This window comes from Motacilla alba, chromosome 2 (genome assembly GCF_015832195.1).
Source record: "Motacilla alba alba isolate MOTALB_02 chromosome 2, Motacilla_alba_V1.0_pri, whole genome shotgun sequence".
NCBI classification, from domain to species: domain Eukaryota; kingdom Metazoa; phylum Chordata; class Aves; order Passeriformes; family Motacillidae; genus Motacilla; species Motacilla alba.
In genome coordinates, this window is record NC_052017.1 from 105,242,373 (window position 1) to 105,819,088 (window position 576,716).

Consider the following 576,716-nt stretch of genomic DNA (forward strand, 5'->3'; position numbering starts at 1 on the left):
CTGATGAGCCACTGTAATGGATGTGTTAGAGATGGCAGAGCGAGCGATACAGCATTTCCACTTTGCAGAGCACCTGTTTATGTACAAATGTCAAATGTGTATTTGGTAAACAAAGGCACACTTTGCATTGTGCCACAAATTCAGCCTGTAAAGCTTTAAAAAAGAGTAAGCAAAGTTCACGGATATCTACAAAGACTAATGTAAGCATGCAGTAAGAGTACTTTTGACTCTTTAATACAGTCGGGTATCACTTTCATGCAAAATATGACAGTGGTATCTCTTGAGATTTTTACAGTATTTCGTAGTACAAGTAGGAGACTTGTGCAAAGATGATATATTTTCTTACAGCCAAATACAGAGGCGGGTTTGAATTCTTGTAAGTGACTTACAGTGAGAGATTAAGAATGAAGATGTAAATTTCTGCTAATGTTGTTCATCAGGACTGACTTGTATTACATACAAGGTAATCACTATGCAGCTTTGGAATTATTTTAATAATATTAAGGGACGTTTCTGCTCTATCTAGATTTTTAACTATTTTTATTGGGAGGTATGAATGTGTTGCAAACTATTTTGTTTACACATAATTTCACAGAACATTTCATTTTAAACGATTCAGTTCATTGATCATTCTTGATCCATTCATATGAGAGGTCATGGGATCAAGGCCTAATCAGGAAATATTTAAGAGACTAAAATAGAAGACTTCTTTTTGAAAATTAAAAACGTAATAACAAGACATAGGAATATTTAGCTACTTATCATGTCTTTCTGAATCAAAACCTACCAAAACCCATTTTCTTAATCAGTGCTTGTACAGCTGTGCAAGAATAATGATTTTTCCCAGGGCAGAAGGACACTGCTTTGATATTCTGCCCATACATAAAACTGTTAATTTTAGACAAAGAAGATGGAGGGGAGCAAGACAGTAATCTTCGTACCCCAAAAGGCTGTTGCAAAGGGAAAGAAATAATCTCTTTTCACCAGGGCTAAGTGCAGAGAGGGTAAGAAACATGCTGGTACTGCATCCCCAGACAAAGCCACTCTCGCCAGCATTTGATAGTGCTGTGGTAACCATTGAACCTGATGATCCTAAAGGTCTTTTAGAACCTAAATTATTCTATGATCCTAAAATGCCTTCCTGGCACAAGCCTGTGTCATGCCTGCAGGTTGTGTTACAACCTGGGTCCCTACCCTCTTCCAAATGGTTTGTCTTTTAGCTAGGAATTTTCTGGGGTAATGAACTCTGGAACAGAGTGTCTTAGGAGATTGTAATGTGTTACGTCATTGCAGGTTGCTAAGGACAAATAAGAGGAACTTTGGCCGACAAAGCTGATTCTTGCATGGCTGAGAATTGATATGGATGGCCTTTACTGGGCCTGCCTGGCAGTATGGGCTTTGCTAGATGCAAAACAGGGAACTTACTCCGAGCAGGCTGGGGCGTGCCAAAGAACCCCTTAGAACTTCTGCCCTTGCAGCCACCCAGCTTTCCTAGGCTGGTTTTCAGATTATCAACAGTGACTGTGACAGCACATTTGTCTGATTGCAGACAGATACCTTCAACAGATGGTGACGGGCCAGCCAGAGGAGATTTCTAGGTATTGCTTCCTTTCTTTAAGGAAACTTGCCCAAGTAGACCTAATGTGTTGTAGCAGAACACTATCCCATTGCTGCTGTCCTGGAAATAGGGCATTTTAGTCACAATACTATTTTCCAGATAAATATTACATATAAAATTGAGATGTAAAAGGCAGCAGGTCACATACAAAGTATTTCAATTTATATCTACAGTGACTTACAGGATTGGCATCAAATTAATTTGTTTGCTTATGGTTTGGCTAATTTGTTGTATTTTTTTCCTGTTCCCTCAGTTATTTCATGTAATAAAAACAAATGCCAACTATTCCATTTCACAGAATCAATTAGGATGGGAAAGACCTCTGAGACTGAGTCCAATCCATGACCAAGTGGGCTAGACCATGGCACTGAGTGCCACATCCAGTCTTTCCTTTAACACCTTCAGGAATGGTGACTCCATCACCGCCCTGGGCAGTTCACTCCAATCTAATCACCCTTTCTGTGAAGAAGCTCTTCCTAATGTCCAATCTAAACCTCCCCTGGCTCCAATCTAATCACCCTTTCTGTGAAGAAATTCTTCCTAATCTAAACCTCCAAATTCCAATCTAAACCTCCCCTGGTGCAGCTTGAGGCTGTGTTCTCTGGTCCTGTTGCTTGTTGCCTGCGAGAAGAGGCCGATCCCCAGCTGGCTCCAGCCTCCTTTCAGTGGTTGTAGAGAGCGATAAGCTCACCCCTGAGCCTCCTTTTCTCCAGGATAAACACCCCCAGCCCCCTCAGCCGCTCTTCATCAGACTCCAGACCCTTCACCAGTTCCGTTGCCCTTCTCTGGACTCCATTTCATCCATTTGCTTTGCCTGGCTTAATGTTTGATTTGTTGGGGTTTTTTTCCTCCCACCGTTCCCTTGGTTACTTCGCAAGATAAAAAAAAACAAACGTCAGCTACTTAATTTCTCGCTTTCGCGTTACCGCCAGCCCAGCGCTGCCCGTCAGCCCCCGGGCAGGGGCGGCCGGGCGGGGGTTCCGCCGGCAGGCTCCGCTCGCCGCCGGTGAGGCCGCGGCCGCCCCGGTGACATCACCGGAAAGGCGGGTCACCCCCGGCCAATGGGCCGCCCGACGGCCGCGGAGAAGCGCGGAGGACCCGGAAGGTTTCGCAGTCGGAGCGTTGCTGCCCCGCGGAGAGACCCCGCTCCTGCCGCCGCCCGCCCCTGCGTGCCCGATGGACTCGGTGGGAGTCGCTGCCGCCGCGCCCGATGCCGGGCCGGGCCCCGCCTGGCAGAGCAAGGTGAGCGCTGTGCCGGCGCCGCGGGGCCGCGGCCGACGCTCTCCGGGCTCTGGGAGCTGGAGGAGCAGGAGGAGGAGGAAAAAAGCACCGAGGCCGTGGAGAGGCCGCTGCGAGGCGGTGCCAGCACCACCAGAGTGGCGGTCACTCGGCAGAGCGACCCAAGCGCTGTTTGCTGCTACCGGCAATTATCTCCTTGGTGGTGAGAGCTGTTGTGACAGCCTGATAACCGAGCTGCTTCCCTCCGAGGGTGTTGGAGATGAGTGAGCTCGGTTATCCCGGCCGTAGGCAGCGAGTCCCGGCTTGCTTGGTTCGTCGTTCCCCAGCGCCCGCCTCCCCGAGCGCGGTGTTGTGTCCCTCTGCGGCTTTGAGACGGCATGTTTTACCGTGGCTGACCTTTCCAGGGCTCTAGGAGCGGGGGAGGAAGCTGAGCGTAAGCCACTGCTGTTGGGTTAGTCCAAGAGAAGTTTTACATAGGTTGTGCGTCTGCTTGTTTGCAAGCCTCCTGGGGAGGCTTTACCCCTGTGTCCAGAGGGTACCGACACTGACAAACTGACTTTTTTTCCTTTAATTAGTAAGTGACTATCGAAAATTTTCAACCCTCGTTCTCTCTATTGAGTTTATGAAACTACTCTTTGAGTAGTTCCCCAAGTATCTGTAGAAGAGCCTTTACAAGATTACATGAGCTTATTTTGGAGCCAGTGATAGCTAATTATCCTGGTTGTTGTGTTGCCACTGCACAAGTCTCGCTGACTTGAATAAAATGTTTATTTACAGTGTCCGTGGGGAGCCCCTAGCACAACATCAATATCATGTTCTCTTGCTGATGTAATGAGTGAACAGCTGGCAAAAGAATTGCAGCTGGAAGAAGAAAATGCTGCTTTTCCTGAAGTGGTTGCGTAAGTTTAAGTCCTGGATTAGTGATCTCCATAGTTGTGATTGCCATCTTCTCTCTCTTGTGCATTTTCTTACAATGTGTTCAGTGCATAGCAATATAGTAAATGATTTGCCTGTTGCCCCTAACTCTGCTTCCTCAGATCTTTTTCAGTGAAGATGGCTTCCCCAGCTAAAAGTCTTCCTTAGGTTCTCTTCTCTGTTGCTCTTCCTTCCTTATTAATGTATTCTTTGCATTTTCTGGGGGTGTTAACACAGTCTGTAAGATGTATTTAGAGAAATGTCAGAAATGGGTTTTTTCTACCCTTTTAGGAACTCTTGTCAACAGTGTACAGTGTTATTTTGAGAACTATCAGGTGTATCACCTGTATCCTCCCACTACCTGAAAGCTCTAAACAAAGGCCAAGAGCTTACTAGTTCCAAAATTGTACAAATTTTGGCTATCTTTCCTGTGAAGCAGAATGAAGCAACAATATTTGGGAAATTTTAAACATATAAATAGGCATACAGATGCATACACCTGTATGCCTTCTTTTTTTTTTTTCCTGAAGGACATCTTAAAAATAGATCTTAATGCTTCTTGCTGAATGGTAAACAAGCAAAAATTTAGGTAAAATTTGCATCGTAAATGAGTGGCAAAGAGAAATGAAGTCATGATCTATTAATATTTAGTGTTGGCTTGGAGAGGAGGCAGACAGCTGAGATCCATTCCTTTCTGTCAGCTCTGCATGAAGTCTGTTGTATAGAGTGGGGAAGTGGTATAGAGCAGTGCTTCTGCTTAGATTGCTGTGTTTAATTTTTTTAATCTGTTTCCATCTTATGTAGTGCTGCTGAAGGACCATTTATTACAGGAGAAAATATTGACACTTCCAGTGATCTAATGCTAGCTCAGATGCTGCAGATGGAGTTTGACAGGGAATACGATGCGCAGCTTCGGCGTGAAGAGAAGAAGATCAATGGAGATAGCAAAGGTACCTTCATCAGTAGGAATGTTTTTGTTTTGGAGCTATTCTTGGCATTTAGCTTAAATTGGCAGAGCTGTGAGGAAGTAGCAAATCCCTGATAATCACAGACATGCTTATTTCTTTTGTTTCTCAAGTCTCCATATCCTTTGAAAATTATCGGAAGGTGCATCCCTATGACAGTGACAGCTCAGAGGATGAGGTTGATTGGCAGGATACCCGTCATGATCCATACAGAGCAGGTATGTGTGAGCTTTAAACAATACAATTTCTTCAGCCAATAGACCTGAGAGTATGACAGAGTTAAATTAGGTCTTGTTTTAATGTGAGGAGAGACACCAGCTACATTTAAAATCAGGTCACCTCAATGGGAGATGTCAGCAGAAGGTTGGATTGGGTAACTTCAGGCTTCTGTCTGCCAGTATATTGGCTTCAGTGGCTGAATCTGGCAAAATAACCAGTGTACATGGGAAGTATTGTGGGATGTGCTCATCTGTCATCTACATTTGGATGACATTGAATACTCCTGTCGTAGCATGCCAGACATGTGTCTGACACTCCAGAGAAAGCAGAAAAATAAGTTGTAACGTAGCGAAAGAAGCTGTCATGCTTAGGATTGGAGAAGACTGTATTAAGATCATACAATTGAAGTAATTTATTCTGTTTTATAAATGAAATTATATTACTTTTGTGGATATTGTGGGACTTCTATGAGCATTGGTTATGTTTGTTTAGATGTAAAGTTTGGTTTCTTTTTCTCACTGCTGACAGATAAACCTACTACTACACCAAGAAGGGGTTTCATAGGAAAAGGAAAAGACATTACTACGAAACATGATGAAGTGGTATGTGGAAGAAAAAACACTGCTCGCATGGAAAATGTAAGTGAAAACTTAGGGAACTTTATTTTGTGTGCAAAACTGGAATGCTGCAATTCAGCCTAAGAACTAATGCTTGTCCACCAGTGCTGCTGGGTAGGGTGCTGACTTTTATCTTTTCCCTGTTGCATGAAAACAATGCAGTCTTTGCTTTATTGGCTATTCACACTGGCAGTTTGAGTTTTGTGAGTTTAAAAGTAATTTGTTATTGAGCAATTCAAGAATTTGCACAGAACTGTTTTGGGAAAACAAAAGCAAGTCTGGCACACAAGCAAATAAAACACGAAAGCTATGTGTAATCTTTCTTCTAATTAATTTTCTCTGATAAGCCAAGTAACTTATTTTCAGTCAATTGGTTGACTTACAGCTTTTCAGTCTGTTTATCTTTAGTACATACCTTTCATTGTTTTTAGGCAACTGGTGCAACTTCTGTAAATAAGGAAATGCTGCAAGTGCTAGTTTTGCAGGATGTTAGGTAATCTCATATCAATTTGGGCAGAACTTTGAGTTCTGAATTTAAAGCAGTGTGTTTGTGTAATGTTGTCATTATGTTAAAAAAGTGGGTTTCACATAGGTCCAAATCTATCATGAGTTTTTCCAAATCAGAATGAGAAATTTCTGTTTGTGCCAGCTTTTGGCATCTGCTAGTAACAATGCTGAAACTCCTATTATTTCTGCTCGTAGTTTGCACCTGAATTCCAAGTTGGGGATGGAATTGGGATGGACTTAAAGCTGTCAAATCAAGTCTTCAACGCCTTAAAACAGCATGCATACTCTGAGGAACGTCGAAGTGCAAGGCTCCATGAGAAGAAGGAGCACTCCACTGCTGTATGTTTTTAAAAAAGTCTCTCTTTCTACTCCTTATCTTGTGTAATAGCTAAATTCTGGGTACCTTCTTGCAGCATTCCATTTTTAGTAAAACAGCTAAGCAACATTGTTAACATTGCTGAAGGAAACGGTATCAGCCAGCTCCTACTAGAAAAAGGCTGTTTGTTTGAGCTGCATTACTGTGAGAACCATGTTGAAGTAAGAGCAAGCAGCTACTGTTTGTTTCTCTTTGTCTTTCTAAACTTGTCTCTTAATCAGCTACGTTGAATAAACTGCCTGGAAGTTATTTATAGAAATATCCAGGGGACTAATCCTCTGCAGTTGAACCACATGGCTCCAAATATCTGTCGTCATAACAAGTTTCACGAGGATGAGGTGACCAACTGACCTAATAATTTAGGAGTTTACTTGGCAGACTGTATGGATGAGTTTGAAGTAGGGCCTCTGGTAATTCCTGATGTGGACTTCTTCAAGTTTGTGTCTTTTGCTTTGCTTTATTGTTACTTATATTAAAGAAATATAATACTTGGGATATTGTGATTCATGATTTATAAAGGCTTCTTGAAAACACTGTAGAAAGTGTTGTTGAGCCTCAGTCTATGTGTGCAATTAGTAAAATATTCTAGTGCTGCACAGCTGATGGGAAACTAAGAGTATTAAATCATTAAATCAGTCCTGAAAAAGATTTGCTTTGCTTCAGATGTTTATTTTGGCTTTGTTTTTTCTTCCTTCTATTATTCTTTCCACTTAGTTGAGCTCTTGTGGTATATAAGTATTTTAAACTCATGGTAAAGACTATTCATGTCTTGCCTATTCATTTTAATAATCTCTTGTAGGAGAAAGCAGTGGATCCGAAAACACGTTTACTTCTGTACAAGATGGTCAATTCTGGGATGCTGGAGACCATCACAGGCTGCATCAGCACGGGAAAAGAATCTGTTGTTTTTCATGCCTATGGAGGAAAGTGAGTATATTGTTTGTTACTGATGATAGTTTTAAGTACGAGAGATGATTTAAAAAGCAGAAAAAACCAAAAATATTTAAACATCTGCACCTTTTTTATTTCTGAGACTTAAAGGCTGTGTTTGTGTATATGCAGGTAATAATAAAATCTGAAAACCAAATTATACCAACCATAAAGTAAAAGAATCCCCACTTTCCTCCTTGGAGGCTATTAATGAGTGGGGATAAATCCACCTTGCCTTTCTGTGGAAAAATACAGAATATATACATACTCCTTTAATAAAAAAAATCTTGAGATTTTTGAGATACTCTTTCCACCGACCTGCCCCAGACCACAGAGCTCTTGTGAGGATCTTGGGCCACCTGAAGGTTGTATTTCCATAGAGATTGCTCTATATTTGCAGCTCAGTCGAGGTGCTGTTTGTTTCTTTCAAGTTATCTTGAGAACAGTGTTGGGATGCTGCTCACTTCTCGAATCCTTCCTGCTGTACTGGAAGGATTAGAGTGCATTATGGCAACTGACTTTAAACCAGCGATGTTTGAGAAAGAACTAATAAAACTCAAATACAGATAATGTATTTAGAGATGTCAAGGGAGAAAGGTGGAATCAGGGAGAAAAGATGTGCCTTAACAAATCGGGAGAGGTAACCTATTTGATAAGCAACTTATAATCAAAATGCCAAAACCCAAACATTCATATGTAAGTTTAATCATAGAATTGTTATAAACTTAAATTGTCTTCTTAATGTGATAGAAAATTAGATCCTCTCTTATATTAAAAATTGCTGTATGTTACATTGTATAAAAACCCAAACCCACACATTTGTTTGTAAATATGTGGATAGTTAACTTTGTTAAATATTTATCTTTTTCCGTGAGCAGTGCAACTGAAGATAAAGTTATTCCTCCAGAATGTGCCATCAAAGTGTTTAAAACAACTCTTAATGAATTCAAGAACCGTGACAAATACATTAAGGATGACTACAGGTTTAAAGACCGCTTCAGTAAATTGAATCCACGAAAAATTATTCGTATGTGGGCTGAGAAAGAAATGCATAACTTAACAAGGTAAAGAAAAAAAAGAAAGTGTAATTGTGAAATGCCTGTCAGTTTCCTGTTCTCTGTTTAAGGAAGATACTCTATGTCTGGGTATTTGACTTCTAGGCCAAAATAATATACAACCTGAATAAGCCCCTGGCTTTTTTTTACTTTAATAAGCTGTGTCAGCATCTTCAGTGATTTTGCAGCAGAATTAACAGGCTCCTGAAGTTAACAGGTTCTAGTTGTAAAAGTGATTGGTATTTAGTGAGCATTTTTAGATTAACTTATAACTTCAGAATCTGAATTTTCCTGAGTAAAATACTGTGCAGTATATATAATTATTCGTTTTTTAATTCTTTCAAAGACTTTGTTTACTCTGGATCAGTTTTTTTCACACAGCTCTCAGATTGCAAATGAGATAGTGGGAACTAGCACTTTGGGGACTTTGAAGCTTTTGTTCTGTTTTTCTTAATCAGTATCTATTTTCTGATCCACAGAATGCAAAATGCGGGAATTCCTTGTCCTCAAGTGGTTATCCTTAAGAAACACGTCTTGGTTATGTCTTTCATTGGCCAGGATCAAGTCCCAGCTCCTAAACTAAAGGATGTAACTCTTAGTAGTGAAGATATGAAAAAGGCCTACTATCAGATTCTTAACGTAAGATGATGCTGATTTCTCCTCTGCTGAGTTCTGGGTTGTATTTTCTTTTAAGGGAATAACTTTAAGGACAGATGAGCGTGTATTTACTTTTCAGGAGGCTTACATAATTGTCAAGATACAAAGTCCAAAGTCTTATTTTGCTGCTGTTTAATGTGTGACTTAGAATCAGTAAGAAAGTATGCACCGAAAAAGATACAATTAAATTTAATCTTAATCTGAGGGGAAAACATACTGGAATTTGATGACAAACAGATGCTTAGCAGCAGAGGAACTGTGAGCAAGTAGTCCTCCTATTACAAAAGCAGTATGTGGTTTAGAAAATTCTCTGAAGTCTTTCTGGGCTTACCAAACACTTAATTTGCAATGCTTAAGCACTCTCCAGTGGATCACCTGCCCCCTTTTCAGCAAACCTAGAAACTGGAAAATTAATTAGAGTATTGCATGGTGGATGCTTTAATTTCCTATTATCTGCTTAGTTCAAACACACCCACTGCCAACTGTCCACTCACTGTTACGTTATAGATATTAAAAAAACCCAACCAGGCAACCAGCCCCACAGCTTGGTAACAAGAGTGGTCTAGGTCTCAAATGAATGAGACCAGTGAGCAACACAGCTGTGTTTTAAGTGACTGCTTAGGACTCAGTCTCTACAACCGTGAGACTTCCTTCCCATGTGATAGGAGTGAAAATGACAGGTATTTAGAGAATATGCTTATCTGTCTCCTGCACTTGGACTGCTTGGCAGAGCTGACTTGAGTTTACCAGAGTAGCTCTTCTGACTTTGCCAAAGCCAAGCGCAATGATAAAAGCTTAGTTTGCTGGCAGTTTGCCAAAACTGCAATTCCCTAGATGGAAGTGTATTGACGACTTGGGTAAAAAATATGTAAATTATGTGGGTGATTAGGGAAAGGTTGGGGTTGTTTTGGTTTTTTTTGGGTTTTTTTTTTAAGTCATGCTAGCAATATTTATTTGGAGCGTAGCATACTTCCTTCATTAATTTGGTTCCTTGCAGATGATGCAGCAGTTGTATAGGGAGTGCAACCTGGTCCATGCAGATCTGAGTGAATACAACATGCTTTGGCATGATGGGAAGGTGAGTTTGTTCTTAATTTGGGGGGGAAAAGTTTTATTTACTGTGAAATACTAAAACAAAGTGAATTGCTATTTCTCTGTGACTACAGGTCTGGCTCATTGATGTCAGTCAGTCTGTGGAGCCAACCCATCCTCATGGACTTGAGTTTTTGTTCAGAGACTGTAGGAATGTTTCACAGGTAGGACCTCTTTGTCTGACAGTCTTCTGTTAGGCTGCACATTTTCTAAGATACAAGATATCTTAGATATATAGAAGATTACTCTTGTACATTTTCTATGCTGATAATGTCCTTCTCTGAAAGTGAAAAAAATGTGGAAAAGTAAAATTGTACCAGTAGAACTTAAAACTTCTTTCAGTTATGTTTACCTGCGGGTCAACAAAAACAAAAATGTAATTTTGGATAAATGTTGTAACTGGGGAAAGTCAGAAGAATATTTTGTTCTGTGTAGTAAAGTGTTTAATGTGTGCTCTTTATATGTTTTGACTAGTTCTTCCAGAAAGGAGGCGTGGCAGAAGCACTTAATGAGCGTGAACTCTTCAACGCTGTCTCAGGTTTAAATATTACAGCTGACAATGAAGTAGACTTCCAAGCAGAGGTATAGCTTTCTCTGTCCAGCAATTTAAATTTGGTTAGCTATGGTAGCTATTATAATACCTTAACTTTCCAGATTTAGTTTGTGTGATTGCTGTGAGTAAAAGTTCAGCAGTCATTCTGCATCTCTTTTTAAAACCTTGAGTATTTCAACCTAGTACAAACATTTACAGAAACTCAGATTGACAGACCTCTCCACCTCCTTTCCTGATCCCCCTGCTCCCAAGCAGAAAAGACTTCATGTTGAATATAGTTGCTTCATTTCAGCATTAGGGCAAATCTAGTGATCTGTTTTAGTTTAAAAGCTGTTGCCTTGCCTTACATACATTAAAGGTTGTACAACAAAAGGAAGGTTTGGTGAAAAATAGTAATTATCTACTGCTTATTTTTCATGGTTTAGATGTTAATTTATTTGAATTTAAAGTTTAGGCTAGCATTTTTAATTTTGAAGCTTAAATCATGCTAATGTAAATATGGACTTAGGAATCTTTGGTCACTGTTGGCTTTTCGTTTTCAGCCTTTGTAACTCCTCAAGGCCTGCATCCTGATATCCGATTTAAAAAAAACAAGTTGTCAAATGTTCCATATTTTCTACTTAAAGTAAGGGCAATGTGGCAATTCTGCTCTCCCTAATTACAAATGATATTGCAGGTTTATCCTAGTCCAGCATGGAGTAGGTGGGAGCTGGTAATTAGGTGACTCCTGGGGCAAGTGGCCAAAGTAAGAAAGAGACAAAGGGAACACAGTGTCACAGTTGCATGATTTCTGTGTCATTGGAGGAAGGCACACTTCTGTACTTTGAGGAATACAGCTGAAGTCATAAGAAATCATCCAGTCCTCCCTGGTGCATTTTAGTTACATGGTTTCAAACTGTAAAGGAGTGCTGCTCATTTTAGTAACTTGTTGAGAATAGCTGTTTGAAGGTGTACCTGGCTGTATTTGAGCTGTTATTACATGCGACTGAATCTTTGAAATAGCAACATTTTACATACCTGCTCTGGCCTCAAAAGCTACTTTTTAATGCTGTTTAGAAGCCTTCTGCTACTGGCATGGTTTTATGATTTCAGCATGGCTTTATATTTGGCTCTCTAGATTGAAGCTTTGGAGAAGATGAATGAAGATCACGTGCAGAATCATGGAAAGAAACTGTCAACGTTTTCTAGTGATGGAGACCCACCTATATATGATGAATAGCACCGAGTTTGTAGCTGCTGACGAAACAAAACACAAATTTACTGCTTCTAACTACGTTGGTGCAGTGGTAAATGTCAACTGCCGATGTCAAGAGAGTGGTTGGCTGGGAATACCAAAATGGAAAACACAGCAAGCATATGGTGATGCCTCAGTGGTTTGCTTTCTTTTTTTTAACTTGTCCCACACATCAGGCTGACACTGTGAGAATGGACTGTCACTACCACTTTGAACAGACTGATAACTTCACCAATTGCCCAGTTACATTAGACTAATGTAGCTCAGATGGTCATATTTTGCATGATTCAGAGCTTACATATCTTTTAGTCTAAAAAAAAAAATTTAAAATCATCTATATTGTCCGAAGTATCTAGTGGGAAAGCATACTAGAAGAGTCCCTCTCTTTTTTTTTTTTCCTAATGCAACTTGGAAAACTAATGAAACATTGTTTATGGACACAATGTTATTCATCCATCTCCACCAGGGGCAAAATGAAAAGGCAACTATGCACTGCAATCATATGAAAATGTTAATTTAGCAAAGTAATATATTTATAAAAGCTTGGACTTTGTAATTTGAAGTACATGGAAAACATATTTGAAATCCAACCAGCAGAGGACTTGCTTGGTGACGTGCCAGGAAATCCTGAGTCAACAATGTATAATAAAGAGTCAGTTCAGGTAGCTTCACTCTTAATGCACAAATGGTTCCAAGAACTTGGTGCAAGCCAAAAACAAAACTATAATAACCCTGTCTCTACCTAGAATATCAGTTTGGAGCATCAAATGTTCTTACCCTAAAGATAATCACAGACAAATCTGAGTATTCTTTTTGCACCTGTAAGCAAAAAAAAAACTTTGTTTCGAAATAATGATGACTGATACTGGTTTCCACAGTCTATTTATTCTTAATGTCAGTTGTTTTGTTTTGTTTTTTTTTTTTTTTCCCCAGCAGCTTCTAAAAATCTACTGATGTTTCTCTCCAAAAAACACATTTAAAGATGAACTGATGTGGTGGGATAGTTTGAAATTAAGGAATTCTAATCAACTTCTTTTTAACTGATTTCTAGTTTCTGATGCTGCTCTTTATCAAGCAGAACATAGTGATGCTACATGTGACCTCACAATGTGCTGTGAAAGTGACTTTTTAATCTCTTTGTTGGAAAACTGGTGGTGAAGTAAAAATTTAAGATCTTGTGGTGGTATTCTTGCATGGTTTTTTGCATCACAGAGGCCTTCATAGATCTTTGGTGCTTCACTGGAGCAGTCTTAGGGTAGGACTACACAAATTCCTTACAACAATATAAAAATGACTGAGTGGGTACTACATGAACAGTAAATGATGTTGGTTTTGCCAGTTTCATCCCAACACTTGGCTCCTCTTCCTTTTTCTAAATCAGACAAGTATCTTGCCTTTGCCCCTTTCTTTTGAAATAAAGGAGCTTGTATCTTGCAGGTACTTAAGTCTGTTCTGAATTTCTCAGTGAAACAGTTTCCCAAAATAATGGTATCATGGAAAGGACAGACTAGGTACTGCAAGGGCAGTGCTAACCTCTTTAGGAAGACTACAAGCTGCTGTTGTCAAAGATATCCAGGTCTTCTTCAGAAAAGGAGAAAAAAAAGTCCTATTCCTGGCTTATAACCAGTCTTAATATTCTTAACTTTTCATAGGGTGAAAATATGTCAGAACAGTTGCTAATGCCTTAAAATGTTCTTGTACAAGGAAGTTTTTGATTGCTACAGCTATTTACAGCAAGAGAGAGGAAGAAGGCAGAAATAACAGGAAGCGAGGGGAGGATGATTTTTGAGCTATTAATTGAAACAGGCCTCTGCTTGTGTCTCTGTGCTTGGGCCAAAGCCTCCATTTTAATCTGAAATTTTAAAAATTGTTATGATCTTAGTCTTTTTTTCCTCCCTTTTTTAAAATTTTCCTTTCTAAACCAATAAGCAAATACATAACTGATGTTCTCACACAATTTCTAGATCATAATGTAGGGCTTACAGCTAGTGAGCTAAGCCAGTGCATCAACAAAATTCCCATCTCTGTTTTGATGCCCAAACTAAAATATATTGAGGACCAAGCCAGACTTTGACTTTAATAATGCTTTATTAATATTTTTCCTGAACTATTTTGCAACACTAAAGAGCAGTTTCCCGCCAAGGAGCAGGATCAATAGTGACAGTGATGATGCAGTAATTGTGGACAAATAAAGGCAGATCTCAGAAGCAGTTGTTTCCTTTTTTCTTTTTTTTTTTTTCTCCACATAAAAGTTTTGGGCTTGTTTTAGGTTTGTTGGTTTTAAGATCATTATAAAAGACTGGGCCAAAAGCCCCAGGCTGCTGCTGCGGCCCCCACACTTGGTAAAGAAAGACAGTGGTTTTGCTTGCCTGACATTTTAAAGCCCACTAGCTTTGCTTTTAAAAGCAGAATAAATCCTCCCAGCCAGAGCAGTGTCCCGATAAGTGACACCGGCTGGAGCCAGAGCTTACCCCGGCACCTTAATTCCCTTATTTCCCTCCTCTGATCTGTGCGCTCCTGAATATTTGCAGGGTGGTCCCGCACTGTAACCCTACGCTCATTCCACCTCTTTCTTTCCTACCACCCTGCCAGCATTCACCTTTCCTGAAGCGGATTTTGCGGCTTCCCAGGTTTCTGTTTCCGTTTGTTAAGCTCACTGACACCTCCCTCACACTGGCGTTCAGAAGTGCCGGACACATGACGCCTCCCGCTCTCTCCCAGCGGCGCTCCCCGTCCCCGATCCCTCTCCCGGGCCGCGGCGCCTTTAAGGCGGGAGCGTCCCGCGTCACGCGCGAGGGGAGTGTAAACAGGAAGCGGCGGCGCGAGAGCGGGGGTGGGCAATGGCCGCCGCCGCGGGCCGCGAGCCGCCGGGGCCGGCCGAGGACGAGGCGCCGGCAGCGGCAGCAGCCGGGAGAGAAGGAGGAGGAGGAGGAGGAGAAGAGGGCGAGGGGCGAGCGCGGGGCGGCGCGGAGGCCGGCGGCTGCTACCTGGCGCTGTGCGCGCGGCCCGTGCACTTCGAGAAGGCGAACCCCGTGAACTGCGTGTTCTTCGACGAGGCCAACAAGCAGGTGGGGGCGGCGGGGCCCTGCCGCGGGCTGGGGCTGCGGGTCCGGGCCTGCGGGCTCAGCCCGGCCCGCTGCTGCTCGCCGGCTTGGCTTTGGGTCCCTGCCCGGCTTTGGTTTCCTCCCGTCCCTCGGCCGCCGGGCGTGAGCCCGGTTGTTCCCCTTCAGGACCTGTCATCGTGCTAGAGGCGCTAGAATTTTTTGTTTTTTTCCTTCACCGATTTATTAGGTTGGATTTCACCTGCCTTACTCTCACTGCCCTGAGGTCTTTCTGGAATTCATCGGAGTCAGCACTTTTCCTTTCTGTTCCAAGTGTCCCCACCTGACTTGCAAACTTTGTCACTTTGCTCTTAGCTTAATTTCCCTGAATTTTTCACACCCCTTCCAACTCCTGAAATTCAATATATTCATAAAAAATGAATAATTACGCCTTTCCTTGTGGCACAGACCCAAGTGGCCATTTCTTGGCTTTAGTGCTTTTAAGCAGGCTCTCCTTAATATCCATATGGGCTCCTGAGCTCAGCTCAGTACAGCTAAAAGATCCACAGGCTGTCACGAGGCTTATACAGATGTGGATCCATTCTGCTGTCTAATTCCTCCAACCGTTCTTTGACCTCAGCATTCATGGAGTCAGAAGTTTTCTTCCCCGTGTTGCTGGCACGCGTTGCCCCATGTGTGGTCATGATCAATGGCATGTTTGGAGAGGGAGCAGTATTTCTGGGGTGTGTTTGTTGCTGTTGCACTCTGTTCAGAGTGACTACAGAATCGTTTAGGTTGGAAAAGGTCTCTGAGATCATCGAGTCCAACCTTTCACCGAACACCATCTTGTCAACTGGACCAGGGCACTGAGTGCCACATCCAGTCTTTCCTTGAACAGCTCCAGGCGTGCTAACTCCACCACCTCCCTGGGCAGAATATTCCAGTGTCTAATCACCCTTTCAGGGAAGAAATTCTTTCTCATGTCCAACCTAACCCTTCCCCAGTAGAGCTTAAGGTGATGTCGTCTGGTTCTGTCGCTGGTAGCCAGGAGAAGAGGCCAGCCCCCACCTGGCTGCAGCTTTTTTCAGGGAGTTGTAGGGAACAGTAAGGTCATCCCTGAGCTTCCTTTTCCCCAGGATAAATAAACAGCTGCTCCTTATAGAACTTGTGCTCCAGACCCTTCTTCAGCTCTGCTGCCCTTCTCTAGACATGCTCCAGCACCTCAGTGTCCTTCCTGAATTGAGAGGCCTGGAATTGGACACAGCACTCAAGGTGCGGCCTCACCATTGCAGACTACAGGGGGACAGTCACTGCCCTGGTCCTGCTGGCCACACTACTGCTGATACAGGCAGGATGCCATTGGTTTCTTGGCCACCTGGGCACACGCTGGCTTTTATTCAGCTGCTGTCATCCAGCATCTCCAGGTCCTTTTCCACTGGGCCACTTTCCAGATATTTCTTCTTGTAAACCATTATCTTTGAGGGCCACTTGAAATACCCTATCAGGAGACACTGTATCATGGTGTGGATGTGATATAACTACATAGAAACTGGTTGTTGAGAGCTCACTTGAAAGATTCATATTTTCCAGTGTGAATTTATTTCTCTGTGTTTTCTTGTTATCTAAAATAGTTTGAATTCCAGTGTGTCTCTGAATCATTTGTGACCAGCATTTCAATGACAGTTTCCCATGTGAGAAACGTGTCCATGCAATCTTCTCATCTTGCAGAGATTGAGTGTTGCCTTCTTTTTCTATCTCTGTAATACTAAAAATAGTTAAACTAAGTATTTATCATTTTAGTAAGGCCGTGGACTTGCTTGCAGTTTATAATCTCGATACATGTATTTCCTGCCTGAGCAGGACTGGCAGCATGGCTGATATTACAGAAAAATGTCCCTGTCACCTGAGCCCTGATCCGTGGGCCTAGTGCTGCTGGACATACAACAAGTACCAATAAGGCATTTGCCTGACTTTTTTTCCAAGCTAGGTAAAGTTTGTAATAGCATGGCTCTTTTTTTCTTTCTTTTTTTTTCTTTCTTTTTTTTTTTTTTGGGTTATCTTGTTCCAGCTCAATACGTGTCATATTCAATACGTGTCATATCTCTAGCAGGTTTTGTACTCGTATATGTGAAGCTGGGCTAAAGGAATTCTCAGTTGCTAGGGCATGTTCACTGAAACTCCTTAGGTAAAATCTATTGAAAATCTCTATGAAAATCTATTACTATTAAACTATTCCTATTAATAACATGTTCTGACAGGATCAGGCTTCTGGGTCATTGAGTTACATCTCTTCCCAGTCCCCAAGCTGAGGTCCTTTTTGTTTTAAACAATGCCCTGATATCTTAGATATTTTACTAGTACATGACTTAGGAAAATATAAAAGAATCAAAACCAAGATAAAGGTTTATAAAGGTTTTTACTGATTTAACTTGCCCAGTAGTTCAGAATATGCCTGCAAGACTGTTGCAGTACCATGCAATCTGGCAACTCAAAGTAAACTTGGAATTCAGGTTGTCTCAGTGTGAACTGTCAGATCTGCAGAAGAAAAAAATTGTGTCTAGTAAAAAAAAATTAAAATGTGTGGCTTATAGAAGAGGAAGCAGGTGAAGGTTATGACTTTGAAAGAGTTATATATGTTCAAAACTTTTTTGTAGGTTTTTGCTGTTCGATCGGGTGGAGCTACAGGAGTTGTTGTTAAAGGTTTGGAGGATAGAAATCCTATTTCCTTCAGGTAAGATGCCTTTATCTTGGGATAGAATGATGTAACCTTCAAATTATGTGGTGGTTGGTCCTGACCACTGTAATTCAGGCCTAAAACTGGCAAGTAATTGTAATCATATTTTGACTTGTTCTTAGATATAATCTTGCAATTAAGAGGGTATGCTTTTCCCTCCCTATAGTCTTCTGGGGGGAAAGGTAATTAGAGTGTGACTTCTTTTGTTTAAACAACAGCCTTTTATTACAACATGCTATATATATGAGAGAGTGATTCCTACAGCAGCAATGACATATACAAGGATACAGTTTAGCAAGTGATGTCTGTGATTCAAGAACAATGTCCAAACCTAGATGTAGGTTTTTCGTGTCCTGTTCCTTGTTTTGTCTGAATTGGCTTCTTCTATGTCTTCCATTTCTTGTGAAAACATTTTTGCAGAATTTGACAACAGTAAACTATTTTTTATATGTCTCTGTTAAGAGTGATGGCTCTTTGTACTCTGCTGTGCATATGTAAGGAAGTATTCCTTTATTCTGTATCAATCCAAATATGGATGAAGCAATTTGTAATCAAAATGTGTTTACTGTGATCTCTTGGATATTTGCATAGGGCCTGTCCTGAAATTTGCTGGGTTTATTTTACTTTTTTATTTTATTACATTTGTCCATCCTGAAAGGAGATGAAAATATTTAGTAAACTTCATGCTGTTCCAACTATTTTCATACTTGACTGTCTCTCTCTTTGGCCTGACTTAATAGCATATGCTGGAGGAACTATATATACTTTATTCATGCCAATTGTGCTGATGCTTGTTTGGTAAGAGTACTTTTAAAATTTATTTTAATGATGTGAAAACAGCCTCACTCTCTTTTTAACATCAGAAGTTCTTCCAGAGGCTGTGTCCTAGTGGGAAAGGAAGGAGGCTTGTGTCAACTAGCAGTAGTTCTGGAAGTAACAGAGCAGATTGCAGGATGCTGGTGTCTAGAACTGAGGATGCGGGTTTGGAGAGTCCCACAGTCTTCCAGTTCCACATCACAGGCCAACAGAGCTGAGCATTTGCAGTGATTCCAGGTGCTAATTTGTGTGAGCTTAGCCATGATTTTTGTAATTGGTTTGTTCAGGACTCCTGAAGAGTGAGCTGCCATTTTCTGTCAGTCTGGGTTTTGAATATATTAGTCAGGCAAGAGTAATAATCAGTATTCAACAGCATTTGCATTACACTTTTCCTCCATCGTTGTCTTTTTTAGGGTATATTCTTTAAGAAACTATTTTAGATTACATTTCCATAACTTCTGTTTCTTTCTGTATAGGATGGAGGACAAAGGAGAAGTGAAGTGCATCAAATTTTCCTTGGGGAACAAGATCCTGGCTGTGCAGAGAACTTTGAAAAGTGTGGTAAGAAGTGTACACCCTGCAGCTAGGGAATAGGAGCTGGAAATCCTCTACTTCCAGAGTAAAATTCTTTGAGACAAATATTCAAGAAGTCTGTTGGCTAAGAACAGCTGTAGTGAAAATTCCTCCATCATTCTGAGAGGCTAGTCAGGCACCAATGTTGTCTATCATCATTTAAACAAAAAGTGTAAGGGGGAACCAACTCTGGCAAGGGTGGGGTGGAAGAGAAGTTTTTCTTCTGTATATATTTTGCATGTAAGACAATTTGGACAATTTGATAAACTAATATCTATTCTTTGCTATCTATGTATTTATCTTGTCTGTGCTTTGTAATTGCTAATCCACTTGACGGGTGTTTTGCAGGATTTTTTGAATTTTATTCCAGATAGCCCTCAGCTAGAATATACACAGGAATGTAAGGTGAGTTAAATGTCCCAAGCTTATATGCTTCAGTGAAACTCTGATGTTAGTTAGGCTGGTGACTACAAGAGAACTAACTGAGGTACCTTTCAAAACACTAACATCAAGGAAATGGGAGATGTAAGCACTACTGTCTCTTGAAATTGAGTGAACAAACGGGTATTAACAATACCAGAAAAAAACTTCCCTGTCTTGTGAATGTAATTATTTCCTAGGGGGATCAGAAATGCTGTGGGGGCCACAAATGTCAGGGTTTGGTAAGGAGAAGAGACAAAGTGCTGATGATACAGAAACAGTGGACAGTGATTGTATTAGTGCCAGATATGTTAATGTGGATGTTCTTTCCTAATATCACTAATCAGTAATAGTAAGCTATTACTGGTTTTCCTATTATGTTTGCTGGTTTTTAATAATCCTTCTATTTTTTTATGATTATTTACCAGAAACAAATACTATTGTCATTGCTTGATATTTTCCAACTTTTAACTGAAACAAATTATATTTTTGGGTAATAGAATGCTAAAGTAAATTTTTAGACATCTGATTTACACAGATCCTTTTATGTCTGTAGTCTTTTAAGCTAAAACACTGTCTGCTTCATTATTTAGGATTATGAGTTTAAGTAGACCATTCTAGCAAAACCTTTATGGTAATGAAACTTCTGAGCGTAACAGGAGTAGATTCTGAGTGAAGTCATGGCAAATTTTTCCATTTAGTTTTTAGTTTCTCTCAACATCTCTTCCTGCTTTTCATGTCAGGAACTGGTTGAATTGGGAGTAGAATTTGAAGCAGAGGAACTTAGTTTTATCTAGGCTGAAAATAAAATTTGATTGTATAATAAAGTTGTAAATCTTACATGCTGCCAAAAATCTGGGTCATACAGTAATTGTGTACATGTGTACTTTGGGAATGCTTTATAAAAGCAACTGATGCATGCTGGGTGTCTGGTTGGCCAAAAGTATTAATTCCAGAGATTGGATATCTAAATTTTCTTTGGTCTTATGTTCTTCATTTAGTAATATTAGCTTACCTGAACAGGTAATTTTTCCAAGTAAATGAGTGTTTGTTTGCTTGTTTGTTAAAAGACAAAGAATGCCAATATTCTAGGATTCTGCTGGACAAGTTCTACAGAAATTGTCTTCATCACAGATCAAGGAATTGAATTTTACCAGGTAATACAAATAACTCCCATAGCACATGTTTAGAGATGGGAAAATGTAAATTTGTAACAGCATATTAGAATTCTTTTCTTGTCTCTGTAACTGAGAAAGTGTACTGCTAAAAAAACCAATTTCTGCTATTTGGTTTGCAGATTACAATTTAAATTTTTTTAAGAAGAATACATTTTTAGGACAGGGCAAATTTATTATTTACAGGTTTTAAGACTTTGTATAAAGGAGTGCTCAACCAAGCCTTGGGAACTCTAAATTGAGAGATGCTCTTTGCTTGTATGGAAATGAGTATTTAAATATAATGTGAAATACCACTTCATGAAAAACAAATCAGCATTGGGGAGGATGTGTAAATGCTTAAATGGTGGCAAAGAACTAATAATTGACCAGCTAGTACCCTTCTGCAACTCGCAGCTTTCTCCTGTGTTGACCTCATTGAGTCCCTTTATGTAACATGTAATTTCCTTTGCATGTGTTTTTAAAGATGTCTGATGAATAAATAACTCTTTCTGACATTCATGATGAAGGATATTTAAACACTTCCTAAAAAAACAGTTGTGCGCTTCCCACTAATTTCAGTCCTGGAGCTAAGACACAATGTTTCTCATAATTACTGTTACTAATAACTAGTACTAAAAAAAGTAACTGAAAATGCAGCATTATTTCATGCTGATTGAGGGGGAAAATACATATTTAGCACCTGAAAGGGTTATGAATGCCAACCCTGCAGGTAAAAGGACTAAATCAAATAAGTGTCTTTTTAAAGAGAGGATATTTAAGCCCTTGAAATTAAGAGAATTGATTTATATACTTAGTTGTCAAAATATAAAAGATTAAGGAGGCTGGGGAGTGAGGCAGCAAGAATATTGTAAGAAGAACTTTTTAATAAGACTTCACTTGTTGTATCAAGCAGGTGTTTTCCCCACTGTGCACGGAACTTTTACCCAGATCTGGATGAGTAGGAAGACACATCACCTTTAAGCTCATTAGTACTTGATGTGTGTTCTTTCCTTAGCTACAGTAAAGTGGGGCCTCAGCTGTAATTGTCAGGTTTCTGTCTTTTGATTCTAGCACAGTAAACATCTTTACACTTATCTGTTTCTTGCTTAACATTCCTTGCTCCTGTGCATTAATTACCATTTATGCTGTTGGAATCCTGATGGTAATATAATGCTAATATTCTGTGTTTCCAGGTATTGCCAGAGAAACGAAGTTTAAAGCTTCTGAAGAATCAGAGTATTAATGTCAATTGGTACATGTATTGTCCAGAGAGCTCTGTTATCCTTCTTTCAACCACTGTCCTTGGCAATGTCCTGCAGCCATTCTATTTCAAGGTAAAGGGAAATGTTCAAAACTTATCATTTTCATTTTTTCCTAAACTGCTTCTTCATCCAAATATTCTATTGGTTGAATTTCTTCCAAAAGGTATATGTGTTCACATCTTTGTATGACAATAAGCAAATCTATAAGGTAGCTCCTAGGTGATGGCTTAAAATTAGGCAATTCACTCTTTCTTACATGCTCTTTGGAAAGATGTGTGTCCAGACAAGACTGGACAGCTGACCTCAAGAAAGGAAAGAAAACACTGGTGGTGACTAAATATTTTCCAACTTAAATGTCTTTAAAGAATTTTTTTCACTTAAATAGTTATTTATGATTTACTTTTAATATGAACATTTCCTCTCTGTAATATGATAAATAATAAGGGCCTTTCTCTTGTGATTATAATTATAACCTCCCAGATATGTCTGGATGAAAAGAGATAAAGAAAAAAGGGAGCACTTAAGAATCAACTGTTGTCCCAAGCCAGAGAGGGCTTTGCCTACAGTAGTTATTTCTTTTGGTGTTCTTTGCTGTGGGCAACACTTACTGTTACTGGGAAAATATTTCTCTTTTTGTCTTGGAAAAAGTGTGTTGTGAAAACCAGAATCTGTTTTCAGTTAATGAGGCAGTCAGGTGATTTTAAAAATTAGGAAACGAGCTATGGCATTTGTCTTGCTCCTGTCAGTGGATTAGGAGGATTTCTGTGACAGTCTAAGGGGAGAGATTAAAAAGCATCTTATTCACGTGAGTTTCCTGCTTTGTGTTAATCTTGTGTAGGGTCTGTACTGCATCCTGAAATGATGTTCCCTTAGGTGGCTGGGAGGAACCTACTAGCCTTTCACAGTTTTAACAACTTAGGTTATGGTTCCCCCTCCTTCACATTTTGTGTCAAGTTGTAGGTTGAAGCTGAATAATCTTTATCTTGTGTTCAGAAGGTCATATTTAAAGATCCCCTGAGAAAGGTCCTGTGCTAAAGTAATACTTGAAAATAGAGATCTAGCAAAGGAAATAGTTCTGTAGTATTCACACTTCACTCTCAAGAATGGATCAGTAAGAACAGGAAGTTAATTTCAGTAGAAGCTTTGGAAACTGAAAACTTGCTTAAGTATAAATTCCATAGAAAAGAGGAAGAGGAGAGCGGAAGCCTTGGGCAGGAGGAGGATGTGCTCTAAGTAGAAGGCAAGAACTAAAGGAGACTGTGACTGGTAGGAGGTAGTGATATTTTCTCCTTCCCAGGAAGCAGTTATTTGAGAGTTGGAGCAAATACTTTTCTGGAAGAGGGAAAGTAAGTGAAGAGAACTGCTGTTTGAGATCTCTAGACCAATTGTACATGGTATTTGCATACAAATTTGTCTTGACTGAATTGAAATAGAAATATGTTTGTAGCTGAAATCTTAAAATCAAGACGATAAAGCTTCAGAGGTGTGTGTTAAGAATCACTTGGGGTTTTTTCTAGGAAAGAAAGCACAAAACCCTTTATTTGGGACTATGACCGCCCTCCGCCTCGTGGGGGCGCTGGTGATACAGCCTTTGGGCAAAGGCGGCTCATCCCTCTCTGGTTCAGGTCGTGACAGTTCTTGTTTTGCCTTTTAACAGAGCGGGACCATGTCAAAACTATCAAAATTTGAAATTGAGTTGCCTGCAGCACCCAAGTCATCCAAGCTCAGCCTTTCTGAAAGAGATATTGCTATGGCTACAATGTACGTATCTCACACCTCAGGTCTTTCTTGGGAAGGTTCTTTCTGCTTTCTTGGCAGTTTGGGAATGCCTGAAGAAGGGAAGGACACTTCAATGGTTGCACTTGTTCTTGTTTTAGCAGTGCTGTTGCTGTAAAGCACTTCAGTTACTACCTTGAACAAAGCATCTAAACAACCCTCTTGGGGCAAGGTGGGGAGGGGAAGCAAATGGAGAAGTCTTACATGACATTGTTCTGGATTACCACAGAAGTTTGGAGAATGTTTCATTTCTTGGTTGGTATTTTGGTAGAGGAATCGTTCACAGGTGCCAAACTTCATAAATCACAATGCATGGTCTATACTCAAGCAAGTACTGTTTAATCTTTCACTTTTAATTAAATGATTACCTGACTTAGAGTCAAACATTTTATCCAGAAGAAGGGATGGGATTACCTAAGAGACTGATAGAGCTCTGATTTGAAAATAATGCTTTAATCCTGTTGTCTTGTTAGATATGGGCAGCTTTACGTTCTCTATTTGAGGCATCACTCAAGGACTTCCAACAGTACAGGAGCAGAAGTAGTGCTCTATCACTTACCCAGGTAAGAGCAGAATGAAGAACCTTAGTGGCTGTTCACATCTGTGTTAGTGTTGTGGTTTAACGCCAGCTGGCAGCTAAGTACCACCAGCTGCTCCCCCAAACTCCTGGTGGGAGGGGCAGGAAAATCAGAAAAAGGTAAAACTCATAGGTTGAGATAAAACCAGTTTAATATGTGAAATAAAGTTAAAAGTAATTGTAGTAGTAATGAAAAGTGCATGGAGGAGGGAATAAAACCCATGAAAAGCAAGTGACTCAGTAACAATTACCGCCCAGCCTGTCCCAAGCACTGGTCTGTGCCTCCTGGCCAACTTCCTCCACTTCATATACCAAGCATGATGTCTTAGGGTATGGAGTATCCCTTTGGCCAGTTCAGGTCTGCTGTCCTGGCCCTGCTCCCTCCCAGCTTCTTGCTCACCTGCTCACTGGCAGAGCATGGGAAACCAAAAAGTCCTTGACTTAGAGTAAGCACTGTTTAGCAACAACTAAAACATCAATGTCTTATCAGTGTTATTCTCATACTAATTCCAAAATACAGCACTGTTCCAGTTCCTAGGAATAAGCTGAGTCCCAGCAAAACCAGGACAAAAAGACATCTTATAGTGGCATGTTGACTGGTTCTCATTTCTCTTTGTTTCCATAGAGAGGGCTCCTGTAAGAAGACACATATTTTAAAGCTGAACAGAACTGGGAAGTTTGCACTGAATGTAGTGGATAACTTGGTGGTAGTACATCATCAGGATACTGAGGTCTGATTTATTTATATTATGTTGTGCCATAACTTTGAGAAGTTAGGGGCAGGTTTTAATAACCTAATAATTTAATTTAGAAATTATTTTTCTTTGGGCTTAGCTTGGCCAAAAGCCAGAGTACTTGCAGGAACAAAACCATAACACTGTAAGAGATTCAAATTTATCCTTTTATCCTGATGGGCTAACACATAATCAGGGCTGCTGGTAATGCCTGCTTTCTTCTTACACTGTTTTTCCTTCTTTTCAGTTTCTTATGATGCTTTGCTGCTGCACTGTGTAGGCTTTTAAGGCATTATACAAAGAAGTAGAGTTAAATTGGACACTAAATTATCAATCCTGGGAAACTTACCACATCCCAAGCATTTGAATGATAATGTTTCTGTGACACAAACATACACTCCTTTAGTCTGAAGGCCCAGCTCTCTAAAAATTTGTATGAGCACAAATCTTCTTGTGCATCTGGCAGCACAGGTAAAACTTCTTGTCTGTAGTCCCAGCAGCAAGGCTTGGTCAGTGGTTGACCTGAAGTGCTACTCTGCTCTTAACTTGGGAAAAGGCTTGGACTTCTCATATTATCTCCTCTTGGACAACTTCAAGATCTGGGGCATGTTACCTCCTTAGGAGGATTAGTTGATGTTTGTCGTATTTCATGTTAATTCTACACATTAGCATTTAACCCAGAGCACTTGCTCACCAGTGTTTTGGTCAAGCTATAAACATGACTACAGAAACCCAAAAAGCATTACTCACTTTGCCTTTGGGAGACACCAGTAATTTGAAGTTTCATTGGCATTGAAAGCAAAGCTGCTTTCCCTGGTGGTCCATACTGGGTTAGAAGTGTTAGTGACTTGAGCTGAACGAGACTGAATGGTAGAAGTATGAGGATATCAGCGGAAGATAGACAATTTTCCTCAGAGATTCTAGCATCCTTAACTATGCAGTGTCAAAGTCATGTATTGTGCAAGACAGATGGAGAGAGATTTTTTCTAGGGTATATAGTGGCAGTTCTAGGGGCAGTGGTTTTAGACCAAAGGGAGATTGATGGGATGCAAGGGATGCAGCTTTTTGCAGTGAGGGTGGTGAGACCATGGAAGATGATGCCCCATTGCTGGTTCAGTGCCAGGTTGGATGGGGCCTTGAGCAGCCTGATCAGTGAAAAATGTCATCAACCCCAGTACATCCCTTCCAACCCCAACCATTCTGTGATTCTAAGAGAGAATACAAGATGGAAATATGAAAAGCAGACCAAAGGATGTAAATGGGTGGTGATTCACATCCATCAATACTAACTTCCTCTTTTTAATTGCAGACTTCAGTTATATTTGACATCAAGCTAAAAGGAGAATTTGATGGGTCCACAACCATCCATCAGTTTGTACTTCCACCTCGATCAATACAACCCTATCAAATACCTGTAGCAGGTAGAATCACTATATAATGAATAACCTAACACTTAGCAAGAGTACTTAAATGTAACAGCTCACGTACAGGAGTGCTTCAGGTTACTAACACTTCAGTTATACGTATTTGAGAGGGTGAGGAAGGAAGAAGGTAAGAAGCAATTGAGCAGAAGTTGGTGTTCCAAATGTGCGTGCCAACTACAGAAGAGTTGCTGTTTAAGGTGCACATTTCCTATAGTACTTTGCTTTTACACTTGAAAAGTGTTGGGTGCGGGGAGTTTTTTCGCCATGGCTCTCCAAGCTTGTGGGTACTCAAAAGCACTTCATGCTTTTCTGGCTTAAGTCAGGACTCTGTGACTTACGAAGTTAGAGGCTGAAAGACAATACAAGCTCAGAATCAAGTTTGGGACCAGTTTAGAAGTAATGCTGCAATCAGTGTTAGGACTCCAATGCTTAGATTCTTCTTGGATTACCTTTCTGTTCTCCAGTCCTAGAAGTGTGACAGGTAGTTACCCTCGAGCTGGGAGTATAGAAATAGCCTGAGCATAGTTTCACTAGCAGGTGATAGAGCAGTGAGGTTCTCTTTGTAGAAGAGAAAGATGCTTCTATACAAAAAGATTGCACATTAAAAACTCTAACATTTGATACCAAGTATGATAAATCTGCAGATGTAGATGTGTATTAAACAAAGGTTAGGATCAGAATGTACAAACCACTCTTCCTTTTAAAGAGTATGCATTTAAGTACAGCAAATGGAATCTGTGTATTTAGAATTACAGTACTAGAGCTGGAATATTTCTACATGCATTATTTCACTTGGCTGAAAAACAAAACATGTTTTGAAGGATTTGTTTGCCTTCTCAGTGTCAGATTTTCTTTGTAGATCTGTCTACAAAGAGAAATGGATCTTTCTTTTTGACTACATGCTAGAGTGTTACACTCCATACTTACCTTTTTGGCATAAAATACTTGTTGTAGGAGAGCTGCCAGAGTTACTACTGTTCTTCACCTGATGTTCTTTTTTCTGCAGGCCCAGCTTCTGTGACAAGTCAGGCTCCTGTTCCATGTAAACTCTGTATCCTTTAAATCCTCTCAAAAAGTAAAAACCTCATTCTATGTATCAAGCAGGGAAGAAGGTAGCATTTGTTACCTTGGCTCCTTAACAGAGCAGTTTCAGCTGATTATTCACATGTACTTCAAGACAAAAATATGCTTCATAATGCTTTCAAAGAGTTGTAAATACTGAAGTCTAGTATAATACCACATTTCCTGATTGAGATGTGTATTAAATTATTGAATAGGTACACTATAAAATTGAAGATATCATTCCAAGAACATAGTTCAAAGCCTCAGAAGTAAAAATGACAGTAAATGAAAGTATGTTAATGGAATCTGCTTCTCTACAGTAATGTAAATTCAGGAGAAACAATTTAGCATCAATGTTAATATAGGTGTTAAAACCTTAACATTTAGATTCTTCTTCTTGGATTGTCTTTCAACCTGATATTATCATCAGTGCAAGTGAAGGTAAGTGGTGAGCTCTTGGACTCTACAATATTCAATATCAGGATGGCTAGTTACACTTGCAGTGCACAAAGCAGCTTAAAACTGAAGGGACTTACTAGGTATATCTGCTGAGTTGATTGCTCTTGTTAGTGTTAAATAGAGGATTATCTGTCTCTACAACTTTTCAAGGGTAATGCTGCTCTAAAATATGGGCTTAGAAAGGCAAATAAACAATCTCAATGTGTTTTCATTTAAGAGTGGAAAAGTTGTAAGTCTAGGCTATACTGTCAAGACAATTCACTTTGTTCACTCCTTCAAATCAAGGTTACCTCTGGAGTCTTCAAGTGAAACTTGAACCTGTAGTTAACCTCTTGCTAGATAAAGGAAAACTAATGGATTTCCTTCTCCAAAGAAAAGAATGCAAAATGGTTATCCTGTCTGTATGCTCTCAAAGTAAGTTCAAGTGTGTTTTTTGTATCTTGAAAGTACAATATTGCTTATTCATACTCACCCAAGTTAGCTTAGCTGTTCTCAGATATGAGATCACCTCTGAAGCTGCTTTGTTCCTTGGGATGTCATTGGCCTCAATGACCCTCAGTCACTATTCTGAAGGAATGTAACAGCATGAAAAATTTAACTTCCTCCCACTTCAATTGAAATACACCTGACATGATTGAAAGTATTTCTTAAAAGTTAAAAATTAGATAGAGAATTGAGATCACCTTTTGAAAAAGGCAACATTCAGGTGCCTGGTTATTTCTCCTCATAGTTCTTTCTTTTTATCTTTTCAGTGCTCAGTGAGCCAGAGAGAGGATCACTGTCTGTGATTGCAACTGTTTTTGACAAACTGAATCATGAATATAAGAAGTATTTGGAAGCTGAGCAAAGCTATACAATGGTAAACCATGTTACCTATAGCAGCTTACAGAGACAGGACAATGCTCTTTGCTTTTTAGGTGGCATCAAGGTGAAGGCATGCTCCTTTCTACTTAGGAAATTTGGGCTTACCTCAAAAGGTCCTGATTGCCTCACTCTCACAAGTGTACCGTGGAAAATGCACTAAGACCCCCACTTGACACTTGTGTGGCAGGTGCTGCATAGCTCAATCTCCAGTGTGATGAGTTAAAATACCCCAGTGTTTGAAGCAGAGAGAAGGTAGAAGCTGAAAAAGCAACTCTGAATCAGTACCTACTACCTTGGTTTCCAAAGGACTGATTTCACTGCACACTGAATCATGGCATAACAGGCAGTTCTGATACATCTCAGTTACTTCTAAGTAACCAAATTCAAGCACAAACTCAGAGTGCAATCACATACTCAAAACTCTTCTAAACCTGAGGGCCTGTGTCAGTGTAGTTAGATTGATCTCCTGGCTTTGAGGTATATAAGAGCAGCTGTATTTATATAACTTTAAAAAGCAGTTGTAAATTTAGTATGAAAGCCCCACTGAACAAGGTGCATCTAATAAAACATGACCACAGGTATGAATTTCCTTGTTAACACAAGTTTATAGTTGTGTTTGAAACAGAAAACAGTCTGTACAACTGAGACTGACTCAGAACTGTACTACACTAGTTTTCTTTTTAAAAGACTTTTTTTTCTCCTAGGTGGTAGAAACTGGCCTGAGTAGAAGTAATCCACTCCTGAAACGTCCTGTCCGCACCCAAGCAGTTATTGATCAGTCTGATATGTACACACATGTTTTATCTGTTTTTACAGAGAAAAAGGTAAGTTAATTTTAAGGGCTAATGAAATACATTTAAGAGCTAATCTGGCAGCAGTCTCAGATCAGCCAACATAAGTTGATGGCTTGAAATTGGCTGCAGGAAGCTTTGTCAGGACTAGGGTATTTTGATGCCTATTTTTATGGGGTTATTAATAGAGAAGCCATGCAAATTCCACCTAACACTTGCTTCTTTGTCCAGGAAGCACCTCACAAGTTCACTATAGCTGTCTTGATGGAATACATTCGCTCTCTCAACCAGTTCCAGATTGCAGTTCAGGTAAATCACTTATGTGCTAAGTACATTACCCCACTCCATTAAATTACAGGCAGTTTTAGTCCAGTCTTGGTCTCATGTGTAAGTTCTCTATAATATTGACTTGTAGATTGTAGAAACACTTATAGAGACATGCCTTTGATTGTCTTCTTCCTTCATTCACAGCACTACTTGTATGAGCTGGTCATCAAAACCCTTGTTCAACACAACTTGTTCTACATGCTCCATCAGTTTCTGCAGTACCATGTGCTCAGTGACTCAAAGCCCTTGGTATGTAAGACAAGTAGCTCCAATAAGCTAGTGAGGGAGGTGGGAAGTCTTCAGAATTTTAAGGTTATTTCTACTTTTGCCCTAGGCTTGTCTCTTACTGTCCCTGGAAAGCATTTACCCTCCTGCACATCAGCTCTCACTGGACATGTTAAAAGTAAGCATTTCTGACGCTAGTAACTCTATGTCACATGTGGCTTAGACTGGTTAAACACTCCCCTGACCAGGCTTGAAGTCATTAACTAGCATCAATCATGTACATGCATTAGAAGCATTGTCTTACAGCTATGATTGACTTCACAGAGACTTTCCACAGCAAATGATGAAATAGTGGAAGTTCTGTTGTCCAAACACCAAGTTTTGGCTGCCTTGAGATTCATCAGGGGTATCGGAGGACATGACAGCATTTCAGCCCGCAAATTCCTCGATGCAGCGAAACAAGCAGAGGATGAGATGCTTTTCTACACCATATTCCGATTCTTTGAACAAAGAAACCAGCGGTTACGAGGAAACCCCAGCTTTACACCAGGTAAGCAACAAGCAGTTTGACCAAGATACTCAGTTGTGCACTACAAATGAGCCTGTATTAGAGGATAAAAACTCTTGGCACATTTTAGCCTATATTTTCTACTCACCTTCAAGCACAGTTCCAAATTAGCTTGTCTTACTCCTTTGTCTGCTGCACCCAGGAGTAAAGAGGCTGAACTGAACATAAACTTGCAGATGAACCTGTTTGACTTGCATTTGCTCTCACTGCTTAGGTTAGCAGAACCATTATCTCCAATTAGTGCTTCTGAAGTCAGCAAGCAGGTTGGGAAACCTTTGAGTTCAACTGTCTGTGTCCACTAATTACAAAAATTAAAGGCTTGTTTTATGCTACAGTTCTTTTTTTAAAAGCCAAGCCAAACTGCTTGCACCAGCAACATGTTTGTACCACCAGACATTCTGTAGGTGCAGAATCCCACCCCCCACTCTTGCATCTTGACAGTAAAGGGCTCTCATGGGTGTGAATCTGCTGGCTAGATCCATGAACTAGATCAAACATTGCTTCACCTCAAGAATACCAGGTCAGGGGACTGGAAATACCTCAGTAGTCCAATGCTTTCTGTTTGTTCAACTCTGGTACTCAAACACATTAAAGATAAGAATTAGTACCAATAAATGAAGGTAAGTGAAACTACACCATCTTGGTTCTTGGTTTGTGAGTTGTAAAGTGAACATGGAACTTTTATTTTGTCTCCTGTAGGTGAGCACTGTGAAGAACATGTCACCTTCTTCAAACAAGTTTTTGGAGAACAAGCTCTCATGAAACCCACAACATTCTGAAAGACTCTTCAACTGAAATGTATAAACTTAATTTATTGCATTTAAGTAGATTTTTGAACTACAAAATTGCTATTTTATAATAAAGTATATACAAGACATTTTGGCAAATAGTACTAAAAATATTACAACTTGTGATGGCTTCCCCCTAAAAATAGAGACAAAAATTGCATTGACCTGCATTTAAAATTAGTGTCAGTGGTTTAGCAGTCCATTCTCATACACATCACCTCAATTTCATTGACAAAATGCTATTCAACTCTCACTACAGCTGGTTTAGGTTTCTGAAGGAAAACGATGCAACCTCTTGAAAACAGAAGTGTTTTAGTAATCTTATTAACACATTTAGTTTTATAATACTGTTACTTGAGCCACACTTAGCATTTCCTGAGTTTAAAGCTATGTCCAAAGCTGCAGCTGGTATCTTCTAGTTGAATCTGTGCAGGAGTCAAGTCTGTGGTGGTTACAGTGTGATAGTCATAGAACATTGCTGCGCTTCAGTTCTTAGGAGTTGGGCCTAAGCCACAGTTCAGGCAGTCCACTGAACACTGTTAAAAACTAGAAGTAGAGGAGTCTCTCCCGTTCTGTACCTCTGGTCCTCTCTTGTGCAGCACGAGTTTTAGCTTTATTTACTGATGGGCCTGAGTGAGAGAACACAGTTATCCAAAGGCACCATGTTTCAGCTGATCAGTCATCCAGAAGCATGCATGATCTCACTGTCTAGGGCCAACTTACCAGTCAGAAATGTGCTTCAGCTCAGCTGTTACTAACTGCTAGCCTCAACAAAGGCAGTGGTAGATGAATCCCCATCAGCCCATTAAAGGTAGACTTAAACTGAGCCTTACTTAAGGGCTACACTGTACATATGCATTATCAAATTCAAGAGGACAGTGCTTGGACCATCCTCACTGAAAGGCATGATTGTTTCTGCAAATGCAGGAACAGTGACCCACAGGAGGTTGCTTCCACCCACCATCCTGTCCCCAGGCTGTACCATGCTAATCATGCTGCTCTGTGGGACAGCAGGCACCTTCACAAAGCACAGCAAAGTGCAACCACGTGGGCCAGGCACTGCTTGCTTCAGTTCAGCAAGCCCACAACGGTGAGCCTGCAGTGCCACCAGTCAGCCTCTGCTTTCCAAAGGACAGGCCGCTTGGATGAGAGAGGCACATTCATGCTGCTTTTCATCTCTGGAAATCTTTCCATGTCATGGAAAGTCCACAGACAGCTATTTTTGTTTGAGGTGTGGTATAGAGCAGACTGTCACATCTTACCTATGTAACTAAGCAGAACTGGAAGAAATATCAGTCCATGTGTTGCTCCCAGCACAACCATAGCTAGATACATCCTGAAGTAGAATATCTTGAAGATTTGAGATTTGGAAAAAGCCAATACTACAATTCCTCCAAATTTGGTTAGCGTGATACCACTGAATACCTGGCAATGAAAACAGTATTTAAGTGATAAGTAGGAGTTCAGGTAATCCATTTCCTTCAAGTATTTAGTATTCTGTAACATTTCTAAGTCTCCTATATGCAGTATACCTCCTGCCCTGCCAGTCTAGAACCAAATCAAGATGCACTCAGGAGAAGAGTTCATCTTTATGGTCCCACAGGACAGGCTCAGTATGATTAAAAATCCACTCTGATCTGTGCAGCCACCTAATTATTTTTTGCTTCAGGCAGATACAAGTGGAAACCATTACACAATTTAACTCACATTCCAGTTAAGTTCTGTACCTGGGTGTGGTACACACATCACAAGAACTGTCCATTCCAACCCCATACAGGTCACTTAGTCTAAGACAAGTGACATGACAGTACTGCCTAAACACCAAGTCCTGCTTGTTCTCTACAAGCTCCACCCACATCCCATATTCACAACTACCTTTCCTAATCACCTCTGACTATCTGGAAGGAGAACACTTGAATTTTAATGGGACAATTTGAGGTTTATCCAAACTACTAGTTTGGCAAAGCATTTAGCTCTCTTCTACTATTAGGTAGTAGTAACATCAGATTAAAAATCAGTTTTCATCATGCCTATTACTAGTAGAAGCCTATGTTGACCTTAAGAGCTTTAAGCATTCCAAAAAGAAAAAGCAGGGCCATCTTTATCACTTAAGACTGTCACCTATAACACTTCTTAAAACAGTAAGGCTGCTACTCGGCTACTCGTTTTCCCCTCCCCACCCAGCAGATACTCACTGAGCTGCCCATGTGAGACAGAGCTTCTTCCGCACGCTCCACTCTACTGCCCTTGGTACTGATGGTGAATGCTCTTGTCACATGACTGCAGAATTCCACAGCGATTCCACAGCTCTGGAGAGTGAAAGGAAACATGTGAAAACTTCCGTTAGATGAGCACTTTGATGGCAAGGTCTCTACTCAGAATTCTAGATGGACTAGAAAGATTCCTAGCAGCTGTCATCAGTCCCCAGAGTTAAAGGAGCATAGGAAGTTACAAACTTAAGTGTTGCTTCCCAGAGGCTGTGCAGGTGTTTACCACACAGGTAAAACACTGTGTGGTGTTTTACCACCAGTCATTACTAACAGACAGTCAAACAGGAAGTGGAACATGAGGTTGTTTCAGAGGTCAGGTTTCCTGAGGTTGAAGCAAGTTGGCTTTGACGCAGTGCACGTAGTGAACATTGAACATTAGAATCAATTTACAACTATTAGCTGCAATAACATTGCTTTAGAATAACACTGAATATACATCCTGATTTGATACCATGACAATTGAGTTGATCAGTCATTTACAACATTAACTGAATACTTGGCTAATCTTAGCTTTATCTAGTAGAGAGACTTGCTTGAACATCCATCTAATTGTAACATGGGCCAACAAGTTTATACTAACCCTCAGACCAACCACAAACCTCTAGAGAATACCATAAGCCAGAGCAACCAGTAGCTGCTTGCTGGAGCTAGTTCTGGAGTGCTCTACCAAGGCTCTCTCTGCCCAGATGATTTCATCCACTTATGTGGGAACAATACTGGTGCTAGCACATCCCAGATCTACTCTGTAGAACATAAATACAGCAGAAGCCTTAAGACAAACCTATGCACTCTCCCCTTCAGCACGAGCCACCTGTGCTGATGTGGAGCAGCACCTAGCCTAGACAGCAGCAATGCAGCTGTTGCTGCAAAACAAGAGTGACCTCCACCAGATGCAGTATAGCTTCAGTTCAACTGCTGTACCTTACTAGTACTAGTCATCAGAATAAACTTATTTTCTCTTCTTCTAGATGTGTTAAGGTAGTTGCACTACTGTTCAAAGGCCTGTCAAAGTTTAGTAGCAGAATACTGCTCAGTATCACAAGTATAGATGTAGCACACAGAACTGTTCAAAACTTGGAAACAGAAGCAAAGAGAGGTCGTGTTGACTTACCATGACAAGATTTACTAATGAAACTGCATTCAAGCTGATGCCCCAGAGCCACATCACTCCAAACATGTTGACAATTATCATAGCAATAGTTATTGAAACCACAACAGCAGCCCATACTTCAAAACCAAGAAGCACAGTTGTCACCAGAAATATTGATCCCAAAGAGATGCAGAGGTTAAAGATAGCATCGTGCACAATTGTCAAGTACTGTTCATAGAAGACATAAAACACACTGTAGAAAAAAAAGAGAGGTTGTCATTAGCCATCATCCCTTTTATATGCTAATATTAGATTAGCTTCTGTGCTCAGGATAAAGTAGTTCCCCCACCCCCCCATAGAAGTCACCAACAGAAACTGGCTTCCTTGTATCACTGGATACAACAGCCAGCATTCTGTAGGGGTTAACTTCTCACTAACACTTCAAATAAAGATCATGGTCTCCAAGTCAGTGTAATTCTCATATTTCAATATAAGCAGCTACAGTAGATACCAGAAGGCAGGTGCTCAGATCCATTGTGATATCTACATGAGCTACTGCAGATGGACCATAAGTACAGGTAGGATTCTTTGATGTAGAGATCAGTATTTCAGATGCACAGATCTCCAACTCAATTTTAGTGTGGTACTCCTATACTTGTAACATTTGCTTTACATTTAAATAACTTATCTGAAGTCAATACATTCACATCACAGCTTGCCATTACCCAGGTCAACATATCTGCTTATGTTTGAACTATTAAACCCTACTATGAAAGCTAGGAAATGCCCCAAAATGGAGTCATATCTACCTTTGTAGTGAAGGATTTAAATTAGTTATCAATGCCAATAGAAAGAGGCCAGTGCTATGGATACAAATTATATCTTCCTAGTTTTACTAGAAATCCCCAAGTCTCTGCATTACCTTCTGTTAGACAAACTCAGGTTTTTAATATGTTATTAGCCAGCACCTTTTCTGAAAGTGCTGAAGTATTGCTGAAGTATTTGTCACCAAGGCAAGAAAGATCTAACCATACCTGTAAGGAAACACCCGGTAGTTCTTCTCTTTGATGCCCATGGTTTCAGTAATATTGTCTGCTATAATCCGAGCTTTCCTCATAGCATCAATAAAATCAGATGATGTTTTCAATACAGTATGGTAAGTCATAAAGTAAGTGGCTCCAACCTCAGTTTTGTTGTTTATAAAGTTGACAGCAGAGTTATATGCAGCATGTCCTCTACAAAAACAGGTATCAGATGTCAGCACCATTCAAATTCATTAGCTTTTATAACAAATAATCTTATGGAATCATAGAATTATTTGATTTGGAAGGGAGCAAAAGATCATCTATCTAGTTCCACCTCTGCCATGAGCAGGAACACCTTCCACTAGACTATGGCTGCTCACATCCCACCCCACCTTGTCTTGAACACTTCCAGGGATGGGTTCCAGTGCCCCACCACCCTCAGAGTAAATAATTTTTTCCTAACATCTAATGGAACCCTACCCTCTTTCATTTTAAAGCCATGCCCCCTTGTTTATCAGTACACCGCCTTGTAAAAGTCCCTCTCCAGCTCTCTTGCAGGTGCCCTTCAGAGAGCTAACAGCTGGTAGTTGTTTCTAGCAGTTTCTAAAACTATAAAAGCTTCAGAGCACAATACATTTCAAGATTGCACAGGATATTCTAGAACAGACTGACCATAGATATTGTCTCTCTTTGTACAGGGGAAAGCTGCTGTTCCATTTAGTTGATGATGCATTTGGGTTTTTTTCAGAAAACAGTACAGAACTGGTGAGATGTGAATGTTTGTATGGCTTTTAGGAGGACATTAGATATCAAACCTCCAGAGAAAAGCCACAGCAAATATCTTTGACACATTGGTCTAAGCAGGGTCTATAGAATAAGGCTCTTACCCTTTGCCACATTTAGGATTAGGGTTGTCCGATAGGAACATTGGCAAAAAGGTCATGAAGTCTTCACCCTGTGGTCTCTGCTTGCCTTCTGGAGTCAGTGGTCGACAACGAGTGCAGGAAGGATCGCTGACTGAAGAAATACACAAAGAAGGTCATCTACAGAGTCAAGTAGTCTTTTTCCTAACACTAGTAACTTCTGACTTGTATTACTACAGGACGCAATTCCATAAAAAGCATTTTTACTGATGAACTAACTGATCCATCCTGAAATTCCATATAAGATTTGTAGTCCTTAATTTGATTTATTGCTACTAAGGCAAGGGCTGTCAGAGAACTCTAACTTGTGCATTTAGCTCCATTAGATCCCATGAGAACTACACTCAGCTGAAGGACCAGAACAAAAGCAGAGCACCAAGTTTGTGTGCTCTAAGAAAGCCAAAGGAAGGATCACAATTTTACAGCAAGTTAAACTGGCTGTCTAGGTAGACTGTTTTCAGTCTGCAGCATTCCAGTAGAATATTTAAGCTCACTCAAACAGCAGTTCAGATAAATTAAGAGGACAACTCAAGAGGTTCCTACTTACAGTAAGAAAAGGTATCTACTTCACTCATGCCATGAGAAAATGTTTTGGCTGTGAAACTTATAAATCAAGCTAATTCACTAGGAACAAGATGGATGCCAATACCTGAAGCATTGCAAAACTGTCCAGTGGTATTGTAGACTCTGCAACAGGACGACTGTGGCTTCACCCAGTCAAAGTAGTCATCAATCCAGGACGATGGAGCATAGCCTATCCTTGTGCTAATAAAAATAACACAACATATCCATCATCAGTAATTTTATGTTTAATTCCAAAACATATCACTCCAGTGCCAATTTATACCATGTCAACTCATTCTTGTCAAATCTACTCAGCTCTTTATATAACCCCATGCTCCAGTACCCCATCCAAGAGCCATAATGCTTAGGTAGCTCAGAACACTGCAGCTAGAAAACAGCAGGAGTTTTTTCATTGTATCCTGTTCTGCTGCCAAGCTCAGCTTTCCATTCTCCTTCCTACTCTGTTCCCTGTCCTATTCCACACCCTGTTGTCTAAGCTCCTCCTTCAGTTAGGCTGAAATGAACTACAGTGGAAGGAATTGGGAAAAGACTTCCTTGAGTTGTTAGCTGCAGATAGAAGTCCTGCTTAGCCTCCCTAGGCTAGCCTAGTTTATTCACCAGGTTTAGAAGCTGGACATGCAGCCCTTTTCCGAAACATCATAACCCTGCTGGTTTTCACAAGTTACTCTTACTATCATTCCAAGATTCCTTGAAGGATTGAGACTCTTTTCCAAACCCAAGTACATCAATGTATCCCATCAGTCCATACAGGTTCTATCCTCACTCTAGAAGACTGTCACAGCAGCTTCCAACCCCCTTCCCTCCCAAACCCACGATATAAAGCAAATAAAACAGAATGTCAGTTTATGACCAACAGCTGAGCCTGAACTAAATCGGGGGACACACTGCTTAGCTACATCTCTTCCATGCAACTATGCAGAGACAAGCATGAAAGACTTACTAGCTACCAATTTCTGCAGCATTGAAGACTTGCTGGACAAGTGAATCATTATTACATCCCGTTCCACCACACACCATGTTCTGCCCTTCCAAAGAGGTGTAGTTGTGTCCTTCTTCTAGGACAAAGTAGACAGGGGGGCCCGCATGCAGGTACTTGCTGAAGTGGCTGAAGTAATCTATTACATAGGAGTCCTTCAAGGGAAAGTTTTGAGTTACTGTTATGGAATGTTGAGGTAGCACACCAAGGCGCCAAAGTTTCAATTCAGCCACAAACTGCTGAACAGGGACACGATCATGAGACTTACATCTGGCATTGAGAGAGACTGATCCAGTCCAATCTCTACATTGTGCATAACTGCTGCACTGAATGACAGGACACCCACAAACACTGCTATCTGCAAAAAAAGCAAATCCATGAAGTGAGAACTGTACAGAAACAACAGGCAATAGGAGTCATTTGTTAAGCTAATAGGAACCATGCAAAGAGGCTCTAGTTTAAATATGCTACCCAGGCTTAATACAACAATGGTAGTGCAACATAGCTACTCAGGGGTCCCTTTGGAACTGTAAGGAAATTTATCCTGAGAAATCATCAGTGAAGGTTACAAACACCTTCTGTAAATAAGAATGGTAACTTTAAACTGAATCACAGATTCATCAACAATGCTCTGGATTAATGCAGTGTAGAAGCCAATACATGTTGTTTTTTTTTTTTACATAGGCTAAAGTAATTTGATTGACTGCAATGCAACTCTTAAATCTGGGCTTTAGACAATCCACAATCAAGCCTCTATTTACTGAAACACTTTTGCAGTTACAAAAGCTTATTTCAATTCTTATGCTGAGAACAAAAAAAACTAGAAGCTTCATTTGTTGCACTGTATTGAAGATTTTTCTTTCCTATTTAGGCCTTCAGACTCACTGCTCTTTTGCTCAAGTTTAGATGACTGCTTACTTGAAATAGATTATACATACTACTATTGGTCTCATCCAATCCTTAAGCAGATATGGAGAAAACAGATTTTTGAAGAACAGAAATAACATGTTCTCAGAACGCTGGACTCCACTCATTTCTTCACTGCTTTTGATGCAACACAGAATATCCAGTCTATTACTCTGAAAATGGATTAAATGCCAGAGTTAGAGCAGTTCTGCAGATGTCATTGTCCCCATGACACTGCAGTTACAGGTGCACTTATACTCACCTCTTGACGCTTAATATCCAAGCCCAGGAGACTCACGAAGCAAGTGACTTGAAGAATAAAGTCTATGAGCACAGCCATTCCAGCAAACAGGGAGAACGTGCGAACCGCTGGCATCGTAGACAGTGTCCCTGGAGGGAAGTGACACAGTTTGTTAAGAGAGATCCCTTCTCCAAGAAGGGATTCTCTAGAAAATGCACGAGCATTTTCTAGACAAACATCCAGTTTAAGTGGTAGCCTTATAGCAGGACAAAGAGCCTTTCTTTCCAGAGCAAAGGAAACAGCCCATACAAGCCTGGCTACAGCTGCTGTCTTTGACCTATTTAACAGCACTGAGACTGTGCAAAGGAGTGACTAGTTCTAAGCCATTTCTCAATTCCAAATTTAGGCGCAGACTGTGTAACAGGGCAGTTAAGGAGTGCTGTCAGGCAACATCTTGCTTCAATATTAAGCCACTCCAATGCAAGTTGATCCAATGACAAATTACTCCGCAGGTAAACAAAGCCGTTATGAAAGAAGGCCAAATTATACTTGTAGGGCAACAAAAGATTTGCCTCTAAAACATTATAAAGTGAGCCTCAAACACAAATCTGTCATAGGGGCATTTTTCCAACCAAGGGCATTTTGGCAAGATGAATAATAGCAATATAGGAGTTTATACACCCTGGTATTTGATCTTCTCCTAAGGTCAAATTTAGACTTGTCAGTCACTGCAAGTCAGTAAAAACCTCCAGTCCTTCCGGCTGAAAAGCTTGACAGATTCAGAGCTAGATCTTTTTAACTATGCCAGACTCTAAAAGTACTCCAATGCCTATCTGCAGCAGAAGTTTAACTTGATAGTAACAATGAACAACTCAGCTAAACAGCCTCTACAAATTCTTATTTTGCTTTTATGTTTTAGTACTGCATTTATTCTTGCAACATGCAGTTATGATAAGGCCCTTATCTTCAAATATTAAAGGAGTCTTACCAAGAAAGAATGCCACAGTCTCTGAAAAGGATGAGAGAAACATACTGGGTGCCACATCTCCCAAGACTCTGCCAATCTGTTTGTCCAGAGTTTCACCCTGAAGGCGTTCATCTCTCTGTTTAAAGGCAATAATTTATTATTATTAGGAATTATGCAATTTATAAAGCTATTTCATATGGCTTTAAAAAACCTGAAACTTTAAAATATCCTAAGCTATCTTTTGTTGTTTCCACTGCATTAACAAGAGTTAGATAAAAAACAGCTGAGAGTCTCTAAAACAAGAGCAGCCTGAACATTACTTGTTGTCTTGCTTCAAATTTAAAATATAGTACTAAGTTCAGTACTTCAGGTAAAACTACATATGTGACAGAGGCAGTACCAGTTTCAGTGGGTTACTGAACCTTTAAAATTAAAAGGTTGTTACCCAGTAAGACTTAGTGTAGGAGTTCCTAGTCTTAAGCACGTAGTTTAGTTCATGACTACTGCTTACAATATGCTAAAATTACAAGTGATCAAAATACCAGTTGAGTTCTACAACTATTTTGATATCAAGTAGCAATACAAAAAATGTAGATACATAAATTATGGGGTTTTTGTGAAGGTAGAAGGTACGCAGATTCTTGGCTCTCTTCCACTCTCACAAGACATCTTGTGAGAGTCCAGAGCTGCTCACATTGAGCTGAGCACTGGAACACAGAAGACTTCCTGCTCCAAGTTTACAGCCTTCAAAAATGACAGGCACTTTTAGAACAGTCTGTATGCAAGAATAAATACCTGAAGTGTCTGAACCATAATGAAAATGTTGTCCACTCCAATAGCCAGCACCAAGAAAGGAATTACTTCTATCACAATCAGTGTCAGTGGGATTCCAAAGTAGCTGAAAATGCCTATAGAACATGCTACTGAGCTCAGCACAATCAGGATGCCTGCAATGCCCAGAGAGATCTTCGAATCCACCTAAAAAAAGGTGCACTGAATGTCAGCCAAACAAGCATCATCCCACAGAATAGATTACTGCAAAGGCAAAAGCCATATTCTAACACTTAGTCTAGGTAGCAGAAAACTTTTCAGGGTTTTTCTGAAGATCCAGATATTAAAAAAAAGATATCAACCTTGAGCTGCAAGTCTTAAAGTTGATGTTAACTGAGCATCAAGTGAAAAAACTTAGATGAGACTATGAAATACACATGAATTGTCCAGCAGAAAAACAATACTCCCCTAACTCCTGCCCATGAAGGACTCAATGCTCTAATAAAAAATTGAACATCAGCATTCTGCAAAAATAGGTAAGTGACTTACAGCTATCAGCAAGCTCTAGCTTCAGTCTTTACAGCAATGAAAACTATACACATACCAGCAGTCTTCTAAAGCTCTGGATATGTCCCAAAGCTATCGAGATGTAGAGGAACATCACAATATAGCTTATTAACACAACGCTAATATCACTGTTGCTTTCGCGGTTGATCTCATCTTCAATACTCCGTTCAGCAGAAAATGATATCGTTAAGTTTGAATTATTGTAGTTCTTCAGAAAGTTAATAAATCTAAAAAACAAAACCAAGAGGTTGAACACACTTGAAAAGGATAAAACATCTTCCACTAGAAATAACTTGAAAGTCAGCTGATGGCAAATTTACATCATCTGTGTGGTACAAGAGTACCCTGTGGCCAGACAGTAGTTTGAGGGGACCTTTCTCAGTTTTAAAAGAGAGGTGCTGGCTACACATACCTGGAACTCTACTTTTAGAACAAGAAATACACTGCATTGAAATACTTTCCATGTTCTCTCTAGCGTTTGAGGACCAATAGCTACTTTGCAGGAGCTATTTCAAACTCTAAGCACAATTTTCCTCAAAGCTAGACCCAGAAATACACACATGAAAGATGATTGCAGCTTTTTTACAGTACTGGAACAACTTATTAGCCCTTGTTTCAGTTCCCCAGCTTGGGAGGTATTTGTGACACAGGCAGATGATTGTCATACTTTTATTTTGTCACAAACTTTCTAGTACAGTAGTTTTTACTTGAACTGACAGAAACAGATCAGCTTGCCTGTGTAAGGTGGCTCTTCAAGGTGGTAGAGAAGACAAAAGCCTTAGATGTTCATCTGGACGACATTTTTAAAAATTAAAGGTAAAGAACTAGACCATCAGGCTCCACCTTTCCACCCATGGTTAATGGTCCAGTAAATTTAAAAGCCTACCTGTGTAATTCTAGCCATAATAAAATAAATCCTTTCTGAAGTTACTTATTGGTAAGTACTACTGGGCTAGATGGTCACTAAGAGGACTAGCACCTATGTCTCAAAGCAAATTAAGTGTGCCAGACAAAGTGAAGGTCTTATGACCAACACAGTCTGGTGTTAACCAGTTTTGCTGCCTCTCAAAACATCCCTGTAGTTACACTGAAAAACTGTCAGTACAGTGCAGGTGGGTTTTTTTAATCAACATTTAAAGCTGCTTTAAGTCATGGATGCATTTCAGAACACAGGAAGACTACTTACTCTTTTTCCCATGCCAAGGCTTTCATCAGCTTTTTTGAGTCATTGTAGTAGTTGTTGACAGGAAAAGTAATAACAAGAGCTGTAGCATTATTATAGTTATCATCTATAGAAGAAATAAAATGTTTGGCTTAAAAAATGGAACTTACATTCTAGTATAGCAGACACAAATAAGTTTAAAATCAGCACTGCCCAAAGCAATCCCATCCCTACGACTCCACTGAACACCACTGAGTTCTCAAACATACTAGTGAAATAAGAACCAAAGCTGATAAGCACTACAGATTGCATTCCCCAGAGTAATTATTCATTGTTTAACATGTTCATGATACCACAGTGTTACATTGTTGCAGTCAGACAAAAAGCTACTATATAACCACTGCTTATGACTTTCCATCTAATGAGAAATGTGGCTTCCTAAACACTGTACCTCTTGCCTACTTAGATTTTACTCAAAGCAAATACAAATCCCCTACAGTTTAATAAATAAGCGCTTGCCTTTAAACACTATTTTAGATATATTAAACACAAATATACTACCAAGTTATGTTTAATTAGATAAATTGCTTGAACAAAATCCTGGCTTAAGAGTAATTATGAAAGACTTTCCTTTGTGAACACTTTAATCTATTCTTAACTGTTTTATCAGATCAGTAACAAAACTTTATTCTAACTCAAAGCAAAATACGCATACATCCCAGCATGTCAACCTGAGCTGCTTCATGTCTTTATCTGTTACCAGGCCCAAAGCAGACCAAACATCTGTCCTGTTGACAAGTATGTTCCAATTACAGATTGCTTGCATTTTTCACTTTCAGAGTAGTCTGCCTCCAATCCCAGCACTGGTCTACTGAAAACTTACTTAAAACACCCTTACTTACTGAAAGTTTAACAAAACTCCAGTTTCTCTGGACTGCATTTAAACAGCTGTGTTTTAAACAAGAATGCACCTTTAGCACTAAGAACAGCACACAAGTATGTACTCTCACACTTACACTGCAATACTGTTTTGCCACTCACCATCATATCCTCCCAACACCAGCCACGGAAATACAGGTCCACCAAATGTTCCTAAGCAGGGATCGTGAAGCAAGCTTGTGTCATTCAGTGATGCTGGAGCCCTAAAGAGATCACCAGCAATAACTGTTAGCTTCTGTGTGACAGCTGAGGCACAGCACAGAACAGTAAAAAGCTGTTGTGTTACAACTGAAAATCAAGATAAGCAAGACAAGACTGCGAGTGGTACTAGACTAGCACAAGACTGCCCTTGTGCTGCATTTGCTTTGAATTTAAATACAGTTTTAAAGGTGTCTGCCTTATAGCCTTTAAGACAAGGAGTACCTTCTAACCAACTGAACTATAAACTAAAGAGGAAGCTTAGAAACTGGTCTTCTGTTCAGAACTCTTCAGAAGCATTGAAAACATGTCTAAGGTAAACCAGAGCCGGCATCCACACCAAACCAAGCTGAACTGGGAACTTGATTAAAAAACATGCAATTGTACTGCTCACCGAACACAGTATAAGAAGTGAGTGTGGTAATCAGCATAGACAAAGAACTCATCCCCAACAGTGTGATCCAGAACAGAATGGCTATTCTGAAAGTAGTTGAGTACGCTCAGGATAGTGCAGTTGTTGTTGTAGGGAGCAAGAGGAGCCAGGCAAATGTCCTTCAGCATTACAGTCTCATTGTCGTAAGAAGCAGTTATGTTGACAATGGCATCCTGCAAATCCAGTACCTTTAAAAAAAACCCATAGTTTAAGAGCAGCACAAGAAAGCATTTCCCTTGCAACACACAACTTAAGTGCACACTATATTCTTGCAAGTTTCCAGAGACAGAGGCACATACTGATAGCAGCATATTACAAAAACATTATTTCTGTGTTCATAGTGTGAACAGAGACTTAGCTTGCAAGTGTCTCTCTAACAGAAAGGTTTCAGCAAAAAGCTTTTACAGTAAGGCTCTGATTTTTAGTAAGACTATCTAGTGACCATTTTGATGGATACATAAAATACACATGGATACACCCACATTGCAGGTGGAAGCCAACTCCATGTGGTTATACCTGTTCAGTATGCTTAGGTCTTTGCTCTTGGCAAGTCCCAATTACCTGATGGAGAATATCTTTGGTAAGGGGAGGCCCAAAAGGTACATCTTCTCCTGATGGGTAAGGTGAGTAGGTGTCTGGGTGGCTCTTTGGTGCTTGAATAATAATTTGTTCAGTACGGAAGAAAGGTCCAAAGTGCGTGTCAAAGTATTCCTTCTCCTTGCGGGCTTGGCTGCTTGGGGCTGACCAGAGATCTACAGGATTTGTAGTTGCTTTAATATATACAAAGCCTGAGCAGCACATTGCAATGAAGACCACAGAGAAGAGGATAACAGGACGTGGATTTCTGACACAGAAAGCCCCCCATGATGTAAATGTCATCCTCAGGCCATTCTCAAACCTTTCACCAAGGCTTTCACCACAGGTAATGTTTCCTGCAATTGCAAGAAAAATAGTAAATATTTGAGAAGTCAGTTAAGTAGCATTTTCTTGGAGTCCACTCAGAAAGATGAAATTTTATTCTAACTGTTTGTACGAAGCACCAGAAGCTATGTCTCCACTGACAGTCAGACCCTGGGACCAATCCCTGACTGACCAAGGGCAGAAAACAGCTCATACCTACATTGCCCCTTGTAATGTAAGGTTGTCTTTGACAGGAGCAGGTGTGCCAAATAAAGGAAGAAGCAGCTGAAAGATACACAAGCAATAAAACAAGCTACCTCAGCTGGTACACAAGTTACAGTACAGTTCTTTTCCAGCATGCTTTAAATGGATACGTGGATGAGGCAAAACATGGTCAAACTGATTTTAGCATCATGTTGTTCTCCCTATACCCCTTTGACAAAGCCCTTGGAGCTTAGCTAGATCCATGAGGGGGGTACCCAGGGCTTTCAGCATCCAGTGAAATAGGGTGGCTACGTACTACTCTAAAAGAAGAGAGATGCTGGTCAAGAGGCTGAAGGCCCTCTCAGAATGGACTTTTAGCCTAACAAAGCTAAAACTCTAGAGCCCAACCATAGGAAATGGATGCACTTGAGCTTGTAATAAACCTATTACGGTTATGCAAGACATACCATTGTCACGGTTGGAATTCACAGAAAAGGCTACATTGCTGTCAATTGGGGTGTACTCCGAAACAAAGTGCCGCCTCCTGCAAGGCAAGAAGCTGTGTTATCCTGCTTGTCCAGAAAGGCGTCTGTACGGTTTGTACGACAGTCTCCAGCTTTGTGATCTTTTGGAACACCCTGTCAGCTATCTTAAGAAGCTTTTTCAGCTTACATCAAGCACAGATTCTTTATGCACATTTAGAAGATCACTAACAGTAACAACAAGACAATTTCTTTAAATTGATCCTAAGCTGATATTTGCAGGAGATTCTTACATTAGAAATATGAACCAGGCATCTCAAACACACCATTTCATGATGCCCACTAAGGTAAGGTTGCTGAACATATCAAATTGTCATACCCACTATCCTTTTCCAAGCAGACTTATTACACAGCAATTTCAGTTTTCTGATTATAACTGAACAACCATAGAATCAGAGTAGTTTAGGTTCGAAGCAAACCTTAAAGATCATCTAATTCCAGTTCCCCTGCCAGGAACAGGGACACTTTCACTAGATCAGTTTACTTAGAGCCCCATCGAGTCTGGCCTTAAACACCCCCATAAACACAGAGTGTACAACCTCTTCCACTGATTTAATACCCTTATAGTACAGAATTTGTTTTTTAAGATCTAACCCACATCTACTCTCCCTCAGCTTAAGACCATTGCCCCTTGTCCTCTCACTACAAGCCCTTGTAAGTCCCTCTCCGGCTCTCTTGTAGCCCCCCTTTAGGTACTGGAAGGTGCTGTAAGGAATCCCTAGAGCCTTTTCTTCTCCAGGCTGAACAGCCCTAACTCTCTCAACCTGTCGTCATAGGAGAGGTGCTCCAGGCATGTGATCAAGGGTGACATGCTATAACTACCAAAAGCTCAGCTTTCATTTAGTTTTTTTTCAAAATAGGAGACTAGGAAAAGTGTTCATGACTTAATTTGCAAAGAGCAGTGACTGTTATGAATGTGTGTTTTCCCAGACTTCTGCATACTTAGTTATGAAAGTTGAAAAATAGTGTATGTGATTCTGTAGCTAGGAATGCTACAACACATGTGCATCAACTAAACCAACTTCCACAATCCCTTTCTACCAGCTGGTTTTAGCTGTTACAACAATTTTTGTAAGTATATGTGGTATCTGCTACAGAACATGACTTTTGGCTGGCTGAAATTGTCAAGACATAAGCATCTGACCAGGGCAAAGAAGTTCTCAGGGATAAACAAGTGATTTGCAGAGCTCAGTGTTTTGAATGCTTTACCTGTAACACCAGACTCCAAAAACCAGTGCAAAAAATATGAGTAGAAAGCCCATGTATGAGATCCACATGATGACATATACAGCATCCAAACCAAACAAGAGCCAAGGAGGAGGCAATGGAGGGGGTTGAGGTTTTGGACCACAGACAATTGAACAGTCCTGACAGCTGCATGGTCCAGTTGAATCATCCACGGACTCATTGCAGCCTTTGGTAGCGTTATTCATAGGATTCATTCCATGGACAGGAACATCTATGACAAATCACAAGTTGCAGAGCCAGTTTACAACCAGGAAAAATTCAGACCTTCCCAGTTATGTGAATTAACCCTTTATATGAAACCCCACAGCCTCTGTGTAGAGCAGCACTTCTTGGTCTTACAGATGAAGAATCCACTGCCTTTTCCACAGCAGGTACCAACTATTTACAGTTGTCTAATAATTAAGTGACTGGCCATGTCAATAACACTTTGATCTGCAAAAGTAATAAGCACATATGTCACCCCAGCAATGATTTGTCAACTCTCTTATCTATTCAGATTGTGAAATGTGTAACAATAATTTCCTGTTAATGAAATCCTCAAGGATGAGGGTACTACCCATTTCCCAAGGAATACAAGTAGCCAGTTACCTAGGCTCAGTCTTTCATAGAGTTTTAGAGATTTCTACAGGAAGAAGCTGTATAGAAAAAAAGCCCAAAGTATCATTTCCAAGCAGAAATAAAATATCAGTTAATCTCACATTGCTTTGAAAGACTCTGACTACAGACTTTCATTGCTGGGCAACTGTTTAAAAATCGATGCTCCAGCCATAGCACCCAGCCTTTGGCAGGAGTTTCAAAGACAAGGACTATTCAGCTTCTTACCTGAAAAGATTGGAATTATGCTGAAAGGAGTTTGTCCATTGTCTTTACTAAACATGTATTCAATCCAGTTGGTTGCATTGCAGTCCTTGACATCCTTCCCACACAGCAACCCCAGTGCTTTAACATTGCTTGATGGAGCCTCCACATCTTTGCAGGCATTGTACATTGCTGGGAAGAGTCATTAAACCAATGTTATAATTCGAGTAAGCATTCCAAGTATTTCCAATATTACAGACTCCTCAAGTTTCAGGAACATACTTACAGTTTTCAAGTGGAAATATCTTAGGATAGTGAACTAATGCTTTCAGTTGTATTTATAGTATTCAAGGTTGCAATGCTTTGTTACAGCTACCTTGTTCTGAGAAAGCCACTCAAATCTGCATCAAATCTACTTTTCTGCTTGACAGAAAACATTACCTAATATTATTTTCAGGGAAAGCTATGAAAAGCATTTCAGGTACTTTCAACTTGTAGGCCATACATGACTTCCAAGTGTCTCAATTTTATTAAAGTTTACTCAAAAAGCCTAAAAAGACTGAATTAATGCTTTAAGCTCGCTACAAAATCAAAATACAACCCAAATGTATTGTTTTCTAAAAACATCTGATTTTGACAAAGGACTAGACAGTCCATTTCAAGACTGAGTACCTTTTAGGGAACCACTGCGCGTACAAATTTTATTGTCATGCTTGCCAGACTCTTTTAGTATCAGGTAGACTTTGGACATTCAATACTTGGTAAAAAAACTTTATTTTTCTGAAGTCAAAGTCATCAGGGTTATCAGCTATTAACAGTTTGTACAGATGTTCATCCTCAACTGAACCTTTAAAACACTGTTATTTAACAGTGTCAGTGAAATGTCTCCTGCCCAGGCAGAAGTTCCATAAGTTTAAAGGGGGACCTGCTGTTACCTATGTGATGACTCAAACTTCAAAAAGACAGCCAAAGAGATGTTTCGCCCTCCAAACTCTTTCTGAAAAAGCAGTGGTCTTATTACTTGGACAAAAACCAAGGTAAATTAACAAAGTGTTTACTCACCATTTGCAAATCGATCTCCAATGAAGTACTGCAGCTCTGTAATGCTACTTTTGTTCTCTTTTAAAACGGGATCATAGTAAGGAATGGTGCTTGTAACATTCAAAAAGTCAGACTGATTTGGACTACAAGTCAGTTCACAGAAGAGATTTATCAAGTTGTAAAAACACGATGGACATCTGGAAGGAAAGCCAGTTGGTAGGAAAGCCAATGAACAGCAATCAGATTAAGAGGTAAAGGTGCTATGTAGGTCAAGTCAGATATGCCTTGCAAATTTAAACATTCTGCTCAGAGCAGCAGAACAAAATATCAAAATTCTGTAAGATTTTAATTAGCAACATGACAATTGTTGTTGATGCTACAGATGAACAATTTTAAGCACTGTAAATTACCAATAAAATTGCCTGCCTCAAATAGCAGATTCAAACAATTTTACTATACTTTGAAGAAAAACTTAACTGTTGCTAGTAGAAAGACTTCTTAATGTCTTAGTTAGAACAAGACCAAATGTTACTTTGTCACCCTCTTCTGAAGGTTTCATTAGAGAAAGTAGCTTGAGACAAGCTAAGGGAATGTTTATTTTTACCAGCTAAGTCAATCCAGACTGCAAGTAGCTGTTTCATGACATTACAGCCTGCTGCTATGGATGAGAAAGTCACTCCAGCAGCTTTTTCCAATAATCCTTTAAATGAAATTACCACTTTTTCTCTTTTTCTACAGTCCATTTGAAGACAAGTGCTTTGTTATTCTGTTATAAAATTAGTTGCTTTGCCATTCATTAGCATACCTGGAGAGAAACTGCAGAGGCAGCTGCAAGTTATTTTTCAAAGTCTGAAGCTGATGAACATCACAGCAAGTGCTAACATTGCCAAAGAATAAACCTGGACAGAGTTCCTTAACAAAAAAAAAACAAAAAACAAACAACATTGAGATCAAGAGGAAAGGAAGTAAAAGCATGTTTAAGACTTCAGAACTCATTAAAATCATGGGCTTTGCATCAACATATTTCAGAACACAGTAGCTGTTGCTGTGGGAGACGCACAGGAGAAAAACAGTCCAGCAAACAAGATTTTTGTTTAGAGACTGGAGAGAAGAATCACTTTTTTCACTTCTTTTATTCAAGGCAGCACTTCCTTTTGAAAAGCTCCTTCAGATGATCTTTAGTCACCAGGGTCTATATATAGAATGATAATGGCATTTGAGAGCCTATTGGTAAGAGGACAACACACGTTTATCCAAGTTGAAAGTATTTCTGCAGCTTATCCTCTAGTACTCCTTCTGGACAGTATCAGATTTTAAAGTCTCAGAAGGCAAGCTACTAACCATAAAACCACTGATTACCTGGAAGAGCTGCTTCACGTTCAGTATGTAGCAGAGACAAAAGCATTTAACACAAGTATAACTGATACTAACATACAAGAACTGTACATTAAGTCTTCAGAAACAATACACAACAGCAGTTAGCTCACCCACATATTTAATGAAGTCACTTCTGTCACCAGTCTAACCACTGTTTAACTCTGTAGTTATTTCACTCTTAAAAGCTTTGAACTGTCAGATGCCAGAAGGCAAATCTGGCAATATGCTGTGTTGTGCATGAAATATATAAACTCTATTTTGACTGTGGTTTCATTCACTTTGGCAGCTGAAGCTGAAGTAAGGAAATACAGTCTGACACTAGGCACAGCTAATTTTGTCCAAATTTGCTCCATTTGAACAAGTATCAGTTAGCACCTTCCTTTATCAGGAATGATTATCTGAAGGAAAATAGTTTAGTCTTGTCCTTTAAGAGATGCATGGAACGCATTTTGGGAAAGTCTTCAAAAAAGTAATCTGAGTAAAGAGTAGTCAAACCAGTGAGGAAAATATGCAAGAAAGTGAACAAACCCTCTATGTAAGCTTTTGTCTGTGACAGCCTCTAACCACATACTGGAGACTTTTCGTACCTCTGAAAAGGAACTGAGAAACTACCTTAACCCAGTTGGACCTGAGAAATCAGAGACAATCTGTTTACTTTCTCATCAGGTTAGGATGAGAGGTCATAGCACAGGTCCAAAAGAACCCAATACAGAATTCTACTGTTGGAGAATTATTTTTTTAGCAGCAAACCTCCAAGAGAAGCTCACCTGCATTAAGTCATAGCCATCTTCTGGTAGTGCTATTGGTGGCCCATCATAAGCACAGTTGTACCTCTTGTCTCCAGAAGCAACTCCACATTCTCCATACCAGACACACATTTGTGGAAGTACCTAATCAACAAAACAAGTGATTAACTGCAAGAAACAGTTGCCAAATATCTCAGCTATTGTAGAATTTATGTGCCACTACTCCAAAAGCTACTTGCAGTCCAGATCTGATAACTTCCTGCTAATTAAAACATCAGTGTGTACTACATAAAGCACCCATTTACAAAAGCAGGTGTTTTTGACATGGTGCACACCACCACTGATCTTCAGCTCGGCTCCCCACCTTCCCTTGATCATTACAGAAACAGGAGGTGCACAACCTATAGTTAAGATCAAGTTTAAGAGTTACTTAAGAAGAACCTAAATCAATACCTGAAAAACATCTTCAAGTACAAGGTGATTTAGAAAATAATTTGTTCATGCAAGAAAACAAAATAATTGTTGGGTTAAACTGTCACATTAGAGCACGAGTCAGTGCACATAGAAACTCATTGCTTATGTGTAATTTCACTTCCTCCTGCCACCTTCTGATCCTTCTGATCCTTCCTGAAAACACATTACAGCGACAGATTGAGGAAATAGCAGCCCAGAAAGGATTCTGAAGAAGAACTTCATAGCTCTGCATCTGCCATACATATATTGTCACAATCTCAAAGTAAGGATGCCCTCCATCACCACTCTCAAGCCTAAGCATGGAACATTTAAATGGGATTACAGGGCTAAGGAAAAAACCCTAATTTTAAAGATGCTTTAATTTAAGGCACTAATGAAAATTCAGAAATTTGTTCTTTATTATGTGCATAAAATAAATTGAAAAAGGGCAGTGGCACCTTGAAAGTCTTTTATTTTTGTTCAGTGGTCATCTGAGATACTAAGACAAAATATTTATTCTGAAAATTAAAACATTTAATGCAATAACAAGTTATTTACAGCAAAAGCTTTAATACAGTTCCAAAGTTTTCCTACCACCTGGGCTGCAAGCAGACTGCACAAACATTTACTACACTTCTCCTAGCCCTCATCAGGAGTTTGCTTAGTACAGTTTGAGAGATAACTGACCTATTTTGATCTCCTGAACAACCTTGACTTAGCATTTTAGAGACACCATATGTTGTTGCTGCAAGGACAGACTGCTGTGCTTTGTGCTTGACCATGAATAGTATTGTTTACCGACCAGAGAGGCCCCTGAAAGGCTGTCCTGACAATACCCAAGAGCTACCCAGAAACAGTGCCTCCATAACATCCATTTTTGTGCTGAACAACACTGACAGTTCTTCAAAAAGTACATCAGTAGTTGGTTGTTTATCAGGGACAATAACCATCATTAATTTACCCAACCTAAGAATTGTTTCCTCTTTCCCCTAACCAGGACAACGTAGGCCAATTCAAAGGTACTCACTGCAAGCCTGGTCTAAAAGTCAGTTTAAGTGCCACTCATCTAGATCACCATTTCATTTGTCTATTCCAGCATGTCTTCTAGCTAAACCCACAACCAGCTGTTAGGTATTACCATGTTCTATGATACAAGCTGGATAACACCCCTTAAGATTGCACTTATAAACACTGAATGTTTAACAGCAGTATAAGCCAAAAAGTCAAACTTCCAGAACTTGTAGACTATTTCTCAAAACCCCATTGTAAATTTTTTCATGCATCAAGTTAATCTAAGAAGTTCATGATGAAAATTTAGAAGTCATCAACTTCAACTCTGCTTCCTCACACCTATATGCCCCACTTTTAACAACAAACAATCTACTAGCAGTGAAAATGGTTCTGCTGTTTGTACCAGCATCAGAAGTGAATTTTCTCTTCAAGAGGAAGAACAGATTCACTACTATTCTTGCAAAAGGGCAAGGAATTTGGAGCTGCTTTGCAATGCCCATGAGAAAAGGATTAGTTATTTCTTCAGTATCAGGCTGGCTTCAGTATTTAGTCTAGAATGATTTGTAAGCATCCTTTCTAAAAAACACTTTCTGTGCTTCATTACATCTTGTTATCTAACACTTCTTATTTTTTAAAACACACAAATTCATCAACCTACTCTTTAGAGAAAGACTTTGTTTCTTCCAGAGTGGAATGTGTGGGAAACCTGGCAATGCAGTTAACAGTTACAAAAAAACTTATCAGGGCACCCCTTACATAGAAAAGCTTGAGTAAATTTTAGCTACCATGTCAGTCTGACTGATAGTTCAATTGTTTTAAAAACTTTATCTGTGTTTCAAGGCAGCAATTCCTTGGTTATAGCTACACGGATGCAAAACAAAATACAATCTGTCTTATGTTTATAAATTTACCTACAAGGCTTCCTGTCATCATTTTCAGGACAGAACAAAAAACAACTTACTTGCACATGATACTTGGTAATGTACCAAAAGGTATCCAGCTAAACACAAAAAAAAAATTAAGCAAGACAAAGTTCAGCCTAGTATTAGTTTACATTTGAATTTGGATAAAAAATTTCAAATCACATTCCTGAAGTTCCACAGCAATAAAACATACAATGGAAAAAACAATGTTTGCCAGTCAAACTTTCAGCCTATTTAAGAAAAGCTGAACAGAACAGCTGCTTTAAACTATCACAAGAGCACTTGGGCCTAGAACAGTAAGTCTGAATACTCTGTTTCAGTATTAACACCAAGAACGCAGCTTCAGAAACAGCTTAAGATTTTACATTTATGCCATTACCTAGCAGGATTTCACTAATAAAAATGTAAGTCTGTTCCCTGAACCAGTAAGCTTTGGGGATGCTTGATTTACAGTGGTTGAACCAAGTCAATAAGCCTAAAAACCACCAAATCATTAGGCATCAATAGCCTAAACTGAACAACACAGCTCTTGAACATTAACAAGTTAACAGTCTGCTTGCCATTGAGTCAGCCCCAAAATACAGGACAGGACTGGTCTCCTATGGCTGAGGCAGCATTCAGCTACAAATAACTACGTATCTACTCCACTACCACAGATAAGATAGAGCTGACAGTTCTTCCCTCCAAAAACCCTCTAGTAAAAGCTAGATTAAGTTAGAGAGTAAGACAAGCACTTTGCTCTTTCCATTCTTTCAGAAGAATGCTCCTATGACGGCAGGGTGAGATAGGGATGACTAAGCGTGGTTGTAAATAAGTCATAGTTAACAAAGCTGCTACTTGCAGAGTCAGACTTTTAGGTCAGATCACCCAGTTCACCTGGGTATTAAGTTTCTTAAGTGGGTTAAAGCCTAGCCCCAAAAGTAACAGAGAAATCAAATCCTATGTTGAACCCAACTGCCTTCTAAACAAGGCAAAATACTTAAAACACTCTGTAAGTAACACAGGGCTAGTTCATGGTTTTGGTTTTTTTCTGTATGTTTTCCTTTTAAGATCACATGACTAAGTACTTCATATATTAAAACGGGACTTTCCTAAGTATTTCATAAAGCAACAGCAATATAACCTTAGATAAAGGCTGTTCCTTCCTGCCTCTAGCATATCTTAGAAACCACTTGTCAGTACACTAACACCAACCCTCAGTACATCCTCAGAGTTCAGAAAACTGCATTCCTATTTCTGGTAGGCTTAGCCTGTTTGAAGAGAAATTTCACCTCAGGCCAAGGCTCTAGGAGCCCTTATAAAGAACTTGCACATGAGCAAGTATGGGTATTCTACAAAAGTTCTGTTAAGAGTTTTCTGGTTCCCAAGCATTACCATTCATTTGTAATAGAACTAGTGTTCCAACAGATCATAAACACATTTAATTCAGCCCATGTTTCTTCAACTGCAGGTTGAAACAAACTGAAAAATTTTAATGCTTCCAGCAGCATTCACTGCCACCACCACCAATGAATACATAGCTGTTAAGGAGACAAAGAACAATGATGATGCTGTACACAGAAACAGCAACTGTTTGTAGTGTTACAAATACCAGATGACAAGTGAACACTGTTTGATTCTTCAAACTAGGATTACTAATGTATAGAAAAGGCAAAAGCATCAGATACAGCTGTTTCCCTTTCCTTCATCTAGGATGATGCATCTGGGATCTTGCAGGGCAAAAAGATCAACCCAGGAAAGAGCACACTCTTCCCCTACATCCCTTAATATCTGCTATTGCCAACCAGGTTGAGAGTTCTAAGGAAACACTATACCACCCTTAATAAATGGGTGCTGTATGGGTGGTTTATAGAAACAGGGGACCAGGTCAAATTCAGAGATCTGCCCCAGAAGTTGCATATTACCTCACAACCCTTCCTGTGGGGGAAAAGGGTGCATGGACTAAAGGAAACTTCACAGGTTCAGCTCTTATTCTTTGTCTCTTTCAGTAACTTGTTCAGAGCCATGCCTTATCTGCCAAGCTCCTCCTGTTCCTTTGCTCACCAGCCTGTTTCCTTTCAGATGGAAAAATCATTACTACCCCTGGTCAGGCAAAGCAAGCCTCAGTTCTGGAGTTATCCAAGAGCATTTCAGATGTCACAGTAAAGGCAAAGTCGAGTAGGAAGAGAAAGCTGAAATAACAGTAATAATTCAGTATCTGTGGGCACAAGCTGATGTTAACTGCAAGGATGCATGCATGATCAGGAAGTGCACGGCTCCCAGCTAGCACCTGTCTGCAGCTACGTCCATCTGCACCAAAACAGCTCTGATGTCCTGCAGGTTAATAATAATAATACTGCACAACACCTGGACTGTTTTGGCTACTGCCCAGCTAGGTACTACTCAGCTCTACCAGTCATTCCCTTCAGTCATCTCTCCCCTTCTGAGGCAGGTTCCTCACCTTCCATCCAGAAAGGCTGAACAAGTCACTCCTGATTTTCCAGGAAGTAATTTAGATGAAGTGGTTACTGTCTTGTTTTGGAGCTACACTGTCATGTCTGAAAAGGAAACTGCTCCAAACAGACATTTCAGAACTTCGTGTCCAAGGTCAGGTAACACCACACTGCAGCCACTTGGCACGAGCAGCACTTGTCATTAACACTTTCTCATGGGATTTCAGAAAAACAAATATAGCTTGGGATCCCAGCTGCTGATAGGAAACCTGTATCCAACCTTGATTAGCCAGTGATTTAACAGCTTGTGTTTTAGTACAATTATACAAAGATCAATTGCAATAGTGGCCATTAAGCACATAAATACCATCTCGTGCATTAGGACATTCATAAGAAAATTAAATAGTAATGGACAGCTGGCAGAAATCTTGTACCATGCACTGTTCAGAGTGAAAGATACAGGCTGAACACTTCAAGTTCATTGTGAACACATATGTAGTGGAAAGATTGTGAGCTAAAGTGCCACTCCAGTCCACAGACTGCTTTGAAACAGAAAAAAGCATGACATATGACACTTTGAATTACAAACATCACAACTGAAAGCACAAAACCATTACACCAGCAGTACACTTGAGGGAGAGAACAGTTTACCTTTACAATGCTTCTCTTCAGCAAGCATCTAGCACTATATAGGCTCAGTCTTACTGAAGGACCAGCTTCTCTTTGAAATATATCAAAGGTCCTCTTTGTGAAGTGTAAGGCTGTAAATAAGAGTTAATGGCAAAAATTCCCAATAAAACCAGATTCTGCCTTCTTACAGTACAAAACTGAGACTTGCATGGTTAGAGTAACTTTGTAATGTTTACTTCGAGGGACCACAAAGCCTCTACAAGGAGTCCCCTAAATATCTGGGGAACTCGTTTCAAGTTACTGTAGGTCAGTATCCTCCTGAAAAGGAAAGCATTCTGTCACTTCTTTACCCACCCAGGACACACCTCATTGCTCCAAGATGATATCTCCTCCAAAAACCATTACATAAAGGTGCATTGGTTAGCTGTGAAGTATCATTACTTACTCACCTGAAGATCACGAGTCACTACTAACAATCACCTTCTCCAGTGGTAATAGAAGAATGAATACCTCATTTTATGTTCAAGCTCTTAAAAAGTTTTTTTGAAGAGGATATGAGAACAGCACGCACACAAGATGACAAGCTCCTATGTTTAAAAAGAGCTAATCATAAAACTTGACCTAGAAAGTATGTTTTCAACGTAGGTAGAGAGGGAAAGAAAGCCAACCACTAAGGCTTACAAGACACTCCTTGTTTCTCCAGAGGAATGTGGAGTATCCCGCTCCTATCTTGCACTACAGCCTAACAAAACATGACTGAGAGGAGTGAATGGTTTACCATATTTTTTCCTAAAGCTCCCAAGAAGGCCAACATACTCTAGTCCTCGATTTTAAGGAAATATGTAGTCTTACTACCCGCACACGAATAAACAGCAGCTCTCACTCCGCACAGATCATCACAGATCATTCCAAGAAGTAAGTTACACCCCAAGCAAAGCGAACCAGACACCGACGACATCTGGAAGCCTCTGCCGAGCATGTGACTGCGTGGCCACTCACATGCACTGGGCATTGCATAACCAGGGCACGCCACGGGAGCGCGGCATCCCGGGGGCTGCCGCTGCCGGCTGCGACCGCAGGGGACGGGGACTGGGACTGGGCAGAGGCTGAAGTTCGCGGGCGCTTCCCGGCGGGCCTGCTGCGCCGCCGGCTGACAGCCCCGTCCCGAAGCGGACCACGGGCACGGGAGAAGGGGGGCGAGCCCCACCGGGGAAAAAGAGGGGACACCCCGGTACCTCGCTTCAGCTTCGCGCCGCCCCGAGCCCAGGGGCCTAACCCAGGACACCGCCGTCTTTATCCAGCCCCGCCGCCCGGGACACCCCCGGCCGCGGGATGCGCAGGGGACACGGCGGCTCCCCCCGCCCCAGGCAACACCCGCGGGATCCCGCTGCCCACTCGCCGCTCTCTCTCCTCCCCACCACGCCGGGAGGCCCGGCATTCCTCACTCCACAGACTCACCCGCACGGGCGACAAAAGCAGGAGGAGGACGAGGAACCCGAGGCCGCCTCGCCCGAGGCTGCCTTGAGGGGTCCCCATGGCGGCGCGGGCTGGAGCGCGGATGACCGGCAGGCGCTGTGGGCAGCAGCACGGAGCGGCAGCGGAGGGAAACAGGAGGAGGGCGGCGAGGCAGCCGCGCCAGCGCAGTCTGGAAGGGCCGCTCTCGCCTACCTGGGCGGAGCCGCCAGCCCCTTCGAGGAGAGGCCGATGGCCGCCCCAGCGCCGCCGCCAACCGCGACCGCCGGCCCGCCCCCGGCACCGCCTCCCCTCGCACGACCGAAACAGGAACACCCTCCTCGATACCACCTCCACCCTCACTGCCTGCCCAGAAACACCGCCCCTGGCACCGCCTTCCCCGGCTCCGTTTGCCCAGAAACACCGCCCCTGGCACCGCCTTTCCCTTCACCGCCCTCCCAGAAACACCGCCCCCGGCACCGCCGCTCCAGCGCGGCCTGCCCAGGGGGCGGTGGGTCCGTCACGCCACGGCCGCTCCGCGCCGCACAAGGCAAGGCGGTGGGGCGATGCTCTGTGGGACCCCGGCGGGAAGCTCATCTCGGTGTGGGAACGGAGCTGTGCCCCTCCAGGATGGACCATCCCGCCCAAGCTGCACTGGCAGCCGGGCGGCAGCATCGTCCGGGCGCGGGAGTGTTAACCGCTTAGTTTGTAAATAGCACAAGTCGCTTAAAAAAAACTTTGGATTTGAGAGTAGCGCCTTAATTTGGCCTCAAAGTCACCGATTGGTGATTTCTAAGAACCGCGTGCCGCGGGGGTGCAATCAGATGCAATGATCGGGGGCCCGGGCTGCCCGGCCAAGGGCCGCTGTCCCGGGGCTGTGCCCGCTGCCCGGTCCGCTCCCGGGTCCAGCTGACACCGCGTGGCCTGAGCGCTGTCGCAATCAGCAATTCTGGGAGTGCTGGCTGCGCTCTGCCAAAGCTATCTGCGTGTTTGGGCTCTGTTACCTTGGGCTCTGCTTGTTTGGACTCTGGGATCATTTCGGGACCTGGTTGGGCGGAGGCACAATAAAAGCAGGGCGTGAGGCATTCCCGTGCATGCAGTCTCTAATTTCCCCACCTCTCTATTGCCTTCCTCGACAGGTAACTCGCATTGCTGTGCTGGAATAAAACATGTAATGTAGCTGATGTTGCCATCTGCTGACGGAAACGCAGACCAGTCTGGGTGTCAGAGTCAGACTGACTCGGGCTGGCGTGTTGGCCGGCAGCCTCGCCGGGGTCACGTAATCCGACTTTGCGCTGAGGGTAGAACCTTGTTAGAGCAGGTGGCTCAGGGAATTGTCCGGCTATTAATAGCTTCAGAGATGGAGATTTCACAGCTTCCTCGGACAAACTCTTCCACTGAGTGACCACGCTTGGAGTAAAATGTTTTTCCTGTATCTAAAGAGATTTTCCTATGTTCCATCTGGAGACTGTTGCTTCTTATGCTGTCGTGGTGCCTGACTGAGAAGAGTGTGACTCCTCCTTCTCCACATCCTCCCGTTTGGTAGCTGCAGTGATTAGTAAAATGTCCCTACAGCCAGCTTTCTGCTTCGGGCTGTCCAAACACACCTCACAGCTCCAGCAGCCCCAGCTGTTGGGATGGCAGTAAAATAGATTTTGCTACAATATGTCAGTATCTTTTGTTTGTTTGCTTCCTTTTTTTCTTCCCTTTTTTGTTTTTGGGGTTTTTTGTTTGTTTGGGTTTTTTGGGTTTTTATTTGGGGGGGGGGGGGGGGTTGTTTGGTTTTTTGGGTTTTTTTTCTTGTTTGTTCTGGGGAGCCTAAACCTGAGCACAGCACTCCAGCTGTGGTCTGACATGTCCCAAAGAGAGGAAGAACCCTAACCCTTGACCTACTGACCACCTTCTTGCTGATGATGCAGCTTGCTGACTCATGTTCAGCATTTCGCCCAACCACCCCGTTCTTTTCTTCCAAACTGTTTTCCATCTAGCCACTGCACAGCTTGTACTTTTCTGTGGGATTACTCCACCCTAAACGCAAAACTTGGCATTTGGCAAACAAAGCTAGAGTAGTTAAAGTTATATTGTGTTTTAATTTTCATGCCATAAATAATAAATTTATTCAGGACTATGCAGTGCGATCCTAGAAGCAGGAGAACTAGTTCCAGGCACTCCACTTAAGCAGAGAATTCAGTGGGCATAGCTTGCATAGCTGCAAGGTAAAAAAATGCAAGAACCTTGTTTCAGTGCTTGTGAAAAAAAAATGCGAAGGATAGCAAAACTGACTGAACAGAAATGGTATTTTCTTTCTGTATTAATTACATATTGAATAAGTGATTTAAGAACGAGAGCTGAGAGAGAACCAATGTACAGTGTTGTGGAACAAGCAAGAGGAAAGCTACTGCAAGGACAACTTTCACCATAAAATAAAGTCCATAACATCACCCTTGTATACCACCTGCAGCACAAAGAGAGAGAAGAGGTAGTATTGTAGTATTTGCCTAACTCTCTTGCAATTATCTCTTGAAGGCTGACTAAACTTACACTGTTACTCCAGTGTGAATCAGTTACTCTGAGCGATCCCTCAGAGTGCTGCCTTTTTGCACTTGCAAGCTAAAGTGGTGTAGGTATGAAGACCAATTAACAAACACTGAAATCTTGTGCAATGACAGATGCTGAAACTCAGACAAGTATCTGTTTTTATGTGACCTCTATACCAGGTGAACAGAGCAAGGTATGCCTTCAGTCCTGCTGCAGCCATTGGTCTTGGTCATGGCTCTGGGCCAGATTTGGGGGATGAGGATGCAGACCTACACCTAGCAGCTCGTGGGCATTTAAGCACAATCGCAGGAGTGGTATCAGTGACAAAGCTGGCACCATTGACTGTGTCACCTTAAGGTTATCTCGTTCTTTGTGGGCAGGGAAAAAGTAGCCCAGAATAGTTAACCCAGGTCAATATGCTGACAGCATCTCATTGCCTTGTCTGTGATACCCACGGCCCAAAAGAGAGCATTCTCATTCCTTCCTGCTCCATCAGAAGGACATTTATCAAGTTATGTTTTATAAAGTTCCCTTTTAAACCCAGGATTATGCATAACTGTTACGGACTTGGAAGGTTTATGGGAAACACTCATGCACTCAGCAGCGTATACAAAACAAGTTTTTCCTGCCTGGAAGAAGAACCTGCTACTAATTCATTGAACAAGTCCTTTAATTGTCCATTAGGATCAAATCAGCCCTTTTCCTCACTGGATACCCTGAATGGTGTAAATTTGCCTGCTGGAAAGCTCATGTGAAATAACTTAGTTGTGTTCTGTGTCTTTGATGGAAAGCCAGGACTGTTGCCTGCAGAGGTATGGGCTTTACTGTGTGTCCATCCCTTTATTCAATGCAGAAATGGAACCTGTGTTACCACTTCCAGTAGAAACTGAACACCTAGTGATAATGACCTTGCAATTTCTATATGGCAATCTGTCTGTCGAGTTACTTGTGCCTACCAATGGAAACAGAGTACGTGACTGTTTTGCAGCAAAAATCAATTAAAATGTCTATTGCTGTTTATTCTCCATAATTTATAATGAGCCTTTATTATTTCTATTGCAATAACACCCAGAGGCACTTGCAAGGACTGGGAGCTATGGTAAGCAACACCCTGCACAAGCACATGGGAAAGTGGGATGTTCTCCTTGCGGATGTATTGCAATCTGTGTGCAGACAAGCTGCAACAGGCGAGTGAGAAGTTTCACCCAGTTTCTCATATGTCTGGTTTTCGTAGACTCACTCAGACAAAACCGCTGTAGCTTGTTCCAAGACTGTTTCTCCAGCTAAACCAGAATAACGCTAGTACCAAACAAACCTGGTGTTTCCTATTTGGTGTTATAAACTATTTGTATTCTTTTGATCAGCTCTCATTTGTCTGCCTCCCCCAGCTGTGAAGGCCTGCTGGCTTTTAATTATACACAACTCAAAGTACCTGTCATTTTGGTCAGATGCTCTTGGCTTTGGAATAACCATGTGGCATCAAATCAGAGTGAGGGGGCTGAGAGCAATGTGTCTGATGCTGCCAGTACTCACTTAAATATGCAAGTAGCGAGTCAGGTGATGCTTAATCAAGTCTGTTTATCATCTTTTCATCTTTTTATCTGCCCTAGTGTATTTTGCTCTACTAACTTGTGCCAGTGTGTCCTTATTTAACCTTCAACAGTTCTTAAATCACATCCTTTCTGCATTTATCACTGAAGTCATTGAAACTTGTTAAATTTTTATTACACTTAGGTAAAATTATTTATTGCATTCTAACAAAAGCTTGGGACTTGAATTGAATCAACACAAGGTATGTTCCAGCTTTGCTACAAACTTGCAGGATGAAGTGGGCAGGTCCCAATCTAGCCAGCGTGATTTCCTCTTCTATAAATAGGTGCCAATTGCGTGGCAATATGTGACACAAGAGCTCCAAAACCAAGTCTCAACCACTGAGCTGTTGGAGGAAAACACTGTAGAAGTGCAGCTTACTATTGCAGTGGAGTCTGCAGACACTCTGCACTTATTGCTGTGAGCAAATATGTGCAGTGTGTCCTCATGCCAGACACGGCACATAAGCTCTGAAATGCTGACAAATTCGAATTTTGACCTACTAAAAGCAGTGTATGGTTTGCCTGACCATCAGGTCACTGAACCCTTATAGCACCATGCTGCCACATGGTGACAATTTGCTGTCCAAGTGGAGAATATGGGCAAAACTGTCACAGAGGAGTGCCTAAGGGCACTACCAAAATCTGATTTGTCAGGAAGGAGATGGGCTTCTGAACTACAATTCACCTGAGGAACAGACTGATTTTGATTCAAAGATGTTCTGTCAGTTTTATATCAGTTTGTCCCAGTGAGTAGGGTCTGATGCAGTAGCATGGCCAAGGCACCACCTGCAGAAACCATTCTTGGAGTCTTCAGAAAGCGGAATAATTCTTCTGCCTCTTATGCAATATATTCCAGGCAAGCAGATCATGAGGCCATGATATCACTTTTCCAAGGGGATTATGAGAACCTGTATCCATATGCTGGATGTATGTGTACATGTACATGCATATATCATACCAGAGCATATCTGTGCAATCCGTATAAAACTGCAGAGTGTTTCAGCTCTGCGCTGTAGGTTATTGGCATGCTCCATCTGTGCATCCAAGCCATTTGCCATCGCAAAAAGTTGTGTCCCATGTTCCTTCCTCACTTAGCTGTGCTCCCCAACAGCACATGCCAGATCACTCTGCTGATCCTTCTTCCCTGGCAAGGTACAGCACTGTGCAGCTCTGGTGCCAGTTCTGAACCAACGGACTTGACATTAAAGCATTAGTCCAGTTAAAATGCCTTCTCAACATTGTGAGAGCAAAATGGATTATCTAGAGACAGCGTAGGTATGTGTCTCAGATTTCATCTTGCCACAGTTGCTAGGCAGATGGTCCTGTTATTGATCCCATGAGAGTTAGCATCTCTTTAAGTCACAGAGGAGGTGAAGCAAAAAGTGTATTGATTCATATATTTCAAGATCAAAGGGACTATTATGATTACATGATGTTAGTTCCTGTATGTCGTATAGTTTCATCCAGTAATTCCTGCATCAAACAAAATGTTTCAGCTGCTACACATCTTTCAGAATGAAAAGTAATTGGTAGGGCTTGTTTTACTCAAACGATGAAGGAGCCATCTCAACAATTTGTTTCTGAAAGAATTATCCTCAGTCTTGAAAATCTACAGCTTGAAGTTTGAATTTGTCTAGTTTCAGACTCTTGATAGAGTTTTGATATGCTTTCATATGCAAAATTAAGATTTTCACTCCCAGAAATCATCCTTTGTAGTGATGTAGGCCATAAACAAGTCACAATACTTTCCCTTTATATTCTCTGAATAGAGTGAGATGCTTTATTGAGTTATGGCCGAAGGAATTTTTGATGATGAGCTACTCAAAATGTAGCTCATCACAATAGAAAATTGTATGAATAAGGCAAAAAGCCTGGGATATCAAACACAGTGAAAATATGTCAAAATATGGGCTTCAGTGTAGACTTTTTCCTTTTTTATAATGCACATAATCCACTGCACACCATAAGAATCATATCAACAAGGTGTTGGTTTTTTTAGCTGAAATACATCAGATCAGTGTAAGGGCCAGTTTTACATCTAGGAATAAAACAGAACCACCCAGACATGTTTGACTAATTAAAAGTACTGTCTTATTCCTTTGGTTCCTAATGTTACTTTTTATAATCTTCCCTTCGGAGAGATCTGACCTAATGGATGTTAATGTAAAGGGAACTTTGTCAGTGATGTCTGGATCTTTGAAATAAACTTTATTATGTTATGCTAAATTAATAAATTGAGTTTTCCTGTTCCCAAGACACACTATTTTTTTTTTTACTTTTTTTCTACTTTTTCTTTTTTTTTTTTTTTTTTTTTTTTTTGTGAATGCTATCTCATGTAGGAAGACCTGGAAAACAATAACTGCCTAATCAATCAAGTGGAATAGAACAAAGTGGTCTCTGTGTAAATAAGAAACTAATTCTGGTACTGTAAAAAGAGTAGAATAGAGAAGAAAGCAAAGAAATCTTGAAGTATGCAGAACAAGATTATCTGAGTAGTATATTTTTGTTGAAATTATATGGAAAAGCATATTTTAAAAAGCAACATCCCCATTGCAGAATATTAGTCTCACACGGAGATACATAAATTTATATATGCTTTATCAAATGCATAAAAGATCAGGTCAAAAAAAAAAAAGGTGGAATTCAGAAGAGTATGAAACTCTCATTCCCAGGGGCCAAAAGCAGAGCTGCTGTGAGAAGGCACAACTCCATTTAGTCCCAGGTGGGCAGTACAATATCCTGTTGCTGGGAAAAAGAGCCTTGTGTATTACTGTTGGTTAGGCCCATAGCAAACATTACCTTTCTAGCACCAATGACTCTAGACAAGGGCTCTATTTTATGTCTGTTCAGTGTTCATATCAAATGGAGTACAAATGGGCTGGGGTTTGTGCTACCTCATTTTCTGTACTACAATTCTGAAATTTCTGAGACACCAGATTTGGTTAACTTGTGGATTTTCCAGTAGTCACTAGGACTGGCTGGAAAAGGAAGTGTGAATTATTCTTGCAATTAGCTCTGACTCTAAGGCAGATAATCATCATTGTAAAGTGCATTAAATATAACCTGCAGCTATTTGATCTCATGCTCTAACTCTCTCAGCTCTTCTAAGCTAAACAAAGGTGGGCGAATCAATAGTGAGATGGTTTTGTTCCAGGAGAAGAAGAGCATGTGCAAGTCAAGTGGAACAATATTGCCTTTTGTATCATTATTGAATAGATGTCCCTGCACCCTGCATTGCAGTGATAATCTAAATGAAGTGCTCCATGTATTTTGGAACCTCTGAGGCTCCACCACTACTATGTCTATGCTGGGATGTCACTTCTCTCTAGACCCTGCAGGTTTTTCCTTGTGCTCATCCCTATGACACAACAGCTTGATGTGGTGGCAAACAGCAGGCCTGTATAAGGGCCTGAGTCTTGGTTCAACATAGGCACAGGAAAGCTAACAGCTCTTCATGAAAACAGAAGCAACAGTGAAAAAGAATTCTATGGATCACGACTATTTTCTTGCACCTATTTCAGCAATCCTAACTGTCTCAGTAAAAGAACGAAAACAATATCTCACAAAAAACCCTTTCTTGCACGTAGACACCTTGCCCAAGACTGACCGATTACTGCAGGGTAACAGCTTGTTACCAACCAATAGGAGATAGACCTGAGAGGGTTTATAAACTCTGTATAAAGGGATGTAAAGTTTTAGCTTTTTTTCTCTCCTTGAAAGAGTGTGTCTCGTTCTTCTCAAATGAGATCAACAGTGACAGCTTGATACTAGTGAAATAGAAGAAAAATGCCCTGTATTTTTCATTGACTCATTGGTGCCTTTGGCTTGGTTGCACATCCTTTGTACTCACTTGCAGCTGATGGGAGGTCACCAGTTTAACAACACCTGCATAAATGTAGAGTAGATAGAAGACTGAGCCTCTGGCTCTGAATGTGCAGAGAAGCAAACCTGCAATCAGTGTGCTAGTGGAGCTTATTGTTTTTGGGTGTAAGATGGAGATATATATATATAGTTCTATTTCACGTCTTTATTTCATATCTATCTTCATCCTGTCATCTGTGAAATTAGTTTAGTGCCCCATAATTTAGAAATCTAAATGTCTAAATTTACTCTTTTCTGTTGACTTGAAATGATGAAGAGCTACTGTGTTTCACTGGTCTGTGAATGAAATAATTTACTTCCTTGCTTACCTCAGCAATACATTTTGGAACTTACAAAGATAAATAAAGTCTGTAGAGCACTTGGAAAACCTTACACAAAAGACACCACAACTATGCAAAGAACAACTGCCAGTATTAGTGAATCACTTCAGCCATCAAGGGAAAACGGGCTTTCTTTTTAATACAACAAACAAATCACAGCAGTATTTACTGAACACTTTAAAGATAACAACAGCTACATAAATACTAATAATTATTAAGGTTTCTTTGTGAAAACATTAATTGCATGGTGATAAACAGTATTGCAACTTTTTAGCCCATATACAGGCAGATTAAGCACCTTTGGGTTACAGGGAGCCCAAAACTGAAACCATCCCTCTCTCCAAAGGCTCCAAAATGAAACAAATGCTCCCAAAAAGGTTTCCATGCCAGAAGTCTCATTTTGAATAGTATCTTTGCTAAAGCTAGATTCAATCAGGCAGAATCAGGCAGAGAAAGACTTCAGTGCCAGCTCTCCATGATGGATCCCCCCAGACAACCTGTGTGTTGTATCAGCCAGCACTAACAAGAGCAAGAAGAGACCAACATTTCTTTCCCTTTAACCTGTGCTAGCCCCACATTTCAAATGTTATTCAGAAATAAGAGAAGCCCATTATAGCACAAGATCACTCAAAAGAAAAACCAAAAAAATAAAACCAAAACCAAGAACCAAAAAAAAAAGCAAAACAAACCCACAAAACAACAACAACAACCAAAAAAAAAAAAAAAAAAAAAGAAAAAAATAGAAAAAAAAACCAAAACCCTCAACCAAAAAAACCCCAAACCTGGTAGCTGCATCCTCTCAGAAGGTCAGCAGATGCTCTGCATGGGACACAGGAACCCAGGTGTTCTTCACATGTTTCAAGAGATCCCCAGCTGCAGTGACCATTCATAGAGGCAGCTGGACACAGGACTTGGAAAGTCCCACTCGAAGTGGTGAGGTGCAGACGTGCATCTTCTCATGGACAGGCATAGTTGAAAAAGCTCTTTGCTGAGTAACTGCTGCTTTTGGGATGAGACAACTCTCCCAAGAAAATACACCCGGCAGAAAGGAAGGGCCACCTGTAGATACTGGATACCTGCATTTGTTGTCTCAGCTTCCTTACTTCAGCTGTTGCAGGACCACTGTTGGCTTGCCTTGTCCTCTCTCCTATGCTCTGCTATCAGGAAAAAATAGGAGACCTTCACAAAAAATGGATGCTTCCACATTTTTAGGAGGACTGTGTGATTACTACAGCTTGTCTGATATTAAGTGTATTTATTGCATAGCAACTGAAGACCTTCTAATGATTATTCACCTCCTTTAGAAATATGAAAGGGCTTTTCACCTTGAGAGTGTAGTTGTTGCCAGTTGTTGATGTGTAGAAAATTTAGGGTGAAAGTTCACCCTATAGAGGCCAGGCTGCCCAGAGTCCCTCTACTGTTCTCCGAAATAGTATGTGAAGTTTGTTCATCTTCAGCCCACTGGAAACTCCAAATAAACCTGTCCTCTCCAGTGTTGTTTGTTAAAGAAGTTAGAGTGCAGTCCCTTGTAATGCTGTGCAATTTAAGGTCCCAATAAGGCTCTTGAGATTTCTGCATGCTTAGTATTTTTTAGTCTTTTGCAGAACTTAACCCTGGATACAGTCATCCTTTAAGAATCTTGCATAATTCTTTGGTTCTGTACCAGTTCATCTTCAAGTTTCTGTTAGGCACAACATTATTTTAATTTTAAAATACAGCAGCATAAATTACCTAAACAAATATTTTTTTCTTATTACATTGTTGGAAAACTTAAAACTTTCCTATTTAATGCAGAATAGAAATTGAATAGAATTCCAGCATGCAAGAAAAGGTACACCTGGTTCTGTTCTCTTCACCAGAACACTGACTTCTTACCTAACTTTCTCACAAAAAGAATAACTTTATAATTTGATAATCCATATGGCTAATTTGCTATACATGAACTACATTCATTTGTATTAGCTTACTTATAGATTTCCTTTTAACTCACCAAAGCAAAAATGCAGCAGTTCAGCTGAAACATAGGCAGACATTTCTTAAGCAAGAATTATTTTGTGTCCTTACAATCTTCCTTGTCTTCAACTTTTAAAGCAATTCAATAATTTGCCAAGGTTTGAAGGTGGGTGAAGTGCCTGAATTTATGTACTGAACTAACTTTTTACCTCAACTCACTGTACATTAATCTCTAATGCTTTTGTGGCTAACAGGACATGGTATATACTGTTTATACTGCAGAAATGACTGGGTTTTCATGGGGTGTCTTAGAGCAACATGGTTAAAACATAGCTCCTCACAAGCCACCTGCAATTTGCACTGCCTTCCCCACACAGGCACTAGTAGCATGTCTAAGTGTCTTAACCACAATAAAGGCCAAAACTGCTATTCAGACTTTGTTTTCCGTGTCTGCAATAATTAGTGGGTCTGTTCAGGTATGGCTACGTGTAACCAGCTGTTGAAACACCTGTACACTGTGCACTTCTCCCTTAGCTCCTGCCACAGACCTGGGGAATGAGTGCTTTGCATAGTAGCTGTGGGTACCAAACCATAGTGTCACATATCTGGGTGCAGAACACACACATACCCCTTTTGTAGCATCTGTGTGGTTTGTTGTGCCTGACAGCTGAGTTTCTGATGTACTTGCTCCTGTGGAAAAATGCCCTTTTGGGCATGGTTGGTTTGCTCAGACACCAGTCCTCCTCTACCCACAAAAAGCCGCACAAGGCTGGGGAAGGATCCCCATAAGCTGCGTAGGCATTTCAAAATCAACTGCTCCACTGTGTTTTGTTGCTGGACAGATTGGCAGATCAAGATGCTGCAATTGAGAGGATTTCCCCTTGTTTTTTGTTTGGTTGGTAGCTTTTGGCATCACTTGCAATACTCTTGATCATTTTTATGGAGCTTCATGTAGTAGCAAAAATGTTACCTCAGCCCTGGGCTGACAGGAGAACTTCTGCTGTTGTGATGGCTCAGGCAGCATCTCACCTCTAGTCTCATGTGGCACTTGGAGGTAGAGAGGAATGGTCACTGTCAGCAAAGGGAGGGCAGGGGCGTCTTGGGGCTGCTCCGTGGCCAACTGAATCCAAACAGCTGCAAGGTCATGATATCCTTCTGGCACAAGGGCCGAGTGCTCCCTACCCACGCTGTCACAGGTGTGTGGCCATGACAGCGTGGGGATGCGTGTCTGAAGCAGCAGGGGTGCTTGCCTGTGCTGGGAGGAGTGGGGAGCAAACGTGGGTGCTGGGATCAGTGGGGCCCGGGAGGACAGGCAGGGCTGCGGTGCAGCAGCAGCTCCTGGGCCACCCCCTGCTCTCGTCATGGTCCCGTGTTCAGCGATGCCGGGTGGAGGCCCCAGCCTGTGGTGACCCTGTGGGAAGGGCCTGGTGCGTTCAGGGAGCGTGTACGGGACAGGCTAATCAGTTCTGCAAACTGTTCCAACCTAGGATTACTGTCATGCTGCTTGTGGTCAGGGCACATCTCTGTCAAACTGCATCTGCTGTAGGGCTGCATTAGCTTTTCCTTTGCTTTTCCTTTGCACGGAGGAGTCGGAGGATGCGTTCATTTTTTGTTAGTTCTGCTGGCAATTCATTTGCCTGGAACAAAAAAACCCTTGAGGTTAGCAGAAATGACAGAGTATTTCCCAATCATGGTTGAAAGCATTACACTCTGGAGAAGATCGTACTGGTCATTATAATGACGTGGGTTTTTTCTAGTGTTGTTTCCACCACTGTTGAAGATATCTTAGGAAACCATCTTTCAGTGTTCAAGTCTCATTTAAGTTTTCAAAACAATCCCAAAATGGAATTTGAGTGGCAACATATTTTGTGCTGACTGTCCAGGCTAAATGCCCTTGGGTTCCCTATGCTTCTGCCACAGAAGTAAAGGAGAGCATAGCTGCTGACTTTTTGGGGGAGATGAGGCAGGTCCTTATGTACTAATGTCCGTAAAACTCCAAGGGATGACTGACTTAAAATAGTGTTATGCTGTAAGATTGGTAATAAAACATGAGTTTGGTTTTTTTTTTTTTTAATTTATTGAATACAATTTTGGTAACACAAAGTATTTATGATGAAGCTGCTTCTGAAAATCAGTAATTCTGTCCTGCAAATATACTCTGTCATGCCAAATGGCATGCTGTTTACAAAAAGTAATAAAAAAAGAAATCAGTAGGAGAGGTTTCAGCCGCACACTTTCTTCTACTGCACACCCCTGCTGTTGTAGGTCATTATCAGTAGCAGAAAAATCTTGTGCATTTTCAGGTTATATTATAAACCCAAAATGTCTATTAACAGAGTCTACTGTGTGAGTGGCATTACCTGTGCTGCCAGCAAGTGGAATGATGCAGAAATTAAAAGCCACAGATTTTATATTAAATGACCAAAATATTTACAACATATGTCCTGGATCACTTGTTTTAAAAACTTTCTCTCACCCAGAAGTCAATACCAGACCATTCATTTACAGCTTAACAAACCCATATCACCCTAGCAGCAAATAGTTCAGAAACATGTCAGAAGAAGACGTATTCAAAGAAATTATCAAACATGTAATGTTAAAACACTTCACAGGATAAAACCATGGTAAGTGTCCTATAGAAAATTGCTGTTATCAAAAGAATGCAAAACTAATAAAAAAACCTAACAGATCTACGTAAGATATGGGGAAGGTGCATGTAATTTGGAATTTTTTTAATTCTTTTTTTTTTGTATTGGCAATGCCCTGAATCCTACACAGAAAAATGGGCTGCCCCCATCTCGATGGCACACATGGCTCTACTGCTGAGTGCTCCCCTTGTGCTTCTCATCTGGGAGGATGGCGAGCCAGGACGTACCTTGTTCCTCAGGCACGGATCTGCTCCTGCTTCAAGGAGCAATGCCACTGTCCTCACGTTGCCACTCAGGACGGCTGCATGGAGAGCAGAGGTCCCATTCTAGCAAATGCCAGTGGAGGTGTTTGTCCCATGCATGGGAAGAAAAGCAAAAGGCAGTGAAACACAAATGCTTGCAAAGAACAGACCTACGAGCAAGAAAAGTAACATGGAAGAGATTAGGTCATCAAAGGCATAGGGTCTGATTTAGGGCGCTGGCAGCCCCTAGTGGGATGTGAAGGACGTGATTTTAAATGCTTTAATAAAGATGAAAGTCAACTTCACATTACCACAGCAGTATTTTCTTATAATAATCAGCCTTGGCAATAGATCAGAGGTGACATGAACACAGCACTTGTTTCTGCCTGGCAAAATCAGTCATTAACAAGTGAAACAGAAGCACCAGCAGTAATGGAAACCATCTGTGCATTTTATCTTCTCTCTCTGATGATTAATGGCCTCAGTGTCAGGCAGCTGATAGGTGGGGGTTTTTATGGCTGGCCTTTTGTTTGTTTGTGGTTGCAAACTGACAGTTCAAATATGTGTGGAGGCTATTTCATACTCAAAATTAATAACTAAGTTGATGCCACCTACATTTTCAAGTACATTAAGTTTGCCAATCATTTGCATGCACAGAAGCTATCAAAGTATGTGATTTATGGACACATAAAATTAGGTCAGCTATGAAAAAGCAGCTTCCAAATAGCTGTTATTTTTCACGTCACTTTACGAATTCAGAGGAAAACAAAATCAAGTAGAGAATCTGCTCACAACAGATCTTTTAGACTATTTTGCTGACTAAATGCAAGGCTGGGTATAATGTTAAAATTGTACAGTCAAGAGTAATCTACTTACACTAGAAATAAAATCAAGTGACAAAAAGCAGAATTTCTTCTGTGACACAATGTGCTTCCTCATTCCAAGAATTAAATTCACAGTTTTCTTTAAAAAGATTTGTGAGTGGCATTAAGGGTAAGAAAGATAATTTTTTTTTTCTTGACTTTTTTTGGCTCAAACTCCTATCATCTTCTGCTAGAGTAGTCATAAATGACAGATTTTTTCATCGGACCCTTTGTTTTCTTGTGTTCCGCTGAAAAAAATCTCTGTGTTTCACTACTAACCTTCAGCAGGCCAAGTGTGGGAGAGAACTTCAGCAACTCTTCTATCACATTGTTGTAGCCTTTAATGGCAGCCTTCAGTAAAGCAGTGGTACCATCCTTTAAAAAAAGAGGAATGTCAAAAATGCCTTGCCTGCATTCCCCTTGCAGAGGAACTGGAGGGGAAGAAAAAGCTGGAAGGAAATGCCAGCTCTCCCCACGCGTCTGAGAGGAGAGTCCTCTGCTCATCACCTTTGAGGGGACACCTCCACAGCATGTGCTGCTGGTTTTAGTGTACCTGGAGGATTGTTTCTCTGGCGGGTGAAAGCTTCAGGATAAAATAAACAAGTAACACCATATACCATCTTTGTCTCTCAAATATGTGGACATACGCATTCCCTTATTCCACAAGGTCCCTCCAGGAAGCTGTCCCAGACACAATGAGGAAAAGGAAAGCTGGGGTGGGACTTTGCAACCTGGCAAACAGGACGGACTCTGGAGGCACCAAGCCTCCATCCAGGCTTACAGCCCCCAAGTGAGGCATTAGGCTGCAGACAGAGCGCAGGAGGAAGCGCTACTCACATCCCGCGCGGCGTCTCGCTCTGCTCCCCGGAGCAGCATCACTCGCACCACTTCGCTGTGACCCATCTGTGAGGCAATCCACAGGGGAGCTGTCCCGTCCTGCAAACAAAATATGACTACTGATGGCTTCACTTCCGTGCCCACTGGTATTTTACTGCCCAAGCCTGCTGGAATTGATGTACATCAATTACTCAGTCAAATGCTACAGGGAGATAAATGCAAAGCCGTGTCCAAACCCATGTGGTAGGTTGGTGTATTAAGTTAGGACTGCTTCAGTTTGTGGAGTAGAGCCCCCTTTATTGCCTTCTCTTGCATAGTTTGCCAGAAATGTGCATTGCTCTGTGAAATTAAAGTCCAGGAAGTCATCAGCCATGCCTAAAATACACAGGGATGTTTGAAACATAGGGGCTAAAGATATCCTGTGTACTTTGAACTCTAGGTGATTAGATGGGACAGAGGATACAGATAAACCTCAGCATGCACAGGCAGATTCTGCAGCTGGGTGCCTGCACATAGGGAGTGAAAGTTGTTTACAGAAGCTGGGGAGTAATGCAAGGTGATCACCAATTTTCAGTGTTGAATTACATTATCCACCCTCAGGGAATCAGGTAAAAACATCCTGCCTTACAGTGAAGGTAAGTATTTCACAATTTTTATCTTCAAAACTCCACTACAAAACAAGGCAATTATCATGGAATCCAGCATGAAACAATCTGCTTTGCAAAAGTCCTATACAATCATTATTTGAGCACAAAACCTCAGAAAATGCACATTCAGAGTAAGCTAAACTTTGTGATGGATTTTCTTCCCAAAGACAAAAGTGAGTTGAAGTGCTAGAAGTATTTCTCACTGCAAGTAGAATTTAGTTTTGTGTCTTTTCCTCTTTTTGATTCCAAATGGCCTGATTCTCCAGACTGCAGGGGGACTCCTGCAGTTACGTGGTGCCAAACTGATTCTCATGAGCCTTTATAAAAGGCTTTTCCTTTTATATGGACTTTAATGCAGAAGTGAGGCCCCACAAAGCAGGGTGCCCGCTTCTGCCTTTAGGGTTTGGCCAGCTCCCCTCACCAACATCTGCAGCCTGAAGGCTTGGCTTGAAAGAGGAAGACAAACTAAACTGAGACTTCAAAAACAGCCTTAATGAGAAGTTTCAGGAGAAATCAACTTTTTACATTAAATAAGATATTGCCACCTTGATCAAAGAAATAGTCTCTCTTCCCAGTGCCACCTGAAGATTCCTATGACTTGCTCATGCAACCCAGAAAACCATTGTTGAATCAGTTCTCTGCTTCCCATGAAGTATGAATTAATCCTTTGAAAGAAACAGAAAAGTTGTTTCTTCCTTTGATGTAATAATCTGGGCTTCCCTTTTTCTGATTCTGAGAAGGAACAAATTCACATCCGGAGATCTTCAGTATTCTCAAATGGTGAGAAAGATGATCTTTGCCCACCCTTGTACAATTTCTCTATAAATTAACTCACTGAAATTAGTGACTGAACTCACTCTGGTATATATCCTGTTAATACAAGTGTTCTTTGTGATTCAAAAATAACAAAGGCTGTCTCATATAGAGAGTATGTGATGCTAGTTTGATGGCAAAAACTTTCCCTCCCCAATTTATTTATTTTAGTGTTTTCCCTACCAGTAAACTGACACTTCATATTTTTCTAATCGCCCCCCACCAGAGGGCTCTAGAAAATAGCAATAGGTGCATTGAAAAAGCCTGTAAAACTTGGAAAATATCTGAGAGCAACCTACACAATATAATCTGCATGAAGAACCAATGCTCTGCAAATCCACGCTTGTATTTACACAAGCAATGAAATCACAAGCTCAGCATAGGAAATAGAGCAGCTTTTGTTTACTCACAGTGAAATTTGTGGGTACAACCCCTATTTTCAGATATGAAAAGGAGCAAAAGGAGGTGCAAATGTTGAGTTATATTACTGCTACCATTAATTGTCATTAATAGTATTTCTGTCAGATGTTATCCTCAGCACCTCAGCTATAGGATAGAGACAAAAGTACATTATGAGGAAGAGTGGCTGTATTGAAGGACTGAGCCTGAAGAGAAGAAAGATAGTGAAGATAAGGATGGGCTCACATTGACTATGGTCAGCTTCTTTCTCTTAAGCAAACAGCATCTAGCACTTAGGTTTATGCAAATATCTGTATTTATATGGAGTAGATGAGCTTTCTTTTCATGTTGGTGAACCACGCAAAGCAGAGACTCCATTTTTCTAAGAGGTCACATGAGAATTCATGTGTAAACAGATATTAGGGCTTGCAGATGAGTCAGGAAGAAAGTGAGACTAGGGAAAGATGCAGTTCAAAATCTACTCTCCTTTCCTCGTCCCTCTGCCCAGCCAGCAGACTGCAGATCACTGCATTCCCAGAATAATTTTAAATATCCTGTATGTTTGTAAGGTGTTCTTTTTTCCATATTTAGTTACAAGCTAGTATATATGAACAACACTTTATTATATCAAGCAGTCAGAAGTTCCAAATATACTCTGACTGAAATTATTAGTGTTCTTTCTCTTACCCATTAACTAATGACTCCATCTTGCAGCTTTGAATTTCAACTTTTGCTTATGGCTTGACATTTTAGAGAAGGCCACACTGGGGTGGGAGGTGAAAGACCCCTCAAATTTCCAGTAGGTATTTCCAGGTGCAGACAACCTCTACTCTCAGGCTACTCAGTGTCACATCCTCCACTGCTCTGCCCATTAGTCCACTTGCACTACTGCAACTAATTTGCCAATAACAAATTTCTTGCTTGCTGAAGTGCACCCTACATAGATTTACTGGCTTACATGTATGTATAATTGCATATCAAGTGCTAGGAAAAAAGTAATTAATTTTCAGGTTATTTTGAATCTGCTTAGTCAGCTAGAATAAAGCCTGTTGGGACACAGACTGCCAAAACAGCATTGGCAAAGAATCTTACAGCTTTGTTTTGTAAGTTAAAGAAGCATAGAAACATCTCCTCTAGCAGGCTTCAGACATTGCCCCCAGCTCTGTCTAGACAAAAAGATGACAACAGAATTCCTGCCTAGCTCCTCAATTTTGGCAAGAGCAGAAAGCAATTACAACCCAAGAGAAAGGACATCGCCAGGGAAGAAACTTTCCAGGAAGGTTCACTATTTGGTCTTGTGAGAGCTGAAGGGCTTGCACATGGACAGCCAGGACCATCCAAAATACTCTGTGGTGTCAGAAATATCCCCATGGGACAGGAGGTGGTATATCAGAGTGAGGGGGAACTGGTACCCGCCACAGCAGCAGGAGGAGACATAGAAGGCAGATATATGCGTGCAGGTCCGTGGGTTAAGCCACCAAATTCCCTAGGTAGAGAGGAAAACTTGGACACCATGAGGAAGGAGAAGATGAACTCACACCTGGCACTCTGCAGCCCTGTATTTGAGGTAATGTTGCCTGGAAAAGTTTTCTACCACAGTGAGAGCAATGTAGCTTGTAAATGAGAATTGTCTGGCATTGAAACTGCCCCTTCTAGAGCTACATTCCTCATGACCAACACACCCCCTTCTAACAAAGTACAAATGCATTTGTTAGTAAGAAAGAGACTGAAGTCTATCCAACCATTACTTGACTAATTAAACAGTAAAAATGTTCCATTTGTTAAGGAAATGTTTCAGATTACAGTGGGTCCAAATACAAATGCCACGCACTTATCCAGGCATAATCTTAGCAGGGATCGGAGGTACCCTCAAGCAAAGAAGGTCTGTCCTGCTGGAGATGAAACACAGGAGCCAGGAGGAACATTCACACAGAGACAAGTCTTTGCCTCAACTGAGATTTAAAATTGCCTCGTGAAACATTGTGTTGTAGAAATTGGATTAGAGAGCTAAGAAAATAATGTCAGAATGAATTAGCTGCATTATAATTATAGATAGCAGAAAGCAATTTTAATGGCAATAGGGTTCAGTCAGATCTAAAGCTCCCCAACCTTATTTTGACTTACTCAAAAGGCATTAATGCATACCTTGGTCTCTCCTTCTACATTGAAACTTTAGACTTAATTAACAGCTTTTAACATTTCTTAAGCTTTTTCTAGGAAGACAGTGTGGAGGCAACCTAAGAGCAGCTAATGCATCAATCCAGTGGGTAGCTGCCAGCACAGCTCTGGTGCTCAGAGGTGGGGCTAGGGGCAGCAGGAAAACTTTCAGTTAAGGCACTTAAAATACTAATCCTCTTTCCACTGCTAGGCGCGTACACAGACCTCCACATGCAGCAGAAGCATATAGATCAGTGTCTGTTGCCAGGCTGTTGTCAGGCTGTTGGTGCAGATGAAAGGAAATACTGGAAATACCTGGCAAAGCTTTTCTCATGCCACGTTGTCCACTGTTATTAGAGTTTTCACACTCATTTGCTCTTGCTTGCTGCTTTTTCCCTTGCTGCATTCAATGATCACAGCCACCTGGCTGACATGCATGACTAATTACAAGGACAAGACCTTATCCCATCAATTTCAAATGTGCACTGAAGACCCAGGACAGCTACCTTGCCTGCAGGGTTTCAGCAGAACACAGGCAAGGGTCTCTTAAAGCAGGGAGAGATTCCTGAGAAGCTCCATCTCTAACCAGACCTTTCTACGTGCTGGGTCTAAAGCTAGCTGTGCAACTCCACCTCTGGCTCTTTAGGCACTGATTTTAGAGTCAAGAAGCAGCTAAACAAGTAAGAAACCCTTTTATTTGGAAAGCAAGAGAGCTTTTTTTGTCTCTGTATACCACCTATGCTTACCTATCTCACAATTAGTTTTAAACCTAGAAAGCATTTTGCACCCTTACCTAACTCCAGCATCCAGTGATGCACAGTGGATCCAGCCCCTGACCCCCTAGCAGGGATCTCTGAACCAGCCACAAATCTAGCTCACACTTCCCATCTAATGATCAAACAGCAGCCCTACTGCTTGCAGAGGAGCTAATTTACTGCTTACAGCTGCCACTGATTGTATGCGTTAGCAACATCAGGCCCACTAGAGTGACTAGCTGGAAATGGGGAGAAAGCTTTCTGCATCTATCAAGAACTTCCAGAGATGAAGGCAACACTCATGCTTGAACTTCAGAGTGCACAGGAATGACGCAAAGTAAAACAAAAAAATAAACAACAGTTAAACGAAAAATTAAAAAAAAAACATTTGTCAAAGATAAACTTTGACACCAGAGCCATATCTGAAGGTCTGGAGATTTCAAATTTAGTACTGCCTCCTCCTAGAGTGTCCAGATTTTCAAAAGCTTTTCAAACAATTTTCCAAAGAACTCAGGGATGTTGTAGGCAGTGTAGACCTTCAAAGGTAATGTACAACACAAACAGATTGGTAGTTGCAAGAAGCAGTGCAAGTCCTTTACATCAACATTCCATACAGCTGGAGGGTTTTATTTTGATTTAGTTTGGTGCCTGACCCAAACATGAGTGTGGTTCTAACCCATTTAAAGGGGCAGTCAGTGGTTTGATCTGCTCTGGAATCATAGCATCATTTAGGCTGGAAAAGACCTTTGAGTCCAACCATTAACTCAGCACTGCCAAGTCCACCCCCAAACCATGTGCCCAAGTGCCACATCTACGCTGTCTTTTAAAAACCTCCAGGGATGGTGGCTCATAGGGTGTAACGTGTAGATGTAGAGCAGAGCTTTCAGTTTCAATTCTTTCAGAAATGACTGAGGTATTGACTTCAAAATCATGGTTACCAGTCTGAACTAAAACACAGAATGTTGACACAGCCACAAACTGCCTTCTAATGAAACACCTCCACAGGAACCCAATGCCTGGAGAAAATTCCAGTGTTAATTTTCATAACTATAAAATTAGAACTATAAAATTCTGCCCTGAAGTGTTGATCATACCTGTCGTGGCTGGTTAACCTTTGCTCCTGAAGAAAGCAGCAATCGGATGACATCCAGATATCCTCCTTGTGCCGCCAGGAAAATTGCAGAAGCTCCATCCTAAGAACAAACACATCAGTCTTACACTCACTGAAATGATGTCATTTTCCCACACAAAACCAAATCAAATTGAATTAAGTTCTCAGTCTTTAGTCATTATGCTTTGCAACAGCAGATATACAGCCATGCTCAAGAAATAACTACCAAAATGCACAGTCTAGTTCATAATAAACTGTGACAGCATTTTCATTCAGTATGCACAAATACTGGCTCCCATCATATTTCAAATCCAGCATTAAATCCTGTGTCTGGAATACTAAAAGTCTAGTTCTTTGAGGCATTGAGCTGCATAATTAGAAATTAGCTCTGGTACAGCAATACAGGTTCATTTAGCCTTTCAGGTTCATGCAGAAGTGTTCTGCTACATGGATACATGGTGGAGACATGTCAGGCACTTTGCAAGACTGCAGACCCCAGCACTGAAGGCTGCCCTTGAGGCTGAAGGAGTAAGGCCTGTGCCATACTACTGTACCACCCCAGAAACCACCATGGTTCTGCTCTCGCACATCTGGTAGAAGAGCCTTCACCTGTAATATGGAAATCTAAAAGTATTTCGTAGCCACATCAGAAACCAGAATTTTCCTGCAAAAAGCTTGTAAAAGAATAAATTATGAACAAATATAGGGTTTTATTTTTCTTTGACATGTTTTTCATGTGCAGATGTTCTCAGAATTTTACTTCAGAGATACCCCTTCCATAGGAAAAAAATTGAATGTCATATTTCTTTAAGTGTTTTTGATGGAACATTTTCAAACAGCATTATAATCCATCTAACCAACTATAAGTAGAAATATGTATTGAGTGTGGGACAGGTGTTTACCCATCCTACATCCACAGCACTGTGCACAGGATGTGCTAGGACAAGTTTTCCCAGGAGGCGAGAATCTTTTGGTTTAAATAGAGACAGGAATTAACCCCTTTCCTGCATCTCAGATGTGCAAGTACACCTCTATGCCAACTCAGGCAGGTGCTTATCACAAAATACAGGACATTTTAGTGAAAGCCTGCTGTTCACTGTGTTGGCATATCATTATGTTGGGACTAAATGCTGTTGTCTGCAGAGAGAGTGTGCACAGCTACTCCTCAAGCTGAAAAAGCACAGACTTGGTGAAGCATGAGCTGAATATAGTGCTCCAGGGACTGAATTTAGGATGTTTGACATTGATTTCAAGACAAATGTCCTGGTAAACAAAAGAAGTGTCTGCTGGAAGTATTAATGCCTGTCCCTGGGCCTTCTGATGGGCTGTTTTCTCTGGTTGCTGTGTGAGTAGATGAAAAAACTTGGCAGTACCAGAGCCTTTGCAGGCTTCCTCCAGAGATAGAGAACACTTCAATTTAGAAAGTAAACAAGGTTGTGTAATATTTAGAAAGCTCTTTATTGTGGGATCAATCAAGATGGAGAACCTTGCATTCACTGATATCTATTTGATTTGAATGGATGCTGTAATGAGAATGCTGTTTTGAGGCTATAACGCATTTTTGCAAGAAATACTATTTAGTTAGAGTATTCTTTTGTGTCTTGCTCTCCTGATCCCTCACATGAGTCAATTTAAGATTAAAACATTGATCTTGATGGTTTTGGGAGGAGTATCCAAATGTATGCTCAAAATCCCTCCCATCTGGCTGCCAGTGAAACTGCCATCCAAGTACCACTTGAAAAATGCAGCTTGGCCCATAAAAAGAGCTAGACAACAAGAGATCATATTATTTTATTACACAACTCTTTCTCACTGGCTTTGCCCAATGTCTGCGAGCAATAAAAGTACATTTTAAAATCCAATTGCAAATATTGCTCATTTCCAGAAGAGACAACAAGGAAGTTATTTTACTGCCTTGACCTCTGGGTAAGAGTCTGCAGGTGTGGCAGCATAGCTATTTTTAAACTGAGTGGCAGCCCCTGGGATTACCCTGCAGAGGGATGAATCACTGCCCTCAGATCAGAAAGACAATTTGCACAACAGCAAGGGTGGAACAACCTTTTTTATAAATGAGGGGTGAGGCAACACTGAGGTGAGGATCTCCCTATGACCACTTCTGCAGTCACCAGCTCTCAGCTCCCCTGCAAGTCAGTAGGGATTGCAACAGCATCTTACAGACCCAAAGCCAATGGAAACAGCTGAAAAAACTCATCTATCTCAGAGAAACAACTTCCTCTTTGTCAGTCTTGAGTGCCCTGGGGTAGGAAAGAGTGGGGTGGGAAGCAGAGGCAAAATCTGCTACTTGTTTCTGTTGAATGCCGAAAAGCTCAACTTATCTGTGTCTCTATTGGAGTAAATTAAATCCAGAGCTTCATTGGTTCAATCCAACTTTCAGAAAAGTCAACTAAACAACATCAGTTCAGCTATTTAAACCTTACTTTGCCCAAAACACTGACAAACTGGAGATTCACAAATACCAAATAACATCATTTTAATTGATATTTTAAAAAACTGCTTTGAAATGATTTAAAGATTTTAATTTTTGCTATTCTTTCTGGCAGAAAACGAATGTACTTCAGAGGCTCTAGAGCTATTCACTCTCCTACAAATCATGGTAGAACATGACATGCTCTTTAATCCAAGGCTAATGGGTAGCACAAGTCTGTTCTAGATTTGGTACATATCCTCCGCACAGATCATGGACCAAAAAGCAGCCAAAGAATCTTTTCTGATTTTGTGCTACTTCTCTCAGCGTCATGAAAAGCAAACAGTTAAAAAAATCCACATCTTGGAGGAACAGAGTACTATAAAACTGCAGCGTTTGGCAAATGCCTGTCTGTGCTGGAGCCAGGGTGTCTGCTGTTGTCCAAGCAACAGCACATTTGTTCCACCACCACCATTGTCAATATTGTGTCTGTCAAATAACTCACGTAGAGTTGATCGTGAATGTTGGCACCGTGCTTCAGCAGAGTTTCCACTACTTTTGCATGCCCATACTGACAGGCAGCAAGCAGAGCTGTGCCTCCATCCTGTGAAAACAAAAAAGAATGGGTACAGTCAGGTGAGAGGTCAGGTGCTGGGCTGAACTTCACCATTAAAAAAAAAAAAGAGCCAAACTTTAAGACTTTTTAGAATTTGGCTCGCAGAAGTTCTGTGATGAGTAGCTACTGAATGTTTCATAACTTTAATGCCAAGTGTTGACATGTAAATCTTTCAACTTGGCTCAGTCACTATATAAATTTTTCTCCTGAGTTTTTTTAGGGAGGGAAAGGAATGAGGAAAATTCTGTTTTTCGTTCCTCATCTTCTGCCTTGCCATTAGAACCTTTGTTTCCTTTCACAGATTCAAGCTCCTCCACGTCTCTTCCTTTTACAGCCAAATTCCTCATGCCTGCCAAAGTCTTCCACCAATGGAAGGACAGCACACCTTTCCACACATTGCTCCAGAGCCTATTGATCATCTGCTCTTCTTTGGCCAGAGCCTTGTGCCCTGTTTTGTCGTGCCTCTCATCGGTGGCTTGGTTGGCCTGAAGCTGAGCAGAGAGGAAGCATTCTAAAGTGTGCTAGCTGACAGTGGAAGTGTGAGTCTGACCAAAGGCATCACCACCATTGAAAGCACTGTTACTGCTGCTTGAGAAGTGATCCCTGCAGGTAGGATCAATCCCAGGCAGTTAGAGTTACTGCACATCACCACTAAAGGGAGACCTAGGCTCATGCATCAATCCCTCCTTGTAGAAGCATTCCCTTGGAAGCCAGCTGAGAAGGGAAACTCCTCAGTGTCACTGGTGATTGACTCCAAACCAGCTCAAACAACTGAGACATCAAATGTGGGTCTTGCCATCTTAAATGTGCTGTGCCCCACTCAGAAAATACCAGTATTTCAAACACAGCTATGCGGAGCAAGTTCTTATTGACTGCCTGGGATGGCACCATGCCATCATGTAAAGATGATGCACACCCCAAAATGTCCCCACCACAGGTCTTCTCTCTCCTCCCCTGCCTTCTCCCAGTCTCAAGCCTCTCCTCCACAAAATAAACTATCTAATGTATTTCATGTAAATGGTTTCTAGCGCTGCAATTAATGTGGACACAAGACTGTACTTTGGCCCAGACTTGTTCTCTGAAACAACTCTAAAGTTGTCTGAAATTTTCCACACAGACAGATATCCACAAAAGAAGTTGCAGCTTGAGTGACCAAATGTATCTTTTATAATGAGAAGCACCAATCAAATTTATTAATCAATGGTGCAATTTCATGGCTGTAATAGCCTGGTGAAAATTCAAGCTCTGACATGACTGAACTAACCCACAGGCACTATTTATAACTACCCCCAAAACCTCATATTCACCCTTCCTGCCTCAGCATTGAAAAGAAAAGAAGGCTTGGGTGTCAGCAAAGCCAGAGATGTGAGGCTGTTGTGTGACAGTCTAAGAATTGCCTATTAATTCTGGATTATTTGACTAAGTACAGTGTGTAATCAGGTCAGTGGAGTTAAGTTTCTCCTATGAGAAATTAGACTTTCCTGCCAAATTAAACTACTGTAACTTAATGGGAACTGCTGGAACAAAACACAAAAGCAATCACAATTGTTCTTGGATTAAAAACCACCTTATACACACTTAAAAGACAATGGAAAAGCTGAGAGCTTCACATAACCTATTTCCTCTCCCCAGCCAAGTGAAAGCCACTTTACTCAAGGGGTGATTTACTGGATCAAAGGGCTATAAACAAAACAAACAAAAAAAAAAAACAGAGAAATTTTAAAAGAGTTTTTCCCTGAATGTTGTTGAGAGAGAAAGGTTAGGAATTAAGAAGAGAAACTGTGCTATCCAGACTGAAGGGCCTCTGTGGAGAGGCAGGGAAGGAACAATTTTAGGAAGCTTAAAAATATTAAAGTTTTATGTATGGAGGGTAAATAGACATGCTCAGTTGGTTGCATATAGGAAAAGTTTGTTTGCTGCTTTATGGTCTGGCTTTTGTTTTCTAAAATTCTTGTGTTGTCCACAAACTTCTGCTATTTTTAGACAATTGTTTGGTTATTATCATAATTTCTGTAGGGAACCAAGTGACAGGTCCCAAATAAAAGGCAGGCCTGCAAAGCTCACCCCAGTTGACACAACAGAGCTGAAGCCCAGCACTTGGAATCCCAGTGTGTGATCCCACCTTGGGAGATGTGAGCAGCTTGGAGTTTAAGAATGGCAACACTCTCTCAAGACATGTTTAATTAATTCAAAAACAGGTTCCTGACCAAGTGTTTGTTCAACCCAGTGAACAGTTTTAGACAGATTTTTTTTTTTTTTGAAAGAGTAACACAATTCCAAAATACACCGTTTGGACCTTTCAGACTAAAGTGATCAAGTTTTCCTAGATCACTCTGATCAGAGACCCGGGGTTAGAAGAGGATCATTGGATGGTCCCCAGTTTCATCTGTCCGCTCAGAATCAAATATTTACTGTGGCAGAAGGAAGTGAGTAACAATTCCTGGGCTCAAAGATCGGGTCCCTGATCAGGAGGACAACTGAGCCCTAAGACCTGCTCTACTTTCTGTCTGGTAAATGAAGCTGAACACATTCAACAGAAGGGATTTGGATTCCTCTGCATGCTCTGAGTTGGAAGAACCACTGTGAAGAATCAGATCTACATCTTTCTGTAAGAAAGGGAAGCTGGGGGCAGGAAACTTTTCCACTGACCACATGGTAAGCACTTAGTTAAATCAAGGAATTGTCAAACACTGCGATGGTTTATTACTCAGTCCTCCCCTTGCCTCTATTGAGCTTCCATCTGGTTTTCTCTTACACTTTACTGCAGCAAGCTCTAGCTGAAGACCCCATGCTTTACAGACCATAAGGAAAGCAGATAAGTTGTGGGGAATAAAAAAAAGTAAATGACAGAGTTTTAACATCCCTTTCAGACATGTGATTACCTCTTTCCTTTTTGGCTTCAGCTGAGATAAGTTAAAAGCTGAAGCAGCGTCTTTGGTACTGGCAAGCTTCTTGGAAACTCTGAGCAGGGCAGCAAATGGGAGCTGGCCATGTGAGCAAGCACTGAGGGGCTCCTGGGGCTATCACCCCTTCTGCAGTGGGCAGGAGGCCACTGTGCAACCTCTCTTAGAGATGGCACGTTGCCTTGGGTTCACTTCTTGCTCATATCCTGTTTTCCTGACACAATGAAGCTTCTATTAATCCTGCAAATATTTCCAGCTCAGAGAGGAGCTGGACTTTTCTTGGCTACCTCTGCAGTTCTTCCCCTAAAACCATTTTTCTGCCCTCCCCAGGGTCTGCCCTCCTCACTGCCAGCACATAACAGCAGCTGCTGATCTGCAGTGAAAATACTTGGAACAGCAGCACTGGGTAAGACCGTGCTAAGTGGTGTAGGCTTCCCTGTCTATTTGCTGGCCCCTTTCCTCTGTCATCATCACCTGAAACAGCTTAGAATTATACCTGGTTTTACCATCTCTTAAAAATGGTACAGAGGAGGAGAACTGATCTTCTGCAATCACTGCCTGCTGAGAAACAGCGTCTGACACACTGTTCGACCTGCAGTACTGCTTGGAAAATGTGCCACCATGCTTATAAGAACTCACATGCTTATCACATCTATCAGAATAAAAGAAAAGTGTTTCAACCTGTGTTAAATATTTCTGTGGATGTCAGACTGGGACAATGCAGAATAATATTAATGACTAATATTATATGTAATAATTATATAATAATTAACCTTCAATAATACTATTCATTCTCTTTAGAACAGCAGCATTTATTGATAATTAATTTATTACACTATTTTAGAGTAGTTTTACTTTGCCTGGCATAGCAAATATCAATTCTAATGATACAAAGTTTAACAAGAATTGCATGCTTGTATTAAGATAGTTCTCCAGAATCCTCATATATGAGTAACAAATATAGTAATTACAATTTACAGGTAAGCACATGAAAAAGATGTTGGGCTTTGCATTTCCTTAGTTGAGTCTCTGTTTTCTAGGATACATTCAATTGTGTTCTTATTCCAAATTCATGTAGTAATTTATAACAGAAATAGACATATTCTTTGCAAATGGATTAATTTTGCACTGCCCTTTAAAAACAGGACCAGCCATATCTTTTCTAGTGGATCTCCCAGATGAGTGTCTTAGTGAGAAAATGACTTGTCCCTAACCTGAAAAGGCATATTTTATTAATTATATTGTTTCTGGGGTTTGGGAGGGATAGAGGAGCCTGTCACTTTGGTCACCTGTTAACAGAATGATGGAATTATTCCAAGCTATGAAAACAACATTATTAAATAAGAAGATTAAACTGATACAGTGGGAGATGTGGACTGTCCATGCACTACACTGACTGGTGCCAGGCACACACTGGGTGATGCTGCTGGAAAATCATCTCACGTGCACATCATATGCCAGTTTCTCATGTTGCATCCATTGGGAGCTGGTGTTATCTTTTGACCAGCTTGTCTGGATGTAACAGAAAGCTGTGGCCTGGAGAGGAAGAGCAATCAGCAGCTTAAAAGATACTTGGGACTGGCATATGGGCCAAGTCAGGTCTGGGTTCAGAAGCAGGGTCAGGCAGGAAGAGAGGGTCAGGAATTAAATTTTCAAGGTGAGCAACAGTAGTCCCCAAACTTGTATTTGTCCAAAGATGGAAGTCATTTGGAGCAGCTGAACACAGGAATATTCTCTTATAATTTAAATCTTTGCTCTCTTTTATCTGTCCTAGTGTTTCACATAGATATATTTTTCATGCTTCATAAAAGATAGCACATTGTCATAAAGGATCCGACAATTTCAAGCCTGCTGTTCAGCTCCTGGATCAAATCTTGGCCTCTTCAAAAACTCCTAGTTCACAAGCTGTGGAAAGATTGAGTGAAGATGTAACTTTCTCTCCAGACAGAATAAGGTACTGAGCCTCTAACTTGCCAGCTAAATGTAAGGGAAGATGGCCCCTCTGAATCTTGCTAACTCCCAGCCATATCCTGAAATAAAAGTCAGAGAAGCAACGTTTATTTTAATATGCTACCTTACTCAAGAAATTTGTCCCACATGAGATTACTTTAAGATACAGCTGTTGTATTTAACACTGCAACCTCCTGCATTGCCAACTTTCACAGCTGCACTCCGTGTTGTGTTAAACAGCCACAATTTCATTCATGCTTTTATTACTGATTGCTGCTGCAGTCAGAGAGTTGCTCACCACAAGCACAGCTCCCTGGGGTATCAGAATCCTACTCTGTGGGCATGTGTGAACTCTGGCCACAAAAAACCAGGATTTTTAGCCCCTGGAGCATAAGGAGCTGAGTTTATGGTGTTCCATCAATTCCCTTATATTTACAACCTGTATTTCCAGGGACTCCAGAAAGCAGGTATGGATTGAGAGAATCATTCAAATCACAGACTAAAATATCTCGAGAAATTGATTACTGGGGTTAAGGAACTACTGCTTCTTCAAAGTCATCACTAGGATGTGTGATGTCACTTATCACCAGGATAAGTGACTGGCAAGTGTCCTCCTCCCCAGATAATGGGAATGCTTCAAAATGTAGCCAGCACATCAAGGAAAATATGTTGCTTTTCCCTGTGTTTGCTGACAGCAGAGGTGGTAATACTGGCTTGGGCAAAAAAACCTGGGTTGATGTACTGCTGTCAGTGATGAACTGCTGATCTTGCTGCTGTTGAGCCCATGAGGGGTGAGGAACCCAGGCGCTGCCACCTGTGCTTTTGGCTATTCTAAGAAGATTTTGGAAAAGGACCTGCCTGAACAAAGAAATAAGAGCTCTGAGGTGCATTTCATCTTCTTGTCCCAGATAGGAAAGTAGGAATTTAGGGAGGGCTGAAGGCATTATATTCTTATGTACCCTATGGTGGCATGCAGAGACATCCCAATGTTGATGAAATATAAAGTTCTATGCAACCGGAGGACATAAACACCTAAATCAGGATCCTACCTGGTATGTGAAAAAAACACCCTTTGATCTTGTATTGGAGGGTGGCTTATGAAAAAATACTGATATCACTGTCAAGGGACCTTGATGAACTTATGCCATTCAGTCTAGATAGGAAAAGCTAGGACAAAGTTTATACTTCACAATGTGTTGCATTACTCAAAAACGTTCATGTGTGGAAATTTCATCATCTTAACACTCCCCTGTCATGTTTCATGTGAATACAAAAACCCAGCCTTGACTGTCAGAATGTATCAGCATGCAAAAGTAAACACATCATCTTACTTTATTCCTGAATTCAGTGGAGGCTCCAAATGAAAAGAGAAACTTCACTACATCGTTGTGGCCTTGCTGTGCAGCAAAGAACAGAGAAGTTGCACCTGACTAAAAAGGAAAAATGGATTAAAATAGTAACAAACACATAACACACTTGACTAAAGTATAGACATTTCAAATTAAAAAGTATTGAGCTCAATCAGTTAAATATCAGCTGAAAAGACATGATGAATTTGAAGACTCCAGAGGACACCAGGTATCTTAACTCAGTCTTCTTCCCATTGCCCTGAAAAATCTGCCCAGCACCATACATTTGGGAGGGAGGGGAGGAAGGGAAGAAAGGGAAGGAAGGGAAAAGATAGATGCAGGCTTTCCTGACTTTGGGCTCTCTCACCTCATGTAGAAAGTACAGGAAATGGGAGCTAGATGTGAAATTCACTCCAGTGCCCAAAGCCTTTACAATAGTACATGGCCCCATTTAGATCATTTCAGAGCCCGCTCTCCTGGGCACATTAATGGGACTCTCACTTCCCTGAGCTTCACAACAACTTCAGAGAACAAGAGCACTGGTTGGAGAAATTGCATTTAGTTGCAGAACACTGCCATTGGTCTTTAGCACTTCAACTTCATCTGTTTTGCTCCCTTTCTGCAACAGAGTGATTTTGGAGGCTTTCAGTGTTTTTCTTTTTTGTTGGCTTGTTGAATCAGTATTTCCTGAGTGATAATCAAACGCAGCTCCATAAAACTGTTCTTAACTTTTTCTTTTGTTGCTTCTTTCCAAGCAATGTTTACCTAAGGGAAGGGACGTATTGAAGTACATGTTTTGTTAGAACAGGACCCCACTGAAAGACACCGACAATCATGGTTAGAGCAAGTTTATGCCAGTAAGTGCAAAGACACCTACATCATCAAACAGGGCATTCACTGACTCAGTAACTTGCAGATGTCAGCATGAGATTAATGCTCTGGTTCCAGGTAACCACGGGAAGTAAGAAACCTTGGCTTGTGCTGTTTGAGCAATGAGCATACTGCTATCCTGCACGACCTGCCATCATCCCATGTAATTCATGCCCTCCTTAAACTGTTCTTCTCTTAAAACCAGTGGTTGTCCCAGAGCAGTTCTGCTCTTTGTGCAGCTAACACGCAGACCAGAGCAACTGCAATCCTTACAACTGTCTGCGTGGAGTATGAATGAAAGGCAATTTCCCAAAAAAAACCAGTTGCTGAAGTCCCTTCCATGCTGATGCTATGGAGCAAGACATGCCTTGAATGCCAAGCAGAGATGCAGGAAAGGGTACAGATGATAAAGCTGTGTGGCTGCTAGAGATGAGTTGGCTCAGACTAAAAGGCAGTAACTCCAAAACACACAGAATCAAAAATAATCCCTGTGCTAGCAATGGCATCCACTCTGTTTTAATGACCAGGCTGCAAATCACAAGGTAAGAGTCTTCTTATTATTTATCCCATCTGGAGATCTGTAAATTGTTGTGCCATGAAGTAAAACTGCAAATACATAAATGGCATAACCCTGGGGGGGTTACATCCCAGATGTAACTGACCCTTACCAACCAAATGTGCTGAAAATGTTTGATGTGTTATTATAAATGTACCTCTGGCCTCTGATTTTCTGTTGTAAACTCCAGATATCTGATTCCCTGATGTCCTCGGAACAGAGCCTGTGATACATGTTATAAATACACTGTACAGCAAGTGACAAAGAAACAATTGGCAACAAGCAGCAGACAACACTCTTATTTTTTGTAACAAACCAACAGTCACTTAATCAAGCCCTGTTTGAATCCTACCTCTCTCTGCAGATTGATATCTGCTCCTTGCAACACCAATTCCCGTACACAATCTATGTGGCCATAGTAAGATGCTACCATCAGAGCTGTTGTGCCAAGCTGGGAGTAAGGAAAAACAAGTCAGTATCTTCAACAGACACCTATAGCAATGAATCAGGCTGTCTGGATGAGACAGCATCTCTGCCAAAAAGCTGGAGGGAGCTTATGATGTCTTATTGTCCCAAAATAAGTGCAACAAGTATAAAAAGAATGGGCTTTGTTTCTAAACAGCTTTTTTTTTTTCTTTTTCCCTCTCTTTTTAAGCAGAGAATCCCAAAGTTCTTTGCATCATTTCCAGAAGAATAACCTCAGACACAGAAGCTGAGTGACTCAGCTGAGTCACTTGGAATTCTGAGTCATAGTCAGGAGAAGGGGCTGGGTGATTTGAACAGTAATTCCCTATCCAAATAATGACAGCAAACTCACTCAGTGACTCTTCACATTACAAGAGAAAACTTTCTGTACAGAATTCTGTGTTCATCTCCCTAAGTACACTATAAGGTCGCTTCCAGGGAACAAAGTAAGATTTATATGTATGCAGTGTATGGACAATATGCAGAAATCACATGCATAAGGATGAAACACATCCTTCAAAACCATTCACACACGACAGCTCAATTTAAAGAAGGAATGAGTGACATTACAAAAGAGAAACATGCGGTCTTAATTGTAAAAAAATAATTTACTCTAGAAAATGTGTATGTCTGATACAATTATTAAGGCAGTGCAGTGTGAAAGCTCCTGTCCAAAGTTAGCCTTTTTTTGAGAAAAAATGAACACTAGTGACTTTATTTTTTCATACTGATCTCTGTCCTGTTTACCACAAGCCTCTATTTGAACAATCTTCCCTCCCTTGTCAGAAGTGCTGCAGGACAAATAGTTGCCTACAGGGCAAAAATGAAATGAAAATGAGAAGATATGTTAAATTCAATGGGCTTAGAAAATCTCTTACACTTTGAAGGTAGTCAAAGTGAGAGAAGCTGCAGCAAATTCATGTTTTGGGCTGGAAGTGGCATTAATCCTTACCAACACCAGCATGACTCCGTGTCAGTCAGTCCCAATGACAAACAAAAGAAACCTGGAACTTCCCACCCTTCTTTTCCCCTTGCTCTTTTACTCATCTTAGCACAATCAAGTATCTCACCATGTGTTGTAGGCAGAATAGAAAGACCTGCTCATTATCTGTGTTATCAACCTATTTCTAATCTCAAAAATACTTTCAGCCCATGTCAGTTACATTAAGGAAATTCCCATGGAATCTGTCATGTGTCTGGGCTCCTCCTGCTTGGCAATCTTGTGCCTTCATATTGGTGCCCAGTCCAGAGATTGGGTGGAGGAGGAAGAATGTAGGAGGTCAGCAGTTGTTCTAATTATGAGAAGGTCTGTTAGCTGACAGAATCATTGCTACCTGGGCTCAATTCAGCCAACTCTTCATTGTGATCTATTACCATAATGATATTTCTTTGCAAAGAGAAGCCCGAGGTGCTAGGATCTGTGTTTTTAATGTCAGCACCACAAATAACTGTGTAAGACACATTTTTGAGCGCTGGCAAATTCTTAACCCCTTGCCACCGATGTAAATCATCACACTATTTTATCTTATGTTTCAAGCTTGATTACTGACAGGAGAAGGTTTTAAATCATCCTGAAGTACCATAAGACATGCATATGTTTCATGTTAGATCCCTACTACACCCTCTGCATGGTGGGCTATGGAAAGTGATGCCAACTGAGTGCTGTGGCTGTAGGTGCATTGTGTGCATACGCTGTCTTTGCAGTCCACATCTACTCGCCCACTGTTCAGCAGCAGCTGGAGGAGAGCCAAGTTTCCTTTTCTTGCAGCCCAAAATGCAGCATTGGCAAGTGGTGTTTCTTTCTGGTGGAAAAAAGGAAAAGGGGAAAAAAAAAAAAAAAGAAAGCAGAAATAAATCACTCTGGAAAAGATACTGGGCAAGCATACACATCACATACATTCTGCATTCAAGCCAGGAAAGTTTCAGCTTAGTGTGCAGTTCTTTCAAACCCAGAGCATGGAAAGGAAGCTAATTTAATTTATTTTTGCAATTAAAGAGACCAGTCTTCCTGTGCTTCCTCATGTTATTTCAAGTCTTCCTTGTGTCCATGGCAGCCTATGTCTCTTAGATTGCTCTGTAATGAGAAAGGATGATGCTAGGCCAGATCCACAGGGAAACATCACAGAAAACAACATGCTCAGTGATGCCTGTATAGTCTGCTTCTGTGGTGGGGGTGGACACAGTTAGGCTGAAGCATCCTGTTGACATGTCCTGCTGCAGGACATCCTCTTGGGTTTCAGATTAGCTTTCTGTCATCTCCTTCTTTTTTGCACACGAAGTTCCAATTCAGGAAATGTATTGCTCATGTATCTCCCAGACTGCTTGTTCTACCTCCCTGGAATTAACAACCTGGGACTGTGGGCATGTGCAGTATCTCCTGGGTAGGAGTGAATGATGACTGCTCCAGCACAGGAAAAGGACAGAAAGACAAGACATGGACTTTGGTCCAACCCTCTTTACCTAATCGATGCAGACAGCTGCCAGTATTCTGCCTTGACAGGTAAACACTGTCAAGGGTGAAGTGTGGGGGAAAAGACTGTGATGGCAATGACGGGTATCCTAGAGCAGGCTTGTGCTGTTGATTTTTTAATAAGGGCCCAAACCACCTACAGAAGTGTAAAACATCACTTCACCAATAGTCACACCAAAGCAGTCAAAAATACCCAGCATTGCTTTGTAGTGAACCCTGCCTTCAGGATAACCCAAAGAGAGTGCAGAGTAGATATAAAAGTCAATCATTCAACTTCAGAAATGACATACGTACGCTCTTCTTGTCTAAATGTCAATGTGCACATGTAATATGGCAGGGAATCAGGATTCAATAGTTTTATGCTTTATAATTAAAATGCACAAATACAGCACAGTTCAAATTGCTTCCTTCACTGACATGAAGACAATAAACTTTGCAGAAACCAGCAGACACAAGAATCATGAATCTGAATCTATCTCAGGTCTGTCACACTGAGCACTTTCCATGGGTGGCATTTTTAATATTAATAGGTTGGAAAATTGGCAGCTGTTTCAGATGAGAGACGTTCCAACCATTCAATAAAGTGTAAGTCGCTTCCTATAAATTGATAGTGGTATTTCTTGTATCAGCACACGCAGGGGCAGGAGGCTGAAAATTTTAGCAAGCACAATAGGCTAAATTCTGATCTTCTTTTCACAGCTATTGCATTTCCCTGGAGAATCTGTAGATAATGTTGATTAAAGTAGAGACAGCAGTTTATATCCTCCTTGCTAGCAACACTGTAGTGTCTTCCTATCTTTACCCTTAGAACCACTAAAATTTTATGTAAATGCAAACAATTGACCTAAACACAGAGAGGTTCAGGTTGCCCTTTTCTGCTCTGATTTATTAGATAGATATTTATTTACAGAAGTGGCAGTTAGGAATATTGTCTTATTGGCTTTTTACTATGATACTCACTGGAAAGCTATTGCAAAAGAATTATGTTTTGACATTACAGAAGGGACAATCAAATTCCTTATCTTTTACTGTCCCAAACTATCCCTGAAAGTTTTAGAGAGTTTAGAGGTATGGCAATACATCCATAAAGGGAAATATTTACTTAATCCACCCCAGTTTTAACTACAAGGGCACAGTAGCAGACTGAATTTTATTATGGCTCATCATACACTACCACTTTCAGTGGTCAGGTAGGCAGGAACTGGAATCCATATCCAGGAAATCCTTACCTGCTTTCACTGGTTTACATGAGAAGAGAACTAAATGTCCAGTGTGACCCTGGACGGGAAGTAGAGAAGTTCAAAGTCTTTGGCCTTATGAGTCATAAATTCCTACCTCTTTTTTTCTCTCCTGTTCTACAATAGCCCTCCAGCAGAGTTGTCCTTATATTTTGGATCAGACTCAAGGAATGGAAGAATTCTTCAGTGCACCAAGGACAAAAACCAAAGTTTTTCCCCATTTGAACTGACTCCTATTAAGCACTTTTACTTCACCTTGTGCTCCTGCACTGCCTGGGATCCCTTGTATAAAAGTGGAGTATACAGCACACAGACCATCAACCATCCAGTGACTGGATTAAAAAAACAGATGCAAATCTGAGCTATTTTGCGTGCTGAGGTGAACAAAAACGTGCAAAATCATTCAGATGATCTGGGCACCTTACAAGAACAGTTTCATTGTGTATACTGTGTGGCAGTTTATATCTGTGGATCTATATCTCTGTAATCTTCATTTTCATCAGCAACTGACATCACTAGTAGGCAAAATGCAAGCACTTTGGGGTTAATAATCCATATAATTGAATTATTTTTTAGCAATAAATGGGTTTATAGCTGCAGGATGTGACTGCTGTTGTTCGTTTATGAACTCAGTCATGTGTCATCAGATACTTCCTAGGGAGAGGTAATGCTGAATTTCAAAAGATTAATCGGACAAAATTTTTATGTAATTCTTATCATAAAGCTAGTCTGCTCCCAAATCATCCTCAAAGTAAACAACTGATCCTCAGCACTGACAGTCTGGGAACAGAATGTAATAAACATTTGAAAATTATTAGCTAATAACTTTCATGAAAATTGCTTGCTTCATTATGTCACTTGTACCAGCATCAGCAGCTTTCAGGATAAACATTCCTTCACTTCTTCAAGTTCTCTAAAATTTTATTTTAAAATCTGGCTGTGCTAATAATTTTGATACTTTGTATTGCTTTCATGAGAGCCCAAAGATGGAAAGCTGGCATTATATTCATGCTGTATTGACATTAGAAAAAACATTTCTTCAAAAATGGCCTAGAGGAAAATATATATTATAAATCTGACAAAAATATTTCTCTGCAGGGATACAGAAAAAAATGAATTGTGCTAAGGTATCTGTGTCATTTCAGGAATATTGAGGGGGAAAGTATAATTTAAATGCTGTGACCACCAGCTCTGCTCCCTGCCCTACCTTTGATTTGCTGTTTACAGAGAAAGGGCAGGTGACAGCGGGGTGACCACTGAGGAGGAAGAGTGCAGCTCTTAAACAGGGATCTTGCAGATGAAAGAAAAGGGGCAATAGACAAAGAGAAAGAAAAGAAAGGAGAAAGAGAACGCTAGTCCACCCACTGGCTTGTTCCTTGCGCTGGCAAAATACAAGAAATTTCTCTTTTCTTTCTTAGATTCCAAACCAGTCCTAATGGGAAGGAGGAACTGAGTAAAAAGTTTAAGGAAGAAGAACAACTGGAAATCAGGATCAAGCGTGATGGAAAAGGCTAGTGCAACTTAGGAGCAGAGTTCTTTACTAGACAGCAATATATCCTACATGAAGGATCCTGATAAAAAGGAAAGGTGATTCAGTACATTAATGTTGTTTAGTCAGGCCAAAAGTGGTAGAAGAGAGGATATTTGTGTGAGAAAGAAAGATAAATGCTATGCCATGAGTAAGTAGGATAATAAGATGGAAAATGTGAACAGCCAGTGGCAAACAGTAAGAATCCAAGTTAAGTTCGTGATCTGAGAGAAAGAAAAAATGCCAAACAAAATGTCACAGGAAAGGGAGAGAAAACAGAGAGAGGGAGGTTTGGTCTGCAGTTCTTCAGAGGGGAGGGAAAGCAGTGAGCTACTTAGAACAGGAAAACTTGAGGGAATAGAATGTGAGAAATAGGGCACAGAAAAGGAGCTGATAGGGACAGAACAGAAACTAAGACCTGAAGAACAAGTTAAATAAACAAAGAGGCCTTCTTGTTTATTTATCTTGTTCTTATTTAGCCAAAAAAAAAGGATAAGAAAGGGAAAGAAGCTGGCATCACTAGGAACATGTGGCTGTCAGGGTAGATGCAGAAAAAACTCACATAGACAGACTGAAGGGACAAAAAAAATAAGGAAAAAAAAAAAAAAGAAATTAGGTGTGAGACCAGTGCAGGACCAAAAAGGGGATGACCACAGAGACGGCAGTCCAGAAATCCAAGTGTATCCTGGGCTACATCAAAAGAATCAAGACCAGCAGGATGAGGAAAGTGATTCTCTCCCTCAATTCTGCTCTGGTAAGACCACACTTGGAGTACTGCATTCAGCTCTGGGGGCCCCAGCATAAGGATGTGGACCTGATGGAGCAAATCCAGAAGAGGGTCATGAAGATGATCATCAGAGAACACCTCTCCTATGAAGACAGGCTGAGGGAATTAAGGTTGTTCAGCCTGGAGAAGAGGAGGCTCTGAGGAGACCTTAGAGTGTCCTTCCAGTGGCGAAACGGGACCCACAAGAGAGATAGAGAGGGACTTTTTACAAGGGCATGTGGTGATAGGACAAGGAAAAAATGTCTTTAAACTGAAAGGGGGTAGGTTTAGAGTGGATATTAGGATGAGATTCTCTACTGTGAAGGTGGTGAGGAATTGGAACAGGTTGCCCAGAGTAGCTGTGGATGCCCCATCCCTAGAAGTGTCCACAGTCAGGCTGGATGGGGCTTTGAGCCGCCTGGTCTAGTAGAAGGTATCCCTCCTTATGGCAGAGGGCTGGAACATGATGATCTTTAAGGTCCCTTCCAACCCAAGGCATTCTATGATTTCACCAGCAAGTGTAAGACTGAGCTGCCCCTGGAGCAAAGGTTCTCTGCTGCCTCCACAGGAGGGCTTCAACTGCAGGTGGGAACCACCTGCTGCACCACCATGGAACTGACACGGTGACATCGAAAGCACCAGCATTCCAGGGGGAGATACCCTTGTAGGAGAGAGGCAAGTACAGGAAATAATCCATCAAATCAAAAAATGCAGCACCAGCAATATGGCAAAGCACTGGCATTGAGCTGCTGATCAATAAGAGAAGGGCAAGCACAGCATCCAGAAAGTGCATAACAGAGAAGATCATCCATCATAAATATTATCTGTTAACATTATTAGTAAATTGCTGCTTGCTTCCCTCTTTGCCAAATAATCTTATTAATCCTGTCATTAGATTAAAAAAGCTTCTTTAAGGCAATCTTTTTAAATTACTGCTCTTGCATGGGTTTGGATAGAAGAAGTACAAAAAGTGGCAGGAATCACATCTGGCAAAGGGAACGAACCAGTCTGGCTTCAGTGGCCACCACAGCCTGAAAGGAAGAGCACGGATAAAGACTGCCTCCTAACTATTACACAACCAGCACCAGCAGAGATGGTCGCAAAAGTGAGGAGGAGGCTCCTGACTGCACCAAAACCCACAGCACAGAGCCCGGCCACCCCAGAGCCTGCGTAAAGCTCCACGGAGGCTCGCAGTTTATGTAACACAAGGCACGCACCCTTTTGGGGCTGTCAGCTGTGAAAAGCGCCCGCTCCATCAGCTGCCACCGCAGCACTCCCCTTCCCGGGGCACCCCAAAGCCCGGGAAGGACATTACTGCTTTCTTTCCTTCCGCCCTGCACCACCCTCATTTTTCCTAAAAAAAAAAAAAATAAACCAAATCAACCCCCAAATCCACGGATACGACAGAGCGCTCCCCGGGCTGCCGGCATGACGAGCGCAAAGCGGGAACCCAAGCGCGCATCCCCCCGCCCCTCTCCCCTTGAGGCGCCCGGCTCACCTTGAAGGACATCCTGCACATCGCAGCGCTCCGCCTCCGCCCCGCTCCGCTCCGCGCCCGCCCGCGCAGCTCGGTCCGCACCGCTCCGCGCCCGGGGCTGCGCGGGGCCGGGGCGGGGCGCGGCGCGGGGCCGGCGCCTCCCTCCCGCAGCACTTTGTGCTCATGGGGTGCTGGCCACTATTGCTCTTTTAGGGTTCTTTTTGGGGCGGGAAGGGAGTATTTGGTTGTTTGTTACTATTATTATTATTATTATTATTATTATTATTATTATTATTATTATTATTATTATTATTATTATTATCATTATTATTATTATATTTTTATTATTATATTTTATTATTATTATATTTTATTATCATCATCATCATCGTTGTTGTTCTTCTTATTATTATTATTATTTAGCATAATATATTTTATTAGATTATAATAGAATCAATTGCATCCCAACACACACTAATTATATCAGCATACAATTTTACATAATTGCAGAAAATTACATTACGTTGTTATTTTGGGTTGCATAGTTATTATTGTTCTATTGCTGTTGTTGTTGTTAGAAATAGTAGTGGTGTCAGTATTGTTTGACATGGGCGCCTGCTCCAGCAGCATCCTGAGAAGCCAGCACCCAGGGTGGGGGACCCACACCACTCAGCCTCTGGTTTAGACCTATGGCTCAGGCCCCTGTAGCTCAGGAATAGCACTGAAATGGTCCAAACCCCAAGCACCCTCACCCCAGCCCTATCCTCATCACGGTGCTAATGCCACCTGCACAGCACCACTTTTGTATTTCACAGCCTCTTCCCTTCACATCTAAGCAAAACCTCTTAAGGGTCACTTTTGTTGAGCACAGCCACAGTGCTGCCACCCAAACCCGTGGTGGGGGCCGGCGTCCCTTCACCTTGCCTGCATCCAGCTATCACCAACACTATCTCCCACAGCTGATGCGCTCTCATTAAGAAGCCAGTAAATTCTTAAGGGCTTAATTGTATGCCTTTAAAAACGAACAGTCATAAAGCCAATTCATGTCCTGTTTTGCCTGGCTGCCACGGATTTCATTCAAAGTCTTCGTGATATAAAGTAGGCAAAGCAGGGCATGCTCTGGTGAGAGATTCCTGAATTTCTTTGCTATTGTTGGTTTAAACTGAGCCCTTAGGGATTTTCCTCTTTTGATGTGCACACATAAATCCCATTCACGAGAAAATTATGCGTGTGCACTGAGAGAAAATACTTGTGCTGAGATCCAAATAGCTTATTCTACAAATCTGCAAGTGAAGGGGTTTCTGCAGATCTTTCTCCTGAGGCAATGTTCATCTGTGCATCTGTGCATACAGTAAAACAAACGGGAGACAGGCAGATGAAAGCTGCTAATAGCACCAGCTCATCTCAGAATGCATGGCCTGGTGTGAACCTTAATTACTGAGATCATACGATCCTGGATAATCACTCAGATTTCTGCTTAAACCTAAAAATACCGAATAAATTCAGCAGATTGCAGAGTTGAGAGTCATCCTTGCTCTGATCCAGTTGCACAGTGATGATTGTTCACTGAAAGAGGAAAATACTACTGATCTGTACAAACTCCCTACCTCACCCTTGGAAAATCCCTGTGTTTATTCAATCTATTGTGAATAACATGCCAAACTTTTCACTTTCATCGGCCCAAATATTAAATTTCATGACCAAAAAACCCCCAAAGAATTCTTTAGATGAACAACAAAAAAAGGAGATGAAAGCAATATAGTTTTTATGGGTCTGTATTTATCTTGGGTGTCGGGGGAAAAAATGTAAAGTGCTTTTCTTAATATCTCCACAAAATCAGAAATTGCACCTATTTTCAGTTGCACATGGTCTCCTGTAACTTTTCTGTTTTCATATTTAGGTACTATAATACAAATATAAATTATATTTAATATAATAAATATATTATAAAGGACCACTCCTTTTTAGTGGTCCTTTGAAAATTTATCCCAGAAAGCATGTAGAAACAATGTTTTTTAATATAGATGTCTGCCTATTGTTACACTTGTTTATGGGCACAGAGGACACACATCTCATGTGTGTATATATATATATATATATATACAAACGCAAGAATTTGTAATTATTGTAACTGAATCTTAGGAGTCTAATATAAGAATCATTACTAGAGCAGATGTAATTATAGCAGAAAAAGAAAGATGTCTAAACCCAGAAAAAGTTCAGTATTAATAACATAACAGTTAAAACTTAAAAACTTCCTAGTTTTTACTCTTTTTCTGGATGTTATCCTCACCTTTCTCCTGCTCGGCTAGGTCTCAGAGTTAGTGGTTTCATTCTGGTGGTGGTGGTTTGTGATGTTATGGTGAGCTGTAGCATCTGGAATTGGTCATTTCAGGGACTATGATGTTCACGTTAATGGCTTCTTCTTCTTCCACCTTCAGCCTAATTCAGTTTTATACATTTGCCAACATGCTTTTACCTCTGACTCTTTTTTCACTGGTCTGCAGCTCCATATTACAACCAAACTAATTCTCATTTCAATTAGAAAAGCTGCTGTTAGAGATAAGCCATGTAAAACAAAATTGAGGGAGGTCAAGAAAAGTTTAAAAAGAGCAAACCTGGCAAGCCTCAGTTCCTGAGGCCCTGCAAACTCAATGCCTGTTGCTATCATGGAAATACTGTGTTTTAGGGCTACACGTCTCCTCTATTCTTTAGTCTTGGCAGAATATTTGAGATTGCAAGATACTTGGACTGGTTTGGATTTGTTAGCTGCTTGGCAGAATTCATCTGCAGGGCAGCAGGCTGCATTCCTCTCACCTAGTATTTCATCACAGAGATTATTTCAAATAAAATGAGTCATGTTGTTTTGTTCAAATCTGAAGGCTACCTAAGATGAATTGCAGGGACAAATTAAATTATTGCATTTAAAAGCTGATCCAACCATTCTGTGTAAGTCACAGAAAAACCTTACCTGAGCCAGAACAGTTCAAGCACATCTCTATATGGATGATTAATAGAAATAGCACAAATTTTGGGTTTAAAAACCCCGTTTATTCAGAGATTATAATCTAAACCTCAACAATTTTTATGCAAAGATGACATTAATTTCTATCTTCTTTAAAAAATAGCAATAATGAAACAAATACCCATTTAGAAACGTGAATAGACAGCAATATAAGTTTGCCTGCTGTGTATGGAAATGGATAAATACATTTCAGCAGACAAGATAGTCAATGTGTGTTTTTTAACTTCAGTGAACTGTGACATGGAATTCTGCCCCCATCTCAAAAACCTGTTGTTAAATTTGCCCGCCATCTTCCAGATTCCAGAGCTCTTTACTGCAGGGGTGTGCCACACAACTGCATCTGCGTAACTCAGAAGATATTGCATTGACAAATATGTTTCTGCAATAGATTTTGTCATTTCCCATATGGCAGTATGTCAATAATGTCAATGCTTTTGCTTTCAATATCACCCGTATAAAAATCATTGATGAAGGCCTGTGACATTTATTCTCTGATTGCAACTTACTTTTTTTTTTCTCAAGCTTTGCAAATAGTGGAGATCTTAGTTTAATGTTTTTAATTTCAGCTGTATCTGCATTGTCTTCTCTCCTTGGACATTTGTTTCCATAAACATTTACTTATTTAAATATTTTTAAAAGGTAAATAGGTTTCTAAGTTTTTCTAGAAATAAACTATTTTATCAAAACTATGAAAAAAAAAGGCAATTTAAAATGTAAAGTGGAGCAATCTTCAGCAGTTTCAGTTACAAATTTTGAAGCCTGATTTTACCTAGACAACAACAGTAATAAGCCTGGCTACCATGAATAACAAATGCTATTTTTATTTTGCCAAAGGTATAAGTGCTCTTTACTACTCTAATTCTCTCTGCATGATTTCAAAATACTGGATCATTGCCTCTTAGATGACTGTGTATGTTTCTGCCCATGACCTCCTGTGTGGGCCTGGGCAAGCCTTTTGTGCCAAAATATTTAAAAATAGCTTCTCAGTTTGTCTTTCTTACGTTCTTTTGCCTTGTAACTTAAAATGATGACACCAAGACAAATATTACTTTTGAAACCATCAGCCTAAGGTTTTTGCACATCAGGTTTTGTCAGCAACATTCAATAGCGCATAGAAAGAGAGCAGCTCTAAAACTTTTGTCTCTTTCCCAATCTTTGGACTCTTTATGTTGCTGAAATAATTCTTGATCTTGACTAAATCCTGCACTGTGCTGTGGAGTGAACTGAGCTGGCAAGCTCAGACACCACCAGCAGTTCTGCTGTGCCAGCTTGGACATTTGCATAGACCAGCAAATCCAACTGCTTGGCTGGCTAAATCAGTTCATGCTGACCTCTCTGGGACAGCTACTTTAGTGCTCTAGTCCGGATGAGGAGGACATAGCTGAAGCGAGTGTCCTGATTGTCTCCCCTTATGGTGCTCTTTTCTTATTGTCAAGGGATCCTGTACTGTGCAAACTGGATCCAGTTTGAACCAACCACAAAGAACTCCTCCAGGAGCAGACTTAGTGGACTGCAGCTGCCTATTGGGATTGAAAGAGAGCTAATTTGAATTAAAACTAACTCACCATGAAATGGGTACATTGCAGACTCTAGGTCCTCAGCACTGTTTCTTCTACAGATTCATTCCTGTCAAGGCTGCAGTACTTGCAAACGTAGATAGCCTGTGTTGTGCTACTACTACCACAGCTAGCTTAGACGTCTCTAAACTGCAGTGCAATCTTTGATACACAAAACGTACCTTATAATAAGATGTCTGGCACAGCCATGTTGGCCCCCCTCTCCTGCCTGAAAAGTATCCAAAGTCTTGTGGCATGGCTCCTTCCCTTTTCCCTGTGTGTGTTCTCTCATCCAGTGAGAAGCTGGTACGTCTCACTATTTGCCCAGGACTTGCAGATTTTCTGCAGCATCTACAAAAGAGCCCCAGACCACCAGGAAATCCTAGGCCTGTCCACTGCAGTCTACTGTGTGGTTCATCTATGTGTGCTTCCTCAACCCATTTCAAGGACATGGTGAACCTGACCTTTTAAGGGTGCACAGTGCAAAACATGGTGCATAACATACTCAATAAATGAGATACTTTCTAAGCATGCTGTATCTGCTTGTGTCATCAGCTTGTACATGTCCAACAAGAGTGATACACCCTGGAGTGCCTGGGCTTGCCCATTCCCTGCCTGGGAGTATTAATCATTCCTTATCCACCTAGGAATATTCTTCATTCCAAAAGGAATCCTTGTCTGTTTCTTGGTTTGATGCCCTTTGGCTCCTTCACAGCGCTTTGGGATGAGTAACTGGGCTTGCTTCTTTCAATGAGAGTGGCACTGCTCATCTCATGGTGAAACACTTGAACAGCTACTGAGAAAACCTCCTGGCATGTCTCAGATTGATTATTGCTTGTGTGCTTAGCCAAAGTTTGCATGCAAAATGCTAGGACATTATGAAGTAGATATTAATTTGAGTCCAATGTATTATTGATATTCAAACTGTCTTTTGATTAGAAAGAGGAATAGTGACAGATCTGAGAGGCATTTCTAAATTAATTCAGCAAACTGGTATTTTACTTCCAGCCTTGTCTTGCATGCACAAGGGGTTTTAAATCAGGAAAGCACCAGAGCAGATCCATGAATATGTCACTATGAAAATGCACAGAAATACACACAGCCTTCCTGCTAAGGTGGTATCTAATCCCCTAAATTTTTATCTTTATGGACAAAAAAGATGCTGCTCATTTCAGGCCAAAAATCTTATCTTTCTGGCACTCCATAGACAAATATTTCAATAACATAGCTTTGGAGAGATCTGCTATTTGAGACACTGAAATCAGTAAATCCTACCACACAGTGACAACTCCAAGGATTAATTCATAGGACTGCATTAGATTAATTCATGCTGTCATGCCTTTCCAGTACATTTTCACCCTGTGTTATGAGCCTGATTTCAGGATTTGGAAAGAAATTTTATGTGATTCTTTTAGGAATACCACCCGGTTTTGGTGATTTCTTTGTTGTAGAACCTACTTTAATTTGAAGATGGAATATCGCAAAATTTAAGGAAAACTAAGCTAATAGATTGACTTCAATTTTGTAATTACCAGGAACATTACAGCCTTCAAGTTGTATATTGCACTTTTCCTTATTTTTTTAAATTTACATTCTTCGTGTTAAAGAAAATGCATTTAAATCATCAGCAATAACTTTGATAAAACAAAGTTAAAACCCAAAAAGATTTCCCATCTGGTCTACCATTTCCGTTAATCTTTTCCTTGCTAAACTGTAGAATTAACAGTACATGGCCTGTTCCTTACTTCCATAATATTAAAAAAATACAGGTCTATTTTACATACCAGTGTATGAAGAAAGTACTTTGAGTTACTCTTTATTTTTGAATGTGTTCCTGGAAATGAATAGGTATAATATTAGAAACAGCAAAAGTTACTTTGAAAATAAATCTTGCAGACTTATCAGGAAAACTGTACTAAGTATTTATGTGTCCCATAAACCTTTCAAAAATAAAATGAGGAATTTACAAAATTGGACCTGAAAATGGAAAAGTTTATCTATTAATAGAAACAGTTTACCCAACATGCTGTATTCATTCATGCTTCTTGAGAACTCTTACCTTGAATCTTTCTTTTTACTACACAGCCTTTTTGCTGAGGCCTCCTATAACATTTGACTATCAAATTTGCTGGTATAAGCTGGTGTAAGGCCATGTAGCTGCTGGGGACCACAGGAGAGTTATTAACTTCCTCCACATGAACCTTTGAACTGATGCCTGGGCTAATGACCAGGGAATCAGAGAGAAGTTGCATTGCACTTGAATAAGTAGTAGAGAACAAATTCCACAAATTGCCTCTTGAGTTTTTCAATCAGTTTGCTCTTTTCCTTCCTCTTTTCCATTTGTTCACAGCAAATTGATGACTTCTGTCACAGATATGAAAGGACAGGTCAAGGAAATCAATGAAAGGACAACACCTACCATGTAAGACAAATTTCTAGTCCAGTATAAGCACCAGCATGCCATCTTCACTTAAGTGAAAATGCCTTCCAACCTTCAAACAGCTCAATTTAAACTTCTCTATGTTACCATCTGTACAGGTGCATCATACTCAATTTTTTTTATCCTTCACCTCCCAGTCTTGGAATTTTGCTCTCTTCAAGTTATATTGCTTTAAGACAGTGTTTACAGGTTATGACTGTATGTTTTCTTCATCAGTCATTTCCTTTTGCTTTCTGTGTTCACCCTCTGTATATGCTGATTTTATGACTCAGTCTGAAGTGAATTGTTTACCTATTTTCTATCTGTTTAACCAGAGAGAAGCCTGTGAGCCTGAGTTCCAGTTTACAATCTTTCTAACCCTACACCTGGCCCTTAATGGATAGTTGTGCAGATAAATGAAACTGGCTGCTCGAGTCCATGAACAATCTAAACTTGATGGGTGGTGAAGTTCTCTAAACAAAAAGGCATATTCAAATAAAATAATATAACATCCATTTTCCCCAGCCATTGCTTGTATATTGTTGTATATAACTTTACTGTGAGAAGTGTTGTGGATCTGAAAACATACATGAGTGTCACATGAGTGTGAGAGCAATGCCTGATATATCCCATATGCCAGTACAGGTAGGAAAACCAGCAGATTATCCAGGGCTTGCTATATTTTTTTTCCCACAGAATATAACTAACTCCTTGTAAGTGGAAGATTTGTGTACATTTACTAAGATAGAAAAACCCCAGTGTAAGAAATCAGAAATTCTAGTTATCCTCCTAAGCCTAAGTAAACAGATTTGTTGAAGGGGAGCACAGCTCACTAGCACTGCAAAGGAACCACAAAACTGCTCTGTATTTAGCATGGAAGTGTAAGATTCTCACTGTCTCGTTCACATGACCAGCTGAATGGTGTGTGTTTATTCTCTGTCCCAAAAGCTTTGTCTGAGGACAACAGAAGCTGTTGTGGAGCATAATTTTCAGAGTCCAGAGTCTGAGATGCCACCCTGGGACCTTGGAGCTCACCCCACCCCATAAAACTGATCTGGTAGATGAATTTCATCCTCACTTGGAGAGAGTGGAGGTCCTCAAAGGAAGGGAATGAGGTCTTGGGCTGAGGGTATGGATGACATGGCACAAGCAAGTTCAATAGGAGTCAACTCTGTGCATGTGAGAGAGAAAGTACTTGCCTTGTCAGGTAAAAAAATTGAGTTATTGGCTACAGCTCAGTCAGTTTGATTTCTCGCATTTTTGTCGCATGCTCTGCTGGTCAGAAAATCAGTCCACTAATTGAAAAGAAAGGATTTGGCTAAAGAACACATGCATACAACTGTATGATAAAATACCCAAATGACAAAATAATGCCAAACTAGGGCTACCAAGCACTATCACATCTCCTAATGAAGCTCCTGATAATTAACATGACTGAAACTAATTATTACTAACCAAAAAAAAAACCACCCCAAAACAAACCAAACAAATAAAAAAAGTGATTTATAAGAGTGGTAACTCTTTTAATTTTAAATTCTCCTCCATGAAGAATTTTTGTAGCGTATTTGTCTGTGCTACAGAAATCTGTAATTGTGCTCAAAAAACATAGCAAAAATATTGTCTACTTAATTTTTGGCAGTTTCACAAGGGATTTGTTTTAAATTTACTATATTTTCCAAGTTAAAAAAATTTAAAATAAATAAATCAATATTCTTAAACTACATCTGTTTGATTTTTCAGTTACATTTTTTGCCTGATCCTCAGCTGGAATAAACTGATATAGCACTGGAGTCTCCTCAGTTTATACTGCTGAAAGTCTGGCTTCCTATCACATTTAAACATAAGGTTCTATTTAAAAATTAAGAACTTGATGAGACTATGGTCAGGCTAGAGCTGAGATTGAAGTAAACTTGAGGCAATGTGTAAAAGCAACACTACCTAAAACCTTTCTGGAAACAGATCCCAGAAAAAAACCACTGTATTATTATTAGAGATCAGATCAAATACAATTCTGGCAGAGAAAAATATGAAATTCAAATGCCAGTCTAATTTAACCAATGGCTAAAAAAGCCTCTTAGGAAAAGCAGTCTACAAAGAAGTGGTTTCCATGAGTAGCTGCTTGGCTTACTGGGGCAGAGAGTCTGTGGAGTGCTATTTTCCTTTATTATGATGGCCAAAGTAGCAATAATAGCACCAATGTCAGCAAATAGAAAAACAGGATGTGAAAAATACAAGAGCTGACATTTTAGTTTTCCCCAGATGTTTGACTGACAAGTCATTGGGTACTGACCAAAGGGAGCATGTGCTTCACAAAAAATCAGCCATTTTATGAACCAGATTTGTTTTCTTCTTTTTGAACTTTAAAGTCCATGAGCAACTCTTTAAAAAAGTACAGGAAGCCGAGAATAAGAAGGAAATCCATTAAGAAATAAAACAATAAAGTGGATGTATTTTAATGCTGTCCATTAGAAAGTTTATTCAAGTTAAAAAAAAAAAAGATACATCAGCCTCTGTAGTTAATATGAGTTGTAGTCAAGTGTAGTTTGCTTAGTGAGTCTCAGCTATACTTTTAGCTACATAGCCCAGAGTGGACTGGATTTATTCATTGGAAGTGGACGGCAAAGAAGTTGTGTCTCACTTCCAGGGTTGCCCTAGCCCCAGGATATTCACTGAGTAAACTTAAAAAGATCAAAACTGGGACAGACTGTCATGAGTTCTACACACTGGCTAGGGATGAGAGGTCATGTTTTTGCCTTGAAAATGTAATTTCCCTTCTCAGGAAAATGCAATTTGCCTTCCCGTTAATGGGGAAAGTGTTGTAAAGCAGCAAACATTCACCTTCCCTCCTCTTTTGGCTTAACACTTTGCAGTGAAGGAGCATGAAATACCAGTCTGCCACAAAGCCATTTTAAAGTTTCTTGGTCCACAATCCCATCAAGCCATGAGTGCCTACTAGTAAGTTGTTTGCAGCCAGAACATTTCAAGAAAGACAAGAGATAGGAAAGAAAAAGATAGGAAAAAATATAAGAGCTATGATGAGAATGTTCTTCAGATGTTGCAATTTAACTTGAGGGCCCTTAGAAACTGAGAGTATTTACAGTGGTTTTCTATTGTAAGACTATGTCAAGTTAACTTAGGAAGCAGAATGTAAAGTAGAATCTTAGTACCTGAGATTGCTGTCTGGCAGAAGGAAAGACAGACCCTGTATTAGGCTGTAGAACGATGCTAAGGAAATGGTAGCTACTAAACTATCATGCAACAAGCACATTTGCAGGGTACAGCAACATTATGCAGCCATCTAATAATGAAGAAGTTCAGAAAGCATCAGCTGAAATACCTGAATCATTTGAGATGATAGGACAGACAGTAAGAGAGGCCCCAATTGGATGGATAACAAGATGTAGCAGGCACAGTACAAGGACATTCAGACTAAGATGGTCTGTTAAGGAGGATGGCGTACTCCTAGTGTGTAAATCCAGAAAGAAACAGGTGAAAGAATCAAGAAAAAATGAACTCAAACCAAAGGACAGAACAAAAGTGCAGTCCTGAATAATTGAGTTTGGGATTGCACTCAGTAATGTAGCAATCTAAACTGTTTCTGCTGATAGAGCGGCATTTTAGACCTCAGTCCTAGCCTCTGTATGCCTCTATTCCACTAACAAAGAGGATAATTTATCTTTTTCAAAGTGACATGGCAGGGTCCTCAAATACTAAAGGAATTTCTGAGAGATGAAAAAGCTACTTTTGTCAGAAAATCGGAGACAAAAATGATCTTAAACAGAATGCATCTTATTTAATGATATTCAGTGAGGACACTGGTCTTGCCAGCACATTGCACTATTTTACTATCAAACCAAAGTGCCTGCAAGTATTCTTATTTTACTCTAGGTTTACTGTGAAAAGCTGTTATTAAAACTAATGAAAGTTTACATAAGGACACAAACTGAATATTAGTCAGGCATAAGCATTTATGACAGGATGTGATAAATGCCTTATTTCCGTGATAAAAGTAGGGATCATTATCTGAGCTTAAAAGCTTCTGGTTGGGTATTTACACTCTAGGCTACAGATGTGCTTACCTGATGAAGATTTAGTCTGTGGAAGAGTCTTCCTGTAAAGTATTGAGTCTCTCCTCAAGATTATTAAGACTGTCTTAAATATAAATGCCAGATAGGAAACATAAATGGGGTAACAAGATGCACAATTTAATCTCTCTATAATGATCACTGGGCAGAGACTCAGGACTATCTAATCTGAGAGACTTTCTGGCTACCTGGTAGGCTATTAATTCATTATTATCACAAAAACAAAGAGCAAATTCCCATAACACCACGTGTGGCAACGTGGGATGGTAAAGTAGGAGCTAAATATTACCACTAATTGCTCAGTGAGCAATAAAAAATATTACTCACTGGGACTATCTATTGATGGTTTAATTTTCACAGGAGGTTTATAATGTAACATGTATGAAGCAGCAGTATGAGACAAAATATGCTGTACTGCACATATCAATAAGAGAGTGAAACAGAAGTCACATCAGCAAGGCTAATTTTCAACAAACATTCTTGACTGGAAATTTTAAATGAACATTATTTAAAATAGGAAGAATGATCTATATTCATAGTAGCGTAAATGCCTAATAATTTAATGGAATCTGCTTATGTTATAATGATACAGGCCCAGTAACCTTTTCAGTTGCCTACATTTAGTCAATAAAGTGCTCAACATCAGTCAACTAACAACATTTACTCCTTTCCTTAAGGAAAGCAAATCTTAAAAAGGCTGAAGGAAAAAGGAGGAAAGGCTTTGCTGGGAAGAAAAAAGGGCAGATAGCTGGAGAAGAATGTTTTCTGCAGAGGGGCACTGTCTCATAAATGCTGATTGCAGAGAACTGCCAGCTAATAAATTCTTACCTGGGTTTCTGGAACCTGTAATTGCCAAAAAAAAAAAGATGACATGAGGGGAAGATGAAGTATTATGTCATGAATTATTGATAGTGACCTTTTTAGAGGATGAAGTTCTACATTAGATAAGGTGAGCCAAAACTCAGTGAAGTCACAGAAAAAATTCAGTTTTCCAGCTGCTAGTGACAGGCCATGCTGTCATCATCACCTCCATATACACACCCACACTACTGCTCTGTCTGCTTCCTCATGCAAATTATTCTCTCTGGCTTTGCATAGCTCCAGGGACTCTGCATAAATTTATTTGATAATTCTGCATGAACTTTTTATGGGAATCAAGTTATCGAGTACCTGTGCTGGGAGCGCCCCATAAACATTTTTTCCAACCACTTCAAGTCAAAGACAAAAATTTTCATAGCATTTTTCATAATACCTGCCCACATATTTAGAGAGATCTCTAGAGATATCTCTAGAAATATCTCTAAAATCTCTAGAAAAAGAGATCAATATCTCTATTGATCTCTATTTTTAGAAAACACACTGAATTAAAAAAGAAAAACCAAACAAAAAACAAACCCTTGTTTGGCATAAGTGATTTACAAAAGGACAGAAAAATCACCTAGAAGGCCAACAAAATGTTTTTGAATCTATGTATACATTAAGGAAATATCTAGGAAATGCACACAATTTTGTCAGGGAAAAAACAGGAAAATTTCTCCCTCTCTTTTTCTATCTGATAGACTAATTTTGTGAATGTTTACAAAGCTTCCTGATTTTAACTTTTAGGAAACTAGATCCAAGAACATGTAATTATTTTACTAAACCATTAGGTTCTTGCTTGTGTAAATTGTGTTTTCTCATGTGATGCTCACCAATAAATTATTACTCTCTTTTTGAGAAAGGACATCTCTTGTGAGCAACCCACCAAACAGCTCACAAGAATCTTCTCTTCAAAGTGAGATGGCAAAGGATCTCCTGAAGCTAGGTTCCTTACCTGAGCCACCCAAAAAAGTGGACAGGACTTTCTAAGAGCTTGCTTGCTCTGGACTTCTATCAGATACTTCAAGATCTCCATTTGTAAAAAGTGATGTACTCCAGGATATACTTGGAATTCAACTGTTTTTCAGCAAATAGTTTGAAACGACCAGTGGCTGTCCTACCTGATAGCATGGCATTTTGGAACATGGCATTAATGGAACATTTGTTTTCATTCAAACCTCTCGTATTTCTTATGAAGTGCTATCTATTTGATGGAGTGAAATGATGATGTACATATGCAATAAGATGTCACAGTTAGAAAAGGGGGATATTTTTAAGGTGCTCTAGAACAGAAAAGCATTTTCAAAATCCGATATATGTGAATTGACAGCATGTTACATTTGTGAAAGTCAACTTTTATTATGGAGGACACAAAAATTGTCTCCCACAGATATGTTTCTATGGTGTGCTAAAGCCATGGCCAAAAAAACAAGGGTGGTGAGATTTTCTTGTAGGCAAAATCAATAGCTTGGGGCTGGTGCTTTCCTGAAACAGTACACCAGGAATCTCTCTTGTCACTGCTGAGTGGCATGTAGCAAAGCTTTCAGAAAGTTATGAAATGCTTTGCAACTCACATGAATCACTCCTAAACTATTGCAAGCACTTGTATCTACCCATATCTTTTGTCTGAATTCCTCAAAATTTTTAAGAAGATGTGAATAGGTATGAAACTTAGGATAGCAATGCCATTAATCAGTGCAAATCCTGATGCAGATGACAAGGTTCTCCCTCCTCAACCTTCCCCTCACACCTCCCCAGCTTGTGTGTTATCCAAAGTCTGTGCCAAATAGCTTCAAAAAGACAGGAGACTCATTGTCTGCCCTGGATGAGCAGGAACATCCATTTTACAAGGAGCTGTGAGCACTGACTGTGCATTGCAGGAGGGTGGCCCAGACTGTATGGTTTCCAGCAACCTCAGAGCACTGAAAATAGCAAGAGGAGTTGAAATTTCTGCAACATTCACACAGGGTCTTCCTGAGGACCTGCGGAGAGCAGCAGGGTATATCTTGTGTGGGGATGTCCCTGCTCGTGGAGGAGGCTTGGACACCCTATTTGTCACTTTACTCCCTGTGCGTGACAAGGCAGGTCAGGGGTTATGAGCAAATCAGAATGGTTTGGGTTGGAAGGAACCTTAATGATTATCTAGTTTTCCAAGCCCTCCTGCCCTGGGCAGGGTCACCTCCCACTAGACCAGGTCGCCTCACAGCCCCATCCATCCTGGCCTTGAACACTACCAGGAATGGGGCATCCACAGCGTAACGTGTCGCGGGCAGATTATGAGGGCGGCATGCTCCGAGACTTCTTCACGGTCTGTCACGAATACTGACCCGCGCACTTACCGGGGACGAGGAGGCTCAGAGAGCTGCACCTCAGCCGGGGGCGGCACCTCTGGGCATGCCCGCGGAGCTGGGCGCCCGGCCACACACCTGGGGCAACCCCGCCAGCCCCGAGACCCTTCCCCCGTCCCGTCCCGTCCCGCCCCGTCCAGCGCACCCGCACGCCCCGGGGGACGGGGCTGCGCCTCGTCCCGCCCCAGCCCGCACCGCGCAGCGCAGCGCAGGCAGGACGCGAGAGAGGTGCAGACAGCCCCCAGCCCGCTCCTGCTCCTTCTCAGTCGCCTTTCCTTCTCCTGCCCCGCTCCCGCCCGCCCAGCGCCGCGGCAGTGCCGCCCCGGGGCGGCGAGGGCAGCGCCGGGCGCAGGATGGCCGCGCCGCCGGGCTCCGCGCTGCTGCGGGCGCTGCTGCCGCCGCTGCTCGCCCTCTGCGCCGCGCAGCCGGGCCCCGCCGCGCCTCAGCCGGGGCTCAGCCTCCACCCGCCCTACTTCAACCTGGCGGCGGCCGCCCGCATCTGGGCCACGGCCACCTGCGGGGAGGCGGCGGGCGGCGGCGGGCGGCCGCAGCTCTTCTGCAAGCTGGTGGGGGGCCCGGCCGCCGCCCCGCTGGGACGCGCCATCCAGGTAACCGGGCGGCGGGACCCCTTCCCCGCCAGCACTTCCCCGTCCCCGGGGTGTGTGTGGGGGTGTGCGGCTTTTGGCGGGGGTCTGATGCGACCCTGCTGTGCGCGGTCTCGTTTCCTCCTGGCTGAGCGTGTGCCACGGGCGTAGGAAGGGGAGCGTGCACCGGCGGAGCTCAGGCAGGGAAGCGCCGGGCGGGATGGATGGAAGTGGGCAGCGGCGCCTCCGCCCTCGCACCTGCCCTCAGGTGTCCCGGCGCCTCCTGGAGCCACACGCCCGCACACCGCCCCGCCGCGGGGAGCGGCAGCCGCCCCTCGGCCGCGGTGCCGCGGCTGCTGCCGGGCGTGTGTGAGCTGCTCGGGCACCCGGAGTGCCTCGGGGCGGTGTTTTGTGGCCTCAGCGCGTGGCCCGTGGTCTGCGGTGAGCAGCGAGATACCGCTGGGGGTAAACCAGCGAGCTTGGGGGAGTGCATGGGACGGGGCTTCACTGGCAGCTGCTGACTGGACAGCGGGCATCTCTGCAGGAGGTGGGAAAAGTGGCTTCAGTCAAGTATTTTGTGGTGTTTTGGAAGCACTAAAAGTGAGGCTTATCATTTGTGCTTTGCATTGCTTGTGGGAGGAAGCCAGAGACTTCTTGGGACTCTGACAGGGAGTATAAGCGCAGAGGGCAGCAAGGATCATGCTGTTCTTTCCTAGCACAGCTCGAGATTACTACACACGTTTTGTGCCAGTCACAAGAAAGATAACAATAAACTGCAAAACTTCTGAAAAAGGATTAATGGAAATATATCTTTCATTTGGGAAGAAACATGTATTTACACATTCATTAGAGGATAAGGAAGGAGTAACAAATGCACCAAACTGTTTTACTGTGATAGGTGCTTGATATCTCTTTGATCAGAGCTTTGTTAAAAGAAGGGACTTTCCTGAAGCCTCAGACCTTCCGAAGTAATTTTAAAAGTATTCTCTCTTGGTGGGAGGAGAACCAGAAAGAAACTGCAATTCGAAAGGGATTTTGAAAGCTTAAAGGTCCACTGTCTGACTTTAGGCAATACAGAAAGCATACAAGTAAATTTTTAGCATCCTGGAAGAAGAGCTAGTGTTTCAAAGTCTTATGTATGTTTTATAGCGAAATAACCCTTAAGATATGGTTTCAGAAGGGGTTGCAATGGATAACAGAGTTGTTCCTCTCATTTTTTTAATGAGAATAGGCACTCAAGAGAGGGGGAAAGGACGAAGAAGGTGCAGCATGTGTATTGGCATGTGCCAGGAGGGAGCGTGCACCATCATGTAACCTGTCCTCACAGTTTGCTGGGCAGCCACAGACAGTAGTGTGCTTTGCTCTGGGCTTCCCTCTGCTATAGCTCCCTGCCTCACAATGAAATCTTCTTATCTCTCTCTCTCTCTCTCTCTCTCTCTCTCTCTCTCTTTATATCACCTTATATCTCTGTAGTGCTTTCTGTCATAAAAAAAGCTCAAAGTACTTTGGAGATGGCTGAGTAGTATACAATTCTAGTAAAGGAAAACTGGGACACAGGTATTACATGCTTAAACTGAGGTTACAAAAAATGGTTGTGATGAAACCTGCTGGTTGGAAACTGCTTGGTTTGCTGTTTCTAACACATCTCTAAAGTTCGGGCTCCCATCCTTCCATAATGAATGCAACACTCATGTTTAAAGTTGCCTGAAACAATCATGCCACCAGGTAAATTGTAAACCTAACAATCTCTCAGCAACTCGCTACAGCCCACTGCTGCAATGAAATATCAAACTGACATGCCTTGAAATATCAGAAATCACAGGGTAATAAGAAATCAGCCAAAGCAAACATCAGATAAACTTGTCAAGCAAGCGGAACGAAGCCTGCATGTTGCCTCTGATGGTTTTTGTAGTTGTTTCCTTTATATACTGACACTCAACTGGAAATGAGGGTTTGCTGTGTAAAGGAAGAGGGAGTCTAGAAAGGGGGATGTTCTTCTTCTTAAATGTTTGACTTGCAGGTCCTAGGTTAGAGGGCTGTTATGGTTCTTGCCTGAATAAAGTTCCCAGAAGGACTACTGATAGCTCAGCCCTGGCACGAGGAAGCGTGTTGTGCCTCTCAGAGCATTTGTGTAGGACAGATATTGCAGCATCTCTTTCCACTTTTAACAAAGCCCCATCGAGATACATAACATGAATGCTTCTGTGGTTTACCAGTAGTTGTTGTGGTTCAAGACGGGCTGGAAAGTCTTTCAAAAGGCCAGGGGAATCCAGACAAATCCAGACATGGAAAATGCACTATGTGTGTATTCTGAAGCATTTCACCTCTCAAGTTCAAAGACAATGTAATAAGACACTGTAAATAAGATAATTTCTTCTTACATGGAAAATTGGAGAGAACTGCATTAAACTTTTACAGAACATAAGCTTACATAGAAGGATTTAAAATCAGCAATTTAAAATCAAGTGTGTTTCTTGAGAGTCGTGAGGGAAGGTCATGTGGCCTTTACTAAGTGATAGGTGTAATAGCCACTGTGTTGTGCTGGTTCAAGTTCAAGTGATACCACACACTTGAGTCACTCTCTTTTGGACTCTCTACAATGCTGGATTGCAGGAGTTGCTCTATGAATAGGGAAATTGGAAAGGAGGTGAAGAATGTGATCCTCATTCTGCCAAAGGGACCAGACAGCTCTGTTGCCAGTGCTATCTGAAAATAAGGCAAAGAGGAAGAGCAGCACCGGCATAATTTCCATTGCTTTGCCATTGGTTGTTCTCATTCAGCTTGTCATTTAGTGATGTGTCTTTTAATGAAGCCTGTAATATCCAGCAAATCCAGAAAGAGCATTTGGATGTTGTTTAAAGGTGGTCAGTGGGGTGGCTGGTCCCTTAGTGGGCAGCTCAACCAAGGCTCTAAAGGCAGTGCTGGACATACACTGTGGAAAGAGGTGGGTTTCCCTTGTGTAGCACACTGGCATGTAGGAAATGACTTAATGAGAGCAGTGTTGAGTGAAGAAATGCACAACAGTATAAAATATTTCAGCAGCTGATAGATAAGTGGCATGCCTGGTTTTGCCTGCCAGTCTGTCCACAGTGGTGTGCGGGTGTGAGTTAAAGCCTAACTGCATACCTGTCCTGCCCTGCCAGTGGGCACAGAGCTGCTGGCTATGAAAAAGTGAACAAATCCTTCATTGTTGTCACTTTCTATAACTTACAGGCAAGACATTTTCTTCCCCGTTATGTCCCTGGTCCACGCTAGCATATTTCAGCAAACTCTTTCATGCAGTTCCAGGTCTCTCCTTTGCTCAGGAGAAGGAGGGGGAAGGAGGGTAACAAGGTCACCAGCAAATGCACACCTGCCTGTCTGATGAACAGCAGCCAAAATCAAACCAAGTTTCAAGGCCCAGTCTACTAGAAAGGAGACGTGTCCTGTAACAGCCAGGCTGAGCACGATGTGCCTGAGATACTGCCAGTGAGAAGGAAGGAAGGCTGCTGTGTCCAATAATTTTTTTTCTTTCATTTTTGTTTTGCTGCCTAGTTGGCAGGGTTGCTGGAATGTAATTTAAATAACTGAAACTCCAGCTGTTGCAATGAAATTCTTTGAATTATGTGCCCCAAAAGAGAAAGATGGTATCTTCAGTTCCGATCAAGTGATCTGGTATACTGAAATCACATAAGTGCATGTAAATTAAACTCTTGTGTTTAATACTCCCCATTGTTTTCTTCTAATTCAACCTTTCTTTGAGGTTGTTTCCAGATCAGAACTGAAACTGCTGTAACAGCAACTGTTTCCTGTGTACTTCCAGCCTGATCCTTGTGAATGTAATTTAGATCTAAAGACTATGTTTCAAGCCCATTATAAAGCTATTTAGGGAAGCTTGCCCTGTTGTAACATATATGTCAGAACTCAGGTATGCATTTGTCAGGGAAGATGCTCTGATGTGGTAGTAACTGCAGTTGCCAGTGCATAGATTGATTTCTCAGGCTATGGATTTTTTCAGATAGTGACATGATGTTCTTTGTCATCGCTGCAGAAACTGGCAGCGTTGCCTGTAGCTAGCACAGGCTGATGTGTATCTGCTGCAGCAAACCACCTGAATCAGACAGAGTCCTGGCCTATTAGAGTTTGTAATAAAGTCAGCCAAACCATCTTCTCTAACAGAGCTGGAGGAGAATCGTGTTGTAACATGACCCCAGCTGTAGTTAACCAACTTGTGTATATGAGTATTTAGTCTCTTTGAATTGTCAAGAGTTAACCCCCAGCCAGATTGGCATCAGCTGTGCTAAATCAGAACAGGTAATGGTAGCCATGTCTTCTGGAAACTGTGTCATATTCTGGGCTTTCTGCAAGAGCAGGATGAGGATGGAACTACTGCTAGATGCAGATGCTGAAATCACTGCTATTGATGAAGAAATATTCAATTCAGTGAACATCTATTTCAGTGTCAAACATCAATTTTCTGTTCAGTGGACATATTTGAAAGTCACAGGATGGTACATTTGTATCACATGAGATTGATGAAGTATTTTCCAATCTGTTAGTAACTATGATAGATGTTAAATATTAATTCTGCTAAACGTCTTAAACTCACCAAGCTAGCAAGACTGCACCCAGCAAGAGTGTGAGAGCTCTTCTGTTACTTCTCTGTAAAAAGTGGACAAGTATGACTGCTCCTGTTCCTTTACACTGGTTAGTCTGACAGCAGCAACAAACAAAACAATGGCACTTATATAGGAGTCTGTTAATTCTTGAAAGGTAGGAATGTGCTTCATGCCCAGCAGTGCAGATTATGGAAACAACAGAAGATTTGTCACATGCTTTTGATGGTAACATGTGCTTAGTTGACAAGGTAACATTTGCCCCATTCCCTTTATTTTAAGCAGGAGTCCAATACAGTGTCAGCAACTCACAGACTGATGCATTAAGCAACTGTCCTACTGAAGTAGCCATGGGGCGTGTACTGCCATTCAATGAAAATGTAATTTTTCTACAGAGATCTGTATCTGGCACAGTTTAGCGTTTTCACTGATTATCTCCACCTAGTGTTGGAATAAGAAGTGAATGGGATGCTGAAAAGATCCCTTGATAACTAATTTCAGCAGTTCAGCACTAATCTTAGTAGACTGTGAAATGTGTTTTCTTGGAGATAAAAATAGCTTGTGGGGCAAGCCAAGATATGAAAACAAAAGACAATTAATTTTCCTGAAGTTGATTCATCATTATTGTACAAAGAGCTTAAGAGACTCACAAAGGGCATCTCTGGATTGTGGCTTTAGTTGTGGACTGAAAATTGGGCAGTAACTTCTTGAAATGAAGGTACAATGGCATTCTTTAAAGGCAACAGTCTGTTGCATTTTCCATGAGTACTTATTGTTTAGAAAACTCTGATTCAGAATGTATTTTAATGGAACAAAAAAAAAATGAAAACAGTGTTATAAAATTCTAATACCAAACTTATAGCCAACTTTTTTTGTTATGGTTTTATTTATACCAGGCAATGTGCATATGTGTTCATGGTGTTTTAGAAAAATTGAGGATAATTAGTTTGTTGTTCCTAATCCAGTTCTAAGAATCTTTATTACACTAATTTTCTGCAGATTTCCTGCAGACACCACTGTAGAAGTAATATAGGTAATTTCATCAAAATGTCAATAGGTTAATAAAGATTTACTGTAGTTCCCTTATTGAGATTCCTGAAGTTTTAGTTTGTAACATAAAAGTTAATGTGTTTCAGTGAGTAATTTAATTACCAGGGGAATAACTTATACATTAAAAATTGTGGTATATAAAGGAACAAAATTTACCCACATTTTTAGTCAACACCCTAGTTCAGAATCTTTATTAACAACCACGTGTTATCAATGTGTAAGATGTTGTCTAAGACCATGTTTTTGATTGATTGTGTTTCAGGGCCAGTTTTGTGATTACTGCAATGCTGCTGATCCCAGCAAAGCTCACCCAATAACCAATGCCATTGATGGCACTGAGAGCTGGTGGCAAAGTCCCCCTCTTTCCATGGGCTTGAAGTACAACGAAGTCAATGTCACCTTAGATCTGGGGCAGGTGAGTGCCTGAGCCATGGGGTGAGGTGTGATCATTTCTTGCATTTGTGCATATGCTTTGCAGTTGGGAGAGACGTTTGAGCTGATGATTTTTACTTCCTGACATCACTTCCAGCTTTTTTGTCTGGTTTATGTTCTGTATTATTTTACCAAGTTGACCGTATACTGTATAAAGTGATTGTTTTCCTTTAGGACTTTTGATGATGGAGGTTCTCAGCACTGGGATCATGCAGATGTAGTGATGGTGTACTTTCTTGCACGGACACTGTAACTCATTAATTTGAAGTGGCATGGGAGGACCTCTTAGTTGAAACTCAAGCTCTGCCTTCTGTTTAATATTCCCCTTTTCCATGAGCTCAGAGAGAGAGAGGCTTCATGATGTCTGTGCATGCATGCATTTTGAGAATAATGTTTGGAGTCTGCTTTTGCCTCAGGGGTTCTTCTGGTTTCTCTGTCATCCAGCAAGATCTTCAAGATAGACAGAAGAATACTGATAAGGTGGTCTAAAAGGGAAGGGACAGCAAAACTAGTGTAATATGAATTAGTAATGAGACAGTAACAAGAACACCTGTATTTCCCCTGCAAGCGATAGGCAAGTAGCTAAGAGTGAAGCCTCTGTATTTGTTTTTTAAGCCACAGGGATGGATTCTCAGCTGCCATGATTGGGTGCTGATCCAGTGAAGTTAGTTACGCTGTGCAAGTTCACACAACGTGAAAACACATGTTTATAAATGTATGTGTGGGCCTGCAAAATATATGTAGCCACATGCATATGTATTTGGGACTGCAGTAATTGTTTATTGACTAGTTATATAGGACAGGATTTTTTGAGTAGACTTTCAGTTTAGTTGACAGCAAGGTGGGGGATAAATAAGAAAGTATTTCTCTGTGAGACTTAGTTGCCATTTGGCTGGGGGTTCAGGAGCAACTTATTTTACATCTTGTCTTACATGGTGTTCTAATACTCTTGTTCCTCCCATGGGTGGAGTGGTTTTCATTTTGAGCATATCCTCAGTCAGTGTTTCTGTATCCAGTAGAGCTGCAGTGCAGAAAGGCACTAAGCTTATTTTCCTGCTGTGCACTTTTTACCTTCCTTGGAGGACCTACTGACAGACAACTGACTTTTTATGTGCTGATTAAAGTTCTGAGAAACTTCTTTCCTTGAGAGGAGGGATATGAGCTAAGTGTCCTCTTTCCATGGGACTCCCTGGACACCAGCAGCTATGTGCTAAGATTTCTGTAGTTGTCAAAGGATTTCTTAGAGTGAGGTTGCGTGTTTCTCATTACTCTGGTACTACTTGGAAAGATGACTCTGAATCCCCTTTCTTGGAAATGAAGGTAATCAAAGGCAAAGGTGAAAATTACTCCATGTCCTGTGATCAGGAATGAATCATTTTAGCTGGTGGATGGATGAGGGTTTGGTAAGATTCATATGATTTTTTTTTTCCCCACTTCACAGACTTTCATAATTTAATTGCTTTCATCCAGTTAAACCTTAACCTCAGGATTTGTTTAAACTTGAGATTCACTTTTGACATTTTGCTTATTATTTTCACTACCAAGTTTATACAGTAGCGCACAATATTAATAATGAAGAACATTAAGTACTGTCACAGAGTAAGTCTACTCAAGTGAGCAGGTAAGCACTGAGACCCCAATTCACCTTAATTTATTTCCTGGTCCTAAATATTAAGGGCTTGGTGTGTCTTAATGATGCAGACTTTCTTAGTAATTGACAGAGACAATTTTTCAGAGTGCAATTCCCCCTCAGCTGAGCTGAGATGAAGGTTTTGGGTTTTAAGGAAAAACAAATCTTAAAGCTAGATGTGTATCTAAATATAGAACCACATACCTGCAATATTGAAAAGATAACAGGGATTAAGTTCTCCTCACTAATTATATGTCCTTTTTGTTTGTTTTTTGTTTTGTTTTGTTGTTTGATTTCTTTTTAATACAAGTTAGTTTTTTTCTGCAAACGAAAAATGGAAAAGTTTTTTGGTGCGCAGAACATGACAAAGCATAAGGTACAAATGCGTGCAGGGAAGCAATGACTGAGTGTAAGCTGGTCATCAAGTATCCACAATTAGAGGAAGCAGGACATAGTGTGAAGTCAAAAGCTTTTATTTTCTGCATTCCTGCCATTATATCTTTCTGATTGAGAGCAGAGTCCCAACGGAGCCTCCTATCATGGTCTCACGACAATGTTTAATTGAGTAGCTGCACCCTGATGGAAGTTTTAGTGCTCACTACAGTGAAGTTGGAACAGAACACCCACCTGGTGCTCCTTCTGTTTCACAAGGGCTTGGGTGATTTTGAAAGTCAAAGTGCCTTCAGGCTGTTAAATCTGTTTGCAAGAAGAATGCTCATTTTACTGTACTTCGTAAAATGAGAAAAAGCAAAAACCTGAAAGCAAAACCCCTGCTTTACTTCCCTTTCTGTGCTATAGTTACATTTCTAATCAATCACAGTCCTTCCGAATAACAATTATAATGTTGATCCCCGAGGCACTCTCTCCTTTCTATTAACATACCTGCTTACACTGTGGCTATTCCTGACTTGTTTGAAATATTTGGATCAAATGAAATCTCTGTTATTCCTCTCATTGGTTATGTTTTTCCCAATGTAGTTTTTAACAGCTTTTAAACTTCTGAATCCAGTATGTCTGACTGAATTTCATTGCCCTTCTCCTGACTCTTTGGGTTGTGTAATTTCAGCAGGTGTGTCCTCATCTTTGGCTTGCTTAATGCTCAGCAGATATTACAGTAACACAGCCCCAGGTATTTTTCTGAACTCTCTCTTCAGAAGAAATGAAAGTTCAGGATAGTGTGATAGCGTATCAAGAAAAAGAAATGTCCCACTACATAAAGTAGTTCAAAGAAGTATAGCCCATATATTTTATTGTTGCTTTTAGTTATGTATATTTTTTTTTTGCTGTGCATTTTGGCAATAATAAAGTGCTGAAAGACTCAGACTCCGTGAAGTCTTGAGCACTAATATGTTAAATAGTTTTTATGTAGTGATACTGTTAGTCACTGCTGTAAATTAAAAGTACACAGTGGAATGCAATGTCCAAATTAGTACTTTTATTAGGGATGGAGGGCAACTCAACCATAAATTTAAGCTAAGTGGTGTGGCCTGTGGAGGACTTCATGCTTTTATGTTTTCTACCAGTTAAAGCATATAAACACTTTGTAAATAGCGTCACAGTTTGGCAAATCTTCTGAGTTGCTTTTATATGGTAGAGGGCTAACTTATATTTGGTAGCAATCCTTTGATTTACAAACAATATTTGTTGCTTGGACTATTATTCAGCTTTGGCTAAATTGTTGAGAACTAAAACCAATTGTTCTTAACTTACAAAAAGAATGACATGGTAACTTTAAATGTTTCTGAAGTTACAGTTAATTTAAGTGTCATTTTGTAAAATATGGTGTCCTGTGCTCACTTCTTCTGTAGGGAGAAACTCTCAAGGTGGTGGGAGATTTATCACAAACTGCATTGAACTGTGCTCCCAAAAATAGTCATCGCACTCATTGTGCTTGGCTTTTGAATACTTTGTATTATCACTGACCCTGAAATCAGACCCAAATCTAGCCTGAAGTTGCATAACCTCTGTAATAACACTGGGAAGTCCTACAGATTAGGGCATGAGAACCACTGCACAAGGCTTCTGCAGTGCTACAGAGCTGCGCCTGCAGTGACACAAAGCCCTTCCTCTGGAACCCCTCCACAGCTGTGAATCCACAGCAGCACCAAGCCCTCCTCTGCTGTTCTGGCTCACACTGGGAAGAAAAGGGGGCTTTTAAGCTTGGGGAAGTACACAAAAATGGGGATGCTAACAGCACAGAAGTGTTCCTTTGTATTAGAGAACTCTGGGTTTTGGGTATTTCAGTTCATTCACGAAGCTGATTTGGGATCGTGCTGCAGAACAGTATGCTTTGAAGTTAGTTGTGATTTTTGGCTTATACTGCAGGAAGGTGCGTCTAGCTGTGAACTCTAGAGTAACTCAACTTCATCTGATGAAACAACAGCTGTCTGATAGAATCATCCTGAAGTTGGATCACGTAATACATGTTTCATTTATTCCTAGGTCACACTACAAGCAACACATTCAGAGTTGAGCTACCAGCCTTAATAAGGGAAATACCTTAAAATACATTCTTTCTTGCTCATTTTTTTCTTATATGTTGTAGTCAAGGTGTTGTGTTTTTTTAAAGCTTCAATCAAAGACTTTTTCAATGGCTTAGCATTTTTTCCGTGTGTTTGCATTAGTTGCATGTCTTTGGTTTTACAATGCATTTCTGATACTAATTTGATATTATTCTGGAACTATACAGGAGAAAACCTCTCAAGTCTTGTTCTCCTTTCCTTTTCTGACTCTGTCTTCCTTTGGCTCTTCTTCAGCATCCCTTAGGAAGGTCTTGGTTCCCATTCACTGATCTCACTTCTCTCCCTTCATGTCTGTACTTCTGCTTCTCCCATCTTCCTTTCCATGCTCTTTCCTACATGTAACTTTAATTTTGTGATATGTTGTTCCAAATACCTCAGTTTTAACCCAGCATGGTAAAAGCAGAACCTCTGCTAGTTGCCTTTAATCCTTTGCACTCCCCTAGGTTTCCTCCCTCCCAGTGTTGACAGTCCTACTGTGTTCCTTCTACTTTGGACTGCAGCCCTCATAAGGAGACATTTTTCTTCTGGACAACTGGGGGTTGAATCTTAAAAATCCTTTCCCATATCAATAGCTTCAGTGTTCTGTGGAGAAATAGGCCATATGTAAGAAATAATTATGGGCACTCTGTTGGTCTTTGTCCAAATCCTAATGGAAAAGTGGCTGCATGAAAAATTTCAGGAAAACAACCGAGACTCATTGATGTAGCTGCCTGCAGCCTTGGCAAAAAGACCAAAGACTGGTTGAATGTGGAGAAAGGACTATCATTTTGTCTCTGGATGCAGTTCTTCCTTCTAGAGTGCTGCCCATGCTAAACAGGGAGAGCTACTCCCTTCTGGTTCTGCCATCATCTGGGTCAGAACAAAGATCTCCAGGTGTGTCTGTGAGGCCTTTTCAGAGGCTCTGACTTACCTAACTGAAGACATTGTTCAGCATCAGTGGCTGGTTAAAGGAATGCATGATGTGAATGCAGCATGGCCAGGGATAACTGAACAACATTGGAAATCCTGTGCTTATTCCTGGCTTCTGCCCCCCAGACTAGGAAGCTGGAAGACAAGGAATGACTTCAGCATGCTGTGCAGTGGGAGCTTCTGCAGCCACTGTCACTGTTTGTGCAGTGTAGCCATTGCTGTGTCTATGTGCACTCAGTTAAGCTGGATGGAACACACTCAGGAGGTCTGATGCCTCTCAGCTACTACCCACACATGATTTTCTATGCACCTCTGCCACAGCTATTTTTCACAACACACCCAGAAGAGTAGCTGGCAACTCCAGAAATGCTGGCCCGCCTCTCTCTCTAGTTGGCATTTTTTTGTATTGTCGTTTATGTTACAAGGTACGTGGTTGGGAATTGACAAATACTGACTGTCAGGAGTGCTTTATACAGTATCTGGATCTGCCAGGGTGCCTCAAGTCCTACTGCGATGTTTGAATAAAAGGACTGCTTCCCTCTTTGCAGCATCAAGAAATCAAAGCCTTTAATTTTAGCCAGAGTTTGCAGGATTTTTATTTCATTTGAACAGATTGAGGCTTCTGTGGCTTGGTCTCTGAAAGGAAACAATGCTCAAGACCTTATGGCTTCATTACACCAGGAAAGCAGTGGGCACGAACGCACCAACACTATGCAGTCAGTGGCACTAAGGTGTGCTCTGGAGCAGGTGCTCAGCACAGTTCACACTCCTTGAATCCCTCTCTTGCATCAGTCTCCCTTTGAAAAGTTTAATTTTTGTGCTGAGTCATATTGGATTTTTGTATCTTCTGAGCAATCTGCAACACCAACCACATTATTCAAGATAATGGAAGAAACCTACAACGACAACCATACTGTGTTGAGGGAATTTTGGTGGTGCAGCTGTATCTGCCAATAACAGTCTGAGAAAATTTCACTCTGCTGGAAATAGATTCAAATTACGTGAAGAAAGATTGCTGTGGTATCTTTTTGAATGCATCTAAAGATCTACAGTCTGTCTCAAATAGATGGTCTACCTGGATTTAGTTGGATTCTTGCTACTTCCACATTCCAGGACTTTTTATTCTTCATGAGCCAAAAAGGAAGAACACTCTTTTCCTACAGAAGCAACACACACATCATCATGATTGTTTGGAACATATTGTGTTTTTTTCTTTTGTGCTAGTTTATGTCCAGCACTCATCTAACACGTCATGTCAGTGTTTTAGTATTCTGGCTTGAGTTCATGGTGTCAGGAATGGAGGAAAATGTGCTATACCTTTGTATATTCATATCTAACTTTCATCCATTTTTAATGCTTTCTAGGATTCAAAAAAATCTTGGAAATTTCTCTATGTAAAGAGTTGTTTAAACTTTTAAGGAGAAAATAGAGAAAACATTTTGAATTAATATTTAAATTATTATTTAATTATTATTTAGTTACTGTTTTAATTAATTTTAGCATTCTCTAGAAAATGCAATGGGTAGCAGGAAGTTTTTTTTCTGCTGGTTTAAAATAAGTAGTGAGCATGCTGTTAGAGATCATGAATGTTGTATCATTAACAATAATGTACAGTGCAACTCTCAGTCAATTTAAATGACCAAAAGTGAGAACATAAAGCACTTTTTTTTTTAGGATTTTCAGAACTATTATGCTTTCCTAGAATAATACAAATCTTTGCACTGAGTGGCCATACCAGATGACGTGTAATGTCTGTATGGCAAATATCTCCACGCTGAAACTTGACAGTGAAGTAGCAAAAGTTACTCTGACAAAGAGTATCAGAAACTCAGTAAGAGCAAATCTTACCACTGTCCCCAGAGTATTCACCTATTTCTGACAATGGCTAAAATCAGACTTTCCATCAGCATTTTGAGGGCATTACTCCACCTATGCAGTCATAGAGCACAGTCTGGGTTTTGCCATCACTCTGCCAACAGAATGGCTGCCACTTACAGTGCTCAGTGTTGTTGTCTAGTAAGTAATTTTTCCTGTGGAGATAATGTCAGTTTGCCAATTTCTTATCTCCGGAGGTGAAGCTGGTGCTTTTCAGGCTGTGTTAAATAGCAGGGTAAATTTCAGCACTAACAGAAAAGTTGGGTTATTTTCCTCCTGGTTCTCTCTGCGCTGACCTAAGTCAGCATCATTCAGCAAAGCAAAAGTTTCTAAAATAGGTTGCAAGGTGCAATACCTGCTGCAGAGATGCCTTGGTGGTGTGTAGAACAGGGGCTTGCCCTGGAAGGTAGTTGTTCCTACTACATAAATGAATGCACAACAAAAAAAATTCACTTTTTTTCTTCTGAGATGTGAGTTATTATCATGATAACATGCTCCATGAAGTGACTGAATTCCTTCCATTTCTCCTTGAGGTTTTACTTTCTACTGTGAATACAGTATACAGGTATTCAGAAGATGATGCCTGAAATAGATGTGTGAGGATGGAGGTTGCAAGTAACCGTGGGATTGTCATGTGCAGAGCTGGTTAGGGACAAGTATTTCCAGGTATCTGTTTCACTGCATTATTCACCATTTGCATCTGCCTCTTGGTGGTCCCAGTTGGTGTGACAGCTATTGAAGTTTTCCTGGCTGACAGCTGAATGGGCCAGGCATGCCAAAAGATGCTGTTCCCAGTTCATGGTTGAGAGCTTGTATGCACATGTGGTTTGGAGTCTAATAAACTTTGCAAAGTATTAGCTTCAGGGTTATGACATTTATGAGGTATGAGCAAAGATAAACTGCTTGGGTGTATTTGATGTGGGGGCTCTGGCAACAGTTACTTGACAAACTGCTGACTGCAGTCTCCCCCCATCAAAGTGAGAATCTCCTGCCAGCAGATGATTCTCAGTTGAGGTTGTTGAGGGGGAAATTGCAGCTTCACTTTAATATTGAGTGTACCTCAGTATTGCTTCACTTTTATTGACAGCTCCATCCATGTCATGGTTTAATTTTTAAATGGCCTTTGGGATCAATCTGTGTTTAGCTTTTTGTGTGAAGGTAATGTTTATTGAGGTTCTGGTTTCTAGATAGACTGTGGACTATCCCAAGATGCTTACACTAAGACTTCCTATCTTCTAAGACCCATATCTTCTCTAGTGTTTGGGAGCCCTCTGTGTGATACACAATGAGCACCTAAAGAAGCCAGATGAAACTCTTGGCCTTGGGAACCTTGAGCTGATGGAGCTCTTTGAGCTGTTTCAGACGCTGAATAAGCTACCAGTTACAAAAATCTCTCCTGTGCTATTTGATCCCCACAAACTCTGGGGTGCCGTACTTCCATTACTTGAAGGTCTATCAAGCAGCAAATTCACCTGGAAATAATCTTAACATGAGGGAGCGGATGGCTGGGATTATTATCAACCAAAGGAGTCCCAGTGTAAAGGGTATTTGCATTTTCTCTTCCATGATTTTGATATGCCTTAGCTACAAGCACAATTACGTGCTTGGAAGGCATCACAAATATACCAGGGTGCTGCAAAAGCAGCTTAGTTGAGTGATGCAGCTTTTCCAGGTTGAGTACTGTACCCTTAACACCCCCAAGCAATCAGTCAGCTGCACAACAGACCTGTTCTGAAATGTGGGAGATGGCATTTAACACAGTCCTCTTGCAATGCTCTTGAGCACATTGCCAGGTGAAGTAGCCAGCTGAGAATCTGGCCTCTGATTTTAGTGGGAATGAAACTGCAGAGAATAACCTTCTCCCTGTGCACTAAAGTGTTTATTTGCATTAGTTTTATTATTGCTGTGCTTTTATAGAGTTCAAAAAAAGCTCCTGACAAGATGTATGTATATTCTGTTACCAGCTCTTCCACGTTGCCTATATCCTTATCAAGTTTGCAAACTCTCCTCGTCCAGATCTCTGGGTCTTGGAAAGATCGGTGGACTTTGGGAAGACTTACACTCCCTGGCAATATTTTGCTTGTAAGTACCAATCCTCGTGTCACTGCTTTTTTGAGGACAGGTTTCTTTAATAATTTCCTCAGTAGCAGCAAATCAAACTATGGGGCTTTCTGAAGATTTCACCTGCAGAGAAGACAGTGAATGTTAAATACATTTATCTTTTCTTATTCAGCCACAATAAATTAGTGGCAAGAGTGTAGGAGTATGGTATTTTGAAAGTGTATCTCAGCACATAAATATTTCTCACTTTCTTAGAAATTTCTGATTTGTTTTGTTTCTCTTGATTTTTGGATATGTCAGAACTTGAGTGTCCTTTATTCCTTGGGACCCTGGGATTTCTTGCAAAAATCAAAGTGAAATACAAATGCAAAAGCTTGGAGTAGCTGTATAGCTTTTTTTTTTTCTGGTGATGATATGAGAAATACTGTGCCATGTCTTGTCAGGCAACACTGAATTGCTTAGGAGGAGAGATTATTGTTTTGAGGAATGTCTGTTACTCTGTGCTGAGTGACACAATCACTGTTACTACTCTATTACTGGGAGAATTTACCTGAAAGAACAGGGGATACCTCTCTGCTAATTTAAATTAGAACAATAGGGCCTATTTTATACAAAATTAATTTTGTTCTTGCTTGATTAGACTCGAGAGCAGATTGCTTGGAGCGCTTTGGAAAGGAAGCAAATCTTCCCGTGAGGAGGGACAGTGATGTCCTGTGCACCACCGAGTACTCTCGCATTCTGCCTCTTGAAAATGGAGAGGTGGGTGCTTTCAGGAAAGCCATGTGTGATGCTGGAAGCAAATGTTGTTGTTTCAGAAGTTTGTTGGAAGTAATATTTTAGCTATGACTGCTTGAATGTCCATCAGTAAGTCCATAACCCAAACCTCAGTGAGATTTTGGGAGCGTGACCCTAATTTTCACCGTTCTCTATGGGGGTAGGGGCTGCTCAGGGAAACCTGTGTTGATATTTATCATAATTTGTGTACCTCACTATAGCCATGTGCATATGAAGGTGTTGACTGCATTTTCTGAATTCTTCCAATGTGCATGGCAAAACTTGGTATACCAGAATTGCTCACATGAATTAAGGCTGTAGAAACAGATAGTTACCATTCAAGAAATAGTAGCTGTTAAAAAATATATATATAAAAGAAAGCTACATGTTTATAATGTAGTAAAAGTGTTTGGAAAACATTGCTTTGATTTTAGCCATTGTTCCTTGCTAGGCAGAACTGTGGCTTGTATTACTTGAATGAATGTTAAACTCCTGGATGTGTTGATGGCTCCTCCTGGCATTCTGCTCTTATGCCTGATATTGTTAGAATCCAGATCTGAACTCCTCAAGAGTTATTCAGAGTTTTGAGCAGATGGATCTAGGATTTCATATTAAAATAGAACTTATTTGCTAAAGTATCTGTAAAATTTTCCTAATCAGATATTGTAAAGAATAATTTCCACAGAAGAACACTGCTGGTACCATTCCCTATTACATGCTGTATGTTTTTTCCTGAAGGAATTGTGCTGCAATTGGAACAATCATCATACCCTTGTTACGTGCTTCAGAATATAGGAGCCATTTGGTAATAGAAATCTGTTATCTGGATGGTTATAAATAAATTCAAGTATTTTACTGAGCCCTCTACGTACAAACTAGGTTTTTCATTCAGTAGAGATTCATGATTGCTTAGCTGCTGGCAGATGTTTCTTTAAAAAATAAAAAAAAAGTATGGATCCCTTGTTTTGGAAGTCAGAGCAACCTGCTTTCATGTGAGGGGATTTTCTAAAGCAACACTGTGTACTTTCTTCCAGAAGACCATTAATATGCTTGCAGGCACTGGACCTGCTAACAATAATATTTTCCAGGAATGTTTATGCCTAGACCCAAAAATAAATGTGCTTTGGGAAAGAGCCAAAATCTGATGTTTTTAATCAGGGTAAACTTCCATTGACACTGTCAACTGTTCAAACAACTACTTGCAACTATTCCTATTGTTTTTTCCTATTAAAAATGTACTTTTTGCATGCTATACCTGCTGTTTTCAAAACAGATAGAGGCACTTTTTTTTTCTGGTTTATTATATGGATAATAAGAATACAGGAGGCTCCAACGCTAACAACACTATTTTCCCCCAATGTCCTGACTTCAGTATGAAATGCCTAATTGTTACTGCAAATATGTTCAGAAACATTAATAAGTTTTTGGATTCTTTTGTTGATTCTGCTTTATGCTGCTCTTGGCATTTGCAGTTGATATATCTTAACAAGAGTGTGCTTACTTCTTTGTTAGATTGTAGTATCTTTGGTAAATGGCCGCCCAGGAGCAAAAAACTTCACTTATTCCCCTGGTCTTCAAGAATTCACAAAGGCAACAAACATCCGTCTCCGTTTTCTCAGAACTAATACTCTTCTTGGACACTTGATATCCAAAGCTCAGCGGGACCCCACTGTGACTCGCAGAGTAAGTACCGTTGTCACTGAGGTGTAAATACCCAACAATCATACCCAGCATGCTAGGGATCAAAAAATGGTCTGAATGGTTTAAGTTTGCAACATCCTCGCAATGAGATTTGCGTTGACCCACCTTGAAATCCCCATATTTTTCTCCAGGTTTGTTTGAGACAAGAAGGTAACTGGGCCAGCATGGATTTATGGAGGAGCAGTAATGATTAATGATTTTGTAACAGAGCATTTTCATTCCCTGCTTTCCAGTATGGAAGGAAGCTGAGTGCATCATGGGAGCTATAAAGAGCCAAAGCAAAATTATTCTAAACTATCTTATGCAGAACTGAGGAACTAAATCTCTTCAATTTTATTTGGCACTACTTTCTGATATTTGTTCACAAAAGGTTTTCAGAAAATAGTACCTGAGTTTATGAAGGAGCAGAAATCAAAGGCTGTACTTGAAAATTGCTCTCTTTCCACAAATCATCTGAGATGCCTAGGTGTTTTCAGTGCATTTTGGGCTATCCAAGAGCTTGAAGGCCAGAGTTCCACTCCCATTCAGTGCGTAAATGTAAGGAAATACAGGGAACACGACACAGAAATTCATATACTCACAGAGATTTCAGACTTCATATTGTATTGCTATTTTTAACCTTTTCATTTAAAATGAAGATTCGGTAACAATTGGAGGAAACCCTGGGGTGAGGCACTACACAAATCTCAGTCTGCACTGAAAAAACATAAAGCTAATCCAGTTATTTGACAGCAGTCCCATCAAGCACCCTTGCTGCCTTAAGTAAATTTTAAGACGTTGCTCAGAGGCAGAGGTAAATGCAGAATGCTTGCCACTTGGCAAGCACCACAGCTTTAGTGTGAGGAACTTCTGGTGTTATCCTGGCCATGGGTTGTAGGTTTGATGAATGGAATCTCAAGTGTTTTAGAAAATTCCTAAAGGAGAGTACAAATTTTTGTTGTAGAGAGCTTCCAAATCTAGCAAACCTGATGCTGATATTTCTGACACAATGCAAGCAAGGACAGATCTATACATACTTCTTGTGCTTGTTCCACAGTATTACTACAGTATAAAGGACATCAGTATTGGTGGTCGATGTGTTTGCCATGGCCATGCTGAAGTATGTAATCCAAAGAGTGCTGAAAACCAATACCAGTAAGTAAATGGAGCCTGACATTTATCTGAGAAAAACAATACATGAGTGCTTTCAAATTACCTTTTCTTATTATAGAATTACATAGTTTTACAGGGATTTTTTCTTTATATTAAAAAAAAAAATAGAACCTGCTAATGATTGGCAAGAAAATATATCAAGAGTGATTCTATCTGAAAGATAATAATAGAAAATCTTTAGGGTTTTTTTTAGGTTAGGTTTTTCATTTTAATTGAAATACAAGTTCAGCAGATTGAATAATTTCTTAGAAATCCATAGCTCTTTGAGTTGAACATCACCTTCTGATGATGATATCATCAGACATGAGTTGATAGCACCTTCTTACATCAGGAATTAGAAGTCCAACTCAGGAACAAAATTGTGGGGGGATAGAATGTTAGAGAATAGAGACAGTGCAGAAGGCAATCTCACCCCTGAGGAGTTGCAGCTGTACTAATTATCAAGGATTAGGAAAAGGCCTGCCCTTAACAGGCCACAGCTGTGTCCAGTGAGGATGAGTGCTAGGAAACAGTGGGTTAGGTGGTCGGGAAGGGAGCTGGAGTTTGTTGGCTGTGCTCTGAGGAGCTACCCATGAGAAATCACTGAGAAGGTGTGGAAGTTTTATGATAACAACACAAAATCAGTCGACTTCATGGAGATACTGAGCTCATGCAAGATCCAATGCCTTTAGATCATTACTGTAAAAACATAAAAACAAACTGAATGGAGTATTCCCTTTCCCTGACAAGTTTGTGACCTCTACGTTGATTTCACAAGGAGTTAGATCAGACTTCTTGGCTTGCCTGCTGCAGAGAAGTAACCGAATACTCAGCCTGTCTCAAACATATTTTAAAAACCTGCTTTAAATGAGCTGTTGCTCTTATCCATGACGACATTAAAACAAACTTTTATCAGGACGATGCAATATTTTCAGTTATGTTTTAATGAAGAGTAACTGGAGGAGATGGGTACCTCCATTCAATGTGTCTGTGCTACAGAAAAATAAGTACAGAAGATGAGAAATCTATGCAAATAGGATGATTATACTGGAAAGTTCTATTGCCCTTGTGTTATTGACTACATACATAAGAGAAAAATGTTGTAAAAGGCCTCCTGAGTCCCAAGGCCTTTGTTCCTCCTGGTATTCAGTTACGATGCAGGATGGTGGGACCTAGCTCATAATTAGACCCTGCCCATTAAGCAGGCTATTCGGCTAATAAATCAAATACCTTCTTACATTTTGTTGGTGAATAGTGTGCACTATCTTAAAAATAACAAGATCAAGTTATGATCTTGGTTTACAAAAAACCACTGATAATATTATTGTAAACAAAGCATAATGGAAAAATTATGAAGGCATGCATTTAAAGGTGTTAAATGTTTTGATTACTGTAGGCCAACAAGTTTGAGCCTTGGAATGAAGTTAAAACAAGATACACAATAGTTAAGGATGTATCAACTTGATTTTATAATCTACAATATCTTCATAATCTAGTCTATGGAATCCATATATAAGCATTTTCTATAAGTAATGTGTTCTAATAAACTCATAATCACATGATTGAAGTAATCAATCTTGAAGAATTTTAGGAAAGTTCCAAAATGTTCTAGTCTTACTGATTGACTTCTCTACGTGTGAGGTTTATGTCCGATCTTTTTCATACTATATGTGAGTCTTGGACTGCAGTGAAATGAAGAAAAACATTATTTTTTTTATTTAAAAACTTAAGAGATAAATTTTAAGCCCAGCTTCATTAAGAGGCTTTTATTTCTGTAGGTTTCAGTGTGAATGTCAGCATAACACTTGTGGGGAAACTTGTGATCACTGCTGCCCTGGATATAATCAGAAACAGTGGCGACCTGCAACAGCTGGGAGCACAAACATATGTGAACGTGAGTAGCCAAAAAAAATGGTGGGTTAAAAGAGATACTGACAGGAGGGTGGGAATTAGCTGTAGCACACATGTTCATGGAACATAACCAGTGTGCTTTAACACCTTTTTTTTCTGTATAGAGAAAATGCTTTCCATACAGGAATAAAGAATCAAAACTGCAGTGAATACTATTTATGTTCTTCTTTCTTATTAAACTGTGGAAGTAATAATTTGTGAGAGAATATGACATGAGAAAAGTAGACGACTTTTTGTAGAGCATTGAGACATTTCTCCCCATTCAAAACTGTCTGCTGACAGACTGTGGGTCTCCAAGCAGAGCAGAGACTGTAGGCACCTTGTACAGCTCCAAAATGTTCCTCTCCATCACCTGGCCTCTTGGTGTTCAGATTGCAGAGAGGTTGCTGGAGGCTGACACTGCTTATGGGTGCTTGAGCTGCCCCTCACTGGCTGTGTGCCAGTGGCACAGAGTTGTTTGTGGTGGGGAATCCTGGCGATTCCACACTCTTACCTCTTCCCATCCTTGTGTTTGGGCGTTCGGAGCATGTTAGCCCTACAGAATGAGTAGTCAAGCTGGAGCAGCCCATTCATTTGCCTTTCTCCCACTCTCCCTGTGTTTTATTCTGAAAGAAAGCGACAGCACAGACCCTATTGTGGTGATGGGTTTGTACTGTCACACGTGGGTGTTTTGCATCCCTTGGGTAGAAACCAGGTGGGGTGGTGCAGAGCATAGCAATCCCTGTGCACAACCATTTCCTTTGTGTCTGGCCCAATCTATTTTTCCCATCTGCCTTTCCTGAGAGAAGCATAGCCAGTGGGTACAAACTCTTTAACAGGAGAACCTTATTCGAAAGCCAGAGATGTACCTATATAATTACTCCGAGGAATAAAGAGATGACTTGTTTAATTAAAACTGCAGTACTAGACTTGGGAGGGGGAAGGAGGTTTTGTGTGATTAAAATGTTTGATAGGAGGTAGGCATGTTGGGACACAGTTTTTGAACAATATTTGAAACCTCATTCAAGTTCCCCTCTTTGAAAGGAAAACTTTTTTTTTTTTTTTGCCAGAAAAGAGACAGACAAAGAGCATAAATAATGTCATGTTTTTTTGAAGAATGAGTGTATAGAAGATCACTACAAGATTCTGAGCCAAAACCACTTAATTTCTAACTATCTCTGAAAAAAAAATCCTTTTTAGTATGGATTGCTCCTAGCGGTTTGAGGTGATTTGTTGAGAGCATTTGCCAGGTGCAGGCCTCTTCAGCTGGCAGACAGTAGTGAAGGAATTAAAACAACTTTATTCAACTTTCCAGAAGCCTGAGGTTCCTTGAGAGAAGCTTATTGAAAGAGGTTGGTGAAGCTTGTAGGGATCAGCCCAACATTTTGCTGGGAGCTTCCCAGTATGTATGGATCAGCAAATGGCCCAAAGTGGTGAAAAAGTGCTTGATGAGGTGGAAGGGGTTTCTATTCCCCTATAAGTGAAAGTGCTGCCACTGTAATCAGAGCAAATAATTTCCCATTGCTGTTAGAAGACATAGCTGAGCTGTAGCTCACAGGTGGTTTGACCCTAGAGGCAAGGGAAGTTTTATTTACATTGTAATTATACATACATATATAATATTCTCCTTTTATCCTTTTCTGACTTAATATCTTGAGCCAGCATCTGATTTGTGAAATGTTTTATTTTCTTGAAGAATTTTATGAGTAAGAAAACCCAAAGATCTTCATAGGCTATTACATCCTGGCTAGGGAACCCAGTCTTGAACCCTGTCCAGTTCTTGTCAGCAGACCATAAGGGATCCTGATGGTAGGGCACCTCTTCAGCTGTGTGGTTGGTAATTTCTAGGAAAAGTCTTCCTTATCCACAGCTCTTCAGATAAAAAAAGACAGAGGGAGAATGCAGAGAATGATCCAGTTTCTCTTCTCTTGTCTGTATGATTATGTAGCAAGACCTGGAAAATCAGTTGTCCCTGAGTTGTGCTCCCAGTTGTGCCAGGAACTTGGAATAGAGTTTGGAAGGATTGCCTCCCATATGCTTCCCTCATCCTGAAGAGGGGGCAGAGCCCTTAGCTTCTGTTACCCATTGCCTCCCAGAGTACTGTGTCCCCTGGTCCAGATGAAGGAAGGATTTCCCTAAACATGAAGTAAAAGCTATATCAAGTCATAACTTCAAGATTTTCCTGGGAAAGTAACTTCCTGTAATTAAAAAATCAGCTAGCACCCAGATGCTTGGGGAAGCCTGTTTTTGCTACCTGCATTCTTTCAAAAATATTCCTATTTGCCTCTCCAGCAAAGAAGGAAGATCAAATTTGAAAAAAAAAAATAGAGGATATTGAATGAATTTATGGCCCTTTGGTTTATTCTATTTGTTTGTTATGGTTGGTTTCTACTCAGAATTATATTATAGCCAAGTTTGCTGGTATATCTGTAGCTGCAGCTGAATATGACAGTTCTTTGGTGCAGGTCTTTTAAATAAAAGTTTAGTGCACATAGCATCAGTCCAGATGCATTTTTGAGGCATGGCAAAATAAACATTTGACTATGTTTTTGATAATTAAAAAAAACCCCAAACTACTGTGGCCATTCTTCTGGAGCTTCCTAATTCTGCATTTATGCATAACTATATAGTTTTGAGATGGTACAACTGTTGCCTTCTCTAGTAAGACTAGCTGCATGTTTTCTGCATGTCCACATTATTGTACTGTGTTTCTGGTATGAAAGTCTAGTTGTTTATAGGTAAGTGTGTGCATTTGAGTATACTGCTTGAGTGTGTGTACACATAAAAAAATATCTAATCTACTTTTGCACCTCTGCTGGAGGTAAATACTGGAGATTGCTAAATTCCAGCACTATAAAGAAAGATAACTTGGAATACTGCTTTTTCAGCCTGCAACTGCCATGGACATGCCACTGATTGCTACTATGATGCTGACATTGATCTCCATCGAGCAAGCTTAAACATCCATGGGCAATATGAAGGTGGAGGAGTCTGCATTAACTGCCAGGTAAAAAGGTCATTTTGATCAGTTTAAAAAATATTCACACCAGTAGTTTTGGGTGTGACCAGTCCAGATAGGCCCATTTCTCTGATGGTGTTACTACTTGTGCTCAAGGTATGGAAAAAGGTGCGTGAAAATAATTTACCTTGTTCAACATTGCTTGGTAATGTGTAAAAGACACATAAAAATTGTATTTATGCTCAGTCCTGTGTAATCAAAATTAAACCACACAATCAAAGCAAACAATTTGATCAGCTATAAAAATTCCCTTTCCTGTTGTTACAAAGTCTGCCATTTCCCTTAACAGAAGGAGGTAAAATTAACCAAAGAAAATGCCAGCTCAAGCCAGCTGGTTCCTTACTGCAGCAAAACACAGAGGAATCTCTCTCATCAGCAGAAATAAAGGAGGATCTAGACTATACCAAGATGGAAAGTTATAGATATCGGGAAAGCACAGAATCATAGAAGAGCCCTCTGGAATCCTTTTGGACTAGTGCTCCACTCAAACCAAGACTGGATGCAAAATTGTATCCAGTTGCACTGAGAAACATGCAGTTGAATTCTGCAAATTTCTGAGGATGCACTTTACATACACTCTGGGTAATCTTTAACAGCACTTAATCACACCCCTGTCCAGCAGAAATTTCCCCAATTGCAGCTTGTGATAGTTGGCTTTTGGGCTTGTGCTGTGCTTATGTGAGAAGAGTTAGTTCTGTCTTTTGTGTAGAGGAAAGATGCCTTAGGTAAAGGAAAACTCTGTTAGGCACCTTCCCCCTCCACACCAAAGTCTTTCCCTCTGTTTTCCCTGAAAACTGAGAGGATGAGCTCCATAATTATCTTAGAGGCTCCATTGGGTTGAATCACAAGTTGTAAATTTGGAATCAGAGACTTTACACTGTGTCTGTCATGAATAGATAACACATTCTTGGAAAGAACAAGAATTTCTTTCATTCTGACTTTGTTCTACTCTGGCAATGACTATGAGGAAAGATCAAAAAGGAGTGTGATAAAGATCTAATCTTGGCCTTATCTCTGCTTGTAGTGGGACTGAACTACTTGACCTCCTGAGGTCCCTTACAACCTGAGTCATTCATTGGTTCAGTGATCTCATGGTTAAATAAATCCAGACTTAGTTGGAAGTCTGTCTTCCTTTTGTTGTCAAGTCATCTGATGTATGACAAGCAGCTGACCAGAATTTTGCATTGCAGGAAAATTATCATCAGTTCTATGTTCCTGTGAAATCTATGCGTCATGATTTATGTATTACCATGTTGTGCATTTTAAAATACAGCTGTATTCAAGCAACAAAAAAGGCAAATATCCAGTATAGATTGTATTTTCCATATTTTTGCCACGACATAATCAGATATTGTCCAAAAGGCAGTCAGAAGAGAGTAGCATTATTTTTACTAACATGAGGAGAAGAAATGTTCTTTGTCTTCCCATTGACATTTCTGTGCAGAACTTTGTTCATAAAGTCTGGTAAGATTTACCATGTTGGTCCTTTCTATCAGCTCTTTGTTCATGAAAGAACATTTCTTTTAATACTGTTTCAAAGATAGAAAATAGCAAAATTAGTCTAAATCTACAAATCCTTGTTATATGACTGATATGAATTGTTTGTAATTAATTTTGTGGAATTTAAGTTGGATTAAATGAGTTTAAATCCAGTTATAGCTTTTTTTTTCTTTTGTTTTCATTTACAAAGGGCATGAATTTTAGTTTGCTTTTTCTGTTTGTGTCAGGGGAAAGAAGTTTTAGGAATGGATGCCTGAATGAAGAAGTGATATAAATGAAGTGTTGCATACAAAGATAGAATCAGTTTCTTTAGAGTATGATGATGACAAAGGAGCTCTGGAAACCACACAGTCCTACTCAGAGTAGGTCTAATTAGATCAGGTTGCTCAGGAACTCGTTCCTCCAAGCTTTGAACACTTCCAAAGATTGGAATGCCTCAGCTACTCATGGCAGCCTGTTTCAGTGTTTGACTGCCTGCATGACACATTTTGTCCCTAACATCTAATTGAAATTTTCCATGTTCAAATCTGTGCCTGTTGCCTCTCATCCTTTTTCTGTGCACCTCTGATAGGAGTCTGGGTCCATCCCCTCTGTATTCTCTGATCCAGTAGTTGTAGGTAGCAATAAATTCACCCTTCTCTTCTTAATGCTGAAGAAACCAAACCATCTTCTTGGATGTCATGTGCTTCAGTCCCTCACCATCTGCATGGGTCTGCCCACAGCACCTGTTATCAAATCACAGAGGTCCATGAGGTTGATTTGGGAATATTTTGCCCTGGTAAACAATGCTGGATATGTCCCATCACCTGCCTGTCCTTTGTGTGTTCTAAATTTGTTCACTGGATCTCCTTTGTCACTGAGCAATGGGCCCCTACGCCCATTAGCTTTTCTTTTGCTGCTCCTCTACTCTTGGAATCTTTCTTTTTGCACTTCACCTTCCTTGCTAGTTCTAACTCTGCTAAGCTTTGGCTTTCTTAACTCCACTATTGCATATTTGGGCAATGTCTTTGTATTGCCACCAAGTCACCTGCCCTGCTTCCACCTTCCATGCACTTTCTTTTTGAGTTTGAGATCAATCAGAAACTCTGTTTATCTGTGCTGGCCTTCTGTCATGCTTGCATGTTGGAAAAAACTGTTCTCATACTAAGGAGGCTGTCCATGAGAGTCAACTCTCTTGGTCCCCTGTCCCATCCAGGACACTTTCACACAGGATCTTGTCAAGCAGCTCTCTGAGCAAGGACAAATCTGCTTTTCAGAAGCCCAGAACTGTAATTCTGCTATTTGTCTTGTTTGCTTATCTTTGATACATTCAAAATAACTTCTGGATTACTTGCACCCTGCTGCATTGTCCTTCTGGCATCTTCCTGAAGCTCTGTCTGGGCTGGGGCCACTGATCTGCCACTGGAGTGAGCAGTGCTGAAGAACATGAAGAGTACTGAGTGCCCTGCTCACGAGCTGCTCACCAGTCCAGCCAGGAAATGCTGTATCCCTGCTCAGCCCTGAATTGCAACACCCCCTAAGGAGGAACTAACCAGGGAGTGGGAGCTGGGGGAAATGTTTTGGTTGCTCCGGAGCAGAGCTTCCTGCTCTGGTTCCCTGGCTCTCAAGTCTGTGAGCTCATCAGGGTGCCTCATGACCATGATTTACTCTACTTGTACTTGCCATCACTGCTCTAGTTCAAATTACTTAGGGTTTTTTGTTTGTTTTTTTTTGTTTTTTGTTTTTTTTTTTCTCTGGTGTGCCTAAACCACATATTTATAGAAACATGCTTTTCTAGTGGAAAATCTGTTTTGTACTGGCTGGACTGTTCAGGTTTTGGTTTCTTCTGGTATTGCTGATCTTAGACACAAGATATTCATAAAATTAATATGTAGTTTGTTTGGTTTTTTAATAGGATAGGGGGTTTATAGTGCTATAAAGAAAAAGTTCAGCTGCTTTGGGTGAAAATACCATGATTCAGAACTCTGTAGAGAACAGGTGGTTAAGGAACACCACATGATTGACTCTTTATTGCAGTCCTATTCAGTTTTTTTCCACTTCTTAGTTGTATATAGAAACAGTGTAAAGGATGTTATTGTTTCTTAATTCTTCCAAGTTCCTCTCTTTATCTTGTACTATCCTTTTGTTTTATTTTGCACAGCATAACACGGCTGGGATTAACTGTGAGAAGTGTGCAAAAGGTTACTATCGTCCTTATGGCGTTCCAGTAAGCGCTCCTGATGGTTGCATACGTGAGTCTTCCTCTATGGAGTATCTTCTCCTGGTGGCTTGAGGGGTTTGGGCTGTAATCAAGGTATAGGATGTGTCTTTGTGGACAAAAAAAGGAAAGAGTGGGCAAAAGATGTTGGACAAGAGCTACAAATGAATTTCTGTGTTGCTTTAAGCCTTTTAAATTATATTTTTCTCATGTGTCACATGAGCATATTGAGAACAGCAGAAAGATAGAAAATAGGCCATGAAAGGGTATGGAAGAGATAGAAGTATGGAAACTTGGCATGCTGCTACACTCTTCACAGTGAGGAGGATCTCAGGACCCCTGGGAAGCCATTCTCATCTCCTGTTCTTGTGATCTTGTTTCTCTTAGCTCTCTGATGTACATGTGAGCTATCCTTTGACCCTTGCTCATTTGAAAATGTTATTCTATAGCTCAAAAGGTCACAAGGATCACTACTCTGATCCTATGCAGTGCTGAGCCCATCGACTAATAAGTGATGCAATAGGGTAATTACTAATGGAACATTTGAAAAAGAACTGAGTATAGGTAAGAGGAAATGTTGGTTTACAAAGAGGCTAAAGGAGACATAAAGGCTAAAGGAGGAAACTACAGTTATATTGTGTTTGGGGATTGAAAAGAGTGGGAAGTCAGCAGAGCTGTGGTCATAGTGATGCATGTAGTGTGTAAATGAAAGTGAATAGTGTGGTGCTTATTAGACCATGGAGAGAGATGAGTGGTTGCCACAGAAAAATTGCTGTGGAGCAACAACATGCAGCTTTTGGAATTAAAAACTCCTGAGCGTTCTAAGAAAATAACACAGGTTTTGCTTTTAAGGGATGTATTGGTGATATGTAAGCACTTGGGAAATATTAACTCTTTAAATAATGAGTCATTCACATCTGCAGGTTTGTTGTTACAATGCCATTGTGCACTGCTGTGAAAGGCAAATTGAATATTTTCCAAAGAGTGCCTAATTGCTGGTACTTTTACTTAGCCTGCAGTTGTAATTTGGAGCATGCAGAGGGCTGTGAGGAAGGGTCTGGCCGCTGCTTCTGTAAGCAGAATTTCCAGGGAGACCACTGTGAACGCTGTGCTGATGGATTCTATGGTTATCCATTTTGCATCTGTAAGTACACAAGTAAAATTGCCTCTTTTTTTGTATTTTAAATGTGCATTAAAGAATGAGTGGTTTTCATTGCTCTTGACCTGGTTAAAAAGCATCTGGCATTTTAGCTTCACGTATTTATGTGTTCTGATATATCAGTTGTTACAATACTGAAGAGAGTTGGGCTATTTAACAAAATGATAGTGACTTGAAAAACAGAGAATGTTTTCACATTCTCACAATTTTGAGATCATTTGAGACATCATGTTTACAGCCCGATGAGTGAGTTGTGAACTCCAGTCCCAAAGCCCTATTCAAAAATAGTTTGAACATGTGTCAGGATTTTTAGGGATAAAGACCACCTACACAGAGAAGGAGAACATGACTGTAATGACAGAGAGGGGAGAAAAAGGATATGTATTCTCCTTGACACCTCCTAGGATTTGTAACTTGAAACTGTGATAAACAATGCTTTTCCCATAAAAATTACATATAAAATAAGTGAGCAGAAAATGTAGCATCAGGATTGCAGCATAAAAGCTTCTGACCCCATGAAAAGATTGCAGAAATGCATCAATGGGATGTTTTGTGCCTTCAGGAAAAAGACGTGTTTCTGAAGCTGATAAAAAATAAGTGTTGATCTGGGACAAGATCTGAAGTCGGACTAGAAGAGAGGTACCACAATAGAAACACAAGAAGAAGGAAAACAATACAAAACAAAGAGAAAAAGCCCTGTGAAAATTGAATGCTGTTTGAATTCAGTGGCTGTGGTAGAATACTGTCTGTACACTGCATTCTAGATTCATATCTCATATATCTTCTTGATTGAGATCTGACATTTCTAAGTTAGTTCAGCCTCAGGTAGACATTGATCTGAGCTACTGATATGTGTAGCTCATTGACTTTAGATCCCATCTCAATGCAAGAAAATTTAAGAATGGGAAAGACAGTCTGGAGGACTCTCAAATAAAAGCTCCTAAGATGTACATGTCATAAATTATGGCAGTTTCTGTAGCAGGTGGTAATGCCACATAGAAGGAGATGGACCTTCAGCTGGAAGCAGGAAATGTGAAATAAATACAAAGATCCTTAGATAATTCTCACAATGCTGCCTAGTGTTTTCTCTGCACAAGAGGATAAGGAGCAGGAAAGCAACCTGGTGGCATTTCCAAATGGTGTCTGGCCTTTCATACTGCTTTTTCGAGAAGGGAACCTTTTATTTGAATCGGGAATCAAAAGTGCAACGTCTCTTACCTCTTTCCTAAGAAAACTAAAGTAAACTAAGTTGAAGTTGGTTACTAGAGTTATACAAATATCATGCTCTCTGTTTTGATGGTAGATAACTTCATTGTTTGTAATGGTTTTTAATGAAATTAATGTGTTTGTTTCAAGTGCTCCTCGTTGTTTATTTTGTTTTAAAGATACTCCTGTATATCCTTCTACTTCTTCAATTCCAAGTGATGCTGTGGCTGGTGACATAATAGGCAAGTTCTTGGTGGTTTTTTCCCCATTTCACTGTTTTTCTCCATGCTGCTATTTTTCACTGTTTCAGTGGTGCCTGCTCTTTTGTAGAATACTGGAATCATTAGGTTGATTTTTAGGTTGCAATTTTGCCTCTGTTGGTGTTTATCTTTCAAGAGAACTTTTGTTCTTGCCAGAAGTTCATAATACTGTCATGTTTATACCAAACAGTTAGATGGGCTAGCTCCAGAAGGAGTTATGGAACAACTTTGGCAAGCCTCTGGCAAACATCTGGAGGAGGAGCTGACCATCTTGTTTGGTGCACTTAAGAATGCATCCATCAAGGCTTTCTGACATGTACAACTTTCTGACATGACAGCCCACTGCTTTGTGGTGTAAATCTCTTTCTTGAGGCTAGCTGGCCTCTGCCTCTGGACTGTCCTCTCTCACCTGGCAAATTGTACATTGCCCTTGTCAGTGAAGGACTTTGATTTCTAAGAAAGCTTCATATTTCTTGTTTAGCTCACTGCAAAGCTGCCTGAAATCCATACAGTGATTCCCTTGGTGGGCTTATATTTTTTAACCTATATTATCGTTCTGTGCAAAGGAGACATCATCACAACTAGCACTTAATCACTTGTGTACATATAGTGCACTTCACCTTGGTACAGCATCCAAAATAATTGCCCTGGTAGGCCCCTGGGTATTCTCTGTTGCATACCCCCTTTTCTCACAAATTTTTAAAAGGAAGAAGAAAAAAACTCCAAAGGGAATTGAATAAATATAACAGGAGAAAACAGATCTTGAGCTCTTTACCACTTCAATGAGCAGCATCTGAATTTGAAGGCATAAGAAAGGCAGCTGCCTCTAAGTAGAAGTTTTAGTAGAAGTTTTAGTTAAAACTAGTTAAAAAGTTTTAGTTTAACTTTAGTTAAAACTTTAGTTAAAGTTTTAGAACTTTAGTAGAAGTTGTAAATTTTTGCTGTCAGACTAAGCACAATTACAGATTGTGGGTTTTTGAATGAGATTTTGCATGTAAGACTCTTACAAAGAGGGTATTTTTGTTCAAGAGTACTATTTACTAAGTACTGATCTATTTTTCTCTGCAAAATTACAAGGAATTCTGAGATTATATGCTCTCACTTTGTTTTTTCTTCTTTTCCTTTCCTGTTTTAACTAGAAGGAGGCTGCAAACCAGGGTATTTTGGCCCCCAGTGTCTGTGTAAGTGGCGTAGTTTCTTTGACACTTGGAGCCTGTGCTCCAGGATAAATGCCAACCTTTGACTTCCAAGGGAAATAAGAACTTTAAGATCATAATGCTGCAAATGTTTTCTTTACAAATGTGCTCTTCAGCGTGCCAGTGCCACGGTGCAGGAGTGCTGGGCAGTGACTGCGATGGACGTACCGGGCAGTGCAGATGTCGAACTGGATTTGGGGGTTTTTCCTGTGATACCTGTGCAGCTGGCTATTTTCAGTACCCCTTCTGCCAGGGTAAGCCAAACATTCCCTTTTGGCAAGCATATCCAAAACACCAAGTTTTATACTGAAGGATGAAGTTATTTTGTCATGGAGATGTAGTCAAAACAGGCTCTCCCAAAACTCACAAAAGTCAAAGAAGAATAATGTGATGGGGGGAGATTTTGACCTAAAATTTCCCCTGTTTCCTTGGTAGCTGTCTGCTGTTTGATGCAGCTGCCAGACTCTAGTTTGTGTTTGGATTTAGTAACATTGATTAAACTTAGAATAAATTTGGAAATATTTCTGTTACTTATCCTTGGATTTTTTTTAAATGTACTTAGTATGAGTTTGCAACCTCACTTTGATGCACAAAGCTACCTTATACTATAAAACTGACTGGTTCAGGACTTTAATAGCTGTCTCTGTACTGTCTTTTTAGGCTATTTATTGACCACTCCCACCCGAGATTGTAAATCTAAACCATGAATTGTTTTGCTTCAGTCCCAGAAGTGATGGAACTACTCTCAATAGCTGGCAAACTGCTTGGAATTGATAAATCAGGCTCTCAGTGGGGCCAGTCCAAGTGTAGTGCTTTGACACTGATCATTGAACTTTGAGCCAGCTTCCTTGCTCTTTCATTAATGCTTTCCTTGTTCCTGAATTGTTACAGATGTGAGCAATCAATAAAAGCTGTTATGAATCCATATAAATCTGATGGGAAAATTGTCACACTGTTGAGCATCAGGGAGCAGGGAGTTGCTTTAAATGCTATTTTTTTCAAATGTACTTTTATTTCAAGAAAGATAAAAGAAGAGAGCCTGTACAGAGGCTGCCTCTGAAATATATTTTCTCACTGGCAGTGTGTGAATGTAACTTGATGGGTACCCAGCCCGAAGTTTGCGATTTTCTTGGGAGGTGTCTTTGTCGCTCAGGAGTGGCTGGACTTCAGTGTGACAGCTGCCAGCCTGGCCACCACTCGTTCCCTGCCTGTCAAGGTAAGGCTGCTGATTGCATGTACACGTCAAACAGGGCCCTTAAAAGGCAGACAGCAGTGCTTTCCAGGACAGCAGCCAGAGCAACATTCATAGCAACAAATGGGCAACACCCTCTTGTGCTGTACAGTGAAATCCTCATATATTTTAATTCTCCAATTCCAGGCCTTTTTTTTACTTTGTAGTCAGACTGTTTGATGTACCCTCAGTCAGCACAGCTGTCTTACTAAAAACCAAAGCATTTGAGAGCTGTTCTCCCATGGAGGCCCACAGCAAAAGGGCTACTGAGGAACACACTTGGCTACACTTGAGGAACTACACTTGAGGAACTACTTGAGTGAGCTACACTTGGCTACTGAGGAACCAGCACAGCAGAACTGTGAAGCACTGGTCTGCTTTTGCAGAGAGTCTTTGGGACCTTGTTTGGTATCAAAGTTTGGTACCTTGTGAAAGATGTCTTCTGTAAATCTGAGGCTCTCATTTTTGCCCTTTGTGGTGGCTTCTCACTCATTTTAAGATCATCTGACAAGAGCTAACCCCAACCTATGTCCATGTAGGCATGAAACATGAAAGATCTCTATGAAGTTTCCCCCCAAGGACTAGCCTGTTTTTTTAAAAGACAAGGAAATTAATGGAGTATAACTTTTGAGTATCATAATGGTCTTGTGGGTGTACAAGGACTCCCATAACATCCAACTTGGCCCTAGGTTTTGTCTGACTTTAAAGTGAATGACAGAGGGGGCCCTTAATCCTTAGTGACTTTTCCATTGAGAAGGAATATAGAATATTGCAGAGTTCTGGTATGTGTTTGCCTGTGCCAATTAACAAGATTTATGTATAAAATTATGATTTGCTTTCTTCTCTCTTGTTATTTTTGGCTGTTGACTACATCAGTCTTCTTCCTTTGGGCTTATACGGTTGTTTATTTCCTATAAAGGGACGGCAGAATTCTTTAAGCCTTCATGCCCTGGTTTCAGCTGGGGTAATTTTATTCCTAGTACTGTGTACAGTGCTGTGTTTTACCTTTTTTCCCCAATTCTTCTCCCCATCCCATGGGTGGGGTGTGAGTGGCTGTGTGTACCTATTTGCCAGCTGGAATTAAGCTGTGGCACCTTGCAAAGATGGGCTGTGTTGTGTTACCAAACACAATGGGTGGAATAAAGAAACACCACGTGATTGTGGGTTTATGGTCTGGAGTAGATGAACATTTTTAATGAAAAACACAAAATCAGGATTCTGCATTGGTACACACTGTTCAGTGGTTTTAAATAACCTTTTTTTTCCCTAGAGCGAAATCAAGAAGCGATCTCAAGTCAAATCAAACTCGTATTGAATGTTTGATCTTTGAACACCAAAAGCTGAAAAGAGACATAAAAGCTTAAAAGAGCATGCAAAAACAAATTGTAAAAGTCAGATAAAAATAGTTGAAAACACAGTCAGTGGGATTACTCAGAACTGCTGCAGTTCACAGTTTGTTCAGTTAAAATGAGCTGCCATGGGTTTAAACATAAATTAACACAGCATGCTGCAAGCTGTGGGGGAAAGTGAGCAGCCCAGCCTGCTATTCTGCCAGGAATTGTCGTCTTCAAAAGAGAGACACATCTATATTTTTTGGGCTGCTGTGACTAGAACTAATCTCTCTAGTTCAACACTTGTTGAACTCAATAGAAGCTTTATTCAAATAAAATTATATCAAAACAAAGCCTTTAAACAAAACACTAATGCTTAAAATTAGGAGAGAATGCTATATGATAGTCAAATGATGGAGGACTCTAGTGTAGGTATTGTTCTTGGAAGCTTCAGTGTTTGTATTTCTCTTACACTAACTTCCTAGCAAGCCCTACGTCTTTCCAAGCATCTTTAAAGTAAACACAGCGAAGTCAGATGTCTTTGACTGCAGCAGAAAGAGGAACCAAAAGGGGGAACCAGAAACATGAACATGTAACAGGAAGACAATGTTTGCTTTGTATTTCTGTCAGTAAGCCATTTCTGGCAGTCATAACATCCATGTGGTTAACTGCAGCACTTCTTCTTGTACCTGGGACAGCTGGGATGCCCAGATGGGGTCCCATTCCTGTACCTGTGAAGTGTGACCCTGTGGAACATTCTAGCATCATCTCAAGAAAATAGCAGGTCTTGTCGTTTTAGCTGTTAGCCCAAAATAGTGATAACTCCATGAGAAGTTCGCTGTTATGGTTGACAACATGTTTTGAATATATTTTTAAAGATTTTTTAAAGTATTTCTCTCATGTGACATTCTTCCCAAATGTAAGATGGATTTATGTCCATTACATGTGTTTTGCAAGGCATCAAACCAAATCTCTCAGCTGTGAGTTACAGAACTGCAAGAACCAAGATTATCAGTGGTTGAGGACACAATTGCAGAATAACTGTCTGTTTTGGGATATTTATTTTTGCAGGTAAAATTATGGTTTGTCTGGTTTTCTGAATGTAAATGATTGATTTACATTCAAAGATAAGTTTTTTTGGCAAATTCTAGATTTAGACATGTATCTGTTCTTTTTTTTTCTCTGTGCAGCATGCAGTTGTGATGGTGTTGGCTCCTTGGGGAATACCTGTGGTCCTGGAGGGCAGTGTCTGTGCCGTAGTAACTATGCTGGGCTGAGATGTGACCAGTGTGCTCCAGGATATTACAGCTATCCCAACTGCTTGCGTGAGTAAAAGTCTTCCCTACTTTTACTGGGGCTTTCCTTCCTATTTCTGCAACACAGAGGAAAATAAATCTTCTGAAATGTATTTAAAAGATTTCCATTTTGATGGCACAGGAACTTCAGGAAAATATCTGTCAGTTCCATATGTTAGTGCTCTATTTTTCCAAGTTACTGCTTTGCATACAAACCCAAAGACTATAAATCAGGCTAAATACACATTTTAAAAAACCATTATTAAAGGCTTCTGCTGTCTTGGAGTTTAAAGTCTTTGAGCCTCTTCAAGGTAACTGTATTAAAAAGCCCTTTCAAACTCACACCGGCTACATTGTGCTTCTGCACTAGGACATTCCACAGCCTCTGTTTTCAGAAGATCTTTCAATGTGTTTGTTTTTAAAGGTGTCAACAGCGAGTGTGACCCTGCAGGTAGCATTGGTTCTGACTTTGTAAGTATTCTGCCACTGCAGGTAACAGTGCATGTTAATCATTCTTGTGTCTTTGCTGAACACATCCGGCTCATTGCTCAAGCCCTGAAGCCTGCTCTTAGGCTCTAAAAGAATTGCAGGAGCTTGTTTGAAGAGCAGGAGTAGAAATAAACTTTGTGTTTTGTTCTTTGATCAAACCAGTGCAAAACCTTGTCAGGGATGAGGGTTTTTAATCTTTTATATATAGGCTATGCAATCTGTTTATGTCTTTTTGGTATACTCTTAGCACTAACACATGCGTGAAGATATAAGCCTGTGCATGTCTCAAAGACCTTCTGGGTCTGGGTTGCAACAGGCCTTTCAGCATCAAATTATTCTTGAAAAACCATTCCATCTTTGTTGCCATTCCACTATTATTGTTATTAATATGATGATGGTTATTACTGGTGTATTAAGATGGTGTCTTCCACCAATAAAGAAAAGATTAAATATGAAAAGGAATTAGTATTTTTCAGGAAATATGGGACCAGTTAATACTTTGGAGCAGGTATAATAAGGCTATAAAAGAATTTGAGACCCTTAGAATAAATTATTAAAAAATTATGATCAATTTTTATTTTTTTAGTATTTTTATAATAAATTATAAAAAATATGCAGGGTGAAACAATCCTGTGCTGATAGTATGAGACAGAAAAATTTAAGATGTCTGAATCAGCCTGAGATCCATGTATCTGTAGAAGTCAGTAAACTGCATGGGCTCTTAACAATATTAGGTTTTTCTTAGTAGTGAAGATCAGTAAGTTTTTTATGAAGCAGGTGGACCCATATTAGCTACTTTCTGTTGTTAGGGATATTGTCAATGTCTCCAGCATGTTGAAGGTCCTACCTGCAGTAAATGCAAACCCTTGTACTGGAACCTGGCCAAAGAAAACCCTGAGGGATGTACAGGTATGGCTTCATGGCATATTTCTTTGGCTTATGAAATGTAGTCATCTTTATTCTCTGACACCATCTTTGGTGCCCTTTGTAACTTTCACAACTCTTGTTAACAGCACGTTTCTCATGCAGCTTAATTGTAAACCCATGATACAAGCAGTTATTTTCAGAAACCAGGCCATAATTTCATGGGTGTTTTTGCCTAGTGCTGAACCAGGGTGTGCTCTGAAGTTCCAATGATCTTCACTTCATATGGCCCTATGGCAGATCTAATGGGGCAAGACAGGATTTTTACCTGTAACTCTGAAATCAGAATTTGGCTCATTGTTTTGAGGAAAAAAAAGTGCTTTTTCACTTTATGTTATTTCCTAGCTTGGAGTGTAAATCCTTCTTCTGGCCTCAGGGTGTGACAGATCTGTTATGGTTTATATCTTTATAATAACCTGTGATTGTCAATGTTTTCCAACAAGGAGTGTGTGTTTTTTTAAGGCAGATAATAATAATTAATGAAGATTAAAAAGGGTAAAGATAAAAAAAATCTTTAAAGTTCTCTCCAACTGTTTCCTTTGGAACAGATTCCACCACAACAGCCACTTAGGATGAGTAGCTTTAGACCTGATAATAGTATCATTACATTTTTACTCTAGATCTCTAAATACTAAACAACTCCTCAAATATTAAGTACTGTACTTTCCATGTAATTCTCTATTTTCAGTCACAGAGTCGATACTGGGTTTGTCCAAACTTCTGGGTCAGCTTAGTTCCTCCCTGCACTATTTTCTCCATTTCTATTTCATATGGAGAGTTGATTTGATCCCAGAGTAGCATTGCAGAATAGAAGGTGCCAGTCAGACATGAAGACACTGTTTTGTATCAATTGTCTGAATGTTTCTAAGAAAGAAAACAATTGTAAATTCAAACTCAATACTGTTTTTTGTCAAATACAAGTTAAATCACTTTAAAGCATACCAGTAAACCACACATACTTGGAAGTTCTCATTCTTTCTCCTTCTCTTCTTCTCACCTCATACCAGTCTGCTGTTCTGAACCTTCCTGAATAAAATCCACCTTGTGGCACATTGACTCAAATTGCAGTTTCTGGGTGGTGGGGTTTTTCCCTGTAAAGTATCATGAAGAGAAGAAATGCAGGTGTCTTTTTTTTTTTTCATCTGTGCAGAATGTCAGTGTGATGTGAGTGGAACACTAAGTGGAGTTGCAGAATGTCAGCAGGTAAAGATAAATTAAAAGAAAGATATTAATTAAATTGATTTTTGTTAAGATAAATTATTGTAACATTTGCTGAAGTGGAAATCTTAGCACTGTTTATTGGTTTTGAACTTAATATATCTAGTTTTATAGAACAAAAGATCAATTTAATACATCCTAGAGAGGTATAAAGTTTTAAAAAGTTTTTCTTCTTGAGTTTATGTATTTTCTAGTCTGTTTCTGAAGATGATAAATGACAGAGATAATGCCCAGATAATTGGGGGGGGGGTGGGGTTTGTGTTTGGTTTGGGTCTTTTTTTGTTTTGTTTTTTGAGATTAGAAATTTTTTCCTCTTTAGAATTAGAGGGAATTCAAAGTTTTGAGAGATTAAAGTTCTGGAAAGGTACTGAAATATTTTGGATGAAATTAATTTTCTTCACAGGAAAATGGGCAATGCTACTGCAAATCTAATGTTTGTGGAGATTCCTGCGACACTTGTGAAGCTGGTTATTATGCTCTTGAAAACAAGAATTATTTTGGCTGCCAAGGTAAAATGGATAAAGAACAACTATAGTGGAACAATTGCACTTAGCACAGAACTAGTTAGAATTCCCAAGGCTGTACTTTTAGAATGGGGATGTTTGAATTACTCATGTGCACCAGCGCTGGTGCTGGTGCTGTAACCTCGCTTGTGACTCCCCTTTTGCCTTTCAGCAGGAGAAGGAACAAGGCAGATGTTACCACTGTGCTTGCCAGTCATTTTGTGCATGTCTTAGAAAACAGGATGCTTTTAGACTAGGATATAAATCTTATTTGGGAACACTCAGCCTTTGAATCCAGCTTGAAAGTTTTAGCCTTGACATACTTGTTCCTTAGTACAGCATAATATACCTCATTACTAGAGGTGTCCTTTAGTTTGTGCCACAAACTGTAGAAAGTCATTCAATATTGTTGTCCAGCATCGGTTGAAAATATGTATATTATATGAACACATACATTGCAATTTTGTCAGATTAAATATTGGGGTACCAGGCTTCGAAACATTAACATCTTGCAATTTCTGTAAGTTAGGTTTTAGATTTTGTTGTTAGTGGGTTTTTTTAGCATAATTATTCTTTGTGATACTCCTGCAGAAATTCTGACTTGCTGATAAAACATTTGAATAGCAGTTCTGCAAAACTGCAGCCCTGCATTTAGCAACGTGGCAGCGTGTATTATTTGAGGGGTTTTTTTTTAAGTGACTTTTTTCACATTCTAAGGAGAAATTAAAAAGGAAGCAGGCACAAACACGGGAAGATCAAAATAATTGCAGCTTATGCACGTGTATTAAGTTGTGTTTGAAAGAGTCCAAAGGGCTCTGGGAGGAGGAAACGAGTCATTAATGGTGTTTAATCAGGTGAAGCCATGGTGTGTTTGCTGATAACTTCCACCTCTCTTTTTCTGGTTGGCTTCTTCTCCTGGCGTGCCAGGCTGCCGGTGTGATGTTGGAGGATCCCTCAGCCCAGCCTGCTCCCAGCCCTGGGGCAGCTGCCTGTGCAGGGCGCACGTCATGGGCACCACCTGTCGGGAGTGAGTCCAGCTGGGCCCCTGGCACAGCTTCAGCACAGTCCCTCCTTATACTTTCATGTGACATTCTGGGTTTGTTGATAATTAACTCGGTAAAAATTGCACTGGTTATTGATATTAATTTTCCTGGGAAGTTTCCTTCCTATATTTTAGCAAGATTTTCTGACACGTTTCCTTAAATAACCAATACCAGTTTTGCAGTATGTATCCATTCATCTATCAAGAGTTGTATAGGAAAATGTATGACAGCCGTAAAAGCTTCTGGAAAGAAAATTCTTATTGCATCCCTCTTACCAACTGTCTTGAATCTATGAGCTGGTGTCAGAATTCCTCAGTCACCAGTAGATCACCTCCCTTCCCTTCCACCGCTTTTTGCCCTTAGATATAGATCATAATTGACGGGTAATTCTTTGCTGATTTGTTGCGGGTTTTTTCCCTTCTTGAAAGGCCTGAAAAAAACTATTTTTTTCCTGATCTGCACCACATGAAGTTTGAGATTGAAGATGGTACTACTGTCCAAGGAGAGAAAATTCGGTTTGGCTACGATCCTCAGGAATTTCCTAGCTTCAGTTGGAGAGGATATGCGCAGATGTCCTCTATACAAGTAAGCTGGTATTTCACTCAAGACTTCAGGGTGAAAATGAAAACAAAAGTGCATGGCACATATGTCTTTATAATACTGCTATGTATGTGGAAGGTCATGGAAAAAAGAAAAAAGGACAGGATCTGACTTATCCAAACCCTTTGGCACTGTGTTGCTGTTGGCATTAGTGAGTGTGGGTATTTTTATCAGGTCATTTGCACATTGCTTGTGCAAATACTCCTTCTTCAGAAATGTTCTTTGAGGTTGGTTTTTTTGTGAGACAGCTGTAAAGAGGGAACTTCCAGCTTTAAAGTCTATAATACTAAGTGCAGAAATTCTTGTTCTGCTACAAACAGTGGGAACAGCAGAAGATTAATGTTTGGCTAAATAATTTGAGTTGCACAGGTCCATGACAGTCTGTGTCCATAAGATTTTCAGGTAAATTCTAAGTGCTGTCACTGAAGTCATCTTACACTTGAACCTTACATTGGGTAGAGGAGAGAGGTGCCAGCTTTTATTATGAATGCTACCTTACAGCAAACAGGAAAACGTGTGGTTCAGTAAATGAAGCTATGAGCAGGGGCATACTGGCAACATTTATTTTAGTTTTATGACAGACTATGAATAAACTAAACAACAGCTGAGGGAATAAGTAAATCACAGGTAGAAAGTCACCATAATTTCTCTGAGAAGAGAAATTCTGACTTTGAATTGAACTGCTGATCAAATGAAGCAGAATTTTAAAGCAGTAGATTTGAGTAATAAATGGGATTTGTTCACTCACCTTGAAAGTAGGGCTTTGGTATAGTCATGTCCAGCCTCCATTTGTCCAGGGACTAATGAATCACTATAGCAGGGCACAAAAGCACATAACCCTTGCGCAATGATTTTCTTTAGGTTCTTCATTTTTCAGTCCTCCTTCTTTTGTTTTTTTGGTCTTTTTTTTTTTTTTAATCCCAGGTAATTTCTGAATTTTCAGTATTATTCTGATTTCTTAATGCCTGCTTTCTAATTCAGCTTTTTGCATTTCTTTTCCATGGGCATTTTGTACAGGCTTTTTGTTCTGTTCTCAGATGTGGGAAACAGAGAAAACATTTGTGTTTGGGGAAGCAGAGTGAACCACAGTGGCAGGGAGGTCACTGTGCCACAAGTAGCTTGGAAAGGGACAGCAGGTGGATTGTGATGGGTGAACTGGTGGGAACTGGATAGTGAGGGGAGCTTTAGGATTTTGGATGGAAATAAAGAAACCAAACACACAAGATTGCACCAATCCTGTTTTTTTCCTAATCCACCACTGACTCTTAACATGTCTCCAAGGTTTTTCTGAAAACTAAATAATGGGGCTCTGTGAATGCAGAGAATTTTGTGGGTCTGGAGGTTTCAGTTTAGCCCCAGGACAAGGACAGCATTCCCAATATTGCAACTCTAAGCAACTGTAGGATCTGGTAGAGGATCAGCAGTTTCAGTGGCAGTCTGAAGTGTCTGCATGCTGTAGGATCTCAGACTAGGATCAGTGACTGTGGCCTGTTCCTTGGAAAGGCAGATTATCAACAGCCATATGCCTCCTTTATGGCACGAGTGGGGAGAACGACAGTAAAATACTGTTGCTGTATCACACTAACACACATGTTAGTTGAGCCATTCCGTGTCCTTCTGGATCAGCTGGTATTCAACAAGAGTTTTATTTCACAGGAGATTTTGTTCTATGCTCTTTTGTAAGCTGCCCGTGCCTTTTTGTCTTTGCCAAGTGGTTTTTCTTTCTCTGGGTGATAGTAACAAGTAATGTACTTTCCATTCCTCCTTTTTCCCTTTCTTTTTTATTTTTCCCAGCCAGAGGTGGTTATGCCTATCACTGTGGCTTCCCCTAAGCTCTTCCACCTAGTCCTCCACTATGTCAGCCTGGGCTCAAAAAGCTCAAAAGGGAAGATCTCAGTTGCTGAGGGAAAACATATTGGCACTAATTATACTTGTAAGTGAATTAATTTTCTCACTAGGCTTCCCTGTCTTCCTCTGTCATACACCAGCATTGTCATTCCAGTATATACATTTCTGCATGTGCTTCTTTCTTGTAGGACTTTAGTCTGGTGCTTGCATGGCTTCTGACTGTTCCTCAATTCAGCACTTTATGGCTGTTTTTGTTTATTAACTTCCATTTTTCAGAATGAAGTGAGGATAACTTTGAATGTGGAAAAATCAAACCTCTACTTATTTCGCATTATCCTGAGGTATATTAACCCTGGAGGGGAAACATTACCTGCTCGCATATCTGCTTGTCAATCTCAGCCTGGAGCAGGTAGGTGTAACTCAGCAGTGCAACAGCACAGGTGAATATTAGATCAGAGAAGGCTTTCCAAGGTGCACCTAAGTCAAGTCTTTAATGTTGCTTAAAAGGCTTCACTTTTAACAGTGTCAGTGCTTTTGGGCTTCTTCTCATTCATTTTTGCTATGTAATTGATGTGGCTGTGTTTGCATGAAACTCCTGCTTGCAGTAGTAATCAGCATTTGTTTCTTCAAATGTTTGCCACACCTAGTACTTTCAGTCCTCTACTTGGAAGCTCTGAACTGTTGGTTTTATGAAGCTTTTAAAGAAGGGGTAACAACACTTCATTTGTTTTACTTGCCTTTAATATTCAAGTTTCAAATGTGGCTTTTGCCTTCATTCAATGAGTAGGGTTTGTTTAAAATGATGAACCCAGTCTACCAAGTTAGTTCTGATTGCAGACCTCAAAAACATATTATGCCTTTCAGACCCTGATAAAAGGTAAGTACTCCATACTCTTTGAATGTTAGGGGCATACCAGACCTATGTTGAGAATTATGTCTCACTATTCCTGCCTTATTCAGAGGAGTAAAGTTATAGATCCTTTCAGAAATTCAAGTAAGACAAAACTGAAGACTTCACAGACACCATTCAGCAGAGTGGCAGATATTTGTGGTCATCACTGTCTTCTAATGGCTGGGAGACAGGGAACCAGATTTTGTCTGTGTCCAGGGTCTTCAAAGAGGAAACCTTTAATATTCATAACAGTTGATCCTCATGACTTCTGTTTGACAAAGCATACCACAGCTTTATTTCTGTAGTACATAGAGTCACAGAATTATCTGGGAAAAAGGGGGCTCAAAACTCATCCAGTTCCAGCCCCCTACCATGGGCAGGGACACCTTCCACTAGACCAGGTTTCTCAGAGCCCCTTCCAGCTTGGCCTTGAACAGTGCCAGGGATGGGGCATCCACAAGTGGCCCATCATCTCTGCCTAGAAGCTATCTGTCTGTAAGTAAACATTTTAGATGCTACTGAGACCCTCCAACACCAGAAGTATTTGACTTAAAGTCATATGAGAATGAAACGTGCCACTTGAATATATTGAGAGTCAGTGCAGAGAGAGGTTGAATGGAAAATTATGGAGGGGGAAACTGAAAAAGTGACCCTTTCAGATATTGCAAAATTGGCCACTGCAGGGGCAGAACTCTGCTTTTCTGTACCAATTTGCTCAAGAGTAATAAGAATGAAAACAATGACCACTGCATAGCTCTGTGTCTGGTCGAGTGCATTGCTAAGGCACATTGAATGAAAATCATTGATCAACTCCTGTCAAACAAAGTTTAATGGACCAAATTGTCAGTCCAGCCCACTAAGCAAGTAGAGACATTTTACAGAGTCACTTATGGTTTTTACTTGATTTTTTTTTTTTTTTCTGTCAGGGGCAGCTCAGAGCAAAGAGTTTGTCTTCCCACCCAGTAAGGAGCCAGCTTTTATCACAATCCCAGGAAAAAGCTCCACAGAGCCTTTCTCACTGGTTCCAGGCACATGGACTGTCAGTATAATGGCAGAGGAAGTCCTCTTGGTAAGAAAACAATTGAGGAAAAGAACTGCTTGAAGGTTGTCATGAAGTTACTGCTCTGGAATTGTTTGCTGGGAAGAACCCTGCAAGCAAGTGAAATTCAGGACGGGTGAAAGGAACAGAATGCAATTATGAAAATTTACACTTCTGCCTTTCATTTCTTTTCTGACTTTCTCCTGCTCTAATTTTTCTTCTCTTTACAGACTTTAAGTCTATTTGGAATCTCTACCTTCAAATGATAAGGTATTATTAACATACAGCACAAAGCATAAATGCTCACAAAATTTAGTAATTTTTACATATCAGATCTTGTGTCTAGAGCTTAGCTCAGCCAAGGGCCTTAGTTTCTTGACAAAAAATCTTCATAAGAGTATTGACATTATGAGCATGTCAATTTCTGGCTGCTTTTATCCTCCTGTCTTTTCTCTGCTTTCACTCACTGAAAAACTGAAACAATTTCTAGCAGCAGTTCTAAGAAATTGCTAGGGAAAGAGAAATTGTTGCAGATGATAATTTATGAAAAACCTTAAATGTGTAGGATCACAAAGACAGCATACTGAAATTCTTACAGATTTTTTGCAGGGATAAAAAGCAGTGTCTCTAGTCATTCAGCCTGGGGCTGTGTTAAATTTATGGAATACCACATGAAATGTTAGTAAAGAACTTGCAAACATATTTCTTGCTGAGAGTGACAGTATTATTGTGCTGGGTTTTTTCACTAGTACCTTTGAAAAGCTATGTATTAATAATCTTAGCCCATGTTCTCACATTAACAGTTGTTATACTTAAGCTCTAATATATGAATTTAATTTAAGTAAGCAAGGCAGAACAAAAACTCACCCAGAGTTGAGATGTGTGCTTGTGGATTGCACTCATGGATGAAAACTGCAGGCATCTGGCTGTGTGTTACTGAGCTGCAGGGAAGCTCCCTTCAGTGCACTGTCTTGTACAACACATGATGGGAGAGTGGCTTCAGAGTTTCCCTGATCACAGGGCAGCTGCCTTCATGTCATCTTTCTGAAATTACAGGGTCAAGGAAACATTCTGATGTTATTGGCCCAAGTAGTAACAGAAAAAGCCCCACCCACATCTTGCAGATATGCTCTGTACAAATTGTTTATGTGATTGGTTTCATTCATTGTTACATTGTGAAAGCCTGGAGATGTTATTTCTGACATTGTTTGGACGCTTTAGCATTTGTTGTATTCTTTGTTCTTAGGATTATCTGGTGCTGTTACCTAGTGATTACTACGAGGCATCCCTGTTGCAGATCCGAGTTACAGAGCCTTGCACGTATCCTGGGCCTGCTTCAGCAGAACAGTCAGTAGATATGCTACAGCCTAAACCAGTGCCTTGCTTTATTTTGTTATCATCCTGCTGCACTTGAAAACAATAATAATCCTGTGCTTTGTTTTTTTGTTCTTGTTTTTGGTCTTTTGCTGTAAGCTGCTTGCTCTATCAGCACTTGCCCCTGGGCAGATTTTCCTGTGTCCTTGGTTCAGAGGCGGTGCATTTCAGACACGGGGGAGAATCCAGAAGAATACCTGTGCGACAGCCAGCTCCCAGTCAGCCAGTGATGGCCCATATCACTGGAAGAGAGGTCAGATTCCTGCCTGCTAATTGCAGTCCCAGCTGTGCTTTGGGACTATAAACCTACCAGACGAAAAAGCTTGCAGATTTACAGCTCGGGATTTTCAGATCTTAACGCATCCTTAAAACTGACTCAGCACCAAGTTCTGCATTTTACACGAAACTATGTAGAAGTATCAGTGTAGACAGATTTATAACTGTAACCGGAGTGGACATTCTACTCTGGCAAAAGCATTTCATTAAATAAAAATCCTTCTCCTTTAGGCATACTGGCTTGTTCAGAAGAAATGGCATAATGATTTGTCAGCAGAAATGGCATACATACATCACTCTAAATTGATCTTTTTTTTCTTAAATAACTATGCTTAGGTAAAATGTTTGCTTTACTGAAAAACAAGCTGAAGCAATGATGCCACTGCTGTAGGTCCTTTATGAAATTAGAAGATCTAACTAGGAGTGTGTTTGGCAAAAAGTAAGGTATTTTATCAATTGTGTGATAGTGATGTAAAATGATTATGGCCTTTATTACTGTGCTTGGATATTTCTTTTAAAAATATCAAGTACAGCAAGAATACTCACATGCCACAGGCTCTGGTGCTTCATCACTGATGCATGTGCAAAATTTACTGGTATGAATAATTGCAGTGAAGTCAAGAGGGCTGTTGACAGAATTATTTACATGTTTAAGTGTTTGTAGCCTAAGGAAATACTGAGAAAAATTTGAAAATAATTATGTAGTCAACTGAAGCAAAACCTTTGTAACCACAGCACTTAACTACTTAGAAGTATTTTACATCAAATATTGGGTTAACCACTTTGTGCAAATAACCTAAAAGAAAACCCTGATGCTTCAAAGTGTTATTGTTTGCTGGAGAAGATGCTTTCACTCTTCAGGGAGTAGGGAATCAAAATACAGCATTGCTATAGTAGGAATTTTGTGTTCCTGGAAATATATTTTCAGTGGACAAGTGAACTCAGTTTTTGTATGTTCTTAAGGATAGCTTAGAGATGATGGTGACAATTTTTTAGTATCATAAGATTTCTTCTCTTTCTGCTGGGGAGAAGAGAAATAATAATATAGCAATTTCCCAGGGTTATTTTACAGCTTTCCTGGAACTATTATAATGGCAGCTGTTTCTTGAACTTGTTTGACTCTTGTTAGAGGACAAAGCGATATTTAAAAGCATTGTTTGCATTCTGCTGGGTGCCTTCTGTTGAGGCTCTGTGGGACTGGCTCTGGTCTAATGCTGACCAGTCAAAAGAGCAGGAAATGGGAGCTTCCTGCAAGAAAAGGGAGTGAAAAATTTAACTCCTTTTTTTTGTTTTTAAATTATTTTGACCCAGGTCAATTTAGAGATGACCATAAATGTTCCTCAAGTAGGTCGCTATGTTCTGGTTTTTGAATATGCCAGCGAAGAGGATCAGATAAACACTGCAGAGGTAACAGTGCATAGCCCTGGACCTGTCACTGAAGGCAGAGTAAGAATATACAGTTGTAAATACAGGTACGAATTTCTGAAGTAATCACTAAATGGTTAAATAAGCATATGGAATGTAATTATACTTTTTATATATTCGATCCATTTTACCACGTAGATTGTTCAAATTCTCGGGTGATTTAAAAGCAAGTGCAGGATGCTGTGGATTTTGTAGAGGTTTTTAATTCTATTTGTGCAGTCAGCTCATTAAATATTGCTACTGCTTCAATGAATTGTTTTCCTATTCAAAGGGTTACATTTTTAAATCCATATAAACTACTAATCTCCAAGTCCAGTGGAAGAGCATTGCTGTTGGCTGCAGATGCCTGCACTGCTTTTCTTCATTTAAAATTGTGTCCAAGGGCTTTGGCTATAAAAAATGTAGTAGCCAGTGTTGCAAGAGTATTCCCACAGTTTCTAACAAGATCTGCTGAAGCAGAAGTGTAAAGGTCTCTGAAATTCTGCCTGTAGTCATCCTCTGGCTGTTAGGCTGTAGGCAGGGTCTTCAGCCAAATGCTTCTTTATCCTTGTTGACTGATGAGGTTACTGCAGATGTTTCTGCACAAGAGATTTTGCCTGTCCTGAGTGAGAGTGTCTTTAACACTTGAGCACCTCAGCTTATTTTGAGCCCTTGGGAGAGCCTACCCAGGGTCAGAGGACTGCAGACATGCAGCCTTTACTCCCATGAGCCAACAGCTTGGCAGAATGGAGGCTTAGGGATATTCAGATGAAATTGCTCAGTAAAAAAATAATCTTCAGCAGCATGTTTGTGATACAGAGCACAGCCATGTGGAGCAGTGACCTTGTCAGGTTATTGCTGGGGAAAGCTCTTATTTTAGCCTGTTACATAACACTTCGAGCCCCAAACTTCTTGCTATAAATCTTCCATTTTATGGGGTTTTTTGGTGTTTTTTCACCAAACACCCACATTTTTTCCCACATTTTTGGGCTGATTTTGAACATACTTGTTTGTTTATATGATACATTTGAAATATGTTCATGGAAATACAAAGAAAGCCCTTGCTGCCTTAATGCAGCAATGCAGCAAATCCCTTCTGCAGACATTCTGCATGAACTGAGTGGTCACATTGTGAGTGAGGTGCTGTGTCATCTTTCCCAAACAGGAAGGTGCAAGTCTCTTCTGATAAAAAATAAATCAAGCAATGACACAGTGACGTACATGTAGACAACAGTAACTTGTAGAATTTGTAATATATTGTGCCAGACTTTCTTACAGCTCAGTGACTTGAATATTCCAAATAAAACATGGTAAGAGAATAAAACATCACAGGCTTTGAGCAAATCATGAGTAAGGGACCTATATTTCTCTAGTTGTACATGTCCCTAGCCCTGAGCTGACCTTTTTTCTCATCTATGCTTTAAACAAGAGCGAAACTTCCACATTCTCTGGTTTGTAGAGGAGGCAAATCTGTTTTTTCACTCGCATTGAGGAGTACCTCAGCATAAAGAATAGCTTCCTAAGATCGGGCCTTGCCCAGCTGCCACTGTGTGTGCAAGAGCTGCTGATTCACATCCTCAGAGACACATGGCAGTAGTGGAAAGGAGCAAATGGTGTGTGCTGACACCCCAAGGAGCATAGTCCAGGCAGGAGAATATTAGTTACACACCACATTACACAGTGTGAAAACGTCTGCAGGGAGCATCTACGTGTGGCTGTCTGTCCACATCCTACTTAAGCCAGGAGCTCAAATGGGAATCGGAGCTGAGATCTGGAGGCTTCAGCTCTAACCCACCCAGGATAAGCAGTGTTTTGTACATGGTAGATGTTGTGTCTCCCTGACGAGGACAGTGCATGCTCTACAGTGGCCACAGGCAGGCTAGTTATGGTCCAGCAGGAGGGTCAGATGCTGTGGCTAGCCAACAGCCAGGCAGTGAAGCTAGGTGACAGCCTAAACAACGTGGCAATGCCAGCAGGCTCATCCTTAATCCTGCTCTCTGTCTCAGTTTCCTTTGTCGCAGTGTTGTAGTTGACGACAGGAATCGCGTCGCAGCCTATGACCTTCTAGCAGACACAAAGATACGTCTGAAGGTGTCATCAAGTAATTTTCTTCTGGTAAGTTCACATTTCCTTTTATCTTTGGTAATACTTGTTCCTTGATGGGGTAAGCAAAGATATTTGTCTCCCTATGTTCACATTCTGTAAGGCACCATGTGAAATTATGTATGTTAGATGCTTGACTAGACATGCTTTATATACACCCCAGCATGCTGAGGCACACTTGTCACTTTCAAAGACAAACAGAACTCTGCCTTTATTGGCAAGGTTTTTTCCAGCTTTCTTGGGCTTTATTTCAGTTCCCCTTTCTCTTCTGCAAGCAAACTTTAGAGAAAACATATTCTGGTAGCTTTTATAAATAATCTCTTACTGTCTTTTTTTATCTTTCATTTTTTCTAAATCCTCAAAACCCATGTAGGAGTTTCCCATGTGTCTTACAAAATTCAGGTAATAAATGCATTTATTTCAGGAAATAAATGCATTCATTAATCATATAGATTTTAGGTATTTTAAATTAAAAGCCTTCACTGACCTCTTTTGGCCACACCAGGAATATACTTTTCTGGAGACTGAATTTTCTTATGTGTTGTTTCTGCTTTCTAATTTAGAAACACTATGTTTGTTAAACTCTTGAGCTCCAACCCCGCTAGTAACAACTAGTAGAGCTAGCAGCTGATACATGCTTTCTTCACTGAGTCTGTGTAAACTAATACCTTTTACATTTTCTGTTAGCTTCCTGCAGCAACTGCTGTGCTAACAAGATCCGACCTTCACAATCTTTAATTGTAAAGTCTGCACTTAGCAAAAGATGGGAAAGGGGAAAAGAAGTGCTTCTGCTATGTAGACACTGATCACGAAGTCAATGGCAGCAGTTTTGGGGTTAAAGACACTTGTGTGTTCTCTTCATGCAGAGCAGAGAGGCAAATGGAAGCCACCTCCAGTGCTTTCCCTTATGTCTTTACCACCATGGGTACAGCAGGACTACCATAGATTAATTTGTTCATGTCTACTTTTAGTTAAAATAAAAAATCCCATATGAGATCTTGCTTCTTTTGAAATGAGTTCTGAATCCTGGGTGAGAAATCCTGGTGTCACTGAAACTCACTCCCATGGACTTTCCACTAGCAAGTGTTTGTACCTTTATTTAAGAAAGTCTGGGAGTTCCTTCAGGCTCCAAAAGTCTCTAAGGGCTTTCCCCTCCGACCTCTACATTCCTTGCCTTGTTCCTCAGCCTTTGAGCTGGTCTTCTGTCTTTCCTTTACCGCACATATATGCTTACCTTTTAGTTATTTCTCTCCTGAGCAGCCAATATTCCCTTGACAAGGACAGAAAAATACTACTTAACCCTGAGGCATTGAGGTGCAGGGAGGTAAAGGGATCCAAAATCTTGTGGGAGGTCCATGACAGAACATGGCTTTGGGCTCATATCTCCCTATGCTAAAATTAGGCTTCATCCTTCCTGTTCAGGCCTGGCCCTGTTATTTATGATATTAATTGTGCCTTGTGCTTGTTTTTCAGCACAAGGTCTGCATTATATCAACTGAAGAATTTTCTCCAGAATACGTGGATCCTAAAGTACAGTGCATAGCTGCATACAGGAGTAACAGTGATGGAAGGTAACTTGCTTGGTTTTATCCTTCCTATTATCTGAAGACAACCTTGAAAGGTAGAATAAATGGTGTTATGATTCTTTTGAGTGAAGCTTTACTCAGTGACTCACAGCTGATTTGTAGGCCACTTCTGTAAAGCAGTCTTTGTAAAGAAGCTGAAATGTTAGTGTTAATCTAGACAGTCTTTGCAGAGAATTTTGTTGGTAACAGCCTTTTCCTGGCCCATCTGAACTTCCCGGTGCTGATGTGTGAGAAAACATGCATCTTTCACATGCCATCCAGTAGGACAGGTGTCCAAGCTGGAAAGTCATTCCTACTTCAGTGGCCTGAAATGCTTACTGTTCCATCTGGAGTTTTAGCATGTTACTGCTTCAGCTGCCCCCAAATGGCTTTAATTTGTCACTGGGTGTGGGATGTGACTGCCCTTCCAGGCACAACTTGGCAGCCTCAAATTACTCAACATATAAACCCCTGCTTCCCAAACAAGCCATTCGCTTTTCCCTGTCATCGTGGGGAAGGTGTGCCCTCATCATTCACCTCACACAGTCATGCCAGCTGATCCTTCTTCTCCATCATACTTTATAGGACCAGTAATTAGGGGACTCATGTACTGCTTGGCTGATCCAGGCTAACAGCTCTTTTGCTGTGAAGATCTGAACCTGAACCTTGCCTTCCCCAGTGGTCAGGTTTGGGTTCCACAGAGCATCTCCTCTGTCCTGTTGAAGCTCTTCCCCGCCCCATCTTTTGTTTTCTGGGACAGAGAGGAACTGTCACTGCAGCTTCCAAATTAGGGACCTCCACATTTCAGTGCCTGCTGCACTCCCCAGGATGTGCCTCGTGATGCCTACTCCTAAAGCTTTCTTCCTCCTGATCTAGCAGTGGGAAGGTTCTCAAAATAAAAGTAAATGTCATTTGAAGGACTTAAGAGGCAAAAAGAGTTGGTGATTTGGTCTAATAGTTTTCCAAATTGTAGCATGTAATATAATGGTTGAATTGAAACAGAAAGCAGAAAAATCTGGATAGTAAATTGGATAAAAACATGTGACTGTGCTTGGTTTCCAAGCATGCATAGCATTGAATCACAGCTGTAATTCTCCTGCTCAGTGTTACCACTGAGAGCAGCTTTCTAAGACTGAAAATACTTGTCCTTCCACCAAAGTTAATTTTGCAAATACAGGCATTTATATTTTGAGTAAAACAGGGAAAGAGGATGGGTGAAAAACATGATTCAAAATAAAACTAATGTAGAAACTTACATATTTGACTTTGGTTTTGTGTTGGGTATATTTGCATTTTTTGCATTTTTTGCATTTTTCATCTTGCTACATTTGCATTGTTTACTGTAGGTTTTTGTTTTGCTTTTATTGTTATCTGGCAGCATTTTTGCTTTCCTGAAAGTGTTTAAGTTCATCAAGTTGAAATATGCAGAGGCTTGGCTCAGTTTAACAGTATTGTAAGTGGATGCTGCATGATTTCTCACACAGGCCTGGCAAATACATCTCAGTTCTGGCCCTGAAACATACTTGCCATTCCAGTTCTGGGCCTGTCTTGAGCAAAGATTAATCATTGTCTGTTGAGTACTTACTAGAAGTGAACAAATACAACCAGGAAACCCCCAAAAATATTTTATCCTTCAGTCTTGAAAAATTCTTCTCTCAATCCCAGAATTAAATATGCCAAGGAAGAAATAGTTAAACACAGCAGTGAATGAGTAAGGATGCTTTCAAGGACTACTGTTATTTATTTTGGCTCCAGTTCTACAAATATTTGAGTATATACTTAAATTCTAAATACTTAAGTAGTCCCATTGACTTCAGTGGGAAAACTTGCATGTTTAAAGGATACACCTATGTAAATATTTGTAGAACTGAGAATTCAATATTAGTACAGATTCTGGTGAATGTAACTAACTGGATTAACTAAAATGTATTTAATTTTTCTGCTCCTGATTCCCTTAAGTTTCCTCTTCCTTAGCAAATTCTTTCCACTGAAAGTTATGGAAATTTTGTTTGAATAAAATCTGTTAATACATTAAAAGTGTACACACTTTCCCCTTCTGATGGAAGTTAAATCCCTACCTCTTGTTTTCATTTAATTTCTGATAATTCAAAAAGAATCCAAATAGGTACAGGGGTTATTATTGCATTATCAATTACAATACAGTCTAATACACTGACTTGTTGAAGTCAGCAGCCTTTCCTGTTATGATTTAAACTTTCTCCTGGCCCCAAGGATGATTACTGTGGCTCTGTGTTTAGTGCAGCATGCATTCCCTCAGTTTTTGAGACTCCACCAGGAGCTTTGGTTTTGGATGCATTCAAAGATGGGAAGATTTCTGAAGTGCAGGAGAATATACTCCATGATCCATTGAGTGCCACTTCACCTGCTGGTTCAGTTCATGGAGTCACCTTAACACCATTACAGGTACCTCATGTTTTGAAAACTTTGTTTTGCAAGTCACAAGGTATGTTCTTAGTAAAGTTAAACAGATGGAATTCTGTAAGAGAATCAAAACTGGATGATGTGATGTGATGAAAATGTTGCAAACTGAGTAAGTCACAAAGACAATATAAAGAACTGCGGGGGGGGGAAGCCCCAAATACCATCTTCTTTCTGAATTGCACAACAGTCTTACAGACTGCAGAGGAATGTTAAATGTGCTTGGCAGGCAAACAGAGCATGCAGTTGTAATGCCATTTTCCTTGAAGAAATTTAACTTGGTGATAGATGCTAAGGCCCCCTCTTTCACTGCAGGTAGGGGGCACTGAGCACATCTGATAAGCCCAAGAATGTTTCACAAAACAAATCTGTTCTGTGATTCTGTGATTTAATACCAGAGCTGTTCTTGTTTCTCCAGAACCAGCTCACCTTGAGTGGCAGAGTGCCCCGCTTGGGCAGACACGTATTCGTGGTGCATTTTTATCAGCCGGCACACCCAGTGTTCTCTGTGCAAGTCCATGTGAATGCAGGACATGTGTGGTCAGGTAGGCATCTGAATTTGACCTAACTGCTTTCCTTTCTTAGCATTTTGGGATATGGAGCTGTGTTGGGTTGACCCTGGCTGGACACCAGGTGCCCCAAGTTTCAAACACGTTCCTTCCACCTTTCCCTTTTTCCTGGGCTCAGCTTTACTCCCAAATTTCTCCAACTCCTCCCACTGAGTGGCACATGGGTACAGAGAACGTGGGCTGTACTCAGTTCATCACAGGTTGCCTCTGTTCCTTCCTCCTCAGCGAGGGACTTCTCACACTCTTCCCATGCTTTAGTGTGGGATCCCTCACAGGGAGACAATCCTCTACCAACTTCTCCAACATGAGTCATTCTCCTGGGCTGAAATTCTTCACTAACTTCTCCAGTGTGGGTGCCTTCCATGGGGTCACAAGGACTGCTAGGAGACTGCTCCAGTGTGGAATTCCCAGAGGTTCACAGACCCTCTTTGGGCAATCCACCTGCTCTTGAGAGGGTCTCTTCCATGGGCTGCAGGTGCATCTCTGGTCCAGCATCTGGAGCTCTCCTTCACTGGCCTTGGTGACTGCAGAGTTGTTTCTCTTGCATGTTCTCACTCTTCTCTCTGGCTGTACCTGCTGTTGAGCTGGGATTTTTCCCCTTTCTTAACTATGTTATTCCAGAGGCACTACCATGGTCAGATGCAGCCTTGGCCAGTGCAGTGCTGGGTCTGTGTTGTAGCCGACTGGGATTGGCTCTGTGGGACATGGAAGAATCTTCTTGCAGATTTTCGTAGAACCCACCCCAGTAGCCCCCTGCAACCAAAACCTTCTCACATAAACCCAGTATATCTTTTCTTCTAGGTACTTTCAATGCTTCATTCTGCCCTCATATTTCTGGCTGTCGGGTTCAGGTGGTTGCAGCAAACCAAATTGAGCTTGACATTTCTGAAGCCATGGTCTCGGTTACAGTGATGATACCGGATGGAAGAACACTGGTTCTGGTACGTGTATTACGTAAATGTGCTTGAAAATGTTATTCTCAGTTTCACTACTCATTTAGAGATAGATGCAAAGATAAAATCAAAAAAAGAATAAATTTTTGTGTTGTGTTTCAGATTTTTGGGATCTTTTGCTCTGCTTTCGGTTTTATTTTAAATTTTTAAGATACTCTGCACTGTTTTTGTTGTACACTGCTTGTAGCATCACAGCTTTGAGGGCAGTATGCAAAGTTTATTTTCTTGCATTTGGTTAAAATCTTAAAGGTTTTGAAAAAAATCCAGACAGTGTAATGAAGCGACATTTAAATATGTAAAGGCCTTAGCTTGTGTCTTTTTGTTTTTCTCTGAAATGTACAATGTAGCTTTCTTATTGTTTTAAGGAAAATATCTTAGTTGTTCCAGCAGACACCTACAGTTACACAATTCTTGACAAAAATACAGTGGACAAGTCATTTGATTTTATCAGCCAATGTGGAGGAAACAGTTTTTATATTGAGTAAGCATCACTTTCTAAAAAACTGAACATTGACAACAAACTGGGAATAATATTTCTTTTACTCTGAGTTAAAGAGCTGGCTTAAATCCCTATAATTGTGCTACATTAAAATGCTTTTCATGGCTTATGCTAGCCCATTGAATTTCCATGAGTCATTTTTCCATGACTTTCTATTGCAAATGCAATGTAAAGGTAGAGCTTTATTGCTCACAGTATGAAAGAGGAAAATCTATGTCATCCTTCCTGTCTTTGGTGTTTCCGTCTCTGGTATTTGGTCTTTTGCTTGGCATGTCTGAACTGATACAACTAATACGCTTTTGCTATGAATAAAATCTCTTACCTGCGTGTTCAAAGCTATTCACCTCGATTTAATTAAAGTATATCCTTGCATGTGTGCTGATGCCATCCTTATGTCAAACTGTTTGAAAGACAGAACCCTAATTTACCGAACCACTGCAAAGCACTCTCAGAACAATCCTGAGTGCCAGCACTTACGTGATTTATATTTCAATTTAAATAGCCCAGAACGATCATCGGCCTTCTGTAAGGACTCTGTGAGGTCACTGGTGGCTTTCTACAACAACGGAGCCCTGCCATGTGATTGCCACAGTGCAGGTGCCACTAGCCCTACGTGCAGCCCCCTGGGAGGGCAGTGTGCTTGCAGACCCAACGTCGCCGGGCGCCAGTGCAGCCGATGCCAAACTGGCTACTATGGATTCCCATTTTGCAAGTGTAAGTATGTGCTTGTACTCCTTCAGCTCCTGACCTGGCCACCTGCTTAGTCCTGTGAATTTGCTGCAGATGTACTGCAGCCTGACTTTTCTTTGCAGAGCCTGATCCTGTGAGAGGCTGGTTAGGCTGTTATATTTTCACCATAGTGTTGCTTCCAGTTTAAGGCAGAAGAAATCGCATTCCCCTAAAGCACACCTGGCTTGTGGTGAAGTGAGCCTTATCATATGTTGTCTCATCAGGTATAGTAGGCTTGCAGCTGAACTGGTTAAAATCCATACTGCCACTATTCCAGTGAGATGGATTTTTTCTGCGCTGACTGCTAAATCATTTCCAAGTTGTTAATGTTTAATCCCACTTTACACCTTCAAGCTTTTCCACAGATAATCAGAGACACGGCATTCCTAATTCCTCAAATTCCTACGTTAATAATAACAACAGATCTATAGATTACACCAACAGTCAGTCCTCAGCTGCTTTCATAGATATTGATGTTTATAAACATTGCTTTATAAAAGTGGTGCCCTTGACACCAAAACTAATCCTTAGCAGTTTTGGCAATTGATAATGTCTGTGGTGAAGTTAAGCAACCAATCTGTGGAAAAGAGCCAAGCACTAAACCTGCTCTTTGAAACTATTTTTGCAGTCACATAGCTGGTTTCTGTGACCCTGAACTTTAAACTACTGAGAGAAAAGAGTCATATTTTCTATACATAAAGGTTGTGTATTTGTTGCATATTTAATAAGAGTTGATTGTTGTAAGATGAAATGTGATTAATTTGTAGAACAATTTCTTTGATCTAGTATGCAACTGTGGGCAGCGTCTTTGTGATGACGTGACTGGTAAATGCATTTGCCCTCCACGAACTGTGAAGCCAAAATGTGAAGTGTGTGAGAAATATTACTTCAGCTATCATCCCCTCGCTGGCTGCAAGAGCTGCAACTGCTCAGAAAAAGGAATTGTTGATGTGGCAAACCCAGAATGTGATAAAACCAGTGGGCAATGCAAGTAAGTTTGGGTTATCTGTGTTAAAAACAATGCATGAATGGTTTGCTTCAATGCTCTTTTCAGGTGTTTGGACAGGTTATGGGAAATTTGAGTTATTCACTTTTTGGTGTGAACAAAATGGATTTTATCCTCTGTGAACAGTTGTAAACTAACCCAAGCTTTGTGGGCGATTTTGAGGTCTCTGTAATTATTCATTTGCTTGCAACTCCCCATTTTTCTGTTACCAGGTGCATGTCTTGAGTAATGCTGAGGCACATTTTCCAGCTATAAATCTTCTCCCATCTCTGTTTACCTATATTCAACATCCATGTTTTACACCTTGGTGTACAGAGAGAGTAGTTCTGCACTGCAAGCCCTGAATAGCTGCAGAAGTCTAATTCTATTGTGAGCATTTTTATCCTTCAAAGTCAAATCCATTCCTACTCAGTTCTGTGGCCATTTAAAACATCGCACTACTCAAAATCTGAGAACAATACTAACCTGCTTCTTTTTCTCTGGGGAAGTCATAAAGTTGTGTCATAGCCATGCAATCCCTTTGAATATCCGCCTACCTGTTGTTTTATTTTCCCTTCCCTGCTCTATTCCTACCTCCCTTATTGACTCTTTCCTCTGTATTTGTTGATAAAGATGCAAACCAGGAATAAAAGGACGTCAGTGTGATCAGTGTGCTCCTGGAACTTACGGTTTCCCTAACTGTGTGCCATGTAGCTGTAACAGAGATGGAACAGAGCCAGATGTTTGTGATCCTCAGACAGGAATTTGTCTTTGCAAGGTCAGATAAATCGAATTACTTCTGCATTCACAAGCTTCATTTGCACGCCAGTGACTATTTCATATATAATGGGGTGAATAAAGTGAGTTTATCATTAAATTTTCAGTAAAAATTGAATACAGCTGTAGGAAGCCATCACACTTTGAAGTATGTGCACAGATTATCCTGGTAACATTAAATACCCTTTTGTAATGGCTTCAATATCTGTCAGTTGTACAGGTGGTCTTAGTTTTTGCAGGACGTTAAGAGCTGTAGAGTAGATGCCCCTTGAATCACTGAAGCAGTCTGTACCCTGCACAGATCCACTTTATCCATCTGCATCTTGCCTTTTGGATGTTAACCAAGTCCCATGCTTTTTTTAGCCATATTATGTCAGTTGACATTTTACCACATCATTATAGCTAGGAAATCTTCTTTTGTTCTGATCTGCATAATTAAATGTGATAAATGTGAACTTTCACAAGTGACCTTTTATATTGTGGGTTTGCAAAAGCCAGCAGGAGGGTTTTGGCAAGGAAGTTACCAGCTGTCTCTGACTAATATTTATTACTCAGTGGTTCACATTTCAGATTATAAACTGAAAAGAAAGCTTTTGAGATAGCCTCCAAGACAGTATTATTTGCATTTGTAATATAGCCTATCCAGACAACCACATATGTTCATTCATTTGTTTCTATACATTTAAATAGATATTTTTGCAGAAGATTTGTTTCATGTGCAGGAAATTTTGGGGAGCTTAGCAAAGCAAAAAGAAAAGCACTGAAATTTCTTTGAACTGTGCCCTAACAGGAGAATGTTGAAGGTGCAGCATGTGACACTTGCAGACCAGGATCCTTTTATTTGAACCCTTCTAACCCCAGGGGATGCACACCTTGCTTTTGTTTTGGTGCAACCAGCAGCTGTCGCAGCACGGATCGTCATAGAACCAAGGTGCACCAAACATCTTTTTTCTTTTCTATCATGAACTTACACTTTTTCCATTAAGGAAATTCCAGATTTCTTCCAAAGTTGAAAATACATTTTATTAGCTTCTAAGGACAAGAAATATTCTCCAAGCAATTCTCCAAGTGAGGATTTAGTGCAGCCTTCTTAAGATTAGGAGTAGTCTGTAAGTGCTGTTCAGCAGAAATGCCCCTTCTCACCTTCTACCAAACACCTGTTTGTGTACAAGTTGGACTGAAGTTGAGCTGGCCTTTATCTTGCTTGCTTTATCTTCAAACTCTATGTCATCACTGAAGTCAATGATCTCTTTCAAGATGCTTTGATAAGCATGTATCATTTTACATGTCTGTATTATAGATGCATTTTTAAGAATTGTGTGACAGATTCTACAGAGATTGTGAAAATTGTCTTTCTTCCCTCCCTGTAAAAGAGACATGACATCAAGTGTGAGAAACAAAGATTTTAGTAGCGTAAATGGCTGTAGACTGAAAAAAAAATGTGACAAAGAAAAAACTACTAAAAAAAAAAGGCAACAGGTTCTTGAAAAAAGGCAAGTGAAAGGAAAAGAGAGGAGAGCTAGAATGGTGGATGAGGAGTTTAGTTAAGGTTTAGACATAGACTAGATGCAATCCAGATTGTGCCCTTTACTGTTTACAAGCAAAAGGCGAAAATGTGGTCTAAGTGAAATCAGTAAAAAATTTCCTGTAGTCATTACTTGTCCTCACCAAAAACTGTTTATGAAAACATGTCTGTTTTTTTGGTTTTTTGCTCTGGCCAGTCAAGTACCCAGAACTGTTCTGGTACATCATACACATTATGCTCTCTTTCCTCTGCACAATGATAAAAAAAAGAAGCATGGTCTTTCATGAAACAACAGCCATAAACATAAAATGTGCATTAAAGAGGCAAAATATTAGGCTACATTGCCTACCTCTCTAAAATGTCATGCCATGTCCCCTCCCTTACAGTTAACCTGTTCCAGACTCTGTCTTTGATGTTAGCTCCCTGCGTTTGATTTTGAAATGTACTTTAAAAAGCATCTCCAAATTACATCCTTGGGTTTGTGGGCACAATTCCTAGTCACCCCCAGAAGGCTATGTCTTCCTGTGACTGAAGACAGAGTTTAGTTTCCAGGTGACAAGCCAAATGCCTGCATACCAAGTAGCTTTGGCACATCTTCATATTTTCACTCTTTTGAGGTCCATGGAATATTCATTGTTCAAAGACTTCAGGATGCCTCTGAAGGGGTTGGATCTCATCTAAGGGAATTACAGAGGCAAATTTCTTCTCATTACTTGGTGCTGGTAAAGTTTTAATAAAGGATGTGGCAAACTTTTGTTTCCTTTGTTTTTCATTAGTTTGTGGATATGAGGAACTGGCGTTTGGAGGCAGCAGATGAACATATGGACATTCCAGTCACTTTCAATCCAGTCAGTAACAGTGTGGTGGCTGATGTTCAAGAATTGCCGCCTTCTGTGCATAATTTGTACTGGAAAGCACCACCATCCTACCTGGGAGAGAAGGTAAATGCCACCTAACTCTTCTGATTTAGTAACATGTAATCTTTTTTTTTTTACCAGCATCATTGATAAAGAGTCTCACTGTTTTTCTTAGATAAGTTTCTCTCTTCACTTGTCTCTCTTACCCGTCATGCCAGGAATCACAACATTTTACTTCTGAGTATGCTTTTGAAATTAACAGATAACACAGAATTAAGCGCATTGCTTGGTGCCAGACAGGTCTTAATGTGAACAGCATGACCAAGAGCTCAATGGCTCCAGTGTCTCTAGCAGCTGGTACCTTCAGCTGCTTTTCTGAAGCCCAGAACATTGAGAACTTGCCAGTGTGGCTGCTCTGAAACCCAGAATGCATCGGGCTTGTCAATTCTTTAGATTCTCTAGAGTATGTCCTGGGCATATTTCCAAAAGAATAAAAACTGATGATGTGCTCAGTGACACACAAAAGCCCCCAGCCTTTTGCTTTGGATATGCTGTTTGGGAAGAGCATCCCCTGGTTTTCTACCCTTTGTGCTCTTTGGGCTGCTTGCTGCTCTGTCGACCCGTGCATGGGGGCAGCCTTCTGCTCATGGTTAGTGCCATCAGCTTCTCAGCCTGAGGATCACACCGACCAGGGGACTTTATTAATAGTGACTTGCAGGCCCAGAGCCCCCCACTTTGGAGCTCTGACAGTGCCAATACTTACCAGCCTGTTGCAGGACACACAGGCTTTTCAGATGCAATCCTACTGACACACAAGAGAAAAGAAATGGTGTAGACACCAAGACATGAAAGATGGTTCAATTTTTGAAGTTTCTCCTAGTCCTTATTTTAGACACTAGAGTATTATTTTTCCTCCTGCTCCCCTATGCTCAGAGCTGTATATATATATATATATATATATATATATATATATATATATGTATGTATGTATCTCAGGTGAACAGCACATTTAGTTTGGATGCTTTTTCTTGATGTTATAAAGGTTCTCATTTCAATGCCTACAAATTATTTCTGAAAGAAATTTCATGTTAAAGCATATTTTATCACCTGCAGTGTTAAGCCAAAAGTACTTTTGTTGTTCCATAACAAGGCATGAAGCAGGCAATAACCCTTTTTAAATACAGCTATTAAGATCAGTGCTGACTTATGTTGCATGTCACAGTATCCACCTAGGTCCCAGGCCTGCCAATACACGCTGTTATTTACAATGACAGCACTGCAAATAAAATAGTTTTAATTTGGGTTCTGCTTTTGCTGTACGCTGTGTATAAGTGTATATTTTAGCACAGGCAATACTGCAGTAATAAAAGTCCCACCAAAATGCTATCTAGCTGTGAGTTTACAAGTTCATAAATTTACCAATTATTCATGTTATTGTGTTTTGAAAATGTCAGGGTTTGGTCTGCTTCCAGTGATAGCATCTCTTTTGGAAAATATGAACAAGATCACTTCAGCTATTTGTCTTTATGATGAGGGTATAAATACTGTTTTTCATTATCTGAAATCTTTAAACTGGTTCCACTGGAACATTTATATTTAGCAGCATGTATTTTCTTTCTTCTCTCTGTCTTTTGTTTACAAAGTTAAATGGGAATCAAACATAAAATATGTAGCACTGGAGAAACTAAGAGTAATTGAGAAATTCTGATCATGTTGTCCCCATTTTCTTTCATGTTTTAACATTCTATTTGAAAAAACACTTTTGACATTAGAAAATAAATATTGTACTATAGAATACAGAGGTTAGTTTGTAATATCAATACTGTCCTATAAAAAAACAATTGGAAAAAGTAATTTAACAGCCTCACAAATGGTGCAGTTCGGAAAATGTTAAATAGGAAATCAACTCTAATTTGAATTTTCCTTTTTTTTTTAAAGAATTCATTTATACAGGGTGATTTGATTGCGTTGGCAAACTATAGCCAATGTTCCAAACGATGCTTTTGAAAATTCAGTTGGGTAAGGAGAGTAGCATTATTTATGGACCTGTGATCCATGGAACAAATTTCATGTTGAGATGTCAGTATTTTGTTTGTAATTCATCAGAGACACGCAGAGGGGTAGATAGAAGGCTGGTGCTTCCCTGTAGAAGAGCAGAACCTGACAAAGCAGTTCTTCCGTGGCAAAACCAAGGATAGGATGTAAGGGCAAATGAGAAAGGTGCAAACCAAAATAGGACATCCATGGCAAAATGCCTGGTTTCACCTATACCCACAAGCCTTCCTTTGAGGCTCTTCTTAGAGCAAAAACTATCTAGGCTGTGCCTGGATCTTCCTTTGATCCCAGGGTGTTTTGTACTGAATCCCTCACACAGCATCCAGGGACGTGCTGTGTTTGTTGGGTGATTCAACCACATTGTCTGTGTCTGTTCTGGACAGCAGCCCCATGTTCAGTGGGGTTTGAGGCCACCTGTGGTCACCTGTAGCTGGTTTCAGCCCAGCCTACAGGCACAGCCTGCTTACAACAGAGCTAATACCAGTAGAAATCCTGTCCTGAAGGCAGAGCAAACGAATCCTGATTGGATTCATGTTTGCAGTAAGTTTAGAAAATGCTGGCTTTAAACATGCTCAGTCTGCCTTCTTTTCATCCATGGCTATTCATGGGGTTCACCACCACTTTCACTGTCAGTGTGATGTCTGTTCTTGAGGCACCAAATCTGCTCTGTACAGTCAGGGGAAAAACAATATTCATGTAACTATGTGATTTCTCCATGACACAGGTGGTGTGAACCCAAGTATGAAAAAAAACCCCCCATGATGCAGGTAACCTTTCAGAAAACAGTATCTGCTCATGTCAGGTACACACAGTAAACAAAATAGAAAGTAACTTCTTCCAAAGAGCAATATTTTCATATTTTTCTAAAGAAAAAAGAGTAAATGTGTTATCTACAGTGCTGGAAGATGAGATAAACTGGAATCAAAATTTACAATATTATCAAGCAATAGTGCAATAAAGTATGTCTTGTCTTGTGCATTTTGTTGCAGCTTTCTTCCTATGGTGGCTTCCTAAGTTACCAAGTGAAGTCTTTTGGCTTACCCAGCGAGGGCATGGTTCTTCTGGATAAGAAACCTGATATACGACTAACAGTAAGCTTTAAAGTACTACTTTTTTCCTATAAGCAATACATGTTTTTTATCTTACTTAACAACTATGGCAAATTTTGCTCTTACAGTGGACTTAACTATTAAAACATTAACTTAACTATTAAAACCATTAACTTTTTCTATAAAAGCAATTTTACTTTGTTTTGCTCAAAGCCATCAACACATCTGTCTCTATTGCCAAAGTCACATATTATTAAGCACAACTGATGTGCAGAACAAGTGAAAAGATAAACCAGGATTTTTTCTGTAGAATATGCCTGTGGAAAAAAAAAATCAATGCATTGCACACTTGTCAACAAGTATGGCCTCATCTCTGCAAAAAATGCCCAGGATTTCATGAGTAATTAATCTCATTTTCTGTGAGATTTTTTTTCAGCATAAAACTAAGCATAATTATAAGACTTCAAGGGACTGAAATAAAAATGCAATTTAGGTTGACAGTTTTTTAATTTAACACTTTAGAGCCAAAATTGAAGTATTTAGCTGTTTGTCGAGATTCTCAAGGGGGTGTTTTGTTTCCTCACACCATCAGAAATACCAATTGAATGCTCTAGGACTCTTATTGGGAAATGTACCTCATAAACTGCTACCATAACACCCATAGTTGCTGGTGCACCACGATGCAAAGAAGAGTGTTTCAAAATGCAAAACCATTTTTATTCTAAGGTAATAACTAGTTCCTCTGAAAGCTGATCAGCATTAATTTGATTTTCTTGAAGTTTTACTCGAAAACAAGGTCGTTAATAGGCAAAAGCAGTGAAAACCTTGCTGGCCCCAGAGCACAGTGCTCACTATACCACTTTCCAGAGAAAAAGATGTACAGTTTTCCTACTATTACTCCGTTTTGATCCCCCAAACAACAGGACTAATGTGCTTCACCAAATTTTAATGCATCTGAACACTTTCCCATAACAAGTAGTGAAGCAGCAATGTCATGTCCTCATTCTCACATAGGGCCAACAAATGGAAGTTGTTTATATGGATCCCAACAACCCACTGCCAGATCGTCAATATTATGGCCGAGTGCAGCTGGTTGAGGTAAGAACTGAAAAAGGAATAGCCTTCTCTTTTTCTTCCAGAGTCACAGAAAAATACACACATGCAGAATATGTGCAGAAATACCAAATACTTAGTAAAGGTGAGGGATATAAACTTAAACACTGTAGACCTTAAATATAAAGAACACTTTTTATGTCTCTTTACTGCCACATTGAACCTGGGTCCTGGTTCATGACACCTAATTTTAGCACCTCTGGGCTGGGCATCTTGTCCAATGTAGCCCCTAGCATTTCCTCCAGGGCCAATGGAGTAATGCTGAATCAGTCCTCAATAGAAGGTGATTCATTGCAGCCACAGACTGTACTTAATAGGGATGGAATGAATTGTTATCTGTTTTCCTTGGTGTCTAGGTACTAGTTTAGAATGGGGTGTCCAACATTCAGGTAGGTGACTTCAGCAGGGATTATTCCTACCTTAAACCTAGGCTCCGAAGGTTGAACTGGGTAATTTATTTCATATGCAGGCAAAGAAGATGTTTCTTCAAGCCAAATTCCATTTTCAACAATGCTGTGTTTATTAACAGCAAGAAAGCCCTCAAAGATTGGGTTTCTAGGACTTCACTTACTCTTAAAAATAAAAACATTTTCCTTCACATTTTTATGGTTTGATGGGTGATATCTCAAAGAAATTTGGATGACTGAAGAAGAAGCTAGAGGCTTCTTCACTTTTTAATACCTCAAAGGCACACTTGCACAGTCAAAGCTACATCCCTTTCTTTATGCTCGTTATTCTTTTTTGCACCCACTGTGTGTCTACTCTCCTGGACTCTATTACCCCACACCAGCTGCCACTAGACAAATCTGCTTCATGGGTGTTTTGTCCCTTTTTCTGTCCTCTGGTCTTCTTTGAAGCTACTCTTTCAAGCAGCTCTGGTGCTGTGCCCATTTTGTACCCCTTGATGTGCAGGGCAGCTTCAGGCACGCCAGCAGCGGTAAGCTGGTGTCCCGAGAAGAGCTGATGACAATCCTGTCGAGGCTGGATGGCTTGCACATCCGGGCCCTGTACTTCACGGAGACTCAGCGCCTGACGCTTGGGGAGGTCGGGCTGGAGGAAGCCAGCAGCGAGGGCAGCGGCAGCGTCGCGCACAGCGTGGAGACGTGCGCCTGCCCGCCGGAGTACGCCGGTGACTCGTGCCAGGTAGGAAACATCCGCCTCCGTACCGTGCCATTACCTTCTCTCTTGTGCCTACAGCTATACGTACTGGGTTAGTTAGAGGAGCAGGATGGTTGTTAAAGTAATTAAGTGTGCGTCCTGTAAGCCTGTGAACTTTCAATGGCTCAAGTGCTTTCACCGTCTAAGAAGCACTGTGGGGTTATTCTACTTGTTATTGCTTTTATGGAGCTACAAACATAATTTTGCATATGTAGGGCACTATGGTGAGGGATTCTTCTATGATGCCCTCTGAGAGGCTGAATAATCTCACACTTTACTAGAGAGAAGGTCAGGATTGACTTATCAAAGTCTGTGAGACCACACACGGTAGAGAAGGTTCCTGGTGTTTCTTATTTTAGCAGGGTCCAAGGGAAGTAGCCTGAATCCAGATAATTCAGGATACTATTTGCATAGAAAAACATGTGAAATCTGAAATTAATGTATTTGCAAAAAATATTTGGAGATATGTTTATGAAAGATAGTGTAGGCTTTGCAAAATAATGCTATTAGCTGAAGACGGGCACTACAGCTGTATATCCTGTCTCTGATGCAGTTCCTGTAGCTGTAAATTTTTTGGTTGTCACTTTGCTTTGCTTAGAGCTTGGCTGTTGCCATGTGTAAGCACCCAATGTAGCAGAATAAAGCACCAGAGAGATAAGCAGTGTACAAAGTGCACAAAATATGAGGAATTACTCTCAGAAAATGGTTGAGCATTACCATAAAGTAGCAATTGCTGTACTTATCTTGCAAAAGCTTTTTGAATTGAGAATGAATGAATAATATCTAGGCTGGAGCAGCTGCAGAGAGGCTGAACAAAACCATGTATGGCTGGCTTACATTTCGTGTGTGCATCCCCTGCTCAGGACAGCTAATTCATAATCTGCAGAATAACCATTTTGGAAATATTTTTGATTTTTTCACACTTCTCTTGCTCTGTGCCACACACAAATTGATAGGCATTGACTGCAAATTCTACTGCCATCCCATTGCTTTCAACGTACTGCCTTGGGTAAACTAAGCTGTTGGGGTTTTTTTAATGAAACCTGCTGAAAATAAAAAGCCAAAGGAAATGATCAAGACACTCATGGGGAAGTTGGTAAGCCCTGTATATTTATGCAGCATTACTCAGGCAGTGATTTACTGCTCTAATCACCAAGCTCTGTCTGGCTGCCTTAGGTGGGGAGGAGGTGATGCCTGCCACACCCTTACTTAGGTATATATTGAGCTACAGGAACTGCGGAGTTACTTGTTAACCTCAGGGACGGTGCTGTGTGCTGAGCGACTTGACTCACGGATAAAGTTTAAAGGTGGGGCCCATCCCGGCCCAGAACCTCATTAATCTGAGTCAGAAGCTGGAGAAGAAGGGGGCGTAATAAGGGAAAGAACAGTGAGCACCGGAGGGAGAGCAGCGAATGGTCACAGAGGAGCAAAAGTAAAATGATGGCCCAAGCACAGTGGCCAAGAAATGCAGGATGGCTGCTTGTCACTTTAGTGTCCCTTGGGCATTGTCTAGCACGAGGTATACAGCAGAGGCTCTCCTATCCCCACCTTCAGGAGAGGAGTCAGTGGCAACAAATTCAAATGGATTTTTATCCAAGAGAGGTAATTTACTCATTTTTTCTTCCTTGCTTCCTTCCTTCTTTCACTTTGTTTTTAAATGAACTGATTTGGTAAAAACTTCTATATTACTTAATATAGAAGTAATGGGAAATTAACCTTTTGTCTCAAAGTACTTTACCAACAAAACTGTGTACAAGAGGTTTGTTGTAAATTGCTGTTTACTTGAAAACAATGATCCTAAAAAGCACTTGAAAGTGCCTGGAGCTTTATCTTCATGAGGAATCAGTTTATCATTTGTGTGGAATCACAAATGCTGCTTCAAAAACAAAGTGCCCACGTACTCCAAATGTGTAATTTTAAAAACAGCATAAATAGAAAAACAAAAGGCTGTACAGATTTTTTTCTGAATGCAATTAGATGTATTTTTAAAATGTCTGCTTTATTTTTCCTCTCCAAAAAGAGACTTTAAATAAAATTTACATGCATTAGAGCATGCATTTTACTTAGTCATGCTGTTTCATGTATTTCAGGCCCTGGTTTCTTCTGAAGCTGTGTATATTGGCTCCCTGTTGTTCGGGGAAAATATTCACCCTTTAAAAAATGTGCATGAAAAACTGTCTATTCTAAATTTAGTCCTTACTCCCACTGAAGTCAGTATTCAAAGCTGTTGATGGTATTTGTATTCTGCATACTTCTTTTTTTTTTTCCCACAATTATCCTACATGTAGAAAAGGCAAAGGTGCCAGGTGTGATTGCTGTTTCAACAGCAGTAATTCAATATTCCTTTTGGGATCTGCTTTGTGAGAGATGAGTATTTTTTTTCCCTGTGGTAGTTCTATCATTAAAAAAGTCTCTGGTTAGTCCTGCCTCTGCATAAATACTTATGCCTCCAACCACTGGAATATGATTTGTGACACAATCCCACAGACCCTTTGCTCTTCAGATTGGTTCCATTGGTCTTGGTGGTGCACTTACAGTGGGGAAAGATTTACGGCTCTAGAGTTCAACTGTCACTTGTTCTCTGCGTGTTGTTGGGGCCAGCCCCTGCCCGTGAGGCAGAGGCAAGGCAGAGGTGCAGCTCACAAGAACATTGCTGGAGGCAGGAACCTGGGAGGTGCTGGCTTCGTGGGGAGCACAGCTTTCTCCCCGCTTCCGTAAGCCTTTGATCCTCCTTGCACCACACCAGCTTAGTTCCTGGGGAAAAGAGCTACAGAATAGGAAGGACAGATTGTTGTCCAGTAATTTTTAGTGTGGTTGGTGTGCCCAGAATAGTCCAGGAGAAGATGGGTGTGAATTTTTGATCTGTATGCAGAAGGACTTCATGCCCATGAGGAATTCCTTGTGATTTTCCTGCTCGTGCCAAGCAAGAGCCTGGTTTTAACATATTAGCTGCTACCTCCCTGCTGTAGGCGAGCAAGCTTGATGTCTCTTCCTTCATTCTGAATGTCCCTGTGGTTCAGCTCCCTGTTTAAATCCAAGTGTGATCCGACAGGCTGTGCTCCTGCTCCTGTGCCCTCAATAGTTGGAACATTCTTCTCATGCTTACCCGGTCTCCAGGGCAAGCCTGTACTTAGAAACTAGACCACTGTATGTTTTGTTACATCACCTAGCTATGTCTAGGTGTGGCTTTAGCTCTTGGTAGACTGAACTGTGAAAGTCATGATGAATGTATGTAAAAGGTATCCACAATTGTTTCCAAGGAATACACTGTAGTGAAATTATTATCAAGATATAACCACTAATTAGTACGTGAGATTTCCAGGTGCTCTTCTTTAGATTCACACTACAGTGTTCTCATACTCAAATATTTTTCTGTGGTTTAGAAATCATATTCTACACCTTTGTACTTAGCCACAGGAAATGTGTTTTTCTCTGAGGTTAGAGTCAAAATTATTAAATCATCACTGCCAAAGTGTCTAAAGCACTGGGTTCAGATGAAACTTTATCATCATTAATTGCTATTTCCTGCATTAAAACAATTTAAGCAACGTTATGAGCTTAGGAGAGCTTGAAAGGAAATTCATGCCTTCACTACTCCTTGGAAATAGAAAACATTTTCAAAATACACTTTCTGTAACATATAAAACTTTGTATGAATGCTCACCAAATTTTTTTCTTTCTTCTTGCTGTCCAGGAGTGTGGCATTGGATTTTATCGTGAGAATAAAGGAATATTTGCTGGACGTTGTGTGCCCTGCAACTGCAATGGAAATTCAAATAGATGTCAAGATGGTACTGGAAAATGTATTGTAAGTAATTAGTAACACTCAGTAAATTAATTGGAAGAAAAGGAGAAAAAAACATTTCTCTTACTGCAGTATGGACCATACAGTATTGTTAAATTCCAAGCAACTAAGAATAATCCTTGTATGTCTCATTCTCTTAATTTTATACTGTTAGGAGCATAAGATGGGTACACTTAAATGTACACTCAATGTAACTGTGGTTGATTGGAATAATTTGTGTCCTTGTCTTAATTTTTTTCTTTCCCCTGTAATTTTTGTTACCTCCTGGTTACAAAAAAAGTCACCAAACTTGTACATAATGAAATATTTGTAGTTATTTATAATAAACCTGGGTCTTATCCTGGCATATGCAGTCGTGAGCTTTGTACAGATGTACTAGGATATGTTTGTATAATGATGACAAACAGCACATTCATGTATAGCGTAGGGCTTGGCAGCATCTTGTTTAACCAGCTTCAGTGCATCTCCACTAATCACAGTCTCTAGCTAGATGGATTACAAAAAAATTGAATTAAATAAGATGAAATGAAAGTAATACAAGTTAGATTAATTAGAAGATTTCAGCTGTTACAGAAGGTAACAGCTTCTAGATTTTGCTCCCTGGCACACTGTATTAAACCCAAAGCATCCCTGTGGGAGTGGATCAGCCCTCAGTAAGGGAAGTGTGGCACTTGCCTGACTCTGTATATCCAGTGTATATCCATGATGCTTCTTTGAATAGTTTGTCCTGAAAAATTCCCCCTTAAAAAGCTTTTACTAATTTTTCATTTACTGTGCAAACAAGAACCTTGCCAACATCTTTCATGGTCTGTCTTTTCTGTTACTTCTTCTTCATTCGCAGTGCATCCATTCTGCCTGCGGTGCATTCCTGGGCGTTATGTCATTCTCCCCGACTTTGTTTCAACCAACCCTGTTGCTTTAATGGAAACTATAAACCAATTCAGCACATTCTGGGAGATGACTTACAGGCTGCTGCTTTGGAGGGGCAGGGCAGGCTGTGACAGGAAAGTGCTGCGGCACAGCAAGAAAGATCAAGAAGTTTCACTTCAGATTAAAATTACGAAGGCAAATTTTACTTTCACCTCATGAAGTATGTGATCTAGGATTTTCTTTATCCTGTCCTTCTCACAGCTGGATTAACTTTCAGATAGGTAGAGCTAAATCAGCCCTTAGTCCCGGGCAGGCAAAGTCATCCAGAATAATGTGGTGAAAAATGAAAACCCTGAGGGCCTTTATTTCCATCATGAACTTCCGGCTAACTAAGAGCAAGTTTTTCTCTCTGTAGAGGAGCCATGGGTCAAAAACATGACATAGTGCAGAGAAGACAAGATGACTCCAGGGTGGGAAGCCTCCAAGTTCCACATCCAAAGTGCAAAGCTTGTTCACTTGGCTTCCTGCTCCTCACCTGGAGCCCCAGACCCGAGTACCTACATTTGTCAGTGACGCTCCAGTGACAGCCTCCAGACGTGGCTTTGTGAGGGAGGCTAAGCCCAGGCTGGCTCCTTGCCCTGTGCAGCAGCACAGCCCTCCCTGGCTCAGGCAGTCACTCTCCCACTGCTGCATGCTGCTGGACAGAGAGGAGCGCACTGCTGTGCTACTGGAAGAGGGGAACAATGGAGGGCAGGGGGAGGTGGAGAAGAATGAAGGCCTTGGTTCTTATGTGAAGGGAAAAAGCATTTCTCTGCCATTAATCAGGCTTTGTGTCCTCGTGGTCCCTGCCCTTCCTCCTGGAAGGCACATTCCCTCAGCAGCAGCATGGTGCCGAGACTTGCTGATCCCACGGCATGTTGCTTCATGTCACGGAGCCCCACGTGTTTGATGTAACCTCGGTAGCTCTGCTGTGGCCCTGACACACTGCTCTGACTGCCTGGTACCAAATGGGTGCACATGGAGTCAGCTGGAAGTTTTCCTTTAGGGTTTTCAATACTTGATGGTTGGGAGATGCCGTGGCTCCAGGGGTATCTCTGACCCTGTAAAACTTGAAGGAAGACCCATGAGGGAGTTGCTGCTCTGGCTTCATTGCACTGTGCCTAGGGAGCTCCAACTTTTATATGTCATGTAGCTAGAGGAGCAGCATGGCACATTTAGGGTGGCTTGTATGTGAAATAGCTGAAATTTGCTTTGCAGTTACAGAATTGCTTCAGTTTCTATAGACAGAGTGAGCAAAACAAAAAGCCAGGAGATAAACTTGTGGGAGGAGGTTGCTCTAAGATGAAACCAGCACACATATTTTCAATACATCTCTTTTTCTGCAGTTGAATTTATTATTCAGGATTATAAAAATTGACAGTAATTTTTCAGAAACAGTCTGAATTTTCCATTAGGCTTTTGCAGGAACATATGCAGCAGCTTTTATAAAGGCTGCATTTTAAAATGGTTTCTTTTGCAAGCATAGTGCCTTTGTGATACTTGGTGTTTAACTTCATGTCAGATGGCACATATGGGAACTGGAGCATCTCCTGTTCTTTCCCAGAACCAGAACCTTTTAGCAATGAGCCACAGATATAGTTCATTAACCAAAATGAAAAAAAATGTCCCTCTTCTCCAGTCATGGTAGTAGGTGCTCAAACATAGCCCTGAGCCATCGAGGTCCCTGAAATGGAAGCACAGTTTGCTCAGTGACTGCTTCCAGCAATTTCCTGCTTTCTTTTTTCCATCTTTTGCTCTGCTAGTAAGCCTTCAGCTCTGCGGGACATTTGATCAGTCTGTTGCACAGAAGACAAACAGTTGTAGAACTTGGGAGTGTGAATGCCTCTAGACTGTTAGTCATTTGATATTTTTCTTATGGCTGCTTATGAATTTTTATGCTGCTTATGTATTTGAACCACTTCTATTTTAAATTAGCAACACTTTAGGTAATGTAAAGGCAACTTCCTTATTCTATACCCATAAAATATAAATGTATGACAGTTAGACAGCACTAGAATTAAGAATGTTTCTAAACCAAGATACAATTCCCAACAATTTTATCATGGAAAAAGGGGTCCGCTGCATCAGTTTCAATTGTATTTTTAGCTTTTGCTTTCTATTATTTATTCCAGTTACTACAGAAAAATACAAGTAACACATACACTGGTGAAACTACACGAAACTCAATTCTGGTCTGAATCCATTAAGAGAAACAATTTTTGTATTTATTTAATGAGATTTTTAAAGGAATGTACTTGGGCTCAATTGATTGCATTTTAGATGGTATCTGCCTTCTCAGTAGTGTTAAGATGCAAAATTGAAAGTTTTATGTAAACATGGTGATTTTTAACTGTAATAGGAAGACAGAGAGGATTAATGGAATACTCTTTACTAACTGTGCATCTGGTTGAGTTTCTTTAAAAATATGTTGAATTCTACTTATTTATCTGTTGTTTTTCCACAAGAGGGAGGAAATTGGCTTTGTACAGTTAGAAAATTGACTGAAACTGTTCTATCCTGATTGTGAAGGCAGTTTGGCAATAAATGTTTGATTATATAGAAGAAAAAGAACATATTATCCGAGTGAATAGGCTGTATTTTTTTAAATAATAGTAAAGCCATATTGAGTGTGAAAGCACTGATACATGTCTTGCTCATTTCCTTTCCAAGGACTGTCAGTACAATACTGCTGGGGAGAAATGTGAGCACTGTAAAGCTGGTTTTTTTGGAGATGCCACTCAAGGTTCCTGCCGGGAATGCCCTTGCCCATATACAAACAGGTACAGTAAAAGCTTGTAAGAAGAGCCAAAAAAAAAAAAAAAAAAGAGGGAGAGAAAGAAAATCCCAAAGCCCAAACTCTGCTACCATAGGAATATAATGATATTCTCTGTTCTCATATTGAGAGCTTGGTGGTCTGCCTCACAGCATTGCCTTTCTTAATAAGCTGAGTATTCCAATTCTCATTCAGATCCTGAACTTCAGAGGCACACTGCTCACAGCCTTGGGGAGACCCAGAGAGTAGAACTAGGCTTTTTTTCAAAACCACCAGCTCTTCCTTTATAGTGAGAAATATACAATGAGGTCTTTTCCCTTACTGGGCATATCCAGAATCCTTCTTTTTTACTGGAATGCAAGATGTTTAGCACCATTACTCTGGCTAGGAGATAAGAGAAAACAGTTAAACAAGCCTTTTATAGGAATTCAGAAAAATTGTTAAGATGTAAAAATAATATAAAAACATTTAAGGTCTTAAGCACATACCTAGAACTCTAAAAGAGCATGATTGCTTTTCCTGTCCAAGTTCTGTTTGAAGTGCAAACATACTGAAATGAAAAGTGAAAAAAAATGAAACTTACTTGTATCTAAAAAGGTTGCCAGGCTTTTAAAACTGAGCAGTTAATTGCATTTTAAATGCATGGTATGTTTAGCCAGATTGTCATCATTGGTCACTCCTAAATCATGCTAAATAAAATAAAATTTAAAGAAAAACCAAACAAACCTAAGCTATAAATTGCTAAAGGCACCACATGGTATTTTCCAGGTGCATTAGCACACAGCACATAACCTTAAGTAGGAGATTTACACCATCAGACAATAGACAGGTTTATCATTTATCAGAGAACTCTCTGATAGATCTGGTTTTGACAGCCTCTTTTGCAGGTGCTTGCCTGAGGCTGACTGAACATGTTTTTAGTCATCATTTGCTTTCAGAGTTCTGAAATATCTAGGGAGACCATAAACCCGTGCAGTTTCATAACTGCAGATTTGGGTGGTGAATATCATTCTTGACACAGGAAATGCACCCCACCTGGCATCACTGGAGTTGACAGTTTTTCATCCAGTCAAATTCTAGTAATTCTTAGTGCAGACCTGTCTCTTTGATACACAGACTTGCTTTATCCAACTGTTCATAGATTAAAAAATGAAAATAGCAAACATGGCCCTGCTTCACCTCCTGCCTTCTCCTTCACAAACATTGAACTTTGAATCTAGACAAATCTGCTTGAAAGAGCAGAGAAAAAATTAATTGTGTTGACCAGATCCTTGGAATTCCAAAAATTGTGCACAACTCTACTTTGCCTTGGTTAAAAACCCCCTAAATAACATTAGCTACATAAAAATATCCTTTAATGTTCTCATCCATTGAAAAGAAAACAAAACAAAAGAAAAAATATGTATAAACACGAGGAAATGTTTGTCTAGCACAGGCTATTGGTTCTTGCCTACTAAGATAAAAAAGCTACTCAAACTTGTTTTATGACATCACTATTAAGGTTTATTGTAGGAATTCCTTTGGGTAGTGAACTATTATACTCAGTCCACAGAGCCAGGAAATTATAATTTTTTTGAGTCTAAGGAAATGATTTGCACAAAAAAATACAAAACTTCAAAGAATTAGTCACAATAAATTATCCTGAGGCAATTAAATTAGCTGAGAAGTAATTTGGTGGTATAAAAACTTTTTAATCTGAAAGTCATTAAACTGAACCTCTAGAGTGCAAAACCCATTTGATCATGTGCTCAGAATAATATTTTTTCTTCTCTTAGATTTGCAGCTGGCTGTGTGGCAAATGGTGAAGAAATCCAGTGTCTCTGCAGAGAAGGCTACACCGGAGCTCGTTGTGAACGGTGAGTAACCTGTTTCTCAAAACCAGGAGTTTTGTCTGCACTGGGACAGAACACATGTGGACATATGGACATGCACGTATGCACAGTATGCATGTCCATAAGGGGCAGCTATTTATATGAACAGCTGTTGAAGAGTGGTGCTGTGGTGTAATTCCAGTCACAAACCCAATGCTCCCTGGGGAAATGTAAGAATTCTCCACAGACTGACTCTGCACCATTTTTACCGAAAAGAGGTGTGTGCCTCTTTGCTGAAGTGCCCTATGCCTTGCCTCATCCTGCACTCTGGTAATAATGACTCCCTCTTATTTCATCCTTTTGCAAGCTAAAAACATTTTCCCCTTTCCTCCAGTGTATACCATGGTGCCTCAACGGTCTAATCCAACAGCAGCCATGTAACATTTAGCACATACTATTTATCCCAAATCATTCTGGTGTGCTCCTCAGCTGGCAATTACACTTACCAGGCTGATGCCATCTCTGTTGCTGGAACATTTTCCAGCAGTCTGGAAAAGCAAGAGAAGAACAGCATGGCAGTTTCAGGCAGGCAGAGGAACCAATTTCACTGAGTTTCAAATCCAGAGAGAGAACTGAAGTGGAGTGGAGTGGAGTTGTCTGGTTTGGAAATTTGAAGCTAGTCCTGAAGACAGGACCTGCAGTAGGACGTAGGACATGGTCTTGTCTTCCAAGACTGGTGCCTTTACAACTCTGCAGGTTGTAGGTATTTTCTGTTCCAGGTGTAGCTGTACCTCAGCTGCTCATCATGGCCCTTTGATCCTGCATTATCACCCTTATAGGGCTTACCACAGAGTGACTTCTAGGAATGTTAGCTATCCAGTGCGAACAATGTATTTTACCTTTAAAATATTTAGAGCTCAGTCACACAGACTGCTTTGCTGGCAGGAGGCAAGAGGGGGTATCACACAGCAGAAGGGTGATGATGTCATTCAGTGCTGCTGCTGTTTGAAATCTCAGCTGTGCTTGCAGTGTGATCCCCCTCAGTACATGTTTTCTGGTGCGATCACAGGCCAGAATGGTATGGTTTGCTTGGTTAAGCCTTGTCAAATTCTTGTCAGATTAAGTGAATTATTCCTGCTAGAGCACTGTGGGAGTTCTTTTATTTTTAGGAAAAAATTCTGCAGCACTCACAAAGATATTTTTAGCGTAGTGCAGAGGATACTGTAAACCAAAAATGTATTATTTCTGTCTAAGTCAAGACATGAAATCAAAAGTTCTTGAAAGTTTCTTCAGGTGAATAACTGGGTTTTTATCTCACGGGAAAGTATATTCCACAAAATTAGCTTCAACTATTTAATAAAAAATTACTTGTATCTGTCTCCTTATCTAGCTGTGCTCCTGGATATTTTGGAAATCCACAAAAATATGAAGGCTTCTGTCAGAAATGTAACTGTAATAATAATGGACAGCTGGCTAGCTGTGACCACCTGACTGGAGGTACGTGAGGGCCTGTGAATGGAGCATTGTTCTGAATGGAAGGGAGCATTGTTTTCTCTTTGGGAAGCAAAGAAGGAAGGTACTTGGATAAGCTGAACTGAAGGAAAGATCTAGACTTACAAGAAATGTAGATAATTTTTTACAAAATGTAAGATTTCCTAAAACGTCACAATAATAGAAGGGCTGTCCCTGAGTCATCAGGTTTACCCTTCTAAACGGTTTTGTCCTGTGTTTCCCTTCATAAATACTGCCAACTTTATTTTGGTTTTGTTTCATGGCAGTGTTTTTAAAAATATCATGATTCCTTTGTTGACAGGGTTAAATCATACCCTGCCAGTCTGTCTTATGGATTTAGGAAATTGAGCATCCTCAAAATGCCTTTTTAAAATGTATTTGGCACAGTTTAGTGAAATCTTCAGAGTCTGCTTCAGGCACTGCCGTCTTAGGTATCCAAGCTGCCTGCATGTGCAGTGGAAATTAGAACCTGACTCAGGAGGCTCTTCTATAAATCCTGCTACGCTGCTCTTCTAGCTAAAACATTAATGATTTCCCAGAATCAGTCACACATGTACTTCACTACTAGTAAGCTCTTACATAACACCATGGGCATATGTTTGCTTTATCTATTAGAATTCTGAAGTAAAGGGCCTGATCTTACATTCCTCAGAGTGTCTTTACCTCGATTCACTTCAGTCCCTTGAGATACTCCTTTATATTTAGAAACACAGAGACCACTGCTCTTGAAATGTCCTTGATTCTCCCATATTTTCATTCACCAATAACAATTCACGTTTCCTTCTGTGTAGACAGATTTTCTTCCTCATATGTGAGTGAAGTTTCCAACTAATAACTCCAAATATTTCCATACTCTTTATTTCTCTGCACTGCTGTTCATCCTGCAGTCTGGTAACTGCAAGGAACACATTGTCTTTCCTTGGCCACAGAAATCAGAAAAACAGCAGGTGATGTGAACTGCTGTTGGCAGCTGGTGCAATTTTTCAATAGCTTGCTCTCACTTCATGTTTCGTCATTGAAGTAATACATCTCTATTATACCTTGTATGGAAAAGATCCAAGCAGTGTTTGATGTTTTATCATTCCTTTCTTTTTTGAAGCAACAGTTTGCCAGGACAAACTAATCCGTAGGGCAATATTCAACAAGCCAGTTTGTTTTCCTCCAACTACACCTCCTGATCAGCATTAGTCCCTTTCTCTGCATTAGGAATAAGCCCCTCTGTGATCATTGGCACAGCATGTTCTAGCAGGTTCCTTTTGCATGATGTTTGGTGCTTGGCCAGCACTTCACCATTTCTTGGCTGGTGTTGTTGGTGCACAAGCTGTAAGAATAGTTTTATTTAATTAGTACTTCACAGTGACAGCTGAAATGTGCCTGCTGTTAGCTGAACTACACAACAGCAGAACTGCATGGATGTTTGAATTTCAGAGGAATTTCCTTCATTCTCTTAAAAATATAATTTTTATGATTTGTCTCCTTTTGGCAGCAGTGATCACTACCAACCCCGTTTAACTTCCCGATGACTTAATGTGCAAGTGCCAAAGGAAATGGCACAGCTAGGCAGTTTGTTCCAGGCTGTTTCATGCTGCTGGTAAAGTTCAAGTCCAATTTTATCACCGTATCCTCACACAAGCTGCAAGCTGTTGATGACTCTTGACAGTGGCAGCCTATACTGAGTGCATCCTTTTCCCTTAGAGTAAATGACATAGAATCATTAAGGTTGGAAAAGACTTTCAAGATCATCAGGTTCAATCTTTGACCAAGATGCATGGCCCTTTTCATTTTCAAGAGGAGATGAGAGCTTGGCAGTGGGACCAAGCCTGTCAAAGGAACTTGGGCATCAAGATGGGGAGGTTCCTGTCCTATATGATGGCATTTTTAGGAGCCAGTTCCTCTCCTACATCCTAGAAATAAGTATCCTAGGATGTTACTCCACACACACCTGGAGACTGTTAAGCTTCTTATAACAGGGTTGGTAAAAATCAAACAAAAGAGTGCGTTGGACAGGAAATCACCTGTGCTGGCTTGTTGGAAAGTCTGAGAGCAATGTTTGTTATATACGACCTGCATCTGTGGTCCAAGCTGCTTGCCTTGTCTTAACGTACAGTGCCTCCATCCATGCACACACACTGTGGATTTCTCTCAAGATTGATTAATACCTTAATCTTGCAAGCTGTGACAGGCATGAAGGAAGGCCATAAATATTTCTCAGTTCTTTGTGGGTAAGACATTCTTTGGGGAATCAGAACCTGTGGTTTCAACCTGGATACTGAAGTAGATAAAGAGGTTTGAACCTATGTCCTGGGTTAAGTGCTTTAACAATATAATCTTGTCTCCAATCCTGGTGGTGTTGTTCGAGGCAAATTCTAACAATACATTTGAGAGGGTCTTCTACTCCTATCCAAGTAGCATATATTGTGGATTACAGTAGGTTTCCTTTGAGGGATGGAAAAGGTGTTGCTTTCATCATTAGTGGGAGTTGAATGTTCCGGCATGCTCAAGCCTTCTGAGCATTTCAGCTAATTCACAGTGGGTATGGATTTATGAGAGGGCAGCCTCATGTTTTAATGGCTGCCAAACATGAAAAGTGAGGGAAAAAAGGCAGTGATATTTCCATAAGAAGACTTTGGTTACTAATGACTAATTTTGTGATTTCAGAATGTTTCAACAATGAACCAAAAGATGTGGATCCCAATGAAGATTGTGACTGTAAGTGACAAAACAGAACTGCACTTGGATGACTTTTAGCTGGCTCTGAATACATACTGCTGACTCTTTTAAGGGTGACATACTTTTAAAATGGACTGAGATATCCTGTAATGAATGTTTTAAAAGCAAACATTCAACCAGATACTTGGAAAAAATGATTAAAGAGGTGCTCATCTAGTCAGGTGTAAATGGAACCTCCTCCTTACTTCTGACTTAAGTCACTTTCCTTAATGCTGCAGGCTTTGTTGTTGTCTTTGTTCTTCTGACTGCACCAGGTGACAAGCTTCAAAGCTTTTCCACCATTACTAATGTGTTCAGTGAAATGTTCTCTGTGTTAAATATCAAGGATATGTATTGATTTCCACTGCTCCCTCCAGCCTGCGACAGCTGTGTGATGACACTGCTGGAGGATTTGAGCACAATAGGTGACGAGCTTCAGCTCATCAAGTCTCAGCTGCAAAGTGTCCATGCAAGTACCCACACTCTGGAGCAGATGAGAGACCTGGAAACACGCATCAAGGACTTAAAGGTAGGCACACAGAAGCACAGAAAAGTGGATTTTAGACTAAGTGGATAGGCAATGAACCCAGGAACCTTTGCCTTAGTTTTGTCACTTGCAAGAAGACATACATCAACCCTGGATTCCAAATACCAGATGCTGGCAGCACTGGGCTTCACCTGTCAGGAGGTACCTGTAGTTTCCATGACATGCTCTGAAACAGAATCAGTGTCTCTGCTTTTTCTGAGGCTTGCTCACCTTGGAAGTTACACCTCTGAGGTGTCCCTCTAGCTATGTCTATTTCAAGCACTTCATGTCTCTGCATTACTGAAAACCCCCAACATTCCACTTGCCATTACCAAAATTCATTCCAAAAAAATGTTCTTTGGTTGGAATAGCAGTTGCTATACTCACAGATAAAACCCTCAGGTTTTGGGAAGGAATTATTCAGTTCTCATATTAGTAATTCTGCTTTTATTTACCTTGGGTAAAGATTTAATCCAGTGAATTTTTTGCTTTTTGTCTGTTGTGCAGTGGGTGATTTATTGGATTAATTTTTTCCTTTTTTTTTTCAGGTCTTATTGAACAATTACCGTTCTGTTGTTCATAATCAAGGTTCAAAGGTAGATGAGTTGGAGACAGAATTCATTAAACTAAATCGTGATGTAAATGCTCTCCAGGAAAAGGTGATTTACCAAATCAATTTAAAAGTACATGTCTCCTGACTATGTATTAGCATGCTGTATCCAGATACTTTTAATCTAATATTTTTTTTCCTTGCTAGGCTGAAATGAACTACAAAGAAGCTGAGAGATTATTTAACAATTTTGGCCAAACTCATCAGAAAGGGAAGGATTTGGTTTCACAAATACAAATAGTGATCAACAATATACGAGGTAAAAAGTAATGTCTAACTCATGTTTTGTTTTATAGCAGCTTTTCAGCTTATTTACAGTATTCTTAATTGCACATAAGAGATTTTCTTAGATAACAACTTTGTAAATCAAAATTTAGTCACATCTGTAGTATTCACTCTTCCTATTAGAAATCTAATATATGATGTTTGTTTAGGACCCTACCTTCCCTATGAAGTGAAAAGGGACAGAGAAGCTTCACTACAGAGACATTTCAAGCCACAAATTTGACTATCCTGACTCATGTCTAGCTTTGTTCTGGATTGTTATCATGGGCTCTTTAAAGTTAGAAGCTCAAAATTATTGCTGTGAACTTGGTCATTTGGGACAAATTTCAAGGTTAATGCCATCTTGCTCTCTCTGGTTGTGCATCATGGGGTACTTTTCATCTTAATAGAATCAATGGAAAATGGATTAGTTTCATTAGGGAAAGAATAAGACATGCCTATTCCTGAATTCATTAACGAAGCCGATCCATCTCAGAGAAGATGGCTCTGTCATTTGAGCATTTTGAATAGGCTTAAGCACATCCTGTTTTTAACTTTGACGGTGCTTTTTTTTCAGCGCTCTTGGAACAGGTAGCTGGCACAAACGCAGAAGGTAACAACCTGCCCCTGGGAGGTGCCTCTGAAGAACTGGCCGAAGCCCAGCGCATGATGGCCGAGATGCGCAGCCGCAACTTCGGCCAGCTTCAAGCTGAGGCAGAGAAGGAGCGGACGGAAGCTCAGCGGTGTAAGTGCTTGTTCTCTCAGCTTCTGACTTTCTGGAAAGATCAGTCTTAAATCTGAAGAATTATTGACTGGGTTGGAGTAGAGGGAGCAGCCTTTTCCAGGGTACCCCCAAGATTTGAAGCTGTTGTTAGTCAATAGGAAAGTGGCTGTTCTGGAGGGGATTTAAAGGCATTTTCAGTGTGTTATGGAAGAAAATGGGTTGAGCTGGGGAAGAAACCCAGTGGATCCTCCTTTTGTAGCTAGATCAATCTCAGTAAAATAAAGATGTAGCCAATCCTAACACATCTATGCAATACTGTGTATTGTAAGAGATAGGCAGTGGTACACAGTTATTTTAGAGGAATTGCATGTTTTAATTTAACAAGAGATTTTCAGAAGCTGCTAGAGTAGTCCAAGGGCCAGGTCACACAAGGACGAGGAAGTTCAGGAGTTCTAGATGCACTAGTTGTACTCCCTGTCGTGTTCTCTGCAAGTTTGAATGGGACATTCAGAAACTTGATTCCAGACAGTGGAGACATCAAGAAAAGTTGCAGGCTTATCTCCTAACCAGGGGCATAGTGGAGGAAAGTGAAATGTGAATGTCACCCATATGAGTGACAGTTAATTTCCATCAACCTTGACCACTGATACCTACCTCTGAGTGACTCTTCTGTATTCTGTCAGCAGTGAAATGGGCATGCTAAAGAGTGTGATTAATTTGTCATCTTTATTATTCCTATATTCTTTGAAATTAAATGTGATCGTATTTCTCCATTGATTACAGAGGAGGCTTTGATAACTAGAGTACTTGTAGATGTCTACATTGTAGATGAAATTGTTATTTCATATAAAAAAGATATATTTTCAGATCAGCCTCATCCTTAATTAAGAGAACATTTATCTGTGCTGTGTCTGCAGCAGCAAACTAGTGAGCAGATTTGATCCAGCGAGATGCTGAATAGCATCTTTGCTATAGTCACACTGAAATTAGCATTGCAGAAGATGCTCAGTTCACACAAGTACAGCTTTATAATCCTAAATGTCAAGGCATTTTTAACAAAGTTTGTTCTGGTCCCTTTCTTCTCTAAACAAAACTTTCCTTTCTGGTCCTGGTCCTGATACTGCAGTACTGGCACGTATTAAGAATGAACTACAAAAGCACCACCAAGAGAATCGTGGGCTTATTAAAGTTGTGAGGGATGCACTGAATGAATATGAATCCAAAATCACTGACCTTCGTGAAGCTCTGAATGATGCAACAGCTCAAATCAAGCAGGCTGAAGGCTTAAACAGAGACAACACAGTTCTGTTAGAAGACATTAAGGTAATGTTGGGCATCAGGAGAAAAAAATTAAACCTCAGAAGATAAGAAGTGGTTTTGGTTGCTGCTTTTGACCTCATTAAGTCAAGCAGCACTAATTCTTTATAGACTTTCTTCAGAGTCTCTTTCCATCTTCTGATGGGTGTGTGGACAGGTGTAAATGTGGTGTACTGCTGCTTATGGCCTCTTTGTGTGACCAGAGCAGTGTGACCAAGACATAGCTCTGATGAGAGCAGGGAAGGAGAGTCTCTTCCCGGTACTTCTTTCCACCTGCCACTAGTGTTTTTGTTTCCTTTTCAAGACCAAATTCCTGATGCTGATCTACTTTTCATAGTAAGTTCTTCAAAGTATTTAGCTTTAACAGCCATGAAAGATGGGTGCAAAAATTGGTGCAATACTGTTAAATTATTTGGGATTAGTGTTCCACATAACAGCTTCTGAGGTCTCATCAGGACAAGGAACAGCTGTTATTACTGAGCAGTATTAGAATTTTAGAGCTGGTAAAATAGCACAAGGAATAAGTTGTGTGCTGCAGGACACATTCTCTTAATTGTGTTCTTGTTGAAATGCATCACTGGTTTAGCACACTCATTTAATGAAAAAAAGTGACTGTACCCTTGGTAAATCCTACTGCCAGTTAGATTAGGTTTTGGTTTGTTGTTTTGGTTTGGTTTTTTTAAATTTTGGTTTCAAGATACAGCTTTTCCTGCCCCTTTTCTTAACTCGATCACATGTTGTTCCACTTCTCATTTTTCCTCAGAAACGGATTGAAGAGACAAATGTGCAACAGAATGGTGTCCTGGATATTCTGAACTCAGCCCGGTCTTCCCTGACACAAGCTAAGAGTGTACTTGGATTACTGCAAGAGAGCAAAGAGGTAAAGTTTATGAGAAGGTTAAAAACCCCAATATCTTCTTGGAGATGAGGCTTATATGAGCCAGCCAAGAAAGAAAGGATCTCACAGCCCGTCCTGGATGCAAAAGGCCTGCCTGCACCAGGTTACTGTGAGAGAAGCTTGTTGAGGGCTGTCACGTGTCTGAGGAAGACACTGAGCTGCAGGTATCAGAATTTGGGAGAACATCTGTGAGAAGTACCATAAGCAATTGTGCTATTCTTGTATTTCTTTCTGGTTAATTGCTCTTAGCCACTGCCAGAGGGGCAAGACATTAGGCTGGAGGGGTCTTTGCTCCAACTCAGCTTTTATGTAGTGGGTCTGGAAGCATAATGTAATGACTCCAGTAGCCTTCAGAATAAGTCGGACGGAAATGTTTTTCCCTTTGGTCTCCTCAGGTGCAAGGTATGTGTTACACTGAAGTAGACATGGACAAAATGAAACATGTGCAAATACAAATAAAACTGTATCTTTTTAAAACCATAGGAATATGAAAGCCTGGCTGCTCAGCTGGATGGAGCAAGGAAGGACATGAATGAAAAAGTTGCAAATCTCTCATCAGCAAGTAAAGAACCACTGGTGGTGAGGGCCGAGGAACATGCCAAATCTTTGCAAGATTTGGCAAAACAACTGGAAGAGTATGTTGCCATTTCTGTAAATGAGTAATTTTTGTACAGAAAAAAAGGGGTTTGAATGGTCTGTAATTTCACTTGCTTTCATAACCATTTGCAAAGCTAGAGAGAAATTAAGTCAGTCTTTTTCTGCTTCTTCATGATGTACGGAAATTTTATTTTTCTCCAAAAACCAGATCTTCCTGTATTTTTTCTGGTTTTTTCCCCCCTAGAAATACATAATATAATGTATTATATTATAATAATATAATTTTTATATCACATAATACTGTTTTATACTACTGTACTAACACTTCATTAACATCTTACAAGCAAGAGGAAATCTTCATGTATAGAGTGGGAAGATGTTTAGCATATTTTTTGTGGAGTTATTTCAGGTACTTGTACTCAGGGATGTTTATATGGTATCAAAGAATTGAGGCAAATAATTGGAATAAATGGCTGTCTTGGAAGTCTTCAGACATGCCTGCTCAGCACACTGGAGGAAAAGACCTCCATTGGTTTTCTCATCCTTCAAGGAATCTTCTGGAAAGACAAAAATATGACAAACTTGATAGGAATCAAGTGTTTCTCTCTCCATTATTTGTACTTTGCATTGGAATTATGAGAGAGGTTTTGGAGGCCTTCTGTGATACATCAGAACAAAATGAAGGAAAAAAAAAAAAAGTGAAATCCTGATTTACTTTTCCCTGTACAAATTGTTTGCATTTTGTCGTTGCACCAACTACAAAGTCTCAGAAAGTTAAATGCCAAAATACCTAACATGGCTGAAAAATTCTGGGGTTAACAAAACACATTTTCATTACTTTTTTTGTTAGTTTTCAGTGTGATTTTTTTCAATTAGGAAGGCATTGTTCTCACAAATACAAGACAGCTAGTACTAGATAGTTGTATAGTTCATAGGGAGTGGGTAGAAGAGATTCTGTCCGTTGTTTCTGATTCCAGAGCTGCTGTGCTGGTTCTTGGGAATAACACAAAAGGTCTTGTAGTTGCTCAATGATCTGACATCTACAGTTCTCTGAATTCCTCTTAACTGAATTGTATTTGGAGGGCTGTGATTGAGGTGCCTTATTATTGACCATATGCTTTGGTGAATTCTCTCTGTCTTAATCATTTGAAGGCTGCTTTGGAGACTCACAACTGTGTTTTTCCATTTACCTGAACTTATCCTGTCTTCTGATGAGTCTTTCCATGTTGGTCTATCTCCAAATTTGATACTTTCATAGAATGAAATTACAGATCTAATTGAAAAACTTTTTCTGTATAGGCGTTACTTAGAAAAGACTGAGTTCAGATCTGTTTGGAATCCATCTCACAGCCTTGGGAGAAGGCTGCCTTTTTCACTCTGTTTCCCACAGAATAAAGAACAGTGCCAGGAAGGACGAGTTGGTAGGCTGTGCTGTGGAAGCTTCTACTGCCTACGACAGTATTATTGGTGCCATCAAGGCAGCAGAGGAGGCGGCCAACCAAGCTGGGAAAGCAGCTGACTCAGCTTTATCTGTAAGTATCAGTAAGTGGCCAAATCATGGTAAACTTGTTACAACTGGAGTTCTATTTTCTTTAACTATGGCAGCGGCCCCAAAATCAAACAGCTGTGTGTCTTGGCATGCTCTACTTTTCTGTGACCTTTTGTGAGTTGCTGTTCTGCATGTTGATTAACTCGTCTTGGCTCAGCACTAACCAGGCCAATTACTGCCTTTCTGATGCGACTGCCCATATGAGTACTGACCATTGCTTTCAGTGAAAGATAGAGATCTTACAAGGCAAGCCTAGTAATCACTACAGGTGATTTCAGGTATTCTCTTTTACTCTGTACTACTAATACCCACAAGCTCTTCAGCTGAGATATAGCATCCAACAGCTGTATGCTAGTAATTTCCTCCTAATGCCCTAAAATCCGTCTGAAAATTGCTGAAGACCAAGGTTGTAGTATGCTTGAATTAACCAGGATAGTTGTTGCTAAAGGTTGTGTTCTTCAGATGAGATCTCAGTAGAGTTGGGGGTTCTTTAAATTGGATTGGGCTCTCTCTTTTACTCATTAAATTTTAATGTAATTATTAAGTGATCTTACAGTATCATGCTTCTATTGTCAGACTGTGAAGAGAGAAGACCTATCAGGAAAAGCTGCAAGGTTAAAAACTGAGAGCAGTGCACTCATGGATCAGGCACAGGAGACTAAAAGGACATTGCAAGGTACTAAGAAAGAAAGTGGTACTAGAATTGTTGGCACAGCAAGAGAAACTTTCCGTGAACCATAAATTTTCACATCTTCAGCACTTGTTTACAAAAAAAAATGTGAGTTCCATTATAGTGGAACTTTTTGTCATAGTTATTTCCCATGGCAAAAAGGCAAAGTAGATTTCTGGCTTCTGCTATGCGATACACCTTTGCAGTCCTCCTGTCCAGCAAATTCTTTGCCTTGTACTTGTTTTGCAGTGGACTCAATGCTCAGTAGCAGCATGAGCTGTGTAGGAGTGTAGACAAGTACTGCAACACCATCTCTCCAACAGAAAATTGATATTTTTCTTTGAAATTCTCATGGGACTTTCACTGTTTTGCAGCTATTGGTCCTAACCTCGAAGACCTAAAGCAAAGACTTGATGTTGCTGATGGAAAGACAAATGCACTGAAAATTGATCTTGTCACTGCTCAAAACAATCTCAACGGGATAAACAGAGGTTTGTTACTTAGGGATCACTTCTGGCCTGCCCCTTTCATCTGTTACTGTAAGAATCTGCATATTCATTTCTGTGTGTTTCAGGTGACATCAACAGCATCATCACCAGCGCAAGGAACATGGCAGAAAATGCCAACTCTGTCACCAATAGTGTGTTGGGTGAACTGGTCCCAATTGAAGCAGAAGTGGAAAGAATTAAGAGTAACTATGGAAGCACACAGAGTGCCAGCTTCAACAAAGCACTGATGGAGGCAAACAATTCAGGTATTGCAGGTGCTTTGTGAGACCTACCAAATCACTGTAAGGATGTACTTGGCCAGTTTGCAGCAGAAGCTTTAATCACTCAAGAGTTAGGCACGTACCCTAAGCCAGTATTCTGAACTTCTTTCATGGCCAGTAGAAAGGGACAGGCACAGCAGAAAGCGACTCAGGCCATTCTGTGGTATGTGTTAAAAGCTAGCACCGTGACTAGTCTCTAAAGATTTGGAGGCCAGTGACTAATGGGGGACCTCAGGGGTCAATAGTGGGTCTGATCCTGTTCAACATCTTTATTAATGATCTGGATGATGAGGCAGAGTGTGCCTCAGCACGTTTGCTCCTGACACTAAACTGGAAGGAATGGCTGATAAACCAGAGGTTCATGCTGCCATCCAGACAAACCTCAACAGGGTGTGGGAACAAACTGCCAGGAACTTCTTGAAGTCCAGCAAGGAGAAGTCCTGCACCTGAGGAGAAATAGACCCATATACCAGTATAGGCTGAGCAGGTGGCCAAGCTGGAAAAAAACGTTGTAGAAAAGGACCTGGGACTCTTGGTGGGCACGAAATTCAAGATGAGCCTGCAATGTGCCCTTGAGGGAAACGGTTTGAACACAGGAGATTCCGTCTGAACATGACAAAACAGTTCTTTTACTGTGAGGATGACTGAGTACTGGCACAGGTTGCCCTGAGAGATAGTGTAGTCCTATCCTTAGGAATATTCAGAAGCCTGCCTGCACACAGTTCTGGGCTCCTGGACCTAGGTGGCCCTGCTTGAACACAGGGGTTGGACACCATGGCCTCCAGAGGTTCCTTCCAAGCTCAGCTGCTCTGTTATTATGTGATTTTCTACTGCATTGGCTAAAGAAGGGCCCCAGACAATTACCTTAGGCTACATGTCTGTTAGCTGAAATTAAGTGAAAAGGATTGCACAGAGCCTGTGCTGAATACAAAATAAGGGACAATCACATTCCAAAACAACTTCATTTTACATCTTCTCAGCAGCTTTATCTGATAAAGTCAAGTTAAGAGAAAAACATTTTGAATAATATAAATAGAAGAGCTAGTCCTGCATAGTATTGCAGGGTTGTAAGTCATCCCTGCAGTTACAAAACTGATTTATAAATCTTATTTAGAAAAAACAAAAGCTCTGGATTTCATTTTATTTGCCTTCTGCATCATTGTGTTGGAGATGAGAAATTGTCTCATGTTATAACAAAAGTTGAAATTCTCATCATACTTTCTTTTCTCTTAAATAAACCTGGCCAGATACCATAAGACACTACTAAACTGTGCTGATTAGCAACTTTGACACAAGAATATAATTCATGCCCTACTCAGTCAGGCCAGCAGTCTGCCTACCCCATTATTCACTCTGTGACAGTGGCAGTAGGAGATGCTAGGAGCCTGAGCCCTATCTTCTCTCCTTTATCCTCATTCCCCCCTAGCATCCACAGCCACTGGGTAATAATGTCAGAGACCACTTTGCTGTTCTCTTAATACTTTCTTCTAGACCTTTACCTAAAACATTTTTTGAAGTGCTGATTCTGACTGCTTCTGCAAGTACCTTTGGCCAAAAATTTCAAGAGTACAATAACGTCTGTTTAAACTGCTACTTTTAGTGAGAGCTTCCTAATATTGTAGAACCAGTCAAAACTGTTTTGTCATTACCCTGTCCACTGCTTTTTCTGATAATTGTGTAGTGATACCATATTTTTGCATCGTTTTCCTCCTCCTTTTTAATAGAAATTATTTGCTCTCTTTTATTGCAGTAAAAAATCTGACAAACCAACTTCCAGATCTGTTCAGCAAGATCAAGAGTATCAACCAACAGCTGATGCCAATCAGCAACATCTCTGAGAACATAAATCGCATAAGAGAGCTGATTCAGCAGGCAAGAGATGCTGCAAATAAGGTCTGTCCTGAGCATTGCAATCATACTTGACCTCAGTGGTTTGGATACACAACAGTACTTTCGTTCCTCTTTATAAATCATTTATTTCAATGTGTGTGAAAAACCAGACATAAGTTCAACAGCACTACCCAGCAACTGAAGTAACTGTGGTGATGGGAAGCATAATAATTCATACATAAAAATGACAGGATGCAGTAGCACTGCTACATCTTTCTCCCATTATTTTTTTTCCTCCAGGGCATCTCCATAATACTTATTTGTACAGCAGCCTCTTGCCTTCCAAGGTACACTGCGGTGGCTTTGGCAGCAGGGACAGAGTTGATTCTGCTGCTTAGAGACAGGGCTCTTCATGGTCAATTGAAAGCTGATGCTGCCAAAGAAGTTATGCAGCCCTGTGCTCTCATTACCAGCTGCTCCAAAATGATAGAAATTGGCTACTGGCACCTTATTAGACTGCCCTTTCTCCTTTAAGGAACTGCTAGAGTTGCTGAAGTGATAGTGTGGTCTCAGGTACTAAGAACCATCCCTGAGCTCATCACAAATAGCCTAGAGTTGCAGTGAATGAGAGGAGTCAGTGATCATGGTGTATTTGGCTGGGATAGGATGTGTCTTTATGATATCAGAGGTGCATTGTAATTCCCAACAGACAGTCAAGTCCAGCTAAGTGAAGCATCAGGATGTGTTTGTAGACTTCTGAATAATTCATAGACTTGCTCTTCAGAGCTGCAGGGCACATCCTTCCTTGCCCGTGTATTGAACGTAACAGTTACTTGACAGAGGCACAGTAAGGGTTGATTAATTGATGTCTGGAACAAAAAAAGTGCTGTGTTAAGTATTGATAATACAAACTACTGCAGTATCCACTCTGTTTCCTAATTATTTTGTTTGGTAGGATCAGAGTCCAAATCTGTGGTAATTAATGGCCGAAACACGTCTAGGATGTGTAATGGGTTACTTTGCAATTACACACACCAGTGAAACAGGAGTGGTAGCAATGTTACTATAGTTAATTGTAACATACTCAACTTTGGTTTTCTTAACAGGTTGCTATTCCCATGAGGTTCAATGGCAGCTCTGGTGTAGAGGTTCGACCTCCAAGCAACCTTGAAGATCTAAAGGGCTATACTTCACTTTCCTTGTTTATCCAAAGACCGAAGCGAAGATCAGACACCCAGCAGAGGGCAAATAGGTTTGTCCTGTACCTGGGTAATAAAAATGTAGGTATATTTTGATATTTAATCTGATTTTAAAACCAGATGTAATGTTTTGAGAAAAGAATGGGAAGTGATCTGTTCTGACTGAAGTTTGTAGCTACTGTTCGCCTATTTCTTTTAAATTGCATTTAGTCGTGGTAGAAGTGTTATGTTCATTCCTTCCCTGGCAAAGTAACTAACAAGTGGCTGAGCCTTGTCCTTTGATGCTTTTCTCTTTTGCTCATTTGGAAGTTACTTCTCCATCATGGATACCATCACACATTCTTAGCAGACCTGTCAGTTTCTGCAGCAGTCAGCACAAACTCAGCCCAACTCCTGCCTCAGAGCTTTGACTTTTTTCACAATATAAGTCACTCTGAGTTTCTCTGTTGGCTAAAAAAAAAAAAGTGATCATTCCAGTTTTAAAATTCAGCCCCTCACTTCTTAATTTTTTTTGTCTTCTGAATATGCAGAATAATGCAGATCTGCTTGTGCATTCAGGTTTGCTCAATCACCATCAAACATTTAAAAAATTTCCTGCATGTGGTTTCTAGTCTTGTTATTTGACAGGAGCTGTACCTGTAGTAGGCCTTGTGCTTACACAGAAAGCTGTTTAGAGGTATTTGTTCTACACTGGATTACATCTTTTTATCCTCTGAATAACTAGCCAGGACATCCATTGAAAGCATTTTAATGGTTACTTCTGAAATAAAGTATCTTGAAGAAATAAAATGTGGTTTTTTGGGGAGAATAATTGCTCCCAGTCAGCTCCCAGTAGGAGCCATTGTCCTTCACTGAGTGTTGTTCTGAACATCTTTTTTATGTGACAGATGTTGAGTCTAATTCTCAGTAAAAGTGTCATGTTTTCATAGCTTTACCTGGAAGATGTTACGAGGGAGAAAAATATTTTACATAGTGGTTTTACAAAAATAAAACGTCACACAATTAACTGACTTCTCAGTTTATTTACAACTATATTCATTGAATCAGTGCAACATATAGGATTACAATTTTTTTTCTTTCCAGAACTGATAAACTTAATTCTCATCATTAGGTGGGTGGATTTCTTATGACTCATGCACAGCATGATGATGTCTCTGAGGAAGTACTGCTGTATTTTACCTTAATTATAATTAATCATTTATTAATTATTATTTACTTGCTATTTTTAGGCTTCCAAGGACTACATTGGTATGGCTGTGAAAGATGGTTACCTTACTTGTGTCTATAACCTGGGAGGTGGTGATGGAGAAGTGAGAGTGCAGTCACTGGTGACTCAAAGCAGCACTGAGGAAGCTATTATGGATCAAGTTACATTTGAAAGGTATAAGACCCACAGTGTACAACAATCTTCTTGAAAACCTGCTAATAACATCTTTTATCAGTGTGATGTGATGGGTTATTCTGCCTGTTTTGGTTTTAGGATTTACCAGTATGCAAAGCTGAAGTACATCAAAGCAGCAACATCAATGTCTCCAGATCCTGAAAGCCCTAGGAGTGCAAGCAGTGGAGACAGTGACATGCTCCTCAATCTTGATCCCAGCAGTGTTGTCTTTTATGTTGGAGGATACCCACCAGATTTTAGGGTACAGAGTTTCTTAGTGTTTTAAAGAGATTTTGTGTTAATCATCCCATTGTTCTTACAAGTAAAGATTGGACCTAGCAGTCTTTCAAAAGCACGTGTAAAAGTTTATCTATGTCAGTAGGAACAGATGAAATGCAAGGAGATGCTACTTCCTACAGAATCTTCCTGGCTTGTACCATGCTAGAGCTCAAAGAAGGGAGCCTGATGATATTTCACTTGCCAAGGAAAGCATGAAACCTGTCCAGCCCTGCTAAATACTGTTCCAAATCCATGTGGCCCTACTTTAAATTGTGGTGCACTACACCTAGGGTAGTATCAGAGAATTTGGATATTATATACAAGCATGTAGTATCTTTTTTTTACATATTTAGCATGTCATATTCTGTGTCTTAATAATAGTTGCAGTAAGTCTTAGCAGTTAGATAGCAATGTAAAATTGTGTTAGCTGATGTTGATGAAATGGTTTTAATGACACTGTTTTGCAGCCTCCAGATAATCTCAACTATCCCCATTATGAAGGCTGCATTGAATTAAACAGCCTAAATGAGCGTATTATCAGCCTTTACAACTTCAAGAGGACTTTTAATCTCAACACCACTGAAGTGCAGCCCTGCAGAAGGTATGATATGAACACAGAAGTGTTTCACAGTTCTGTGATTTTATCATTATGAATTCTTGTCTTTCACATCCAGAATAACCACTGTAGCTAAATTAGTGATTTTTTTTTAAACTCTTGGTCATCATTACATTTCTTAGAGAAAATCCTCAGTAATGACATGATTCACGTCTATGGCAATCTGAAGTGTTATAAAATCCAGACACAATTTGTAGACTAATGTATTCGTCTATTTTATAACTTAAATACTCGATTAAGTTCAAAAAATACAGTCATTAATGATTTCTTCTCTAAAGACCATTTGTCAATCTGATAGAAGCCAGTGGAAGGTTTTCTGTCTACTTGGGTTAGATCAGAAATTGGCCCTATACCAAATGCTTTAGCTTAAGCTTTTTTAAAATTGTAATGCATAAGTCCACATGGTAGAATCTTTTGCCGACATATATTCACACCTGTGACATTGAATTATTACAGGTATAAAGAGGAGACTGACCAAAGCTATTTTGAGGGCACTGGTTATGCCAGTGTCACAGTGGGAGAAAGAAGTGCCCAACAAGTACGGTACGAGCAGGCAATTGAGACGACTGCAGATGAAGGCATCGTGTTCTTTGCAGCAAATGGGGTAATGTGTGGAATGCTTCTGTCTGTTCTGTAGTGCAAGAACATCTTAAAAATCTTGCTTATTAAAGAACATGTTAGATATAGTAATAACTGTAAGGAAATAAATGTGTTAAGTGTTAATAAAAGTGTCTTAAAAGTGTTATTTTCATCTGTGTGGAAAATTAGTAGATATTGCTGTATGTTTAAGGTCATATGGTTTAATCTTTGGTAGTTGTGACAGGGGGTTGGACTTATGGGTCCCTTCCAGCTTGAGATATTCAATGATTCTACCATTCCACCAGAATACTCACTTTGTCAAGGCTGAGTAAAAAATCATTCCAAGAAGCTCCTCCATTAGACCATGCAGAGAATTCAGAACTGGGGGCAGGAAGGGAGGAATGTAATTGGGATCAAACCAACGTTGGAATATTGAAATCCTCCAGAATTGGAAGTGCTCTCTTTCCAAATCTAGATATGTATGGAAACAGAGTAAGAAGGAATAAGGAAGTGACATGATGACTTATACCTGTAAAGATGCTCAAAACCACAGTGCTACTACTTATCTAATAATCTTGTAGGCGTATTTGCAATCACCGGAACATATTCTGGGTAATTTTTCAATGCTGTAAAAATTCAGTAGACATTTGGAATGATACAAAGTCCTTTAGAGATTTGGAGCTGATACCAGATCTGTTTATAATAGTTTAAAATAATTATGATTGATTAGTATAAGTTTTAGGCTTAGTGTTATCCTTGCCCCAAAAATCTTTCTAGAAGCAACTAGATAACTTTGTTAAAATTATTCATATGACAGTGAAATATATATCTGAAATTATAGCAGTTTAATTGTGTTGGTGTTTTTTGTTTTTGTTTTTTTTTTTTTTTGTTGTTGTTGCAGGATCAGTTCATCAGTGTGCTCATTAGAAATGGTTATACAGTTTTTAGATACAAACTTGACTCGGAAACTCCAAAAGAAGTAGAAGGCAAAAAACCTGTAAATGATGGAACATACCAACAAGTATGTAATTTTAAAGAATCAAGGGATCATTATTTGTCAAAATACACATTAACTGAAACTGTCCTGTTGTAAAGTTTAGTTGTGGAGTTTTCCTTTTGATGAGGAAATCAAGTCACTGGAGACTCGTTTGGAGATGTGAAAATTAACCTTTTTCTTGTCCTGTTTTAATGTGAATAGTTAAGTTTTAACAGTGAAACCACCAAAGGAAAAATTTTGTCAGAACGATGCTTTACATAAAGATAATTGCAATTGTACATTGTAATTATTTATATTAGTTTCATACGTAGATTAATGTTTCCACCACTGAAGGGTTTCTTTCTTCAGGGTGGGCTGATCTTTTTAGAGATTACTCTTTTGCAGTCTTTGTTGTTGCTTGTCTCCTTAGCTTCAGTCCAGCTCTTTTGTAGCACTACCAGAGTGAAATCACAAAGACACTGTTAAAAACCTTTGATTTCCATGTTGGTTAGTTCTCCCTTTTCCCCTTAATATATTTCCAACTTACACTTAAGTAGTGTAAGCTGCAGGGTCTGCTGCAAGGAATCTTTATGCTCTACTGTGTTAAGTTACCTTCAGCCAGCTAGACTGACTTAGTTTTTGTAACAGGCAGCAGCTTCTGAATCTTCAGCTGCAAAGACAAGACAATATCTGAATCTTAGGTGAGGTGTGTTTTTAGGGCAATCTTTGGGATGAAAATAAAAACTCACCTTGTACTTGGAGAGTTGAACATTTTTCCTGCTTTGACTAAATGCCCAAAGCTTGCAAAGTACCTTTGAACTACTGCAATTATCCTTGATTTAAGTCACTAGTAAACAAGAGGAGGGGGAAAAAAAACATCAGTGTGTCATGCTCTCTGGGGGTACTTTTAATCAGGTTTTTGTTTCTGCCAAGTGAAGTGGTTCTCGTTATTTGTGTATTTTAGATTAATTTGGTGCTTGACCGAAGAAACAAAGTTGTGTATGTCAGTCCTGCTATTAAAGCCAACATTCATGTCTTCAATTTCACTGAGTACTACCTAGGTGGAGTTCCATCTTTTCTACGGGAGCGGTGAGTAACTATAAAAAGAATGTAATATACAGGCTTTGTAGGGAAACTCCATCTAAACTCTTTCCTTATGCAATTTCTTTCATGCTCATGCTCTGTATTGACTATCTAATGTGACATAAAAAACAAGTGTATAATACATGATCATAATCTGTGCTTTTTGGCTAATGGTGAGATCTTTGTTGTAGCTCATCCTAAAGATTGGGTTTGATTAGCATGAGTTTGTGTACACGATAAAGATTGCTCTTGTTCTCTTTTTCTATTTCTTATATTGTCAGCATTTATAGGTTACTATAGTGGTATGTGCTTCGAAATGCCAGGCTACTGAACTCTTTTTCCTTCCTCTCACTGAAACCAGCTTTAATATATCCACACCTCCATTCCGGGGCTGCATGAAGAATGTCAAAAACCCAAGCACTGCATCTGTTGTTTTTGATAAGACTTTTGGTGTCAGCAAGAAATGTTCAGATGACTGGAAGGTAAGTAATACATTTCCTCAAAAACTTCTGCTGGAATTCACAGACTCTGGTTTGTCTATAAATCCTGGACCATTATATTTTGCTAAGGTCAAAAATTATATTTGGTTAACATGTGATGGCAGTAAAAGAACCTGGATTGGGTGTGAAGATGCAGAAATAAGAGACACCAGCCCTATTGTGATAGCTTGTTACAGCACATAGTCCACCCTCTTATTTAATACTGTTTTCAATTAAGTAGTCATATTTACCATGTAAGCTTGTTGGCTTCCAGTTGCTGATATTGATTAGGCTGGAATACTTAATACTATTCTGTATCTTTCTTCCTGCCAAGGTCTTTATGCTTCCTAATTAAATGACCTCTCAGCCTTTTTTCTTAAAAAATGGGCAACTTCCATCAAAGTCTCTCATTCTAAGGCTCCACTCATCTGATTGTTTTGTGATTATTTTCTGTGCAGCCTTGAGTTTTGCCATGTTCTTTTTAAAATGGGACAACATGACTTTTCAGTGCTGGTTTAACTAGTGCTGCATGGAGAGATTGAAACTATCCTTCTGCTTCTACTTACTGCTGCTTGCATGGTGCATGATCTCATTTGCCCTTTTTACTACAGCATTGCACTGAAAGTTTGCGCTTATTTTCTTGTGGCATCTAAACCTTTCACGGAGTGATTTCTTCACAGACTATCTTTGCAGAGGATCTAATCTTCATTCTCTGTATCTGCAAAACTTCTCATGTATTAAAAAGTGTCCCATTACTCACACAGTTTCAATTATGTAGCTCATCTGCACAGCTTCATAGTTCTGAACTATTCCTCCAGCTACTCAGTTTTGTGTCCTCAAACGTGAAAACTTTCAAAGCCACAATAGCTAGAGATGAGCAGCTCATTATTCTCAGCAAGCCTCCTCTCTCTTTTTAGAGTTTAGTTAATGCTGGCAAAGCCAACTCTGACAGTCTGTTCTGTACTGAAATAATGGTTTTTGAGGTTTGCCTTGTGCTTGGTTTTGACTGGAGCTGATCACAATTATGTTGAATGGGGCAGCTGTCGTCTCTTATTGGCATTTCTTCTGATTAAAAGGAAAATCACTGAAACATTATTTTCTCTCTTTCAGCTTGTCAGATCTGCAGCTTTCTCCAAGGATGGAGCACTGAGCCTGAGTGCAGCAGATTTCCCATTTCCAAAGGATTTCCAAGTTGGCTTTGGCTTTCAGACAACAGCTTCTACTGGAACACTCTTAAATTATAATCTACGGGTACGAAACACATTCAACTAAGCATACGTGATGGGTTTTATCTCTGAATCAGTCATTTCAGTTTGTGTCATAAGTCTTATGTAGATTCCTGTATTTTAAGGTAAGAAATGCCTTTTTGAGTGTGGCATCTTGCATGAGAAATGCATTCTGGTCATTTCTTCACATGGCCAATGAGTAGTTAGATGAATAACTGAGCTTTGAACTAGAGCCTTCTGCAGAGTAGCTCACACACCTGACAGAACCATCCCAGTAAGAAAACTGTCGCTTAATTGGCTGGAAATTTTCTCAAGGAAAAATGGCACTCTACCCACACAGAAATGTTACCATGTTCAAATAGGCAGAGGAGAGGGATTGGTTTTGGCTATGATCCCTCAGAAAGCAGGGAAATTTAAGTAGAACCCCATTCTGGCTGGTTGGAGGAGCTAAGAAGTGGCTGCACACCAGATATTTGAGAAGAAGATAACTGACTCCTCTGCTTTTTGTAAAAATAAACAAGTATTTTAAATAAATGTTTGCCATTCAGAGTGCAGAGGTATTTTGAAATGGAAGCTATGCTCATAATACAGAACTTGGTACACATCTGGTGCTAGATGACTGAGAAAAGCAGGTCTAGCGTAAGAAAATTGTTGCCGACTGGCACCCACTGAGAGCTGTATTAATGGCAGTAGCAAGAACTAAAGGCTTTTGCATTTATTTAGCTGATCATTTTGTGGGGCTCTTTTGTAGCCTGATGTTCTTTCCATCTTTCTGAGTCCTGGCTCTGTAACTGCAAAGATGCGAGATAAGGAAATTAAACTGGAAAAGAAATATGAAGATGGGTCAATGCATTATGTGACAGTAATGAAAACAGGCAACAGGTGAGTCCAGTTCTTCATCTAGTTCTTATGTGTTGTGGCTGGAGAAAGGAAATTCAAATTTCGGGGGACTAATTCTTTGGGTAAACAGCTTGAAATGGTCTCTTCTAGCAGAGGATACCTAAATAATGAAGGGAAAGGAGATTTTTGTTCTATGAATATGGATGCTGGTACCTGTGATGTTTCAGCTACACCCTACTATGCATTTCTTTCATAGGTTGTGTGAGTTATCACTGCTTGTCTAGCTGGAGCTTTGGAGTCTTTGGAGCTCTTCCCCTTCCCATAACCTTCACATGTGTCCCCTGTAAAGGACCAGGGTAGAAGCAAATGCTGTGTCTGTTTTTTCAGTAATGATCTCTTATGCAGATATTAGATATTAGAAGAGACAATTTACTGAAAAGCTCCTAAATCATTCTGATTGTTGTGTAATGCATGAAATTACGTAAGTGTTAGTTGACGTGGAAAGTTTTGAATGGTTGGCTATAACTTTGGGTTATTATAACTTAATTCTGTCTGTTTCATTTTGACACAAAGACTTAAATCCTGTCCCATAGTTGACAATAAGAGCATTTTCATTAATTTCAATTGCACTAGGATTTCACTGTAAGACTCAAGTATGAACTTCAACTCTTGCTTATTATTTAATATGGAAAAGCAGAGCAATTTCACAGCAGTCAATAAGCACATACTGAAAAAGTCCCAGAACTAAACTAATGAAGCTCTAGCATAATGCATAATCACAATGTAACAAGGAAATACATCTGTCAAATGGTTCTTTTATATATATATTTCATTTCCTAATTATTTCTTTATATATCATGCTTATTTTCATTCACTTTTTTCAGAGTACATCTGATGGTTGATGATGAGTCAAAAGCAGTTGACTCTCCCAGGTCATCAAACTCACAGGAATCAAACAGACCTATAAAATTTGGTGGAGATAATTTTGAAGGTTGCATCTCAAACGTCTTTATTGAAAGGTATTTGGCCTAGAAAGAATTATGTTTCATGCATTTTTGGCCTGTTCTCCTTCTTAAATCATATTAAAATTACATTTTGCTAAAATGCTTTTCTTTTACGTGTGTGAAGCCTTCATGAATGCAGAACTTTGCTGCCCTCAAATACTCTTTCATTCAGGTATATTGTACATGGGATCCAGTTATAATTAAATCTGCTGTTCAGACGTAAAGGAATTTTAGTCTCAATCATACCTGTTTAGCAGTCTGTTAGCCAAAGAATGAACTCTGCAGAGTGAATTGGATATGTCCCAACAGGGCATCCAAAATGATTTGCTAAATTGTCTTGTTAGAACTCCCCAGGGAACCAGGTGGTGAAAGGAGCAAAGCTACTGACAGAATCAAAACAGTTACACAAACAAGTGAGACCATATGTGTAGAAATCATCTGTCTTACTTAGGTTGTCTGGTTTTTTAAGTATTTGTCTGATTATTAGAGACACCTTACAGGCAAAATTTAGGAGAAAAAACATGCATAAATATGTTTCTAGAAGACAAGCATTCCACGAGCCGTAAGTCATATCCCAGTGGGGCTTTGTGTTACCTAAGTTTTGAAATGTGTTTATACATGTGTAGAGTTTTCAAAAATAGTGTCTTTTGATTCGGTTATCATACCACCACAGAATGGGAAGGGCTGGAAGGCACCTTTAAAGATTCTCTAATTTTAGCCCCCTGCAATGGGCAGGGACACCTTCCACTAGACCAGGCTGTTCAAATTGTAGCTTAATTTAAAGCACTGCAAGGCAATCAAGTGATGCCAAGATATTTTTTTGCCTTTTCTTTTATATATCTTTTATGTATCCCCAGTACTCCTAGCATGCACACTTTTTATTCCTTAAGTCTGATAACTCAGCATAGCCCTAGTAGTCTGTTAAGCCAGGAGACCAAACATCCTAAAGGCCTCATAGTAGGAGGCTGGAAAGCCCTATGCTGTCTTGAGAAACCAAGGCCCCCTCTAGAACATAACCTCTAAACTAAGATTCTGCCCATCCAGGAGAGAATTCCTTGGATGATGGAATATCACATTATTCATCCAAGCCTCCCATTGGGGCATCCTTGTTAGATATCCCAATTTGTAAGGTCTGTGAATTGTACACGTGATTTTATTGTGTGTGCATTGCGGTGCGTCCCACCTTGGCGAAGTGGTGAACCATAAGGATCCTTATTAAAATACCGAGGTGAAAACCCCTTATCCCTTAACCTTGTACAGCTCTCAATTTTTTTAAGACCAGGAAAAGGCATCAGAAGTAACCTATACATTAAACTTCCCATCAGAAAACAAATTTGGAAAGATTTTGTGCCAAAATCGATGAAGAATAAATACTGTAGCTGGTCTGATGGAGTGAATGGAGAAGGACCAGCATTAAAGAAGTTCAGGTTCTACTCACAAATCTACCACTCTTCTCATAGAAAACCACAAGCAAGGAGCTTTGTAGCTTTTTTGTAGTTGTAAAGTTTTTTGTAATTTACTGATTAGAGATGCTTTGTACAACTTAGAAAATTGTAGTATTGCTTAGTATTATTCTTTATACACAGGGTAAATTGGCTTTGACAGTCTTCCTGATAATTTGGGTATAATACTAGAGGTACATGTGAAGTTGTGACAGGCTTTGTCCCTTGACAAAACTCATTAGAACATCTTATTTAAGGAGAGAGTGAAGCAGAACCTGATGATGTTATATTTTCTTGATTTGAAACTGTTTATGTATAATTACCAATCAAAGTTTTATAGTCTTTATAGATTCAGAAATCTTAATCAAGGCTGCTGTCATTTTTCCTCTTTTTTCAAGGGCCATATATGTTTGTGTTTTTTGAATAACTTTTAGCAAAAATTACTTTGTTTAGAAAAGATGACAACAAAAATCAGAGTTTTTCTACAGCCAAAAGAAATGAGCAGAACCAGGGAAAATATGATTTACAGTATTGAATGTACATTTTTCACTGAAAAATAAAAATTGGTACTTCGTTATTGTGTCACTGGGAAATATATTTTGTGCAGAACACATTTTTACAATATGTTTGTTGTTGATTACACTAAAGAAAAGGAATGCTGAGTCACAGCACTTACTGCTTTCATCATGACAGGGTAGGTCAGCTCCCCGAGGTTCAAAATCTTGTTGCTAATACTGGGAAGACTGGTGTATCCCTTGGAGCTTGCCAGGAATATGAAAACCTTGAACCAGTGCTGCTGCAGGAATTTAAAAATCCTCTCAGGCTTAAGATGCTCAAGGTATGCTTATTACTGTCATCTTTGCTCCATATTGATGCCCAGGCTTTCCATCATTTCTGGAACTGAGATTCAGATGTCCTTTCTTTCCTTCCATCTCACATCTGAAGCAAGTTCTCGCCATGCTGCAGTTTCATGCTAAACCCACACCTGTCTAGAATGACAACAGCTTTTCTGTCTTTTAGGGAAGGCTGTTTACTGCCTTGGCTGGGAACTCTTAAATGTGTTGATTAAAATGTTTCTATTTATGTGCACATATAATAAATGCCTCAATTCTATCTTATGTGCACAGAATGAAAAATACCTTGATTATTTGAAAGCTGCTAACGTGCGAAACCACACTATACCAGCTCCATTACATGACGGCAGTGAAGCGTATCTCCTTGGAAGCATCCCAAACAGTTTCATATCCTACATGTTTCCTCCATTGTTATCTACAGACAGGTAATGAAAACATTCTCTGCTCTCCTGCTAGTACTTGAATTGTTGAAGCTGCTTGACTCTTAGGGCGCTGCTTGTGAGGATTTTCTTCTTGTTTATATCTTGGGCCATAACAAAAGGTGGTTCTAAAAGTTCAGCCTTTTTTTTTTCCTGTACAAACATTTACCTAAACTGAGTAGATTGAATGGGATGTGGTGAACAATCACAGTGCATATTAATGCTAGTTCCTAAGCCTGAATGTGTCAAGTTTCATTCACATTCAGAAATACAGTCTGTAATGCCATGATTCCACCCAAATGCTATTCTGCATTTCCCAAATTGAGTTTCACTGGAGAACAGAAAAGATACAACAACCAACAAAACAGATCTATATTGGAATATGCTTACTTTCCACTACAGGTTACATTTCTCTGTAGATGTACGGACTCAATCGTCAAGAGGATTAATAGTTTTCATGGAGGGAAGCTCTGAGGACTCTTATATGGCTCTCCACATTTCAAAAGGACGTTTTGTCTTTTCACTTGGCTCTGGAGAAAAACAAATCAAAGTCAAAACCAGTATTAAATACAATGATGGGCAATGGCACACTGTAAGTAGTATGGAACCACAGTGACTAGCATAACTAGCATTCAGCAGGCACAACCTATTGCATTTTTAAGAGAATAGAAACTCAGTTTTGGTCATCAGAAATTAATTCCTATGCCTGAAAGTTCATGAGGTTGACAGGTCTCTGAGAGACCTTACTGAGACTGATGGCCCCAGGATGTTATTTTCAGTTTAAATATTTTAACAACATGATGTTTAATTTAAAGACAAAGAAAATCTGCAGTGGTTTTCGTTGGCTTTTGGGTTTTTTATTCTGTTACATTTGCCTCCTGGAAAGGTGGTCTTCAGCACCGATGAGAAGAACGCCCGCCTTGTCGTTGATGGTCTAAGGGCCCAGCACAGAAAATTGGCAACAAATTCTGCCATCAGCATTAAGCCACCAGTCTACTTGGGAGGGCTGCCATCTCTGAAGAGACAGGTAAATAATTGACAAATCCACCCACACACACTCCCCATGCGGCACTAATTATATGGGAAAGTCTTTAACACGCAGGATTTCCGTGCTGAAAAGCTTTGGGGAGGATTTCCAAGGACCATGTGAGCACCATCTGTGGCTGGTGTTTGCAGTGGCTCATTACAGATCTTTTTCCTCACCTGTTCACATAGCCTTCACCTGGATCCATATGTTCAATATGTTGCTGAGACACTGATGACACCATGTACTCTTTTCATTTTTATTCCTTAAAAATAGGGAAGACCAAAGTCACATTTTTAATTCCAGAAATGCCATCTTTCTGCAGAACATTTACCTCAGTGGACTAAGCAATAATCAGTAGAAAAGCAAAATAATCATTCTCATTAAGGAATTATGGATGTAGAACTGGATTTGAATCTGGATTTGAATCTGGATTTGAAATATATGTGGTTTCTATTTTAAAAAAGGGGACAGTTAATGATCCAGGGTATTTTATAAAATCAGATTTAAATAAAAAGACTTAAGAATGGAAGGGCTGCTTCAGGAATTTCACAATTCCTCTTGCATTGTCTTTTTGACACATCATTGGGAAATATCTCTTTTACAAGCAGGAGTTATGTTAATTCAAAATCAACTCTTACTGGGTTTCAAGCACTTTTTTGGAACTTTGGAATACCTTTTCACTGCATCAAAGATGGATGTTAGGTGCCTTTAGTGCCAGTTGGCTTTCTATAGTCCAACAGTCCAAAAGAACCAATGTTTAGTATTATTGCTAAAAAAAATCCATAATGCTTCAATATTCATGTTTTGAAATATGCTTTCAGAATATGCCAATGAAGAGTTTCAAGGGTTGCCTGAGGAATTTTAAGATGAATGGAAAAGCCATGAATGCACCTCAACAAAAAAATGGCATACTTCCATGTCTGGATGTTCCCATGGACACAGGGATTTACTTCTTTAATGAAGGAGGATATATCACCATTGGTAAGCTGTGTAGAGATTATGGTATATGGAATTGTCTAAAGCATCTAGGTGAATGGGTTACTTGTTTTAACATGGTTTTCCAATGATCTGCACCTATGATGATCCCTCTCCCCCCTGTTTAATTCTCCACAGGTAATTTGCTGATGGGTTTGGATTTCAGGATTTTATTTAGCATCAGACCAAGGAGTTCAACAGGTGTACTCCTCCATGCTGGAAGCAAGCAAGACAACTACTTGACTGTTTACATGAAGGGAGGGAAGGTGGGTACAGATTGTGTCCATTGCCCTCATTCAGTAGGGAGAATTCTGACCTCCCCCTGTTCTTTGCCACAGTAACTTAACAAGTAACTTCTTTACAGGTGATAGCTGCTGGAAATAGTGGTGCTGGAGAATTCCAGGCATCAATCACACCAAAGAAACCTCTGTCTGATGGGCAGTGGCATACCATTGCAGGTACATTGTATATGCCACTTCTTCTGAAGCTTTGAAGGGATGGTGGGCACAGAGCACTGCAGCTCCAAATTTTTATTAATCATTTCACTTCTGTTTAGTCTGAGAATACTCTTTAGAACAATGTGTCTTGTATTAATTCAAGGCTTTACATAAGATTTTTGGTAGGCTCTGTTAAGCCCCAGATGACCTAGGTGTGTGAGTCTGACTCTGAATAAAAAAAATTGTTTTTTCTGTGCCTTAAATTTCAAGAAAGATGCTATTTAAAAATAGTGCCATATCTAGCTGATTCTTTAATAGGGTTGAGAAAGAGTTCTCATTTACCTGCTTCTTTCAGTCTCTCAGAAGGAGAACACAGTGCAGCTGGAGGTGGGCACACAGAGTAACTATACCACTGTACTTCAACCTTCTCCTCCTAGACGTGCGTATCAGCCACTCTACTTTGGCAAAATTCCAGGTAATATTATTGCTTCTTGTTTTTTCATGGTTTTTCCTTTCCAAAACAAAGGTCCCATCCATTCCTGTTCATCTATATCATTTCACCTCTTTTGAAAGCCCTGCCATAATTATTGTTCTTTATAATAATTCTTATTAACTTGGTCTTTCCACCTTGGTTTTTTAGCAAATTTGAACACCCCATGGCTTCCAGCTGAAGACCCATTTTTTGGCTGTCTTTGGAATATTACCATCAATGACAAACATGTCTCCACCAGGAGAATTTCAGAGGTTCATGGTGCAGTGAACTTGCACGGGTGCCCAGAGAAGTAACTCTGCTGTTACAGTTGTCGTGCACACATCGGGCTGCGCGGATTCCCCTTTGCTGATCAGCATCAGGCTGCTTCTTCTGAACAGCCGGTGAGCAAATGCATCCTCTGGATGTGGACTGTGCCAAAGCAAACTAAAAGTATTTGCTTTGACAAACTCCTTTTTAAATGTTATTGATTTCCGAGGTAATCTGTTGTGCCTTTGGAGATATATGCAGAAAATGTAATTGCATATACCCTGCTGGGCCAAATTCTGCTCTCATCCACAACAGCAGAGACTTGAACAACTCCCAGTGTCTTAATTTTGGAAATTTTCCTTAATGTTGGACATCTTGAGAGCAAATTTGATCTGTTAATATAAAGAATTTTATAAAAATATAAATCTCTTTGGATTGTTGCTTATACAGAAATGTACATTGATGTTCAAAGTAATAATAATAATAATATAAATGGAGTTTGAAGCACTTTAAGGAGTGAAACTCTGGGGGTTTGTTACAAAGTTAGGAATTGTGGGACCAAATAAATGCAATACGTTCCTAAAACCTTTTTTTCTTGTTTTGTTGTTTTAACTTGGTGGGTTTTTAATGTACTTTTTAGAAGCTGTTAAATCCTGCTTGCTTTGTGCAAATATTTCTGTAGGTTTAAGATGCTCATTTGCCTGAATAAGCAGGTATCCATCATCTTTCCATCTCTGCTCATCATAATTTGATTATCTAAAAATCTCAAAAAGAGGGTAATATTTTTGCAATCTTCAGAGACAGAGAGTCTCTTCCATAGGCAATTTTTTTCCTAATGAAATGAAGAAAAGTTTTATCAAGAATAGCAGCTGCATCTACTACAATTATGTAGCACAAATTACAGGACTAACCCAGCAAAACTGTTTTCTTCAACATTCAAATCTTTGTTTTGTACCTGATTGTGGCCCACAGTGGAGGGCAGGGAACCCACTTTGCTTTATTCTTCTGAGAAGAGGGCTGGACTGTGTAGACTTGACATGGCTTCTTTTTCCACTGTCATTTAGAATCACCATTTTGATAATTTTTTTTATCCTCTATCCCTGCTGCCAGCCCTCTTCTGCAAAATGAAAAAATAAAAAAAAAGAAAACATTTTCTAAGGCTGGTCCTTGATGTAGGAAGGCATGCAGACAAATTCTCCTTCATTCCTAATGCTTCTACTTTCCACTGCCTTCTTCTCAAGGTAAAGCAGCATGTCCTCAGTGTGTTTGAAATGAGGCTCAAGCTGGACTAACAGAAGCAGATGCCAGATCAATAGTCCTTATGGCTTTGGTCATTAATCCCTTTGCAGCTTTGCAGGGTAGCAAAAGTGTCAGAAGGCTGTTCACACCAAATCTTGTGTTGCTTTCTCTTTTATGGCAACTCTTTCACTGGCAAATCTGTGTCCACGCAGAGGTTTCTGAAGTGTAAAGCCAGTTTTGGTGGGAATTGGATGCGTGCCGGAGCTGAGGGCTCAGAGGGAGCAAAGGACTGACATGTAATGGCAGAGCCCTTCCCTTGTATCATACATATTCTCCTGTGCAGCAACCTGCCACATAGGACAGCAGCACCCATCAGGCTGGAGGTGATGGGTTCCGATATAATCTCTTGTGATAGCAACAACTGAATCCTTTCTATTTATAAAAGCTCAAATACTGCTCAAATACTCAGTTGGCCAAAACTGTGAAAATACTCAACTCATTTACTGGCTTAATTGACACTAAAAGTTTCCAGAAGGAGAAAGGAGGAACAATTAAATTTTATCATGCAATTCTCTAGTAACCTTCCCTATCTCATGCTCATCAGACAGCTCTGTGAGGCAGATTTTCCCAAACCACAAAAAAAAAAGCATTTTCATTCTTCTCTTACCGCCCTCAGTAAAACAAAGACAAAAACCATGGCAAAGATTTTTGCATCACAACCTGGAGCCAGTCCTTGATTTCAATTCCCCTCCATTTGATTTGATTTTATCAGTAGTTTTAATGCTGACAAAAGGAAATGAAAAATGTATAAAGACTTGAGTAAATGTAAGATATATTGATCAGTAAGTATTAATTCCAATACAGTACTACTTTTGGACAACAAAAAAATAGGAAAGTCTCTTTGGTTTTAATGGTTTTTGTGATTGTTTCCTTTTTTTCCCCCACAATTTTTTCAGTTGTATTGCTTCCACAGAGTCAGATTGTCATACATTGTTGGGACAATGAAAAAAAACCAACTAGAGTTTCAGATTCTGTACTTTCACATAGGTAAATCTATATCAGGCTGAGGGACACTTAATAAAAAGCTTTTTCACATAATATTTTGAGTTGAAAGGAACCTTCAAGGATCATCAAGTCCAGTGGATGATCTTAACATGAGGAAAGAAGTTGTTCTGTTTCAATCAATGAAGAATTTTTATTATTAAAGAAATCCTTGTGGACACTGTGTTATGGAGTTTTTTAATTGTTAGAAGCGGTAGTTCCAAGACTTTCATCATCAGTATTGCCATTTGACAATAACTTGCATAATTTATTTGCCTCTTTTGACTGTAGTATTTCAGGTGTGCCCCCAAAACAAGCAATTCCCATGTTAGAATAAAATACTCACACAGGAGAGGCTTTCCCTATAAGATTTTATTCTACAGTCATTTTATTAATCAAATACCATGTTCAGTACACTGAGAGCGCATGGCTAAAAGACACACACTCTTTCTCAATGTGTCAGTTTTTCTGAATCCCAAATCAATTACAAAAGGAGAGCAGATTTCCACTCTAAACTACATTGGTATTGTTAGCATCAAATCTCTCTCTTGTCCATATAAGAATCAAGGGCAAAGGGTTCTCATCCAGTTAATTTGGATTAGATTTAATAGGATCATGTTATCTGAGGTGGATGACACCAAGGTCTGTGAGTTTCCATTTATTATAAGTACAAACCACAGCTAGATTCTTGGCAGCTGAAAGACGGAAAGCCTAACACTGAGAACTGAGAGCAAATAAAATGAAATAGATCACAGGGCACTGTAGAAGGAAATACACATTGTAGGAAAAAAAAAGTGGGTATATATATAAAAAAGGAAAACATACTGCCTTTTCACTGCTTATAAAGGACTGTAACTTAAGCTTCTACTAACAAAGCTTCCAACTAAAACTTGTAGCATTCTTTCTGTACCTGAGCTAAGGGTTTGTGCTTTTGTTTCTGTGGAGCTTCCATTTAAAACACAGAGCCATTGACCTTTTACACTGTTACCAGCAACATGAATTGGGCAAGCTAACCTTCTGTGGTTTTCTAATCGCTTCTTTGAGTCACCTGTGAGCCAATTCATTTTAGCTTTCCATCCTCTTTGCCTCTTCATAAGTCCTCCATGGGTATTGTTATTATATGAATTTTTTTATTATTATTTGGGGTATTTTCTCCCTTCCCCTTCCTTTCTGCCCTTCATAAAATAGCCTTGAAAATGCAGTCATAGTGAAAACACTATAAATGTGTTATGGTTTTGTAATGGACTCTTCCCATGCTTTTTGCCTCTTACCATTCTCTTTGTGGTTTCCTCATTTAAAAAAAGCCAAAAACCTCCTACATCTTTCTCTGATGATGTAAGGAAATTTAGGACACAACCTTCTGTAAATCTGTCTGCATTTTCTAAAAATACATTAAATGGACATCTCTGGCAAGAGGGATGTTAAAGGGGATGGTGCTATAATACAATATTGTAGCTTCACTGGAGACATTAAGGCTGCAAGGCAGAAACATAAACATCCTTTGTGCAGCTGGCCCAGACATCTTAAAATTGCAAGAGGTTGGTTATGGCCTGAGCTGCAATGAAGCACCCTCTGAGTATAAAGAATTGCAAGCAAAATAACCAATGAGTTTTTATGTTCTGTCAGTTATGGGGATCCTCTGTAGCAATAAAACCAAACTGTGACCTGTTGGTCATATTGTACTGTGTCTCCTGATTTGCAGCTGGTAGCATAAGATCTTTTTTTTAACACACTCCTATCATTACTTTACACCGCAGCCACTATGTTTCCTACAGGTTGTTCCAAATGTGAAGCACATGTGAAACGTTCCATGAGAAACAGTTTCATTGTTAAGGTGTCACTCACTCGTTGAGAAAGATGGAACACTGCAGCATTGTCACACAGAATAAAAAGAAAGATAGTTGGCATCATGGCCTTTTTTTCTCTGTTCAGTTATATTTAAATGGGGAGCAACAACAGATTTCTCCATTGTGTGGGAGCCTGTGTCTAAGATTTCTGTCACAGGAGGACTGTGCACTGCTAAGAATGAATAATTACATTTATAGTTGTGTCAGTAATTTATAAAATAATATGTATCATAGTTTAGGAATGGTGCTTCACAGTTCAGTGCACCCTCTAAGACTCTCCCAAACCACACTGACACTTGCCCACTCCTCCTTTCTCCTGCCCCTTCCTGGTCCAGCAGAGGAAATTGAGAATTAGGGCAAAAAAGGCGAAGATCACAGGTTGAGAAAAGAACAATTTACTGGAAACAGCAATGAGATAAGAAAATGAACAGTAATAGCAACAATATGAATAATGACAGTATTATTCAAATAATACAAAGAGAGGGTGATTCATGTGCAAAGATGCTCACCAGGGACCCCCAAGACAATGAACCATGGCAGACAATGCTGCCATGGTTTTTTTAACCAGAAGCCCTGTCCTCTCCACAGAAGCCAGAGTCCCTTACCCTTGCTCCTAGCAATGACATGAGGTGGTATGGAATAACCTGTTGCCATGCCCCTTCAGCCATGCTCCCTCAGCTACTGCAAAAAATTAACTCTGTCCTGGCCAAAACTAAGGCAATATGGAAAGGAGCTGTTTGAATTCCAGAAACAATTCTTCTGATCTTTTTTTGATGCCTGATGACATAACAAGGAAAAACATTTTAAAGGATAGAGAAATAAATAATTTTGTGTCCAGCCAGCTCTTGCTGACACAGTTTTAATTATGAAGTTTAATTATTAGCATAATTAGCCAAAAATTATCAGCATGAGATATTACTTAATAGAGGAGTTGTATAGTTGGGTAACAGCACCTACCATAAACCTTAATTCTAGATCCTGATTACTTTCCAATCAGAATTACTGTCCTGATACTACAAAGCTAGAGAACCAGTAATATGCCCAGGCACTGACTCCTGTGGGGAGGTCAAGGGCTTCAGCTAATAAAATTTACCTGAGAACAAGGTGTCAGATCAGTAATAAAGTTCTAACTTTCCATTTTCTGTACTCATTTAAATCAAAGGTAATGACATATCCCCAGGGCCATTAACCTAAGCAGTAAAGAAGCTAAAAACACTCTGAGCAATTCTGCAGGGAAACACATAGGTATAATCCAAAGTTCAGTGGCTTAGTGGGAAGATTGAACCAGTTCACAGGACTTTGGTTCATACACCTTAATAAAACATGCAGTAAATCTTACCTACTATTTATAAAAAAAAGTATTCTAAAATATTGTCAAGGTTTACAGAGAATTGTTACTGCAAATTAAATCTGTTTGTTATGTAATAACGGGCAGGACACAGTCTCCATAAAACCTTAGATAATCCATCTACTGCAAATATACATAAATGGAAACTTTACACAAACACAAAGGGTATTTGCATCAGCAAGAAGAGTGGAAGCAAGGACAGCAGGCAGGTAAACCATGCTCCCTGAGGAGTGTCAGTGGTGAAGGCAGTGCTGGGAGGAGGTCTCAGAATGCCTGATGTGAGCCATTCAACCTGGATGCCAAAGACCCCACCGTGGCTCAGCTGTTTCCTATGCTGCTCAAAATCAAAAGTAACTGCAGTCATTCCACTATGACTTTACCAGGCCAAAAGGAAAGAAAACTCTTCTGGCAATTTCATTATTCCTACATGCAGAAGAGTGGTACCAAATTTCGGACTGATTGTTGTATTTAGTCAGATTCTTGTAACTTGATATTGGCATGTTAAAGGAAGGTAATGTTCCCACAGCAGAGCCACTTAAGAAGACATTTGATCCCTGAATCTATGTATATTGCATTTATCATAAAAGATGAAACTAATCAACATGACATATATGCTCAGCACAAATTTAATTTGAAACAGACACCACAAAACCACTACTGGTCATTACTGTTATTTAATTAAAATGGAATGAAAAGGTTAAATCTTTCAAAGAGATGTTGCATGCCATCAAACAGAATAAAGGCCAGGTGCCTGATCAGGATAAATCAACATTACTCTGTTGTTCCTGGATTTGGGCAGATAGAAGAGGATCTAGTTGTGTTTGTGTAGCTTTGTGTGTTTTAAATGTTGGGGACACAATGCAGAGACCTTATAAAAAGGACGTTGCTGCAAAGAATTAAAACTAGGAATGTTCCAGTTCACTTTCTGTGAAAAAATATAAGGGTTTTTTTATCAGTGAAAAAAAATAAGCTTAAAAATGAGATACAAGCCTAGAGGATAGAAAGATCTTATAGAAGAAGAAAAGTAATGCAGGAAAAAGCAAGCCTTGGTACTGCTCAGAGAGTACTTACCCCTGCCAAGGGAAATGTCTACAGCAGAAAAGCTGTTAGAAACTGTTGTTAATTTGTCTGGGCAATTTTATTGTGGTTTAGTGTAGACAGTTTATGTGGTTACAACAAGGAGCACAGGCCCTGACTCCTTGAACCCTAGACTCAGTACTGCCCTCCTGGGCTGCTCCTGTGTGGCATCCAGGGTGTCCAAACCTCTTCTCAGCCCAGGGGAGGGCTGTGGGGCTGAGTGGCTGCCTGCACCCCTTTCCCAGTGTCAGAGGAAAGGCTTTTCTCAGGCTTCCCTTCTTTCCTGACCAGATGCTCTGTCTGTGAGCTTACAAATCTCTGTCCGCGATGGGGAGTTCAGAAAAATGGTCAGCCACTCCAAGTATATGACAGGAAGGAAAACATCACGAAGCTGCCACTCCTGGCCCTTTTTATTTTGCTCTCTGACCCTTTTTCTTTTGTTTGTTGTACTCAGTATAATGGAAGGGAACATCTGGACTCTAGTAACAGCAACCAAATTTGCATGCATATAGCAGATAATTAAGCACGTGTCTATCTGCAGCTGCAAACAGCAATTAGTCTTAAGATAGCTTTGCACACCCCTTCCTGCCTATTCTTCTGTTCCCCTCAGAGGGCCCTCTCACGTGCACATCTCTGAGAGGCACTGAGTGCTGGCCTCCTTTTTATTTGTGAAGACAGTCATGCAGCTGAGCTTAAACCTTTCAATGTAACTTTGAATAGGATGAACTTCCTCTGATCTATCAATTTCCAGTAGAAATGGCTTTCTGCATAAGACATGATGCGGTGACCCAAATCAAAACATCCGTGCTTACATCCCAGCATTGCTGAGACTATAAGCAGATTTCATTCCTAGTTCTTCCTCTTAGATCTGAGGAAACTGAGCTCTAGAGAGTCACTTCTGACTGCTGATGTTTTGTGTGGCTGACTCTTGCCTCTCTGCAGTCGCTCAAGGCAAATACTGCCTTCCCTGCTTCCTGCATCTAGAAAGAAGTTTACATTTGCCCTATAGCCTCTACCCCAGGCCCATGAAGGGCATTTAATAACATCTTATCCTACCAAGTAAATACATTTATCCTATGCCTGTCTTTTCAGTTTTAGAGTCCCCTGGCAATGAAACCATAGATATCATTTTGTTGCCTTGAACAGGTGTCCTCATTTTTCCTGTGATAGAGTCAAATTTTCAAGAGAGGTGAAATAGAAACTGCTCAGTGCTGCAACTAAGAGACACAGTTTAGAGTGATTTACAAAGCAGAGCAATTTTCTAGTTTTTTGAAAACCAAAGACTGCATTGCAAATTCCTACATTTCAGGCTCTGGCATCATATCTTTTAATTTATCTCTATGCTAAAATGGAGTGTAGTAATAGTGTGGGCTTCAGTTGGGGCAAGCTCAAGTTGGAGAAGAAAGGGCTGGAGTGTGATCAAAGAGACCCCTGTGCCTCAAGCAGGGATTAGATTCAATGGAATGGCTTCACAATCTGGACAGCAGTGATTATTCCATGTGACTCTTTGCATTTGCTCATTGTATGACCCAGCTGCCTGATAAGGCTTTTGTTGAGGTAACAATCTACATCATTCTCTCTGCTGGGGAATTCCTGTGCATGTTTGAAATAACATTCTTGGGTATAATGTGCCATGTTTCCATTGGATTTACTTCTGTGTGTTAATAAAATGTAGGCATTCCCAGCTATAAGAAATTCACACAAATTGCAGAAAATGTTTACATCAAGTAGTCGATTGAAAACAAAATTGCAATTTCAGAAACTTATTAAGGCCTAGAGATCTGTCAGAAAACAGAAGTTTGCCTCTATGCAGATAACATAAATCTCCTGTGTTTCATTGGGCAACACCAATGAGGTTTTTTGTGAGTGCCCTGTAACAGCAATGAGCAAAACAACCCTGGTTGGTACCAACAAGCACTGTAACACTGTCACATGCATCTGCCTTTCATGCATAGCTGTGCTTACAGGAGCACATTCCACCACCAAATCCAGACAAAAATGTTAAGGCTTTTACCATTAGGATAGGTGAACTCATTATTTTTCATTTGGGAACACACAGAAAGTTGCAAAATACGTGGACCTATTTGATTTTAAGCAAATGGAATGGCTAGACAGACTTGGGTGCATACGAAATCAGCCAGTAGCACTGGTAACACTCACTTGACTTGAGTAAGACCCATAGCATTTGTGGAGCAGTGTGGTTACTCATCTCACAACTTCAGGTGGACAAAAATTGGTTGTCTACTCTAGGCTATCTTTCTGTAATCAGTGGAGGACGGTTAGTTATCCTCAAACAAAAACACACCCAGACAGCATCTCAAACATATGCTGTAAGAGCACATGGCAGCAGCCAGCCTAGCTCTGTGCTCAAAGCAAGAAACCCCTGAAGATGGATGCAGCACTTGATTATGCTTTAGTCCTCAGGAATACTCAGCCCACCTTATGACCCAACTATAAAAATATCATTGTGTGGTATTGTCAGCAGGCCACAGAAAAGAACAAGCCATAGGAAATTATCTCCTGCTTCCAATTACAGGGAAAATTTGACATTATAAATGCTTTTGTCACTCATCCTTTTCAATACTGAGTCACCCAGACATAGCATGGTTAGCTTCTGGCATCTCCATATGATGAACTACTTTTTTCTGTGCTTTGTATGATTTGAAGCTTGAGAATCTAAGAAGAAAACGTAGGTTGAACCTAAATGAAAGGCACATAAAGTAAAGAGATGTGAGATAGAAGGCGTATTTATGTGTGCTTGTATACGTACAACCCCTCTAAAAATAGGTAAGTGCAAGAGCTATCAAAATGAAAGGAATGGAAAGGAAAACAGAGGAATGCTTGCTGGATGAATTGCAGTAGAAAATAGCATTTGAGAAAAAATGCTAATGAACTGAAAAATGGGGAAGGGTACTGAAAAAATAGAAGATTGTTTCTCCTTGTGCTGTGCCTGGTAGACGAGCTCTGAAGAAATGGCCTGCAGTAAAAGCACAGCTTTTCACACTGTATTATCCTTGTTATTGCCATGCATAACTCATAATGGCTAAAATTATGCAACGCAGTTTAAGGTACTTGCCTTGTACATTGCTCTCAGCCTCACAAAACGTGTCTGTAGAACAATTAACTGTGAGTCAGTACAGGATAAGTCACCCAATGTATGGTTTTAAAAGGCACTGTGCTTTCAGAAAGGAAGGAGTGCTTTCAGAATCCAAATACACTTTTAAAAAGAGGAGGGTTATTAAATTTTATATGAAGCTGTTACTTTGATAAACATCTTGTTGCAAGTTAAGATTTGTGAGTTACTCCTGTGGTTACCATTACACACACTCAGAATTTTGAGTTTTATATCTCCCTTTATCTGCAATGCAGTGTTTTGCTTGCAGAGCTGCCACTTCCTGTAGTGGGAACTGATTCTGGTCGTCACTACTTCGAGGAATCTATAATTGTCAAGAGTGTTTTCCAACTCACATGCCTTGATTAACAAGTGTCCAAATAGGAACATATTATAAACTAATTTGTAAAGAATATGTATACCAAATAAATGGCCCAAGTTTCCAGAAGTAAGTGGAAGAATGGAAAACCTAATTGTAAGCAAAAAGAGAAATCACTTATTTTAGTGAATAGGAACTCAGCCGCATGCTGCTTATTTCATTAAGTACCAGGAGGTAACACATACATTCCTGGGCTGCTAATTTCGTTACAGAACTGTCAGCACAAAGTCTAGTTGGTCAAGCAACAGCTCCCAGTCTCTTAAATTCTCTTTAAATGTTGGCTACAGAAAATAATCTAACCAAATTACAAGAGTATACTTTTTATGTCTGCCTTACAGTTTTACACATCAAAATGGGAAGAATCTTCCATTCATAATAACTGGCATCCCATTCACTTAAATTAATGTTCATGATTATAGAACAACAAATTAAGGCAAAGACTGGAATGAAAATTATTTAAGCATGTGGCTTTATTTAGCTGTTGTCTCCAGATAATGCTGGAACCTGAGTGTATCTAAATAAACATACTGCCTGAGTACACCCTTAAAAGAAGATGTACCCTTCACTTCAAGTTAATACAAATAGACACAATGGCTTTTCTTGCAAATTAAATTCTCTAAATTAAATGGTACAGCTAGTTATTTTCTTGAGTGAGCAGCAAAAGTTGTCAGACCAAAACACATTTCACAGATGAAAAGCTAGTATCCAGAAATAAAAACATTGATATCTGAGGTAGCATCTGTCTCTCAATATGGTTTCTAGGTTTTTTTCCAACTTTTGATATATGCTGCAGATCATACTGTTTCATTTAAAAGCCAATTGCCACCTCTATGTGTGCAAGCCTCAGAGAAGAGTTTTGTAAAGAACAGAGCACTGTGCTCCAGAAGACATGATTAAACTCCCAAAACATAAGGAAGTGAAATAATTTGGGACAAAGGCATCAGTAGCTAAGTAGGTGTAAATGCAAGGGAAGGAGCTCACCATCTTTGTAGGTATGGTTTGTACATACACTGCTGACAGAGCTGCTCCAATGAACATGTCCTGCTTGGTCTATTCCAGTGACAGAAAGTCAAAATGCTTTAGTGTGAGGCAGTTGTAGGTCACCAAACATCTTGATGTAGCATAGCCACTAATGTTGATGCACAAAATTATTGGGTATTACAATCCCATCAACAGATATGAGATCCAATGCATGGACAATTTAAGCAGCTTGCTGAAAGGCACTGGTGGAGCAAGTTCCTTCATATATGACTGACATATGACTGTCATGAGACAGTGGTTTCTTAGATCACGAAGTAGTACTCCCATCTAAAAATGTACCGAAGATGTGAAAACTGGCCAAAAGGGGCATCTGCACAAGAAGTCATTGTTTTTACTAATGCCAGGAGTGGGAGATTCACAACTCTGCTGTGACTGCTTCATAACCTCCCGCTGAGTTCTCGTCTGCCTTCACGAGTTATACCCAACCATCAGCCCACCAGGCCTTTTTTTCCTCATGCCTCCCTTTCTGTTTACCTCAACTACTGGGCATTGCAGTTGTGATGATCTTTCAAAGCAAGGAGTGTAAAGCTAGATCTTAGTCTCCTCTAAATGATTAGCTGGATAGTCTGGCCACATAAACTTGTGTTTCATGTCAGGAAATAAACCTGTCAGCAGTGGGGCTGCTGACATTTTTGTCACTAGAATTTTAAACAAGAGATTCCCCACTCTAAGTCTAGGAACAAAAAGAGGGGCAAGAAATGTAGATTTCAAAACTGAAAAACAAACGTGATGCCTAACAGCCAAAATAAAGCCTCTGTAGCTCAATTCAGTTGAACAGCCTTTGCATTTCTGTAGCAAAAGACTACAGAAAGAAGGAAGTGAAAACTCTTGAAATGCTACCTATAGAACATATAGAACATATATAATGCCAAAAGTCCCAAATGGAAGTAGAAAAGCACAAAATGTTGCTGACAAGTGTTCTTTAAATAGTCTCACTTCAAATCACATTATGCATCAAGCTGCTTGACACCTGTGGGAAAATATTTACTGCTAAAATAGTGAAAGAAAAATAAGCCTCAGTAACATATTATCTTTATTATGTTCCAAACAATTCAAAGCATGCTTTACAAAGGGTTTTGATTACTGTAAGTGACAAGGACTGGGGAGAGCACTAACACCAAGCGTGTTTATTGAGGCCAATACGTTTGCCACAGGTTATCAATGGTCTTGCTCATTACTTGCTTCTCACCTTTGTGCTTTGAAAGTACAAAGGCACTTCCTCACTATCTGGGTAAATGATTTGTTGACAAATGCTATACATATAGTTAGATACATGTGCATGTATATAGAGGAACATATAGAAAAAAATCCTTCACAAATGCAATTGGTCTGTGAAGTGGCTTCATGCACAAATGAACAATGCAGGAAAACTGGAGGGCCCCTCCAAAGTAGATCAGTAAAAATGATTAGAGGTTTAAAATGTATCACCTGCTTGTGTTGCTATTTGTTGTAAAAATTGAAAGACGAAAAGGGTCTCAATCAAGAGCCCATAATTTAGAAACAAGGGACAAATAATGTTTATATGCTCCAGTTTGGGCAAGACATCCTACCTCACCTTCCATACACAAAAACATTAAGCTCACCTGTTTTCATTTGCCACTAACCCCCTGATTCTATAAGAAAGATGCATATAATTGTTTTCCTTGTTCACTGGAGCAAGAACATGAGGGAAATAATCTACAGGTCTCCACACTCAAAGTATTTCAAGGACATTCAGAAAAAGATTTTTCTTTTACCATTTACATGAATTTTTCTGACTCTCCAGAAAAGAATGGGCTAGAACTGGTGGATTTCTGGTGATCCCTTTGGCCTTTGAATTTCCTGCTGTGGGGCAATACACAGCAGGCACTTTTATAACCAAATGTAGATCTGAACTCTGTAGGAAGTCATTCCTCTGAAAGTAAAACATTTTGAATTGGCTCTTAAAAATTCAAGTGGCATGATTATTTTGAGTGGAAGTCTTTCCAATTAATTTTTATAAAACAGGACAGCATGTGTCTGCTGCCTGAACAGAGCAGCTGTTAGTATTTAATACTTGTGTATTCCTTTGTTTTCTCCGGAACTGTGTGCATATGTTTGGTCATTAGCACATTCTGGGGAAAAAATTCCAACGCTAAAAAGCTCTGTTATTTAGCATTCTTTATATAGCAAAAATTATACACCTTTATACACTTCAGTAAAAATAACTCTGTGTGACTCAACATCAGTTTATCCCAATATATGACTGATTATACATTGGGTCCAGATCAACAATGTGTGGATAAAAATAAACATCATCTAATACAAGCAAATATGAAAAAAATTTGCCCTTACTTGCTCTGTCTCATCTTTCATTCTCCTTTTTGAACTTCCAAGAACATTACCTGCTCTGACCCAGCCACCTCTGTCATTGCTCTGTGCAGAGGTGACACAGCACAGTCTGTGTTGCAGACTAAATGAGAGCAGTCACAAATCAGTGCTCAAGAGACCAGGACTAAAAGATCAGTCACCTTCTATCCAATAACTCACCATACACAAAAGGCTTCCTAAAAAAAAAAAAGGCAGAGAAAACAAAAAACTTGTGAGAGGAAGGAGTAGTTGATTTTGAAGTAAGGTCCACTGCAAAGAAATAGTAGTTATTGTTATTACAGTAGCTCTCTTTAATTAAAAGAAAGGGTCAAAGGACTAATTTTCAGTACCCTTGGAGTACTTTGGATGAAGAGACTCATTGAGCCTGTTCTGTTTCACCAGGGTATGTATGCATATTCCTTATCTATTGACAGAACAGACAAATCATTTCATGTGTGTGTCCTCAGGCAGGGTTTAGCCCTCTAAAGGACAATGCATATTAATCGGGAAATGTCAAGAGCCAGCTCTGAAGATTAGCCAGGCTTTGTAGTATTGCTTAGTTGCTGTGCTGTATGGAAAATGCATGATGATAACCGATGCAGAGCTCACCACTCATAAATATTTAAGTGACCAGACACACTAGACAGGCATCTTTATTGTTCAAGATCAGAGGTACAGTGTGAGGCACAAAGCACAAGAGTAAGTGACTTTAGCTACTTTAAAAGCACATTTCCTTAGAAATGTACTTGTGAACTTAATATATTTTCTTCCCATATTCAAAAAGGGAAGATGACTCAATTTATATATTCACTAGCCATTACTGGCAGTCACTGACACAGATAAGCCCCCTCTGATGGTTTGGAGAAGATGGCTGTACTCTGGATTGCAACACCCCTTTATAGCCAACAATGAGACTGCATCTGATATTGCACTAGACTAGCAAATCCTCAAAAAGGAGTTCAAAATTACAGAAGCAGATTCTGCAGGTTTGTGTCTGAGATTCAAAAAGTGTGGGAGATGTCTTTATGATTTAAATAATTATTTCCAGCATGTTACATTCATACATAGTCACATTTTCTGGGGAAAAAAAAAAAAAGTTAATTCCATTCTGAAAGATTTTTCTTTACTGAAATGAGCAGTGATTCAAACTTAAACGCTGATTGTCAAGTATTCTAAATCAACTGCTGAAATTTCATCGCCATCTTAAAAAACTACGAATTGTACCAGGCTTATTGAGGTATCCTATACCAGGACAGAGGTACAGTTTTGGAACAATATAGGTAAAGGGAAACCCAGCAAAATCAGATTTAGGGCACTCTGAGCCAGAAACAAGGGGTTAGGTTGCTGCATCCAGACACAGTGGAGAAGAGCCCTGAGACAAGTGGGACCTAAATTACAGTCTATGAAAATGATATTAAAGAAAATACAAATATAGGCCTGCCCTTGGTTTTAACTCTTTTCTCTCTGATACTTTAGATAAATCAATATGCTTTTCCGTAATATTTTTTTCCTGCAACTTCAACTTCTGCTATTCTCTGTTGCTTATGAGTAGGGATAAATTCTGGTTAGACTGTAGAGGAAAACAGCAATATTTTTTACTCAGGGACCAGTGTGTGATGACTAACAGGACTTCTCCCTGTCAGAAGCTCAAAGACAGGGCAAAGAAACTTGGAAAGCTTGTCAAAGGGAAGAGCAGTTGAGTATTCAAAAGTACAGGCTATCTTGAACAGCAGTGTTGTGCAAAGGGGCCGTAACACAACCACAGTTCTGCATCCTGTAGGGGTTGTGAATATTGTAACCACTTCCATTTGTCTAACAGCTTCTGGGAAGCTAGAGTAAAGGTCTTGGAAATTTCAGGCTAGTTAATTTATTGAAAGTACAATTCTTTCTCACCAGTAACTTCACTGTCCTTGAATAATTACAAATCAGTTACCTCAACCCTTTTTCATGAGAGGCAACAGGCCACAGCAGCACAGGTTATTCAACACTGCCCTGCAGGGAGCTGCGAGGTGAGGGGAAAGCTAACCACCGACTGACCCCTCTGCTGAAATTGTTGGCTGATGACTGCCTATTTTGCTGATGATAGCATGTTACCAGGAATTAAAAAACCAAACAAACACAAAAAAACCTCAAGAAAGATGCTTAGAGTGTTGTTAGACTGCAAAGTCAATGTAAGCTTTGATTGGCACGTACAAATCATCCATGTAGTCCTGTTCACTATGGTTTTCTTGCTCCCTTGGCCATTTTTAGCAGGATGAATCAGCGGTATCACATCCTCCATGTGAATCAAACTAATTGTAACTCATCACAAGACCTCATCTGCTGTTACACGGCAGGGAGACCTACAGCTCTGCTGACTTCCAATCCAATTCTGCAAGAAAACGAGGTTACAGTGCAGATCACAACAACATGGGCACTATAAAACTGCTGCTGCTCAGCTGATGAAGTCAAACTGCATGTGTCAACTTCCTTCATTAAGGAAGGTGTGTTCAACATGTTACTTATCTACTTGAACAGCTGAAGAGCAGTTTCTTTCTGCCATTTTTTTTTCCTGTACACTTATAACTGTGTCTCTGTAGAGTTGATTCAGCTATTAACATCTTGAGTTTGAAAATTAATAGCTAGCTACTGGGAATTTATAGAAACATTTGTTACAGAAGAGAAATTATCAGTGCCAGCCCTCAGCAAGGTCTGGAGCAACTGGGTACTAGAAAAAAGATCTCAGATGAATTCTAGCTTCTTGTGCTTGGGACCCAAACCTGCAGGAAGCACACAGCCCTGCTACGCTATTACTCAAATACAGGAGCAAGGAAATAGGAGTGTAGCATTGGAGAAATGGAGTAGGTGTTGCACAAAGGACTGGCTCTTTGCTGCTCCTCAGAAATAGTACTTGGAGGTAGGAGTTAGCCTATGACAAGTTTTCAGGGAATCCACAAGAAGATTCATTGCCTCTTGATTTATTACATCTGACAAAGGGAAAGGATATAATAAACTGCTCCACCATGAACCCCTGCCCACAGAATCCTGTCTGGCAGATAATATTGCAGGAGTAATTGTTTTCATTTGGAATGCAGTGTCTTGAAACACTGCAACCTGTGAGAATAAGGAATAAGGGTGGTGCAACTGCAACCTGAAATTTCCTTTTAGCGAGGCTGTTTGCATTTCTGGAGTCCAAATTTCACAAATAACCTGTAAACACACTGGAGAACATGCTGTCCCCTAGCCATGCTGTGCTTACTTTCTAGAAGCCCTTTAGGATTTCTAGGCTGTGTAGATCATGCTGTTTTGGAGATGTGCATTGTAACTAAAGATGTGTCCTCTTTAAACACCCCCTCAGTGTCTAGCCCTGCTCAGTAACCCCCTCAGTGTCCAGCCCTGCTCAGTAACAGAGGGGCTGGCAATCAGCCAAAGGATGCAGTTCACACCTGACAGATTGCAGAAGCCTCCTGGCATTAGGCAATCCACACCTTCCAAGAACTGTTGTTTTAAGAAGTTATTGGTACAAAGTATTTCCCGAGGGGGTGGTAGTGATTCCCACAAGGCATGTACGGAAATATGGCAATTTGATTCACAGGAAGACAGACGTTTTGCTTGACAGGGAAAAGGGGTTGCTACTAAAAGTAGTGTTTGGTCCCATTCTTTTGTGTGCTACGAAGGGGAGGTGGGGGAAGTCTGTCTTAAATTTTTCTCAAGAGCAGCTGCAGCACTCTTCTAGCTGTCAGGAAGCAAGACCAGGTTGTTGGTATTAGCCTTCTATGCACTTAAATTTAAGCACAGCAAAGAAAGCCTCCACTTGCAAAGAAGGATGGAAACAACATGGGTGTATTTTCATTGTCCAGGTACTTGGCCATTTTGGGTTGGAATGGATACATTTACTCAAGTTTACTTTTCTCACCATCCTGTGCTTGGAAGCACCTACCAGACCAGCTTGTATCTGGACAAAACCTGCAAATACTGATTTTTGCTGTCAGCATCACAGGTAAGTTCACATTGCTAATCATGAAGGTATGTGTCAAGAGGTAGGGAACAAATTCCTAGAAACCCTTGTTTCCCAGACTTGCACTGGGGAGGTCACAAAATCACCATTGTATGAAAGAGGAAGTTTTACTCTCTATTCTAGTGACTGCAGTCACTGAATAAAACCACTAACAAAAAAAAAAAAAAAAAAAAAAAAAAGAAAAGAGAAAAATCAATTCTCTGGAAATGGAAAGCCACGTTATCTGTCAGAGGAGGACTTTGGACTTCTCCTCTTCACACTCTAGGGCTGGCTGCAGCCCCAGCTGCTACAATCCACCCATTAACAACCACAGTAGATTTTGCAAGAAGCCACAGGATTGTGAAGGGCAGGAGGGTGGGTGGCAGCCACCTTTGCCTGTGTGGTGCCTGACAGCAAAGCAAGGTGAGGTGTGAGGATGGGGAGGGAAGGGTGGCACATGGAGGCAGGGGCAGCTCCCCACATGAGCCAGGCATCAGTGTGTGCCTCTCTCCCGCTGGGGCTCACTGTGCCGTCCCCAGAGCCGGGGGTACGGCAGCCACAGGCAGAATCAGCAGTGCCCTGGCAGCCAGAAGGGCCAGCCGTGTCCTGGGGCATCAGGCACAGCATTGCCAGCCGGGCAAGAGAGGGGATTGTCCTGCTCTGCTCTGCACTGGGGCAGCCTCACCTCGAGTGCTGGGGGCAGTTTTGAGTGCCACAGTATAAGAAAGACATTAAGCTTTTAGAGAGTGTTGGAAGGAGGGCAGCGAAGGTGGTGAAGGGTCTGAAGGAGAAGCCATTTGAGGAGCAGCTGAAGTCACTTTGCTTGTTCAGCCCGGAGGAAACTGAGGGGTGGCCTCATTACAGTCTTCAACATCCTCGTAAAGGGAAGCAGAGGGGCAGACAATGATCTCTTCTCTGTGGTGACCAGTGACAGGACTCGAGGGAATAACCTGTGTCAGGGGAGGTTTAGGTTGAATATGGTAATAAAACATTCTTCACTGAAAGAGTGATTGGGCACTGGAACCCTCTGCCCAGGGAGGTGGTGGTGTCACCACCGTCCTCGGATGTGTTTGAAAAAAGAGTGGACACAGCGCTACGGTTTAGTTCATGAGGAGGCGTTAGGTCATAGGTTGGACTTGATGATCTCAAAGGTCTTTTCCAACCTAGTTCATTCTGTATTTTTGTGAAAAGGTTCTTCATCCAGAGGGTGTCTGCGTACTGGAACTTAGGCTCTCCAGGGAAGCGGTCACAGCCCCAAGCCTGCCAGAATTCAAGAAGCCTTTGGACAATGCTCACAAGAGCATTGTGAGGATTTCTGAAGTGTCTAAGTAGGGACGGGAGTTGAACTCGAAGAGCCCCGGTGGATCCCTTCCAAACTAAGACAGTCTGCGATTCCGCGAAATGCGGCCGAAGGCTCTGCGGGCAGGGCCGTCAGCGCAGCCCCGCCACAGCAGGAGCCGCCCCGCAGCCGCTGCGCCCCCGGCCCCTCACCCGGCGCCGGTCCCGCGCTTGCGCGGCCTCGTGGCGGCGCCTGCGCGCTGGGGCGCGGGGCAGGCGCCGCCGCTTTCGGCGCGTTTGCGGGTGCGGAGCGGCTGCGGCACCGCCGGGTTCGCGCCTCCGCGAGCACCGGGCGCTGCCGGCTCGTCCCGCAGGCACGCCGAGGCGGCACCGGGCTGCCCGGGAAGGGGTGGGCGGGTAGGCATTTGGGTACGTAGGTAGGTACGTAGGTAGTAAGGTAGGGGAGAGTCGGCTGGGTCCCGCTGCCTCCTCATCGTCATGGCCGGCTCGGAGCAGCGGGAGGACGGGGAAGCGCCGCTGCCCATCGAGGATTCGGAGCTGGCGCTGGCCGGCATCAACATGCTGCTGAACAACGGCTTCCGCGAGTCCGACCAGCTCTTCAAGAAATACAGGTCAGTCCCGGCCGCCCCTCCGCCGCCCGCCAGCCGGGCCCCTTCCCGCGGCGCGGCTCCCTCCGCCCCCGCGGGCGGCAGGGGAGCGGACGGCGGGGCCGTGGGGCGCGCAGGGGGCCCTGGCGCGGGCAGCCTCGCCCTGCCCGGCCCCTCAGAGCGGGAATGGTCGGTGCTCGGTCAGCGCTCTCGTGGGGAAGGGACACGCGTGTTTCGCAGAATCACAGAATGGGTCAGGTTGGAAGGGGCCGCAGTGGGTCATCTGGTCCAACCATCCAGCTCAAGCAGGGTCATCCTAGAGCAAATGGCACAAGATTGTCCCCAGACCGTTCTTGAATATCTCCAGTGAGGGAGACGCCGCAAGCTCTCTGAGCAGTCTGTTCCCATGCAGGGTCACCAGCCCACACGGTAAAGAAGCGCCTCTTCGTGTTCAGGTGGAACTTCCTGTGCATCGTTTTCTGCCCGTTGCCTCGTGTCCTACTGCTTAGAACCACCGAGGAGAGCCTGGCTCCATCCTCTTGACACCCTCCCTTTAGATATTTATACACATTGACGAGGTCCTCTCTCAGTCGTGTCTTCTCGAGGCTGAACAGACACAACTCCCTCTCAGCCTTTCCTCATAAGGGAGGTGTTGCAGTCCCCCAGTCTTCCTCGTTGCCCTCTGCTGGACCCGCTTTAAGGAGCTCCATAGCTCCTTTGTACTCAGGAAGCTAGAACAGGGCACTTCAGATGTGCCCTGACTTCACCAGGGCTGAGGGGAAGGGCAGGATCACATCCCTCAACCTTTGGCACTGCTCTCCCTAATGCATCCCAGGATTCTATTGGCCTTCTTGGCCACGGGGGCTCGGGGGTGACGAGTGGTGTGCTGTGGTGGAGGATGTCTGGCACCTTGGAGGGATGGAGAAGGGCTGAGCAGGGGTCCCTCGGTAGCGCTGTCTGCATTTGGCTGACGTGTATGTGTAAACACACACTTGTGGCTGGAGATGTGTCCTGGGGGGTTTTCGCTCTGGTGCTCGTGTGCGGTCTCATGTGGTCTTCAGCGCGCAAAATAGAGAGCAACAAAAGGTCTGTGAGTGCTGCTGTGATTATCTTTGGGCTGTAAGATTATGTTCATAATCCCCGCATGCATCATGTCTAGGTTTCTGCGTTAAGTAGGCATCTGGTAGGAGCGGCATTAGTGCAGCTGTGTAAGCCAGGCTTAAAGAAAAGGTTGCCCCTACCTGTCCTTGCTTCTTTTCTTAGGACTAATGTCTTCCACTCGAGCTTGAGCTGCTGTAATTGCGCATATGTTCTAAATAATTAATATGCACTATAGTGCTGTTGTCTGTATGATTAAAAAAGACTTTGGTTGACTTAAAATAGAACTTCATAGTGATGATGTACTTATGTATTTAAATCTTGTTTACAGAGAGGATGGTTGGAAGTGGGGTGCAGGGATTGAGACACATTAAGAACGTTCCGCTTAACAGCAGCAACGGAATAACACTTTATTGTGTTAAAATTAACCAGCAGGTTAATTTTAAATGTGTCATTTTTGTCTCCAGTATATACGGCTATGTTACACAAAATACTGTTGTGTAGAACTAACTGGAATATTGCTGGTGACAAGCAAGGTCGAATTGTGCATTGTTCACATGCATAAGCATGAAGTCCACCTCTTAACCCAGCCAAGACCACCACTAAACCCTGTCTGTGATTGCCATGTCTATGTCATGTGAAGTTGCACCCTGTGAGTTACTTCTTGAGTATTTCTTTCTTTTGCAGCCCTCAGTTGTTCTGTGTATCTAAGGAACCTGTTGGTTTTGGTTGCATGCTTTTGTGTTGTGTAATTTTTTTAAGGTTCCAGTTAAGGAACACTCAGTGTGGTTTCCTCTCCTCCACTTTAGCTTGTGCTGTGCCATTGCTTTCTCTCAGTAGTGTGAATCTGCAAGTAGTCTAGGAATTCTAAATATGTGATGCTTCTTAGATTTTAAAGTAGTACTAGGGAGTAAAATTGTTAGGATCCCTGTTCTCAAAATGCAGTTTAATCCTCCCTTGAAAGGGTGAATAATGATTTATGAAACTTCTCTTGGTTATCTAGAAGGTTTTATTACTAAAGATATCTTAAATGCAGAAACTTGCCAATCTTTTTTGCCAGGTGCAGGCTTTTCTTTGTTTGATTTTATCAAGAAACACCTCTTGAGTTCAGTGTACTTTCTGATGATGGCTTTTAAACACCCCCTGCAAGGAGTAGATAGGAATCACTTCATAAGATTAATAGTTCATGGTTCATAAATTGATAATTGCTCTCTTGGGCTGGAGTTTTTTTTTTTTTTTTAAACTTTGTCCTTCATCCCAAAATTTGTAGCAGTTTCCTCTTGCTGTGAACTAATAAACCCTTATTGAATTGCAGATTAACTGTATGTTGAAAATTTGGATTTCATATAGGAGAGAAGATGTAGCAAATTAAGGTCAACTTCCTATAAACCTGAACTCTGGAGACATTTGCAGTGAGGGCCACTTGTTTTTCCCAAGAGTTTTTGGTTCTGTGCTTGTCTTGAATGTGTTCTTTTTGCAAGGACTTAAGCAGTGCTGTTAGATGTTTGCTTGCATGCAGTCTTAATGAGTGTGGAATTAGGTGTGTGCTTGGAATTATGCAACAGAACCCATCCTAAATGGGACTGGTAAGTGAAACGAGGAGGGTTTAGAAACTCTCCATAATTTAATGTCGATGTTTGTAATTGGTGGTACTAGAGGTCCAAGATGTCTGATGGCATGCAGTTTTTTTTTAACTTGATAGGAGTGTGTGTTGTCTGTATTTCAGGTGACCTTTCTCCTATAAAGTGTTAATTCTAAATTGCCTATGCAGGTAGTTTAGCTCTGTTTCAGAAGCTTAACAGTTGTTAATGAATTGTAGAAGTGAAGAATGGAGATACTCAGCAAAACTTCCTTTCAGTAGCCACATTACTTAAACTACCTAAAACCATTTCTTAGAAACTGCTGGTTTTGATTCTGCTTTTTGTTACTTCAATTTTAAATTCATTTGACACCTGAAAGATCTTGTGAAGAATTCAAATTAATGCTTCTGTCTTTATGGGACAATAGGCAGCCTTGTCTTTAAAACAGGCAGTATTTATTTTTCTTTGCTCTTCTGCATTTCCACTTCTTCCAGAAAGTATTGAGTATTGAACCGGAGTATTCTTTTTCCTCTTGTAGCTTTGAGGATTTCTAAGCGTATAAGAAAGAAACTGTCAAAAGAAAGCTGACTGCTGAGCCTAAAATCAGTTATATTTGAAAGCTGGTCATAATGCAGTCCTTGAGGAAACCAGGCTTGGAATTGCTGCTGTGTTCATAGGCATATGCACACCAGTAAAGTCTTGCCTATTGAGATTGGTGGTACTTTGAGATTATGTGCCACAGAACCATTATTTCTGTATTGGACATGGGAGAGTGGTGTTTTGTCTTCCAGTGGTTACAGCTCATATACATATCTGTAGAGGATCTGAAGAAGATGAATATTCAGTTGTGTGCCAGATACAACATGTAGTTGGAACTGCGTTGACTATCACACTAAAGCACTTAATGATTTGTCAGGTGTTGTTTGGGAGTATTGTTTTAAATTATACTTGAGGGAAGATAGTAGGGTTTGAAAAATCATCTACATGTAGTATGTATATCTGCATATGCTTTTTCATGAGTTTATTTTTTTAGAAGTCCAGATCCTTTACCTGCTGGTGGTGGTGACATTCTGATCATGAACCAAATACCAGTGGATGTGGTATTTTTGTAGATCTTTACTAGACAGCACCACTGTCCTTAGTGCTTGTGGCCATACTAGGCTCCCTCAGTGCTAGCTCATATTTGAAACTGTCAGATATCAATCTTTGTATTCAGCTTGAACAGTGCTGACTCTGTCCTAGTTCTCATCAGTTTAAACTTTTGAGTGTCTGTGGAAGTTGCAAGAGGTATGGAGGTTAACCAAGGACATAGACAGTGAACATGGAGCTCCCAGGCATCAGGATGGTACTGGTTTGGTAAATTATCCTGACACTATAAGGAAAGCTGAACTGGAATATTTTTCCCCTTGTAGCTTTGTGGATTTCTAGACATATAAGAAGGAAAGAAACTGTCAAAAGAGCTTATTTTTTTGCTGATTCTTCACTTCTTAAGAGCATTTGCAATTCAAAAATGATTTAAAAACTTCCTCTGGCTAAGAGAAGACTGTGTTAAATAAAGGCAGGAGTTTTTCACTGAATGTTGACTCACAACGTAAATTGTCACATTATAGAGTTTCCTGAGTTAGAAGGAACTCATCAGGATCAATGAGTTGAACTCCTGGCGCTGCACAGGACAACTCCAAGAATCACCCTATGTGCCTGTGATCATTGTCCAAAACACTTTTTGAACTTTGTCAGGCTTGGTGCTGTGACCACTTCACTGAGGAGCCTGTTCCAGTGCTCGAGCACCCTCTGGGTTGAAAAACCTTTTCCTATACCTAACCTAAACCTCCCCTGATGCAGCTTTGTACCATTCCCTTGAGTCCTGTCACTGGTCTTGAGTGAGAAGAGATCAGTGTCTGCCCATCCTTTTCCCCTCAAGTTGTAGGCTGCAGTGAGGTCTCCTCTCTGTCTCCTCCAGTCTGGAGAAGCCAAGTGACCTCAGCCACTTCACCACCTTTGTGGCCCTCCTTTGGGTGCTCTCTGATGGCCTTGTGTCTTATATTGTGGTGCCTAAAACTGCACAGAACATGAGCTGAGACTGCCCCAGTGCAGGGCATACAATTGCATCCTTTGACTGGATGATAACTCTTTGCCTGATGCACCCCGGGACACATGGTTGGCCCTCCTGGCTGCCAGGGCATAAATGATAAGATCAGGGCTGTTATCTCACAAGAAATCCAACAATCTTCTGTCTCCTAACAGAAACATTTGACTCTGTGTGAATGATTCTGAGTAGGCTTGGTAAAGTTTCCAGCTTCCATCTTAATGGAAAGAGAAATGGTACAAAATGATAAGTAAAATGTATACAGTAAGGTCATAGCCACAGAAGAAATTGAAGATTATATAGAGAAATGTGATTATAAGACAAAATGTGTAAAGATTTAAAGAATGGGGTTAGTGGAGAAAAATATGACATTCAGCCTGCTAGGGTAAAGCAGAACATAGAGAACTGGAAGCTGGTGCAAACGGGAAAAAGCTTACTATGGTTGCTTAAAAACCTGAAATTAATTTAAAAGTAACATGCTACATCATGTGTGATAAGAGACACACAAACTTAGTAATGGACCAGAAGTCCATTATGAATAGGCATTTGAACCTTATATTACTAACATAAAATACTGTCTGTGGCCCACAATACTTTTGACCCAAATGCAAGTTGAGGCAAGGTGACATTGAGCCAGCATTGATCAGTGGGTAGATTATGACCCATGCATGGGCTGTCTAACCACTTCTAAAATTCTTGCTTATATACCTCAGCAAAGGAACATTAATAGCAAAACTGAAGTGATTTAGTAGATGCTGCAGTAGCTTCTCTAAAGATAAGGCCAGCAGAGCAGGAGCTGACGTCACTTGGTTGGGCAAAGGATGATAGCATCTGGATTGGCAGCGTGAGAATAAATCGTGAGCGCCCTGCTAGCAACCCTGTGTGCTTTTGTTTTGTTGCAGCCATGGGCAGAGGAGCAGCTGCTAGATGGATGTATAGAAAAGGGAGTTATTTGTAAGGGAAGTGATTTTTAGTGGCTATATTCTAAATGTGTACCCCAGTGAGGTGAGATTTCATTGCTCAGTGCTAGACAGAGTAATAGTAATGATGCACATAAAACCAGCATCAGTTTTCTGGCTATATGGATAGATTAGAAATATTTTAAGTATTCTGCAGTTTAAATCTTCCAGGATCTGGGTATGCAGAGATGATCACTTTTGTGGACTTCTTGACAGAGACAGGTGGTGTTGCCAGAAGAAGTGGTAGAAAGGGTATAGGGAGGTTGAGAGATCTGTTTGTCATATGGAGCAGTATCTGGTGGCTGGAAGTCCAAGGGAAGATGACAGAAAACTAAATTAAAATCTGAGTTTATAACTCAGAGGTTAGAACTCAGGTTTGGAGATGGCAGAAGAGGTGTGATAGTAAGCAGATCTTACTAAATTAATTCTGTGAAAGATGCAAATGCTTTAAAGATTTTTTACTCACGTTAGTGCACCCACTCATTGATCTGCTGCTTCTGGTAAAACATTTCAGGCTGTTGTGATAGGATAGATACATTTTTGTTTTAATCTACTTCAGGATTTTTGAGGCGTTAAAGAAGTTCCATGATGTCAGTTAAGCTGCTGTAGTTGGTCATGGAAAGTGATTTTGGTCAGGTTGGAAAAAAAAAGGTTTTGCTTAAGTCCCTGATTCTGACAGATTTAGAGAGTGCAAGTGGAGAGTTGGTACAAATCTGCTGATATAACTAGCTTGTCTCTCACCTTTGTAACTAGTTTTCAAATTAAACATACAATTGAAAATTCTTCTCCTAATCTCCAGTGTTTTGATGTTGTGTGTCTAAAGTTCACAGCCTGAAGTTAGAGCAAAGCAATCTCCCGTTAATTTGCAGGAGAACAAAACAAATCGGATAAAAACTGGATAGAGCAGGGCCACAGAATATTTTTTATATCCCTGAATTTCTCTTCTGGTTGTCTATTTCTAGTAAAAATAGAAATGTATGCTGAGGGTTCATTTAACAAAACAAATTTGGGCTGATTATGAAATGTAAACTAAACCTAGATCTGATATTTGTAGTTCTCAGTGTGATATAATGCTGTAATGCTTCCACGACACTTTTATCACCATGGATATTTCATTTACCAGTATTAGATGAGAGATGAACATACGTGGCTCTGTCATGTTTGTAGTCTCACAAACAATTTCTAGAACACATTTTAAAATAATGTGTGATGGAATAAGGACCAAAGGATTTGTATGTTGTTGCAGTAAATTCCTTACCTTTCTATTTACATATTTTTATGCCTTATTTTAAAATATTCAGTTCCTGCTTCTATATTTATCTGTGAACCTAGATGAATTATGCCATTTTGCTTTATTCTCTCACTTTGTGGACAGAATTAATTTGTTTTGTTTCAACCTGAGCATCACTCTCAGCATGATGACTGGAATTCTTGATGGACTGTGGTTAAAGTAGCAATGACTATAAAAACAGTGAGAAAGTGTTGGCAAGTTAATTACATTATTCTAAATTTAAATCTGAGCTAGATTGTAGTAGCTTCAGAAGCTGATGTGAAGAAGTAAAATACTGTCTTGGAAATAGCTGTAGGAAAAAAAAAAGAAAATACTGAGAAGTAATTGATATTTTTTGTTTATTTTTATGTGCTTCAGTTCTGATGTATTTTTTAATTTTGAAACTGGGCTGTATTATCTCAGCATTATTAAACCAAAGCTTAAACCCCCTGAATGTTACTATCATGTGTGAAAATGGGGCATAGTGGACACCTTTCTTCTGAAAGTGAGTTAATACCTTAAATATATGCTATGAAATGAGGAAAATCAGTCAGGTTTTTTTGGGAGAAGCAATGTCTTGGGTAATGTTTGTATGTCTGGAAGAAAGTTCTACTTCAGTGCTCTTAAGTTTTTGATTTAAGTTTAGTTACACATGCCAACTTTATTGATACGTAGGACCTTTTTACTGTGGTATCTTGCAGTAATGGCGTTAGTAACATAATTTCTTATTAAAAAGATATCTTCTGAGTCCTAGTTTCCCAGGTGAAGTGCAAACTGTGTTTTACAAAATATGTCTGGAGACTGATTTTTTTTTTCCTTTCATCTTTGAGCTAATTAAAAGTCCTGAGATTTTTCTTTACTTAATGGAGGTTATTGCTCTCAAAGTCATGAGGACAGCTTGGGTAGTGCAGTGTCCCAGTGTTAATTTGTATTCGGTTCCATAGCTCCTGTCAGCATTGATGCAGCCCTTGGTTTGCTGTTAGTATCTTCTCAAGTGCTGCCTCATTTTTTTAGTTTCTTAACAACTTCAGAGTTGTCTGTCAAAAAGGATGAAACTTCATGTCTGAAGCTGAAGGTCACTTACAAGGAGCTTGAGCTTTTTGTGGATTGTGTTTTTCCCAGAAACCTACTGTCATCATCAGCCACACCTCAGTTTTTACTGGGGCAGTACTGTGGCATTTGAAACTTTTCCTAGCTCTCAAGGAAAAGATGACCCTAAACTGTTGAAGAGTTCATCAGTCAACATAATACTTACAAAAACTGAGCACATAACATGCTTGTTATTTAAAATTGTGTTTTAAACACTGAAATTACCTTACTAAATGATTGTCCATAAAGCTGCAATTATAGTTTCTACCCAGTGACTATGTAGGAATGTGCTAGAAGTATTCCTTATTTTCCTTAGTGATGACACAAATTCTGCGTGGGGGACTCCTACAGTAAAGTTTTGATGTTTTGATTGCCAAACTTCATGGTTTCAACAGAACCATCTCCCAGACACGGGATAATGTTATGCATTGAGTTTCCTTGCTTCAGGGTCCTTTTGTGCTACAGCCCATATGTGCTGTAATGGCAATGCTTTTTATAGCTTGAGTGAGTGAAAGTTAAAAAGAACTGATCTGTGACATTTACCTCATGTATTATAGCTACTGATAATTTCAGAATGGAATAATAAAGTGGCTCTTGATTTTTTTGTTGTTCCATCTTTGATCATGGGGGATGAATTGGGAACAGGAGTAGCAGTGAGTGTCAAGAGTGCCAAGTGTAGAACCAGTTTTGAAAGGTCAGTAGAAAAAGATAAGCATGTACGTGGGGAAAAAACTCAGCTGTACTCAGACAAATATACATTGGAATACTTGGGCAAATTTTCATTGCTTCAGTATATTTTGTACTCTTTAAATAACACTTGGTTCTCAACTGTAGTTAGCTGTCTCAGTTTTTAACATTAATGGTTTTTACCCCCCCAGAACTGCTTGTATTCTGTGTAAGTAAGTCTGAGAAAACACAAAAAAGAAACATTTGCTTTATTTCTGAGCTTCTTTGAAATGCGATGTAAATGCAGCTTCGTACTTAGAGACATAAAAATGATCTTTGTGCTGTTGTGTTGATTTGTTCTGCGGTTTTACATCAGTTGGGTGTTCACAATGCCGCTGTGACCTTGAAACGTGTGGTGAAGGTTGTGCTCGGAGTATGGTGGTAGGACTGGCTGCTGGATGGTCCCACATATCTCATGAGTTGAGAAAGGGATTATGAGGGAGCCATGTCCCTCTGGAGCAGGAGTTCATACTGGAAGTGCCAGCTGCAAGTGCAGTTTATGTGGCTGATTGCTGCTGTCCTGTGTAACATAGCTGCTGGGAGAACACAGTCCAGGTACTGAGAAGCAGAGACATTTACTGGCATTCCTTGTTGCTTGCTAACAAAGGGAAAAGTACCAACCTATTTTTCCTTTGGAAAAAATGTGACAAGTTGTATTGATCTTGCATTTCAGTGTATGTACAGAATTGAGCAGTGTATATAAAAAGGGAAGGTTTTTCCTATTACAACATGCTTTGTTTGTCTTCTCTGGTTTTCTTTCTCATTATTCTTGTTTAAGGTCTTGCTTTTAGATACTTATGCTAAAGCAAAAGTGAGAAAAGATCTGTGTGGGGGAAACATTGCTGATTGCTTCTTTAAAAAAACCAAAACACCAAACACCAAACAGCCAAACTACTCCTGTATTGTATAATACAGGTTCACTACTGGAAATTTGTATTTTAGCAATATACTTCTTTCTCTGTCTTTTTCAAATATCTCTGCTATTTTAAAACTCTTCTTTAACATAATGCTTGTAGAAAAAAGTTGAAAACAAATTAGGTGCTTTGCTGTAACAATATATGTTTCTGTAACCTAAATTATGCTTCTTAAATCCTGGAAGTCTGTGTTTTTATATAACCTGGCAGCCCACCACTGAACAATGTGAGTCACTGGTACCACTGAGGTCCTGATGTTTTAATTTATTTTTTTTTAAGTGCCTTCTGTGTGGCATTACTGTAGCCTCATGAAACCTGTCCGATGTATTACCATGGTTTTGATTGCCTGAATTTTTTGATCTAGCTGTGATTTCACCCTTTGGGAATAGCTGAGTGAACAGAATAAGTTGAGGCATCTTAAAGCTGATCCACACAGAGTTGAAAGATATGGATTCTCAGCTTGAAACAAAACAGCTACAAAACCATAAGCCTTGTAAGAACCTTGTATTACAACAACTTCATTATGTAGTAGATGCATTTTTTAAGTGGGTAGGTTAACTTAAATTGATAGAAACAGTTGGGAATGGGACTCTGTTAATAGAACCAGTTAACATTTGTCTTCTAGGACAAAATCGTAGTGATGGATCACAAGAGGAGAGTAGAATTGGCAGATTTCTAATTTTTGGTAGCTTTTTCTTTTGACCTGAACTGAATGTATTTTGATGGCAGTGGGTTCTCTTAAAATATCTGTATCGTGATACCCGAAAAATTGTTTTTGTAAGATATATTCAATATAGTAAAATATATGAGGCTTTTGGTTTTCTGTTTCCATTATGTTTTGCAGATATCTTTGTAACTTGATAACAAAACACCCACCAAGACTTATTTACAAACATACAGGCTAAACCCAAGGAATTCAATATGGATCTTTATTACAGGAAATATGTACAAATATTGTAACTATTTTTTGTTTTCCTTACAGAAACCATAGCCCGTTAATGAGTTTTGGAGCCAGTTTTGTCAGTTTTTTGGTGAGTAGATGAGAGCTGAGAGTATACATCTCTTGGGGTTTGTGGCTGTATGTGCGTGCATGTGTTCATAATACTCTTAATTTTTTTCTTTTTCTGGGACTATTTTTTCCAAATTTATAGATTTAACATAGCTGGAGACCAAGGCATTATGCAATGTAAAGCTTGTTTACTCATGTGGTTTAAATAGAAAGTAAAGGTTCTGCGATTCAGCTTCTTAAAGGTATTAAATATTTATGTTTTCCATTAACAGAGCCATAATAAAAAGTTCTCTTAAGTGAGCAGTGGAGTTATTTATTTATTTGATTAAAGTAAAACTCACGAGTGCCTGTTTTTCTGGTAACTTTTGCTATTGAAGATTTCTCCATCGGTATTTCTGGGTGAAAGTTGTTAATTCAATCCGTTCACATTGCTTCCATTTTGGATAGATGAGAACTGAGAATATTAATTTACTAAAAAGCCATAGTGAACAAGTTAGGTTTGTTAAATGCTTTTTTATATAACATACTAGGAATTATAATGCCATGTATAAAAACTCAGCAGGTGTATTATAAAGTGTTTGGATTTTGTTTTTTAGACTGTCTTTATTCTGACTTTGCCGCTTCATTCTAGATCTCACCAGAAATTATCTATGGTAATACTCTTTTGAAAGACAGAATTTACTATAATATGCCAGAAATACATGATGTGTGAATGAAGTAAATATGAATTCTCTCTAGTATGCAATATGGAAAAATACACTGGTTAGGAAACCTCCTGGGGTATATGCTTCCTTTTAAGTCAGTGTGGAGGAGAAAGGAAATAGAGCATCTCTCAGGCTTGCTTATCTGAATTGATGTGCTGAACCAGTGCAGCATCAGAGGATCTTGAAAGTATCTTGCTTAGCTGCTGTTCTAAATATAGCAGCAGCACTTGGTGTGCCTGTGTCATTCAGAGCTTTTGTTTAATAAGCTCCAAGAAAAGAAGTTACTTGTCCTGAAATTTTTTTCAGTTGGTTCAGCAGTAGTTGGAGTCAGATGTGGTTTCTTTTTCTTCTTGCCTGAGGAGGGATTGTGGCTATTATTTTGAAGAATTTAATAGCTGCTTGTTGTTACTGACTTTGAAGGCCTGTTATTTATATGAATGAATAAAAACAGATACTTGCACAGATGCAAATCATGCCTTACATAACAAAAATTAAAAATGAATGTATAGGAATTTTTCTTTGCTTAAAGTAATCTGACAATGCATTCAGTTTGACTGTACATAAAGATCTAAGATGGAGGTTTGCCCTTAGTGTGTTCTGAGTTCATTGTCTTGAAATCTTGGTAAAGATCTCAATTTTCTAGTTTGATATTTTTGTGTTAGAAGTATTTGCACTGATGTATGTGTATTACTACTTCAGTTTAAAAAATTTTATTGTCTGATTTTTGTGAAAATTTTTACTATCCCACAGCTTTTGTAGAAATAAAAGTATTTGTGGGTTTTATCATTCAAATGTGCTTGGTTTTTAATAGAATGCCATGATGACTTTTGAAGAGGAGAAAATGCAACTGGCATGTGATGACTTAAAGGCTACAGAGAAACTTTGTGAAAGTGAAGAAGCTGGAGTTATAGAAACAATCAAGAATAAAATTAAAAAGAATGTAAGAACATAATTTGTGTATTGAATACATTTGTGTGGAAACTTCCTTTCTGTCCTCTTTGTATCTTGAAAAGATGATTTTTGGTATGTGAAGAGCCATTTAGATTAATAATAAATTTGGAAATTCAGTCAAGTACTTTACTTGGATTTCCTAATTGCTCTAAAATACATAGTCTCAGGTGAGTAAAGTGTCTTCTAAAGTGTCAGTTTTTGTTGATGTTAGGAATTGTTTCCTGAACATGCAAAATTTGTGACCTACTAAAATTGTATCAGGAAGCTGGTAGCCTGTCTAATTCAGGCTAACTTTAATTCATCCATGCTCTAGTAATGTTCAAAAGTTGTGATGTTGAGGCTGCAGATTGCTGTGAGCCAGGCATATTCCTAGGGAATTTTCCTTCCTTTTTTAGATTTCTCATTCTAAATAATAAAGGAAGAATAAAGCATGGAGATTCGGAACAAGTTAAAGTAGTTGTATAGAAGCATCCAGTGAGCAGCCTGCCAAGTGTGACACAGCAGAAAAAGAAGCCATTTCTCTTCAGTGTTTAGTTTGCTAGGTGAAAAGTGCTGAACCTGTTGTACTTAACTCTCTCCTCTTAAGAGGCCCTGTATTTACCCTGCCACTTGTCATACACCCTTTTCTGTCCTGTTCCTGTCTGATATCTCTTAATTGCATGTCTTATGCATTTAGTAATAATTAAATGAAATTTAAATCTGTTCTGACAGTTTGTAGAACTTTGGGGAAAATAACTGGTAGCGTATGTGTAAAATTTCTCTGTTAGGTAGGGTTTTGCTTGATAAACTGTCTGAGAAATTTTAGTGTAGTTTTGAACTTCAAAATGCTGAGTTATTTTAGTAGCAGTACTGCCACTTGCAGTTAATTTTGGATTTTTTAATTTCTCAGATTTAGACAAGTATTGTGTATTATCTTCATTAATATTTTACTGTGCTTTGTGTTTGTATATTCCAAACAGGTTGATGGACGAAAATCTACTCTATCCATGATAGATCGTCTACAAAGACAAATAATTGTAGCAGACTGTCAAGTCTACTTGGCTGTGCTCTCGTTTGTAAAACAAGAGTTATCAGGTGTGCTGTGGCTTTCATGTTTAGATATATTTTAGCATGTCTTTTATAAAACTTGATCATAAAATCACCATATGACTTTCAGTAAAAATAATTGTTTTGTAAGCACAGTTCCGTTTGAAACCTTCCAAGACTGGTACACTTAGAGAGGTATTCCGCCTTTGTGTAGGTAGTGGTGAAAAATGAGATGGATTGCTACAAATTAGGGTTTTTTTCCTTTTTCCATACCAATAATTATATTCAGTTGGTTCTCCTTAGACAAGTTTACATGTTATCACAGAGGTGTTGGAGGAGTTGGGACAGAGATGAGTAGCATCTGTGTGCTTTGTGGCCGGCAAGATAAAAGAGGCTATTAAATCCAGGCCACTGGGAAAATCCTGATGTTCCATATGTATTCTGTTCATGACAATTTAGGGAGGTGACAAAGTGCCAATGAAAGCAATTTTAAATGAATGTGCTGAACATGGAACTGCTGAATCAGTTCTTGCTCTCTGGTCACCAGAGTGCATCCTTGCATGCCAAAGAGGGTAATCCTGTCGTGTTGGATACAAACCCTTCCTTTCAACTGCAGAGCCGTTTCTGATGTTTTCTTACATTCCTGCATCTCTTGCACAATCTTAAAACATGCTTTTATCTGTAAGTTTATAGAAACTGTGGTCAAGGTCATATAGTAAGTGGAAACATATCTCAGGATCCTACCAAATCAATGAAGACCAAGAGATGGCAGACAGACCAAACTCTGTTGATCAGCTGCAAGGAGATGGGGAAATAACATTCAGATTATTTAAATTAACACTTAAAATTTTCAGTCAGGGATATAATGCATTCTGTGATGTGCAGACTTGTTTTATTCTAAGCTATGGCATCAAGAATATGTTTGGTTCTTGTCAGCAGAAATTCAGGCGATATTTCTGTCTACTTTATGTGTTGTGCTGCAGAAGAGTTTTCTTGCTATTTTTGGTGCAGTTCTGGGTTTTTGTTTGTGGTGGTTATTTTTCCCCTCCCTCTTGAAGCTTTTTTCCCGTGTTTCAGTATGTATTCTGCAGCTGTGTAACTGGGTTGGATGCTGTAACTGAAGGTGGTGTCTGTTCCCTTCCCATCTTGTCTGCAGCTCAGAGAACTGAAGTGGGTAGAGAATGGCAGAACATGCAATATATTTGGGTTATTCTACTGAGCAAAAAATACACCTGAAGTCTTTAGTTAAAATTGCAAGCAGCTAAATGCTACCTCAGTGACTGCAGGTTACTGACATTGCTGAGCTATGGTATCCATTATTTTGTGTTTTAAAGTATATTATCTTTCTGTTTATGTATATATATTCATTGTTTTTATCATATTTCTGCACAAAAATAGCAACCAGATTATTGAAATGAGTGTAATTTCATGAAAAAAAACCCCAGGAGACAGATATTTCTGATCGGTGGATGGGAGAAAAATTCCTTCTGTTTTTCTTCCTGGAACAGTTTGACAAGAAGCATATGATGCCACGCAAGTTGGTTTCTCACATGCTTAACACATTTTATATTTTCTTTTCCACCCTCATGGATGTATTAGAAATAGTTTCATCATAAAGTTGTTGGCAGACCAAATGACATTAGCTTCTCCTGGCAATACTGAATTACCTTCTCTTAGTATTTACCACAGCTGTCATGAGACTGACTACTTTCATGTTGGGAAATCAACTCAGTGACTTGGCTGGATGTAATTTTTATATCTAAAAGTCAGAAATTCCTTGTTTTAATTTGTTAGATTATTTTATATTGGTATATCAATATAAAATAAATCATGGCTATGCTGTGTTAGGGAGCTGTTAATGACAGCACACCTATGGAAGCAAAGTGTAAAACTGTACTTTTTTTTCCACCATACCACATCTTTTCCATTTCATGCTTGCATTGGAACACGGTGGTTAGCTCTGGGCAAAGTCATTACCTGTAGGATAGGTAAAATGTGGGTTTTTCTTATTACCTGTGTCTGCGCTGCTGTGCATTGTTCTGTGAGCATTCATCTTGTGGTTAACCAACCAACATAACTTTTAAGGTACACTGTGCAGCCAAAAAGTGACCTAATTGCTTAAAGTTGGAGTCATGTTTGTCTTGTAATGCAACTGAATCAAGGTTGGGGGGTTCATTTTTTGTGCTACTGCTTTAATACTCATCTCAAGAGAGAGAATTCATTGTTTTTCTTAATACTTCCAAGTTGATGTTGACAGAACCCTTCTGTCGTAACTGAGAATTCAAATTTTACAGTCTTTTTCAGTACAGTTTTTTAAGACTATCAAACTAGCTTCATGCCCTCTTCATATAACAAGAATCCAAAAAGAGGCAGTCTAGTCTGTCATGTTACTTTCTCTAGAAATGTTGGGCTTTTTTTGTGATTTGGGAGGGGTTTTGTCAAAGGCATCAAAGGCTTTTATAGACTTGTTTGGTATTAATAGCATCTTGCTTTTCTTTGACACACCCCACCTGTTATGGTCTAATTCTGGCATTAGTTATAACACTGATCTTTGCAAATCTGGCTACATTTGTTTAGAACACTGCTGCTTAAAACATGTTTTTCTTATATTTTTAGTTAGTCTTTGTCACTGACTCTCAGTTCCTAACTCTCAGGGCCCTGTCACAGCCAAAATGCTGGTGTCTGTTTTTACAGTTAATATATGCGAGGATATTCTCCATTTGTTTCATGTTTAACGCTTACCATCATTAAAGGGTGTGCTTATAACAGAGATGATTGCTGTGTAAGTAGGCAAATTGAACATCTTCCTCTTTTGATGTCAGGCCTTTCTTTACCCTGCTGTAAAGATCAGAGACTGAGAATGCTGTCATTCTCAAACAAGAATGCTCAAGGGAAATTCAGGTACCTACATTGCTTTTGAAATTGAAGTTAGGCAACTGAAAAATAATTTAAAACCATCTAATTTTTGTGTGGGTATTTTTTTTCCTTAATTGTAGGGCACTGTGTTCATGCAAAGGGCAGGGAAGTGATAATATTGGAAATCTTACTGTCTAACCCAAAGGAAAAGGCTTTTCTTCATATTTTCCTATCAACTGTGTTTTAACACAATTTGAGCTTAAGAGAGGAGGTGCAGTCTCTTCTGAGTTGTACTTCTCTCTGTTTGCTAGGCAGCCGTTTCATCTGCACCCTGTAGTGGAGCAAAATCCAGCATGAAGTTCTTTGATTGCTCTGCTCTCTCTGACAGCTGTACTGCTGCATTGCTGACCGGAGCTGCCTCTGTGTTGTGTGCTGCTGTAAAGTCTGTGGTGGTAAACGCTGAACTTCATAGTGCCCACTGTGCAGGACCTCTCTGAGGGAGCAGTAGCTATTACAAAATCCTTTATATGCTAAGTTGTTGCAAAGAGAGAGAGCATCTTGGGCTTGGAAAATAGCATTTACTACTTAGGATGTTCTGCTTTTGAAATATGTCCATGAAGTATTTCTTTCTTCCTTGATTTTTTTTTTTTAGCATATATAAAAGGTGGGTGGATACTCCGAAAAGCCTGGAAAATTTACAATAAGTGCTATACGGACATTAATACACTTCAGGAAATATATCAGAAGAAAACAACTCAGGAATCCTTGACTTCTGATGCTGCAAATGATAATCATATTGCTGCAGAAGGTGTAACGGAGGATTCGCTAAACAGACTGAAAGGTGCTGTTAGCTTTGGATATGGACTTTTTCATCTTTGCATATCCATGGTGCCCCCAAACCTGCTCAAAATCATCAACCTGCTGGGTTTTCCTGGAGACCGCCTACAGGGGCTTTCCTCACTGATGTATGCAAGTGAAAGTAAGGACATGAAGGCCCCTTTAGCTACGTGAGTAGCTATATTGAAATGCTTTGGTAGATAACTTAGTACTAAAAGTAAGTAACTGGGAAAAAGTCAAAACCAAAAAGTCATGTTGCTTTAAAGGAAACAACAGCAGGTAAAATAAACTGGTAGATTGTTGTTTAACATACCATGGTTTAGTAAATTCATCGCTCATTGATGTATGAGATCGCTGCTGTTAACTATTTACATGTATTTGGGGTTTGGGTCAGTATTTTGCTGTATTCTTCAGTACCTGCAGTTCTAATGTCCTGTAATTTAAATGCCAGCAGAGAAAACAAAAGCTCCCTCTGAAGGCTTTGTGAATTTACCTGAGTTACATTCTCTGCTGTGGAGAGCATACTACTTAGTATGAGTCACTGGTCTCATTTGGCCATTTTTTCTCACTACTAACACAAAACATTTTCAATTGTTTTAATTTTGTTTGTTTGTTTGTTTTAGCATCTCAGTAAAATGAGATATTCTTTTTAGTATTTTTAAGTGAGTATTTTTTGTGTACTCTTTTTATTCCAAGACTTCATCCAGAACTTTATACAGTGCTCAGGTCTTTTCAAGAGCTGAAGGATTGGCCAGACCTAATTTAAACTGCCCTCATAAATGGCTTTATTATTCCATTGTCTAAAAAATTAATGCTTTTATTACCGGACCTACTGCAGGTACCATCAGGTGTCAATTTTGGAACACAGCAGTAGAGCTGAAGTGTCTTCTCCTTCAGGAGAATTGGGATTCTGTTTGTTTCAGAAAGCTTAGGATTAAATATTCTTGTTGATCTTTCTCCTTTCTGGGGGAGAAAAGTTATATATTTGGGGAACGTTTCCTTCTTCAGATTGTCTTGGAAATCTTTGTGCTCTGCCTTTGTTTCCAGGAGTGATGTAGGTCATGTAAATATCTACCCTTCTGAACACAGGATGTATTTCTTTTTCACATTGATTTCAGGAGTATCTGCTGGTGTGTGTTCAGGCTTTTTTGTTGATTTTTGTTAGGGCTTTTTTTTGTTGTTTGGTTTTGGGGGTGTTGTTTGCTTTGAGTTTTTTTTTGTGGGTTTTTTTTAGTTTTGGTTTGGTTTTTTTGGGTTTTTTTTGTGTTTGGCTTTTTTTGTTTCCCTCTCTAGTAAAGAGTTAGTTTTCAAAGTATTATTGTGGGTTATTCTTTTCTAAAATCTACTGAGTTCTAAAGGCTCAACTGCTTTCATGCTATGAGCTCAATTGTTTCTTTGCCTTTATGTGGTGTGCTCTGAATTGTATGTTCAGGTGCAGTTCAGGAGTACGTTGATGTATGGCAGTAGTATTGTGTTTAAAGTATGAAGCCAGAACGTATAATACAAGATTCATATCTATTTTTTGTGTTCCAGAATAATTTAAAAGTTTGTCTGTGTAGAATGTTGTCCTTAAATTTCTGTTTACAAGCTGTAATCCTTTTTTCTCTTGCATTTCTTTTAGATTAGCTCTGTTGTGGTACCACACAGTTGTCCGTCCCTTTTTTGCCCTTGATGGCAGCGATAACAAGGCAGGATTGAAGGAGGCAAAAGAAATTCTTGCCAAGAAAGAATCTGCATATCCAAATTCTTCTCTGTTCATGTTCTTCAAGGGAAGGATACAGCGATTAGAGGTATTGCACATTTTCATCCTTTAGACTGATTTTTCCTCCTGATCGTTCCTTATGTTTTTCCGATGTGAATGAACTGTGCAAGCTTCAGCAGATTGTGACTAAAGATGCAGGTACATGGAAAGATAAGAAAGATCAGATTAAGTCCTTCCTAGTTTCAAGTTCACATGCAAACCTTGCTCTTCCACTAGATCTGTCTGAATTAATGACATTTTGAAATTATTTTTCAGCTACTTGATACTTCTGCAGCTCTGTGCTAAAAGGAAGTGCATTTGGCCACTCAGATTTCTTGAGCTATTTAAGTTTTGCTTGTCAAGCTAAAATTGAGTATTATCTGCTGAGTACATAGTATTTATCTTCCTCTCTGTTTTATGCGTTGTTCATATACAGCTAATTCTCTGCAGTAGTTTCCCTTAAATAACTACATTGGTTTTCAGAGGTCACACCAGGATGTTTTCTGTTACTAAGGGTGAGCTCTGACCTGAGCAGAAATGTATTCACTGAAAATGTGTTTGTGGATGCTATTGCAAAGCATTATTCAAACACTGCAGCAGCCTTGTGGATTTTGGCTGAATTATTCTCTAAGAATCTGTTTGAAGTACTACTCAACTCCTAGCTGCTGCTTTTATCAGACCAGAATATTTTCTGAGCAATTACATGAACCAGAAAACCTAACACAAAAGCAGAAGCCCACAATGTTCAAACCCTTCATGTCAACATTATAATTACAAGGGCTAATTGAGATGTTGATACATTGGTTGTCGTTCTTTGCTAGATTTGCAGCTAAGTCTTTCAGCTGTAGCTCAGTATTTTCAGAGAGGTAGTAACAGAGCAGAGGAACGGGCTTCAGTGCCCTTTTAGATTTGCAGGCATATTCCTGCATGGGGTTTGAATGTTGCTTTTCTATTTTTGCTGTCTTTTTGAAAGCAGTGGTGGAATTTGGAGATTATATTGCCACAGGCATGTTGTCGCTCTTGGGAAAGTATTGCTGTTGCCTGAGTAGGAAAGACCTTGGTGGGTTTTACTCATTTATATGCCTATTCCATTCTTAAAATCAAGATGTAAAAATCAAATTGTTTGGGTAAAAATCAAATTGTTTGGGAATAGCTACACAATGAATGCAGGGTATAACTTGGGATTTTGATGTAATGAGGAATAAAATTCAAATGATTCTTCTGACTTTCAGGGCAAGTTATGGCAAAAGTCTAAACATAAGTTGTTACTAAATTGAGTGTATGTGTAAAGAAAGGATATTTTTGGGGTAAGTGTCAATTTTGTGCAGTCAGTCCCTTTCTGGAGAACTGTAATATTTCAAAGGAGAGTTGTTTAAATGTAATCTTACTGCATTATTTAATGCACAGATACTGTATGGAGATAGTGAAGTTTAGCTCCAAGTGAGTGGAGACAGCATGGCCATATTAACTAACACGTTAGCTCAGGCAGGCAGAATGCTGTGCATTATGCTGTGTTGCCATGCTCTTAGTCAGCAGAAAGCTTTTTGGTTGCTGACAGGAATTAAAATGTCCCTTTGCTATTTATGTGTGTGTTTTCATGAGAGCTTTTCCATTCAGTAGCCTCTTCCCCCTTCCCCCATCATTTCTTTGTTCCAAGAAGTGCTCAGTCACAGAGGTTTTGCTGTGTCTGAATGTTCCAGTTGAAGTGTCTTGGGCTCTTCTGGATTTTGGTAGGACTTTTCCAGCTTAAATTGCTTAAATGCTGTTGGCATAATAGTGAAGGAAGGAATGTGGCTGGTGGCAGTGGCATGGGGAGCTGCACTGGGTTTCTGCGCAGCACACTTGTGGTTACATGTGTCCTGAATCTGGGCATTGGTCTTACAGCATCCATTGCATATTAGTGTGTCCAGCAGGGCCAGGCCAGTGACTGTCCCCCTGTGAGGGGGCAGTGGTGAGGCCTCGCCTCGAGCAGTGTCCAGTCCTGGGCCCCTCAATGCAAGCCAGACATCGAAGTTGTTGGTGTGTCCAAAGAAGGGCAGCCCAACTGGTGGAGGGTCTGGAGCACGAGTCTTGGAGGAGCAGCTGAGGGAGCTGGGATTGTTTAGTCTGGAGTGGAGGAGGCTCAGGGGTGAGCTTTTCACTCTCTACAACTGCCTGAAAGGAGCGTGTAGCTAGCTGGGGATCGATCCCTTCTCCCAGGCAGTGAGTGATAGGATGAGGGACATGGCCTCAAGCTGAGCTAGGGAAGGTTCAAGTGGGATATCAGGAGTAATTTATTCACAGAAGGGGTTGTTAAGTGTTGGAACAAACAGTGCAGGGAGTTGGTGGGATCACGGTCCGTGAAGGTATTCGAGGAATGACTGGATGTGGTTCTTTGTGTGTGGTTTAATTGATAAGGTGGTGATTGGTCAGAGGTTGGGCTGATCTTGGAGGTCTCTTTCAACCTAAACAATTCTGTGATTCTGAACCAGAAGTGTACAGAAACTCTGACATTACAAGGAAAAATGCTTAGTTGTATTTTCCTCCTAATTTCTAAGGTGGGATTGCTCCTGCAAAGCCTAGGAAGTTATTGGGCCTTCCTCGAAACTGTTAGTGCACAGTTAGGTTTAAATTCTTTCCAGTGGGCATGGGATATTATTTCAGGTGGCTTACCAGGATTACATTTTAACCTATAGGCACCTAAAAGTATACCTTGAGCTGAAGCTTATATACTTTATGGAGTCCTTCTTTTACATCTGTCATCATTTAACAGTTCTGTGACACAATATTATAGTACAGATGGATAAAAAGCCCCTTAGATGTTACTCAGAAGACCTTGTGTGTTCCATTTGTGGTTGTAGGGTTTGCATTAGAGCCTGCTAGCACTCAGTCCATCGAATTTTTTTTCTTGTGATCCTGCATATATTTTTTGTATATTGAGCTTCCGTTAGGAAGCCTTCATACTGTAGGTATGTGTCTTTTCTATGGAGAAAAAAAACAATAAGGAGCACAGTTCAGCCCATGGACCCTTGGAGACAGGGAAACTGTTCAAAAGGCAGGAGCAGTAATTCAGGACTGGACAGTGAGGCACAAATCTGACAAAGGAGAAAATTGCCAAGGAAGGCAGTCAAGGAGAAAGCACTGTCTCTGTGAAACCTTCCTGTCTATAAAAGACAAATGAACAGCATAGGACTGAATAATGCTTTGTGCCCCAAAAAGCGTGAATGGATATTAGTTAGTAAAACCCTGAGCTGACTTTAGTTTTTAAAGAAGTAGCCTTACAGGTGTGATAAATGTGGAGCAGATTATCTATCAGTTTTTTTTCCCCCAGATTCACATTTTCGAGAGAAAAGTCTGAAGGCATTTGGAGACTATTGAATTGGGCAAGTTAAGGGAAAGGAAAGGAAGATTCTGGAAAGACTGGAATGAAAGTGCACCAGAAAGTTAAAGGTTGCACTGCTAGATTGATCAAATGTCTTTTTTTTTTTCCAAGTGGAGTTAAGAGAGTAGGTTAAGAGACTGTGTATTAAAAGTAGCATTTTTACTGACTTTTTTATTATTCACTAAGGCTGCTTCTGGGGACATTTCTGGGCTCAATTTGTGATTATATGGTACATATTCCAGCCTCAAAATATATATTATATATAAACAACAGGAAATCTCTGGCTGCAAAACTGCAAAAAAACCCTCAGGTTCTGAGACTTGACTCATATTTTCCATTGGTGTAGGTGCATGTAAATAGTCTGAAGGAAGAAGTACCAGATACTCCAGCTGACAGGCAGAGCACCAGTGGTACTTTCAGGTGTGCTAAAGTGTGGTTGATGAGCAGGCTGCAGAAAATGTGCAGTGGTAATGTGTGCTTAAATGTAATGCCTACAAGCACCTCTTGCTTTTCAGTTACCTTTTGTAGATGTTATGGAATCAGCAGCATCATTCTTATTTAGGGGTGAGAGGGTATGGCACAGAAAAGCAGACTGAGGACAGGAGTAATAATAAGCATTGAGAAGTCTTAAATGAACTTTTTGGAAGGAAGAAAATCTCAGTAGTGTCTAAAGTAAAAAAAAAATTGCAGAGTGTGTGTAATATCAAGGTTTATTTTCCGGAATTGCGCTGATTTTATAGTTACTTATTCCTATAAAATACAAATATCCTAGTTTTATTCTAGTTTAATTTTGTGACATGTCTAAAGAAAAATAGGTTTTAGTGTGTTAAGGAATAGAAAATACAGGCTTTGAAACACCCGTATAAAGTCCTCTGGTGTAGATTGTTAGCTCTTATAAGTTGCCTTTTGGTTTTCCCTTATTTCTGAGCATGACTTCTTAAAAGCTTTATGAATTCTGAGTGGTGATTGAGAATAGAGAAGGAAAGTGTCCTCAGATTTCAGAACAACTCTGGGAAGTGCATGCTGTCTTGGGAAGCTGAATTGCCTTTGTAAGCTGAATTGTCTTGGTAAGCTCTACAGATGCTTAGTTGTTGGGTTGGGGTGCTTTTAGTGTTAATCTGAAGTCCAGAAATGTAAGACCAGGCTTCTCACATTAGGCTTATTAATCCTTTTCATGTTTTTGTAGTTCTGTATACTACATATTTTATGTGTTGGTCTCTTTTTGTCTTTGTATTATGTCCAAAAGAGATGTCATTGATGCCTACTGAAGGAATTACAAGCATGTGTATATGTCTTTATAAATCTTGAGAGTATCAATTTCAGGTGCAGCCTGATGTTACACTTGCAGACTCTTAGGACTTTGTAATTATTTTTGTTTGTTTTTTCAAGCAGTAAACAGAAAGTAATTAATTTAAGAATTAACACCCAGAGTAGTAATTCATGTTGCAGGATGTTGCTGCAATCCCTGGAGATGATTGAAACTTTAATTATTAATGAATGTCTCTGAAACATACTTAAATGAGCTTGATGCTGAAGGAGAGCTTAGGCAGATGTCAAAATATGTGAGAGATCTAGAGAGTTAGAGAGGTGGGTTACAGAAGCTTTGAATATTCAACAAACTGGACTTATGTATTGCAAGGTGGTTGGTATTTCCTGTGCAGCCCCAGGCAGGTGTACAGCATTGCAGACAATGAGTTGATTGCCAGTAGTCATTGTATGGAATAAGTGATTTCTATTTCACAATGGTTAGGGGTTTAGAAGGCAGTGTATCTTTGAAGAGAACTAAATATTTAGATTTTTTTTTCTTTTTTGTCATTTTTCTCAGAAGTGCTGAAGACATAGATTTGCAGAGTTTTTAAATTCCTAGCATAGAAATAAAGTTTCAAACTGATGTTATTTTATTTTATTTTTTCTGTAAGACTGGGCCCATAGCAGTTCCTTTCTGGGAAGATGTGTCAGGGTGATGCAGTGTCAGTGGAGTCATGGGTAGAGGAGTGAACAAGGAGCACCTGGCTCAGGCTCCCTGACAGTTTTGAGGGCAAATAAAACTCACCTGTCTCTCTGTGTTGTATATTCTTCTGCCTTGCCAACAAGCATCCTGTTTCAATCACTGTTGTACTTTCCAAGTGTAGAGTGTTTATATTGATACAGCTGTGGCTCCCTGTGCAGGCAGTTGTGCTGTCTTGATGCAATGTGTATTATTTACAGTTAGCTCATTCCTTAGCAACTAAACCAGTTTTCCCTGATGAGACAAAGGAGAAAACCTAATACAATAATTTCAGAGCTTTGTGGATGCCTGGTCTTAAGCTACAATGCTGCAGATTTTTGTAGGAATTTTTTAATTCAGTTATGTTGGCATAGATTGTGGGTTTGCATTTTTGAGGGTTTCTTTTGCTCACATTCCTAGTCAGCAGAGAGGGGCTTAAAAATTCTTCTCTTGTATAAACTATAATAAATGTGTGTGATAATAAATACAGGAACAGTATTAAAGCTGGTATAGGCTGCATTGGAATATATAGCATGTTTAATTAAATATTGATTTTCATTTCCCCCCATAAGGATTGATAGGGAAAAGTCCCATCCCAGACTAAGAAGACCATGTTGTCGAAAGAACTGTCATTCTAGTTCTTAGAAAAATGTCAGGTCGTTTTGCTAAGCTGTTGTTAGCTAATGATTTTTTCAAAATGCTTTTTCTCTCATATGCTTTATCTTCTTATGTGTCATGCAGCATTTATGAATTCTCTATTAACTGCTGCTTGAAGGGGTTTCTGAGGCATATGGGGAGAGGTGAAAAGTTCAGAATAAATGAAGTCAAGCACTAAAGGTATCCTCTTGTGCAGAAAGCTAAACTTCATTAGCAGATGTTAAATATAATTTTTAAAGGTGGAAGGACTAGTAAAAGTAGAAGTGAGATAACTTAAAAGCTTACTGCACAAACCCAATGCATTTAGGACTTAATAGCACGTAGGAGGAATAGTATCACTGATTTTTAAGGTTGAAGGTGAAGACATGATCTGATCTGGGTGCTATTACACTATTAAACTCCTCTACTCTAGTTTTTATTAACTACCTCTTGGAAGAAATATGAATTTTTCTTTCTCAATATTAAATTATCCAACAAATTTGAAATTTCAGGTGTCTGATTTTTTTTCCTATTTCTTTCACCTTTTTAGTGTCAAATTAATAGTGCCTTGACCTCATTTCATACTGCTTTGGAACTTGCAACAGACCAAAGGGAGATTCAACACGTCTGCTTGTATGAAATAGGTACGTTGGATGTGTTTACACCATAAATAGCTCACTTTCAAGTTTGACTGGCAGCTTCAGTAAACAAACTGGGGACTTCTTACTAGGATTTTTAAAATGGATTTAGATTACTGGCCTTTGTCTTGGGTAAATTATGGTATTAATTGTCTTGTTTAGACGAGTAGAATTTGACACTTTTTCGTAACAGGATTATCTGCAAGTACAAGGTGATGTGGAATCAAGGGCAAACAGCCTACTGAGTATGATTTAAAATTAGATATAAATTCATCTGACTTGTCTATGTATTCATCATTTCTGTGCCAAAAACTAGTAAATTTTGAAGCTTCAGAGTTCACAGTGTCTGTATTTCTTGTTCATTTCCTTCTACCAATAGCAGGGTATGATATATGGTCTTAATTTGCATACAAGTCTTTATAGTGGAGAAGATAGGTTGCTTCAACTTTAAATGGGATCACAGTAGAAAATAATAATGGAAAATATAGTAGCTTTGTAAGTTTCAAAATTCTACAAAATGTTGTATTTAAATTTTAAAAATGAGAGCTTTTGGTGTATATTTTTGTTCCTGCTCTGAAATGTGAATTCATTATTTCCTATGGAATCCTCTAATTCAGAATGTCCCAGTAAATTTAAATCAGATTTTAAATATATGTCATTTGTTTTGTTTTTAATTTTCCAGTTACTTTTATAGTTATTAAACGTGCTCCAGCTCTCATAACCAAACAAACACAACAGAACTGTGTGTTCCAATAATGTTGACACCGAGTTTGAATTACTGTACTTCCCCTGAAGTTAAATCAGTGTTGCTTTTAGGTTGGTGCAGCATGATAGAGATGAACTTCAAAGACGCCTTTGAATCCTTCGAAAGGCTTAAAAATGAATCCAGGTGGTCCCAGTGCTACTATGCTTATTTAACAGCAGGTGAGTATATCCAGGGTGTTGGGGAAAATGTAAGTCAGTGATGTGGTAAGGTTTTGGCACTGTTTTCTCTTGGGAAACTTGCTGGTGCACGTAGTGCCTTCCACACTGCGTGCTGCACATGCAGCTTTGTACCAGGCTTGACTTGGACAATTGTCTTTGTTTCTATAATGAACACTTGCATGCTCATACATGTACCTGCCTGTCTGTACACCCCTCTCCATGTAGATAGAATTATAACCATGACACAAACTTTGTGGTATTACTTCCTTTAATGGATATAAAAAGTAATACCGACTTTTTAATGAACACAGAGGGTACGTGGGGGAGTTGAGATTACCATGCTGGTCAAATCTTCAGTCTAGATAACTTTCTGGAAGTGAGTGTGTGGAGATTTTTCTCTGTGACAATATGATATCTCATCCTAATTTTTCCTGTTTCATATCCCGGTACTGTTACTGTATTTTTGTTTCTGTTAATGTATTTTTGTTTCTGACACTGCTTGCAGTGTGTCAGGGAGCCACTGGTGATGTCAATGGTGCTCAGAATGTGTTCAAGGAAGTTCAGAAGCTTTTCAAGAGAAAAAACAATCAGATTGAACAATTTTCAGTGAAAAAGGTTAGTTTTTGCATAGGCTCACTTGTTTCGGTACAGTGATGACAATTCAGTTTTTAGTTCAGTATTTTCTTTAGCAGGATGTATCTCTTTTCTGCTGTCCTGCTTCTGTAGAATTTGTGGAAAGGAATAGAATGGAAAAAGAATAGTGTCATTTGAAGGACCTAACAAAGGAAATGTGAATTAGCTATTCACTCTACAACCAAAGTAATTATTAAAGATAAAAATACATGATACTGTAGTTGGTTTGGTAATTTTCCTTCAAGCTTTGCCTCCTCACTCCTTTTTATCTTGTCTTGTTTGTGAAGGCCTTAGTTGTTTTTGAGAGCTAGGAGTTGTCTAGGAAATAGCTCTCAACTGATGATCTTGCAGATGGTACTGTCTCAGCATCCAGTCAGTGTGTATTGGGACTGTGAAATACAGTAAAACCCAGTCAGGCTGCATACAAGGAGGTTTTAATTTTGATCAATATGTAAGCTCTTAAATTAGTTGCAAGATTTTGATTTTTAATTATAAAATCTTTAGGCAAAGTTACCACTGACTTTATTTTCATAAAATTGTTGGGTGACTGTATAAAGCAGTTAAAATTTGTGTTTGTGATACATTGTTTGTGAATATCATGTTCCCTCTAAAGGAAAAAATGATGTATCTCCCTTCCTTCTTTCTTGCACTTTGCAGGCAGATAGATTTAGGAAACAAATACCGACCAAAGAGCTCTGTGTCCTGGCATCCATTGAAGTGTTATACTTGTGGAAAGCCCTTCCAAACTGTTCCCTCTCAAACTTGCAGCATATGAGTCAAGGTATATATGGCTCCTTGATTTATTTATTTACATTTTAAAATTAGATGTATGATTTTACGCTGTTGTGTGGAGTAGCTAATTGCAATACCATGAACATTTAAACTTGTGTGCATGTGTCATAGCAAAATACAGGTGAGTAACAAAAGACTAGTGATTGATTACAATTCAGCCTAATGCTTCATTTTTACAAGTTTTTGGGAGAAGTTGTAACTGCCTGCTGCATATAGCTGTTTGTTATTCGTGGTTTAAAATGAAACAATCGCATGATAGTTACTGTTCCAAGTCACTAAGCAAAATGTAACTCATTTAAATCCAACACCAAAATAGTAAAAAATATACATATTCATTCTTGCATGTCAGTTTTCTTCTAAGAGGAAATTGGTAGCTTGTGAGGTTATCTATGACATGATAGGTGTTCTGTTTGTCCTGGGACCTCCTTAGTAGTGAACGGTTGCCTCTTCCTTAGTTGCCAGCTGACTTTGGGTGTCTGCCATGTGAAGCTTATTGTAGCAGTGTGTATCATGAAGTGTTCAGTGCTTCTTACTCCATCCAGCAATCACTCTTATTTGCATTCTGGGAACAGTTTCAAGCTGGTTGAAGAGAAGCTCAACATGACCTGCATTGGCAGCCCATTGACTGCATTCTGGGCTGCATCAAAGGGAGGGTGGCCAGCAGGTCCAGGAAGGTGATTCTACCCCTCTGCTCTGCTCTGGTGAGATCCCAGCTGGAGTGCTGTGTCCTGCTCTGGGGTGCTCACCACCAGAAAGACATGGACTTGTTGGAGTGGGTCCAGAGGAGGGACACACAGGGCTGGAGCACCTTTCCTAAGTGGTCAGGCTGAGAGGGTTTGGGATGTTCAGCCTGGAGAAGAGAAGCCTTCAGGCAGTCCTTAGAGAACCTTTCAGTTCTTAAAGGGGACCTGCAAGAGAGCTGGGGAGGGACTTTTTGCAAGGGCAGGGAGTGACAGGACACGAGGGAATGGCTTTAAACAGAAAGAAGGCAGATTTAGATTAGATATTAAGAAGAAATTACTGTGAGTGTGGTGAGGCACCGGAGCAGGTTGCCCAGGGAAGCTGTGGATGTCCCATCCCTGTGAGTGTTCCAGGCTGGACAAAGCTCTGTGTAACCTGGTCTAGTGAAAGGTGTCCCTGCCTATGGCAGGGGCCTGGAACTAGATGGTCTCTAAGGTACCTTTAAGGTACATTCCAACCCAAACCATTCTAAAATCCTCTGATTATTACTTGCTCATTTAGAAAATAAAACAAAAATTGTCTGCCATGGGTTGCTTTTTTTTTTTTTTGTAATCATGGAACTTTGGGATTGTACACAATTTTCCTGTTATGCTGGAAAACTCCTTAAAGTCAAGAGTCAAGACTAGTTGTGGTGTTCGTTCCAGTTCTAATTTGAGATAATTTGTCCATTTAAATTGCATCATGGCAGTGGGTTATATTCAGATTCCTAGTTTTCTAGTCACAAAGGTAACAGTAGGCTTTAAAATCAGATTTACTTACATGAAAATAAATTAGAGTAATTTTTTTGGCTGTCATTTACCTTCAGAGTGGTCAACTTTAGAGGGTCTAAGGAGTTTGTATTCTCTCCTGCACACTCAGAGGCAGTGTAGGTCTCCCTTGTGTAAGCTTCCAGTCAGTGGTTCACATTTTAATGTGAAAGAGCAATATGGGTTTAAAGTCAGAGATACATTGTTTGTGAGTTTGACACTGACAAATATGTCTGCATCAGCCATCCCTGGTTGAAGGTTTTCTGTGCAGTGAGTGTTATTTCTGCACCTTATTTGGATCTCAAAAACATGAATAATAGGTTTTTTCCCACATTTGTTTCCTCTTGTCATGAGCAATTGGATTGTAATTTGTTGGGGTGGATTTCCAGGCTTTTCCTCAGGGCTAGAACTTGACTTAAAGGAATGAATTTGTATCCACTTGCATCTCTGTAAGTAAAATGCCAAATAACTTGAGATTTGCAATCTATACAAGAACTGACAATGCAAATACTTCATGAAGCCACCTTATAGTTATCCATAAGTGATTTCTTTGGGTTGTGGATTATCTGTGTTGTGACTGCAGAGCTGGTTAAGATCTGGCAGGGTTTATGCTGTGAGGCAAAATGTTTAAGGAGCTACACTGCTCCAGACACAGCAGTTACAGGATGAAAAGCCCTGTGCTCTCTCCTTGGAGGTACTGGTGTGGGCAAGTGCAAATGGCTCCTCATGGAACTCGCCTTGGTTTAGCAGAGCTGGCACTAATAAGCTTGATCAAAATGGAGTCTGATTCATTTAAAAAGGATTCCATGCATTGTGATTCAGTTTTTCCTGGAAACGGAGCACTACTCAGCTGAGGCACAGTCTGTCTCCAGATTGTGGACCAGCTAAGGTCTGGCAAATTAACCTTATCCTCCCATCATCACTGAGAATTGTGATGCCAAAACACCCTAGACTGGGTTCTTAAGTCCAGTACAAATTTTTGTGCATCTGTCACTTGGCTTCAATTCAGAAAAAGTCAGGTTTGTTTGCATTGCTTGCCCTGTGCTCCTTCTAACTTGGCCTGTGTATTTTTCTTTCAATATATGGGACAAACCAGTGTCCTGTAACACCAGAATGAGGTGATTGTTTTTTTTTTAAGGTTACCTTTTAGTGGATATTCGGAAGACTAGTAGAAATCAGTCCTCCTCTTGTGAGAAGAACACACCAACTGCCTTTGACTTCAACCCATTCATTCCCATTAGGAACTGCTCTCATGAGTGACAGTATTTTTAATACATGTTGTATTTAAAATAAAACAACTAATTTGGCTTTCTATTAATGTTACTAGCATCTCCTTTTCCTGGCAAAACTTAAATATCAGACTAAAAGACAGTGTAAATCACAGTTCTTGTCTAAGAAAGTATTTCAATCCACCTTGTTTACTGGAATCTTTTCATTAAGCTTGTCATGATGTGGATGATTCATCAGCTGCTGGTTTGAGGAATTTGCTTCTTGGTGCCATACACAAATGTTTAGGAAATTCTGAAGATGCTATTCAGGTAAGTAGTTAAATGATAAATTCCTCCATTTATTTCTATTTTATAAACTATTATTTTAAAAACAGTGAATACTTTTGAGTAAGAGTGTTAAGCAACTCATTAGTTTTTCAGTGCCATTGATCATTCTGGTTTGTGAATTCTAACAAAGTTTTTTTTAAAGTTGTCTGATTTAACGTCTTCATTATATTCTGTGCTGTGAAAGTAACTGGCTTTGTTGAATGAACATGGCAGTAAAGTGGTTTGTAGTAACAAGAGTTAAGAGAAAAGTTTTTGCTCTGCTAGATGTACTTTTTCTATCAAAGAAAATTAATTTTTCTTAAAAGTATCTTGGAGATTGACCTTTTGAAGGCACAGGTTTGCTGCTTCTTCTCTGGACATGTTTGGGGGAGGAGTTTGATTATTAGCACATACCAAAGAATAATTTTGCCACCACTCCAGGTTTTGATCTGTAGGTACAACTCTCCTTTTTCCTCCCCAAAATAGAATGCTATTCATATAAGCAGCAAGATGCTGGCTTTAAACCCTCCTTCCCCCTGCCCCATTTGTCTCTCACATACCTTAAATAGTCTGGGTACTTCATCTTTGATGTCACAGTTTCTTGTTAGTGCTAATATTTTTTCAATACTAAGTTGGAAAACTCTTGAATCAGTCACTATAATGATTGGTAAAAATCCAAATGAATAATTTTGTCTTGATACAGCAGTGTTGGTAAAAACATCTGGGAATCTATACCATTGTAAATTTTTATTATATTCTCGTTTTAGCTTTGGCTTATTTCTACAGATTAAAGTTGAATGGTGCTTTTGCATTGTTTGGAAGTAACAACCAGTCAATTTTAATGTACCTCTGCAGTCTTTGGTTTCTTTTTTTCCGTTCCTTTTTACAGTACTTTCAGCGAGCTGCTAAAGATGAACTCTGCCGTCAGAGCAACTTGTACGTCCAGCCATACGCTTGCTATGAACTTGGCTGTATCCTGTTGGACAATCCAGAGGTAATAGCATGACTTGTTTTTTAAACTTACAAAAGTAGTGGAAGGAGTCAACATGCTGCTATGCAAAGAATGCAACAAAGTTTGTAGGTGACTGTGCATATGCTGTTTTAAAAATTTGTTTTATACCTACCATAAAGAAACCTACAACTTTGTGGGGGATGGGGATTCAGAAATGGAATGTGTTTTAGATCACAATGTCTTAGTTTTTTAATAGTGAGAGTGTACTGCTGCTGGTGGCAACAAAGGCCTCACCATAATGCCCTGAGTAGGCAGGGATTTCTTGTCTGCAGGTGGTATTAATCTGGTCGATGCCTAGGGTACTTTTCTTACCCGTTTAATATCCTGTTGGATGCCATTCAAAGTTCACCTGTACTTATCCTCTCCAAATAGAATTTGATGCCTTCCTAAAATAGCAAGTGGGTTTTTTTAGTCATTTAAATTCCGTTAAAGCTGTTTGTGTGGGCATTTTGACTTCCACCCTGAGTAGTGAGGGTTTTGTTCTTCAGGATGTGGAAGAAAATTATCCACCTGGCTTTCAGATTGCCCAAATGGCTTGGCTGACTGTACATTTAATTGTTCAGGTCTTTGCACATACCCTACCTCAGAGAATCTTAAACCAGAGCAGCTTGTGCAGCACTCTTTGTGCCATTTCTCTCCTTAAATGTGTAACCCCAGTCCTTGGAGTTTATGCCACCTTGTGTCGATATTGAGATGGCAGGTTAGGGGGTAAGGAGAGGAAAATCTTTCAATATAGACAAGTATCATGACAAAGGACAGAACTAGAAAATGCTTTTAAAACGAATTTTCTTTTTGGAAATCCTGCTGTCCTAAGGCTTAGAGGTGGGATTTGAAGCCTGGAAGAAAGCCCATAACAGTTCCTGCTGCCTTTCTTTCCACGTTCATGTTTAAATTTGATCATGTCAAGTGTCTCTAAAAAAAAAAAAAACACCCAAAAAATGTGGGTAGTGAAGGTATGTTAAGATTTGAAGAACGTGAGAGCACTCCTTCCTTCCTGCTGCTTTACATGCAGTGTGTGCACACAGTAGCTGAATATGCCCCATGTGTAGGGTGTTTGAAACCTCAGCTGGAGGAGCTGTGGTAGCGTTTAGCATATGAAGGATGTGGAGGAAACTCCCTCTCGTGGCACTCAGGAAATGAGGAGGTAAATGATGTCTGACTTCAATAAAGTGGGATGGGGTAGAGGAAAGCAAGAGCTAGAACTAGAGGTGAGTGGTTCCTGTTTATACAAAATTTCATTTAGTAGCTGGGGTGTTGTGCTAGAGCTCCATAATGGTTAAGAAAGAGAAGAGGATTTTGTAATTTCTGTAATTTCACCTTTTCTGTAGAAGTCTAGAAATACATAATAGTGCTTCTCCTGGGTGCTCATTAGTATTTCCAGTTTCCTAATTTGAGAGGGTTTTGTCTGCTCAGTACCTTTATTCAAAGGTAGAGATGCTATTCCAGTCTCACCAGCTCATTTACTTGAAGTATTTTCTGTAACGTTTGTGATGTGTTTCCAATGCAATGTTTGTCTTTTTGTAGACTGTGCCAAGAGGCAAAACTTTACTGCTCCAAGCCAAGGTAAAAACTAAGGCATTTTCTAGTTTAATTGTCTAAAATGAAAGGGCATTTGGGAGGTTGTGTTTTCAGGGGTTTGGGGAAGGGGGAGTGGGTGTTAAGTGGTGGTGTCCCTCACCTGTAATCTACAGGTCCTGTCACGTAGATGTGCATTAATGTGCATGATACACATTTATGTATGCTCCTAGGCATTAATGTGCATGATACACATGTATGTGCTGCTAGGTCACCCATCACAGAGAGCCCACATCATTTACAGTTCCTGCAAGTGTTAGAACCCTGATAGGTTTTTCAAGCAAGATTTGGCTACAAAAATTTTGAAAATGACAGTTCTCCATTCCTTGTCTGTACCAACAGTTCCCGCCTTGGGCCCGTTGGGATTTTCTGGAGCTTTTGGGTTAGTAGAACCCTTGAGATGCTCTTCTACTACATGGGCTTCAGTCTGCCCTCTTTTCCAACTTGGAATTTCTGGAATAATTCCTTTGCTGTGGGTAATGTGGGGATATTGCAACATACAGTCTCCAGTTCACCTCTTTCCTTTGGACTCATTTGTAACATGATTTTTTAAAGAATTAATAGCAAAATTATCTGCATATCCTGAAGTGAAGGAGGGTAATAGGTGGATGTTTAGGGTTTTTTTCCTTGTTTCTTTTCCCCACAGGAGGAATTTACTGGCTATGACTTTGAGAACAGATTGCACGTCCGCATACACGCAGCCTTAGCCTCTCTGAGGGAAGTGGTTCCACAGTGACCATCAGGAAGGCTTGCTATCCTTTCCCACAGTTCCTGCACTTTAGGATGAAGCAGAAGAAAGAGCTGTTGGGAAGTCCAGCTTTTCTTCTGAAAACCACTTGTGCCAGACACACTTTCCTAGTATGGCTGAGTAAAAACATTACAATTTTAACTAAAGGTAAATCAACCAGGAAGAAGGTTAAGTGACCTTGTGTTTTTAACTCTTCATTTTTTATTTTGTTCAAACCAAGCTGAACACAATTACTTGTAACTCTGTGGGTGAGCCTAAATAAGCACATTATTTACTTCAACAACATTGGGAAGGTTGATTTTTACCTTTTAAAACCGATCTACATCTAAAATTTGCCAGGAGGAACACTTTTGGTTTGATTAGAATAATGCAATATAAGTAATTGGTTTAAATGTTGAAGTTGGAAGTGGTCAGAATACTCCTTTTTCTCCACATATTAGCCAGCACACAGAAGGAGGAGGAAAACTGTTCAGCCACAAAAAGCAGATATTACTAAATTTTTGTGGCTTTTGCCAGTTACCTCATGATGGCTAATGGTGAATTTTAAACCTCTCACCCCCTTTTGTTCTTTCTCCCTTTCCTCCCAACCCAGCTCATATTTGTGAAATAGTGAGGTCAATATTTAAATTCTTTGCTCCTGGTATTTTCCAGACAAATACGTTGACATGCAGCTACTGCTTGGGCAGTTCTTATTTCGGCTCTTACATTCTGAACATCATATTAAGATTTTACATGTTTTTCGTTCAAGCTGCTGGATCCTTACAGCAGTGACCTTTAAAGGTATTTAAAAAACCCGCAGCCAAAAAAAAGCCAATCCACAAAACGGCTTCGGTAGTTACACCAATATTACAATATCTTCAGTCTCTGTATAGTATTTCAAGCCTGTGGTGTCAAGTTGTTGAAATACCTCAGAGAGCCTAAAACTTTTGTCATGACCATATAATTTCTAATACTTGGCCATCAGTGTGCTTCTCTGTAGCTTTTTTTTTTTTTTTTTACTTTCGTCCATAATGTGTAGTGCTTCCTTATATTTTATATTCAGCTAATATTATATTCTAGGAAGGTAAATATTTTTTTAAAGAAGCTTATGAATGGAAATCTGACCATAAAGTTAATTGAATTATGTTACTTTGCAAAGCTAAGAAAACTGGATATCCTTGGAAATAGTTATCCAAAAGCCTTATCTTTCCTTTGGTCAGGTTGCCTTAAACAGTTCCTTAGCTTAAACTTTTTTTGTTTCTTCTTACCTTTTTGTAGAGCATGTTGCCAAAGTTCTAGACTTTGCCCACACCTAACCTTCATTGATTTGCTTTTGAGGTTACATCTAAAGCAAGACTGATATGGAGGAGAGAAGTAATGTCCTGTTTGGTAGGCCAAATAAAATGGTTGAGACATTTTTATTTCTCTCTAGAAAGACACAGTTCTGCTATGAAAGGCATTCCTAGAGCAGTTTAACACTTCTGTTGCAGTTCCTGAAGGAGAGGAGGAACTCTTTATAAAGCAGTTTTATTTTTATATAATCTAGGTGTGTTACAAGTAGTACACTGGGATTTTTTTATTCCACTTTGACAGTAATACTGAGTCATAAATAGGTGTTCAACCTTATTTGGTCAATCCAAATAAATATTGACTAGAAAATGATATATTGTATATGTATATAGTGACTGCTTAGAGTTCAAATAATTATTTTAAAAATGGGCTTTAATGTACTTGAAATCTTATTTTGTCCTATCTGACTTTTAATGTTTTTCAATCAGACAGTCTGTTCTGGGTAAATAGCTGGGAATGGTGCAGCTACTGGCAAAATTCTTTTTAAATACACTCCTTAAATATGATGTGAGACTTGGCTGTTCAGGACACAAAGCACCTGCATGCAATTTGTGTTGGGATATTTAGAGTCTGCATACTTGGAGATAGCTAGAAAACTGTAGTAAATTTACTAAAAGGCCTGTTCTCACCAGGCCAGGAGTGGGTATAGAAAGACATTATATGTTCATGTAGCAGTTCAATAACTCTGTGCAAAGTGCAGCTTTCCTGTGGGCATCGCAAATCATCACAACTGTATGTTTCTGTATTAATTATTTTTCCCCCCTTTCTCCTCGTAGGAGACCCTCCTACACTGTATATGGCAAAATTATTTTTTATGTTAGATTGTGCCTGTGATGAGAAAAAAAATCAATGGTCTTTTGTGTAAACTAGTAAGTTTTTATACCTTGGAACTCGGAGGCATGGTCTAATAGCAATAATGGAATATGCATCTTGCTAATTAATATATTAAGGCCATCTTTACTGGGACAGGTATTTTTTGTTGATGTTGATGCAGTTTTTATCTCAGTACAACTCATTTCAGATAATTAACTAGAATTTTTAGATGTCACAAGTTGGCATATTTATTGTGACGTACTGTAAATGTTGTTAATTTACAGAACTTGCACTTTTATATTTCTGAGTAAAATTAAAAGAAATGTGGACATGAATTTTGTTCCTTTGCTTCTTGAGTCTGACTTCTAATTGGTAGCCACCCGAACAAGATGATACCAAGTACTGGGAAAACTTCTGGGATGTTAAGTGACTCTGTCACAAAGTTTTCTAGTCAGCAATTACCTCCAGCCTTTTTTCTTCCAGTATAATTACAGTCTCCTGGATTAGCAAGTGAGTTACGTCATGTTGAGCTCAACCATAGAGTGAATGAGCTTTAAGTACATTTTTAAGACACCAGATTCACTTGTTCATCACTGAAGAACCACATACAATTGTATTTGTTGCATTCCTACACCTTTGAAAAGTGTTTCTAATTTACTCTAAAGCAAGCATTTTAATTTCTTCTCTGACTTTGAATGTTTGTTTCATATTCTAGTTATGCTTTATTCCTAAATAAAATTCCCCAAATGCTGTACTGAATTGCTTTTCAGTTTGCAACAATGTGATTGTCTTTCTGGCCATTGATTGTACTTGTGTTTAAGAGCTGCTCTGTACCTGCTGAAGTCTGAGCAGGTGTAAGGTTGATGTAGGCCTGATCAAAGCTTGCAGTGGGGTGGAAGCAGAGTAGCCTGTACAGCACTCAGCTCCCCTTTCCAGCAATCATTATGAAACACCAACAGTGGTAGGAAGCACTTTCATTAGAAGGTATGCAATCACAAACAAATATTGTTGAAGCTAATCTTAAGTAAATTTATGCTTATCTTTTTATTTTAAGGCAATTGGGAAGCCAGTGGCATCTGTCAAAAACTGCAGGCAACCTAGAGCACAAAAGAAAAGTGAAATTTAGGAGTAATAGATTTGTTCAAGTCACAAAAGTGTGCCATTGTTAGGAGATGGTGAAGTGTTCCTTCTCATCTGGCTTCTTCCCCACCCATTTCCTACCACACAAAAATTCAACTTGAGGCAGCCTTTCCAGAATTAAATGCTGAATTATTTCTATAATTCAATGTGTGTTTGGACCCCACAGCTGGACTCACCACAGGTTATCAGGGTAGGTGCATATTAGTTGCATATTTCTTCCCTGCCTCTGCTCAGAACCCCTTTGCACAATAGCCCAAGAGCTTCACAATCTACTTAACTCCCTGTGTTTTAACCACCAGTGAGAGTCGGCCATGGGGATTTCATGTGCAGTTGTCTTACTGTTAGCCCTAATTCTTCCATTGCTGTTTTTTTCAAAATGCTGCTTGTCTTTTGATGTGACCTATTCCATGATGGTGTTCCAGTCAAATAATTTGTTCAGCTCAGCTCGACTGGCTGTTGGTCAGTGTTCTTCAGGCATTTCTGGCAAGCTGTGCTTACCTAGAGGAGGTGGGCAGAGGGGAAGAGGTTAAAAGGAAAAAAATTACTTGTTTGAGTTGAGGATTTGAGAAGGAAGGGAGAAAGAGATTGTCAGAATTTGCTAAGCAAAATAATTTTTGTAATAACGACCTCCCAGTCTTTCACTAAAAGCAATATGTTTATTATATTGAGAAAAGACAGTTGTACTGCTGGGACATAGACTTCTTCCCAGTTAATGAATGACCTGATCTCTTTTCTGGTAGAAAAATAAGGCTTATCTGGGACCTTGATTTGCTGAACTTCTGCCCAGGCTCTTAGATTTCAGCAGTGTTTGGAAGCTGTTACTTTTGCAAGGGGGCAAAAGGTGGTAGGACAAGGCAATGACCTCAGTTGGGCAGGCTGCTCATGGGCTGACAGGCCCTTCCCTAAGGGGCCAAAGGGTGATGTGTGTTAGTAAAGTACCTGGTACATTGCTCTTGATGGCTTCCAAACCAGCATTTAAGTCCCAGCACAGTGAATTAGTTTCTAGACATATATTTTCCTATAGCTTCTCTTTAGTTTCAGACACACACAATTTTATGTTAGGTCCTGCAGCCTTTTCAAATATTTATGGAAGTTTATGCTTCAGTTCTGTCACCTCTGATAATACATTTTTCTGTGGTTTATGACATCTGTACTTAAGCATCTTTGAGGCTTTTGCTGTGCAGAGCTTTGCAGACCTAGAGTTCTGAAAGTTTTCCAGAGAAGCAAATGTGCAAGTTCTCCTCTGCTCTGTATTCACTGAGGATGGTTTTGAAGTAATCGTGGCTCCCTTTGCACTCAGGTATGTGTAATACCTTTATCAAGGCATGTTGTTTCCATATGCTCTCAGTACAGAAATCTAGACTTTGGATAGTTCTCCCTGCTCCAAAAAGGATGCATTTTCTACTTCTTATATATATATTCTTGAAATATTCTTTCTATAGGAAGCTCTTCTTCCTAGTTTCACAAGTCATAAAATACGAATATTTATGTGTTGTCACTCTACAGGACTGAAAAGATAATGTGAGAAGTTTTCTTGAGAAATTACTAAGGATTCAAAAGAAGCAGTTTGTGGTGAGTATACATTAGCATACTTTCCAGTGAATGAACTGGAAAGTCATTCAACATTAGCAGAGAGTTCTGCTACAAGTATGTAACTTTTAAAAAGAAGCTGTTACAGATTTTCTAAATGCTTTAGCACCAACCAGTTTTAAATCTTCAGTACTGCTGGAGTTCCCCTCAGGTTTGTGTAGAGATGCAGACATCCAAGAATACAAGAGCAGGTAGGTAGATGATGGTTTTCCAACTATAATGAAGGCTGATCTGCAGCAATGTTTGTTGTTAAAGTTTTTATCCCTCAGCAGACTCCTGATCATGCCTTGCCCCTGTGATCTTTCTGTCTTCATGATCCTCCAGAACACAGTGGTAAACCTGAAAATACAGCACTAACAGTGACTTTTTTTGTGCTTGTTGTATTGGAACAGAAAAGGATCTTTTGTGTACCTACTAATAATGTGTGCTGGGAAGCAAATGTCACCTGCCCTGATCACCTGGGCAGGTGAGGTTTGTTTCAGGGTTTGCCATTGCAATCATAGATTCTGCAGGACAAAGCAAGCCTTTATGAAGGAATAACCCGGTTCCTCTTGGGGTGTGGCTGAAGAAGTTACAGTCTCCAGCTGTCTCCTCTGAGCCCCTGCTAGAGGCCACCAATGAACATTGCTGCTCAGGTGCTGTATTTTGCAGTTTATTCAAATCCCTTGAGTTTTGTATGTCGCCTGTATTAAAAGGCCAGGCTGTAAGCAGGGGATGGTCTGTGCACCCACCCCTTCACCACAGAGGGGTGGGATGTGGCTGCAGCCTTTCTGCTTTCTGCAAGTTGCAGCATTAGATAGTGTGATGGCATCATGAGGCTGAGGGAAGAATTGCCTTCATACTGTGCTGGGAAGAAATGTCTGGCTTGGCTACTAGTGAGGAAAACAGGTTTTGGCAAAGGCACTTGCTTAGAAGGGTTCTGCCTGTGCTGGGCATTAAGCACGTCAGCAGCAGAAAGCAGGAGCAGGTTTCATGGTACTATGGCGAGGGGGAAAAGACAGCGACTCATGGGAATGTGTGAATGCTATGGGCAGGTGCAAGATCTTGCACTTGACCTTGGCTGAACTTCCTGAAGCTTGTTTGGGCCCAGTCCTCAAGCCTGTCCATCCCTTTAGATGGCACCTTTTCTCTCTGGTAAATCAACTGCACCACACTCAGCTTGGTGTCATGTGCAAACGTGCTGAGGGCACACTTGATCCTGCTGTCATTGAAGAGACAGTAACAAGTCTGCTACAAGCTTGTTACCAATAGTTTTGGTCCCAATACAGACCCTTGAGGGTCCACTCACTGCTGTTTTGTTTCCATCCTTCTAGCCACTTCTTTAGCCATCAAACCCGTATCTCTCCAATTTAGCAGCCAGAATGTTGGGAGAGATTGTTAAAAACCTTCCAGAAGTCCAGGTAGATGACAGCTGTAGCTCATCCCTTGTCCACTAATGCAGTCACTCCATCATCCAAGGCCCCTAGATCAGTCTGGTACTGTTTGCCCTTGGAGAAGCTGCAGCTCCTGTTGGCTGTCCTTAACTGCCTCTCTGTCTTCATTATGTTCTGATGTATCTCCCAGGATGATCTGTGCCATGATCATACCAGGCACAGAGGTAAGGCTGACTGGTTGGTAGGTCCTCATAACCTTTTTTTAAAAACAGATGTGATACTCCATTTTCTCCAGTCACTGGAGACTTTGCCTGACTGCCATGACTTTTCAAATATGATGAGAGTGGCTGCATAATTGAGAAGTTGTCATCTGAATACCTGTGTTAAGGAAACATCCCTGTCCCACCATCCAGGAGGCACTTGGGCAGTGACACTCTCACAGCACCTGGGACTGGGAGCAGGGTTTCCTCTGGAGTCTCCCACCCACAGTGCCAGTATAGGATTTGGGACTCCTGCACCAGTAGGGAGCTAACTGGATTGCACAGCTGCAAGGCAGCTGTTCCTTTCCGTGGCATTGCTCAATACTGACAGGTTATAAATGGGCCTGACTTGGCTTGGGCTAGCAGGGAGAATAATGTTTTTTCAGAGAAATTTAGCTCTAATGCTTTGAATAATATCTCTCATAATTTCTGATGTCATTCAGAAAGCAGTGCAGTGCTGAGCTGTGATGATGAATTGAAAGATCTGCCTTTTCCTCTGCTACTGTGCTGGTTTCACAGAGAATGATCACTTTTCACCTCCACCATCACCTGATCCTAGCACTCCATTACAGGTACCTTTCTGCAGTGAAACCAAGGTTACCTCAAACAGTGAGGCTGTAGCATTGTGATGGTATGATGAACTGATCATGGATGCAGAGGTTCCATCTCTTATAGACCAGTTTTCAAAGTAATTCCCTTTGTAGACCAAACAGATTATCTGTTAAAGATGAAGCAAAATAGAAATGCAATATAGATGCAAGAAGTCAGGAAATTCTCCACTTTTTGTTCAAGTGGGCTCTGATGTTCTGAACACACAGGACTAGAAACCTGTTTCTACTCATGCCATGTTAGGACAGCCAGTTGCTGGTGCAAGGTGGAGATCTACTACATTCCCTGATGAGAAACCAGCAAGCCCTGGTTCTAGCTCTGCAGCTGAAAGTGCAGCTGAGCCATGCACAGCCAGTGTTTTCCCAATGGCCATCCCTCTGGCTGATGTGATGTCTGCCCAGACCAGCTGGCAGTAGCACACACTAAGTGCTCCTGCAGAAAGTTACACTACTGCAAGGATAAGCTACCATTACATCAGACTCCATGCCCAGAGCAGGGCACTGAAGAACAATGCTTGCTTCCCATATAGGAACTTGCTACTGTTTGGATTTGACTACTAGAAACCTAACTTGTCCCTTTCCAAAATAAAATAGAGATGATTGGGTGAACTAGTTGTCCTATATAGCACACACACACTGCTTTCCTCTGCTTGTTATTGTTTGCAAGTCCTGCTCTGATTTTAGTCTGAAAGAACCACATTTTTAACCTCATATTTATACACATCTTTTTGCCTGTAGCCTGAACTTTTAGTGTTTGTGTAATATTCAGAGTGGGGCAAAATACCCTCCCCTTGGAGTGCATTTAGGTAGCACCTAAAGCAGTTCTTCCACACTTACCTACTGAGTTCATGTTAATTTTTAAACAGATAGAGAAGAGAGGTTGTTTGCACTTTGGGAAACGGTCGGGATGGATGGAGTTTACATTGCAATAAATCAAATAATGTTAAGCAAATGTTCAAAAAAAAACCCCAGCAATTAGAACTGCATTCCCATGGTGAACATCCCCAATGTTAGCTATGTGTGAACTGTGCCCACTGCCGTAGCTGCTGGAGCTGTTCCAGTGAGGAGCCACCCAGCCTCTCACTGTGCGGACATGGTATAGTCCTGGGGAGCAGGCAGGAACTACATGTTTTGCTTTCCTTGGCGCTCAGTGCTGTGTGACCTGCACCTGACTAGCCCAACAGCCAGGCTGCTCTGCAGATCTCAGACTCACACCTGGAAGCTGCTCAACAGTCCAGGCAGATTTCAGACTCTGGCCAGAGTAAAGGCTTCCTGCAGATAGAACAGGTACTAAAATCCTGCATCTACAGGTCACTGTGAGAGTCTTTCCTGGTCACAGGAAAGGCTGCCAAGGAAAAAGCTTTCCCTTATCTATGCAAATATGTCTCAGCATCAGGACGTGGGTAATGCGAGAAGTGCCTAGAATAAAAATAGAAAGCATCTCATTGCCTTATTAGCAGTTTCAGTAGTCCACTCAAAGCTCAAGCTGCAGGAAGCTCTCAGTTCCCCAGCCCTCCTCCCCCCCATCCTAGAAAGAGACTCTTCCCTGCTTATGGAGAAGAGAGGTCCGTAGGCACAGAGAAACATAGTACCTGTCCTCGCTGCAGCAGGTTTTGGATGAGGCTTGCTCAGAAGGGGTCAGCACTGTTGAACATCACTCACTTTAGACTAGATGCAAGAAGTTTTGAAGCCTTTATTTAGTAGCAATTAAATTATTCAATTAACACTAACCTCCAGACAGCAGTTAAAATACTGTACAAAGAGCAGCTTGCCCTCTAGAAGCTCTGTACACAGTTCAGTATAAACAGACTAAGATTGAATGCACCCCACTGAAAAGGGGTAAAGCAGCTGTGCACAGGAGGCCTCACTGAGGTGCTGTACTACCTTTGAAATGCACAAGACTTCCTTGCAGGGAGTTTGCACAGTACAGACACAGTCCTGTCCCCCTGCCATGTTCCACCAGGTCATTCCTGGACTGATTAGGTTCTTGCAGTGGTGCTGGGCACCGGAACTTCTAGTGCATGAAACAGATTCTTTTAAAACCTGTTACTAGTGTGCAGTTCAAATCAAATCTGTAGATATTTAAATGGCTCTTAATTCCTTAAATCATAAGGTTGGTAGCAAAACAGGAGAGCAAAATTCAAAACACACTGCACAAAACATTGAATAAATAACCTCTGAGTAATGTTACCAGCTTAAACAACTGCATTACTGCTCCAGAGATGGGAACACTTCTGGAATCTCCTAAGCAGAGCTCAGGCTTCGAGGGAATTACTTTTGTAAAAGAAAAGTCACTTTATGAAAAATTACATCTTTACAGAAGTGACACCCTTTTCTTCATTTAAGAATAGAATATTGCAATTACTTTGTGTGCTTTTTAAACATTCCCATGTCACAATAAATAAAACCAGTTTTACTTGTGCCAATGTTATCTACAAAATAAAGTATTCACAGAACAGCTGAAGGTGTTCTATTCCTCATACACCACAACCTAATATAGGTGTACTCAGGGCAGCTTGAAACCACAGCAACTTTGTCCATGCAGGACCCACCGTCAGCCAGAAAAGTTATTCCCCTACCTTTAGGACTGCAGATCATGTACCACCAGATTTATTGCAGAGATGCTTAATATTCTGTTTGATAATAAGTCAGTATTTTCAGGAGATAAGTAGAACAAGGGAAAACATTAAAACAGATTAAGACTTATTTGTATCAGTCAGAGGCTCCTTACTGCATTTTAATAAATATCAGGCAAATTAAAGTAGTTTCTGTCCCAGTAGTTGCCAGAGTAAAGCCAGTCCTGTGTTCCAGTGTGGGGATTGGGGCCTTGGTGGAACCATCTGCAAGGAAACACACAGCATGTTAGTGAAGCTATCAAGACTCACTTGTACAAGTTTAGAACTACTTTGCTGCATCTTCAGCAGATGGTATAAAATACACAGCACAAAATAGTTGTTGCAGGAATCCTCTTGGTTTTAAATTTTTGAGTTTAAAGTCATCTTCAGTGACTACATTTCCCCATTTGCAACACTGCTTAAACATTTCTGAGATGGAATTACTGACACCAGTTTTGCCATTTGAAGCTGCCAAGATTACTGCATAAAAAAAAAGGAGAGATACAGCTTTATTTCAGAGCAGTTTTGAAAAACCATTCTGGCATGCACAAGCACTAACAGTTTTTGCAAGACATGTAAACACCACAAGCACTGCAGTCCTGAAAACAAATATTATATCCCTGGATCTAAATTACCCCTTGTTTTGCAATGCACTTCATCATAGAATTGTAGAGTGACCTGGGTTGGAAAATACCTTAAAAACCATCACCATCTTTGACATTTCTTCTCTGGTTAACATATGTGTAGAAGCCCTTTGTGTTTTGTTTTTTTTTTCCCCATGCTTTGCCAAGTTCCAGTTTTGCCTTGGCCTTCCCTACCACCACCCTATATAACTCATTTCTCTGTTCTTCACAGGTGACTCATCCTTGTTTCCACTGCCTGTGTGTTAGCTTCCTTCCCTTTGGTTTGACCAGCAGGTAACTTGGAACAAGTGTGCCAGCTGCCCTCAGTGAGGATGAAACATCAGCCACAGGCTGCAGGAAGAGTTCTGGATTATTACAAGTTAACTCTGTTGTGTTACACTGTTGGCAGCAGGAGACTCAATCTGAATGCCCAGAAAGCCGATTCCATCTGCAGGGAGCTACTTGCAAGCTTTTACCAAGCTTGTTATTAATAGAAACACTGATGCTGAGCACCTGCTTTCTTTGCTTTCTTCTCTCCTCCTGCTTAATCTGGAGGCATCACATAGCTCACAGTGAATGCCACTTTCTATTTGGTCCAGCTACTCAGTCTTGTGCCTCAGCAGTGCACAGTACCAGACCTCAAGCATTTTAACTTACTTCTGTATTTTGCCAAGCCACATTTATGGCACGAGCCAGCTGGGTAGAAGCTGTTTCTGTGGTAATGTGCTCCACAGCTTCCTTTCACCTCTCACTGACCGCAGAAGCCAGTTGTTTTTTTCTGTGACTCACTGTAGTGACCACACTCAGTCAAGTAAATGATCTTTGTGCAAGGCAGCCTGTTTAACTCTGCTCTTCCCTTCTCCTGCACCATAATGTTTCGGAAGAGAAAAAGCACATTTGAACCAAATATGACTTGATCTCTTTAAAAGGCAAAAGCCCAAAGGCCACCAGTACTGCAGGATTATGTTACAAAGCAGGGCAGCTAACAGGTAAGTCTTGATTGGCTCAAAGGACTTGAGAGAGCTGTGCTGGAAGAAATGCCTTGTGCTGCCTTCCCGGGAGTAACTGACCAGGTGAACACTCCAGTGGTTCTCCTGCTGCCCTGGTTAGGTTAACTGAAGTTGCCAGAAGTCATTCATCCCTAGTACTGTGCACAGCTCACTCCTGCCTCTCCTCCCATAGGAGGCGTCAGCTATTCCCAAATAAGATGTATATGGATCCGCTTAGGTATCCAGTTCACTGGTGACTGCAGCTCATTCCAGAGCTGAAACCAAACATTTGCCATGAGACAGGGCTATAAGCACAGTGACCTCACCTCTCAGATTAAGAAATTCTACCACCCCACAGCTCATTAGTGTGTCCTCAACAGTTGTACAGGTCAGGACAGAGTACCCCTCCTCCAGTGCCCACCTACTTCAATAGGAAGGGGAAAGGAAATGGGAAGAACTAAGTCTGAGAGACATGTAAGACCTAAACCAGTCAATGACGTGGGGAAGATGGGACTTCATCAAAATCAACAGACCACTGCTGTATTTCAGAACTGAATTAAATATTTTTACTCAAGACTTAAGACTACTGGTCAGCATCTAAAATACTAAGTGTTCAACATTAATCACTTCTTGAGAAACACCAAGACCTCACTTGTAAAGTGGATTCAGAATAATAAAATTATATATATATAAAAAAATAAACCACTGGGCACTTTGGGGAATTGTCTTAGGACGGAGGAATTCTACCAGACAAAGCAAGAAAGCTGTTTTTCTGTGGCAAGGAAATGGCAGTAGTTTAGATCTGAGCTCATAATGCACTGCCGAATAAGACCTACAGAAGACCTGGGAACAGGTAGGAGAGTTCTTCACAGCATGCACTTTTCCCCCCATAGCACAACTCTCCCTGAACTCTCCCATTCATTCTTTATATGCAGCCACACCTGGCATTCCTACTAAAGAGATCAGACACCAGGAATTTTCTGCGAAAGCTTTAGAAACATCCTGGAAAGCAAAGAGTTCTTAAAGGATATTCCAGATTCGTGCTGAACAGCTTTACACAGTCTGCACAACAGCAGTTGCAGAACCTTGTGAATGGCATCTGTGCTAATTATATAACCCAAAAAACACCAGCTCCATGGGAATTCCCCAATTTCCAGCCTCAGGTGCTTTAAGCTATAAGCTACTTCAGGCACCCGGAAGAATACTATGTAACCATTCCAGGTTTGAAAACACCTGGTGAGAGCTGGAAACACTCTGAATTCAGGAAAGGAAGCGAAAGGTGCAAGACTGTCCAGCACTTAGAAGCTTTACAAAGATGTTATTCTCCATCAGTCTCTATGCAAACAAACTCAAAACACTTCAGGAGAGCAGGCAGAGGAAAAAGACATAGGCAGACTTGTCCAAACCTGGGATTTTGGGATGATGGGTGACTTCATTTAAAAAAAAAGAAAAAGAAAAATGTGATTTATTGTTACAAACACTTTAAAGATATTTAATCCAGAGTGTCTGACTATTAATAATACAGAAGAGAGGAACCTTGCTTACTTAAGGTTTAGCATTACTGTTGTTTTTTCTGAGGAGATAATGCCAACTCACTACTATGCTTTTAAACAGACTTTGTCTGGTCAAACTTGATTCATCTGGTCAGGTTTTCACAATTTCTTCTTAGCTTGTGTGTAAGAGCTCCCAGCTGACTCCTCATAGTTTAAAGAAAACCCAAAAAAAATCCCCAAAACATCCGGGCAGGTCCCTTGTATGCTAACTTCTCCCTTAGCTCCTCTTTTGTAGTTAGGGGCCCCCTCCAAAAGAAGGCAGGGTCTTGGAAAACTGGGTGATAAACTTTGAGAACACAGCATTGTCAGCACAGAGCCACGGGGCTGAGAAGTCATGGGCAAGCTCACAAGGAGGGACCATTTCCTCTTCTCGTTGGCCAGGCATACAAATCTGAGGCAATTACAAACTAACCAGCAACAATAGTCCTTACAAGCAGCCGTCAGAGGTAACATCTTTGTCACGTCAGAACCAAGAAGTGCTCAGAGAAGACCACAGTTTGTGTTTGCATATGGGCGTGCAAGCAGTGAGAGAAGGAACCAGAGCAAGCCTGGCGCTTCCCTCTGGAAGCGCTACATCCCGCTGGGACCGAGTCTGCAAACACAACAGTGGCACTGCAGACCTGATGCTGTCTGCTCTTCATGCTGACACAACACTCACTGCATGTCACCAGTGGAGACTGTCACCTAACTTGAATGTTCAAAGCCTTTACATAACTGCACACACACAGAGGCAAGGGCACCAACCTCGTCTTCCAGTCTTCCTCTGACTTCGAACGATTCTTGCGGGCGGTCCTCTGTTTTTCTTCTAGCCTCTTCTTTTCTTCACTAGCCAGATCTTGAAGGAATAAAAATACACAAAAATACAAAAGATATTAAAGCATAATATATAAGACAGGGACATTACTTCATCTGACCCAGAAAATAAATAAGGGCAGTAGTAGAAAATGTCCATTTTAAAAGCCTTCTACAGAACACTGAAGATTACTGGTTTAATCTAAGAGCAAAGCCAGGCCAGCTGTGGCACAGGATCAGCCAGTGGCATTCTAGTCTTTAAGACTGCTAAATATATATTTATCCATGGCCTGAGGACTGTGGAAATGTGTCTACATGACAGCAAATGTCAGCTAAGGGAGATGGCATATGTAGAATTTATTTCAGTAGGAAAACTGAAGATATGATTTATTTCAGAAATCTGGCCACCTGCTTCTTGTTGAGTTTTTGGTTAAGTTGCTACTAGTGTCTAGTTCCTCAACACCAGAGGTTTGGAATGCTTATTTCCAGATCACAAAGAATTGTCTCTCTGCAGCATCCCTTCATTTTTTTTTTTGGTAATGCACTAATGCAGCATCCCAAACAAGCAGAGCTGTTGCTTCTCTTTGCCAGAAGGGATGATCAGAAGGTCTGAGGAGTAAGTCAGACTCGGAAGCAGATTAGATGAAAGTCAATTTCACTTTCCTGAATCCTCTAAAACCATTTCATACACAAGTTTTCCAAGAATGATTTTCTTAACTATTTCTATCAGCCATTCCCTGTCATTTCTACCAGCCATTCCCTAACCCACTGTGTATTACTAGCTGCAATATAAACTTCATGCTGCTAGTGTATCATGAAGGATTATGGTCTGTTGCTAACAGCATAGTTATTTGCTCTTTAAATTTACAAAGACAAATTACTGGGGATGCCCTGAACCAAATATACCCATCATCCTGGTCACATAACAGCTGTAGGGGCAAGGGAGTGATTGTGGGAATTCACTGATCTGTTTTAAAAGCCTCAAAGAAATGGTTATCAGCTTCTGAGTAAAAAGAAATAAAACTGCACAACTGCACTGTGTTACACCATGACACTGGTTTTATTGCTAAATCTCAGACTACTTACCAGAAGTCTCATAGTTTTTGCCCTGTTATACAGCTGAAACGAAATCAGGGTTTCATGACTTACCCCAATCAGTTGGCAAGCCAGGGAAAACAAGAGCCTCCATATTTTTAGTCTACCAAGCTCGCCATCCTGCTTTAATATTAGTCTAAAAGCACACTACTCCTATTCACTGGAAGTCTCATCATGTATTTCTAATTCACTAGGACAGCAGAAGTGTTCAACTCCCAGCGAAGTAAAATTTTACATCAAGTGTATTTTTTGGCATTGCAGTTTCACTTTAATAGTTTTGACTGCATTTCTCAGAACTGGCACAACAAAACACTTCCTCTGTATCAGCCTGATGGAAACAAACTGAAAAGTTCATGAGTATTTGCTTAACGCTGTGCAGACACTGTATATCAACACTGCTTTGGTCACCAGTCTAAACCACAGCAGCAGATATGGGTGAGTATGAAGAAGATTGCCTCCATCCCAACCATCCCCTGTACGCGTGGGTGACACCAGAAGCTCAACACAGCCTGCAGAAGGTTGTGTTAGAGAGTTACTGCCTGACATCATGGAGGAATGCATGGGGAGTTACTTGCTCTAGCTGTTCATCTAACGACCTTTTTTCCAGTCCCTCAATTTTAAGAACAAATAAAACCCCCTTTGCCCATAACTGAAGTTACCTATTTCTCCATTTTCCATAGCTCTGATGTCTGGTCGTAGCCGGCAGTCAGTTTTGGGAATGACACTCTCCATTTCTTTGTCCAACTCATTCAAAGCCATAGCAAAGCTTGTAAAATTATACATCTGAAATTCAGAGACAAAGATGAAAGATGATTTTATGACACCTCTAGCTACTGTGTTAATACAAAAGAAAACTGTCTAAAAACAAACATCCAAGTGCTTTTGTATTACCTAATCAGTCAATATAGGATTGCTCAAGATACCGGCAAAACTGCACTGTCAGGCAGTGCAGGTGATCCTTGCTGTTTCTGTTTAAGGAGGCCAGCATCCAATTACTCAGTGTGCTATTTCCCTCTTATCTTCTTTTTCCAGTCCTACTGGTATTTTCTCTATCTCTGTAGAGTGATTTCCCCCTTGATTAATCCAGTGGAGGCATCTTTCCTGTACCAATTCTTTGTCTTCTCAGTTGCACACAATACCCTTGTATTCTGCCTAATGGTTCTCCAGCTTTGCAGCCCTTCACACCCCAGCTTGTGCCATGCAGGTCTGTCCTTGGAAATGTCTGGCCTCTAATAAAGCCTTTCAGTGTGATTTCTTACTGGTGCCTCAGTGGGGGAAGCAGGGTGGACAGAAGAGGTGGGAAAAGGCCCCATGCCACTATCTACATGAAGCATCCCATTTTCCAGAGAAATTCCACGAATCCTAGATCGATCTCTGTGGCAGTTATCCTCCCACATTAGAAAGCTACAGTTGTGGTGGGGAGGCTTGTTGCAATAAACAGGCAAATCCAGACTTGCTAATGACAAAGACAACAAATGGATGTGCTTTGTGTAAACCATACAGAGTAACAGGATAGCACACACTTTCAATAAGGAGAAGCATAGCTGACCTGTGCAGAATTTGGAGGTCTTGGAGTTATCTTCCATAGCAAAACACTTCCAGGAATAACATACACACTCTCAGAGTCAGGCAATGGCATCTCATCCGATTCCTCGCTATTGCCCACCTAAAGGCAGCACACAAAGAAAAGAGCAGTTCTTTCAAATCATGGACCATTTATACCCAATCACTCCAATACTGGAACTTACAGAAAATTATTTCCTCGACTAAAGGTGAGTAATTTCAGCAAAGAAACTTTTCTTGTCAAGGACTGAGGCATTTACATAGCACACATACTCCCAATTCCCTCCCAGTGGAACACTACCAACAGTTTCTTGCATCAACATCTTTGTAGATGTAAACTGGATGTTCAAGTGCTAAGAAATGTCAATTTTTCCACCTCAGAGATGTCCTTTTTCCTCAAGTACAATCATTTCCATGCCTGATACTTAACTTCAGTACTACTTCACTAAAGGTGAAGAATGGAAGCCACATTCCTCATCCTTCCACAACAAAGGAACACCAGCACATAATGCAGGTGCTGCCCAGGTTGCGCACAAGAAACAGCCCTTCCTACTGCTCTGTGCCCCAGAGGAACCTTCCTTTGCATTAACCACTGCACCACTGAAATGGCAAACTGCAAATGTGAAATTAATATCCTAAATTAACTACAGCTTCTGGAAAGGGTATGAAGGGTAACACAACCTTGAGGCAGCTGTAGCCACAGGACTTTTCCCAGAAAGTAAAAAACACAGAGGGTTACTGGGGCATGAGAGTGACTGGTGATCACAGTGTACGTATGACCTGAACTAGATCTAAACCATTTCCTATTTTACACACAGCTTTAAAGCAGCTGGGCTCTGATGCTGCTGACATTAATTCCACCACCAAAGCGGATGCTGGAAGATCGAACTATAGCCATGCTGGACAATGAGTAAGGCACTCCCAGGAAACCCTGGTGTCACAATCACAGCTAAAAACAGCAGCATGTTTCAGAGATCACTGGAGATTAATGACAAACTTAAAGGCAACTAATGCTTTAAATACTTTGGCTACAGGCCAGAAGCTTTAATCCTGCTGCTAATAAGCTTTGCTCTCCCCTGGTTGCATTAGATAACACTGAAAACATCCAGTACCCAACATGCACTCAGTTGTCCTCTGAGATGATTCACGTGTTGCACTTCCAAGAAAATCAGAAGTAGTAGTAAGGATTCTACTTCACTGAGAAGCCCTTCATCGTGCTTTTAATAATGAACAGTCAGCAGAACAATGTGCAGACCAGGTTCAGCCCCTCAAACAGGACTTTTAGTTGACTGTATCTGAACTGTGCTGGCAACCTGTCATTCTGTTCTTTAAACGATCCTGATCGATCCTTCTGAAATTGAGAATTTGAAGCAGAACACACCAGAAAATTATCTTTGTACCAAACAAAGAGAATTCAATATCAGACTGTCAAACTCCAAGCCTTTTATAGAAAGGCTACAATACACAATGCAACTTCTGCCTTGTTGGATACAAGATTTTAAAATAGCATAGGAATTACAGAGAAATAGGGAAAATGTGGATTTTCATGTGCTCTTGCCACAATGATCCATATTTTATGCTCAATACTACTCAAGTATTCAGTATATTGCTGTGAGGATAAACAGACCTGCAAAAGCAAGACCTCTATAAATGAGGTGACTGTAAATGAGGCATGTGTGAGGGCAGTTGCTGTTGCCTACATTATTCTCTTCATTGCGTTTGCATTGAAAATTCTGCACAAAATGCTTCATCTTGATTAAAAAAAGATTCCAGTTCATTCAGAGCAGAACCATCTAACTGTGGGTCTACTATAACTCTTCTGATGTTAGTAAAATATCACCTTTGCATACATGAAGTCTTGTCTAGTACCCTGAAAAATTATTTTCCCCTAAGTTTTATTCCTGTAAAAATGAAAGGGGTTCAGGGAAAAATCTGGGGTAAGTTGCAAAAGGACTCTCATCTGACCAGGTTCCCTCAAGGAATGCAGAAGCATTTCTTGATTGGTAGCAACGTAGCACTAAGTAGTAGAAGTAATGTCTGGAAAATAACTACATAAATCTGAACATTCTAAAGAGAAGTTTAAAAAGCCATGTTTAAAAAGCCAATGAATCCTTCCCTACCATGAAAGGACAAACCACATCCAGACATTATACATGAGACTGGGCTCTCCTAAATGCCCCAAAAATATACAATATACCAGCTCCTCAGACACAAGGGGCAGTGGGAGTACATATTCAGCACATACCTAGCCTAGTTCATACAAAGACTTCAGTTTTCTACATAGAAAGAATTCTGATAATTAAGTAGGAAAAGCTTTACCTAGAGTCAGAGCAACACTGCAGCTTGAGCTTTATGCAAAAGGATGCTGCATTTCAAAGTGAAAAGCAATGATCATCTTGGCATTGTTGGAAAATACAAACAGGCAGCTGAACAAAGACACAGGGTGTGTTTTTCTTTATTCCTTCTCCCTAGAGTTCTCCAGGTCAGACTCCCAGAGAAGCAGCAATCCCCCGTGTTTTACGCTCTCCTGATGACAAGCACTGGAGCAAGCTCAGATACAGCAACAATCTGAACCTGCACAGGCACAAGTGCTGTCAGAGTTCTCCATCTCTTTTCTTCATAAGTTTCTTCAAAAACTATCAAACTGTCAACACCCAAACAAAACAAAACAAAACAAGGCTGCAGTAGTCACCAAAGGGGAACAATCCCTGTTTAAACTATTATCCAAGTGACTGCTCTTCACCAAGCTGTATGTTGTCACCATCACCATTCATCCTAAACAAAAAGCTTACTGCTAACCAGAAGTTTGGAAGAATTATGAGTGAGGTTTTTTCACAAGAGAAAAAAAAAAATCAAATGTGAAGAAAAATAAAAAATTGCCAGCACTTCTAGTTGTGAGAATTTAATAGAAAACAATAAAAAATCCTTGTAAAAGCTGGAAAATATGGTCTTCTATCAAGTTAAGAAACTAATCTGTCCTGCTTCTAAGAATCAAAATCCTCCCAGTAGTTATTATGCATGATCAGAAATGGTCCAACTAACGCATATGTTATTTCCTCCATGTAACTTTGGAGGAAGAAGCAGGTAATGAACTAGACCGTATTTTGATCACACCAAGTTTTGGGAAGTTTGAATACAAATTCAAGAGAAAAAAAGCATTTTATCCCTTAATATTGGTACTCATCCAATCTGTTTCGTATCCTGCCAGGAAACAGAGGATAAGTGAAGGAAATTGTAATGCTGTTAAATTCTACTAAAATATTTAGCTATCTTATCATGCTTTTTGAGATCCCAACTCTTTACACGACTAATACCTGTTTACTGGTTTTCTTCTCTTCTGTGTTTTTCTTGTCGTTTTTCTTGTAAGCTTCAAATGTAGCTGGATCAACACTGTACAAACACTCAGTCCACTTCCCATACAATGCACAGAGTTTCTTTTTGCTGTCAAAAAAAGCAGACTAAGTTTACAAAGAAGCTTAAAGAGATTTATTTCCCCATTCCAGACAAAAATATGTGAAAGAAGAACTTTTGAGGGCAACTTTAAAACTCCATTACTGGTACTGCAGAATTCATAACCCAGCTGTTGCAGCTTTGTGCCCTTGACAGACTCTTAAAGGCATTCAGTTCTACAGCTCCCCTCAGAACCAAGGGCAGTCATTTGTTTCCCATTTAGAATTAAGCTCTTACCTTTTGTCCTGAATGTAGCCTTCAACTTTGTGCAGCTCCTTCCCAAAGAGGCCGCAGGGCTTGAAGCTTAGTACACATTTCTCCCCAGTTCTATAGGCAGAACAAGAGAGCACTAATTACTTCCAAATGCTTTTCCTTTTCAAACTTGCAGGAAGTGAAGGTGCTCACACTCTTAACTTACTTATGGTTCGTTATTTCCACGTTTCCATACTGCTCAATCCAAAGTTTGCCCACAATAATGTTATGCACACAGCAAGTAGGATTTGTCCATGTGTAGGCTTCGTTGTGCCTATAAGGAAGGGAATAAAATTAAAATACAGGATCTGTGTAGAGGATGTCTATTCTTCAATAAGCCATCGTCATTACTAGTCTTGAAATGGGCATGGCACTAAGTCAGTAAACCCAAGAAGTTTATTAACCTATTGCTACTGATTTTACCAGCTCCTTAAAACAGTCATTTTGATGCAGTCACTGTTAGCATGGAAAGGTATGAGGAAAGCCAACAGGACTCAGGCATGCTTGGCTTTAGCAGAACTGATGTCCAGGCACTTGGAGAACAGGCCCAGGTCCCCACTGGTGCTATTAGCAGCATGCAACAAGTATGGGGAAATGATGCTGGTTCTTTTCATCTTCCCATCCCCTCTCCCCACAAAGTGATCTGCTCTCAGGCTTTGGGATGTGGATAGTGGACACCTCTGTTCCTAAGCCTGAGACTCTAATGCACTCTAATCATCAAGGATGAGGCACTGTACCCTTTCAATTATTACTGATCCACTTACTCAAGAAGCTCCAAAGTCATTGTGCCTTTTGGTTCTGCTTCCACGCTCTTGCCCCAGAATTTGAGTTTAGGATAAATTGATCCGTGAAACACAAAATCATTATTTAAGCCTTCAGCATAGAAAGCACTGATTGGTGGATGATGGCTAACTTGTTCTGAGAGAAGTCTAAATCCAAGATCATCTCTGCAAAATAAAGATAACCAAACCATGTACCTACATATCAAGCGTAATGAAGTTGTTTTTCCTGAGGTGAAAGAGATAGTTAGACCCATGCATAGTTGCTGTACTCAGTGCAAGACCTAATTAAAAGCCGACGTTAAACTGAAAAGATCAACTAGAACACAGAACATCCTCATTCTAAATAACTAAGAAGAAAAGACTAAAAAGAAACAAGAACTACCAGATCTGATGAGTCAATATAGTTACTTTTGATACTGATCTCTTTCTTAAATCTTCACCTAACCACAGGCCAAAGTATTAACTGAAAGAAAAATCTGCCTTAGGTACAGCTACACATTAATAGACTCATGCTGCTTATTGGGTACTCTCTACACTCTCCTTATGTACCATGCACATTTTTCATTCATAACGTTTCAGGGAAAAATTAATTTTTGTAGATAAAACTTGCTTTTGAACCTAGAAAATTTCATTTGCCTACTCTGAATTGAAAAGTTAAGTAGTTTCTCTTCACTGAAAGGTGAATTGGTGAACATCAACATGCATTGCATGCACCTGAAGCAGCTGCTAGTAGAATGGCTGGAAGCTTATGAGCTGAAGTGCAGTCTGCAAGCCAGCTAGCAGATCTAATGAAACATCTCTGCCACGGAATACCACCCTCCCGCGCAACTCTGCTCATTACCTGATCAGTTCATAGGTCTCTCCAAGCAATGGGTTGAATGGCTTCCCAGTACGTTCCCACTGCGAGGCTACAGCAGACACAGCAAATGCAGCAACACACTGCCCAGAAGAGTAAGATCACACAGTTAATCAACAGTAGCCATGGTGTTACAGAACATCAAAATATTCTCCTAGACAGGTGTCCTGGTTTCTGCTGGGATAGAGCTGATTTTCTCCCTAGAAGCTGGTATGGTGCTGTTTCGGATTTAGAATGAGAATAATGCTGGTAACTCACTGATGTTTTAGTTGTTGCTAAGCAATGTCTAGCAACAAAGTCAAGGACTTCTCACCTTATTATACCACCCTTCCAGGCTGGGGGGAACAAGAAACTGTGAGGGGACACAGCTGGGAGAGCTAACACATTGACCAAGGGAATATTCCATGCCATATGACATCATGTTCAGTATATGAATAACCTAGAGGGAAAAGAAACCTGGCTGGGGGCTGCTGCTGCTTGGAAACTGCCTGGGCATTGGTCAGTGGGCAGTGCATGACTGCACTGTGCATCACTTGTTTTGTATATTCAAATGATTATTTCTTCTCCTCCGCCCCCTCCCCAGTTCTATCCCCCATCCCATGGGGGGGGTGCGGGGAATGAGGGTGAGCAAGTGGCTGTCTGGTATTGAAGCCGCCTGCTGGCTTACACTGTGATGTGCATCTCTGGATAGCTGTTGGTCATCCAGGTCACCATAAATCACCTCCAGCAGGGCTACTTCCCCCAGGCACTGATACCTTTCTCCAAGATGCTTGGCTGGGTGACATATAACATCTCCCTTGAAAGAGTACCTTTCCTGCACACCTGACATGAGTCACCTCCACAGTGACTTGTGTCACTTTTCCAATCACTCTGTCAGTGCCCCAGATCCCAAAAAGGGATCCTACCTGCTTGGCTTCCTTATCCTCCAATTCCAGACTACTGGCTCTGTTATTGCCCCAACACTGGAGCAGGCTGGTGACAACAAGTTCACCTGGACAACAGCCGAAATCTTTTTGTGTATCTCACAGCTCACTCAGGGACAGGGATTGGGTGGGTACTGTCTCATGTATGAATTCTTCATCTTCCTCCTACCTAGTCAGCAGCTACCTCTTCTCTTTCTCCTGCTCCCTCTTGGAAGAAATTCCTTTATCCTTTACTAAATGAGCTGACTTTTGCTTCCAACACTTCCTCTTGTGTATAGGGGTGACTGACACCAGCACAGCTTGGTTCTTAGGTTCAGCAGCGGTGCCAGACACAGGAGTTGGAGTAGCTCCAGTGCCTCTTGTTTTATTGCCAGACCTGGAGACTTCTCTTCCCCATGAGGGTACTGAACAGTGCTGAACAAGGCTCATCAGGCCTGGGCCAGGCCCCAGCACCTTGCAGTGATTTCTGTCACTCTAGAATTGCCAGGGTGACAGCATACTTTTTCCAGATATTTTATTAATTTCTCAGGATTCTGCACTTGCTTAGGAGTGAAATTTCAAAAAGCTGGAGATGCCCACTATCCTAGCGCTTACCCAGACAATCCCACACACCCTGCCACTCATAGCTTTCCAGCCCTGGGGCAGATCTCTGGGTGGTATCCACAAATAGTCACTTTACTGTAAACAAGACCAGAAACACATGCATGAGATCCAGCAAAGGAACAAGTGGATTTGATATCCTGATGATATTTGAAATTCTCAAGAGCTAATTAGCCTGGAAGAGAAGGGGATGATGGAAGATGGCATCTCCTACGTGGATTGGCTCTCTGACAAGAGAAGGCAAAAGGTGTAACTATGAATGGTTTCCCATAGATGGCTCCCAAGGTGTGAAAATGCTGGCAATGCTGAGTACAAGTACCAGCTCAGACACACCACCAGGAATTCCATCCTATCATAAGACAGTGTTACAAAGTACAACAAAATGTTCACCTTAACCCAGCCCCCAGAGGTGATAAACAGCAAAACAGCACAGCAGGGAACATATACAGCAAGTTAGATGTTGCATAACCCAGCTCCGAGAACGTTCACAGCAGCAAATAAATCAACATTGCAACCAGAGACAATCAAACTAATATCATAAATGCTTATAATGAATTAGTTTTATTATGCTCTGGTCAGATCCACTGTTACCTCAACCCTTCAAGCTCTGCTCCTTGTGGGGTGTCATTGCTGCAGTTTAACCCAGCAGGATAACCACCACACATTTGCTCACTCACCCCCTTCCCCAACCCAAATGGGATGGGGGATAGACTGGGGGATAAAAAAGGTGAAATCAGTGGGTTGAGATAAAGGCAGCCTAATAGGGCAGAAAAGCAAGGGAAAATAATAATGATAAAAGAATCACAATCATCACAAGTAATGGACAGCACAATGGCTCACCACCCAGGGACTGATGCCACATCAGATCCTTAGCAGCAGCCCCCAGACAGCTTTCCCTTAGTTTATGTACTGAGCTTGACACCATATGGTATGGAATATCCCTCTGGACAGTTGGGGCCAGCTGTCCCAGCTCTGCCCCCATCCCTGCTTCTTGTGCCCTTACTGGTGGGGTGGCACACAAGGAGCAGAAAGTCTTTAAATTACTGTAAACACAGCTTAGGCACAACTATAACATTAGTGTGTTTACCAGCATTATTCTCATTCTAAATCCAAAATACAGCACCATACCAGCTTCTAGGAAGAAACTGAACTCTATCCCTGTGAAAACCAGGACAATAAACAAAACTAGTAAATGAATAAGAGAACTCAAGATGCAGCAAGTTACAGGAGTTTCTCCTACAATGAGGCCACATATAAGGAAGAAAGATCCCACAACATTCAGCAAGAGCTCACATGCACTAGCAAAGCCAACCCACCTGCATTCGCTCGGTGGTGCTGGAAAGTGAGCTGGCTTTGTGGATGAGGTACGTGTGCTCCATGTACTCCGTGAGGCGCTGCAGGAAGCTCAGGGGCTCGTTGAATATAACCGGCATTGTGATCTTCGACAACTCCTGATGCACAAATGAAATTTGTGTTACAAGCGGAATGATTAGATACCCTGACCCACAGTAACCCAAGTGTAATTGGCTTGTTACGAAAATAAATGATGCTCTTAGTGCTAATGCAATGTGCTTGACCTGACTCTGCTAATACTGAAAGGACAAAACCCTTATGAGCTCGATAAGCAGAGCTGTGCTGGTGTTAAGGCTACTTTTAAAATAAAAAGAAAACCAAACAGCAAACTTCCTATTAATGAATGCATTAAGAAGGTGAGATGAAACAATGGAAAGAAGTATTAAGGACCTTTTAAAGTCTAAGTTATTTATTATTCCTTAAACAGATATAGACCATCTAATTACTTAAACATATTATCTTTTTTTGGAGGCAGGTCGGTAAGTGGGGGAGGAGAATGAGAAAGGGCAGGGAAACATGGTGGTACAAGAGTAAAAAAAGGGATTTTGTATTCTGAAGAAAAAACGTAGTTTGTAATAGGAATAAGAATTCAAAGGAAGCTGTACAGTTTGGATGCTGTCTGTTCTCTCTCTCAATTTTTAAAAAGCATGCCCTCTAAATGCATATGACAGCAATGGTTTAAACTGCCTGCAGCAGCAAATTAAAAGGGTGTAAGTGTGACTGCTGGCCAAGGGTGAGGCAAACAGCACCGTCCTGAGCCATAACAGCAGCACCTGGCACCAGGAGCCTTAGCAGATGCTTTGGTACAAGCCACTACAAGTTCTGCTGCCCCCCACAACTACAACTTCTCTGCAGCAATTGCTGCAAAGCAGAATTAAGACCCTTTTCTCCTGCACATACCTTATGCAAGGCAGGCTTTCAATCTGTTCTTTGTATTTTGTAACACTTTTCCACTAAAGACACTGGGAGAAGCCTCAGACACTTCACATCAACTCGGCAGACTTGGAGCTGCTGATGCAGGCATTCCCCAGCATTTCCACACCTCATTGCTTGATGCTGCTCCTAACTACACCAAGGGGAGGAGGAGAAAACAACAGCAACTAAACCCACACACTTTCCCTTCTGTAGACTACTGTTAGAGACTGACAGAGGTTTATCAGCAGCAAGTGTTTTCAGCCTATTGTAGGATCTAATGGAGAGAAGAGCTCTTCTCAATTCACACCTAGCTGGAAGCAGATTAGGTGCCAAGGAGCTAACTCTGATCTGGCAACCTTCTGGTCAGTAACACCGTGGAAGGGGGAAGACTTAGATACTAAGGGGAAGGGACAAAAGCAAAATGAAAGTAGTTGTTTTTCTGGGGTTGTTTTGTTTCTCCACAGTCAAAATAAATTTAAAAAACCCCTACTAAGTACTTAAAGGGTTCAAGTCAAGAGAAGATGCTTTTACTGAAAGAATATTGCTCTGACCAGGTCCTACCTTCTTAAGTTAAGAAGGTAAAGCATAAAGCAAATTAAGCATAAATAAAGCAGCAAATTAATAAAGCATAAGCAGCAAATTAAAAAAAAAACAAACCAGAAAAACCAACCTACAACAAACAAACCAACCCCATAAACAAACGAAAAAACACATAAAAAAGACCTCTTCTCCCAAAAAAGTTTTCATTTGGGCCTCAAATAAAACAATCACTCCCCATTTTTTATCATAGCTTTCTGATTACCTACCATGCCAATGCATTTTCTTAAGATACTCCAGATACTGAAGTCATTTCTGGAAAACATTGGAGATGGTAAGCTTGTTCTGCGGAAAAAAAGAGGGGAAAAAAGCAGAAGTAAGAAAAGTTTTCCAATTACTAACCATGACTAAGAAACACAAATGCTCATTTATGAAAGGAACAGTTTTCCAATTTTTAAATTAAAACCCCAGGGGAATGATAGTGCTACTTTGAAGCACTTAAACTGTTTTACCCGCATAGAAATACGAATTTCTCCAAAACCAGAACCATTAATTTTGCATAACACCAATGGAAGAGAATGTCTACAGCAGTCATCAGAACAGTTTTCACAGTGGCACCACTAAGATACTTAGTTGTTTCTTTGTGAGAAAATGGAAGTTAACTGAATAGGTACATAAGCACGTTCACTATGTCTGAACAGATCTGAGGGTTAAAACAGCGTGGTTGTTTTGGGGTTTTTCTGCTAGTCACCTTTACACTGACAATGAAGGGCCACAACATTTATGGCCTGTATTAAAACCAGCCCTGAGGAACAATAGAAAAAAGCAGCATCATAAAGAAGAGCAAAGAGAGCATCCTGTTCTACAGGGGGATGACATATCCTGAAACAAGTCATAAGCATACTTTCAAGGACCAGCATTTAGGCTGAGAACACATCGTGTATTTCTCAGCCTTATGGGAAATCAAGCACACAGTTTGTTCAGTTTTCTTACTGCTACTGACCAGCTCAACTGTTAATCCAATTTACTTCTAGAAAGGCATAAGTATTGGTCTAAATCCTTTGTCCTTTGATAACACAAATCCATTTTTGGGTCATGATGTTATTGCCAACAAGCAAAATTCACAATTTTTCTGTTCTTATCAATAGATAAAAATTACCTAGAGCTTACTCAAACTACATGAACTATTAAAGTTTTAAAGTTTTGTTAACTCCAAATTATTGTGTTGCTATCCTAACCAAGGTTGTCTTGTCTCTGCTCAAGGTAGCTAAAGCAATCTTTTTCAGAGAGTGTGAACAGGCTGTACCTTCCTTCTCCACCCCACCTTTCCAATAAACAGAAACACTGCCTTTAGAAAAAAAAAATACTCAGGCTAAATTGTTTGTTTCAGTAGCCCTACTTGCTGTGCTACCTCCCCTACTTATCTGCTACTGGAACACCTTTACCTGGGCTGATGCTTCAGTTTTCAGGAAGAACAAAACCAAGAAATGTTCCTTAATATCAAGCAAGCCCCATCCTATCAAAAACCCAGTCATATATCTGATCTCCTCATGGTAGCAAACTAGAGTGTCAGCAAGCAGCTGCAAGCCCAACACTGACTTGTTTCACTCAACTCCTCTGCAGAGGATGAGTGGGTAAGAGGATTTATTTTAATTGACCATCATACCACCACTTGCTCCCCAGTCTGACTTTTCACTGAGACAAAAATGTTTTCTGAAAAATATTATTCCTGAATAACATTAAGTATAAAATACTTCTGTGGATGTTTTGATATATATGTCCAGGAGAGGACAGTGTCCACCAACTATTCAGTCTTATCCTCACTTGTAATGTTAACTCATTTTCCCTGGGTATCCTTTAATGCAAGCAGTCAGCTGAGTGGGTATTTGTGTTTTAGTAAGTCCTTCTGCATGTTAAACACATTAACCCTTAGTTGGCTGAAGTATACAAAGAAATTGCTTTCCTTACATACTAAAACTTACATTTTCATTTAAGGTAATCTGCCCTTTCACTCAATTTGTTTAATCACTTGAAAGTTGGCATCCAGTTTCAGCTACTCCTCCATATTTGCAGCCTATATCAGTCAAACCTGCTATGGGAGTCAGTTCTCTCCTCCCTCTAGAGCACAGACACACACACTGAAAGAACAAAGCAGTTTTAAGCCACCAAGGAAGATCCCAGGGACAAGTAAGGACATGTGGACAAATGACAGGCAGCCAAGACTTGAGGCCTACTAACCTTGACATACTCCCTGTGATTAAACAAATGATTTTTGAATACAAAAATTTCCCGTCCAGATGTCAGTTTCAAAAACAACTCGGGAAGTTAATTTTAGCTGTAAGTGACAAAAACATCTGCTGGAATTTCTGTGCAGTAGAACAGATGAGATTTATTTCGGATCCTTTACTTAAACAAAAAACACTTGCCCAAAGCATTAGCTATTACACATCAACTGCTACAGGAATCTTGTGGGGAAGGAAACATATGGAGTGAAAAAGGCATGTTTAGCTTGCTTTTCATCCCAACCTGAACAAACAGTCTCCTGGCTCCCATGAAACTGAACATGTTTGCATTCTGAAAGGCCCCCAATGCAGGGACCAAAGGGAAAGTTGACAAAAGAATTCAGCAATAAGAGGAAAACAGCAGTGACAAGTGGATATAAAATGTTGGTACTTAATAAAGAACATTTTTATACACTGGAGTTTTTGGGGGTTTGTTTGGACTTTTTTGAGGGGTGGGGGTTTTTTTGCCTTTCTTTTTTTTTAAGTTTGGCCTAGACGAAAAAAATTCCCCTCTTAAAAGAAGTGACTTGAATGCTTCTTGATTATTTACTGTATTATTCTAGCTCTCAAATCCTCTCCCAAGAAGTGTAACAAAAATTACATTTGCTCTCAACTCTGTGAACAATCAGCAGGAAGCAAACTACATTAAAAAACCAAACCAAACCAACAAACAAACCAACCCCCCCCCCACCACCAAAATAAAAAAACCCACCAAAACAACCAAAAAAACCCACCACCCCTAGGAAAAACATGCAGATTATATGTGATACTGGCTTCACCTATCTGTAGATGTACTTCCCAACTCTTCTAATTCCTTGGAACCAACAGATTTATTCCTACATTTCCAAACCCAAAGCATGCATGCTCCCTCTTCCAAGCAAAAACCAACCTTCACTTCTACGTGGAAAACTCTCAACCACTCAAATAATATTTGAGGTGCAGATTAGAGCTCAGGTTGTCTAGATGAAGGCAGAAGAGAATCTTATTTAAAGTGCTCGGTAATCTCATGTGCAACCTAAAGGCACAGATCCTCTAGTCATCTAAAGGTATCAAGATTTTAAGCAAAAGAAATTAATATGGTCTATTTTCTAAGGGACTTGTTTCCATGTGGTTAACACAAATGGAAGTTAAAAAAGTAAAAGCTATAAGCAAACTGAAGGGTGTAAGGATGGAATTAAGTGATGTCAAAACATTCTGAATCCCTCACTTTTCCTAGCATCAAGAGGTTACAGTTTTGCTCTGAAAAGGACCCAGGTGGCAAAGCAGGCAGTGCCTATTTGACCACACGTACACAGTTAGAATCAGCCCCCAGACAAAACAGGCAAAATTGGAGCCAGCAGCTCCAGGCAGGTAACACAGCTCTGAAGTCAAATGAAACAGATGCTGTACCAGGCCAAACGTGGCTACTACCAACAGCCTCAGAAAAGAGGCTAAAAATACCACATATCTCACGTCCCCTGAGAAGGTTCTCTTGGAGGTGAAGTTTAAATTGTCTGAGCTTCTGGGGAGAAAGAGCTTGCATCGATGTATTTGGGGACAACTCCCAGTGTGACACCAAAGTGCCAAGTAAAAAAGCCTAACATTACAGCTCAATCTCTAATGTTGTTATATTCATTTAATCCCATAAAATACAGCCATATATTCTATAGCCATTTAGTCACATAAAATAAGGCCATACATTCTTATCTAAATGCAAAATAGATTCAAAAAAGGTTCCACTTTTCTTTAGCAGTAAATTATTAGCAAATTTATGCACCCATTTTACTCCAATATCCTATGCTCTCTTTACTACTAGAAGACAGGCAGCTCAGAGAAACAACTGAGGTAGATATACTTGTTCATTACTTTTCATTACTCTACATAAAATCAGGTGCTCTGAAATGCTCCTCCAGTCACCTGCTCTCTGCGGTTCTGACAGCACTGTGCAGCATCACAAGAAGCTGCAAAGTAATTTTTTATAGTAAATGGAAGAGTAATTCCTGTTTTAACTCCTCAATACAATACAAGTCAACATTCACCATCATTTTCATGTTCATTATGTACTGCATCCTCTCTCCTCACTGTTTCCAAGGTAGTGAGGGCAATTCAGATGTCCACCTTCACCTACTGCTTCCTCCCCCACTCCCGAACTTCCTGCTCTAATTAGGGAAGGCACTTAGCCAAGGCCATAAATACCACATTGCTAACAGCACAAGAGCAAAGCAACTCGCTTAGTCAGCTGCTTTATGATATCTCCCCAAAACAGTCATTACTCCACCCAAGCCCTCATTTGCTTCAGTCTTTGTCTAGTACGAGACACGCACAGGTCAACCCTTGAAATATCAGGTCTGATGCAACCAACTCACTTCAACATTTATTGCAATTTAACTACCAAGACACCAAGTAATTAAAGCCTATCAAGCTTCCTTCTGTAAAATTAAATATTATTTTCTTGGTTTTACAGAAATGTGGTGTTCCCATCATCATCCTGTATGTCCAAAACACTTCCAGAACAGTCTCTTTGAAACATGCTGAAGTCTGGCTTTATTTGTAGCACAAATGTTATATTGCCCTTTCACTGAAACTGGAGAATAGTGGTGTCTGTTACATCTCATTAACTCCAGACCTATTGTCCTCCTTTATCGGCAAGGAAACAAACAAAAATGGATCATTTGACAACACAAAATAAGCACATAAAACATGGATGAGACTTTTAGAATAAGACTCCCTTTGTTCACATTTGAGTTTCTGATGCCAGGCTAGCAATATTTTTCATTCATTCCTGATACCAACAGAAGGATCAAATAACTCGAAATTAAAGAGGCAATAGGAGGGACAGGTCATTAAAGATAAATGAAGGAATTAAAATCCACATAGATTTCAATAAGATCTAATAAAAAACAAGTGTGTCCATTTTTAAACAGCACATTATATTTTCTTTTTACTTATTTAGATCAGATCATCAGGATGCAAAGAAGCACACCTTGGAAAAACAGTCTTTATAAAATCATAGCACAACCAATTACTTGTCAATCATCTCCAGCAAAGTTTTAAAGTTTCTTAGCTTTTCAGAGATTCCTGTGGTCTCTTACCATTAATGCACATTATAGAACTTTAAGAAAGGACAACATCCTACCTGTGTTTTTTGATTCCGTTTGACAGCGACTCCCCACTGCCACACACCTTTTCTTCAGACATGCTTGAAGTTATTGTATCTTTTGAATCCATGCTGTCCTCTAACGAGTAGGCTGCTGTTGTTTCAAACCCACTTAATGATTTTTCAGATTCCGAATCTGCAATAGAGCAGGTGCATGTTAATGAATCTACCGCCTGTGCTAGACCTCAGTCACTAACAGATCTCCCCGCCTTGTACAAAACTGAAACCTAAGTAGCCTACTGTGTCCTGATGACAGCATCCATTTGGTAAGTAACTAGTACTGCCAGAGACTGCTGCAGCTCAGCATCTAGACATAAAGAAATTGCACAATAAGCAAGACCACAGTGCATTAAAAATCCTCTACCAAACTGAGCCAAAATCTGGCATATTTATTAAATTGAAGCTACTAGACCTTGCCTAGGACAAGTGCCAGTGCCATATAGATGCCAGTACCCTACCAAACAAACAGGTACCTTGAGTAATGACTCCTTCTTCAGTTAGGTGTAAGTTCTTAAGACTCTCAGTGCCGTTCACCAACCTTCACTTCCCAACTCACTGAGTAAGTATCAAAGAACAGGAGGATGTATCATACAGATAACACCAACTACGTAGGTCCCAGCAAAGTCTAAGTGATAAGCTCACCAATCAACAAGATAAACTTTGTTCTGTGGAAGGCAGGTTAATAGTACAATCCACATCACAACTCAAACTAAGCCAAACAACAACAAAACCTTCTTTCCAACCAGTGTTTTGATCAGGTAGTGTTTGTCCAGCTCTGGAGAAGAGACAGTCTTGCCCCAAATCAGAAGGTACTAATTTCCTGGCAAAGGCTGTATTTTTGTGTTAGGTTTTCTTTCAAACCTGACAAGATTGTCTAAGGATTATCCAATTACAAGTTCCAGGAAGTGAGGAAACAACTCAAGACATTACTTCTATCTCATTTGAAAAATTCTTGAGCAGAAACCGGGTACCACACTGAATGGTAAACAGCCTCACTGTTCCTGAAAAATGTAGACCCAATCTACAGTAGATGCTATTCCTGCTATGCACTGCTTCCAGCATACGCTGTTGCGCTTGGCTGCAAAACCCCAGAGAAATAATTGCAAAATTAGCCATTCTCTCACACACTCATTTCAATTCAAAACCAGTAATCAAAATCTGCTGAAGTAGCACAGAGTCCAAAAGAATATCTCGCTCACAGCTGTCTACTGCCAGGTGCTTTCTTGTTTTGTCTTTAAAAAGCTATGCCAGTAGCTTCTCCAGAACATGTAAATTGTATATTGCTTTTCTGAAGGGTGTGTGTATTTACATACATATATATAGATAGGAGGACTTTCTACCACAGCCAGATTACATAAGGGTCAGGAACAGGACAGAATCCTGATAAATGGATGGGTTGTGTCACAATGTCTCCATCCCTTCTAGAGAGAGAGATCTAGAAGCATAAAGGAGATCCATGCCTATCTTCATCAAGACAGTTCTGAAATTAAGCCAGTTGCTAGGGAATGAAAAGAACTGCCAGCTGGTGCTCAGGATATGTTAAAGAAGTGGACTGGCACTCCAGAGAATCTTCCCACAATTTTCCCCAAATTTGTCAGTCTAGTGTTGTGCCAAGTTATGACATAACATATCAAAGCATTAGTTTGGTGGGTACTATATTTAACAAGTAGGGTAAGGAAAAGCATTTTTACTTGTGACAAGTTTGTTACATAAAATACAGATTTGTCCAGAGATCCTAAACCAAGGTAGCCAGGAAGACAGAGTTTTCCTGCACATCCAAATACTGCAGAGGAAGAGACACTCTAGGAGTGTGACCCAACTCAGGCCTCAGCTTCCTGACCACACAACAAGCTACAAAGCTCCTTGAGGTGTGTACTCCACCTCTTTTGAAAAAGCTGCTCAACTGTGCCAACAGTTATCATGACAAGAAAAGCATGAAGCCAACCTAATAACATGAAGTCTCGCTCCTGTAAGGTCCTTTCTTCTCTTGTACCATCCAGGACTGTCTTGCTTTCAGTCAAGAGTTATAGTGTGCAAATCCCTTCAATCTGAGTTTCTGCAACAGACCCAAGACTCCAGAGCAGAAAGGCAAGAGCAGATAAGCTTCACCAGAACTGCCTGTCACTCTGGGATATGATTCTCAGTATAACAAAGATTTTTAAATACCCCACACTTTCAGTTCTCCTCATGCTGGCCTTATAGTGCCAGGAGAGGATTCTGTTGGACTGAGCTCCGCACCTGCAAAGCTCCCCAGAGCTGTAAACACTGACCAGACAGTCTTCTCCAGGGCATGAGCCTTACCTAATGCAAGAATACCATGCTATACAAGAAGAAACAGTGGAAGAATGAAACACAACTGTTGTAAGAAACTGCTCCCTAGAGAAACCTCACCCATTTTCCTGAGAAACAGAGAAAGTACATCGACAACAGCTCCTGCCATCAAAGATCTCAGTCTCCAATCCCTTAACCTCAGCTACCTCCTTTAACCCAACGAACTTAGCAACCCTTGAGAGATTGTTAGGGTGTCAGAGTGAACAAGCCTAGTACTGTACTGTGAGCACAGATCAACGGGCAACTCAAACTGAGCTCTTCCCTGTGCACTTGCAGCGAACTCTTTTCTGAATTAAGATTTGCATACTCCCCCGTCACTGCAAAAAAAGATTTATATTCACAAGTTTCTACAGAGCAGCTGTCAAACAGATGACTAGGAGAAAATGAAGGGGTTTTTTTTCATTGAACTTAAGGGGTTGTGGGCTGAGGAGGGGGGAGAAGGAATAAGAGTCCCTGTTCAGAAGCCAAAATTTTAAGTGATCTCTGAGACAAGACCAGGCTGACTAGGAAGCTCTCCAGCTCATGAAACCAGAAAGAGTAACAGTACAAACATCAGCTCCATTTTGCAAGAGTGGGAGAGCCCAGGGAAACAGCAGAAGCAATGACAGAAGGGACCTTAACTCAAGGGACCTCAATTTCCTATTGCTACAACTGGTAAGTTTTCAGATGCAGATAGGAAAGTCTGGCCAACGTTTTTGATTAATAGATAAACCTGAGAAATAGTGTTTAACCATTGGCACTGTTGGGTTTCAGTTCTGATCAGGCGTTTCCCATCCCTCTGAGATGCCTGAGTTCTTTCTTTTAACTCTATGCAAGGCAAGAAGTCACATGCAGCAGTGTTCTCACAGAGACTGTGAAATATTTTTGGTACACACTCAAAAAAAGCCACTTGACAAACTACTCTAAATACGGAAGGAAGGGCAAGAGGTTTGTCTGCTTTTTGTATCATTTTTACATTTAAGTGATCTGATTACCGAAGACAAACTAGGAAAAAAGCAAAAGGAAGGGATATAGTCTGCTACTTATTGTACCATTTAGGAGAGTTATTTATAAACACAGCACCCAGTAGTGGTAGATCCCAGCAGAAACTATACTATGACAGGTTAGCTTCAGTGTACTTAAATATTCCTGTAGCTAAATAACTGCTTTTATTGCAAGATTGCATCTATGCAAAGCCATCAATAACCCTCTCAACACACACAAAAATCCTGTTTGCGGAAAAAAAAAACACCTCTCAGATAAAACCTGTTTAAAAGAGAAAAACAAAGGAAGATCTAAACTCTTCCCAATCTGGGTGCACAATTTGCATATGAGAAGGAAATCTTATCTGAAAGGCAAAAATCAAGTACCTTTACCCTTTAATTCTTGACCTGCTTAGCCATTTTTCAGCCTTGTGGATGATCTCTGCATTCCTATTCCATTTTCATATGTTCCCGGTCTGTATTAATCAAAGTTAATAACTTCTCCACCTTCCTAGGAGATCCCATTGGTCTTTTTGAATTTTGCTACTTGTTCAGTACTTCTTCCCTTTCCCAGAGCCCTCCCATTCCACCCCACCCTGCTTTAAACATAGAAGAGTTTGACACGTGTTAAGCATTCAATCCTGAAAGTGAGAGCTGCAGCGCTCTGTGTGGTATCAAGTTTAATTACACATTTCCACCACTCCCGATGAGCAGATCAGCGCACTGGGAAGGGCTGTTAACTGACCTATGGCTATCAGAGCTCAGATTAATAACACCCTTAACTTTGCTCTTCTTAACACTGGATACCGTGCTTTGGTAAGACAAATAACAGGCATTTTCTGTAGGTTCTTACTTTAATTTCTCCCTCATTGCTGGGATTTAGTACTTTTTGACTGTTGCAGTAATTCCTGACAACAGCATATCAGTTGAAGATAAAAGAAAAAGGAGACTTCAGAAAAGAAACTCGAACTCCAGTGAGTAATCTTACCACATTGCAAACGTTTTCCTCATTCCAGTTTTGGAAAAGGAAGAGGATATTTCTGTAATTCTGGCCACAATTTCTACAAACAGAACCACACACCACAGACTTTAACAGTGAACAATTCAGTCTATGCCAACACTAGCAGGTAGCATGGCTCAGGCTGGAGCAGATTTGCAAGAGGAACAGATGGTGCTGAGGACTTGACAATCAAACTAGATATGTTTCTAGTGCTGCTCTCTTCAGATCTGCTCTTACTCTGCTGCCATGGACTGAGTGTCCAATAGGAACTGGACTGTATCTTCTGATTCAGCTTCATTCAGGAGCAATCAGAGTGTTCTACAATGTGAACCAGAGCATGGCAAATGGGGACAAGTAGTTGCTGCACTGAATACATCCTTTTGATACACCTCTTCCTCAAAAACCTGCTTGAAAATTGCTCTGAATTGTCCCATTAGTGACACTTCTGTTGAGAGTAAACAAAAAATGATTTAAAAAAATTAAATAAATAAATTAAAAAGCAGCAGTAGCATCTCCTTTCAACCTGTCAAGTCAAAACTAACAATTCTTCAGCTCAAAGTGCAAGCCTACTTATGCAATACTCTCACTTCTAAACTCACTCCTACAGCAGGGATTTAAAAATTCATAGAACTGCAAGCACAAAAAGATGGCATCCTGATAGAAAAAATACTCTAAGTAGTGGCATTTTCCCACTGACAGACATTATAACTTCTTATATCACCCTGTTAAAATATACTGGTGTTTGCTCAATCTCCTATACAACTTAAAAAGGTAATTAATGAATATAGCTATTTGTCCAAAATCAATATAATTTAACACTATCAGTTTGCAAGTCAGGTTAAGCGAAAGCTTTGCAGACAGTTGTAGCAATTTAGATTTCCAGAAACAAAAAAACCCTCTCCTCAAACCATACCAACAAAATACTAATTCCTTTTATGTTTAAAGTGAAAGTGGTAACATGTATTCAGCAGTCAGGAAAATACATCACATTTCCCTTTTTCTAGCCACCTCCCCATCCCCACCCCCTTCAGAAACAGAAAGGACCTTAATCTCTGCAAAGCACTAAATGTGAACAACCTAGGGAAGAGAATCGAACACCAGTCTGATTAAACTGATGGGACAGCCAAGAAAGTAAGTCTGTCCCAGAAAATTACTTAAAATGCAATTAAGACAAATTATGTCAAGTAACTTCTCCCAAAAGAGAAAGAAATCACATTTGGGTTTTTTTAAGTCTATTTGTATACATATGCACTCAGCAAGTTTCACAATTTTACAAATCCATTTGATGCAATTTGTTTGTAGCTTGTAAGGACAAAACTACCACCTCTGACAACAGGAGAGGTGGCTCTGGACACTTTCATTCAACAGTGTTTAGAGATCATGTCAGTTATGAGATGTGTCAACTAGCAGCTCTTTAAAGCTTAATATTCTCTCATATGCACAAGGCAAGCCCAGCTGGAGAGACTACATTCCAACAGCATCAGATAAAGAACTATTCTCTGCTTTGCTGACAATCAAAAGAGCCTGAGGCCTTTCAGCAGAATTGTTCTTTGGTTCCAGAGGAAGAACCTGTTTTAGTGTTCCTCAGTCTCTTCTACTTGAAGGCTTGATAAATCTGCTGCTGTGCCAAACAGCAAAGTCTCCTTCACAAAACTGATTCACTGTGTTCCTGTGCATAGACTTCCTTTGCCTATTTTTTCACGGCTTAAGTTTCTCACTGCAGAACACCTACCAAGGAGTCTGAGAACACTGCTTTTCTCATCTGTCAGAAGCATCAGACAGTTCAGTTCACAGAAAAAGTAACCCCATCCTTGCTAGTGAAGTTTGCCATCACAACCCAATTGTCTGCTACAGTTAGATTATGTTCACCCTCAAGCTTCTCCAGATCCGTCAGAGTTGTAGACAGGTCTGTGCTGCCGGATCACCCAGTTAGAGCTACTGCTGAGCTGCATGCACTATGTACAGCCTCTCTATACAAATGCACGTTGCAATCATTTCAGGCAGTTCAGAATCTTCCAACTATTGGCATGTTCTGCATATGAAATTATGAAAGATACTAAACTGAAGAAAAGATCAGGAAAGAAAAGACATTTAAGAAATGCATGCAGGATTTTGATTCATCATTTTCTTTCACGTTTAACACTTCAGGCATACAAAATTAAAACAGAATTAGCCTTTCTTAATATCATTATCCCTAAAAATTTGGGATTTTTACAGTCTGATCTTAACAACACAACAAAGGAAAAAGCACACATCACCACGGACAAAGCAAGTCAGAAGGCTACAAGATACAGTTACCTCTCCCAAAATAGGATCCTTATGTTTTGCTATTTAAAAAAAGGGTGTAGACTCCCAAGCAATCAGACCTTTCATTTCTGTCCTGTGGTTTTCTAACCTTTGGTCACGCTAAGGTGAAGCAATACAATTCTGCAGGTGAGCTCTGGCAAATTTTTACAGCCATAAAACACACCAAGCTTACTCCTAAAATTAGGTCCATGTTAGAAAGGCAGAGATTTCACTTGAAGTTAGACTGCTTCCACCTTCTTCCCCCACCCCATCTGCCCCCAAGGCATTCACTACACGCATGTTGTCTACACACTCACATTCTGGACATCACCACTTACCTGAAACAGCATCATAGAACTGCTCTTCACTGAGGATGCTGAGAGGCGGAGATCCCTTAACCAGAGACTGCTCTAGTTCATGGTGCTCGGTAGCGAGTGTCTCTAATGCTTCTGACAAGATCTTGTTTTTCTCCTGCTCATGCTCCAGTTTCAAATTCCTCACCTATAAGTAGATACATGTATGAATAAAATCTCATCTCTCTGAAGAATGTGTAGCTGGAAGCTATTCAGAAAATAGACTCTAATGAATAAATAACTAGCAAACAGCTGGAACTGAAACCACCCGGATTAATGAGAATATTACAGTACTTGTGTGATGACAATAACGTTGTTAGTCAGCATTTTTAGTAGCTGAAAAATCTGACACGTAAGATCTGACAGTATCAATCACAATTCTGTAAGTGAATTCAAGCCAGATAACTATACCCTAAAACTGAGGGGAAATATTTACAGCTCTACTTGGATGACCTTAACTACGGAGTCAGTGATCGGTTTCTGCACGCACCAAGCTCCTTCTACCAGTCTGCTCCAATTTAGCCCAAGCAGCATCATCTAAATTGAATTACAGAGCAAATGTGAATGCCAGCTACAAATAACTACAACCAAACTATGTGCTGAAAACATTTAACCCTGAAGATTACAGAAGGAGGTTGAGAAAGAGATTCCTCCGGTAACTGACTTAACATCAATATAAACAGCCCTCCCTCTGAACTCCTCAAACAGCTTACCAAGGAGCCAAAAGTTAACAAAAAGAGAAGCCCAGCCACCAGACAGTGGACCTTTTTTTAAACCCACACATGCAATGGGCTCCAGGGCAGACGATGTTATCCGTGTTTTGAGTTCAGTACTAGTAATGAGAAAGCAACATGTCCTTCCTATTTCCTCTTTTTTTTTTTTTTTTTTTCCTGGCGCTTCCCTGCCTCCTCTATCTGCCAGCAGAGGGGAGAGGGCAGTAACCGAAAGCTCAGAAATGGCCACTTCTACCAGCCCAACAAGGCTTCAGGGTGCTACCTCTCCTGCAGTCCCTAAACCATCGAGTCTTTCCCTTTCTCCCTTCCAGTCCCTTTTTAAAAGCATCCCCAACCCCTGCCTTGTCCTCTAGTTTACTCTCAAAGGTCAGTTTACAACACTAATTCCCCCTCCACTAAGAACATGCAAGGACATGACAATTAATCTCTTGGAACAGTTACAGGGACAACTTACACATATACCAACATTACCTTTTTGAATCTAATTTAAGAACTGTTCCTATGTCCTCTCTGGTTACAGTTTACATTAAAACTTTACTTTGGAGGCTTCAGCTGCCTCAGTCATAACCACTTCTCAAACAGTGGATTCAGAGCTGAGCACAAAAGGAGCTAGTAAGGAGACATTAAAAGAGATTTGCCACTTCCAGAAAAGAGCTTCTATGCTGATGGAAACGTATCCTCTAGAGAAAGATTTATAGAAGAAATTTTCACCCCCTCAGTCGTGCCAAATACTAAATCAGCTGTTTTGGCTGCCAGGTTCTGAGTGTAAGGGGGGAATCCAATTAAATGATAATTAAAAGAGTATAAAATTGGGTTGCTAATTGAAAGCAGAAAAACCAGTAAGTCACTTACTGTCTAATAGTTCTACTCTGAACAAAATGAGAAAAGTCTGGACAAGTTACTGTCACTTTCATTTAAAGCTCACTGCGACAGTACCAATGAAGCCAATTACTGCAATATTTCATACAAATCAGACATGCCACTGCAAGAGATCTGTTATTAGGCAGTTTCTAAATACATTTGGTATGCCGTCAAACAGTTACGGAACCACCAGCTTAGAGAAACAGCACCAGTATTTTGCTCTCCTGATACAGGGAGGATAGAGGGCTGAAAATAAAATGGTACTTTTCATTCTTATTAAACACCAAAGTAAAATAAGTTATGAAAATGCTATTTGCAATAATACCATTTTTGCAGGATTGAATTAGATGCAATTATGCTCTAATGCTTTGGTAAGTTATTTGAGTGATCGAAAGCTTTATCTAAAACAGCAAATTGAAGGAAAATTGAAACAATCTAAAAACCTGGACCTTTTCAGCATCCTTTAGTCACAGCTGTGTGACTCAAGAAGCAACAACACACACAGGCCTAAGACCACACCTGCTACAAGAAAGTATTTTCTTGACCTTAAGGTTCCTCTGTCCTATCATAATGTAGAGCTATTCAGAATTGCAGAAAGTGTACTACAAATAAATTCCCTTTTTGTAAAATGAATTTTCAGCTTTACAGTAAGGTTCACTTTCCTGTGTACTCCCAGAACTCCTCATTGCCAGACACTTACTAGTATAGCAATTACACTTACTAGTATAGCAATTACACTTACTAGTATAGCAATTACACATCAGTAGGTAACAAAAGACCAAAGCTTTTCATCTGTTCCATAAGCAACAAAATGCTAGCCAGAAGCTAAGGACTAAAGAAAACCCACTGAATTCTGTTGCTTGCAATTGTTGGGATGTTCACTCATAACTGAATAAACTGGATTTAAAGCAACCTTAATATCTAGGGGCTTGAGATGGAAAGTTATAATATTGCATTTTTCTCAACAGTATGGAGGTCATGGGATGGACACACACATTCAGACAGAGTCTAGAGATTGCCCTACCAATCTCTACAGTCTGGCACCTCTGCACTATTCATTCCTTGAGGGCCGTTGTCAGGAAACACTGCAATAACACCACATCCTTAAGCACCAACACAGTTTCAGAGCGTCAACATGAGAATGAAAAAAGATTTTTAAAAGGGTTCTACTATCCTTATTTTATTGGTTTTGCCTGTAGAGAAGCAATGCTGGGAGAGATAAAGCTAGCACAATCCTGACATACTCAACAATACAGGAGAAAGAACCTTGCTTGAAATAAGCAGGTTTGTTTTTTTTCAAACCAAGCAGCTTTAAGAGATACTTGCATTTTGTCAATAATAAAAGTCAAAGTGATGAAGTTCACCTCCTAAAATCTACTTGCAGTAAATTGAATGTAAAGGGAGGATGCTATTTTGTTTTCTCAGAATCACACACACTCTCTTCCCAGTTTAACATGAAACACTGCAGGCAGATTGGTGCTGCTTTCAGAGCATAATTTTATTGAACAATGTAATTGACCAGCTGAGTGATAGGTTTTCCCAAAATGTAAACAGCAGATTGCCATTTTGCGTAAGTTTTCCATGCTCTATTTCTCATTCACAAGACATGGTCCATGAACAGGATTCTGAGGTGAATTAGTCCATCTACCTTGCTACTCCATCACCACTTTTGGAGATGGCATTTCAGCTTTATCCCTTTTGCAGAAGCTGTTTCTTTCCCATTGTGTCTTTCTTCAGTGTCCCAACACAAAAACATCTGCACGATTACAGAAGGAACTTCCAGACTAGTTTTAAAATTTGTTATTAACACAAAAAGTGTAGGATTCATATAATAAGCAGGAAGAAAAGCATAAAACAACAAAGTTGAGAAGCATTTCAGTCTATTAAACTGGATGCAGAGAGACCAGTATTTTTCAGTGAAGTATCACCTGATTTTGTGAAGTTGCATCAGCTGAGTAATAAATCATTTTATGAACTGACAGAAATATTAATGTAATATAGTAAATATCACACCAAAATGATGCAGATACCTGTGTGCACACAGTTCTGGAAATCCAGTCTGAGCATGAGGAAGTACTGGAAGAATCATTTTATTGACAGCCTGAGTAAGGCACAGCACGTAATACAGCCCTGGTTTCTATATCTTTCATGGTGGTGCCTGAGCTGAGACAGATGGCAAATCTTACTGGGTTCAGCTCCTCATCTTCCAACTATGGAATGGCTGCCACCTATTAGATCCCTGCCACTGGTGCCCACAATGCCCATGCCACCAGCAGCATTATTAGCTTTCCTCTGAGCTTTACACAGAAGGTAGCACCGAGTGCTCAAGTGAACCCAGCATGAGGCCAGTGAGTTCCCAACGCCCAGCTGGCCAGGCCTCCTACCTTATCCTTGTCAGGAGCTGTTCTGAACAACAGCAAATAGTTATCAATAAAGCTGGGCTTGTGCTCACACCGTTAGACAGTGACACTTTAGATCAGTCCTGCTTCCATCTCTAAACAGAATGGTATTACAGTCAAACTTCAGATTTTCTGTTTCTGATGGAAGCTATCTACCCTTGTCTCACAGAAGTAAACAATCACTCCATCATTATCCTTACAGCTATAGACACAGCGACAACCTCAGACTGAAGTCTTGGTGGTTCTCTGTCAGTGTATCTAGGTCAGTGCAACAATCCACTTTTAAAAACCTACTTCTCCAGCTGAAGATGTTTGATATCCACGGTCTGGTAACTAGTTTCACTTTTGGTTTAATTGAATAGCAATCTGCTTCCAACAGCTTCCTATAACATTCCTGTAAACACTACAATAAAATTTGGTGTTGTGAACACCACACTGTAAGTTTAAATAGTAGAAGTGAGTTTAAATAGTAGAAGTGAGTTATTTTAGCAATCAGACTGCTCTTTCTTTTGTTAAAGGAAAGCAACAAACTATTTGCGGATACTCCTATTGCCTATTCATGTTATCTGAAATACTGCTAAGCACAAGAGCATGGCTTAAAGATTATTTTCTTCATTGTGTACCACTAGCAGAAACTTTGTATGTCTATTCCAAAATATCAAAAAGCTTATCTGTGCTTAACAAACACCAGTCCCACTCCATTCTGTACCCTCAGTCTTCCTTAGGTAGGTGGGAGACCAGTAACAAGCACCAAACCACTCTTTTTTTATTCCCTTCTTTCTTTTTTAAAGGGTGAAGTCTTGAACTATATCAGCACAGCCTGTAACCAAGGCCTCTCTGTCCATCCTGAAGACATCTTGGCACAATACACAGAATACTTGCTTTGTTTGGTGCCGGATGCCTTTAATTTAAATTAATGCACAACAACAGTGGCACTTCTGTGGGGTAGGAAAGGATCACACCCCTCTATGCTCAGCTAATAAATGATCATCTCAGCAACATGGTACTGCAGCTGCAAATAAACACTAAGCCAGACATATAGCGAGCAAGGCATAAAACAAATACAGACATCTCAATAATATGCAGAGCTACATGCTTTCAACATTAGAACAGTAAATTAAAAGACAGCATACCTCAGATCCTACTTCTCCTGGACTGAGAGAGAAAATACAGACTTCACAACACCGCAGCGTGATTTAGTTGAATTTTATTTGCAGGCACTCAACTTCACTGCTAGGAGTGACTGCCCAAAACACACAGACTTCAGAGTAGTGCTGAAAGGAAGTACATCCTCTTTCACAGAGAAACCATGAGGGGATCTGAAGGCAGACTCTGCTGGAATGTCAGAACACTGTGTACCAACCCTGCTCTGCAGCAAGCTGAGCACGGGAGAGCTGCCCGTGACACCGCCTCACCAACGGCTCTGATGCCTCAGAAGGGAGGGTTTGGTTTTCAAAATGAATGGCTTTGTCCGACTGCCACAGAAATTCCACCCCCCCAAAATGTCATTTCTAATGGGATATTTGCCACAAAGCACAGAAATGAGGTGCAAGTTCTCAGTTGGAAGGTAGGGGCTATTCTAACACCTGGCTGGAAATTAACACTGGCATTTTTAGATAGAACTGGCATTTTTATGTGAACATCTTCTGATGCTTTCTGTAATAAAGTAAAGCAAATCGAACCTGCCATTTGTGTCACACTACATCTATTTATATGAAGCTGATAGTTCCAGGCTCAGCTACTCTAGCAGGACATACTACACTGAAAGACAGAACTTACAGAGCACTGCATTGTAACACACTGCACTACAGAAAACCCATCACAGAAAGCAACCCGAAGCGAGAAATCTGTCCCTTCTGTGATTTTCATATCAAACAAAAATCCCTACCAAAAAATGTGAGGCAAAGAGTGGAAACCACAACCTCGATGCAGAGTTTAATATGTATACAGTTTGTCTATTCTAACAAGCTTGCACAGTTGTAATTGTGCTGTTAGTACAAAACAGTCCCTATTGCTAGCGTCTTCTTGCAAAAGCCAGTCCTTTGTGATGTCCAGTTTGAACGAGAGCTGAGTAAATCTAATAATGTAGAACAAGAGCTAAAAAGTTTTATAAAGAGCCAGGCCTGCCTCCATGTCTTGAACAAAGGTAGAAATGTAAAGACTGAGTATTTTCCTCGAGGTGTATCTGTTTAGAAATGGAACAGTTCTATATATTTTGCTAGCTAACTTCAAAGCATGCTACTGCAGCACTAGTTCTACAGGGTAGACTTCTAAGAAAAGTACTGTTAAGACTTTCTGCTACCTGGAATAGTACCAAATTGCTGCCTAAGCTGCTACTGAAGTGAAAACTGAAACCAGTTGCTCTCAAAGAGAACTCACTCCAAAAGTTCTCATAGTTTTAACCATAATAGAACTTCAATACGGGATGTTTCCCAGAAAGAAAACAAATTTTAGAAAACGATTGATTTTTACCCCTTCTACAATGAGACTTAACTCCCACGAAGCACACATCAGTATATGATATGAATATGTATAATTATGCTTTTCTCTTAACCTTCCACCCCAAAAAGCAGGAACAGTTCTAGTTTCAGAATGTTGCTTTGCAAGTATGGCTCAGGTATTTGAGGCACTAGATAAAGAAATGAGTGATTTATGAATACTCCTATGGCACATCAAAAAACTGCAAGTGTGACAGCACACACTAAAGCAACAACAAAGTGTTCCCAAACAGATGCAATCAATTTCATGAAGACATCCCCAGATTCCTAAAGTATATAAATATTTTACACAAACCTTTTGGAGTTCTGATCTGTTTACACATAATCCCTTCTACAAAGAACCTCTTGCTGACTCACTACTCCCCAGCACCAGCAAGCACAAGGGACTTGTGACAAATGTCTGCTATGTAAACATATGTTAAAGTTTTGCATCCTAACTCTTCATTTGCTGGAGTAAACTAGCTTCTGTAAACTTCATCACAGCCTTGGCTCATCCCAGGGAACAAAGGACTGATCCAAAATAGGTCATGATTTACTTCAGCCATTACTGCCTCCTCTTACAGGAGGTTTTCCCCCTCTCTGTGCCATAAGCCTGTCAGTTAGCCAGCTTCAGAGATCTATCAGACCTAAACCCAGCATAGTTAGAAAGTGAAAGTGACTTGAACTCCTGCTACTGCAACTACTGAAAAGCAAAACAAGATGTGATCACTTAATCTAGGAAGTAAGCTGAGCTCGCTGCTGATAGGCAAATGGTTATTTACTGTATCACAAGACAGCATCAGTCTTCATCTCCAAAGTCCAACCAACTGACTCTACATCAAAGTACCACACCTTACTGAGATAGTCATATTCAAAAGAGAAAATACACTTGGAGGGCAAACATAACAGCTGACTTGCTTTCAGACCCATACACAGAAAACATCACCAATACAGTTTCTTGATGTACAAAGGCTGAAAGACCCACATACACACACAACCAAACCCCATACATACCGACTTAAAGTCCTGGTAATCTGTTCTCTTACATCCCAACCCAATGTCTATAGAATAAAGCAAAGACTTTGTAGAACAAGTCATACGACTGCCTCAGTCATTCCCCAGACGAACACAAGAGTTCATTGTTAGTCAACCACGAACATTCACATCAAAGTTCAAGAGGACGAGTTTAGCAGGGCTGATTTGGAATCATTCTTCTAAGTACTAAGCTTCTAAGAGTTGTAGTATCTCCCTGTATTTGATTTATTAATATAATTAAATTCTGCTAATGAAGGAAAGGATCAGATATGATCACAAAACTTAGAAAAATACAACAGAAGCACCAGTAGAAGCAAAAGTCAAGCTATCTGCACAGAAGGAACTCTTACTTCGGCAGGATGTAAGAGTCAGCTCAGGCAGACATTTAGGCTGTAAGAGAACTGATATTCAAGAAAAAAGCTGGAGATGCTGAGAGCATGCAGCAGCCTTCTCCTGGTGCACATGTCTAATATAAAAATTTAAAATTCAAGACTGCTGGGAATAACAGTTTCTGAACTAGCCACATGCTAGGGACAAGGATTGTTTGCCTCCCACCTTTCCCTCCTAAGAAACTAACACTTCCTCCTCAACATGGACCTTGCTGCCTTCCTTCCCCTCTCCTGTTTCCACATTTGGCTATGTCAAAGTCTGTTTATTCAGAGGCTGCTGAAGCACTGCAATTTTAACCAGTGGAGAATGTCGCAGTTCTCAGCCAGGAACCTGTATAAGAGCACACGAGCAAACTGCAAAGACTTAATTGCTGAGTGCAGATTAGAAGGCTGGTTTTGGCTTAAAATCTTGGATTTAAGCTTTTCTATCAGAGAAACTGCTTTCTTCAAAATGTTTCTGCACAGTCAAGACCTAAAAAAGCTCTTTCTGGCTTGTTTCTAAAGCGAGACTCAATGGCAATTCCAAGTCTTCCTCTCAAATGTATTTGTTTTTCCCATTTTACTTAAACAATTTAACTGTAATCTGATAAATGTCATGAGGTCTACTTAGGTTTGAGAGCTGCAGAAGTTGCCAGTCTCCAGAGCCCATTCTGTCCCACTTGAGTTCCAGTACTATAACACTGATTAGTCAAATATCAGGGCTTCAAAGAAAAAGCCATCTGATTTTGCCATTTTCTGTGAAGTATTGTTTCTGTTCTGGGTAATGCTGAAATTAAATATTGCTGCTATTCACTCTTGCCAATACTAATGCCAAGACAAGCTGGGAGTCAATGACATCTGCAGCAATGCACGCATTTGGGAAGCACGTTTTGAGTTGCAGACCTACAAGATTACCAGAGAAAAACCACACCCCAAGGATATTTCGCTGCCCGAGGGAGTTTAAGTGAGTGTATGTTCTCAGAGGCATCTGCCACAAATAACTTTCCTCAAACTAAAGGCCTCCTGGAAGCTGATCTATTATACTGATGAAAACAGAACCAGAACAGCATACTGCTGCATGCTTTCAGATCTGGCAGAGACAATTTTTTGTCTTCTCCCTTTGAGGAACTGGACATCTTTGAAGTTTGCTAGTCTCATAGAGAGACCAGATTTTAAGATGTAAGGGCTCTTAAGAATGCATACAGAAAACATTTTCTTTTTATTCTTAAGAACTGTTTTGAAAATAGATCTTAAGGCAGTTCTGATCTAACTACTTCCCTTAAGTATTCTTCTGTATAAACCACTGATTACTTTGATCAACCCCTTTGTAATCTCTTCCCCACACTTCTTCCCAACTGGATTACGGCAAATGCATGTAATGTTTTCTCTTTTGAAGCAAATGTCACGTTTTTGCCATGTTTTTGTTGGCTCTTACTGGCTTACTAGTGCTGCTGGACTCAGTTGTTGACTCAGAGTGAAAACAGCTTCCTATTAAAAATATTAACACTTCTGAAGCTGGCTGTCTGCTCTACAAGCTCTGCATTGGGAATCTTGTTAATTATTCATTAAGTCTAACTGACAAGTTTTTAAAGAAGAAACTCCAAAACAAATATGCATGGCTGTACAGTTGTTCTGCATTTCTGAAAAACTCAGATGTCTCATTTGCTAGTTTTTATTTCAGTTTGGATACTAACCAAGTTGAAGTGAAAAAAACATTACATAGGCCAGAAAGCAACAGTGAGTCTTACAAAGCAATGGTGGAGTTCTTATCTCCAAATAAAATCCACTTTGGAAAGCATTTTTTGCTGTTTCTGCTATAGTCCTGAACAAGTTCTTCCCACATTTCCAATATTAAAGAATCAGACTTCAAAGACCTATTCAGATGCAAAAATCCCACTTCTACTTCAGATTTTAGAAGACTTGGAGCATTAAGACAATTGCCCCTTCTTAGGGATGATTTTCCTCTGAGACACTGTTTTTGTCCTTATTCCAAAGCAGGCAACAGCCAGCAGACTTCAGCCAGGCCCTGGGTAGGTTAATAAGACATTTCCTGAAATTAGAATATGTCATGCAGACATTTGTCCAGCAGTTAGAGCAGACAGATAAATATGCTCTGGAGTACGGAAATTCAGTGCAGAACTAGATAATCCCAATGTTCTCATTTAGTGGAACAGATCCTTTCTACTTCTGAATGATCTCTAACACTTTTGCCCTTATATGATAGGGACTTCCTATTGTTGTTGTGTTTGAGTTTTTAAAATTTTTTTCAAGAACATTGCAGCAAAGTTATTTACTGTTAAGTCTTCTATTTACCACTCTCCTATATGCAATCCAGCAGCATCTACAGTTCAGAGGAAGAAGTGACACCAGATTAAACTTCTAAGAAGCACTTTTACAAACTTCTCCAATAAAACCCACTGGCCACTAGAAGAGAACTTGTAGATTTGATGAAAGTCCAAATTCTCCCCACCACAAGCTGAAACAGAATCTGACAATCTAGAATGACATATCATTTTTTATATTCATTAAATTGCATGTGTAAACAAAGACAATAGCAGAAAAGCACTGACCACATATTATCAGCTGATCTTGGACACATGGTTCCTTGAAATGTTCCAACACTACTGTACTGGACTGCCCCTTAAGTATTTGTATGTCTAAGGATTGTTCAAACTACAGAAGAGGGGGCTCAGGGCAAATCTCATCTATATACATACCTGAAGGGAGGATGCGAAAACAACTGAAGCCTGGCTCCTCTCAGTAGTGCCCAGTGGCAGGAAAGAAAGAAATGAGCAGAAGTTGAAAGGCAGGAAATCCCCTCTGATTGTCAAAAAACATTCTTTCACTGTAGCAGTGACACAGGCTGCCCACAGAGGTTATGGAGCCTTTATCCTTGGAGATACTCAAAAGCCATCCGGACACAGTCCTGAGCAACCAGTCCCACATGGCCTTGACTGAGCGGGGCGGGTGGACCAGCAGACCTCCAGAGGTCCCTTCCAATCTCAGTCATTTCCATTTTGTTCTTCTGTGAAATTAGGGTTTAGGCCTTAGTCGAAAATGTCGCTTCAGAGGTGGAAGAGATTCAGGGTCAGACAAAACTAGATTTCTGCTATCCATAGGCACAGATGCCTGCTGTCTAAGATTTCCAGCTGTCTGTAACAGCCAGCTCATTTCAACCTCAATTTGATTTGTCTGACCTTGCAGCAAGGTGTTTCACTGGAAAAACACACAATCCAATCTGGATGCATAGCACAGGACACATGCACAATTAATAATCTTGGCATTTCCAGAAAGGTATAAACTACTGACATACATGGATTACAGCATTACCTAGAGGAGGTATACTACTATCTTGACAAGTCAAGATTTGTCCTCACCACAAGGATCGAAGCCTTGTTTATGGATGTCCCATTAGTTTATGTCTATCAGGACAAAACCACCAAGTTGCAGCAGATGCTTTTCTGCCATTGTAGCCCAGCAAAAGGTCTTGAGGCTGATACTCTGATCACTTACACTGCATATTTCCAGGGAAGATTAGAGAAGTTTTGTTCTCTACCCTTTTTGTACCCTTTCTCTCACCATAGTTTTTGAGTCAAAAAAAGGGATGTGCAATAGCATCCCTATTATATTTCAAGACTAACAAGAAGCTGTATTTCTATTTAAAGGTCAAACATATTTGAACAAGATTTTGTTGTGGAAGCTGTGTAGCTTTGCCAACATAAAACTCCTTGAACATGAAAAAGTTTGCAATCTACTTCTATGTTAAAAAGTATCCCTACATTATGAAGATACACTGCAGACCCCCCTTCAAACAGGCATGCTCTAAAGCCATTCTCAAAGTCTCCTAGCACACCTATGGATCCAAGACTTATTGCATTGATGTCCACATTTTAACATTAATCATGTAGCCTTGACAAGCAGGAGAGGAGGGAAAACATTCCTATTCAAAAACACTGAGTCCATTTACCTTACAAATGGCTTAACATGAAGCTATGCAAGCAAAGTAAGCACATCACAGGTGTCACTCCCAAAGACAAGATGTTCAGATGAGGGCTATGCTTGGAAGGCATCCTCTTTATACAGGACTGATCAGGATGTTCACAACAAATGGATACACTCTGTTTGTAAGAGGGGCTCTACCTTACCATTTCTTTGCAGCAACATTCAGTTCACTATAAATGGAGTATAATTTGTTTTGTGTGTGCTAATCAACCAACCTGGACAGTATAGGCCTGTATTTCCCATTTGTACATGACACTGAAAGCATTTATTATTAAAGGGCATTATTGCTGCATTTCAAGGAGAGTGATGTTAAGAACAATACAAGCAACATAGAGAAAGAGTTTACTAATATTCCTTTATGAACAGGCATGGCATGTACCTTCAAGGAAAACTTCAACACCAGTGATTTATTTTCAGGGTGTAAATGCTTTCTAAACATAGTCCATTTACCAATTCTAGTGATATTGTCAGTGACTCAGCAGCTAGCATTATACTACGGCATTTCATCAGTGGACAGCAGAGCAAGCAGAGATAACACACTTCTGAATACTAATATTAAAACAAATAAAGCTTTTAAAGTCACTGGCTTTCTAGGGGGGTGGGGAGAGGAAGGCCAACAAGTACACATTCAGTAACAAGATGAAAAAAAAAAAACAGACAAGAGGTCAAATTCCACAATTGCTTACCTTGATTATAAAAATGGTTTCAGCTCTAATAAGTCAGAATGAAAAAAAAAAGCAAAAAGCAGTTCTGGTTGAAATACCACGACTGTGACCTGGTGAAGTTTAGGTTAAAAACAAAAACCACAATGGACAACACACCCTTCCCATAAGCACTAATAGTGTCTAAATGGAAATCATCCAATTTTTTTCTTCATAGCTGGAAGACCCCTGTATTTCATGGAATCAAAGTGACTAAAATAAGCCAACTAAAAAAAAAACAAAACAGAAAAGTTGAAAAGTTTAGACTCAGTCTAATCTCCTTTATTCAAGGAAAGGCCACACATGGACAGCTTATTAGCCCATAAGGCAAGATATCTGGCATCGCTGGTTTTTAAGGAAGCAAATAAAACTAAAATATACTAAAATCCCACCACATGACAAATTTAAGATGATGGAACAACTGTTAAGTAACACAAAGCCTTAAGTTACTTACGGTGCCCAGAAACACTGCCTTTAAAACAGCTTCACATAAAATACATGCATAATGAAGAGTTAAATGTTCTGTCTCCCCCAAAAGCATGTGTTAATATCCAGTACTGGATAGGCTACATGAAATTTATTTTTCATCTGTGTAGAAATTAATTTTTAATTATTATTCTCATAAAATAGCTTTTATCAGACTTACACAGAACAAGAGGACTTATTTTCTTACATACTAATTTTCCATCAATCAAGTTTCAAGAAAGAGAGGTCAAGAAGAACGATACATCTTCACAGAATTAGTAAATGTGTGTGGCCACAGTTAGCCAGTTTGTAGTTCTGATGTTTTATACAGCTGAGACTCAAAACCAGACCACTCAGCCAGACTGTAACTGCAGTCTATTAACTAACACACTTGCAAGCAAAATCCCAGCAAACACAGTTAACAGGTACGGTGCTATGGATAGAGGTTCAGCCTCCTGGGTTTTTTGGGGGCTTCATTTTTTTCCTGAAATGTTACCAGTCCTCAGCTGACAATACACTGGTTGGCTGGGAGCAAACAAGTTTTAGAATTCTGCTGTTCTACCATTCTTCCAAAACACATCAGGTACAAATTAAACCAAAACATGGAAAACAAGCTGATCAGCTTTACATGCCATGATACATCACAATGACATCAGAAGAATGGAAGTGTGCACCCTTCTCACTCCTGTTTGTTGTCTAAGCACGAGAGGAAAACAAACTCATAGCATTAAGTAGTGAAAACACTTAGAGAAAATATCCATCTTATACATTTCTCTTTCTGTTTGTCTCCATTAGCTTGGAGACAAGGGCATAATTTTTCAAATACATCCACAGAAAACAGAATTCCTAATTCATATTTGAGAAGCTTACTCTATCAAGAACTATTCCATTAAACTTGATTGCTGCTTGTTTTTTTTCCCCCTGCAGCCTCTGCTAAGATTGTTTTCTCAACATTAAAAATTAAGTACTCAAACAAGTGGTACACAAGACCTTAGAAGTAAACCTCAGAGCAGGAGCTGCAGAAGCACATTAAGGAGGAGTCTCATTTCAAACCAGTATGTTTTTACACTGTGTTTCCCCAGAGGCCCATGAATGGATTCCAAGTTAGTTTACACAAGGCTGCTTAACAACAACCACCAACAAAAAAAACGTCTACGGGCCAAGCATTAACCCACTGTGGAAAGTGCAAGAACAGCTTAGCAGTGGGCTTCCAGCTGGGCTACAAAGTGAATAGCAGGGAATGCCTTCAGACAAGCTGTCTGACCAGCTTCCATGCAGGCTCTTTGAGCTACAGGACAGTTAGAGTTTCCGTGTCACTACAAGTCAGTATGTCACTTTGTACACTTCAGAGTCAGAGTCAACCTCCTTCCTTGCAGGTGGTGATATGTTGCATTGGCAATCTTAAAGAAAACAAACAAATAAGAAAACAAAAAATCCCCCAAAACCACAAAAAAAATCTCCAGAGTTGGGACCCTGCAGTATTGGAAAGACCAGAAGCACTTGCCTTTTATCCTACAGTAAAATCTAAGCATCCTTCTGTGAGCCAGAACCATCTTTCACCCAGAAGCCTTTCCAATACAACATTTAGTCAAGGATCTTACCAACTGCTTCAAAACCTATCAGGTGCTTCAAAAAAAGCACTCTGTCAGCACACATAATACCCTTTCATAAAAGAACAGCAGTAATATTTACTTATCTTTCCCCTGAACGGAGACTCAATATTTCTTATTTTAAAAAGCTTCTGTCTAAGGCTGCTGGTTAGCTTCACCTCCCACTCTGGTGACCTACTGAATCTTGGCTGCTCTAGGGAAATCTCAGAAAAAAAAGAAGTTATGCTTTTTAACTCCCCTACCTCTGAGACACTCTGGACTTGCTAAACTCCTGCCTCTACTGGTAAGGCAGTATCTGTCTTCACAGATCTGTAGTTAGCTTTATACCTGTAAGGCTGCAGTACACTGGTAGAAACAAAATGCTTTCTCTATGCCATCCACAAACATCTCACTATCAGGTTACTCAAACTTTAATATCTTCACTATAGAGCTTTAGTCCAGATGAAAGATGTGCATACACAGAACCCAAAAATTAGTATAGCATGAATCACCAAGGCACGAGTAGAACTGTCAACATGCTAGCAGGACAAAAAACCAAATTACGTTCCTGTCAGTAGCTTTGTTCTCTTATACACCCTGCCTATACAGCATTCCCCAACATTTTATATCGTATGCTCCTTGCATAAGGGAAAAATACCATTCTTTACTAGGGAGTCCATCTGAGCATAGAGAACCTTCCAATGAACTTGTGACCTTCAAACAAGATTCAAGCTGCACTAGGTATTTCTAGTACACTTCCACTCATTTGGAGGAGAAGGGAAGAAACAGGATCAAGCCAGTTACTGACCAAGAGACAATAAAGGTTTTCGTGATGTAGGTACACCTCGTTTCTCTCAACACAAAACAGCTCTTGCTGTGTTCAGTCCAATCATCAACTGTCTAAAATCTGTTCTCCTCCTTTCCACAAGCACCCAACCTGAACAGCTTTCAGTTGGTCAGGGCATTGCCTACAGGCCTTGACACACTGAGGTTTTCCCTGGATCGCCACAACTTTCAGCAAGAGCTGAACAGAATGGACAACATTAGTTCCTCTGTGCTCCAGTGATTGAAAGGAAAAAAAAATTTAAAATAGGGCTGCCTCTTGTTTCTAAACACAAAGAGAAAAGATCAGAAAAACAAAGGCACTGGTTTTATCATCTGAAGGAGTACGGACTCTAGTTCTAGGTCTAGTTCAGTAGCCAGCCAATACATGATCCCCTTACTGGACCTAACTCAGAAATCTTATCATTAACCTTTTTCTTAGCTTCTCTGATTTTATTTCAGTCCCTCACCCCTCTTCATCTCCCCGTCCCACACACCAGAGGCTCCCAAGAGCTTATAGAGGTTAATGTAGCTGATGATATTGCCAGATGGAAGAAAAGGACTGCTGATGGATGCCAGGACTTCTCTAGCAGATTTGCACAGGGTGCCTTTATCAGCATTTCTCCCTTGACTGCAGATTCTCATCACTGCTCTCCTCACCTGCACCCCCACAAAGAAACAGATAATAAAATTTCTCATTAAGGAGTCATCTGGACATAGCCTACAGGCACCTTCTTCATTCACAATACAGTAAGGTAGGAAGGAGGTCTAAGTGATAACAGCTGTGCTCATACCTGTCTCCCAAAAGACAAATTAGAAATATATTAAAGGCAACTATTTGTATGCCAAAGAGCATGCAAGCATTCACTCACAAGAACACACACAGACACATCTATCATTCAATTATGTTTCCAAGAAATCTGAAATAAACTAAGGCAGTGCTCTGAACTTCCAGAGATTGGTATTTACCAGCTGAACTGTGTGCACATTTTTCATTTACAGGATGTACATTCAAGAGATAGCACATTACGCCATGGTAAAGATAACTAAGTCCAAGGACTATGACCCACAGTATATTGACATTAAAAAGTTTCTGTGGAAGTGACAAGTTTAATTTGTTATGACAAATTCTTTACAGCTGAAATATACAACTCATTTAATGCAAAAAGTGAATAAACCTTTCCTGTATTCCTTATCTCATCAGCTAAAGCTTTTCACCAGCTTGTAAACAAGTCCCCTTCTTAAGACAAAAACAAACTGAAAAGAATGACAACAACTGCAAAGGCTGAAGATCAAAGCCACAAACAGACTACAAATGAAACCAGCTTACAACTCCTACCCATTCTACACTCATGCAATACGAGCTCTTCCTTTACTGTTACATATAACCCTTGATGGTAAAAAGCGAAACTTAACAGTCAGTATACTCATCTACACACTTTACCTAAGCACTGGTTGGTGAAGAAGCAAGGCAAAAAAAAAAAAGGAAAAAGCCAATTTCTTTAAATAAATAATTTTTTTCTATCAATTTCACACAGCTTCAATACAGGTAGCTCAAGTACAAGAGATGAATTTAAAACTCATTCAGAAAATCTAGAAGAGAAAATAGCGTGAAAAGAATCTTAAGTTTAACTACTCCTACGACTACATAAAATAACTCAGGACACAAAAACTACTAGAACCAAACTGCTTTAGGAATGTAGGTTCTGATATTTGCTAGAAATAGTCCAAGGCAAATCCTGCTTCGAAACACTACTTCCTAACCTTGTGCCAAAGTCACTGCAGAAAACGTTTCAAGTTGTGCAGGCTGGCTCCGACACCAACGCCCCAGTAAACACTCATATTAAAGCTACCAAGTTACACTCCCTTTTCCCCTCACATGTTTTAACTATTTGGCAAAAAGTATCTGTGCTTGCATCTGCTTGACACTGAAGGGCTCATCCCAATGTCAAGAAGGAAGCAGAGCCACAGACAGCAGCCCCCCAGCCCATCACGAACGCTACATACCGCGGGACCGTTCCGAGCAGCACCGTTCCGAGGGAAGCCGCCCCGGCTACAGCAGCGGCGGCAGCACCTGCCGGGCCGGCACACGCCGCGGGCGGCCCCTTCACCTTGCACCACACGCCGCGGGCTTCGCGGCCGCCCCGGCGCGGCGCAGGGCGGGGCGGGGCGGGGAAGTCGCGGCCGCCCCGCGCAGCCGGGGCGCGGCTCCGCTCAACGCCGCTCCCGCCGGGCTCCGCCGGGGCGGCGGCGCAGGAGGAGGAGGAGGAGGAGGAAACCAGCCCCAAACAGCGGGGCGGCCACGCCGGCTCCCAGCTCGGCTAAAAATGGCCTGACAGACCGAGCGCGCCCGCCCCTGCCGCGCCCCCGCCGGGCACGGGCGCTGCCCAGCGCTCACCGCCGCGGCTCCCGGGGCGGCCCCGCGGGCTGTGCGGGCTCCCGAGCCGCGCGGGGCCGCCCCGCACGGAGTCCCGCCGCAGTGGGTTATTTTTGGAAGCTCCCCCCGCCCCCCGCTCCCGGCTCTGCGGCGTCACAGCCGCTCCCGCCGCGCGGAGCGGGCAGGTCACGCCTTTCCCGGCGCGGTGGCGGCCGCGGCCCCCGCCCGCACCGCGCCGCGCTCCCCGCGGCCGCTCGGAGCGTCCCCGCCGCACCGCGCACGCCGAGCCCCGCACGGCGGCACCGGGGGGAAGGAGAAGCCGCGGACAGACGCAGCGATCGGAGATCACGCTCATGCACCATTTCTAGCGCGAGTGGAAGACGGCTGAAGCTGTCTGGTTTAGCGCTGCGTTAGCAGTTTCATCTGCAGACTGCGCGGTTATGCTACGATTGCCAAAGCACAGTGATAAGTAACACTAAATAAAGTTTCCTCCAGAGAGCCAAAAGTGCGTTCACTGCGGTTATCCTTACTGAAGTGAGGAGCCTCTCCCTGTAAGTCAAGCAGTAGCTTCTGGTATGCCGACAATTTAAATTAGAGGGGAAAAGAATCTCCTTAAAGAGGCAAGATAGAAAAGCACCAGGCTTGAGAAAGTGTTAATTCTAGAGATAACCAAATTTCATGGGACATGCACAATATGGTTGCAATGTTATATATATTGCTTTTCAAATGCCAACAAAACTACAGTCTAGAAATCAACCGTGAACAGCAAAAAAACAGTGCCCTGATTTATAAAGGACAACAAAGCCAAGTGCTGTGGGTTTAAGAACAGTAACGATCAATGAATGTAGCTTCTTGGAAAGCTGCAAGTCTTAGGAAGAGATTATGGCATATAAAAAAGCCTGCACTGTATTTCTGAACTCAATAGTTTGAAGTTTAAAAATACCAAGACAAAAAATTCTCCAGGATCACATCTCCCTGTCATGACCGACTGATTGCATTAGCTATGGTGGAAAAACAAGTTCACACCTCAGCCTATCCCTCTGTGCCCAAATCTATGTGCTTCCAGATTAAAATAAGGCCTCTATTACACCTACAGAGACTATTCAAGTTCAAGTAAGGTGACATTACAATTTCACCATATGTTTTGCCATACTCCACTCTGGAAAGCTATTTTAGTCTGGCTTGAAGCAAGATGCCAACACAATTAAGGAATACTAACCAACACTATACACCCACTGTTGTAACAATTTCCCCCTCATCCGCAAATGAAACTGGCAACTTTAATATCAGACTTTCTTAAGGAAAAAAACCTCAATGTAAAAAAAAAAAAAAAAACAAAAAAGCAATGCTTGTTCCACTCTGCTAGAACTTAAGTAAGTCTAAAAGACTCGTGACTGGAAACAAAGGACTTGGAAAGGAATGGAAAAAACCCAAACCTAGACAATGGAGCCAGTGTTTGTAGCTCACTGTTAAATAACTGGAAGACTAGCAGCACCAACACAAACCTCATTCTGAAACACAGTTTACTGATGACAGTAGAGTAAGAGCCTAACCCAGGGATTATAGTTACCACAGTATAGGAAGACAAGCTTATTTCATGGTACTAGGGCATCTTCAAGAAGGAAGAAAAATACCAGCTCTCCTACTATAGGAACTAGTGAATTTGACTTATATTCCCAAATTGAAGTGTTTGCATTATGTTTAACACTACACAAGATATTTGTTACTGGGAAAGCCAGAAGTTCAACAAATAGCATTTGCACACCCACTAAGCACATGGTCTGAAAAACAAATTCAGAAGCAATATTGCTCAACACTTCAGTGAGCTAGTAAAACTAAAAAAAATCCAAAACCTAATTTTCTCAATACTTTGACCTTCAAATTAGCAAAGCAACAGCTTTATTGAATTCAAGCATTCAGTTTAAACATTGCAAGCAGTAGCTTGTAACCAAAATGTCTCTTTTCTGAACACCCAAATACAAAGACATCCTTTTGCAAAGGCATATACCTAGTCTTTCTCTAGAAGAATGAATTTTTGTCCCATTCAGTATGCAAAAGGACAGCTTGCCAGCAACATGAAGCGGTACGGGTTTGTGTATTTGTTTTTGTAACAGGTAAACAGGGAACTAGACAATTATGCTAAGGTGTTCGACCTTTTATAGACCCAAGCAGCACAATACATACCCCTTCTTGCTTTGTGAACAGGTTAAGGCACTCGGCCAGAGCCTCACATGTTTCCTGGGATACTTCAGAAACCACATCAACTTTCTGCAGGAGGGGAGAAGATATTCCTGAAAACACAAAAATATTAGCAATGTTAGAAGGACATTGTAAACTACAGGATTCTTTTAATCATTTTTTCCTCTAAGTAATACAGACATAACATTCACATGTTACAGGAAGGCTGGTGCATTGCAGGATCTGTGGGAGGGTTTTTTGTGCATCATTTCCCTAGTACTGGTATAAGAGGCACATTTATAGACTGAGTTTCTCTTTCAGCATGGTTTAGAAAGCAGAGGCAGTAAGCCATGGCAGCAGGACACTGGGAAAGGAACTAGCAACAATCTCCTTTTAACCACTTTCTAGATTTTAAAGCTTCAGGTGACAGAATTTAAATTAAAAGGATTCTGCACTGATTTAATATAAATAGAAGTGTAAAATGTAGATTTTTTTTGCCTTCTGCTATGTATTATACAGAAAAGAAAGAGCTTACCACAGTACTCTGTGCAGCTGTACATTTAGGTTTGAGAAAAATAAATTGAATTGCAAGTACAAGCACACTGAACAATTAAAGGGAAAAATCTTATTTTCATGGACTCATCTTATGTGTAAGTAGTACAGCTTGTCATGTCACATCCTGACTTCTATGACCATTTATAGAAGGGACTGCATGTCTAGAACCAGCAGGAAATCATGATAACTCAATCAGCTGGTAGAAATGATTGGAGTCAATCTGTGAAGTTTTCTGATGTGCAGCAATTCCTCGGAAATCAACTAAGTAATTTTCTCAGGAAGCATAGTTGTTGCAATTAAAATAATTGCAACATTTACTGCCTGCAGACTCCAGGATCAGTTGACACAATTTAGTAACCCAGGTGCTTCTAGCTGATGTCACACCATTGAAGATTAAGAGGTCCACCAGTGACAGTACCTGAGCTTATTTTTCAACTTATGCTGCTTATGCAGGACAAGATACAGTACATTTCCACACACTAATTGTGGTCTCTGAAACCAGAGCTCACCACTAACTCAAAATGACTCTTACAGCAGCTGCTAAGAACAGCTAGTGCTTCCAGAAGGAGGGGCAGCACACTGAGTGCAGGAGACATCTTTATTTGTAATATACAAGATGCACAAGTCTCAAAGGTTCAGAATGGTATGGCAAGTTTCTGGACTCAAAATAGCATGAGAAGGCTATTCAGGGAGAGAATTTTAACTATCAGGTGCCAACATAGCCATTTTTATATTACTCAAATGATTTTAGGGAAAACACCACACAGAAGGGTTTCTAATTCAAAACTTTGTATTCTTTTGGAGCCTGAGGATTCAAATACTTTAAAAATACTGCAACAATGGGAGAACTAGAGCAGTTGTCTCTGCTGCAACCTACAGAAGTCGCACATGAATCCAGAAACAGTTCACTGACCTAGCAAGTTACAAACATCCCTCGGAAGGAAAACAGGAACTTATTACTGCTATTGGCCAAGACTAGTAGTTTCTAGGAATGAGATAGTATCTGCTTTTGCTTTACTATGGGTATTGGTTGTTTGTGTATTTCCTTTTAAAAATGTTTTTCTTCTTTAAAATAGAACCTCACTTGTTCTTCAGGTCAGCACTACAGAGTCAGGGAAACTGCCTCTGTAGCTACCAAAGGGAATTTATCCACCTTTTACTAATTTTCAAACTGGTTTTTTTTGTGAAAAATTCTGTTTTACTGTAACAGTAATTACAAAAGCTTCACAATAAGACACTCATATACATTATGAAATGTCCCTCTGCCTTGTAAAATAAAAATTTGGTAAAAATCCAGTTAATGAAAATGACAGGGTAACATCACAGAGTAACTTACCCCATTAGCATGTGGAGAAAAAGCTGTATTTTTAGCCTCCTTTTGGAAAGGCACAGGGATGAAAGAACTTTTTTCTTCTCAAAACTGGTATTCTATTACAGACTAAGGATCTGTATAGACAAACAACTTGTTCTCTAATCTGAGCTTCAAAATTTTAGCCACAATATATAACTAGGACTCAGGTCCAAAGAACCAATAGTTCGATGTTCTTACAGAATTCCTTTGTGTGTTTAATACATGAACAACTTCTCTACATGTTTAAGGCATTTAATAAAACAAGTACAAATCTCTAGCATCTTGGTGCCTGTGATATACATTAGCAGTTATGCTGCAAAAAAGTACGTGTTAAGAATTATAACTTGAAATGAAACCTGAGAAGTTCAAATCTGGCATAAAAGTCATAGCAAAATCTGTGGAATATGTCCCATCATACCATGCCTCCAGTTTCTCTGTATATTTCTCTGCAGATTTCACTGCTCTTTGTACCTGTGAAGAGACACTTATGCACTACAACAAGCTACCAACCACAGATTTTTTTTTTAAAAAAAAACCTTGAAAGGGGACTGCTGTGTTATATTTTTATGACACTACTCAATAAGGACTACAGTTAGAGGCAGTTTCACTGCATTTACAGCTGCTAATAAAATTTCTTTCAATCAGCATACTTCTTAGTTGTTTCTCCAAATCTGAAATCTTAATTGTTAGCCATTACTATAATGCTACTTTATTTGAATCTTTTTTTCGTGGGAAAAATTGTCCCCTATTTTCAAGCTCCTGAAAATTTGATTTTAGGGAAATAAAAGCATCCTGTTAAAAAGAAAAAAATAGTTGCTTGGTAACAAACTACATTTTAAATTAATAAGCTTTACCTTTTGTAGCATCCAAAGATTTAACCATTGCAAGGAAGTCTGAAATCTCTTTACTGAGTCTTTGTTGGCATGCTTGTGCTTTCTGAAAGAAACAAGGATAGCTAGTTCAGAAGTACCTCATTCTAAGGAAAGTGTATGTTTACTTTCTTTACTACAGTGAAATTTTAAAATTTGGACAGCATTAAATCTCAACAAAGATTCCCAGCCCAGAGACTGATACATTAAAACTGAAACAAATTACTGAAGCTACCTTCAAAGACACAAAAGCAAAGAGTATTTATGAACATTTTATCATTCACCAGATATTGTCTAATTTGGGGCAGCAAATCAACCCCCAAAGCTTTGTTGTACATGCCACTTTTGCTCTTTCCCTCAGTCTTTATTGAGCAGTTTAAAAACTGGGAAGAGCAAATGCTTGTTCTTTGAGAAACTTAAGGGCAAAATAAGCACATTCACAGGTTAACTGATAAATGGCAAGTATAGTGACATGCAGAAACCAGCCACAAGGTCCTATTTCAAGCCCACATTCAAACTTGGAGACAGTTATCATAAAACCATAGAATGGCTTGGGTTGGAAAGGACCTTAAAGATCATCTAGTTCCAGCCCCTAGACAGCCACACCCTTCTCTAGCCCAGGTTGCTCAGAGCCCCATCCCACCTGGCCTTGACCATTTCCAGGGATGGGGCATCCACAGCTTCTCTGGGCAAGCTGTTCCAGTGCCTCACCACCCTCTGAGTAAATAGTTTCTTCCCAATATCTAAACAAAATCTCTCCTCTTCCTACTTACCCTATCACAGCTACATCTAGCACATCTATTACAGAGTTGGCTGTGTAAAAAGTCACTTCCCCTCTTTTTCATAAGCCACCCTTAAGGCCACAGTGAGGTCTCCCTAAAGCCTTTGCTTCTCCAGCTCTCTCAGCCTGTGTTTAAAGGAAAGGTGTTTATTCATTCCCAGTGATCACCTTTGTGGCCCTCCTCTGGATCTGCTCTAACACGTTCACATCTTTCTTGTGCTAAGGACTCAGAGCTGGATGCAGCACTCTAAGTGGGGATCTCATGAAGGCAGAAGAGGGGGGGCAGAATTTCCTCCCTTGCCCTACTGGCAACTCTGCTATTGATGTGGCCCAGGATGCAGTTGGTCTTCTGGGCTTCAAGTGCACTGTTATCTATTAAATAACACCATCTGCTGTAGGTTGCTGGGGACTGCCAGTGCCAGTTATCCTCCCACCTCTGCTGTGCCATGAGTTACTTTAAGTTCTTGTATGAAAAGGAATGGTACAAGCTGCTTGGAATTTAGCCACATGAAGATTTTTGTACTGCAGCATCAGCTTTCCCTTAAAATAGAAGTTTTTAGCAGTACATGCATAACAAAAAGCAAAAATCACAGGCTGAATGCTAGAAATTACCAAATCCTACTCAATTCCATTGCAGGTATGAGCAGTCACTGTACAATGCATCTGATGTGATCTGAGGTGATAAAAAGTCGTTTCTACAACACTTCATTGCCTGTTCTGTAGAGACATAGCTAGATATGGGTTAGCTCTGGTGACACTGAGACTGGAAGATAACAAGTAGAGTACACAAGGCTCCCTCTCCTGGCTAGAACTCTCAAGCAGCTTTCTATCTTACAGTAGTGCTGACAAAAGTGAAAACACAGCCCTGTAGCTATGATAAACATGTCATTTTAGCCACACAGTCTGAGCAGGAATACATGATAGCAAGCAATGCAAACACAAGCAGCATTTATGCATCCATGGGAGGAATCACCACTTTTAGTAAAAGGTACATTGAAGTTTTTTAACACAAAACAAGGTTAAATCGGCAACTGCCCAGATGCATGAGCCAAGTAAGTATTCAGTACATACTTTCAGAGTGTCCTGTAGGTCTGTAACAGATACTGTATCATCTTCATCGTCACTACTGAGTTGTTCCTGTGTGCAGTAGTGAGTGCTATACGCAGAGTGGTCCTCTATTGCTTCTAGCCAACTCTGGAAAGGAAAAACAGAGTCAATAAACATTTCAAAGGCCATCCCCAAAACAAAGGATCATGTAAGCAGAACAACAAAATTTTCTCCTGATATAAATAAGATAGTCATTAGTAAAATGAGACCTCAATAGGCAAGAAATAGATTGCTAGAAAATGTAACATGTGTTGCAGATTAAATACTCTGTGGGCAGAATACCACAGACTTATTATTAACTCTTAAGCACAAATGTAACCCACCCCTCAGTCTATCCAAGGTCATATAAACAAACTTTTTAATTAAAAGACTGTAGGGAATGTATTTTGCATCTTTGGGTTTCTCTTCAGACACCAAGGTCCCCGTGACAAAGTCTGCTTTCTTATGCACAACAAACTTTGTGCACGAAACCTCAAGCACTATTATAATTAAGAGGTAGATTCTTTTCCTGTTCATTGGATCACAGAGTGGCTGAGGGGCAGGGACCTCTGAAGGCCATCTAGTCCAACCCCTCTGCTCAAGAAGGCCCACCTAGAGTTGGTTGGCCAGGACATCCAGATGGCTTTTGAAAATCTTCAAGGATGGAGATTCCACAACTGCGGTGGTCCCCCTGTGCCAGTGCATGGTCACCCTCATGCTTTTTTCTTATGTCCAGAGAGAAATCCCTGTGCTTCAATTTGTGCCCATTGCCTCTGGTCCTGTCACCAGGCACCACTGAAAAGAGCCTGGCTCTGTCCCTCTTGGCACCTCTCCTCAGGCATTTACATACATAGACAAGCTTCCCCTGAGCCTCCTCCAGACTGAGCAGTCCCAGATCTCTCAGCTTTTCCTAGTAAAAGTGATGCTCTGATCCCTTCAATCACCTCCATGGCCCTTTGTTAGGTTCTTTTTTGTATATTTGTATCTCTCTTGCTGTGAGAAGCCCAAAACTGGACACAGCACTCCAGCACTCCAGTTGCCTCCACCCCAGCTCCATCTCTAGTTAGTACATCTGCAGAAGTACAACAGTGAATATACTACAAATAGCCTTAAAAAATGTTTCTCTTGTTTCAGAACCACCTTTTGAGAAAATACAGTTTAATAGGTAATCTGGGAGTATGGTTAAGAGTAGACTGTACCATTAAGCATTCTTTTGTTTGGGATAATGAACAATGAAAGTGCAACAGAAGGAGGTTGCAATAGAAATTTACCACATGGAAAAGTGAATGAAAAAAGGAAGTTAGACAACAGGGCATAACAGAGGCACAGAGCTGGAAAACAAGGTAGCGTTTATTTTAAAGAAGAGATAATTACAGTGGGCCAATGTTTTGCTGTTTAGTCTATAACCACGCTAAAAGATTTAGTATCTGCACTTATGCAACCAAGTCCTAATGATCAAAACATGAAATACACTGCTACTAATGCATCCATAGCAAGTAGTATGCAAATTATTCATTACAGAAGTTACTGTATTTTAATGCCTTTGATAAAGAGTCATTATTACCTCTCTTGTTTGAGAAGGAAGGTTATTTTTAGGAATCTTGAAACGATGAACAGTGTCATCAAAACATCTGACAGAAAAGAAGCAACTGTCTGTTGATTTTACCTAGAGCACAGTGGAGAAAAAACAGAATTAGTATAATGAAAAAAATAAAGCGTAAGCAAAGTATAAAATTTTGCTTAACTCAGAAGTTTTTGCCTCAGTTTTGATCCAAGTAATTGTAATTTATAAAAACCTTGGTCAGAACAGTTTTCCAAAGTGTGTCGTTATGTTATTAATAGAAATATAGAGGTTCTTATGGTTAAATATTATGTTTGTATTTATTTGAACCACTTGATTCAGGCAAAACCTCAGCAATGGTTCAAGACCACCAATATTAAGGAATTTGTAGATACTGAAAAGCAAGTCACTTTTCCATACAATATGAGTGTATATATGAAGTGCAGTTTAACAGAACTTGTGCTGCCAAACTAGGATAGGGCAGTTATAGAAACATGGAAATTATCTTAAATGCATTTCTCTTAAACACTTCATCTTGCTGGGCATTATAAATGACACCTGGCCTTTGCTTTCTCTGTTCACCCCTTCCAAAACAGATTCCCACAAGCATAACGGAAATCAGGGAATTTTTCCAAATGTCACCTTCAAAATTGATTAGTCTTTCAACTAAGATCAGCTTAAGTTGTGCAATCGGTCACAAGCAGCCAGGGACAGCTAAGGAGGAACTGGTGCTTTGGCTATTAGAGATCACATGCTTCAAACCAACCCGGTCTGCTTTCAGGATACCCTGTGTGTCTAAATCTTCAACACTTTAGAAAGCAGTGAGGGAGCTTTATGGCCACTTTACATAAAAGAATACTTTGCTGGACAGGAACAAGCGTTTCTTTCAAGAGCACAAGCTTTCTCCCTGTTTTATAACAAAGATCAGGTTACCAATCTAGTGGAAGTTTTTTATTAACCAGGAATGGAATACAATGGAACATAAAAAAAACCAACTGAGTAGTTACAACACATTCCTACCGTGCAGACAGCTTGTGTTAGATGCTTGCATCCCTGACGATGATCGTTATTCACTGCATCAGCTCTTTGAAAGAAGAGGAGATTTAGTGAAGACAGGCTTTACTTAAACTGCTTTTCAGAAATTTAAACACAGAACTTACTGTCTCCGATACCAGGAAAGCACTCCATGTTCTAGAACTATCCAGTAGAGTTTCCAACCAAAAAATCGTGAGCTCTAAAAGGGAAAAAAAAAAAGGCTAGGTAAGCTCAACAAAATACTTTTAGTACAGACAGCTCAGTGTGAGCTGCAGAACTGAGCTCTGGGTGGTAGGAAACTGAGGCAAGAGACCATGAACTGGCAGTGACCCTTTGCTTAGTCAAGGGCACAGGGACTCTGTGGTGTCAGAAGCTGAGGACTCAGCAGGAAGACTCCAGACTTTCACACACTTAGATTGCAAGGGCAGGAAAACCAAGGGGTTCCTTCGTTTGGGTACCTCCTCAGAGGCACCAGCTCAAGCTGCTATTTTGTTATTGCTCAATGATTAAAGTAAGGATCCAGACATCTGAGACTCAGCTATAGGAAACCAAGGGTCAAGCTGTTAAGGAAACCTTGTCTGACTGAGTGTGGTGAGTTTAGGGAGCCAAGTTGGGCACCTGTCAACTCCCTGGAGCCACCAACTGCAAAGGGACTTCAATCCCAACAGTTAAAAGTCTCTGGTGGAAGAAGTGTGATGGACAGAGTGACTCCTGCATGGTCAGGCAGAGAAGCTTCCTTAACACCTAAAATTAGTAAACATTACAAAAACCTTTCAGGTTCTGCATATCCTGACGATCACAGCAACCTGACAGTATTTCACAATTGCAGCACTACTCTTGTTGTGGAACTACTTAAAGACAGAAGTTGAGCCTGCTATTCAGTAAGAACTGAAATATTAAAATGTTGCATTTTTTAATATTACAGGAATTGTTGATTACCACACAATTCTATTTTATAAAATTAAATGAGAAACAAAACACACTGACATCTCCAACTACAACATTTTATCTTTCTCAAGCTTTAGCACACAGTTCTTTTTTTAAGAACAGTTGCTTATATTACAATTGTGATACAGGAAAATTAACATTGAAGAAAACTTAAAAGATTTCATTAAGCAACATAATTAAACATTCATGCAGACCTTAGATTCACTTGAGCAACACAGCAAAATGAGCTTTAAACTTTTTGAATGCCATCTTCCACTAAGTTTTAAAATTTTCAGAAGATGATGGCAAAATATTAGTCACAGTTTCTTAAAGACAATGTATCAGTCAGAGATTATCAAAGTACTCTATTAAGGAAAGAAAAAGCATTTTGCCCACACAAAAGGAACAAAGCCTTATCACAGAGCAGCTTTGCCACAAAAATTACCAAGAAATAAAGGTTTTAGTGACTGAGGTTAAGATCAGGGTACCATGAATCTGGTAGCTGCTCTACTCAGCCAGCCTATCTATACATATTAGACAAAATTACTATTAAGTACTATTCAAAAATCCTTTCATTCATCAGTTATCACAGAAATACAGAAAAAGGACATACTTTGAAATCTTACAAGCTATTTTAGAAAGGGAAATAAGCCATACCTTCCATAGGAGACCTTCATATCGTCTCAGGGGTTTGTTGATAACCTGCACAGAAATTAAAGCTGATATAGGAATAGTTTCAACGAGACAGTCTTGGCATTTTAAATTGATACAAAAGTTCCTACCTTTCCAGTTTTACCTGCCAGTATCAGTTTCATTTCTGCACCTTGGGCTAGATCAAGTGGTGTCTGATCTGTTTAGTAACAAGACAAGGCATGAGAATTTGATGCAAATAAACTTAGATGTACTTTAAAATAATTTGACACTCATTACCCATCAGTTTGGCCTTCAAGCATCTACACTTACTTATAATTGGGGAACATCAACTCCTCAAGGGCAGAAGACTAAAAAAGGTATTGAACTTTAAGGCACTGCACTGTTCGCCAGAGTTCTACTAACCACAGAGAGCCCTTTGCCCTTACTGATTTAAATTTGTTTTTAGCTTCCAGCTAAAAAATACACAAATACAACTAGGACACTCACAAATACCAAGACAGAGGCATCTTTAAACAGAGGACAAGTACACAGTTTGCATAACATCTGCATCAAGTTTTCCCCTTTGTGGTTTCACTAGAAGTCTTTTTCTGAAGAGTCACTTTGTCTCAGGCACATTTTCAATCTTGCTTTTTTTTTTTGTTACCTGAATTCAATGTTTAGCATCAAGAAAACAAAAGCCAGGCACATTTTACTGTTAAGACAGTCAGCAAATTTTCCAGAAAGGGGTAAGCTTGGAAAATAAAAGCACATACAATAACTGTTTTGCTACAGTTCTCCAGCCTCTTGCAATTCAGTCACTGTTGGCCTTCCTTTATTAGTGACATGAAATTTGTAAAGCACTGTAAGATTTTCCCTGAACACTGCATAATAAGCAACGCAGCTTACAGAAGATGTTGAATTTGTGTCTCCACTTAACATTTAACATACTTTTCATTTGGTACTCACCATTTTTGTTTCTTATTTTAGGATCTGCTCCATTTTTTAGAAGTTTCAATGCACAGTGCTTATGAGCACGGTATGCTGCACAGTGCAAGGGCGTGTTCCCCATCTGATCTGTACAGTTGATATCAGGTGGCTTGCGCTTGTTTAACTGGAAAAAAAAACAATGTTCTGCTTACTTATCAGTTCTCCCCCCTCTCCAGATGTCATATTCTCTCTTTTGAAAATTAGCTGTTCCTAACTTGGATGCTTCAGTGTTGATCTGGCAACAAAGAGGGCATTTAGAAAGTGTTATGACAAGAGCAAGGAGTGCAACAATCAAACAAGACATTCAGCTAGAGTGAGGAACTTCAGTGTTTTGCTTGTTATACCCTTTCCACCTCTGCTGCACAATACGGATGCATTTTTCTGCTCAACTGCACAGTGCCAGGGAAAGTTGCACAACACTGCAGTTCAGTCATTTGTAAGCTAGAATGGCCCTGCCCAGCTCTACTGTCAAAAATCTGCTGTTCATCTGCTGTTCTTCGTAGAAGACTCCCAGGCACAGTGCAGAAGTTAGCACAGGCCAGTGCTAGTCCAGAAAAAAATTGTGCAGCCATCCTGTTTCAGAGATTAAGAACTTTGTAGTGAAGGGTGGCAGACCTGCCAATCTCAATACCAGATATCCTAGGCCATTTAGAGCTCCTAGGATAGGCAATCTGTTACACAAACTGGTTTGCTGCATTCTTAAGTCTATTAAGAAAAATGTAGCTATATAACAAAGGAAAAAAAAATCAACCCAAACTGAGTTTTACTTGCACACAATATAAATATTTTGAAAAACTGACCCCTTCAAAGAGAAGGGTCATGAAGCATGACACTGCTAACTACCCTAAAACACCAGTACACTTCTACTCAAATATGTGGCTGCTGGATGCATACATGGAGGTTGGACTGAACGATCTGTAGAGGTCCCTTCCAGCCCAAACCATTTCGTGCACTACTAGCCACTTAAGCTCACAAGCCAGATGGGAGTGCCTTACTAGAAAGGCTAAGTTACTGATAAGCAGCCTTAGGAGACCAGAGTCACAAGTGCATGACAACAACTTTTGAGAAACTCAGTTTAAGTACTCACATTAGACATATGCTATCTGAGACAAAGTTACAATAATAACAGAATTCTCAGGGCCACAATTTAACATCAACAGCCATCACTTTATATGTACCTCAGAAGTAGTTCTATAAAGGGATAAACTTAAGGGATGAGTATCCCTTATACAAGCTTTGTTTACAGATCAACTGGTAAGAGAACAAAAGTCAAAAAGAGGGAGTTTGTGGAAGTATACCCTCATTAACATTGTAGCCAAATACTTGCATTCCTGAGGATTCCTAAGCTTCATCTCTTTCCAACCAGCTGTTTTACATTTACTTCCTCTTCTGACTTCTTGCCTCCATACCTTTTAAGCCATATGCCTGTGCTTTCAGCACCTTATGCCATGTTACAAGGGAGTATCTGGAAGAAAGCTTCATGCATCAACTCACTCAGATAAAAATCTCTCCAGTCACTTCAGGAAACGTACAGTGTATTTTTGAGAGAACTCACAGGAAAAACACACTGGCTTTGCCCCAAGTAGACTAAGAAGCCTGGGTTAAGATTCAGCTGCTGAAGATCTAGTAAATAACATGTTCTGGTGTTAGATGTCACAGTAAAAGTAGATATAAGCAGCTAAAGTTCCATGAGCATCATAGTCCACTAATAAAAATTTAAGTAGGAGCAGAAATGCCTGAACAATCAATAGGTACAGTATGGTGAATTTTGGAGCTAAAGGGCAGTTCTGAAGAACTACACAAATTCTGCAAAGAGGTATTAACCTAAGGGCAGGAAAGTCAAAGGGGTTTACATCATAGAGCTGTAAGTGTATTACAAGGAGCACCTGTTAAGAATTGACTTAAAACTGACTCCAGGTCAAAAAACATGACAATACTTTGAAAAGTTTTAGAAGACAATATGTAGTTCTCTTCACATATACAGAGCTCAAAGATAGCAAATATTAAAAAAATCACTTAGAAATTACAATGTTCACAGGGGGAATTATATGCTCATGCATAGTTACATACTACATGAGAGAAAGCAGAGTTTTTTTAATGAAAGATTTCTAGGAGGAGATACTTTTTTCTGATTTTTTTCATATCAGATTAAGGATTAGCCAGCAGACATATAACGAGTATTAAAGTTATCAGAATCAAGAACAGATTACTTATGACAGTGTATTAATTACAATTAGTGTAATTGTGCACTGTATTAATGCACTGTTTATCCCCATCTTGGGTGCTGCGTACAGTGCTGGTTCTTTCTCAATTTCAAAGAGGACAGTATAAAGTCTCCAAATAAGAATTACAAGGATGACCAAAGATTTAACAAGAGTTTCCATGCAAGGAGTTAGAAAGACAAGGGCGCTTTGGGCTTAAGAAAAAAAATTAGAGGGGGGAAGTAAATTGTTAACAGGTGTTCACTTCTGGCTTCTAGGCAGAAAAATAAACATCAAATATCTCAATATACAAATCTCACATTTGTGAATTTTGATGCCTGAAAAGGCATCACTAAAGGTGCTAAGTAGGTAAAAACTGTTCCATACTGCATGCCTTACTTCCAAAGACACTCTTCAGGACTCTCAAAAGCGTGAGTTCAAGCACTGGGACACTGCTTCAAAACCCAGCTGGATTTGGTCCTGAGCAATCTGCTCTAGTTCATTCTGCTCTGCAAACAGGAGCTGGACTGGATCACATCCAGAGGTACCCTCCAGTCTTTCTGTGATCTGCTTCTGCCACAGCCTTACTAGCCCACCACACTGTTCATGTGGGATTACTATGAGTGTGCACACACACAAATACACAGTTTTCAATTTCTGCTCAGCATGAAACTGTGTTTGCAGACGACTGTCCATTAAAAACTACAATGAACGCTAACGAGAAAGAGCTTACTTTCAAGATTAAAGACAGGCCACGCTGTGGTGAAAATCTAGACATCCATGACATTAAGGTATCCACAATAACATACTAAGCTCATCTCAGCGGACCATGAACCATTACATTACTGTTTACAACTAACTAGCTAATTCTTTCTAAAGGATTTAAAAACACAAAAAAAGTTGAAAACTACTGGTTTTGCAATCTCCAACAAAGAGGAAAATCCTTGAGGGTTCAGCACCTTACCAATATAACATGGGGCACAGCACTAATGTTCCAAAGTCACAGCCTTTGAAATGCAAAGCACAAAGTCATATTTTGTAACATGAGCATTATGGCTTGAATCACTTGACTTGAATGCTTACCAAGGCAGTCAGTTTCCCTGTTTCCCCCTCTCTTGCTGCTCCTAAGAGGAGTTCTTCCAGTTTCCTTTCTTGCGTCCTTTCCACTGCTAAAAAAAAATTAAAAAAATAAATGAAAGTAAGGTCATTCTCAGCAAAGTACATATGAAGTACAGCATGCAGAAAAGTATAGCAAAACAAGCCTAGAGAAGCAAAAATTTCCAGTATTATTTAATTGGGACAGGTATAAATAGAATATTTATTCAGAAAAGTCTGTGACAGAGCAAAAATATGTTCAAAGCACATAAAATCTGATAAGACATGCAAGTTTTTATACACATAGACATATATTTATTATTATTATTTCAACACTAAGAACCAAGCCCACTCCCTGCAGAAGGGAAAATGAGAACTATGCAACATCCTCATCTCAGATCTTCGCTATGTTTTTTTCAGCTTCTCTTCTACTGTTCTTGTCGTCCTACCAAAATTTTATTCTTCTCTAACAATTCAGCAGATGAGCAGTGGAAATAAGTTATTTGTGCATTTGCATGTAGAATCAGAAAAGAGTTCTCTTCTTATATGCAGTCTGTGGTAGTGGACACAGTAGTCTGTGGTAGAGCTCCATCAGTATTTAAGAGTATTATATAGTATTACTAGGAAGCAACAGTTTTTGAACTCTCTGAAACTATAACCAGTGAACTAGATTAGTATTTCGACACAATCTGCCTCATCTTTGACACCTGTGAGGCCATGGAGGAAACAAGGGGAAGTGTTTTTATTTTTTATGCCTTTTGACACAATGTCTAAGACTGCAATAGCAAGTCCTAAATCTGATCCATAACTGGGTCACCTTTGCAAACTGTTCAGAATTTTGCTCTCTAATGATATGGTTGACACAAAGCCACTTGCTGTTCTTGACTTGAGTTCTGTCTCTTCCAATGAGTCAAGGCTTTGACTGCCCACGTACCATTCAAATCTGTAGCAAGGACTACCCCAGCAGGACTGAAATAGTAACCTGAACAATGCTATTTGTATTCATAATACTTAACTCTCGAGTCCCAAAAAACCCCAACTTGTCAGTACTGCAGACAAGAACCAAAAACTATGATTGTTTTCTTTCTAATAACCAAATTTAAAAAGAAAATTCAACTGAGCTTCTGTAACTTGCAGGAAAAAAACAGCTTTTATGACGCATACATGTTAAAAAACCCCAAAACAAACTTTGACCTCCTAAAGTTACCTTCCAACATATTCCTTATGTCTTTGTCATAAGTAACTTCTTTTGCAGTCTCTCCACTGCCGTTAACAATAGAAGGATCAGCATTATGCTGCAAGAGTAACATCACCACCTCCTGAAAAACAATTTGAAAAACACTGCTTATCTGTCTGTGTAGCTGCAAGGCCACAATCAGGCTGTCCAGCTATTGACATCCTGTAAGATGAGCTTTGTAACCAACGGCTTCTCACTGCTGCTGATTTTTATGAAAACAGGAAAGGATGTTTTAGAGAGATTGAAGAGTGAGACTGACTGCAACATTTTCTTTCTCATCAGTCAGGCTGAAGGAACCAACAGGAGGTAAAGCTGAACAGATTGACCCTGAAAAGCTGGTGTACCTGGTGTGAATGCTGACTTGGACAGACAAAAATTGTACAACTGTCTCTTTTGACAAAACAGTAAATAGTCACTCCTGAAAGGCCAAGATGTTATCTACAGAGGTAGTACTAGTTTTGGAATGATAGTGGCATTGGGGGCCAGGGGGGGATCAAATTAGTGTCACATTACACAGGCCTATTAAAAAGCTCTTTAGTTCTAATTAACTATGAAGAAACAGCACTTCCAGACACCAAATAGGCCTGTGTGCCCTAATTTAAGAGATTTCTTTCCCCTCCAGAAGCTACTAAGATTAAAACAATGTGGTTTCTCTCCGTGGTTTTTTTTTTTTTTGACAGTTATGCAAGCTAGGCAATGTGCCTAATCCTTCTGAACACGCTGTACCAAAACAGACAATAAGTCATTTTTAGACCCTATAAAAACATTTTTTGAAGTGATTTTATTGCTAGCACTTTCTTAATAATTCGACAAGTGAGGCTTAATAAAGGTACCATACTTTACCTTACGGCCTGTGAAAGCTGCACGATGGAGCGGAGTGTCCCCCATGTCATTCAGCACATTCACATCTGCACCTGCCTAAACAGCAAGACCAAAAGACAACTGAATACCCTTCCAACAAGAACTACATGGCTATTCCCTCTGCCCAGGGGGGAAGGGGAGACAGGACACTAACGAAGACCTCATGGCAAATCAGATCAGAACTGTAATACAGTTATCTTGAAAACAAGGATGAAGTATGTGTCTGAGATTCACAGCCAACATTCTCTCAATTGCTTCAAAAAGAAAAAGCCCTCTGCATTTTTCCAGGCATATCTCACACTTTTAAAAAGAGGGTATATTGAAAGTAAGTTTAATACAAGGGGTAGGGGCTATTGTTATCTTGGTTTTTGTTTGGCTTGGGTTGTTTGGGGTTTTGTAGGTCTTCCTGTTAAATCTCCCTTCCTTTTGTCACACACTTTCTCCATCCCATGCCTTTTATCTGAAAGGAGGAGTGTTTGCCACACTGCACAGGCACTCTTCCAAGAAACCAAGAAAGCCTATCCTTCCTTCATTAAGTATTTCTTCTACACCACTCTACCTAACCTCTCAAAGGGTCAAAGAGAGGGCAGGGCATACTTAACTTCATCACATATGTTTAGATCACATGATTTAGCTAGGTCATTGCTGCCTGCCTCAAGTTAACTGATGAACCTGACTAGTTCCAGAACTCTGTTTCTGATAATGCCTCCTTCACTTCCTCTTTACACAAGTACGTACACACTTAATACATGCTTAGCTTTCAGAAGTGCACAGCCTCACTTATTTCCCACTTTGTTCTTTAAATAATACCCTTTCAAGAGCGCTATCAAAAGAACTAAAAGTACAAAGTCCTCTATACTCTTCCAACTCTTGAAGCTGGATACTTGATAGATGCATTAAGTGATAAAACTTCACCTTTTGCTTTAAGTAGCCTGCTTGAATTGAAAATGGCTTTATTTACTAAGCAAGTGTATAGGCTAGAGAAGAATTTCTCAAAGAAATCTCAAATTTGTTTCCTCCTTTAAAGCCTGGATTATGCTGGTAGCTTTTATTCTTAATGAAAATAAAATTTAGATTAGCTTTGCACTTGAGCCTGTTTAGCACACTCCTGCCATCCAGCAAAATCTTTCAACTATGAAAGAGGGTCTAATATAGTTAAGATTGGTTGAGGTTACCCCAAGAGCAAAAACAAAACAAAAAAGAAATCAGTCAGAAACCACATAGTCACTGCATTTGCAGTTATTATGCAAATACAAACACATCAATTTTGATAATAGAAGTCTGTAGTTTCAAAATTCACCACGCAGTTCATTATTTCAAAGACATTAGAAAGAAATAATGAGTCCAACTGTATTAGCCTGTGCCTGAAAGAAACACATACAAGGTATTTTGCACAAAATTCTGTGCACACTTCTATGCACAATATAGAATTAGATAATGCAGCATTTTTTGTATTTGAGACACTTTAGCCTTTCCTACAGCTCGGTAACTGAAACTGCCTAAACTTAAGCACTTTATGTACAACAGTAAACTAATCAAACTATTGAAGTTATTGCATTACTAATATCACATGCTGGCTTATTATACACATATACCCACTAAGCTTCAAAAAACCTGAGCTTTCATGAGTGCATACCTATATATTGCATGTCTTTAGTTCCTACATGCAGATAGTTACACTCTGAGAGAAAACCAGTTAAGTACCAATAACTGTAAAAACTGCTCAGAGTAAGGGCTGTATGCTACTGTATAGACTTCCACTGTCGCTATTTTGGGTCTTTCTAAACCAGGCCTATCTTAATGCCACAACCATCAGTTATGTCTATGCTACATGTAGATAAACTGTAGGAGTGCCTCTGCCTCTCTGCAAAGCCTCTTTTCTTCTATCACAAAAACCTGAACAAACACTAACTGCTTCTAGCCTTACACAGACAGGATAACAGATGTATACCTTCAGCAAATCCTCTACCACAACAGCATGTCCAAAGTAACAAGCAAGGTGAAGAGGTGTCCAACCCATATTAGACTTACTTCTGCCTAAAAGACAAAACACATAAATTAAGTTTTGATCACGTAGTACAAAAGAGATATTGTCGTGTGCTTGGAGGTAGTCATGGGTGACCATTCTTCACAGCAGCAGAAGAACAAAGAGGCTGGAAGCATCAATACTAATCGTATTATTTAAATTACTAAATCAGGAGGCAGTTTGAGAAAGCTGGATTCAAACATAAAAACAATCAAAACAAAATCAAAAAAACCTAACAAACCCAACAAAATCAACCCCAAAAACCCAAACAAAGAAATTCCACAACCTTCTGAAAGGGAAAAGTCATGTTGCCTGACTGAGAACAAAACTTTTCTTTGCATGTAACACCTTTCAATACTAGCAAGTAGCTTCAGTTACTTTCATTCTTCATTCACTAAGAAAATGGTACATGCAAGCACATTTTTCTCTTGTTTATCAAAACACTCTTTGGTTTACACAATTTTATTTTCTCCACACAAATGAGAGGTAAGACAACTGATCTTTTAAACAGAATATTCAAAATAAAATAGGTGGAATGACCTAATGTTGAGGCTTTTTGTCATCAGTTTTTTTGTTGCCTTGTGCTTTACCCAGTTCTAATAAAGACAGCGTCACTAAGTAATGTGCTTTGAAATCTTTATGCACAGTAGAACTCATGTATCATCTACAGCTCTAAGTTGCAGACTTAGAGCACAGACAGGAAGTAGGCATAGAAATTATCATGGAAAGGAAAATAAGATTTATGCTTTAAAGAGCATTTAAAACAGAAGACTAGCTAGAAGACTGGCTGCATTAAATTCAACAATTCTCCTACAATCATTTCTTAGAAAGCAAGATAATAAAGTATTAAAGATTACTAAAGTTAACAACTCACTTTACTTTCCAACTGCAACACTCAATTATATTAAGCAAAAGAAACCTGTATCTTGTTTTTAACTAAGCAATACACACATCATTACAGTGTCACCTAAAAGCTATCATTTTGTACTGGGAAGATAAATGAAAATAAGGCAGTAGAAATTGTTTTGAAATCACTGCCACAATTAAGTTCTCCCCTGTCACATAAGCCCAAGTATTGAGGCATGGAAGACACACAACATAAGTTTGCCCTGAGAAAACAAGCCACAAGCACAAGGAAAACAAACTGTTCATCTTGAAAGTTCATAATCTTTTCTGCTTTCATATTAAAAATTAATATTACAATGTGGTTCAGAGCTGAAATATTTTCCCATTTCTTAACTGTTTCCAGCTAACATTCCTGCCCTTTATTGACAATTTCTTTTGTAATTTGATTCTCTTTCTTCTCAACTCTCGTTGTTTCCAATCCCAGATTTAGATCTTTCCCTCATTACAGTTTGGCCTACAACTGAGCTCCTACCCTACATTACTGATGGGCCAAAGTATCACAGAAGATAAATACTGTGTGAACCACTAACTCTGGGGCTAGTTATGTTGGATAACATACTGAAGGGACATCACTCATCCCTCAGTCCAGGAGGGAGTTATGTTCATTCAAAGAACACAAAAGAGATTTCAGTTGCACTGAATTCATACAATTAGGTCAAAACATTCATTAGTTAACAGCACTGACAAGACAGCAATGCTGCCAAGAAATTCAGTCATGAAAAAAAAAAAAAAAACCAAAACAGGAATCTGTCCAGGTTTATAGTTCTTACTGAATAAAGTAAGAACAGGCTCTTGTTCTGCATCCACTCTGAATGTCTGCATTTCTGATGTTGGCTGATCATTTATTTCTGAAGCTTTTGAAGCATTACTTCTCTTCAAAGTGACCACAAGTGTTTGTACTTTATTATTATTTTACACCATGACAGCATTATACTAGGGAGAATGCAAGGATAGGAAAGGAGAAATAATGCAATTCCAACAAAAAACATAATTCCTTTCCCTCTTACACACAGCTCTTTGGTTTAATGCCAAGTCTCAAGGGCTACTGTTAGTTTAGAGAATGGAGACAAGGTAGGCAGCCATTTTCCAGCTGTGGGCTGCTAGGCCACTGTCATTCAAATTTGGATTTTGCCCTAACACACTACTTACCATTAACCTTACCTTACGGAGTTTTTACACTGCAAATTCTAAGATACCCTATTTTCTTGTATTTAAGAAGAATGAGCCAACAAAAGATGGCCTTAGAAAACACAATTATTTTGGGTGAAACCTGGGTTTGGTACTGTTTTAATGTAGATTCCTTCTTTCCAAACCAGTGAACTGAGGAACCCAAAAGGAGTTCAGATAATTTGGCTGGATTTTCCTGAAGCAAATCCTGCTTATCTGCAAGCACTGACTGCGTAGAATACAGTCACAACTGAGCAAGTACAGGAAGCCTAAATTTATTTTCTCTTCCTTCACTTTGGTAGAAATTGTGACGTTTAGGATCACTGTTGTCAGATTTGACACTTATGAATACACAGGACACATAGCCTCAGATGTAGCTCCCCTCTGAAAAGACAAGGAGAAGATGTCAAAGATAGGCTTTTACACCCAGACACATCAACTTATCAAACTCAGGGCTACCAAGGCACATCCTGCAGGAAGTTTACACCACCTGCAGTACAGCCTCCCACCTGCTCCAGAAGCACTCTACTCCAAGCCAAGTGGCACTGCTGTATCAGATAGAAATCCTGAAGGAACTGCTACAGCACTGAAGACATTCCCTATACCTTGACTTTCTACGGACATCTATTATCCAAGGTAATGACAGAAGCAGAAGAGGCTGTCAGGAAGAGAAGGAAGATTAGGCATTACAAAAAGATAGTTACAGTCCACAGCGTGTACTTTAGTTAATCATCAGGTTGTTACGCAATTACTATCTGGTGCTACCCAACAGATCAGAACTTGTAGCAAGACACAGTGGTTTAGCTAGTGAGGAGGCAGAATGCCAGGGCCAGTTATACAGCAGAGGCTGCCTGGCCTGAATTTGTCTTAGACTGTTTCCAATGGAACATTCTATGGGAGAAAGTGAAACAAGTTAGTCTCTGAAAAATAACTGCAGAAGAACAGAGATTTAAGTCTGAAGTTTCACGCAACTAGAGCTGTTCCCTCAGATAACATTAATTACACTTCTGTATCCTCAGACATTTAGAAGAATTGAAACTTGAAAAGCAGCAATTGCACAGTGAACAAAATCCATATTTGGAACCAGTTTAGGTTAAATATAATATCACAAGCACATTCTCTCTAGCTTCCTATACCTCCCATTAGCAAGCAAGTATTAACCAGCTGGCATGTCCTTCTAAACCAGAAAAACTGCTAAGCACCATCTTTCACTTCATTACCTGAGTCTCTTCTATGCTGCAGACTTTCTGACCAGAGACCCATTTGCTTGATATAACAGACAGCAGAGTATGCCATTTCATTAAGCTTTCTTGACTTCAGATTATGTGTAAGAACACATCAGAGATACTCTGAAACCTCTTCTAAGTACAGGAGACTTCAAGAACTTATTTATGGGCACTGTTGCACGAATCTTAAAGCACTTTTATTCCAATTGTTTAGGCACTACACATATTGAATATTTACCAAGGATATACTTCTGAAGGTTGAAGGACTTCAGCTTCATCAAGGTATGTTTGGTTCCCCTTTAAACTATGAACTAGCTCCCCAAAGATGAAGCAGCAAGAGCTTGGGTTTCACAACTTCTTTTTCTGAGGTGAGTACATTAACCATTGAGAAAACACAAACATGGCTGAGTAGTCAAACAAAACAATAAGTAAGCTAATCATTAAGAATGAGACTTGGGAAAAGGATAGAGCTTGTTCAGGTAATAGGAATCCCTGCCCTTTAGGGCAAGGTGTTCCTTTCTCTTATGGTTGAAAGGAAGCACAGTTGATCTCTTTCCTCTCCCTCTGCAGCACTTTCTTCTCAGTGCTGCTAAACAGTTAAATGACAAACAATGGAATACCAGCCTGGGTAAAAAGAGTGAGATTCACACCCACATCTTGGAAGCAACCAGAAGCATACTCATGTAAACAAAAAGAAACAAAGCTACTAAAATAACGAAGAAGTAAGGTAGTCTGCAATTGCTAGCAAGCTTGCAAATCTAGTCCCAGTTTGAAGTTTTAATGCACAGCAAGCAAGCTGCTGAGCCACACCTCAGTTAGCTGCACACAAGCAAAACTTCAGTGATGGCCAAAGACCCAGATGAAGAGCAGTCTAAGTTTCTTTTCCCAAGTAACCTAGTATTGTGCCAGAAGTAAGAAGTAAACATTTGTCCCAAACATTTTTACAAATAGAAAGAAATGTAACGCTTCTACTGTGTGATAACAAAATATGGGCCTAAAAACCCTGAAAATAATAAACCCTTACACTTACCAGAGCACAAAGGACTGCCCTGATGTAATATTCTCTGCAGCTCTGATGAAAGCGATTTACCTCCCTGAAAAATCCCCGGGCACCACAATCTGTTTTTTTTAGTATTCTAAAGCCTCAAAGTTGGCATAAGCATGAACTCAGGCAAGAGGTACTGATTCTTTGTCTTGTTGACACTTCTAGTGTCTATGAATCTGCTGAGTCTTTCTGTACGCTGCAACTATCCATACTCTTTTATTATTATCTCTTCCCTCTGCAAATACGCCCTTAAGTCACAGTGTAAAAGTTGTTTAAGTGGGTTTTTTATTACTCTACTGAGCACTCCAAAGAAAGATTATACTATCACTATCAGTTTCACTACATGTGGCTTCAACAGCAAGACTACCAACATTTGAGGAAGGCTACTAACCTTTACAGTTGATATCAAAGCTTATTTCTCCTTTGTCCAAGTTATCCAACAGCTGTTTAACTTCTTCAGCATTTCCATTTCTAGCATCATGGAGAAGCTGCTGTTCTGCTTCTGTAGTCATCTCTGATAAAATATACAAAAGAAGAGATTTTGCAATTGGTTCCACTGCTGTAAGTTATGGCTTAAAATTATGTCACTTTCAGCTATTATTTACTACTAACCCTGGTACGAGAAAGGTAACTATTCTCTCTGTGGCACACACTTAATGCCCAAGCTGTTGCAACAGCCCAGCACTCAGGCTACTAAGAAGCATTAAAATTTCTTATACAAAGTAGTTAAATAACCAAATACCCATGTTTTGTTGGTTCTCTGTATTCAAGGTTCTAAGGGTCACTTGGGAGTTGAAACTCTATGCCACAAACAAGGCAAGCTTTGCTGCAAACATAACCTGTAAGCATTTGTTTTTTTCCTTACAAGGCTTTCACTCTTATCCCTTCAGCTTTCCAAAGGCAACAGGAATGAAAAATAATTAACTATGTACATCCATTAACCCAAGTATTACCTGAGAATTAATTGGCAGTTATTTTGGCTGCCAACCCTGGGGAACAGAATGTCTTTGCATGGAGATGTCAGATACCCATCAGTGATTAGTGCTATCATCTCTTGAGCCTGGGTATCCGAGGCCCTGCAACCTCAACTTGAAGGGGAATTGGGGACTCAGACAACTTTGTAGATTTGACCTTATCTTTAAGAAACACAATAGTACAATATAAGGAAGTTAACACACAACTGTAAAAGATCATGAATTAATTATAATCCTACCATTGCTCTTGAACTGCAAAGGGGAAAAAAAAAGGTATTTATGTCTTTCAAAGAAAGGAGAAAACAAAACCTTTTAACAGAACTATTTTATAGCTCTCTACTAGACAGGGAGCCTTAGATCTTTGGGTAAGCAATACTGCTACTTACCAGGTCTGTTGAAGAATACAGGTACTAAGTGATGTCTTAACCAATCTTCTTCCACACTGAAACCACCATCTGAAGATGGTCTGTCTTTTTTTTTCAATGCCATTACAACAGCTACCAACTGTATGAAGTTTAACAAGCACAAGTGCTGGACTCTGCATCTGGGACAGGGCAACCCTGGATGTGCACTGAGGAGTGAGATGTTGGAGAGTACCAGTGCAGAAAGGGACCTGGGGGTGGGTGCTGGTCGATGGCAAGTCAAACAAAGTCAGCAGTGCCCTGGCAGCCAGGACAGCCAACTGTGTGCTGGGGGGCATCAGGCACAGCATTGCCAGCCAGGCACGGGAGGGGATTATCCTGCTCTGCTCTGCACTGGGGCAGCCTCACCTCGAGTGCTGAGGGCAGTTTTGGGCACCACAATATAAAAAAGTCATTAAACTATTAGAGAGTGTCCAAAGGAGAATAATGAAGATGCTGAAATAGCTGGAGGGGAAGCTTTATGAAGAGAGGCTGAGGTCATTTGGTTTGTTCAGCCTGAAGAAGAGGAGACTGAAGGGAGACCTCATTGCAGTCTTCAGAGGGGCAGGTACCAATCTTCACTCTTGTGTCCAGTGACAAGACTTGAGGAAAAAGCATGAAGCTGAGTCAGGGGAGGTTTAGGTTGGGTATCAAGAAAAAGTTTTTCACCCAGAGGGTGGTTGAGCACTGGAACTGGTTCCCCAGAAAAGCAGACACAGCACTAAACCTGACAGTTCAAGAAGTCAAGAAGACAATGTTTGCAGGCACATGGTGTGACTCACAGGGCATCCTGCATAACACCAGGACCTGGACTCTGTGATCCTGATAGGATCAGCTTATTCTACGATTCAACTAGACCTAGATACAGTATTTCCCTATTTAAATACACTGCTTTTAAGCAGTCTCAAGAAACTGTGTTAAAAACAGCTTCAAAAGACTGTGCTGCTACAGACAATTTATTGCTGTTGATACAATAGGAAAACAAGAGACTTTGTCCAAATTTAGCATCTCCAGTTTAGTATATGGACCTGACACAAGGCTTACCAGGTCCTGCAGCCAGTTAATGATTACTGGCCTCACATAGGCAGCTTTCCTATACTAGCAGAGGTTTTGAATGGTCCCACAAACTGTTTACACTCTGCTGTTCTGGACAGGCAGCTTGATTGCACCACACACACTCACAGCTTAAACAGATGCAGGGAGCTCTTTGACTATGGTAAGATAAGAAGCCACTCAGCAAGAAAAGAGACAGTGAGAACACTGGGTAAGGAACAAAAAGCCTGTAACAGTGGCAGATCCTGCAATATTCAAGACTGAGGCAGAAATTAGAACAGGACAGACTGCCAAAGAGCTAACAACACAGCAAAAAAGAGGTTTCCCTACCTTTTCCTCAATCGGCAAAGGCAGAGAGAGAATCTGTTTTCAAAGAATTTGACAGAGACTAAGCAAGCCCTTTCTAGCATGTTTTAGAAGAACAGCCTGGACCAGTCACCTGCAATCTACCTAGTCACAGGGTACAAATGCCTTCTCCAGAAGCAGTTAGTCAGCACTCTTGCTCATGCATGCTTTTCAGTTCTACCAGAAAACAAAACAAAACAGTACTAGTTCTTCTAGCAGTCCTTTGAGCCCTGAAGCTACTTTCTCCTTTAAACAGTAATCTATCCACTTGTGGGGGCAACACAGCACAGTTTATTGTTACTGGGGCAGGTATAATTTTCCTCAGTGAATCAGTTCTAGCAGTGTCTAGAGAATGATCAAAATCATGTATGTTAATGTATTATCAGCCTGTAATACTATCTCTGAAGCTGAGTGACACAGTTTCAGGGGGACACAGAATGCAGAACTGAGAATCACACAAACCAAAGATAAGAGGACAGGTAGACTCATTTTGCTGGCTTAGCCATCACTGGGGGAAGGGAGAAGAAAAAAAGCAAAGCCCATCGTTCATTTTCACCCCCTCCCACACAGTATTGCTTTAGCCATGTCTCAGATGAGAAACACACTCCTATCATTACCCTGTATCGTTTGTCAACATCCCACATACTTAGCAGGTACGAATAGCAATGCATTTTCAACGCATTAACAACCTGCTGTTTCTATTTGATATTGACGAGAAGGAATGAAAGACTGTTTGGGAAAGAAACCAAGACGCTGATTCAAATAAACAACTCTTGCATGCAGCAAGGCCTGTTGTGCACATGAGCCGAATCTTAAACAGCTCAAAATACACAGAAAGTTCAACCACTATATAAAATTACTTACATAGTTTTTCTACCACCAAATAGTCGTAAGGTTAAAATCACTGGTTTGTTTGTACTCTTAAAGCAAACAGTAGCAATAGAATAACATGCATAGTAACATGGTCTGCCTGCTTCACTGGTTTAGTCCTCAAAGACCTTGCTGTTCTGGCCAAGCCCCCAATTTCAAATACACTTTGTAAGCCTGCAGCATGCAATGACGCAGAATAATTACCGTCTGGCTACTAATCATAGAAGGATCACTCACGTGAAAGTGTTTCTACAATTGGGGCTGGAAAGTGCATCTGCATGCAGTTACCCACCAGACAAATGATAAAGAACATACAGCTTCAGCTAATAAGCTAAATGACATGCCTAAATAAAGATGGCAGCAAAGAGACTCTTAACAGAACCTTTTATACCGTCGCAAATACTGTTTTAAGCAATAGGATGTGCTCTGTAACGGAGATGAGAAACCGCCAACAGAAGTCTGAGTGTCAAGATTAGAGTATGGAAAGAAATCAATGCACAGGCACTCAAGCGGTGTGCACTTGCAGCTGTACTTTGCACACCTATACTCCTGCGCAGACAGGAGTTTATTTGGTCCCATGACCCATCATGAAGAACTCTAAAATCCCTATTGGTTTTGAGGCACCAATCCAGGCCATCAGCACTGAGGGAGAAACTTAATAGTTTAGTTTGGAGTTATTAGCCTTAAGATACTGCTAGCAGGTTCATTTATATGGATTGTGCTGCGTCTATGCAAATCTACTAGCCACTTAAAAGAGAACACATCTTTCATTCAGCCATACTGCCATTGTTACCTTATTCCATCAATCAGCTGATACAGGTAAACTGCCTTTCATGGCCCCTATTTAAGCCTTGTGCCCTTGAAGGGCTTACATGGCAGTCTCCACAGTCACTGGTACACCATGACACAACACCACAGAGCATTATTTAGCCTCTCCTCTGCAGATGAGATGTGGGTAGGCAAGATGAGCAAGGCACTTCTGTTGAACTCATTAGGACTACCACAGCAGTCCTTGACTGCTAATTGAATCTTATCCTTTAAGAAGGTATAAAAAATAGCATTGAGATGCTCTGCTTTTATCTTCTTCTATGAGACCTATGCCAGAGTGATTCTGTCACGCTACTAGAGGATCTATCTTCACACAGGGGCTGTTTCCAACATAGAGAACACAGGTTACTATTCTGCCTGCATGCCTGCTTAAGAGAGTTTTGCAAAATACTTCAACACAAAAGGCCAACTAAATACCTACCTGCTAGGATAAAGTCCAAGCGAAAAAAAAGCTGCTTTTCTCAAAGTGACCTACGAAGATCTGAAGTGCCACTTATGACTAGGAGGCAGCACTACTTGTAAGACCCACTTGCTTTTGCTTTGGTTTCTTTTCCTGCTGAATATCCTAGCTATGTACACAGCCCAGAACAATGACAATATATACTAAGCAGAATATGAGTGGGTTTCACTCACATACTGCTAGAAAAGCAGGAGAAGCAGCACTAGTACTGGCCAACTTCACGTTAAGGCTCTGAGGCAGCACCCACGGGTTGCATAGGAAGTTTTCTCCCCATGACAAACAGTAAGGCTGGCAAAAAGCCGTCTAGTATTTCAATAGATCTTCCTCTAGCAATGAAAATTAGATTTCTGTAGGAGAGGCTGATATGCGCTCAGGAAGATTTCTTACGTGTCCCAGCACGCGCACGTTATGATGTGATGCTTGCAAAGAAGGCGGGCAAAATGTACCAAACCGCACAAACAGACAGAACCTGTCCACAAACCCACACAACACACTGTACTGACAGAAGCTGCTCCAAGAAGAAACATGCTCCACACGTACTAGAAGCATGAGTGATGTTATCTAAAAGTACTCGTTTCAGTCTTCGGGTAAAGGGTTGTAGAAGTTAGAAGCTGGTCATGCTTCTATGACACAGCCTCCCTGTGAAAGCAGCATCTCTCTAAAATCAAGATAATGTTTGTTTAATAGCAATTAACACATCTGCAATGGCACATCTATTCACCACCACTACTTAAACTAATCCTCGTTCTTGGGCATCTCTCTGCTGTTTTCCGCACAAATTTAATTTCTGTTACATCAAAGACTTTCTTTCAGCCCAGGCGCTCCGAATAAGCTTACCCACAGCTCTTGCGAGATCTCACCCGGATCAGCAGGCAGGCACAGTCCCAAGCAGGGAGAACTTCAGCAGGACCGCCGGAGTTCCCTACGCCCGCCTGGAATCGAGCGGCTCGTTCCGGTCCCGGTAATTAAACACTTTTTAAGGCGAGTCAGGCGCGTCGCGGCAGCTGCGCGCCTTGCCTGCAGGGAAAGGTGCGCTCAGACCTGCGGGCACCGGCCAGCGCCGCGCCCGTTCCAGGGAGGGGAACAGCGGGAAGAGGAGGAGGAGGAAGGAACACCCACGCACAGCAAGCAGCAAGCGAGGACGCCGCTTCCCAAGGGCGAGAGACCACCCCGGCCCCCAAGGCCGCCTCTGCGTCGTGCCTCGAGCCGAGCCCGGCTTGGGGCCGTCCCCTCAGCCCGCACAACGGACTCCTGAGGGGGAGGACCAGCGACACCCCCGCGCCCGAACACGCTCCCGCCGGCGGCGGGGGAGAGACGGCCACGGCAGCAACAAAGCCAACGCCGAGGCGGGAGAGCGACGCATCCCCCGCCGGCCCCGCCGCGGAAGGAAACCCGCCCCGGGCGGGCGGGCTGGCCCACTGCCGGCCTCGCCTCGCCCCGCGAGCCCCCGCCGCCCCGCGCCGTGCTACGCGCACCGGGCGCGGTTACATGTGACCGGCAGCGGCGCCCCGGCAGCTCCCCCCAGCCGCGCAGGGCGGGCGGGGCGGGCTCCCGGCGGGGCGGGACGGGACAGGGCTCCGCCCGCCTGGCCGCCGCACCGCCCCCGTGACCGAGACCGGCACCAGCACGGGGGCCGGCCCCGGGGGTCGGTGTCTCGCCGCAGCCCGCCCGAAAAACCGGGAGGGATGAAGTGAGGTCCCGCCGAGGGCGCTGCGTCCGCCCCTCCGCCCTCTGAGAGAAACGGGCCTGCACCGGGCGCAGCCGGCGGCGGCCGCTCTTCCCAGGGAGGGACAGTGACCCCCTGCGACCCCGCGGCTGCCCCGCAGGTACCGCCCTGTGCCCGCTGCGGTTTGGTGTCACACTCGTTTCAGTAGTGCCCAGCGACAGGACGAGGAGCAATGGCCATAAACTAAAACACGCCAAGTTCCACCTCAACGTGAGGAAGAACTTCACGTTGAGGAGGTCGGAGCACTGGAACAAATGCCCGGGGAAGTCATGGAGACTCCCTCTCTGGAGACATTCCAAACTCACCTGGATGCGTTCCTGTGTCACCTGCGCTGGGTGACCCAGACTTGGCAGAGGTTTGGAGCAGATGATCTCCAGAGGTCCCTTGCAACCCTAACGATCCTGTGAGTGCCACTGTCTTGTGAGTGCCACTATCCTGCGAGCGCCTTCGCCGCCGCTCGGGTGCGCGGGCTCGGCTCCGCTCTGCCCGGGGAGCGCCCCCGGCTGGGGCGGGACGCGGCGGGGACGCAGACACCGAGAGGCGTTCAGAGACACGGGGGGGGCAAACCGGCCTCAAAGAGGACTGTAACACTACGAGAGTGGTGCATCGACAGAGGGGGAAACAGGGTCTTTTTGGAAATCGCTTTGGGTAGCGCATACAACCGTGGTGCAGGTGAAAGAAAATTGTCAACTCACGCTGCTTCTGAGAGAAGCACAGACAAAAGCAACCCAAAAGAGAAATTGGGTGCTACAGGGGCTACAGGGACAGAAAGCGAAGTACTCGCTTTTTTCAATGCCCTTTGGTCCACCGCTCCTTCCCCTCTGTTTGTCCTACCCTTATTTATTCTCCCCTACACCTTTCATCTGAAGAGCTGGCACCTTGCTTTTCTGCCTTTAGCATATGAGAGGGGTTTTGCATTTTGAAAACTCCCACAGTGCCTCCGAAATCCTGCAACAATTTATTAAAGGAGCAGAGAATCTTTGCAGTGTTGGGGGATGACCAAGTCTCTGTCATAAGCAGGGGCACCGAAGAAGCAGGGCAGGAGCCACAGGTGCCATGACAAACTATCACAAAAGATTAGGATGAAACTTCTGTTCCAAAAGGGGGCAAGTTTAGACCTGAACAATTCTTCTGAAACTCTTCGTGCATAAATAATGAGGCAGGTTTCATTTTTCTGTATTGTCTACAGCTACATGTATTTTTAATCTTTGAAGAAAGACATTGAAAAAAGAAGAAAAGGAACAATTTCCCGCCTGCAGATAACACGAATGTATCGTGTTTGAACTTCTACTGTTTTAATTAATTTATCTTACCTAAGAGATCTGCTTCCAGGGATGCTTTAGTAATAATTATAAAACATCTGAGAAGCTTCAGGGAAGGATCATATTGGCTTTCTTTTCTTAGGAGCAAAGCTTCAAGTTTGTTGCCCTTACTTTCAAAGCACTAGCTGTGTCATCCTTATACCTTTTCCTTTATTTCCTCCTTCTGCTTCTGACTTTGAGCCATCTTTCACAATGCCATAAATGCTTTAAGCAACCTCACAATAAAACCTTTTCCTGTTTTGTACTTATTTTGTATACATGAATACAAAATTAAAATATGTATATTATCACCACATATTTCTTACAAGTTTTATAATGAAGTAGAGCTATTGTCATCTACCTACTCTATAACCCATTGCAATGCAACACAGTGTTTACAGTTCAGTTTCACCCTTCAGCCAGTTAGTGCAGGGTTTTTCTCTGAGTCTGAGTAAGAAAGGCCTGAAAACAAATAACTTAATAAATTTAATTATTTAAAAAGACAAAAGTAAAGGCCAACAGAGACAGCCAGTAAATCAGAAGTCATGATGCCCACGTTCCTGCTGCATTGGATTAATCCTGGATGGACTTCTTTGGCAGGCTGCCATCCCATCTCTGGAGAAAGGCTCCTCTTTGGCTGCAGTATTTTAGTTTTCTTACAAGAAAACAGCTAGTCCATAAAGGATGTTCACAAGAGAGCTTTACTCCTTGTATGCTTCTAGATAAGGGCAAGGCTACACAGTTGCTATAATTGCCTGCACTCTGTGCCAAGGAGCTAGTGAAGTTGGTCCTGCTTCCAAGGGTTTTGTGCACCACAACCCAGGCTCGGAGGCAGCACAGCACAGACCTGGGCCTGCTCCACTTAACTGTACTGTGAATCACTGCCTCCTGGATGTACATGGCTCTCCTGGCCAGGATCACTACGCTTCCCCTGCTTCTATCATCTTCAAAGAGTGTCTATTTTTCACCCACGTTTTGCCTCCTTGCACATCCCAGAGTAATAATGTCACAGTGCGTTTTGGACTTTGAAGTGTGGAAATGAGAAAGAGAATGTTACTGATATCGAGGTTTTGTTCTCTTTTGTTTTGGTTTGGTTTGGTTTGGTTTTCATGTTATTCCTTTTTCAGATAACCTGCTGAAATTAGTGATTCAGAAAGCATGAAACATGTCCCATCTTAGGGCTGAACACACTGGCAAACAGCCTTGCTCAGAACTCACTGAACTGTTCGTCTGCGATTTTCGCAGTATAGTATTTTTTATGTCCCCTCTGTGATGGGACAATCTTCATTGCACTGACACGTTGTGTTCTTCCTCTTCAGACTAGAGCCTACTGGTTAAATTTGAGTTATATGACTGGGGAACAGAGTGCACACAGAGAAATGAGAAGTGGAAATAGTGAACTATACGTGATGGGTTGTATGTTCGTTTTCACACAGGAACATGTTAAATGAGTGTGTTTGTTAGCTCACCAGCAGTTATAAAAATTTGTTCCTTAGCAGCTTTCTTGCAGCCCTGGTGCACTTCCTGAGGAAACTGCTCCCCAACTCTGAAAAACAGTGCAGCAAGCACAGGTCCTTGCTGTATTTCCATACAGATTTTATTTACCAGGCTGGCAAAACACAGACACAGGAGAATTAATTAATGTGCTGACACTCTCAGATGTGATTCTTGTGGATCTCTCTGGATTACCATGAGCAAATGCCAGTGAGTGATCAAAGCAAATGTTCATGTTGTTCTGAACTGCCTGCAATAGGAATTCTTGCAGATGCTAGTCTGTTGCTGAAGTTTCTTTCATACTTTGCAGGCATAACCACATAATGTGGTAAATTTGTAGATGGTGTGAGTTGGATTGCCTCCTGAGCTGAGAAATATTTTTTGCTGCTCAAAGCAGCACTGAAGCAAGCTCAGGTGGTTTCTTGAGGTATCCTGTAGCAGGGAAAAAATATCCTGTAACAGAGAAAAGTTCCTTTTGACAGGCCTGTTTTTATCTGTATGCAGGTACGGCGGGAGAAAATGTGAGAATTCACTGCTGGTCCTCTTCTCTCAGGAGGCTCCTCAAACCTGCTAGTAGTTACTTCAAAGAAAAGCTTCTGGATTTCTGTAGCTCTACAGAAGGCCATTGTACCCTGCTGTAGCCAGCACAAAAACTGGGTTGTGGCTAAATGAGCTAAATGAAGAAACATTTCTAACCAAGGTATTAAATCACCTGTAAATATGCTTCTCTTTAGTCTTACCAGACATGTAGTTTTAGAACAAGAACTAGGCTTGTTTAATGCACTTTCTTTTTCTTGTGAATAAGCCAGTTTTGTTTGGTTTAGTTCCAAAATGATAAATCAGCTGCATGTGGAGAGTTTACGTCTATGAACCTTACAGCTAATTTATGTCGGTTTAGACCACAATCTAGCAAAATGCATCACTGTGGAACTGAAATCAGCTGAACTACTTTGTCCACAGATGGATAAATTCTCATTATTGGATGGCCCAATTAAGATTTCTATTACATTTTTTTGTGATGTAAAAACAAAGCGATTTCTATTGAATGTAGAGTGGAATTGGAGCATTAGAGAAAATCTAGTGTTTTGTTGGTAAGTAACTATAGGAAAATGCTCTCCTTGAGCTATTCTTAAGACGCTACTGGAATAGTCTCAGTAGAAAAAAATCCTGCCCAAAACCAGGGTCCAGAACTGAGGGGATTAATCGTTAGTAAATGACATGATGTGGCATTGTCCTTATTTCTTCTCAATCTTCCTTTTTTTATTGAAAAAGAGGAGTTGAAAATACATCATGTTGTTTGAACTCCTGTATGCAAAATAAAAGAGGGTTATGGAAATTTTACTCCAACTTTAATTTTTCTGTATTTCTTAGTTCTGTGCTTTTCACTTATTTGCGATTCACTCCTGATTGAATGAATATTATTTGTATCTCGTTTAAGCTTTTCATGCTCTAGTATTAGATTCCAGTTGCAGAATGAAACAAGTAATTACCCAGTGCCCTGACAAGACAGAACAAAGAATTTGAATTCAAGGTAGCAATTTGGGCTGCTCCCTGACCTCAGGATTTTCTTTGGCTTAATTGATTTGATTTGAGATTTAAATGTTTTTCTTTGCCATCTGTGGTTCACATAGCAGTCTTTGTGAACTGATGGACCAAGGTTAGACTTTGTTACCATTTCAAATACCAAAATTATTGCATTGCTGTCAAGAGTATCATTTTGGGAGATGCCTCACCATAAAGAACAGTGAGGTTCAGTTATATTCTTTTAGAATGCCCCAAATAGTTTAGAAAATTCCACTGTGTGCTGTTATCCTTTGTTTGAAAGCTGTAGATATGTATTTCATATCTGCTTTAGTGGAATGTTTCAGACAGACAAAGACAGTAATTATCTGGTAAATACTCCTGTGCACCATATAAGTTCAGCTACTCTTATTAATTTAGTATCTCTAAACATGCTGGAGATTCATTAGCCACATTTATCTCCATTTCTATTTACTAAGACTTGTCACAAATATAAATGACAATGAAAGGAAATTAGCAAGTCCTCTGAAATCTGTCAGAGATGTCTATAGTCCATACAGTTTTTGTGATTTATTCTCTGTGCCTCCTTATCTGGTACAGTTTCTTCCTGGCCCAATGGCAGATTACTGAAGTCTTTCATATCAATGCTTTTATATGATTTAGAGACAACAATCATAAAAAATGGCAATAACATTTTAGAGTTATTTAATAATAAAAAATGTGTACAGTAAAGTCACTTGTTCAGCTAAGTCAAAACTAGCAACTTATGAAGCACAAGCATCATACAGAGATTGTTGTCAAAAAGTTTAAGTTTTGTCATAGTTCCCTATTTAGATTTATAAGGCAATTTACTATTAGGATGAACAGATGGAGCACCATCTTTTCTAGGTCCTTATGGATTAAAGCTTTCAGTTATGCTTTGGTCAGAAATATATTGATTAAACAATAAGCTCTCTGTCTGTCTACGTTTCTTCCTCTCTTTTAAAATTAACTGGAATATGTGACTTTGTCTGATAAAATATGCATTTTTGTCATGTTCTGAGACTGGGTACATTCTTTTTTATTATTTTTTTAAAAAATAATTAAACCAACTCTGTGATACTGAAGACAAAGATGGTCTTGGAGTCACTCTAACTCTGAAATAATTTCTGCACAACTGCTGTGCAACCAGTAGCTCTCCATCCAGAATATATGTAGTTGATAATACAGCGCTAGTTTTATCCCTACTCAGTATCATCCTGTTTTGTTTTTTTTCCCCCCTTCTTTTTTTCTTTTTTTTCTTTTCTGTATGTTGTTAGTTTTAGTTTTTGTTTTGTCAGCTTTGCCTGATTGACACAATCATTCTGAACTCTAATCCTGTTCTCTGGAATGGGTGCAAATTCTCCAAGTTTTCCAGAAAGGCAAAGCGAAGTTTACCTTGAATTCTTCCCAGCTGTGTCTGTATAAAATCACACTGGAAAAACCCATAAATTACAAAAATGGTGAAACCCATGCTTTAGACGCAAGGACATCTTTACTGATCAGTGCTGTCTCTAAAAGAGATGCCTTAAACTTCCCAAGGTTAAACAGAAGAAATGGATTTCTAGAATGGTAATGAAAACTGCTTGAAACACCTGTTACTCTTTTAAATAATTTTTAAAGGAAATGTTGTAGTTATGTCAATCGTTGCATCCAGAGTCCCATTAACAAAAGGTGAAAATGGCTGTGTTATAAATGTTATTGCCAATTAAATAGAATAAATAATTTGCGAGAGCCAAATTATGATAAAGTAACAAAGTGTAAAATTTATTTCGCGTTTGAATGACAAAAATCTGGGTCAGCCATGAATTGGACAGAGGACTTAAGCTCTGGGTGACACACGTACACAGCTCTAAGCCCCTACATGCATCAGAGTGGTAGTGGCACACCATAGCTGTGTCTGAGTCCAGTTCTTATACTCTTTTTCTTGCCGCAGGCCAGGATGTCCTTTGTCCTTTTCTTAATCAAGTAAGTCCCAAAGCTTCTCCGGTCTCAGGATAAAGCTATCAGATGGAAAACGGTCCAGTTCTCGATGTCTTGGGAATAATTCATTGGCTTCTTGTCTCCTGCTAGACAGAGCTTGAGAGCCGTGCTTACAATACAAAAAACCCGCGTCCGGGAAGATATACAAGTTAAACATCTCCTTACTGGTAGTTCTTTGCATGTTACAGGATTTCCCAGAAACAGACTATAGGCTTGAATGGATTACCATCGGATATGTCATCTCCCCTGACTATCTGTAGCAAGGTGTACCACTCTTTACTTAGTTAGAATTCCTGAAATCCCGTGCTGCTTCCCCTTCTTCACATGTAAATGTAGTCAGGCTACGTGTGATATGTGTATGACAACAGATTTCCCAACCCCTGCAAGCCACTTTCCTTAGCTTTTGGGAACTTGTCTGGGCAAGCCTCCTGTGACAGTAAAAGAGACCCCAATCTTCTCATAACCAACCTTAGCTTATTCCATTCTTTTCACATTTGTAACTATATTACATTCAGTATATCACTTTATTTTCCTATGAATTTTGACACATTTGTAACAGCTGCATCAGTAAAATCCTCAGTGGAACAGAACTGCTTACACACTTTTGTTTAAAAACAGGATGTAGGGAATACGGGAAAAGTTCCAGGACGGATGTACAGCAGGTTGTGCGGCAGCGCAGGAGGCAGGAGCACCCGCTCCCGGCGTCCCTGCGGCGGAAGGAAGGGCCCTCAGCGTCGCCGCCGCGGCTGCGCACACGGCGCGGCGCCGGGCTGCCCCTGGGCTTTTCCCTGCTTCTCCTTCCCTTCCTCCTGCTCCTTCCCTCGGGTCCGATGGCGGCGAGTGACACGGAAAGGGCTCAGCAGCAGGTGAGCGGCGGAGGGGGCCGCGGGGAAAGCGGTGACTTCAGGGGGCTCCCGGTGAGCCCCGGCTCCCGAGCGGCTCCGTGCCCGCTGTGGCGCGCCTGCACCGCCGCGCTTCAGGCGTTTCATTTCCAGGGGGAAGGCACTTCCCCGGTTTTTCTTTATGGGAATTTGCTGACTATCTGCTCCTCCTCAGGACGAGCTTAGTGCCGAACCCTCGGGGTCGTTCGCCTGCCGGGGTCCGATCCAGCGAGCCAGGAGCAGCACCCGACTGGGAGCTGCAGGGAGCGTGTTGGCGTCTGCTCCCTGTCACTTTGCTCGCCTTGTCACTGCCTGGATGACAGGATTATCCAGAGACATTCAAAAGCTGTTGTGTGGGTGTGAGAACTAAACAAAGGTTACTTAAAAATATCACAGGGTCAGTTAGGTTGGAAAATACCTCTGAGATATCAAGTCCAACCTGTGACTGAACACTGCCGTGTCAACTAGACCAGGGTGCTGGGTGCCACATCCAGTCTTTCCTTAAATACCTCCGGGCACAGTGACTCCACCACCTCCCTGGGCAGCCCATTCTAATGTCTAATCACCCCTTCTGTGAAGAAATTCTTCCTAAGGTCCAACTTAAACCTGGTGCGCCTGAAGTCCTGTGAATCAGGACTGGATCCCCAATACTTAGGGCCTTCCAGTGCAGTCAATCTTGTCACGTCTGTCAATGAATTGTAGAAGAGGAAGACTTTAAAGAGATGAAAATATGATTGGCACACAAAGTTGTGTGGGTTTTATGGGGGGGGTATTCACTTTTGCTTTTTTCCTTTTTTTTAGATTGATGAAATTGAAGCCCTTTCATCGATCTATGGTGATGATTGGTGTGTTGTTGATGAAGATGAAAAAATCTATTGCATTAAGATTAGCGATTGTCTGGATCAACCAAAATGGACCCTCTGTTTGCAGGTATAGTGGTGGTGAGAAGTTTAGCATTAATTTTGCAGTTAGACTGATGCGATTGAAACCCTTTAAATATGGTTTATTATCTAGTCAGATGATTAGGAAGCTTTTGGATTGGAGTCTGTGATAAGACTTTTTAGTGATTCTTCCTGTAACACATTGGTGTGCTTGTGATATAGTCAGTAATTGCATATCCTAATTCCACACCTAACCAAAGCATTTCAGTGTGTTTCACCTAAGACTAATTTCTGAAATACTTTTACATCGACTTTGTGCCTCAGTGACTCAATCTACTGCAGTTGCATCTAGATTTGCTTTCTGGAAAGTGTTGAGACAAAAGGAAATTTGGATCAACTTAATTGATCCAACTCCTTACTTTATGTTTTCAGAACTGAAAGCAGTTAAGTTTACTTAGTGTAAGAAACATGAAAGTGTCTACTTAGGGAAATGTGGTATAACTCTTTTAAGTCCAGTAACCATGTGTGCAGCTTCTTTCATTTTTTTTCTGTACTTTATTTTGCATCCTTATAAATTTCCCCAAAAACCATAATTGTATGCATTACCATTATTGGAGTTTTAAATGCAGATATTCACTGTTTCTTGTAATTCTGTAGCAACATACCCAACTGTTTTCTTCATTTGTAATGCTAACTGTAGTCCTGGTGCTTGTAATCAGAGTCCTTCAGTAAAGCTCATCTAGGTGAGGGTAGTGCAATGAATACATATCCTGAATTTCTTTCAGGTGATTTTGCCACCAGGATATCCAACTGCAGAGCCACCTATTTATCAACTAAAGTAGGTGATGTTTTCTTGCAAACATTTGTGTTTGATGCTAATTGTTTTCCTGTAAGTGGAAGTTTAGTTAAAATACTCCTTGAATTAAAGTATACCAACAATGGGGAATGTTTCCAGCAAGGATATTCTATTCTTTATCCTGCTTTTTTCAAGATGTTTGCAGCTGGAATCTTGATGGTTGGCAAAGTTATATTTACAAGGTGTTCATCATATTTATTTGGGAATGTTGGAAGCAGCAACGTTTCACAATATAGCACAATTTTCATTGCATTTCTTTTCATTCTAGTGCCCCTTGGCTTCGAGGACAAGATTATACAGAACTAGCAAATAGCTTGGAAGAGATATATATGTAAGTTTGAGACTGGATAGAAAAAGTAGACAATGTATTTTCAGTTTCTATCTGTTCTGCACTTGAATGTTAAAACACAGGATACGAAAACATTTGGGTGTCTTAGAGCATAAGTGGCATGCCAGTTTTTCTTAAAAGCTAAGGGGTATGTAGGTTTTAAAATAAACACATGCAGAATCTCTTAACTGGAATCCGGAACATTGTGGACTCTTTATTATCACAGTGTGCAGCTAACTAATACAGGGCATAATGGATGCGTGAGAATAAACAGCATTTAGAAATACTCAAATTACATGATTTTGAATTGCTGTGAAAGTGGGCTGGAAAATGTAGTAATTTTATATGGTTTATTTAATTTTTTTAGATCCCAGAGATTATATAAAATAAAGGAAATAAAAACATAGGGAAGCACAATCATGCCCCAGACAGTGAAATCTGAGCATCTTGCGTAAGAAATGTTTTTTAAATGCCATAAAGAAGAGACTGCTTAGCTTGCATAAGGGCTTTTTATTTTTATTAACTGAGTTTCTTAGTTAATTAGCAACAGATCATTTAAGCAAGTAAAATTTCATTTGAATTGTTAAAAATGTGCAAGGATTTTAAGTGGAAAGTTCTGTGTGATCATATTCACCACAGTTTTTCAGTGGAGCAAGAAGGACAGAGGTTGTCCTTAATGCTGTCCAGATTCAAAGGATTTGATGGAATCTCTACCACAGGTAGAGCTGCTGGGTCCTTTTTTGTTCCCCCCTGTGCAGTCCTGTAGGCTGTCAAATTGTGCTGGTTCAGCTCCCTTCTCTCTATATCAGCTGCTGGTCAGAGTCCTCGCTGGTCTGCTCTCACTGCTGTTTGTTCAGCAGGAAGTGAAGTGTTTGTACTTTAGGCCGTGTATGTACTTTAGATCATTTTAATCAGTTTAAAAACCGGGAGTAATCACTGATGTGCACAGTATTTGTGAAAACCTTTTATCTGTTCAATAAATGCTTGTCAGATGAACAGAGATACTCTGCATCATTTACATTGTGTTTGACCAAGTTTCTAGTCCCTAGGGATCTAAGTTGTGTAGTTCTGCATTCTAAATCAACATGAACTATACTGTCAATCGCTGTGGAAAAAATGGATATTTATAGATCACAAGTCTGTTTTAGGAGACACAAAGTAATTTACAACTATTCAGAAACTGTAATCGGGTGACAGTTGGAGAAGTTGCTGTTTACTGTTGTAAAAGGGGAAATTCTATTCCTCTTCTAGTCTCTCTCTCCACTAAAAAAAAAGTCTTCAGATGTTAAAGCAGTTTTTCTGTACAATAAGCTGTGTGAAATCAGGGTGTTGAATTGTTCTGGAGTCAGTCTGGATTTTGAAGTGAGAGCTACAAGTTCATGAAATTCTTATTTTTGCTTGAATATTTTTTCTGAAAATATGTATGCTTATTTGAATTTGATTGTTTCCAGCAGTAGTGCTGTATCCATTAACCAGAGTTTAAATGCCTAATTTTGTTACTTACCTGGTGCCCAGATGGTGGCAGTAAGAATAAAATTAATGAGAAACCTTGAGATATCTATGGCCCTAAATCTTTGGTTTTGTTTCTTAGACAAACACGCATAGTTCATAACCATTTTAACCATTTGAAATGTGTTTTGAGTTGTTTGGGTCCTGCTGCACATAAAGGAAGCATTTATTTACTCCTAACATGTGTATATAAAATGTGTTCATCACGTCCTCCCTCAGTACCTAAATACACACCTGTGCCCCCTTAATGAAGCCTCCTAGGCCTAAATCTTTGTCTCCCTGTCCTATAGCACTGCCCATTACTCAAACTAGTCTTTCATTCCAATGCTCCACTGACCTACTATCACAGTCCACTGATAAGTTTTTCACCCAGTGCGCTACTGAAACAGAACTTTACACAAGCCTGCTTAAGCTCTTTATCTCACTAGCTTACGTTCAGTTTCTGTGTGTCTGAAATCTGTGTGTTATTTTAGGTACTTTCCAAGTGAAATTTGCAAAAGTGATTCCTCATTTTCCATGACCTTTTACTTCCAGACAGAACCTCGGTGAAAGTATACTGTATTTGTGGGTGGAGAAGATACGAGAAGTTCTGGTAGAAAAGGCACAGTCTTCAGATCCAGGTACTTCAGAAAACACATGGGGTTTTTATTGTCCTTCTTCTTCCACTGCAAAGTAAGATTTCAGTACAAGTTAGCTTAGGCCCGCTTTTGAATTAGATCTAAATATCAGAGAACAGTCTCCTGTGTCAGGGCTTATTGTTTTACAGTGGCAGTGTCCCTTTTTAAAAAGCATTAGGGAAAAGAGGGTGGGGGTAGCCTGTGAACTGGAGCAAGGTCTGCAGTTCTCTCAGGAATGAAATTATTTGCTTGAAAGGATAGTGCTGTCCACAGGTACATTATGCATTGCCCTCCATTATAATAATAATCCAAAGGATTATTATAATGTAATATAATAATAATTAATTATTATTAATATTAATATATTAATATTATTATATTATATTAATTAATTACCAGTAATTAATTTCTGGTGTTGAGTGCACTGTTGGAGGATTGGAATTCAAGAGAAGATAAACTTTAGCGGACTATGCAGACAAATGACCAAGTATTCTATCCTTTTACTTTTCTGTCCTTTCATTCATTTTACTTTATTGGGATGAGAAGTACATCGTAGAGTTGCAGTGATTCTTCTCCCTTATTCTTACAAAGTTTGTGTAAATTCTCAGTTGTTGTTTCAAAAAATGGAGGGGCGGGGTTTGTGCATTAAAATGCTAAACTGCTATGAAATATGTGAGTGATGTGTGCATGCACCGTGGCAAAAGGAAACAGAACTACTTTTCTCTGTCAGGGATGTTACCTTTGTCCTGTGAGAAATAAAAGTCTGAAGAAAAAAAATTTCATTTAAAGTGTGGTTTCAAGATAAGGTCTAGTGTTAGTCCGTCGATAAACTGTGCATTTTGTTGCTACATCAGAGATATTGGAGAAGCCATTCTTCACTGATGTGACTAAAAGAGTGGACACTGAAAAGTGAAAATTTTACTGACAATATTGGAAGTTTGGATATTTTGACCACAACCTTACAGCTTCCATTTTTGGATGTGTTTTATCACCCCTGTTTTTTTCATTTTTATAAAACCTGCATCATAGGCCCTCTAAATAGGAATAAAACTGTGATATATTAATTTGGCTCTAAATCCAGATGTCAGAACCCTGTATATTTCCTCCTTTGTTATTGACTATTATTTTTTGGACGTTCTATGCATGAAGGTTTTTTGGAATCCCAGAATACTTGAAGCATGTTGAGAGAGATGTTTCAAATCTAATAATTTTTTATCTAATAATTTTATACCCTCATGAAGTAGCATTGAGCAACAGCTATACATTTTGCCCCAAATGACCAGTAAATGGCTGGAGTCATTTGAAACATCAGCTTAAATTGATCCCTAAATTCAGATTAAACTTAGCATTTTGAATGTTTAATGGAAATAGTAAACATTATTGTTCTTTTTTTCTTAGAAATACTGTTACTTACTATTGAAACAGAAGGTCTTATGGAAGGATCCCATAGTATGAGTATTTTATTTTTAATTCTCAGGAATTTTTAACTTTATACTGGGCTGAGTACTTTTGGGTTTTGTTGTAATTAATATTACTATTCTTCATTTAATAATTTTTCACGTCAAGCTGTTTTGCGCTGAGAAGACAGAGACTTTGGAGAAAAAGAGTTTGAAATTTTGTTTTGCTTGTCTTGCAAAAAATGTCTAATAAATTCTACTACTTGTATCTTAATAGAACCAGATATTAAGAAAACCACTGAAGAAGTTGATGAAGATGATGGAGATGATTTTCTTCTAGACTATCAGCCCACTCAGGAAGACCAAATTAAAATGTTAAATTACATGACACCTGAAGGTCAGGAAGGTAAAAAATATACTTATGTTAATTCTGTTGAAAAATTCAAATGAGACCCGAAGATTCTGGTTTTCTACTCAGCTTTAGAATAAAATTAGTGACAATAGAATTACAATAAAATTTAATAACAGTCATTAAAAATGCAGTATATTTACGGTGGGTTTGTACATTATTTTCTGTAGTTCGCTTTAATAAGTCCCTTTTTTTAAAGTTGAGACATTCTTTACTTCTGTAGCCCCATGCATTGTTTCTGTCCTCTTAAAAGAAAAGAAACACTCCCTTGTTTGTGACCCATAGATGAAGAACTGCCCCCCATACATCATGGAAACCCAATCACAGATCGAAGGAGCACTTTCCAGGCTCATTTGGCTCCAGTGGTGACAACCAGACAAGTTAGTAGAGATCAGTTCTTCTCTTTTTGCCTGTACTTTGAGCTTGACAAAGTATTACTGGAATATTTGGGATTTGCCAGATATGTTGGTCTGTCTGTGCATCTTTCTGTGCTAGTACTGTCTGAGCAGTCATTCTTGCTTTCACTATCAGCTGAACAGTGAAGTAGGAGCTCTTCTTCCTGCTATTCTTTACCACTATGTGCATTAGATGGAAGAGAGTAAGAGCACTGGAATTTGACTTTTGGATGTTGGCAAGTTTATCATAAGAAGTTTGGAAGTTACCGAGTCTGTCATGTGTTAGCTGGAAAAGCTAACACATTAAATGGATTTATAAGTGTTTTCCCTCCTTCAGAAAGGAATTTTATTGAAAAACACACTTGGATTGTGCATAAGTAAATCTTTCTCATGGCCTAATTGAGAGGGGTTTGGAGCTTCTTTTGTACATCGCTTTCCATCTGTTACCATCAGCCTGCTTTGATCATCCCTTTTTAGTGCGGAAGCTACTGTTCTTTTCTTTTATTAACTCAAGAGTTAAACCTTGAGAGAATTTTTGCTTTCTTTTTATGCAATTTAGGGTTTTTAAAAGAATTTGTGGTAAGGGGTACTGTCAAGGGCTTCTTGAAGTTCCATGTAAACTAGGTCGACTACATACTCAGTGGCTATGAAAAAACACTGACAGGTTGACAGTGTGTTTAGGCTGATTTCTCTATACAAAAGCTGTAATGTTTGAAGCCATCTGTGTTTTGTTTTGTTTTGTTTTTTCTTCCCCCTCAATAATTTGCCTAATATGAACATAAGAATTGGTCTCTACATCCCAGCATCCCTTCTGGAGCACTTTGACCTTTCAAGTTCACATATATTGTACATTCATATGTGTAGGAACAATTTTACTCACAAATCATGATAAAAGGGTGAGAGTATTTTACAATGAAAAAGATACATTAAGCCAATGATTCCCATTTCTTGCCTTTCTAAACTAACAGAGTTATTTTATTATATGTATTTTAATGACTTGCTTAAAGAAGATACAGCTGGAGGACAAAAATTCATCTTTAAAGGACCTTTCTAGGAACCTGGTAGCTGGGAAATGAGTAATGTCAAAGGTGATGATCATTTCATATGAATTGTCCTTTAAGTCCCTGTATTGAAACTTATTGTTTTATCATACTGTCCATGTTTATGAAAGTGTATTAAGTTATACGAGTTGTCTTCCTTCAGTGTTCAAAGTAAGGAGAAGGTAGATGTATGTAGCAGTATTCTCCACTAATAATAGGATTTTTTCATTGAGATACCTTTTATTTGAGGTGATTTTTGTCGGTTGAATTTCTTCAAGAAGAATTTGAAATAGCGCAGTATAGCTAGGGCAGATATTAAATATGTCTGTTGATTACTCCTCTGAGAGATTTGTTTTTGAATGGAAGGCAATTTACTTGCCAGGCATGTTTTCCCAAGCTTTCTCCACTTCAGTAATATTTTGTGCTATGCACTAAAATGATGTCTTAATCAAAAGCTCTTCTTTTTGCTAGAAAAGGGTTGAACAATTGCCGCCTTGTTTACTTAGAAACATATGACAAACTGATATTGGTAAATGTTTTGAATTTGGTACTTCTTAAGAGGAAAGAGATCCTAGACATGATGGGAATATCTGTTTTCTGGGAAATACTGACACTTTCAGATGCCTAATAGGATGGTTTTTGTTTTTACTGTTCTTTCTGTCAAGTGGAAACAGGAAAAAAGCATATTTGAGGGAAAGGAAAAATTTGAAATGTATTAGGGCTTTCTAAACCTCATGTTTTTGTGAAATAAGTAAAAGCAGTGTGTCGTGGGAATATGTATGTTGTGTTCTATTCCAGCTTAACTTTATTATTGAAAAAGTAAGCAGGTGCAGTTGATACTGAATGCTGACTAAAAATATTTTCTGGATCTTACTGTCTCTTGTTTAATAAAGCAATTTGACATTTCTACATTTTGAGCAATAATATGAATACACACAATGTAGATATTCAAGGGACAAACTGTTTTCAGGATCCCAGGAAAATTGTTTAAAACAAGTATGAGAGTACTGATAAGCTGTTTCTTGAGTTATCACACAAAACATTTTGTGTCAAAGCATAAAATTGTTTCATTATAGTATTAGGGAGATGTTTGTTTAGCAGTGATATTGAGAGGGATGTATGAAACCCCTGTTGTAAAAGGAAGGGTTTTTTCTGTTGTTTTTTTATAGGTTAAAAGAGTTCTTGAGAAATTGTATGAGAACAAGAAAATTGCAAGTGCTACCCACAACATATATGCTTACAGGTGAGACACAAAATTTGTATTTTTGATTTGTATTTTTCTTTTTAGTGTTCTTTCACAAATGAGTGCAGGACGTGAGAAATAAATTCCTTCCCGGTAAATTCTTTGCTATTAAAAGAAATTTTTTGCTTTAGGGAGTAGGTTTCTTATTCGTATGGTTGGTGTTGCAGGTGTTATTTTGAATTTGAGGTCAAGGAAGTAGAACATACAGTAGGAAATAAGACAGTGAAGCAGCATTAGGAATAGAAAAAAAAAGTGTATTTGAACATGTGTTGGTATACTTTTGTAGTATGTCTGAGCATGGAAGTGCTACATCATCCTAAACTAAATGTGGTTTTATTTGGGTGAAGTAACTTCTTTTTCCCCCCAACCTTATATTTAGAAATAGCTGAAAATGTTCAGTTGAAATAAGAGTCGAATCAGAAAGCCTGATGCAGACATCTGGCATATGAAGTTTCAGCTGAAATATGAGAAACTTCAGGGATTATGAGAAACAGGTAAAAATGAGTTTGGCAGTCACCTGCCTCTGTCAACTTTTGTGAACATAGCTTATGTGAAATGAATTGGTCTCAGTCCAAACAGCAGTGTAGGTTTTCTGAGGAATGTAAGTGACAATAAAAGGGAGGAACTGTAGGAACCAGTCATCTAAAAAAGCATGCTCAGGTGCTTATCCATTCATGCCCATTCTGCCGTGATCCTAATGAAACATGAAATGAGAGCAAGTGCAAGCTTATTTTACCAAAAAGTAAAAGCTTCTACCTAAGTAAAAAGTTTCTCTAAAGAGGGCATTTCTGTTCTCACAGATGATGATCTGGCTTCCTTCACTCATATTATCCAAATCCACTTAAAAAAATAAAAAATTAAAAAAAAAGGAACAGGCACATACTTACTGCTTCCTCTTTGTCATCTAGTACTAGAAGCCTCTTTCTCATTGTGTCACCTGCAACTAAGTTCGGAAGTTAGGAAATAAGTTGGTAACAAACCAACTTATTGGTCAGTAGACCTCTGAGCATGACTTATGGAAAATAAAGCCTGGACAGCTGTCTTTTATATGAAACAATACACCCAAAAGTTTACTGCAGTGCTCCCTGAGGAGGGAAATGACATGGAGAATCCAAGGGCAAATTTCAGTAATAGTTTCATGTTGCTGCTGAAATACAGATATAATTAATTATTATTAATATTTTTGTCCAAGTTCTTTGTCTAGGGGTATACCATTATTTGAATCTGTATCTGTTAGAGTTGGTTTCAGCTAGATGCAATTATTGGACTAAAAACCTGGGTATTTTTCTGTTTAGGGACTTTTAACTGGTAATGACTGGACTTTATCTGAAGTAGCTAAAGTTTGTTTAAAAGCTTCTCAAAACTTGTTCTACTGTACAGGTAAACACTTGTGGTTTACCCTATACCTCATCCTGTTTTCGTGTAAATATGTGTAATAGAGAATTAGAATTGATGCACACATGTATGAAAGATATGAGACTTTCTTAATCATGTAGAATTATTCGTTGATAGACATTTTAAAATCTATTTTATGGGGTTTTTTTGGTTTTTTTTTCTTTTATAGAATATACTGTGAAGATAAGCAGACGTTCCTACAGGATTGTGAAGACGATGGAGAGACAGCAGCAGGTGGACGTCTTCTCCATCTTATGCAGGTTGTAGAAATTAATCTTTGGCTTTTGGAAATCTTGAATTTATACTGATTTTAAAAATTACTACAAGGTAAATAAGCTTGTAGAAGACTATTTTGATTTTTGCTCTGCTACCGGCCAGCCAGATGATTGCTTTCTCAAGGTGAAAGGAGAAACACAGACTATAGCACTTTCAAGTCTCAGATCATAGAAACAAGTGATGTTTCATAGGTGGCAGTAATAGTTTGAGTGGGTTAAAAGATAAGTTTTAAATGCTGTGCTTCCTGTGTGGTGTAAGGTACACAGAAGTTTAATACTAGGAGATGCTGACTGTCACAATATAACAGCTGACCTGTGCAGAACCTTTCATGTGGTTCCCTTGAGTAGGCATAATAAAAAGACGCCAATATATGAACTTTCAGAGTAGAACTTCAAATACAAAAGGAGTAAAGGAGCTAAGTTGTTTTGATAATTTAGTCTGTTTTGTTGTGCTGTTTTCTGTTCGGGGTCCGTAGCCCTCATACTCAGATATATTTTAGTCTTCAAGTGTTGAAATAAGATTTGAAGGTGCTACTAAATGTGAGTGAGTTGAGATTGATAAATTTTTGGTTCATGATGCAAGCCCTAGTAAAACCATAATTAAAGTAGCACAACTACAGGAGACATCTATGTGTGTCTTAATGCTGTGCCTCAAGTCACTTAGCTGTGTGAACAGACAAAATATTTATTTTTATTTTAGATTGATGTTCCTTTCACAACAGGAGTTTTATTTTCCTGTCCTTTTCTTGCTTGAATATTCTTTTGCTTAATATGTTGCACTCTTATTCCTGGAAACTTTTTTTCTCCCACCCATGTTTCCTCTTTTTTTTCTGAAAAAAATACAGTTGATGAAAACATTTTGACATTTTTAACTTTGAACTTTTTCAAACTTCTAAAATAACTCAAACCAGGCTTGAGAAGGTTAAATAAATAAACAAACTTAGGTTATGTAATATATGCAAGTATATGTTCTAAGTGTGAAGGCATTATCGTTACGGAAATAATGTAAAGATACAATTGGGCAGTTACTGTGCCTCAATTTGTTCTGAGATTACCAGCTTTTTCTCAGCATGTTAGTACACACTTTTGAAAGTTGTCTAGGCACTTAATATTCCATAAAAATCCAGTTTAGAACATGACATGAATGTCACTTTCAAATGTGAATGTGTGTAAATTAGAGGGATCATCATTCTCCATCTGTAATCCTAGTTACTGGGAATATTTTCGTTCTGGAAGAAGAGTGAGATAAGGATAAGAGAAGTTCCATTTTCAGCCATAGGAAAAGATTAAAGTACTTTATGGGCTGATTTCTGGATGTTCATAGATCTTGTAGTTTTTTTTGTTTTGAGCTCTTATGACATGTTGGTATGAAAATTAGGTGATTTAAAACATTTATTGTTGCTGAACTTATAGGGTTTTTAGTCGCCGTTGTTGTTGGTGGTGGTTTTTTTTGGTTTTTTTTTAATAGAAATTAATCTTGTTTCAGATCAGACCAGCATTTCAAAATAGCACTTTCTGGTTACAAGAAACTGTATTTTGGATTAGTACCATCCTGTTTACTGCCAGGAGTTGTTATACACATACTTATGGCCAATACAGAAATGCAGAGTAGAAAATTCCTGTCACAGAACATGGCCCTAGTCCTTTGCATTTTAAAATTCTAAGAATATTTCTGTTTTCACAATGATTGACTTTTCTGGAAGTACTGTTCAAATTAGTCAGCTACCTGTTTTTTTCTCCTTAACAGAGATGATTAATGGTTGTTAACATGCATGTATTAACAGCACTAGCTTAAGGCATTTTATACATCCGTATGTATAATGCCTGTGGCCTGCCTGTTATTAGCCTCATCCACTAACACTTCCAAAAGTGTGAATAGACAATCAGCTTAGTGACAGAGTAATAACTGATCATACCAAATAACAAGAAATGTAACTCAGTAATTTTTTAAAATAAGAGATAGCAGACTTTTCCTGTGTTTCAAATTGGCGTCAGCAGTAAACCAGGTTCAATGAAAAGATAACAACTTTTATTGCTTTCTTGTATTCACAGATTTTGAACGTCCACAATGTGTTAGTTGTGGTGTCCCGCTGGTATGGAGGTATTCTCTTGGGACCAGATCGTTTCAAGCATATAAACAATTGTGCAAGAAATGTACTTGTAGAGTACGACTATGTACCATCAACGGTATGTTTCATCCCTCCAGAATGGAGGCATTTGCATGTGAACTTGTGTGACTTTCCACTGTTACATGAAGCCAGAAGAAAAGTAATACAAGCTGCGTGAATGGAGAAACATGTCCAAATTTTCATAAATCTCTGTGAACTGTGAATACTGTTCATATTAAAAATAATTCTCATGGGTAACCTTGGGAGAATACTTGTGGTTTACAAGAATGTTTTTTAAATTTTGCAATGCATGTTTTTCATTTCAGGACGAATCATCTAGACAAGCTGGAAAGAGCAAAAAGATAAGGAAGGACAACAAAAAAAAAACAGAACACTAATTTATTTTTTAAAAACTTTAAGATATTATTTTGCACATATTTATACAAAAAAACCCTGGACCTTATTGCTTTATCTTATAGAATGGACATGTTGTATTCAGAAGAGAATTCAGTAAAGCCATAGATATATTTTCACCTTGTTTTGTGATTTCTTCTGCTGTTCTGAAGTAGAGCTTAGACACAAGTTTTCTGTTTCTTACACATGTGAGCTCCTTGTTATGAGGACACAGCAGCATCTGGAACCATTGCTCCATCCCACCCCTTCCCACCAAACAACCGCTGACTAATTGAAAATGTGGATTTCTCATCTTCTCCATTCCTGGAGTCAAATACATGTCTTGTATTACTAATTGAATTCTGTAGTTTGTTGTACTGAGAGTGGGACTAGAGTAATTCATATACCAGGTCACTGGCAGAGTTTCAGATTCTCTTTTGTGGAAGGAAAGCATGGGGCTGAGTGTGGTGTTTGGAGTGCCTGGTCCTGCCTGTGCAGTTCCTTATCAGATGCTAGACAGGGGCTGCTTGGTGACATATGGAAGACTGAACATGGGCAGTGAGCTAAGAAACATGATGGAACTACTACAGAATTTCTTTGAGGATTGTTCTGTGATGGTTGGCACACCAGCAGTCTGAGAAGATGAGATATTCATATTGCATAATTAAAGGAACCAGTGAAATAGACCATACAGTCAGTGAGCAAGATGAATCCCCTTACCTTGAAAATGTCTGAAAATGGACCATGAGAGTGGAAATGCATTTTTATTTTCACACTATTCCTTTCAGAGAGTGCATTAAGTGCTGTCTAGCTGTCTTGACACTTTTGGTTAGAGAAGTTACAGTCCCTTCCTATTTTTGCTTGCAAGCATTTCCTAAGTTTAAACTTCCCTTATTCTAAGTAGATAGAACAAGAGAAAGAGATTACAAAAATGTCTGACAAAACTCTTAACTTTAAAAATTCTCCTGGGACATTATTTTTAATGCTAAACTGGAGCAGCAGTTTTAACCATTTTTGTTATCAAACACTGTGAAGTTTTTAAGACATACTGCTCACTTGTAGAAGAGTTACAAATTTCATTACCTGGCAAAAGAAAAATAGAAAAGAAGGATGATAGAATTAATTTATACCCAAAATGCAATTGCCTGTCATAAAAATATGTCATCAAAAACCAAAACATTACCAGGAAAGGGTGGATAGCGGCTTTTATCTTTTTGGCCACTCTGTTTTAATATCTTTTTACTTTCTTGGTTTTGTTTTGTTATTCTGAAAATGAATGAGGAGTACAGCTGAGCACCGATTAGCCATTACAGCATTAGAGTTTCCTACAAGGTAGTATCAGAATGATTTTTTTTCCTTTGTGTCTCAAACCTAAATGAGCAGACAGATATCTGCTCTCTGATTGGGGTACTTCATTAGCTGAGTATCTTCTGAAGAACTGCTTGGTGGTTTCACTGTTAGTCATTTCCTCTAAATGTCCTGTGTGCATCTGGAAATCTTCCATGCTTAAATATGAAATTCACATTCTTAAAATCTTAACTTTTAAAAGTGAAGATAATTGTCTTTCTTACAGCAGCATACCAATTCTGGACTGTTAGTAATTTCTTCATATTGCAGGTAATTCAGGGTGGTGGTTCTACTGTTTGGTATGTGTTTAATGTGGGGGAAAGAAGAAAGATAAAGATGGGACATTTACTTGTGGATCCTTTTGCTGTGTTCAACTTTGCTATATGTTTATTTCCTAGCATGTCTATTAGTGTAAAAAATGGAAGCAGTTTAGTAGCTGCTTCAATATTTTTCTAGCTAGACGTGTTCTAGCCTGATTTAATCCTTGTCATAGCCACACACACAGAAGAATTCTGCTAAAAGCTCATGAAGTGGATCTCCTATCGAACTTCATATGTGTAGATGCCTTGCAACACACAGGCTTTCTGAGCATGGTGTGGAAGAGTTGGTTATTTAAGATTTCAAGAAGTCAAGTTAGATCTAAGATCCAATAAGAAATTTTGAGGGAGAGAGAGGGAGTACAAATAGGCAGCTATATACTCCTGGAAACACTCTGAGATTTAAGCCATGGTGCAAGGTTAGCTGGCTCTCATGAGCAACAGTGAAACTGCTGAATTTTGTTTTGGGGCTTCAGGATAGCTAGCAGAAGAATGGCTACTGGTACTACTTAATAATTGTGCCACAGTGTGTTTTCTGCATTACCTAGACATGAAATAAAGCTAAACCAGTGATGGACATACATGCTGTGAAGATATTTGCATGGATAATAAAGTTTTGCATTTTTGTACTACTGGAATTCAAACATTCAGTGAAAGCACTTGGCAAAAGCTAATTAATTTGTTCCCACAACAGAGATGAAGACATAACAGCCAACATTTTTCAAATTTAAGTATTTAAAATTAGACACCAAAGTGGTTTTAGAACCTATGATAAAAATGATTGAATTTTTACAACTGTAGAATACTCACAGCTCTCTGCAAGTGGCTTCATTACTCATACAAAATATAAGCATTTGTGGAAGACACACAATTTTTGTCACCAGTGTGGAAAGAAAAGCCTCATCCTGTTAAACTTAATTGCCAAGCTCTCATTCTCATTCAGGGAGTCTGTATTTAGTTCCTGGGTTCTGGAGAAACAGCAGCTGGTGATGTGTTGCTGAAGCTGCTGCTAAGATTTTTGAAACTGATTTCAGTGAGAGTTTTGAACTGATCTCTGAGAGTTGGACCATTACAGGTTAACTGCTCTGGTAAGTAACTGTATCTATACTTATTTACATCATGTCAATTTTCAGCTCCAGAGTGCACAAAAAGGAGACTGGCAGAAACAACAAAGTCGACCATGCCTTTCCTCAGCAAAAAGCATAAATATATAAATAGAGAAGGAACAAAGGCTTGCTGAATTTGCAATAATGTCAGATAAACAAGGATGAAATTAAAAAGTGGTTTAAATTCTCATTATGATGTGTACCCAGGTTGATGAAAAAAAATTAGAAAAAGTAGTATATAATGCTAGCAAGCAAAACACATCAGGAAGGGAGGGAGGGAAGCAAGAGGGAACCTCAAATCAACCCTCCTGACCTCCACAGATAAGGATCATGTTGCTTAAAGAATAGCTTGCGTTTTAAAATACAAGCTTGAAAATACTGTATATTTCTTCACCAGAACTCTGCTAGAGTTCTGCTTTAAGAGAATCTTAGGAAAACTAGATTTATCTAGCATCAAAAGCTTTTTATTTTTTCTCCCTCCTGGGAAAATTTTGGTTTTGGATGCTCACTGGATTTTTGACTCATCCCATTTTAACCCCTTATGAATCTCAACCTTTTGGATAACTTTGGCAGATACAACTTCCTTCCTAGACTGACCTGACCTGGATTCCCACCATGCACAACAGCACTGCCGAAATTCCACACGCGGCTGCGACGCGTAACGAGACTTGGCCCAGCCAGTCACCGAGCTCGGAGTTCTCCCTGGGTGTGTTGGTGCTGCTGGCTTTCCTCATGGTGTTGCTGTGTCTGGTGACCATCCTTGGAAACATGCTGGTGATCCTTGCTTTCATTATGGACAGAAACCTCAGGCATCGGAGTAACTATTTCTTTCTGAACCTTGCTGTTTCTGACTTTGCAGTGGGTAAGTGAGAGCTGTGGAGCCATGTGCTAATTGTGCTGTGGGACTCTTAGGAGAAGCACTGGTGTTTATTTTCTGTGTTTTCTTCAGAGAGAACTATTTCCCAGCTGTGTCTGGGGGAAGGATGGGGAATGGTGGAAGCTGCATGAAGTATTTTAGCAGCCTGGTTTTTTTTAGAAAATAAAGAATGCTCTGTTAAGTAAACAGGTACTGTTTCATGTTTCAGGATAAAATACTACTGTGGGAATTTTATGGACTAACAAAGAATGGGAGCTGTTTGTGAAGAGTTTTGACTAGTCTAATTTGATTAGATAGCCTAATCAAATACAGCCTATATTGCCTGACAGCTCTTGCATACATGGTCAGTATCTTCTATTTCAGTCTGCTATCACACAATACAGATCATCACCTAATGTTTGTGGCTAAAGAGCGACCAATGCTATTTTTAAGCATTTTGCTGTATGTGCTCTATATAGAGTAATACCTTAGGAATATGTGTTTGTATAGGCAAATAAAAAATTACAAATGAAGCAATTTCTAAGATGTTTGATGTTACATGTATATTTATACACAGGAACACATTTAGTTTTGAAAATTTTACTGACAAAAAGTACAATTAAGACACAAGTGTTATGTTCAGTTGGAGACTGAAGTATTGCAATATTCTGTGAAGTGTTGGGTATCTTTGCTGAAAGCCTTGGTTAAATTATTGAGTGTGTAGAACAATAGTTTTAACAGTTGTTTAAATGGCTATTTAATGAAATCTGTATTCTGACTTGTCATATCACAATTTATTTTTTTTAAATAAGAAGTATACTGAAGTACCAGAAGTATACTTTTCTTAAGATTTTTTTGCCAGTGCCAGAAGTTCTGTCAGTGGCACAACTTCTAATAGTCCTATCCTTGTGATGTCCATATCTCCTTGTATAATGTTTTGATACCTCCCTGCATATGCTTGATGTCTTCTTCCAGCTTATTTCTCCCTTGTCGTGCTGCAGTGCTCTTGCTGCCTTTTCTCCAGTTACAGTACACTGGAAAAAAACAGAGCAGTGAGCAGAAAACCAGTTGACAAACTGATGTTCTCTCATCTGACTCACCATCTAGCATCATTCTGAACAAACACCAGCATCTAGCTGAGAAATACAAAGTAAATAACGTTCTCTGCCAAAGAAGGAAGTACAGCTTACTTGGCATTACCTACTTTCCATAATTTTTTGTTTTGTAATATTATGTTTACCTGAATGTCTAGTTTTTAATTATAAATTCTCTTAAAAGCTTTGCCTTTGCCTTAGTTTGACTTTAGAGGGATTTGTATTTTTGTAGCTATATAATTTAGATTTGGGGTATGCCTAAATTATTGTTACTTCCTTCTTGATCTAAACTGCTAAAAGCTTGCAGAATCATTTGCTTATTCTTTTAACATATCTAATCTAGCTGCTTTTGCCATTCAGCAATTTCTGCTTTGTCTCTGTTCTTCGTATAGCTGGGTTTGAATAGAGATCTCTTGATTCTTAGTACAGGGAGAACAACAGGAACTGTAAGATTTTTATGGAAGTGGAAACTCTCAAGATACTCTGGTACAGGAGTACACACTATTAGGTAGTAAATCTAAAGTTGAAACCAAAGGTTTTTTCCTGATGTGAATGTTAAAATCTATAATGTTTTGCTCAAAAAATGAAGTGCTAATTGCTCTGTGAATGCAGTGATTCCATTTTGTTGCAGCCTTGATGCTGTTCACTGCATTTCTGCATCCCAGTTGACTGCACTATTAGTTCTTCAGCCTCCCAAGGCTGTGTTGTGATTCTGTGTAGGGTGATCACCTCAAAATCCATCAAAATGAGGTCATATTGGCACTTTCACAACATTTGGACTTAGCAGCCTACATTTAGGTAGCAATGGGTGTGGGTGGGTCACTCATGTGTTCCCACAGTTTGGTGAGTTCCCATAGATAATATCCTATCAGCTTGCCCCTGAAAAGTGGTTATTATCAAGATTTAAGATGAGAAGAAAGGTTAGGCCGGGTGAATTTAATTAACTGTGCTATCCTTGTCAGTCTTTTGGTCATATAGTTTTTAAAATTAGTCCAAAACTCGTATTTCTGTAAGAAGTTAACTTCTGGAACATTTTCTGACATCTATGCTTCTAAGAGGATGGAAGCATGGCAGTTGGATAATTTGTTATAGAAAACAGTGAATTACATTATGGGAAAGATGTTTTTGTTTATTTTAATTTCAGCAGATAACACAGAAGAGTATTTACTTCAGCAGGTAGAGCAGTCAGCTGCTCCTTCTTTTAGCAGGTGGTGTTAATTGGAGAGGTAACAATAATACATAATAAACATGATACACCTTTCAGAGAGGTATTAATTACAAAAATGTGACTAGTACCTAGTTTGTAGTAAAGGTTCTTTGGTTGCAGGATAATAAAAAGCCATCTATGTGGCAATTCCAGCTAGTATTGATCAATCTTTTATCAGATGCTGCAGAAATATTGCTCTTCTCTCATGCAGTGCAGTGCTGACTGATGTGTGCATTTGGTTTCTTTTCACAGGTGCGTTCTGTATGCCACTGTACATCCCTTATGCCCTGACAGGGACATGGCACTTGGGAAGAAGCCTGTGCAAGCTCTGGCTGGTCATGGACTATCTCCTCTGCACAGCTTCAGTGTTTAACATCGTCCTTATCAGCTATGACCGTTTCCTGTCAGTTACAAAAGCTGTAAGACTAACATTTCTGTTTATTGCTTTGCATATGTTGGGATTTCTATAAAACTCAGAGTGTTTCACAATTGACACTTTGAGCTAAATGGTGCTTTTTTATTGGTACCATTTTTTAGTGGAGAAATGATGATGCTTCAATGTTGCATTAAGACTGAATACATTGCCTTGCCTGTGATTTCAGTGTTACCCTTGTGCCACCCACACTAGAAGTTATTTAATTACACTTCACAGGAGATGGGAAGGTCCAGGTGAGAAAGAGACAGCAGGCATGCGGAGAACTTGGGCTTTGATCATTAGAAGAGTTGGTGGTGATGAAAACTAGGTTGAGTCAAGGATGTTCTTAGGCTTGGATAAATTAAGTAAGAAGAGCATTTGGAGACAGTGAGATGGACTGAGTGAAGATCAGATGAGGATCTGAATTACTGCAGGGGTGATTGGCAGTGAGTTGACAGTGAGCAGTTGAGTGGAAACTGATCCCTTGAAGCAAAAAGAAGAATGAATCAAAATATGTGGAGAGGTAAGAGATGTTTCTTGAGTGTTGTTGTTCTTCTGTTTCAGAAAATATCCAAGGAATCAATTGAGAAATATTATCATTCACCATTTCTAAGCTCTGCTTGGTATTTGGTCATAGAATCTGAGAATGATTTAGGAGAGGCCTTAAAGATTATCTGGTTTCAACTCCCTGCCATGGGCAAGAACACCTTCCACTTGACCAGGTTGCTCAGAGCCCCATCCAACCTGGCCTTGAAGTCTTCAGGGATAGGGCATCCACAACATCTCTGGTCAGCCTGTTCCACTGCCTCACCTTCCTCACAGTAAAGAATTTCCTTCTAGTATCTGATGTAAACCCACTCTCTTTTGGTTTAAAGCCATTGCCCCTTGTCCTATCTCTGCTTGCCCTTCGGATCCTGGAAGGCTGCAGTCAGGTCACCCCAAAGCCTTCTCTTCTCCAGGTTGATGAGCCGCTTGCTTCAATGACATGTTTCACGTTAGACTGGGAGGTTCTCATTTGAGACGTGCTGATACCCTGCCTAATCATTTTCTCTTATTTTCCCTAGTAGTGTGGTTTTTACTGTTGGTTTTTGCTAGTTTGTTGGTTTTGTTTCTTGGTTTTTTGGGTTTTTTTAAGCTGAAGAGTAAAGTATAAGAATCCCTGTATTTAAGACATTAACAAAGCTGCAGAGCTCAGAATAAGAATAATGTAAATTAAAAGGGCTTCTGTAACCTAGTTGAGATCCATGTTCTTGTGCCATTGCTGTTGGTCTGCAGAATGATCACATTCTGATTTTCTTCTTTTGGGTATGAGGATGGGGTGAGTCTAGGAATGTGTAACAGGGCTGTTATCCAAAGAAAAGATACCATGCTCATAGACTTGGGATCTACTTCTGCCTCTGCTGCAAAGGTAGCCTGTAGCCAGGTTCCAGTCACTCCAGACTTAATAATTTGTGAAGCAGCTCCCAGCTTCGTGTTTTCTGCCTCTAAATTGAGCTGCTTGTCTTGCACAGGGTGGCAAACCCGTTACTGCACATCTGGAGCTGTGCAATGAGCTGATATGATGCTTTAAGATGTAGAGGAGTCTGAATCTTCAGGCTACACATACTTAAAACAGAGAATCCAAAGCAGTGTGCATAACCCTGAACTACTGCTCTGATACTTGCTGGTGAAATAGGGACAATGCCCTTTGTGTGCTGTGTGGTTGTGAAGGTGCCATTCATTACTTCTTGTGTATCATGCAGGTGCTCTTCTAATGAATAGTATAGGAAGCTGATGAGAAAAGCAGCAGTTCTGAGGAAAGCCTGAGATGCCAAATGTTGAATTGTATAGAGGAAATAAAATTGTCCAGCTCTTTATCAACTTATCTTCTTGTGCTATGAAAGATGGAGGGGACCAAGGGTATGGCGGGGATATTACAGGGTGGGCTTAGCTCTTGTATTTCCTAACCCTGGATGATTTTATTTTAATTCTTAATATGCTATCTGGGTAGACATAAAAGCATCAAGATTTTCAGTAGTGGAATGAACTGTTTACAAGGTAAGGCTAACATTAAAATAGAGTGATTCAATAAGGCAGGGGGTGTTATAGTATATGTCTGGGATAGTTTTTTTTGCTATGGCAAGAGGAAATAGTATGAAAAATTATATTGTCTGGTGTTTGCAGTCTCACGTGGCAACCTGTCTAATATAGAAGGCTTCTACTTTTGCTGAGCAGGTAGGAACTCCCACAGCTGCTGCTTTCACTCTCTGCTGAGCCTGGGCTGATGAATCATAAACCCATTTCTTACCAATTCCTTATTGCTTCTTTACTGTGTGGTGGAAACAAGCTATGTCCTTTCATACCTGGAAGCCAAATGATAATCTAGCCATCATAATTTCTGCTCCTCTCCTATGTCCAGTATTCAAATAAATCGCAGGGTTGCAATGTAAGGAGAACAAGACTAGCAGTTTTTCAGAACCTTTCATAGTGAAGACCTTCTAGGTGTCTGGGGAAATACAGAACAAATACTATATTTGGCTTGATTACGTATGGTTTTTTGACATAATTTCCCCCCAAATGTTGTCTGAATATGTGACATGTCCTTTTTCCCTTGCAGGTATCTTACAGAGCCCAGCAGGGAATAATGTCCAGCTCTGCCATCAAGATGGTGGCCATCTGGGTCTTAGCATTTCTCCTGTACTGCCCAGCCATCCTGTTTTGGGAGCACGTGGCCGGACACAGCGTGGTAGCGGTGGATCAGTGCTACGCCGAGTTCTTCAACAACTGGTACTTCCTCCTGTGTGCATCCACCCTGGAGTTCTTTGTGCCGCTGCTCTTGGTGACCTACTTCAACCTGCACATCTTCCACAACATCCAGCGGCGCCAGCGGCGTGGCAGCGTGCAGGACTGTGAGTCTCCCAGGAGCAGCAGCCTGTCCTGGAGGTTTTGTGGCTTGCCGAGGCCAGGGGCATCATCTCCTTCGTCAGAAGCAGAGGACAGTGTTTCATCACTAACGAGGTCATGGAGACCAGCAGTGGTTACTAATGGTCCATCTCGAAGAGAAACCAGTTCTACGGCTCTCAAAAGGAACTTTTCTGCTTCTTTCTCTTCAAGGTCTGGATCAAAACTGCAACGGGACAAGAAAATAGCAAAGTCTCTTGCCATAATTGTCTGTGTGTTTGCCATTTGCTGGGCCCCATACTCTTTATTAATGATTATCCGTGGGGCCTGCCAAGGAAAGTGCATCCATAGCTCCCTCTATGAAGCAACCTTTTGGCTTTTGTGGATCAATTCCTCTTTGAACCCATTTCTTTATCCTCTCTGTCATATGAGGTTTCGAATGGCTTTTGTGAAGATATTATGTCCCAAAAAGTTTGCAACATTGAGATCTGGTAACACGCCTTCTATTTAGAGAGGTAAAAGAAATGTCTTACAGATAAGGTTCCTCTGTTATTTAGTGATACCTTTTCATATCTATTGTCGGCATGAACAGAGAAAAAACCCATTTGTTTACTAATGACATTGTTAAGAGTGCAGCAGAGTTATGTAGTTGCCCTGATACTGCTAATTTTTGGGATCTCATTTTTGGTTTTGCTGGTATGATGCTAGATTAATTACTGTCTAGTGCATTGGAAAGAATAATAAGCTTTGCTGGATGTCCTCTTGGTTTGTGAGTGTGAGGTATATTTTTTCCTTTCTCTTTTTCTTTTTCTTTCCTTTGTTTAATACATAGAGCTGGCGCTGTGAAAGAGCTCTGCTCTTGCTATCTCCATAGAGAGTCACTGGAGGGAGATACCTGCTTGTGTATGTGTTGAATTAAAATTTATGTTCTATTTGTGAATCTAAAGCTATCAGTGAAGAAGCAATACTGCTACATTTTAAAAAGATTGTAAAAATACTCACAGAAGCAGTATATTTTCATTTCATAAACTATTGTGAAGACAAGAGAGTGCCTTCTCCTTGTTATAATCCCCACCGTGAGCAATACGCAAGTGAATGGACTGCCTAACCTGCCATATCTGTCCTTTTCAAGTTTTAATGTAGCTCATACCTGGCCTTGCAGGACAAAGTACATGTAAGTTAGTAATTCTGAATGATTTTCAGAGAATGAAATTTTCCATGCTATGAGAATTTTGGGATTGGTTATCAAAAGTGTCAGACATAAATGGTTGCTAGTCTTTTCACCCATACTGTTTTTTCACCTGACAGTGGCTGCCTCTTCGGTTATGCTTAAATGATATTTAGTGCCAGATCTGTGCACTATGTGATTGCCTAAAAGATAGGCCTGCTTGGGCACGTGATCACATTCCTGTTGAATTAGCAGAGCAAGCAATGCTAAGTTCATACTGGATTTATGATTTTGGCTGGCTGTGCGAGAATAGACAATAGCCTCTCGAGTGTAAAGCTTTGCAAGTGCAAAGATATTCCATCAAAATGTCTGGAACAAATTTGATCTGACAGAGTGATTTTTATACTAGATCAGTGCTTTGTGTCCTGTTACTGTGACATTATGTGGATTTTTTCTGCCACAGAACAAATATCAAACTTGATTTTTTCAATTAGGGAGCAAGGGCCGTATTCACTGCTTGAAAATGAGATTTGCAGAGGTCTGGAAGCTGATACAGAGATGTCTTAAGCAGCTCTTAACAAACAAAGCAGTTGAATGTCCAGTTCTGAAAGGAGTGACTGGATGTCTTGGAGCTTGATTACACCCCATTCCATGTACCAAACTTTCTTACCATGTGTTGAGTGTCGCAACTCACCCAGAAGGCTTTTATGGATGGGTAAGTGAGAGTCACTGACAACATTTTTTTCTCTCCTTTTGTGTAATTTTACTCCTCTTTGTTTATAAATATAATAATGTATGAAATACGGAAAGAGAAATCTGATGCACAGAACAATGAAGAGCAGTAGTCAATTTAAATAGTTTTAAATCTAATTTGAAATTGTCTGTAGGAGTGTTGCCATAACAGAATACTCCTTAGCAAACACAATTCAAATGCATGGAAGCAGCCTAATTATAGCACAAAAGTTGATGGCTTTGAAGAGTAGAATGTCTTTCTGTTCAGAGGTCTGGAACTGAAGACTTCTCTTGCCAGTGTTGACACTGCTGGAAGATTATCTTTCACCATTCATTCTCGCTATGCTTCCTTGCCTCACATGGATAGTGTTATGGATTGTGAGCCTAATTGCTAAGAGAGGTGCAGCTTCAGGAGGAGGTCATTGATTCAGCACAGCTGTTTTTACTGTCGTGAGCTGTGGTGCCGGCATAGATTTTGTGGGGTTTTTCTGTGATGCTTAAAAAAAATCTAAACACACACACAGAGTTAAAACATTTATAGAAGAGCTGGTGTACTAAACATCTGTTAAACTGAAGATGGGCCCAAAATAAAAATGTATTTGGGTTGTCTGCTTTCTATCCCTATGCTTCTAGTATAACAATTCAGTTTTCATTTTGTGCTTAAAGAATGTATTGTTCTTTTTGGTAAAATAACCTATAAAATTATTGAATAGATAAACTAGGTAATCCACATTTTGCAGTGCTGAAAAACTAGTTAGAGAGGGAATTTTCCAGGCAGCACAATCTGCAGCGAACTTGAAACAATATAGCATGGTGAAGCTACTAGAGATCAGTGTTTTTTAGAGTCTGTTTTGCACACAGACTGTTCAAACTGTTTTCTCATGCCCCTCCTGTGTATTAGATGAATTTGTTGTGTTTTTCTAATTGTTGAAAATTTTGCTAAGTTCTCCCAGGGTAAGTCAAGCACTGGGTTGCTGTGCCCACAGCTTTAGGTTAGGGTGGCATCATAAATATTCTCCCTTGTAAATCACAAATCAGACATTTTTCATGGTTATGGTACACTAATTATTCAGCATTTGTTCTTATGCCTCCATTCAAGTGGATGTTTCTTGACCAAGGGTTTTCTAACCCAGATCTCTCTAACCAGTCACTCCATCCATTTAACCATTTCATGTCCTTGAATTTTCTTCTGTCTTTGCAGATGTTCAGTAGACCTTCTAAATACATGGTGACAGTAGCTATATGACTTTGTGGGCTTCAACTCAAACCACACCAGTTTTTTTTTCTAATCTGACCCTCTCAGATTTAAAAAAAACCAAAAAACACTCAACAAATAAAAATACATGTTGGAAGAAATTGTGTCATCTTTTTTTTGTTTATTTCTGGAACAAATATTGAACCCTAATTATTCTCCTAATGTCCATGTCTTTTATTTTCCAAAGGAAATACCACATAGATTTCCCCCTGAGTGCCACACAGAACTATGATTGAAACTTCAACATTTGTTTTATTCCCTAATTATAAAAGCAAATGACTACATTCCCCTTGTCCACTAAACCAGTAATTTTATCAAAGACAACCAAGTTGCTCAGGCACGATTTACCCTTGCTAAGTCCATGCTGACTGTTCCCAGTCGCCTTCTCCTCCTTCAGATCCTCAGAAACACCTTCCAAGGGAACTCACTCCATTATTTTCCTAAGGACTAAAGACAATCTGACCTTTTGTTCTTATGGCAGCATTTGAAAATCATTGCAACATTTGCCTTCCTTCAGTTTTTGGGAATATCCCTTTATCTCCACGACCATTCTAAGAGGATAGAAAGTGGCCTTGCAAAGGTGGTAGCTGGTTCTCTTGATAGCACAGTGAGTTCCATGGGCTTTTATGGGTCAAGTCCCCTCAAGTAATCCTGCTTTATTCTCACCTGCTCATGACAGTTCTCATCCTTGAACTCATTCACTAAGCATGGAGGAAAGGGAGACCTAGTTAGTGAGGAATGAAGCTAAGAAAGCACTGGGTACCTCAGCCTTTTCTGCACCTGCTGTCACTGGATTACTGGTCCCATCGCAGGCTACCCATATTTTTATTATTCACCATTTTGCTGCTAATGGGGTGGCTGAAGTTGTTCATGTTGTCCTTGATGTCCTTTACACACATCAACTATAAAAGGTGAGCTTTTGTTTTCCTAACATCATTCTTATGTTGCCAGGCAACATTTCTAAATATTTCCTTTGTGTTCTGTCCCTCCCTCAAACACCTCATGTGGCCTTTTTGCTTTGTAGTCTCAGTCTCCAGGGTTAGCCACTGTCATGATACATCTGCTTGTTTTCTTGAGAGCAGGGATGGACTATTCTTGTGCATGGAGGTTGCTGTCCTTAGAGGCCTGCAGCTTCCTTGAGCTCCTTGTATTTTGGATCTACTCCCATGGGATTCCCACTACCACTTTCCTAAACAGAAGTCTGCTCACCTGAAGTCCATGGTCTGCACTGCTGCTCTCCTTCCTCATCCCCTTTAGGATCTTGAGTTCCACTACCTCATCATCACTACATCTGAGTCTGGCACTGATAGCACATCCCCACCCAGTCCCTTTTTACCAGTGAGCAGGTGATTCAGCTGCACATCTCCCCCATTAGCCCACGCGGGACTTGTGTCTGAAAGTTTCCCCTGACAGCCTCCAGGAGCCTTGTTCACTGCTAGGACTTGTTGTGTTGCACTTCCAGCAGATGCCATAAATGCTAAAATCCTACATAAGAAGCAGGTTCTGTGGTCCAGAAGCTTCCTTGAATTGCTTAAAGAATACTTCTTCACCTCCCTCACCCTGCGCTTTGCAATGTGCTCTCAACATTATGTCATCCATGTTAAGTGTCCTGGTGACTGCGCAGGAAGCTCTGGTACCTCCTCTATGCTTCCCAGGCTGCAGCTGTGCACACACACCTAAGGCAGCTGTGTCTCTTTGCCACATTTTGCCATTCCTAAGGTCTCTTCTGTTTCTGTAACCCTACACCTTTTGCTTTAATGACTCTTTACAACATAATTCCCTTTGTCCCTTGATATAGTAGCAGAGCACTGCATCTTTCCTCCCCATATCTTGCCCACCCTCTCTTTCCTTGTTTCTTGCCCTACATCAACCCAAGTACCTGGCCTTATGGCTGCAGTTTGAAATGCTGCTCACTTGTGTGCCATGGTGCTACAGAGCCAGTGAGTGTCAGCCACAGCCATGGCCTACCAAATTCTGTGCACTTCCACCAAAATAAATGGAGTTGTGATGAGGAAGGGGTGTCTTTTCTCACACCTGAAAAAGGCGGAAGGCTTGGTACTTCATGGAGTAAAAGCTTATCTGGGATTACTTGGGAGGTGCAGGATTAGATGGGCCACACCATAAAGACCTCCAAAGTCCAAGTATTTGGTTTATTCTGCCCAGAGCTTCTGGTTAGGGTGAGCTGAAGTGGTATTGGTGACGCTTCTGCTGCATGGAACTGTATTACAAATGCTCTGTAAACAGCAACACTAAGAAAGATCTCTCTGTTATTAACTGTAAAATTTAAAAAGTGGTATAGCAGCAAGTGCAAAAGTTTCTACATTTTACTGTAAGGGAGAGAGAATTATAATAATTTTAATCCTGTTCACCACTGTGGAGGTGAAAATTAGATATGGCTTCAGCAAATTTGTTGTGTAAAACCACTCACACATTGCTAATATGCAAACTGCTTGATTGTGAGAAGAGTTATACACAGACAAGCTTTTTTGACATTAGTAGATAGGAGTCCATGTCTAGAAAAGACACTGATTATGAGGTGTCTTTGCTAAGGCCAATAGGTGCATTCAGATCAAGAAATATCAGAGAGCCCAGGTCTTGAATTCTTGTGTTCCATCTTTTTTGATATTGTGAATCTTTTCTTTTTATGTTTCAGTATTCAGCCCAGCCTGTTAATAGGCTTGTCTCAACGTTTTGGATAACTTTGGCAAATACAACTTCCTTCCTAGACTGACCCGACCTGGATTCCCACCATGCACAACAGCACTGCCGAAATTCCACATGTGGCTGTGACGCGTAACGAGACTTGGCCCAGCCAGTCACCGAGCTCCGAGTTCTCCCTGGGTGTGTTGGTGCTGCTGGCTTTCCTCATGGTGTTGCTGTGTCTGGTGACCATCCTTGGAAACATGCTGGTGATCCTTGCTTTCATTATGGACAGAAACCTCAGGCATCGGAGTAACTATTTCTTTCTGAATCTTGCTGTTTCTGACTTTGCAGTGGGTAAGTGAGAGCTGTGGAGCCATGTGCTAATTGTGCTGTGGGACTCTTAGGAGAAGCATTGGTGTTTATTTTCTGTGTGTTTTCTTCAGAGAGAACTATTTCCCAGCTGTGTCTGGGGGAAGAATGGGGAATGGTGGAAGCTGCATGAAGTGTTTTAATAGCCCAATTTGTCTCAAAATATGTTATAATGAGAAATGCCTTCTTTTTCATATAAATACTTCTAATGTTGCTCCAAAAAAAGAGTGACTATTGTATGTGAATACTTCTTGAAGAGGTGCTTGCTGCAGTTTATGATTTACCCTTGCCTCTCCAAATATAAGGTGTTTATCACACACTTCAGAACAGCTTATATTTGACAGCTATGTGTGATACATCCAGGTAAATGAATTACCTCTCTACATAGTACTAATGGTTTATGAAGGTATTGTACTACAGCAAGACACTTTATCACCAGGACTTTTTACTGGCCTCAGCTTAACTCAGGCTATTGATCTCATGGGTTGTTTGATACCAGTTTGACACTCTGCTGGCATCTCTCATCTATATTCCTAATTGATCCCCTCTTCCCATAGCATCACTGCAGAACTCCAGGAGAGTTTGTTGCTGGAGCTGCCATGGATCCAGTCCTGGCTGGTGATGCCAAGTGAGGTGATGGTGAAGTGAGGTGATGCCTTTTGCAGCACTCCTCCATGGCTGAAGCCAGGGAAACAGCCAGTGCTGCAGAGAAAGCCTGACAAAACCATAGTCCTGTGACAGATGTGTCAGCAAATGTCTTGACTTGAGGCTGGCAAGGAGGTACTTCTGCACACAATGGCTTTCTCTTCAGGATGGTCACAGAAACCAATATTCATTGAACCGTGAGAAAGGAAATCATGGCCACAGACCTACTGCACTTCTGACAATACCATCCTCCCAAATGCTGTTCCTTTGTCAGTGCTGTGTAGGGAAGTGTATTAGTTTAGCCTTTAAGGTTTTCCATCATTTATACCATTTATAACATGTGTTGCCTTATTCTGGGACTTGCCCCATGGGGCAGAAGACGATGCATATGATGAAGTCCTTGCTTTCCTGCTAAGGCAGACAATTTGCCGGAGCTGCTATTTCATTGCTCAGGTCTTCTGCAAAAGATTGTTTCTCCTCATATCTCATAGTTTAATCAAGAGAGTTAAATATCTACCTTCTTCATCCGTTCTTTGTGGCTGGTGCCTCATGCATTCTTAAATCAGCAAAGAGGAAATGATTGCCATCAGTATTATATTGGCCTATACAGACTGTAAATCTAAGATTTTGTCCCTGATACTGTTCAGGAAATGCTTTATTTTCTGAAATTGCTGTGGGGTTGTTTTTTTTTTTTTAATTTATTAAAAGTCTGGAATATTTATGGGGATGTGACTCATGTCTTTTGTGTCCACCAATTAGTAAAAGTAAGAAGAGCTTCAAATATCAGTGCTTAAAACCTGGGGTTTGCCTCTATATTTATATGTATAGCTAAAAGCAGTCATTACTTTTTGACATGGTGCCAAACATTGATCCCATTGAAGTTCATGAGAACATTAGCTGTTAACAGCAACCATGAAAAATGAGTATTTAGTACCAAAGTGATGCTGCTTGTATTTAAGGAATATGTTAGAATAAGCTATCAGTGTGGAAAGTGCTGTGAGCATTTCCCTGTTGATAAAAGTTTGGCAGCTCATTGCCCACAGTTTTATTGTCAGTGGACCACATCACCCTGGATATGTTTAGTAACTTCTAAGATCTTGATGGACTTGTCAAGAAAGAAATAATCTGGAGATTTTTTTAAATGGATCTTGATACAACATATAATTTTCTATTTGTATCTGGTAGATCAGCATTTTCAGGAATGTAGAATCAGCTATTGCACCACACTTTTGAAAGAATGTTAGTGTTAAAATGAAGAAGTTGCCCGCCTAAAAATAAAACACAAACATGATTTTCTTAATGAAGTACTTCGGTGGAAGGTCTTTTGGACAAAACACAAACTAAACAAACCAAAATAGTTCTGGAGTTATTCTCAGGTAGAGAAGAAGCATGAGATTAAAACACTCCTTAAAAATGAGAGTTTCATACTTCTGCTGTGTTTGCTCCATCTCTGGTAGAGCACCACACAGACTGCCCAATATATTGTCTTCAGTTTACAAATGCTAACCAATTTTACAGGAATAACTGCCATCGGCAAACATTATATTTGAGGGAAAATTCTAGTACAGATGAAAGAACAGAGGAAATAAAATTATGAGGTTAGATATCGGAATGTAACCACAGTGCATATATGCTGCAGCACTAATTTTATACCTTTAGAGAGTCTAAGTTAGTTAGACCTGGATTTTCTTCTTCAGTAAATCCTTCTTTGCTGAATTGCTTTCAGCTTATTCTCAACAATCAGCATACATAAATCACACTAAGATCTAAGACATAGAAAGTCACCATCAGATTTCACGAGAATTTAAGAACTTATGTATATAAATTACATATTCACCTTAACAGATTTGTTGATTTTTTTACCCAAATGCCAAAACAGTGTGTGTCTCTGCTTCCAGGAGTTAGCAATCCCTGTGAACCTTACGGTGTTTTTGTGGTTGCCGTCTGCAGGTGTGTTCTGCATGCCCCTCTACATCCCTTACAGCCTGACAGGAAAATGGTACTTGGGAAGAGGCATCTGCAAGCTCTGGCTGGTCATGGACTATCTCCTCTGCACAGCTTCAGTATTTAACATTGTTCTTATCAGCTATGACCGTTTCCTGTCGGTTACAAAAGCTGTAAGTAACCTGTTTAGAGCTTCTCTGATTTTTTTCCTTGGATGGTTATATTCACTAACCTTTGCCATGTTGATGAGTATAAGCCCAAATTTAATGAAGATAACACCACTCAAAAATATACTGGCATGTGATGATTATTAGACGTTTTGCAGCCAGATGGGGTGAATATTCTACATTGAGCGTGCTTCACCGCAGAGCCAGTCAACCAGGAGTTTTCTCACAATTTCTGCTGCAAGCTGTTACCATGTTACTGCCTGAGCAAAAGCAGTCTGGGGGATAAAAAGGGTAAGGCAGCAGACTGGTAAAAAAGGGGCAGGGAAAGAGGAAATTCAGAGTAAACTGGATTTGGGTTTGGACCTAAAATCAGGCATGAAAGTAAAATACAATGGAGCTAGGGCAGTAAAATAAAGGACACTGGGGAGGGTGTCTAGACCTGAGATGTGGTCAAAAATGATTCTGGATAAGACCAGGAGCAAGAGCAAACAGGCAGAAAGTGGAACTAAGGGCAGACTGCAATCGCTGCATGCAGAAATGCAGCAATAAACTCCTCTTTGTGTCTGGAGCAGAACCCAAACTTCCGACACATTCTGTCTCTGCTTTCTGCAGAGAATCCTGCACACCTGATGTGAGCTTTATGCCTTGGGCCATGCTAAGGGTGAAGGCCAGCATTTCTCACCAGCCACTGTTAGCTCAGGTGGCAGGGAATGTCACAGAGAACTAAAGGTTCCAGCTCTTTTCTGTGTATGAGAATGTCAACATAACTTCATGCAATAGAATTTCAGTCTTATTTGTGGTAATTAATTTAACTTCCTATAACTGCCTTCTTATTTTATTTTATTATTTTTTTATTTAAGTTAAAAAATCTTGGAAACCAAACACCAAATTTTTTGATGTGTAAGAAACCTTATGCTCGAAAGCCAAAGACTCAGCATTTACAAATTGCAAAATTCAGAGCACCTTATCAAATGCAATTAAGACCTACGGACATTTGTAAGATAGTTTTAGTGACATTAACACAAACTTTTGTTATCAATTGGATGGCTAAGCTTGCAGAATTACACATTCATCCTGTGAAAGGGATGAAGCAGGATGTGAGCCACACTGTATCTCTATGTTCTGCAACATATAGTGGAAAATATGTACTGGCCCTGGAGTGGATTGAGAAGGAAGAAAATGGGTGATTTTTTTTGTTCCATCAGCTAAGGGCTGTGGTGCAGGTGTGGTATTTATTCCTTCATCCTTATGAATTGTCTAGCAAGTAATTTTCTTATAGGTTAAATCTATGTGCCACCTTTTCTGTCGAGCACCATTATGCATACAGTTGTTTGATTGTAAAATGCTGTAAAAAGCAGTGCAGTTTCCTGTGAGTGGGAGTCATGCTCCCAACAGCTATAAAGTGCTAATTCCTCTGGCACTTCAGACCACAGGTAGCTCAAACAAGGCATACCGAATTACTAGGTACTGATGGATGGTCGTGTTTCATCACTTGGACCCTGACATTAACAGTGTCAGGACCCTAATATTACAGTGACATTAACTTGTAGAGAGAGAACCCTGTGCTCTGTCAGCATCAATGAAATGAACATGCTTGGGTGAGCTTCACCTGATCAGCACAGCCACACCTCTCTATTATCAAGCACTTCTTGAGTTTGTCTCCAGCTGCTTCTCTTAGTCCCAAAATGGGTCTCTACAAGTCTGAAATTTTAATGTTTTCTTTCCCTCACAGGTATCTTACAGAGCCCAGCAGGGAATAACGTCCAACCCTGCCAATGAGATGATGGCCATCTGGCTATTTGCCTTCCTCCTGTACTGCCCAGCCATCCTGTTTTGGGAGCACGTGGCCGGACACAGCGTGGTAGCGGTGGATCAGTGCTACGCCGAGTTCTTCAACAATTGGTACTTCCTCCTGTGTGCATCCACCCTGGAGTTCTTTGTGCCGCTGCTCTTGGTGACCTACTTCAACCTGCACATCTTCCACAACATCCAGCGGCGCCAGCGGCGTGGCAGCGTGCAGGACTGTGAGTCTCCCAGGAGCAGCAGCCTGTCCTGGAGGTTTTGTGGCTTGCCAAGGCCAGGGGCATCATCTCCTTCATCAGAAGCAGAGGACAGTGTTTCTTCTTCCATGAGACCAAAGAAAGAGTCTTCAGGAACTGACGGCTCATCTCCATCCAGAGACAATTCTGTCACCCCAGGAAAAGACTTTTCTGTTTCCTTCTGTGCAAAGACCCAATCAAAACTGCAACGGGACAAGAAAATAGCAAAGTCTCTTGCCATAATTGTCTGTGTGTTTGCCATTTGCTGGGCCCCATACTCTTTATTAATGATTATCCGTGGGGCCTGCCAAGGAACTTGTGTCCATAACTTCCTGTATGAAGCAACCTTTTGGCTTTTGTGGATCAATTCTTCTTTGAACCCATTTCTTTACCCTCTCTGTCATGTTAAATTTAGAATGGCTTTTCTGAAAATACTGTGTCACAAAAAGTTTGCAACATTGAGATCAGGTTCTTTTTAGAAGGAAAATGAAAAACAAAGTCCAAGAGGAGCTGGATGAGGGTTGTAAGCAGCCACTGTTTGAAATTAGATTTAGTCTTTTCCAGGGGATTAAACTAGTTGGAAAATCTAAATAAGCCTTCTATGAAATGTCCTCCTGCACACAAATGTTCATGACCAAGGTTTGTGTGCTTTTCCCACATATTTGAATTGGTCAGTTAAAGGCTATTGCCTTTGCCTGACTTTTCCTAGTTGTCTATCCACATTATCTTAATTCTGATTGCTGAGAATGTTGTCTTCAGTTGCAGTACCTCTTATATTTGTGTTCACAGGTGATATTAGTTAAAGATACAATAAAGTTGCATATTACCCATAGGGTCAATAGTATTCTAAAGCTCCTATCTTCTCTGCTCTCTTTTGAACAATTTGCATTCAGAACCTGATTTTTGCCTATATGAAACACCCAATGAAGTTATGATTTTTGTTGCCGGGCACATAGCAGGATTACTTCCTTTCACTAAAGGTTTTTGACCATCAGAAGCAAATAGGAGCTACTTTCAGAAACTTGGATGTATGTGTTCTCTGCAGAAGGGCATCACTCGCTATATTTGCTCAGACGCAGCAGTAGAGAATTCAGGTGTGTAAAGCATTTATGTGGATGTTCAATTATTCTGCAAGAAACCAGCCTTCTTTAGATGTAGTTTTGAGAGATCATAGAAAGAGAAGTATTTGTTCTTAACTCCTTGCGGGGGGGGGGGGGGAAATCCAATTCTGTTTCTGTTACAAGCCCTCAGCCAGAGGCTGTGATAAATGGGGTATTTCTTACACACTGTGTAAGGCTGTGCTTGTTTTTCTGCATGAGCCAGGAAAATGGCTGGCCTGGATGGCTGCCTGTAGTATGTGTGGTGAGAACTGAGAGAGCCTCGATTTGATCTTCTTTCAGTACACACTTTCCATACTGTTAAGGACTATTTGCTTGCATGGCTCTGGAATCACCAGGTATTAACTTCCTTACTAAATAAACAGGTGTAACTTTAAAATCTAAATAGTTTCTTTTCATCACATGGTCAGTAAGTATAAGGCTAGGAAAAAAATGGAAGAATGAAAATTTAAATAAAGAAATGTGAGAGGTATTTGGTGTCCATTTTATCTTCTGGGTTTTTTTTTTTGGTGTATATTCATATAGTATATTAGTATATTTTACTTAACAGCCATTGTATGTTTTGTTATACTATATGATAATTCATACTCTTATACAAATTCAACATGTATTCATCAATGTAAAAAGTATTGTCTCTCAAATATGAGATGAGAGCTCTAATATTCAATACAAACTACTTTGAAGAGCTGTTTTTTGCATTTTTATAAGATTTTGGCCAGTGAGTTGGGCTTGTAATTACTGCTAGAAGTCAGAATTTGTCTATCTCCAAAGCATGTCAGAACATAAAACACGAACCACTACACTCACCTGTTTTCTTTAAGTGTAGCATGTAGTAGTCTTTCACCTGCAAAGTTTTTGTCATTCTTTTAAAATACAACTTGTAAAGTTAGTAGCATGGAGCACGTGCAAACAGATCCTTCTGTGTCAGCTTTTAGAGCAAACCCTCCTTAAAGTTTATAAGACATACTTTTTGACTGTGTCAGCAATACAGAGTTAAAGATTTCATTCTGGTTAGCTTATCAAAAAGATATTTTTGAAATTTAGCTATTTCCATATGTAGATAAAAACACATAATCTTATATCTATGAAGTGTTATATTTTTTTCTGTTCTTCCTCTTCCTTGCTCACATCTTTTGCTTTATTCTCATACCAGCCTGGTCTCTGCCACAGCTCTTTGGTCCAGGCCACAAGAGCTGAGTGCTGGCATCAATAGAGATTTATTTATAAGCTGACTGAGGCCTTATGAATTCTGCAGCAGCGCCCTGTGCAAAGCCAAGGAAAGGCAAGTTGAGCTTAGTTGATACAAGACATGGAGGACAGGCTTAGGTGCTCTGAGGGGCAGTGAAACACCTGAATCTGCCTCCATCTGGGCTGAGTTGACATGTTAGTAGTTGTCAGAATAAACACTCTAACAGGACTGTGCTTCTAGGTGCAAACTTGGTTTTAGAGGCATGGGCAGACATTTCAGTAGCACCTCTGGCTTACTTTTGTCAGCTTTTGCAACTGTACTGGGAAATGAATTGTGAATCTAGTTGGTCTTATCTCCCTCACTTTTCCTGAGCTACTGTTACTAGGATAGAGTAGTCAGAAAGAAGCTGGTGGGAGAGCAAAATGGACTTTGTGTAGGTGAGGGGCTGTTTACTCTCTTTATTCTTTTGATGTAGATATTTCCAGCAGAGAAAGGCACAGAATCATAGCATTGATGCTATGGTTTGGATTGGAAGGGACCTTAAAGACCATCTGTACATGGGCAGGGACACCTTCCACTAGACCGGGTTGCTCAAAGCCCCATCCAACCTGGCCTTGAACACTTCCAGGGATAGGGATGGGGCATCCACAACTTCTCTGGACAACTCATGTCAGTGCCTCACCACCCTTGAATTTATTCCTAATATCTAATACAAACCTGCCCTCTTTCCGTTTAAAGCCATTGCCTCTTGTCCTACCTCCACATGCCCTTATACAAAGTCCCTCTCCAGCTCTCTTGTAGCGCCCTTTAGGTACTGGAAGGCTGTTTCAAGGTCTCTCTGGAGCAGAACAACCTTCTCCAGGCTGAACAACCCCAGCTCACTCAGCCTGTCTTCATAGGAAAGGTGTTCCAGTCCTCTGATCATCTTTTTATCCCTCCTCTGGAACTGCTTCAACAGGTCAATATCCTTCTTATGTTGGGGACCCCAGAGCTGGATACTGAACTCCAGGTGGGGTCTCACAAGATCTCTGTACATTGTACCCCTCACCTTTCATCCAGGCTGTGGAAACACTTGGAATTGCCAGGGGAAGGGTTTAAACAAAGAAGACTCTTATGGACAGTGAGTCCTTGTGGGAGTTGCACAAGTAAGCAGCATTACTGACCTAAGTGATGCTTTCATGCTGATGGCAGGAGATTCTTCCTATGCCTGCTCTGAGCCTATGGTCAGTGCAGGTCCTGCAAGCCATGGCTTGGGATCCATGCTGATGAAAGGCATCAGTAAGGCTGATGGTTAGAGGGAAAATCTGATGCCACTGTCAGATGCAGATTTCACTTCTCCCTTGGACTGATAAAACCATCAAACAAACCAAAATTCAGATGTGCACCTAAGACCAAAATCTAAAGTTGGATAAAATACACTGCCATGCTTTTTAGGAGGAATTTGTCTGGACCTTGGAGAGGTGGTGTTTTAGTTTTGTTAGTGAACAACACCTTAGTCCTTCATGAAAAATATCTTATTTGGGCTCTAACAAAAAGAACTCATGCAGAACCTGTTGCTGAGAAAGCTAAGTCAAGAACAGTTAAGTCTTACTCTGTTTGTGTGAGGGCCTTGTGGGCACCCAATAGGACTTAACTGCCTTGACCCGACTTCCTCTGGACCTCCACTCCTTGCATCAGCCTTGGGCCCAAGAGCATCATTAAACTGGGGTGGTCCTCTCCTGAGATACATGAGTGCTTGTAGGTCGCTCTGAGTACTGTCTTCTGCATTTTTGAGGCCTTAACTGGACTGCTGAGATTGGCCTTGGACCCAGCTTGTCGCCTTGTGTTTTGTCATGTTCTGCCCCGGCCATACCTGGGGAACTGAAGCCATCCACAGCAGCATACTGTGTGATATCACCCATCTCAGAGAAAGAAATCACACCAGTGGGTCAAATCCAATCTGACCAAGGACTCCTCAGGAGATTCTCAGTTCTGCCTGCAAAGGATCTCTTGCCTTCTTCCCTCCAAAAAATTCCAGATCCCACTCTTTACATTCTTTTTTTTTTAACCAGTGCTATCCTAATAGTTTATCATTATATCAATCTTCCCTTCACTTGTATCATTCAATGCTGCATTCTTTTCTCTTGCAGACTCACCACATTTCTGGTATTTGCTGTATTACCAGGTTCCCCATTTTGCAACAGCTGGTTCATGTTCCTCCATACTGTTGTCGTGTCGATAGATCTGGTCTGGCACATATTTCTCTGTGCCTTGCTCAACAGTTCCCCAGTCATATTGGCACAGCTTTTTCACAAAACATAAAAGACATTTTAAGCCAAGCAACACAAAAAATTAATCCAGAGCAGAGAAATCAATTTTTTTCCTTTGGTCTTGTTTTCAACTTGAATGCATTTTTTTTAAACACAATGTTTTAGCAGCAGTGATAATGAAGTGCATTAGAAACAGCTTTTCTAGTGTAAATAGGGTAAACTGGCATAAAGTGGAGTGTCTGGATTTTTGTGTGGCAAAAGTGGAACAGCATCATATAATGAGAGAAGATTCGGGTAAAATTCAATTTTTTACTGTGCAAAGGGGGAAGTGGAAAAAGCAGATTATTTTGTGTATCGCTGGTAATCACTAGGTATTGTTCTCTGAAGACTTTCCCCCTCTAGCCCTTTTTTTTAATGATCTGGCTACTATACATCAAGCTGGATCAAACTTTCTTGCCTTTAAATGTTGGCACAGTGCTCTGATCTTCACTTGTGTGTATACTTGTTCATTTACTTTCTCTCCTTTCCAAACAACTCTGCCCAAAATTTTAATCTTAAATATGCCCAGGTGGACTTAAATATGCCTGGAAGACTGGCACTGTAGGTACATCTGCTGGCTTTCCTTACAATAGCTTCTCACAGAAGCCTCATTTTGGCATTTTTTTCCTGTCGCTGTTCCAACCAGCATGTTCCTGCAGGTGTCACTGGTGCTACACGGTTTTTTTAAACCTTGCAAATCCGTGGGTTTTTCAAAAGGTGCCATTTATGTGCACAATCCTACATGATATGACACCAGCACCTTTCTGCTAAAACCGCCACCAGATCTGCTGTATTACATCTAATATTTACTCTGCTGCAGGAAAGATTAGGGGAAGGGCTTATTACCTTGGCAAAGAAAGGAAGACTTTAGTCACACAGATAATCATAAGTCAGCACAGAACTTCTTTCTAAGTTGCTCTGCATAGAAATCATCCTGTGCTCAGAATTTGAATCACAGCCTTATGTCACCCATGGAAAAGGAGGGAGAGGCGCAGTGAGCTGAGAGCAGGTCCTCAGCATTGGCTTGTCAGAAAAAAAAGTCCCCTCTCTTCTGACATATGAAGGCTTTTTCCTCGTTAAGCTATTTAAGCTATTCTGCTTGTGGGCTGCTGCTTAAGAAGTCCATCTCTCATACCCTTCATGCTGCCCTTTGTCAGCAGCTTACTTTTGGGTTATCTTCAACTACCAATGAAGCTGCAGCTTTGGACATGAGTACTTGGTTATGTTTCTCAGTCATTTCCTATGGATCAGAGCTTTAGCTTTGCTAAAGTCATTGGGGATTTACCAAGACAGCCAAGTTGTGCCAAACAAGAACACAGTAGGCCTTTGCTGGATCTGTACAGTGCACAACTTCAAGGGTATCAGCTCAGCAGAGTTTTTGAGGATGGAAAACTTCCCCAGTAAGACGGATCTTGGTTCTAATGCTTTCCCTGACACTCTAAAGATCTGAGCAACTTGAACTCTGTCTTGAACCTTTTGTACATGGGAAACTGTTTGTAACTGTTGAAGTTTGTGGAGTTGCCTGCTGGGACATTTACATGCAGCTGGTTCTGCTGCTTTTGACAAATGACTGTAAGCAGAGTCAATCCTCAAGTATAAACAAAGACAGTATGTCAGTGCAAATGCCTTCTTTACAGCACATAAGCCAAATTAGCTCCTGGAGTAAAGCCAAGGAAGTTAATGGGTATAGCCTCTGAAATTTAAGGGTTTATATTATTTGTATTCTATTTCTGTAATAATTTCTGGTGTATATACATCGATCAATTTTCAGGTTGTTTTACTAATGCCATCTCAAGTTAACTCACCACCTGACTTTCGTGGTATCATACTGATGCACTGTTTCTCTCTGTGCTCTGTTGCTGGGTTGTTCACACTATTTAATATCACAATATAATTTTTTTGTTATTATACATCAGATATAATGAGAGCAAATTGCACTGGCCTCTCACCCCCTTTTACAGCCTTGCACCTGGTGTTGTATCCCTCCTCTTTACCATGCTGGAAGTACTGGAATTATAGTGCTTTAAGAACCTATATGTAAATGCTTGTAAGTTTTTTTCATTATAAGGAATGGTAATGTTATTTTTAAAAGTATTTTTCCCATCTAGCACTCAGATTTATCTCTTCCTTGCTACTTGAATCTGGGCATATAAGAGACGGAAGAAAGAACAGCTTATGCCAAAATTGAAGCAAAGTGGTGATTTCATATCTTTCCGAGATTCTTCCCATGCCCAGAGCTTAGGCCCTGGCCTTTGTGCAAGTTGTTTCCTGTGAAGTCAGAGATTTGTCTGCACACATAGGAAATTTGAACCAAATGGGGGATGTGAGGAGAAGTAGCTGTCTGCTAAAACAGCAAGCAGACAAAATACACTTCTGGTTTTGGTAAAGACCTTGAGCCATATTTGAGTGTCTCATCTCACATAGTTCCTTAGATGTTATCAAGGATCTGAGTGAATCAGTTACCATAGAGAGATGTAGCAGATTCCTTTGGATGTATTTCTAATAAGAAAGGGAACCAGCAGAGGGACAGGTACAATTCAGTGCTATGCTATATCCATTTCTAGGCTGGAAAAGCTCTGAGAGTTTAAATAGAGTCTTTTTTTTTTTTTTTTTCCTTTTCCCCTCCAAATTTGCTAGATCCTTAAAAAAAAAGGATGCTAGTAACATGGGTGTAGTTTACTAGACTTCCTATTTAAAAACTGGACTTTTTTCCCCTCATTTTTGACATGTCAGCTTTGCAGAGAGGGAAAACTGTGAACTGAACTTTTGTGCTGCTGATAATGTTACAGATTTCTGTCCAGGTCGTGGAGAGGGTACTACCTCACTCACAGTGGAGCACCATGAAATCTCTCTGTAGTGATTAGTATTCCTAGAGTGTGTTTGTTTATTTCTTGGACTTGAAGCCTTTGCATCCTCTCCTTCCTTCCCCTCATCCTTCCAAAGCAAAAATAACCATTCTAAGAGCTCTTGTGGCTGCTTCCTGGCAGACCTTGCTGTTAAGATCTTTTCATCTTGGATTGTCTTTCTTTCTTGCTTCAGGCCATTAGCCTTTGCCTTGTCCCCTTTGACTGCCCTGCATAATTCCTACCTCTCCACAGCTCTTCCCAGTTCAGATTTATTAATTGAAAGGGAAGCTGCCTCTGTGGCACCTGAAGGGCTTCCGGCTGAGCCTGAGGTGGGGCAGCTGCCTGCAAAGAGAAGTGGCTGCCTGGTGGCTCTTGCTATCAGCTGTGCTTTGCTGACAGTCAGGGCACTTAGCCTCCAATTTAGCTTTTCTTAGAGGCAAAAAGCTCCACAGCTCCACAGCTGTGAGGTGAATTTGAAAGCCGTGCCCTGCCCCGGAGAGAGGAGGGCAGAGGTGTGAGGTGGGCAACAGAGAACCAAAGGAAGCACCTTTCCAGAGCTGGGTACCTTGAGCACAGGCACCCGGATGACCCAGCCTGCAGTGTCTTCAATTCTAAATTATCTTTGCATATAATCACAAACATCGAGGGCAGGTTTATCTAACTTATGATCTTCCTCAGGCTTGTGTGTTCCAAGCTGGGCAATGTCTTCTGATTCTTGTTTTTAGTCTCTAAATGTCAGGGTTTTGAAAAAAAAAAAAAAATTCACCCGAAAACTTTTGCTTAATTCCTGCTCCAATTTATAGCCAAAAAGTATTTACTTCTCTTTAATTCCTCAAATCAAGCCATGGATCTTGTCACAGGTGGTTTCCAGCCTATGATTTGCTTATTTACTGATCAAAGGTGAATGTGGTTGAGTTGCTCGCTGGAAGGCTGAAGCAGAGATGAGGGCCAGCATGGAAGACCTTTGTCTGAGCACACACTTTGGCTGGCTCCTTGGGCTGCCCCATCACCCCAACAGTTTTGGGGGTATATGAAGGTGCTGCAGCCCATTTTCTCTTCTAAGCCATTAATTCCCTCTCCACTGTAGTGTTCACAGCTCCAGTAACATGAGCTGCTAGTCCTTTAAAGCCCCTTTTCTTTCCTTTTTATTTATTACTCTCATCTTTAAGAGCTCTGGGTGTGTCCTCAGTGCTGGGGAAAGCAAAGTTCTCTTTCCATCTGTGCGGTTTCATTAGTGGAACAAAAAGAAAAAGCAAAACTACCCTTTATTTACAACAAAAGATGTGATAGAAGGAAGTGAAAAACTATTTAACACTGAGTAGGGAAAGTTAATTTTCTCTGGAAATGAGGGAAGAGAAAAGGAGGCTGAGGGGAGACCTTATTGCTCCCTGAAAGGAGGCAGTGGCAATGTGGGTGTTGGCCTCTTCTTCCAGGCAACAAAAGATGGAGTGAAGGGAATGTCCTCAATTTGCACCACGGGAGCTTCAGGTTGGATATCAGGAAAAAATTCTTCACTGAAAGAGAGATTAAGCATGGTAAGAGGCTCACCAGGGAAGTGGTGGAGTCACCATCCCTAGAAGTGTTCAAAAAAAGGCCAGATGTGGCACTTCAGGATATGCTTTAGTGGACATGACAGTTTTTGGTCAAAGGTTGGACTTAATGATCTTGGACGTCTGTTTCAACCTTACTGATTCTCTAAGATCTGAAAAATAAATCAAAATACTAGCTGCAAGCCTATTTATGTTTCACAATATGTGTGGTTATTGTGCAGCGTGCAACTAAAATTCCACTGAAGGACAACAAAATGATGGAGTGCAGTTATCCATACAAACTTCAAATATTGTGGGATGCCTTCCTCAGTCATACAGACAAAACTGGTATGGTATTGTTTGATTTTTCTTTATTATAATGCCCCCTACCTCATAAATGAGGAGTCCCCAAATTGAAGGGGTGTCTGCAATAAAGAGAATAAACCATCTCTGAAGCATGAACGTGCGCATGAATGCACACTGCTTTTTCAAAGTTGGCTGAGAGCCACATTTTGTCATGACTGGTCTAAAACCTCACAACTTTTTAATAATATAAAGCCTAGACTTTTATCTGCATAAGTTTAATAAATATTGATCAGATTAATGCTAGATACAGTGACACAGGGAGCTTAAGTTCTTCTATTTTAAGATCTTAGGTGAGCTAAGAGTTTAAGGTGATTTAAGGATTTTAGATCACTAGAAAATAATAAATGGTCTTTAAACCCTTAACACAGCTTAGCTGCAGATTTGCAGGCCATCCTTCAGACATTTAAAAAAATATTAAGCCTTCCTCATGCAGCAGAGTTTGTGTCAAATCCAGCAGGTTTCAAAGCTGACTCGGCTGCACATTATTATGTCCCTCTCAAAGTTTTCAACGCCACTGAAATTGCTGTTACCCAAAGTTTAATTTTTTCCATCTCAAACATTCACGAGTTTGGGGATGCTGTGAGCAGTTTTCTTATGGCTTGGTCTTGCAGTGCCATCCTTGCGGCACCTGGCATCGAATGGAGCCTTTCTGCTCCAAACTGTTTCCTGCTTCCATGGGAGGGGTCAGCTCGGAACAGAGGCTGACAAAGCCTGTAGCATCCCTTCACAGAACTGCAGAATAATTTTTGTTGGAGGTGACCTGTGAAGGTCATTTAGCTCAAGAGAGAACATTTAAAATGTGTAAATGAGTTAACAAGTTTTACTTTTTTTTTTAGTAGTTTCTTTCTGTGTGTCAGTTTTGATTCTCCAAGGAAGTGAAAGCAGAGGAAGTAGGGTGCTACAATCCACAATTGTTTTCCTGTGTGGAAGACTTCTAAAGCAAGACAGATTTCAAATGGAGGGGAGTGTTTCTGAGGTAGCAAAATGGGATCAGCCACAGTGTGCCACTCACCTCCTCATCACACCCTGTCCCATCAAAAAGAGACAAGGGCTTTTCAGTGGCCAAGGGGATGCTGTCAGCAGCCAGCAGCAGCTCCTTCCACTAGCAAAATTAATAGCAATGCTACTTTCTTAACATGAACTAATCTGAATAATTTGGTTTGAAAGTTAGTTCAGAGCATGTGTTTTATGTAAAACTGTAGCAATTTTCTGAAATCATTGAGTGGGAACTGAGGAAATCTTCATTGAGTCTTCAGAGCAACACTCTGGTCACTTTGTTGAGCTATCCTTTCTCACATACCTGCAGCTCAGCCTGAGTTGTAGCTACCTTTCTGTGTCTCAAATCTTGTTGGAAACCTTTGCTTGAGCTGCAGACTTTTGCATCTCGTTTTCCTCCCAGCCTGAATTTACTTCTGACCACTTTGTACGTACACGTTCTGTCCCAGTGCTTTTCATTTTAGCTAGGTCTCTTTGCAGACAGATCCCCAGTCAGCCACCCTTTGTCAGGCTGAACAGCCAGACACCTCACATCCATTTTCCTAACCTTCCCACTGACCTCTCTGTGCCTCTTCCAGCTGGAAGGTATCTCTCTGAAACATGGGTGACCAGGATTGTAGCAGTTTTCCATATGGTATCACCTGGGCCTCATACAAAGACATGAATGCATCCCTACTTTTGCTGGAAATACCTCCCCTGCTGCCCTCACAGTTCCCTTTTCAAAAAATGAAATTAAGTGAGTCTGGCAAGGTCTATCTTTAGTAAACCCATGTTGCATTTTATCCCATATTGCTTTTACCTCTGCATCATTAATTAGACTCCCCACAGAACACTATTTTAAAGCCTAGCAAGCTATTCAAGTGGTTCTAATAGACCTGTAAATATGGGTCAATTTTTTCACCTTCTTAATTGGAGGTCATACCCTTGTTCCCCAGTCCTAAGGCACTGTCCAAAACCTTATTACTTTACCAAAGAGACTTGCTAACAGACTTGAAAAATCTTGTGGCAAAGCTTTGCTAATTTAAAGCAGGATATTATCTCATCCTTCCTATTCTCGCATGCTGGTCACCTTTGTCTTAGGGAAGCGGAACATTTTCTTTACATTTAGTGTTTAGTTTGGCTGCCTTACCTGCACTTTTGTTCTTTCAAATTAATGACTTTACTTATGAAACTTCTTTTCCTGTGTTTCCCACTTAATTTAAGCTGAGACAGTTTGTAATGATGACTTAAAAGATATTTTCTTTATCACCTGCCTTTTATAGTGACTCAGACATGAACCAAATCAGGTCCAGACTGTGAACTTCTGAATGAGGGTTGTTGAGGATGAGCTTACTTGTTGATCATCTCAGTTAATGATATTGTCAGACCGAATTACCATTAAAAACATTTGTTTGCTAACCCACATCTAGGCTGTCACAGTTTGCCATAATGACATTTCTGACAGTGCTTAGCTCTGAGATCGTAGGGTATAACCAAATCTGGTGGTGAAATTTAGTGTCTGATCATTGGAAAAAGCTTCTGCCTCTCAAAAATAAAAATGTTGTTTCTTTTTTTTTTTTTTTTTTTTTTTGTCCTCAAGCTCTTCTTGTATGTTGGTGCCATCAATTTTTCTTATTATGACTTTCTTTCTTCTCATATTACTGCTTCATAGAGTCCAGGGTATTTTTCAGATTTCATTCAGTGAAATTCAGAGGTCTCAAGAACAAAAAGAAAAAAAAACAAACTGTATTCATCTCAGTAATAATATTACACTCTTTAAAATATGCCCCTGCTGTGGATTTTGGAAAAATCAGTGATGCTCAATGTATTGTATAAACTTAGTTAGAAGCGTTCTCAGTTGTCAAAGTGAGTTTCTTTTATTTATGGCTTTGATCAGCTATTTTTCAGCTTGGGGACATAGGGAAAATTTGGGAAGAGTGTGAGCCCATAATGAATGGCCAGGAGAACACATTTTCTAAAACAAAAAAGCCTCTAACCAGACTATTCTACAAGCAAATGTGCCCAGTGGAGATAGTCCAGACAACTGCACCTGGACACCACCTGGATATAATTAAGGTCCCAGAATGGAAGATGTGTTAAAATAGATGCCAGGAAATTTAACACTCTCCCTTCTTTATTCATCTGCAGCAAAAGGATGGCATGCATAGTACAGTACAATGGACCATAGGACTCTGGATATCTCCAAGGAAGACTTTATTTTCTTCTTTTAGATTCTGCCAGTGTCTGTATGCATTGGAATTTTGCTGCTTCTTGACCCTACAAGGTGCAACCACACACCAAGGGTATTTCTATGCCTTACATTGGCTATGCAAGAAGGAATTGCTTTGGTTCTCTCCCATGCTCATATCCACAGGCCACATTCAGCCCCTGTGGTTTTCCTATTATTCTCAAAAGTGTTAATTCTTCTTAAAATAGCACTCACTGTGTCATTTCTTTCACCCATTACTGACCACGCTATTTTTTTCCAGTGTGTTGTTCAGCACTGAACTTCAGAAACATGGCTTTCATGTGCTGCTTTATTACCCCTAGGTGAAGAAAATGCAAGAAAGTTTGCAGATATTTAAATCTGGTCTATTCAGAAACCAACTTAGTTGAAATGAAATGTAATGCTTTGCCTGAAAAAAAGTGAAGGAGAAAAATAAGGTTCAGCTATGCAGAATACAACAATCAGTTGGTAAAAATTTAACATAGTGCCTTCATTAATGTTAAAAATCTCTGTTGAAACAGTATTAGCACAGCAGGGTTGTGAAGAGCCAGAGATAAATAATGACTCAGAGCAAATAGGCCCCAGCAGGAGAAAAGAGGTGTTTCACCTTATTGTGATCAGAAGCTGTCCTTATATATGTTCAAAATTACCCTTAATCCTATTATTATTATCATTACAAGTGACCTTGCTAAGTTTCTATTGTAGGAATAAATGGTAAAAAAAAAAGAAGTCTGAGTGAAGACTCTACATATTATCATGTTATATTAATTTTGTAGAGGAACTTGGGACAGGAGTCTGTTGCAATAGACAATGCACAGGGTGACTTGGTGCCTGATTGACTTTCTTGTACTGGAAGCCCCAAGAGAGGGACAAATGGAGGGGCATGCAATCAGATATTATCATGATTTGCATAACTGGAGGCTGACAGACAAGCTGGACTGAGATTTAGCTGTGCTAGGTGCTTTATAACCACAGAATGATCTGGTCCTTGCCTGGAGTTACCAGCCTTGATAGGCAACAGAATGAAATAAAAGTAGTACATTAAAAGCATCTCAGCCATCTGTGACTCCTTATCAGCCTTCAGAGATTCTGGAAGAAACGAGTCTTGAAGAAGGATCTAGGATGGTGGATCCCACCTACCTTATCTGTCTGTTGTTGGGCTCAGTATCGTTCCTCATGAACAGAATTTTCAGTGATAAATCATGATAAATTATGTGGTGATTTATAGATAAGGGCAATAGCAACACTACAATCCCTGCAGGGCCTTCCAGTACTTTGCCCACCTTTGGGGCTTGGATCTCCACAATGCCATGATTTTGGTGATTCATCCTTGCTGGAGGAGCTGGGAACAGCTTGGGGACATGGTGAGTGACCAGTGTTGTGGTGGGGAGATTGTGCTTCAGGAGGAGGGATCAGCGGAGAAGAAGTTGTGAAAAGGAAAAAGGAGGGAGTAGTAGGTTCATCTGCTTCTTGTAGCTTGAGTGGGGAGTAAAGCAGACAGAGAAGCAGAACCCTTAAGGAAATGAGAGCAGGCAGAAGGGGTCTGCAGTCTGGGGAGCCTGGACCTGGTACAGCAAAGAACTTCAGGGCAGAAGGTGAATTTGAAATGGGGATCAGTGTAAGTGAAAAGGCAGACAGCTAGAAAGATGTCATGAAATCTGTTTTGAATACACACAAGAAATAACATGTATCTTGGATTTTATCTCAGAGAAAAACTACTGTAACGTATGTAAATGATGATTAATTCACACATATAGAGTGCTTGTGTTTTAAAATTTTTTTTGGAGTTGAAGTGACTTCAGATATAGACAATGACTATAGGACAGGAGAGAGGGCAGTGGTGTTTCCCCTCACAGGTGATAAATGTTGAACATCTTCATACATAAGATGCCTGTGTAAAAAAGGGAACCTGTCTTCTTTATTTGTGTGGAAGTATGGCTCTATTCCCAGCCAAATGTGCATGGTACAGGTGAAGTTAGAATAAAAGAATATCAAGAACACAGGCAAAAATAAGTCTTGAAATGTATATATTTGGGCAGAGTATGAATGTTTAAAGGATATTAATATACCCTCTGAGAGATGAGGAAAGGTTCTGCCATCTCCTATTATCTGGCTTAGTAGGCTGAATAAGTGAATAATTCAGAGAGCAAAGTTTCTCCAATGAATGAGTCACCTAGACTCCAAACTATTAGCATGCAGCCAAGGCACATTGAAAAAGCAGAGTTCATCCACATTGGTTTTAGTAACTGCTCCACTCAGTGGAGAAATAAATCAGTTTTTCCTCAGTTAACACAAGATCTGAATAACCATCAATTCCCCCCACAGTATCTGCAGCACAAATGGTATCACAGATGCTTGATTGTAGGTATAAATTAGCATATTATGTCCATAGGGGGAGGCTGGATGATGATGGCTTAGTAGCTGAAGCCTGCTGGCCTCTGGGAAAGTGCAAATGTAATGTCAGATGACTCAGTTTGCCAGGTGAGCAAGAGAAGCTGTGCCTCCACAAAACAAAAAAGGTGAAAAATGAAGACAAATCGTAGAGTAGTGCCTGTGATCACAGATACAGTGCTACCTGACATCCCCACTGACTGACATTTAGAGGCAAGGAAAAGCACCTTTGGAACTTACACCAATACAAAGGAAGGATTGAGAAGTACCTGGATAAAATATCACTGCACGGGTCTTTTCTCTTACCTACTGGCCCTTCCTGGAGGAAGGGAAATGACAACTACTTGGAAACCTAATGAGTTAGAAGGAGCTGTAGGAACTGTCTGTGCAAATTCAGACCTCCATCTGAAGGCAGTATCCATGACTGAAAATCCTGACACAGGTTAAAAGCAAAAGAGGGGACCAAACTCACCATACCAGTCTGACTTCTTTCCTGTAAGTTTATTCCTCTTGTTTTTCCTCACAGCAGGCTTTTGGTTTTTTGTGGTTTTTTTGTTTTCTTTTTGCTATTCTCATCCTTTTTGTTCTTGCCACCCACATTTTTTCTCTTTAACAAAGAAGAATTTGATTCCTATAAATCTTCCAATGCTCAACACCTCTCTCCTGGTAGCCTGTTGTTCATGAGGTAGCATCTGCAGAGTGCCAGGTGGGATCCTTTGTCAGCAATTGACAGGAGATGCTGCTGGTAGCTATTACACACACAAAAAGGAAGGCGATGCCGAAATGGGGTTGTTAGAGAACCATGCGGCTCTTTCCTCATGTTGGGAAGACAAGTACACAGATTTCTCCTTCACTGCTGCCTGCCAGCATGTAGCTGTCAATTACTGCCTGTGCTTTGACACCCGAGCAGCAGCCTGGCCTCTTCCTCCTTGGCCATGCCTGCCTCCTGTGCTGCACAGAGCTGCCTCTCCAGGTTAATGAGGTGCTGGTGTAATTTTGGCACCCAGATCTTGTGCTGACAGCTGTACCCCGGCCCCAGGAGTCCTGGCGTGTTACCACCACCGTCGCTGGCCGGGCCCCTCGCTGGAGCTGCTGCACATCTAGCAGCAGCTGCTCTCCCATGGGCTTTTCCCTGTTAGGCTTGGGGACAGAAGACGGCAGCAGTAGCCAACACTGTTACACAAGCAAATTGTGTGAGAAAGTTTTTTCTTACAGACTGGGTGAGTCCAGCTTTTACTGCAGCTGCTAAGTGAGGGGGGGAAAAGCAGAGTCTGTTCTCCTTCTCTTCAGCCTCCACGCATGGAACAATTGTGGGTGCTCTGCAGTGGGAATAGCTCCATGATGAGGTCAGGGGCACATCCCTCTGCCTGCCCGCCCGGGCGGCCAGAAATGGTGACTGTGACAGTGGCAGTGGTAAGAAGTCATTTTATCGTCATGAGATCAACGGCATGTATTCCCTGAAAGGAGAATTGCCTCTGGAAGAGGCACCCTTCCTGGTGCTGTCTCATGCAGGATGGGTTCAGCTCCACCCATGTGTCCATGGCATCCCCAAAATGTTTGCTGCTGTTGAGGAAACCTCTTCCAGTATTTCTAGAAACACAGTGATTCTTAGGAGACAGGAGCTGGGCTGGAACAAGGAGGGTGTTCCAGACACTGTTGTGAGGGGCTCTTGCAGGAGATCTGCAGAGTTTCTATCCTCTCTCAAATCTACCATGTGTAAGGTGGAGGTGGTCCATGAAAGTCCTGTCAATGTCTTAAACCAGCCTGAGGCATTGAAATTTTAAAGAAGAGTGTTCCCCTTCGGTGGCTTGGGGTTGCAGGGCATGACCTGTAACAGCAAATGTTTACTTGTCAATTAGTTATTGATTTGTTTTCCAATTCACTGACAGTCCTGAATGTCCCTGGAGCAACTGGGAAAGCTAGAAATAAAGCTACTATTTACCTTAATTAATTATCTGGTTTTTTTTTTCCTCTCAGGGACCAAGAAACCACTTCTCAACATTCATGGGTCATGGATTCCTCCCTGAGCATCTATGTAACTTATTTAAATGTTAGAACTATGATATCTACAGTGCAGCCAAGGATAATGAAACTGGGAAGTGGCTTCTCATGTAGTTACTCCAGTCCTTCATCTTTAATGCACAAGGAATGACTCAGGTGCACAGAGCCCTTCTCCCTCCTTTGTGATGGCATTTTTTCCACCTACTGAGTATTTTTTACTATTGTAGATCTTATGAGAGGAAAAATTGGTGTAGGAGTCATGGCATATTACCTTGCAGCACTTGTAATCAGTTCTATTGCCAGTAAATGCATATTCTTGGAAATATTGGGCTGCTGCTGTATGAGGGATCTTACAGGCAAGGATGATGATGAAGGGCTCTCTGTAGCAGGAGAGCTGGGCTGGCGCAGCCGCAGAACACACCGGCACAGCCACAGCTCACGGGCTGAGCTTCAGAGGGAGGAGGGTCAGGAGGAAAGGCCACCGAGGCTGAGCTGGGGCTGCCCCAGGCACTGCTAGTGAGCCGAGACTACTGCCTGTTAACTTGCCTGCCATCACTCCTTCACAGGAACTTTTGCTAGTACAGCTAATCCTGCTCTAGGGATTTACCAGGAATAAAAAACAGGAATAAAAATGTCACTGCTTAAACCAATGTGGTTCCAGAGATAGAGGTTTCCAGTGCAGACTTAGCCTCAGGTTGGTTTTTTAAGGGTAGCTCTTGTCATCATTTACACTAAAGCTGGACTGTTGGGGGAAAAAGTCAGAGAGGTTGCAGCATCACTGACCCTTTGATTTTGCCTGTTTCCCTGCACTCACTATTTTGGAGCCACGGTTCCAGTGATGGGCAGATATCAGGATATCAGTAGAATTACAGCATTTGCCTGTTTTTTTTTTTTTTTTTTTTTTTATTCCCTTGACTGTAGCTGGACGATTTACAGGCACAATTGTGAGGTTTGAAACAAGGAGATGGAAAAACACCACCAGGACAATTTCACTCATGTGCGGCTACTCCCCATCTCTTTTGTGGTTTTGGAGGGCTAGTGGCCAGAGGCATAGAGATGACCTTCCCCTTCAGAAATACTGTCTCCTCCTCGCAAAGGTGTTTCTGCCGCCATTCTTCGGGCAGTTTCTGATTTGCCCTGACTGACCTGCGACTCTGCAGCTGCCTTCAGATGCGCACAGGTTTGCGGCTGGAAAGCGAGCCCCGCGCGTCCCTTAGGGCTGCGCTCTCCCCAGCCCGGCAGGTCTCCCATAATGAGGGCAGAGCATCTGTAGTGCTCCTGAGTCGTTCCTGCAGCAGGAATCCCGTGGTTCGGTCGGGTGGATGCGACCACTGGATGTCACTGTTGTTCCACGGAAACCCTGTGAAAGCCACGGGCAGAGGAGCGATGGTAGCTACGGGGTGGCATAACACGGATTTTCACACTCACTGCGGGATCTGCTGCTTTGAGTTGCTCCGAGCAGCCCCGTCTCAAGCAAAAGGTCCGTATGAATTCTGGGAGGGTGAGGTATGGATGCTCTGGGTGTCGGCGTTGTTCATTGTTTGTGGCAGCTACTTATTGATGACGGAAGGAAACAGTGATGAAATTAGCAGGATCCCTCAGCAGTAGCTTTAGAGTGTCTTTGACATTTCCTGTGGCTCACTTCATGGACTCTTGGAATCATAGAATGGTGGTTGGAAGGATTTTTAGGATCATCCAGTTCCAACCCCGTGCCATGGGCAGAGACACCTTCCACTCTACCAGGTTGCTCAAAGCCCCATTCAACCTGGTCTTGAACACTTCCAAGGATGGAGCATCCACAAGTTCTCTGGGCAATCTCTTCCACTGCCTCAGTCCCCTCACAGTAAAGAGTTAATCTCTTCTCCTCATACAAAGGTCTGAGGGCAGTGGGAGTCCAGCCAGGATGAGAAGGCCGCATCTTGTGGACCTGCAGAGCATCAGGGCTGAGCTGCAGGACGCCAGGAAGGGAGCCAGGAAAAGCACATCGTCCCCAGCCTGCACTCACTTCCTGGGGCAGGCAGGGCGTGTGGAAAGCAGCGTGTGACTGGTCTTGCCCAGATGAGCAGCTGGGGTGCAACTGGGCTGCCCAGTTAGGGAGCTGGGAAGTGTCCTCAGGTGCTCCCAATGCAAACAACATTTGACAAACACCAGTGAGCCCAGAGCAGTGAGTCTGTCCAGAGAGGATGATTGCATACAATGTTAGGCAAACCTGTGAATACTTCTGTTTTGTTTAGAGCATTTAGGCTGGAGCACACTGTAAGGCTGGGCAAGCAGAGAGACAAAGGCAAAGGAATTTTACTCCTCTTCTCCTCCTCTCCAATACTTGTGTTGAACAGAAGCTCCTTATGGATGAAGACTGGTTCCTAGATCTGAGAGTCCAAAAGAGAGCTGTTGAGCATTTGTGTTTCATGGAAGGATTTTTCTCCCAGTTGCCAGTCTGGCTTTAGGTTAGCTCTGCAGGGATGTCAAGATTTTTCTTCTGTGAACTGTCCTACATTTCTTGAGATTAAAAAAAAGGGCAACTGTTGTTTTCTTACTGAGTCTTCATTGATTAAACTTCCAAAAGTGTTTCTAGCAAAAGAATTTAGTTAAATGGAAAGCAAATACATCTGTATAATTAATTACTTAAATAAAACTTCAGAAAGCATTAGGCTTTCCCAGAAAAAAAAGTTCTAGTAAACAATGTAAGAAGTTGCAAATCAACCTTGCTCCTTAGGAGATATTTATTTTTATCACATTCCCTTTCACTGAAGCCTTGATTCAATAAGATATTTGCATATGAGACTAAGTAATTTGGATCTAATTCTCTTGGGTATCTGCAAACAAAGGACAGTCCCAGGAGTGACACTCTGAAGTGACCTTGATTGCACTTTAATAGTAGCCGTATTGAAAGAAGTGAGAGTGATGCCAAAGAAAAATGAAGTGACAAAATTTACTATTAAAAAAAAATTTACTATTAAAAATTGAAGCTGGTAACAAGAAAATGAATCAAAACATCCAGCACCTAGCAGGTGACCTAATATATTTGGTTAAGTGGCCATCTATGCACAGTGCAGGTATCCCCCAGTTAGTGTTAATTTCCCGGAGAAGCTCCTAAGGCATAATGAGGCAGTCAGGATATCCCTGGTAGCTCAGGTCCAGAAACAGCAAAGCCACCCTCAGCATATGCCCCAAATGCCTTTGGAGGAACAGTGACCTTCATGGATCCCATGTCTCTGTGCTCAGCCAAAACCCTGGCTGTGAGATGCCTGGAAGCTTGTGGCAGTGCTGCACTGCCCACAGGCCCTGCTGAGAATCTGGGAAATAATTGGTACTAATCTTGCTACTTGGCCTGTGGGTGAGGTCTGACTCTCTTCTAGATGGCTGCAAGAAAAGTGAATCCTGCCTGTGTGGATTTGCCCTACAGATGCTCTCTCCCACCTGGGGGCCTCTGTCCCCAGAGAAACGTAGTTTTTGTAACCCCCATAATTTTTGTAACCCAGGAGACTGCTTGAATCATGATGGGCCACTCTAATAGAAGGAAATACCCAGACTAGTGACTTCTTAAGCTTTTTTCTCCTTTGATCTTTTTTTCCTGGAGGCATTTATTTGATCTTGGAAGGACCTTAGGGCTACAGTCTGCCCTAGCAAAGATATGACAGAGAGCAGAGGAAAGATTTGGAGTCTTTTCTTCTGACTATTCCTCTACATAATACAGGCAAAATATTGACATGTTTCTCCCAGGAGCATAGGGGCAAGATATAGCAAATCAGAGTGGAGATAAACTAAGTGAAATTTCCAGGATAAAAACAATTGTAAGAGGTTATGGCTCTGAGAAGTAGGATAGTCTTCTCAGGAGGCTTGGATCCAGGAGACCTGACAGCCAGTGTGAAACTATGTAAAGGCCAACTGATTGCTTTGTTTCTCAGGTCTCCACCTGTGAAATATCCCCTGCCCCTTCTCTGTTTTGCCTTAGCTGGACTATGGCCTTTCCAGTTAATACAGCAACAGAGTGAAGGTCTCTCACTTTCTGTTGGAGCCACTAGATGGGACCAGAGTAAAACAATGAACGTAATTTCGACATACAGGCCAATAAAGACATGTTATCTTTGACCTTTAAATCTAGTCTCGGGATTCAATCCAAATGCCAGTTTAGGCTTTCAGAGTTCCCTGCTAAAAATTAATCACCTTCTCTGCTTCTTCTTTTTTCCTCCTTTGAAGTAAGCTTCATCTACATAGCTGGTATTTGTATGGCCTTGTTATAGGAACCAAATGGTGTCCATCTGTAGACATGAAATATGGAGGGGCCATTTGGGCTGCTGAAGTGCTTCCCTTCCCTCACCACACTTATTCCTGAAAGCACTGAGAGAAGCACTAAATACCAGAGGGAGATCAGATGTGGACACAAATGGAGAAAAGCTGGGGAAAGGAAAATGGAGCACATCTTCATGTTTCCATCCCCACAAGCTGCGGCTAGGGAAATAAAGCAAAGCCAGGACTCCAAACCCAACAGCTGAAAGAAAGGCAAGGTTTGCAGTTTTTCCCATGTTACTTTGCTCATCCTGGCACTCCATTCCTCTCTACACACCTATTTGCCATAGGCAGTGAGGGTGAGTAGGGCTGGGCAGGGCCCCTTTACCCCAGCTCTCTGTGGAAGTGCAGTGGCAGTGCTGCAGGTGTATCAGCACCTCCTAACTCACATTGCTGACAACCAGTCAGAAAATTAAAGTAAACAACCTATTTACATGTATTTTAAACACAGCTCGGTGCCCAGCAGTCTGATTATTTTGAGGAAGAGGTTAAAACACACACTGTAAGGCAAGGACCTTACATACCAAGCTCCAGCCCTTGGTGCATTAATATGGCTGAGTGGAGATACTAACATAACCTTACCTGTAATGGCATGAACACACCACTGTAATAATTCATTTAGAATGATGACACCTGAGACCTAATTTAAAACTCCTAGATGAATACTGTTCTCACATTCAAACCCCAAGGCTGCTGCAAACATACCTAAGAAATCCTAAGAACTATAGTGAGCCTAATTGAATTGGACTTAAATGGACCATTGAGGTGGCCTCACAGAGCTCTGGGGAATTTATATTGTCTATACTGTATCAGAATCACAGCTTGAACTGAATAACGGGTTACATCCAATCATGTTACTGTAACTCATGCTTGAGGAAAGGGGGAAACCTTTTGCTATCAGCAAGGCTGTATGGAAAACAATTTCAAATCACTTTAAACCCGGTTGGCAACTACTTTGCCAATTATGGACTCCTTTGGGAAAGGTGTGTGCTAGGGCTCGGGACTAAATGATTTATGTCAAGCGCCCCAGTCCCCGGAGGCACATACAGGAGGCTGGAGAGGAGGTGCTTGTGGCTAATTATTTCTCCTAAGAATACTTTAGCAAGGTAATTTGCGCTTGCAGATGAGTCACTCTGCACGCTGAATATAACACAGGGAAAGCAGAGACTTCGGCGCTACAGCGCACAGACAGATAAAAGAGAAATGAACGGGATCTTCATTCCTTAATCTCATATGCAAAACCCCAGCTCCCCGGCCCCCTGCCTGCCCCCTCTCCCCCAAGGGCCCCTCACCACTCATGCTCAAGGGGGACCACAGAGGAAGGCCAAGCAGAGCCTCATCCCCATACCTAATTACAGAAAGGAGCCCGGCGTTTAAAAGGCTGATAAAAGTGTGCACTCTCTGTGACTCTTGGTGGTGCAAATCTGCTGGCGGCTGGGCATGCAGGAGGGAAAATCTCCAGCAAGCTGAAGGAGGTAGCAGCCAAATGCCTTCCCAGCGTTCCTGCCTGTGCATCCCCTTGGTGCACTGGCAGTTTCTTTGCTCCTGTTGTCTAAAATCTCCTCACAGGTGCACTGTTGACACTGTGTTATAATTTATGAAGCTGCAGATGCCTGGAACATGCAATTCATTTTGCAGATGGCAAGTGTAAATTCTGCTGTTCCTCACATGGCACAGACTTGCCTGTTAATAAAAAGGCTGACCTCCCAGATCCTGGCTACTCCAAGAGGTGTAGCAAATCCCTTTTGGATGTGTTGCTGCCATAGAATAAGGTGTAAATAGCACTGATCTTGCTGATGATCCAGGCTTGATTCCATGATCCCTACTGCCCCAAAACTCTGGGGTGTGAGCTTTGGGACTAACTCAAAGCAGGGTTAATTTTGATCAGAAATTTGGGATTGATTTGCAGCTGAAGCACATGTTAGAACATTGTGCATATTCTGAACACTGTCTTCTAGATTTTCATCTGATTTTAACCCATATTGTATAGTTGACTTTTACTCAGGTCCTACAATTCACACTGGCTTTGAGATTTCAGAAGCAGTGAAAATGTCAATTTGTGGCGAACACAGAGCTGCTGTTCTTGATCAGGAGTTAGCAGAGGTGCAGACGTACTCTCTTTTTGAAAAATGCATTTGTGGTTATCTGCTGCTTTACAGCAGCTGAGGAGAAGACAGAATGCTGAAAGTCCTCGTGGAAATGCCACTCAAGCCTTCCAAGACAAGCCCCAAGCCCCTCAGCTAAGCTTGGGGCCTGCAGAAGAGATGCACCAGCCACGCTTGTGCCTGCTAGAGTGCGGGTGGGTAGTGAGCCACCAGGGCTGCAAGCTGCAGCTGAGCGCTCTGTGCAGATCAATCTGAAGTAACAACTGAGGAAAGACGTGAAGCCCCTTTCTTTCCTGCAGCAGTATAGGCAGTAACACAGCCGCCACAGATGAAGAGAGGGGCCAAAGGATTTGCTAACCCACAGAAAAGAGATAAGTTGTGAAAGATGGAGTGGCTGAATTGACTGGCTTCGAAACTGCAATCTAACAAACCAATGGCTTTTGGGTGAGCCTAGTTTGTCCAAAAGATCTGTGGCCTTCCAGTCCATGCTATGTGACAGCCTTCCATTGGGAGTGTGGAGCAAAATCCATTCTTGTTGACATGACTAAGGCTCAGCTGCAAGGCACAGCCATCACTGAGAGGCTCAAGCATGAGCTGCAGGGGAAAGCTAGTTGGGAAGACCAATCAAAGGCTGGCCAGCAGGGCAGGGAACAGGCAGTGTTAGCAGGCTTTGTAAACCCATGGCTGGCAATAAAAGGGTCTGTAGTTTGTAGCATTATGGGCTAAATAAGCTGAAGGGAACAAACTCCAGGAAAACCTTAGCTGAGGTTGGTTTGGCTTTTTTGCTTCTCTTTGGACATAGTTGAGTGTGGGTTCAAAACATTCACCTTGTGCTGATGGAGATTCTAACTCATGGTGTCTCTTATAGAGTAGAGGAGAGGAAGGGAGGAAGCTGAGGCAAAACACACAATCCCATTTCCCCTGCTTCTGCTCAACCTGTCCCCTCTATCTGCCAAGGAGATACTCCTGAGTGCTGGAGTAAAGCCTTTATTATGTTGGTCTCATAAAGGAGGCAGGAGGCATGTACTGCTCATCCCTTGTGGATTTAAGCCACAGCAAAAATTGCGTTGAAAGCTGCCACCCAGCAAAACATCAGTGTTCTGTCCTTTGCCTGATTGCCCCAATCTCCTGGTTTTTTGGACAAAATCCTGCCTCAAAACTTTGCATGCAAGAGAGAAGCTGGAACACATTCATCGAGAAGTGTGCATGAAATCGAGCACTGGTTCAACAGAAAGTCTTTCACTTGCTCTTTTTCTTCTTTTTGATCCACTTCCCTAGAGTCTTTTCATGACCATTCACCACCAGACACACAAACCCCTGCCACAATAGCTTAAGAGTCTTTCTTTCTGTCCCAGCTGATGAGAAGAAACATTGTTCTGCAATATGGTCAAGATCTTCCAGGTGTCCTATATCACCCAGAGCAGGATCACAGAAAAACTCCTCACAACTTTTCCTCTTTTAGTACGGAGAGTTTACAAGTATATTATGCAGACCTTTTATACATTTCTTTGTATTTTATTTTTTTTATTCTTCCCAATCTTTTTTAAGCTTCTTCCCCTTTGCACATCTGAGCTTTGCTGATCACAGAGGTCAAATAGATTGAAAACATGTGTGCAAGTAAAGTGGCTTCACCTTTGACCTCAAACTATTCCTTCTTGGGAACATTTAATTTGCTCTAACCAAATGTATTTTTATTTTAATGGAATGCTCTTTGCCTGAGGCAAACTGTGTGGAAGTCCATCAGATGTGTTTTCATTTTACCACTTTGTAGAAAAGTGTATTAATCCATTTTGCTTTACATCTGGAAATTTTCAACACAGCCCTGGGATTTTCCCCCTCTATCTGCAGCACTACCCGTGGCTCCTGTGCAGAAAACAAAACAGAGCAATATGAAATTAAATGGACCAAAGAGGTGTGTTAAGAATGAAAGTCGATCCTGATTGCAAGGGGAAAATTCTTTTGGCACTCTGGGTCAATATATTTCTATTTCTGCTAGGTTATATATTTTCCAAGGATGATACTCTGTGCTATGCCAGATGGCAGAAGATGTGAAAATTTAGTTTATAACACTATCCTGGATCATTCTGGTGAGGTGAGGTAAGCTTTACATTAGGATCAAGCTGTGGCTACAGGTGCTTACTTTCAGCTTGTGTCTCTGTGATTTAATTCAAGGCTCGTAGCACTTTGTGGCAGAGCACAATGTAGAAGGTGCAACCATTTCAGACCATGCTATGGTTTTGATTGCTTTGGAAGTCTTATACAATAGTTTTTCCTAAGCAGCTCCTCTAAGCTGTTTGGGGCAGTTTTCAAGCTGCTACGCATTCATGCATAGCCCGTATCTGCTCAGCCTACCCGTTGTAAAAATCAAGAGAAATAGCTAGCTTTTTTTTTAATTTTTTTTTTTTTCTTCATAAGAGATAATTTCCAGCTCATGTAATCTTCGTTGTTAGTTGTCTCACCATTCTGATTCTGCCACCACTCATTTTGGGGTCAAGTACTGAATTCAACATGATATGACAGCCTAACATGAGAAAGCCAGAGTAAATGTCATCCCCTAACAGACTTGAATGATGGAACAAGTCTGTGCCCAGGAGTCTCCATTCATTTTGCATAGTCCCTGCATCCTATTTGGGCAGCTTGCTACTGGGAGGAACATCCCTCCCTTTGAAACCTGAAAAGGTGAATGAGCCCCTGTGTGGCTGCAATGTTGTCCTACTTTTCTGCTGTGTCTCCACTTAACAGTCTGCTGTCAGAGGAAATTATTTCAGTACTACCACTGTCTAGAATACTACAAAAAGCCATAACAGCAACAAAAAAAGAATAGTGTGTAGAAATATAAAGATGTATTTCCTCCTCTTGTGGATCCAAGGGAGGATTCCCATAGTTGCAGGAAAGTAGAGCCTACTGAGATTATTCCCAACGAGTAAATTGAGTAAATTGCAGGGCTAGTGGTGTCTGGTTTTTTTCTTCTGTGCATGCATCAGTTATTCCTCAACAAGGTCCAATTTCTGTCAATGGAAATATTTGTTAATAAGTATTTGTTAATAAGTGTTTGTTATAAGTATTTGTTAAACAGCTTGTACGAAGCATTTTCAGTCCAGTGAGAGGATAACTTTGGGTATCCACTATTCATTATTCACTGTGTGTGTGTTCACACAAGTCATATGGTATTGTCACTACTCCTTACTTGAATAACTCTAGTTAAACAGGAGACTAATGAATGTTGGAGCACACATGGTGAATAACTAATAAAGAGGAACATGCTCTCTCACTTGCACCTGTACTTAGCTATAACCAGGGCTGTCTGACAGCATGGGGTGATGAGGCCTGTAATCTGGGCCTCCCAGCTCCAAGGGCCTCCTTCTCCCTCTGTGGCACTGTGTGTGCTGTGCGTGTGCCATACAAGTCACTCTGGATGTGCAGCTTGTTGCTGTGTTCCATGCGACAGTTCTTATCTGGACTTGGGGCCTTGAGTACCCATACATGGGCTCTACCAGTAGACACTGCCATGCAAACCTGATAACTTCTCAATACAGCGGTAAGGAAATGGGAATCTGGCTATTTAAATGTCAGGAAACTGAAAGAACCATGGGACAAGTCCATAGTCAACCTGGCTCCTTAAACTTTCCCCTAGCAGGAAATCCAGCTACCTCATATTGCGCTTCTGGTGCAAAGGAACCAAGTGCTCCCATGGATGTACCTCCACAGCAAGGTGTGATTTTAACACAAGATGAGGAACCAGTGCCAGGTGCCAGTTAACCAGCATGCCTATCTGTATCTTTGAAGGTGCACTGCAGAGACCTCAAGGCCTTCTGGAGGTTGGACAGCTGCAGTCAGATGAGAGAGGCTGTGCTATCATATGGCTGTGACCACCACCTTTAATGTGAGAGTCAAAAGCATCCCTGCTCATGTACCGTTTTCTTTCTTACTACCCTTATTCATCTTTTTTACTCAAGTTCCCTTGTGTCTTCCACGATCTTATTCTTGCCATTACTAGATTAAAGCTGGTATGCTCGTGATATTTATCACTTTACCCAACTTGCTTCTCACCTTGTCCACTGCCCAAACCCAAAGGTTTCTGAAACCCCTGAGAGTGAGGTTAAATATACTTCACATACACCATCACAGTTGCTAATGAAAGAGCTTGGAGAAAGAAGTTTCATCCAACAGTGATAGTTTTGCCATCATATTTTGCCTTCATATTTTTAGGGGTTGCATCACCATATAAGAGGGTTTTGTTCCTCCTTGTTCCTCAGAACTTGTTGGGGCAGGACTATACTACTATGTTGCTTTTTCCTCTTAAATTTGTGCTTTCCCACCTTCTGACTGCTTCTGCCCTTCTCATTTCTCATCGGGGAGACTCCAAGGTCTTTTGGTGCTGGAACATTTTTCCTCATGTGTTTGTAGTGTCTAGCACAATATAGCCCTGGTCTCTGCTGGTGGATACTAGGCACTCATGGAATTCAAACAATAAATAATCCTCATTCCTGCTGCATTGCTCTACTTGTGCTATATATCAGATGAGAGAGGGTGGCTCTTAATCTTCTTACTGTCAGGATTATACAGGTATATTTCTGATAGAGAACTTTTAAACTACCATACAGTGAAAAGTTGGAAGGTGTCTTGTAAATCACACTTTACTCACATATAAACATAACTTAAATCAAGTTGATGAGCAATATCCTCCACAGGATAAATGTCTGATACTGGATTTATTTCAGATCTGTTTACACAAAGGATTGATGGCAATCAATATCTGCCCTCGGGATGAGCAGGGAAACACAAATGCTGGCAATCAGGCCGCTTGATGTCACTATTGCTTGACAATGTGCACAGGCAACTGAGAGTACAAATGGGGTTAGTTCAAAAGGAGAGTAGGACAGGGGGTTTAAGGAAGGCCTCTGGACCATCTGTTTAAAAAGAAAGAGAAAGATGCATTATTTAGGAGCATAAATTCATTATTTTGAGCATAAATTCTGCCTCTGTACATTTAGCAGTGTTGGTGAGAATTCCCTTCCCTTCAGAACTCATGGCTGGAAGTGCTCTGACTGAGTTTGGAGTAGGATTCACACATTTTTCACTCAGTGTAAGAGTAAGACACTTTTCTTTGTCTCTCTGACACCTCTGTGTGGGGAGCATTGTGGCACTGACCAGAGGGCCCATGTGATCCAGTGGTCCAGGCTTATGTTAATAATTCTTGTATTTTACCATACACCAGGTAAGACTGGGTCCATAGTGATAACTATGAAGCAGAATACTTTTGGCTACTGCCATGAAGTTTTCTGGCTACCTGGCTGATTTTTACAAAATGCAGCTTGCCTTGAAGAGTTTTGGTCCTCACCTGGGCCGTTGACAGAGTTTCTACATCTATTTGCTTACTGAAGAGATTTCACCATTCAGCAAACTTATTAGTTGCAGTTGAACTGTAAATTATTTATCAAAGTCCATGGTGAATAAATACCTAATATTCCGGCCCACACAACTTCATCCAAGTCCCATGAAACCAGGCAATGGATTTCTTCTCCTTTTGGAAGGCCTAGGGTTACGAAATAATTCAGAAGTGTCTCTCCTGACTGTGATAGGATGTATGGCTTTAAACTACCTCAAAATGCTTTTTGTTGAGCCATACTGGTCACTTCTTTGTCTTCTGGTAAAGTGAGAATTTACTTGGATGAAAAGTGGGTGAATGCCTTTGTGTGTGAAACTGTGACAGCAATTAAAACCCAAATTCCTTGTTCTCAGAATGAGTAAGATCACGGCAGTTTGGGTATCTCTTTCTTGGATCATTGTCATTTACAGAGAGCTCTTGGAATTGTCCTGTTTGGGTGGAGTTGCAGGTGTGCTGCGCTTGCTCAGAATATTTATATTTTATCTGTTTGGAGCAATTAACTTCTTTTTGGTTTATATTTTCAATAATCAGTTCACTTTCCCCCTGCTGTTAGTTTTCTCCCTTGAGCAGCAGTGTTAGTTGTAGCTGCTTACATGGACCTGACTACAGGTGAGCAACATGACAAGCAATATCTAAATTATTTGCACGCACAGGATACCCATGATTGGAATTTAACACACATCTTTCCTAAGCCATGAACCAAACTCTTTTACCATGGGACAAGCTTCCCTTATTGTTAGAAAAGTAAAGCTCAAATCTCACCAGGTTTCCAATAGGCCCCATTTCTTTAAGGAAGATGTTCAGCATCACAAGTGATGTTTGTAGGAACCTAGATTTACTTCTTAATTTTCCATATAGATGACACTATATGGATCAATAAAATAACAGGTGCTGTCTTTCTCCTTCCCAGGGAAAAGGGAGATGGGCTATTCCATGGTAAGTGATCATCTATCACTTCAGCAGCTTGAGGACTCCTGTTCAGGTGTGTCTTGGCCCTTCTCAACAGAAGATCAAGATACAACATTGAGTAAGTTTTAAAGTTGAGGTAATTTGTAGTGGCTCCACTGACATATGGTTGGAAGGTCACTGAAAAGAGGCAATTAAAAATAATGGTGCACTGAATCAAAAATCTGCTTGTTTATTTCCAAATCTTTCAGCCTGGGCATCACCCTGAGTATGAGCTAAAGAGCTGAGGTGAGATCCCAGCTGGCACCTCCAACAGAAGTGTTGAGGACAAGCCTGTGAACCCTTGTGGCATGGTGTGCTCTTCTTTGCTGTTAGTCTAGCTGGCCCAGTAGAACTGCTCATGCCAGTGTAATCATGATTTAATTATATTAATAGTGCTGGGCAATTGATGGAAGTGTGGTACAAAAGAGAAAAATGTACAAAAAATACCTTTTCTGACAAGCACTTTATTTTCTGTACAAAAAATTGCAACCTCTTGTGAATTTTAAACTACCCTAAAGAATTTCATGTTGAGGCAACTGTTCTTTACAGAGTTCTGCAGCTTATTTAAAAAATACCAGTAGAAAGGTTTTTTTCTCTATTAAACTGCATATGTTTTAAGAGTAATTTCCATGGAGTCCTTATTAATTTCTATAGCTCTCTGTTTAATTTTCTTTTTTTCATAAAGAACATTATAAAACTGAAACTAGTATGGTTGGTGACCATGTTTCATGGATGTGTCATGGCATCTCTAAAGGAGTTGGCTTTAGTTTCATTTCCTTCAATCTGTTCTTTGGCAACCTCCAACCAACTGTACAAGCATGGAAGAAAGATCTGAGCATTTATGATGGACTGTGAGTGGGAAGGAATTGGAATTGTCTTTAATGAGCTGTAGCCATTTGGTTTCGCTTCTCTGACAGTCTTTAACTACTTTGTGTACTTTAAGTAAAAGACAGAATCGTGCACTTTAGGATGTCTCAGAGTCACCCCATCATTTCATCATTATCTGGGCATTCTGGTGTGCTCTCCCATTACAAGACCATTCTGGAATTGAATGGTCAGTGATGACAAACAGTGATAATGGATTACTGAGTAGGGGGAAGGTAGAAGATATTAATAAGGTAAGATTTTTAATTAATTTTTCAAGTTAATTAAAATGTCCAAAAGCACAATAAAACTGCAGAAAATCTGGCAAGGGAATGGCAGCCTGTCTGATTAATGCAAGTCAACTGTCTTCTGAGGGTAATAGTAATAATGATGAGATTATGGATATGGAAGAACCTGCTAAAGAGATATGAGATGCATGTGGAATACAAACTGTGTCCTAGTTACTATTTTATGGTGCACAATGGATCTTATTAAGGAGGAATAGCAGTAAGAATTACCAGTGAATTGCTCAATAAAAGTATTGTGTAATTAACACTGCTGCACCATCAGCTTGAGTGCTACCTCCCATTGATACTCCATATCCTCCATTTACTTCTAGTTTTTAACTAAAGTATGGGAGTTTCAATGGCAGATGCAGGCAGCTTGAAAAACATGTTGCCTTGTGCATGATGATACTTGGAGAAAGACAAGCAAGCACTGAAGGGCTGGAGTAGAATCTGATATTCAGAAGAGACTGGCAGGAACTTCCACAAGTGAGAGTTTTGTACTCCATTCCCTCAGCAAAAATAACACTGAAACTGTTATTTAAATAACAATAATGACCATGATAGAGAGAGTAAAAATACTTTCTTTCTGGCATCCCCAGTCTAGTCCCTAATGAGGTTTTGGAAGCGTGTGTTCCCCATCCAAGCAGAAAACAAGTCCCACTGAGGCTGGCGCACAAGTGATGAATGGGATTCACTGATGGATATTTTTTCACAGCATTAAGTTTCTTATTACACATATATGCCATGTGCCTGCTGCAGTGGCGCTCTGCTCTTGGCTGAGTACTCCAGGCAGTCTCCAATAGAAGTATTTTAAGATCTTAATTAGAGGCATCAGTATCATACAGGAGATGACACTTGTTATAGTTCCGTCCTGATGGAAAAAGAAGTTGTCAACATCATCAGGAAGAATAGGGTACTGCAGGTCTTATGGTAGTTCACTTAACTCTCAAAGAAATATCCTTGCTGTTGAAGAGCAGATGTAAACCAAGGCTCATACGCTCTGAGCGATGCCCATCATTGTTCTCTATAGAAAAACAAAATCTGCTGACTGCAAAGCCAAACTCCTCAAAATTAATATTGAAAGACCAGTTCAACCACAGATTTGGCCAGACCAGAAATGAGATTTGAACTGCCCATGTGTTTCAGGATGTTTGGAGCCTGAGTTATGAAGTTATGATAGACCAAGCCTGTGCTCATAATGAATCACTAGGTTTTTTTCAGTTCCTGGCTAGGTTATGCTATATCCCATGCTCATTTTACTCAAGCTCCTTTCTGTCAAGAGTAAAATTCTTAATACCATCTTCAGTGTTTACCCAGGCTGCTCTTAAAAATGAAAATAGTATCTGGAGGATTTTAGTCTTGGTGAAATAATAAAGGAAAGTAAAAGCCTCTTGTCTTGAATTCTGAGTAGGCTGCATCACCACATGCAAGAGAAATGGTTGCTATAGATTGCCTTGTTATTAAAAGGGGAGGGTGAAAAATGGCAAGGAAGGTTTGAAGCTGGCTGATGTAAAACAGAACCAGTTTATAGGGAGCTGGCTGAGGACTGCAGTTTTATAAGGTGCACTTTAAACAACCATTGCAGTGTACTAAAAATATAATAAAAACTATAGCTTCTAGCCACAAGTTTCAGAAAATGCTTAGTGGCAAAAAGAGAAAAAGCTGGAAGATATAGGGCATAAAGAAAATCTCATACACAGAATGGAGGAACATTTACGTCTAGGCTTTTTCTTCAGGCTCCAGCTCAGGGCAAGCACAAGATACCATGTGCTGTTCAGTAGGACAGGATTCATTTTCATAGTGTTAGAAGTACATAAATGCCACAAGAGAGGAGCCACAAAACATTCAGTTTCTGAGACTGACTTATATCTTTCACTCCACCCTCTGCAGACCCCATTGACACCCACAGAAGTGCTGCCACCCATCCTGCTATTTTTCTCCTGAGACCTCATCAGATTCATCCAAGCAGCCTAACTACTCATCAGTTGTCAAAGCCCCTTTCTCCTTTGTTCCCATTTTAACAGGAAAACACTGCCTAGAGAGGCTGAGGTGAGTGGTTCCCTGCCTAAAACCAACGAGCCGCTCTGCTGCTAGAATAGCAATGGTCCAAAGAGATGATCTGCCATGTTGCAGGCTTGGAAATCAGTCCAGAAAGGCATCAGCAGAAAACAGCCACTGGTGCTGCTCACACCAGAGTTTTTTTCAAGGCTTCTCTTTGTGGCTGTTTGTCCTCAGCATCTCCCAAAAGGAGAGGTAATGCTTGGCTCTTTTTTTTCGTATCTCGTGTTTATCTGTGACTTGGTCTCTGGAGCTGACTGCTCTTGAAAACAAGAGAAAGGAGAGACCAGAAAGGGCAGGAGGGTTGCCATGAAACAGAAAAACTTGCATGGATGTCATGAACATTTGTCATGCTTCCTGGGATATTTAAATGTTTCATTAGAAGTGTATGGCATGGCCCTATCAGTCACAGGATTTTACGGGACCCATCAGAGACGTCTCTCTGAGGCAGAGTGCCTGCCTCACCCCCTCACCCTCTCTCTCCTGGCTGTGTGCCATGTCAGGAAGGTATTAACTTGCCACTGATCTATGAGGGCAGCAACCTGAAATATCCCAGTGTCAGTGCAGCCATGCTGTGTGGGATCCAACTAGGGATCCTTCCTTTCCACCCCACTTTTGGAGCCAGCTACTCTGTCTGATTTCAGGAGAGGGAATGATACCTTGGTCTGCAGTTTCAGTACCAAATATCATAGGGTGGTTGCAAGACAAGAGGGAGGAAATAATTGTTCTGAAATCATCACAAGTTGTTTGTTTTTTTTTTGGTTTTTTTTTTTAAACAGGATGTTAAAAGCAGGCTTTTAAATACTCCTCTCCCAGTCCTCACTTGCAATAGCAGGAGCTGGGGTCAGATGTCTTTTCTTGCAGTGATTAATACCCTCCTACAGAAGGACTGCCATTAAAGGGAATGTGGCAGCCTGCAGAGCAAGGCTTTCCTCTGCAGGAGAAAGAGTGGCTCTGTGTCTGCAAACCGTGGCAGACTCTGAACTTCCCAGTTTTCTCCTCTGCTCAGGCAGTCAAGTCTCTGACTGCCACCTCTCGCATCCTCGGTTTATGGCAAACATAAAACAGGAGGCCATGTAAAAAATAAGATAAATCAGACCCTAAATTTAAATTGTGTTGATATAAATCATTCATGCAACAGATTGCATTTATTTATTGCCTTTGTTTGCAGAGCAAGAAATCTGTTAGATGCGCCTCGCAGAATTCATAGATTAAAAAATAAAAATCCTTACGAGATACAGGCTTTGTACCCAAAATGCAGCACTTTCCTATTAAAGCCTTTATTTGTCTTCAGAGGGAATACTTTGGCACTGATTTCCCCCATCTTCTACTTCCTCCTTCTCTCCTCTGAAGCTGCTTCCCAGTCACAGGGATGCGTTTCATGCTCCAGCTCCAGCGGCTCATGGCCTTTCTGAACTTCGCTCCAGCCTGTCTCCTGATGGACAAGCTGGCAGCTCTTCCCCCAGCCTGGAGGACACCTGGCAGCAGCCTCATGGGCAGAAGAGCACTGGGGAGGAGAAAGTGACCTCGTATCTACTCTTGGGACCAGAAGAGAGGACAAAAGTTCATTAAAAAAAAAAAAAAATCTAAGTGGGGCAGTCTTTCAAAGACCAGGAGTCACCTCTCAATAGTGGGACATCTGGTGACATTAGCTGAAGTTTCATAAAAGCTCCCTATGGCCTTTTCCGAAATAGAGCAGGTTTCAAAAGGAAAGAAAGATAGAAAATACAGACCCCTATGTATTGGTGTTGATTTATCTCCATCTTCAATGCTAAGGTACTGCTAAAGCCAGCAAAGGATCCTAACTTGATTTTCTTCATTTCTGAAACAGGGGAAATGGCTAGTCATGAATGTATGTTATTTACAAAGACGTGGTTTTGTCCTGCTTTCTTCCTTATTTCATTATTTATTAAGTAAGATAATAGCTTATGGTACTTACACAGAGCCAGCTGTTTGCAGGATGCCAAGAGCAGGTGGTCTGGGAGGCCTCTGATGAATTGCAAAAGACACTTACCAGCTGCTATCACTGTGTGAAATGAGCAAACCTGCAAAATCTTTATTTTCAATTGGATTGTACTTTTAAGTAAGCAAGGGAGACAGCCAGTATAACTACAGAGCATGACCAACAACCCACATAAAGTGTGTGCAAACACAAGTGATTAATGTACCAGGATTTCAAAACATCCAAAATGAGTGAGTCAGGTTTAATAGGGTGCATGAGAGGGAAGGGGAGCAGAAAGGGATGGGTGGGAGCTGGGGTATGCATGGAGACTGCGGGAGAAGGGGCTGCTTACATGACATGAGGAATAAGGCAAAAAGGAACTCTTTGAAGAATCTGAATAATCTATACGGTGTTCTTAGCATCTCCCATATTTTTATACTCCCTTGTAAACAATATTGTTGGTTGAAAGTTTTTGTGGTTCTTTTCCTTCTTTCTCTCATCACCTCCATGCCTCTTTTTTTTTTTTTCTTTTTCTTTTTTTTTTTTCCAATTATATAGGGCACTCTCTTGTGCTGCCTCACCAGGGCACAATCCTTTGGTGGTAACCACATCCTCAAATGGTCACTGAAGAGATGCAGGGATAATGGGTTACAAAGACAGACATTAATAAGGTAAGATAAGAGAGGGGAGGTTTATTAATTTTTCAAGTAAAGTTAGGATGCCCAAGGGCACAGTAAAACTGTAAAGAATCTAGTGAGGGATGAGAGGCCTAGCTGATTAATGCAAGTCAGCTGTCCTCAGAGGGTGATTGCAATAATGATGAGATTATGGAAGAACCTGCTGAAGACAAATGAGATGCATGTGGAATAAAAACTAAGTGTCCTAGTTACTCTTTTGGAGTGCACGATGGATTTTATTAAGGAGGAACAGCAATATAAATTACTGCTGACTGAGATGCCAAAGTGAGGAGCTGGGCTTGCTTCGCTGGAGTTTCTTTGCTCGAGAGGTAGCAAGCAACCCAGGGTGCCTTGATTGAAAACAATCCAAAGAAAACCTGAAAAAGTGAAATGGGGGCTCTGTCCCATACTGCAAAAAGAAGATATTATTTCTGCTTGGTGTCTTTGATGTGCCTTTCCCTCCACTCCCCTGTCTCCCTCTTCAGTTCCATTACCTCATTGCTTCCCTATGCTGGGATGGATAATTCAAGGCTTCCCAGTATGTCCCAGGAGCCCTTACCCTGTCCAGAGGTGGCTCTTTTCCAGACAACCCCATCGTGCAGTGCATGAATAAGGCAATGTTTCAGAGGGCAGCAGTTTTTCAGACTGCCTTCCTGCCTTCCTTTTCTGACCAACCTTTCCATTTTCTATTCCTTGACACTTGCCCTCAAGATTTTGCTGCCCCTGCCTCCTTGTCCTTGGTGTCCTCAGCTTCTCTTACCACCTGTTTTGGCTTTTTCCTCTCTACCCTGGGTTGGTGGGACGGACTCTCCCACCAGCCCTCCAACCCTCACCATGGCCTCCCTGCCCCTCACTTCTCTACAATAACATGAGGACCAGAGGCACGATGATTACTGCTTTTGTGGGGGTTGATCAGCACCCAGAAGACTTGGTAGCATGTCCTCTGCAGCATCTAAAAGGTGTAGGAATAGCTTCCTGAAGCGGGAGGGCAAGGGATGACTTCCAGATGCAGGGGGCTGGCAAACCTACGCCAAGTCGCGCAGCGGGAACCAAACTGTAATTAACAGCACTGTAAGAAGTGGCATGACATGATTTCTTGTATAAATTTTCCAGGTCCTCTGTTTCTTTCCAGTGTATTAACTGTCCATGGTAACAGGAAATAAGAAATTATAATAACAACTGCTCGTGTTACAGTGCAAAGTCAGCATTTCCATGAGAAAATCTGTTTCTAATGGCTTTGAGTAATATAATAATGAACTTTCATTCAGGATTAATCCTGGTATTTAGAGGTCCCAGTCAGACGGCGTTTTTTTTTCCCCTACAAAATTTAGTAGATAAGTCTGGGCATTATAAGGCTTCACCACCTCCCCACAGCTCAGAATTCGCTTTCTCCTGAAAGCTTTAATCTTCCCTTTATTGTCTTTGTAAAGTCATGGTATGGGCTTCTCATCCCTTTTGCCTTGATGATTTTTTTTTTTTTAATGGATTTAAGTAACTACTGGATGTCAAAACAGCATTTTCTCCCACAGGCTAAGTATGCAATTACCTGATAGATGGACATTTCTGTATTATTAAGATGGTCTAGATACATATTTATGCAGCAGACAGTAATGATTTCATTTTAGCAGCTCCCTACATACATATTTACATGACAGACCATAGTGTTCTGCAGCTCCAGCCCCCATAAACCTCATTTGTGACACATGAATCTGCTGCGTTTCATGCACAACGCTGCAGACATGCAGAACCACCATACGTGGGGATACCCTCACAGGGGGAGTGGTCACTACTGGACGAACAGAAAGCGATGTTACATAAACAGAATGTATTTTCCAAAGGAAGGGAAAAAACAAAATTGCAAACATACAAAAATAACAGCCCTAAAAGATCATGTAAGTATCGTGCCTCTGATTCCCAATAGCAGATGTTTCGGGTGTTGAAACTCCCACCAGAACAGCTGCAGGAATGTAGAATCACATCTGGGCTTGCGACGGGGCTGCATCATTACCCACCAACAGCAAAACAGCCAGATGCTCCCAATTCATTTTAGGGACAGAACTTAAAGTTTGAGTCCGTGAACATCCCTGCTTTACAACCGCTATTTACCACTGGCTGCGGCTGCTCCTGGATGTGTGGCTGAGGCGCTGGTGGGAGCCAGGACATGGCCGAGCTACTGGGTGGCATTGCAGTGTGGTGGGTGAAGGAACCCATGGGTTTCGGGCTGTAAATCCCCCCGGCTACCTTGGGATTTAAGCCCGCACGGATCCTACATGGACGAAGTAAAGGACGAGAAGCGCTCTTTCTCCACGTGGTTCCAATGTCCTGTTTATTAGCTGGAAGGGGACATCTGCATCATAGGTTTTCCAGGTGAAGAAAGAGAGGAGGAGCTCCAAACTCAAGGGACATTTATACCCGTGGAATGGGAGGCGGGGACGGAAGACCGCAGCCAAGGGGACACAGTGAGGGGGGGCGAAGGGAGGAGCTGCAAGGGACAGACCACCTTAACAAGGGATACCATGGGAACAGTTCACCCAGTGCAGAACATCTAAATACCTATATAGTGCATCACAACAGGTGGGGTCATCTGACATGAGGGGCAGAGGTGGGGCAGGGGTCTGGGCTGTCTCACTGCCAGCTTTGGAAGCTGAGGATGATCTCTTCAGCCCCATGGAAGGGCAGTGGAGGTATTGCTGCTGTCACTTAGCTCACACCCTGCTCCCTCGTTGCAATGCCTGTAGTACCTTCCCTCTCCTGCCACTTTCTGCCTCTGGCAACCATGTTCAGCACACCTGCATATTTTGGGATGGTGTTTTGGCTTCATGTGCTACTAAAGGATGTGTAATGGGAGAGTGCCTGAAATCTAGGGATGAAGGCAAGTGAGGGCAGCTGGCTTGATACTTAAGCCCTGGTGCTCATGTCAGGATCTGTCAGGAGAAAAAGGGAACACTTGGCTCTCTCCTTCTACCTTGTCTCAGTGGGAGTGCAGGTGTAGGCACAGACATCCACTTTCTCCAGCCTCGTATTCAAAACAGAAATAGTTTTGAGGCTTATATGACACAGGTATTAATGCCTGTACAAAATCTACATCTGAGCCTGATCAGAGGTGGATTCTGACCCCTGGGCCACTAGGGCAACTCAGATAGTCCTGCTCTCACCACACTATTAATATGGTAATTCATTTCTTTGCATGTAACCATACATAAATAACTGGAGAAGATTAGCTGCATGATTTGCAATAAATTTTTCAACTTAATCAAAGGTTGTCACTGCACAACCAAGGATTGTACAAAAGCTTTTTAATAAAAGAAGCTGTGCACAAAATAAAACAACAGTACCAACAATTACAAGCATGTGCTTGTCCATCACCTTGTTGTCACTTGCCTATAGCCTGGACCACAGGAGGGGCAAAAGAAGGTTTAAATATGGCTCCTGATGTGCCTATAAGAATCACACAAAGGCTCCAACTGACAAATGAGACTGAGGTGGTTTAGCAAAATGTTCAGTGTCAGATGGTTTAAAGGACAGACCTAGAAGCAGAAGGACTACTTCTTCTAGGATGAGGGCTTAATTGTCAGTGGGGCAAATGGCATGACTCTTGCATGAGAAGGAGACTGTTCTCTACTTTCATGCTGTCAAGATCATTTCTAGAGAAATTGATGACAATTTGTCTTTAAAAAAATCTAATCTACAAATCAGAACATCCCTCTTCCTAGGGAGGGGATGTTGTGTGTTTTTGTATTGTTTTGATTATTGCTGGTGAACATCTGTTATGACAGTAGCAGTGAGGTTTGATAGGATTAGATAAACTTCCAGTACTGCTGAGAATATGAATTTCTCTCACAAATTGAACCTTTTAACTAAGATCTACGTGTGCCGCCACCCGCCCCCCCCCCCCATGTGTGTTCCTGAGTCAGACAGAAGGAAGATGCAGGCAAGCCCTCCCTGGTGCAGGAAGCTCCATTTTCTGTGTCTGTGGTCTTCAGGACTGTGGCCTGCCATATTGGAGAAGCCCCATGGAGAAGGGTGTCCAGTCCATGTTGTCTGTACCCCTCTTTCACTCTGAATTTCCATGACAATCATTTAGAATCTGTCTTTTTGGTGTTTTCAGAAGCCTCTACCTTCATAGCTTTACTGAATGGAAGAAAATGTTCTGAGGGATGTTCCTCTTGAGTGCTGTGACCTGCAAGAAGTGGGGTGAGAGCAGGGTATTCCTGAGCCCTGGGAGGGCTGTACTGACCCTCCAACATGCAGCTGCTGCTCTTCAGATTCTGAAGTAAAACTGGGAGGCACAAAAATCAAAAAGGGTCACAAGTGCCTCTGAAATAAATTAGATTGCAAGCTCCCCATGGACCCAAGCTGCTGTTGTGGGGTAACCACTGCCAAAGCAGAGTTTGCTTAAAAATACTTGCAATGTTTCTTATGAGCTCACCAATGAGTGCAAATCCTTTCACTGCCTGCAAGGTTCGTTAATGTCATTGCAGTGTTTGTGAAAGCAAAATGGAAATATAGGGCAACTAATGAAAACAAAGGTTAAATACAATTTCCCAGCTTCTCAAGGGAACAGGGTTTTTTTCAGGAGACAAATTTCTGTCTATATGTGAGAAATTGTGCAGCTTCCTTCTTTTACCCTTTCCTTAAAATTTTATACAAAACTTGATCATAAAGAGGAAGGACATAGTAAAATAGTGTCTATTTGGAACAGAATATGGCATTATAGACTAGAGTACATGAGAAAAATCAATAGCTTTGTATAAGCGTGAAGTCCATAATCACTCTGCAGACATACCTTGGAGAATTTATGCATTTTAACTGTCTTTGTATAAGACCTTCCAGGGAACTGCACATAATAATAATTAATCATGTAATTAATACTTAATTTACAAAGGAAACAGTATGCCCCACTCTCCTGCAGAGGCACTTGGGGTGATAAGCAACAGAAAAATAGAATTCAAATAAAAATAACTCATTAAAAGGAAGTCAAGAAAGATAATAAATGAAGGAGGAAAGATGTGCCACTGCAGATGAATAAACAGAACAGAAAATGCTTAAAAACTCCCAGCCTCATCCTGCTTCTAACAAGATTCCCATTTGCTTTGGTGGAGACAGGGATATATCATTGAGAGCCTTTGGAAATCCTCATGTGATGCCTTACAAAAGCAGAAAACATATCCATCTTCTATCAAAGCCTAGTGGGTTTGTGAGCTGGAAGTCTGAGCACGCTTTGTAGTCATGAATAAAGCCTACTAAGTGAACTGACCACCACTTACTGGCGAGCTTACTGCCTTCTCCAAAATAGATTCAGGAAGACTAAACAGGCGCTGACTTTTTCCAAAGTTGGCTTAGCCCCGTGTCTGTCAATTCCACTCTTTACTATGGCTATAGGCATTTTCCTGGTGCCAGAGTAAGGCTTGCTGGTCTGTAGTTTTTGAAAATCACCCTTGCTAAGCTTTCCTAAAGACTGTGTCATGGCTGCCATTTTTCAAGCCTGTGTTACAAAATAGGACCATCAGATAAACTAAGATTCAAACTAAATTTGGTGGTGATCAACTTCATATTTGAGTTCTTTCAGAGCTTTTGGGTTAAAAAAAAAAAATCCTACCTCCTGATTTGTTATGATTTGAATTACTAATTTTCCCTGAAACATCGTCACTGATACTTTTCTTGTAATACATTTTTCAAGCTCATTCCCCATGTGTGAGGTGTGAAAACTTTCTAGCTTCTGACGTGCATGCTAATACAAATAAATTGGGTAGATTTTGCAATGTTTCCCTTTGATGAGTTTTGATCCCACAAACTTTCTTGTAGGTCTTTTTGCTTTTTTCCTCTCCCTTTCTTTCTTTTTGCCTCTTTCTAGAGGCAGACGCTTCTCAGTCTTTCTTGCTTTCACTAGTATATCATAGCATGCATATATATAAAATTTAGATGAATATTATAAATTTAAATATTCATATTCTTATCAGTTTCTTCACCTATGCATGAATTCCACTTTTTTTTTTTTTTTAAATGCCTTTTTACTTTTAATAGCCTCCTTTCTTCTAACATTTATCCATACTGGCATGCTTGAATCTTTTGGAGCAATATATCTTTAAGCTGAGCTTCTGATGTGGTAGTCCTTAGACACCTCCCACAACAGCAAAAGCACATTTTATATTATAGAAGCCCTCTTTATTTTGCTTTAAATTATTTGCTGATGTTTCTGTAGCTCTACTTTTAAAAATCAAGTGTTACTTAGTGTGATCTTTAGAAATTTTTCCCTCTGAAAGGAAAAGGCACTGAATCTGAATGCATTATATTCACTATTATAGGGTCACAGCTGCATCTTGAACCTTCTTTTAAAATCCTACTTAAAACCAAGTAAAACTACAATTTACACCTCTTCTTGCAAATGGTCACACTAGCTAATCCAAGGAGTTGTTTCCCGTGTCTGAAAAACAGCCCTCGCGTTACAGCTGACACAGAGGTGCAGCATGTAGGAACATCTGATCATTGTATGCTTTCCCAGGTTTGTTTATCTCTCTTCCTCTGTGGGATGTGGAAGACTAAAGACCTGCACTGCTCAATGTGTGTGGAATTCCAAGCCACATCACAAATGATTTCTAAGGTGATTATTTAATCCTACATTCCCTAGTACTTTAAAAACTCAATGAACTTGTTGACTGAGTTTCCTTTGTATCATAGCATTACAATGGGTCACTGATCATCTTTGTTCTCCTAAATAACAGGTGTGACTATAGGGATACTTCCATTTCAAACCTGACATTTCAGCTCTTCCATCTTAGCTGTAGGACTCCTGATGTTTGTTTACAGTCGCCAATATATTTACAGTGGTCTGGTGATCACTATGTCTGCAGTGATCTAGTCACTTCATTGTGGATTTTTGTCTTACTGTTACCCTAAATTGCGGAGTTGCTCTGACTCCAACACTTCAGCACTATGAAACATCTCTCCCCACCTTGTGCCCGTCCACTCATGTTTTTCCCTGTGCTGGCAAAAAAAACCCCAAAAAAACAAAACACCAAAAAACCTCAAAAAACCAAAAAAACCCACCAAAACCAACCAACCAACCAAAACCCAAAAAACCACCAAAAAAACCCCAAAACAAACAAAAAAACCCACCCAAAAAGCAACAACAACAACAAAAACCACCAAACCCCAAACCAAAATAAAAATACAAAACCCCCCCAAAACCCAAAAAACTCACTTTTAAGCTTTTTGAGGTCTTTCATATGGAAAGTATTTGGGAGCCTTTCCCAAGTCTTTTTTCTCAGAGCTTGATCAAGTAGAGAGACTTCTGTGCACAGCAGCCAACACAAAGCCCACAAAATGCCAAATGAGCTCCATCTCCCAGTGGAGCTGACTTCAGGGAACTCAGCAAAACTTATCTTCCAACAACAGGTCATGGTTTTGGGAGAAGTTAGCACCTACAAGACCATCTGAAATCCCAGAATTTGCAGGATATTTAAGACAACTGTGGTTTGATGCTTTACATCATCCTTTGGAAAGCCACAAAGTAGTACACACCAAGAGATGAAATCCAATAGACTTTTTTTTGTATTTAATGGGTTGTTTTTCCTTGTATTTCTGTACTTCCTCCACAAGCAAATAGTACCCTAGTGAGGCACAAGAATGAAGTCAGAATTTGCAACTGTGGCAGAGAAACTATTAGAAGTCTATAAATAAATATTTTTATTGCAACAGTGCTGCATGAGCCAGTTCTTTCTGGAAACCATATTCACACTGAGATGGGCTGGGGGACTATGTTGGGTTACCAGTGGTGGTTACTTGGAAGTGTTTGTCTGGGAGACATGTGCAGCCTTCTCAGTATTCTCATTCAGTTGTGTAATTCCAAGCCCTGCAGTGTTGTTATCCCTTAAGAAAACTTCTTTCTATTTCAGAAGCACCAACTCTGAATGTTAAATTGAAAGGAGATAAAAAAGAATCACAGTGGTAAAAGCTGTACAATTTCTGCCCTCTTCATTATACAACAAGCTGGTTCAGTATTTGCTTCTTTACATTTTTATGCAGATATAAAAGGCTACTTTGGGAAATCTCTAACACTATTATTAAATGTCACTGAGCAGAGCTGAGTATAGCGATGACTCATCCTCAAAAGATTTGATTTAGTACACATTAAGTTCTCACGTGTTTAGTTCTCATTTTTGACTATACCAACCAGAGTGCCCAGGTCTAAAGTAAGCACAGTAATTCACATCAGCAGAAGTCCTTCCTCTAGTTTCAGTGGTCTTTAGATTGAAAGCTTAGTAAGAAAGAATGTTCTGAAATGAAATGAAAGAGATTTCAATATTCTTAATTATGAGTAATAATTATCTATAATCATAAAGTGCAACTTAAAAATCAGGCCTTATTGTGCTACACTGCCCAGACAGTGGAATAGAGTCTTTCTCATAAATCTATAAAAAAATAAATCATAAATCTATAAAAATCCAGACACAGTGTTGCGAAGGGATGTGGTCCACCATGAAGATACATGCCATGGCAGAGGCAAATGTCATGTTGGTTCAATTTCTGTTTCAACAGGATAAGAAAGAAAAGAATAAGGGAAGGAAAAAGAATTTTGAAGGAAGACAGGGTGAAAGAAAGCACTAGCAGAAGGAAGACTGATAGTTTAGAAGTGAAATAAAGGTGGAGATCCTAGAGAATGGGAAGGGCGTGGGTGTTGAAAGCATCAGCATGGAGTCTGGTATATGAGTGATCAGAATATGCCTACCAAAAAACTAGGAGAGATTCCTTAATTTGAACAGTATTAATTTGGAATGGCCTGAAAAGCCTCGTGTGTCAATGGACTTATTTCAAGTATGACAGATAATGCTCTCTGCAACCCTGATGCAGTTGCTTCCCACTCAAATAATTCTATATATTAGATAGCACCTAAGCAGTCACCAGACTTAGGGAGTGACAGGAGAAAAACTCCACTTTTAACCAATAATGTGGCCACATTTAAGCTTTTTGGAACTATGAGTTTGGATCTAGACTTTCACGCATCCTGTGGTCCTAGGAAGGAAAGCTTGTTTTGCTTTGTTATTCCAGTGGTATTTAAATTATGGACTTAGCCTGGAGAAGTTTAGCTATGAAACCCCAGTAGACAGCTAGTGAAATGGGAAATGTTTATAACACTCCAAACTTCCTCTGTGTTTCAGACAAGCATAAGAGATCTGCATGAATAGCTAAAACATTGTCGAATAAGGAAAGGAATCTTCCATCTTACCCTTTTAGAATTGAACATCAACATTTATTCACACTTTCCTGAGCTGATTGAACAATTATTTCTGTGAAGAAAATGGATTTGAGACTCTGTTATTCTAGGGAATCTTCGTATTAACTTCCTTAAGTTGAGGGGCTTTACTGGCAGTGGATCTTCACAGTAGGATGTGGCTGTTGCACTCAGAGACTCCCCGCTTTTGGCAGGTATTCATCCTTATGACTTCTATTTCCCTTGTAAAGTCCAAGAGACATCAGGGAAGGAAACAGGGAGAAGAAATGGGACAGTGCTGGAGAGCTGCTCTGTCAGAGGCAGTGGGAAGCACAGAAGAAATTAGAACAGCTCTGAGTTTCTGTAATTTTCACAGCAGGTTGGACATGCAGAGTTGCTGAGAATTAACACCTGTGTTTCTGTAGATGCAAATCCTCAGGAGAACTGTCACAGACTTTGATAGAGATGGAAGCAGCAGGGTTCTGCTGAAACTGAAAGGCATCCCCTGGAAATATTCTCAATGCCTCAAGGATTTAAGGTGAATGCTATTCTCCTTGCAACAAAGATAACAATTTTAGGTATCATGGATGCATGAAGATGCTATGACACTAGCATATAAATATGGAGGTGGGTGCTTATGTCTATAAAATACTCCAGGAAAGTTGGAAAACTGAAGTTTTAAAACGGAATTAATTTCTATGTTACAAAATTAATTTAAATGAAATACCTTTTTTGAGAAGGAGTCTGTAACAGAACAGAATTGCATGTGACAGCAGTCATTGATCGACTCACTAATGTTTGAGGATTTGACAAGTTACTGCTGGTGGAGAGGCCAAGGACAGCACAACTTGCAGTTGGAAGCCTGCTTGAGATGAACAAGAAGTCAAGTGTTAAGAGAGAAGTTGTAAAAGATGAGGAGACAAAAAAGCATTCCTAAGATGAGAGACAAATACAGCACATTATCGCAGTAGAGGAGAGGCTACAGAGGAAGTGGTGGAACTTTCAACAGTAAAAAAGGGACAGAACCAAATGTGGGAATAAACAAGGAAACAGGGAAGGCATACTACTCATCAGGCCTTAAAATGTAATTTTAATCATTTCATTTCATCACTGAATCCATTTCAGCACATTTAATAATACAATGGTTGAATTAGAATACCCTAATTGCATTCACTGTAAGACCTTGTGGAAAGATTATTAAATTTCCCTGGTTTTGAGCAATTCAGTTACATCATGCCAAATGTGGGCAGAAAGGAAAAAAAATCACTTCCCCTGTGCAGTGTTAGTGATATATAAAGCAAAGGAGAATCAATTTAATACATCACCACTGCAATGTGAATTTCTAGAATCATTGAGCTGAAAAGTACAATCCCACCAGTCTGGTACCATGAAAATGAAAGTTGATGTCTGCCTGGATCAATTTTATAATGAAAATAATGGCATCACTCTGGGCACAAGATTTAAAGCCTTCAAGGCTTTGGGAAAGACACACTCAGTAACCTACATACGAAAGTAGATTGATTGAGAGTGGCTGGAACACACATAATGCTGACATTTTTACCCATCGTGGCCTTTATCAAGACTGATAGGCTGAAACATTGTCTTTCTGAATGTTCCCACCGCTTTCATGTGTAAGCTCCTGGGTTTGCATTAACTCTTGAGGCTTTCATGAGGTGTGTGTGGCACATCTGATATACCACTGGATATGTCTTGATGATGTAAAGAAAATGACCTAAATTCATCCTACATTTAGATGCCTCAGAAGGAAGAGGTTATTTTCACTCTTTAGTTTTCTTTTTACAAACAACAAAGTCTAGAACACGATCAGTTCTGAGACCAAACAGCCTTTTGTGCAGATATAAACTTTGGACATGCAGGAACATGTACAGGAAATTTTACCTTTTGCTGGGTGCCCGACCCTGGCAAATGACACGCGTACTTTACAACCTCTGAACCTCTGGCCCCTGCAGATTCACAGAGAGGTGGTACCACTCAGCCAAGACTTTGTATCATAGAATAATTAAGGTTGGGAAAAGACCTTTAAGATCATCAAGTCCAACCATTAACCAAGCACTGCCAAGTCCACCTCTGAACCATGTTCCCAAGTGCTACATCTGTATGTCTTTTAAGTACATCCAGGGGTACATCCATGTACATCCATGACTCATCCACTTCCCTGGACAACCTGTTCCAATGCTCAACAAACCTTCCCCAGAAGAAATTTTTTCTAATGTTCAATTCAAACCTCTCCTGGCACAACCTGAGACAATTCCTTCTTCCCTTGTGACTTGATACATGGGAGAAGAGATCGCTCCCACCTGGCTACAGCCTCCTTTCAGGTGGCTGTAGAGAGTGATAAGGTCCTCACTGAGCCTCCTTTTCTCCAGACCAAACAAATCCAGCTCCCTCAGCCTCTCCTCATCAGACTTGTGCACCAAACCCTCCACCAGCTCCACTGCCTTCTCTGGACATGCTCCAGCATCTCAATATCTTTCTTGTAGTTAGGGGTCCAAAACCGAACACAGGATTCAAGGTGGCCTCACCTGTGATGAGTACAGAGGGACCATCACTGCCCTGGTCCTGCTGGCCACACTATTCCTGAAACAGGCCAGGATGCCACTGGCCTTCTTGGCCACCTGGGCACACACTGGCTCATGTTCAGCCAGCTGTTGACCAGCACCCCCAGGTCCTTTTTGGCTGCCAGCCTTCCAGCCACTCTTCCCCCAGCCTGTAGCTATGTGTCTGCTGGGGTCAGTGGGACTCTTGAGAGCCAAGTGCAGGACCTGCTTAAACAGATTCCAGCCCTAAAAAGAACTCAGCTGAAGGCTGTTAACATTCCAGTCTAAAATAAAGAAACTTGTTGATAATTACTAGTAGGAGAAAAAGTTAAGAAAGCAAGGAAGCAAACTAAAATGAACTTGGGTTCATTTTAGGAAGTAAACAAAGGCTAATGAAAATGCTAATAAAGGAGAAAAAAACTTAATATGCTATTATGAAAACATATAGTAATTATGAACATTAACAGCATCAGAGGCTGGTGCAAAGAGAGTTGCTTGGTATTTCCCTGAAGATAAAAAGCATCTGTGTGCATCAGGAATCATAATTTTTTGTTTCTCTGGGGTAGAGGATGATACGCAATTGCTAGGCCTCCATTTACTCTATACAAACGTTACCCTGTGCGACAGTGGCTGTCAAAAAGTATTCCATACCTAATGGCAAAAAGAAAATGTCTAATAAGATAGATTCACATGTTACCAATTAGGTGAACAAATCCATGGGAAGACTTCAAGTAAATTAAGTAAAATCTGTGGAATAACCTCAACACTTTCTGCTACTTTGCTCCAAAATGTCAACAAGTTTCCACAGTATTTCAAGAAGGAAGAAGGAGAAGCCCAATGTGCCCCAAATTATTTACTCATGAAAAACCACAATCCAAAATAACAAAAAGTTTGGCAGAAAAATATAAAAATATCCAGCTGCATATTTTTAGAGAAAAAGGGACTTGATGATTGAAAAGGGGAAACTGTGGTTTATGCAAGATCTTAGTATTTTTGGTGCTTTGAATCAGATTAAACCAAAATGCAGACAGAACAAAATGTGCTACATAAAATGAGAGATGAATAGTGTGGTTCTCTTGTGTCCCTGTACTGACAGTTTTGCCCTACAGTTAAACAGCTGTTGGGCCAAATTACTTGCTGATGCCATTTGTTGTGCCCCAATCATCTCAAAATGCAAGGAGAGAAAGCAAGAAGAGAATACACACGAAAAAGCGACTGAAGGGTAAAAGCATCATTTATATCATGTACAAGCAGGCTTGGAATAGTTTGTTGCCTGGTTCCCTGCTTAGAGACCACACACTAGATGGACAGCCTTTCTTTGTTATCACTTGTGAGTTAATACTACGTTTGAGATGGTGTCAGTGTGACACTACTGGACAAAAGGTCTTTATTTACCATGAAAGCTAATTAATATTATCCTAAAAGTTATGGACACAATTAATAGATTTCCATGGTCAACATACCATTGAACAAACTACCCAATGCATATATTGACAGATAATCAAACATGATCGTAATAGAAAACTCATCTGTTTACAGGTTAAACTAAAAAGAGATCAAGGGAATGTATCCACAAGTTCAGAACTGACATTGAATACATTACCTCTCCAGAAATAAGCCCATATATTCCCTTTTCAATGAGCAATCAGCCTAACCAAAAATGCAAACTTGAAGCCTCAGCAGTGAGGTTGTTGTAATTATTTACACATCAATGGTTTTGCCATATATTCTTGGTTGTGTTTTTTAGAGCAAGAAATGACTCAAGAGCCTTTGGGAGCTGAGAGCATATCTTGTCTTCCTCCTCAAATCATCAGCTGGGTAAACTGCTATTTATTAACAAGTTCTTATAAATAGTGAAAGGATTTTTAACTGCAATGTTGCATACATTTTGGGTCATCCCAGTTCAAGAAGGATGAACTTCGCCTAAAATCCATCTTGTTAACTGGTGCTATGATGGCATGAAGAGTGTGGGAGCAATTTGCAATAGGAAAGACTGGAAGATTTTGACTTTCTCATGCTCAGAAAATGAAAGCTGGGAGGGACTTAAGCACACTCACACACACACAAAAAAGGTTTTAGCAAAAATAGGTCCTGGATTGGCTCTTTAATTATGAAGTCAAAAATCCTACCAGACTGGAAGATGGCACTTATGAACTTCTGGAAGGGCTTTTCAGGCAGTAGTATCTGAGAGAGCTGTGGGCTAGAGCTAATGAACTAAGAAATGTGATCTACTTTCAGTTTCCTAAAACTGTTATTTGTTTTCATATACAAGGTCTGTTTAAACTGTCTGCCCTGGGGAGCAGACTGAGGAGCTGGCTCTGGCTTCCAGTCACACACCTCCTGCTCCAGGGAAGAAGCACTCTGTGAGAAACTCCTCCTGCTGCTCTACCTCAGCACCGTTTCTTGGAACAGTCATGAAGTGAGAATTGTAGATCAAAGAGTAAATTATGGTACTGTTCTGATAATACTAACAGTGGAACTGGTTTATGCATTTATAGACATTATGAGGCCAAATAGCAAAGAAAAAGGAGTCTCAAACCCAGCTGGTCAGTGTAAGCTCTTCCACGTAGGACCCATCTTCTCCATTCCCCTGTGCCTGTCCTTGGCTGGGCCTGCTGCAGTATCTTACAAAACTTACAAATCTCCATACTGACGCCCCAAGAACTTATTTTCAGAATCTCTTCCAAATATTCATAGGCAATCTTGTGCCACTCCAATTCTCCCTTTTGAAGAAACAAGCAAAAACTTGTTGCTGAAATAAAATGTCTGAATTTTAGAAATGCTCCAATTCTTTGTTTCCGCTGACTTTTATGCACAATCAAATTAAGACATATTTTGAAATCTACATTTATCACATGTTCCTTACAGGCAATCTTGCAATCTTCTGACCCAGCCTCCACCTGCTCCCCCCAAAAGCTTTTTAGCGCTTTATACATTCCCTCTGGATATTCAGCTCTATCTGTTGCTACTGATGGAGTTGTTTGAGTTTCTTTCAAACTGTAGTTTTTGTCACGGAAATCTTGCATTCTAGATCTGTATGTGATTTATCTGAAAAGCTGTCAAATCAATAAAATTTCACTTCAGCTGCCAGAAAAAAAAAAATAAATCTATGTGTTCGTTTCCCCCATGAGGATTTAACTAGTCATTATGTAGCTGGTGATAAGTGAATATAAAAGGGGGGGCCTCTCATACCACATGGCTTTTAGCCATGTTCTTTCTTCCAAGCTGGCCTAGACCATGGACCATGGCCTCTTCATTTCAGCTTGTTTCAGTTAAGGGTTCCTCTTTTCTTTTGTGTCCTGAGGAGAAAAAAACCCCTACAATGTAAGTCCACATGTTAAGCTGGTCACCTTTGTAGCAATCACACTTTAATGCCATTCTGGTACCAAAGCCAAGCTCTGCTGGATGCTGTCACAGCACGAGCTGGTACCAAAGGGGGAGAGGCAGCTTTTCCAACCAATTCAGTATTTCTCAGCCACTTTAAAATGTTTTACACTCTCTTGCTCTTTCCTCAGGCAATGGGACTGTGAACGTCAGAAATATGCAAGTGTATTTCAGCTACTAATACTGAGTTCTGCTGTTTCTGAGATTATTTATTTATGTATTTAAAAATGAATGTATATGAAAAGTTCCTGATTAAATGCCCTGGCTATAAGTTGATCATTGACAGAGGAATTATCGCATGCCTGGGATGAGGTCTGCATAATCCATTTAAAATCACATTAAAAATCAAGAAGGAAAACTTGACAGATAAAAAATTGACCTTTTTTTTTTTTTTTTTTGCTCCTGAAGGATGGAAAAAAACTTTACCAAAATTTTTTAAAACATTTTTGTATCCTTTTTCATGTATAAAAACATGAACAAATGGCAAGTACCTTCCCTCAGTAGCCCTAGATGTTTGATGCAATTTATTCTGTGTACTATCGGTGCACCTGAATTAAATCTACGACAACTCAGGGGCTGCCTGAGCACTAAATGACAAGTCTGAAACACATTTGACAATGACAAGAGTCTGAAACACTTAAATGACAAGAGTCTGAAACTCTTGTCTCCAGTGAGTTGAGAACGAAGAAAAGTGGTTCAGTCACTCCAGCCTGAGATTCACAATAAATCCCCAGCTCCACTCCAGACTTTCTGCATGTCCAGGACACGGAAAGCTCCTAAGGATTCAAGCATACAGCCTTCAGTCCAAACACCAATTTTCAGAACCTGTGGAGGTAAGTCTCTTTAGTATCCAAATATCTCTCAGAGAGGGTTCAAAGCAGCTGAGCTCCTGCTGGGTCAGCACAGCAGGGCTCTCAACTCCAGTAACACGCTTTTGCTTACCCTCTCACCCAGTCCTTAGGTCTGGATTAGATGTGCAGCCCTGGGTTTGGTGTCCCACGCTTCCCCAGGGGCAGAATGGGGTTAGCAGTGGCCCAGCAGAGCTGTTCACTGTTCAAGAGGTGCCAGGGGGGTGTCCAACTCCCTCCAGGATGCAGGAACACTACTTTGTGCTAAAAAAAAAAAAAAAAAAAAAAAAATAAAATAAAAAAAAAAAAAATCACACAGTAACATGTTCAAACCCTCACCTTCCTCACCTTTCCCCTGCAAAGGAGCACTGGAACCTTTCTACAGAGCAGCGAGAACCTCCTCCCTCTTGTGCAGCACAGACACTGTCTTGCTCAGATGCCTGGGGACAATCTGTCTACCATTTCCTTGGCTGCCTTAGATGATTTGAATGGTGATTTTTACTACCTGGTGCTGTACCCTATACATGGTGGCATGCATATCTGTTCCTTCCCCATCCTGCAGTGAATGTTGCCTTTTGCACAGGATGCATCTTATCCAAACATTCAACTAGTGAGGTTTTCTGCTGGAAGAATGTCCTGAATTCATAGCAATTTCTCACTGAATGAAACCTAAAATGATGATTTTCTCTCCCTCTAAGACCTCTTTCATACACAGTTACCCCATACTGAGAAAACTTTCTCAGGAGGATAGGAGTTTTCTTGTCCTCCATCCCTCTGCCATCACATAGTCTTTTCCAGGCTACTTCCAAGGTTTCTCCAGCAGAGGAAGGGATAGATTGCTCCTCTGTCTCCCTGTGATAACATCTTGGAAAAGTAGCACAGGGTAGCGCAGGTACCCTTACTAACCACACTGCTCTTCGAGTGGCCTTTATGAAGTGTTCAGCTTGCTGACTGGCATTCAGACCCCTTTTTAAGTTGAGTCACTCAAAAAGGTGAGGTGGGGATGGATGTCTGCTCCATGAGAAACAGCCAGGTGGATGCATGAAATTGGTGCCAAGCTTTTTAGCTTTGTCAAGGGTACAGTGCTCAAGGGCAGCCCTTCAAGGCTCTTAAAGAAATTAAAACTGAAGATATAGATGTTTCTAATGAAAACTCCTGGAAGGTTTGAAGGCTGTGAGTGGATGATCCAAATGCGGGATTTTGGCACAAATAGCTGCAGCACAAAAACCCTGCATGGATTTTTGGACAGCTTTGGTAAATAAATCTTGCTGTAATCAATAGAATCACGGCACTTGCCCATGCTTAGGGACCTTCACTATAGGGCAGCATATACTCATTTGTAGCATAGGAATGTATATAACAAGGTGCTCTATGGAGTAGCACTTCCACACTTTGGTGGGATGAGGAAGTGAGGAAAGCATGTGGAGAGAAACAGACAAGCAAGGAATGTGAGGAACCACTGGAGACAGAAGATGTGAGTGCTGAAACCAGAGATACTCCAACAGCAGATTTTCAATTTGATCTGGGCCATAAGTAAACCTCATCTAGATTGCACCGAGGCATGAGATGTCCTGAAGAAGTCTTGTATTTTCATCGTCCCAGCCTCCTGAGGAACTGCTGCTGGTCACTATCAGAGTTATCAGCCCTGAAGTCAACATATAGTAGCTGCCAGAGTGCTTCCTGCAGAGAACTCCTCAGCAAATTACCCAGTAGACCTCAACAGAAATTAATTAAATAGCTGTGGCTTAGCCTATAATGTAATCAATGAGTCACATCACTATGTTATGTGGATGTAACTGCCTGGTTGCAGAAAGATTATTCAGCACAATGTGGTTTGGGTTTATATGTCATTATTTAATGATCATTAGCCCCCCCAAGGATCAAAAGCTACCTTAAAAATCCTCTTGCCAGTGATGCTGGAACATTTGCCCTTCATATGATATTAACAACTGGTGAAAGCTTCTATATCTAATGACAAGAGTAGAAATTAGTTTCTTTCAAGTTTTCATGTTGCAGGAAAATATTTTGTAAATTATTTTTATTAAATGAAGCTCACCTTCTGGTTATGGAGCCAACACCTGTCTGAATGTGAAGTGCTTAAGAGAGCGCAAATCAAAATCAGTTTCAAGTTGACTGACCTGCCTTACCAATAAATCATCCTGCCCCAGTTTGAATGCCTCATAGATCTCAGCTGGGGCTTCTCTGCCCTGGGGATTTGCTTTTGCCCCACTGTGTTGATCACTAATCCAAGCCACTGGTTGCATTCCATCTTTGGCAATTTTCTCTGCTGGGAGGATGTTCCTGTGCAGTCCTGCAAGCACATCAGAACTGGGGTGGAAAGTCACACAAGGAAGGGCCTTCTGTCTTAAAAAGGTGAACCTTTTTGTTATGTGGATTCTGCTGGGTGTGATTTATAGCATCCACTGAGCACAGGGATGCAGCTGTCCACCCTGCATTGCTGCTACAGCTGCTCCTACTTATCAGGGTTGGCGTAAGCACTGGGATTTAGGCCTTGCTGACCGTTCTACAGTATTTTGGATTAAATAGGATATAAATTTAAAGAACAGGTTCTGCTCCTAAGGACCTTCTTAGGGAAATAAGTCTTGAACTATTTACAGCTTGCTCTATAGCTACTGTAACTGTCAAGAGAAAATGTTTCCTTTGAAATGGCATTCTCTTTCCAGACTTCTTTGATAAGTGTTGTCATGTTAAGTGGGAACTGTGACCTTCATGTATATTGTAGAGAAGCAGATAAACATGAAATACAGATGTCATTTGTGAATGCTTATTTCTGCAACATATATTCTCTTTTTGACAAGGCAATACTTTTTAACAGATACATTCAACTTCATTCTAGCTATAAAATTTAGATTCAGATCAGGAGCTGGACTTTCTGAAGCATCTTCTTTTGGACCATACTAGGGCTTAAGATTGACATTATCTAATACAAGACTAGTTGCAGGGTATGTAGAAGGTGTTTACTTTTACCAGGCTTTCAGAATAATTCAATGTAGTCTGTGGCAACTATGAGCATCTCATTTTCCTGCTTTATAACACACTAAGTACAGCAGTTTGCCTGTTCCCATTCATCTCTCTGTGCTAAACTGTCCCATTCTCTTTGGCTCCTTTCATACCAAAATGATATCAGCCTTCTATTCATCTTGTTTCCTGCCTCTGCTGTATCCTTTCCAAAACTGAGTGTATAAAATGCTGTAGCTGCAGCATGAGCATTATTGATGCTTATTGTGGGACTGTGCAATCTCTACTTTTTCTCTCCTTAAAAATCAGGATAGTGCTCACCTATTTTTCGTTTAATGGCAATTAAATTCGGAGCAGATCTTTACATTAAATGATCAACAGTGCTGCTTAGGGACTTCTCCTTAAACATCAGCATGTTTGCATTCTTCCTGTGCCAGTGCAAAATGCCTGACATCACACCACGCAGCCCTCCATTTTCTTGTGTCAGATATTAGCGCTTAAAATTTAACAACTGATGAGCACATTTTGCAATTGGCTGCATTTCTCCATTTTATTTTCTTCTGGGATTTTGATATGTCTGGCAGGGGATGTAGGATATGAAGGAGACAGCCCTCCAGACTCTGAATTATCCAGCAATAGCAATAAGGCCTGCATCAGAGGAGAAGAACTAGGCATCTTTTTAGTCTGGTAGTGTGAGCCACTATAATGTAGTGTGTAAATGTATGTGGAGGTTTTTTTATGTGATGAAAAAATAAATGCATTTGGTTTATGTACCATGGTTTTGGTAGCAGGGCAGCTGCAGGATTGGTTTCTGTGAGATGAGGAGCTGCTGCCATGAGGGGCAGACCCAGTTCCAGCCAGCTCCAGTGTAGACCCAGGGCTGCCCAAAGCTGAGCCTCTCAGCCGATGCTGGTTGTTCCTCTGTGATAATGGATTGATGATAGTCTGGAAAATGCCAGTGCTTCTGGTCAGCTTCCTTTCTACCTGGTCTTGACTGAATGACCAAGCACAAATTCAAGTCAGAGGAGACTTTCTTTTTAATATTTCCTCCCATTTCCTTCAGACCCCATTATATGAACTCATGGTACATGAACCAAGCAGGAAAAGTACAGTAGTAAGAACTCTGAAGGGCTTTAGTATTGCATTAGTGTGCTTCACTCCCCTTGGTATAATATAAAAATGGCAAAGATGGTATGGAATGAGCATTTTTAATAACTCTCCTAAGTGTTCTATTAACTGCCGTGTATCATACAAATGAGATGCAGAAACTAGGGAAGCATTTTCAGTTGCTGAGTAAAAACAATTTAGGGTGTAAATGTACTTCCAGATCTGCACACAGGAATCCTGCCAACCAGGCTTGTGTTAATTTTATTATTTTTTAAAAAAGTTTTAGTAGAGAAGTTCATGACACAAAGGTAGTGGAAATATCCTTGCATCGAGTCAGTGTGTTTTTGAGGCTAAGAATAGCCTGCAATCTGTGCCACACTGTAATGGTTCATGGTCACCTCCCTATGTTGGACAGAAGTCAGGGCTCACGCTGGCTCTTTGAGATGTCTTCTGTCCCAGGTTTTCACCTGAATGCCTTCAACCCCAGTGTCTGAGACTGTCAACTGCCTTGGTGAGTACTGATCTTCAGACACATCTGGAGTCCCTTACAGGGGCTGGCGAAACCAGCTTGGAGTGGAATTGCTGGAAATATATTTATATTTATACGTATATATAGTATATATATGTGTATATATATGAGCATAAAATGCTTATGCAGCTAATTAAAGGCAACTGTGACATTTTGTGGCATGTTGATATAATGCCATTAAAGTGAAATGTCTGTCAAACACCTGCTGCTCTCTGCGCCCTCCTACCTGGCAGCACTGTGAGGACGGAGATTAGAGGCATGCACAGCAGAAAAGCTGCTGTGTGGCATGCTTTTATTTCAACCAGTTTATGCCACACACAGCACAAAACGCTGTAATTTTTGTTTTCACTTCTCCTTTAAAGTCCTCGGCGATTGTATTTATCTTTGCTGGTACACAGATACCATTGTGAAGAGGGATGATACTTCTTAATAATGTATGTTTCTCCTTTTCTCTCTCTCCTTTCTTATATGTATTAGGCAAAAAAATAGATCAAAGAAATGCGCTTTGCTTAGGAGGCACAAAAATTCATGATTATCCTGATTTTTTTCAGGAAGGCTCAGAGGAAGACTTATACATTGACCCACTATTGATTACCTCTTTCCAAAATGTTATGCAGAAAAACCTCTTAGACTTTCTGTACAGAATCTGACCTTTAGTAAAAGGCTAATCATGCCCTAGATAAGCCTTCTTAAGATTAGAAAATATCATAATTTTAGGTGCCAGTCTAAGCAGGAACACCATTGTTGACCAATGTGAATGTCTGCTCAGAATTTGAAATAATAACAGAAATGTAACTGCAGATGCCAGGATCATATAGTTTTATACTGCTTGGATACTTCCTAAGAGTCACTAAAACCTGCGCCAGATCTGAACTGGGACTGTGGGCAAATGCATTTCTGAGAGGGAGGAATTTGTATGAGGTGCATTTCCCTGTTTATGTGCTGCATTCCACTGGGCAAGTATCTTCTTGAGAGCAGGAATATACACAATGAGATTTCTTGAGATGGAATGGCTCATAGGTCATTGTATAAAATGTCTTTATGGAATTGGTAAATGGCAAGGATAAGGATAGGCTACCATCTAGTGGATACATCGTAAAATTATTACATTTGTATTTAACCCATTTTGTGACTTGAACGGCTAAACTAAAGAAAATCAATTCAACTCTTACACGCTGAAGTGCCACCTGAAAGCAGTCTAACCATTTGTGCATTCAGCCTGATTTTAAAAAAACATGCTGTGCTTTCTTCTGGTACCTCAAAGCAGCTCTGTCCCAAAGCCAAAAGAGACAGGACAGAGAATACCATATTGGTCAGGTGTTCTTATTCTTTATTGACCTCTAGGATGCAAACATACAAATGCACATTAGTATCTGTAAGATAGTTTGAAGGTGTAAAACACAGAGAGAGGTCTAAAATAGACAAAATAGAAGTAAGAAGACATTTAACTCAAATATCATGGCACGTGCCTAAAGGCACAACATAAAATACCTTGTGTACCTCAGCAATTACTGCAGAAGGAATACAAGTCTAATCTTCCTTACAGCTCTCCTCTACCCAGCTCTTCAGTGCAGTGATTTCTAACCTGAACTGCTATGCTTGCCTCTGGAGGAATAAGGCCTCAGAAGCATCTTGATATGCTGATGTACACTGAGCTCTTTGTGTGATGTGGGTAGGAATAACAAAAGTAAGTCATGCAAATGATGACATCTGAGTCTGATCTAGGTTGGTGGAATCATCACTGCAACTGGACAGACAGAAAGGACATGGAGTTGTTGGATGCATCCACATGTCTTTGTTGCTCTGAGAGCTGCAGCTCAGTTACAAAGAATGTGGAATTAAATGCAAAACATAGATAAAGAGCTGGGTAACGCATGTCTTAGATGAACTTCCTTGTTATAGGAAGTACTTGCATCAGAGAATGAGAGATAAACATAAAAATAGAGCAGCTGGTCTACTGGGCTTGTGGATTACACTGATGGTGCTCTGATCTGATCAGGTGATTTAACTCCTCACCCCATGATAGCGGCTTCAGAAACATTTGTTACTGTCTGATAACAATGAGACATGACATAGACCTGCCTTACTACCTGGACCACAGTATGTCTACAACTCATTTTCTTAAACAGTGGAAATATGAGCTGGCCTGTGTGCCAAATGGCTTTGTGCTGCCTGCCTTGACCTTCCGTATCTGCACAGAGGATAACGGATGTGTGCTGTGGGAGGAGCACATGTTGTGTGCCTACCTCCCTGTAGGGATGTACCATGAGCTGAAGGGAGGGTTGGAAAGAGTGCTGTGGAAGCTGGAACCCTCCTGCTGCCAGCACCAAACTGGTACTGAAGCAGGGGGTACTGAAACTCCTATTTGTATGGACCTGTAGCACTACATCCTCTGTGGAGCAAGGACAAGGTAGGCTGAGGACACAAAAAGAGAGATCATGAGACATATTCCATTTGGCTTTAAGCTGTCTGTCTCCAGTGATGTTAGTAATGCAGCCACGGCAGCACATAGTTCAGTACAGGTATTTCCCAGCTAGTTTTTTACCCAGCTCTAAGGGCAAGGTATGCCACTTCTGCTGTTTCAGCACAAATGAAACTAGCCCAGGCAGCCAGTTCTATGTTACAAATTCTTTCCAAGACTCAATAACATGAAAAATACAAAGCACTTATCTACCTTGTTAAATGCATAAACAGCTGCTTTTTTTAAACTCATTAACCTTTGGACCAACCTAGCTCGAGGTTTCTCACCTGCTGTAGCTGTTTTGATAGCTCAACTTCTGTGCCTAAGCAGACACACAAAGCAACAGAGAGAGGGGAGGTTAAAACAGAAGCTTGCTCACACTCAAATTCAGGTGGACAGCTGTAATTCTGCCAGGCTAGGGCAGCAGTTCCTCCCTAGAGGCAGCAGTCACCTTTCTGGATCATTGGTTTTTTGCTGGAAGCTGGAATTGGAAGGGATGTCTTCTAGTTGAACAATGTGTCCTTCTATCTCCTGGTGGCAGGAGACAGCACAAAAAGCACCAGATAACCAAGCAAAGTCTGAATCAAGAGTCTTTCAAGTTAAACAGTGAGATGCAGCAAATGCCAAGGCCTGAGGTTTATTGTTAAAGCCCATGGGACTTGGTGAGTGGGCATTAATACTACTAGAAAAAGATAAACACAAAATAAGATGTGGAAACTCTCCACCTCTGATAAGGTAAAAACTCTCAAATTTTATAGATTTTTATATTTTTGCTCCACAGAAACTAAAGAAATCCTCTTCCAGATTTTTCTAATAATCTTTGTCCAACTGATCTTAGCCCATCACGGTCAAACCAGTGAAGTCCGGTTCCCAAAGTAATGTGCCTAACCTTCATGAAGTCTGCCCTGGTAGGATATTTTAAGACTGATCTGTCCAAAATGACCTTCTGTAGAGGTCTCTCTTCCACCTGACCTGAGTCACCTGCTGCCTATTACCCCTCATGGTACCCACCCTACAAAACAGGCATTCCTGAACCTGAGAAATTTCAATTGAGTTTTCTCAATACTGAGAAAAACAATCCTGTTTATAGAGGAATAGGATATGACTACCCCTGATGTTTTAGCGACCTCATTATCCAAAGGGTAAAAATTAAGCCCGGTGCTACAAAAAAGGTAGCAAATAAAAAAGGCACAAATTAGGAACATAATAGTATTCATACATACATATGGGTTTTTTTCTGCAAATAATAAAATGCTTCCCCAGAAAAAATGCTTCCTCAGAAAAAACCCACTGGTTGGTACCGCTAACCACAAACCACTCAAATTCAATATAGTGAGGTGTAAACATGGAATAAGTTGACAGAACTCAACCAATCAAGGATAATACATAATCAGAGGACACATTTTTGTGAACTGGGGTGTTTTGTGAGCATGATGTGAATAGAAAATTTACTGGCCTGGAAGGGATTTGGCTGGAGATTCCCCAAGACATCAGATCTGAGCTACAGCAGCTCATACATCTCAAGGAATAAGAAAGAAAGGACAAGGTGTTGAAGAGGTAAGAGTCCTTCTGCTGACACATTGATAGTCAGCTTCCAAGGATAGGGATGTTTTCTTTTGACCATTTTACTTAGTCTGGTTTCTGTCTCCACTTATGAAGATTTACTTCTCCTGAATTGACATTTCTATCTACTGCTGCATTTTAGTTTTCACCCTGTGGTTGCACCAGCTCACAGTCATGTGTTTATCTCTGTTTTGGAGAATGGAAACATTTAAAAAGCCTTTCCCCCACCCGGTGCCTGTGACCTTGCATTGAGCAGAGCTACACAAACATTCAGAACAAAATCCAAATACAAACCTGAAACCTGCCTTTGGGTTTTGTTATGAACTTGAAACTGAATTTTACCCCAAGTTTTATGAGCCTTGTCTGAGTTGGAGGGGACCTGGTCTGATTTAAGGTTTTACAGGGAACCATTTGATACTCAGAGGCTTAATGTGATTTTGGCTTGAAACAAGCAGTTCTTGGCTCGCTTCAGGCATTTGAATCCCATATCCAAGGTGAAATCCAAGGGCTGTGTAAAGTTAGGACAAACTGAACCTGATGTGTGCACATGCTCACGCACAAGCAAGTTGTGTCTTAATGCGCCTCGCCAAATTCTGCACGGGATTGTGGCTCTGTTGAGGAGCATCGGGATGTGTCTCCTCAAGTTCCAATCCAGAGCAGAGCAGGCTGGCGAAATCTGAGCTGCAGACAACTGAAGCTCAGACCCTGGCCTTCTGTAAACAAACACCTCACTCTCCATATGTTTGTGGAGTAATAGTGACATCCTGTGGCCAGTCCCGATTAGTCCCAAGCACGGACAGGCTGTTTATTCCTACTACTGCTAGACATGAGGACCTGCCGGGAGAAAGGATGAAGGCAGAACTGGAGAGGGAAAAATTTCAGCCTTCCTTAATCTAGATGTTTAACTTCAATGGAGAGGAAAGAGTTACAACCCATTTGCTCTTTAGTCATAATCCAAACATTAAGGCCCTTAGCTAATTTAAATGTAAAGTGATTTTAAACATGCTTTCAGGAGCTAAGCATAGAAATGAATACCCATGGGAGGCACTGGGCACAGCAACTGGAAGGGGGAATAGGGAAACTAAGATCTGAGCCTAGAGCAAGGAGAGGCCATTGGTGAGGTGGGAGTCAGGGATGTTTGAGACCATCCTCCAGAGCCTTCTGAGATGATCCAAATAAACCAAGTATAAAGGTAGAAGCAGGAGGTAGCACTGAAATGGAAGAGCAGTTTCCTTTCCCAAGCATGCTGTATTTTGATGTTAACAGGCACGACTGTGGCACCGTGGCAGGTTCAGTGAGGGATGTCTCTTTTTTCCCCTTGCAGCCGACAAGCTCTTGCTCAAGTACCGAGGAAATATACTGCCAGCTGAGTCAAGTATAAGGATTGCACAGAAAAGAGAAAATTTAAGAGAAAAAAAAAACAGGTGTAGGGCAGCCAATAAATTGTCAATGAAGAGAGAAAGCAGGCAAAGAGAGCAGCTGGCTAGAGCCCAGCAGAAGAAACTCAGTGCCTGGGAGACCAGCTTTCTGTGCTACATTATTTCAAAAGCCAAGAAGCCACTGGAGTTCAAGGAGAGAAGGAGCTGGACAGCCAAGGTGACTTTTCTTATGGGTATTCTCATTTTTATTGCCTAAATTACAGTAACTCCTGTGATGTGACAGAGATGCTGTTCCTGCCCTGAGGTGTCCACCGATGTTGTTTTATGCCTTGGACAGTGTGATCCAAGGCCAGCCAGACTCAAGGAAGCCAACTAGACACAAGGAACACGATGTGCTGTGGGATTATGGCTGAGCTGAGTGGCAGAAGGGAGATGTAAAAAGGCAGAGAGTGTCAGAGAGAGAAAGCGGTGTCCCCATTGCGCAGAGGAAAGAAGCAGTGGGGAAGAGGTGAAGTTGTGATGTTTTCCAGTGACCATGACTTCCTTGTAGAATTTGATTGTCCCGAGACATTTCCTGAATTGCACAGGCTTGTTATATGGGACAGAGCCCGTGTTGTATCTGGTGTTTCAGAGGGAACATTCACTCTTGCAAATATTTGATTTGCGTTTGGAGCCTGCAAGGTAGGGGTGGATATAATGTCAGCCCTTGACACTGGCTTGAGGTTCAAGTACTTTTTCCTACAGGGTGAGGGAGTTGTTTCATTGGACAGCTGGCAGAAGCAAATGATTTAGTGGACATGCAGACTTTTAGACTATTCTCACAAGATGGGCTGAATTTCAGGTGATGAGACAAGTCTTTCACCTTCTTCTCAGATGGCTGTAGAAAACCACAAATATACTTTTGTTGTACTGGGGATCTGATAAAAAAAGAACCATTTCCCAACCCAAAAAGTAAGTAGAATTTGCACAAACCCCACATTAGCTACAGACCAATCTATTTTCCTGGTGGCTGGCACAGCAAACCATGGGCTGATACTGATAATTCAGTGTCTTCAAGAAACAGCAGAAAGACCAGAGCAACTAAGGGAAGAGTCAGTGAGGTAAAACAAGACAGATGCAAGAGTACTTCTAATGTGGCCCTGAAACAAAACAGCTACCTGGAGAGAGAGTTTGGGGACTGAATGCTGACTGGAAGAAGCCAGGAGCCATAAAAAGTGAAACAGGCTCCTGTTGTCTGGTTCTCTGCCCATGGTCTGGGAAGCAAGGCTTCATGTATTTCTGTAAAATAAAAAGAACTATATCCAAAATAGTAGATCATCATGATTTTCTCGCTCTACTGGGGACAACCTACAGGGCTTTGGATTTGATCTAGCTGCTTGGGCAGCAGCAGCTCTGGTCTGATAGATTAGCAAAGTCTCTGTGGTGAGTTTGTCATCGCCGCTGATTCAGTGCCCTCCAAATACCTGCCTCTCATCACTGTTCTGCACAATTCCCAAATTAGACTGTGGTGCCAGGTAGTGAACTCTCCCACTTTCTATGCTCTGATTGAGTTTGTAGGTCTTACAAACACGGAGGTAATGCTATTAGTTTTCAAGAGTGGGATTCTTCGATCTGATCATTAACTTTCTCCATTGCTCCCTGCCCCCTTTGCTGTAACTCTTTCCTGCCTCATCTACAAACTGCTGCATCTGCTGGAATAGTAAGAGACTCTTAACCAGTCACTGCAGCTCCCTTACACCTTCCCAAAGCCTGAGGTTTAGAAAAGCAGCTTTGAGGATCTGTCACGCTAGGAGAAAGAAATATGCTAAGGTTTAGCCGTCCTCTTGCTGAGAATTTACTTTTGTTAAATGGGAATATAGAGTTAAAATCAAACATTTGCTTACAAGGGTCAAGTGTCTGCAGCTGGACCATGCCTGATCCTAAATCTGACCTGCAATAAATATTGCTGCTAAACAGAGCACATCATAATAAAAGTCTATGGATGTCTTCAAAATATATAAGCATAGCTAGCCACTAACATAGCAAAGATGTTTCAGAGGAAACGAATTCAGGAGAAGTCCTAGAGAATCAGCTCTTCCATCCCATCAGATCCTTACACTGGTGAAATTGATTGAAGGTCCTTGTTTTTTTCGTATTTATTTTCCTCTGCTTTTCTTTCCCCTTCTCTTTCCTTGTGTTGCAGCTACTCTTCACTGTAGCTTTGAGTCCTCAGTGCACAGCTGTCTCCCTGCCAATAACCTCTACTCCTGGAGCAATGCTGGGTAAGTGTGTGTGTGACCTGGTTCATGTGCACCATGGCCCAGCCTGCTTGTGGTCCATGCTAGTGCTGATCCATTTACAACCTGTGTCTCAGGCTGCAGCGGTGCATCTCTGATGGGCCACGCTGAAATCATTGCAAGTCCAGAACTGAGTCCTCTGCTGTGGAAGAACGTTTTCCCTCAAAGTGCCTTTTTCCTTTTATCCTACTCAGTGCTCCCAAACTGTTCTCTGCCCCTTGTAGATTGGGGGATTATGATATCTAGGATCCTCACTGTTTTGGAGCAATGGGAATGCCTAGGGGTGGCCCTGGGGGAGGCTGAGTATGGAAAGGCTTGAGGTGCCCTCAGAGTGCTGAGGATTGACACCAAACAAACACATCAGTGCCTATTAAATTAAATAAGTAATTAATTCAAGGAGTCATAAGTTTATGCCAGTACTTTCTTCAAATAACTGGTTACCAGCATGCCCACAAATCAGCTTAACTAGTACAAGGTGCTGCTATCTCAACCTAGTTTTCTTTGTGTGAAAGCTGGTGGAGCTACATGAGAAGGAACTTGTTCCCAGGCACAGTGCGTGTCTGCACTTCACAAAAGGCAGAGAAAGAGCACCAAGAGCAGCCTGGTGCATGTCTTCATTAGGGAGGTTTCACAGAGCACAGTCACGGCACTAGTAACACACATCCGACATCGCTTTCTACCTCAGACAATTCATTGCTTCCTGTACCATAACAGGAGCACTGGAAAAGAACATTTTAGAGCAAGATGTGAAATCTAGCAATTCTGTTAAGGTTAGAAAAATTCTAGCTGAGCTGCAGCAGGAAAACAAGGTTTAAAATGCCAGATGAGGCAGAAGGTTTTGTCTCATTGGAACTCTACTTATTCCATGCTTGAACAGCTCTTGCAGCAGCAGGAACCTCAGTAAACCTATGTATACAAAAGACAGGCTTAGAAGATATGAAGCTGGTATTTGTTTATTGAAATGAATTTTGGCTACTTTTCCTATTTCTCTCCAGGATGCCTTGTTGGTGGCAGGTGGGAATTAAGAGCTGTATTTCTGGTACTTGTATAATTTATCTATAGTCTAAGCTGAAAAATTAATAGGGACACTTATTGACTAACACTAAAAATATGGGGATTTTTGAAGAACTTTGAGCTGCATTTTTATTATTTTATTTTGTTACCCTGAAATAATGCTGTGTTTGATTCTTATTTCACACAGGAAAATGAAACCCTGGGATGAATATATTGGCCCCTGGAAGGTGATTCCTGTAAACAAATTAATAGAACTCAGGCCTACCTCCCCTACATTTTGTTCCTTTTCTTGTGCAGCCTATTGATTGATTCACCTGAGGGAAGAGATTCCTCTGACTCAGATACTAAGCAAGTTCTTAAGGAAAATATCAGCTTTAAAAAGGGAGCAGAAGAAAGAGCAGCAGTTGCAAAAATTGCTAATCTTTTATTTGCAGGAGCCACTGAACATCTGGATAGTATGAAGCTCCTTTAACCCCCTGAGTGCAGAAAGAATTAGCACCAAAGGGCAGCCCATGCTAATTCAGTGCCATTAAACTTGTATAAGCTAGAAGAATGTGATGTTATACTTCCATAGGGCCATATGGATACCACTTTGCACTTTGTATCCATCAGAGGGACTAGCAAAACTAGTTCAGTATTGTACAGTATGGTTCTTAGAAAGATAAAATAGCCCCTGTGCAATATTATACAGTATTACACGTGTCTATCATACCACGCCTTGGAACCAACCTATCCTTTTAACTGTAGGTGGAGAGATTGTCCACTGACATGCAACTTTTGAGCTTCCATAGAAGAATGAAAGACTAAATGTTGCAATAAAAACCAGAGATTTAATTTTTTTTTTAATTAGCAACTCTTTCTTATTTTTTAAGAAACCTGGCATTTTATTAATACTGCTGACTAGAGACTTGGTTTTTAGACAAGTTTTTATCATATGTCTCCAGCTTTAAATATGACTTCCTGCTAATCTTGCTGCTCCCTTCATTCCCCTTTGTCCATAACAGAGGGGAAAATGTAGCACTTCCCTTGGAGCCCCCTTCATAGCTTTCATGTAACCTTCAGTTAAGCCCTATTTCAGTTCTCTCTGAATATAATTTTTCTCAACAGTGAAAAGTGAATAGGCTTTGCTTTCAAAGTCAACATTATCTGCGCTCAACGGTAACAATATACTATAGATTTTATAGTGATTTTCATATACAGATTTGAAACTGCTTTGGCACAAAGAACAGCCAGCACAGAAGTTAAGACTGAGATTTTCTAATTTAACTCCACCCCCAGCCTGTCAGGGCCTGACAGCCAAGAGGCACAACCCTGAGTGGCTCCTTTGCTGTGAGTCAGCATCAATGCTTTCCACTGGAGCTATTTTTCTCTGTTGCGGGTCTGACTTAGATATGGATGATTCCTGGCCAGATCAGTCATCATACACCTTACATCCTTCAATATATGCTTTCACGTGTTAGGAAAATTAAAAAAGGTTATAAACCAGAACTGTATTTTAAACACAATAAACAAGAAGGGGAACACAGTGGTTTACAAAAAAGCCCCTTACTTCAAACTATTAGAATTATATAAAATCACAGTGATCCTTATTGTCCCCTATTGCTATAGGAAGCCTCCTCACTGAAAATGTGACTGCATGGGAACAAGTCTCTGGATAATGCTTTAGAGACTCAAGGATTGCCAAACTCCAGCTCTTGGAGTTCCCTGGGGCTGGGGGTTTAGGTAAGGACTCTGCACTTGGATGGAGGCTCAGGATGTGCTTGTTTTCTCTCCTACAGCGGTGAGTCAGATCAGATCCGATTCGCAGGCTCAGCCTCCCGCTGGGCAGTAAAAACACCGCTCTCCTTTTGGGTATAGTTTCCAGCTCCAAAATAAACACTGTGAGCAGCCAAACTATGGTCAAAAAACATCTAGAATAAGCACACTGGGTTGCAAGGGGGATGTCAAGAGGCTGTCGCTTCAGACAGTGCACCCTGCCGAAACTTCTCACATGACCTTCAGCACACAGACAGGTCTCTGCTCCTGTCAAACCCAGGAGAAATGTTTGTACATTCCAGTTAATTGTGAAGCTAGGCAGCAGAACAGCAGAAAATGACTGCAAAGCACAAAAACATCAGGGAGCTGTAGACTGGCCTGCAAACTGAACAAGTTTAGGGGGTCTGAATTCAACACATCCAGGCAATTCAGAAGAAACCCTGCTAATTAAGCTAATCTAATGCCCTGAATTATAGCCCCAAAAAATCCCAAAGTTGGATGTCAATGTTTTTGGTTTTGGTTTTTTTTTTTTTTTTTCTTTTTTTTTTTTTTTTTTTTTAAGGGAAGATAAGCCTGAAGAACATAGCCTTATTATTTCCCCTGGATTATTTGTGTGCTTTGTCAGACTTGCCATACAGTCCTGCCCTCTAAAGCTCTTTAAAATGACATTCCTTATTGTGGTAACTTGAAAGATAATTCACAAATCCCTGGGGAAACACTCCTCCTTTGGCACAGGGGCTCTCAAAAATCATCTGTCACTTGGAGCTTCCAGGCTATGCCTCCCATCCTGTAAGGCCCCTAGAGCAGGCTCTGCTGTGTTAATGAGAATATCAAGGTAATTGCATTGCAAAAGCCAAATGTCTTGTTTTGAGCTATGTTTTCTCTCAGGTGGGTATCCAGATGAGATACTCAGTCCCATGAGAGTTTGTTCCCAGCACAGCTCACAGGCTTCACTGGAAGCACAGTCTTTGGTCCTGGTACACAGAGTAGATGCCTTTTTTGTGTCCACAGACCACGGAGAACTTAGTGATTTCTTTAACAGTGAAGGAGAGTTGACATGCAAACCACAACGGGCTGCTTTTTTTTGAGTGAATGCTCCATGGACTTAATCAGACTCTGGGTTTGTCCATAACAGGTTCAATAGTTGCTATTTGCTCTTAGATCCTCAGCTTCATTAAATGTAAAAGTTTCAGCTTTTGCCAGCAGTTAGTTGCATCTAGATCTATAAAGGCTGTTCTGTCTCTCTAAGATGAGACATAAAGCTGAGGCCTCGACCATCTGTGGTCATTAAGGATCCCATGGCATGCTTCAAAAGGTGAAGATGGTAGCTTTTGTCTCAGGACCAAATTCTATTCTATTCTGAGTAACTGAATTCCTTCAAACCTAAAATTCACCTCCAGCTTTTAATATAAGGTACTGCATTTTCTTAAGTGCCCATAATAGAGTGATGGGCTGTTAGCTGATGGCCACATTCTATCCTAGGAATTATATTATTGTAACAATGGGTTAAATGAAGTGTGCAGGTACACATGTTAGTCCTGTTGGTCACAACATGACACAGAGCAAGCCTGTCTCAGCACAATAACATACACACACACATGGAAGCACATAGCCCAGAATCACAAGGTTTTAATTTTTACATGCAAAATTAAAAGTCTGGTATCTTACCAGATAGATCCTGAGCCCTTGCTGATCAATAGAGAAGTGAATCCCACTGGAAAAGAGATAAGGTTGGCTGCAAAGGGAGAGTCATTCCTCCCATGTCTGGAAGCTAAAAACAGTGTGTAAAACCAGAATAAATTATCTTCCATTACCTCGGTGAAGTGTTTTTAATTTACTACCCTGCTGGATGCATGTGGTGGAACACATACATGAGAAAAATAAGAAGGACTGTATTTATCCTGAATGTGCTTTGTGTCCCATAATGCAATACATTGCACGTTTAACACCTGCCATAATGGGTTGGCTGACATTTTTCGGAATTCTGTTAGGAAGGGAATACATTTAACCCCAAGATACCTGCAATTCCAAGTGAGTTAACCCACCTGTCTGGTTGTGTGTCGCTGCTGAGGTTCTGTTCTGAGCAGACCTGAAAGATTGTATTAGCTGTTTATTTCAGAACATGTTGCAAGTACTCAGGACTTCATGCGTTTTAGCTCTACAGGTCCTTTATCTGTGGGTGGAGCACCCCTGAAAGAGAAGGCAAGCCCTTGAAAAAATGGACAGTCCACTTAAATAAACATGATACAATTATTTGCCGTTGCATTTCTTTTAAACTCAGAAAGGTAGAATGGAAGATGGACTAGTTGTAGCAGTGCATGCTGGACATTGCTTAGAGTACAGACCTCTTAATTAAAAAAAAACTCTACTAAAGCTGAGAAGTTACTGCCTGCTCTTCTGTCTGCTTTTGTGGAAAGTGGAACTGTAGGTCTAACCATTGGAAATAAATTTTCTATAAACTTCAGTTACTAGTAATACAATAATCCTTCATATGGGCCATAAACTTTTGGTTCCTCTCTCTTCCAAGCTGCAAGATTGAAGTGAAACTTGGCAGTGCTCTGTTTGTTGAAATGCAAGGCCCAAGGTCAGATTCTGATCTCTCATTGGCCTTACACCTGTCAACTCACTTTGATGATGTAAATTTTTACTTACTCCAGCATAAGCAATGACAGAATCAGACCCTGCATATGCTTTTTATCTAAAGCTGTGTTCCAGATGTGTTTATGTAGCCTGGTTTCAATAAAATGTGTGCATTTTAAGATGTAAATGGATTTTTCTTTAATTATAACCATATGGACTGTTATTAAATTTTCATTTTAAAAGTGCAGATACAGCTAGCCCAGCCATATTGAAGCGTCACAATGGGTTCACTTGACCAGTGCAGCTTTCACATAGCACCCAAACAAATGCAAGATTATTAAAGCTGGGAAAGACAGGGAAAAACACGAGATGACATCAAAGTGTGTGTGGAAAACTGTGACTTCTTGGTTTTCCTGATATTAGAGCGCCACATCCCATTGGGTTATTTGCCTCTCCCCTATTCAAGATGAGGCAAAATTAAGTGCAGAGCTGGTTCAGCATATTCCCTCAAGCTGAGCTATCACTACTACGGCATTCATTTTTGTCTGCCTTTGCTACAAGTCAGCAGCCCTGCTCAGCACTCAGCTTCTCTACAGGTTCAGGCTGTGACTGGATGTCTTGAATCCAATAAGCCCTCAAATCCAGAGTTACATGGTTGGATTGGTGTGTGCTAGGAGAATCTGCCTGTCTGGGAAGGGGGGGGGGGGGGGGCAGTCCTGCTATGGGCATATTCCTTTCCCCCACTTCCAGCCTCTGTGTTGTGAAACCACATGCTGAGGCTCCAGGAAGGAAAGGTCAGCCTGCTGCTGCCCCCAGCCCAGCTTTGTGCTCAAATCACCAGTGGTGCCTGAGGGGACAAGACCTCCCTGATTCTCAGGCTTGATGGTGCCCATTCCTGAGGATCCCGGTACCCCCCACAGCCTTTTGTGCATCTCCACACATAAGGGCTGCTTCCCAGCCCAGAATGGGAGCTTGATTGTTCCAACAACAGAAAGGTAGGGGCAAGTAAAAAAGTTTTGATTGATGGATTTTCTGTTAAAAAAGTAAATATATTTGTTAATGAATAAACGTTTAAGGAAAGATGTCAGTGTGGATGGAGTTTTTCATTTCATCTTCCTGAAATTAATTATTTCAGTAAGGTAAAAGAAAATTCACTTGGAAAACTTCTTTTAGTTATACATCCACAGCCCCCTGAAATAGGTGGCTGGTATAGTCATTATGCTTATGCTTTTCCTTAGCATATTTTGACATAATTAAATGGAAGGTTTTCCACTACTGTTCCACAAGAACGTTTTATTTATTATATTTATGTGCGTGTTTGGTTGTCTTTGTGGAATAACTATTTTCAAATGAAATTGATTCTGAAAGGGAGTTTTGTCTGCCAAACCTGATAATGATTTGAAGTTCAGTCATGCATCTGTGCTGTAAGGATGCTTTCTTCCTTGGACAACTGCAGAACACAAACTGTGCTTCTCTCATACTGTCATTATTATTTCTACACCCTTTAATTTCCTTCTGGGTATGTTGGATACTTATGTTTGACTCATGTCTTCTTCAGAATACAGCTGCCAATTGATGGGGAAGTTCAGTCATCTTGGACAAGTTAAGAATGTTTTTTCTCCTGGATTCCACTGTTGAGGACTCCTGGGTCATGTTCAGCTGTGTCCCAGTAATGCATGGTAAAAGGAAGATGCTTGCACAGAACAACCACAACAGTCAGAGTGTTCCTATGCTCTCTTGAGGAGGGAAGATTTTGATAAATGGAAAGAAATGCCTGTTCCTGGCAGTGGAGGATGGACTCCTTCAGTGCAGGGCTCAGGCTTTCCTCAGACCTTCCCAGGGCTGCAGTCATGAATGCTTGGTTTGGCTGCACTGTGGTGTGTTATGAAGATGTGAAAAGTGAGCTAGATGGCTGAGCTGCCCCATCTGCATTTTTTTCATTTTAAAATTTAATAAAACCCCATGTGGTTACAATTGAAAAAAAAATCCATTAATGTTCCCAAAATGCTTCATATCTAAAGCAAAATGTATATTAACTTCCCATCCCCCATCTCTAGTGAACACTAAGATATACTTTTTCATTGAATCAGTGAAAATCATTAAATAACTTATTACATCATCAACCCAGACCATGTACTTTTACTTACTTTTCTAATGACTAACAAATGATGTTAACATATCAATGTCTTTATATGCATCAGGGAAGAAAGGGTGGGGTATGTAAATATGGAATCTAAACAGAGATTCTTTCATATTCCTATATATTTTAAATAGGGGTAGGTGTTTCTATCTGGAGACCATATGTTTGGGGTTTTTTTTTAAACAATCTGTATGTGTGTTAAAAAAAAATACTAAGTGGTGTGGACAGCTACAGTGTGGGCTCTGGAGTTCTGGTGAGGTGATCTAGATATGAAGAGATGTCCAGATGAAAAATCCTTTTCCTGCAGGCACATTTTCCATTATTTGGATCTTATCTGAACAGCACCAGTTCACAAAGCCCTGGATGTGCTTTCTGTGGAACAGCAGCAGAGAGGAGCTACCATCAAGGGGCTTGTCAGCGTCAGTCTGGCTGATGGTACAGGGGGAAAGGCTCGTGAGCAGTTTAATGGCACCAGTGCTCTGCATGCAGAGACACTGAGGCTTTGCAGCAGTGCAAGGGATGAGTCTTTCAGCCCCAGAAACTGAAGGGCTGAGTGCAGGAGGGGCTCTCTGCATCCTCTGCACTATCAGGGTGTAACACATAGGGCAGGGCAGGTTTAATTTCACCCAGTCTAGCCTGAGATGGGTTTGCTACGGATACAACGTTCCTAAGAACAAAATGGCATTCCCAGCTGCAGAAAAAAAACGAGGCAGTCACCTTTGAAGTCATTCTCAAGCCTGCCCCATGTACAGGATGCCTGGATGCACAGTCCTGCATCAGGTTCATCTTCCAGCCTGGGGGAGCCGTGTGTCATCACCTCTGCAGTGCGCCTGGTGAGCCTGTGTGTGCCACGGTGCAATGTGCAGCGCTGCTGCCAAAACACGAGACCAGCTGGGTTATTCATTTTACACAGTGCAAAAATGTTATTAAACTGCACCATACAGATAAGTACTAGAAAAATTGCTAGGTTGTTTTTTTCACATAAAATTAGCCAATTTGCTGGTGTATGTAATTGTAAAGAATGCAAAGCATCCCATTCAAGTGATTAACCTCTTAGTTAATAAAAGCAACAATTGCATGTGTATAAATAATATAGTAAAAGGGACATTCATATCAAAGTAATATAGCGCATACTATCCTGTTTCTCTCCTTAATTAGTAAATAATTCATCAAATTCTGCAATGAATTGTGCTCCCACCCACATTTCTTCATCCAATTATCATGAAATAGGAAAGCAGGAGCCTTCCTTCTTTGAAAAGGATGTGATAATGAAATTGTTCAATAGCTCTTCTCAGCTCTCTGCTAGTCTAAATTAGTACTTTCTTGGGCATTCTGTTTCTTTTGTTCATTTCTTCCCTTGTTCACTACTTCTTTTTCTTTTTAATTGAAGATACCTTCTATGTTAAATGTCATTTTACACTGACACACTTTAGAAGAAGTATATTCACCAAGCTTTGTTTTCAGCAGACACAAATGAAATGAATTCTACAGTACAGATGAATGGCAATGTTTGCTTGCCAAAGTGATGCTTTCATGCTTCAGATTGTATCACACAAACAAAATTAAAGGAATGTTATAGAATACAAGATAAAAAAGAGGATACATAAGCAAGCATATATTAAGATCTCAAACCCAGAATTCAGACTGTCCTTGAATGAATGTCGTGTTTAAATAAGGGTCTTTGTTACCTGACCAAATTCCATTTCTTCCATTGGATCTTTGCAGGACTCAATGTTTGAAGGAGTGAACAACTCTGCTGTTTGGTCATGTGTTTTATGTATGTCACAACATTCAATGCTGCTCAGAAGACAGAATTCCTCATCTCTTTGCGGACAAGTTTTTGGCACATCTCACTATAGAACTGGATGGCCTCAAACAGTAAAGAAGAATAATCTCACAATACTGGTATAAAATAAAGAAAGACTGTTGTCTTTATGAGTGGTGAACTAAGGCCCACAGAGATAAAGATCCAAAGTTTTCAAGAATTTCAAGTCCTGAATTTGAGGCACAACGAATCTGAACTTTCAGAAGAACCCATGTGCATCTGTGCATATGAGTACATGATCCTTTTATATAAGGTGTGTGCATAGGACAGCAAGTATTATGCATGTATTATACAAAGCACAGAATTTATTTAGGGGACTGCCATTATTAGGGTCCTCAACAGCTCTGAGCGTTCCGATATTTCCAATGAGACAGCAAAACAAAGTACCCATGAGAACAACTATCACTGAGCCAGGCTGCTGAAGCTTTGCTGGGAGTCCACTGTGAGCATGAAAGAGCTCCCATGAGCTTGCATTGAGCTTCTACCCAGCTCCAACCTATCCATGCCAGGAATTTGAAAACTTTGAGAAAATGCTGTTTGATCTTTGTCTGGACCATGCCTAATGGGAACCAGAGCTTGAGACATGAAGCTCTTAAAATCTAACCCTTCAGAATCTTGATGCTTCATGTTTTGAAGGGTTTGCATGGTAAATCACCTCCTTTTAGAAAGGTCACACTGTACCAAATATCAGATCCCTGTTTTGAAGCATAAGGCCTTCAAAAGCCTCAAAGTTAAGGCTACCAGAATTTTAAATTTGGGAAGAACAATACCCTTGCTGGTTTTCTAAAGTAGATTGGAAAATAGCTGAAAAAAAAAAGGCAAAAAAAGCTTTTTAAAACTAGTCAATGTGAGCAGACACCTGGTATCGAGAACTTCAGCAAAAATGTCTGGGTAGGGGAAGTTAATAAGCAGGCACTTTTGCTTTAATAGAACTATATAACATGTGAGGCCACCAGCTTTGCTTATTATAAGGTCATTATGAAATGTACATTTAGGGACCTATATTACTATTTGCTTTATTTTTCCATGTGGGAAAGTAAATTTCACTATAGAAATAAAATGATGAAAAAGTGTAAGCTAGTCTGTGTTTTTGTTGCTTTTTTACCTTTATGTGTAAGCATCTTAGTACTTATTGCATTTTAAGTAATACTTTGAGCATTATGAAACAGATTCTTTTTTTCAGAAAGAAAAAGCAGAAATCTGCTTCAATTTACCTAGTAGGGATAGCCTTACTGGTGAATATTGATATTCAAACCTCTTCTTGAGGATTCTGAGACTACCATGTTGTATGATTTAAACACGAAAGTCCCTGCAAGGACTAGAAGTGATAGATTGTCCTCTTCACTCTCTCTGTGGCGTCAGCTGTATTTTTTCTTGTTTTAAAAAGAAATCTCCTAGTGTTATGATAGGAAAGAAAATCTGAAAAATATGACCCCCAAATGTCAGTGGTGTCCACCTGAACAAATAGCCATGCACCCTGAACTTCCACACTCAGGCTGCTGAGTTCAAAGGCTGCTAAATCAGATGCCACTTGTGTGGTTTTTTTAAAAACAAAGTTTTTATTGCTCCTAAAAGCAAAGGTCTCCTCTTACAAAGATCTGTGCTATCTACTTTGATTGACTATTCGTGTGGATAAACTTTAATTGTAGCACAGAGGTGCTGAAGTGAGGAATTAAAAAGAGTCCGATGTCCGTGCCTGATGACGTGAGTCCAGAAGCAGGCACTCCAAGAAGAGCACACAAGTGCACTTCAAGAAAATCAAATGTGTGGTTGATACTGAGGTGTCATTGTGAGGAAAACCAGACCTAGTTTTCTTCTAGCTATGGAGGTGTGGAGCTCTGTTTTGAAGGCATCAGCTTCTAATATATTCTTTTTGTAAAGGCTGTGAGTAACATTTCTAGTATGGAAGACTGTTCTCTAGTTCTTCAGCAATTCTGGTGATAGAAGCTGTGGTAGGTGGTAGAGGATTTTATCCTGTTTTGTTTTTGGTTTTTTTTTCTGTTGGCTTCAGGCAAAGATCATTTTCATCACAAAGCAGTGCTCAGTCTCCTGGGACAAAGGCAATGCCAGTTTTTATGGTGCTGTGTATTTCTCGTAAGCAGAATCAGGCTTGGAGTGAAGGTGTAGTCCTCTGAACCATCAACTCTGAAAAAATCAGTTACCCTGGCTTCCTCACATAAAGTGAAATGGCACCATTAAAATGAAAGCACACATAAAATGGAAGCTTTCACAATACCAAAGGACAAGAAGACTTACTAGATTGTCTTACTATGAGAAGACAGAATATTAAAGACTGTTTTTAATAAGCCTATGACTCCTCCCCCCAAACCGTTGGATCTAAAGCCTGATAAATTAAATATTACCAGACAACTGAAAGCTTTAGTCAAAGGAATTTAAAGATGCATTAATTAGTCAAATGAGAGAGTCCATACAGTCTTGTAAATATTATAGGAGAAATCTATTAACTCGAGTGAGCAGATATTAATTGAAAACGTTGTATAAGAGCTACACAGTTCACAGAAAGTGCCTTTCACTTGCTATTAAAGCCTGTGTGTATGCAAATTCAGAAGCTAGCAGATTAGCTTGCACTCTGCTATGATGCTGGCTGTGGATATCTGGAAAACATCCTCAAAAGTTGGCTGCATATCTGCAAGCAAAGCTGTTACCTGCTGCCTGGGTATGAAGTGTAAAATAACAGGTGAGGGGCTGCTGGGCTTCAGTGGCAGCATAGGGAGGCTTCACTAAACACTGAGGGAAAGTCTTCTGAGACAGATTTCCTTCCCTCTGTCTTCCTCAGGAAAGAGGCTATGTCAAGATGCTGAGGCCTTGTGCCAGAGTTTGGCTCCTTTATAGAGTCTGGTTCACACATGCCCAGGTTTCTTTGCTGTAGGAACTGGAGCATCAGGGACCTCGTAGGCTCATCTGGGGTGGGCACCTGGCTATGGGAGCTCACCAGCCCTCCTGGGTGCTCCTCAGATTAGACTAATGTGGCTACCAAGGAAAGTGGCCTCTTAACCACACTTATTTCACCAATGGCATCTCTAGGGAGCTGAAGGTGTGTTTCAGGCATCTTCTTTTCCCCACTCACAAAGTACCTGCTGCCTGGCTTTTGTCTGCTCTGAATGACAGTCGGAACAGCCTTTGCCAGTTAGGGTGAGGAATAAACAAATAGTCAATCACAATCATTAATTCTAAACCTTCCTCTGGCCCACCCTGTGGCCCTGTGCCACCCTTGCCTCCCATATCCTCTGCTTCCTTGCCCCTAAACAGCAGGTACTAGCATTTGCTGTCTTTCAAGGGACTCCCAGGGGCTGGCAGACAGCAGGCAGCTCCACAAGAGACAAGCCCTAGCAGTACACAGGGAGATGTCTGGATGCCTTTCTGCAGCAAAATTCACTGAGTTTATTTCCTAATAGTCCCTTGTAGCCCTGCAGTTATTTGTGAGGGTGTCTGAGCTTGAAGGGCTGGATTCACCTAAACGGCAATGATCGAGTCACCAGGGTTGTGCCTGTGGCTTCTCCATGAAGCCAGGGAAGGGAGAAAAGATTTAGGCAGCCATTCAGATCTCAGTGGACCTGAAATGCCTCCTGAAGGGGCCCCTCTCTGACTCTTATTTCTTGCCTGTACAGAGCCCAAGATACCTGCACTCCTAAATTTGTGGCCTCCTGTTAACCAGGCTTAATAACAATTCCTCCTTCTCCCCATTCACCTGAGCCCTCCAGTGGCAATCGTGAAGCTCAGGAGTAATCAAACAGTAGTTTCCCTATCTTTTTATAGGAGTAATAGCAGTCCTAATTTAGAAGACTTTTTAAAACCTCCCAGTCTTCCTGCAAAAGCAGAAGCTCCTGCTCCCATTGTGCCCACCAGAATGTGCCTCTGCAGCCCAGGGGGTTTGTTGGTGGCTGGAAACACATGGCTCTGACTGCACCAGTGGCCATGCTGTGATCATCACATCTGTATGTGCACATGTGTTCCTAGAAGCACTTTGGATGCTCCTTGCTTATCAGACTAAACCGAGTGGGTGAAGAGGGAGGGCAACATCACAGCTTTTCCACTCCAGTGGCTTCAGTATTAAATTGTGTTTCCTCTACATTCCCCAGCACTGAGATACGCATAGCAGGTCTCCAGACAAATCAAATGCCTGAACAGGCAGTTAAAATCCTGGCTTTAATGCTGGGGCGGCATCAAATTTCCCCATCTTTACTGGGCCAATCGGTGAGTATGAAGGCTGCGGTCCTCCCAGATCCTGGCCTGGATAGGAGCCAGCATCATCTGTGGTGTAAATTATAGCAATCCCAAACCAGACTGCAGCTGCTCAAATGCCACATTTATGTGAAGTCACTACCAGCCAAAGACGAGGTCATACACTCATGTATGATCTTAATCACAAAGCTTCAGGAAAGGTCTGCCTAGGTTGCTGTACAGGACTTATTCCACCCATGGATATAGCCAGTCAGGGGTGGTAGGAAGGTACTAATTTTTGATGATAACATATGGCAAGTAAGATCTTCCATGGCCTAAGAGGAAAGCCATAGTGTTTCTAATTCAGAACCAACCTGAGATACACTCTTGAGCTCGAGGTACCTTTTGTGGTGTGCACAGCTTCCTTCTCCAAGGATTCCCTTTTGGGAATCTGTACCCATCAGTCTCCTTCAAACATCACCTCTTTGCTCTCCATCAGACATGCTGCAGGTACATTACCATGTACTTGATGTATTTCTTTCAAATTTCTCAAATTTGGAACAGAGACTACTTGAGCAGATGAATCCAGGGAATGTTGAGAACACATCTTACTTATCCTGGAACTGATTCAAACTTCTGAAGAAGCACTACACTGGGTTACCTCAGATCCAGACCTGGTTTCACAATCACTAACCTTCTTACTATATTCATCCACCAGAAAACAGAGAGTATTACAGTTTGGTACAGTCATAAACACATCATTGCCAATGGAAAATTGTGTTGGCAGATTCTTTTATACCCAGCCAAATATACAGAAACTGAAAGGTCAGCTGTGCAGGCACTGGTTTTACATTTGTGAATTAATTACAACACAGTTGCCTTTTGTTATTCAATTCATCTGCTCAATATGTATCAAATTGAATGAGAAGAAAGAGGGCCCACAGAAAGACAGAAAAGGGAAGCCAGGACAGTCTATGAATGGGACTGGTCCTCCCTTTCTGGATCACACACTGGAAAAGATTCAAAACTAGCCAACTGCAGGGAATGGGAAAAGCAAAGAGAAATGTATCCCATGTCAGCTACAGCTTTTTCTACAAGGCTTTCAGAGGTCTGCTGCAGAGACACTAGAGTTGTTCAGTGGGCTTGGCTTCTTGGTGAACCCCTACAATGGAGATTTTCCCAAGCAAGGTCTGTGTGTTCAGGCACTCTGGTATGTTAGCTTCTTTTTAAGTATACAGCCATGGTTCTGATTTTAATTAGTCAAAAAAATTTTTCATTAAGCACCATGACACACACGCATTTTTGGGGATACCTGTCCTCAGGCAACACTGGAAACTGTGAGAAAGAGAGTACTGAACAATGTCATCAGAAAATTCAGAATATCAATTTGCATTCATGTCTGGATTGAACACTTTTGGTTATGATAGTGTCTGAAAAACAGACAGCATCATGTAAAATGTGGTTAAGAGGCTGAGTACAACTTTCATGATTCTAGCCTGTGCACTATTCCTCTCAAAGGTATGTTGTAACTGTATATTTACCTGACAGTGCAGTGCCCAGATACCTTAGGCAAAAGGATTTCCACTGTCAAAGAAGCACCACAGAAGTTGTCAGAACCTGGTTATTCTCTTCCCAGCACAAGAAAGTTGAATGCTGTGAAAGAATCACAGAATAAGACATGACTTCCCCAGGGAACACACGGTAATGAGCATGAGCTCTGCAATTAGACTCGCTGAGACTGAGTTACCAAAGCCTCCCAGCTAGGCCAGCCTCCTTCTTCAGCTTCACGTAGTGTCTCATGGTGTTGAGTTGTGGGAGTCCCCATTGCATCCACCTAGTTAAACCCTTTTAGTCACAGAAGCTTTGTTCAAGTGAGGGGAGCTTTCTGCTGTGCTATGGCTCCCTAAAACCCCTGAGCCAAGGCCTACCAGGATTGTCCAAAAAAATCACAGTACTGCAAAAGAGAAAAAAGTTGCAATTAATAATTGCAGCTTAAAAACTTACATCCTCAGATGATTAGTACAAAGTGAATTCTCCATAAATAATAAATATATTCCATTAGATACGTATGAAATCAGCTGTATAGCCAGCCCTGTACCAGGACTTTCCCTTCTGGTCTTTTAGGATTACCCAATGAAATGGCTTTGGTGACTGCTGAGGTAGTCATTTTGTAGGAAGGCTCAGTCATTTGGTATATACTGGATACTGGTATTGACTTGTAGGAACATGAAAGAAAAGTGGCAATGAGCTAGAACCTTTTTGGCAAGTAGTTCAATAGGCCTTCCTCCTGAAACTGTTCCTGTCTCTTTCAACATATCCTGCAAGAACCCCAGATAAAACATCAAGTCCAGAGTGAATACAAATTGGGCTGTGCATTTGTAGCGGTCTGGTGGAGATCAAATTTCTATGGGTTTCCTGTAATCCATGCTGCCATGCAGGGGGGCAGGCATTTACCATAAGAAAGGTGGACTAGCGTATTAAAGTTTTGATTGTGCTCTTCATTGGGGTAGTAGTTTCAACTCATTGCAGACCCCCACAAGAGCTGCACTGATACCAGCCTAACAGGAGGTGCTTAGTCAGTGAGCTACATTTTAGAGTTTCCCTGTGGTGGGATTCCTGCAGCCCCCAAAATAATATTAACTGTATGCACACAAGCAATAACACGATGCCTCTACCCTGTTCTCTATAGGTTGCAATTGTCTATATGCTCTACACTTTGCTAGCCTACTTTTAGTTAGCATACTTTGTATGCTTTTAAGGGATGGGCTGAATCCTGATTAGATACTTCCTTGTGTGTTATCACAAGCAGGTATGGGGTAGTTAAGAATTTCTTGGAGTAACTGATTACTAATTTGGTGCAAAGCTAAGTAACCATACAAGAAACTACTGTTTAGTTGCAAAAGCACGGCTAAATAACAAGGAAGGATTTGGACCTTGCATGCCTCCCAAACCTGCTGCTGGCTGAGTGATGTGTCAGAAGCAGGTAGCAGCTCTGTGGTGCCAGTACATCTTTATATGCTGTTCACATTCCATTGCAACATGTCACATTTGATATGGCATAATGCAATGTGACTAATTTAATCAGATGTGAAGTGCACTACAGCAGCGTATCAAGTCTGAAAATTTGGAAAAAAAAATAAAGTTGGAGGAAAAAAAATAAAGCTTTCTCCAGTCCATGGTTGGATTATTTTTCTCAGCTGGAGGGCTTCATTTTCTGAGCTTGGCCTTTTCTATTCTGACCTTCCAGCCAAGGGCATGTGTCAGGAGGCTTGTATTTCCCAAAGGCAGTGACACAGTCTATTAGGTCATATGAGCTGGATCATCAAGCCTTTGTCCACCTCAACTTCTGGGCCACCATTCCTTACCCACCCCCACATCCCTCAGCACTAACTCATGATACGATGCCCTTGCCTTTGACAGGTCGGGAGGGGAAAAAGCATTTTATTGCTGAACACGTACATAGCAGAGCCCAGAAATGAAGCGAGCTTTCTGTGGTCTGGTGCTACTCACTTAGTAAGCCTGCATTTAATTAGCTACTTCTGAAATATGACAAGGAGAAAACCCAAGATTTACCAGTCCGGTTGCATTTCTAACCCAGGGCTCAGCATTGTTTTGTTTTAAGGTGATGATTATAATCATGGGCTAAATACAGCCCATGTCCACAGGAAGTTCATCAAGCTTTCAGTACTTTTGGAAAGCATATCCACTCTCATCTATTCTGGACTATCTCTTATCCTGGGGGCGTGCAGATGGACAGGCTGCTATGCACAGACATTAGCAACTTTGCCCTTTCAAACACTGAGTGACAAGTGACTTGGAGATGACTCTTTCTTTGGTTTAGTCCTTTATTTTAGACCTGCCTCTTCTCTTGGTACATCACCAAGTGTATGGAAGGCAGTGCAAATAATGATTTGCTTCTTCTTCACTGTAGACCTGAGGGTTTTTTTGGTGAAATGTTGTGGTCCTCAAAGAGTTGTGAAAAGGTCTCAGAGGAACACACATAGTGCTAGAAGAAACCTAAGAAACACTTAAGCTAGTGAAAATCTATGAGCTAGTTGAACCTAAGGCGGGGTGCTTTACAAGGGTCACATAGTCCAGAAGGAAGACTGTATTTTCCCTATATCTGGGAAATAGTTCCAATGGAAGAGAGGAAGAAGTACCTACTCCAGTTACTGTGACAGACACTTCCATAGAATAAAACAGAAAGAAAATTTTAGAAAACAGTATGATAAAATATGCTTATATGTTACAAAGAAGTAAAAATTATTTATTCTACTCTTGTCCCTGTGCTGAGCATACCTCAGCCAAAGGAGAGATTCACCCTTCCTTTTTGCCTCCTTGAGGACCAAGGGAACGTCATGGTGGTTTGCTCCTTTAAGGCCCAAACATCATAGGCAGGTTTTGTGGTCTCTCTTCTCATTTCATCAGGCCTGGAAAGGCTTTGCTGATTACAAATGAGAAGATGCTGTGTTAGCTCCTCCTCCAGTGGTTTGTTTGCTTCTTATAGCCCTAGTCCTCTCTACCTCCTCTACCAGTGGAATTACTGCTGTGTTCCTACCTAGGAAGAAGGAACGAGGGCCCTTTCAAAAAGAAGTAGGGCTAAATTGCAAGGTAAGGTCTGGTCATGCTAGGGAAGGTCTGTTGGTGTTGGTTTAGCCCTGAGACTACTTTGTAATGTATGAGGTAAACATGAGCTTCTACAGCTGTTGAGCTCTGTTTCCCATTTTCTTGTGAAACCAGTAACTTCATGATAGGTCCCCTGTTCATTGACCTTTACCCTTAGCTTTAGGTGGACCCTATTCAAATGGCTCAACAGTCCAGCCTGAGAGCCCTGGGTTCCCCTGGGGAAGAGGATGTTGTAGCAGACAGCCAAACCCAGCAGCCTGCCAGACCTCGGCCAGTTAGATCCCGGAGAAGAAGGCGTAGACAGACAGTTCCTGCATCCACAGGAGAAGATGAATCTAGGACCTCTCAAGGTGATCTGTGAGAGAGGGGTAGTAGTATTGGCTGAGGAGGGGGATGGGTGCTGCTTAATTTCAATTGCTATTCCTTGTTTGTCTTGTCTGTATTCACAAATGAGGGCTCAAAAGTAAAAGAGCTCCAGGTTACACCACTATGGCTGTCTTGTTAGCATTTTCAGGGCTGCTGTTTGCTGACCTGCACAAAATTTTGTTTCTTGTCCTTGCTCTGGCCCTCTTCTCAAAGACCTCCTGTTTACTTGCAAAGAAAACAGAGAACTATCATCTTAGAGGGCTTACTCTAGAATTCCTTCTTTTATGTGACATTTGTCTGTCTTTGAAACTCAAGGCATCTTTCTACAGTGCTGGTTCACTATGGTTTGTGTGGAGTTACTTGCCAGCCTCAGCAGTGCTACCCTCCCACTGTGCAGATCAGCTCTGCAGCTCACCAAGAGTAAATGTCATGTAGGTTCTACTGTGTTTGTACCAACCCAGTGAGGCTTGGAGTTAGAGAAGGAGCAGCACAGTAATCTCCTACTGGCTTTTGTCCTGAGGAACCCAAAGGCTTCTTTGCAGCAGAACTGCAAGGCGAGGATGCTGCCAGGTGCCTTTGTTATAACAGGCAGGTAGCTAGCTTCCAGATCTTACAGCCAGCTTACATGTGCAGGAAGCCTCCTTCTAAACTGCAGAGGTTTTTATACACACAGACCTCCTCTCATGAGGAGGTAATTTTCCTGGCTAGCTCATGGAGAACTCCAAACACCCTTCTGTGATTGCTGTTCAGAATGGTGGGAGTTCCTGTAGCCTGGGAGCAGGTTTGATGGTGTAACACAAACCCTTTTTAAAAACCACAGCCAGGCGTGATAAAGACTGTTTAGGAAGGTTGTGTAGCAATATTTCAAGGTCAAAACTCCCTTTCCTTAGTACTTCTGAGGTGATAGATAGACCACAAAGAAAGAGAAACCAAGAACATGTATATTGGAGGGGTGGAGGGTGTGGGAGTGGCAGAGGTGATAAAAGGAGTCAGGAATAAATCAAAGGAGTTATGCTCTTGAATGAAAGACAAAATAAAGTATTGACACTCAAGAAAGGTTTGTAGCTAGGTTTTTACCTTCCTTCAAATTTGTTTTTTTTTTTGCTCTAGTCTTCTGTTAAAGTTAGCATGTTAGATGGATTGCAGGACTATAGCAGTGGTTTGTATGGAACTGGGAGAACACTGAAATCCAAGAGCGTTGTGGTCAATTTCCCTGGCTTTAGTTCCAGCCTTAGTGAACGAGAGCATGAGGTTTCTCTGCCCTTACTGGGAAGACAGGAAGGGCTGTTTTCACAACAGTAGAGGCCAACAAAGTGGAGTGGAGTTAATTCTTAATTCTGACCTTGGAAAAATGATGCTGAGTCTTGTGATAAACAATTTATTTTCTCAAAGGCATAGGGTGAGGCTTGGGGGAAGTGGTATGAGACACCTTTAAAATATTTAGTGATTAGGTAATGTAAGGACAATCAGACACAAGCTTTTTCTTGGCTTTGGATCTTTGTTTTGTTCTGCTTGATCTAATCTTGTTACTTTCCCCTGCAGTCTACAAATTTAGCAGTCATGCCCTACCTGTGAGTGCGCACCACAGCGGTGGAAGCTCTCGGAGTCCTGCGTTGCCTGATGATGGAGATGTTATGGGAATGATGGCTAGGGCTGCTGGGTATTGGGTGAGGCAAGAAACTCCTCGATGCTGGGTCAGAGGCTGTGCTTGTGCTTGTTCAGAGGCGGAACGAGAAGAAGGCCATCCTTCTAGGAGCCATGTGTTGCCATGGGATCTAGGTGAAGTTGACAGCTCGACCTCCGTGATAAGAGAGGAATCATTTTCAGTGGATGAAGATTGTGATGGCAGCGCTGGGGACACTGGGGCAGCCAGCTCTCAAGCTGGTGTTAGGAGTGATGATGGTCCCAGGAGTTTTGCAGAGGAGTATTCACTGGTTCCCTTAAGCAGACGAAAGCAATATTCTGCCCAGACTTTTCATGATGCAGTAGAAAGATTTTTGAGAGGGTTCTGAGCTTTGGCACATCTATTTTGAATTTGGGAGCCAAATTTGTGGAGATGCAAATGCCTGTCATCATGTGCACAGTTTATTGTAATACAGGCTGAAGCCTGCAGAGAAGCCATGAAGGTTCAAACAGAGTAAAGCTCAGTATATTGCTCTTAGATTGATAGACAGCTAGAAAGTTATTTGCATTCCAGTTTTGTCTCCTTGATATGTGTTGCTGCCTTCTTCAGGAGCTTAAAAACCTTTAGTAATCATAAGGCATTAAAAATGGAAAAATTGCTTTGAGTCTAAGCTAATGTAATGACTATTTCTTTTGCAATTTGAAGAGATAGAGGCAAAATGCAGCCTTTTTTTTTTTATTTCTCAGCAGTGGAGTCTCTATTTAATAGCTTCTTGAAGGATATTTGAAATTCAAAGCCTTTGTTTATGCCAGTATTTCCTTTCACTAAATGCTTTAATTTACCCTATAGAGGCTTAGAGGGTTTGGAATTTTTTTTGTGTGTGTGTTTTTTCTTTAACTTGATCTAAATCTAAAAATTGTATTCTGCTGCATATATTTGATTATTCATATATAAGCAGTTATGTATGATAATGTGAGATAGCTAGAGCACAACCTGCTTAAAAAGTCTCACACCCTTTAGCTGTTAACTTGTCGCATGAATTAAAATTAAAAAAATTAAAAATATATTCTGAGGACCTTATCAAATTTTTCAGTTCTTTTTTTTTTTTGAGATGATGTGTAGCTGAAAACAATGATCTGGATTTCTCAGCTGAGAAATTTTGGCTTAGACATTTTTCCTTTATTAAGGGCTAGATTTTAGGAGTATATACTTTAGCCTAACAGTAAAATGCTAGTGCATGGTTACTGGAAAATGGCTATACTTCAGGAACCTGATCCATGGGGATCATTGAAGTCTTGCTCCTGGCAGGGACAGGTCCCAGAAATCATATAGGTGCCTGAGAATATTGTCCAAATGCTTCTTGAACTCTGTCAGGCTGGTGCTGTGACCACTCCCCTGGGGAACCTGTTCCAGTGCTCAAGCACCCTCGGGGTGGAGAACCTTTTGCTATATATAACCTAAATGTCCCCTGCCATAACTGCATGCTGTTCCCTCAGCTCCTGTTGCTGGTGACCAGAGAGAAGGGCTGTGGACTGCTTTGAGGTTTGCCCTCAGTCAAAGGAAAAAAAGACATTCCACGTTATGGAGATTCTGCAGACATTTGTGTTCTTCTGAAATGTACTGACAAGCGAAACACCTAGCCTCTAAAGACTTCTTGACTTTACTTAACATGCCTACAAGCTTAAAATTAAGCATATGCCTACTCTTGAGTCAGTTTCCTCCTTTCACACTGGAGGCTGTATTTATATGAGGTAAACATCGCGTGTTGCACTAAAGAGAATCAGGCAACTTCTGATTTATGCAATTGTTCAAACTGAGAAAGGGCTGCTTCTTTACTCAGAGTAATTTGCAGAGTCTGCAAATTTGAGATGTGGGGCTGTTTGTTTGTTTTGGTTTTGGGGATTTTGTTTGAGTTTTTTTCACTTCTCTAGCCATCTGTTAGAATACTGAAAGATGAATGGTAATTCCATTTGTTTCTGAGTAAGGTGAATGTGACTTAGTCTTTCTTCCCTCTTCATTTGAGCCCCAAATTAAGTCTCACTCTGAGTTATAACTGAGCAGCTTTGTAGAGCAAATCACATAAAATTTTAAGATTTGTGGGTTTTTTTCTGCATTTGTTGGTTTGAGTTTTTGTTTGTTTTTAAGACTATGGTCACCTACAGTGGGATTTTTTTTTTTTACCTGTTAGTAAGACATTTGGCAAATCTTTGGGACCACCTGGTGCAGCAGTGGTCAAGCGTGTGATAAAAAAAGCATTGGGGCTATGCAGCATAGTAGTAGTTGCTTATTCCTTCTTGATATGTGCGTTATTTTCTACTTGGATGTTTCCAGAAATACTTGGAGCTTTTGCACTCAGGGCGTCTAGACCAAAAAATGGAAATTTTTCCCCAGACAAAACTAATAGTGTCTTTTATTTGGTCCATATTACACTGAAACAGTATTGGAAGTATGCATAGCTCAATTCACCTGACAAGCCTGCTCTGTGAAGGTACTGCAGGGTATGATGCAGAATTGAAACTATTATCTTATTGTTATAGCTGAAATACTGTAAGGCATCTACAGACACCTCTAAAATTATGCCCTTGATTATATAAATTTCAGAAAGTGATATGCTCATGAAAGTCAGCCTGGCAATGTTTCATGTAGTCTTTCAAGAGCTTTAGTTTTCAGGCTCATGAAGCGTTTTATTTTTTTTAATAAAACAAAACCCCCTCATAAATGTCACCAGTAGGTAGTAAGATACCAAGCATTGTAGAGGTGTCAGCTTTTTGACAGCATGATTCAGTATTGTGCATTTTCAATTTGACAACTATTTAGTTTTTCCTTGTGGATCTGAGATCCTGTAAGCATTTTTGTGCATACTTGTCTGTTTTTCACAAATGATTCTGCAACTGGGATTTTTATCACATGTTGAGTTAAACACAGGTAGAAAGGTCTGAAAGAGCAAGACCTCTGAGGAAAAATCCTCTTGTGGTAACTTCTGAGGAAAGAAAAGCCTGTGAGGCAATAACTTGAGATATCTTCTAAGAAAAATAGAACAAGCAAAGCTGAGGAACGGCTTGGAAAAAAAAATCTGTCTCTTGAAAAAAAATTGATAAGAGGGGATAATATGTTTTTTCTTTGAGAATTTAAATTCTTGTACTCATTTTGCATTTGGCTCACACTTATCTGCCTGTTTGTATATATGAGTGAAGTCAAGGACTTCAGGACCAAAGTCCAGTGCTGAGTAGCACCTCTCATGCGTCCAGAGTTTCTCATGTTGCTTAGCTTTAAATCATTGTTTTCTCCCAGCATGGTGGTTATAATGTCTCATCAGCTCATTACATGGGCACAGTAATAAAATGGCAAAAAATTATTTTTTTAATTATTCATCCTAGATAGATTCATAGATAAAACAAAGTAGCACAAAACTGGCTAGCTCTTAGAATATGAATGCATCAGGGTTCTATGTATATGCTCTGTCTAGAGGTACATTTTAACTTTTACATCACTGCAGCATTGCTACAGCTGGCACCCTTCCTTGATGCAGCCAAGAGAACTTGAGTGTCTGGATGCCAGAGGACTGTTTGCTCTCTCCAAATATTTTCTTTTTCTTTTCTCCATTTGGCTTCCTTTTCTGGGTCTGATCAAGGATTTGCAAGTACAGGTGTCCCAATGGTGCTCTTTTATACCTTGCCTACATCTGTAGAGGCATCTGTATTTTCTTCAACTAAGAGCTGGTAGAAATTGGAAGGTTTGAGAGAGAGCAATCTCAGTGAACTTAGAGACCAGACTAAAATCTCTTGAGTGCAGAGGCTGTCTTTTTATTGCCTTTCCATCATAATTAATTCAGTGGGGCTCTGATCCATGACTGGGGCTCTAAAATAATATAAATTATTGTGACCTGTTGGAGTGAGTTCAGAAGAGACCATGAAGATGATCAGAGGGCTGGAGCACCTCTCCCATGAAGACAAGCAGAGAATTGGGGTTGTTCAGCCAGTAAAAGAGAAGGTTCTGGGAAGACCTTAAAGCAGGCCTGCAAGAGAGCTGGAGTGACTTTTTACAAGGGAAATTGGTAGGAGAGGGTGGAATGGTTTTAAACTGAAAGAAGGCACATTTAGATTAGATATTAGGAACAAATTCTTAGCTTAGTGAGGGTGCAGAGGCACTGGAACATGTTTCCCAGAGAAGTTGTGGGTGCCCCATTACTGAAGCGTTCAAGGTCAGGTTGAATGGGGCTTTGAGCAACTTGCTCTAATAGGAGAGGTTCCAGCCCATTGCCATGGGAGTTGGAACTGAATGATCTCTAAGGCTGTTTCCAAACCAAACCATTTTATGATTATTTCATTACAGTAGTGTCCTTTCCCTTCCCCACATTCAGCTGACACGTAGAAAGATAGGCTCAGTAAAACATCAGTAGTTTTGAATATTGTGAACTTTCTCTATAGTCAGAGACTTTTTTATCACTGCTCTGAGCAAAAAATCAAGACAATCTTCAGTAAAGGATCAGGAGCTATAGTGTTTTGAGGTTTTTGTCTATTTAAACCAGTCTGTCCATGCCTACTTAGAAAGATCCAAAGAGCGTGTGTCAAAGTGTTAGCTGAAGAGCTACAAATAGCATTTTATTCCTTTCTCCCTACCTCCTTCCCCCAATAACTCTATTGTTCTTATAAATCCACAGCATTCCAGCTGTGCCTTGACAAGAGCCCTGACAGTTGCAAAAGCCAAATCACAGGAGCAGTGTTCTTGTTCCCTGAATTATTTTACACAGCTAAATTTAATACTTCCCCCCACTCCTCCACCTTTCACTCTGGCAGATACTTAAGCTGCAAATTAGAGATGCACCAAATTAGCCTTCAAACCTCACAAATGCTGTCAGAAAGCTGACTCCATAACGATGTGGCTTTGATATCAAGCAGATTATTGCTTATGTACAGCGGCACTTACAAACACGTGCGTACTTGTAACTCCTGGCCCTGGTGCCGCGAGGCAGCCGCAGGTCATTAACGCACGGCGCACACGGGACAGAGCCCCGCGCGCCCCGCCATCGCCACGCCGGAGAGGAAGAGTCAGACTTTCCAACAACCAGTTGGCAGGGCTGTGATTGGAACCATGTGACAGTTTGAGGCAATATACCACAGGCAGCCAATTTATTACATATGGCAATATGATTAATGGTATCAAATGTTTTTATAAAAATTAAAAAAAAAAAAGTCCAAGAATATTGCAACGGCCAATTGCACGGAGTCCAAGGCAGTACAAATCTGTTCCATGAATTTAAAGGCAGGCAGATGAGGTTAAATGAGAGGGAGAGAGCCAAAGTAATGATTACAAAGTAAGTTTCAAAAAGAAAACTGTGTAGAATGTGCTCATGAGCAACAGCCCCTGTTCTCTCCTGTCTTACATCCCTAATGTATATAGGCTGGAATAGGTCTCTGAAACTAAACTGCCTCCTGCTCTTAAACTCTCTTCCTGTAATCCAAAGACTCATTAATGGTATCCAACACTTAGAGGGCAAACAAGAGGCAAAAGGGACTGTCATTTTGGTGAAGACTGTTTGCTTTGATAATGATTTTGTCTTTTTTTTTAATCAAACGTTCTGGTTTAACACACAGATGGTTTGTTTCTGTCAAAACAAACAAAAGTGTTAAAGGTACTATTATTGAGGGGGGAAAAAAATCAGGAAATGCAAGTGTGGAGGTGATGTCTGCACATTGCAGTATCTTTCTTCCCCAGTCTCTTGCTGTCCATCTTCCTGAGTCAAGAATTTGTGGCACAATTTTGGTCTGTGTCAGGTGCCCGGACAGGAGCTGGGCACAGTTTTGGAGTCTGCGCAGCATGGAGTCTGCAGCAGGCTGTATTGCACTGGAGGGTAGGAATGGATGCAGGCTGGCTTGTGCTGGAGTGCCTCCATGTTACACAGCAGTCCTAAACACCTCTCAGTTGCTAGTGGTGGCACAGCTGAAGTTGTTATGAATACGCCCATCTAAAAGGTTTCACAGGTGCCACCTTTCATGGGCTTCTCTGGCTAGCTCCTGGGGTTTCATGTTTGTAGGTAGGGCTATGTCCCCTCCCAATCTCCTTGAGTGCAGCTGGGCATCCTGCCCATGATCAGTACCTTACCTGGGCTGTAGAGCAAGTGAGGAATGGAGGAGCTCACCTGGATGTAGAGGTGTAAGGTGGGAGCTGCTGCCCCTCAGCAACAGCTCATATGTACCAGAGCAGCACTGGAAGAGACCTACAGGGGTATCATCTTGTGTTCTTGCCTAACTAGGGCTGTGCTGGCCCCATTTTAATTTGATATAAAGATTGCCTGACCATTCCTGGCAGTGCTTAGGCAGTGCCCCCTTCACTTCCACACAACTGCATGATGACAATGTGTGTTAAGACTTGTGTGTTGGATGGGTGGCTGATGGGATCACTGCTAAAAACTGCACATGCTTTAGACTTAAATCTCAGTGTGCCATGGACGAGAAGCCCAATGCCTTTTGCCTGATAACTACAGCAGTTGCAAACTGCTGCCTTCCCCAAGGTAGCTTTGAAGGTACGGAGCTGCTAGTCCTGGGTGAGCGCAGCTACAAATATTTGGCACCAAAGCATGATTTCTTTTGTCTACTCCTTTTCCTCTCTTCTCACTCTGCTGCTATTATCGATGGTAGCTCAGCCCTTTTGTTAATACCCAAGACTCCTTTGCCAGAGTGCTGTAATACACTGCATGAAGAGCAAGGTATTTATACCTCTCCTGCCTCAGCACAGAGCATACAGCAGGAGATCCGATATGGCCTGCTGCTGCATTCCGTGTGGCTTGTGGCCACATGGTTCCTCTTCTCTGTGTGTGTGTTTATTATTGTTGGATAATGCTAAGGCTTGTAGTCATGCGGCCTGCCAAGGGGATTTTGAAAGGCTTATTTGGTCTTCAGTCAAGGAAAAGATTTCCTATATTTTGTGCTAAAGGAATAGTATTTGATGTAGATGCTGAGACTTGCCCTTCAGAGGTGCCCAACTTTCTCTGCTGAACACAGAGGGAGCTGACTGCCCTGACCACAGGATCTGCACCCACCCTAAATTCCAAAAGCTGGTGATGCGAATTCCCCCTTCCCACAGGTGCCCCATTGTGCACCTCACAGCCCTCTGAGCTCCTGCTTATGAAAAACAGGCTGGCTGTACGTGCCTTAGCATTTTAACAAGACACGGAAACCTTTGAACAAATTGCCAGAAAAGTTTTAGCAGGGCGAGCGTGCGTGAGCGCTGCCTGCACCAAGTGACCCTCTTAACGCCAGAGAGGGAGAGACAAAGTGTGGCACAAAGAACGAGCAAATGAAAGAGCTGGCTTGCAACTCTGATCCTTATGGACTTTTCTTGAGCTCTAGCAACAGAAAGTATAACTCTTGTGATGAATACAGTCCTACTGTTGTATTCCTACCTTCCAACAATAATTTCAATTGAACCCTACAGCATGTGGAGTCCCTTTGCTTTTTAGGTCATAAAAGCAGTATGTGGAGTAGAGACTTAAAAAATGGACTTTTAAAAGACTCCAATGCCTCAATCTCTCCAAGAATTCGACTGATAAATCTCCTGTGTAAAATGATCACATTTTATAGAGAAGAATCTTTGTTAGACATTCATTAGCAATAACATGTGAGCCAATTTAGGGAATGAAACCTTTCTTCTATATAAAACCCACTGTGGTCACTAAAACTAATGACTTTTTTCGGCCTACCACCCTTTAATTCAGTGGTGAAGCACGTGAATTTTCTGTATTGCTTAGTTCTCCAACAATTTGTTTATCTTTGAAGAGCAGGTCCCTGACTGTGTGAACTCAGGCACATCCAGAAGGTTAAGTAATAATAAAAAAAGTAGATCAGGGCCATAAATGTGGTATTTAAAATCATGACAAAGTTCTGACTGTATTGAGGAGGTCTGGAAGAAGAATGGTTAATGGGCTTACTTCTATTTCAGCTCATCTCCACATGAGAAACAGCCTGAGCTGGAGAGAATTGAAAATATGACATGAATTTATGTGCTCTGAGGCTGATCTGAACCCATCAAAGCTGGTGCAAAAAATTCCACTGGCTTCAGTAGCCTTTGGAATACTTGATGCTCATTACCAAAAATAAAAAGAAAGAAGAAGAAGAAAAAAAGGAAAATTAATTTTTTTAGGCACCATGCAAGAAGAAACACTTCAGGTTCAGATGGGGGGTTTTGTGTGTTTTTCTTTAGATACTAAATTTTTGAACAATGAGATGCAAAGATGGTAGAATTAACCAAAAAACTCAAACAGGCTGAAAAACATAGAAAGGTATTTTTAAAACAGCTGACAATGGGAAGATTTACTCTTATGTTCAACTAAGGCAAGTTGTAAGGAGGGGAAAGAGGCAATTGACCTAATAATTGTAAAACAAATTCTGTCCTGCTTTTGCCAAAGCTTTATCTGTGTTTCTGAGGGGATGTTAGCTGTAATGTGCCTTGCCTGAAGGGAAGACCATAGTGTTTCAGGGCTGCCTTTCAGCTGGAGTGCCAGGCTTTCCTTCTGTTTAAAGGAAGAATTGGAAATTGCCTCTGTACATCTTGTCCAGATGTGGAGCCAAGGCATGAACTACTGCCTAGCAAGTGCTCTTGGGTCTTAGAGCTTGGGAGAAGACAATGGGTTTCTTAGAGGTCTCACAGATTTATTTTTCCTTGAGGAATACAAAACTTGAAGCCTGTTTTTTTTACATAGTCTGCATAAGAATACAAGCATCTCTATAAGGCACAATTCCTTGGTGCCTAATTTGCTTCTATTATATTCTAGACAAATTAAGAACAAACCCATGTGGGAATGCAAGCAAAAGTGTCAGTGACTGAGAGTCGATTTCCTGGGATTTTAGTTGAAATTTTAGTTCCCAAGTTGCTTCTAAAACATGAATTAGGTTCCTGAGTCACCCAGGAACTAATGAAAATGTTCCTTTGAAATGTGATGGGGAGCTCAGACAGAGCAAGAGTGACACACAATCCTTGGGGCATGACTGCCCAGAGGGAGTGATGGTAAAATGCCTTTCATGTTAGCTGTAACATTTTTAATGCAACTTATTAAAAAATAACATTAATGGCACTGTGCAAAGCGGCGATAGACCGTGCTGGATGAAGAGGTTTTAATGGTGCTAAAGAGTGCATGCAGTGCTTGGAGTGGTGATGGAGGGCACTTTGGTCCGTAGAAAGGTCTGGTCCAACCTCTCCAGAGCAGTGGCACATTGTAACAGGAGCAGTGGATGTCTGTGCTGATGCCCACTGGATGTTCTCCGGGCTGCCCTGGTATGAGGAACCCCTTTTGTTGATTTTCCCAAACTTGGGAAGCTTGGGTAGAATTTCATGGTCCCTTGATGCCAAGGTACTGTCAATGTGTAGGCTTCCAGTAGTAGTGTCCTTCTTGGCTGTGTGTTTCTGTGGCCTCCCTTGTGCTGACAGGAGATGGGTGATGGAATTGACTGGCTCCAAAGTTAATCCAAGGGGAGACCAGGGGTGAAAATAGATTTTTATCTAGAGCAGTTTCCCAATCTGGCTTGTGTCATGGCTGTGTGGGGCTAATGTTGGCATGAAGGAAGAAGTCAGCCTTTACACCGGGAACCTCCACCTCTACCAGCTTAAATCTGTTGCAGAACTGCAGTGTAGCTAAGATGAATTAGCAGCAGATGAATTTTGGAATATTTTTCTCTGTTACAGCAGAAAGACTTTTAATTTACCCACATATTATGACTTCTTCATTAATAAGGAGGAAAGTAAGTAACGAGACAATGTGTACAAAATGAACAGCTTCGTACCAGTGCAAGTTGACTGGCAAATTCTTTCATGAATGCTCTCTGTGTGATATTTCTATAGTATAATAGATTCTGGCTGTTCACTCTAATAATTCAGAGCTTCAGGGTAAGATTTTATTTCTCTTTTGAAAGTAATATAATCAGTGGTGCTAGCACAAAATTCCCTGTGTGTTTCTGTGCATCCTTAACACTTCTTGGGATGAAAGTGAAACTTATATTATTTAGAGCAGTTCAAAGAACTAAGTTCCTTCTGTAATGGTGGTTCCTGCTAGAATTCCTTATGAAAAAACATTAACCAAGCTAACTGTACTACAAAGCATCATAGGTATTCTATGTTTGCAGAAGGAATGGGTCCAAAAAGCTTTAAAAAATGTTAGATTCTTTGTACAAAACCCGTATTTTAAAAGTCACCTGAGGACAATGTGGATATTTGTCTATCCAGGAATTTTATTTATACTCTATCTGTGTGAACAAAGCTCCTGGAGATGAGGGCAAAGGGTTTTTGGCAAAGCATGAGGTAGCTTAGGACTATAATGATGCAGGCACTAGCATGTGTTTTGATTGAATTTTTTCTTTGCTTGTTAGTTTAGATTCACTGTGCTGCTGAGAGGATCACAGAGCTTCCCTGCCCTCCCTTCCTTTCCTCCGCTTGCCAGGGGGAGAGGACCACTCCTGCTGCATCCATTCAACTCCCAAGCTCCGGATCATTTTCTTGATTTCCTGTGAAGCTCCCTATTTTTTTCCAAGGGAAAGTTTATGGAATCCTCTCCCTGCAGAGCTAGAGCTGTGTCTGTGGCAAGCCAGACTGCACAGTTGGAGAACTTGCTCAGGCAGTTCTTCCCAAGGCACAGGGAGGAATGAGTTTCTCATCTGCTGGCACAAGTGTGTAGCTACTAAGTGGTTCTCAATATTATAGGGTCTGAGTTTTCCCTTGAAATTGCACAAAGTTTCCCATGCAAGAAGAATAACTTCAAAACCAGAATGTGGTCATCTGTGCCAGACACATCCTTCCACTGTCTTCCCACAGTTGTCTCAATCTCTCTAGTGGCAACTATGCTATTTGCTTCAAGACTGAGAAGAGCTTTCCTGCTGCCTCCTGGGCAGCAAGGACCTTTCCTTATGCTTGAACAGGCTGATCTCCCTCCCTTGCTCTCCTCAGTACTGTGCTCAGCTATTCATGCACGTGTCCCCGAGGCCTTCATGGGACTTAGCTGGGGAAAACTAAGGTCATCCTGGAATCACTGTTGTGTTTTGGTATGTGGATGCTGTCCTGTGAACTGGATTTCTTTGTAAAAATATTCACAAACCAGAGTAACTTCTGTGTTTATTTTTTTTTCTTCTAACCAATTTTATCAAGGTTGGTAAGATGTTATTAACTGTTTCACAGGACTGAGAGTTCATCAATACATAGAAACTCATCACCTTATGATTTTTATCCATCACTACAAACTTTATCTTGGATGGTTTCAGCAATTAAATTAGACCTTGCTGTACCTGAAAAAAGGAAAATACGAGCATCAAGCCCTGCTATTATGAGGAATCATTAGTAAAAAACCCAATCTTTTTTGATAAATCATGCCTGGGGTTTTAAGGAAAATATGTTTATCTGTTTCAACAGTTATAAAACTACTGGTAGAAATTCTCCCATCACCTACACACATACACATGATCCCCTAAAACAAACATATTCAAGTACTTAACAGATGGACAAATGAACCTTGGGATGAATGTATTACAAAAACAGAGCAATCACTGTATTTTTCAACAGGAATTATATGAACATCTAAGGACCAGCTTAGAAATACTTTGATTAACTGGAAACATAAGCTCAGTTTGTAGCAAAATCAGATTGAGTCTTCATTCCTGTTATACAGATAATATATGATTTGTGCTGTAAGATTTTTAGATGGCATGGATCTGATGTTGGATGAATTTTTCTTTGTCTTAAACTAGTAGCAGCTTTGCTATCATTTTTTTTTCACCCTCTGTGCACACGGAGGTCCTACAGTAGTTTGAGAGCTGAGGTTGCCCTGATGCCCTTGAGGAGTACTTTTTGCTACTCAGCTGTGCAAAATGCCATGTGTTGCTTCTCTTCACTGCTCTGCAGAGATGACTGCATTGCAGTGGACTCCTATCAGTTCACTGTGAAGCCTGTTCTAAGTGTCTTTTTGATAGCCTAAAAGAGTCCACAGAACATTTTTAAAAGCTGAAGAGACCTACAATGAAAGCTAAATTAAGGGCCAAAACAAATCTCTAATCTAACTAAGTACTTTAGATGAGGGATTTTGGCTTTGGAGGCTGCCTTTGCAAATTTTGTATTGTACTGTGGGATGAATTGCATTACAGAAAAATGAGATAAGATTGATAAACATAAAATCACCTCTGCAGTTTACCTTCTCTTTGGATCTCTGCCTTTGCATCCTTCTCGTGTGAAGAAATGCAATGAGATCCTCTTTATCAGTGTTTTGTGTAGTATTATAAATTGTAAAATGAACAGCAATTGAGACATTAAACCTTCACCATAGGAACAAGATGTGACACAGGGTCTTTTTACTATCAAGGTTTTGTTGATCACCCATCAGGAGGAAAAGTGCTCTGCTCATCCTGCCCCCAGTGTCTCAGCTTCCCAGTGGGGTAAGCTTTCCAGTTTGGTGTTTTTGCATTGCATTTCAGGGGTAGCAGCAGGCACCATGGTTTTTTAAGTGGTTGTGGTGGTGATGTGTCAGTATATCTCCCCATTTTGTTTGGACTAAGAAGCTACCAAAACTGGTAACTTTTGATTCTACTCATCAGGTGCAAGCAGATACAGATTCCCAAAAGTCAGTCTTTGACTATAAGGATTTCTGCCTAATTTCTAAAGAATAAGATAGATAAGGTTAATCTTGTCCTCTGCAGATGAGGATTTTTCCTTCAAGTAACTAAGGCAAACAAATATATTGGGTTTTTTATACAATATTTTGAGGTTTGGAAAATTTCTATGCCAAATCCACTTGTAAGTTAGGAAGATATGTGGGTTTTTTGCCAGTAGGCTCTCCTAACTAATTGATAAATAACCCAAACTGAATATCAGTTACTATCTCAAAATTATTCTTTTGTTTATGGGAGCCTCTTTATTTTCCCTGATTGAAATTTTTCTTGTGAGGTATGAAAATGCAGTTGTTATTTTTTAATTTTATGGTATGAAAATGCAGTTGTTATTATTAGGTTAATTTTATGGTATGAAAATGCAGTTGTTATTATTAGGAATATCCTGTAGTCTAGATTGGGATGAATAAGATTTGGATAAGCTCTCTCAGCCTTACATCAGTTTACATTTCTGTGACTGAAACAATAATTTTGCAATATTAATGAAGTCCTGTAAATTTGATTCAGAGGCCATTAAGGTCAAGGGTGAGACCACCTGTGCCAGCTTCTGAGTCCTCTGGGAAGTATCCCATGTCTTAATTGACTTCACCAATATCAGAATCACAAGGTGAGGCTATGAATGGTGCTCTACAGTGCTGGGAAGCTCTTTGCTGCTGTTCCAGAGGCTCAGGTTTCCTCACACTGATGCCCTGGCATGGACCTTTGGAGGTCACCTTGCTATTATATTATGACTACATTTCCAGATCATTCCCTTTCTGAAAGACTTTCTTCCCTGGAACGTGCCACGTGGATAAAGTCATATTAAAAGACAAGTAAAGCCACCAGCAACAAAAAATTATTCTCTGCAGATTTAGTAACTGCTACAGCATCTTCTTTCCTCTCTATTCTGTTTCATTGACATTGGCAATAAAAAATAATCACTTAGAGACAATGTCCTTGCAGTCTGGCAGTAAGTCTAAATGGCAACAGCTAAAAAGGCCCAGAGAAGAACATTTAAGTTACATCTATTATTGCTTTGGCTTTTCAAAAAATGTCAGAAATAAAGTCTCTTTTGCTCAGCATTTGTGTATGCTTGGTGGGATGGGAGGAGGCAGAAGATATTAGGATATTCTTTCTGCTATTATTACTAGCTGCTAGATGGAGTGATGACTATATAAAGAAGGTGGCAGATATTGAATTTGTACTTAGAACAAAAGAAAGCTCTTAAATCAGACAAGGCTGTATTTTGGCACAACCACAGCATTTTTGGTGAAGACCTTGCTGTGCCCTTCCCAAAGTTAATGCTCTAGTCCCCATTGTGAAAGCTGAAGAGGAGTACTGAGAGGTCCCACCACATTTTCTCCCCTCTGTCCAAAAACTGGTTTCATATTTTCCTTTCCTTCATGTTTCAAGCACTTTTCTTTATGAACAGAGACATAGCACAATAAATAGTCTATCTGTTAAGACGACACATTGTGACAGATCCCTTAGGAAAGCTGCAGCTGGGTTGACATTTTTGTCTCATCACTGCGCTGAAGAATGGTTTTGTTTGTGAATTCAGAGAATGACTCACATAATGACCAAATAGAAGCGCATTTTGTAAACATCGTAGGATAGCAGTAACTGCATGGTTGGCTCATGTTCCTCTGCCTGTCCATGTCTGTGTAGACTTAATGATAGATATTCTTCTGTATGGAAGGACAAAAATCTCTAGAAAAATCTGGGCATTAGGATGGTTCATCCAGTCAGATTTGCCAGATGAGCGCCTTTATAGTGGAAATGTATATGTGTATATATATGTGTGTGTGTATGTGTGTGCGTGTATATATATGTATGTATGAGTGTATGTATGTGTATGTATAACAGATTCTGATTCTGGCATCTGAGTTGTGTCTCTAGCGCCTGGCTAGAGCATGTGAGGACCAGGTGTTTCTAGGACAGATGAAGCCGCTGTGTGGTGGGAAGATTGCCTGGGTCCTTCCTGGCCGCCCACTGTTACACGCCTGATCTGTGGGCACAGGGGTTTCCCTGAGCAGCTCTGGCTGTGGGGCTGGAACCAAGACAACCAAGAAGGGGAGTCAGCCTGCTAGATGCCAGACATATTTCTATACACACACACACACATGTATTCTGTACAGCACAAACTCATTTTTGATTACCCATTTGTAAATAATGAAGGATGAACTTGACCTGTGTCCCTCCCTCCATCTACAAAGCCCTCTTCTTCCATCTTCTGTGTTAGAAATACAGAATACTAAATTCAGTGCAGCACTCTGTGTATCTGACTTTCAACGCTGCTAAGAAAACCCTAAGGCCAGGAGTGAAATAAGAGCTGAAATCCAAACAATGTGTGACTGAACACAAAACAAATCATGGCTTAGCAGGAATATGTTGTGACAGCTCTGCCTTCTCCCATAACTGCTAGTCAATTTTCCCCCTTACATTTAAATAACATAGTATACATATTGAACCAATAATAGGGTACAATGGAAAGTGCATAGTGAAGCTAAAAAATGCTGAGATGTAAAAATCTTCTAAAACCTTTCTGCAGGGGCTGCGTGATATTCTCTCTTTCTCACTCTCCCTACCCCCCTCTTCTCTCTTTCTCTCTTTAAAAGCAAGGGTGGAGTAGGGTTTATTTCTATAAAGATAAGTAAGAAAGGCCAGTTCCAATCACAATAAAGAAAAAAAAGGGTGGAATTTGCAGTAAACTTAGGAATGTCCATCACATCTGTGCAGTGTTTGCATGTACGTCAGGTGAAACTTTGACCTGCTAAGGACCCTTGGAAATAAAGTTAAAAGCCAACCCCTCTCACACAGAGAAAATGTCTAATAAAACAGCAGGATCCCACAGCATCATCCCCTCTCCTGGTCTGCTGCACTCCCCCCTCCCTGCCTGTGTGGACCACCCTGGGGTGGTGAAGAACAGAGTCAAGGCAGATCACCCACCTCTTCCTGAGGGAGATGGTGCTCAGACAACTTCCCTGTGTGAGCTACAGGTTGAGAGACACTGCCCTGAGCCTGCCTCTTTCCCCAGCCCGTGGCCTCTGGGAGCAGCAACTGGTGTTGGGAGTGTGGATTGAGCCTTTGCTCTGCCCTGGCTTGTGCTCCACCTCCATGTTCTATCAGGGAAGACGGAGGCTGAGCTAAGGTGGCAGCACCATGAGGTGCAGCTCTCATCTTCTGGTGAAGGCAATGTTAGTTAAGCAACTCCCATCTTGAGCTGGATTTTGACCTGAAAGCTTCAACTATGTCACACAATGAGAGTGAGAATGAGGCCTTTCTCCTTTCAGTCATTTCTCCTTGCTCATAGCAACATGCTGGCAGGGAACCTTCCCTCCTGTGGGTCACCACAGGGCTTTTTTGGGGTCAGGTGTCTATGGTGGGCACCTTGAGCTGATGGACATGTGCCACTCCTCCACAGAAGCACCACTTTTATTAGTTTCTGTAAGCAGCTACAGAAGAGGAAGATGAAGGAAGAGCATGATGAAGAGGTAGTGAGCAGCTCCAATTTGCCTTGTTTTTCCCCTTTGAAAACATTCTTTCTTTTCCAATTTTGAGTGGTTTTTTGGGTACTCATTAATCTGGAAAACAAGAACAACTTCCAGATCATTAGTGCCATGGTGAATTGAAGCACTAGCCAGGCTGGACTAATAGTGCCAGGGTCATACAAAATACCAGTCGGTGCAGGCTATTAAGTGCCAGGGTGATTTGAGAGAACAGCTTGTCCAAGATACGAATGCCAAAATAATTGGAAGTACCTCCTCACAAGTTGGTGTATAAATCAGCAAACTGTTTCAATTTAACAAAGTTAAAGGCGAAGGAGCAGTGCAGGCACCGAGCAGGGAACTGCTGATAGTTTTACTGTCTCCAAGTGCTCTATTTCTTTATTCTTATGGTATTATGGGTAAAATTTCATTACAGGAGATCACAAATGCGAGGTTGCCAATCCCTGAAAGCTGCATACTGTTCACTCTGATATCCTTTGAGGAGTAGGGAATTCCTGCAGATTCCAGAGACCTGTCAGTATGGGAAGTAGAAACATAATTTAGTGCTTATGTCCTAGAGATGATTTTGGCTTGGAGAATATTATTCAGCACTCTCCCCTGGAGCTCTATAAAGCCTGTGCTAGCTTCCCTAAGTATCTTATTGTCCAGCCACTGTTCTGGCCTGTCACCTTGCTCTGGAGTGTCATCCTGTCTGAAAAATCAATTTATGTAACTCTACATTAATGGGAGATGGGATTCAGAGTGGATGTCCCTCTCAGAAAATACGGCATCCTCTAGCCTACCCCAACCCCCACATGCTCAAAAAGTTTTTACTTTCCCAAAGGAAGCTATGTTAGCATCCATGGCTTCTGTGCTGCACAGTTGATACACCTGAGCTGGATCAATGGTGATGAGGAGCCACATTATTGTGCTTGGTAGTAAAAGGAAGGGAAAGATGGCTGAATATGGAGAATATTGGTGACTGGGTGGGACCGTGTTTCTGAGATAATGTAAGAATGAATCTGAAACCTTCTTTGAAATGTCAGTCACACATTCCTCTAATTAGATCTGAGAATATAGTGTGAATTTTCATAGTGTTTCTAAAACTCTTGTGAGCTTTGCAGTTCTGTAACAAATAGCCTTGAGAGTTACAAAACTCAAAAAGGCCTTGTTAGCTAATTTTTCTATGAGGCTTGCTCAAAGAAAACAACACAACTGCACTAAGATTTGTTCTCTTTGGATTTCAGGCTTGCTTTTTGCAAGCTGTAAGAATATAGAGGAGGTTTGGCTACAAGTACTCTAAACTTCTGACACACCTGAGGTTAGGTCATCTTAATCTTTGAAAAGCTTTGGAAAAGGGAGCCTGAAGTCATCCCAGAGGCTCTTGAGAGGTCTTAATGAGGTATAAAAAGTCTAGAACAGTATAAATGGGGAAAAGGCAAAGTGTAGACACATCACAAATGTGATAGAAATGGGATCAGTAATTGAGGAGGATGTGGCTGGGATGAATGGATCATGAAACATGTTTTCAGCAGTAGCAATGAGGATAACTCCTCCCTTGCACAACTGATTGGGATGTCTCAGAGGTGTTCATAACATGGTCATGTAACTGACTCTGGTAGCCAGGCTGTATAAATCCCATCACACAGACATATCAGGCATTAAAGGAAGCCTCACCAATCAACACTTGAGTAACCTGTGTGTCCTGTGCAACAGAAACTTCCCCTCTCCTCAGTTTTCATCAGTGGTATAGTGTGAGATGGAATTGCTGAGCAGCTTTGGGGGACTATGTATTCATTGTTTGCAGAAGAGATCCCAAGGTGTTTCAGGTATATTGAACTGCAATTATCTTACCGAAGTGAGGATGCTATTTTTTGCCAGGCGTTTTTCTTGCTAGTGTCTTGGTGCTCTGATCTACCAAGGTCATTTTGATGATCCTTGCATTTATTACCATGGGACTCTGCTTGCCAAAACCTTCTTTCCACGAACTTGATCTAATGAACAGAGGTTCCCTGAAATCTAAACTCCCCACTGGAAAAATAACAGCAGAGAAGAATATCTCCAATAGTGCCTTTCAGGAAAAAATAAACCCAGAATCCCACATGTCTGCCCAGAGAGCACAAACTGCTCCCTACAAGAAATGACATCCCCACTCTAGCACTCTAAGGATCCCCCACACATGTGGATCCACACGTGTAAACCTCACATCCACTTCATCTCAAAAACTCACTCGAAAAGTTCATAATTTTGTGGTTCTATTTCTCAGTTGCAAACCCTCCTGATAGGCCAAACGTGCACAGTGTGTACCACACAGCTGATAGCCAATGCAAGCCGAGGTAGAGATGAGTACTAAGAATACCAAAACCCAGCAAATTATGATAAAATTAAGATCCTCCTCCAGTGCCTTTTGCAGGACGCAAACCAGAGGCTTTTTAAGTATTGTCTAAGACGAAGCTCAGAGAAGCCAGTGCATTTCTTTTAGGATTCATGGGAATTTTCTAGGACTACAGGGTCAATTACCACCAGGTGATTGAATGAAGATGGAAGAAAGAAATCATTAGAAAACAAAACTATCAGTGTACTTGTTTTGTGTTTCATGCACTTATTTTCCTGAGGCTTTTCTTGGAAATAAAACTAGTTGCATTATTTAGGGTAGAGCAGACAGATCTTGCCCAGGTTGAAGCCTTATAGATGCTTACAAATGTTAACAAACCTGGATTGTATTTTCACATCTCCTGAGACACTTTCTATCCTATAGTTAATGCCTACCAATTGTTGACACAAGTGAAAACAACACAAAGTATTCTGTCTGCTGTGCAAAAAAAAAAAAAAAAAATCAATAGATAGCATTTTAGTGTACAGTACTAGGAATAAAAAATATATTTCAAGGAATAAATTCCACACATGTACTGAAGGGCAGAATCCGGCCCTCAGATTGAAGAGAATTTCTGACCTAACTAAGACAAATCCCTGCAGCAAAGAACAGAATAGCAAGCAGGGTCTGTAAAAAAAAAAAAAAAAAAAAAAAAAAAAAAGATATTTTTCCTTACCTTTCTATGTGTAGAATAGGCTTCTTACAACTTCTTTGGAATTATAACTCCTATCCACAAAGGACCGAAATTTCTGCAGTCCTCAACTGTGTCTTTATTCAGGACTCATTTCACAACACCTACCAAAGCCTCCCAAAAGTGCAGGTTAAATCATGTCTGAAGGATTTGGCTCTCTACAAGCGAGCTCATCTTGTTAAGAACATAATGGAGTCAGAGAGAACATTCATTTCAGAAGTGAATATGTCTGACTATCTGATTTATTTTTGAGTGAGAAAAACAGATTTTGCTTTTGCAAAAACCTTTAATTTCATATGGGAAGCCACCTTTAAGACTCATCATTTGGCAACATGCTCTGTCATTCCCCTGGCTCTTTTTCCACATCCATTGCTAGTGGCTTGGTGTGTTCTTTATCCCTTGGGCCCGCTCATTAGCTGGATGCATGGCTGCTCACGTCTATCATCAGAGCCTGCTAACAAATCCTGTAGGACTACTCCAGGCCCAATAAGAGATATATTTGTTTTGTGGTTTGCGTTTTGCAGAAAACACTATGTACTTCTCAAAGCCTAAAGTATAGGAGATTAAAAAAAAAAAAAAGCAACAGTTTTCATACAGTGCTAAATAAAATAAATTACAGGCCCCAAATGATCTAATAATTCCTAAGGCAGAGTTCAGATGCAGTAATTAATTATCCCAACATGGAATTCATAATGATCAACTATTAATATGTGCATGGGGGACTGGATGTCTCAGGATTTGGTAATGGGATACAGAGACTTTCACCTCTAGGTTGCTGATTTGAATCTGACCCAGATCTCTAGTGACTTCTGAAAGCTGCAAGCATGTGCTGTTTGTTCTGTAGTGTATATGAAATGAAATTATTTCGGCTGCTTCCTAGCATTCTTGTGTCCATACCAGTGGTGCCAGAGTACAAATAACCTCCCATTGGATGGCTTTAGCTGGGAGGTCAGGGGCTCTTTAGCTACCAGTAATGGCACAGTTTGGCCTCAGGAGTAGCTTCTAGAAAATATTGCTACAGGGGCAACTCACAGTGGGAAGCATTACCCCCACACACCATGGAGATAATAAAATGTGGGAGTCTGGGCCATGGCTCTTTTAGGCTACAAGAGCCCTTTGCTGCTCTGGGTGCTCCCAAGCTGCGGCAGCTTTTCTTCCTATCCTCATTCCTCAGGTGAGAAGGGACCTCAGTCTCTGGGCCTGGTACTTCTGGGCTTATCTGTGGCACCAAGCTAAAGAGTACTTTAAGTACTAAGAGTACTTAAAAGAGGGAAAGAATAAACATGTCTCCTAGAAAGAGGGAAGCTGAAAAGGGGTGGCAGTTCAAGTTTGTAGACTTGGATGGAATCACATCTTTATGCATTAAAACCTTATAAAACTTTGGTCAAGACTGATTTGCCCAGATCTGAACATTAGCAGGTTTGCTCAGCTCTCAGCAGATAGAAATCTGAAAAGCTGAGTATCTGTAGCATTGCAGGCAGGACAATTTCCCTCAGGAACAGGTAATTTCTAGGGCAGAACACAGGAGTATGAATGCTTGGGAAAGTGGCTAGCGCTGTCACAATGAGGTAAGGAAGGTCTTTTCCATTTCTACCTTATTCGATTTTATGAATTCTATTCTGTGGTACCTGTTTCTGTTTTGCCGAGGAGTGGAGTCCTGGTGGCTGCCAAATAACTCAATATTTTCTTCCATTTCCTTGAGTGCTTGTAAATAAGTTGAGATACTGTGTGACTGATAGTAGGAGCTTTGCAGGAAAACAGAGCTGCAATCTGCAGAACACGTGAAAATCCGCACCCTCCTGAAGCCACCATATCAAAGAACATCTGTTTTAAAAACAAGCAGTGAAAAGTATTTAAAACAATTTCAGCAGAAAGTTTAATCCAAGTCCCATGCTTGGAAGAAACGACCTAATTTCTGAGAAATAGGAACTCTGGGCCAGTTCGGTAATGGATATTGGTCTTTTCCAGATTTTAGTAGAGTTTGTGACTGCCGTTAATTCAATCTGTGCACTGTACTGAGAATTTAGCTCTTTGTGAATCTTGCTGAATATTTCTGAAACAAAAATATGCACCATGTCTTCTATCTATCTAGCTATCTCTGCAAGAATTTTAGCCACAGTTTAGCACTTTTTATGCTGGTGGGTTATTCTTTTTTAAAGGCATTTCCAAGTTGGATGCAAGTATTCTTAGAGAAGAAAACAAAAATTAGTGGTAGGTGGTAGCTTAGAGGGAAAAAAATACAGGAAATAGTAAAAATGGGCAAGACTGCAACTATTGCCAATTGCTTCTCAGAACATTCTGGATTACAAAACCACTATGCTAAAAATTATACAGAAAAAAAATAGTTTTTTTATGCAAGTATGTTAAGAACAGAAAATATTTTAAGTTTAATTTTCATTTAAATTGTAAATAAAATTAGCTAGGGAATAATTACTAACAATTAGGTCTTTCTGTGCAGTCATGAGAGAATAAAACCTTTTTAGAAATCCACATGATTTCTATGTTTCTACCAATAAAAGCATCAGAGGATATGTTGCTCTGTGCACTAATACAGGCTTCTGGATTCCTGCTGAAATTAATTTGGATCCATCTTCACTGTATCCAATACAAAAATATGGTCATGTTACTTGTCAGCTTTTAGAGCTCCTTTGCCTTTTTTCATCCCTATTTTGAGTGGATGGCAGTAAAATATGTCCCTTGTGTAGTATTTTTTATTGGTAAGGACCTCACATGTGAGACACTTTTGTAAATGTAGCCATACCTTTGGTGGAACAGGACAGGACAGATTTTTAGCTCAGTCTTGCACTGTCTGGCATTATACCACTGAAAGTGAAGAGGAGGATAGGAAAGTGGAAAATTAGCTTTGGAAAGAATTAGAATAATCAGAATGCTATTTACTCAGTTGGAAGGAGAAGCAAGGCCAACAGCTGGTCCTTGGGGAAAAGATAATGGGATCCTTAACAGATACTTGGTTTCAGGAGAGTCCTATACTCCAGTGGAAGCCTCTTTCCTTAGGACCTTTTCAAAAGCAATCATGCTGATGTAGCACATGACAGATATGTCTAAGACAACACCAATAGTGGGGTAGAGAAGAAAACAGAGTAGGTCTTGCCCTCTTCTATTTTCTGTGACTCAGGAATCTTGGCTTTTTATTTTTCTGAAAGATCTCACCCACAATAGTGTGGTACCTCTTGTGGTTTTATATTGATCATGAAGATTTCCACTTCTGGAAGCAGCTGCTTTGCTTGGCAGGCTGCAGCAGGGATCAGACAAGACTTGGCTTACTTTTTAAGCCTTAATAAGGCCATACACCTACAGACAATAAGAATTGAGTTCGGTGCCACTATGTCAGATTACATCTCAAGATTTCTTGGGCTTTGCTTGATGCTCTCACATCTATTCCTTTTCCCTTTTGTGTAAAGAAAACACATTACTTCCTCCACATCTTTCTCTTGTGTTGCTATAATGAATTCCTTGCTATTCCCTCAGGGGGCTGACTCACACTCTTGCATTTGAAGTGAAGTAAACTGGAATTTGTATCTTTGTGAAGGTCAGTCACAGTGCATAAGAACAGGAAGGAAGGGTCAGAATGGTAATGCAGATCAGAGATATGCTGGCAGTACAAATGCAAATGCTGACCATTGGAATATTTCAAGGTTGTCAGTGTGCCACAGCATTTGTTGAGCTGGGCAATGTGGTGCTAGCTGATGCCCATGTAAAAGGTTCCAATCAGCCCATGGGAAGCGTGCCCATATAGCAGAAAACTCCTCACATCTTTCAGAGAAGGAGGAGGAGAGCTATTAAAAAAACAACCAAGCAAAGCACCCAAACAAGAGCAGCAATAAAAAAGCCATAAAAAACCAAACAACCAAACCTCCAATAACCCTACAAACCAAACCAAACCAAAAAACAAAGCAACTTTGCTTCCTATATCCTAGCAAATTCCTTCTTATCCCTCAGGATACATAATCCACAGCAGAAATGGCTGCTGCTTACTGTGGTCCTGGAGCTGCAGAAGTGATTAGCCTAGTTTTGCAGTAACTTTTCATGTAACCATGGAGTGGCTTGGGCCGGAAGGGACCTTAAAGATCATCTAGTTCCATCACCCTGCCATGAGCAGAGGACCTTCCATGAGAGCACATTGCTCAAAGCCCCATCCAGTCTGGACTTGAACACCCCCAGGGATGTGGCATCCAGAGGTTCTCGGGGCAATCTGTTCAGTGCCTCACCATCCTCATAGTAAAGAATTTTGTCCTAATATCTAATCTAAACCTGCTCTCTTTCAGTTTAAACCCATTTTGTCTTGCATGTGGCCAGTGTAGATTACTCTCTGCAAATGCTTTCCCCATGCTTGGGTGGGTTCAGAAACATGGAAAGTTTCTGCCCCATCTTCCTTTTTTTGGCTCATCAAGAGCAATCTGGTGACCCTGGCCCTATCATTCAGCTTTGTTCTGGATCCTCAACAAAAGTCTGGAGAGATGAGGAGCTGGTGACAGGTTCCAGTTTCAATAATTAATTTGCAAGCCATGAAAAATGGCTTAGTGCCTAATTGAATAGTCTGGCCTTGTGTTTTGAGTAACTGTGAAAGATCAAATCTTTAAAATAATCATCTAAATACCATCTCTCTTTCCTTTCTGCTTGAGTTCTCAGTGTCGTTTAGCAAGTGGTCTTTGAAAAGGGAGTTGTAGAAAATAATGCCTTTTACACTCCAAAACAATATCCTCTGTTGTGGCTTTTCAACAGCTAGAAGAAAAAATTGGAAGGAAAAAGAGAGAGTCAGATAATGATCAAAGCGAACATGTCGCAGCTTTTCAGAATTAGTTGGCCAGAACAAACTATTTGAAGTTCAAGATAAAATAGTGAAAATAAATGAAAGGAAAACCAGCAGAACTTAGCCAACAAATAAACAAAATGAAACAAAAAGATCAGCAGCCAAAGACAGGAGGAGAAGGAAAAAAACCCCAACCCTAACCTTCACTAACTTCAGGTTGACATCTTCTGGTTGTCCTTTGCTCTGGTGCACTGCATCACCAGGTAATCCCTTCCCTTTTGACATTAATTTTAGGTAAGTTTGGGTGGATGTCATTACTCTGTTTACCAATGAACACCTCCTGTGTTTCTTCAATTTTTAGTAAAGAGATGTTTTCACACACTGTATACATCAACTCAGTTGTTTTTCTTTAACCCTTCATCATTTAGAGGTGGAAAAAGCGGTCATGTTGGCACTCGCCCAGCAGTAAGGCCAGCTCACAGCATATGCAAAGTTGTCCTGCTTTTTCTTGGCTCACCAAGCTCACTAAAGGAAACAATATCTTCAGAACTTTCTGGCAAGCAGTCATAAAGACTGATCCTGCAGACCTAGCTACTCCCACCAGCAGGGGCTACACACAGCATGGGTGCTTGAGCCTCCAAGGAGCAGCACACAGCTTCTGCAGCCCCTGACTGGGTTTGAATTTAGTTATTGCTGCAAGATTTGAAGTGATTCCCACTGTGCTGACCTGCACAGGCCCAGTGTGAGCTGGTGCAGTGAAGCAGGGAGTGTTAACTTCTGGGTGTTTTTTACACTGCCTGAATAAGGAGTTTTTTTTTTTTGAAACACTATTTTAATGAGAGAGAAAACCGTAAGTTATGTGGGTCCTAACTTCTCTCAGGGCATAGCAAATTCATTGTATCCAGAGGCTAACCATCCTCTTCTGTCTCTTCTTGATGTCTGTGGTTCTTCATTTGCACAGGCATCTTCTGAAACTGAAGGAGAATTATTCCCCTCATGTAAAAAGGAGAAGTATAAACAGACCATTACATGCTATATAAAACTATGGGAAGAAAAGAGCATCTTAGGTAAATACCAAGCTACTTATTTTATGATTTTAAAATGTCATTCTTTTGTCCAATATTGACTTGTTTTATATGGAAGTTGAATTATAGATCTTAGAGCACTGGGGAGCCCATGGCATCCTTGCTTTGACACAGCTGGTCAAGGTAAGAATTGAAGTCCCAGTAATTAGTTACGAGTGTCTCTGTACCGGGAAGCCAGGCCAGGACAAAAACTTCATGAGGTTACTCCTCCCCTGACTTAAAGCCAAAGCCACTGGGAGAGAGTGGGACTGTCCTCAGAAGGAGTGCACTATGGCATCCCCATCTCATTGCTGCAGAGGTATTTCTTTGGGCAGTGGATCTGTGCACTGAAATGTTTTCTGCAGCCTTTTGCTGCTCTGACTTTTCTCTCCAAGAACATCTCTTGGAGCATCTTATGCATCATGGAAATCACAGAGTGTTGAAAGCTAAAGGTAGAGCCTGAATCTTAACTTCAGAAATTGTTTATTGAGGCAAAACCCCTGGGCTGATGTTGATGGACTCTGATTGGGGGAATTAAGGACAAACAATGGGTGACAAAGGAAAATTCACTACTGAAATTTGAACAAAAGAAAATAAATTAATATGAGAATGGAGGGAGGGAGGGAGGGAGGAAGGAAGGAAGGAAGGAAGAAAGGAAGGAAGGAAGGAAGGAAGGAAGGAAGGAAGGAAGGAAGGAAGGAAGGAAGGAAGGAAGGAAGGAAGGAAGGAAGGCTGGAAAACCAATTTCATGGTGGACATGCAGATCTGTAACAGTGTAATGATCTGATTGCTCTGAGAATAGAGAATTGCCACCCAGCATGGCAATTCTTGGGACACACGCCTCTCTAATCTTCTTCTTTAAATGCCTTTAATTGCAGTTTTAATATTATCCTGTATGTGGAAGCAGGAAATCAACATTTCACAAATAATTAAAAGAGACAGTGTGGTCTCTCTGAATGCTGGACAAGAACTCAGAAGATCTGGGATTTCAGAGCCATCACTGTCTCAGAGAAATCCTTCTCTCTTTCTCTTCTCACCAGGGGGTCATTAGGAGCTCTCACAACACAAATAAATCATGGAAAAACAATACATTATGCTAGTCTTGGAGAGGAAGGGTCTGGAATCCGGATCTTCTGCTTCTTGCTCTGATATGCTTAGCTCAGGACTACACTGGCTGTTTTATTTTAATTAACCTTTAACAATGACTGAAGGTTCATTTCTGACAGGTTCGAAGAGGCACCCAGACTTTAGCTTGTTTTTCAGATATAATCTGCAATATTAATGTGTTGTGGGCATTCAATACCATGCAGGAATTCTTGCAATGAATTCATTGTTTCTATTTGTTTTTCATCATCAAATAATGTTTAATTAACAATGAATTTTAGTAATGTTTTAAAATATTTTTAAAAACACAGGAAACAATTTATCAGTACTTGTATGTAAAAAAAATAGAAAAAGGTAGAAAGCATGATAATTATTTCATAAATTCCCCATTTGTTTTAACATGCAATTGCAATAATGTCTCTCTCATTACATCCATATAAAAGATAAGAAAGCTGATTGAAAAGGTTGGTGATATTTCTAAAATACTGTTAATACTAATGATATTTTCCACAAAAATGTCAAAAAATGTAATTATTGACATCTTTTGAGAAGGTTCAGATAACTGTTTATATTATTTTTTATGAGTATGTTCTCAAAATTAAAACATTTTTCTATTTGACTTGGGGAGGGTGTCAGTATTTTTAAAAATTATTTTCAGTTTCCTATTCTTTCAATTTTTCCTCTTTTTTTCCCTTTGTTTCCTGTCTTGCTATGGAAGAGAAAAGGAAGGAGAAAATAGACCAAACCAACCCAAAACTATAAAAGACTTGTAGATGGTAATTTTCTTATTTCTGAAAATAACATAATTTCATGCAGTGGCATATTTCTGAAAACTAATAAACCATTTAAAGGAAACTGACAATTTTGTGACTAGTCTCTTTTCAAAATGACTGTAATTCTGTTTTATGAGATTGAAAAATATATAATGAGGAATGAAAAATATTTTAAGTAAATTTTTTTACCAGTACACTTAATTAACTATAGCCTGCATTTCCTTTAATTGGAATTTAAATATTCTTTACAGATTTAAGATTTCCAAAGGCACTGACATAACAATTCCAACTGGTGTCTGTGCATAATCTGTAAATCTGTGTTGTACGATTTTCATAAAAAAGGAATTAACCATACACTTCTTATGAAATTTGAGTGTATTTCATTTTCATCTCCAAACTTCAATGTGGTTTTCTTCAGAAATAAATTAATACTTTAAGAATGGTATTTTTTTCTTATTGTTATTACTTTTTACTATTTGAAATTCTTACCTAGCCATGCGTGCACAGCGTAAGTTCTTGTGCAGACCTTCCTGTACCTAGAATAAGACAGCTGTGGCATGTAAAATGTTACCCTTGAAAACTGCTACTTCTCATTATGACAGAGGCCCAGCAGGGGACAGAAGGAAAAGCCAGTGGCCCATGAACTAGGAGCCCAGGGCATCATCAACCTTCGCTGCTGCCCCCGAGGAAATAAAAAGGAAAGGGTGAAGAGTGAACCTACAGGACCCAGAATGCCACTTGCCTGGACGACAGATTTATTCTGTCCCTTTGCTCTGCTGCTTTGCCAGTTGCCTGTCGAAGGACGACTGTAAGAGGCTGGAAATGAGCACAGGGAAGGACACTCTTTATTTCTCCACTATACATTCCTATCAGGGACTGGTATTTTGTGGGGTTTTTGTGGGGTTTTGCTTTGTTTGCTTTTTTTTTTCCCCCCAACCTTTACCTTTGCTTAGGTTTGCCTTGGGAGAGGAACAGAATGATGAAAGGAGCAAAGCCTGCAGCCATGCTGATTTGTGTTTTCAAGCAGAGCTCTGAGGTGTGCACACCTCAGCTGCCCTGGCACCACGGGGGCTGGCTGGTTCCCATCTCAGATTTGGAGGGAAGACACACAATGCCTCTTTGCTTGCGCAGAACTATGCTCACTGTGTGAACTGCACAGTGGTCTAGGTTACCCACTCTACTCAAATAAAGCATGACTTTTGGAAAAGTAGTATGATATTATGACTGCATGGTGTATTTGAGACTGGAGATACCTTGTGGTTTAGATTTTCAGAAAGGACTTAAGTGGGTTTTTTGTGCTCATGCCCTTAACTGGGTAACACAGAGACATCAGCCATATCCACTGAGGCATTTCAGCATCCTGCAGCACCCTTAAGATTTTATCATAAACGTGTCTTACCTTCCAGAAACCTTTTCCTGAGCAACATGACATTTTTACCTTTTCAGTGTCTGGAGAATAGTGGATTTTCTCTTTTGTGTTGCTATACTACTCATGGGTCTTGTGGCAATGTGCATCATGATGTCTAAACAGAACTGACAACACTAAAGGTAACAAAAGTAACTGATCCAGCACAACATCTGCCTGCCATATTACACTTGTGCTGCACAGTGGATCTGCATATGCACCACATGGTTGACGTGCCCCACGTGCAAAAGATTTATTCTCTATAATAAGGTTGGCTCCCAGCATACACTGTTGTGTGTCATGGCCAATTGTCCAGGGAGCGATGAAGCCCAGCTGAAGTCACACCAGGCTCTTGGCAAGCACTATTTGGGTGATTTCACTGGAGTGATGTATGCCACTGGTATCAATACAAACCCAGCGAGGAAGCTACACTAGAAACAGGAACACTGAAGACACAGATTCTGTTCTGTGATTATCATGGAAGCGTGGATCTAAATAATATTGCTTGATCTAAATAATATTCTTGTTTTGTTTCTGCCATTGTCCACATTGTTCTGCATTTGGCATTGCATTTTGTGGTTTTTTTACATTACAGACCTTGTGTCTGCTCTGTTGTTACAACTCTGTCTCAGGACTATAATAAAAGTCAACCTCTGCCACATTTTTTTACTGAACGCAAAACTTTGCTACAAGCTAAAATTTTTCATTCATTCATTAATGGATTTATTCCCAGAAAATGAGGGTGTGGTGCTGCTCTGATTTGGAGACAAGTGTTTAATTGAGCTAGGAAACGTTTCAAATCATATCCCTGTTATTTCTTCATTTGTGGAGTCAACACAGGACATAAGATACTTTTACCTTTCTATTCTTAGACATATTTGTCAAGACTGACAATGTAAAATCTATTTTACTGCATAAACCCACAACTGCATTTATAATTTAAATTTTTAACTGATTACAAAGTAGGTACAAAATGTTCTGGGAAATCCCCTTTGCTGACAATCACAATCATTGTCTTAATTGAATGGAATGAAAAAAAAATCCCAGATTTAATCCAGGGTTATTTTTGATCAAACCTGCATCCAGAAAGGAGTTTGTGCAAGAGTTTATGCAATGTGCCTTGAAAGTCAACATTTTTGTGCTGATAAAATGCACAAGTTCAGTTGCTATAATACATTTTCATCAGAGTTTCAGCTTGCCTATTCTTGATCTCAACTTTTGAGATAGCATCTTCAATATAGCCCCTGCATGCAGTTGTCAAGAACATGGAGTCAGTGGTTTTCAACCCATTGCCTAAAGACACTCAAAGGCTACACCTTACAGGTTCTTCAAATAGAAGGAAAGAAACCTGTTATCAGGAGTCCACACCTCCACCAGAACATTTTTAAGATTATTGTAGTCAAATGAGATCAGACATCGGTAGATTAAAAAAAACCCACCAACTTGAACTCAAAAGCATGTAGAATGCCTCTGAAACAGAGAAAAGATGACATATGTTTGACACAGCTACCTTTGCTAAATAGAAAAAAGACCTTTATCAGCATCAGCTAAAGTCTCTGGGAAATTTCCAAGCACAGTGCATCACTGAGATACTCAAACCTAAAGAGAGTTAAGAGCTTATCTCAAGAGGCAGTAGAGACACAGTTATCTCTTGACAGATTTTTGTGGGGTACATGGCCTTGTTTTTGAAAATCTGTATGTTGTTATTACGTTGATGCAAGCTGTTATTTGTGTGGCTGGGTGTGGCACACCTCCAGAAACACTCAGATATTTAAGGATTTATTTTCATTTGTGTGATGATTACTAAGTGACAGTCTGTACCATATTTGTCCAGGCTAGTCAGATAGCATCTCCATAACTCATTAAATCTGGATGATGAACCTTGTTTGTCAAAACAAAATAACGACACAAGCTGCAGTATTTTAAATGTACAGCACCCTTTTGGCTCATGCAGAATTGGCTACCCAATGATGGATACGTTATTGTGGCTTATTGAGATTCCTCACATCGGCTGTGCCCTGCCAGCTGCCTATATTAGCTACCTGCTGAAGGAAAAGACTTCAGCAATAATATTGGAAGAGGTCTCAGGAAAATGTGTTTGGAAAGAGCGAGAAACACAGAATATGCTGTTTATAGTGAAAGAATGAAGATGTTCAAGCCTTTTGGCTTATCAGAGAAGAGTAGAAGCAGAAACTTTATCACAGACAGCTAATACTTTCTTAAGGAGCAGAAACAGAATAAGAGATGACTCTACAGTCTGGCAGATACAGATACAACAAGAACGTAAGGCAAGAAAAGAGACAAAATCAAGTGGGAAATTAGGTGAATGTTTTGAACTGCAACCGTAATTGGTCTTTAAACCAGTGTATTGTTATTTCAGTGGAATTTCTAATGCTGGATATTTTTCAAATCTAGAATTATTTTTAAAAAGCCCAATGTAATTCAGATCAGGAGCCATCTGTTGATCTCAAAGTAGCAATTAACACATAGGAATCTTTTGGCCAAAGCAAGGCAGGATATCAGACGAACAGAATGTTCTCTTTACAGCTTTAAAATTTGTATGAGTAGCACAATACAGAAAATATGCTCATTAAAAGAAGAAACTTAAACCAAACCCCTTCAAATCCTAGCACTGTTTGAAAAGCACACTGCTTCTGATTATTTGGATCAGCATTAGCTTCTGAAAACAGAGAGGTGACAATCCCATCCAGCCTCCTTTTCTTTGTTAGTGGCTCTCTTCTTATCCGGTTTAGTAATGGTTTTTTTGCTCTTGTTATACTTCTGTCTAGTGGACTGAAAATTTATTATCATCTCTGTGTTTCTTCTTGAAATAAAAATAGTGTTTGATCAAGTTACCTCTTAACCTTCTCTTTGATAAGCTAAGTTGCTGAAGCCTCCTAGGTCTTCTGACTTGGAGAAATTCTGGGGGAAGCCAGGCTGGGGGTGAATTTGCTTAGGTAGTGTAAGCCTAAAGCTTGTTTTCTTAGAATTGTTTTATGAAATGGACTTAATTGCTGTTAATAATCATTAGAAGCAGCCAAAAATGTTTTAATTGATTTTTATCCATGCTTCAAAACATATTTTGATTGTTTCGTCCAGCTGCTTCCTTTCACTCTTTGGTAATGGTTAAGGAACAATGACTTCCAACAAATGTCTGGGTTTTCATGTATGAATGCAAGTCTGTTCTTTGACCTACTCTTTCAACAGCAAGAACAGTGAGATCTTTTCGCCTCTGCACTTAGATGTGCAAAGAAGATGCTCTGCATGCACTAAAAGCAGAACAATCAAAATCCACCCAGAGAAATCCCACAGCAGTGATTTGGAAAGGAAACGGAGAGCAGAGCTCCTTTTCAGATGGTCCAGCCCCACCCCCTTGTCATCCTGATTAAGACAGTAAGGGTGCGGGTTGCATTTTTGCAAACTGTATCAGCTGCTTACCAAAAGGCTGTTATTTTTTTTCTGTAAAAGAAATGGAATATCATTATTAACTTACTATTTAAGGGAAATTAATGTTTTGAGGAGGTGTCTTTTTGAGAGGTAACTAAATAAATTTTTCCATGTATTAAAATATTACAATTTTTGTTTCAGCTTGAGTTATAAGGACTGTGCTTTAGTTGTTTATCAATATGTACAAATTGCAGAGAAGTCACTAAATGATAGGAAAAACCTTAATTCCCCACTGTCTTTAGAGCCTCCTCTTCCCACATGTAGCTCTCCCAGCATATGAGTCTAAATGAACATGTGTTTTGAGTGCATTCATTTTACTCTTTGCAATTTAGAAAGATGAGGGTTCAGTGTTACAAAAAAACCCAGCATCTCTCTGAAAAATTTGTAAAGGTGGGTGAATATGCAATAAGATATTCAAAATCACACATCTGTATATGTATCTTCTGATAAGTGTAACAGCCTTCTCTCCTAAAGAGCCTCCTTCTCCTAGATGCAAAATTACACTTTACTGCAGGTAAAAATTACGCATCTTCATTAAAAAATATATATATTGCTATCTGCCAAAATTTAAAAATCTGAAAGCAGTTGCTTCCATATCGCTCTGTGAAATTTCCTGGACAGAAACAAGTGCCTAAGAGCTACATGGTGAGTTTGTAGGACTCATCAGACCAAATGCATATGTGCTGGAGAATAGATTAGTGCTTACACAGCAAGTTCAATGAGTTACGGGATTTTCCGGGTGCATGTACAGGGGTGCAGGAGTGCAGCACTATGCTGTTCCACATGGGTGGGATTTGGAGTGCAAACTGCATGGAACCAGGTCCTGCACGTGGATTGACTGTCTGTGCAGGATCTCTGCAAGCTGAGCAGTTCATGCAGAGCTGCAGCAACCTGAAACACTGTATGCTTCAAAACAAAACAAGAATAAAAAAAAAAGGAAAAAGGGAAAAGAAATACAACCTACTCTTGTACAAATATAAAAACTTCTTCCCTAAGAGATCCTGTCCAGATGACCAGAGAGTGCAGCAGGGCAGTAGGTGATGTATAAGTGTGGTGGAAATGGCAGGTATCTTAGAAGGATTTATTGAGTTTAATGTGTCATTTTTCCTCATCACTGTGGCAATTCTTGGTGGCAGTAACAATACCAGCGCTGATGTATGGACCAGCAGATGTCAGTGTAGTTCTGTTCATTCATCTTCTCTTTTGATGGAATTCCAGTTATTTTCCTTTATCCTTGCTGTTCAGCTTTCTAATTTAACCATTGCCTGTTAGCTTAATGCATCATAATATTTGTAATTCATGTCTTCTCTCAGTGTGTTTGGAAATGGAAATACATCTTAACATACATCTCAACAAACACAGTCCAACACAAGGACTAAACACCGGCACTGCCAGGCGGACCACAAGACAGCAGGAGAGAGGACAGGAAGACAAAGCACGGGGATGACGAGCGAGACATTGCTGTGAGAGACACCAGAATCCTTGCTGAGGCTCAGACTTCCCCAGAGGTCAGGTGTGTTGCAATGCAGAACCACCCCTAGCTCTTATGATCCTTTTCCCTGCATCTTTAAGGAGGCGAAAATACAACAAGGACAAGAAAAGAATGTGCTCCCATGTCCCACTCTTTGAAATAGTTTCTTCATCTCTTGATAGTTCCATCCAGGGTGCTCTTCTCAGTCTGGCTGAATCTCCAGAGAAAGCTCAATGACTTACAGCGTGGTAACAAAGCTACATGCTTTCTAAAACAAGTAATAGCCTCTGAGACCTCAGAAGAAGAGAGAATTGGTTTAACCACCTGATTCCAAGGCTTTCTGTAGGAGCTGAAGGCTTGAGATAGAGAGAAGAAATTCCTGAAATATTGATTTAGAATAGCTTTCCATTGTAGTTATAAGGGTGAGGGAAAAACTGCAACTGCTCTAATGTCAAAGATGAGAGTAAAAAAAAAAAAAGGGTTGTATTTTCATGTGTCATGTTATTTTATTTTTTGGATACCCTAAAACTTGGCTACATGAGAAGTCTGTCCTTCTTCGTGTTGGACACACAGCTTCTGGATGCACAAGCAGATGCTCTGTCAGTAAAGCTAAATAAGATTCATTGGAAGAAAGAGCAGTGGTACTTGTGTGAGGCAGCCTATTCAAGCCTCCAACCATGAGCAGTCCAGACCCTGAGCTTGAAATCTTTCCCATCCTTCAAAGGAGGGATGCAACCAGGAGCATGCAAACGTACAGAAATTGCCTTATAGCTCATCTTTTGCAAACCCTCACCACAAGGGCTTGGACCGTTTCCACACCCTTAACAACTGGAAACAAAGACCCAAATCCAAGAAACCCAAGGCTAAACTTCCCTTCCCTTCCCTTCCCTTCCCTTCCCTTCCCTTCCCTTCCCTTCCCTTCCCTTCCCTTCCCTTCCCTTCCCTTCCCTTCCCTTCCCTTCCCTTCCCTTCCCTTCCCTTCCCTTCCCTTCCCTTCCCTTCCCTTCCCTTCCCTTCCCTTCCCTTCCCTTCCCTTCCCTTCCCTTCCCTTCCCTTCCCTTCCCTTCCCTTCCCTTCCCTTCCCTTCCCTTCCCTCGGTGATAGCAGCTTCACACCACTGAACTCTCCACAAAACAAAGACAGGGGGACACATTTAGAGAATTTTGGATCTGCATGCATATTATCCCAATTTGGATTGGCTTCCAGTCCCAAATTTTGCCTGTTACAGCCTAACTGGCTTTGGAAAGAGGTGGACTAGGAGCCAAATCTCAGAGGTTGGGATTATCTTGTTTTTGGTTTTTTTTTAGGTCTATTTTTAGTGTAAAAAATTATAGTATATGGTATGATAAAATTGTGACACGGTGTCATATGTCACCATGTCATGAAGTTATAACATGATGCTATCAATTCCTCACACCCTCTGCAAGTTGCTGTGGCCACAGCCCTAACTGTTTTTTCAAGCTCACAGCATTGTGGCCTCTGGCTCTTTATAAAATTACATGTAGAATCTCATGAGATGCAAAAGGAAAAGAAAAAGAAATTAAAATCTCTCTGTGGACCCTTTTGAGTTGTACAAGTCGTGGCTTTAGACAGGGAGAAACATTCCAACAACAGAGATTGGCAAATATTAGAAAATTTGGCTATAGCTTCTTGGAAGTTTCTCAGAAGCTTTTCCAAACCTCATCTTTAGATTATCCAAGACACTACACAGATCTCTTGGGTTACAATTTCTGTTCTTTGCTGACTCCAGCAAGCACAGACTTATGTGAAAATTGAAATATAAAATAAACAACTACCTACCCCAGGAATGCAAATCTCTTCCCTTTCTTAAATTTTGACTGACTAAATCTTTTGAGCATCAGAAAAGAGTATGCATATGTTCACTTGGATAGAAGATTTGGGTCATATCCTAATACTTAGTTGAACCAATTTGAACAGCCATTCTGATCCAATAATTTGCTTTTAATGAATATGACAGGAAGAGCCAGGCTCTTTATTCCATTTAGCCTTCTCCAGGTAGCCTAGTCTTTGTTCTTCCTCCTGTATATCCCTGCAGCTGATCTCACAATACCAAAGCACCACTTTGATCCCTGCGAGGCGACAATGACTCTTGGGCTGGCAGTGCAGGACCATGTTGCACCCTAGTTACACAGCTTTCCACATCACTGCCCTGGTAGCTGATGACCCACGTGGTGCCTATCAGCAGATTTACCCACCACGGGAACCTGCCAGAATGGATCTCCATGCAGTCACTGCTCCCTTCCCATGTCTGTCCTGGTGTTTCCACCATCATGTTATCCAGTAAAAGCAGAAGTCATCATCCCCAGTGCCCTTGGGATTGCAATGTCCCCTTGAGCACATTTCCCATGGCTGGAGCAGAAGTGTCCCCCATGCCCTGTGCTGAAAACCCTTGCACAAAATGGTGCTCACTTCTGGGGAAGAGTTTGGCAGCTAATGGATTCAGTGTGTGGATTAGAGGCACTAAAAACGGTTTGGAAATTCTCCTAAGCATCTCCAGGTGTTCAATACATTAAAATAGCTGTAAAATAATAAAATGGAGGGAGAGGCTGTCAGTCATCTTGAACAACATTGTGGACACTTCTGACAGTCAGTGCTATCTCATTCAGAGAGAGCTCCTTTTATTTTGTATTCCCAAGAAAGGTTTTGTTGGGTCTATTAGTCTTTGGGCAACCCAGAGAAGGGATGTGACATGAATTTAATGTGCCCCTTCTTAAATCCTCACTGTTCTGATAATCACAAAGAGTTAAAGTAACACAGCAGAAGGTTTCTCTGGGCCTCTAGGAGGTTCAGCAGATTACTAATACACTACAGGCAGTTTTAATGACAGAGCTTCCAGCTCAAATCTGGCCTTTTTATTATGATGAAGGGCCTGGCCCCAAGTGGTACAGAACACCTGCAGCTCTCATTGAATACAATGGGATCTGATGCTGATGAAAGGGACCATTTTCAAACTTCCTCAGAAGTAGGCGCTCCCCAGATGTTATGCAAAAAGCCCCACAGAACAGGCATCAGGTGCTGTGATACTAGGCAGGTCAGCCACTCTTTTCCTCAGCTGGATAAACCCAGGAGTTTGTGCGAGTGGTTTATGTGATCAGATCTCCTATCCAGGAGCAAGCAAATTAAGGTCAGTGCTGACTGAATTAATGGAAGTATTAGACATTCCTTGAGAAGAGCTGGACATTCGAACAAAGAGGATTTTCTCTCAGTGGGAAGGTGCCTGATGACATCTGAGTTTTGTCACAGACAATAGTCATAGCAGGACTTTGAATGTAATCCAGAAGAAAACTTGTGAGAAACTGGGAAGCATGTGTATGAGGAAAGACAAAGGGATGTGCACAACTTCTTACGTGTAATTTCAAAGCAGAGCTTCAACAGAGACTTTATTTTATCTGAACTAGTTGGTATCTCTAAATTTCACTGTTCACCCACAGTCGAGAGGAAACAATGCTTTCCACACTGTGCCATAACACTTTTGAAATTCCCCTTTGCAATTCCCCATGAACCCTTTGGTTAATGCGGATGGAGATCCTGAGCCCTGTGTGGTACTGGTGCCTCTGGAACAGACCACTGCTGTAGGCATGGGTGGGATTGATGCTGGCAATTATGGGTGAAATACTGTAAAACTGTTGATGAAGTGCAAGGCTGCACCATTCATTTGGGTTCTTTATTGAATTTTATTTAGTCACATTCTCTTAGCCATTTCTCCCTCCCTTCCTCATTTAATATATCTATTTATTATATAGAGAGCTGGTTCTAATTAAAGTCAATGAAAAATAAAACAAAACACAAAAATTCAAATATATTGTATACTTGATTAGCCATGGCTGGGCAATAATATACAGGGAAAAATCTACATTCCTACTCCTCTCAGCTGGGGATAAGATCCAGAATCATATTACCAATATAAACAGCATAAAGCAGTCTGCTTTATTAATACCTAATATATCAGATATCACACATTCATTGCAAAAGGCAAAAGAATAAAAGCATGCCTGCATTCTGACATTGACACAGATATTAAATAACACGTGTCCTATTCTGGATTTTCCTTTCTTTGTTACAGGGTTGCAGGAGAAGAAAGGCGTAAATACAATAATAGTAGAAAAAAAAAGTTCTGTGACAGTTATGTGGTGGTAGCAACATTGGCCCATTGTATGCAGTGAGTAAACATAAAAATGCAACAAACCTCTCAAATAATATCCATGTATCGGGCCAACTCCCAGCCACCACCAGCTGTCCAAGCACTGTGGATTTGCTGTGGCAGTGCAGCATAGCTGGAGGAGAGAGGCAGTATACGAGGACTTGGGCAAATGATTTGTACAGCTCAGGAATGTCACAGAAGTGCTGGGTGTTGTTGGTTTATTTTTCTGCTTTTGGGTCCTCGTAGGACTAGTTTATTCTTTTCACAGGGCTGTTGTAGCTCACATCCCCAGTGCTGAGGGACTACTGTCAGGAAGAGAAAAGCTGAAGACTTAGTATTCCCTAGTGATGTTTCCTTTCTGGTATTCTCCCTCTATTCCTTAATCCCTTCCTCCACCATCATCCTGAGGGTGGAGGAGGAGGCGAGGTCCTGAAAAAGGAATGCCGAGGCAGTGCTAGATAAATGCTGCCAGATAAACCCCTCTCTGTCAAAGTTATTTCCCTGGACAGTTTCTTTGTGTCTGTGTAGCTGGCATAAAGTGGCCAAAGCATACAACTGCCTCTCATCAGAGTGATTGTGTGTACAGAGTGGGTATGTGAGTATAGAAATTAATAAGGTTGGACTCTCTCTCTCTCACTGCCATATAGGTTTTCTCCAAATATGAAACCCAGTAGCTGGTTTCACTGTATGGAAATAAAACTGTGCACTTTAAAAAACAGTGAAGTAAAAGTTCCACAGTAGCTTTTGATATGGCTGGTTCTTTTTTTAAGCCACTCGGACTTGGCATTGCTTCCTGACAGTCTGCCAGCCTTGGATGCTGTTGTTTTTATCCATGCTGGAGAATGAGACAGCTTGCTGATGGCTTTCTGAGTATGGTGTTTGTATGGGTTACCTGGCATCATCCTGAACTCAAGGAAATTGCAGTTCTCAACCTTTCACATGTGTGTGGGTAGCAGCAGTACAAGGCTGAGCCATGCACAAGCATGTGAAAGCCTCTATTTCCTTTCTGCTAAACGTCACAGTCCCTCAGACAGGGGTTATGATATTACTGCCTTCATTCCCTTCCCACCACTGCTCAGTGAAGGCAGTGACCTGGGGCAATATTTTACCCATTTCTCTCTCCTCACAGCCTATCCAACCCTCTACCTCAGCCATCTACCCCTGCCCCACATGCACCTGCCTTGACGCCTCAGCCATCCGCCCCTGACACACAGCAGGACTCCAGGAGCTGACAAAGTTACCACCAGACAACTGATTACCTGCTAATCTGCTGCTTGGCAGCAGCTGGTTGTGTGAAAGCTCTTATCCTGCAGCTCAACTTTTTCACAGAGGGAGGTACGGCTGAACATGAACTCCTGTACAGAGGCAATTACACAAGCTACGGGGTTACTGCCTTGATATAGGCAGTTGAAGACTGCTGCCTCCAAGTATCATTTGAAGTATTTCACACACCAGCAGTGGTGCACATATCTCAGCCTGGTTTGGTGGACTGGGCATTCATGAACCTGTCAGGTTCACTGAGGTCTGCTCTGCACTGATGTGTGTGTGTGTGTGTGTACAGTCAGATTGTTCTGCTTCCCATTTGTAAGCTTGTTGAAGAAGATCGCTTTCTGCAGCATTTTTGGGGTCTTGCATCATGGGCTGCTTGCCTTGGTGGAGCTGTGAGGTACTACCAATACTGGCAGTCTCTTGCATGCATCCAAAGAAAATCAAGACATTTCCTTGATTGCATTTTCTTGACTGATGCTTTGGAGTGTGGCACATGGCATTGGGTTTGTTGATTAAGTATTATGGTAAGCCAGAAAGTGATTGGCTGTGACATAATAAGATGTGACTGATGTGTCCTGATGTGATACAAACTGAGCTGTTGCAGAAAGATTCACAGTCAGACCCACATGAAGGTAAAACCTAAAGCACTTTTTCTAACACCCGGTTCTCAGATATTTGACTTGGACAATTACAGATTTGCCACCAATGCTCTGCTATCCTCAGTCACCACACTAAATCTTCCTAATTGGCAAATACATTAGTGAGAACTGACATCACCATGTTAGTCACTGCGCAAACATGGAGGTTGGCGGAGAGGTACAATCGTTCAGAGTTGTCCATAATTAATCACAGGCAGGTAGTTCAGAAAGGCTATGGGAACAGTCTCCACATTCACTTACTAACACTTTATGATCCAAAACAGAATCCAGAAGTTATTCCGAGACAGGTGGTCATAAAATCTTAAAAACTGGTACTGAGAGTTGCTTTTGTTGTGCCCTACATAAATCTGTCATATTTTGGCTAAATTATGTACTGTTTAAAGTCAGCACTTATAGTAAAAACAACCCATGTTGTGCTTGGAAGAACCTTTGCTGCTGAAACCTCTGAGTGTTTGCAGGATGCTCTGTGCTGCAGAAGATGAAACCTTGAAGGAGCTGAGCTTCCCCCACAAGGCAGTCCAGATGGGGCACTGCAGAAGACCTTGTGGCTATATGCAGCCATCTGTGATCAAACAACAAGCAACACAAGAGCTTTATGAGCAAGGGCATGTTCACCCTGTACCTGAGCTGAAGGGAAAGCACTGAGACAGCTCAGGTCTGTGTAACCTACCCTTTGTCTCATGAAGTGCCTGTTCCACAGCTGATTGTGTGGTATGGGCAGACCCAGAGGGGCCAATCAATCCCATATGGCACTGGAGTCAAAGGCAACAACAAAAATAACATCCACGCAAAAAAAAAAAAAACCAAAAAAACCAAAACCAAACCAAAACCACAAAAAAAACCAAAAAAAAACAAAACAAAAAAAAAAAAAACAAACCAAAAAAACCACCACACCAAAAAACCAACAAACCACCAAAACCAAAAAACCCACCAAAAATCCCAACAAAAACCCCAAAAAACAAAACCCAAAAAAATCCCCAGCAGTAGCAGTTCAAGTCCTGTAAGCATTAAAATGCTTTGGGAATACAGAATACAATTGGAGAGACTTTAAAGAGTGCTTCTTTCAAGTGGTGGGGGCAATCACAAGGCAGCCTTTTTTCTAGCAGTAACATGCTGGTGTGTGTGCCAGACAGCCAAGTTAGAGAGCAAAGGCTGATTGTGAAGCTGTATTTTAGAAATTTGAGGAGTTTCCGTACTTCATGTAAGAATGAAACACAGAAAAGGCATGTTATTAAAAAAATGAAAAGGAAGGGAAAAAAAAATCACAGGGGTGTTTGTGGCTGGGCTCAGGATGAAGACTAGGTTTTACACTTCTGGAAGCTACCTGAGACCTGATAAGACTGTGACTGTGATCAAAACAAACTGGAGGTGATTACTGGCAGATTTCAAATTAATCCTTTAAGAAAACATTAGAATGCATCCCAGCATAGCTTATAGAGGATGGACTCTCCTATGGCTAACTAGACATGATACAAAGAAACTCAATATTACTATAAAACTGAAACAGGAGACCAGAAAAGTCCAGAAAAGAGACACAGGATGTTGCCCATGCTGGGCTAACAGCACATGCTCAACTAAGGACCAGCAGGTGGGAGAAGGTGCAAGAAATTCCTTGAAATTATGTCAGTTTGCCAGCTTTGCAGGAAGCAGAATAATATTTGTGGCACAGAGGAGGAAGCGGACAGTGACTTAGTCAAATTAACACTTTCTAAGAGCTGGAGACAGTGTTGCATTAGACCATTGGACTGTAGTTTGGAAAGAAAATGTGTCCTTAACTCTACATGAGTTGAAGAGCATTAAGTCCCAGTTACCACAAAGGGATTTCTTCACACTGCAGAAAAAGCTGAGCCACTAGAGAAAAGACAGCTAAAACCCCAAAATCCTCATGTTGAACATACCCTGGGTGTCCGTGGAAAAGATTCCACTTTCATTGCTACCAGCGAAAAGGGACTACTGAGACACTGTTCTCTTCTAGAACCTCTCAGTGGCTGAGAGAAACCTGTTCTGCTTTGACTTCCAAACTCCTTTGATGTGAGCCTTTTGTGCCTGTCCAACGTTCTGGGTACATTTTGCTTCTACACTTTCCCTGAGTCTTTACTTTTCAGACATATTTCTTTCAGTCTGATAGGAAACAGGACATGTTTCCTGTTTCCTTTTCTCCTTCTCCTTCCGTCTCATTCAGTGTTGGATCATTTGTTCCAGTGTTTCAGGTATTCTCCATAAGAGAATCACAGATTCAAGAATGGGTGAGGTTGGAAAGGACTGCAATGAGTCATCTTGTCCAACCTCCCTTCTCAAGCAGGGTCATCCTAAACGAGATCTTTGTTGCCCTGTGCTAGACCCACTCTGGGAGCTCTCCATGTCTCTTCTGTAATGGGGACCCCAGAACTGGACACACAACTTGACATGTGATCTCTCTAGGGCTGAGGGGCAGGATCACCTTGACCCGCTGGCAGTGCTCTTCCTAGTGTACCCCAGGATGCCTTTGGTCTTCTTGGCCACAAGGCACGGCTGGCTCATGGATGGCTTGTTGTGCACCAGCACCACCCCCAGCTTCTTTTCCACAGAGCTGCTTTCCAGCAGCTCAGTCCTCAGCCTGTGCTGCTGCATGGGGTTATTCTTCCCCAGCTATCTATCTTTGCTGAACTTCACAAGGTTCATCTCTGTCCTTCTCTGCAACTTGTTGAGGTCCTTCTGAAGGGCTGCACAGCCTGCTGGGGTACTCCTTCCAGATTTGTGTCACCAGGGAACTTGCTGAGGAAACATTTGTGCCTTCATCTAAGTCATTGATGGTTAAGTTGAACAATACTAGACTCAGTGTTGGACCTTGGGGACAATATTGTACTTGAGGACTAGAGCCAGGTCCCCAACTAGACCCTGTGCCACTGATTATGACCCTCTGGGATCTGTTCAGCCAGTTCTCATTGTGACACCCCTCTTATCAATGGTTTTCCACAGTAGGGGGTCCCCATTCTGACCCTTCTACACTGAAGCCATCTTAGCCTACAACTCCAGCTCTGGCTCTGCTCAGCCACTCTCCCGAAGTTTCTTTGCCTGAAAATTCAGACCTCTCAGTGACTTGATTCCCACTGCAGAGCATCATAGTTGTTTCTCAGTGCTAATTTCTGTTCCTCATTGTCCCCAGATTTCAGAAGGGTTTACTTGACCAGACACGGGAGCGGGTACCCAGAAGCACGTCCCGGGCAGTAACAGCCAGGGGTCCTGTGCCTGTGCACTTTCACTGGTACTTGACTATTTACAGAGGAAAGAAACTAAGGAAGAGAGTGGTTTTTGGAGAAAGGCAGGGAAAGGGAGGAAACATGAACTGCTGGAAGAAGAGCAAATGCTTTTTATGTGCATTGTGGGTAATAAGAAACATGTGGATGGAGCTGGATGGAAGGAATCTAAGTCAGTGTGGTTTCCCAGTTTTAAAGGGGAAACCAGTGCCTGGTTGCTTGAAGGTGGAAGGCAACACATAGGGAAAGAGAATTGCTTTGTGGCTGTCACTATGACTGGGGACAGAAACAGTAAGACTACAATATTCTTTGAACTGTTAAAAAAGATCAAATATGAAATAAGAGATCTTCCTTTTTCATTCCCTTACATTCCTGGATTTACCTCATACTGCAAATTCTCATGGACACTGTAAAAAGAAAGACTTAATTCTTTAATTTCCAGACTCTTCTGGGCTTGCTTTGCAACCATAACATTCCTTTAATGGATATTTTTGGACGTGGAAAAAAACCACATATAATATTAGCTACAGTTAGACACCAATCAATTTCATTTATTATACACCTTCACTCTTTCATCCACACATTGTCCACTAATTCATCACCCTGGGCCACATGTAATAGCTTCAAACAACTCCTCAAAAAAATCAAGGTGAAATACCTACATCTTTCTGCACATGTTTGTATGTGTAAATAAAGTAGCAAGCAGCTTTGAGAACAAAGAGAGTAAGATACTAAGGCAGAATCACTGGGGGAGATTGGAGGGGAGGGCAGAACAGGACAGGGCCAGGGAAGAGTTCCCACAAGTCAGGATGTGATATTTCCTCCACTGTTATAGAATATTTATATTATAGTAGTGCCAAGAGACTCCAGTCAGAATCAGAGCTATCTGAGTATATGAATGCCATGGAAATGCACCAAGACACAACCCTTGCCCCAAGGAGATGATCTAAAAGGGAAAAAAGCACACATCACACTAATATGAGGAAGGGTGCATGCGTGAGTGGAGCCCATGAGAGGGAGGGACAGAGACAGCCATCTTAGAGTGGGAGCTGCGTCTCTTTCCCAGTTATAAAGGGCTGGCTACCCACAAAGGATCCAAGGCGAGCCTTCTGTAAGCAGAATGATTAGCCCCACAGGGAATCCCCTCAGTAAGTGGTTATTCATGAAGAAAGGTGCTTGAAGAGAGGGCATGAATGCTTATGAGTTGCAAGAAAAAAGTCTTTGGTAAAAACTAGTAGATTTGAAGACCGACTATGGATTTTGATGGTAAAGAAAGGAGATTTTTTTTCCATTTGTTTCCTCCTGGATAATGTCTGGGCTGTACTAGCCCAGACCCTGGTTACATCTGTAATAAAAATATACACTTTATGCTGAGGAGTTATAAGCAAAGAAAGCCTAAAGTCCCAGCTGGCCTTCAAGAAAAGCTCCATGGAACATAAGCTTTCCACATAAGTTTGGTCTTTCAGTGTCAAATGGAGCCACGATGCTCTTGGTGAGTGCTGTGCAGCAGTGCAAGGTCTCCCTGTCAGGGTTTGTAGAGGAATATGATACAGTACACAATGCTCATGAGAGGGCTTTAGTCCTTTGAGCCCTCCAAAAAAGAAGTGAAAATCTCCCACTGAAAGCAACGTGGTGAAACAAAAGCACAGAGAAGCCAACAGCATGGGTGCATTAGGCTGAACTGACAGCACTTACCAGCTTAATTTATCCATAATACCTGTTGATGAAATGAGTAATTGCACAGGCAAGTGTTTCCTTAGCTATGGAAATGAAAGACTGGCCAGAGGAATTTGGTTGGAGCTGAGCTGGAGAGCTTGTAGCTGCCCTTTGCTAATTTTGAAAAGATCTCCAGACTACCATGAGCTCTAGGGTGGAAGCCAGTGAAGAAATGGGCCTGAGGAGGCTTGATTTTGATGAAGCCTGTGTACTTCTCCAGTTGGTGGCATTTAGGGGCCATGGCCGCAATTGCAGCTTGTGTTGACAGGGATGATACACTGCAGGGACTTAAAGGAAACCTTTTGAACCTCAGTTGGTGGCTATTTGCCACACACTTCATCTGTAATTGTCTCTAATCCCAGGCACTCTACCTGTGTGTTGGTGAAACATGGTCACATTCATTTTAAACCAGTAGAAATGTGTGAGCAGATTTGGTGTTGCAAGCATTAAAAGCACAAGTAAAGACCATAAATTGCAAAAAGCAATAACAAAGCATCATAAAGTCAATGTGTTGATTACTTTTGAAATAAAGAATTACAAAATAAATTAATTCAAGGGAGAAGTAATTGCAATTAATAAGTTGCAAATTCATGTAATGAATGCATCAGGACAAAAAGGTTATCTCTATAATCACAGATGTGACCCCCATGTGCTCAGGGCACAATGGATCAGAAAGATTTTTTTCCTGCAAATGTTATAACCATTCAGAAATAAAGGTATGGTCAAAATGTACAATTTTACAATACTGTAAGACCTATAATATATAAATGATTATTAATACCAAGGTAGGATGACATTTTGTTCCTAAAGCTATTTTATAAATGCATGGTGTCTCTTATTTTATGGCATAACCACAGTGTATAATAACTAGCTCTGATTCAGTGCTTTAATCACTTGATTCTTGGTTTCATGAAGTAATCACAGGTGAAATTTCCTTGTGCCTCTCTCTTGCCTGAATTATCTAATGCAGGGCATGGCAGAGCTACAGACTGAAAGGTATCCGGACAGCAATCTCCTTGGAAGAGGGAAGGACACTTTGGAGGTAAAGGGCCCATGTTCTGTGACGCTGCACTCCAGAGTGTGTGTATGCTGCATGATGTGCTGGTGTAGACAGTAACATGCACTACATCTCATAGCATATCAGAGGCACCAAGCAGTAGCATTTTCTGTGACTTTTCTCTCTTCTTTCCTGAAGGAGAGGTACAAGCTGTCTCACTGTAATTATGCTTCAAAGAAAACATAACTGTTGCTATCCTGACCCTTCATCCCTCTCCTCTTCAAATATCCAGCGGGTGTATGTATAATATGATCTAAAAGGCAAAAGAAAATTTTGAAAGCAGACTATGCTTTTTCCCCCCCTCTCAATTTCTAAATATCATTGAAGATCCCAATTATATCAGCTCCATAAAAACAACGTCATTATAAATGTGACAAACATTGTACATACTGCCACCTGCTAAATCATCAAATAAATTGCTGTTAAATGCATAAATACATCCCTGACCAAAGTAAATATATAATCACAAAAAGGACTTGCAACAGAATTCTCTAAAATTCATGAGAGACATCATACTACACCAAATTAAATCCCAAGAGAGGTGTAAAGGTCAGGTTTTCCTTCACTAAGTAACTCAGTAAATGTCCATAAAACAATGTAAGGGAGAATATAGAGAAAATCAAGGACCTGTATCCTCTGTGTAGAGCAGAGTGGCAAGCAGCTCTGCACAGGCTAAACTTTTGCTTTGGTGACAGTGGAACCACTTATTTCTAAAGAACCATCTTGGACATGTTTCCACAGCCTGTTGTCCCTGTCCAGTGCTAATGTCAATAGGAGCTAGATGTGTGCAATCTTCACCAAAATGGAATGAAGCAGTTTTTTTAGTTGTTTTGGGACTATTCACAGTGAAAATTCAAAACTAAATGCTAAAAATCAACTCAGAGAGCAAAATGAAAAGTGGAATTACAGTGGAGTATGTGCTCAGCAGCTCCAAGCAGTAGCCAAGGGCTGCTCAGTCCTAGAGATCTTCATTTATGTATTTGTCCTGGTGGTGATTAATTATGTCTATCTGTTACCTCATAGATTGGAGACAGAAGAACACATCAGCTTTGTTTGAGGTACTAGAAAACTCATTTTTTTCTGCTGCCTGTCTAGGGCAGTACCAATGTACTGTTGGGCTAGATTTTGTATGAAAGAAACTTGGAATATTCTATATTTCTTGAGTTGCTTTGTCTCTTTTCTTCTTTAAGTAAGTGTTGTGTCATGGAAAGTTAACAAGAAGCATTATAAGTTGGTAAACTTAATAGGACTGGTCTCTGGTATTAACAGAGAGAACACATTCTCTGGTATTAACAAAGATGAAACTTGTATCAAGTATCTTCCCACTGTCAAAGCACACCTGTGAAAGAAACCAGCAGAAAGAAACATCAATTCGCGCCACAAATGAGATATCTGTACAATCAAAATACATGTAAAAGAAAACAGTTCCGCAAGGAGCTCATCTGTGATTTATCTGTGCTGCAGTCTGTTTCATCTGATGTCTCACCTTGTGTCGGCACGTTCCTCCCCGAGCAGCAGTGCTTACCTGTGTCCCAGTCTGTCGGGTTTTCCAGCTCTCCAGGGGCACGAATGGATTTCTGCTCAATGTTGTCAGTCACCTGAATTTCTCTGTTCCCAAGCTTGCCAGCTTGTGACTCCTGACATCACTAGACAAAAAACAGCACTAGAGAAAAACACAGCTGATGCTCATCGCTTGCGTTAAGGTGCTGAATCTCTCTAGAGGTTAAGTATCATTAGGATTGATGCCAGTGGTGCTATGTGTTTTCAAAACAGGTGAGAGAGGAGAGTCAAGGACTCCAAATATAAACCCCTCTCTTGCTCCCCCAAAATGAACCAGGTGAAAGAAAGCCTGGTTCAGAACAAAACACAAATGGTCTTGTGAAGGAAAAACAAAGCCCATTCCAGCTGGGGGAGCTGATGGCTGCCAAGGGCTTGGTGGGTGTGAGACAGACAGACAGACCTGCAATGAAGAATATCATGATTCCTCTTTTTGTGTGCCAGATTGATGGAACTACAACAATAGAAACAAAAGATGGCTTGGATGGGCAGCGAGGTAGCAGACAGGCTGACACACCTTGATACCAGACTTGCACAGCTGCACATATGCCACTGCTGATCCATCAGCCCAGCATGCTGCCCACAATGACTGATCAATCTACACTTGCCATTGCTTGATGTTAGCAGCAGCAGATAGTGAGGGAGAGAAATATTCATTATATACTGGAGGACACGTTTTTGTTTCCCTTTTTGTGTGTGTTTTTTTTGTTTGTTTTTTTTGTTTTTTTCCTGGTTGAGTATTTTTTGTGTGTGTGTTTTGGTTTGGAATTTTTTTGGGTTCTTTTGTCGTTATTTGTTTGGGATTTTTTTTTCCTCACAGAAGAGCCCTATGGTTTATAATAGGGAAAATATACCAATGCAAGTATAACCTCTGCTGACTTCAGGGAGCGTGTCTTTTACTTCAGTAAGATTCTTCCATGTCCTTTACATCGGTAAGATTCTTGTGGACCTAAAACATGAGACTTTTGTCCCCTCCACTCTGTGAAATGCAATGCTTTTCTGTAAGAGGCTGGGGGAACTAACGAGAAAGGAAAGACAAAGTGATACCTGGATCAGATGATGACTGTTATGATCAGAAGTTGCTTCAAATGAAAAAGAGGACTGGCCAAAGGCTAATACAGAGGAATTGCTGCAAAAGGATGAGGGAGATGGATCTGCCTGTTTTCCAATAAAAGTTATGAGCAAATGATTTTTATTGAAAACATATTCTTCAAACTAATATGCAGAGTCTAGGCAATAACTGTCACATGAGAGAGACAGAAATTTTCAGATCAATAGATGCATTTGCAGCACCCCTTCTTCTTCTTCTTATCTATATTATCTACTGTTTGAGTTCACAGACTCAGCATTCATTCAGTAAAGACCTTCCTCAAATCATCACTACACTCTTGGCCCACTTTTTCTCTACTCTAGATATATTGGTATCAAGGAAAGCAAAATTTCTGTAAGACCAAGCAATCAAAGCAGGAAATGCTTGAAAGCTCTGTATTGTGCTCGCTGATTATTTGGATGTAGCATGGTGCTGAGAACCCAGTAATATTCTAATATTCAAATATCTTAAAAGAATAGACTGAAATTTGACACAAAGGAAAAATAAGGAAACAACTGACACTCTGAAGTGAACCAAAGCCCCCTTCATATAAGGGAAATTTGTGCCAACTGCAAGGATAACCTATGCCTATTATAAAACTGCAAGTTTTATTTCATTTTGCACATGTATTTAATCCATCTGTAAATTGTTCACTGGATAGCACAGGACGATGATCTCCTGAGAACTGTAAGGTATGTGTATTCAACAGTGGAGAATAAACACAAGATTTTATTACAAAATGCCACTGCTGCTCCTGGCATGAGTAATTTGTGCACCTGCATTTTTAAAATGTTTCAAAGTTTTTCTCCTTTGTGAATTCAGCGGCAACACACATTATCTTTCAGGCTGCCACAACACAGTATTTGCAGACTGGGTCACGTCAGCCCTTGTTATCCAGAAGCCACTGTTTTCTGAGCAAATAGCAACTGAAAATGACAATGGTTTGCTACAGACAGGGGAGAATAAGACAGTATTTCCTTATAGCCTAGTAATGCGTGTCTTCAAGATGAGCAGGAGACATATGTAGGGCTTAAATCCAAATTTGGAGTGGGTTTTTGCAGAGGACATAGGCCCAAGGAAATGTGGAAGGAATGGAATGTATCTTGACAGCATTTCCTCCAGAAGTTTGTCCCACATTCAAGCACATTCCGCCTTGCAACCTGCCTGGATTTGCAAGTGTGGGGAATGAGAGACTGGGCCTGGAGATTGAAATACACTCTCTGGTGTAGCTCTGCACAGCTAGAGTGCTGGGCCAGCCATAGATATCATTAAATGTAGAGTCCTGAATAATTACTACTGTGCTTTAAATACACTGTCACCTTCCGGAAGGCTGCATCCCCATGGGAACTTGACTAGCTGATCAAGGTTTGGCGCAGGTAGGGGAATTAGGACATTTTAGTTAGTTTAGGCTTAGTAATTTAATTTTTAATAGTTATTCTGCAGGTGTCTAAAGTCGGCTCTATATGTACAATTTTTAAGTAAAAATTTCCCTTGTGTTCCCTGTAATCTCTCTGAAATGTTCCTTGATTCTCTCAGAACTCTCTCATTCAAATATGCAAAGTGTATAATTCCAAGAAATCTTATGTATTTGTACATCTTAAAGTCATATTATCGTCTTAAGGTCCTATATCATGCAATTCCCCCATTTGCCATGGATCTTTTGCAAAAAGGTACTAAGGTCTTGTGTTGTACCAGTTTGATCATCAGGGACTATCTCTAAGGCCAGTCACAAATAGGCAAATTTGCAGAGTGTTTATTTAACTGACACAGCAAATGATGGAGGAATGGAGCTGAGGAAATTGCCTTGGATGAAGTTTTATTTTCTTGATTTCTTGAAGGGTTGGAGGGTTGGTTTTCTTGATTTCCTGAAGTGTTGGAGGCTGGCAAAACAGCGCAACTAGCTTGTGGTTTTCAAGGTCTCCATGGCATATACAGATTTTGAGAATGAGATTTGAATAGTATGCAAGAGAATCCAGCTCCCAGGAGATGCACTTGACATTTCAAATGGTGCAAATCTGTAGAGCTGGAAACACCCAGTTCTGTCTGAAAGGGGAAAAACATGGCAGGAAATGCCATGACTTTGCCATCAGGGCCAAGTGTCTGACGACTTTGCCATCAAGGCAAAGTGTCTGCCTCCCATCCCCACCTGTATCTGTATACAAGACGTGTTCAGGTCTGTATTTATCTTCAGTCCTCACAAAACCTTGGTACGTTCCTTCTCCTTCAGGCTTTATTGCAGATAAGAGTTATAAATGTGGAGCCTTGTTCTTTCTCTCTTTTTCACGAAGAGCTGTAATGAACGCTATCAAGACATGAGAATGGAGAGGAATCAGAGAAATGGGAAACCACTGAGCAGAGTTTTCTCTAAACCCACTTGCAAAGCTCTGCTATTTGAGCTCATAGAAGGAATTAGAGAATGGCTTGGATTGGGAATGACCTTAAGGATGATCTAGTGCCAACCTCTCTGCTGTGGGCAGGAACACCTTTCGCTTGACCAAATTTCTGAGAGCCCTATCCAACCTGGCCTTGAACAGTTCCAGGGACTTGGCATCCACAGCTTCCCCAGGGAACCTGTTCTAGTGCCACACCACCCTGACAGTAAAGAATTCCTTCCCTTTTATCTAATTGAAGGCTTATGTCCTTCAGTTTGAGCCTACCGCCCCTTGTCCTGTCACTGCCTGCCTTCACACGTGGTCTCTCTACATCGGGCCCATTTAAGCATTGGTTGCCTTTGAAAAGGCTGAGGCAGAAGAGGGTACTGGGAGCTGCAAACAGGTGCCACCTACTTCACTGGAAACCCCTCTTAGAATCAGAACAAACACAGCTGCCCTGCTGGTGCCAGCTACCAGCCCAAAGCTGTTCAACAGCCCTATAAGCAGGCTGCATTTCCTGCAGTGTTCATACTGCAGTCCCAGATGGCGGGGCAGCAACATTTTCCAGCACATTCCAAGGCAAAAAGGTGATGCAGGACGCGTCAAAATAATTGGGCCAGGCAGCAACCCTGATCCTTGCTAAGAAATGGCTATAACCAGAAACACCAGGTTATAGGAAGATTTGGACACTATAGAAAAAGAAGTCAAAACCAGGGAAATGGTTGAGAATGGAAATAGCTGGATGAAGAAACCAACTTGTAGAAGATGTTTACAAACTAAGTAATGCAAATAAAGATTTCTCACATCCTTTCATGGCACTGATGGCTGAGAAAATCTCACTTTGGCCAATGAGAGGGAAGTAGCCAACTCTACTACGCATTTTCTTGGTCAATGCAAAGAAGACAACATAATAAATCTGTGACAAGAAGTAACTGATGATAAAACAGAAGTACATTGAGTAAAAATAATTTTCAGCGTCTGTAAAGTAAAGAAAAGTGGAAAATAGAGGGAGAGAGAAAGAAAAGCAGTGAATAAAATTTAGAGTCACTCCAAACAAGACTAAAGACTTACTCCAGTCTCTAAATATCTGACTGGAAAGTTTGATTTGCCTCCACCTGAAGTTCAAAACAACAAATATAACTTTATTTTCTGTGACATTTCTGAAAATGCAGCCAATTAACAAAACCAACAAACTGCACTTTGCCTGACTGAGCATAATCTGCACAGGACTGTAATTGCTGTCCTTCCTGAATACCACCTCACATTTCTGACAACTCCATCCATGCTGGGCTGCTCTTGTAGCACTTGTGTGAAACAAAGACTGTAAGGATGCTTCTCAGTACCGATACTCCCAGAGAATCAGTCTTGACAAATTCACAGTCTAAGGGAGTGTATTAAGTAATTTCAAATAAATATGTTTGAAGACAGTGCAATCTGCCCTCAGATATTGCGCAGGCAGAAAAGTAGGCTAAATTCATCAGATTAATTATTCATTGCAAATTCTCTCAGCTCTATCATTGAGGTCAACAGCAAAAGTGCCACCGAGTACAATAGGATGCAGTTTCCAAAAAAGGATAACACTCTTTTACTCCACAAATATAAGCTTTACTAGTTTTGGAGAAGCAGGCAGAAGAACCCAAACAAGCAGAGGTGTGTGCAAATAAGCAGTTTTATTTCACATAGATTGACTTCTGTTTCAAACCATGTGGGACTATATGTCCCATATTCTGCTCAGAGCTTTGTGCTCAAATGAACCTAAATTCTCCACTCTCAGCTGAGTTAAAATGTATACATATATATGCATATATACACACGCACACAAATATATGTATTTGTATATATTTGCACACATTTATTATGTGGTTTTGCATCAGAAATCTCCAAAATCATCATTTTGATGCAAAACCATAACCTGACTGACACACTATCAAAGGCTTGTGACCTATTTGGTAAGGAAGGCCTGAACTTTTTGAATTTAAAGCAAAACCCCAAAGTTAGTCAGTTTGGAAGTGGGGGGAGGGCTGGTTGCATCACAAACACTTTACACAGCTGTTGAAATGAAGACACAGAATACTTGAGCCCTCAATCTCAAGAATCACCCTGCTTTTTGTACTCCACAGAGGTCCTTCAGTCAGTATGCTACACCTGTATTTTTTAGACCCATTAATTATGTGCCTGAGCAATGTACTTATAACCTAAGCCAAACTTTCTGATTAAATGCATCAGCCTAAATTCATGTTTATTTTAACTGCCTTCAGTTATGCAGCCCAGTCCAACCTCAAGAAGACATGAAAAGACTTTTTAGAAAAGTTCCCTCATTTTTCCACTCCCCTCCCTGTAAAACTGGAGTGAATATTTTCACTGAGGTAGGAAGGAGAAGAAAAATAAACAGGGGAGGAAATGTAATTGAAGGTGGCATGAAGAACATGGCCTCTCTCTTCTCTCTACTCTTAAAGCCTGTGGGGGATTTAAAGGCCACAAATGATCTAGGCCTTCTTCTTGAACCACTGTGAACTTTACCTGCTCAGGTTTAGTATCACTAAATGTGTATTAATGCCAAAGATTGTTTGTGTGGATTATTTATAAGGCATTCACTTCAAATTAGTGCTGCTTAAAGCATGTGAGTTTGTAACTTGCCAACAGCAGATGCGGTCTGCAGCAACAGAAACAGTGAGCGGCTCCATAGATGCACACACAACAGCTGGGTGCAGATCAATAATAGAAACATTAACAATGGTACTGTTTTAGTGGCAGTCCTTCACTTTGGAGATATATTTTATTCCACATTAATGGTACCTTAAGTAAAATGGTAGAAGATGTGTAAGAATGACTCTCCAAGTGGTCCACTGGGATTTGCCTGCTCCTGCCTGCTTGTTACTTACACGGCTTCTCGTTGTGCTGTAATTCTGCACGTTTGCCCTCCGTCCCCTGCCCCACCACAGTGAGCATCTTGCTGTCAGCATGCCTGTGCTGCCAGGCCACCTCCCCTGTCGCCACAAGCCACCTTACCATGTTTCAGGCTTTAGTACAGAGCCCAGGGCAGTTTATCCTGTGTGCAAGGCAACCTGCTGTTTCTGCACCAGAAGAGAGTGAGCTGAACACTGTATATTAGTGGGGGTAATGCTGTCCCACAACAGTGACCATGTGCAAAGCTGGAGTCCTGACATGGCTCTTATTAATTACCTGAGTCATCGAGCTCTTTGAGTGTCTGGAAAAGTGAATTTTCAATCACCTTTAAATCACCTGACCATCCTCTCAAATGGGTCAGAGAGGTGTTCATTTGACTACCTGTGAGTCAATCAAGTAAAAGTCAGTTCCTCAGGGAAGTGATTATGGACACTAAAGGTCATAGTTCAGTCTTTTCAATGAACATTAAATGTGCCTTGACACTGCCCAGGGTACAAACAGAGATTTGGTGTATATATGAATATACAGAAGCCTAAATATGCCTCTCGCTTTCTCAGGTTCAATCTGAGCCTAGCTTGATCAAGCTGTCAGCTCAAGTCAGTGAGAGTTCTACAGTGTTTTGGCCATGGCTTTGGGGAACATGCCCAGACCAGGATGGGAGAACTAAGCCTTGCTAGTCTACACACTGTAGCTCTTTGGCACAGTCCTTGTGTACAGCCCAAAAACAATGCCTAACTAAACTTTATTTTTGTTCAGACATATCATTAATTTTGGAGTCCCAATGTAAACTTGGCTTTCTAGTGAGCCAAGTCGATGGGTCTTGTCAATGAGGCCCGTGATACTGTAAGATCTACATTGCCTATGACATCTGTTTAAGGAATATCTTTCCAGTTGTCACCAAATTAATCTAGCAGAAATAGTTATATTTAGCCATATAGTGATCATTTTTGTTATAGTCTGGCTGCCTTTGCATAGCCGGATGTGTTCAGCAGCACAGGCTCCTCCACTGACCACTGACTGACAGAGCCATGAGAAAACATTAAGGAATGCTCCTTTTGAGAACTAATTCATCAGTGATAGGCAATTAAATTGTCTTTGGAAGTGTTTGGTACTTCCCAGCAATGCTACTTTGAAAGAATCTATTGAAAACTTGTGCTGGCGTCCCTTTTTTATCTTGGGAAGGTATTTCAGTCATATCTTTGAGTTTACTTCTGAAGAGAGAACATTTTCACCATCTTGTTCCTACTTTCTCTCCCTCACTTGCTTTTTTGTTTCCTCCCAGTCTTGTTGTCTCCTACTGTTTCTTAGTCTTGCTCTTCCTCTTCCTGTGGTGTCTCTGACACCTCACATCCTGCTGTCTTTCTTGGGCCCCTTGCTGTAGTATCTGTGTTCTCCTTCCCTCCCCTCCCTTTTAGTTACTTTTGCTTTTCTCCACTCTTTCCTGCATCCTTTATTTTTCTCTCCAAGCTGTATGTCTCTCTTTCCCTTTCACTGCATTCTTATTTCGATCTTGAGAATAAGATAGGCTTTCATTGAGAGTACAAACCAGGCCTGAATATTTTCCAGAAGTATTTAGAGGTGCCAAGTGGGTGTGTGTTTATTCCAGGACACATTTTCTCTGTTGGGACTTTGGGGATTTTTTGTGACGAGCACCTCCTTAGCTGTCAGCTGCAGACCTTCCCAGCATGTGCATCCACACTTGTTGTGAGCTGTATTTATTTAGGGCCATAGATTGTACTAATGGGCTGAGCTGGCAAAATTCAGAGTTGTCCCTCAAAAATACTGTGTCTGTCCTCATATGTGATTTCTTAGGGAAATGTGGACCCTCTGCACCCCTGAGGAGCTAATCAAGACCTTACAGGATGGCACTTCCTGCAGTAGGCATTGCTACATTAAGCAATTAATAAAGATGATTACAGCTCAGGGCTAAATATGGTATATTATGGTGTTGTACTTCACTTACATTACCCTCATGGCAAATGAGTCAGAGAGACACTGCCATGTATTTTAGAGGAGTGACTCTTTATGCTAATGATATCAATATGCAGATGGTGATGCCAGTATAATTAGAACAGTGGATAGCACCAGTATAAAAAAACAGAAAGAATCAGAGAAACCAGTACAGTGGATACATACTTAAAGCTGCATGAAAATCCTTTAGCAGAAAGCAAGGAGGTTCAGTTACCATCTCTTCCACCTGAGACAAGTTCATCCAAGGCTTACAGATGTATGGATACCAAATGAAATTTGGGACTACAAAATGAGCTGATCTGGAAGGAGCTGGGTTGGGGTTTGCATTGGTTTGGGGCTAGATCTCAGAACAGGTCTCAGCACAAGACAAACAAAACTGAAGGAATGAACTGTCTGTGGGAGCCCTGCAGAGTCAGCCCAAGGTGTTTCACACTCTGTGCTAAATGTGGGAGGAAAAGTCAGCATACAGACTATGGGCTCCCTGTCAGCTGACACACTTTCCAGGAAACCATACACAGGTTTTATGAGCTGGGCCCATGGCTGACAAAAATAGATGCAACCCCACAGAAGTCACTGGGGATCAGCCAGCTTCCATCAGCTACATCTGCAGCCCACCACCATTTACACTTCCATGGTTCCAATAACCAAAAAGAGCAAAGCTGAAGTGGAGAGTTTGTGTGGCTGCTGGGGACCTTCCTTGAGTTAGCCAATATGGATGATTTTAAGATATTTTCTTTGGTTCAACCTCCCACAGTTCATTGCACCCAGGCAGGCCCCAGTACATGCTTACATTTCTCTCAGTGGTGGTCTTTTCTTAAAAAACACATTGCAAAAATCAGTGTTCTGTTATACTCTTTACCTCCTATTTCAAGCCAGGCTGTAACCTGTCAGGAGAAGGAGCATATCCTAGTATATTTTGACAAAACCTGGGCTGCTCTGGTTATTCCTATTAAAAAAAAAAAACCCAGGGACATTGGAAACAACTATTTCAGCAAAATGGTTCCATTTATTTTTTTGCAAGGGATCAAGGCCTTTACATCTGGACATGACACACCCAGTGAAATATCAGCTGTTAACATGGAGTTTTCTAGAACCCTGAGTTTTGTAGAATCTTCAGTTATAGCTTAAACATTTTAGGTTAATGACTTAAACATTTCTACAATGAAACTACAACTATTTTCTACAGAGATCATCTGCCGTTAGTAATGATACCTAGAGCTGAGAGACAATTTAACAGAGGTCTCTACCTGATGCAACACCTTAGCACAAGGGTGTGATTTAAAGGTAATGTGGCAGGTTTAATGCAGAATTTCCTTGCTTTCCTAGGTTTAAGTTTCACCCTTAATGGTATAACTTGCATTGACATTGTTTCAGTTTGTTTTGACACCATAATTGAGTCTAATCTCCACAGACTTGCACTGCAGTCTTATTTCTTATTGTAGTCTCACAATGTGATTTTACTATAAGAGCACTGTAGTGAGGCCTTCTCCAAGTCATGCTTTGAAATCACGTTGTGTGTGTAATACTGCCTTGTAATGGCTTTGAAAGAGGGTCTCTAAAGATCTTCCCTATGACAATTTGGCCATCCTAATCTCAAACTGTAATGACCTCACAATGCCATAAAGCAATTACCATTACAAATTTAAATGGTCTTATGTAGGAACTTCTGTGCTGCCTCATTAGGGGACACATTTTGCTGTGTCCAACCTCTTATTTAAATACAGCACATCTACTGGATAACCACCGCTCCTTTAAATTCCAAAACTCAGCTACAGCATGCATTTTATTACTTTTTTTTTCTTCTTTTTTAACTGCAGATGGGCTGATAAGAATCTTCTCTAGCAGCACATTTTATGAGAACTGGGATGGGTTAGTGGCATCCAGATCTGGATGCCACCACTGTTGGAATTTTCATTCACTTGCTGACCATAAGCCAAATCACAGCTAGGAATTTGCTTTGAAACCAAAATAACAGAAATCTGCTATGGTCTATTGTCACCTGATACAGCTTTCCTTCCTCACTGCTTTGTTCCTGAAAGGGCTGCAGCTGGGGCATTGATTTCTATTTTAACGATTCTTTGGGGAAGAGATGGCCAGCACAATTCCTGTCCCTTTGTTAGACACCCAAGACAGTAGGAGATGGTGATATATGTTGGGAGGTAAAATAGGCTGCTCTGTCTTTTATAGTTAGAAATCTCAGAACTCTTTATTTCCCAGGAAAATCATAGGCTTATCCAGGACACCTGTAAGACCAGCTATGGAGGACCTCAGGGTGCTTTTCGAGCCTGACTGAGAAGTTAGATCAATTCCATTAGAAAGAGGAGGCTGTCCTAGTTTCTATGAAGCTTTAGGAAATGTGAAACTGTTCTGTTCTTACTCCTCTAACTCACTTTTTTGTTTCATTTCTGACCCTCTACAGGTGTATTTAAGGTGGTTTTATGGCTCGTGCCACATCAAAAACCATGTGGCACAGTGTAAGGATGAAGGGCCCACTGCCACCACTTACAGCCAACTTCCAAGAAGCAGCTGAGACTTATAACTTCTTCAGTTCAGAGGCAGACTCCTGAGAACATGTTCATCATTTTAATTCAAGTCTTCGTTGCTGGCTGACTGCCAAGGGGCCTACCAGATGTCTCTCTCTTTACTATGGTTGAAGCAGATTATGATGTTCCAGTTCATTTTTCCTTCACTGACAGCCTGGTTCTAAAAATGTGCCAGACTTTAAGGGCAATATTTTCAAAAGCCAGGTCAACTCACAACAGTATACCAATGACAGTGCATGCAGATACTACAAAACCGTATGATGGGCAATTAACTCAATGTTATTTCTGCTAGTCGAGTAACTTTGATTTTATTAAGAGTCTTTAACACTAAGGAGGAGGATTCTTAAAGTGCCAATTCCTAAAGTGAACATGGCAGAAGTGGAATTTTCACTTGGAAAATATGAAATTTTGGCACATGCCATTAAAAGGGAGAACCTATATCTTGCAGCTTTCAAAAGGAGAAGGGGGATGGGGGGGAAGAGCAACCTCCAAACTGGTAGGATTTATTTTGAGTTGCATTTTTTCCAGAGCCATTAATTGCATCACAGGCATGGATGTACTTTTCGTGTATGTGTTTTTGCACACAGATCCCAAAGTCTTGTTTATGAAGGGTCTCTTTTACATCTATTGTCTCTCTCTCATTCCCTCCACCCAGAAGTGAAAAAGAGTTTCACAGAACAAAGTCATTCTTTATCAGTTCAAAAGTCTTTGAGACTTTTGCAGTACTTGATTTCAAGGAAGGTCCCAAAGTCTTAGCAGTTAGCCAAAATTTTGAAGGTTTCTAATGCCCCATAAGAAATGTTTCTTATGGAGTTCTCTCTTCACTATAGGAACCTGCACCCATGTGCCAAGTCTCTTTCCAGCCTTCAAACACATGATTTTTTGTACTCTTTTTCACCTGCTCAGGTAGTCTCAGCTGCTTTTCAACTAACTCTTCATCCATCCAGTGTTCTGTGGATGTCTGATCATGAATGAATACACATTTCATACTGTGGCTGTGCATCCTGCAGAACATTGTATGTGCCAAAACAGGTAACTAGAACACAGTAGGATGACTTTTTCCACAGTCTCTCTCAATTGCTTTTGCTGTCTGCTGTCATCTTCAACATAGTCCTCTGTATTTAACTGAAAGATTGTTTTTCAATGTGCATATGAGGTGAACACCATCACTCTGCCTCTGCCTCTCTCTTTTGCTTTATATGAAGGACTTCATGCAGTTTTCTTCTTATGAATTGCAATTCTACGGAAATTAGAAACCAAAATTACATTAGATGGTAATTCTATCTTGAAACTTTTAATAAACTACATGGCTTTTGAGACTTTTTGTCTGCATATGTTCATGCAGTTCCATTTCCTAGTTGTGATCTATCTACTAGGCAAAATATTACTTTCAGGTTTTCTTTATGCTACTTTTGCATCGCCCTGAGTCATGACATTGATACAATACTTGTCAAAACTTTAAAGATCCAGCACCATAACCCCTAGACAACCCCCTGATATGAAGCAGCAAGTTCACTGTGTTAAACAAGGGGCCTGACTGGAAGGAGGTAGTGCTTTGCTAATAAACTGCATTGTCTGAACAGTTTTACTAGTGTGAAGACCCTTGTACTGATGATTTATTTGGAAGTTCTGGGTATATTAACTTTTGCTAAGAGCTGAGACTAAAAACTTTATGGGGAATGCTACATACACTCCAAAGACCGACAAGAGAATTTAAGTTAGATGTGATTAGTATGAAGAAAGTTACATTTATTATACTCTTATGTATAATTGATCATATGAAAGGCCTTTTGTAACTATAAAAGAGACAGCACATTAAATTGTTTTACCCTGAGGATTATACAAATTTGTAGAAATCGGATTGGAATATCAGCCTATTGGTTTCATTGCTATGGTAAATCATTAAGATGTTCCATGTTAATCATAAATCTTTGTATCTATTTATTATTAATCAAATAGCTCCTCCCAGCTGCTGCTTTGCTTCATCCATCTGAGCCAATCAAACCAACCCCTGGTAGCATTAGCTGTGATGAGGGGTGGCTGCATGCACATAATATGCGTGGCACATAGCACAGATTATACAGTGCTAGACATGGGGTATGAGAGCTGATGGGGTGTTAGCTCTCCACAGCAGGGGGGCCTGGTTGCGGGATTTGTGAGTAGGCATGCCTCATTAGTAAGATGATTAATGGTGAAAGGGAGTTTAGCTGGGAATAATTTAGTGGCTGCTGCTGTGGGGGAGCAGAAATATAGTTTGGGATAGTGAGGTTATGAACCTGTATTTATTTGATAAAGTCTTGAACACTGACTGATGTCACCATGCATTAATCTTACCATTTGAGTTTAGAAAACAGTGTTGCAAAACCCTCTCAACTCACAAGTAAGTAAATGAAAGAGACGATCTGAATACAAACAAACTTAACGTTTTTGTATTACTTGTAGATTATCCTAGCTTTCATGTAAAGCTAATTGGCTTTCTGAGCATTTCTGGGCTGGTGTGTCTACACAGACTAATGCTTCATTGCCAAGAAGAAGTCAACTCCCACTCAATGATATAGCATATTGATTACTGCCTACTTCCTTCTACTATATCCTGTGAGTGTAATGATATCTGACGTATCAGTTTCCCGAAACTGCTGAAGTTGACATACTATTTAGATTTGGCCCACATTTCTTCAATTAGCAGGAGTATTATAAATGATGTACTGCTCCAAGCCTTAGACACTTGCTCATGCCATACAAAATTAGGTAAGTGTGGAAACTCATTTTAAGAGGAGACAAAAATATTACTGGAAGAACTGGATATTTGCAATGGTGCCATAAGAAGATGAGAAGCAAGAACAGTAACAACAATACAGCCCATTCAAAACTGAACATTGAACTCCTTTACTGTGGCAGATTTTCCTTAAGTAACTTAATGTTTCAAAGAAAACATCTTTACATTACTTTAAGTGAGCCTGTCCACAAATGTAAATACACATCTTTCAAACGGTGACCAGTTCCCATTCAGCTTTACACTTTAGGTGAAAGTAACTATTTGCTGAGAAAACATGCACAGAACATACATTTCCTGCTCCGATTTTTGTGCAAAATGAAATAGGAAAATTCTTGCTGATAATAGTGATGAGATTTTTTACCGGTAGGAAGAATGGCAGCAGTATGTAGTTGTGAGCTCTTTTGTGTGACTTTGCTTCTCCTCTGGTGTGTTCAGTAAGCTCCTGTGTAACGTCAGTAGCTGGTCTGGGCTGACACTCTTGCACGCATCGGCTCATGTGCCCATACGTACCAGGAATAAAGAAAAATAACAGATTAGCTAAAACTTCCTATGCCATGAAAGTCTGCTTCTTTTCTATCAGTGCCTGTCCAAGTTCTCCATTTTGCTTTTATTTCCAGAGATTAATTTTTCTGTAACTAAAATACCTAGTCTAGAGTTCTGAAAACTAACGGATTGTAAAATATATACATTGGTCTGTGTAGTTCTATGAGGTCTAGGAGCATGGGCTTGAACTGCATAGGTTGGCAGATCATGTCTTTATTTTTCTTCATCTTTTAATTCATTTATTTTTCTTTCTTTTTCCTTTCCTTTAAACACTGAATATGTTCAATGTGCAAAATTTAAAAGACTACTCTTTCGAGTATCTGGCATTGTATTTTAAGACATGGAAAGGAGACGGCTTTGCAGCCTGCCAAATACATATGTTATATACAGGGCTGAAGGAACAATGAGCAGATTAATCTTCTGCTCCCTGTCCTGATCCATCAGTATTATTTATTTATTCTGAAATAATTCAGTGCACAGCAGACCCACAACTTGTCTGAGAGACAACTCTCCCACACAGAGCTTAAACTTGCAGATTAGACCTCCCATGCCAGCTGATATTCTTGTATAAGAAATAAAATGTCCATGGACTAATGGATGCCATGCCCATCAGAGACATTTTGCTCCTGTCTTTGTAGATACAAGGGGAACATCCCCCAGCAGAATGGGTCTGCTCCTGTAAGGGGACAAGGAGTCACATGCTGAGGAAGACGCTCTGTGCTGTAAAAGATGCTCTTGTCTTTCCATCTCAGGAAACTGGTGATAATTAAGTGGTCATCTTGGACCTCTGCCTTTGTCCTGTACTGAAGTATTTAGCAACAGCCAGGGTTTGAACTGCCATTGAGCTGAAGAACTCAGTGGTCACACAACATAAGGTGTAAACCTTTGCTCCAGGCCTCAAGCTGTCTCAGTTATTAGGTGAAGTTAGCTTGAGGTTATGTTCAAGAGTTGTATGGCAATTTTTCATCTGGCATTATCTGTGTCTTCATTTTACCTTCTCCTGCATGTCATTCTGGTAGTTTGAGAGGCAAAATGGAGGGATGTTTATTCTGAGTTTTTTCTTTCTCTTTTTGTGTCATCATATTCTGAAATGAACACTTTCCCCTATACCTTTAGTCTTTGCCACAGCTTTGGTCTTGTTTTAGCTTTGTTCCTGCTACCATGATTTCAAGAGAAAATATTTTTCTGTAATCTACTTTTAAAACTAGTGCCAATGGAATAAAGAATGAGCTATAAAGAGTAATACATCCAAAATTGCAATCTGTCTTGGGTGTGGGTTTGGTTATCAAAATACACAATCTGTGGATCCCCGAGCTCTGTGGAAGAGATCCTCTAAACCATATCCTGTCACAACAATAAACTGGTGAATAATTAGTTGTGAGTAAAGGCATAAGAAAAAACCTCTTAAAAGATACCAGCTGCTTGTATGCCAGGTTCATCAGTCTAATAGGGGTCATACCAGAAGGAAAAGATAACCAGATTCTTATCCCATTTATACCTCTGAAAGGTCAGAATAAATCAGAACAACTCAGGTATACCTCCAGAGGGCCTGAGATCAGAGCTGTATGCTCAATGACCAAACATTTTAGCACAGCTCAGGAAGAATATGCAATCATTTTGACTCCTTAAAGACCAAAGACCAAATTTTATTGACCCACCAGGAGAAGAGACAGCCCAAGAACTGCACAAGTGCCATTGCATCTCTAGCAGAGCTTGAAAGGGCATACATTTATCAATGATGCAGTCAGCAAGCACCTTTGAAACATGCCTGGCTGACAACAACTGTGCCTGGAACTGACTCTGGATGCTTCACTCTGCATTTTCCTTCAGAGACAGGAAGCATGTGGATAGGCTGCACATTAGCCAACTCTGGGATTTGGGCATACTCCTGATGAATAAAGAGGATGGCATGACGCCTCTGGAGGACTGGAATGCAGGGCAACAAGTTTGCTCCAAAACAAACGTCATGTACAATATATGTATAAGGTTAGTTTGGTTTAGCTGTGTTGTCAGGGTGTTGCCTGGCAAAGACACTGAAACATTTAGAGTCTTAAAGCTAAATGGTTTTGTTTGAAAGTCCCTAGGCAGCATCTCTCCGACCCCACATTAGGTAACCAGAAGCAACCGTAGGAGCTGGAACTGCGCAGCCTCAACGGCATGAGGAGCAGAGCACATAGGCATTGATTGCACTGGTGGCAGCAGCATGCTGAGACTGAGAAATTCACCTCTGGGACCAGTCCCAGATTTCAAGCACGCAAGTGGGTTAGGGAGTTCATGGGGATTTGATTTGGCCAAACATAAATAGGCTTTCTGCTGAATTCAAAGCCAGTTCAAGGTCCACATCCCAGAAAATGCTGAACTTCCAGGAAACTTGCATTTATGAATTTTCACTAATTCCTAGTAAAAGGTAATGCTGGGGTGTTCAACTTAAACACCTCATTTAATGTATTGCAGAGGCTAAAACACTTTACAAACCGACAGTAAAAGTAAGAAACCCAGAGATGCACCCTTATTTTTTGCAGTAACATAAAAACCCCATCAGCCCTGCAGGGGAGCTGAGACCCGAGGTGAAGGAGGACTTGACCTGCTTCTACTCTCTTTTGCATCAATGGCTACAAACACCTACAGCTGGACAGGGAGAGGCAAACCTGGATGTTTCACACAGTGTTTCACAGGCATTTCCCCCTTGCCTTTTATTGAGTAGCTGGAGTGTTTCTAGTTAATAATTTTCAGATGGAAATATACTTTACAGGCATATCAGGATAGGAAGATGCTAAGAAGCTCAGGAGATGTGATCACTTGCCAAATTCTGAGGTATAAAAGTTGTTAAATTAGGCCATGTGATGGGTCCAAAACGGGCTAATTTATGCTACTTTGAACATCATTCTAGCCCTTTTAAAACGTTTCCCCCAATTAAGCTGTTCAGGCCACAGATCTAAATAGCTGTCTGCACAGGCTGCCAATTGATTAATTCCCTAATGATGGATTGAAGCTACAGCTTTTGTTTCTTAATCTCTCCTTTCTCCATTAATGGCAAATCATTCATAAAACAAATCTTATAAATATAAGTAAACACACAGGAGTACAGGGGACAGATTTCATATAGATTTATTGCAGAACTAATTCTTGATTGCCCTTAACAATTTGTTATTATTTTTGTTTTCTCTTTTCTCACAGAGCCACAGGGGTCTGGTAGGCAATTTTCTAAACTTGAGCTTACAGTTTTCAGGCTGCAGCCTACCAAGAGCTCAGATGGCTTCCCATGCAGGAGACATACCGAGGATGCTCTTCAGGAGGCACTTTATCAGATCAAAGTTTCTGTGGACAAAATGTGGAAGATCAGACTGTAAGGAGATGACTGCCTGGTGCCTCTGACAAGCTCTGTGATTGCATTGCACTTGCAACAGCAGAATCTGAGTGTCAATGCAGGAAGATGGACGAGGTCCGTGCAAGCAGTAGGAAATGCCAAAGAGAATAAGAGTGTCTTTTCCCTTAAGTAGTCCCCTCTGTGGAAAGAGTCCATTGCCACATGTAATCACAAATGCCTGGAGTTTGTAGGAAGGTCTTAATCCTCTTTAGATGAGCACTCTTGAAGGAAAAACTTCCAATTCAATAGGCCTCTGATAGTGGTCATTAAGGAAGATGTGGAAGAGGTCTGAATAAGCAAAACAAGAGCAAGGTGAAGAAGACTCAGTGAGGAGTGTCTCTGAGTCCCGTTGCTGCAGAGACAAAGCTCTGTTGAAAGCTCTTTCATGCAGCGCAAGAAGAATCGCTGCTCTGAAGTGCATCACTCAGCCTGTCACCTCTGTGTCCCAAGCTGCATAGAAAAAGAGAAACAAAATAATGGGTATGAGAACTTAATTAATTCAAGAATTAGAAGAGTTGAGAAATGGGGCCCTTCAAAAGTGTGACCCAGATAAGATTCACTGTGTGCTATAAATCATCCATTATTGTTTAGAGTTTCCTTTCTCCACACTTGACCTTCATCATCATTCTCTTGCCTGAGTCTGGGTGTCATCATAGAAGTACTGAGTATGCAGATGGAAGCAGAAGAGACAGATTTGAAAGTATTTCCCTGACTGCTTGCATTTTTATGTAATTGAAAGAAAACAATGAAAACTGTACTGATTTTGCTGTCTATTATTTCTCTGAGCACCATGTGAGGTAGACAGCTCTTCAAAGAGAATAAAGTTCGGCTTGTGACATTCCCAATTAAGCCCTTCATCTTGGAGATAATTAACCAGTGTTAGAGGTTTCCCAGTTCTGGACAGCAAAGGATACACCCTCCAATAATATATGTCTGTTTAAAAATGCAATGCTTTTCCCTACTTGTACTTGTCCTGGGCTAATATGGTGAATGTATTTGCAGACAGGTAGTTAGTTCTCTACATGGCAGGTTTTGAGGCAGGTAACACTTGGGAAAAATTGTGGAGTCTCTTCTGGATTAGCTTTTGGTAGCTGAGAGACAGAATATGGATGGTCTTTTCTTCTGGACAGAGGAGGGATAAAGGACCTGGCTTTGCTTCCTGCTACAGCACTGTGAATCCAGACGGGCTCTGTTGAGTTTGCTCTCAGATGCCCTTGAGTATCAGTCAGTTTACCACAGAGTGGGGAGATAGTGGCCTGTGCCACGCTGTGTGTACACCCCCAATCCTGAGGCTGGCTGCAGGCAGATTTAACCCCTGGTGCAATTCAGAACAGCCTCAGGGCTGCTCTGGGTTGTGCTGTTTTTTGACAGTCCCTCTGGGACTGCCCTATCTTGGCATGCGTCTGACATGAGGAGAAGCAGGAGGAGAGGGTGACAGGAATCATTGCATAGAGTTACCCACTGACACACACACAATAAAATCCAGCTGAAAGTTGTTCCATTCCAGACATCTGCTTGAAAACACATCTACTGACAATGGTGAAAGAAAGTGTTATGGACAAGGCTCAATGGTTGGTCCCATATTGGGTTTTTTTTAAAGTAGTGTTTTCTGAGGTACAAACCAATTTGGTTTTTTCTTGGTTTTGATGTTTCACACAGATTCTGGGTGTGAGCTTGTCTTATGAACTGGCATGCAGCCACGACAAATACGTGACCATCACCACTTTGTGTCTGTGTAACCACTTCACAAGTTGTTCCTCCAAGAGAAAAAAATTCCTGGGTCACCTGTCATTGCTTCATTACCTGGCCTCATCTTCCATGTGCCAGGATACAGCAGATGATACTTTCAAACTGCAAGTCAACAGTATTTGTACTGTTAATATTATTAGTAACAGCCTTAATAGTTCATTTTGATGATAGTTGCATTCACACAAGTCTCTCTAAACACTTACAGAGAACAATGCAAGATTTAATACCCAAGCAGTAATCGTTTATCCCTGTATCAGTGTTCTCTCCTGTTGATTTATTACCCTATTGACAACAACACAGATACTGTAGACAGTCCCTTCATTCATTCTGTTAATCAATTTTAATCTGGTATTTGAATATTTAGAGTGCAAGTATTCCAGTCTTGATGTCCCCAAAAGTGGTTGTGTTATAGGTATGTCTCCTAGTTATTACCCCTTGGGTATTGGTCCCACAGTGTTAAATACCTTGACTCTAAATCTGAACTTCAGCAATTCTAATTGGTTTCCATGTCCACAGAAAAGAAGTGGAAGTTCTTCTGAGTGGGGATTAGGCATGCTTTTGTGTTTGTAGAGCACTGAGTGTAATGGGACCCTCACAGGATCTCTGGTTGCTACTATAGTATGAATGTTAAATACTATTCTTCCCAGTGCTAGACAGGTTTCAGGTAATTAGAAACACAGGGAATGCAGACTATTTGGATGAGCAGAGAATGAAGCATTTTAAGCACACTCCCAAATTCTTGCTTGTCTTTTCACCGCATATTATGTTGTTAGTCTCTATAACAGGTGATTTGCAGGTTAAATCCCATTTTCTTTCTCTATAGACTAAATTCATCTTTGATATAAGTGGGCACAAGTCCATTAACTTCAATAGAGTTGTGTTCACTCACTCCAACACTGAATCTGTCCCAGTGGGTTTATGCTGTAAATCTATCCCAGAATCAGTGGTTACCGAGGCATTGGTTCTGCTCTGAAATTCATTCAGTCTTTTCAAATAAGCCTTTTAGAGGAGCCTGGGAATGTTTTCAGGCTCTGCACCAACACGCAAGCCTCAATCCACAACCACTTCTTAGTTTCAGCTGCTTCTTTCCTCTCCTGCCTTAACTCTTCTTTCACTCTCTGCTCCTCTCACGAGTTACTATTTGCAGCATCTCCCCTCCTATCTGGGCAAGACTGGTAAGCAACAGTCCCTGTAGCCACAGCATCCTGCTCTGAGATGGCCTTGTCAAATCTCATCAGTTAAGTAAGATTGGGTCTGGTTAGTATTGGGACAGAAGCCCTTGAAGAAGAGCCCCAGGTACTGTACATGTGAGCACTGGGTTACCAGTAGGTGCCTTTCTTCCTTCCTAGGCCAGTGCCCTAAGTAACCTCAACCAATGCTCTAAAATGCTGTCCCATGGCACTGCACTGCTCTGCTGATATAGTCATCACTGGATGGCAAGAAAATTTAAGGTGAATCCTACCCAAACTGTAGAAAATTCTTCTTTTCAGCTGTAAATTGTCAGTCATCTCAACTAAACAGAGTATAGAAAATGTGGGATGGTTTAACACTGCTTTGCCTCTGTTGTATTTAATATTACTACTTCTGCAATGCATTCATTCACAGAACAATATGGAAGCCCTCTAGTGTCTAATTTAACACCTATAAATTTGTCTGTGTAATCTGTAACCAACTGGACAGATAAAATATTTCAGTATTCTTGGGCTCTGTTTGGAAATAAATCTCTTTGATTAATTTCTTTTCCTCACTGGTGAGTCCTAGAGTTTGGAGTCTCAGTCTTGTGGGTATTTGGAAAGGAGCAGACCCTCTCCAGCCTAGCTGAGCCCTGGGCTATGCCACAGCTGTTACCAGGTCTGCCCTGGGGTCCAGAGATCTCTGTTCTCCATCATGGTAGTCCTTGGTTCATCTGGGAGAGCCAGTGAATTACTTCAGCTGGTGAACCCATGCAAGGGCAGTCTTTGGTTCTCTTTTGGACCCTGCCAGTGCCCCAGCCTTCTTTGCATGATGAGCTGCTCACCCAAAGCCAGCTTTCCTTAGACAGGGACCAAGTACATACCTTCCTCTGCCTCAAAGGGAAATGAGGGGAAGGAGGAGGATTTGATTTCCTTCTTATGATGGTATTTTGGTACTTTGTTTCCTTTATGTTTCACTACTATTCTTCCTCCAAGGCAAATGGGAATCTAACCATTGTTGGCATGGAAAGCATCCTATATTCCTCTCTGCCATTGCCAATCCATGCTTATTACCAGGAGAAAGCTCAGGAGTGATTAAATAACCAAGCAACATTATGAAGATCTCTGCTCTGCAAAGATGGAATAATTTGTCCAGAGGTTGAAATGCTGCTCCAAGGTTTTCAGGAACAGCCTAAGCTTGTCAGGCTGGTACTACTGCTCCTTAGAGGGCAACAGTCTGGAGCGGGTTACACTGTGCTGAGTCTGGACAGGTTAGAGTTCATCAGATCCAAACATCTCTTTTTGCATATGGTATCTTTATGTAGTTCACTGAACACTGCTAAAAGGAGAGTTCCCTTCACTTCTGTCCATCTGGGGTAATAAAGAGCAGATGAAAGGGAAGGATTTGCTCAGAAATCATGCCATGGTCTTTGCAAAACAATAAGGAGATTGAAGACCATTTCAAGGCAGAGCATAGCAAACATCCAGTTAATAAGGGCCCCAGAGGATCTAAAGGATTTGAGTTCAGGGATGAAGATTATGTAGGCAGTAGTAGCCCTTTAAGGAATCTAGGAAAATTGAGGGTGAGGAGGGGGATGCATTTAATCCCTTTGCTGAGTACATGGGAGAATTATACAGCATACAGGCATTGCTGATGCTCAGCGTCACATCTTAGGATTGAACATAACTTAGTTTCCAGTCTAGAATTTACTCACCAAACAGAGAGGTTGAAAGGCAACATTAATTACACATCTGTCCAGCACGTAGCGAAACTCAGATGTCGAGTGTCATATAAATGTAAAATGTTGCTATTCTACAGGGTGGTTTCTATACATGTGTAGATTAAACAATGGCTTTGCACAAGACTAAAATCTGCAGTGCTGCTGCTGAAAGGAGTTAATTGTATGGCTGCAGTACTATGGACACTGTGGTTTTACTGAGCTAAAAGAGGAGGACAGTGATTCATGGCTGCACCCATGCTCTTCGTCATGAAATATAAATTAAAAATAGTTGTATCATGGTAGGCTACCTGTATTGTTACATTCATAATGGATCACATATCCGTCCTTGCTCAGTGTTGCAGGCAAAGCATGTTAGAGAAACTATGGCAGTATTTTTCTTTTAGGTGTAACAATCTGTCAGTATCAAATTCTCTTAGTCAGTAGGGAGCATATAGTGTTGATTTACTGAAAATCTGGGATTATGTCTGCTCTGTGGCGAGCATAGATTTAAGAGGGGAGAGATAAGGGGTCTCCAAAAGGTGAAGAAAAACACAAATGAAACCTAGCAAGGAAAAAATAGCTTGACAGCTAAGATGCAGTACAGTCACCGTCAAGTCTTCTTGAAGGAAAACCCTTGCTCTCAGGAATGCTCTGAGCACTGCACACTGTACCTTAAGCAACCCACTCCATTACCCACTTCACGCCAAGGAACTGTAAATGTATAAATGAAGCCGTGGGTAAGAAAAAGCCTTAATATTTCTGTGTTCCAATGTAAAAATATTTTCCGTGATGGACTAGAAACACGGGCGCACCAATTTGGGGGCAAAAAACAAGAGAGGATTTCCTTTATCTTTTATTCCTTTCATGGCTAACCCCATTAAAGAAGAAGTGGGTGAAAGGCAGGTTCAGCAAGATGGGCTCTGCAGATGTCATGGAGGCAGCAGCAGCTTGACCCTCCCCCCCCACCCCCCTGTGTCACTTTCTGTACTGCTGGTATGCACAGATCTTCCTCACCATGGCCCCACACAGAAGGGGCACTGCAGCTCACTTGAGGCTTTGCACCGTGCTGCAGCAGGCCACAAAGATTGCAGGGGCTAATTCAGGCCATTTTGTTAAGGGCTGAAAGTCGCAGCCATCTGAGGAGTAAACGTGCCACAGTTACAGTCCTGTCCTAGTGGAACGGCGCCTCCTCCATCACAAAATACAGTTTGGCACTAATTGGTATCTTTAATGGCAGTCTCAGCAGAGAGCCTGAGAAGGCTTTCCTTCATCCTTGTTCTGGGCCTTCCACGCTGGCTGGGGACGCTTTCATTGCTGCTGCCTGCGTTGTAATTGTTCTGGGGATAAGTAAAGGATTTCCAACTCTGGCCTGCCAATCTGTCACCCTTCAATAGCCACAAAGTCACAGAGAAATTAATTTAAAAAAGCCAAATATCACATTAGTAGCCACTGCACAAGCAAAATACAAGCAATTAAAAACCACCCTGCAAATGTATTGAGCATCCAGTGTGCACGTTTTGCTTGATTTTATCCCACAAAGAGGAGTGATTCATTTGTGGGGAAGAGAAGAAAAGTAACCCCAAACCCTCTAACTTTCGCTGGTATCAAACACTACAAAACTTCATGGGATTTATTATATCTAAAAAAAAAAAAAAAAAAAAAAAGGAAAAAAAAAGGGCTCCTTTCCCTTTAAAAAGAGAGGAGCTACTTGGTCTGATGCTGCTGCCTTTATCAGCCATGAAGTTCCCAGCAAGGTGCTGTTAGTGCCTGATTAAACCTCATACCAATCTCTGTCCCCCATGGTAACCCAGAAGACATCCACTGAGAGTGGCAGCTCTTATTCATTTTAATTGCCAAGGATCTCTCTGTGATGGCCAGTTTTCTTGTCTCTCAAGGACTGGAATGGAAATCCATCTGATTACATGAACAATCCGGGTGCTCTGACAGATCTGAAATATGAATATGGAGATGGCATTGTGGTCTGCACTGACTCCTGAAACCCCAATAGTAAATTATGATCTGCCACTAAAACAATTTCAGGGCACAGTACAATTCACATAAAAGCCCATTTTCTGTAATGGAACACAAATTATTAATAAATCAGTACAGGGTGGGGGGAAAGTGAAAAAGAGATTTTGTCACTGGTGTTCTCATGGAATATCACAAACACAAATGTACATACACATACAGGCATGCTTCCCTTTCTCTTATACACCTTTTTCTACAGCTTCAAGTGGAGATGATATGCAGAATATAAACAAATCCCCTGGGGTTACCACTGTGTTCCTGGAATTAGCCTCATGTCCTCTTGCTGTAAGCTTAACCTTGCCCCATCCCTTGGGTGAGCTGACCTCCGGCTTATGCAGCTTAATGTGGAGGGACATTTTTATTGTCCAAATAAAACTTGCAATGCTCATGATCACACAGGGAACAGCTCATCTTCCTCCTCAATCCCTCTGATATGTGCTGTCTGGTGTCAGGAGTCCCTCTCAAGTAGAGCAGCTATACTGGATTTGCCCCAGAGCACCCACTATGTTGAAAGGGAGACCAACACCGCCTTTATAGAGTCCTATAAAAGACGACCTAGTCCAAAACAATGGCTTTACTGCCAAATCCAGGAGAACAGTGTTTGTCTGAAAGTTAGGCATGGGGTGAGAGAATACCTTAAAGAAAAAAAAGGCAAAACCCAAAATGGCATCAGAGGTTAGGAAGGAAGTCTGCTCAAGTAAGCTGTAACAGCCTTAACCGCCTAGGGCACTGCCTGAACACTCCAGCACCCCACAACAGCCTGTACAAACACCAAGCAGCTTGGGATGGATTGAAATCAGCACAGACAGTTCATCAACAACATGCCATTGATCCCAGCCCAGCCTGCTCTCACCGCTCTGCAATGTGCTGACACGAGAGGGGAGAATGTGGCCACACAGGCACCTGGACGTGGCAAACATCCGCTGGCAGAAAGGGAGGCCAGCGAGGGTACTTTGACTGGGGCTTGCCAGCAGCTCCAGGCAGCTGACAAAGCAGGGTGGTGACAGCATTAACATGCGCAGGGCAGGCGGGCGCATCATTATTCCCACATATTTCTCCTGAAACAGTGCCTGAGGCTTCAGAGCACCATCGAGTCAGCCAGCTGAACATACACCATGGAAAACATGTCCACAGGGCTTTAGGTCCTCTTGAAAGCCATGGAAAGACGAGAGGAAATATGATGCGTATAAAGAAGGACAAGGGGGTTTGGTGGGTTTAGAACTGCCTCAGAGGTCAGGAAATGTGGGTTGTAACCCTGGCTTTAGCCCCAGTCTGGTGGATGACCTTTGGTCCCCTGAGTGTTTCCTGTCTGCAAAATGTGAAACTTCCATATGTTTGGCTTTCCCTGGCAATGGCATCAGTTTCCAACTGGAAAATTTGCCGGGGCAGGGGAAGAAAAAAAAAAAAAGAAAAAAGACACTGGAGTTTTGTCAAAAACTTCTGGACATCTGGAAGTCAGGCCTTCACAGCGAGGACATGACCACTGGAGATACATGGAAAACACAGCAGTAAAAACACTCTCCCAAAAACATCCATTTCCCTATACTTCCCCTCAGTGGGCACAACCACCTGATTTTGTTTTGAAAGTCTCAGGGCCCGAGTAAAATTAGGATAACGAAGCAGATTTTGTGAAACATTTGGAGATATGATGATGCTAAGTGATAGACAACAGATCAGCATTTATTCACCATGTATGCATTTGAAACACTTATTCTTAAAGAATAAGAGTAAAAATAACCCCACTGCTTTAGCCTTAACTCTCTGTCCTCTTGTCTCTCTCCTTCTGTCTCCTGGGGGTATTAGCCTAGGCAGGGGTTTCCAAGTGGGATCTGAAGAAGGCTATTCACCTCAGTAAATCAGGGCAGGGGTGGTGTTCCCTTATTAGTGCTCAGAGGTAGCATTACAGCCCAGAGGGTTCAAACATTGGGTTGCCATGTTTGCCAACAGCACAGCTATCTAACACTTCATACTTGGGCTGGCTTTTTGCATTTATTAGCAGCATGTGGTACAACCAGTAATTAATTTGGTGATCCTTGGAGCCAGTGCCCGTTATCAGAGTTTTCTTTTACATAACAGAGATAAACATGCAGTAGTTTTTGAGACACACTTATGTGCATTTACTCATTTGTGTTCCTCTCCTCTACACAGGAAGGATTCCCCACTGTCCTGGTTTAGGGACACAGGACACCCCCAGAACACCCACAAAAGAAGGAGCCTTTGGGAGTGAGGTTTCAGTGCAGCCAGAAGACAAAGTCTAGGGCAGAAACAGAGATGAACAAATACCTTTTGCACCCAACAGCTTTGGTATTTCATTCTGCTAAGGAACCAGCAGGTTTGGGCATGAGGCCTGCAGAAACCTGTTGCCTCTAGTAGATAATTCTGGCAATAACTGAGAAGAAAGATTTCTGAACCCCTATCACATTTGTTGCCCTAAAGGGAAGAAATAATCTGATTGGTTGCTTGTAATTTATTCTTCAAACATAAAAGAACTAGAAAGGGAGGAAATATAAATAGTTTTAATAATCGAAAAAAAGACTGAAGTAAGTAGAGTTCACAACCTCCATAATTCATTTAAGATGCATAAATGCCTCAGATTTTCATTAATTAGTGAGTATGTGTTGTTTTCTTGGAGTACAAGAATGCTATTTTTGAACACCGGTAAACCAGTCAAATGAAAACCAAAACATACATGTAAGGAATTATGCTCCAAAGGACTCTTTCAGAGAGATTATGGCAGGAAGCAGCTGATTTCAATTTTTCCATTATTTCACCCTTACATGAGATGGTTACTTCGAGTGCTTGCCACTGATTGAAATGTAGCTGTTTATCACAGGCTGGAGGGTGACCACAGAGAAAAAAAACCTCTTCTCCACAGTGCTCTTTACTGATCTGCATGGAGCATGTCAGTAGTTTTGGACATTTCAAATTTGACAGGTGACCAAAGCACAAAAACTGAATTCAGCCAAGTCTTAAAATTTGCCTTTTTGCTTTACGGAATAGGAAACAAAGCGGTCACCATAGTTGTCGCGGTGCTTAGCTGAGCACTACCTGTTGAGGTTAGACTGCATGAGACACAAAAAAAGAATAACTTTGGTAGATGCATTCTCTCTAAAGTACAGATACAGGGTTTTATTCTATTATGCTGCAAATGATGTGCCTGTTCGTAGTAAATAGGGAACATCAAGTGACAATGTATCAAAGAAGCACTGGAGAATGCAAATTTGTCTTTTAATTAAATGAGACCTTTAGAAAAGTTTCTCTGTTTCCATGATGACAATGATACAATGGTTATGCACCCACCTCTCTTTCCTTTTCCCTTTCCCTTTCCCTTTCCCTTTCCCTTTCCCTTTCCCTTTCCCTTTCCCTTTCCCTTTCCCTTTCCCTTTCCCTTTCTCTTTCCCTTTCCCTTTCTCTGTGGAAGTAAATGAATCTGTCCAGGGAAAGGCACAGTAGGAGATTTAAGTATGAGACCATCTCCTCAGTAACATGAATCCCTGGAGCAATGGGATGAATTTGAGAAAGAGAGTATTTAGGCTGAATATCAGGAAAATGTTCCTAATGGCTTGGACTGCCTGAGCAGCGGAATTGTCTTCCAGGCAAGGATGGAAACACCAACATTTGACTCACTTGAAATTGGACCGGACAGCATGTTGGCAAGTGTACTGGGGGGAGAGATCCTGCTCTGGAAGGGGAACGGTCTCTTGGACACCGGATCTCTAAGACTCTGTTGAATATTCCAATGTGAAGAATGTGAGGAAGGAAAATATTAGGAATCGCCCAGGGACAGAGCTAATCCCACAGACATAACACTTGCACCAACTGCAGTAGAAGTTACACACATGAGGAACCCAGGCTGGGCCCCAAGTGGGGTGAGGGTTTTAGCATCCCTGAGGAGGCCATGGTACAGGCCTGCTACTCATTGTCCCACATGCAGCCAACAGGGCACTGGAACACAGGGGAGAGGGAACAAATGCTCCTGGATTCTTGCTGGCAGGGAACAGGAACAACAAGCCTGTTGAAACAAATAGTCAGAAAGAAAAGAAACCTGAGCCCTGGCAGCAACTGCTGCCTCTTTACATCCATGGCCAGGTGTCCCTTCTCCTCTCTGTCCTGGCAAAGCACCTCAAAATGCATGCCCTGTGTCTCTCATTGTTGCTGCTTTCTGATCTCCTCACAGTGCAGAGAAGTCACGAAAATGCGTATTTTGAAACTCCAAATGTCACACTGTCTCCCTGGTAAACACCCACTGGTGTTTACCAGGGAAAGGGCTGCCTACAGATGCCCCTACATTCCTTCAGTGGGGGCTTGTCTTGGTGTTTGTGGTGCAGCAAACCCAGAATAGCTGAGGGCAGACTGGGACCCTGACTGTGGTTTTAACTGAGCCCTGATTCCTTTTTTTGTCCCTCCGCATATGGATGTAATATATATTCACAAGGCTTTTTTTTCTCCTACCATTTATATTTTTTTTTAATTTCCAGTCATGGAGTTTTCTGGACAAAACAATTATGATCCAAATGTCCTGAGAACAGTCTCCAATGAGGCAGTTTTCCTGAACATGTACAGACAAAGGAAATTATTTCCTTACTGAAAGAAATCACTTCAAAGTGCCCAGACTAGACCCCGCTCCAGCTCAGGTTTCCTTTCTGTGTCACAGCTTGGACAAGAGCTCTCACGGAGAGCCATGCTCCTTGTGCCTGGTTTGAATTTAAGCAACACTGGGCAGAGGGCAATGGGAACTCACAAACCAACCTCTTTTCTCCATTCCTCTACCCTCCCCCTCAATGCGTCCTTCCTCCTGCACAGTGTTTGTCACTCCTCCAATGTCAGTAAAATTCTCTGTGATTTGCCTCTAACTTTCAGTGCTCTGGGCAGGTCTGTTTGTCAGCCATTCCAACACAGCTATGTTAATATGATGCATCTCCTTTCCTAAAACTCAGTTTGAGTCAAAAACTCTCCCCAGTTAGTCATGATCTTCCTATCACCATTTCTTGTGAAGGTGAGGTGGAGGGCAACAGTTCTCGTGAGGATGAAATGGATTGAGAATGATTTTGCATGACAACTGCTGTGGATCCAATATCTTTCTGTTGGTGTTGCTTACAGAAACAATAATGCCTGGAAACCATCCAATACCTGTGTGTTGGCCCATCTTCAACACATGCCAAATTTTTCTCTTGTGGGACAGCCTGGGCACAGCCCACATATATTTATGTGTGATCTCCTAGTCAAACTGCGATCTATTTTTGCCAGTCTCCTGAGCATAGTCCCTCTTTCCACATTCTGAATGTCATCTCAAACTATAAGGAGGCTGACCACTTTAGGAAGGGTCAGAAGGCAGTGCCTTTATGCACCTTTCTTTCTGTCCATGCAGTGTGTGGAGCGTGGCGCTCCACACCGGGATCTCACTATTTGAGGTGTGGGGAGGAGTGTGAGGTTCATTGTTTTAGCAGAAGTAGGTAAGCACTACAGCAGGGATTTCTTACTTGTGGGAGAAGAGACCTTATGTCCAAAGAGACATTTTATGCCTGTGACACCTCTCTTCTTCACCAAGATAATTCTTGATAAGGTTTTTCCTTCCATGGTTTGGCATAACAACTCCAATCCCCATTCCATTCAGAGCAGTATTGCACAGCACTTCTGTGACTGCTGAACTCTGCAGAGAATTCATCCCACTGCCATATAACCTGCTCTCAGCAATGTCCAGGTACATTGAAAGAGGACAATAAAATCTCCCCTGTCCCTCATATGGCCTCTACTTACTGGCAAAATATGGCTTTCAGTATTCAAAGAAAGAATTTGGGACACTCATGAGTTCCATCATTAGCCTAATTTTGTTTTTACTACTAAAACTTCTCCAACCTGGTCCCATGGCTACCTCCTTTGACCTAGTTAAACACCACTTTGACTAGGATATGTCATTGTTTCACAGCTCAGAGTGGAGCAGAGATCCCAGAGTCTCCTGGCCAGGGCTGTGCTGGCAGGTTTGAACTTTCAGACCACACCTGGAGCTTGAGTAACAGCTAATGGTCAACACAATATTCTACCTGTCCATGCTGAAAAGCTGTCTGTCGCCTCATGGTACCCAGAATTGTGTCACCAATCTCCAGAGACCAGCACCTACACACAGACTGGCAGGTGACTGAGACCCTGCTCTCCTTCCCTGCCTATCAAACCCAGACTAATGAGCCCCCTTCCAGCTCTAGCTCCAGCTCCAGCTCCAGCTCCAGCTCCAGCTCTGGCACTGCCTCTGTTCCCAAAGTCCTGCTTTATGCTTCTAAGACAATACAAAGAACATGTTCCTACTTTGGTGCAAAAGCCCTGTTTAAAGGAAGCCTTTCGATTCTTTTGAGGATCCCCAACAGGATAGCCTGCATTCCAGCACTTACTCCTGGTTATGATACTTTCAGATATTACCTCCATCAAGTCGCTGAAAAACCCCTGGAAAAACCCCCAAAGGAGCTGCCCCAGCCTGATATTATGCCAGTGCTCTGCTCTCTATGCAGCAGACAGGTAGGTGAAATTCAAGGTTATGGTCACCACAGCCAAAGGCCAGGACATTTAAGAACAGCCTCGCTACCTCCAATCTGCTGTATGAACTATTCTTAGCTGGAAGCTGGAGCTGAATGCTCACTGGGCACTCCAGGTTCACACCTCTGGAATACGCCCCTGACAGAAATATGCTTCAGCGTGAACTTGGCCGCATTTAGAAGAAGCTGCAAGATACACCTCTTTCCCAGACCTTTCCATCTGTTTAAACTGTGAAATCCTGGGTTCCTTGCTGTCTGGTCAGATTAAAAGCTGCTGGCAGTGGGAGAGCATGACAGTTCATTTCTCTTACTTGGAATGATAATTACTCAACGTAATCCCAATAAAACAAACTCATAATCTTCCATGATGAGCGTGTGTTAAGTGCTCATAGAAACTGAAATAAATAAGAAGAGGTCATTAATAATAAACCATGGTCTGGATTACAGCAGTCAACAGTGCACAGAACAGCAGAGCTTGAGCTGATAAAGCGGATCATAGCCCTCCACATTCTGCAGGCATGATGTTGTAAGGTTTGAGATACTGGATCTCCAGATCCAGTCATTCTGCATCACCAGAATTCTGCAGGTCATTCTGGATCACTAGAATTCAGCTGTGATATAATCATAACCTGTGCATTGTCTGTGAAATAAAGACTGGTTATGGTAGATGCAGAATGCTCTGAGTCCTCCTGCACAAGCCATCTAAACCTTGCTGGCTGCTTCACAGTCCGCTTGAATCCACTAGGATTGCTAGCACAGGTTCTGCTGGGAGAGGACTTCCTTTGCCTATGCTGCACCATTTCAGATTCTTCCATCTTAGGAGCTGCCAAGTGGATCTAGCTGTTCTGCACTAGACATTTCTGTCTCTGATGCACTTGGGCCATTATCTGGACTCTTGGGAAAATGTCTTTGTCCTCCAGGTTAGTGTCTCTTCCTACACACCAAAGTAAAATTTGTGCATGCACAGGATGGAGTTGGCAACGCTCCTCACTGTGCAAAAACTCTAACTAGGTTTGTGAGCTCTTCCCTAACTGAATTCCCAGCGGCCATTTCCTCACATCATGCCAAGATTACATGAGGGTTAAGACCAAGAAGACACAGGAATGGACATCTTTGGGGGAAGCTGACATAGTTTTGCTAGTACAGCTCACTGGGAGCTGGATTGATGTTCTTGGTGTACCAAATAGAACTGAAATTTGGAGTTCTTGCTAAAATTAAAAAGAAGTGGCTACATTTGTACAACTTATATATGAGGGATTGGAATATACAGCAAAGTTCAACTATCGCTTTCCTGTTTATATTCATGGATTGCTGTTTTTCTAGGCTCAGCTCTGGTTTTGCTGATGAGCTAAAATATAACATCCTTAAACCCCAGTGGAGCAGCATTTAGTAAGTTCTTTCTTTAAATAATATTTCAGCCAGGGGATTAACTCCTATTTGCACATACAGCTAACCTGGAGGGAAGGCTCGGTGAGCAAAAAACCCTGGAGGGAGAGGACAAATTTGCAGCAGCAAAGACTGTTTCCACTCCTGCTGAGGTGGGGGGAAATCCCTGCCAGCTGCAATGGGAGGCAGAACAGGCCCATCTCCAAATCATGTAAACAGTTATCTGAGAGCAATTTCAATTAATTACAGCTCATAGGAGGGGGGAATGACCAAAATCACTGTCTGTATGGGTACTGCCCCCACAGAGGACTATGTGCAGCTCTGCAGCTCCCCTAGTTATGCTCCAAGCAGCTCCGTGCCTCAGGCACACCCTCCCTGCCTTCAGAAGCACGGAAAGTGTGATGAGACCATGTCTGCTTCGATGTCCCCAGGAATAATGTCCCCTGCTTGCCCACTCATGTGCTGGCAGGCTTTTGCAGACCTGCAGTGGGGTACTACTCTTCCCTCACCAGTAGTCTGGATTGTTTACCCCAGAGAAGACATTGCTCCTACAAAGAAGCTGAAAACACTAAACCTGCAACTTGTCTGTCTGCAGGGTCCCAAGGGAACTGAGGGGAACTGGGGTGCAAGGGGTCCTGCTCTTGCACTTGGGAAACCTCACAGGACTGGACTCTGTCTAGCCCAAACATAGGATTTCAGCTCTTCCCCTGAAAAGAACAGTATCATAAGCATATGGTTAATGACTCATCCCAAGTGGAAAAACAGCGTTTGTTATATTTTATGAAAATTTTATACATCTAAGGTACTCTACATCTGTTGCTATTTAGGCTGACATGTATGTAGAGATTGGCAGAACAAGTTCTCTGTAGGGATGACTGAACTCCAAACCAAACCACAGAACTTTCAAACACTCAGCCTGCTTCTTGAAGGGGAATGAAGGGAAAAAAAAGGAGAATGTTTTTCTGCTCTGTTGAAATGCTGCCTGACTGAGCAATATGCAAGGAAGACACTCTTCAGTTCTGTCGAATCCACAATAGAAGAGGGGCTTATTTGTGGAGAGGAGCCTTTCTTCACAACGTTGCACATCCCAAGCAAACGTGTCTCTGTGCCAAAACTTTCCCCAGGTTGCTCATGAAAGGGTCAGAAAGTTCAATTCCTTGTCTGACTCCTGCTCCTCCTCCCTGTATCCGTTCCTGTAAAACCCGCCCTTAGACCTGCTCCTGTCTCCCTCCTCTCTGGCAGCGAGCCTTTCTCATGGTGAGGCTAAGGGTTCTTCTTGAATTGTTCATATATTTTTCTCGCAGCAGCAGCATCTGGGTGGCAAGAAGGCAGGGAGCCTCACTGGTTAGCCTGAAAGTCTTCTGGGGTTTCTTGGGAAGGCACTAAGTGAGTGGACTTCCATGGAAAGTCATGTTTTCCACTCTGCATCTGTGAGTGTTTCTAAGGTCTCCGGTGCAAAATCCCCTGGGGCGGAGGACTAAGTGGTGAAAACAGCTGAGGACATGCCTGTACGGTCCAACTCATTCCTCTGCAGAGAGCAAGATGGAGCAAGCTGTGAAGAACTGCTTTCTCAAACATCTCTTATTTATTAGCCATGCCAGCCCAGTTCTGCCAGGATAATTACTCTGGGCACAACAGCTATCCTGTGCCCAACTCCCAGACTGGCACAGTCTGTGTCTGCTCAGGGATCCTTCAGCTGTAATCTGTTTCTAATCTAATCCCCAGAGCACAGGGCCTGGAAAATAAAGTTCTCTGCCTCCAGCCATGCTGTGAGGCTCCCTGCTGTCTCTCTACATGTGTGCCTGGGACAAATTAACATGAGAACCTAAGAAAGGCCATACTGAATCAGACCAAAAATCTGTATAACCCAGTGTTGTGTTTCTGCCAGTAGCCAAAAGTAGAAGCTCACAAAAGCGTATAAAATGATACCTCCACCAAGAGCTCTCCCATACTCCAGCCATTAGTGGCACAGGACTTCCAGACCAGGTGTACTTTCCACAGATTTATTGATCTTTGATGCATTTGTCTGCCATGAAATAGCACAGTCTCCCCAGGAAACCATGTGGACATTTCAAATTGGCCACATTTTGGAGCAAGAAGCTTTCCCTGTGGCTTGTTTTGAATCTGCTTCCTGCTAGTTTCCTTTGATACCTCCCACTTCATGCTTCTGAGAAGGATCATTTTGTGCTCAGAAATCAATCTGTGCCTGGAAAACGTATATAACAACAGAGTGACTGGTCAAGAGGCAGCATTGCCAGTTGAAAGTGGTTTAAGACTGGCCATTTATTGATGATATTTTTCCAAATATGACAGTGGTTTGGTTTGGTGCAGTTTGGATGACAGAATCAGTAGAAGAGTTTTGGTGGTTAATTCAGTCACAGTGCATTTAAGCCAAATAAGTGCAAAAGATAGGACAGTATGAGCTTGGCAAGACTGTGCATACAGGCAGGAGCAGGGAGGTCCCATGAGGGAGAAGGACATGGGAGCAAGGTGGATTTCCAGACAGGAGTGGGAGCACAAAGTTATGAGTGCTCTACAGGAGCAGCTGAGGTGGCTTGTTTCTAGCCCTAAGGAGTAAGGAGGCCATGAAGGTGAACGAGACTTTGGAAACTCTTGGTGAAGGAGAATAAGCATGCTAGGAGCTTTCTTGAGAACAAAAGCAGATACCAGATGAATCTGTGGTTTGTTTAAGCATTGGATCTTACCCTCCACACAGTGTATTGTTTTTTCCCAACTTATATGGAAACAGGATCTGAAAATCCTGGAGCTGGAGGAACCCTATCCAAGCAGGTGAGGACTGAGTCAGGAGACCAGAGAAGGTGGCACAGAGGTACTGATGTGAGAATTCACAAGTCCTACCTTCAAGGGTCATTCCAGCCAGTGCTATGAAACCCAGCAGTTTCTTCTTGAATAAAAGGGTTTTTATAATTACTGAACAGAAGGGTAATGGGGGAAAGGTGGGAAATAGGCTGGGGGTGCTTTTCCCGCCAATCTGCAGTGCTAAGCCCTGCAATCAGAGGTATGGCACACATCCCTGTGTAGGGTGGACCCAAAAGTCTGGTGATCCCTCAGGGTAAATCACTGTCCTCTCCCACTGTTCTTTATTTTTTTGTGAGGTGGGATTAGGTGTCCCTGTCATGAATTTTCTTTATGGAACTGATCATAATGTAAAGGCCGTGCATACATTTTGGCTGCCCTTAGGGCTCATTATGGCCATCAGCTTGCCTCAGAAACAGTGTGTGAACTCTTGGACATGGCAGGTAGGATTGGGTTCTGATTGATACAGTGATCTTCTGTCAAAAATGCCCAGAGAAAAAGCATCAAAATGGTGATAGACCCTCAGTGCTGTACCACACTATCTGATGAAAGTGCAGGTATTGCAGCAGCCCAGGAATGCTCTTATTTCTGGCCTGTGTCAGTTCTGGGTTTGCACTGGCTCCGAGATTGAGACAACTAAATGTTGCACACTTTCTTGACTTCAACCCAAAAGAATGGCGTTTTACAGGCATTTATGTTTTCCAAAATTAGCTCCTCCGTTTTTTAACAAAACCTAATTTATTTTCCCAGATTACTTCTTTAACAAATGCTTTGGTGCTCTTTTAGCAACATATATCCACTATGATAGTAACCTAGTTTCTATACGGAAATAGCTTTGTCTGAAGCTTTCTGGCTAACAAAACAAGCAGGATAACTTTGTCATCTCCACCCAGCACATAGTAGACATACAACAGTGTTATGCAATTTGACATGGCTGGCTGCTCCACCAGCAAAGGCAAAAGCCAGAAAGATCTTTCCCCTGCTGTTGCTGGAGATTATACCACTGTAGGATGTAGGAGTACCAACAACATTGTGTAAAGACAGATTTCTGCTTAAGTGGACATACTTCTCTGTCAAAGGCTCTCTGGTTTCTCTCATAAAAGCCCCTCATTTATACTGCATCTCAGACAGAATCCCTCCCAAATGTCAGTTTGGCATGATATCTGAAATGAAGAACACCCATCCCTGAAGATCAGTGGTTTTATAGGCTTTAATACACTTTTAAATATAAGAAATTATCTTTCTTCTTAGGTGCAACAGCAGGCATAGTCTACCAAATCCTTTTAAGTAATCAGTTGTGCCTCAGAATCTGAGAAGTATTAGGGAAGCAAGTTTCTAGTCATTAACCCTTTGAATAAACTCATGTCTGTTCACTGCCTCCCGAAGTGGCTTGTAGGAAATCAAAGAAAAATATGAAAAGAATAAACACAGAACACACCAATCAGGGTCAGCAGTATTGTTGTTCTTACCTTTGGTGATAGCTCCACCGTATAGAGTTATTAGACAACTCAAATTACTACTGAAATATTTTAATACTGTGCCTTTGCATCTGAAACTGATAAAAATCTTGAGTGGAGTGGTTCAAGAATGCATTCACATGAACAAAATAATGGAAAATACATTTAGCAGTCACATGAATAATGTAACTCCCTTCTTGGAAGGATTATGAAACTGTAGTTTCTGCATTTCTTTGACTAAAATTTGGCTTTAGTGAAGCTAATGGCTAATCTCAGTCTTGGCCTTCTTTAACAGTATTAAAAAAGATAACAATTCCTGCTTTTCCATATTAAAAAAAAAAAAAAAGAGCTGAAAGCTATTTGCAGTGGACAAAAAGCAGCCAATATAGTGTCTAATTTAGCAAATGATTAAAAATTAAGAAGTGTACCTATAGATCATCCGAACAGTGAGGTATGTCACGAAGGGCAAGCATATAAGTAAACTAACTTGCTCTGTCAGAGTCTAAAAGAACTTTCATCTAGGATATGGAGAAGTTAATTGTACCTTAAAAGGGAAATTAATTATCTCCTTAAAAGGGAAATTATCTCTCCTGTAGTTTTGGGGTAGATTATTAGTGTAATCCACTGTAGCACATAAATGTCCCTGTTTACACTAGGTTTGAGGTAAGAGCTTCAGACTTTGTAGCCTTATCCTTTTCTAGCAAGCAATCTCCATAAGAGTGTTTCTGATACCAGGAATGTTGCCTAAACCTGTCTCACATGATGTGTCAACGGATACCTTCCTAAAATTGTATTTTCCCCTCTTAGCTATGTTTTGCTCTTCATTGGCCTCTGAGGATAAATGTGATTATTGAGATATGTGAATTTGCTAGAGCATTGTGGAACACAAACTGGCATTATGTCCCATGATTAAATCTGATGCTGACCTGTTTGCCTCAAATTGGCTCAATTTTTACTTCACCTGGTCCAAATTTATGGCTTTGTCTTTGTCCTGCAGGTTTCTAACTCACAGGCAACAAAACTGAGAGAAAAGTATGCCATTATCCCATGTTTCCACAGGATTGTGATAGCCAGCTCCACTGAAAACATACTTCCTGGTTTAGCTAGGTACCTCTTCCTGTTCTTCTTCAAAATAACCCAGAAATTCTACAACTTCTTTCCTCAGTTCCTTCCTCCTTATCCACAGATACCCTGTATTTCCTCCTTCTACTTCTCTCAAAGTTCTGGTTACCACTGCAGTTGAAGTGCCACTTACCACATCCTCAAAGACTCTTTTTCTTTTCCTTCATCGTTCTGTTGTTTCTTCTTCTTCTTTCTCACTGGAGTGGGCTTGAGATGGCACCGGCATCTCTTCTTTCTTAGCTGCTTCCTGAAACAGTCCTTACTTTTTTTGTGTACCTACCCAGTAGTCACAGCTAAGAGCAACTACCACTGCAGCCACGTAGCCAAGTGCCTTTCGGTCAATGCTTCTTTTTTTTTTTCTTTCACTGCTCTTCTCTCATTTGAACTATAAACTGTGACAATGTTGGGGCTTTTTATGTTGTTGTATGGAAGCTACCACATAGTAATACTATAGATATTATCAGAAAAGCCTCCTTCTTTTTTTATCCTTTTATCTTTTCTCCTAGAACTGTGATATCTCTCTCTTTTGAAACATATTCTGTCTTTCTGAAAGTAATAGGGACATTTTTTAACTTCATTTGTTCCTTTCTTTTTCACATCTGAATACTTTTGCTCCATTTGTAAAACAGCTTCAGATCTTTGCTATTTTAGACTGTAGTTACACAGTCATGACCTATTTATTCTTCCAACTCTTGCCAAGATTACCAAAACCACTCATGTTCAACCAGTGGGCTCTTTCTTCCTTGGCAATACATGGTCTGAATCACTCATCAAGGGAAAGAGTACTATTACCACTGGAGAGCACTCTTATACAGCTACAAATACTGATTTATGTCCATCAGCTCCCTACTTTATCCCATTTTCTTCATTGTCTGAAGCATCTGGCAGGTATTTTAAGTGTTTGACCACCACTGGTCATTAGAAGAGCTGGAGGAAGTTTATTTGGATGTTCTTCAGAAGACTGGATCCTGTTATGCTACCTTCTGTGTTCACTTCCTTTGTGTGCTTGTGGGACACCAGCAAAGAGTTTGCCACTGGAGGTGGTTTGAAAGCTGAGGGAAACCTTGAAAGCTTTGTTTCCTACCTCCTTAACTCATACTGTAAAGGCACCTGTGCTTTGTGGATTCTAAGAAGTCATTTTACCAACTGCAGTCATTACAAAAATTTATTTCCATCACTTTCTCCATCTGTTGCTACTTTTTAATGAGAGAGGAGCAGTTCTGTGGTTAAGCGGTCTACCAGCAACCAGTGACGGCTTTCCTGAAATTTACCCAATTAATAGTTGGGTGAGTGGCGCCAGGCTGGAATTTTAGGGGCATTTACAATGCAATTGCAGCTGATAATGCTCTTGACTATCATGGGATCATTGCAGTTGCTCAAGGCATTAGCAGGCAGCTCTCATGTGCTCCCAAAGCTGTCTCATCTCCAGGCTGAACCAGCCCCATTTCCACAGGAAGTGCTCCAGCCCTGGCTGTCCTAGTGGCATCCACTGATTTCCCTCCAGTTCAACATCTTTCTTGAGCTGGGGTGGGGGGCAAAATTGAGAACAGTATTTCAGTTGTGGTCCAATAAGTGTCAAGTAAAGGGGAGTAACTGACACTCTACCTCTGCTCCTGTGAGCACAGCCAAGGATGTTGCCTGCCTGCCTTGTTGTCAGTGGAATTCACAGTGGATTGCAGATTCGTGCTTAGCCTAAAGTCCACCAGGACCCCCAGGCAGTCAATACCCAGACTCCTTTGCTGTCTTGAGTATGTCTGTGGTAGTCTGGAAGATTATTTGAGTAACCCGCTTGAGCTAGCTTGGCTTGGGATTCTCTGGACTTGATGTAACATCCTGCAAAATACCCAAAGAGAATTTAGACTACTCTAATGGGCTATTTTGTACCATCAGTTGAAAACAGGAACCATCCGGGATGGGGATCAAGTCTTGTGAAGATATATTTCTAATGGCAGAACCCTTTATCACTCTGGACATTTTCTGAAAATTATTGCAATCCAGCCTGACTATGAATCAGCAGTCATTAAATCTTACATCGTGAGTACAAGAGGCCAGATAATACATTTTGCCAAGGTCTCTTCAGTACTAGTTGGAATGCTATGGCTCTTTAGCCTCTTTTGAGTGATGCATGTCACATACTGCACATAAAAAAAATGTACGAGCATTCCACGTGATCATACCAAGCCTCTGAAGATTTCTTTGGCTCTTCAGTTGCTTAGCTCAGATTCACAAGTGGGACACAGCGCTTCGTTCTTCAGCTTGCATGGAAATGCTGACTTGTTTAATTTAAGAATTATTAGTGGGATTTTTAGAAGGGCCTTAAGTGACTTATGAACATAAGCCCCATTGAAAGTCGAATCCTACTTTCCATAAATATCGACCATATTTCTTCTGGTAAAATGTTTCTGGCTCAAGGGCCTCCTGCCAAAAACAACCTGTCTCCATTTCTAGACAACTTTCACCCTGCATTTTTGATATGTGCAACATCCCCGCGGAGCACAGCGTTGCAGGTCAGGAAATGAGCATGGAAGAAAAGAAGCGTAGGAAGCACTGTCGACTGTGTATCTGACCTGGGAGACAAGACATGGCGTGGCTGCGGCTGGGCTGTGAGAGCTGCAGCCTCCCTGGGACTCCAGCCAGGAAATTGCACAAAGCCCAGAGTGAGAGACCCTCACCAGTTTTTTTTCCTCACACTGACAGATGTCCCTCTCTAGCAACCTCTCATGCTAGAGAGAAGTTACAGAGGTGACAAAAAATGTTAGTCGGGGATTAGGCCTGTTTCTCTGACTGGTTTCCATTGTCTGTTTGCAGAGAGAAAATAGGTGAGCTGCTTATGTACTGTCTGTGGGCAGTAAGAAATTGGGGACAATGAAGTCTGGAGCTGGAAAACACAGCAGGAGGCAGGAAGTCCTATGTCCTCTTCCTTTCCTCTAGCCCTGCCCATACTGGCTTTTCACTCTAACAGCTGATTCTTCCCCTTCCATAGATGCTTGTGAAACATCTCACTGAACACGGTAGCTGGAGAGTTCCAGAGTGATTTGAATACCCAGAACAAATATGTGATCAACTCAGGTTCTTTTCCACAAACAGAAATCCAGAACAAGGAGATGAAGGGAGCTTTCTAAAGGGAAAACGTTGCTGTGACACCAGAAAAACAAGTATTTGCTAAGGTCCTTCTGTGTTCAGGGTGTCATCAGCACAGGAATTTTAGCATGGCCATCATTGGGCTACTGAGCCTTTGACAGGGAAACATTTGCTGCAGTGTTGCAGTACCTCCCACCCTTAAAACAGATGGATATAATTTCTGAGTCACCTTTAATGTTATCTCAGGTTGGATTCCTCCAATACTGAGGGACTACAAATGCTTTAAAAAATATCAGTCCATGCCCTGAAATGTAGATAAAAGGCAACAAGTCTTTTGACATACAACTAATAACAAAAAAAGAGCAAAACTGGCACCATAGTGGGTAGAAAAGGTGCACAGAAGAACACTGGCTAAAAAGGGGTCAGTTTTGGGGACAGTGTGGGCTAACTAGGGCTGTGAATACAGGAGATCTCAGCTTGGCTACAAGCTCTGGTCCTCTCAGCACTCAGCTGAGGGTTTGGCTGAAGGATGCCACAGCTCCCCCTCTCCTAGTGATCCAAGTCCTCTTACAGCAAAAATAAGGGGTGGGAGAGAGAAAATGATATAAGTCCTGACCATTACCTGAAGACTGAGTTTGGATCTCCCAACCCAGAAGCTCACCTGTGCCTCTGGTCACATGGCATAGATTGACCCTACGGGATCTATTCCCACCTTCTTAGATGGAACAGGTAATACAACAGACTAGAAAATATTCCTGAATGACACATTTTTGGTAAGCATAAGCTCATTCTCTATAAAAGAAGAAAAGGAAGATTTAAGAGAGAAATAATGGGGAAAAAAATAAATACACCTTTCTTGGTTTGTATTTTATTTTTGGAGAAGTAGACTACTACATTTCTGCTGTACTTTCTTAACAGATACCAGGAGACTCTTCTGAGGTTATTTTTGGAGCCATTAGATCTCATTCTTTCCTGGAGCCCTAGCCAGGTCAACAACACTAAGGAATGACTATTTGTACCCAATGAACTCTGCCTCTCAACCTGTGTCCTGTGGAGCAGGCACGGCTGCTTGAAAGAAGTCTAGCAGGGTTTGTTTTGGGGTTCAGCTTGTTTCCTTCAGTCCCCTTGGAAAGTGACCGTGGCAATTAGAAATATTAATTGAGCTGCACAAAAACTCAGCCAGAAACTTGTGCTCTCCTTCAGGAAGCAGCCGCTGAGACCTGGATGCCAGCTGAGGTCTGTGAAGTTTAGCAGGCTGCTAAAGTCAAGGATGGAAGCCAGCTCTGTGCTGGGGACACCAGCCATGCTGCTGGCTTATGGCTTGTAATGCCGATGTGACACAGCATCCTCACATGTGTGCTCCTCCATGCCGGGCCTGGGTGCCTAAGGGCTCACGTGTGCTGCTTCCAGACTGGATCTGTGCTGATTCCCAGTCTGAGAAGTGTCTAATGTAAGTGAGACTCATGCTTGCAAGAGCGACGCTGAAATCCCAGCCCTGCTGGCCAAACCACCTCTCCAACTTCTTGTGCAGCCACTGGCACAAGGGAGGGCAGGAGGAGCCAAGATCTCATTTTTTTTCATCTCCGAGAGCTTTGGTTTTAAACCTGTAACCTGGGGGAGGAATATGCAGGCTGTTCCCTCTTGTGCTCTATATTTTTAATATATAGAGGGAGATTCAGTAAGCCATTATTTTCCTTTTCCCCTCCTGTGTGATTAATTTTGCAAAGGAGTCTGCCTATGACAGAAATAGTGACAAACACAAGCGGCTCCTCACCTGCTTTCCAAATGTGCCTTTGGGGCCAGACTGTGAACCATTCCATCACGCTGATGAAGAGTCACACAAGCAGCTTCCACCACCCTTGGAGGGCTTCTGCCTTCTCTCTGCCTCACTGTGGGGCACAGAGGTGGAAGCTGGAGCAAAAAAAAAATGGTGCACATGTGACACCACCTGACTGGCAGCTGAGAAAACAGCTGCTTGGCTTCTCACACTTAAGGGATACCCTCTTCCATGCTGTTAGGAATATCTCCGTCTCAGTGCCTGGTGGGATAGTGACACAAGAACAAAAGGCAGTCACCCTCTGACTTTATTTTACTTTTCTGTAGCTACAGCCTTAAAAAGTCTGGAAAAGGTTTTCCACACTAAATTAATTATGCTTCAGCCTACCGTGAGGTAGTCTTCTAGTTGTCCTTGTTCACAAAATCATACTGTATTTAAAACTGGCAGTGAACATTGGCTATAATCATTATGTGTAAATGCTTTAGACAAAAGCAAATTCCACGGGTGATTGAATTTTAGCATACACCAAAACACACGTGCCTTGAAGGATTCAAGGTGCATAGTGACAGGGACTGGTTAACATCAGTAGCTGAAGAGATAAAAAGAGCATTATGAACTTAAGGAAAGCAAGTGAGCTCCCCAGAGGTGATTCTTAATAGTTTTTTGGGTTTCATATTTTTCAGGTTTTCCTCCTGGATATAAATATCCTGTTCCATATGCTGTTTTGCTAAATGGGGCACAGAAAAAGGAAGTGTACATCTTCTCTCTTCAGTGGGAACTTCGCATGTAGTGACCTCCACTTCTGCCTCAGCCTGAAGAGAGGTCTTTTGAGCACACATGGGCCTTCCAAATTTCCATGAGGGAAGGACTACTTTTGGTTTGACACAGCCTCTTTTTGCAGGGTGCCGCCTTGTTGTACCTGCTGCACGAGTGACCCTCACTCGCCCCAGACCTGGATGCTGCAGAAGAAGAAGCTCTGCCATGCCCTGGCCCCTAAAGGTGGTATGAGCCTGCACATGCAGCTGTTTTCCTGATGTCATCATGCTTTAGTACAGAACAACAACCATATCTGAATGTCCTGTCTTGTGCATTCATTAACCAACCCTGAACATTCCCCAGGTATTATGGATATTCTGCTACCAAAATCTGAGCACTGCAGAGAATCCTAACCTCATGTTTTTATCTGCCTTTTCTCTGGCCTGTATTCATCAATGCCACACATCAGAGGGCAGGATGAGGAATCTCTGTGGTGTCTTTAACACAACACAAGAACAATGGCTTTCTTATTTCTAGTTCAGCCTTTGAGGAAAGATAGCCTGAAATGGAACATAACCTGATCCATCGGTGATGAATGGCATGGATCTGTTTATGCAGATGTTTATACAGTGTTAGGTAATTGTTATTATTTATTGTTACAAATTCCAAATCAGCTTGCAGCATTGCAGAGATTTGCTAAGTAATCAGTGTTCTACAGAGAGGCTGTGAACATTAGTTTCTAAAGTATAGGTGAGACCCAGAATGAATCTATACCAGAGATTCTTTGCAAAAAAGTGAAACATGAAACTGAGTTTGTTCTCAGCAGCCCATTTCAGCCTCCACTACTGCTGCAGCATAGGTGCCCTTAGTGTGACATGGTAGGAGAGAAATTTTAGCATGACACGTGGCAGAGATGGATCAGAGAAGGGACCTTTTTCACATCTTCTTCACCTCCAGTCTCCCAACTCATCCAACTCCCTCCTGCCTTTAGCAAATGTTATTTCCTTTAGCTCCATTTTGTGGGTGCTGACAAAGTGCAGGCCTACAGCAATGTTTTTTCCACTTGAGGAGACAGGGAAGCGTGAATTAAGTCTTCCCCGTTGATGATTGCACTGTGATATGTTTGTTTTGGTTTATTTTTATGCAGCTTACAGCCCTGTTAATTCAGTCACATTTATTTCTCCTGCTCACCTTCAGGTTTCACTATTATCAGCTTCTGGCTTGCTTACTATCCCTGTGTCACCATCAGGGGTGTGCAGCTCATTCTTTGCTCCTCCACATTAAAAGCACTTTGGAGGGTTTTGCTTTTGCTGTTCAGATCCTTACATCTTCATGTAGCTGCTGCTGCTGTCCTGCTTTCATATGGGCAACCATACCCTTGATATTTTATTTTATTTTAAATTTCATCTGATAATTCAATCAACTATTCCAACTCAAAATCATAGGGATCAGGCTAGAAGCTATACTTTCATTTTCCTGGGATCAGGAGGATGTGAGAACAGCGGTAGTTTGGCTAGATGAAGGGTTCATGCATTCCTCTGTCCTACATGCGACTGATGGCTTTTGCCAGCTCATGGCCCTCCTTAGCAAGTCGATACTCTCATATTTAATACTTGCTCATTTTGTTCTGTGAATTTTCTAATTATATTTTTTTTAACTTATGTAGCCTTTTTGCTTCTGCTCTGTCATAAGGAGTTGCCCAGTGTAGCCACATTTAGGGTGAAGAAATACTATCTTCTTTTTATGTTGAGCCTTTTAGCATGTGGCTCTTTCACCAATGTGCTATTAGTGCTGTGTTTTATCACTTGTGCCTCCATAAGCTAAGAAAAAGACTCCTATATTTTATTGTTTTGGAACAAAACACATTTTGTAAGTAAAAAAGAAAGTGGTCCATAATGAATATGATGTAAAGTGTAAATTGCAAATCAGAGCTGACAAATGAATGCCTGAAAATCCGATGTTGCAATTTTTCCTCTTTCTTTAAGACCTTTGAACAAATCATTTGGGGCTCACAACATCTGAAAGTGCTTAGGTGAAAGTGGCATGAAGAGGTGTGATCAAAGCCATTTTCATAGCAGACATAAAAATCATAGCATATCTGATTTAAAACAGGGTAAGCAAAACCTAACCTGCTTGCTGGAGAAGATTCCATTGAAACTAGTTTTAGCTATCATGAGGCTCAAGTAGCATGTTTGGGACGCTGGAGATTTGGATCTGAAGCGAACCCTCACCAACAGGCATTTAAATACGCTAGAGACTCCGAGTCTTGCAATGTTATGATGTTATGTATGTGAAGAAAACTCACTTTAAATTATGCAGTCTGATGTTAGGATGAAGTTAAATTGCATACGAAATAATAATTTTCATTATCAGTTAAAAAACCACCCTGCATTTTAAAAAGCTGTTCGTAGGCATCTTGCAATGTAGGTTAAAAGAGAAGAAAAAACCCAACTTTTTAGCAAGGTAAAAATAATGTGTTTAGCTTCAGGCACTCTTTAAACTGCCTCTTTTCTGAGAAGGGAACACAGATGTGTAAGATTCAGGATTTAGTTCCGAGCCAATACTCTTAATTAACTTCAAATTGTTTAAATATATAACATCTCAGTGCAGAATGTAACATCCTGGGAGTGCACTGGGCTGTACCCAGGTGTCAGTTGTTCCCAAAGTTCACCTGCAGCACCCCAAACCACTGCAAGGGGCAAACATGTCTGCCTTATAATGGCAAATTACTTCAATGTGTGCCTGTTTTTTGGGCATGAAAATAAGGCCAGAAGGGCATTCATACTGAAAGGAATGCTTGGGATAAGAAATAGAAATATTGGTTGAAGCTTGAAGAGCACATTTTGCCATTGCTTTCAAATCACTCTGGCAATGACTGGGAGAAATAAAAGGCACTTAGGAAAGACATAGGGGTTCTGGAAGATGGAAACCGGTCCTAGACTGTAGCTCTCAAGAATAAGCAGTAGGCAATGAGCAAGTAGGGAGACTGGGTGTGGTTGAGATGGATTCTAGAGATATACAAAATGAAACAGAAAGAAAGAATTTTCAATGAGTTAAAATTCACTTTATGTGGTCTGTTCCATCAATGAAAAAGATCCAGTGGTCCACCAGTCAAAAGGGAGTTGACAATGCCTTCCATTGCCCCAGCTAAGGCCACCTCCCTCAGCTCCCAGGGTGTAGATGTCATTTGCTCATGCTGATTGTATGCTGCACAGATCCTGTGGGCAGGAGCAACAAAAACAGGTCTGGGGAAGTTAATATCTCTGTCCATTGTGGCAGGTGTGAACAGTGTGCAGCAACCAGCATCTGGAGCTTCCAGCTGAGCACCCAGGGTAAAGAAAAATGTTATGCTACTACTCACACTATGGTTCATGTCCCTCTTATGTACCCACTGAGGTCCTGAGGAAACTTAGGTGCATAAGCATGTAAATGAGAGGTCTTTATCCTGTGCACAGTCAATTGCAAAGAAATTTTCTGATCTATGGAATTTGTGACTTTAATATTATTGGTTTTTTGCAATCCATACATTTGTATACACATGCAAGCATACACAAGCTTTTTGTACCTGATTTTCCCCTGTATTTCAGTGCTAAGATACCACTGTAACTTCAGTAACTTCAGGAGACTTGCTCAGAGCTAAAAGTACTGTAAATGAGTGGATAATCAAGTCTGCAGTGTCACCCCCCCAGTTTCTGGGCTACATGCAGGCAGTGTCCTTAGGATGTATCTGTGCTGAGACCCACACCGTGAGGAGATCCCCAAGCAAGCAGCCACAGAGCAAGCCCTGGATGGTTGTGTCAGTGTGCTATGATGCTATTAATTAGTCCTGAGTTAATTAGCCCTTGCAAGAGGCAGTGTTAACCTGGCTGTATGGCTTTGGGGACCTATGTAGTGTCTCTGCATGGGGGTGTGCCATGTCATGCCTTGAGGATGTACCATCCCCTTCTGAGGCAAAGCAAGATCTGCCACACTTTGCTCCTGTGTCACACAGGTGGGACAGGGGATTTTCATAGGAAGGATGGTTGGTCTGTGTTGTGCAGAGAAGCAGTGAGGAAGACCACAAAGTGAAAGGAAAAGGTTGTGGCAAATTCTGTAGACTGGACCTGAGTCACAGAGAGAATTCGAAAAGGTAAGAAGCAGGTTGATTATTTTATGTCATGGGATTAAATGAAACAGACTCAAACCAAAGAAAATAAACCTTTTTGTCATGCAATGGACAGTTAAGAAATCAAACTCCCTATGCCAGTATTTTGTGTGTGTTGGACATTTCTACAGGCTCAAGTAGCCAATTAGACAAATAAAGGAAAAAGCCACCCAAAGCTGTCAAATTTCAAGATTCACTTTAGGCTAAGGAAGTCCTGGGGCAGCAGCCACTTGAGGTCAGGACGTCAAAGACAAACCGCCACTCCATTGCTCTAGTCTTGCATTTTTTCCCTGTCACCTGCTGCTGGCCAGTGGCATTGCCAGACCTGCTTCAGAGAAAAGTAGAGCTCTTCCCAGATGTGACTGCCATATTTATAGCAAATCTCAGAGGTGTTCCCCAATCTCCAAGGAGCTTCTTGTGGTTAACTTAAAAAACCTTGCCTTCATCAAAAGTATTCAGCTAGTAGGCATGTCCTTGAAAGAGGAAGAATCAGAATCATAGAACCACAGAATGTCCTGGGCTGGAAGGGACCTTAAGGATCATTTGGCTTCGACCCCCCTGTCATGGGTAGGGATGGCCACCCACTAGATCAGGCTGCTCAGAGCCCCAAGATTAGGACCACAAAGAAATAATAATGCAAAATCATGTCCTTTTTTTTCATCCAGAGTTTTACCCATTCTGCAGAAGAAGTGCATGCCACCAGCTCATGACTTACACTGAGAAACATTGCAACATAGCCCACAAAGAGCGTAGAAAGAATGTATTGCTTGGATAAAATTTTAGATCAACTCATACCAACTTAAGTGTAGGAATACAATACCAAACCCAAGACATTGTGTGTCTCATTTTGAGAAAAATTCAAGCACGTGTTGCCACAGACGGGCTAGCACCAGCATTTTTGATCTTTAACAAAAGCTCTTGCTTAGTAACTTCAAATACTACAGAAAGATCTAGTAGCATCCAACAAGTGAAGTAAGCAAAGAGTTGAGGAGCTGTAATGCTGAGCTGGCTGATTGATATTTGTCAGGCTTCCAAAGCTCTGCTCAATCCCTATGTTCAAGGCAAGCAAATGAGAAAAGGAAATTGAGAAAAGGATGGTAATTATCGGTGTCTCTCGCAGCAAAGGCCTTGAAGGTTTTCAGATTGGCTCCTGCCTTTCTCAGCCTGACAGGAATTAGCCCAGAGAAACTGTGTGTATGGAAAAAAATTGTGTAATTTAACAACACCGTTCATATGTTCAGGAACTCCTTTGAACAACCAAGTGAGCCAGAAATCTAATGAACAAACAGTTGAATGTAACCTCTGGATAACCCTCTAATCTTCTCCATTCCCCTTGAAAATCTGAGGAGGAAAACACTAGAAGACAACAGATTAAAAAGGCCTGACCAAGGGATCTGCTGGCGGACAGCTAGGCATGGGTGTTTCTCTTGTTTGCAAATTTTAGCAATTAAGAAAGTGTTGAAAGATTCTGAAAACATGTTATCATTGAGAGAAGAGAGACTCATAGGATTTAAATGTCAGACAGAAATAGGGTAAAAGACTGATTGGCTTTAGTTGATAGCAAGTCAAAAATAAATTCAGATTTTACCCTCAAACAACATAAGCTGTCAAATATGAAAGTGAGCAAGTCATTCTTCTTCTGATTTCACAGACTATGAATACCAAAGCAACACATACCATAATAACAAGGCAGTGTTGAGAGGAGCTCTGAAACTCCATCTGATCCTCCATATGTTGCAAGACAAGTAAGAGTTTCTGAAGGAGACAGAGTCCTCAGTGAGAAGAAAATGTTTAAAAGACTCTAGAGGTGGTTTTCTGGGCAGATTCCATTATGAAAAGGAAAGCAGAAGTAAAAAAAGCCAGATATTGATTTGGAAAAGCTGTGAATAAGGTTAAACATTTACAAATAACCCATCAAGCAGCTAACATCTAATCAAAGCCATGGTCTTTCATTTTATGCCAGAAAACTAATTATATTGAATTAAGTCAAAAGAAC

At 40.7% G+C, this 576,716-nt stretch overlaps 10 protein-coding genes and 1 long non-coding RNA gene across 21 annotated transcripts; 7 read left to right on the forward strand and 4 right to left on the reverse strand.

Moving 5' to 3' along the window:
* Nucleotides 1-2,503: 2,503 nt before the first annotated feature.
* On the forward strand, nucleotides 2,504-13,163 carry RIOK3 (RIO kinase 3). Its single transcript, XM_038162255.1, has 13 exons — nucleotides 2,504-2,860; nucleotides 3,635-3,756; nucleotides 4,577-4,722; nucleotides 4,851-4,955; nucleotides 5,485-5,594; nucleotides 6,276-6,419; nucleotides 7,256-7,383; nucleotides 8,265-8,450; nucleotides 8,921-9,080; nucleotides 10,096-10,176; nucleotides 10,265-10,354; nucleotides 10,665-10,772; nucleotides 11,861-13,163. The coding sequence occupies exons 1-13, from the start codon at nucleotides 2,795-2,797 to the stop codon at nucleotides 11,960-11,962; spliced, it is 1,548 nt and encodes a 515-aa protein (XP_038018183.1). The 5' UTR covers nucleotides 2,504-2,794; the 3' UTR covers nucleotides 11,963-13,163.
* LOC119711737 lies at nucleotides 6,429-14,715 on the reverse strand. Its single transcript, XR_005259753.1, has 3 exons — nucleotides 14,577-14,715; nucleotides 7,705-7,872; nucleotides 6,429-7,371 (listed from the first exon to the last, which is right to left on the reverse strand). It is a non-coding gene; the product is annotated as an uncharacterized LOC119711737 (long non-coding RNA).
* A 69-nt stretch (nucleotides 14,716-14,784) lies between these two features.
* RMC1 (regulator of MON1-CCZ1) lies at nucleotides 14,785-31,679 on the forward strand. Its single transcript, XM_038162241.1, has 20 exons — nucleotides 14,785-15,045; nucleotides 17,673-17,749; nucleotides 19,045-19,129; nucleotides 19,490-19,546; nucleotides 20,632-20,718; nucleotides 21,912-22,052; nucleotides 23,638-23,741; nucleotides 24,230-24,319; nucleotides 24,959-25,064; nucleotides 26,377-26,488; nucleotides 27,498-27,542; nucleotides 27,941-27,994; nucleotides 28,298-28,426; nucleotides 28,765-28,871; nucleotides 29,581-29,700; nucleotides 29,899-29,976; nucleotides 30,139-30,243; nucleotides 30,329-30,397; nucleotides 30,544-30,769; nucleotides 31,487-31,679. Exons 1-20 carry the CDS (start codon nucleotides 14,818-14,820, stop codon nucleotides 31,564-31,566), a joined length of 2,100 nt encoding a protein of 699 aa, XP_038018169.1. The 5' UTR covers nucleotides 14,785-14,817; the 3' UTR covers nucleotides 31,567-31,679.
* Nucleotides 31,580-58,727, reverse strand: NPC1 (NPC intracellular cholesterol transporter 1). The gene is made up of 25 exons (XM_038162227.1): nucleotides 58,392-58,727; nucleotides 51,506-51,628; nucleotides 50,167-50,273; nucleotides 49,383-49,558; nucleotides 48,345-48,512; nucleotides 47,484-47,733; nucleotides 46,200-46,276; nucleotides 45,190-45,560; nucleotides 44,590-44,816; nucleotides 44,100-44,200; nucleotides 43,083-43,185; nucleotides 41,934-42,123; nucleotides 41,354-41,536; nucleotides 40,580-40,694; nucleotides 39,613-39,740; nucleotides 39,383-39,523; nucleotides 38,713-38,802; nucleotides 38,409-38,599; nucleotides 37,533-37,648; nucleotides 36,848-36,977; nucleotides 35,970-36,170; nucleotides 34,957-35,188; nucleotides 33,771-33,884; nucleotides 32,838-33,000; nucleotides 31,580-32,204 (listed from the first exon to the last, which is right to left on the reverse strand). The coding sequence occupies exons 1-25, from the start codon at nucleotides 58,467-58,469 to the stop codon at nucleotides 32,122-32,124; spliced, it is 3,858 nt and encodes a 1,285-aa protein (XP_038018155.1). The 5' UTR covers nucleotides 58,470-58,727; the 3' UTR covers nucleotides 31,580-32,121.
* A 7,555-nt stretch (nucleotides 58,728-66,282) lies between these two features.
* On the reverse strand, nucleotides 66,283-97,908 carry ANKRD29 (ankyrin repeat domain 29). Of its 2 annotated transcripts, none has more exons than XM_038129713.1 (10): nucleotides 97,777-97,908; nucleotides 91,968-92,078; nucleotides 90,164-90,262; nucleotides 88,368-88,466; nucleotides 82,073-82,171; nucleotides 79,126-79,224; nucleotides 73,261-73,359; nucleotides 72,703-72,798; nucleotides 71,546-71,644; nucleotides 66,283-70,307 (listed from the first exon to the last, which is right to left on the reverse strand). In XM_038129713.1, the coding sequence occupies exons 1-10, from the start codon at nucleotides 97,795-97,797 to the stop codon at nucleotides 70,224-70,226; spliced, it is 906 nt and encodes a 301-aa protein (XP_037985641.1). In that variant the 5' UTR covers nucleotides 97,798-97,908; the 3' UTR covers nucleotides 66,283-70,223. The 2 variants fall into 2 exon arrangements, with proteins under 2 accessions (XP_037985641.1, XP_037985640.1); XM_038129712.1 differs by lacking the exon at nucleotides 97,777-97,908 and adding an exon at nucleotides 97,496-97,617.
* Nucleotides 97,909-112,032: 14,124 nt separating this feature from the next.
* Nucleotides 112,033-218,433, forward strand: LAMA3 (laminin subunit alpha 3). The gene is made up of 77 exons (XM_038128348.1): nucleotides 112,033-112,654; nucleotides 118,538-118,690; nucleotides 127,608-127,725; nucleotides 128,345-128,463; nucleotides 129,991-130,161; nucleotides 131,216-131,313; nucleotides 133,089-133,204; nucleotides 136,089-136,207; nucleotides 139,860-139,950; nucleotides 140,929-141,060; nucleotides 142,461-142,523; nucleotides 143,681-143,722; nucleotides 143,854-143,991; nucleotides 144,819-144,953; nucleotides 147,490-147,624; nucleotides 148,019-148,065; nucleotides 148,893-148,992; nucleotides 150,158-150,210; nucleotides 150,629-150,734; nucleotides 151,656-151,755; nucleotides 152,200-152,356; nucleotides 154,166-154,304; nucleotides 156,038-156,180; nucleotides 157,397-157,497; nucleotides 157,624-157,777; nucleotides 159,112-159,272; nucleotides 161,211-161,319; nucleotides 162,781-162,878; nucleotides 165,131-165,296; nucleotides 165,730-165,856; nucleotides 166,682-166,821; nucleotides 167,199-167,314; nucleotides 167,835-168,046; nucleotides 168,848-169,052; nucleotides 169,680-169,824; nucleotides 170,614-170,754; nucleotides 172,125-172,289; nucleotides 175,250-175,351; nucleotides 176,324-176,407; nucleotides 177,335-177,565; nucleotides 181,275-181,388; nucleotides 184,965-185,074; nucleotides 186,843-186,923; nucleotides 188,269-188,375; nucleotides 191,049-191,099; nucleotides 191,477-191,628; nucleotides 192,174-192,284; nucleotides 192,383-192,494; nucleotides 193,077-193,244; nucleotides 194,350-194,546; nucleotides 195,304-195,420; nucleotides 195,922-196,073; nucleotides 197,426-197,567; nucleotides 198,161-198,260; nucleotides 198,629-198,745; nucleotides 198,829-199,008; nucleotides 200,774-200,916; nucleotides 201,960-202,133; nucleotides 203,282-203,433; nucleotides 203,533-203,695; nucleotides 204,180-204,313; nucleotides 204,785-204,932; nucleotides 205,809-205,928; nucleotides 206,848-206,972; nucleotides 207,328-207,448; nucleotides 208,556-208,696; nucleotides 209,423-209,553; nucleotides 210,396-210,530; nucleotides 212,651-212,795; nucleotides 213,085-213,236; nucleotides 213,633-213,822; nucleotides 214,117-214,257; nucleotides 215,079-215,238; nucleotides 215,371-215,498; nucleotides 215,597-215,690; nucleotides 216,025-216,144; nucleotides 216,310-218,433. The coding sequence occupies exons 1-77, from the start codon at nucleotides 112,400-112,402 to the stop codon at nucleotides 216,453-216,455; spliced, it is 10,161 nt and encodes a 3,386-aa protein (XP_037984276.1). The 5' UTR covers nucleotides 112,033-112,399; the 3' UTR covers nucleotides 216,456-218,433.
* Nucleotides 218,434-235,386: 16,953 nt separating this feature from the next.
* On the forward strand, nucleotides 235,387-272,333 carry TTC39C (tetratricopeptide repeat domain 39C). The gene is made up of 14 exons (XM_038161505.1): nucleotides 235,387-235,706; nucleotides 246,387-246,435; nucleotides 247,929-248,057; nucleotides 249,028-249,142; nucleotides 252,603-252,957; nucleotides 254,409-254,577; nucleotides 261,063-261,156; nucleotides 261,967-262,074; nucleotides 262,580-262,689; nucleotides 263,365-263,488; nucleotides 266,427-266,524; nucleotides 267,411-267,515; nucleotides 269,058-269,096; nucleotides 269,755-272,333. The coding sequence occupies exons 1-14, from the start codon at nucleotides 235,573-235,575 to the stop codon at nucleotides 269,842-269,844; spliced, it is 1,719 nt and encodes a 572-aa protein (XP_038017433.1). The 5' UTR covers nucleotides 235,387-235,572; the 3' UTR covers nucleotides 269,845-272,333.
* Nucleotides 272,334-278,642: 6,309 nt separating this feature from the next.
* OSBPL1A (oxysterol binding protein like 1A) lies at nucleotides 278,643-356,880 on the reverse strand. Of its 7 annotated transcripts, none has more exons than XM_038161456.1 (29): nucleotides 356,737-356,880; nucleotides 355,543-355,722; nucleotides 350,166-350,288; nucleotides 345,356-345,441; nucleotides 343,387-343,461; nucleotides 342,514-342,625; nucleotides 341,295-341,380; nucleotides 337,990-338,134; nucleotides 337,173-337,240; nucleotides 337,048-337,092; nucleotides 335,589-335,662; nucleotides 335,449-335,512; nucleotides 334,432-334,533; nucleotides 332,853-332,975; nucleotides 330,986-331,067; nucleotides 328,232-328,338; nucleotides 308,203-308,365; nucleotides 301,265-301,421; nucleotides 296,137-296,212; nucleotides 294,379-294,513; nucleotides 291,525-291,622; nucleotides 290,666-290,848; nucleotides 290,068-290,175; nucleotides 289,887-289,976; nucleotides 289,514-289,640; nucleotides 286,186-286,302; nucleotides 285,296-285,419; nucleotides 283,494-283,584; nucleotides 278,643-279,809 (listed from the first exon to the last, which is right to left on the reverse strand). In XM_038161456.1, the coding sequence occupies exons 3-29, from the start codon at nucleotides 350,284-350,286 to the stop codon at nucleotides 279,707-279,709; spliced, it is 2,862 nt and encodes a 953-aa protein (XP_038017384.1). In that variant the 5' UTR covers nucleotides 350,287-350,288; nucleotides 355,543-355,722; nucleotides 356,737-356,880; the 3' UTR covers nucleotides 278,643-279,706. The 7 variants fall into 7 exon arrangements, with proteins under 7 accessions (XP_038017384.1, XP_038017393.1, XP_038017364.1 ...); XM_038161465.1 differs by lacking the exon at nucleotides 356,737-356,880 and adding an exon at nucleotides 355,829-356,227 and having other exon boundaries at nucleotides 355,566-355,722; XM_038161436.1 differs by lacking the exon at nucleotides 356,737-356,880 and adding an exon at nucleotides 355,829-356,227.
* Nucleotides 356,881-363,535: 6,655 nt separating this feature from the next.
* IMPACT (impact RWD domain protein) lies at nucleotides 363,536-376,613 on the forward strand. Of its 3 annotated transcripts, XM_038128672.1 has the most exons (11): nucleotides 363,536-363,614; nucleotides 364,431-364,559; nucleotides 365,296-365,348; nucleotides 365,635-365,697; nucleotides 367,738-367,823; nucleotides 369,495-369,623; nucleotides 369,912-370,006; nucleotides 372,231-372,304; nucleotides 373,869-373,959; nucleotides 376,027-376,161; nucleotides 376,409-376,613. In XM_038128672.1, exons 1-11 carry the CDS (start codon nucleotides 363,579-363,581, stop codon nucleotides 376,478-376,480), a joined length of 963 nt encoding a protein of 320 aa, XP_037984600.1. In that variant the 5' UTR covers nucleotides 363,536-363,578; the 3' UTR covers nucleotides 376,481-376,613. The 3 variants fall into 3 exon arrangements, with proteins under 3 accessions (XP_037984600.1, XP_037984598.1, XP_037984599.1); XM_038128670.1 differs by lacking the exon at nucleotides 376,409-376,613 and having other exon boundaries at nucleotides 376,027-376,286; XM_038128671.1 differs by lacking the exon at nucleotides 376,409-376,613 and having other exon boundaries at nucleotides 369,495-369,614; nucleotides 376,027-376,286.
* A 1,374-nt stretch (nucleotides 376,614-377,987) lies between these two features.
* On the forward strand, nucleotides 377,988-386,741 carry LOC119697652 (histamine H3 receptor-like). The gene is made up of 4 exons (XM_038128666.1): nucleotides 377,988-378,092; nucleotides 379,819-380,107; nucleotides 382,655-382,821; nucleotides 385,414-386,741. Exons 2-4 carry the CDS (start codon nucleotides 379,861-379,863, stop codon nucleotides 386,206-386,208), a joined length of 1,209 nt encoding a protein of 402 aa, XP_037984594.1. The 5' UTR covers nucleotides 377,988-378,092; nucleotides 379,819-379,860; the 3' UTR covers nucleotides 386,209-386,741.
* Nucleotides 386,742-386,864: 123 nt separating this feature from the next.
* Nucleotides 386,865-397,845, forward strand: LOC119697653 (histamine H3 receptor-like). Of its 2 annotated transcripts, XM_038128667.1 has the most exons (4): nucleotides 386,865-387,580; nucleotides 391,506-391,849; nucleotides 394,460-394,626; nucleotides 396,353-397,845. In XM_038128667.1, exons 2-4 carry the CDS (start codon nucleotides 391,603-391,605, stop codon nucleotides 397,136-397,138), a joined length of 1,200 nt encoding a protein of 399 aa, XP_037984595.1. In that variant the 5' UTR covers nucleotides 386,865-387,580; nucleotides 391,506-391,602; the 3' UTR covers nucleotides 397,139-397,845. The 2 variants fall into 2 exon arrangements, with proteins under 2 accessions (XP_037984595.1, XP_037984596.1); XM_038128668.1 differs by lacking the exon at nucleotides 391,506-391,849.
* The last annotated feature ends 178,871 nt before the right edge of the window (nucleotides 397,846-576,716 follow it).

What these genes read in the sequence shown, in the direction of transcription:
- RIOK3 (XM_038162255.1), top strand. Translation starts at nt 2,795, where the DNA reads ATGGACTCGGTGGGAGTCGCTGCCGCCGCGCCCGATGCCGGGCCGGGC. An exon ending in GATCAATGGAGATAGCAAAG is followed by an intron (nt 4,723 to 4,850) that starts GTACCTTCATCA and finishes TTGTTTCTCAAG; the next exon opens with TCTCCATATCCTTTGAAAAT. An exon ending in CCTACTATCAGATTCTTAAC is followed by an intron (nt 9,081 to 10,095) that starts GTAAGATGATGC and finishes GGTTCCTTGCAG; the next exon opens with ATGATGCAGCAGTTGTATAG.
- RMC1 (XM_038162241.1), top strand. Translation starts at nt 14,818, where the DNA reads ATGGCCGCCGCCGCGGGCCGCGAGCCGCCGGGGCCGGCCGAGGACGAG. An exon ending in AGAAATCCTATTTCCTTCAG is followed by an intron (nt 17,750 to 19,044) that starts GTAAGATGCCTT and finishes CTTTCTGTATAG; the next exon opens with GATGGAGGACAAAGGAGAAG. An exon ending in CTATCAAATACCTGTAGCAG is followed by an intron (nt 26,489 to 27,497) that starts GTAGAATCACTA and finishes TTTTTTCTGCAG; the next exon opens with GCCCAGCTTCTGTGACAAGT.
- NPC1 (XM_038162227.1), bottom strand. Translation starts at nt 58,469, where the DNA reads ATGGGGACCCCTCAAGGCAGCCTCGGGCGAGGCGGCCTCGGGTTCCTC. An exon ending in CATAATTCCAATCTTTTCAG is followed by an intron (nt 47,734 to 48,344) that starts GTAAGAAGCTGA and finishes GATTTGTCATAG; the next exon opens with ATGTTCCTGTCCATGGAATG. An exon ending in AGAGCTTTAGAAGACTGCTG is followed by an intron (nt 41,537 to 41,933) that starts GTATGTGTATAG and finishes ACCTTTTTTTAG; the next exon opens with GTGGATTCGAAGATCTCTCT.
- ANKRD29 (XM_038129712.1), bottom strand. Translation starts at nt 97,534, where the DNA reads ATGGAGCGGGCGCTTTTCACAGCTGACAGCCCCAAAAGG. An exon ending in ATGTGGACTGCAAAGACAGC is followed by an intron (nt 90,263 to 91,967) that starts GTATGCACACAA and finishes CCTTACTCCCAG; the next exon opens with CTTGGCACAACAGCTCTGAT. An exon ending in AGCGAGACGCCGCGCGGGAT is followed by an intron (nt 72,799 to 73,260) that starts GTGAGTAGCGCT and finishes CTTTTTTTAAAG; the next exon opens with GATGGTACCACTGCTTTACT.
- LAMA3 (XM_038128348.1), top strand. Translation starts at nt 112,400, where the DNA reads ATGGCCGCGCCGCCGGGCTCCGCGCTGCTGCGGGCGCTGCTGCCGCCG. An exon ending in TCAGGCTTAAGATGCTCAAG is followed by an intron (nt 212,796 to 213,084) that starts GTATGCTTATTA and finishes TTATGTGCACAG; the next exon opens with AATGAAAAATACCTTGATTA. An exon ending in TGCCATCTCTGAAGAGACAG is followed by an intron (nt 214,258 to 215,078) that starts GTAAATAATTGA and finishes ATATGCTTTCAG; the next exon opens with AATATGCCAATGAAGAGTTT.
- TTC39C (XM_038161505.1), top strand. Translation starts at nt 235,573, where the DNA reads ATGGCCGGCTCGGAGCAGCGGGAGGACGGGGAAGCGCCGCTGCCCATC. An exon ending in GAAGGATACAGCGATTAGAG is followed by an intron (nt 254,578 to 261,062) that starts GTATTGCACATT and finishes TCACCTTTTTAG; the next exon opens with TGTCAAATTAATAGTGCCTT. An exon ending in CTTGCAGCATATGAGTCAAG is followed by an intron (nt 263,489 to 266,426) that starts GTATATATGGCT and finishes CTTTTCATTAAG; the next exon opens with CTTGTCATGATGTGGATGAT.
- OSBPL1A (XM_038161456.1), bottom strand. Translation starts at nt 350,286, where the DNA reads ATGACTACAGAAGCAGAACAGCAGCTTCTCCATGATGCTAGAAATGGA. An exon ending in CTTTGATATCAACTGTAAAG is followed by an intron (nt 345,442 to 350,165) that starts GTTAGTAGCCTT and finishes TTTGTCTTTTAG; the next exon opens with GCAGAAGTAAGTCTAATATG. An exon ending in GAGGAAGACTGGAAGACGAG is followed by an intron (nt 279,810 to 283,493) that starts GTTGGTGCCCTT and finishes GTTTCCTTGCAG; the next exon opens with ATGGTTCCACCAAGGCCCCA.
- IMPACT (XM_038128670.1), top strand. Translation starts at nt 363,579, where the DNA reads ATGGCGGCGAGTGACACGGAAAGGGCTCAGCAGCAG. An exon ending in CAGTGGTGACAACCAGACAA is followed by an intron (nt 370,007 to 372,230) that starts GTTAGTAGAGAT and finishes GTTTTTTTATAG; the next exon opens with GTTAAAAGAGTTCTTGAGAA. An exon ending in CACAACATATATGCTTACAG is followed by an intron (nt 372,305 to 373,868) that starts GTGAGACACAAA and finishes TTTCTTTTATAG; the next exon opens with AATATACTGTGAAGATAAGC.
- LOC119697652 (XM_038128666.1), top strand. Translation starts at nt 379,861, where the DNA reads ATGCACAACAGCACTGCCGAAATTCCACACGCGGCTGCGACGCGTAAC. An exon ending in TGTTTCTGACTTTGCAGTGG is followed by an intron (nt 380,108 to 382,654) that starts GTAAGTGAGAGC and finishes TTCTTTTCACAG; the next exon opens with GTGCGTTCTGTATGCCACTG. An exon ending in TCCTGTCAGTTACAAAAGCT is followed by an intron (nt 382,822 to 385,413) that starts GTAAGACTAACA and finishes TTTCCCTTGCAG; the next exon opens with GTATCTTACAGAGCCCAGCA.
- LOC119697653 (XM_038128667.1), top strand. Translation starts at nt 391,603, where the DNA reads ATGCACAACAGCACTGCCGAAATTCCACATGTGGCTGTGACGCGTAAC. An exon ending in TGTTTCTGACTTTGCAGTGG is followed by an intron (nt 391,850 to 394,459) that starts GTAAGTGAGAGC and finishes TGCCGTCTGCAG; the next exon opens with GTGTGTTCTGCATGCCCCTC. An exon ending in TCCTGTCGGTTACAAAAGCT is followed by an intron (nt 394,627 to 396,352) that starts GTAAGTAACCTG and finishes TTTCCCTCACAG; the next exon opens with GTATCTTACAGAGCCCAGCA.